Consider the following 546,048-nt stretch of genomic DNA (forward strand, 5'->3'; position numbering starts at 1 on the left):
CTTTAGAAATGAAAAGCAGCTAGGCACAGTGGCTCATGCCTATAACCCCAATACTGTGGGAGGCTGAGACGAGAGGATTGCTTGAGCCCAGCAGTTCGAGGCTGCAGTAAGCTATGATCGTACCACTGAATTCCAGTCTGGGGAACAGAGAGAAACCCTATTTCTAAAATAAAAAAAAAAAAGGCTCACTGATTTTTAAAGATCTCTGTGTATTGCATCCAAATGTTGCCTTTTTTTCCATGCCAGAGCTAAAATAGAAATAAGTCATGAGATAAAGTAAAAGAGAACATCTACTGATTTTCATGAACTCATACTTTTTATTCACTTAATCACCTCTCTATCCTTATGTTCATCCAGTCAGTCCACAAACATTTACTACAATTGTTGTACACTTTCCCAAGTAAAATAAGGTTCAATTTGAAATTTACTTTGCGCTTCTTTCATCCAAAATTATATATTAGCTTGAGCAAAGCAATCCACTGGATATATCTATGGCTTCGGCAACCACCCACTATGCGCTGGTGACATTCAAATTTCTACATGGAGCTCAGACATCACTCTTGAATTCCAGCTTTATCATCAACTTCCCACCAGACCCCCGTTCATCAGTATTTAAGTGTCCCACTAAACTTAATCGAAACACATCCACATTGAATTCATCCTCTTTCCCCCTCCTCTTATTCTCTATCTGAGCTGGATGTGTAGTGCGGCCTCTGCCAGAAGCCCAGCTATGGCCATAGATTGTTGCCTTTCCTCACCCTCAACACACAGTCAGTTTCCAAGTGCTATTAACTACTCCTTTGTGTACCTTCTTCCATCCCATTGCCTTGGTCTTGCTTCACTTTCTTCTCATCCTTCCTGCAAACTAGCATGATAGACCAGCCTTGTCTCAGCACAGGTCTCAGTTCCCTTCCAAACCACCCATGACATTAGTGTCAGCATAGTCTCTCAGAAGGTGCAAATCTGGTTATTCTTCTGTTTCAAACCTTCACTGGCTCACCCCAGCATTCAGGAAAATGCCCAAACAAGGCCCTTTTATGGTCCGGCCCCTGCCTATCTTTTCAGGCACCTCCCACAAGACTCAAGTGTAAAATCCTCCAAAATCCTCACGAGTTATCCCTTGCACCATGAGCCTTCTTACCTCTATATAGTGGCAATTTAACTCATGCAGCTACTACTACGCATTGATTAGAGACCATGAGGGACTTATATGAATTGAAAGATTCACTAATATTGATGTCACAGACCAATGTGTTTGTAAAATCAGCATAGCATCATTAGCACAAATGAAACTGGGCTTTAATGGAATTTATCTTTGGCTAGATTTTTTTTTAATCTGGCTGTGGCACCACCCCAGAAGAGTAAATGAAATTCCACATGTCAGCCAGGCATGGTGGCTCACTCCTGTAATCCCAGCACTTTGGGAGGCCGAGGCAGGTGGATCACGAGGTCAGGAGTTTAAGAGCAGCCTGGCTAACATGATGAAACCCCATCTCTACCAAAAATATAAAAAATTAGCCAGGTGTGGTGGCACGCACCTGTAATCCCAGCTACTCTGAGGCTGAGGCAGGTGAATTGCTTGAATTTGGTTTGTGGAGGTTGCAGTGAGCCACGCAGCTGCACTCCAGCCTGGGCAACAGAGACTCCATCTCAAAACAAAACAAACAAACAAATAAACAAAACAAAAACAAAAAAATTCCACATGTCCTCCTATGTCTCAGTATTCTTACTGTGGTGATTCAAGAACTGGTTTTTAGGGAAAACTGGAGAGAAAACACAAAGGATTTTTCTAGAAAATGTGTTTGCTCAGCCATTAATAAACTTGTTTTCCTTAACCATCAGGACTTTGTTATTATGCATTGGAACTCTCCAAGAGAGGGATTTAAGGAGCAGCTTTTCTTCAGGTTGAACAGGGAAGCCTGGTTTCAGAGCGCTGATTAACAGCTACCCATAGTGATTTTCTTTGAATGCAATCTGGCTTCCCTGTATTCCAATGTAATAAATCATTCTTTCGGCTGTGCAGTAGTATTTAAGGACTACCTGCTTAATCTTTAATTGGCTAAGTAGTTACAAGCTCAAATTACATAGTGTAAAAATATTGCAATAGATCACAGTGTTGTCAATTTTCTCCTACAGAATTCTGACATTCTCAAACATAACAAAGCTCACCTCTCTCACATTAATGACTGAAATGTCCTTGGAATAGAGAATGGCATAGTTATTATTTGCAAAAAAAGTATACTTCTGTCTCCTGAATGTCAGGAGCCCACATGTCATGTGCATGTGAGTGTGTGTGTGTGTGTGTGTGTGTGAGTGTTGGAGGACATGTAGACCTTGGATTAGGGCTTCATTTTCTGTACATCACTGATGAAGTAGCTTTATATGTGTTCCCTTCACCACAGCCAACTTATCTTTTAACTAATCCTACTGTAAGGATCATTTAACTTATCCCTATCAAATGTGTCTCCTCCTCCAGGAAGTCTTCCCTTACTTCCGTCTTCCACCTAGATTCAGGTGCCCCTTTTCTGGGCTGCCACAGTGCTCCATTCATTGAGTCAACACTTACTGGGTAATTTTTATGTCAGGTACATGGCTTGGTACTAGTAACTTAGAGATGGATAAAACTAGTCCCTCAAGGAGTTAAGACCCAGCCTACCCCTGTCCAAACTACATTGTAATTGTTTGGGTCACCTGTCTCTGGTATCAGACTGTGCCTGGTATATGCTAGGTGTCATATTAACAAATGGATGGATAAATAAAAGACCTTTGCTTCAGCAACATGTTAATATCAAAAGGGAGACCATCCCGGGCTTTAATATGTAATAAATTTCCATTAAATTTCACTGGAAAAACTGCTAATAAACGAGGTCTGGGCGCTAAGGTGATGGAGGAGTCTCCACGCTGCTCAACTATTGTGTTGGGGTTAAACAGGTAAAAAAACTAGCTTGTTTGGGGTACAGGTGGGCCAACCTGGGTCCCCAGGGAAGGGAGACCTACATATTCAGGGCTCATACAACTGGGCCCCAAGAGAAGTCACATAATCTACTGTTAATTATACTAGAGTCACCATTAAATCACATTCCTTTCCTTATTTAAGAAGAAAACTAGCTCTTTAGCTCACCGCAGACCACCCCTTCCCCCTTTCCCCTCTCTCCCTTACAAACCCACCTTATCTAAGAAAAAGTTCAAATGTTTAGCCAATCAAGTCTAGCTTAGATTGTGCAATCTGACCCCAGCCAATAAAAAAAGAGCACAAGGGCAAAATTTACATCAAGAATAAAAACTTTCATTCTCCTTTGTTCTGTGTGCTCTCATAGCGACTAGCCAAACAAGAAGCTCCCCTCTGCACAGAAGGAAATTTGCTTTGTTAAGAAATCCTTTTGTCTAAGTACTCATTTTCCTTACGACTCCGAGCTTTTTTTCAAATATCTAATCTTCTCTTCTTCTCTCACCTCCTGATATGGTTTGTACCCGTGTCCCTACCCAAATCTCATGTTGAATTGTAATCCCCAATGTTGGAGGTGAGGCCTGCTGGGAGGTGATTGGATCATGGGGCAGAGTTCTCATGAATGGTTTTGCATCATCCCCTTGGTGTTGTTCTCATGATAGCGAGTGAGTTCTCCTGAGATCTGGTTGTTTAACCGCCCCCCATCTCTTGCTCCTGCTTTTGCCGTGTAAGACACCCACTTCCCCTTCACCTTCTGTCGTGATTGTAAGTTTCCTGAGGCCTCCCCAGAAGCAGAAGCCACTGTACTTCCCATACAGACTGCAGAACCATGAGCTAATTAAACCTCTTTTCTTTATAAATTACCCAGTCTCAGATATATCTTTATAGTAATACGAGAATAGACTAACATACCTCCCTACTGCGCCTGCTTCCCCATCCATCCCATCCCAACCAGCAGAGTCTCTAGAAGACATCCTGTGTGATTTCTGTCTCTGATGAAATTGCCGGCACTAAAACATGTCATTGAAAGAGGTCTTTTTTGCTTACATTGATCTAATTCTCCTGTAAAGAAGCAACAATTACTAAATCTGGAGAACTTTTCTTCTAGTATGAGTCTAATTGTCAGAATAAAGTTAGTAGAAATAAAGTAGACAATTTTTGTTTTGTTTTGTTTTGTTTTGAGATGGAGTCTTGCTCTGTCACCCAGGCTGGAGTACAGTGGCACAATCTCGGCTCACTGCAACCTCCGCTTCCTGGGTTCAAATGATCCTCCTGCCTCAGATTCCTGAGTAGCTAGGATTACAGGTGCCTGCTACCACGCTTGGCTGATTTTTGTATTTTTAATAGAGATGGGGTTTCGCCATGTTGGCCAGGCTGGTCTCAAACTCCTGACCTCAGGTGATCACCCGCCTCAGCCTCTCAAAGTGCTGGGATTACAGGCATGAGCCACTGTGCCCGGCTGACAATTTTTTAAGTATCCTTTTTTTCCTACTGAATTGTCTACACTGAATAAAGACTAACACAAGAAAAATATCTCACTGTGATGTAATCGTTAAGCACTGTTGTTTTGTTTGACATACTGGAACTTTGTAATGCTAAATTGCTTAAAAAGAAGCCCTACGTTGTTTGCCAAAATAAAAATGGTACAGAGATGATTTCCTTTCTCTCTGTAGACAAGAAATTTCAAGTAGAAAAACGTGTTTTGAACCCAGCAAGGGGAAAGGGGACTTTCCAGAGACTCAGTCCATGACTTTTTCTTATCATTGCCTGGGTGTTTTTGTATTGTAACTAATTTTTTTTTTTTTAAACCACAGAGGATCTCGACATGGCTTAAAAGAATTTCTCTTAAAAAATCAATTAACACATTGCTTATTGATCCTATTTTATGAGCATCCAAAGCAAAAAGCTTAATTCTGTGCAATTCTTCTCACAACTACCAAATAATTGAGTTCTTTGAGGTACTTTGTTACATGGGTACAGATGAGAGAATGTTTGTTGTGTAGCAAACTTGTGGTAGAGTATGGTTTATAAGTAGACCTTCCAAGCATTGTTGAGATCAAGAGATTCGCAATACAGAACTCTCTACTAGAAGTGTTTATGAAAAGGTATTTGTCTGTATTGAACAATCTTTTTTTCCTAAGAAAAAGATCATAGCCAGGCAAGGTAGCTCACACTTATTATCTCAGCACTTTGGGAGGCTGAGGCAGGAGAATCACTTGAGGTTGGGAGTTCAACAGAAATGATTCACTTTTACCTCCATGATTCAGCGATTAAGATGCAACAGACCAGTGGGTTAAGAGCACAGACTTTAAAACTAGACTGCCTGGGTTGGAATTTCAATCCTGCCACTTAAAAGCTGTGTGACCTTGAACAAGTTTCTTAACCTCTCTTTGACTTAATTTCTTCACTTATAAAAAGGGGTAATAATAATGGTACTTACCTCCTAACCTTGTGAGGAGAATATTAATTCATTAATTAATACATGCTAGGTGCTTCATATGGTACCTGGCACATAGTCAATACTGTTCTAAATTCCCTTCCCAACTCCTATCCCAACCTTGGGCTATTTTTTACAGTGGTTGCATGAGCTATGGCTACCCTAAAGCAGCTGAAAATGTAGAGCAGCTATATATCCTTTAGTGTGAGTGAAGGGAGATCCTTTCCCAATATACACAGCTTACAAGGGGCAGACTTAGAAATGATAGATAATCACTTTCAGAACTCTAGCCCATATGTTTCCCTAGAGCAAACCACTTCCTTTCCAAACATGAATTTCATGTAAGAGAATAAACATTTACAGATAGCTGGAAAGAAGCAAGGCTCCATATAGGGACATAAACTAATGCCTGTCTTTGCCAGATACCAAGTCCCTGAGAGGTCTATCTCTGAAACAAGCCTTTAAACTATACAAAGCAAACTGTCAGTTTGGGGGGGAAATGAGGATTTTAAAGTCACTATCTCCTATTAAATATTGCAGATAAACACACACAGAGAGAAAAAGAAGAGAAGTTGTGCTTTACACTAAAAAGAGACTTAGGGAAAAAAAGCAGCCTGCACTACCCTAGGGAAAGGAGACCTTGTCTTCTTTCCAAGTTCCATCATTGACAACCTCTGTGATGTGATCTTGGGTGAAACCCTCAACCGCTGGGGGCATCAGCTTCCTTAGCTGTAAAATGAGGGAGATGAACTAGATCTATAAGATTTCTTACAGCTCTGACATCCTATGACTTTATAAAATAAAATAGATGTTAAATGTATCCAGCAGGCAACAGAAACTAACTCTGGAAACGTAAGCAGGAAAAGGATATTTTTGCAAGAATATCACTGGTAGCCCACAGAATCAAAGGGAAGCCTGGAGAACCAGGTTCAGAACTGATGTGGTTTGGCTGTGTACCCACTCAACTCTCATCTTGAATTGTAGCTCCCATAATTCCTACATGTCATGGGAGGGACCCAGTGGGAGACAACTGAATCATGGGAGCAGGTCGTTTCCATGCTGTTCTTGTGATAGTGAATAAGTCTCACCAATCTGATAGTTTTAGTAAGGGGATTTCCCCTGCACACACTTTCTTGCCTGCCGCCATGTAAGACGTGACTTTGCTCCTCCTTCACTTTCTGCCATTATTGTGAGGCCCCCCCAGCCACGGAAAACTGTGAGTCCATAAAACCTCCTTCCTTTATAAATTGCCCAGTCTCGGGTATGTCTTCATTAGCAGCATGAGAACAGACTAGTACTAGAACCAAGGCAGTTTGGTGAGGATAGGGGATGTGTTTGGGGTTTAGAGGCAGGAATAACTGAACTATGTTACTGTAGTGAATGAACTTCATTTTTTCCACCCTTACCTCACTGAATCCAAAACTCAAAGTCCTAAGATAGAGGGTCAAATTAGTCTAGCTCAAGTCACATGCCACTCATTGGCTGGTGGGCAAGAACCCTTGATTAATAGTCCCACCAAGACATTGTTCAACCTGTGAGAGGTGATTCCCTAAGAGGACATTGGGGTACGATTATGAGAAGTGCAACGACTACCGGGCAGCTCTTCACTACAAATGTTGTGTCTGTCTTTGTGATACCACACATTAATAGAACTTTTCTAAGCCAAATTTATGGACTATTTTCACAGCCCATCTGAAAACAGATGTAACTTTGGATAGAGATATTGGCCCCATGACAACACTGTATCCATACACAGATGTGACCACCCAGCACAAAATGTTAGACAATGACACATGCTTGCAGAACAGCCTTCGCATGCCTCAAGAGATTGTTCTGGGGGGAAAAAACACAAGTCTGTGTTTTGTTCTAAATGTTTCTCTCGGCTGGGCACAGTGGCTCACACTTGTAATCCCAGCACTTTGGGAGGCCAAGCCGGGTGGATCACAAGGGCAGGAGTTTGAGACCAGCCTGGCCAACATGGTGAAACCCCGTCTCTACTAAAAATACAAAAATTAGCTGGGCATGGTGGCACTCACCTGTAATCCCAGCTACTTGGGAGGCTGAGGCAGGAGAATCACTTGAACCCAGGATGGGGAGGTTGCAGTGAGCCAAGATCACGCCACTGCACTCCAGCTCTGGGCGACGGAGCATGACTCCATTTCAAAAAAAAAAAAAATTGTTTCTGTCTTTGCACTTCTCCTTGGATGTGAGAAGGAACATTCACAGAGGCACCCAAGAGTCATTTTCCTCTTCTTCCGTGTTTACAGAGCCCTGTTTTTATTCTGATGGTCAATTCTCCTCCCCAACTTGAGAATCAGGTTAATCCTGATTGGTTGTAATTAGTCATGATGGTCCCATACCCCCTGCCATTGGGTGGTTTAAGGGTAGCTCTGTGACCTTGCTCTAGATGCTCTGACATGAGAATAAATCTGCTGGGGATGGAGGAGACTCCTTGTAAAGGTTTCTTCACCTGTATAGAGGACATTGTGGCTATAGGTGTGGTGGTTCATGCCTGTAATCCAAGCTACTCAAGAGGCTGAGGCAGGAGTATAGTTTGAGCCCAGGAGTCCGAGACCAGCCTAGGTAACTAAAAAAGAAAAATCACGGTGTAAAGATATGATGATTGGGCTGGGTGCGGTGGCTCATGCCTATAATCCCAGCACTTTGGGAGGCCAAGGCGGGTGGATCACGAGGTCAGGAGTTCAAGACCAGCCTGGCCAACATGGCGAAACCCCGTCTCTACTAAAAATACAAAAATTAGCCAGAAGTGGTGGTGGGTGCCTGTAATCCCAACTACTTGAGAGGCTGAGGCAGGAGAATTGCTTGAACCCCAGAGGCGGAGGTGACAGTGAGCTGAGGTCACGCCACTGTACTCCAGCCTGGGTGACAGAGCAAGACTCCATCTCAAAAAAAAAAAAAAAAAAAAAGATGTGATGATTGTTGCTGCTATGGCCCCACCATTTAATATAATCTTTCCTTGAAACCATGAGAAGGGAAGCCTGAACACAAACACCAACAATCTGAAGATGGCAAAGAGGAAAGAGAAGAAAGAACTTGAGTGCTTGATGATATGAGTCTTGAATTAAGCAACTCTGGAAGCACCCTATTTAGAATTTCCCATTAGATAACATAATAAATCTCCTCATCATTTAAATCACTTTCACTTGGACCTTCTACTATTTGCAGAAGAATTATCTTTTTTTAGTTGACATGTAATAATTGCACATATTTGTGGGATATAGAGTAATATTTTGATACATGTGTAATGATTAAATCAGAGTAATTAGCATGTCCATCACCTCAAACATTTATCATTTATTTGTGTTGGGAACCCTCACAATCCTCTTTTCTACCTATTTTGAAATATGCAATACAGTTTTGTTAACTATAGCCACCCTGTAGTGACTATACAGTGACTTCCTATCTATAATTTTTTAACCATTAACCAATCTCTCCCTATCCTTCCCTCTCTCTACCCTTCCCAACCTCTAATAACTACAATTCTACTCTCTACTTCTATGAGCTCAAGTTTTTTTTTTTTGCTTTTGCATGAGTGAGAACATTTGGTATTTATCTTTCTACATCTGGCTTGTTTCCCTTAACACGATGTCCTCCAGGCTCATCCATGTTGCTGTGAATGACAGAATTTTATTTTTGTGTGTGTGTGGCTGAATGGTATTCCACTGTGTATATTGATATGGTTTGGCTGTGTCCCCACCCAAATCTCATCTTGAATTGTAGCTCCCATGGTGGGGAGGGACCCAGTGGAAGATAATTAAATCAGGAGGGCGATTTCCCCCAAACTATTGTCATGGTAGTAAGTCAGTCTCATGAGATCTGATGGTTTTATAAGGGGAAACCCATTTTGCTTGGCTCTTATTCTCTCTTGCCTGCCGCCATGTAAGACATGCCTTTCACCTTCTGCCGTGATTGTGAGGCCTCCCCAGCCATGTGGAACTACGAATCCATTAAACCTCTTTTTCTTTATAAACTACCCAGTCTTGGGTATGTCTTTATTAGCAGTGTGAAAACAGACTAATACATATATGTACCACATTCTCTTTATTCATTCATCCATTGATGGATCTGTAGGTTGGTTTCATATTTGGGCTACTTTGAATAGGGCTGTAATAAACATTGAGGTGCAGGTAGTTCTTTGATATATTGATTTCCTTTCCTTTGGATAAATACCCAGTACTAGCACTGCTGGATCATGTGGTAGTTCTATTTTTAGTTTTTAAAGAAACTTTCGTACTATTTTTCATAATGGCTGTACTAATTTACATTCTCACCGACAGTGCACAGGAGTTTCCTCTTCTCTGCATCCTCTCCAGCATTTATGTTATTTTTTATCTTTTTGAGGATGGCCATTTGACTTGGAGTGAGATGATACCCCAGCATGGTTTTGATTTATATTTCCCTGATGATTAGTGATGAACATTTTTTCATATACTTTTGTTTTTATGTCTTCTTTTGAAAAAAAAAAGTCTATTCAGAACCTTTACCAAAGTAAATAATTCCCAGTTCACAGAAGATTTTTTAAATGTATATTTTAGTTTTCATGGCTCTAGGTTAATCTGATAATACACCTTACTTAAATTTTCAAAACTTAAGAACTCCTTTCCACTCATTATCCTAAGATTGCCATCCATCAGAATAATACAAATAGTTGGAGATGGTGAAGAAACATGTAGACAGAAAAAGAAGTAAAATAGACAAGGAGACAGAGAAGGAAGTAAATGGAGTCAAATTATGAGAATAAACTGGGTCAGAAAATTGAGTCCAAGTCTTTATTCCACAATGTTTGACAGAAAGGGAAAGGAAGATAGTTCAGAGAGAGAGAAACAGACAGAAGTTATCTACTGACAGAAGGAGAAGGTAAGGATGGATGCAATTATTCAGTACAATATTTGTCTATTTTTGAATTTTATTTTACTAAATATTAAGTAGGTACTAAAGTTCATTTTACAATATATATAAGCTATATAGAATTGTGACCCAATGAACTCTCATACACCTGCCCCCAAGTTTATAAAAGAACATTATCCTTGGGCTAGAAGGCCCTGATGTGTGGGCCTACAATTCCATCCCCTTACAGATAACCTGAATCTATAGCCAACATCTGGCTAACTCCATTAACCCAGATGACTATTGCTTGGGAGAAGCAGGTTGGAGAGAAGTGAGTACCTATCATCAGAGACTCAGAAGCTGGAGATGATATGGTTCCCTCTCTCACTCACAGTCTGGTAGGGAAAGAGAAATGAATACAACTAGCTGTGGTAGAAGGCAAGATGTGAGAAGTACCATGATAAGAGGACTAAATCCTAGAAAAACACAGAAAAAACAGACATTGTTCCATCTGGGGTGAGCAGGGGAAACTTCATGAACAAGGTGGCCTATCTGCCTTTCGTGAAAAGGATTTATAAAGATGAAAGGAAAGGGCAAATGTAACAATCATTAAAAAGGCAGGGAAAAGAAGGTGGTCTGAATGACTATTTCATCCAGGGATGACTAAGTATGGGAGAGGGAAGAGTCCAACTTCAGGCTAGGATGAAAGTACAGAGTTTGGTAGAAATCCTCTGGAAAATAAAAATTCTTCTAGAAACTAAAAACTAGCTATAAGTTTGGGCAATATTTATTTTCTGCCCACGGGAGTCTGGAAGGTTGTCATGTGTGTCTCATCTCTCCTCCTTTCTCTGCCTACCCTGACTATCACCCCTGCATCAAATCACTTACCAAGCACCACCAATTCTCCATCCATATCCTCTCTTCTATCTCTTCTTTTTGTCACTCTAATTCCACTCTGTGCTTAATGACTGAAAGACTCCTGCGTGGTGCCATGTTTCCTCTCTCCCTCTTCAATCTACACCTGAATTCTTTGAATGGCAGGCTAGGGACCTGGCTGTTTAGCAGGACGCAGAGGTCAAGGAGGTGAGTGTGGCTTACAGCTGGGGAGGAAAGCCTGCAGTGAGAGCCACGAACACAGGACTAAGCCACAAGTCATAGGGAGGGGGTATGGGTGGGTCAAGGTCGAGTTTGGAACCAACTGGAAAGCAGGGTACACGAAAAGCTAGTGGTGTCAATGGGAAGCCTTCAATCATACCAGGCACCAAGGACCACTGGTTGGTTTTTACTGGGGCCAGTTGTATGGAGAGGGGGACAGAACTACCAGGCTAGGGGAGGCACACAGAACCAGTGACCACATAACAACTCCAGTGAGATGTCTTCTTCCGGGGCCCAGTTCACCCAGCCTCCTTGCGCTCCTTGAAGACATCTTTGACAGTGCTCTCAGCCGCAGCCACTTCTCTCAGGCATGCCCTCCATCCATTTTGCTCCCTTTGCCCTGTCTCTACCCCACAGGGCAGATTGTAGAAGCTGCACAGGCTTTGCAGCCTGACCAACCTAAGACTGAAGAATATCAATCAATAGGATTGGTGAGCTTCCCTTGGCCTCAGCTTCCTCAGAGAGAATGACACCTGTTTCAAGGCATCATTGTGAGGAATAAATGAGAGTACACGGGGCCCATGCCAGGTGTAGAGTGAAGGCTCGATAAATAGGTCTTCTTAATTTTTCAGAGACAGGGTCTCACTCTGTTGCCTAGGTTGGAGTGCAGTGGTACAACCATAGCTCACTGCAGCCTCACACTCCTGGCCTTAAGCAATCCTCCTGCCTTTGCCTCTCACAGTGCTGGGATTACAGGTGTGAGCCACTGCACCCGGCCTAGTGCTTTACCCAACAAATATTTACAAAGAACCTACTGTGAGCCAAACACCTTACCAGCTGCTGGGGATTTTATAGTGAGCAGAACCAGACATGTTCACTGTCCTCATGCAGCTTCCAGTCTAGAGAGGAAGACAGACGTTAATTCGTAACCACAAAAATAATGACAAAGTAATAGGTATGAAAAGGGCTATGGGGGCTGAGAACGTGTTTATTTGAGAGGTTTGGTGATTCTGAGAATCAGGAAAAGCCATCTTCAAAACCCTGCTCAAAAGCCTGCCCTAATTCCTCCCAACTGGAAGTGATCCTATTGGCTTGTAAATTCTCAGCAGGAAGCATGCATCCTGCAATTGACACTTAGCTTACCGTATTGTGTCCAGTATTTTCACCAGTGGTGTACACATCCTGTCTCCTCTGCCAGAGTGTAAATTCTCTGTAGGCAGAGTAGGCCATCTACATCTTTGCGTGCTTCCCAGTATCTGTTAAAAGTCTATTATTTTAATGAATCGGTGAAATTAGCTTCCTGAAAGCTGCCACAATTTAACTGGACTTGAAGCTTTATGTATGCTTTTTGCAAGCCAAGTTCTCATTGATTTCTAAGTCATTGGTCAGAACATAAGAGGTGGTGTGTAGGGAAACAATAATTTGGCTTCTGAGAAATTGCATAATATCCATACCTCACAGGGTGCAATGACCCTTCACTACTGCTGAAAAATCCCAGACCTGAGTTTGACTCACCTATTATTTAGGGATACACAGACCAGAAAAAGTGAGACTACTGTAATTCCGTTTGCAAAATCTTCAATCTCTAAATTTTACAATTAGAATCTCAATTTGTGATCTAGAGAAAAAAATAATCGAATACCAGAAAGAAAAACCTCTGTGTGCTGGAATATTCATGCCTGTTAGATTGCTTATGTAGGAAGGGAAAAATATCTTTTCCTTCTACCCTTTTAAATTCAGAGCTGAATCCTCTATAATAAAAGATTAACCAGAGAAAAACATAGTGGTTTATTTAAACAAGTTCTACGTAACACAAGGGCCATCCTCAGGAAGTGAAGATCAGAGGAAACAGTTACACTTGAGTGTTTTTAGTAGTAGGTTTGATGAAGAATGGAGAGACACTTGCAGAAATATGATCAGGCAAAAGGAGTACTAGATCTAATAGGAATAAATGGAGGGAAACTTAGCAGAGCCCGTTTGTTCAGATTCTCCTCTGGGTCCCTGTGTCTTGGGAGATAGGGAACTGCCTTTCCTCTGTGGATACAGGAAGAGCACCTCTCACATGAGGGTCCTATGATGTGTTTTAGAGGAAGGTCAGCAAAGGTTTTATTACCTGCTTCCAGGGAGAAAGGTGGCAAAGGAAGGTCAGAGTAATATTTCCACTTAAAATTTGCCATTTTCTCAAATTCTTCAGCTTAAAAAATTCAATTTGCCGAGGTGCCATATTTTTGGGCAGCATGTCCTCAACCCCATCACTGATTATTAAATCTGACCCTGCAGTTAACCCTGTAAATGAACTCAGATAAGCAACTGTAACCATATAATGATGGCCAGGAGATTAAGTTCCACCTTAACTCTGGAAAAGCATTTTTATATTTTAATGTCAAGAGCTGCCATCTTGTCTATATGTGCTTTTTTATTGTCATTAGTAACTATAATTATGCTTGACATTAACAATGGCTATAACACATATGAAAGCCAAAAGAATCAAAGGAAACGTTTTGCTATTAAAGTACTTAAGTATTTTATTTAAATTCGTTTTATTGGTATCTTTGATTTTTTTTTTTTTTTTTTTTTGAGACAGAGTCTTGCTCTGCACCAGGCTGTAATGCAGTGGTGTGATCTTGGTTCACTGCAAACTCTGCCTGCCAGGTTCAAGTGATTCTCCTGCCTCAGCCTCCTGAGGAGCTGGGACTACAGGCGCTCACCACCACACCCAGCTAATTTTTGTGTTTTTAGTAGAGACAGGGTTTCACCATGTTGGCCAGGATGGTCTCGATCTCTTGACCTCATGATCCTCCCACCTCAGAATCCCAAAGTGCTGGGATTACAGGCATGAGCCACTGCGCCTGGCCTCTTTGAATTTTTTTAAAAACATCCTGGTGCTAAAAGGCAGCAAGATTCATAAATGCAAACAAACGTATAAATAACCAGGCCCTCTTCCCTTTTAAATAATCTGTGAAATAAAAATAATCAATCTGCATAGGAAACAATTATCAAATCAGCATCTACAATGTGGCCCAATAAAAGAAAGGGTTTTCATATTTGATCCTGTTTTTGGTTCCTCAAAATTAAAAACTTGGCTCCATTCTGTGCTGTATAATGATAGATTTTTTTTTTTAAGAAGAGAGAGTGGGAATTCTCTTGCTGCTTCCATGGGTTTCATCATCTTTTTTTTCATGACTCATAATGGCTTCTTGCAAACACTCTTGTTCCCTTGATCTCATGGAGCGAGCTCTTCAGCTAGTTTTCATCAACCAGTCAGCATTCCTCCTGCTTTCCAACTGTGCATCCTCAGCTGGACACAAACATTTTCCAGTCTACTCATTCACAAAATAAACTTATGAGTATTCTTCAAAGGGCTCAGTCCAACTTGCCCGGGGATATTCTGAAGATTTAAATAAAAGCAAGAAAATATTATTCACACAAAAATTTTGTTAAGTGTTACTTGAATTAGAATGGGTAGAAAACAACTTTAAAACCGTTTGTTAAAACTATGCCTTATAAGACCACCAAAAAATGTTCTCAAGTCTCTGATTCAGGGCTCTTTCAGGGCAACCTGACCGCCTCAGCCTCCCAAAGTGCTGGGATTACAGGCGTGAGCCACCACACCCTTCCATGACTTCTTTTCCTTTGGGTAGATACCCAGTAGTGGGATTGCTAAATGGAAGAGTAGTTCTATTTTTAGTTTTTTGAGAAATCTTCATACTGTTTTCTGTAGTGGCTATACTAGTTTACATTCCTACCAGCAGTGTATAAGAGTTCCCAAAGTTGGGACAGTTATTCTCTCTTTTCAGGGTGACCCCAGGACTGATTCTGTGTTACGCCATGGCACCCCCCATTATATCCCTAAGAAGACATTGTGCTCAGTGATAACAAACTTCTCAGCCTAGGACCAGGGAAACCTAGAGTCTCCTCTAACCTCTGCTGCTACAGCATGTTTGGTTTATTTTCTATATCTATCAAATGAAAGTGTAAGTGTTCATGACAGTTTCTTTCAATTATAACATTCCATGATTCTAACACAGAGACATAGAAATTGGGATTTATTCATTTACTCAACAAATCCTTATTGAACATCTAAACGCTAGGCATCACGTCCTCTGAAGGAGGAGTCTCTCTATCGTGCTCCCCAAGTCCCTCTCTTCCCGTGTGAACACCTGTATCATGTTACTTGAGTCTTTATTGGAATTAGGGCTTCTCTAATCTGACTCCTCCATTGACTACATTGTTGTTTTTGCCAATGAGTAGGATTCTCAACATACAGTAGGTGGTCAAAAATCATTTGGTGAATGAACAAAGAAAGAGGAACTCTTCAGATGCAAAGATAAGCATCCCAGAATGAACAACCAGAATGAGAGGTCTCAAGCATAATAATATCCAGTAATATTTCATTGACACAATCATATGACTACACTATATGCTACTTAGGAATTTCTGAGCCAACAGCTGACCCTGGTTGCACTGAGACCCAAAGTACTAAGACCTGCCTCTCTTTAACCTTGAACACAGACAGATTCTTGGCACTGAGTTTCAGTTTGGCGTATTGAGCCATCTACGCTGGATCCCTTTGGCTGCCTCTCCCAATCTGCCTTCCACTCGTTTCCACCCTACTTGGTGCCCTGGGAGGCCAACTTACATAACTGCCTCCACTGGGCTCCAGCGCCCTCTGGCTCTGGCTGGGTTTGGTCAATGGGGGTGTACTAGCACATTAGAGGAAGAGAGGATGGCAAAGTTGGGGTTTGTTTGTACAAATTTATGGGGTACCTGTTAACTTCTGTTCTATGTATATAATGCATAGTGATTAGTGATCAAGTCAGAATACTTAGGATATCTGTCACCCAAGTACAATACATTTTTGTGTAATTATAGTCACGCTACTGTGCTTTCAGACATTCAATGTATTCCTTCTATCTGACTGTACATTTGTACCCTTTAACCCATTTCCCTTCACTTTAATCCATTTCCCTTCATCCTCTCCCCACAACTTACCTTTCCCAGTCTCTGTTCTCTATCTTTCCACTCTACCTCCATGTGATCAACTTTTTTAGCTCTCACCTACAAGTGGAGAACATGTGATATTTGCCTTTTTGTCCGTGGCTTACTTCACTTGAGATAATGACCTCCAGTCCCATCCAAGTTGCTGCATATGGCACGATTTCATTTTTTATGGCAAATATTTCGTTGTATATATGCACCACATTTGTTTATCCATTCACCTGTTGATGGGCACTTAGGTCCATTCCATATCTTTGCTATTGTGCATAGTGCTACAATAAACATGTGAGTATAGGTATCCCTTTGCTATAGTGATTTATTTTCTTTTTCCGTTTCTTTCTTTTTTTTTTTTTTTTTAAGACATGGTCTCATTTTGTCTCCCAAGCTAGAGCGCAGTGGCATGGCATGAACATAGCTCACTGCAGCCTCAACTTCCCAGGCTCAAGTGATCCTCCTGCCTCAGCCTCCCCAGTAGCTGGGATTTCAGACACGTGTCACCACGCCTGGCTAATTTTTGTATTTTTTGTAGAGACAGGGTTTCACCATGTTGCTCAGGCTGGTCTCGAACCCCTGAGCTCCAGCAACCTGCCCACCTCTGCCTCCCAAAGTGCTGGGATTACAGATGTGAGCCACCACACCCTGAGGTGATTTCTTTTCCTTTGGGTAGTTACCCAGTAGCGGGATTGCTGAATGGAAGAGTAGTTCTATTTTAAGTTTTTTGAGAAATATCCTACTGTTTTCTGTAGTGGCTATACTCTTCCTACCAACAGTGTAAAAGAGTTCCCAAAGTTAGGATAGTTATTCTCTCTTTTCAGGGTGACCCCAGGCTATAGTGTCCCTTGACCAAATGTCACAGCTCCTGTCGGACAGCCCTCCTCACACACTGTGTGTGTGTGTGTGTGTGTTTGTGTGTGTGTGTGTGTGTATACATGCATGCATGTCTGTCTCTGTCTCTCTGAGTTTCTTTCCCCTTTAGTCTTAAAGACAGTAGCAGGGCCCCACTATTCCTAGTCTCAGGGTGCTGCATTCTCCCTTTTCGTTTTTCCCACACCCTAGTTTAATATGCCCTCCATTAAACTAATCTCAAATTATTGAATTTGAGTGCAATATCAATTTCCTGATAGGACCTTGACTGAAAACCACCCACGTATTCTGAAGAGTAAATGATATAACCAATTACCACAAAGCACAATAAGGGGGATGCTTATAAATGCTAGTTTCCCTCCCCTTCCCTGTTATAATTTTTATACCCCCTACAATGGCTATTCCTAGTGCCTTTAACATAATTGCTACTTAAGAAAGATTTGATGAATGAATAAAAAAAAATTTCAACACTTTTGACCATACTTTTAGACTTAAATTCATGGAAATCAATATGCATTAATTTAGATTATCAGATGTTACATTTAGAGAAGTTTTTATTTCAATAATTGTGGAGAAGGCAGTTTGCTTTACACATCTCATTCTCTATTTTCTCATAGTCTAACTAAGTTATGGCTCAATTCCGGAAAAACAGGGCCAAGGGATAAGCTATCATCTCAGGAGCAGTTTAAAAGACTAACAGATTAGTTTAACAGACTAAGAGATCCATCTACTGATCCTTCCTAGATCTTAGAGAAAATAGTCATTTTATTTCATGTCATCTAATTCATATGAACTGACTTTGCAAATTCATCATTTTCTACCTCCTACCAGATAGAAATGGAGTTTGGGATCAACTGTGCATCCTTGAATCTCTCTGTGTTTATAATGAAGAAGTCGATAAAGCCGAATCATCACTCACCGTGTATATTGATCTCACTGATGCACTGTGGAAGTAACTTATAGTTCTGGTATTGGGGGAAGCACTTCCTGGACATGATCCAAAGGCAGCCTCTGCGTGGTCTCTGCTATTTAAGAAGGAGAACTGTTTTAGTCTATATGTAGTAAATAGCAAAAAGAGACATGCTTATTCTAATGTAGTAAGTGTAGCAAGAGAAGCATGCTCTACCTCTAGAAAGGATTTTGGGACTTTCTACCCTCACTAATTTTCCTGCCTACCTCTCTAACACCTTTCACCCATTTCTCTCAACTCCTCACCCCACGTCCTGGGCACAAATACCTGAAGCATACTTAAGGAAGACAGCGTAGAGAACAAATTTAAAGTCCAGTGTCAAGTAGCAAGCAAAGAATCTTAGTTTGGAAACTGACTGCAAACATTTTATTCTATCACGTTTTGTTGAAATATGTCCCTAAGGAGAATATTAATGATGTCTTTGATCTCAGGGACAATTTTACCAAGAAGCAAAGTCACAAATTAGATGAATTCTAATCTGTCTTCCTGCTCATGACTGTATGACTTTTAAAAATTCTTCTAATATTATCCTCAGCTGACTTCGAGGTGGAAGATGAAACTTTATTTCCTACATCATGGCATCTCGTTCATTCTCCTAAGATCCACGGTCTTGTTTTTCTAGCTTTTATATTGAGAATTGAGTTTTTGTTTCATAGACATCTCTACTTTTGATACAAAGCCCTGAACACAGGTGAAATTGAGGTGACCTATAATTTTTTTTTTAAGACAGAGTTTCGCTCTTGTTGCCCAGCCTAGAGTGCAATGGTGCCATCTTGGCTCACCACAACCTCTGCCTCCCGGGTTCAAGTGATTCTCCTGCCTCAGCCTCCCGAGTAGCTGGGATTACAGGCATGCACCACCATGCCCGGCTAATTTTGTATTTTTACTAGAGACGGGGTTTCTCCGTGTTGATCAGGCTGGTCTGGAACTCCCAACCTCAGGTGATCCACCCACCTCAGCCTCCCAAAGTGCTGGGATAACAGGTGTGAGCGACCGTGCCCAGCCGAGGTGACCTACAATTTAAAGAGAAGTTTGGGTGGTTGCTACTTAAGAAGAGAAATCAGAAAGGGAGATTTAGTGTATTCAAGAAAATGATGCTTCTTGTCCATGAAGATGATCAAACACTGGTACAGAAATACTATAGAACCTTCTCTGGGAATTTTTTTTTTTTTTTTTTTTTTTTTGAGACAGAGTCTCACTCTGTCGCCCAGGCTAGAGTGCAATGGTGCAATCTCAGCTCACTGCAACCTCCGCCTCCTGGGTTCAAGCAATTCTGTCTCAGCCTCCTGAGTAGCTGGGATCGCAGATGTGTGCCACCACACCTGGCTAAGTTCTGTATTTTTAGTAGAGATGGGGTTTCACTATGTTGGCCAGGCTGGTCTCAAACTCCTGACCTCAAGTGATCCACCTGCCTCGGCCTCCCAAAGTGCGGGGATTACAGGCATGAGCCACCATTCCCTGCCTCTTTCTTTCTTTCTTTTTCTGGGGAGTAGTGGGGAGGGATTCACTGCCTTCTATACCCAGAAGGCAGTTTTCCAAACTGTTTTTGGAAGAATTTCTTCTGAATGAGCCTGAGCAACCTTTCACGTGTGTAAGCACCAGCCGTTTGTATTTCCTTTTCTGTAGGCAGTCCAGTCTTATCCTTCACCATTTGCCTCCTGCATTGTGGTCTTTTCTTCAATTATTAGAAGCTCCTTATTTACTAGAGATTTAGTTGCTTACTCAATAAACTGCAAATAATTTTGCCCATTAGTTGTTGGTCTTTTATCTTAGCTTGTGATAGTTTTTTTGCTGTGTACATTTTTTTCCACATAGTCAATTTGATGAGTCTCTTCTCTGAGTTTTGTGTCATGATTAGAAAGACCAATGTTGCAGTTATAAATGAGTCGTAGCATTGATTCTTCTATTACTTTTATAGCTTAATGTTTAAATTAAAATCATTGATCCATTTAAAAGTCACCCTAATGTGAGTGTGAGATCTTGATTAAGTTAACTTGTTGTCCTAAACGATTATTCAGTCGTCCCAATACCAGTCAGTTTGTAATCCAGTACCTTGATGGAATGAATACCTCTCCTCTATTCTTCTATTTCAATTTTTTCCTGGCTATTACTCACAGTTTACTTTTCATAGGGATATTGAAATGAACTTGTTTATTTCAAAAGATATTATTTTTATTTATTTAGGAAGAATTAGCATCTTTATATATTTGTCTTCCTCTTCAAGAACATGATACACTTTTCCTTTATTCAAGTCATTTTTATGTCACTCAGCAGCATTTTACTGAAGTTTTCTTCAGAAAGATCTTGCAAATTTCTTACTAAGTTTATTCCTAGTTACTTTATTTATAATTGTTTTAAATGCAGTGTATCCTCTAACTGGTTATTGTTTAAATAGGTGGATCCCATTGATTTTTTAAATATTTTTGTACCCTGTCCCTTACTGAATTTTTCTTTTTTCATGATTTTTTTAAGGGAATTATCTTAGGTTTTCCAGGTACACAGTTGTATCATCTGCAAAATAAGTGATCATTTTACCTATTCTTTCCAATTTTGTATTTCTGATCGCTTAACTAACTGTGTTGACTAGTACTTCCAATACAATGGTAGATAAAATGGCAGTAGTGGACACCCTGGAAAATTTATGGCTCAGCAGGGCACGCTTTTAGTGTTTCCCTATTAAACATTTTTCTGGGGTTTTTTGTTTGTTTGAGAGAAATATATTTTATCATTTTATCACATTAAGGAAGTATGTATTTGTCTTATTTTTATTAGAAGTTTTAATGAAAAATGCATTGTATTTTGTCAAATGCATTTTTAGTATAACCAACCATTTATCTCTTTACATCTATAAATATGATGATGAGTAACAGGTTTTCTAATGCTAAACTGTCCTATAATTCCTGGAATAGGCCCCCTTGATCAGGCAGGAGTGCGTGTGTGTGTGTGTGTGTGTGTGTGTGTGTTATTTTTAAACTGTGCTACTGGATTGCTAATGTTTTATTTAGGATTTTTGCATGGATATACACAAGTAAGATTTCTCAATGATTTATTTATTTTTTCTTTCTTTCTCTCTCTTTTTTGTTTTTTTTTTGTTTTTTTTTTTTTTTTAGACAAGCTCTTGCACTGTCACCCAGGCTGGAGTATAGTGGTGCCATCATGGCTCACTGCAGCCTCAAACTCCTGGGCTCAAGCAGTCCTCCTGCCTCAGCCTTGCAAAGCCCTGAGATTACAGGCATGAGCCACTGCATACAGGCTGATTTCATTTTAGACTCAATCTTTCTTGGATTTGAATATTATTAATAATGTTTATTTCAAAAATAGAATTAGGAAATATCTTTGGTCTTGCAACAGTTTAAATACATTGGAAATACCTATGTCTTAGAGATTGGTAGCATTCTCCTGCGAACTGCTCTTCCTGTTACTTTTTGAAGGACAACTAACACATTTTCTATTTCTTCCATGACAATTTAGATTTTCTATTTCTTCTGGTGTTGGGTTTTATACATTTTTCCCAGAAAATTATATATTTTAACTGAAGATTTTTTTTTAATTAAAAGTAATTTTTTTTTTTTTTTTGAGATGGAGTTTCATTCTTGTCGCCCAGGCTAGAGTGCAATGACATGATCTTGGCTCACTGCAACCTCTGCCTCCCGGGTTCAAGAGACTTCCTGTCTCAGCCTCCCAAGTAGCTGGGATTACAGGCACACACCACCACACCCAGCAAATTTTTTTGTATTTTTAGTAAAGACAGGGTTTCACCATGTTGGCCAGGCTAGTCTCAAACTCCTGACCTCAGGTGATCCGCCCACCTCGGCCTCCCAAAGTCCTGGGATTGCAGGCATGAGCCACCGCGCCTGACCTGAAGATTTTTAAAATTAAGATAGTAACTACTCTTTAAGGGGCAGGAATAAATAGGCCATTTCCAGCAGATATTGAGGGCCCTTAGATGTCTATGGAAAAACTAAAATCACCACTAAAGTTAGAATTTCTTCTTACCCTTTAGACTTCTAAAGGGTAAATGACAAAACTTCCTTCGATTTATTAGGACAAAGAGGGGAAAATGATACCCGAGGCCATCTTTACCTGGCCCACAGCACTCATCTCCTGCTCTCCTCCACACACATCCATTGCATTTGAGCCCCTTGGCATCCTTAACTTTTATTTTATTGTCATTAAGTACCAACCACATCTATGGGGCTATGTCTGTCAGCCCAGTCTCACACTAGAAGTTCCTAGCAGTCTGTGATTTTTTTTCTTTTCTTTTTTCTTTTTTTTTGAGACAGAGTCTCGCTTTGTCATCCAAGCTGGAGTGCAGTGGTGCAATCTCGGCTCACCGCAACCTCCACCTCCCGAGTTCAAGCGATTCTCATACCTCAGATTCCCGAGTAGCTGGAATCACAGGCATGTGCCACCATGCCCAGCTAATTTTTGTATTTTTAGTAGAGATGGGGTTTCATCATGTTGGCCAGGCTGGTCTCGAACTTCTGATCTCGGGTGACCCGCCTACCTTGGCCTCCCAAAGTGCTGGGATTACAGGCATGAGCCACTGCGCCTGGCCTGTGATTTTTGTCTTTCTAAAAGAATGGCTGTGGATCATTCTAAGATGGTCCCCAGGAGTCCCACCCCCGTGACGTGCAATACTAATTACAATCTCCTCTCCTTGAGCGTGGGCAAGACCATGAACCAGATGGGATTTCACTCCTGTGATTAGGTCATATTATAAGGCATAGATGAAGGGATTTTACAGGTATGACTAATATCCCAAATCAGTAAAAGGGGAGGCCATCTTGGGTGGGCCTGACTTAAAGAGGTAAAATCCCTTAAAAGAGAAACGGCCCTTCCTGAGGTCAGAAAGACTCTCACTAGCCTTAAAGAAGCAAACTGAAGGCTGGGCGCAGTGGCTCATGCCTGTAATCCCAGCACTTTGGGAGGCCAAGGCAGGAGGATCACCCAAGGTCAGGAGATCGAGACCATCCTGGCCAACATGGTGAAACCCTGTCTCTACTAAAAACACAAAAATTAGCTGGGCATGGTGGTGCGTGCTTGTAATCTCAGTTACTTGGGAGGCTGAGGCAGGAGAATCCCTTCAACTCACTCAGGAGGCGGAAGTTGCAGTGAGCCAAGATCATGCCACTGTACTCCAGCCTGGTGACAGAGCTAGACTCCGTCTCAAAAAAAAAAAAAAGCAAACTGCCATGCTGTGAAATGCCTATGGAGAGGGACTCCTGGTGGTGACTGCCAAGTGGCCTCTTGGACCTGAGGACAGCCTCCAGTGGACAGCCGGGAAGACACCAAGGCCCTCAGTACACAGCCGTAAATGAATTCTTCCCATAACCTGAGTGAGCGTAGATGCATAGCATCCAGATGGGAATGCAGTCCAGCTGACATCTTCATTTCAGCCTGTGAGACCCTAAGCAGAAGATCCAGTTAAGCCACGCACAGATATCTGACCAACAGAAACCGTGAGATAATAAATGTGTGCTGTTTTAAGCCACTAAGTGTGTGGTAATTGGTTACACAACAACAGAAAGCTAATAAGTACAGTGACTGACAGACCCTTGGCCTGAAAATCAACAGAGGTAGTTATTTAAAATGCATGTTGCAGATCTATTGAATTAAGAATCTCTCTTCATAGAAGCCTAGGAGCCTGGATTTTTATAGACATCCAAGTTGATACTGACGCACATTAAAGCTTCAGAATGAATTTACCATGCAAATAACAAAGCATCTTATAACCCACAATTTAACATTTGACATTGTTCTTTTGTTGTTGTTGTTGTTGTTCTTGTTTGAGACAGAGTCTGGCTCTGTCGCCCAGGCTGGAGTGCAGTGGCACAATCTTGGCTCACTACAGCCTCCACCTCCCAAGTTCAAGCAATTCTCCTGCTTCAGCCTCCTGAGAAGCTGGGACTGCAAGCGTGCACCACCACACTGGCTAATTTTTGTATTTTTAGTAGAGATGGGGTTTCACCATGTTGGCCAGGCTGGTCTCAAACTCCTGGCCTCAAGTGATCCGCCCACCTCGGCCTTCCAAAATGCTAGGATTACAGGCTTGAGCCACTGGGCCCAGCTGAGATCATTCTTTATAAAGGTTAAGATATCAAAAGAGCCTATTCATGAAACTAAATAATTATCCAAGGAAGTTAACAGAGTTCTTTTGGTTGAAAAGCCAAACCGCTGGTTTGGCTGGTGTTTGCTGGTGTTTACAGCATAAAATATAACTGTAATTTAGAACAGAAAGCGATTGCCTGTCAAAATGATGGCTAGTCGAAAGTAATTCTCTAGTGGGGCATTATCTTCAGTTTCTTTCAGTATCCAAAGTCATGTAACTTATATGGTAATAGCAAATCTTCTAAAAATTGATTAAAAGGCAAAAAGGTAGGATATATGTCATTTTAATGCCTTCTTCAGAATAGCTAAAACAGGTGGAAATTTTTTCTAGTTCTACATAAGAAATACAATTTCTTTCAAATAATATTAATTCACCAACACTAGTTAAGGCAGTAGAAACAGTCAGAAATATTTTAAAGCTTCACAGCAGTCTTTTCATGAATTTATCAAATCTCTGAAACAAACATTTCTATGACTTCTTTTCAGAAACTTCAAAGAGCCTTAAAAATTTTTTTTAAATCCCAGTCTGAATTTTGACCTGGCTGAATCTAGTGAACAAAATGGATTTTTAGGAGTAGAAACTGATTAAAAATAAAACTCCATGCCTTATGCTCTCAAATAAAGCCCCTATCACACTATCCCTGACCATGCCCAGGCGGCCCTCGGATGCTTCTTCTTTTTCTTCTTTTAGAAAAAGATTTCTATCGCTTTTCAAAGGTGCTTTAAATCCATGACATCTGGTATCTAACCTCAACTCATCTTTCCCAAGTAACTTTTGATTCCCACTGAGTACTGGAAACTTGCAAGGTGTTTTCGTTACTTTGGTCCTGATGATTTTCATGTCAAAGACAAGGTCCATCTCCCACAATGAAAGCTCATCTAAAACTTCTTCATCCTAGCCAGCCTCTCTTGACTGCTAAGGGAATTTGCCCCAGCCATTTTTTTTTTATTCTCTTATCTCCAAAACTACTTGTTCAGCTACATTTTTTATGGTTATTAAATTGGAAAGCCAAAAGTAACTTTTAAAAAAATACCAAGAAGGAGTAAATAGGGTTAGGAGATCACACAGTATATGTCCCTCTGTGCCCTCCACTTCCCAAATACAGAACTTATCCAACTTTGTTGTAATTACTCATTTGTCTGCCTCCTTGAGCACAAAGCTGGTATTCTGGGCACTGTTTTATTCCCCAGAACCTACCTTAGACACATAATAGGTACTCAACAAATATGGGCTGAATGATCAAAAGAATATCATTTAACACCTCTGTGCCTCATTTTGCTCAGTAACAGGGTATGGGTTCAGGCAGTTCAAGGAGCAATTCTAGAGGGCCACCCATGATTTGGGGGTAACAAAAATAAAATGGTCCTCTGATTTTAATCTATAAAATCAGCACACGATCAGCACACAGACACACAAATTCATCTTCAAAAAATTATTCCCAATCCAAAGCTTGTTAAATGTTAAAACCTCTCTGTTAAATGAGCTTGTCAGGCTACCCCTAAAATGGGGAGAAAGTCTCAAGCTATCTGCCAAGGAATGCATTTTTTTTTTCTTTTGAGACAGGGTCTCGCTCTGTCACCTAGGCTGGAGTGCAGAGGCACAATCACATCTCATTGCAGCCTTCACCTCCCAGGCTCAAGGGATCCTCCCACCTCAGGCTCCCGAAATGTTGGATTACAGGTGTGAGCCACCACACCTGGACTGGCAAGGGAATGCATTTTAAGACCTAACCAACATCTCTTTCCTGTGATTTGACTTCCCACACGGATCTGTCTTGGGAGAGAAAATGCACATTTGCTGTCAGAAGTGTTTGATCTGTATTTCTCTAAATTATATCATTCTTTATGGATTAATGCACTGGCCTTGAGGTTTTATAAACCTGTTGGTGTGAACTGCATTATACAATGGATCCTTCTTGATGTGCTGCCATTGCAGGAGGCTAAATCCCCAGGCCTAAAGGGAAGCACTGGACCAGATAGATTCACCGACATGAGGCACCTGTGCAGCCTTGTGGGCAGCAGCAGCCAAGCAGCCAATCCTGGCAGGGTCCTGGCCTTGCCCCACACGTTCCATTCAAAGTTTTGGCAGTGGGGACTGACACCTGCACAACCAAGATCACTTCCCTGTGGCTTTCGCAAAGCTAGTGTGGCTGCCTTGAAGCTAAAAGGAGGAAAATAAAGGTAAGGATAAAATGAGATGAGAACTGTGAATTTTGATATATTATGCTTGGGAAAATAGAAAGCACTATGAAGCACAAAAAATATTTTCACCAGCATCTTTTTAAGCCCTCCCAGGGGGCATGCACAGAATTTAGTAGGAGCCATATATATTCAGCAGGGGAGGCCTATGGGTAGCTGACCTTGGAAATGATGTCCCTAGCTCCTTCTTTTCTCCATCACACTTTTGGAGATGCAGCCATCATGACTCTTCATGGAAACTATGGCAATAAATATCTAAACTGTTATCCATGAAGTATTTGGGTTTCCTCACAAGAGCTTCTCCAAAAATGAAGGAATTCAAGTTAGTCTTCATAGATTACTCAGGTCAAGACAGCTGTGAAAATTTTCTGATGGTTTAGTGATTCTTATTCAGTTCTGTGATCTGGCTTCAAAAAACCTTCCAGTCTTAATTATGTCTCCTTATTACCAGAGAAATGCAGAACTTCAATATTGCTATACATCATTCTGACCTTTTCATCACATAAAAACATCGGCAGTTTTCTGTAAGCGCAAGATAGCGAGTAGCCTTTTAGGGCTAACAGAACCAATTATGGACGCTTAAAATAGATTTCTGTTATTCAAGGTGCCAACTTCTTCCCATGTTCAAAGCTCCATCTGTTATTAACAATGATCCTAAAACTAGTCATCTGCTCCAAGTCTAGTCAATGTGAAAATAAAATGAGGATGGAAAATAAATGACTGCAAAATTTTCCAGATTAACTAAAAAAAAAAAATCTTGAACTGACAGCTGCCAAAATTCTGAGACACTGATTCAGTTTCTGGTTAATTCACACTGCAGATATCTTTAATACTCCAAAGGATAAAACTGATGAAGTGTTTAACCATTTTCTTTTTATTATTTTGGATAGGCATAATCAAAAGTTATAAGTTAGAGGTGAAGGTATTTGAAAGGCTTTTGTAAGACAGCAGCAGCCATTCTTTCAACACAGTCAATGTAGAGTTGTATTTATTTGGCAAATATTTATTGGGTGCCTACGACATGCCCATATATATGCATTATGCTATGAGCTGGGGATGCAGTGATGAGTATCATCAGATAGTGTCCTTGACCTCAAAGAGCCAGCTGGCTCATGGGAGAAACACTAATCAAATAATAACACAAAGCACAATAACACAAAAATGTAAAATAGCAACAGTGATTGTTGCTGCAAAGAAAGATGTACGGTGTTATGAGGGTGTGTAATAAGGAGAATCGACCTAGTCCAGGAGGTCTGAAACAACTTCGTTAGTTAAGCCAAGATCAGATGGGAAAGGAAAGATGGGAGCTAACGAGACAACATCAGGGTGGGAGGGGAGCAGGTTTGTAGAGGGTGGCAGGAGAGGCGGGATGGTTCAGGCAGGGACAATCTATATTAAGATGAAGGAGATGTTTATGTGCACATGTTTTACCATCAATTCTTCCAGACCTGACATATATGCCTGTCACGTAAAGGCATTCAATGAATGACTAGAATAAATCATCCTATTCCGCCTATAGATTCTTCACATTTGTGAATTTCTTCCTGCAAAAAGAATCATCCTCTTCACTTTGATCCATTCTGTAACCAAGCAGATGGCTGTAACCTTTCCTGTTTTATGAACCCAAATCTGTATTTTAAGAGTTATAAATAAGATAGTTAAGCAAGTAAAAATTAAATTTTCATGTTATCTTTCTTGGTTGCAGGACATCTGGCACCAGTAATTTATCTTCTCATCTGCAGGAAGTTGAAACCTGCTTAGTATTTATTATACCAGCCATAAACATGTTGCAAATTATAATTTTACATTGCCATTAGTTTTATTTTGGTGTAATATAAATTATTGGGTCATCCACTTCCTTTTGACATTTAGTAATTCTCTTTCACAATAAAACTCCGTTTTCTTTTGCTTCATGTTCCCTCAGAACCCACTCACATTAATTGCAAGAAAATTTCAGCCAGTGCCACAATGAGGATGACTCACATTGTTATACACAAGCTCTTAGGACCTTATATAGACAAAATGTTTTGTCTCAGTTTCCAGTGAGAAACTGAAAATGCAAAAGAGCAGGAAGGCTTTAGATCTGTGGCTTAAACCCCCAGTCCCCCAGTTCACTATTGACATTACATGGCGTGCTAGAAAGTGCATCAGTTGGACAGAACTGAGTTTGAACCCTGGCTCTGTTAGAAACCAGCTATGAACCAGTTACTTAAACTCCCTTATCTTCAGTTTTCTTATCAGGAAAAAAATGGAGTTTTGAAATCAAATGAAATGATGTGCATGAAAGTACAGAACATACGGAAGGTGCTAATGAGATATTAGTTTCCCTTCTCCTATGTCAACCACAGGTAGAATCTCCTTAACTATGTTGGAAGCTCTATAAAGGCAAGGACTGTGCCTATGGTATGTGCCCATTATATCACCAATGCTTAGTATAATGGCTGACCCATAGTCAGTATTCAGTAAATATTGGTTAAATACTTAATGGTCGTAATGGTTAATATTGAGTGTCAACTTGACTGCATTGAAGGATGCGAAGTATTGTTCCCGGATGTGTCTGTGAGGGTGTAGCCAAAGGAGATTAACATTTGAGTCAGTGAGTTGGGAAAGGCAGACCTGCCCTCAATCTGAGTGGGCACCATCTAATCAGCAGCCATGGAGGCCAGAATAAAAGCAGGCAGAAGAACGTGGAAAGATTAGACTGACTGAGTCTTCTGGACTCCATCTTTCTCCATGCTGGATGCTTCCTGCCTTGGAACATCGGATTCCAATGTTCTTCAGCTTTGGGACTCGGACTGGCTTCCTTACTCCTCAGCTTGCAGATGGCCTATTGTAGGACCCCACCTTGTGATCACGTGAGTCAATACTCCTTAATAAACTTCCCTTTATAAAGACTCGGCCTAGAGTTACTTTTGCATAGTTTTCAAAATCCCTTCTTCAAGACAGTCAATGTTTTTTATGATTCTTTGATATCCATAGCCCTTCTACAAAGCGTACTATGCCTTCTTTAATAAAGTGGAATTCTATGCCCTGTAATTACTCTGTCTCTTTATTTGTTGTCATATTTCCCAATCTCTCAGACTCATTTCTTGCTCATCCGCTCTTTTTACTCTATACTCATTTCCCTTGAGGGTTTGCGAGATTTAATAAGCTTTTATAGTGCCAGATATTATGCTAGCAACAACAATCCACAGATAAATAAGACAGAGATCACCTGTGTGTAGATGATAGTTAAATGAATAACTATCATTTAACTATCCTATTAGTTCTGTCCCTCTAGAGAACCCTGACTAATCCAATGGTGAAGAATTTCAAGTTTTAAGGATTTCACTCTTTTTGATGGACATATAGGGGAGATACGAAATGAACTTTTCACTGACCCACGCAGCAGGAGTGGATGGAAACTCTGATCCCGGAAACCTGATGTCGATATTTATTTGGCAGTCCAGCATGTGGACATGTCAGGGGTGATGACAAGTATGCAGAAAGCCAGAAGAGCAGATATTATCCCCTCTCCCTGCTTCCTGGCACCTGGAGTACCACTGTATGGCCTCCCCTCATACTCCTCCTTGGAGCTTGCAATCCTGAGGAGAGATGCAAAGCTGCAGGGTAGTCATAGGAGTGGCCCCAGCAGTTCAGAGGGGGGTGACACCAGTGGGAGCATTCTCACCAGACCATTCCTGACATGCAACTTGGACTGTATTTTTGGTTTCCTGCCCTCCCTCACCTTAATGCCTGTTTATTTTCCACGCTCAGTTTCCCTAGCCTCCTGTTGTTTCTATGGGCTACCTACTGGTTTTCCAACAAATGTCCTCTCTGCAGTCAGTCAAGTGGGCTTCTATCATTTGCATCCAACGATTCAGATTCTAATCCACTCCTCCTGCCCCTGGCTTTGGTTTCCCAGCATGGTCAACTCATTAAGCACTCACTGTTTCTAGGGGTACGTTTTAAAGTTACTTTTTTTTGAGACACAGTCTTGCTCTGTTATCCAGTCTAGAGTACAGTGGTGTGACCTCGGCTCACTGCAGCCTCGACTTTCCAGGCTTAAGCAATCCTCCCACCTCATCCTCCTGAGTAGCAGGGACTATAAGCATGTGCCACCACATCTGACTAATTTTGTTTATTTTTTATAGAGATGCGGTTTCACTATATTGCCCAGGCTGGTCTTGAACTCCTGGACTCAAGTGATCCTCCCACCTCGGCCTCCTAAAGTGCTGGGATTACAGGCGTGGGCCACCACACTCAGCCTAGAGTTACTTTTGCATGTTTTTCAAAATCCCTTCTTCAAGACAGTCAATGTTTTTTATGATTCTTTGATATCCATAGCCCTTCTACAAAGCGTGCTATGCCTTCTTTAATAAAGTGGAATTCTATGCCCTGTAATTACTCTGTCTCTTTATTTGTTGTCATATTTCCCAATCCCTCAGACTCATTTCTTGCTCATCCGCTCTTTTTACTCTATACTTATTTCCCTTTAGGGTTTGCGAGATTTAATAAGCTTTTATAGTGCCAGATATTATGCTAGCAACAACAGTCCACAGATAAATAAGACAGAGATCACCTGTGTGAAGACGATAGTTAAATGAATAAGATGGAAAGTAGATTAATGCCCAGCCAGGAAACATAAGCTCTCACACTTCTCAAAGCAAGGAGGAAAATATTAGAGACACATAAAAGATGGGGATTTGATTCAGTTTGACATCTCTTTCTACAGCAGCAAGATGCATTTATTCCATCAGTGTCCACCGTGCCCCTAGAATCTGCCAGGCACAATGTGGTGCCTGCATCCTGGTAATCTCTCCTTGTTTCTCTCTTGTAGGATGAATAAGCTTCTTTTGGAGGTACGAGCCCATTTATCTCTCTCTCTCTCTTTCTCTCTGTCTCTGTGTGTGTGTGTGTGTGTGTGTGTGTTGAACAATACTCACTTTTAAATGCATGAACAAATGGAGAGACATCCTGGAATGTGTGGCTAGTGTCGACAACAAGCTGCTTCTGCTGAATGTGACACACAGTCACCACTGCTTTGAACTACATTTTTTTTTCTACCCGTGTTACTGCATCTCCAGAGAACCATGCTGACACATTTTTCCCGTACATTCTCACTGCTGCCTATAATCCATCACTACAAAGAGAGGCCTTAAAAACGGCACTCAAGGGAGACATGATTTCCTTTCCATTTCTCTGTCAGAAAAGCAACTTATAATAGGGAAGGAAAAGATTGCATTTAGGTTAAAGGAATATAAATAAGAAAGAGTCTGCCTCTTTCTCTCTTTAAGACGCTAAGCCTCAAAAGGGTTCTTGGTTTTAAAAAGGCCATCACCCCTTGACCTACACTAAACATTAATATTATATACCTGGTAATAAAGCCAGAGGATTTTCAGTGAGAGCTATTAAAGGGAAAGGATGGCTAAGACAGGTTTCTTTGGTGGATGAAAGTCACAGGCTCATAAATACAACTTTGCGAGGTTAGTCTTGTGGTTAGCTAGTACTTAAAATTTGTGATTCCCTCGACTATATGGGTTGACAGGGGAACTATAGACTTTTTCTCAGACAAGACGGCAGTGCTCAAAATTATGACTTGAAAACAGAAACGACCAGAATTCCTAAGGTGACCAAAAAGCCCCACAGAACTGTGTTAAAACAGTCCTCATATTTGGACACATGTACTGAGTAAGAGGGGAGCCCAGGGAAAAGTGCCATTTTTGCCTTTTAAAAATTAATTTTGCCATTGAAAACAATGTTATAGCTTTTAATTTATTAATCAAATAAGATTTTCATTGACTGGACAAAATTTCCACCAACTTACCCCACATTTAACTGGTGTCAAATTATTATTTAGCTAATGCTTATTATCAGTCATAGCTTAATACTTTCACTGCTAATGCTGGGTAGAAAGCCTAAATTTTTAAAATATTTGAGCTCCTTAGGTGCACTCAAGCTAGGGTTCCGTGTATCTGCTAATTTAAATGGCTAACAAAAGCCCCCAGTGAACAAAGTCCCCAGTGAAATGCGGTGCAAATCTCTATGTCGCTACTGATGCAGCTGTAGGGTGGGGGACTGGAGGCTTGCTCGGCATCCTCCCATTTTTGAAAACTGTTTACATGCCAGACTTGAAGCTTCCTTTTTTATCTAACTTCTCGCAAAGTACGAAGGCACCTACTTGCTGGCTGTGTACAAGGAGCTTTGGTAACAGCACTCATAATTCTGTGGTTTTCACGGTCAAGGATATTATCTCTCTCTGCTAAAGAAGAGGGCTTTGTCCATGTCACATTCTCCCTCTTTCTCTTTTTAACGTGATTTGACAGCTTGAATCCAAAAGGAGGCTTCACAATTAGAAGAAAGGGATTGAACCACAACATCTGTGCTAACAGCCCCCATCATTGCTCTAATTAGAATTCCTTTATTCCATTTCTGTTTCTCAGGAGAGGACAGGGGGCTTTTTAATTGGGGCTATTAGAAGTTCTCTTTACACAATGACACCCTCTGCTGAGGGAAGGCTCCAGCGAAAGCCATGCCCACTCTACAATTACTTCTTGCAATTCTGGGGAATAATGGTATCTTGTCTCATTTAAAAATAAATCTAAGGCTTATCCCTATTGCTTTCTCTCCTCTGCCTACTCACATGAATTTCTTCTTGCCAATTAAGCAAACTTTCCATTATTTAAGGAGATAGTTTAGATTGCTACTGTCCCCTGATAATAAGACATATTAAACTGGATTTCATTTGCCCACAGCTCTGTTATTCCAGATACAAGGCTAATTTACATAAGCTCAGATCTCAGATCTTGAGTTTACTGTGTAGTGAAACCATGCAGCTTTGGAATTTCCTGAGTGCTGTTTTGTTTACATGCCACAGAACTTACCTGAAAGAACCTGCACATTCAATGCTCTCAGTTTCTCCGAATCACTTCCTCTTAAGAGAACAGATGTAGGTTTGTCTCTATGACCTATTCCCAGAAAAGAAATGAAGTATTTAGATGATAAACAAGCGCATTGTTAACATATATTCCCCATGTTGGTTCAAAGGATTACCAAAAAGAATGGAGCCATTCATGGCCAGGCACGGTGGTTCACGCCTGTAATCCCAGCACTTTGGGAGGCTGAGGCAGGGAGATCACGAAATCAGGAGTTCGAACCCAGCCTGGCCAATATGGTGAAACCCCATCTCTACTAAAAAATACAAAAATTAGCTGGGCGTGGTGGTGCATGCCTGTAGTCCCAGCTACTCAGGAGGCTGAGGCAAAAGAATCGCTTGAACCCAGGAGGTGGAGGTTGCAGTGAGCCGAGATCATGCCACTGCACTCCAGCCTGGACGAAAGAGTGAGACTCCATCTCAAAAAAAAAAAAAAAAAAAAAAAAAAAGGAAAGCGACAGCTCTTATACACAGAAAAGTATATTTTAATCTTATTATATACATAGATGTGAAGAATATTCAATGTATGTTTAATATTCAATAACATTTAATGTCCTAAGTAGTGTGACATTTTTTATTACTTTGTATGCTTGGATTTGCAAGCCTTTGAAAATCACTAAGTCTGTCATTTGGGCAGATATTTGTAAGAATTTAATTTGACTCCCCACTACTGGTCTCCTTCTAGACATTTTTTCTAGCTCACTTCTATCTCTCTTTGCTTATAGCTTTTCATATGGGAAAATGGGTCAAGAAACTCAGAACTATACACTATTTATAAATAACACACATTTACTTTAAATAATAGAATTTTCAAAACTAAATACCCTACATCTTAGTTCTGACATTTTACTAGCTGTGCAGCTTTGGATAAACACTTAACCTCTCTGAGTCTCAGGGGATTTTTATCTACAAAATAAAAATAGCATATATCCTGTTTACACAGTTTAAGAATCTAGTGAAAATGCTCTGAAAATGGTTATTCTACAAATAAACAGTATTGATTATGTTATTAACCACTGCACAAAGGGCTTTATTACTAAGGTATCAATGATAACACTTGATATGAAACTGCTCTCAAAAATATCTGCAACAAATAGTCAAAAGAATGAATTGCAACTTTACTGAAACCTAGAGGCAACCACTTGTTCTGCCTACTGAAATGGCTAACACAGCCTTGCCTGGTAAAGAAGGAAAGAGTCTTGGGAAATCATACAACCACCACAATACTACTGTCCTTTAATGAAAACTAATTATGCACTAGACACTGTGGTAAACTTTGTAAGTAATCTCTGTATTTCCTTACCTCAACCCTGTGTGGTAGTGGTGATTATGCTTGTTTTACAGAGGAGGTAAGGAATGCTCACATAATTTAAATAACTTGCTTAATATCACATAGCTAGTAAGTGGTAGTACTAGGACTCTAACATAAATCTATTTATTTTTAGTGCCTATTCTTATAGTAATACATCTTGCACTGTCTTTAAGAGACTAGCTACTCATATTATGAATTGTCCATTGGGCCTGATAGTCATCCATTTTATGCACTGGGGACATGCCAGTAGAGCCAGTATTTGCATGGGTACACACCAGTAGCATCATACCAGTAATTTACAATCAATGTCCATCCTGATAGGTGGGTGCCTAGGTCATACGAGTTATTAAATATTTTTAACGTTGCTCCTACTGTCCTGATTCCTAATTTCTAATTTCCTTTAGCTCAGCCCTGCCAAAAATCTGATACCCCCATGCTTATTAAAGATTGACTCTGCCTCACACCCGTCACCTACAGCCACTCTGCTCAAGATCTCCAACTCTGAAATTCTTGTTTTTGTAACTGAGTCTTGCTCCATTGCCGAGGCTGGAGTGCAGTGGCGCGATCTCAGCTCACTGCAACCTCCACATCCTGGGTTCAAGTGATTCTTGTGCCTCAGCCTCCCGAGTAGCTGAGATTATAGGCTTGCGCCACCATGCCTGGCTAATTTTGTATTTTTAGTAGAGACGGGGTTTCACCATGTTGGCCAGGCTGGTCTCAATCTCCTGACCTCAGGTGATCCGCCCGCCTCAGCCTCCCAAAGTGCTGGGATTACAGGCACGAGTCACCGCGCCCGGCCTGAAATTCTTTATCCCCACTTCCTGTTCTTCTCTCTCTCTCTGCCCTCACTTCCACTAAGCCCTGCTCAATGTCCAGCCCATCAGCTTCTTCCTATTCACCCAGTCTTTCTTCCTCTCTTACTCACTTGCCCGAGTAGAAGAAAGATGAATGAAGCTCCTTGCATGCTGGAACTGTGTTTTATCTATGTTTTTATTCTTTGGGTTACCAAGAATCACCACTTATTCACAGTAGGTGCACAAGAAATGCTAAATTGTACTAAAAAGGAAATGAAATCCATAGAAGAGATCAGGATTTCCTCGGCACTACAGGGATTATACTTACTCTGCCACTTCTGCACTCTTCTGTGGCCTTCAAGTATTTTGCGGATAGTGAGGATGATCAAAAATATAAAAACTAATAGAACTAAAATATACCAAGTGATCTTCATGGAACAAGTGATATCTGTAAAGAAAACAAATACTGTAAAAACCCAGTAAAATTATTCAACAGATAAAAGGCAATGTGGCAGCGTAGCTGAGTTCTACAACATATTCTGCCCTGAACTGAAAAGCTGAAATTATGACCATCACTGTCACAGGGTCACTAGCTCTCCTGAATTCTTTCTTGATATATGAAATGAAGGTATTATACGGGAAAACTTGAGTAGGTAGCTTCCAGCTATCCATGTAGTTCCAAAATTCTAGGATTCCTTTCACTTACAGGTTATGCTGATATTAGTTTCACTATCCTCGCTGTAACTAAGGTAAGACCACAACATAGCAATCCCAGAATCAGAACCACTTACAATTCATAATTTTGACCCTGGGCCAGGCAGCCCAAAAATATGTCCTCAAATCAGCAAAGATGCAGTGAGTACAAGGAAGATGGGGAAGAAAGAGAAAGGCAGGCAGTCAAAGGACTGGTCTGAGGCATATAAGTGGCCAAGACAATGAATAATCAGACCCTCTTTCCACAGGGTAATAGGCGGTAACCTGGGTGTCCCCTTTACAGGAACCCAGATGTACACTAAATAGGCATTAAGCATTCATTTAGAGAGGTGGCTAAGTAGAAAAAGGGCAGAGGTGGATTAGGATGGCAGCGCTCAGCCTCCCCAAGACTATTCCATGCTCTTCAGCTGCCAGGCTTGCATTCCTCACGCAGCAAAATAAAAGCATGAAGTTAAATAGCAGAGAACACTGGCAGTGCCAGCAACGATCAGGATGGGTCCAAAGACCAAGGTGTCATTGGGCACTGATAAAGCTATGGAAACAGAACCAACTTCATATTGCAATAGCACAAGACACATGATGGGGACCAGACCAGCCAGTGCAGCCACCAGCATGATCTCAGAAGAGTAGTATCTCCTAGGGTCCTGTGCTGCCCACCCATCCCTGCAGCCTTCTTAGAGAGGAGCAAGGGGAAACAGACAGAAATCTGGGGGGAACATCAAGGAACAGTTTAAATTATTATCTCAGAGTAAATTTGCCAGACTGGATCACATTTAGTTTCACCCCCTGATGGAGAAGGCTTTTACTCCCACCAAAGTACAAAGTTTGTTGTTGCTGTTGCTTTGTTTTTTTGGTTTGTTTTCTGGTTTTTTTTTTTTTTTTTTTTTTTGAGAGGGAGTCTCACTGTCACCCAGGCTGGAGTGCAGTGGTGCGATCTCGGCTCACTGCAACCTCCACCTCCCAGGTTCAAGCGATTCTCCTGCCTCAGCCTCCCAAGTAGCTGGGTTTACAGGCACATGACACCATGCCCGGCTAATTTTTTGTATTTTTAGTAGAGACAGGGTTTCACCATGTTAGTCAGGCTGGTCTCGAACTCTTGACCCCAAGTGATCCACCCACCTTGGCCTCCCAAAGTGCTAGGATTACAGGCATGACCCACCTCGCCCAGCTAAGAAGGCTTTTAAGCAAGATCAAATTAGTTTTTGCACAGCAGAGTAAACTATGAATAAAGTTTTAACTGTCTTTTTTTTTTTCTTTTCTTTTTTTTTTTTTTTTTGAGACAGTGTTTCACTCTGTTACCCAGGCTGGAGTGCAGTGGCCTAATCACAGCTCACTGCAGCCTTGTCTTCCCTATCTCAAGCAGTCCTCCTGCCTCAGTCTCTGAAGTAGCTGGGACTAAAGGTGTGCACCACACCCAGCTTATTTTCGTCCTTTTTGTAGAGTCAGGGTTTCACCATGTTGTCCAAGCTAGTCTCGAACTCCTGTGCTCAAGCAATACACCCACCTCAGCCTCCCAAAGTGCTAGGATTACAGGCATGAGCCTCCACCGTGCCCAGCCACCTTTAACTTTCTACCCATGGCAAAATGAATATACTTTTCGCAGAATACAAGAGTACATATTTGTGCACCACTGCTATCTTTCTTTGTGGACACCCAAAAGCTGTTAACTATTATTTCCCTTTGATTCTAGAATTTATGGATTTTTTTCCATGAACACACACACACAAATCTTAAAATTATTATTATGGAAGTGCTTATTTTTTCTTTATTTTAGAAAAAATATAAAATACAGTTAGATGGATATACAAATGTACATTGAAAAAAATATGTTTTTGATGTCTATAATCTAAACTTCTTTACCCTTCAGATTTCACTACAGTCATCTTCTCTAGGCAATCTTTCCAGAGTCCATCTTCCAATTCATTCACTCCTCAATCAGAGGGAACTGATCCTTCTGTTCAGATCTACTCAGATCCTCTTCCATAGCCCCCACTCATGCACACACCTTGAAATGACCCCTAATTGCAGAGGTTATAGGGCCATGGGAAAACTTAGTCACAGGAGAAATTTCTTTGAAGTCTCACATTTTATCTTAAAAATGCATGCACATTATATATTTCTGTTTGCTTTAAAGTGAATGTAATATTTTGAAAATCATTACCTTTACAATAATTAAAGCTTTAGGAAAGCAATCTGAAAGGCTTCCGTATGTCTGGAATATCAAAAAGGACAGCAAATTACTCTCCCATAGCACCTGTGGCACTGGAAGGCACTTGCTGGTGTAGGTGAGGGGTCGCCCTCTTTCAGATTGTTTCATATCATCTAACTTCATGACCCCAACACCTGACACACTGCCTAGCATACAGCAGGCACTCATTAAATGCATGTATCAAAAGATGCTCTCCAGGAATAGATTTTTTGGGTGAAGTAGGGCATACTGCTTAGTAGAAAGGAATAATTGTGGTATTTCAGAATAGGGTAACTAGGAAGTTAACCAACCTTAAACAGAATTAAGTTATGCAAGTATGTAAGATTTGTCTTTTAATCTCCCATTTTTTCCTCTAGGTGCCTAATCTGTACCTCACCCTATCTTCACAGCATTACATCAAACTCCCATTTCATCCAGGCCTGGTTCTCAGCTCCAAGAGAGAACATGTTAAATCAACTCAAAACAAAAATTTAATAGCATATCACAATGTGCTACATATATATAATATATATTATATATATATATATATATATATTTTTTTCTTTTCAAGACAGAGTCTCACTCTGTTGCCCAGGCTGGAGTGCAGCAGCGCGATCTCGGCTCACTGTAACCTCCGCCTCCTGGATTCAAGCGATTCTCCTGCCTCAGCCTCACAAGTAGCTAGGACTACAGGCAAATGCCACCACACCCAGCTAATTTTTTATATTTTTAGTAGAGACGGGGTTTCACTGTGTTAGCCAGGATGGTCTCGAACTCCTGACCTCATGATCCTCCCACCTCGGCCTCCCAAAGTGCTGGGATTACAGGTGTGAGCCACCGCACCCAGCCAATATTCATATTTTAAAAGAAATGCCTCCCTTTAGTACACAAATATGATGGTATTATTTCACTCACAGAAAATAGGCATGTTTCAAAGTTATTCTGTGGTGGCTCATACCTGTAATACCAGCACTTTGGGAGGCCAAGGCAGGTGGATTGCTTAAGCCTAGGAGTTCAAGACCAGCCTGGGCAACATGACAAGACCCCGTCTCTACTAAAAATACAAAAAATTAACCAGGTGTGGTGGTGCACACCTGTAGTCCCAGCTACTCAGGAGGCTGAGGTGGGAGGATCACCTGAGCCCAGGGAAGTCAAGGCTGCAGTGAGCAGTGATCGTGTCACTGCACTCCAGCCTGGGCAACAGAGTGAGACCCTGTCTCAAACAACCACCACCACCCCACTGCAACAATAAAAAAAAAATTATTCTGAGGCAGAAGGTCTTTCCAGTGCTCCTCAAATCGTGACCCATAAATGCCTCCTCTTTCTCAGGTTACAGGTAGGCCCCATAAAAAGCATATTTTGAAAGAAAAATAAACAGATAAATAGACTAACATTCTTTCAAGCTATATTATTTCATCAGTAAAATTCTTCAGCTATTTGGCTTTCAGTTAATGTGATAGCCCTTACTTAATTTTACATATCTATATCGGATAACTCCTTTTCCCTTTAGTTTCCTTAAAAACTTACTTTTTATATCCATCTCCAGGTGCAAAGAAATGTGTATACAATCATTCGGGTATTCCATGATTCTACAAGTGTAGTTTATCGATTTCTCCTTGCTTGGCTCATCCTCCATGGTTGTTGATCTTCCAGTGTGGTTTTTTAGATGACAGGTAGTGTTATATTCCTCCAAGTGGTCAACCAGAGGAGCTACAGTGAAGTTAAAGTGCTGACAAGGTGAATGAAAATCATTTGCTTTCACTTCCATTGAGCCTCTCCTGATAAGAACTAGAAAGTGATTAAGAAAATGTTATTTGCAAAATATTAATACATAGCAAGAGAACACATACAATTCAAAACTAAATCTCTTCCTTTCTATACAAGAAAGTAGAAACAAGACGTTACCTACACTAAAAATATATACATATTTTTGAGACAGGGTCTCACTCCGTCTCCCAGGCTGGAGTGCAGTGGCGTAATCATGGCTCACTGCAGCCTCACCCTCCCGGGCTCAAGCAATCCTCCCACCTTAGCCTCCTGAGTAGCTGGGACTACAGGTGTATGCCACTATGCTCAGGTAATTTTTTAAATTTTTTGTAGAGATTGGGTCTTGCTATGTTGTCCAGGCTGGTCTCCAACTTTTGGACTCAAGGGATCCTCCCTTCTCAGACTCCTGAATTGCTGGGATTACAGGTGTGAGCCACTGCAGCCCACCTAAAAATAATCAGTAAGGTGGTTATATTTTTTAAGATCATGAAAACCAGGTTGTGGTAGTGTTGGAATAGGATTGGAGCATCTCAAAGAAAATACACACATTTCCCCAGTGACTTGTGGGACAGACTGTATCGTGTGACCAATATGGTCACAATATTTCCCATTCCACACTGTACTAGTTTTTTAGGGCTGCTGTAACAAAGTATCATAAACTGGGGGGGTTAAAGAACAGAAGTTTGGGCCAGGCACGGTGATCATGCCTGTAATCCTAGCCCTTTAGGAGGCCGAGGCAGGCAGATCGCCTGAGGTCAGGAGTTCGAGACCAGCCTGGCCAACATGGCAAAATCCTATCTCTACTAAAAATACAAAAATTAGCCAAGCGTGGTGGTGTGTGCCTGCAGGTGTAGCTACTTGGCAGGAGAATCTTTTGAACCTGGGAGGCAGAGGTTGCAGTGAGTCAAGATTGCACCACTGCACTCCAGCCTGGGTAACAGAAGGAGACTCAGTCTCAAAAAAAAAAAAAAAAAGAACAGAAGTTTGTCTCACAGTTCTAAAGCTAGAAGTGTGAGATCAAGGTGTTGGCACGGTTGATTTGTTCTGAGGGCTGAGCCCCTCTCCTAGCTAATGGTGGTTTGCTGATAATCTTTGGCATTCATTGACTTGGAGATGCATCATCCTGCTCTCTGCCTTCATCTTCACATGTCAGTCTCCCTGTGTCCATGTCTCTGTGTCCAAACTTCTCCTTTTTTGTAAGAATATCAGTCATATTGGATTAGGGCCCATCCTAATGACCTCGTCTTAACTACATCTACAATGACCATATTTCCAAATAATGTCATATTCTGAGGTATCGAGGGTTAGGACTTCAACATGTGAATTTGAGAGGACCCAATTCAATCCATAACACACGTTACCCTAAAAACTTCACCATTTGCTCATTAAGGAATCTAATTCCTTTCCCCTTGAATCTGGTAGCATTCGTGATTTGCTTTTAATTCCTTTTCCTGGCTGGGCTCAGTGGCTCACGCCTGTAATCCCAGCACTTTGGGAGGCCAAGGCGGGTGGATCACGAGGTCAAGAGACTGAGATCATCCTGAGCAACATGGTGAAACCCCGTCTCTACTAAAATACAAAAAATTAACTGGGCGTGGTGGCGCACGCCTATAATCCCAGCTACTCCGGAGGCTGAAGCAGGAAAATCACTTGAATCTGGGAGGCAGAGGTTGTAGTGAGCCAAGATCACGCCACTGCACTCCAGCCTGGTGAGAGAGAAAGACTCCATCTGAAAAAAATAAATACATAAATAAATAATTTTTTTCCCTTGAATCTGGGAAGGTTCGTGATTTGCTTATAACCAATCAAATGCAGAGGAAGTGACACTGCATGACTAAGTCAGAAAAGGCAAATAAATTCCTGTCTTGCTTTTCAGAACACTCATACTGGAGCCTTGAACCACTACGTAAAAGTCCAAAACCTTAAGGCTACCATGATGTGAAGACACCCAGACTAGCCCAGGTAGAAAGACCACATAAAGGAAACAATCAGCAGAGTGAAAAGGCAACCTACAGAATGAGAGAAAATATTTTCAAACCGTTTATCTGATAAAAGGTTAATATCCAAAACACATCAGGAACTCCTATAACTCAATTGCAAAAAATATATATATCAAATATTTTTAAATGGGCAGAGGACTTTCATAGACATTTCTCCAACAAAGATATATGGCCTATTGATATATGTGAAAAGGTGCTCAATATTACTAATCATTAGGAAAATGAAAGTCAAAACTACAATCAGAAACACCTCGCACCTGTCAGGATGACCATTACTAAGAAAAAAAAAAAAAAAGAACAGGTGCAGTGGCTCACACCTGTAATCCCAATACTTCCGGAGGCCGAGGCGGGTGGATCACATGAGGTCAGGAGTTTGAGACCAGCCTGGCCAACACATGGTGAAACCCCGTCTCTACTAAAAATACAAAAAAAAAAAAATAATAATAATTAGCTGGGCATGGTAGCAGGCGTCTGTAATCCCAGCTACTCAGGAGGCTGAGGCAGGAGAATCGCTTGAAACTAGGAGGCAGAGGTTGCAGTGAGCTGAGATCGTGCCACTGCATTTCAGCTTTGACAGCAGAGTGAAACTCCATCTCAAAAAGAAAAGAAAAGAAAAAAAAACATAAGCGTTGGCAAAAATGTGAAGAAATTTAAGCTCTTGCACAGTGTTGGTGGGATTGTAAAATGGTCTGGCTACTATGGAAAACTGTCTGGCGGTTCCTCAAAAAATTAAAAACAGAATCACCATATGATCCAGCAATTCTACCTCTTGGTATGTAGCCAAAAGAACTGAAATCAGCATCCCGAAGACAATCTGCATTCTCATGTTCATTGCAACATCATTCACACAGCCAAGAATAGAAACAACGTCAATGTCCATTGATAGATGAGTAGATAAAGAAAAAGTAAACTAGATAGATAGGTATCTAGAGAGATGGATAGATAGATAGACAGATAGATCAATGTCCATTGATAGATGAGTGAATAAAGAAAATGTAATAGACATAGCTAGGACCCACACAAAAAAAGAAAATTTATTTAATAAAATTATTGCTGTTTAAAACCATTGAGTTTTGGGGGTACTTTATTACAGAGCCACAGCAACTGGGACAATGTGTCAATGTGCTGTTTTCACCTTTCAAGGAGGCAGAGAAGTAAGATCTGTGAGCTACCAACCCTTAAAACACTTCCTAGTTCTCTGTCATCATAGAGGCATTTTCACAATTTGCTTTCTGTTGGATTCAGCCCAGAACCTGGAGGAGTTACGGCACTACTTGAGTAAGAACTTCATCCAAAGTCAATGCCAAGGGGCAGAGGGGTGAGGGTTGAAACATTACCTATTGGGTACAATGTTCACTATTTGGGTGATGGGCGAACTAGAAGCCCAAGCCTCACAATTATACAAAATATATTCATGTAACAAACTTGCACATGTACCCCCTGAATCTATAATGATAAAATATTTTTTAAAAGAAGAGATACATAAATGCCCAATAACTACATGAAAACAACAGAAAAACAAGGTAAATGCCAAGAAATTATGTTCCCTTTCTCAAAGAATGCCAAAAAAATAAATTCCAGTATCTAGTGATAAGGAGGCAACCTCTCTCACTGAATAAATATAAGTAATAAATTTGATGTTTGGGCTTGAGGCCATCAGCATATTTTATGATTGTAAAGGAATTATTTAATTTCTCAATGATCCATTTTTATTTGATTTAATTAAATAATATAGATTGGTCTCAGGATAACTGCAAGGTTCAGTTAGGCACTGCAGATAATAAGCAGTTATTCTTTATTTATTCAGTTGTTCATTCCACAAAAATTTACTGAGTGTCCACTAGGTATTATGTCAGGCATTGTGCACAAAGCTTGAAATTTAGTAGTAAGCAAAGACAAAGGCCCTGCCCTCAAGAAGCTTACTGGAGAGTGAGAGAAGTAAAAAGACTTCACATACAATGACTAAATGTTAAGCAGGAGTAGGTATAAATGCAAGGGCTCAATGATTCCTTAGAGAATCAAAGTTTGATTTTACTATAAGAAACTACAGATTCACTTAAAATTGTTTTTTAAAGATTTACTACTTTAGAAGAGAGTATATGCCAAATAATCCTCTACCCATCATGTGTATGTGAACTACAGTGGCATTTTGATGTATTTTAAGAATTCTTTGTTTTCAATAAGTCAGAGTAAACCAAAACCAAGTAACATCCCAAAGCCCAGCAAGTCACTCATCAAGAGCCACATCATTGAATGTTCCAATGCCACTGGATCTAAAAATGGAATATATTGGCCGGGCGCTGTGGCTCACACCTGTAATCCCAGCACTTTGGGAGGCCGAGGTGAGTGGATCACAAGGTCAGGAGTTCGAGACCAGCCTGGCCAAGATGGTGAAACCCTGTCTCTACTAAAAACAAAAAATTAGCCGGGTGTGGTGGCAGGCGCCTGTGGTCCCAGCTACTCAGGAGGCTGAGGCAGGAGAATTCCTTGAACCTGGGAGGCGGAGGTTGCAGTGAGCTGAGATTGCACCACTGCACTCTAGCCTGGGCGACAGAGCGAGACTCCATCTCAAAAAAAAAAAAAGAATATATTATTGATACGTTTTTAACAGAATAAATTAATTTATACCTGATACCATTTTATTCTCACCTTCACTTTGTGTTTACCTTTTGATGTTTGTTCCTGAGAAATAAAATCCATGTTTCCTTTAGACTCACAAACCAAACACGAGGAGCACATTTTAAATTCACCTGTGATGTCTTGGCAAGTCCTGGTGAAGTTACGAAAATTGGAGGGATTTAGAAAGAGTCTCATGATAATCTGAGTTTCCCTTACTGGTTGCAGAAAAGTCACAAAAGAAAAATTTAAGGAGGAGAGTGAATAGGTAAAATTAGATTGCAAACACACTTCCAGACATGATAGCTCCAATGTTCTTTCTGTAAAGAAAAAAGAAAAACACTTTCTTTACTGTAAAGTTTTGAGTTTTTGGCATTCAAATAAATACACAGTATGCTCCCAATTTTTCTTAGGTGGATTCAGTACATTTCAGCTTATCAGAGACAAGACTGTTTTTTAAACTTGAATTAACAATAACTATTCCATTTAAATATTTCTATTTCATTATTTTTATTTATTTATTTACTTTTTTTGAGACTGGATCTTGCTCTGTCGCCCAGGCTAGAGTGCAGTGGTGTAATCATAGCTCACTGCAGCCTTGGCCTCCCAGGCTCAGGCAATTCTCCCAACTCAGCCTCCAGAGTAGCTGTGACTGCAGGGGCATGCCACCATGCCCAGCCAATTTTTAAAAAATTATTTGTAGAGACAGGGAGCCATGGTGCCCAGCAACATTTCTCTTTTAAACCTGTGAGCATTCCCTATTAACTTTCAGAGAACAGGTGTCTTTATAAAGAAGTGCTTGGAATCTCAGCATTTTAACCATTCTCTATTCTGGGGAATTTTTTATGGACAAACCTTAAATTCTTCTGAATCCATCTGTTCCAAAATAAAGACTCAAGTCAATTGCACGGAGTTGAACAGGGTATGAAAACTTTGAACAGTATCTCTGTATCAGTTTCCTAGGGCTGCTGTAACAAATTTCCACAACCTTGGTAATTTAAAACAAGAAAAATTCATTCTCTCACAGTTTTGGAGGCCAGAAGTCCAACATCGTTTCAGTAGTCAGAAGTTGAGAGGTCTACATGATTGTACCACCTCTGGAGGTTCTAGGGAAGAATCTGTTCCTTGGCCCCCTGGTGGCTGCTGGCATTCCTCGGCTTGTGGCCACATCACTCTAATCTCTGTCTCCATAGTCATATTGCTTTCTCCTCTGTGTCTCTGTTTCTACTCTTCTGTCGTGTGAAATCACCCTCTGCCTCTCTTGTATAAAGACATTTGTGTGGGATTTAGGGCCGAAAAGGCTAATCCAGAATAATCTTCACATCTCAAGACCTTCAACTTAGTCACATCTGTAAAGACCCTTTTTCCTTATAAGGTAACACTGACAGGTTTCCAGAATTAGCACCAGATATCTTTAGACAGCCATTATTCAGCCTACCACAACTTCTAAAGATGAAATTTAACAAGATGACAGCCTAATTTTTACTTTTGTCTGAAGACAAACATCAGATATGGAAATTATGGTATAATAGAAATAATACTGAGTTCAGAAACAAAAGACAAACACTCTAGGCTGGGTGTGGTGGCTCACACCTGTAATCCCAGTCCTTTTGGAGGCAGAGGTGGGCAGATTGCTTGAGCTCAGGAGTTTGAGATCAGCCTGGACAACATGGCCACCCCATCTCTACAAAAAGTACAAAAATTAGCCAGGCAGGGTGGTGCACTCCTGTAGTCCTTACTACTCAGGAGGCTGAGGTAGAAGGATCACTTAAGCCTGGGAGGTTGAAGCTGCAGTGAGCCATGATCACACCACTGCACTTCAGCTTGGGCAACAAAGGGAGACCATGTCTCAAAAGGAGAAAAAAATTCCAGTGCTATATCTGTCATTAGTCAAGATACTTAGACAATTTACTTAATCTCCACGAGTCTAATTTTCTTACTAGCAAAATAGAGATAAGCCTGCTAATCTCATGGGGTTATAGTAACATCAAATTGTATAGTACATATGAAAACACTTTTGAAATTTGTACAAATATATGTCATTTAAAATGCAAATCCAGGCCAGGCGCAGTGGCTCATGCCTGTAATCCCAGCACTTTGGGAGGCCGAAGCAGTTGGATCACTTGAGGTCAGGAGTTCGAGACAGCCTGGCCAACATAGTGAAACCTCATCTCTACTAAAAATACAAAACTTAGTCAGGCATGGTGGTGGGCACCCGTAGTCCCAGCTACTCAGGAGGCCGAGGCAGGAGAATTGCTTGAACCTGGGAGGTGGAGGTTGCAGTGAGCCAAGATCGCACCACTGCACTCCAGACTGGGCAACAGAGTGAGACTCCATCTCAAATAAATTAATTAATTTAATTTAATTAAATGCAAACCTATATTCCAAAGTAAAAATTTTAAATTCATCTTTCCTTTAGGACAGAATTATCTATGATTTAATTCATAAAAATAATCAAAGTTTACTGTGTAAAAATTGGGAATTCCTATTTAGCAGTAATGATCAACTAAGGAATAGGCAACCTATCTTTCAGAAATTCCCAGTCTGATAGTCTTTTGTTAGCATAAGAAAACAACTGACCACTTCGGGAGGCTGAGGTGGGCAGATCACGAGGTCAGGAGATGGAGACCATCCTGGCTAACACAGTGAAACTCCATCTCTACTAAAAATACAAAAAAAAAAAGAAAAAATTAGCTGGGCATGGTGGCGGGCACCTGTAGTCCCAGCTACTCAGGAGGCTGAGGCAGGAGAATGGCATGAACCCAGGAGGCAGATCTTGCACTGAACCAAGATCATGCCACTGCACTCCAGCCTGGGTGACAGAATGAGACTCCATCTAAAAAAAAAAAAGAAAAAGAAAAAAAAGAAAGAAAACAACTGACATGGTTAATTCCACCTTTATGTAGCATCTTCACCATTTCTCATATAATCATTTGGGGCAAAATATATTTTTAAGATTTCTAAATAATATGGAGCACAATGAAAGAATTACTTCTTTTTTTTTTTTTTGATAATTACCCCTACTCTCAAGTCAATCCTAAGCCAAAAGAACAAAGCTGGAGGCATCACACTACCTGACTTCAAACTATACTACGAGGCTACAGTAACCAAAATAGCATGGTACTGGTACCAAAACAGAGATATAGATCAATGGAACAGAACAGAGCCCTCAGAAATAATGCCGCATATCTACAACTATCTGATCTTTGACAAACCTGAGAAAAACAAGCAATGGGGAAAGGATTCCCTATTTAATAAATGGTGCTGGGAAAACTAGCTAGCATATGGAGAAAGCTGAAACTGGATCCCTTCCTTACACCTTATACAAAAAACAATTCAAGATGGATTAAAGACTTAAATGTTAGACCTAAAACCATAAAAACCCTAGAAGAAAATCTAGGCTTTACCATTCAGGAAATAGGCATGGGCAAGGACTTCATGTCTAAAACACCAAAAGCAATGGCAACAAAAGCCAAAATTGACAAATGGGATCTAATTTAACCAAAGAGCTTCTGCACAGCAAAAGAAACTACCATCAGAGTGAATAGGCAACCTACAAAATGGGAGAAAATTTTCGCAACCTAGTCATCTGACAAAGGGCTAATATCCAGAATCTACAATGAACTCAGACAAATTTACAAGAAAAAAACAAACAACCCCATCAAAAAGTGGGCGAAGGACATGAACAGACACTTCTCAAAAGAAGACATTTATGCAGCCAAAAAACACATGAAAAAATGCTCACCATCACTGGCCATCAGAGAAATGCAAATCAAAACCACAGTGAGATACCATCTCACACCAGTTAGAATGGCAATCATTAAAAAGTCAGGAAACAACAGGTGCTGGAGAGGATGTGGAGAAATAGGAACACTTTTACACTGTTGGTGGGACTGTAAACTAGTTCAACCATTGTGGAAGTCAGTGCAGCGATTCCTCAGGGATCTAGAACTAGAAATACCATTTGACCCAGCCATCCCATTACTGAGTATATACCCAAAGGACTATAAATCATGCTGCTATAAAGACACATGCACACGTATGTTTATTGCGGCATTATTCACAATAGCAAAGACTTGGAACCAACCCAAATGTCCAACAATGATAGACTGGATTAAGAAAATGTGGCACATATACGCCATGGAATACTATGCAGCCATAAAAAATGATGAGTTCATGTCCTTTGTAGGGACATGGATGAAATTGGAAATCATCATTCTCAGTAAACTATTGCAAGAACAAAAAACCAAACACCGCATATTCTCACTCATAGGTGGGAATTGAACAATGAGAACACATGGACACAGGAAGGGGAACATCACACTCTGGGGCCTGTTGTGGGGGGGTGGACGGGGGAGGGATAGCATTGGGACATATACCTAATGCTAGATGATGAGTTAGTGGGTGCAGTGCACCATCATGGCACATGTATACATATGTAACTAACCTGCACATTGTGCACATGTACCCTAAAACTTAAAGTATAATAATAAAAAAATTAAAAAAATAAAATAAAATAATTACCCCTACTCATATACCTTGCTTCAAACTTGAAAAAAATCAAGCTCATGATTGATATTAAAGCATTTTTAAAATGTGTATAATTTGTATTTTGATAGCAATTCCATAAGTGTTTAATTACTGGTGATTTTTGTTTTTATTTAATAAATTAAGAGCTCATTTACTAGCCTTCTATATTTGAAATTTCTTCTGTAATAATTCACATTTAATTTCCAGCCATACAAAATTTACTCAAATACACAATTTCATTATGTCTTAATATATTTATTTATTTTATTTTATTTTAAGATGGAGTTTTGCTCTTGTTGCCTAGGCTGGAGTGCAATGGCATGATCTCGGCTCACTGCAACCTCTTCCTCCTGGGTTCAAGTGATTTTCCTGCCTCACCCTCCTGAATAGCTAGGATTACAGGCATGCACCACCACGCCCGGCTGATTTTGTACTTTTAGTGGAGACGGGGTTTCTTCATGTTTGTCAGGCTGGTCTTGAACTCCCGACCTCAGGTGATCCGCCCACCTCGGCCTCCCAAAGTGCTGGGATCTTAATATATTTATAATCAAAGTTGTAATCAGATTGTAACTATAATAAAAAAAATTGCCTTCACTAATAATGCCCCAGGAAGGATATGGAGATGCACCATCTGATGGAACTCCATAATCTATATCTTTTTTAATATCACTAAAATACATGAAAAACTGATTTCTTGCCATCTTTCCATTTTCCTCACTGGCACTTTTCATTTTATGAAACTTTCAATTTCTTCAATTTATATTGCTACGATATGACCTAAAAGAGAGATAGAGAAATGTTTACTATCAATATTGTAGTCTTGTTATTCAATAAGTGACCAACTGAGCTTTCTAGAATTGATGACAGATCCTTTATATTCAGCTATGGGGTAATTTCATGATGATTTTTAAACCTCAGCTTTAAATAATTCAATTGGAAAAGAAATAAATAGAAGACACATCCTTCCCCAGTATAATTTTAAGAAATAAATAAATTCTACTCAATCATTTTTGCTATCAGGTGGACTATATTCTCATCTCCATAAGCAAGGATTTATGAATTTAACTGCTGCCATTAATACTGCTGAGAGTCAACATCTAAATGTTCACTCTCAGAGATGGAAATGCATTCCAGAATTACTCCAGTACTAAGACTGCAACCTCTCAGAGGAAGTACATAGAATACTAAGCAGAATTGGGAAAATACATGGCACTATAGGACAAATGCTCAAGTCAAATATTTTCTCTTTTTAAAGAAAAGCAACAGTAAGATTAAAGAAACATCAACTACCTTTCTTTTTAAACTTTTATTATAAAAATATATTATACACACATATATAAAATGTATTGTGCCAGTTAAATAATAATAACTAAGACCCATGTACCTATCACCCAGATTAAGAAACAGAATATTACCAATGCATTTGAAGCACCCCTATCTCTTCTCACCCCTACACTATAGCATAGTTTAGAAATATATACATATATATGGAATATACCGTATGTATTCTGTGATTTGCTTTTACTTTGCTTAACATGTTTTAGTCATGTTGATACATAGAGCTGTAGTTAATTATATATGGTATTTTTATGAATGAATATAGTATAATTTATTTATTCATTCTTCTGACAGTGAACATTTGTGTTGTTCCATTTTTTGCTGTTATGAATAATGTTGCTGTGAACTGAAACTCTCATACATTGCTGGTAGGAATGTAAAATAGTATAATCATTCTGGAAAACAGATTTTCTTATGAGTTAAACATATACTTACCATATGACCCAAAAATTCCACTCCTAGAAATTTACACAAGAGAAATAAAAACATATGTCCACACGAAGACCTGTACGTGAATTTTTATAGCAGCTTTCTTACTTATAATAGCCAAGAACTGGAAACAATTCAAATGTCTAAAAACTAGTGAATATATAAACAACTCTTGCTATATTCATGTGATGGGATACCACTCAGCCACAAAAAGGAACAAACTACAAGCAACAGCGTGGATGAATCTCAAAGGCATTATAAGGATGACAAAATCAAGTGACTATATATTGTATGATTCCACTTATATGACATTCAAGAAAATGGAAAACTGCATTGGCAGTAGGAGAAGGGCTCTTCTGTAATGGAGCTTTGTAATGTACGATTCGGCTTTGTGTCTTTACCTAAATCTCATCTTGAATTATAATCCCCAGATGTTGAGGGAGGGACCTGGTGGGAGATGACTGGATCATGGGGTAGTTTCCCCCAGGCTATTCTTGGGATAGTGAGTGAGTTCTCACAAGATCTGATGGTTTTATAAGAGCCTCTTCCCTCTTTGCTCTCCCTTCTGTCTCCTGCTGCCTTGTGAAGAGCTGCCTTCTTCCCCTTCACCTTCCACCATGACTGTAAGTTTCCTGAGGCCTCCCCAGCCATGCAGAACTGGGAGTCAATTAAACTTCTTTCCTTTATAAATTACCCAGTCTCGGATAGTATCTTTATAGCAGTGTGAAAACAGACTAATACAAGCAAGAAGAAACTTTTAGGAGTGATAGAAAGTGTTATATCCTAATTGTGGTGGTAGGTACACTGGTGTGTACATTTGTCAAAACTCATCAAACTATACACTTAAAATAGGAGCATTTTGCTGTACATAAATTATATGTCTGTGAAGTTGATGTTAAAATAATGCTACTCTGAAAATTGATGAACATGTCTTTAGTGTACACTAAGGGTTTAATTACTGGGTATTTAGTGTTTCTTCAGTTTTACTAGCAATGCCATATCATTATACAAAAATGGTTTGTATCAATTTATATTCCCACCCGCAGTGTATAAAAATTCTTTTTCTTTTTTGAGTCAGACTCTCACTCTGTTGCCAGGCTGGAGTGCAGTGGTACGATCTCGGCTCACTGCAACCTCCGCCTCCCGGGTTCAAGCGATTCTCCTGCCTCAGCCTCCTGAGTAGCTGGGATTACAGGCATCTGCCGCCATGCCTGGCTAATTTTTGTATTTTTAATAGAGATGAAGTTTCACAATATTGGCCAGGCTGGTCTCAAACTCCTGACCCCAAGTTATCTGCCCACCTTGACCTCCAAAAGTGCTGGGATTACAGGCATGAACCACTGCCTGGCAGTTCTTTCTTTTTGACACACATTCTGACCAGTGCTTTTCAGATTTTGCCAATTTGGTGAGTGTTAAATAGAATCTCATCATGGTTTTAATGTATATTTTCCTAATTTTCTCCATTTTTTCTAAGTTTTGATTTTTTGTTAGGTTGTCTTTTATTTAATTAATGTTTAGAAGTTATTTACGTTTTCTGCTTAAAATTTCAATGAATTCTCTACATTTTTTATCAGGATATCTTCTCACAGTACCTTATCTATTTATTTCTTTTGGTCTTTCAGTTAAAGGGAGCTCTTAATGTAGTGAATTTATCAACCACTTTCTTTCTAATTTGAGCTTTGTGTCTGAAGTCCTTCTTCCTTAAGGTTAAAAAGATCTTTACCTATATTTTCTTCTAAAAGTTGTTTTTAAAGTTTCGCCTTTCACATTTCATTTCTTAATATACGGAATGCCTGGGCACAGTGGCTCATGCCTGTAATCCCAGCCCTTTGGGAGGCCAAGGTGGGTGGGTCACTTGAGTCCAGGAGCTTGAAACCAGCCTGGCCAACATGGCAAAACCCCATCTCTACAAAAAATACAAAATAATAATAATAATAATAATTAGCCAGGCGTGGTAGTGCGTGTCTGTGGTCCCAGCTACTACAGAGGGTGAAGTAGGAGGGTTGCTTGAGCCCAGGAGGTTGAGGCTGTGGTGAGCCATGATCATACCACTGCAGTCTAGACTGGGTGACAGAGCAAGAACCTGTCTAAAACAAACAAACAAAAAAACATGGAATTGTATACAGTACGATGTGTGGAACTAAATTTGTTTTTTCTTTATGTATAACCAATTACACTAGCATTTATTGAGTAGTCTATCTTTTCTTATCTGTAATGACACCTCTGTCATATAAAGTTTCCAGGTACATATAAGCGTGTTTCTGGGTTCTCAATTTTGTTCCTTTAGTCCATTTTTCCATCTTTGCAAAGATATCATGCTGGCAAACTACTTTTTCTGTATACAAGCTCTTATATCTGAGAGGAAAAAGTCCCGTCGCCTTGTTATTTTTCTTCAGAAGTATCTTAGCGATCCTTCGCTCATTTCAATAAATTTTAAAATCAGCTTGTTAAGTGGTGAAGTACCCAGTGGTACTTTCGACTTGATTCTAGAAATCAGTTGGAGAAGAAAGATATGAAACTGAATCCCTCCTATCATTCATTTCTTCCTTTCTTTTTATTTATGTATTTATTTATTTATTTATCTATTTTTTATTTTTTTATTTTTATGTTTTGAAACAGAGTCTTGCTCTGTCACCAGGCTGGAGTGCAGTGATCTTGGCTAACTGCATAACTGCAACTTCTGCCTCCTGAGTTCAAACGATTCTCCTGCCTCCGCCTCCCAAGTAGCTGGGACTACAGGCGCGTGCCACCACACCCAGCTCATTTTTTTGGTATTTTTTAGTAGAGATGGGGTTTCACCATGTTGGCCAGGATGGTCTCAATCTCCTGACCTTGTGATCTGCCTGCCTCGGCCTCCCAAAGTGCTGAGATTACAGGCATGAGCCACTGCACCCAGCCCTTTCTGTCTATTTATGTAGAGTTCTTTGGTTTCTTTGATATCTTTCAATAAGTTTTCTAAATTTTCTCCATTATGATCTTATATATTATTAGATTAATAATTAGTTAGATTTCCTCCTAGGTGCCTTGCTTTTTGTTGCTATTGTCAATAGCATCTTTTAGGAAATATGTTTTCTGTCTGTTGGTAGTATATGGAAATACAATTGACCTTTAAATATCAATCTTATTTTTTGCCATTTTATTAAACTTTTTTATTAACTTTAATTTTTATAGCTTTTGGGCTTTCTATGCAAATATGCATATTGACTGCAAATAATTATAACTTTATTTCTTACTTTCCAATCTTCATACTTTTTATTTCTTATACTTGTCTTACTGCAATGTCAAGGATGTCCAGTACCATGTTGAATAGAAATTATGAGAGTGGGCATTCTTGCTTGCTCCTGATTTTAAGAACACTTACAATGTATCATCATTGATAATATTTCTTATAATTATTTTAGATGCCCTTTATCAATTTAAGCAAATTCTCTTTTAGTCCTAGTTTGCTGGGAATTTTTAATTATAAGGGCTATTGAATATAATTGAATGCTCTTTCAACAATTATTAAGATGATTATATAGTATTTCTTCTTTGATCTGTTAATGTAGTGAATTACATTATTAGATTTTTCTAATGCTTACTTAATCTTGCACTCCAGTAATAAATCTAATTTGATCATTCTTCTACATTGCTGCTTGTGTATTCTTAATGTTTTGTTTCAAAGTTCTATGTCTATATTTATAACTGAGATTGGCTTGTAAATTTTTCTTTTTGTCTCATTTTTGTTGAGTATGAGTAACGAGGTATACTAGCCTTAAAAAATAAGTTGAATACCAAGAGGCACTCTTAAAACCAGACAAATACATGGAAACTCAACAACTTACTCCTGAATGAAATCAAAAAATTCTTTGAAACAAATGAAAATAGAGAAACAATCTACTACAACATCTAGGTTACAACAAAAGCAGTGTTAAAAGAAAAGTTTATAGTGCCAATTCCTATATCAAGAAGATAAATCTTAAATTAACAACCTAAGCATACACCTAGAGGAACTAAAACATAAGAACAAATTAAACCCAAAGCTATCAGAAACAAAGAAATAACTAAAATCAGTGTAGATGAAATGAAATTGAGGCCCCAAAAAACCATACAGAGGTTCAATGAAACAAAAGTTGTTTTTTCAAAGGATAAACAAGATTAATAAACTGCTACCTAGATTAAAAAAGAAAAAGAGAAGAGCTAAATAACCATGATCAGAAATGACAAAGGTAACATTACAACTGATCACACAGAAATACAAAAGACCCTCAGAGACTACTATCTCTGCATACAAACCAGAAAATCTAGAGGAAAATGGATAAATTTCTGGAAACACACAACCTCCCAAGACTGAACCAGGAAGGAACAGAAATTTCAAACAGACCAATAATGAATAAGGAAATTGAATCAGTAATAAAAAACCTACCAGCCCAGAACAGCCCTGGACCAAATTAATTCACAGCCAATTTCTACCAGACATAAAAGAAAGAGCTGCTACCAATCCTACTGAAATTATTCCAAAAAATTGAGGAGAAAGGATTCTTCCCTAATTTATTCTATGAAACCAGTATCATCCTGACACCAAGATCTAGCAAAGACACAACAAAAAAAGAAAACTATAGGCTAATTTCCTTGATGAACATAGATGCAAAAATTCTCAGCAAAATATTAGCAAACCAAATCCAACAGCATATCAAACAATTAATTCACCACAATCAAGTGGGCTTTATTCCTGGGATGCAAGGATATTTCAACATATGCAACTCAATACATGTGATTCACCACATAAACAGAAATAAAAACAAAAACCGTATGATCATCTCAATAGACGCAGAAAAAGCATTCAATAAAATCCAACATTTTTTCATGATAAAAGCCCTCAACAAACTAGACATTGAAGGAACACACCTCAAAATAATAAGAGCCATCTATGGCAAGCTTACAGCCAATATTGTACCGACCAGGCAAAAGTTGGAAGTGCTCTTCCTAAGAATGAGAACAAGACAAAGATGTCAACTGTCACCATTCTTATTCAACAAAGTACTGGAAGTCCTAGCCAGGGCAATCAAGCAAGAGAGAAATAAAAGGAATCCAAATAGGAAAAGAGAAGTCAAGTTATCTCTCTTCATTGATGATATGATTATATACCTAGAAAACCCTAAAAATTCCGTGAAAAGACTCCTAGATCTAATGACTTGAGCAAAGTCTCAGGATACAAAATCAATGTACAAAAATCAGTAGCATTTCTATACACCAATAACATTCAAGCTGAGAATCAAATGAAGAATGCAATCCCATTTAAAATAACCACAAAAAAACATGAAATAAAACACCTAGGAATACATCTAACCAAGGAGATGAAAGATCTCTGCAAGGAGAACTACAAAACACTTCTGAAAGAAATCATAGATAACACAAACAAATAAAAAAAGCACTTCACGCTCATGGATCAGAATAATCAGTATCATTAAAGCATCCATACTGCCCAAAGCAATCTACAGATTCAACGCTATTCTTACCAAATTACCAATGTCACTTTTCAGAATTAGAGAAAACTATTCTAAAATTCATATGAACCACCCACCCACCACACACACAAAATAGCCCAAATAGCAAAAGCAATCCTAAGCAAAAAGAACAAAGCCAGAGGCATCACATCTTCCAACTTCAAACTATACTACAAGGCTAGAGTAATAAAAACAGCATGGTAATGGTACAAAAACATTAATAGACACATAGACTAATGCAACAGAATAGAGACCCCTGAAATAAAGCTGCACACCTACAACCAACTGATCTTTGATGAAGCTGACAAAAATAAACACTGGGGAAAGATACTCTATTCAATAAATGCTGCGGAGAAAACTGGCTAACCATAGGCAAAGAATGAAACTGCACCCCTTTCACTATATACAAAAATTAACTAAAGGTAGATTAAAGATCTAAATGTAAGACCTCAAACTATAAAAATCCTAAAGAAAACCTAGGAAATACTTTTCTAGACATGAACTTAGGCAAAGAAATTATGAATAAGTCCTCAAAAGCAAATGCAACACAAACAAAAATTGACAATTGGAACATTATTAAACTAAAGGGTTTCTTCACTGCAAAATAAACTATCAACAGAGTAAAGAAACAACCTACAAAATGGAAGAAAATATTTGTAAACTATGGATCTTACTAAGGGCTAATATACAAAATCTATAAGGAACTGAAACAAACCAACAAGAAAAAAACCAACCCCATTAAAAAGTGGGCAAAGTACATGAACAGACACTTCTCAAGACATCCAAGCAGCCAACAAATATATTAAAAAATGCTCAACATCACTAATTATTACAGAGATATAAATCAAAACCACAATGTGATACCATTTCACACTAGTCAGAATGACTATTATTTAAAAAATCACAGACATTCACAAGGTTGCAAAGAAAAGGAAGTTTATATGCTGTTAGTGGAAATACAAATTAGTTCAGGCCCTGTGGAAAGCAGTTTGGAGATTTCTGAAAGAACTGAAAATAGAATTATCATTTGACCGAGTAATCTTATTATTGGGAATATACCTAAAAGAAGATAAATCATTCTACCAAAAAGACACCTGCACTCATACGTTTATCACAGCACTATTCACAGTAGCAAAGACATGGAATCAATCCATCAGTGGTGGCTCATGCCTGTAATCCCAGCACTTTGGGAAGCCAAGGCAGGTGAATCACGAGGTCAGGAGTTCAAGACCAGTCTGGCCAAGATGGTGAAACCCCATCTCTACTAAAAATACAAAAATTAGCCAGGCATGGTGGCATGCACCTGTAATCCCAGCTACCCGGGAGGCTGAGGCAGAGAATTGCTTAAACCCGGGAGGCGGAGGTTGCAGTGAGCCGACATCACACAATTGCACTCCAGCCTGGACAACAGAGTGAGACTCCATCTCAAAAATAATAATAATAATAATAAAAGAAAATATGGTACGTATACACCATGGAATACTATTCAGCCATAAAAAAGATTGAAATCATGTCCTTTGCAGCAACATGGTTGCAGCTGAAGGCCATTATCCCAAGCAAATTAATGCAGAAACAGAAAAACAAATACCACATGTTCGCATTTATAAGTGGTAGCTAAACATTGGGTACACACAGTCACAAAGACGGGCTCAACAGACACTGGGTATTCCCAAAGTGGGAAGGGAGGGAAGGAAGCAAGGGCTTAAAAACTACCTATTGGGTAATATGTTCACCACTTGGGCAATGGGATCATTAGAAGCCCAAACCTCAGCATCACATAATATATCCATGTAACAAACCTGCACATGTACCCTCTGAATCTAAAATTTAAAAATGATATAGTACTTAAAAATATATTAATGAAATACATTACATCAGTGGGTCTAAAAGAATATGAACTACATCTAGATGCTTCAAAATCACGTAATAAATATCACATTTATTTGCAAATTACTATATTCTCTTTGTAAAAGAGAAATATTCTTACATTATAAAGTCTATCTGTCTCAGACCAAATTATCAATATATTATAGCACTAAGGATACTGATGTAAATATATTTTAGTGATAAACACTATAAATATTTATGTCAAAGTTATGAAAAAGCAAGAAATTTTCCCTATAAATATTTGCCAGGAAAATCTGCCAACGCAATTAGGAGAAAACATTGATTAGAAATAGGTGGAGAAGGCCGGGTGCGGCGGCTCACACCTGTAATCCCAGCACTTTGGGAGGTCAAGGCAGGTGGATCACCTGAGGTCAGGAGTTCGAGACCAGCCTGGCCAACATGGCAAAACCTGGTCTCTAGTAAAAATACAAAAATAGACCGGGCATGGTGGCTCACGCCTGCAATCCCAGCACTTGGGAGGCTGAGGCGGGCAGATCACTTGAGGTCAGGAGTTTGAGACCAGCCTGGCTGACATGGTGAAACTCCATCTCTGCTAAAAATACAAAAATTAGCCTGCCGTGGGGCAGGTGCCTGTAATCCCAGCTACTCGGGAGGCTGAGGCAGGAGAACGGCTTGAACCTGGGAGGTGGAGGTTGCAGTGAGCCAAGATTGCGCCACTGCACTCCAGCCTGGGTGACAGAGCAAGACTCTGTCTCAAAGAAAAACAAACAAACAAACAAACAAAACTAGCCAGGCATGGTGGTGGGTGCCTGTAATCTCAGCTACTTGGGAGGCTGAGTCAGGAAGAATTGCTTGAACCAGGGAGGCAGACGTTGCAGTGAGCTGAGATCACGCCACTGCACTCCAGCCTGGGCAACAGATTGAGACTGTGTCTCAGAAAAAAAAAAAGGAAAGAAAAAAAGAAAGAAGTGAAGGAAACAATGCTTGGAAGTGTTGGAAAAGAGTAGTACGAGGCTGGACATGGTGGCTTACGCCTGTAATCCTAGCACTCTGGGAGGCTACTGTGGGTGGGTCTCTTGAACTCAGGAGTTCGCGACCAGTCTGGGTAACAAAGTGAGACCTCGTCTCTACAAAAAAATATAAAAATCAGCCGGGCATGGTGGCACATGCCTGTAGTCCCAGCTACTCGGGAAACTGAGGTGGGAGGATGGTTTGAGCCTGCGAGGCAGAGGTTGCAGTGAGCAGAGATCTTACCACTGCACTCGGCACTCCAGCCTAGGCGACAGAGCCAGAACCTGTCTCAAAAAAAAAAAAAAAAAAGAAAGAAAGAAAGAAAGAAAAAGAAAACAAAGAAAAAAAAAGAGTAGTATGACATAATTGGTTTATTTATTTATTTATTTATTGAGACGGAGTCTTGCTCTGTCGCTAGGCTGGAGTGCAGTGGCACGATCTCGGCTCACTGCAACCTCTGCCTCCTGGATTCAAGCGATTTCCCCTGCCTCAGCCTCCCGAGTAGCTGGGACTACAGGCACCCCAGCTACTCGGGAGGGAGCTACAGGCACCCCAGCACCCCACCACGCCCAACTAATTTTTTGTATTTTAATAGAGACGGGGGTTTCACCATGTTGGCCAGGATGGTCTCAATCTCCTGACCTCATGATCCACCCGCCTCGGCCTCCCAAAGTGCCGGGATTACAGTCGTGAGCCATCGCGCCCGGCCAATTGTTATAATTATTTACAGACAGAAGTATGTATTTAAAAAAGCTAAAACAGTCAACTGAAATATTGTAAAAATTAAGAGGATGTATCTGTAATGTAGATATACCTATACATTTCACTATGTAAGATCATTCATCCAAAGGTTTAAATACTGTCAAATACCTGTATTTTATAATTGTAGTGTAATGTAAATATATAGGCCATGGTCTGCAACTTAGTTTCTATAAGAGGTCATTTAGTAAATGTTTTAGCCTTTGTGGGTCATATGGTTTCTGTTGCAACTACACAATTCTCACCTTATAGGATGAAAACAGCCACAGAAAATGCATATAAAAATGAGTATGGCTGCATTCCAATAAAACTTTATTTATGGATACTAAACTTCAAGTTTAATATAATTTTTATGTCATAAAATATTCTTTATTTCCCAACCATTTTAAACAAAAGAGGCTGTAAAAGACCATAGTTTACTGACCCCTGAATAAGCTATAAGTGATATTATCACAAGTCAATCTGCCATGTATTACAACATCAAAAACAGCACTGTCAAAGTCCATATCATGTCATGAAGAATTTCATAAACTTAATGGAAGAAAGATGATTGACTAACAGATATATAGGCAGGAAGATAATTTTGAATGTAAAGGTTAGGAAGGGCAGGTAGAAGACATTGAGGGGTTTAATGAACCAATGAAATCATCTTCTCCAGTTTCTGTAGATAGAATCACAATAAATTCTGATGTTGCTTTTGTCACACCCCTATGCAAAAATCAGCAAGAGCCAGGTGTGGTAGTTCACACCTGTAATCCCAGCGCTTTGGGAGGCGGAGGTGGGCAGATCACTTGAGGTCAGGAGTTTGAGGCCAGCCTGGCCAACATGGTGAAACCCTGTCTCTAATAAAAATACAAAAATTAGCTGGGCATGGTGGTGTGTACCTGTAATCCAGCTACTTGGGAGGCTGAGGCAGGAGAATCTCTTGAACCCAGGAGGCTGAGGTTGCAGTGAGCAGAGATTGTACCATTGCACTACAGCCTGGGCAGCAAAGTGAGACTCCATCTCAAAAAAAAAAAAAAAAAAAAAATCAGCAAGAATTTCCCAGTAAATAAAATTTTCATCTTTTTTTAAAAAAGAAATAAATAAATGTCTTCTCTTTTTTATGCTTTGAAAAAAATTACATAAAATTGCATTTATCTGTTTGGTCTGTTTCTTGAAAGTCTGGCAGGAATTGCCTGGAAAATCATCTGAAACTAGTGTGAAAATCATCTGAAACAGAGAAGATTAAAAACCATGGACTGAGTTTCTTTAATTGTTGTAAAACTCTTGGGCTTTCCATTGCTTCCTAAGTAAGTTTCCTAGATATGTGTCTTTGTGTTTCAAATTTATTGACATAAATTATTCACAATATCCTCTTATTACATCTTTAATTTTGCTATGTCTATAGTTATATCCCTTTTGAATTTCTAACATTAGTTATTGTACCTTCTCTCATTTTTTTATTATTCAGTTTTGGCAGGCTGAATAAATGTCCCTATCTTAGTTCCTGGAACCTGTAAATATATTACATAACATGGCAAAGTGGAATTAAGGCAGAAGATGGAATTCAGGTTGTTAATTAGCTGATCTTAAAATGAAGAAATTATCCTGGATTATCTGGGTGGATCCAGTGTAATCATGAATGTGGAATTGGGTAGCAGAAGAGTCAATGTCAGAGTGATACAATATGAGAAAGACTCAGCAGGCCATTGCTGGCTTTGAAGATGGAAGGAGGCCACAAGCCAAGCAATTCAGACAGCTTCCAGAAGCTGGAAACAGCCAGAAAATGGATTCTAGTTTAGAGCCTCCAAAAGGAACACAGTCTTACTGATACCTTGATTTTAGCCTGGGGATACCTCTGTTGAATGTCTAACCTACACTGTGAGACAATACATTTGTGTCATTTTAAGCCACTAAGTTTATGATCATTTGTTACAGCATCCCTAAGAAATTAACTGATATGGTTTGGCTGTGTCCCCACCCAAATCTCATCTTGAATTGTAGCTCTCATAACTCCCTCATGTTGTGGGAGGGACCCAGTGGGAGATAATTGAATCACGGGGGCTGTTTCTCCCATACTGTTGTCATGAACAGTCTGGTGAGATCTGATGGTTTTATAAGGGGAAACCCCCTTTTGCTTGGCACTCATTCCCTCTTTGCCTGCCACCAAGTACAAAGTCCTTCCACCTCCACCATGATTATGAGGCCTCCCCAGCCACGTGGAACTGTGAGTCCATTAAACCTCTTTTTTCTTTATAAATGATGTATGTCTTTGTCAGCAGCATGAAAATGGACTAGTACATTAACATATGAATCTTTCCAGTGGTTTATCCATACAAATAGTCCTTTAAAATAACCAGCTTGGCCGGGTGCGGTGGCTCACGCCTGTAATCCAGCACTTTGGGAGGCCAAGGCAGGCAGATCACGAGGTCAGGAGATCAAGATCAGCCTAGCCAACATGGTGAAACCCCGTCTCTACTAAAATACAAAAAATTAGCCAGGCATGTTGGTGTGAGCCTGTAGTCCCAGCTACTCAGGAAGATGAGGCAGGAGAATTGCTTGAACCTGGGAGGCAGAGGTTGCAGTGAGCTGAGATCACATCACTGTACTCCAGGCTGGGCAACACAGCAAGACTCTGCCAAAAAGAAAGAAAGAAAGAAAGAAAGAACCAACTTGTGATTTTATTGATCCTTTCTGTATCTATTCTTTTAAGTTCATTGACTTTTGCTCCTGTGTTTATTATTTCCTGCCTTTACTTTCTGGGTTTATCTTATTGTTCTTTTTCTGATGTTTTAGGTATAAGCATTTAAAGTTATATGTTTTGGTAATATTGCATAAGTTTAAACAGATAGTATTTTTTAATCATTCAGTTACTAGTATTTTCTATTCTCCATTGTAATTTCTTCTCAACTATAGGTTATTTAGAAGTGAATTTTTTAAATTTCCAAATATATTACCTATTTTAAGCTTTCTTTTTGTTACTAGAATCTAATTTAATTTCATTTAGTCAGAGAAGTATATTAAAGATTGTTTGAAATGTATTGAGGCTTGTTTTTATAGTCTGGTATTGTATTAGTCTATTCTCACACTGCTAATAAAGACATACCCAAGACTGGGTAAATTATAAAGGAAAAAGGTGTAATGGACTTAAGTTCCACATGGCTGGGGAGGCCTCACAATCATGGCAGAAGATGAAGGAAGAGCAAAGAGATGTCTTACATGGTGGCAGGCAAGCGAGCTTGTGCAGGGGAACTCCCATTTATAAAACCATCAGATCTCATGAGACTTATTCACTATCACAAGACACAGTATGGGGGAAACCCATACTGATTCAATTACCTCCACCTGGTCCCACCCTTGACAAGTGGGAATTATTACAATTGAAGGTGAGATTTGGGTGGGGACACTGCCAAACCATATCAAGTATGTATTTTTTTTTTTTTTTTGGAGACGGAGTCTCGCTCTGTCACCCAGGCTGGAGTGCAGTGGTGCCATCTCGGCTCACTTCAAGCTCTGCCTCCCAGGTTCACACCATTCTCCTGCCTCAGCCTCCCGAGTAGCTGGGACTACAGGCGTCCGCCACCACGCTTGGCTAATATTTTTTGTATTTTTTTTAGTACAGACGGGGTTTCATCGTGTTGGCCAGGATGGTCTTGATCTCCCGACCCTGTGATCCACCTGCCTCGGCCTCCTAAAGTGCTGGGATTACAGGTGTGAGCCACCGTGCCCAGCCCAAGTATGTATTTTTATTCCCTGAAAAGAATATGTGTTCCAGATGTTGAGTTCAATATTCTAAATACATCCATTAGGTAAAACTAGCTATTTGAATTGTTTGAATTGTCTATATTCCTATTCTTCACATGGTTGTATTTTATAACTGGGAAGTATGTTTAAAATCTCCCACTAAATAATGGATTTATAATTGTCTTTTTAGAGCTATCTTTGTTGAGGCATATAAATTTAGAACTGATGCATATTCTTGTGACTTGAACCTTCTATCCATATATCCTGACCTTCTTTATTGCTAGTAATGATGTTAATCTTAAAATCTTACATCAATACGATGGCATGTGCTTTCTTCAGTTACTGTTTGTTCCGTATATTTTTCTCATCTTTTCATTTTTATCTTAATGCTTTAGATAGGTCTGTTTTAAATGACATATTTCTGGAAATTGCTTTTTTAATCTAGTCTGATAATTTTTTCTTTTTACCTGGATAGATTTGCCCACTTACATTTACTGGGATCATTGGTATATTTAGATTTAATTATATCATATTATTAATGCTTCCTATTTGTACCATGCTTTCTATTGTTTCTTGCCTTTCTGGCTGTTAAATTGATTCAGTGATATTTTTTTTCTCATTCCATTATTTTTCCCTTTAGTTATGTGAGGTTAGATACTATATTTCTATTATTTTAGTAGTTACCTTAGTAATTTTTAACATGCATTCTTAAAGCCTAAAGTCAATCAACAGTTAACCTCTCTCAAACAATACAAGGGTCTTAGAATACTTTAACTCGGATCATCTCCTTCCTGACTTAAATGCTACTTTTATACAGCATTTTAGTTCTATCTTGTTTTTTCACTGACATACAAATTAGTTGAGTTTTTAAATTTTATGCAACTAATATTTTCAGGATTTACTCACATGTTTATAATTGTTGTTGAGGTTTTTTTCCCTGCCATTTCTTCTTGCATCTCTGCCCTTCCTTCTGGGATTACATTCCTTCTGCTAAAGCTAATTATTTAGAAGTTCTTTCACTGAGGGTCTGATGATTGTAAACTCTCTGTGTTGTTGACCTGAAAATATACATCTCACCAATTCTAGGTCAACAAAAATTTTGCCTCAGCACTTTGCAGGCATTTTTCACTGCCTTCTGATTTTCATTGTTGTTTTCAAGAGATGAGCTATCAGACTATTGTTCTTTTAAACTTTTTAAAGACAATCTGCATTTATCCCTGGTTATTTTAAGATCTCTTGGCCGGGCACGGTGGCTCACACCTGTAATCCCAGCACTTTGGGAGGCCAAGGTGGGCGGATCACCTGAGGTCAAGAGTTCGAGACCAGCCGGGCCAACATGGTGAAACCCCATCTCTACTAAAAATACAAAAATTAGCTGGGTGTGGTGGTGGGCACCTGTAATCCCAGCTACTCAGAAGGCTGAGGCAGGAGAATCACTTGAATTTGGGAGGCAAATGTTGCAGTGAGCCAAGATCACGCCACTGCACTCCAGCCTGGGTGACAGAGCGAGACTCCATCTTAAAAAAAAAAAAAAAACCTCTTCAGTTTTCATGCTCTGCAGAATTTCTCATCACTTATTTTGCTTAGGATTTGTTGGGTTTCCTGAATTTGAGGATTTATGTCTTTCAATGATTCTGTAAATTTCTTGGCCATTGTCTCTTCAAATATTGCCTTTACCCTATTCTATTTCTTCTATCCTTTGCAGCTTTGATTAGAAATAGCTCCCTTTGCTTTCCATGTCTCTTAACTTCTGTGCTGTGTTCTAGGTAATTTCTTCAGATCTCTATTCCAGTTCACTAATTCATTATTTAGTTGCATCTAATCTGTTCATTTCATTCCTTGCATTTCTAATTTATTATATTTTTCACAATTAGAACTTCCAGTTGGTTCTTTTTCAAATCTGCCTGGTAACTTTTAATAGTCTTTGTTCTTTGCTCATATTGTTTTTTAGGATCACAAAAAGTGGCAGAGTATTGGATCTCCCCACATATTTGTTTTATATTATTTTTAGGCTGGGGGAATAAACGACTCTGTTTGTCCTCCCTATTAACTTTGTGTGTATGAATTGTTGCTATTTTTGCTATTTTCCCAATCATAGCACCTTACATTTTGTTTTAAACTTCATACATTTTCAGGTGCCTTTCCCCAAGTTTTATTAAGGTATACTTAACTGACAAAAATTATATATATATTTATGGTATACAATGTGATGTTTTGAGATATATATATTGTTAGGTGATTAAATCAAAGCTAATAACATATCCATCACTCACATACCATTTTCGTTTGTGTGTGGTGAGAACATTTACTCTCTTAGCAATTTTCAAGTATATAATCCATTATTATTAGCTATAGTCAATATGCCATACAATAGATCTCCAGAACTTATTCATCTGTCTAAATGAAATTTTGTATCCTTTGACCAACAACTCTCCATTCCCCTCACCCCACCCTGTCGTCCATGGTAAACATCATTCTATTCTTTTCTCTGCCACTGTGAGTTCAACACTTTACGACTCCATATATAGTGAGATCATGTGGCATTTTTCTTTGCCTGGTTTATTTCACTTAGCATAGTATCCCCCAGATTCATTCATATTGTTGCAAATGACAGAATTTTCTTCTTTGTTAAGGTGGAATAGTATTATCTTGTGTATATGTACCATGTTTTCTTTACCCATTTATTCACTGATGGACACTTACATTGATTCCGTATCTGGACTATTGTGAGTAATGCTGCAGTGGATATGGGAGTTCAGAGTGATTCCACATCTGGACTCTTGTGAGTAATGCTGCAGTGGATATGGGAGTTCAGAGATCCTTTGACACACTGATTTCCTTTCCTTCAAATATAACCAGAAGTGGGATTGCTGGGCGATATGGTAGTTCTACTTTTTTTTTAAAGAGACAGGATCTTACTATGTTGCCCAGGCTGCTCTCAAACTCCTGGCTTCCAGCGATCCTCCCAACTCAGCCTCCCAAGTAACTGGGACTACAGGAGCATGTCATTGTGCCTTATTAGTAGTTCTTATTTTGAATTTTTTTTTTTTTTTGAGTTGGAGTCTCACTCTGTTGCCAGGCTGGAGTGAAGTGGCATGATCTCGGCTCACTGCAACCTCCACCTCCTGGGTTCGAGCGATTCTCCTGCTTCAGCCTCCCGAGTAGCTGGGACAACAGACACATGCCACCACGTCCAGCTAATTTTTGGATTTTTAGTAGAGATGGGGCTTCACCATGTTGGCCAGGATGGTCTCGATCTCTTGACCTCATGATATGCCCACCTCAGCCTCCCAAAGCGCTGGGATTTCAGGTGTGAGCCACCACACCCAGCCTAATTTTGAATTTTTTGAGAAGCCCTTATGCTGTCTGTCATAATGGCTGTACTAATTTACATTCCCACAACAGTATACAAGCGTTCCCTTTTCTCCACGTCTTCACCAGCACTTGTTATTTTTGTCTTTTTGATAATAGCCATCTTAGGTGTGAGATGATATTTCACTGTATTTTCACAAAATTTCAATTTGCATTTCCCTGATGATTAGTGATGTTGAGAACTTTTTCATATATGTATTGACCATTTGTACGTCTTCTTTCAAGAAATGTCAGCCTGATGCAGTGGTTGATGCCAATAATCCTAGCACTTTGGGAAGCCAAGATTGGAGGATTGCTTGAGCCCAGGAGTTTGGGACCAGCCTGGGCAACATAGTGAGACCCCATCTCTACAAAAAAAATTTAAAAATTAGCCAGTGTGGTGACCCACACTTGTAGTCTTAGCTACTTGGGGGGCTGAGGTGGGTGGATCGCTTGAGCCCTGGAGGTCAAGAATGCAGTGAGCCATACTACACTCCAGCCTGGGCAACATAGTGAGACCTTGTCTCAAAAAAAAAAAAATGAAAAGAAAAGAAAAGAAAAAAATGAAAAAAGAAAAAAGTAAAAAAGAAATATCTCTTCAGTGTCCTTTGCCCATTTTAAAATCAGGTTATTTTCTTGCTGTTGCATTGTCTGAATTCCTTATATATTTTGGATATTAAACACTTATATATATGGTTTGCAAATATTTTCTCTCATTCCGTAGGTTTCTTTTCACTCAGTTATTTCCTTTGCTATGCAGAAGATTTTTAGTTTGATACAATCTCATTTGTATATGTCTGCTTTTGTTGCCTGTTTTATGGGTCATAACCAAAAAAAAATTGCCCAGAACAACGTCATAGATATTTTTCCCTATGTTTCCTTCTAGTAGTTTTACAGTTTAGGTCTTCAAGTCTTTAATCCATTCTGAATTGGTTTTTGTACATGGTGTGAAATGAGTCTAATTACTTTCTTCTGTGCTTACTCATACTTTTTGATGTAATAGTTTATGTACTGAAACAAACTAAATATTTTCTATTTTATATCCCATGATTCCAATATCTGAATTCTTTGAAGATCCGATTCTGCTGTTTGTTGTTTCTGTTGATTCTTGTCCATTGAGTCTTCATGTGTTTTATGATTTTTGATAATAGCTATTGTTCCTTGGAATTTTACTTTGGGAAATTATTTGAGGAATGGTGTAAAGATGTTTTCCTCCAGAGAGGATTGGTGTTTTCCTCTGGTGAGTGTCTAATGGCACCATTAACCCAAAGTGACTTTAACAACATTCCTGGATTGGACTTTTCACATGTCACAGGTAATGATTCTCAACATCCAAGTTATGGCCAGCTGTGTTTACAAACTCTCAAAGGACTCTTCTGTCTTTCTCCACCCATAGCCAAAGTGAAGACAGACAAATTTCCTCAAAACCAGACATAATTTTTGCTAGATTACTGTTTTATGGAGCATATCACTTTTTAGTATCTCAGTCATATCTCAGTCTTATACTTTGCCTTCTGTCTCCTGACATATGACCCAGTAAAACTGAAATTCCAGGCCACCAGAGATTTGCAGATGCTCCTGAGGCACTAATTTGTTCACTCTTGCTTACCCATGTGTATTTATAATTCCTACTCATTTTCTGCCTCCAAGAAGTCTTATTGTCTTACCAGTTCAACTCTACATTTCTAAAGTTTTAAATACATTTTATTTCACATTTTTAGATATTTTGTGCCAGGAGTATTTTTCAGGGTATGACTGCAAGAAAAGAAATCTCAACTATCCGTTGACCTCTACAAATAAGTAAAAACTTACATTAAAATCTTCATTATTTGACAGATAGTAGGCACACCAGAGGCTACTCTAGGTCAACTCACATTTTCCCAAGACCTCATTAACTAGTTGTCAGGGAACTTTGGAAGAAATGTAGATTATTTCTTTGACTATACATGTTCTAAGTGTTATTGATTCAGTATATTAAATATAAACTAGAGAAAATGAGAATTTTTGCTACTAGAAATATTGCTAGTACAACCACTTTAGAGAAACATTTGGCAGCTTCTTGTAAAATTAAACATACCCAGTGAAATGGACTAACCGTTTGTGTACACCTAAAATTCCAATATGATGGTATTTGAAGGTGGGGTCTGTGGGAGGTAATTAGGTCATGAGAGTGGAGAGCTAATGGATGGGATAAGTGCCCTTGTAAGAAGAGACCAGAGAGGTAACTAGTTCTCTTTCCATCCTGTAAGAATACAAAGAAAAGTCAGCATTCTGCAACCCGGAAGAGGACCCCCATCAGAATCAACCATGCTGGCATACTGATCTTGGACTTCCAACCTCCAGAACTGTGAAGGCTGTTGTTTACAAGCTACTCCGTCTACAGCACTTTGTTACAGCAGCCCAAGCTGACTAAGACACCCAGGTATTCCACAACTAGAGCATTACTGAATAGAAATGAAAACATATACTGACACAAACATTTGTACAATAATATTCATAGCAGCATATTTATAATAGCCCAAACTTGAAATAACCCAGTAGATAAAGGGACAAATGTTGTGTATTTATATGATGGAGTACTTTGCAACAAAAAGATAGGAGCTACTGAATCACTCAGCATGGATGAATCTCAAAAACATGCTAAGTAAAGAACCCAGACCAGGCCAGGCACGGTGGTTCACGACTGTAATCCCAGCACAGTGGGAGGCCAAGGTGGGCGAATCACTTGAGGTCAGGAGTTCAAGACTAGCCTGGCCAACTTGGTGAAACCCATCTCTACTAAAAATACAAAAAATAAAAATAAAAAAATCCAGGCATGGTGTGGGCACCTGTAGTCCCAGCTACGCAGGAGGCTGAGGCAGGAGAATCACTTGAACCCAGGACGCAGAGGTTGCAGTGAGCCAAGATAGCACCACTGCACTCCAGCCTGGGTGACAGAGTGAGACTCCGTCTAAAAAATGAAAAATAAAAATAAAAAAAGAAGCCAGACCAAAAATATTTACTGTGTGATGAGTCCATTTACACAAAATAAAAGAAGAGACAAAACCAATTTATGGTGACACAGGTCAGATGTTGCCTTGGGGATGCTGGAGGAGATTTGAAAGGAAAGAGCCAGAGGAATCTTTTGTTTGTTTATTTATTTGTTTGTTTTTTGAGATAGAGTCTCGCTGTTCCGCCCAGGCTGCCATGAAGTGGCACCATCTTGGCTCACTGCAACCTCCGCCCCCTGGGTTCAAGTGATTTTCCTGCCTCAGCCTCCAGAGTAGCTGGGAATATAGACGCATGCCACCACACCCAGCTAATTTTTGTATTTTTAGTAGAGACGTGGTTTCACCATGTTGGCAGGCTGGTCTCTAATTCCTGACATCCTGTGATCTGCCTACCTTGGCCTCCCAAAGTGCTGGGATTACAGGCATGAGCCACCATGCCCAGCCGAGCCAGAGGAATCTTTACTGGGGAGATGTAAATCTGTATCTGGTATGTGATAGTAGTTACATAGGTGCACACAAATGTCAAAATTCATGAAACTGAACACTTAAGATCTTTCCATAAAGAAAATGTGGTATTATATACACCATGGAATACTATGCAGCCATGAAAAAGAAAGAGATCATGTCCTTTGCAGAAACATAGATGGAGCTGGAGGCCATTATCCTTAGCAAAATAACACAGGAACAGAAAACCAAGTATCACATGTTCTCAATTATAAGTGGGAGCTAAATGATGAGAACACATAGAGGGGAACAACAGACACTGGGGCCTACCAGAGGGTAGAGGGTGGAAGGAGAGAGAAGATCAGGAAAAATAACTAATGGGTACTAGGCTCAATACCTAGATGATGAAATCATCTGTACAACAAACCCCAGTGACATGCATTTACCTATATAACAAACCTGCACATGTAGGCCTGAGCTTAAAATAAAAGTTTTTTAAAAAACATCTTTCCATTTTATCGTATGTAAATTATGCCTGTTAAAAACATAGTCGATTATTTCTAAAAATCTTTCACATTATTAGTTATTCTATAGCATAATTCAGCAATTTAAAAATATTAGCTGTCAGGATAGGAGAAACCTTATGGTTTAGCTGCCTAATTTACAGAGACATTCATTAACATATGATGTTTTCCTTTGGTCACAGGTCTGCCTTCTTTAACAGTTGGAATAGGCCGGGTGCGGTGGCTCATGCCTGTAATCCCAGCACTTTGGGAGGCTGAGGTGGGCAGATTGCCTAAGCTCGGGAGTTTGAAACCAGCCTGGATAACATGGCAAAACCCTGTCTCTACTAAAAATACAAAAAATTAGCTGGGCGTGGTGGGGGCGCCTGTAATCCCAGCTACTTGGCAGGCTGAGGCAGAAGAATCGCTTGAACGTGGGAGGCGGAGGCTGCAGTGAGCTGAGATCGCACCACTGCACTCCAGCCTGGGTGACAGAGCAAGACTGTCTCAAAAAAAAAAAAAAAAAAAAAAGATTGGAATAAACTCAAAAAGATTATCCACTTCAATAGCAAAAACTAGATTATATTTCAATTTGGAGGCCAATCATTGAAGGCTCTCTGGTAATATTGAGCAGAAAAGAGGGAAAAACATATCATATTGTGTATGGGTGATATATCTGTAGTGTCAGCCAGATCAGGAGCAAGGGACTACGGATTTATTCATAGGATATTTGGGAAAGACCATTTGAAATGTTTGCTGGAGGCAGGGAGCAAAGTTTGGGATAACTTTCGACATACCATAGCAATATTTGAAAGGCAGGTTTGAGACATAGGAGACTGCTCATTTTACTTGTCAAAATAAGAGAAGCAAATGAATATTATGAAATTCCCTGTAGATAAAGAAAATGGCAGGAAAATGACTCAGGGTAAAAAGACACATACCTTTCAAGTAAAATATTCTGCAAAATAAATTTCACACGCTAGCACAACTTAAAATCTCTAGGTTTGTGATGAAATTTAATCTTTCAAAAATATGAGGATAACACTTGGCCTGCCTAAATCACAAGATGTTTGTGAATGTCAGATCAGAAATGCCTCCTTCAAGGTTTTCTTTTGATTTCCTTAACAGTATGATTCAGCAAGTTTGCTCCCTCAACAGATATTCATTGAGTGCCCTTAATATGACAGACACTCTCCTAATTGCTTGAAACACATCAGTGAACAAAGCAGACAAAACCTCGGTTTCATGGAGCTTACATTCTATTTGGAGAAATCAGATAATTTTAAAAAATGCATAATAAATAAATCATATAGGTGATAAAATATAAGTGATAGGAGAAAAGAAACAGAACAGTGTAAGGGGAAGATATATCACCATATGAATGTTTTAGAGAAAGTCTTTTTTTTCTATTAAAGCAAAAAAGATATGCTACTCAGGAGGCTGAGGTGGGAGGATCACTTGAACCCAGGAATTGGAGTCCAGCCTGGGCCATAAAGCAAGACCCTGTCTCTCTTAAAAAATTTTTTAAAAAAATTAAAAAGCAAAAGAGATATACTAAGGGAGCATTTATCCACCAAAACAATGAGACAAGCAGTTAGAAAGCACCCTAAGCAAGGATTGTTGGTAGGTATTGCAACCTAACAGATTAGAGAATAAAGCCAGTTCTGTCAAAGTGATGAAAAGCGTTATATTTAACACATTTTTTTGCCAACACCTAGTGCCTAAAATATATACATGAAAATATTGTGTCCATTAGTGGCCATTTTAAAATTGTAATGATTCAGAAAATTCAATAAGAAACAAAATCTGGCTGGGTGTGGTGGCTCACACCTGTAATCCCAACACTCTGGGAGGCTGAGGCGGGTGGATCACTTGAGATCAGGAGTTCAAGACCAGCCTGGCCAACATAGCAAAGCCCCATCCCTACTAAAAATACAAAAATTAGCTGGACATGGTGGTGCGTGCCTGTAGTCCCAGCTACTCGGGAGGCTGAGGCAGGAAAATGGCTTGAACCCTGGGGTTGGAGGTTGCAGTGAGCCGAGATCACGCCACTGCACTCCAGCCTGGGTGACAAAGTAAGCTGTTGTCTCAAAAATAAATAAATAAATAAAAATTTTTAAAAAGAAGCAAAATCTTACCACAAAGTACATTTATCCGTCTAGTTTTATTCCTTCTTTCTAAAGATTTTCAGAACATTCTCTCTTGAGAATGATGCTGCGCCATGAATGAATAGAAATATTTGATACATTACAGTGAATTATGATTTTGTAAAATATATGTCAAAGTACTTGGCATATTACTGGCACATGTAAATGTATTTGTTAAAATAAAAAAAATTGTTTAAATAGTCATAAGGCCTTATTGGGGATTACTGATTAAATATTTATGAATAAGAAAAAGAGCATTCATTTTTGAGAACTAGAATAACACTTTCAGGAAATTAATTGCAATTACCCTTGATGTGGTGGTCATTATAATATAGACTTAAACACTGTGAACATATGCTCATATTATGTCAGTGTATCCTATAGTTCCTTTATCCTTTGTTTTCTTCAATTTCACTGTTCATTATACCACCATTTCCATCACAAAGCGTGAAATAGAAGGGGAAATGAAAGCTGGTAAACAGAGTTTATGTCAGTTTGGCTCTTAAAAGAAAGTGAGGAAGTCAAAACAGTTAGATAAAATTAGGTCTGAGGTGTTTTCATTTATACTATTCCTATTTTTTTTTTTTTTTTTTTTTGAGACGGAGTCTTGCTCTTGCACTCAGTGCAATGGGGTGATCTCAGCTCACTGCAACCTCTGCCTCCCAAGCTCAAGCGATTCTCCTGCCTCAGCCTCCAGAGTAGCTGGGATTACAGGCACACACCACCACCATGCCCAGCTAATTTTCCTTTTTCTTTCTGTCTTTTTTTTTTTTTTTTTTTTTTTTGAGAAGAAGTCTCGCTTTGTCCACAAGGCTGGAGTGCAGTGGCGTAATCTCGGCTCACTGCAACCTCCACCTCCCGGATTCAAGTGATTCTCCTGTCTCAGCCTCCAGAGTAGCTGGGATGACAGGTGTGCACTGCCATGCCTGGCTAATTTTTAGTTTTTTAGTAGAGACAGGGTTTCACCATTTTGGCCAGGCCAGTCTTAAACTCCTGACCTCAAGTGATCCACCCAGCTTGGCCTCCCAAAGTACTGCAATTACACCGCGCCTGGCCCCAGCTAGTTTTTTGTATTTTTAATAGAGAGGGGGTTTCACCATGTTGGTCAGGCTGGTCTCGAACTCCTGACCTCAGGTGATCCACCCGCCTCGGCCTCCCAAAGTTCTGGGATTACAGGCGTGAGCCACCGCACCCAGCCTCATCTGTGCTATTCCTATCCTGTATTGCCACAGATCACTGGGAGTACACTTGTGTGACTCAGTGCAATTGCCACTTTCAGGAACTATTGATATACTGATATGAGAATATTTTATTTAATAATCGTCATCATTTCTTCTCTTGAAAAGTGCTTTTGCAAACAGGTAAGAAGGAAAACTAGGTGATCATTTGAACTCTGACAATTATTTATTTCTCTTTGCAAATGGAAATACAAGGAACGTCCTCCCAAAGACTGACGTGGAAGCAATATTTATGTTTCCATTGCATCTTGTTTACATCCCTGTTTTAGTTAATTCCTGTATTTTATTTAGTTGTTTGCCAGTCAGTTGTCCTCCCGACTAAAAACTCCTTGATGGAAGAGTTGCCTTTCCTTTTTGTAGCCCCAGGTTTCTAGCACAGGTGAAAGAATAAATAAATAAAAGATCACTGGGATTTACATGAGGGTTAACCAAGTTCTCTCTTAAACACTGTAAGTCCAACAAAAACAGGTTGGAAAGTTTCTTATTTGGGAGTAAGCTAGCTCCCTTAATTGCAAGAAGCTCTGAATCAAAATATATCCACCACTCCCTTTTGTATCTCCATTATCTACATGTAATATAAATGCATCAAACCATTATATTAACTACTATATCTTAGCTGCCTTTCAAATAAATGGAAAGGTTAAAAAACACTGCTGTAAAATAGGTTATCTTGCTAATAGTGCATACCCAATGCAAACCCATTAAAAGTCTCACACAGTGTTGAAGTAGCTCCCTTTTTTGGTAAAGTTAGACTAAATAGCTTATACTGTGTAACTGTGATAATGGAATATTCCTACTAATAATTACTCAGAGACTCAGATACATTCTTGATGAAAAATGATCAAACAAGTTGCTTTATTTTTAACTTAGGACTTCAGAGGGCTTATTATTTCGAAATCAAATCTATTAAACATCATGAGTATATTATTCCTCATTAAGATTCCTTTTGAATTCATTTCACATGTTAAAGACAGGGTATCAGTGAATAATTTATAAGTAAAAATTATTTTATAATATTTATCTTAGAAATTAAAGTGAATAGAACATGAGAAAAAATGAAAAAAAAGGACAAGAAACGAATGGAGTAAGACTAGGCAGGGGAATTTCACAAGGTTAATTGCAGCACTTCTAGAGCACTCTTAGCTTACTATCAAATAATTTTACTAGCTATTTTATTTAGCATTAGTTGTCAATTTAACTCATTTCATAGGTCAACTATTATTGTGATTAAGAACTAATTTTTAAAAACCAAGACAATTATGTCCAAGTTTTCTTCATTTAATCATTATGGGACTATATTAAATGAGGCTATAAAAAGATGTTACTGGTGATCCATAAACCATTAGAAACAAATAATGGTTTTTATTATTATTATTTTATTATTATTACACAATTGCATGTGTATAACATTTTGCCTAGTAATCAACTTTTTGTTTATGGCAGCTCTGTGCAAAATTCCTTCTACCACTAAATAATGTAAAAGAAGACAGTGGTTTTTGAACATTTTTGTTTGTTGGCCCCAAGTAGGGTTCCTTTGAAGCAAAATTCCCCAATAAATCCACCTGAGTGTGGTGGTATGTGCCTGTAGTCCCAGCTGCTTGGGGACTGAGGCAGGAGGATGGCTTGAGCCCAGGAGTCAGCCTAGGCAACACAGCAAGACCCTGTCTCTTAAAAAAAAAAAAATCCATCAACCCAGAAAGAGTTTGGAGTATTATCTATGCTGTTCTTGGACCAGGAGAAGAGAAACAGCCATTTTAAGTTTGGGAAGGCAGTAAAGGTAGTATTGGGAGCTGATATAACCAGTTTTGAAAGCAAGAGAACAAACATCATTATAAATGATGGTTGATTATTGACAAGATGAAGAAGAACTGACACATTACTATTAGGCCAAGGAAGTTTGGCTAAGATGGATTTTATGAGAGCTCTTTCTTCTACCTACCAATAGAAGGGGCTCCCATCTGTCCCCCACTAAGAATTTCTCTGTGCTTCATCTATCGTCTTTCTGCTCACCACTGCCCCAGAAGGCCATGCTTCTCACTTTGAGAAACAAAAACTAAAAGAACTACATGTCTGCCCCAAAATGAAAACCTTTAACATGCTCCTGTAGTCACCAGTTCTCATAAAATACTAACCAATAGTTAATTAAGTCATTTTTGGGATGATTACCTGGTTTTTATTAGATCCAACCTGATTTTTAAGAGGTGCTAGGTGTAGATCGATAGCTAGCTAGCTAGATAGATAGATAGATAGATAGAACCTACTCCGGATAACTATTAAATGAGCTTACTCTCAGCCCACAATATCTTAAAAATAGATTATCTTTATTCTAACTATTGTTTTATAACACATTTTCACCCAGTGGAATCAAGCACTGAAAATATGTGCTATGATTGCTTCATCTAAGTAACATAATGCCAGAAAACCAAATTGTAGTCATAGTGTTTATTTAGCAAAAATATTTTTAACTCGCTACTTAGCATCATGTAAATGCAACATCAAATAATCACTGAAATATGTCATCAAATATAATTAGCAAAAATATTTTTATCTGGCTATTTAGCATTACATATATGCAACAATAAATATTCATTGCAGCAAATAATCAAATATGAGTTTTTCTCTGATTTTAATCAAATTCATATAAAGACTATTTAATGATAGAATACAGCCTTTTCTTTTCACCTTTTCTTCTTATTAAATGCTAGGGAGCACAATTACCATCTGAACCTCACATTAATAAATTTTCAAGTCCTTTGCTAACATCAAAATAGTTTAAATTTATGCCTATTTATTTTCCTAATCTAGGTTTCAGCAATTATATCACAATTTTCTGAAACGTTCACAAAGTTAATTTTGTTCCATTTTTCTCCAGTTACAAATACATACACACACATCTGTTTAAATTTCCACTCACCTTATTTTGATTGTATTTTCAAAATATATAAACGCTTTTTCTTGTCAAAAGGTGACAGTAAGTTATCTGTGTGAAATAGTTGCAGTAAAGGGAATTCTAGCATTTTTAACACAATAAATATCACTTTCTTCATTAAAGAATTCCAAAATGTAAAAAGCATACTTAAAGCTGCTTTGGGCCAGGCACAGTGGCACAAGCCTGTAATCTCAGCATTTTGGGAGGCCGAGGTGGGTGGATCACAAGGTCAGGAGTTCAAGACCAGTTTGGCCAACATGGTGAAACCGTGTGTCTACTAAAAATACAAAAATTAGCCAGGCATGGTGGTGGGCACCTGTAATCCCAGCTACTCGGAAGGCTGAGGCAGGAGAATTGCTTGAATCCAGCAGGCAGAGGTTGCAGTGAGCCAAGATTAGGCCATTGCACTCTAGCCTGAGCGACAGAGACTCCATCTCAAAAAAAAAAAAAAAAAAACTAAAAAAAAACTGCTTTGAAGAAAGTGTTTCAAAGAGCAAAATCATGATGCAATTATTGTAATCTCAATGTCTGAAATCTAGACTACAGATTTTAAATATTTTCATTTTTAGGTATGCTATGATAATTAAGTACTATGAATTAGGTTACTGTACTATATAACAGTCAACTAAAATTGCAATCTTGTTTTATTTTATTAGTTTTTCAGATCTAGAACTTCAGCCTATGCAGCATGTGTCCAAAAAGAGGATCTTTTCTGTAACCACTAGCTGACACTAATTTTTTTAAATTAAGAAAGGAAAGCTAGATTACAATTATATACTCACCTTTCGGTGTCTTGAAATATTCCGGCAAAATTAAAATGAATGTGATCACTATTGCCACAAATAATTTAAGGAGGGCTGTTTTTGTCATGTCTCTTCACATGACACAAATGTGTTCCCTTGCAGTACATTCATGGTATGTTGCTTCCTGCTTTAAGTTTATCTCTGCAGCACTTTAGGTTAATGCAGTTCACCTCATACTCACTTCCTTTTGAGTAAGACTTAAAAAAAAAAAAAAGGTCTTGAACTGAGACTTCACTTTTGAGTCACTTTCCATTAAAAAAAAAAACTACCCCCCAAATAAGCACTTTCAGACCATTTATTTGTCTTTCTAAGCAAGAAAGGTAAATAAATGATCTCGAGAGCAAGGGGATCTTCTCCCCACCCAATTTATAAGTATAAACCCACAGTATACTCACAAAAATAAAACGGTGGGCTGGGCGAAGTGGCTCACATCTGTAATCCCAGCACTTTGGGAGGCCAAGGCAGAAGGATCACTTGAGTTCAGGAGTTTGAGTCCAGACTGGTCAATAGAGCAAGACTTCTTCTCTACAAAAATAATTTTAATATAGCTAGGTGTGGTGGTGCACTCCTGTAGTCCCAGCTACTCAGGAAGCTGAGGATCACTTGAACCCAGAAATTTGAGACTGCAGTGAGCCATGACAGGCCACTGCACTCCAGCCTGGGTGACAGAGTGAGATCCCTTCTCAAGAGAGAAAGAAATAAAAGGGTGAATGTCAGTCATGTCTAGGTTGCATGGACACGACTCATTCATTTACTTATTAAATGATTGTCGATCCTGTTTGGTGCCAGGTGCTGTGCTGAATTCTGGTGTTCAGAAAATAGTACATCTAGAAGATAGAAACATTTTAACCATTGCCAATTTAAAAGGAAAAAAAAGTATTGTTTAATTTGCATTTGTTTGGTTGATAGTAATTCTAAACATTTTTAATATTTGCTGGCAATTTGAATTTCTTTTGTTAATTGCATGTTCATGTCTTTTATTGCAGCATTTATATCCTTCCTGTTGATCTATAAGACTTTTTTCTCTACTGGGAATATGAAATCTTTGCATATGTTTTGCAAACATTTTTCCCAGGTTGTCATTTGCCTTTTCATTTTGTATATGGTGGGAGTTTTTCCACCCAACTATTTTGTAACAGATTATAAAACACGTACCTAAAAGTTTTATGCAGAGAAACACAGTTCTTCATTGTATTTCTAATATTACACGAAATAATGTATAGTTTATCAATTTAATCATTTATTCTTTTGTTTTTGTTTTTTGTTTTTTGAAACGGAGTCTCAATCTGTCTCCAGGCTGGAGTGCAGTGGTGCAATCTTGGCTCACTGCAACCTCTGCCTCCCAGATCCAAGTGATCCTCCTGCCTCAGCCTCCTGAGTAGCTGAGACTACAGGCATGCACCACCACGCCCAGCTAATGTTTTGTATTTTTAGTAGAGACAGGGTTTCACCATGTTAGCCAGGATGGGCTCGATCTATTGACCTCGTGATCTGCCCACCTCAGCCTCCCAAAGTGCTGCAGTTACAGGCGTGAGCCACCAAGCCCGGTCTCATTTATTCTTAAATACAAAGTTTACTTGCAGCCTGATTTTGGCTCCCTGAAATGCACCAAAACTCGGTCATCTCCCTTGAAGTGGCAACATCTGACTCTCTAACATCCTGTTAGGGTTGATGATAATACTAATGGCCCACATCTCCATAGTTTTGTTTTACAATTTCCAAAGCACTTTTACAAATATTAGATTATTTTTTAAAAACACAAATATTAGATTATAAAGGGGATTCTAGGAACTGCTAGAAATGGCTACAAATCTGCAATTACTTACCCACTGCAAGCTTCTCCTTCCTATTTCAGTGAAGGAATAAGAGATTAACAAATCTCAAACACAAGAGGTTGTTGCTACTACGCTAGTGTTTAACTTTCCTAAGTCTTATATTTCATATCTGAGATCCAGGTTCTCAAAAATACTTTAATGTGTTTATATTTCTAATCAAGACCAAACGTCTTAATTAAATAATTATGCATTCTGTGTTAGATAGAAATGTTTAAAATTGAGAGGATCTTTGATATCAAGGAGGTGCTCTACCCTAGGAAAGCAAAAGCAATATACTTTTTAGAAAATTATAAATAGCAGCCTTAAAAAGGATAGTTTAAATTTAACTTCTACATATTTATTAATATACAAAATATATGCTTTTATATACTTTATATGAATAATTTTTTTTCCTGGTTGAAACTGTCCTCTATCCCTTCACTATATTCTGTGGAAAGGTCTTTATTGGATCAACAGCAGCAGCAACAATCGATGGCATTTACTGAACATTTACTATGTGCTACTGCAGTGTTGAATGTTTTGTATGAATTATTTTATCCAATTCCCCAGCAACTCTCTCAGGGAGTTGCTGTTATTCCAATTGGATAGACAAAGAATATGGGGTATAGCAAAGTCAAGTAAGGGCTCAAAAGTCACATAGTTAATAAAGGGTGAAGCTAGGTGTCAAACCTAGCTCTCAACCCAACACTCCATTATACCTCCACTGTCAGACTGTGTGGGAACATTTGTCAAGAAGGGCCACTTATAAAATAATAATCATAGCAAACACCAATACAGTTTTTACTATGTGCCTGATGCTGCACTAACCCAGGGTTTCTCACTGGTGGCACTATTGATATTTTGGGACAGGTCATTCTGTGTTGTGCGGGATATCCTGTACATTGTAGGATGTTCAACAGCTGGTTCCAGTAGCAGCCCTCTCCACCCCAGTTTTTATTTTTTTAATTAAAAAAAACAAAATTAAGAGACAGGGTCTCTATCCCTTATGCTGGAGTGCACTGGCATGATCACGGCTCGCTGTAGCCTCGAACTCCCAGGCCCAAGCAATCCTCCCACCTCAGCCTCCTGAATAGTTGGGACGATAAGCATGTGCCACCGGGCTTGGCTAATTTTAAATTTTTGTAGAGATGGGGCCTCACTATATTACCCAGGCTGGTCTCAAAACCCTGGCCTCAAGCAATCATCCCACCTCAACCTCCCAAAGCGCTGAGATTATAGGCATGAACACCACACCTGGCCTCCCCACCCCAGTTTTGACAAACAAAAGAAAAAAAATGTTTCCAGATATTGTCAGATGTCCCTGGGGTGACAAAATAGCTCCCAGCTGAGAACCACTGCATGAAACGCTTCACTTATATTAGATCATTAAAAAAAATTTTTTTTATTTCCATAGATTTTTGGGGAACAGGTTATATGAGTAAGTTCTTTAGTGGTGATTTGTGAAATTTTGGTGCACCCATCATCTGAGCAGTAAACACTGAACCTAATTTGTAACATTTAATTGTTGTAACCACCTTATGAAATAGTTACTATCATTATTTCCATGTTAGTCACTTCAGGCCAGTTCTATTCTAGGTAACCTAATCAGCCAGAAAGTAAACTTAAAAGACAATCCATAACCTGGATCAGCCTAATTACTTATTTTTCTTTTCTTTTTTTTTATTTTTGAGACAGGGTCTCGCTCTTTTGCCCAGGCTGGAGTGCAGTGGCACAAGCAAGGCTCACTGCAGCCTCAACCTCCTGGGCTCAAGCAATCCTCCCAACTCGGCTTCCTGAGTAGCTGAGACTACAGGCACACATCACCAGGCCCAGCTAATTTTTGTATTTTTTATTTTGTATTTATTTAGTATTTGTATTTGTATTTTAGAGAAGGGGTTTCGCCATGTTGGCCAGGCTGGTCTCAAGCTCCTAGGCGCAAGTGATCCACTCAGCCTCCCAAAATGCTGGGATTACAGGCGTGAGCCACCGTGCTTGGCCCCTAATTACCCCTAATTGTGTTACTGGCAGATAATCATCTACTTTGGCAACACAGCAATTCTTAGATTAACACATTTTTGTGGGGAAAAATAATCTCTTTTTAACAAGGTCTACCTGAGTATGGAGAGGGTCCCCGGAAATTCCAGTATCCTCATTCATTTTGTGGTCCATTCAAAAAATATTTACCCAACACTAACAAGACACTAGGCAGCGTCCTGAACGCTGGAGATCTAGCAGCAAGCAGGCAAGGTTCTCGCGCTCACATTCTAGTGAGAGCATACATTCCAATGAGAGAGAGTAATTAAGTAAATAATAATTTATTTTCAGTTATTGTGGGTGTCCTGAAAAAAAAATCGGGCAAAGTATGAGGGTGAGATGTGCCAGCAGAAAGTTGGGCAGGGCACATGTTGGTTTAAATAAGGATGTTAATGAAGGCCTTGTCATTAATACAACACTTGGGAAAAGGCAAAACCACAGAGACAGAAAATAGATCAGTGGTTGCCAGAGGCTGGAGGCAGAGGGAGGGGTTAATGACAAAGGGACATAAGGGAATTTTTAGGGTGATGGAAATGTTCTATATCTTGATCATGGTGGTGATTATACAACTGTGTGTTAGTCAAAATTCTAGAACTGTACCCTAAAAAAGATGTACATCATTTACTGTATATAAATTATAATTTAATAAACATAATTCTGTCTCTCTCCACTCACACAGCCTGTTTGCTATTTTAGAAACAGATAATTAAGAAAGGGGCTGTGGTGTCTCTGAGGCTGGCAGCTCTCCCCTGGGCTGGAGCTTGAACTTAATAGAGCAGAAATCTAGACAGAACCTCTGAGCAGGCCAACAGGAGACAGCAGCGGTACCTTCAGTGGCTGTGGCAAGGTTGCTGCAAAGAACTCCATGACATGAGTGCACACAGGAGGTCACCCCTTCAACAGCCAGGTTGAGTCAGCCCCTCAGAGAACCGGAAAAGGTGCTCAGCACTGCTCAGACCCCAGGCTGTGGGTCACTGAGCTGCCTTATCTTTGTTCACTCAGTGCATTTCTTTTTTATCATTATTATTTTGTTTTTTTGAGATGGAGTTTCGCTCTTGTTGCAGTGAGCGTGATCTCAGCTCCCTGCAACCTCCGCCTTCCAGGTTCAGGTGATTCTCCTGCCTCAGCCTCCGGAGTAGCTGGGATTACAGGCGTGCGCCACCACGCCTGGCTAATTTTTGTATTTTTAGTAGAGACGGGGTTTCATCACGTGGGCCAGCCTGATCTTAAACTCCTGACCTCAGGTGATCCACCTGCCTCGGCCTCCCAAAGTGCTGGGATTACAGGCATGAGCCACTGCGCCTGGCCCACTCAGTGCATTTCTCCTCTAAGCGGGGAAAATGGTTTGACCTGCCACCACCGGGTTTAGAATCCTCAGTGGGCAGAGTTTGCCCCAGGCCCTCACACTCAGGCCTCCTGAGACGTGGCTGGTCTTCTCATGCACAGCCCACACAGGGCTGCTTGGCCCATTGTGTCCTGACCCCAATCACCTGTGGCTGGAAAGGCAGTTTGTTTTCACTAACAAAACCCCCTGCACTGAGATTGCAGCTTAGACAGGAAAGAACCTGTTGGAGCCTCTTTCCTCAAAAGCACTTTGAGTCAGGCTTGTCTGCCCAGCTGTATACTCACAGAGTTGGGGGGACAAGGAGGGAAAACCATCCTGGAATGGATTCTGGAACCACTGTGGTATATTTCAGCCTCTGGAAACAAAGTCTGGCAACCGAACCACAGAATTCATTATATTGTTAATTACATGCATAAACAGGCAGGAAAGCATAACCAAAACATTCTTCATGATGGTAAATATAACAACCATTGAATATGTACGAGATAAAGTAAAATAAATTGCTCAGAGTCTGAAAGTATCAGGCCTAATAGATCCAGTCTCAGATAAAAAGAACTGGCTGCAACAAGAGAGCCCATCCGACTCTAAGTAATACCATTTCTTGGTTTTCTTGGGGATAGAGCAGAGGAGAATGAAATGCTTGGTTTTGTTTTTTTTTGTTTGTTTGTTTTTTTCTTCCTTCTTTGTATTGCTTAGCCCGTTGACTCTGAATGTCTTCAAATGTGTACAGAGAGTGCCACCCTCTATTCACTCACTGTTTGTGTATTTCAGGTCAGCTGCTTGTTACTTAGCTAGAATCTTTCCCCAAGAATTCTGTGCTAAGTATAGTCACTGAATATAGAATGCAGGTGTGAATACAGGGATATGTGCTTTTACAAAGATGAACAAGATGGAGCTAGAAGAAGCTTAATAGTTGATAAGAACTTTGCAGTTTACATATCTGATTCATCTTTATTCATTCTCTCCCTCATAACAAGTAGCAGTGTTTTCTATGCTGTAGCCCTCTTTATAATATTTGGTAAATATTTTGTGATTTCTGTATACAAACTGTCAGCACAGTAACAAACCTAAATGCTTAAACTTGTATAGCGGTTATTAACTTATTCTCTCACAACATGAAAACAGAAGTCGGATTGAGTAGTTCCATTCTGTTAGTGAATCAGGAAGTAATATATCAAATACAAAGATTCATCCTGGAACTTTTTTTTTTTTTTTTTAGACGGAGTCTCCCTGTGTCGCCCAGGCTGGAGTGCAGTGGCACGATCTCGGCTCACTGCAAGCTCCTCCTCCTGGGTTCACACCATTCTCCTCCCTCCACACCATTCTCCTGCCTCAGCCTCCCGAGCAGCTGGGACTACAGGCGCCCGCCACCATGCCTGGCTAATTTTTTTTTTTTGTATTTTTAGTACAGAAGGGGTTTCACTGTGTTAGTCAGGATGGTCTCGATCTCCTGACCTCATGATCCACCCACCTTGGCCTCCCAAAGTGCTGGGATTACAGGCATGAGCCACCGCGCCCAGCCCATCCTGGAACATTTTTAACTCATGAGACATCAACATCAATTAGTAGTCTTGCAACTGTTATTTTCAAAATGTAAAATAATTATATAGAGATGCTGAAATAATTTTTTAATACATGAAAGTACGAAATAATTTTTTCAATGCATGGAAATAAATACAAGAACTTTGTGTTCATAACCTTGTCCTTGTAAGTTTCTGAAATCCTAAGTTAATGACCTTCTAAAGTTTAATGAAACTCGTAGTAAAACACTATAGAGGAAAGGTCCTGTCTGTATATGTTATAACACTCAGTGGAAAAATGGCCATACTCAAGTAAGTTTTTGTTTGTAAAGGCTTCATATGCAGGGGGAGGGTGGATTTCATTCATTCATTCATTCATTCACTCATTCATTCAGAAATATTTCTGAGTGCCTGCCATCAAAGACCTCTCAGCTAGTCAAGGAGATAAGACAACTAAGCCAATATTCACAGCCCATTGAGTAACTGCTACAATGAAAGGGGCATCCAGTGTACTTTGGGGGCACGAAGAAGGAACTCGTTCAGCTTGGAAAGTTCAGGATAAAGATCACCAGAGGAGGTGACCCTGGAGCTGAGTCTTGAGGGCTAGCAGATATTGGAAAGCAGGGTATTTCAGAAGGAGGAAACTTATTTAAAAGCACAGCTGTGGGATAAATGATATGTTCTCGATGCTGCAAATAGTTTAGAATGGACATAGGGCTAAATAGGTAGATAGGGGTTAGATTACAAAGGACCTTACAACAATGCTAAGGTGTTTGAACTTTACTTTTAAAGCAATAGTCACTAAAGCATGTTAAACACGGTCCTGAGGGATGAACAGAATTAAATTTGTATTTTAGAAAGGTTAAGGAGACTGACAGGAAGTACAGAAAGTCTTTTTGCAAAGACCTTTTTATTCAGTCAGTAACTATGGCCTGGTTACAGGAGACCTACTTATAAATGGGTGAATGGAAATACGTGCATGAGAGAATGCACATTCCTTCCCCATGTCCCCAACGCTGTGTTGGGCAGTTCTTTCGGGAATGCTCTGGGGACTGCAAGGAGTGGCCTGACAGTGGGCCGGTGATGACCTTCCCAACACGTGTAAAGAGTGAGTCTCACCTGAAGAAGCAGCTCATATATTAGGATAGTCACCATAGTCCCGCAGTTTGACCCGGACTATGCCATATCCCTCTAACCAGAAGAATGGGGACAGAGGACAAGTGGGGCTTTTAGTCTTGGCTGTGATTGGGACAGGCTTGTGGCGGCCATGTGAAAGACAGAAAAGTGGGCCAGGCATGATGGCCCATGCCTGTAATCTCAACACTTCGGGAGGCTGAGGAGGATCACTTGAGCCTGGGAGTTTGAGACCAGCCTAGGCAGCATAGTAAGACTCCATCTCTACAAAATAAATAAATAAAATTAGCCGGCATGGTGGCTTGTAGTCCCAGCTACTCGGGAGGCTGAGGTGGGAGGATCGTGCCACCGCACTCCAGCCTGGGTGACACAGCAGGACCCTGTCTAAAAAGAAAAAAAATAATAAGACAGAAAAATGACCTTACTGTGCAGAGAAAGAAAGAGAGCCTAGAGGGAAGGAAACTAGGCAGGTTGCCTGCAAATTTATATCTCCCCTTGGGGATGGAAGTTTGTTCCTGGAAGAATGTAAACGGAGAAGAGAAGCTGAGCAAATGAATAAAGTTATCGGTGTTGTTTATATTTTCCATAATATAGTAATAATTTCATTTTTATTCTCCTTTAGATTTTAGCAAACTTCACTTAGAAATTCTAGATTGGTTTAGCTGTGGTGAAGAGAGCTGAGGCTGGGCGTGGTGGCTCATGCCTGTAATCCCAGCACTTTGGGAGGCCGAGGCGGGCAGATCACGAGGTCAGAAGATAGAGACCATTCTGACCAACATGGTGAAAACCCATCTCTACTAAAATACAAAAAGTTAGCTGGACATGGTTGTGCAGGCCTGTAGTCCCAGCTACTCAGGAGGCTGAGGCAGGGGAATCACTTGATCCCGGGAGGTGGAGGTTGCAGTGAGCCGAGATTATGCCACTGCACTCCAGTCTAGCAACAGAGCAAGACTCCATCTCAAAAAAAAAAAAAAAGCTAAGGAAATTCTCTTTCTTGTCTTTTCTTTTTTTCTTTTTTTGTATTTGGGCCAAATTGACAGGTGAACCAAGAGAAACCAGAGTGAGAATATAAGGTAAACTTCAAGGGACACACTTTTAGTTGGATTTACTTGGCCACCTTTCTCTCCTGATTTGGAGATTTGCTTCCCAGGGGTATGATCTGGTCATATTTATATAGCTCTCTATTTTAATGAGACTGATTCCACAGGAGGCTGTTCATGTCAGAACTTGGAGAGCAGAAATACTACTAAAAGAACTCCTAAGTCCTCTAAAAAAGATCACATTCCTGGGATCCAGATTTTGAACATATATACTGTATATAATCATAATCTTTTAATCCTCCCCACCCACACACCCAGTAGGCAGAGTACAAAATGAAAAATCAAACCGTTTCTTTATTAAGCGCATTTACATACTAGGGTTAAGTTCTCTTTACTATCTATTGGTATTACACTTTAACCAGACTAAAACATTGTTAACCTCATCATCATAATTATCAATTAAAATTATTTAAGCATTCACAAAAGACATCCTACTGACATCATGTATCAAATTATTAGTAGAGTTGTCAAATTTTCTGATTATGGCTGTGTTTCCTCTCATGGAAAATTATTAAGACTTTCACAGCATGTATTGATCCATCATACCCTCTGATTCTATGGATCCATTTATGGGCAAAGTTATAAGATCTCAGCGTAAATTCTTAGCTGTGAATGCTTCTTCAAATCCTGTTCCTTAGTATTGCCAGAATGAGAGATAGAATGCCTTTTCAAATTCTACGTTTTTTTTCTTTTGAGATGGAATCTCTCTCTGTCTCCCAGGCTGGAGTGCAGTGGCTCAATCTCAGTTCACTGCAACCTCTCCCACCCAGGTTCAAGCAATCCTCCTGCCTCAGCCTCCCAAGTAGCTGAGATTACAGGCATCCATCACCACGCCCAGCTAATTTTTGTACTTTTGGTAGAGGTGGGGTTTCACCGTGTTGCCCAGGCTGATCTCAAGCTCCTGACCTCAAGTGATCCACCCACCCGGGCCTCCCAAAATGCTGGGATTACCCGCATGAGCCACCGCTTCCGGCCAATTTCTACTTTTAAATAAGGTAAATGTGGGCTGTGTTTTAGACCTTATTAATACATCTAAGTCACATGATTCAGTTATAAGATAAATTGCACGAAAGCTGTTTGGCCACTACAAAAGGAATACGAGCTATCTCTCCTATTTGGATTCATTAATTCATTCAAAAAATATTTGTTGATTATCTACTATATGACAGACGTGGTGAATAATAGGCACTGGAGATTTAAAAGTAACAAAACAAAGCTCTGCTCTCATGAAGTTTACATTCCAGTGGGAGCATAGAGATAAATAAACAGATGTATATGTCAGGTGGTGCTCAGTGCTGAGAAGTGAGGAGTTGGGGGGTGGGTTACAGGTTTACATGGATAGTCAGGAAAAGTGACATGATGGAGGCGGGAGTTAGCTGTGAGAACAGCTAAGAGCCTGCTAGACAGAGGAACATGTGAAGGCTGCATGGGCAAGCACTTGGCCTGTTGGCAGAAGAGGAAGGAATCCAGTGTCTGGGAGTAGCGTGAGAGCCCATGGAGGCAGCCAGATCACAGGGGATGTTTTATTTAATTGTTTTTACTGGGCTGATGGAGCAAATGAGCTGAAAATACAGATCAGTAAATAATAAGTTTCAGGATAGAACAAACAATATATTTCACCAGGAAAAATAAAAGATCATGTATGGGAATGCCTATTTCTTTCTTTCTTTATTATTATTATTATTTAGATGGAGTCTCACTCTGTCACCAGGCTGGAGTGCAATGGCACAATCTTGGCTCACCGCAGTCTCCACCTCCCTGGTTCAAGTGATTCCCCTGCCTCAGCCTCCCGAGTAGCTGGGATTACAGGCACGTGCCACCATAACCAGCTAATTTTTATATTTTTAGTAGAGACAGGGTTTCACCATGTTGGCCAGAATGGTCTCGGATCTCCTGACCTCGTGATCCACCTGCCTTGGCCTCCCAAAGTGCTGGGATTACAGGCATTAGTCACCACGCCTGGCCGGGAATGCCTGTTTCTTAAATCAGGAATTTTTACTGCAATTGTAATCTGATTAGATTGCAATGCTCTTCTAGTCTTTCTCATTACAAACCTGAAAGAAAAATGCTGAACTAAAAATCCAAAACTGAACAAGTAACTATGAGCAGGGAAGAAAAAAAAACAACTATGAGAAGAATGTCATTTGCGGTTAATGTACACAAAGGTAAACACTGAAAAATCCAATAAGGGCTGAAACGTAGTACCAAATTCCAAAAATTCAAGCAGTGGGTTTGTTTACACAATTGCCTTTTGTGTTTAAAAACAAAGTTACTGAGGTCATTTTTATCTATGGGCGTAGGTGTCATGGCACAGGAGGTGGAGGGTGTCTCTTCCACATAGCTCCGATAAAAAATGTATCCTGTACTTTGTGGTTGGAACCCTCCTTGGGAGAGTTTGTGATGTATCTTCTTCCTGACTGTAACAATCTTAAATTGTCCCATCCGCTTCCCTTTGAACTAGCTGTCCATGTGAGTACTTCATTCTTTTACATCATATTGTTTTTTCCTAACCACTTCCCCAAGTGGAAGTGCACAAAACATCCCTAAATAGATCTCCCAGCCACCCCAGGCTACCACAATTTGGTTATGTTATTTGATTATCAGTCTTCTGGACCACTTGCTTTGCTTGCATTGGGTTTTTATTATGGAGACAAACTGAAGAGCTCCTGAACAAATGTCATCTGGGGGGGAATGACCACATTCAACCATCACGGACGGAGAGCATACAGCTAACTCAGAGTAGCAAACACTAATCTACGAATAATGAACATAGGCATTATTTTAAGAACCAAAAGAAAGCACGTGGGCATTTGGTTTACACATCACTCAGAGACAAAGTAAGGAAATCCCTCCCTTCCTAATGCATCATGAGCTACTGGGGGCAGGGACCATAGCTGTTTTGCTCAAACCTGATGATGAATTAATATGTAAAGTACTTTAGTGTTTTCATAAGGCGCCAAATAAATTAGTTGTTATTCTCACAACCTAGCATATAGGAGTTCAATGTTGGGTAGAGGAATGAATAAAGAACCTACTTTTTCTGATTCTTATTATTCCACCACTGGAAAACAATGATTATGGTCACAGTGCTGAGGATCATAATTGCGATGCCACAAACCCACCACCTAGAGCACACTAATTATCAGATTATTGCAAGGGGAATGGTTACTGAGGCTGGAGAAGGGAGGCGAGTCTTAGTGAGTTCCCTTTAAGCTCTGAGACAACAGAGGCCGCCTCTCTCACGGCCTTCCAGCCCTGCAGAGGGACCTCTTCCTAACTTCCACCCCCAGGAATTCCCCTAACCCCAGTTTCAAGGGGCGGGGAACAACCAGAATCTTTGTCAGGTCCTCTACGCCACGCCCCCTCCTCGCCAGAGCCCCGCCCAGCCTGACGTCCCCTTCCCCCACTAGCTCCTCTTGCCACAGACGCTCCCCTTCCCCCACCCGCTTCCCCGGCTCGGGCCGTCCCCACGCCGCGCAGGAGAGCAAAGAAACCCCCGGCGGGGCAGTGGCGGCCGCGGCCTCTCCGGGCGCGCGACCCGGGGAGGGGGCGGGGCCTGGCGGGAGGGGGCGGGGCGGGCAGCCGATTGCGCCGCGCTGGGACTGACTGGCTAACCGGTCCCCTACCCCCACCTACTCGCCCGCCCCCTCCGGGGCCACCCGGGGACTCTGACCTCCCGGCCTGGCGCCGCCTGACGGAGCGGGAGTGGCTCGCTCCGGGCCGGCCGGCGCCGGGGATGAGGCTGCCCGGACGGGTCTAGGGGCGCGCGAGGGGCCGAGCATCCCACTCAGCTCGCCGGCCCCGGCCCCCGCCTCCCCCGCTCCTCCCGCCTGGCCGCCCCGGCCCGCCGTGACCCACGGCCGCCTCCGGAGCCCGACGCGGTAAGTGCGACTTCCTTCTCGGCATCGGGGAGGGGGCCGCCTCGGGCAGGGCCCGCTCCCCGCCCCCACGCGACTCTCACGCCCCGCTGCGGCCTCCCGGAGCGCGCGGGGCGCGAAGACGCTGCCCCTCCCGGAGGCGGCTGCGAGGCCCTCGGGTCCGGAGGGGCTGGGCCGGACGGGGGCCTCCGCACACCGCGCCCGGGGCTCGAACCCCGGCCCGGCCTCCCCGCTGCGCACCCCCGAGCGCGGGAGCCGGCGCCCGGGCCGCCCTGGAGTTGTAGAAAGTTGTGGACGCGGTGCTGGTGGCCGGCAGTGAGGAGCGGACTGCGGTGCACACGTTGCTGCTTTCCCGGACTGTCCCTGCCAATAAAACAAACTGGAAACCATTTCGGATTTTTTTTTTTCCTCTCCTTATTACTTGCAGGCAATTTTGACCTAAGTTTTTAAGCTTTTCTTTTAAATAATACCCTCGCCCCCGGAGTGTGGAGAATAAGACGGGGACTTCATTTTCCCGAGACCCGGCGTGCCTGGTGAAACTTTTGCATTTAGGCATTTATTTCAGTGCATGCTCTGGGATCAGAAGCTGGCGGAAAAAGTTTACTATGTCAGAGAGTAAAGCGTTACTGTCGTTTTTTATCGCTTCATTTCATTTTCAAAAATATTCTTCAGTAGTCGACAAGTTCACAGAATTCAAAAGGTACAAAAGGGGCAGACAGGCTCACCCCACCCACTCCTGCACCCTCCCAATATTCTGTTTCTGGTGTCTTCTTCCAGAGGTTAGATGTGCGGATGCCCCTCCTGCTTGCTTTGAAAAATGAGCTGCTGTTATGTGCCTGGCATCTGCTGGTGCTAAATAAATGTTGATTCTCCTTCCTGTTAGGAAACAGTTTAATAACTCTTTTTGGTTATTAGACCTCTGGCGGCAAAAAACCAATCATGACTTTTTTTTTTTTTTCTGGTTTTCAGCATTTACAGATTTGACAGCATTGTGAATGTGTATGTCCTATTGGCTTGTTATGACTTATGTGAATACTTTTACACAAAGATGAATACACTGACGTTGTTGGGTAATTGGGCAGGGAGGGCAGAATCAACATGAAATTGTAAGAAGATGCAATATGTACAATATATAGTTCCAGAAACTATAAATTTGAAGCAATCTAGCGACCATGTAGTACCATAGGATAAAACAAACTAAATGGGAAAATTGAGGTAGAGCAGGAAAAGAAGAACACAAAGTCAAGAAAAAAGATAATACCAAGTTCCTATTTAAAAGATCCTGTACTAGAGATGAGTCACAGTTTGGGCCTTGGGCTTCCTGGGAGCTAGGTAAAAAGAGAAAAAGGAACAACATAAGTTTCAGCCTGTTTTGTCTGGGCGCGGTGACTCACGCTTGTGATTCCAGCACTTTGGAAGGCCGTGGCGAGCGGATCGCTTGAGCTCAGGGGTTCAAGACCAGCCTGGGCAACATAGTGAGACCCCTGCTTGAAAAGATAAATAACAAAGTTTCATTTTGTTTCTAATTCCAAGATTAGAAACAAACCAGTTCTGCCCTAACCAAGGCGTTTTCCAGTAATGAGGCCTGAGAGGCGTATTTTCCTCCTGGGCCCTAATGAAAACAGGAGATATGGGATGCAGTTGACAATATCTTTAAAACGCCCCTAAGGAAAATAGTGAATTTTGCACGACAGTGTTTTTCAATACAGGAGAGTGATAAAACTGTTAATAAGTTTTCTGAGGGAGTGGAGTCACTTGATCCATTTATAACATTTAGAATGATCTAGAACAGTATTTCCCAAACTGTGTTCTAAGGAATGAGAAAATATTTCCTTTCTTGCAACAAGATTCTGAGCTCAAGTAAGTTTGAGATAACTAGATTAGAAAATTGGTTTTACTACAGAATTTCTTGGAGATTTACTATACTAATGTTCAAGTTGCTGTTTTAAAGCGGGATGTATTTTGTAATATTTTCCAAATCTATATGACTATGTAACACAAATTGAGGACCACTGAACCTAGAAAAATAGATGAATTAGCTGGGCACGGTGGCTCACGCCTGTAATCCCGGCACTTTGGGAGGCCAAGGTAGGTGGATCACTTGAGGTCAGGAGTTCAAGACCACCCTGGCCAACACGGTTAAACCCCGTCTCTACTAAAAATACAAAAATTAGCCGGGCGTGGTGGCACGTACCTGTAGTCCCAGCTACTAAGGAGGCTGAAGGAGGAGAATCGCTTGAACCTGAGAGGTGGAGGTTGCAGTGAGCTGAGATGGTGCCACTGCACTCCAGCCTGGGCAACAGAGTGAGACTCCATCTCTAAAAATAAAAAAAGATGAGTTATCTATTCTTCAGGCAGTTCTTCATTAGTATTTCTTACAACTGAGGTTTAATGAGAATTGGAAAGCAAAGAGTTGAAGTTAGCCAATTTGGTAAGGACCAAAGTGAAGATAATCTAAAAGTCGGGATTTTAACATACTGTATAGCAAAGGAGAACACTACTTTCCCCCGAATTCTTTCACATTTCTTCATTGTTCTGCAAGTTGCCTGTTGAAGGACCTCTAGGGCATCTTCTTCTGTGCTTCAGGGTACTTAGTGTCTATGAATTAGACTAGGCATAGGCAAGTTGAAGTCCTTGAGGAATGACTTTATTCTTGGATGTAAATATGGGATTGACATTTTTTATCACAAACACTATTTGTACTGTTAATTTACTATCAAATCATAAGCATTCCATAGCTATGAGAAACCTAAGAGAACACAGTACAGAGTGGAAAGAGCGAAGATTTGAAGCCAGAAAGTCTGGGATTGTGTCACTGCTGTATGTGCAGGGTTGTTTCCAGCAGGTTGATGAACCTCCCTGAATCTATTTCCTTATTTGTAAAATTAGAATGATGAGAGCACATAAATTCATTTATGGAATAAATGTTGAGAATCTACTGGGTACTGGGTAGTAGAAAAACAGCTTTAAGAGAACAAATGAAATAATGTATCAAGAATCCTTCACTGTCTAAATTTACTCCATTCCTGAGTGCAGGTGGCAAGAGTATGGAAGGCAAGGAATTGCACCTATCCAAATGTATTTGGTTCCAGAGTTCGAGATGGCAAGTACGGAGAGTTGAGAGAATGAGGTGTTGGTCCAAAAATTTATCAGAATCCATTCGGTTCTTGTGTTCGGATGATGAGTTTGGATAATGAGGGGCACTTCCATTCCAAAGTAATCTCTAAATGATAGTGCTATACAAAATGATACCATTCTGAAAATAGAGGGCCAGAGCTGTTCATTGCTTCACTCCATTTATGAGAAAGGGGTTTGCTGAGTATACCAGGCAGGATAGATTATGCTGTGGTAACAAAAGAACTCTCACATCCTATTGATTTTAAACAGCAAAGATTTTTTTCTGTTATACTACATGCTGAAGCAGGTCAGCAAGAGAACTCCATTACAAATGGTCAGTCTCAGGCTGTTGGAGGCTGTATCTCAACACATGCTTCCGCAGTTGTTAGGACAGGGAAAAGGATGTGGTGATTTTACATTGGCTTTTTTTTTTTTTTTTTTTGGAGATGAAGTTTCACTCTTGTTGCCCAGGCTGGAGTTCAATGGCATGATCTCAGCTCACTGCAACTTCTGCCTTCCAGTTTCAAGTGATTCTCCTGTCTCAGCCTCCCGAGTAGGTGGGATTACAGGCGCCCACCACCATGCCTGGCTAATTTTTGTATTTGTAGTAGAGACGGGGTTTCATCATATTGACCAGCCTGATCTCCAACTCCTGACCCCATGATCCACCTGCCTCAGCCTCCCAAAGTGCTGGGATTACAGGCGTGAACCACCGCGCCTGGTGTACATTGGCTCTTCAGGGCTTCTGTCTGGAAGTGACACTTAACTTCCACTGCTATTTCATTGGCCAAAAGTCACTTGACTACACCCAACTTCAAGGAGATGGGGAAATGCATTTCTACCATGTGCCCAGAAAGAGGAGAACTGGAATAGTCTGTGAACCGTCTTAATGACTACTAAAGAGGTTTCAGAGTCCCATGAGCTAACACAGAATCTAAATAAATCAAAAGCCAAATATGTCAGTACAGTATTCTATTTAGAAAATAGAAAGCATTTCTTTGTGTATGTGAGTGTGTTTAAACAGAATTATGCTAATGAGAATTATAAAGAACGTCTTTTATTAGTTTGAAATGAAATGCTTTTGAGAACTTCACAATTAAGTTTGTTATTTTGGCCAAATGAATTTCATTCTTTTTAAATTGTATGTCCATTCAATAAACATTTGTTGAATGTGTATAAGGGGCCAGGTGTAGTGGCTCAAGACTGTGCAATCCCAGCACTTTGGGAGGCCAAGGTGGGAGAATTCTTCAGTCCAGGAGTTTTGAGACCAATCTGGACAACATAGTGAGACCCTATGCCTACAAAAAATAAATAAAATTAGCTGGGTGTAGTGGCATGTGCCTCCAATCTGAGCTTCCTTGGGGGCGGGGGTAGGGAGGTGAGATGATTGATCATTTGTGCTTGGCAGGTCAAGGCTGCAGTGAGCCATGATCAGGCCACTGCACTCCAACCTACAGGACAGCAAGACTTGTCTCAAAAATAAATAAATAAATAAATAAATAAATAAATAAATAAATAAAAGTGTATAAGGCACTGTGTTAGGCCTGTGAGGATAAAAAGATAAATGAGGGTCGGGCATAGTGGCTTACGCTTTTAATCCCAGCACTTTGGTAGGCTCAGGTGGGCGGATCACCTGAGGTCAGGAGTTCGAGACCAGCCTGGCCAACATGGTGAAACCACATCTCTACTAAAATTCCAAAAAAAATTAGCTGGGCATCATGGTGCACGCCTGTAATCCCAGCTACTCCGGAGGCTGAGGCAGGAGAATCACTTGAACCCGGGAAGCAGAGGTTGCGGTAAGCTGACATCACGCCACTGCACTTCATCCTGGGTGACAGAGTGAGACTCCATCTCAAAAATAAATAAATAAATAAGTGGGGAGTTTACAATCACAATAGAAAATAGCTATACTTGAGTTTTCTCTCCCTTTCTCTTTAAGGCATCATTTACAGTATGTAAATGATGTGTATACACACATATATAAAATAGTGAAAAATACTAAATATATAAACTGTTACACTTTGTTCCTCTCTGCCTTTTTGGACTTAAGGAGTATTTCATGACAAATTAAACAATATTGCTTAAATTAGCATAAGCAAAAGGAATGTTACGTTAGAAAAGGAATATAGTTTGTATCAGAGTCCAAGGGCAAGAAGTACAGCTGGGCCTCAAAGCAACTGGCACCAATAACAGAAAGCTAGGAGCTAGGGCTACTTTCTCTCTCTCCAAGTCTATATGATTTCTTGCTAGTGTCTCTCTCTGCACATGTATTTCTTTCTTCTTTTTCTCTATTGATTAATTTTTCTCTATTTTGCTGTTACATGGATGTTTTAATCTAAGAGTTTATGAACTTGAAACTAGAGGCTTTAGCAATTTCAGACAATCTAAAAATTTTTAAGTGCGTTGTCTTTGTAAGCTCTTAACCACCACACTTAGGAAATAATGCAGTTGACTCTAAGGTATAACAAATTAGTGTAATTGACAACTTTGTAGTAGAGAAAGAGGCAGTTATAATAGCTTTCAATCAAAGAAACCGAGGTGCCATGGAAAGTTCTACACAATTAACATCAGCTTGCAAATTCTAGTGGGACAGGCTGATTATGATAATCAGGATAAGAAGGTATAACTGGATCTGACTTAAGTAACTACGATATTCCCTCCCTGAACACTGGCAAATGCCATCTCCATTGTAATCCTTTCATCCATCCCTTCTTCCTCTCCCAGGGTAAGGATTGACTGAATTGTCTAACTCTTATAAGTCATCTGCTTTGATCCTGATACAGAGCTTCCTGGCTTCTCCTCATGGGTAATAATGCAGGAAGAACGGCACATGTTAATATACTACCTAGCTCTGCTCTTTTCTTCCATCCAAACTGGTCTCCTAGACACTCTTTATCTGGACATTTTACATTTTAACATGCTATTATCATATCTCTTCACCAATTTAATCTAATTTTATTCTCAATAAATTTCTATCATTTTCTGTTAGACTCGTGTATGTAGCTTCGCTAGCAGAATTCCCTTGCATTTTCAAACTATGCGATAATCTCCTTTCTTCATGTTTGAAAAATATCCATAGCTTCACTTCATCAGTGGCTGAAGAGATTAACTATGGGGAGATGGTATATGTTACCTGAAGAGGATTTCCCAGAAAAAAAAAAAAAAAAAGAATATGAGTAAAAGCTGTGTATGAGATTAGATTCAGATTGTAGAATATCTGGAATGTCATATTCAGACTCTTAGACACTTGTTTCTGTGCAAATGAAGGGGTTTTCTTGGGTTTAACTAAACTTCAAATTCAGAAAGCTTGTTTACTCAGAAGGCTATCAGACAGGAATCATAGTTTGCCAGCAGGGCAGCATCAAATGTTCCTCCTCAGTGGGAGTGATTTTCACAGCAGTCCACGCAGGCAGCTCATAGCCATCTGGGCAGCACCTCAGAGGAAGCTCACACTAGGTGGTGCAGGAGCTGCCTTAGCTTAAAAAAAGAAAAAACAAACAAACAACCAGGTCCCACAGGAGCCAGTGTCTCTTACACAACTCCATAGACTGAGTTTCCAGGGTTCTGTAAAAGCTATGCTAATTAAAAGAGCCATCACAGGGAAGTCAAAGCTATAGCTTCCTTATGAGGTATTTATGGTTCATTTATAGTTCTTGAGTCTTGATGCAAATTTACTAATCACAGGGATCATTTTTACTACAAGTAGTGTTACCTAGTAACAGTTGAGGTACCTAGTTTTACAGATGGCCAGGGAACAGAGCCAAAAGAGTTAACTGAAGCTTAACTCTACTCATACTTGTATTATCTGCAGTGCCTTTCATTAAGAAGTATTCTATAATATTTCTTTTGCTTATTTTGATATAGTGTATTTTTACTCTTTTTAAATTTATTATTATTGTTATTATTATTTTTGAGACAGAGACTCGCTCTGTCACCTGGGCTGGAGTGTGGTGGTGTGATCTTGGCTCACTGCAACCTCTGCCTCTCAGGTTCAAGTGATACTCCTGCCTCAGCCTCCCGAGTAGTGGAGATTACAGGTGCCCGCTACCACGCCCAGCTAATTTTTTGTATTTTTACTAGAGATGGGGTTTCACTATTGGCCAGGCTGGTCTTGAACTCCTGACCTCATGATCTGCTCCCCTCAGCCTCCCCAGAGGGCTGCGGATCACAGGTATGAGCCACCACACCTGGCCCATTTACTCTTTTTTATAATGGAGAAAGTGAAATAAGTTGAGAGGAAGGTGAGCCTGGAAAGGCAGGCAAAGACTACTAGATCATTAAAAATCCTGAATTCCATGCTAAAGATCTTAGCTTTTATTTATCTTGTTGCTGATCAAAAACAAACAAAAGTAAATGTTTTAAGTAGAGTGATGTAGTCAAGAATTGCACTTTAGAAGGCTACTTTGGCGATAGCATGGAGAATAAGAGAGGATTTAGACTTGAAGTTGGTTGGTTCATTTCTGCTTAATATTTGCCTTTCTTTGGGGAGCTATTTCTCTGATAAGCAGAAAGAAGGAATACACAAGTCCATGCTCCGCAGGAGTTTAGAATTGCTGGCCTGGTTTCTGCATGGTTCTTTGGAGAGGCCTGAATCAGTTTGTCCTAAATTTATTTGTCATCTCTTTCCCCCCATTGGAGTTTGGGAGGACTACTCTGAAGTGCCTCCTAAGAACATTGGATTTAATCTAATGCATGATTAACACTAAGAAATTCTAGCCTCGACTGATCTCCACTAATCTCCATTTGACCACTAACATCCTCATTTTGCTTTTTGCTGTAGTTAAATTATTGAACAGGTTATTGGTGGCTTTTCTTTGGGTCTAGTTTTAGGGCAAGCTAGGCAGTTTCTTTAATGGTTAACTGGTTTAATTAACATTTGTAGTGATTAACCATTTCTAATTATGAGCAGTTGAGAAATAGTGCTTCACATTTTCTCCTCTTTATTGCTTTCACTGCCCATTACTACCCTTTCCCTACCTGACTTATGTTGTTCTAACAAAAATAGATAATTTACAAAATCTGGATTGGTCCTACAGCAGAATCAAGTTGATCTGTGATTGGCTCATTATGTGATCAGAGAGCCCAGGCAACTTTAATTGATTATACTTGTGTCTGGAGAGTACTGATTCATTATTTTTCAGAAAAAATTTTTTTTAATCTCCATCACCATAAAGCTACGTGAAAGACAGAAACACTTCTGGATTTGGTTGAAGTCAGTAAAAAACAAATTTGTGGTTATCCAGATTGTTACTTTTTATGGCACATAAGATAATTGGGTGTCTCAGCACATGCCAACTGTAATGGATCAGGCAAGAATTTAGCAGTGGTTTTCCATCATTTTTTTTAATGATATTACAGTTTTCTTCCTTGTGCACAGCAAATATGTACTTAACACTGACAAAAATCTAAGGGGTGGATAGCAAGGGAACCTTGTGTTTTACCAGTCATCAAGCTGAAGGAATGTTTTCAAAAGTAACAATTTTGTTATATCATAGTAGTATCAGCTGTAATAACTTTTACAGGTGAGCTTAAAATAAAGGCTATATAATATTAATTTAGTTGAGTTTTAAAATGTCCCTTGCTTTACTACCAGGTATCAGTACTGATAGGTAGTTGTGGAATAAAACGATTCTTTTGATGTTACTGTGGGCCAGTACTTTGTAAGAAACAGCAGCAGCAATTGGGAGGGAGCAAAGTAGGGAGAAATCTGTGAGGCACTTGTACTTGGTGAATAAATGTCATTTTGGCATTTAACTGCAGTTGCGATGAACTTAATTTAAGTTTCTTCTTATTTAAGAAATCATGTGTTCCTTAGGTATTCTGTTCCCCCTCCCCGCTGCCTTTTGTGCCTTACTTGCTTTTAGTTTGGTCAGATATTATCGGCAAAGAATTTGTCTGTTCTGCTACTCTCTACCAGACATCTAACCTTGTCCAAGTCAACTATACTCTCAATCTACTTCCTCATTTGCACAACTACTCTACCTGCCTCACAAGGTATTTTTGAGTAGCGAATGAGAATACTTCTTGCTTTGAAAGCAAGAAGCAGTATGGTGTATTCGAAAGTATATGGTTTTTAGGGTCCATCCTGGACCCTGCCACTCACCAGATATAGGTATTAAGTCAGGTTAATTAATCTCACTTCAGTATCTTCATCTATAAGGAGTGGTGGGCTGGGGGCAGGAATGACCCCTGTTGGACAGAGTTTTTCTGACAACAAAATGCCCCAGTCAGTGTAAAGTATTTTATATATTATTGTGCTCATTTGGGCACTTAAGAGATAGTAGCTGCTGCTATAAATCCTGACCGTTACTCAATACTTAGATGTGCCACTTACTTAATCCTATTACTGAAGAGAGAACTGAAGACAAAGGAGGTGAAGTGATTTGCCCAAATTATACAGCTAGCTGGTGAGTGGCTTAGCTATTGACTCAGGCTCTTTCTGCTGTGTCACTTAGGCTACCATTAATAAGTGATAATGTGGGAAAATAACAGCAGAAGCGCTCTCCACCAACTGCTTCTGAACTGACTTACAGCTCTAACCTGATGCACACTCTTCTGCTGTAAAATGTACTTACTGATACCATGGGCCAACCGAACACTCATGGGTAAGCAGGCAGCTCCATAGCTGACCTGTACATCTCTGCTTACTCGTTGAATTGAGTACTTACCAGAAGTTGGTTCTGTTTATTCACAAACCTGTTTTTAACAGTTATACTTGTTATAGTAATTATAAAACATTAGTAAACATGTAAATTGATGAAAGTGTAAAGAAAAGATAATTCTTCCTATGAAAATTAAGTTGAATGCTTTGGGATGCCTCTATATAAATGAGTTATTTTAAAAATTCTATCAAGTTGGATAAAGGCTGGATAATTGTAAGAGACTAGGGAAAAAGTCATCAAAGTCTAAAGCAGGGCCTGTCAAAGGCCATCAACCAGCTACCTGGTCTTCAGACTACTAGGGGTCCTCAAGGATATAAGGAGTGCACATTAGAATATTAATTAACTACATGAGGCAAACTAATGCACACTGGTTCAGCAAATGTTTTGTTTTCATGGTGAGACTTTCTCCTTGAAGAAAGCGATGCATTAATTTACAATCTGGCACAAGTTTTTCCTGTGGTGGACAGACCACTGGTCTAATGGATTCTGTATTCATATTATTTCAGAAGTGCTTTTAACTTCTGTTTCCATTTATAGAAACCATAAGTGGAAATCATAGATGATGGATCATTGTGGGTACAGCTTATGCAAGAAAAAGGACCCAAACTCAGTAGGAGACCCCTATCAAATATATGGCATTAACCCTATATGAAAAGATTTACAAATGAATGTGCATGTATATGTTCAAGTTAAAATAACATCTTTAAAGGAATGTATTTATTATTTTTATGATTATTGACTTTTTTCTTTAGTGGACCATCTATAGGTTTCATCTGAAAAGGGGGCTTTCACTGTACTCAGAGTTCCAGGTTGACTGGAAATAAATCTTTGACCTCTGCAGCTGTCTAAGCTTGCCTTGCTATATCTTAGCTTATCGTATGCATTCTGTGTGTATCTTCGTCATGCTGTATTATAATTTTTAAATTTAATGTCAGTTCCTGCATTGTACGTGATATGGTAAAGGGACATAGTTTAGTTTAAAGGTTAAAGTTTACTCCATTTACTTTTTTTGCCTTGATTTTTTTCTTCTTGATCTTCCCTCGTATGCTTATAGGTATATATTACAGTGATTTATTTAGGATACACAAAGAAATAAAATCCCTATATTACATGGCTTTTACCATGAAGTCATCTTCAGTTTTCAGCATATATCAAAGTTCTTGACTGCTTAGTTTTCAGTCTACCATGTGGTTTGTAGAGCCAGATCTCTTGGTATAATACAACTGAATTTAAATTGTGTGTGTGTGTGTGTATTGTGTCAATCTTGCCCTGTTGCCCGAGCAACCGTGCAATGGCACAGTCTTGGTTCACTGCAGCCTCCACTTCCCAGGTTCAAGTGATCCTCCTGCCTCAGCCTCCTGAATAGCTGGAACTACACTGCATCCGACTAATTTTTGTATTTTTGTAGAGATGGGGTTTCACCATGTTGGCCAGGCTGGTCTCGAATTCCTGACCTCAAGTGATCCACCCTCAGGGGTGCTGGGATTATAGGCATGAGCCACTGCACCCGGCCTGAATTTAAATTTGACATTTTAAAATTTTCATTTACCAATTAAATTAGAAGTATTTCCCAGTTGTTTTTAACAAAGTGAAAGATTTAACATGGTGCTAGAAATCTTAGTTTTGAATTTCAAACTATAAGTTTTTTTTATTACAGAAGAAATTTTGGTGCCATGTGTTTGTGGTATCGAGTGAATAGAATACAAACATAACCAAAGATAACCAGTGTTAACCCAGGGCTCACTTGTTCACACTTTAAATTTCCGGTTTCTTAAATAGATTAATTTTTGGCTCTAGAGTCCTATCCTAGCTGTTTGATTGCTTGATATATAATTAAAACCAAACATGTCTAAAGCCGCACTCAATCCTCCTGAAACAATATCCTTACCTCCTTACTTATGTTAATTTTAGTGTTCTTCTTCCAGTCACTCAAATTTGAAAATGCTGTCATCTTTGACTTTTTCCTCTCCATTTGCCACAGCCATCCTATAAGGTCTCTGTAAAATCTTCAACTTCTACCGCCCTTTCAGATCTTGTTGCTTCCAGTCAAGTTTGAGCTGTGCCTCTCACATGGTAGAGTTTTCTAATTTGTTTCCTTATGAGGTATCTTCCCTTGTAAATCCATTTTTCACCATTGCCAAATTAATCTTAAGATATTATCTGTAAATCCTCACCTCAAAAACCTCAACTTCAACCAAATAAAGGACATACTTACCTCTTCTTAATTCAGTAAGAGTTTCATTCAAGACCCTCTGTTGCTGGATTTTAAAATCTTTCAAGTCAAGAGCTGTGCCATTAATTTATTCATTTTTTAAAATTTAAAGTCAGAAATTATTTAAATACCATGCACTGTACAGTTTATTAAGGATATAGTGGTCCCTGTCCTGATTGATTTTTGTGGTCTGTTTCCTTATCTTTGCATTCTGTTCTGCTTACAGAACAAAAGATTTGTTGCATTTACAGAAATACAGGATATTTTTTACATTTTTAATGTTTGCTTTTTATGAGAATGGAGAAGCAGTACAGAATATCTGGTATATTTCTAGAATTAAAGTCAAGGTTAGTAAAAATAGATCTCAAATCTTTTAGGGTAAATAACTGAAATTTTCCACCATCATACATTTTTAAGTGTTAGGGAATTTACATGTTGGTAGAATTATACTAATATTCAAATATTTTAAATCAAATTCTGATAGACCTAATTTGACAAAGCTTAAAAAGTATCCCTGAATTATTAAACTTTGGAGGGTGCTTCAAAATCATGCAATGCAACTTACTCTTTTTATAACTGAGGAAAAACAGAGAGGTGAGAGCTGCTGGGTTAGTATGGTAAAATTCTTGATTTTTTTAATGCAGTGTATATCACACACTTAAAACTTTAGAAATAGATTTATTAAAATTGATGAGCCATAAATACTGTTATCTAAAAAACTCTATGTGAAGAGAGATTGATGTAATTATGATTACTAATATAAACTAGTTACCAAATAGCCATGATTTAAGTTGAGTGAAGACATAGCTTTAAAAGCCACACTGTTGAAGTGAGCTCACCTTCAGTCTATCTTAATGACATTTCAGTGTTTCTATTGTAATACTGAATAGTGTCATCTTTTAAATTCACCGACAAGATTTGAGCAGTTTTGAAACAGAAGTTGCACATGGGTCCTTTAATTACATTTTGAAAAATGTATTCATAATTGACACATATTATCTATTTTAAATAATACGTGAGCTTTTGTATCTCAAGTTTGACCTGAAATAAAGCAAGGTTATAAAATTAGAGGTATAGAATATAATTTTGTAATTAGTTTGAAGAAAGTGTGTCCATTTGAAAAGACATCTGTTTAGCCATTGGATTTCAAGTGATAGAATTTTATGCCTTAAGAATGAATAGAAAAAAGAAATTCTTAGAATAACATTGTGATTTTTCTCCTAAGTTGAAAAAATACCGTACGATTTTGTCAGCCAGGCACCGTGGCTGTAATCCTAGGACTTTAGGGGGCCATGGCGGGTGGATCACTTGAGCTCAGGAATTCGAGACCAGCCTGGGCAACATGGCAAAACCCTGGCTCTACAAAAATTAGCCAGATGTGATGGTGCGTGCCTGTAGTCCCAGTTACCTGGGAGGCTGAGATGGAAGGACCACCTGAGCTCGGGAGGTTGTGGATGCAGTGAGCTGAGATCGAGCTACTGCACTCTAGCCTGTGTGACAGAGTGATACCCTGTCTCAAAAAATATATATATATTTTGTCACCAAGGTAAATGTGTCTGTAATTTTAAAATTAGATTCTTTATTTTATAATTTAAAAAATAGTATAAGTATATACTTTTATTATTGCTCTTATAATTGTTGGATTTTATTATAGCTCTTATAATTGTTGAATAATTTATGTATTCATTAGAGAAATATTTATTGAGCACCTACTGTCTCCTAGGTACTATTCTAAGTGCTGGGATTACAGTGATAACCAAAACAAAGCCCCACTTAAGCTTACTTTGTAGTGAGGATAAAGACAATAAGCAAATAAACATCTAATATGCCAAGTGGTGGTAACTGCTATGAAAAAAATTAGGAGGGTCAGCGGGCTTGTGAATGATGAGTCTAATTTACAGAGAGTAGTCAGTGAAGACCATTTTGATAATTTAATAATGTAATGATTTTTAACACGTATTGATCGTTTATAAATAATTTTCCTGGGAAATACTTGGCATCAGAGCTGGATAAATTTTGGGGCAAAACAATTTTATATTGTTGGTGAAAGTTGTCGGAACAGAAAAAAAAGTGTTATTTAAGTAAATGCTGAATTTCATGCCATAAAGGCATTAATGTTTAAGCTTACTTCATATTTTTGTAAAGAAAATATCAGAAATATAAGAACTACAGATCAAGAAGATAAAGATTGATAACTTAATAGAAAAAAAAAAGGGGCCTAAATAGCCACTTCATGGAGGATATCCAAATAACCAATAAACATGAAGAGTTACTCAGCCACATTAATAATGAAGAAAATGTAAAGGAAAACCAAATGGGATACCATTACACACCTGTCAGAATGACCAAAATTAAAAAGATAATATGGCCAAGCACAGTGGCTCACGCCTGTAATCTCAGCATTTTGGGAGGCCGAGGTGGGCCGCTCACTTGAGATCAGGAGTTTGAGACTAGCCTGGCCAATATGGTGAAACCCCATCTCTACTAAAAAAAACAAAAATTAGCCAGGCTTGGTGGTGCACGCATGTAATCCCAGCTACTCAGGAGGCTCAGGCAGGAGAATTGCTTGAACCTGGGAGACGGAGGTTGCAGTGAGCCGGGATCACGCCACTGCACTCCAGAAACCCTGTCTCTAGTAAAAACATAAAAAATTAGCTGGACATGGTGGTGTGTGCCTGTAGTCCCAGCTACTCAGGAGGCTGAGGCATAAGAATTGCGTGAACCCAGGAGATGGAGCCTGTAGTGAGCCAAGATCACACCACTGTACTCTTGTCTGGGTGACAGAGTTAGATTCTGTCTTAAAATAAAACAAAATAAAATGCACATACCTTCAACCCAGCAAGTCCACTCCTGGCAATAAATTCTGTAGATATAAAAGCCTCACAAGGATGTTTCTTTCAACATTATTTTAATGGCAAAAACCCAAAAACCTGAAATCAACCTGAATGCCCATTAGCAGGGAGATAGTTTAATAAATTGGTTTTTTTACAGTAATGAAATATCATGTAACTCTTAAAAAGATTATTAATTTATATTTCCATGTATATATAAAATTAGGTGAGAAGAGCAAAATGCTAAAAGATGAATACAATATGATCTCTCGTATAACAATAGTAAATCTCTTATATATGTGTATATAAGTTTGTCCATGATTTATAAACATGGAGAGAGGTGTGGAAGGCTATATGTACCAAGCTTGGCGTCAGCAATGATTACCATGGGAATGAGTGGAGGAGGATTGGCAAAATAAAGGTATCATTTTTCATTGCCAGATGTTTGCTGTCTCTGGCCCCTGCACACTCAATGCCTATAGCACTCTGGTCATTCCAACAACTAAAAATCTACCACCACCACCACCACCACCTATTTTCCAGAAGCCTTTAGGAGCAGGCTGATGCTTCCCTTGTTGAGAACCAGCTACTTAGAGTAACTGAAGTGTTTACAAAGATGATAGTGCCTGAGCTAAACCTTGAAGGATGAAGTGTGTTTTTTAAACCAGAGTTTCTCTGGGAGGCAAACAGTGTTATAAAAGAGGGAACACCATAATGTAGACTGCCTTGACCAATGAAGTGGTGTGTCTATGTTGGAAAATGGTTAGAAATAAAGTTGGATAGCTAGAGTGAAGTTAGAAGGATGTTGATCAGAAGGAGTCTGACAAAGGTGAGAGGAGAGGGGAAAGTGTCATTTCACTCTCTAATGCGTCCTGCACAGTACCGCCAAGTTAATTTTCTAAAACATTGTCCTGTTCAACAGTCCATTCAATAATGTCTTTGCTGCTTGCTCAAGGCATTTTATCTCATCGTATTCATCTAACTTTATCTCTTACTACACCTTAAAATTAATTTGGTATGGCTGGCTGATCAAACTGATTATTTCCCACTTCTTCCTTGTAGATATGCCCACTTCATGCTTTTATTAGAATCTTTTTCTGTAGAAATCTATCATTCTACCTAAACAACGTTTTACTATTCTTAGCAGCCTTCTCCCTAATGAAACTGGCCCATACCACTCCATTGCCATCCTGATATCTCCTTTCTTTCTTACAGTTTGTATGGTTTTTCCCGTATTATTTAGCATGAAATCGTACTTGGCTTTTTATGCTTCTCATTCTTGTTTCTCTGAATAATTTGTATTCTCTTAAATAGTTGTGTGAGGTTAAGATAGACACCTCACAATATTTTTGTAAGCCTCCAAAGTAGTTTTTGTTTTTTGGTCAGCTTAGATAGGCATTGCCTTTTGTATGGAATTAGTTGATAAAGGAGTAAATACTGAGCACCCTGAAAACTCAAATTCTGCATTGATAGATCACACTTTAATATTGCAGCATTTTAATGTTTCTTATTTTACCTTATCAAATATTTTGTATTTGGTTCAATAGCTAGATTTAATTATTTTGGGGGTTAGGAACCAAGATATATATATCTCTGTGTCCCTGACAGTGCCTAGTAGATTGCATTGTTCACAATAACTACTCAGTATTTTTGAGTTTATTTGTATTTGCTTTATCAATTTGCCTTAACTGTAACCATGTTCAAACCATTGTTTGTTTTGCTAACAACAGAGGGCACCATTAGGGCACTTGTACACCCAATAGTCCTATCTCAGTCCCTGGTAGCTTTTTTGAGCCGCACTTTTCCTTTTCCTAAGTAATGTCATAGAAATTTGGATGTTATACTAACTGGCAGTGGCCCATTTCTACTTATAGAGAAATCCTGGCCTCAGTTTATTTGAAAAAGAGTATTTGTTACATTTTGATCCTTTGTAGTTTTCAAACTTTTTATTCTCCTCATTATTCTTTATCCGAGTGAAATCTTACCCAGGATCTTACTGTGTTAATTAGATCCATTTGTTTTCTGAAGGGAGAAGATAGAGGTGAAGGCAATAGTCTGGAGCCCCACCTTTGTACTCCGCTTTCCTCCTCATTCCCCATCCAAAGAGCACACCTGGAAAATCACCATAACTCATCTAATTTTACAAATGCTTTTTTAAAAACTTGTTTTGTGGTATTTCACTTAGGGACTTAGTTTAGAAATAGAAACATTTTAGTTTTAAAGTGATTATTTTTAAGTACAAAGGGAAATGCTATAGAATACATTTATTGTTTCAGCAATGAAAGAGTTAATATACTAAGCAGCAGAGACTGAGATACTGCAACGGGGATAGTGTTTTCTGTCTCTGTCATTTGTGGTTTAAGAAAAAGGGGGTGGTGTTCTGCATTTGAAAGGACTTTAATGAATGCTGTCAGTGTTTGTGAGACCTAATGGTCAGTATGGGAAAGGAGAGCCGGGAAAGTGGTCTAGCTGCTTCAGGATAGGTGGATGAGAGTTTGCTCTGATTGAACGGAATGTTCCACCGTGTTTCATCTTTATTCATTATCCTTTGTTCTTTAAAATCTGATATATTGGCATAAAAGTAATTGTAGATATATATATGAATGTGATTTATTTTCCTTTACATATTTTTGTTGTGTACAGCAGGGCATATACTTCTCTTGTCTTGGTTGGATGCACAAATCTGTGTGCAGTGCTTTTTGCCCGTTGCCTAGACGATCACTTGGTTTCTCTGAGGATGTCTGGTTCTCGTAAAGAGTTTGATGTGAAACAGATTTTGAAAATCAGATGGAGGTGGTTTGGTCATCAAGCATCATCTCCTAATTCTACAGTTGACAGCCAGCAGGGAGAATTTTGGAACCGAGGACAGACTGGAGCAAACGGTGGGAGAAAGTTTTTAGATCCATGTAGCCTACAATTGCCTTTGGCTTCAATTGGTTACCGAAGGTCCAGCCAACTGGATTTTCAGAATTCACCTTCTTGGCCAATGGCATCCACCTCTGAAGTCCCTGCATTTGAGTTTACAGCAGAAGATTGTGGCGGTGCACATTGGCTGGATAGACCAGAAGTGGATGATGGCACTAGTGAAGAAGAAAATGAATCTGATTCCAGTTCATGCAGGTTGATTATTTTCTTACTGTTAGAAAAGGGGTGTGGGGGTATGGCTCTATAATGTTTTAAAATAATTTAGTATTTATTATTTAAAATCTGATTACATATGTACATCTGCATACATATATATAATATCTTGGTATGAACATGTGATACTTCTGCTAGGGTTTTTTTAATGTTCTAATATTCTGTAAAATTACAAAGACAACAAATAGCATTCATTTTGAAATATCTTGTGTTCTATATATAGATCTGGCTCAGCTTTGAAAATAATATATAGTAGCAATTTCATGTGTCATTGCCTGTGGTTTGCTTCATTCATTAACCTTCTATATTCATATCAAAACTATAGAAGATATTTCTATAGTGTGAAATTTTATGTGACATTTTAGTTTATAACAGATGATAGAGTCATTTTTTAATTTAATGAAAAGGAAAGGTTTTACAAAGAGATGCACATTATAGTTACCAATTTTTTGACACAATTGTAGTTGTCAATAATATTTTTCTTATGGTTATTTCTCTTTGTCCTGTCTGTGTTACAGCTCTCCAGACTAATATAGAGCATACTAAGTAACATGTCTCTAAGATGACAGCTACTAATTCCTGTTACCTTCACTTTCACTGAAATGTGTGCTATTTAGGGAAATGAAGGACATTCCTTCAGGAGAGTTTAAGGGAATGTAGAGGGGCTAGATGTGATTATCTGGTGAAAAGGGGACAGGAAGAAGGGGAAATCAGAAGAAAGAAAATAAGGAAAAAAATTGGTAATTTCATAGTGACTTTATCTACCTTTATCTTGGAATCTGGCTTTATCTTTGAAATGGATTTTCTTATTCATCAGTTTAAACTACAATAAGATTATATAACAAGTTAGAGCATGAAAGTCATCTTTCTGATTAATCTTCATTCGAAAATATTTCTAAATATTTAAAGGCACAAATAGCTTATCATTTGTCTAATTTGATTATTATATTTTTCTCTTAAAATTTCTGTGCAGCTTTTGATAACACTTGTAATTTGTAAGTTGGTTATTAATGATGTAGGTGTCATATGGATTGAGACAAAATGAATTTATATATTTAAGTGTCTCTTACTTGAGGATATTTACCACCTTTTCCTCTTCTAACCTTAAGAATATGGAATTGGAAGGATAAAAAATGTTTACTCTAGTCATCTGTCATCATTTGTGTAATGGAGAGAGGGGAATATCTGTATGTAGGTAAATAGTGTATTTAATTTAAATTTTTTTAAATTAGTTCATGACTTGGCATTATCTTAAGGGAATAGAAGCCACTAATTTAATTTGGAGATCAATTGAGCTAATGTGGTTTCATTGTTTGTATTTTCTTTGGAGACTTGTTGCCATAAAGAGAACAATTTATATAGTAAAAGATTCATCATTTTTGTGGAGAACCAAAGAGTAAATGTTTCATTTGAAAATCAATATATCAAGAATATTTTAACAAAATTAGAAAAAATAAAACATTCATTTACCAACATAAGTAAATTCACATATAAAACTCTTAACATGTTATCTACTACTGGAGAAATTATAATGTGAATATAAAATTTTTATACATGTGTAATCTTGGAAAAATTATACACACATTGGTTGCTATAATTCCTTACAACAAAGGTAGTTTGCATGGCTAATGATTACTGAAATAAAATTAAGCTATTCTTTAGTATGCATAGAGAAATATCTTGGTGGGCTCTTCATTATGAAATAAAAAGATTATCCTTTTTTGACTGAGAGATTGCTATGTGCATTCTTCAAGAATTTTAAATTGACGTTTTTCATTTATAGGAGATATAAAAATAAAATGGCATTTTAAAAAATCTAAAATAAATGAAGTTGTTTAAAAAATGGTACTCAAGAAGACTCATCAAAGTAAGACGGGTGTGGACAGTTTACATCTTCAGTGACCAAACTATTCCAAAAATAAAATTTCAAAAATAAAATGTACTGTGAGAAAATGTTTTTGATTTTTAGATACGAGGGGAAATATATCAAAGGAATTTAATATTTTGGATGGTTTGAAATTTCAGTCTTCTTATTGCAAATAAGAAAAAAACATTCAAGATTTTAGAAAAGTCCTTTGTGTGTATATTCTTTTTCTCTATTTTTTTCTAGGTTAAATAGATCTAATTTTTACATCTTCCTTCAACGCCCTGGCTGAGTCTTTGACCTTTGTCATAAAGATACATTTATTTGCCCTCAGCTTTTTGATTAAGTGAGCAGTCAGACTTCTCTAAGTAGTTGTTCACCTACTGTAAACAAATCAAAGCCTGTCACTGTTAATGTGTGACATTTCATCAATTTTTTTTTTTTTTTTTTTTTGAGACAGAGTCTCGCTCTGTTACCCAGGCTGGAGTGCAGTGGCGTGATCTCGGCTTACTGCAACCTCTGCCTCCCGTTCAAGCCATTCTCCTGCCTCAGCCTCCCAAGTATCTGGGACTACAGACATGTGCCACCACGCCCAGCTAATTTTTGTATTTTTAGTAGAGGCACTGTTTCACCATGCTGGCCAGGCTGGTCTTGAACTCCTGACCTCAAGTGATCTGCCCACGTCCGCCTCCCAAAGTGCTGGGATTACAGGTGTGAGCCACCACACCTGGCCTCATCAATTTTTTAAATATAACTTTGGAACAATTCTTTTTCTTATATAATATTTTGCAAATAATATATAGTAAATATATAGTAAACATTCTGAGCATACTACAGATTGATATCTTAAAATGTTAAAGACATAATGAAGAAATGCATATGATATACTAATTACTTGTTTTAACCGTCATAATATTTACATGGATTTCAGAACTTAAACTGAAATTTTGAGTTATTAGAAAAAGGGGAAGACAGCTAAGTGGTCTTACATACTCAGAATCTCATTAGCCATGGTGGATCTGGACAGTTTAAAGCAGGAATTAAGGGACAGCGTATGTTGGTCATGTTTTATCCATTGTATTCTAACAAGGAAAAATGTCTGTCTGAGTCTTAGACTTCTGGTAATTTCTACTGCCATCCACCTAAGTGATTTAAAAGTTTCTTGTCTTTTAACTTTGACTTTGCCTCTGTAGCCTAGCTACCTTTTCTCCATGACAGTCATCTAAGTCATTACTTTGCTATTAAAATACAAACTTAGTCTTCTTATAACATGAGGAATTTTAGACCTTAAGTAACAGAGCTGTCACCTTTTATGTGAGCAATAGGATCCTAAGTCCTTAATTGAGGAGGAATTCATACCAGGGCTAGCAAAATCTATATGGCGGCCCACCATGTAACCATAGTATAAACATGATTTATACTTCCCTTGATTTACTGACCTTGAAATTATGTAATTTTTGACATATTTTCAATTGGAGGAATTTTATTTCAAATTTCATTTATAAAGTTAGAGTTTAATATCAGGCTGTTTTTTACTCCTTTTGCATACAATTTTACTGCACTTTACAAGTACAGACGCCCCCTGACATAAAATTTTTCAACTTTACGATGATGGAAAAGCAACATGCATTCAGTACATTCCTCAACTTACAATGGGGTATGTCCCAATAAACCCACAATATATTGAAAAAATATCCTAAGTTAAAAGCGCATTTTCTATTTTTGATGGGTTTATCCAGACACAACACCATCATAAGTTAAGGAGCATCTGTGTTAAAAAATAATCATTGCTGATACTAAGCAGTGCTTCCTAACTGTGAGGCACTGTTCTAAGCACTTTACTATATTAACTCATTTAGTCTTCACAACAAATTCTTGAGTTAGATTGCTGCTATTATCAACCTAATTCTAATTTTATAGATGAGTCAAGTGAGACACAGAAAAGCTAACTTGCTCAAGGTTAGTAAGTAAAATAGCTGCATTTTTTAAAAAGAAACTTAATTTTTTAGAACCATTTTACATTTACAGGAAAATTATAAAGATGATACACTAAGTTCCTATATACCCCATACCCAGGTTCCCCTGTTATTTATATCTCACATTAATATGGTGCAGGGGTTATAGTAATGAACCAGTGGTGATACATTATTGTTAACTAAAGTCCATACTTTATTCACATTTCTTTAGTTTCTTACCTAATGCCCTTTTTCTGTTCGAGGATCCTATCCAAGATATCGCATTACATTAAATCATTATGTCTCCTTAGCCTCCTCTTGGCTGTGACAGTTTCCTAGATTTTACTTGCTTTTGATGATCTTGGCAGTTTTGGGAGTACTAATCAGGTGTTTTGTAGAATGCCTTACTCAATTGAGATTTGTTTTCCCATAATTAGACTGAGGTTATGGGCTTTGGGGAGGAATATCACAGAGATAAAGTGCCATTTTTTTTTCACATCATATCAAAGATACACACCATTAATCTGTCTTACCACTGTTGTGACCTTGATCACTTGGAAATAGTTGCGTTTTTGAACTCAATTAAGTTGTAGATTTCATGCTCTTAACAAACACTGTACTATTAATATATTGCCTATATACTTGTGACTATTTATTTAATCACAGAGTTCAGCTATAGCATATAGCTAATTATTCATTCTAACTAGTTTCACCTTCTTTCTTCAGTTAATTCTCTTCTCTTAGTTCTTGAGAATGCCAAGCTTGGCACCCATAACTCTTTTTTTTTTTTTTAGTGAGACAAAGTCTCACTCTGTCACCCTGGCTAGACTGGAATGCAGTGGCGGGATCTTGGGTCACTGCAGTCTCTGCCTCCTGGGTTCAAGCGATTCTCCTGCCTCAGCCCCCAGAGTAGCTGGGATTACAAGCACGTACCACCATGCCTAGCTAATTTTTCTGTATTTTTAGTAGAGATGGGGTTTCACCGCGTTGGCCAGGCTGGTCTCAAACTCCTGAGCTCAAGTGATCTGTCCGCCTCGGCCTCCCAAAGTGCTAGGATTACAAGCATGAGCCACCACACCTGGCCCCATAACTCCTTATCCACAGTCTTCTACCCCATCTTACTGGTTGCTTGCCTCTGTGTCTTTCCACTGCAGATAGCCCAAACTCCTATTTTTTGGTCAGTTGATTTGCTACTCTTCAACTCATCCTGAAGGCATAGGTCCTCCTCCCCTCCCAACAAGAGGTTATCTGCATAATATCACCACTCCTCATGGGCATTCTCCTTTTTCTTGACCTTCTTTATGTTGTCTCTGCATCTTACTATTTGATCTAGTCTATTAATTCTGGTTCAGTTTTAAATTAAATTCCTCTAATGAAAAAAAAAATGTGTTTCCAGGGATAGCAGAAGAAGTTTATAATGAACTTGTATCTGGAAAGGATAATATTGCATTGTCTCCCCTCTCACATATATGCCCACATCTTATCATGGACTCCATTGAGAATGTGACATAAGCTATGTAACCTCTCCCCAGAAAACACTGTGTGTGTGTGTGTGTGTGTGTGTGTGTGAAATATTTCATATAGGGTTCAAGGAGTTCATGAACCCTCTGAAGGCTATCTGTATGCTGCATCCATCAAAGTTCTTAGTTTTAAGCAACTGAAGTTGACTGGATGATTTAAACAGAAATAGGAAGTTATTGAATCATAATAGTTCCCAGAACTGCTGGGAAGGCTGAAGAATTGGCATACGAAAAGGTTAGGTCCTACAGTTACACAGTTGACCTTTTAAACTCCAAATTGTTTAAGCAGAAAACCTGTCTTTATGCCATTTATTGCTCACATTTTATTTTACCTGTGTTTCACTTGGAACTAGAGAGTGAAGTTTTAAGTGTTTAGAATCAGATATATTAGGCATGAAAACAATGGTATGTACATACACACACCTCATAGTTAACTACGTAACTACATAACTTGCTCATTTAACTTTAGGAAGTATATTAGTAAGGCATAGGCTAAAATGATATAACAAAGAGATTCAGAAACACAGTGGCTTAAATTAGATGGAAGTTTGTTTTTCTATCACCTCACAGGTGGGCAAGTGGCCCAGGGAGGATAGGTAGCTCTGCTTCACAAGTTCATTCAGAGACCCAGGTTCCTGTTATATTGTTTCTCCTTCCTGTAGGATATTATCTTTTCTCCATGATTGAAGCTTACTCAGCTGTCCCTCAGCATGCCAACCTGTAGGAAGGACCGAAGAGAGGAAGGGAAAACATTAAGCAAGCGACACAAGTTGCACGTATCAGTTCTGCATATATTCATTGGTCACATGGCCACAACTGGTTACAAAGGAGGCTCAGAAATACAGTCTCACCCTAGGTAGCCATGTCTCCAGCTAAAAGTCATTTACTGTGGTAGATATAAAGAATGGATCTTGGGTTATAATCAACAGAGTGCAGGAAGTGAAGATGGCTGAATAGAACTCTTCAGAGTTCTTTGGATCTAATTTTTAAGTGAATTTTTCCCTATTAACATTATATATATATATACACACACACACACACATATACATATTTATACTATTTTAATACTTCTTTACCATATATATATATATAAAACCATAGAGCCATCAGAAAATAGAGATAAGTAAAAATGAAAAAAGTAAAAATCATCAACTACCCAGCCACCTCAAAATACCAACTGTTAATTTGGGGAAGTGTCCTTCTGGTATATTTTCTATACGTGTATAATGTGTTTTTAAAATAAAAATCTCAATCTTATTGTACATAATTGTTTTGTAGCCTGCTTTTTTTGCCCTAATGTAAGTTTTTAAATTAGGACTCGTGGTTGAAAATGACAGAAGCCCAAATCAAACTGACTTAAACAAAAACTAGAAATTTTCGGTTCACATAAATAAAAAGACCAAGGATAGAGTCTAGCTTTAGACATGGCTGGATCCAAATGATCAAATAACACCAATAATCTGTTTTTCTCCATTTCTAAATTCTGTTTTCCTTTGTGATGGCATTATCTCAGGTAGTCTCTCAGTGCAGTAGCGGAAAGGCCATTAACAGCTCCAAGTTTACTTTTTGTCAGCTTAGCAAGCTCAATGGAAAGAAAGTGACACTTTTCCAAGAGTGTGATCAAACATCATGAAATTGACTCTGATTGGTCTTGTTTGGGTCCTGTGCCCACGTGAACCAACTGTTATTGCCAGGAGCTACAATACTCTTATTGGCCGGGCCTCATTGGCTTCTACACCTCTGACCATTCCCTGTAGACTGAGGCAGGGAATGTGTGGTTTCCCAAAAAGTAGAGGTGGGTTTTATTACCGTAAGAAGGAATGCTGGATAGGAAAAAGCAATGTCCACTACACAGTTCTCCAGGCCATTAAATATTCTATATCTTTTCAAATGGCTCCATCATTCTTCCATGTATGGATTGTCCTTTTGTTTATTTAACCAGTATTCTATTTTTTTGAATGTAGATTGTTTCCGGTATTTCTCTATTAGAAACAACCTGTGATAAACCCTGTAGCTAGATCTCTGTACCTATTGATGATTCTTTCCTTTGGACAAAATCCCAAGGATGTTCACATTTGAGGGGTTTTGATTTGTATTTTCAAAGTCATTTCAGGAACATTTCTATTTTAATTCTCACCAGCATTGTATAAAAATGTCCATTTGCCCTTCCCCTTCATACTGGTTATTATTTAAGAAAATTGGATTCTTATAAACAGCATTTAATTCTCTTCACCACAGATATTCTGGCACTATCCCAGGGGAAAAACGCCCTATAAATTTCCAAATCAAAATATATTTCTCTTGAGGAGGGAAAGGGTGAAGACATCCATTTTCCTTAGCTCTTATTATTTCTCTTTACACAATTGCCTTGTCTCCTCTTCTTCCTCACCCATATAAATGTCAAGACATATTTCAATTCTCACCTACTACTTGTTGACTTTTTAAACACTAGCCCATACTGATCTTCCCCTTTTCTGTATTCCAATAGCAATTATACTCCAATTAAAGATGCACAAGGTGATCAATTGTAGTAATGGTTAAAAATATATATAAAAGCTTCTGTTTATATTTTATCTTTTAAATTTCTGTTTTTGTCTGTATATTATATAGAAATTGTACAATGGTGTCTATATCTTTTATAAATTAGTAAATTTGGGCACATGCTTAAAAGTATACTGAAAAGGGTATGTATCAAATTTAGAGACTGCTAGCCTATATCTAGCAACTTGTAGTTTTGAATATTTGTAGAAGATGACAAAAGATTCATAATATAGTAAGCACACTTCTGCAAAAACATGAATTCTGAATGCCACAAACTAGGAGTAAATCACTTACCTAGAGAGTGAGCCAAACAGACTATTTAGAGTTTCGGAAGAGCTTTTTTTCCTACTCATAGACAGTATAACTTTTATAAATTAATTTGTAAAACTTCTTTTGAAAAATTACTCCATTAAGAAATTCTAGTGTAAATTCTGGCGATAAAAGTAAAGGGATCTAAATAGTTTACAATAAAAAGGTGTATTGGCCATGGTGTGTATTGTGTGAGCACATGTACATGTAAGCACATTTAAAATCTGGGGAATTACAAGGGTTAGAGTTGCTATTTCACTTTTTCCAGATATGGAGCTTGACTCTTCAAATTCCAAATCCCTTCACTAGGGAATAATATATTTCTTAGCATTTCCCCAGTTTCTAACTAGTGCAGTGCTGCAACATTAATAGTTGCTCTGTGAATAGTTGGTGACTTGTCTCTATTTGATACTTGCCTCTTTTCTATGTTTAGGCATTTTTCTGACTTTAAAATTCATTGCCTACTGCAGAGAGAGACATAAGCTACAAATTAAATGTTTCCCTGTAGACTAGAAATATTCAGCAATGTATTCATTACAGTGAAAGTCTAATATAAAAGATTTGAATGATCTTATGTAATTTTCTGAAATATGATTTAGTGGTATCATATAAGCAAAACTAAGCAGAGATGTTAGATGTATTTCCTCTGTTGTTATGTAAAAGATCAAGTAGAAATCAGAGAGAAATATATTTTAAATGCTTCAGGAATGGCCTATTCCCAGATATTTGTGTTGTGGGTTAGGATGTCTACTGAGTTTACTAAAAGCCATTTTAAATAAGAAGTATGAAATTTAGTTATAAAAAATGATAATGCCAGGGATCATTTTTTAAAAAAGACAACCATCCAAACAACATTATATAAAGACAAAAGACTGTAATTACAGGCCTTCCCATTGGCCACTGAAAAGCAGGGTTCTACTAACAATAGCTTTCCTTGATTGTGTACTAATCTGCACTAGGGCTGTGCGTGCATTAGATCGTTTAATAATCTTCTCTTGAGGGATCCCCTAAAAGACAGCACTGTGTATTATTTCTGTTTTGCTGTTAAAGAAAGTAAGCCTTAGAGAAGTTAAATAACTTGTCCAGAATTATACTTAGTGAGTGACAGAGTGAGAGTTGAACCGAGGTCTATAGGACTCTAGACCAGCACTGCACAATGGAACTTTCAGCATTGATGGAAATGTTCCATATCTGTACTGTCCAATTTGGTAGCCACTAGCCCCAAGAGAATACTGAACACTTGAAATACGACTAGTGCAACTAAAGAACTGAATTTAAAATTTTTATTTAAATTAAAATAGCCTCATGGGGCTAGTGGCTACTGTATTGGACAGCACAGCTCTAGAAACTTCCTAAAATGTGCTTCATCACTCACCAATACCTCCTTAATCCTCTTTTCCTATTATATGCTAAACAAAAGATACAATAGGAACAAAAAGAGTAAGGAAGTCTTACCAGAGGTGCTTACCAGAGGCTGAGGATGGGGAGTGCCAAAGAGAGACTTGGGTCAGTGTGCACAAAGTTACAATTAGGAGGAACAAGTTCTCGTGTGCTATTGCACAGGAAGGTGACTATGGTTAATAGCTAAAAGAGAGGGCTTTAAATAGCTAAAAGAGAGGGCTCTAAATGTTTTTCACCACAAAGAATTGATAAATATTAGAGTTAATGAATTTGTTAATTAGCCTGATTTGAGCAGTTCACTACATATACGTGTATCAAAACATCACATTATACCCTATAAATATATATAATTGTTATTTGTCAATAATATTAAAAAAATTATTTTTAAAATATGGTGTTCAAATCTCGCCTCCGACCTATTGAATCAGTCTCAGGGTATGAGGCCTTGAACACTGCGACTGAAATGCTCCCTGGGTTGTCCTGACTTGTTTCAGCATCTGAACCAAAATACCCTGAAAGTTCTTGACAAGAAAATTATTAACTGGGCATATGCCAACATCAGAAGTAGCCTATAATAACAGTGATGATAGTATTACAAAGTTCTGTTGTTCTTTCAGAACTTAACATTGATTAACATCTGTGTTAGATGATGGCAGTTCATCACTCAAACATTCAACTAATTTATTTGTTTAATCATCACTTGTAGTTTGATATGAAGTACAAGAAATGTGATACAAAATATAGGAGTCTTAAGAAAGACGTACTTGATTTATTTACTTGTTCTTGAATTTATGGCTTATAAAAATTAGATATTATAATTTTTTCCCCTCCTTAGGTCACTAATGCTCTTATAATCATTTGTCAATATTTTAACAGTATAAAACTTTATCAAAAAATATTTTAAATCTTCAAGTTATTATTATTTTTATTTATTTATTTTTGAGATGGAGTCTCACTCTGTCGCCCAGGCTGGAGTACAGTGGTGTTATCTTGGCTCACCGTAACCTCCGCCTCCTTGGTTCAAACGATTCTCCTGCCTCAGCCTCCCAAGTAGCTGGGACTACAGGCGTGTGCCACCACGCCTGGCTAATTTTTTTTTTTTTTTTTGTATTTTTAGTAGAGACGGGGTTTCACCATATTAGCCAGGATGGACTCAATCTCCTGACCTCATGATCTACCCTCCTCGGCCTCCCGAAGTGCTGGGATTATAGTACCTGCGAAATCTTCAAATTATTATTCATCAAAACCACCATTATTTTTTTGCTTATGTTATCCTGTCTCCTAAATTTTAAAATAGTTTCTAATTCTCATTTATTTGTATAAACATATATAATTACATACTATTCAACCCATTTTTATAATAATGATCTTAAATGTGAAGTTGAGTATTACTTGACTTGGATTTTCCAAGTCATTACACCAGTAATATTCATAGTGTACAACACATCCTTTCTAGATAATATACATTTGACTTCTGTTGTCATTATTGACAATTACCCTCCAAGGGCATTTATCTGATGCCCATGTTTGTATGGTACTGAAAATACATTGGACTAGGAGGATTTAGGAAGGAATATTTATCAGTTAAGGCATTGTTAACTTCTAAAACAGATAAATCTTAGTTCAATGTGAGTGTTCTTGCTTGAGTGATCTTTTATGTATTTTACTTCTTCCTTTTTCTAAGTCTTCAATCCTCTCCCTTCAACCCGTGGATAGAGAAAGAAAATATGGAAAAGCCATACCTGTTCTTAGCCACTTTAAGGTGAACTGTGTGATGTAATAGTTCATTTCCATAAGAACACACCTATTTGCAAGAGAGGCTGGGAAATGTAGTCTAGCTATATTCTGAGGCGGAAAAAAGGATATTTTGGTGAACACATAGCAGTTTCTGTGATAGCCCTATCTCTGCCATGAATGAACTCTGACTCTTGGCAAGGCACTTAATCTCCTTAGCTTAAGTTCCCTTTACTTTAAAAGTAAGAAATATGGTGACTTTTTTCTTTTTTGATAAGGTTATTAGTTATATTAACAAGATTCTCTTAAGATATAGTGGGGCTTGATTCAACAAAGCATATGTCACAACCATCATATCCTTAAAAGAAGATCTGATGAGAAATGAGAACTAAGTTATGGCACAGTCACTGGTTTTATAGTTAATTGCATAACCAACCGACTTTGATTACTTGATTTAAGTGATCCTGGAGAGGAGAACTGGGTGTGAGGGTGAGGAGGAAAGAACTGGACTCAGGACTTCATTCTTAGTCCTAACCTTTTCACTTTTTCACAGTTTTTATCAGTAAATCATATGAAAACAGAACATACAGGTGGGTGCGGTGGCTCACACCTGTAACCCTAGCACTTTGGGAGGCTGAGGCGGGCAGATCTCCTGAGGTCAGGAGTTCGAGACCAGCCTGACCAACATAGAGAAACCCCATCTCTACTAAAAATACAAAAGTAGCTGGGCGTGGTGGTGCAAGCCTGTAATCTCAGCTACTTAGGAGGCTGAGGCAGGACAATTGTTTGAACTCAGTAGGCGGAGGTTGTGGTGAGACAAGATCGCGCCATTGCACTCCAGCCTGGGCAACAAGAGCGAAATTCCGTCTCAAACAAACAAAAAAAAAAGAAATCAGAACGCCTACTCTTCAAATTATAATTTAGAAATTTCAAATAATTTTTTAGACAGCTGTATTAGGCTATCAAATTCCTTTAACCTGTAATATAAGTTATAGATTACCTGGGCTTTTGAGGACTGGACAGAGAACCAAAATAATTATTTATAACACTATTTTTATGACAATATATTTTTTAATGAACTTGACTTGAATTTGTATTTCCAAAATAATTTAATTGCCTTTCTGCCTTCAAAGATGAATGATCTCTTATATCCTTAAATATAACGTTAGGAGATGTGGTTATCAATATGAATATAGCTTAGCTCTTTTTCAGCAGAGACATTGGCTTTAACAGAGAAAAGACCTCACAAAAAGATACTACAAAGAATATATGTAGCAATTAATTAACAGTTTATATTCACTTACAGTGTTTAAAAGAATCATATGACTTAAGGCATCATTGATTTTTAAGAGACTAAAATGATGAATGATTATGCATTAATATTGATAGGTAGCATTGATTTCTTCTATTACATTTGCAGTCTTTCAAAGGACTTAATAGGAAAGATCTTTTTAATGTGATAGTGATATTTCAAAATGTGTGTTTTTTTTTCTTTTCAGGACTTCCAATAGTAGTCAGACATTATCATCCTGTCATACTATGGAGCCATGTACATCAGATGAATTTTTCCAAGCCCTTAATCATGCTGAGCAAACATTTAAAAAAATGGAAAACTATTTGAGACATAAACAGTTGTGCGATGTAATTTTAGTCGCTGGTGACCGCAGAATTCCAGCTCACAGGTAGTTGTTTTCTATATTTCTGTATGTGTGAAATATTTCCTCGGTAATTTAGATATGTATATTGAGGTAACCTACTTCAGTTGACTATTATGTTTTTGGGAAGGGGTGTAGTTCATGGAATTTCCCTCAAGAAAACAGTGCATATGAAATTATTACACATTTGATGATCCTAAAAGGGTCATTTTCCTGCCGTAGAAGCACAATAACAAAACATACTAGCCTCATATAAGTTGGTATTGTTCGGTGTAGATTGCAGCTACTATAAGAAGCTTTTATGCCATATTCTACCTATTAAATACTTTAAGTAAACTCAGTGGCAATTAAAGTTTGTGGATATTTAGAAGAAGAAAAGCTGGTGAAGTGGAGTAGCAAAAACTCTTAAGAGTTTTTAAAATAGCCATATCTATCCCAACTTCTGTTTGCTGATTTCCAAGAAGTATGAAAAGCAGTGCTAGGGGAAAAAAGCCTTTCCTACAAATTACATATTATTTCTTGAAGTAAGAAAAGGAAAAGAGCCATTTAATAAAGAATAATTCTTTTTTTTATAATTCTGTATTCAGTTGTTCATTGTTAATCACCACTATGATTCTCAAAGGTTTTTTTTTTTTTTTTGGATGCCCATCAAAACTAATTGACACTATGTCCCAAAGGTTTTTTTTAAAAACCTTCCAAAGAGAGATAACATCAGAAAAAGCCTTCTAGACATTGGCTTAGGCAAAGACTTCATGACCAAGAACCCAAAAGCAAATGCAACAAAAACAAAGATAAATAGATGGGACTTAATTAAACTAAAAAGCTTCTGCACAGCAAAAGAAAGAATGTCTGTGAGTTAACAGACAACCCACAGAGAGGGAGAAAATCTTCACAATCTGTACATCCGACAAAGGACTAATATCCAGAATCTACCAAAAAACTCAAATAAATCAGAAAAAAAAAACAGTCCCATCAAAAAGTGGGCTAAGGACATGAATAGATAGTTCTCAAAAGAAGATCTACAAATGGCCAACAAGCATATGAAAACATATTTGGCCGGGCGCGGTGGCTCACGCCTGTAATCCCAGCACTTTAGGAGGCTGAGGCAGGCAGATCACGAGGTCAGGAGATCGAGACCATCCTGGCTAACACAGTGAAACCCCGTCTCTACTAAAAATAACAAAAAAAAATTAGACGGGCATGGTGGCAGGCACCTGTAGTCCCAGCTACTCGGGAGGCTGAGGCAGGAGAATGGTGTGAACCCAGGAGGCAGAGCTTGCAGTGAGTCAAGATCACGCCACTGCACTCCAGCCTGGGCGACAGAGCAAGACTCCACCTCAAAAAAAAAAGAAACCATGTTTAACATCACTAATGATCAGGGAGATGCAAGTCAGAACCACAAGGCAATACCACCTTACTCTTGCAAGAATGGCCACAATCATAAAATCAAAAAATAATCAATGTTGGCATAGATATTGGTGAAAAGGGGACACTTTTACACTGTTGGCAGGAATGCAAACTAGTGCAAACACTACAGAAAACAGTGTGGAGATTCCTTAAAGAACTAAAGGTAAAAAAAAAAAAAAAAAAAAAAAAAAACTAAAAGTAGATCTACCATTTGATCCAGCAATCCCACTACTAGCTATCAATTCAGAGGAAAAGAAGTCATTATATTAAAAAGATGTTTGCACACAAGTTTATAGCACCACAATTTTCAATTGCAAAATTATAGAACCAGCCCAAATGCCCATCACTCAACAGGTGGATAAAGAAAATGTGATGTATACATATATCGTGGAATACTACTCACCTATAAAAAGGAATGAAATAATGGGATTCTCAGCAACCTGGATGGGACTGGAGACTTATTCTAAGTGAAGTAACTCAAGAATGGAAAACCAAACATCATATGTTCTCTCTCATAAGTGGGAGCTAAGCTATGAGGAATCAAAGGCATAAGAATGATACAATGAGGCCGGGCGCGATGGCTCACACCTGTAATCCCAGCACGTTGGGAGGCTGAGGCAGGTGGATCACGAGGTCAGAAGTTCAAGACCAGCCTGACCAAGATGGTGAAACACCATCTTTACTAAAAATACAAAAATTAGCCCGGTGTGGTGGCAGGTACCTGTAATCCCAGCTCCTCGGGAGGCTGAAGCAGGAGAATTGCTTGAACCCAGGCGGCAGAGGTTGCAGTGAACCGAGATCACGTCACTGCACTCCAGCCTGGGTGACAGAGTAAGACCCTGTCTCAAAAAAAAAAAAAAGAATGATACAATAGGCTAGGCTTGGTAGGCTCAGGACCTGTAATCCTAGCGCTTTGGAAGGCCGAGGTGGGTGGATCGCTTGAGGCCAGGAGTTCCAGACCAGCCTGGCCAACATGGCAAAGCCCCATCTCTACTAAAAATACAAAAACTAGCCAGGCGTGGTGGCGTGAACCTGTAGTCCCAGCCACTTGGGAGGCTGAATCATGAGTATTGCTTGATCCTGGGAAGCAGAGGTTGCAATGAGCCAAGATCATGCCACTGCACTCCAGCCTGGGTGTGGAGACAGAGTGAGACTCTGTCTTCACCCCCAGCAAAAAAGAATGATACAATGGACTTTGGGGACTTGGGGGAAAGGGTGGGAAGGGAGTAAGGGATAAAAGACTACACATTGGGTACAGTGTACTCTGCTTGGAGGATGGGTGCACCAGAATCTCAGAAATTACCACTAAAGAACTTATTCATGTAACAAAACACCACCCATTGCCCCAAAACCTACTGAAATAAAAAATAAAAAATAAAAAACCTTCCAAAGTGGAAATAAAATCATTAGGAGGAATTGGCTTGGTATTAAAATTTTCAGTGACTCAATTAGCATACATTTATTGAGATACTACTATGTACTGTGACAGAAAGTCCAGGTTATGAACGTGGGTTTGTTAGAAAAGCTATTTCAACCCGAATTTCATAGAGGCACCTCAAATTCTGTATTTCCAAAACTGAACTCATTCATTACCTTACCTGCCATGCTTGTGTGAGCCATCAACATCTCACTTAGATGATTGATGCAAAAGCCTCCCAACTGGTCTCCCTGCCTCCACTCTTTACCCCTACATTCTGTTTTAACGTAGCTACCTGAGTGATCCTTTAAAGTGGAACTCAGATTCAGTCATTTCTTTGATCAAATCTTTCATTGACTCGTCATGTCACTGAGTGTGAAAGGGAAAGTACATGCAATGGCGTACACGATCCAGCCTGCCGTATCTCTCTAGTATTGTCCTATTGGTCTCTGTCTTGTTCAGTCAGCATCAGCCACTCAGAACCTCTTGTAGTTCCTTGCATGTGCCAGGCATGCTGCTCCTACCTTTGGAATTTTGCACTATTTCTTCTGCCTGAAGGCTACTTCCAGATACCTGCATGACCAAATCCTAAACCTCCTTCACATCTTTGCCCATGTCACTTTCCAGTGAGACCATCTATTTAAACTTACCACCCTTTCCCCATTTGCCTTTGCCCAACTTTTTTTCCCCTTAGCACTTATCACCTCTTAATGTACTACAGAATTTACTTCTACTGATTATTGTCTCCCTACCCTCTAAACGTAAGACTCCATAAGAGAAGGGATCTTTTGTCTTATTTTGTACCCAATGTATCTCAAGTATCTAGAACAGTACCCAGTATTTACTGGACACACATCAGTATTTGTTCATTAAATGAATGAATGAATGAATGAATGGGCAATTTTCTGAAGAAGCAACCAATGGCCAATAAACATTTGAAAAACCTCACTAGCAATCAGATAAATGAAAATTGAAACAACAATGAGATATCATTTAACACTTTATGGCCAAAAATTTTAACATCTGATAATATTATGGGGAAAATGTTAGTCTTATACAATGCTGGTGGGGTCTAAATTGGTACCTTACTTTGGCAAATCTAATGACTCAGCAGTGCCACTCCTGGGGAGGTAAGAAAATGGAATTAGGGAGCCAATGATTATCTGTATCATAATTTTTATTACTTTTAAAAATGAAAATGTTTATTTAAAATCTATTTAAGTGTGTTGACATGGAAATATCTTCAAGACATTATCCAGTGAAAAAATGCCTGTTTCAAAAATACGGCCAGGTGCTGTGACTCACTCCTGTAATCCTAGCTCTTTGGGAGGCTCAGGTGGGCTGATTACTTAAGGCCAGGAGTTCAAGACCAACCTGGCCATCATGGCGAAACTCCATCTCTACTAAAAATAAAAAAATTAGCTGGACATGGTAGTCACGTCTGTAATCCCAGCTACTCAGGAGGCTGAGGCAGGAGAATTGCTTGAACCTGGGAAGCAGAGGTTGCAGTGAGCCGAGATCATAGCATGGCACACCAGCCTAGGAGACAGAATGAGACTCTGTCTCAAAAAAAAAAAAAATTATAATTTAAATGTATTATATATGACCATTAAAAACTTAGAGACATAGCTAATATATTTTATAATTATAAAAAATATAGTTTTATAGTGTTATTACAACATAATTTTAAAACAAAATGCAGACTAAGATAATAATAGAATATTATAAAAGTTTAAAACTTGCTAGCAAAAACCATTTTCAAATGTCTCCCATATATTCACTACTTCTATAATTAAATTTTTTTTTAAATGGCTTAGTTTATTTTCAAAAATGATAAACAAACAATAACTTTTAAATTTTTTCCTTTATATAGTTGATTTGATGCTATGGGCTTATAGCTTGTTTTCTGGATGTCATATAGCATTATTTGAGTAGTGAAGTGGTAAAGCATTCACCTCAGCAGAAAATTTGGTAATGGTAATTTATTATTCAAAGGAAGGAACTAGAGCATAAAGCAATTTGTCAAGCTTAAAATGCATTTCCTAGTACCATGCACTGTGAGTAACAAATAAAAAAGAAGCAGCAGCATTTATTAATGAACATCAACTCAAATGTGGTCATTGATTTTTTTTTTTCCTAATGTGTTCACAGATTGGTGCTCTCCTCTGTCTCAGACTATTTTGCTGCCATGTTTACTAATGATGTCAGAGAGGCAAGACAAGAAGAAATAAAAATGGAAGGTGTAGAACCAAATTCATTGTGGTCCTTGATCCAGTATGCTTATACAGGTAACGAGTCTGAAAATGTAAATTAAAACCTCTTAGATTTATGTTGTATTATTAGATTTCAGATTTCTGTTTTTAGAAAGCATGCCATAGCTAACAGTTAGTTCTGCTATTGTCATTACTACCCTTTGTATTTAACCTGGTGATGAATTAAAATTTCCATACTAAAACCTTTAAAATGGTTATCATAATTAAGTTTTTGAATGGCCCTTTAAAATGTTAATATAAAAATTAAATGAATTATGTAGTGTCAAATTTTTGCATTTAAAATTTGAGAGTTGGCCAGGTGCAGTGGCTTATGCCTGTAAATCCCAGCACTTCGGGAAGCCAAGGCAGGACGGATGATCGCTTGAGCCCAGGAGTTCGATGCTGCAGTGAGCCATTGGTTACACCACTGCACTCCAGCCTGGGCAATAGAACAAGACCGTGTCTCAAAAAACAAAAAAAATTGAGAGTTATACAGGTATATAGTAGACATAAGTTACTAACGTATCATTTTAAAATTCTGAAAATAAGCCATTAGTTTTTATTTTAGTAGATGTCTCAAGGAGCTAATAATTTTTTCCCCATTTAGTCCTTTTTTTCTTTTTGGGATGTCTTAAACCATGTAGGTCTGTAATGCATGTAATGAGCTCTTATATGGAACCACTACTGTTAACATCAATTATTTTATAAAATAAGGTTAATGTAGTTCCATGGCTAATGGAATTTCTTTTTACCATTAAGGCCGCCTTGAATTAAAAGAAGATAATATTGAGTGCCTGTTATCTACAGCTTGCCTTCTTCAGCTTTCACAGGTTGTAGAAGCATGCTGTAAGTTTTTAATGAAACAGCTTCATCCATCCAACTGTCTTGGAATTCGTTCTTTTGCTGATGCCCAAGGTTGTACAGATTTGCATAAAGTGGCTCACAATTATACTATGGTATGTATTTTTTGAAAGTGAGAAAGTCGATCCTCCATATGCATATTTCTTATTGTTGCAGGCTTATCTACATGTTACTGTTTTCCCATGGCTCTGCCACGTGTCTTGCGATTGAGCTTCATTGCCTAGTGTGTCATATTTTCATTGAGTTATAATGGGAAAGCACCAAGTAATACTTCTCATGGGCATCTGAATCAAGCCCTAAGTTACTGCAGTCACTGGGAAGCAGAACAGTGGCCTAGGACTGTTCCATTAAGATTTTCAGATTTGCTGCTTTTTAAAATAGGACTCTCCCCAAACATTTTACTTTGCTGCACGTGGATGAATTTCAGGATTGTTCACATATTCACTGATAGAAATTGGTGACAGAGGTTGCAGCATATTGGTAGAGGACAAATGGGAGGCTTTTTGTTAAGGATAAATCTGACTATGTATAAACTATTTACAGCCATGTAGAATGATGTTTTTATTCATTATAGCAAATTATGTGCTCAATAAATCGTAGAAGAGGTTCTGATTCAGTAGCCTGAAGGATGATAAAATGAAATAATCTGTACAACAAACCCCCATGATACAAGTGTACCTGTATGACAAACCTTCACATGTACCCCTGAACTTAAAAGTTAAAAAATGGATTGACCTAGGATAGTAAGAAAATAAGGGCATGTTGAGAGCATAGTGTTAGGACCACCCTCTGTGGTCTTAACAGTAGAGGGGTGCAGGCAAGGGAGGGTGCATGGGTTTTTGAGGAATGTTCATGTTGCCACACTGTAGCAGTTAGTTCTTCACACCTGGGCAATGACTGAAGAGTGTTGCTTTAAATGCTTCAGTTTAGGGCAATACAGTTTCTAAGAGAAGAAAAAATGTGAATATTCACATACATGTGTACAGTTATGGATATTACCAATTTTATCAACATTTAGGAAATGTTATTTTGCCTATCCTCTCCTTCATCGTTCCACTGAGTTGGGATATGAAGAGATTGAGAGTGCTTTAGGAATCTTTCATTAGAGAAATAGAGATTTGGAAAAATTGTAAGAATAGGTATTTACAAACTATTGGCAAGATCAATTCTGTCTACTTCATGAGCTTGGTGTGAGGATTAGATGAGTTAATGGAATTTTAACACTCAGAACATTGATTGGCATGTCATATATCCAGTCAATGAGTCTCATTCCATTGTTGTCATCATCATTATATAGATTTCCTCTATCCAACACAATAGAAATTTATGGGAGGGAACAAAAGCACTCACAAAACCACAGCCTTTAATGATTGGTTTTCCTCCCTGTGGTGTAATCATTTCTCAGGAATTTTTTATGATAGTCACAGCGTCTCAACTGGAAAAATAAAGAGATTGTACAACAGGATGATAATATATAGCCCTAGCATGCTATTATGTTGACATTTTAAAAATTAAGTCCATTGAAATGTTTTTTTCCCTCGGTCTTTATCATTCTTTATAGATTCTCATTTTAACCATACACCTGCAGTTTCAACTACTTTTTTGAATGAGATGAATATAAATAAAGTTGGATTTTTTTCTTCAAAATCAGTTTAGAATTTGAATAATCATCTTTTTTCTAGGAAGGTGTTTTATTCAGGTGAAAACATTTGTATGCATTTAGGTCACTCCTGTTGTTTACAGTAGAGGCATGATTGCTGCTTTAAGGCTTACACAGAAATTAAATTTAAATTAGCTGGATGTTTTTAAAGCTATTTTCATAGCCAATTAGTTGTGGTAGATTTTCTCAAGGCCATTATTTAACATTATTCAGTTTTAACAGAGACATGAAATTGAATTCTAATAACAATAAGTAATTTAGAGGCAGCTTGTCTGATTTGAATTGTTGCTATGGGAACCAAATGAAAATGTATAGCAAAATTCAATCTTCAATTTAAATAAATCCCTCCATAATTTCAGTTGCCTAAAAACTATTCCAAAGGGGGAAAGGTCACAATGCTAGCAAGTGTTTGGTAACATGATAGTTGTGTATATTGTAATATGGATTTAAAATATAAAGCATAATGCCATGCCAGTGAGTTCAATCAGTGAATGGTGCATGGACTGGGGATGTTCACTGATCCTGCACGAATACAAGTGGTAAAAAATGAGGAGTCCTCCCCAGGATCCATGAATCTGGAAACCTGTTTTCTCATTCTGCCTGCCACTGAACATGACCTGGAGCAAGTCATGTAACCTCTAAAAAAGTCTTAAGACTGTTTGTATGATTATAACTATTTAATGTCATTTTGAATTTATGACACAAATAAAAACATTTAATTTTAAAACTTAAAATTGTCTTTCTCAATCTAGAAGACTTATAAAAAACATTGAGATCTGCTAAAGTAGCTGCTTCAAAACCAAATTAATACTTTTGAAAAATACTTTGTATTCAACCTTGAGTTCAGTAGTATTTCATAAGTTGTTGAAAAACTCAGTTTTCACTTAATGTAAATTATACTAGAATGGAATGGGCATTATTCTGAAATAGATATATCAACAAATAATTCGTCAAGTGCATATTTACGTGATAGTCCTTTTGTTACTGATGAAATCCAATTAATGCCATTTGAAAGTATGGCATAGTTATACCAGTGTATAAATCTGTCGATTATACTTTATATGTTTAAGGAATTGGAAATATATATTATTATTTCAGTTTCTTCACAATCTCACATAACATTTTATCATAAGTACCTTTCCATGTACCTACGTGATCTTTGTCTTTGAAATTTTTAATGCTTATTTAATATACAGCTCCCTATAACTGAACATATAGGCTATTTCCCATTTTTTACCATTGTAAACAATAATACAGAGAAGTATTGTTAGGTAGTCAGCTTTGCTTTTTGCTTACAAATTATTATTAAGGTTTAAATTACAAGTGGGATAACTGGGTTGAGAGTTTCAACATTTTTGTAGATCTTGCTATGTGTTACCGAAATAATGTCAGTATGCAATTCAATAGAACCTTTTGCTTGAAGCCATTCTAGCACTGAAGTTTTATTAAAATATGTTTCTGAAAATGATAATCCATCATTTAAAATAGACTCATTTAGACATCCTTGAACAAATCATGATAAATTGAAGCAATTGAAATTCATTAATTATTCATGAATGGTTTTCCCCTTTAGAACTTCTACTGATAGGAATGTCAAGCTAATATATATTTTAGATCAGTACCTCACTCAGGTTACCGCAGGCTATATGGAAAATATAATTCTCATTTTAATATAGAAGATAGTTATTGATAGTCCTTATCTCTAGCTCTAATTTAAACAGCTTTAGCTTCTTTAGTAAACCTCTGCATGCTGAGACAGCGATAATACATCAGGAAATATGAGAAAAACATTAAGGGACAATATGTGTCTAGTATTTGCATTTATAACTATGTCAACTATCCATTCATTAAGACTTAAAACCTTTCAAATCAGATGGTATGTTTTCCTTCTCTCCAGATTATTTAGCGTAATAACCTATCAAGGTCGTCTCACACCTAAGGGCATTTTTATTTCCCATTTCAAATTATAGAGGATTTGATTCTAACGTGAGGCCAGGACTGAGTCATCTTCAGTCTAATGTCCTGATCCCAGGGCATTATAGGTCACTACTTTTTTTTCCACCTTTGGTCCTTTTTCCTATGAGACCAAAATAGCTTTGTAAATAAATTATATTAGAAGAGATTAAAAATTTAAAAACAGACCCTTAGAAGAGATTAAAAATTTAAAAACAGACCCTTAAAAGAGATTAAAAATTTGAAAACAGACCCAAAATCCTAGATGGTCTTACAAATATCATTAAAACGATCTTGATAACTCTAAGAACAAATACTCATTCCAGGGAGGATCTGAGAAGACATCTGTGGTCTAGAATGATTCTGGGAAATGTAGCCACTCTGGAGGCCATTTCTTAGTAAGAGAAGTAACCAAGCTCTCTAGGTATTTGGCTCCACTGCTGGCCAAATTCTTCAGCACCCACAAATCCAAACCGCAAATCCACCCACTTCTGGTGTTAGAGTATCATACATCTCAGTGTCTAATTCATTATTTCTCTCTTCCTTCAAAAGAATTGCCAAAAGTATTTCCTAACTTGAGTGAAGTAACACTTAAATGTCCTAGGTCCATTTTTTAAATGTAATAAGTGATACAACACTTTAATTCTACTTGCATATGTTTAACAACATAATTGCAGTTTAATTTTTTTTTCTCTGCTGTGTTTCTTTCCTAACAAGTAAGTATTACATTTTAAGGTCTAAAATATAAATTGTGTGTTGGTAGCTAATATAAAAAGCTTTTACTTTCTTCTAAGTAAATTGTGATGGTCAGAAGGAACAATATTGTTTATCTGCTATTTCTTCCCTCTAGGAGCATTTCATGGAAGTAATCAGAAACCAGGAATTTGTATTATTACCAGCCAGTGAAATTGCAAAGCTCTTGGCTAGTGATGACATGAACATTCCTAATGAGGAGACAATATTGAATGCACTTCTTACTTGGGTCCGTCATGATTTGGAACAGAGACGGAAAGATCTAAGTAAACTTTTGGCTTATATTAGGCTACCTCTTCTTGCACCACAGGTAATTAATAGGCACTTGTTTATAGGAATTTTTCTTTGCCTATTCTATCAAAGAAAGTAATTGTACATGTATTCCTATGAAACGTGTAGGTGAAAAGATAGTGAGCTAACAAAATTCTGTTTATGCTTTCAGTCCAGAAGATCTGGCTACCTAAATTGCTTCAATTAAGTAACATTCTTTTTTTTTTTTTTTTTTTTTTGAGATGGAGTCTCACTTTGTTGCCCAGGCTGGAGTGCAGTGGCACGATCTCAGGTCACTGCAACCTCCGCCTCCCCAGTTCAAGTTATTCTCCTGCCTCAGCCTCTCAAGTAGCTGGGACTACAGGTGCGTGCCACCATGCCTGGCTAATTTTTGTATTTTTAGTAGCGATAGGGTTTCACCATATTGGCCAGGCTGGTCTCAAACTCCTGACTTCAGGTGATCTGCCTGCCTCGGTGTCCCAAAGTGCTGGGATTACAGGCATGAGCTGCTGTGCCCGGCCTCAATTAAGTAACATTCTTGATTTTGGATTAGTAACTTAATTGACTCAGCTACAAACCTATCCTACCAATTGGAGAATTACTAAAACTGCTAATAAAAGGAGCACTGGACTCTTGAAACCAGAAAATTTAGATTAATTTCTTTGCCACATGTTTATTAAGTATCCACTAAATATTGGATTCTGGTGATATATAGATTAACAAGGTATATTAATAGTCAGAGCTCTGACATTTTAAAACTCTGTGACTTGGCATATTCACACAGCTGAGTTTCTTCATCGGTCAAGTAGAGATAACATCTTCCCTGACTACCTCACAGGATTATTATAAGGATCAGAAACATGCTCTATGACATAAAATGTGCTATGAATAAAAATATTATTTCAGAATTAAGAGATATCTAGTTGGTGTGTTCAAGGCAATCAGTCATAACATTTACATGCATAGTTTTCCCCTTTTTATAATTTTCACTGGAATATATAAAAATTTTCCCTGCATAATTTGCTGCCTATCTCAAGGCCTTGAATGGTGACATTCTTTCTTGAAAGCAGAAAAAGAATGAGCTGTTACTGTTCAAGTTCAGACTTTCTTTTTCTTTTTTTAATTTAAAGTGTCACAAATGTTCTCTTATTTGCAGTTATCTTGAGCATAATGTATTATTTCCTGCTGTTGTGAGCAAAAGTTACTGTTTGTTTTTTACAGAGACAGTAATCAATGTGGATGCTTTCTAAGACCTTCCTCTTCAGAAATAGAATATTGTATGAATACATAGAACTGAAACTGCATGTGTTGATGATAATTCAGGAAAAGTAACATAATAAAATGTTTCTCTTGAAATCAGATTTTTAAAAGGGAGTTACATTTTTACTGCTACTTAGCAGATTTTTAAAAATTCTTTCTAGATGAAATCAAACCAAATTTGAAAAATCCGATCCGACTTTGAGAAGAATCTGTGTAATTAAGTAACCTGACAATTGACTTCACTTCTGTAGTTTCAGATATTTATGATACTATATTTGCATGAGTCTCATAGACCTTTAAAATATCCCTTATCCAGGATACTGCTGATAATCCTAGCCATAAGTTCTTAGGGTTGAAAGGCATTTTGGAGATCATTTGTTCCAACACCTGTTCTACAAATGAAGTGACAGACCAAAAAAGTAAATCCATATGTTCAAAATTACAATGTGATTGCATAAATTCCTCTCTTTCTGCATTGTAGTTTTATTTGGTTTTTGCTATTTGGCTAACATCATAGGGCTAATAAGAGGCAGAGGTGGGACTTGAACCCAAGTACAGTTCTGTGCCTTGTCCACTAAACCATTCTGCCTCTTGAGTGTACTGTGTGTAAAATTGCTGGGGGTGGCGGGGAGATGGTATCAGATGGTGGAAGAAATAGATTAAAAAATAAATCAGTGATTATAATGAGATGAAGACTGTGACAGATACATGAATGTGGCATTCTGAAAATAATAGAAGTAGCCCACCAAAAAGAGGGGGTTTTGACGAGAAGGCAGGGAGAATTTCTTACAGTGTTATTTGATCCACATTATGAATTAGCCACCCAAAAGAGGGGGCATGATAACCAGGAGAAATAGGAGCTTGTACTTCATCATGAAGTCATGAGCAAATATATTGTGTTTTGGAATTTGAAGGTAGTTTGCATGGCTGGAGTGCAGAAATAAAAGGTGATAAAGTAAAGAGATGAGGCTGAAGAGGGGAATGGACCAGAACATGGAGAACCTCTAGTTATGCCAAGGAGTTTGAATTTTATCCTGAAAGCAATGAGGAAGCACTAAAGGATTTTTTAATAGGAATTTTATTTCAGAAATTTTATTTTATTTCAGAAAGATTACTATAACTGCATTGTGGAGAATGGATCTGAGGGGTCAAAGCCAAAAACCAATTAGGAAGGCTTTTGGAATTCAGACAAGTGAATTAGGCACACTGTGGCAGTGGATATGGATAGAAATTACCAGGCTCAAGAGCTATTTATGAGGTCAAATTGACAAAACTTCATGACTGAATGGTGAAGGTATACAAAAAGAGGAATCGAGAATGACTCTGATTTGTGCAATTAGGTTAATTAAAAGGTGCCGGCAATTGAAACAAGGAATATAGAATGAAGAGCTAATTCAGGGGATGGGGAAGGAAGTTGAAGAATCATGTTCCCAAAGCTTCTTTGCACCTTTAATTCTTTTAGAGTCTAAGGACTCTGAAGTCCTTAGACTTTTTTGAAAACTACTTCCTTAGATTGTTGAATCCAAAGGCAAGAGAATGACACTGGCCAAGGAGTACACAAGAGTGCTTGGGATGGAACCCTAGGAAACACAGTATATAGTGGTTGTTCCCAAACCTGGCTAATTAACTGAGTGTTATTAAAAATTGATGTCACACTTGAAAAAGGACGAAGTTTTATCATCATCCTTTGCTACAGAGAAGACAAGGAAGAAAAATCCAGTGGATTAGCCCAGTGGTTCTTAAAGTGTGATCCCTAACAGGAAGATCAGCACTACTTGGGAACTTCTTGGAAATACAGATTAGGCCTCACCCCACACCTACTGAACATGAAACTGTGGGGCTGGGGCCTGGCAAATGGTGTTTTAGTAAGTCTTCCAGTGGCTTTGATGCATCCTCAAGTTTGAGAACCATTATCCACCACAAGCAGTGGTGATGGAAGCCACATTGCCTTGTATAATTTAAACAAGTTACTTTACCTCTCAGAACATTTTTCTTTCCTACAGTGATAATACTGTGCTGCAGTATTGTGACATTTAGAGATGTTGTCAGGGTTGATTTTTTTTCATTGCCAAAAGTGAATGGCAAGATTGCAGAATTAGAGTTATCAAGTAATAAAGTTTTGAAGTAGACACTAAAATAATGAAGAAAATGTTGGATTATATTCTGTATGTTTTATTTTAAAAGGTAGGAAAATATAACAATCATTAAATTGCCATATGCCAATCAAATAATAAATGACTAATATTTTAAAAATTGGGATTAGGTCTGTTTACCAAGAGAATTTATTTTTGTGAAATAGTTCCTTTTCCAATGATACCAACTAAATGAGATTTTATTCTACTCTGTTAATATGAAACATTCCACTTACCCTAGCTAGAAGGGATTCAACTTACATACAGTAATTTTATCATCGTGTCTCCAACAGTAGATTCTTAAAATAATATAGGAAATAATGCCTGTGATTGTAATCCTCTACCAAATGATCATTTTTGTATGGTTTTTTTTTTTTTTTAGACTGAGTTTTGCTCTTTTTGCCCAGGCTGGAGTGCGGTGGCACAATCTCATCTCACTGCAACCTCTGCCTCCTGGGTTCAAGAGATTCTCCTGCCTCAGCCTCCCGAGTAGCTGGGATTAACAGGCACATGCCACCACCCCCAACTAATTTTGTATTTTTAGTAGAGATGGGGTTTCACCATGTTGGCCAGGCTGGTCTTGAACTCCTGACCTCAGGTGATCCACCCACCTCGGCCTCCCAAAATGCTGGGATTACAAACTTGAGCCACCATGCCCAACCTTTGTATGGCTTTTTAAAAAACTCTGAATAATCCAGAAGAGAAGTATTTATGGTCATTTTATTTTATATTTTGAGGCAGGGTCTCACTCTATTGCCCAGGCTGGAGTGCTGTGGTATGATCATGGCTCACTGCAGCCTCAACCTCCTAGGCCCAAGAGATCCTCCCACCTCAGCCTCCTGAGTAGCTGGAACTACAGACACACACCACCAACACCACCATGCCCAGTCAGTTTTTAATTTTTTTTTTTTTTTTTTGAGACAGAGTCTCACTCTGTTGCACAGGCTGGAGTGCAGTGACACGATCTCTGCTCACTGCAACCTCCCATCTCCCGGGTTCAAGCGATTCTCGTACCTCAGCCTCCTCAGTAGCTGGGATTACAGGCGCATGCCACTATGCCTGGCTAATTTTTGTATTTTTAGTAGAGACAGGGTTTTACCATGTTGGCCAGGCTAGTCTTGAACTCCTGACCTCAAGAGATCCACCCACTTCGGTCTCCCAAAGTGCTGGAATTACAGGTGTGAGCCACCATGCCCAGCCGGTTTTTTAAATTTTTTTGTGGAGAAAGGGTCTCACCATGTTGCCCTGAGTGGTCATCAACTACTGGACTCAAGTGATCCTCCCACCTCGGCTTCTCAAAGTACTGTGATTGATTTTATTTTACTTTTGAAAGCATTCCAAACATTTCAATTTGATCAAATTTTAAACCATGTGAATAGAAATATAGGACATATGTACATTATTTAAAAGATTTTGACACCTAAATTATGAACGTTTTCAATGTTTAGCCTGAATTTATAAGTATCTGAGTCTCCACTATTCTGCTCTCAGTTTAGTATTGTTTTCTACAGAAAGTCAGAAATATAAAATGAGTCAGTATTTACCTTTAGCATTCTTTTAGTTTACAAGGTCTTGATACTAAAACAACTTTTTTTTTTTTTTTGGACAGGGTCTCACTCTGTCACCCAGGCTTGAGTGTAGTGGCACAATCATAGCTTACTGCAGCCTCAAACTCCTGGGCTCAAGTGATCCTCCCACCTCAGCCTCTCAAGTAGCTGAGACTACAGTCACTGTGCCCCATCACACATCTGACTAGTTTTTTGTTTGTTTGTTTGTTTGTTTTTTGTAGAGACAGGGTCTCACTTTGTTGCCCAGGCTCTCTCAAACTCCTGGCCTCAAGCAATCCTCCTGCCTAAGCCTCCCAATATGCTGGGATTATAGGCATGAGCCACCTCGCCCAGCCTCCAAAACATTTTTTTAACATCTATAGAGTTAATAAATTATTCACATTCTATTTGTGTTTGAGGGGACAGTTTTAGAGCAATAGTCATAAGGTGAACAAATACGAAAGTGAGGATAAAAATTTACAAAATGAAAATTTATTCCTGTATTATGAATGCTTTCAGTTTAATAATTTGCTCTTCTTTTGTAGCAGAGAAGGCATTTAGTATTCACCAAAAATGCAGAGTTCGTGAAAGTATATATTTTGTAGTTTTTCTCTCAGTGTCTTCTGAATAATTTTCTAAATGATATCTGGTTCCTCCCATTTGATTAATCTGATACTTAGATTAATGGCTTTTTTTACTCAAAATTAATCCTACTTATTCATAATTTATAGATACTATCTGTATATTAGGAAATATACTTTGCTTCAAATTGCAGTTACTATTAAGTCTCCCAAGAGTTTACTTTCTACATTTTTTCACATTTATTTTTATTTAGAAACGACTAAAGTAATTGTATATAATAGAATTAACATAAACATTAAAATTAACCTTAATGAGCCAACTTTATGCATATTCACTAATGGTTTCTGTGACAAGTATAACTAGGTTTTGTGTGCATAGAAAAAAATGTGAAGTAATTAATACCAAAATGTATATTCTGGTGTAGGTCAGGGGACTTAGGTCTTAATTTGGCTTTTTTGCCTTTGGTATGCAGTGCTAGTTTCCAAATACCACCAACTTTTTTGTAGTGACTCTTTTTAGAGACTGTTTCTCTCTTCGTCTATAAAAATATGAACATATCATCAACATCATTAGTCACTAGCAAAATGCAAAATAAAACCACATTTTCCACCTTCCCGAATGGCTAAAATAGAGACAAACTAACAATTGGCGAGGATGTGCAAAAACAGGAACCCTCGTACAGTGCTGGTGGGAATGTAAGACGGGGCTGCCACTTTAGAAAACAGTTTGGTTGTTTCTTAAAAAGTTAAACATAAATTTGCCATATGCCCCAGCAGTTCTACTCCTAGGTAATAATTACCCCAGAGAAATATATCCACACAAAGACTTGGACATGAACGTTCTTGGCAGCTTTATTCATAATAGCTTGAAACTGGAAGCAACCTAAGAAGCATCCATCAACTGATGAATGGATAGATAAAATGAGGAGTACCCCGATGGTGGAATATTACTCAACAGTAAAAAGAAATGAAGCACTGATATGAGGAGCTACAGCAGGGACAAGTCTCAAAAGTGTGCTAAGGGAAAGAAGCAAGACACCAGAGTCTCCATATTGTATGATTCTCTGTATATGAAATGTCCAGCAAAAGCAAATCTGTAGAGACAGATTAGTGCTTGGGACAGAAGATGGGAATGAGGATCAACAGTAAATGGGCATGTGGGATCTAATTGAGGTGATGAAAATGTTTCAAAACTGTTTTATGGTAATGGTTCCACAACTTGGTAATTTACTACAAATCATTGAATTGTGTACTTTGAATGGATAAATTAGGACACGTAAAATATGCCCCAATAAAATTGTAAAGAAATATATTGTCAAATACAACCCACAGTGTATCAAAAGGATACACTCTGACCAGAAAGGTCTTTTTCCAGGAATACTAAAATGATTATTAAGAAATCTATGAAGGGGCAAGGCATGGTGGCTCATGCCTGTGATCCCAGCACTGTGGGAGGCCAAGGTGGGAGGATCACTTGAGGTCAGGAGCTCAAGACCGGCCTAGCCAACATGGTGAAACCCTGTCTCTACTAAAAATACAAAAATTAGCTGGATGTGGTGGTGCATGCCTGTAATCCCAGCTACTCAGGAGGCTGAGGCAGGAGAATTGCCTGAACCTGGGAGGCAGAGGTTGCAGTGAGCTGAGATTGCACCATCACACTCCAGCCTGGGCGACACAGAGACTTCCCGTCTCAAAAAAAAAAAATCTATGGAAGTCTGTATTATCTTTATTGAATATAATAAAAATAGATGACTAAATGTTACAGCAACTATTATCCTAAATAATGAAACACTAAAACCATATCAATTCAAACCAGAAACAAGATACTCTGTATCAGCCTAATTATTTAACATTGTTTAGAAGGCTTTAGCAATTGCAATAATAAAATAATTGGCATACACACTAGAAAAAGATACTCAACTATCCCTATTTGGTGACAGTTACGATTATTTGCATAACACGTAGAGTTTAATAAGGGAATTTGGTAAAGTAATAGGTTAATACAAGTGTAATCAGTAGATTTTCTCTCCTGCAAAACATATATGAAATAAACTTTTAAAACCCATTCCCAATAGCAATGAAAATAATAAAATATATAGGAAATATATAATCAAGAAAGGTATAATATGTAGAAACCTATAGAATAAATGGAAAGGCTTCTTGAACAGAAAGACAATATAAAAATGTCAGTTCTCCAAAAATTAAGAAAATTAATAAATTTTATTAATAAATAAATTTAAGTTCTTATTAGAATTCCAAGAGAATCAGGATAAAAAGAACTGAATAAATTTGTCTTAAGTTTACATGAAAAATAAAGGCACAAAAATACCAAAGGAAGCTATGAAAGTTAACAGCGAGGGAAAACTTAAAAATATTGGGTATCAGAATATGCTATAAAGACACTGTAATATACTATTTAGAAATAGGAATAGACAAATAGATCGATAGAACAGAATAAAGAATAAAAAAAACAAATCTCATATACTTTGAGATCTATTTATGAGAATGTAGTATGGCCAAGATTCAATTCAGCTGGAAATGGAGGGGGTTATTTAATAAGTGGTACAGAACTGGCTATTGATCTTAAAGAAAATAAAAATGCTCCTCCACTCATACTCTATTTAAACATTAATTTCAAAAAAATGAATTTCACATGGATCAATGGCCTAAATGAAAGAAAGCAATAAAATCTTGCCAGATAATCCAGAAGACTACATCTACAAACTGAAGCAAAAAGACAAGACTTTGTAACCAGGACTATGAAAAGAAAGACACATATTTGATGACCTAAATATGAAAAATTATTTGAATGGCAAAAGTATTATGAAACAACCTTAATAGACAAATGATTAAAAATCTAGAAAAATACAATTGAAAAATAAAGGATTAGTGTGTGTATTACAAGGAACTCTTAAAATTTTTAATCAAAAGATAGTAGAAAAGAGGCAGATAAAGGAAGAAAAAAGTACAAATGGTCAAAATATTTTAAAATGCTTATATTCACTTATCAGGAAAATTCAAATTAAAGGGAAAATGTGATATCATTAACAAAAAGAGCTAAAACACTTATTCCTGGCAGGAATGTTGTGCTCTTGTGCTCTTATACATGGCTGTAATGGAATGTGAGCCACTTTGCTATACATGGCTATATATATGGCTATATATATATATGGCCCTCTATATATACATAGCACTATATATATATATTATATATACACATATTTTATATATATATTATATATATACACATATTTTATATATATATACATATTTTATATATACATATATATATAATGGAATGTGAGCCACTTTGCTATACATGGCTATAATGGAATGTGAGCCACTTTGGAAAATCTGACAACATTGATCATACACATAGACACACACAGATACACATATATGTGCACACACATGCATACATAACATACATACATATATACTTTGACCCACCTGGAGTCAATTCAATTCTTACAAATCTATCCTATAAAGGTAAAAATTAATACATAAGGACTTCTGTACTGGACTTGTTTTTAGTAGCAGAAAAAAGTATGTTTACATATACACGTATATATATACATATATATACATATGTATATATGTATGTACATACTGAAACAAAATTGATGTCTGTAATAAGGAAATGGCTAAAAAATTAGCATATCTATATACTACGGAGTATTATTCAGTTATTAAAAAGAATAAATCAGAACTATACCTTTTCAGAAGACCTGGAGGAATTTTCTTGAGATAATGTTGAGTAAAGATGGTAAGACGCAGCAAAGTATATAATAAAACAATTAGTAAAAGAAAAAACTGTAAAAATTATTACATATATTTATATATGTTATACATATAAATGTATGAGAATTATGTCAGCAGAGGTTTGCATAAATATGAAGAAAATATGAAAGGCTGCACACCAGGTTGTTTATAAGGCAGGGAAGAATTGCAGGATGGGGAGGGGCAATGGAGAACCAAGCACAAAAGGAAAAGATTTTTAATTTTTTTTGTTTTATTTAATTTCCAATGTGATCATATTTTCATTTTATTTTTTAAAAGACAAGGTGTAATCATATTTGTGCTAAACATATAAAAATTGTATTTGTGTTATATAAATATATAAAGCTGGATTCAGTGACACAAAAGGGATTAATGTTTTTAGACCAATCACTGTTTGGAGTTCTTTTCCCCTTGAGAAACTGGTAACTTTTGTTTTTGCAGTTGTGAGCTGAACATCGTTTAGCAAAGTTAAGTGAACGCAGCATAATTAGTCAACTCCTACTTATAATTATTCTTCCATTAGAATTATTTCTGATTTTAATAGTAAAATTATTTATTTTAGAAAATCTGGAAATTATAGAAAAGTAGAAAAAAAAACTTTATTTAAAAAGCACCAGTATTCCTACTACCCAGAGATAAGCACTACAGTATTAAGATTTTAGAGTATACCATTTATGCTACTCGTGTTTTGTTTTTCAATGAAATTTAAAATGTAAATCTTGTAAATGTTGCATATTTTAGTTAAAAATATGTGCCTATGCTTGAATTTTTTAAAAATATGTAAAATCCATTTGAGAACTATGTCATTTTTTTCTGTAAACCCTACCATTTTCTTAGTCATTCAGTATACATACCTACTATTCTTTTCTAGTTCCTGGCAGACATGGAAAATAATGCACTTTTTCGGGATGATATAGAATGTCAGAAACTCATTATGGAAGCAATGAAGTACCATTTATTACCAGAGAGACGACCCATGTTACAAAGTCCTCGGACAAAACCTAGGAAGTCAACTGTTGGTACATTATTTGCAGTTGGGGGAATGGATTCAACAAAAGGTATCAAATAATCTTTTATTTGGGGGAGGGAGGACCAGAGAAAAAGATATTTTAATAAGTGTATATATGGCCAAAGAACTCTTTGGAGAAATGGCTGGCTGCAGGACAGGGGCAGAAAAAGTACCAGATAATTGTGTAACATCCTCTAGGCCAGAAAATAAGGAAGTGCTCAAAGAATGATGGAGATAGGTCAAAAGACACAGGAAACAGCTTGCAGGGGCTACTACTGTACAAATCTGGGATAATTTGAGCATCAAAATAAATAATAGTAAAATATTATAACCTATGAAATCAGTAAGTTTCCATGGTTCCACACATCTACAAATAAACAAGGGAGAAAGGAAAGCTCTTCCTTACAGAAGAATGCCAACGAATGAATATAGAAGGAAAGATGAGATTACAAAAGTTACCATTTAGTAACCACCAATAACCAATTCAGTCAAGAATTATCAGCGGATGCTGAGACTAGTGGGAAAAGTTTGAGAACAAGATAGTCTAAAAGTGTCTCTCAGCCACATGTTTACTAGTTACAAAGAGTAAAATAGTGTATTTACAGTAGAAAAACCTGGCACACAGCACTTAAGCAAACGATCAAAGATAATGTTGACAGAAATCAGACTAAGCAACAGCATTGTGCAAGATAGGTTGCACGGAGAACTTAGCCGCCCATCTATGCCGTCCTTGCCAGGAGCATATAACCTGAATCTAATCATGAGGAGGAAACAAATCTAAGTTGAGAGACAGTCTACAAAATAATTTATCTGTCTATAGTATTCAAAAATGTCAGTGTCATGAAATATAAAAAAGATTCAGAAATTGTTCCAGATTATAGGAGACTAAAGAGACATGACAGCTATTATAATGCATCATCTTGGATTTTCTTTTGCTGTAAAGGACATAACTGAGACAAATGATAAAATCCAAACAAGGTCTGTAGATTAGATAATAACATTGTATAAATGTTAATTTCAGGCCAGCTACTGTGGCTCACGCCTGTAATCTTAGCACTTTGGGAGGCCGAGGTGGGTGGATTGCTTAAGGTCAGGAGTTTAAGACCAGCATGGGCAATATGGTGAAACCCCATCTCTACCAAAAATACAAAAAAATTAGCCCAACAATGGTGGTGCATGCCTGTAGTCCCAGCTACACGTGGGAGGCTGAGGCAGGAGGATCACCTGAGGCCAGGAAACAGAGGTTGCAGTGAGCCGAGATTGCACCACTGCACTCCAGCCTGGGTGACAGAGCAAGACTCCATCTCAAAAAAAAAAAAAAAAAAAAAGTTAATTTCCAGATTTTGATTATTGTATTTTGGTCTTATAATTTCTCATTTTGAGGAAGATACACTGAGTATTAGGGGTATAATGCCATCATTTCTGCAAGTTACTGTTTTTTTGGTTTTTTTGTTTTGAGATAGAGTCTTGTTCTGTCACCCAGGCTGAAGTGCAGTGATGCTATCTCAGCTCACTGCAACCTCTGCCTCCCAGGTTCAAACAATTCTCCTGCCTCAGCCTCCTGAGTAGCTGGGACTACAGGCACATGCCACCACACATGCCTGACTAATTTTTGTATTTTTAGTAGAGATGGGGTTTCACCATATTGGCCAGGCTGGTCTCAAACTCCTGACCTCAAGTGATCTGTCCGCCTCAACCTCCCAAAATGCTGGGATTACAGCTATGAACCAGCGCACCGGGCCACAACTTTTTTTTTTGAGATGGAGTCTCGCTCTATCACCCAGGCTGGAGTGCAGTGGCATGATCTCGGCTCACTGCAAGCTCCGCCTCCTGGGTTCACACCATTCTCCTGCCTCAGCCTCCCGAGTAGCTGGGACTACAGGCACCTGCCACCATGCCCCGCTAATTTTTTTGTACTTTTAGTAGAGACGGGGTTTCACCATGTCAGCCAGGATGGTCTTGATCTCCTGACCTCGTGATCTGCCCTCCTCGGCCTTCCAAAGTGCTGGGATTACAGGCATGAGCCACAGTGCCCGGCCACAACTTACTCTTAAAACAGTTCAGGAAAAAAAAAAATACCTACATAGCAAATACAGTAAAAAGTAAACATTTGGGAAAACTGGGTCAAAGGTATCTTAAGAATTCTTTGTACCACTCTCACAAGTTATTATTAATATTAAAAATAGGCCAGGATTATGCCTGTAATCCCTGCACTTTGGGAGGCCAAGGCGGGTGGATCACTTGAGGTCGGGAGGTTGAGACCAGCCTGGCCAACATGGCGAAACCCCATCTCTACTAAAAAATACCAAAAAAAAATTAGCCAGGCATGGTGGCAGGTGCCTGTAATCCCAGCTACTCAGGTGGCTGAGGCAGGAGAACCACTTGAACCCGGGAGGTGGAGGTTGCAGTGAGCTGAAATCATACCACTGTACCCCAGCCTGGGCAACAGAGCAAGAGTCTGTCTCAAAAAAATAATAATAGCTAAAAATAATAGCAATAAACACTATGCACAGTGCCTACAGGGTGTCAGTATTATGCTAGAAGCTTTCTGTGTGTTATCCCTCAATATGCATTGATCTCCCCTTTCTTTGAACTCCTAGTACTAGCAGGCTGCAATCTCCTGACAATCTCTCTGACTTCTGGCTACCTCTCTGATGTCAGCTCATTCTATTAATACTTCTTCCCTCACTGATGCTTTTATTTCAACCCCATTGGCCTTTTCATTCATCTAACAGGCCAAACATTTTATCCATATCCAGGATATTGCTTTAGCTGATGCTCTCACTGGCATGCTCTGCCCCCGGATGTTGAAGTGCCTAGCAGAAATAATTCACTCAAATCTCTCAAATGTCAGCTTACCAAGGAGGCCTTCCATGACCATTCAATAGCAACCCCCGACTACCACTTTCTAACCTGAATAACATATAACATAGTGCTATTTATTTGTAGATGCTTAAGTTTTAGATATAGGCCTGATGACTGCATGGTACAGAAATAAATAACTTAAGATAACTGATTAGGGTTACAGTATAAATATTTCAACATTGGAAAAGATTTTCCATTGTTCAGATAATCTGCAAATACTTATTAAGTATCATCTGTGTACCTGGAACTGGTGCTAGCTTTTGTAGTCATTACTAGCACTCTTCTTCTCCCTCTTTTTCTCTCCTTTTCAAGGCTTTAACTGTTATCTCTATATTTATGTATAATACCCTCACTTTGATTTTATTCTCATATTTCCAACTTGTATAAAATATCTATTTGATGCTCAGCTTTTAACTCAAACTTGGTACATGGAAAGGGAAGGAAACTTGCCTTGGTACATGGCAAGGAAAATGCATATCTGTCTTTTCAGCTTTCTGGGAGATGAGTTCCTGCTTCCCATCAAGGCTTATACATACAGTGGAAAACTCCCCAAGCTTGGGAAGGGGACTAGATACTAAGCACCCAAAGTAAACAATTCTCATTCTCTCTCTGTCTCTCTGGAACCTTAAATTCTGACAGTCATCAGGTCTTTTTTCAAATGGGCCTTATATCTAATTCTTCCAAATTTCTGCTGCCATCCTTCTAATTCCAGTTAGCCTTCTGTCAGCCTACATATTTTGTTCATGTTAATTTAGAGGGAATAGCATTCATTATGTTGTTAATATATGGAAGGCATTATGCTAAGCACTTAGCCTATATTATTTCATTTCCTCTTCTTAACAGTTCTCTTTTATAGATAGGGAAGCTAAGACTTGGAGAACTTAAGCAACTTTCCAAAGATTAGACAACTAATTAGTGATAAGATCAAGATTCAAACAGGCATTTTGGCTTTGGAGATGATACTCTACTCCATTAACTCTTCAGTGAACATGGCATTATTCTGCTCAAAAACTCCAGCAGTCTATTTCTTACCACATAAGATGCAAATGCCTCATTTAAGACTTTCTCTAATCTGGCCCTTCTGTTTGACCAACTTTATTTCTGAGTTTTTTTAGTGATTAAATACTCTGACCTATCCTGTTCAAGCTATCTGCCTGGCCCTAATTTATCTTATTTCCCATCTTTGTAATGAAGAGCAGTTTGCCTTAGTCGGTTGGTAGTCTGACCATTGGACTCTTGGTCCCTTCATGTATCTGTTTAGTATAGGGCCAAAGAAATCAGCTAATACGGGCTCCAAATAGCCACTGTGAAAATGTTAGAGTATATTTGTGCTTACTTTTATAAAAGGTTAATTATTTGGTATAAATTAGGGAAGTCCCAAGCGTTTACATAAAATTTTATACTTATTAGGATTTTGTTAATTTTGGATATTTGGATTATATATATATATATATATATATATATATATATATATATATATACCTGAGACTGTGTTTTAATATTTTTATGTTTGAAATTAGCAAAATAACTTTTAGTTACCAATTCATATGAATATGATACTGCTTAGTAAACTAGATCTAAAAGAAATAACTTAAAATTCAAAAGAAAAGTATTCCCTAAATGTATTCATGAAGAAAGATGATTAGCTTTTTATTTGTTGGAGGGAATTTTCTAATTTGATTTGATTTATTTGATGGAAGGGATAATATTTTAAGATCAAATTTAGAGTAATTAAATATACCATTACTATGTATGTTACTATTATAATGTAAGCATATGAGTAAAAAACCTCACTATAGCTAGAAACTATAAAGAAAAAGTATTCAAACATATTTTTCAACAGCTGTACTAAGTATAAGGGACTCTGTTTGGTGCTGTGAAAAATACAGAGGTAAAGGCCGGGCAAAATGGCTCATGCCTGTAATCCCAGCACTTTGGGAGGCCAAGGCGGGAGGATCACTTGAGGCCAGGAGTTCGAGACCAGCCTGGCCAATACAGCAAAACCCTGTTTCTACTAAAAATACAAAATATTAGTTGGGAGTGGTGGTACATACCTGTAATCCCAGTTTGGGAGGCTGAGGCACAAGAATTGCTTGAACTTGGGAGGTGGAGGTTGTGGTGAGCGGAGATCATACCACTGCACTCCAGCCTGGGTGATAAAGCAACAGTCTGTCTCAAAAAAAAAAAAAAAAAAAAAAATATATATATATATATATATATACACACACACACATATATATACACACACACACATATATACACATATATACACATATATACACACACACATATATATGTATACATATATATATATATGCATGCAGAGGTAGAAAAAGACTTGTCTATCCCAAATAATTTAGAATTCTGTAGGGTAAATAAAAAATAATAAAAACTATAACACGAGAAAATCTATATGTATAACACAACTATTTCTAAATTTTAGGAAGTTATCAATAATACTAGTGCTCTGATGACCAAATTATAACAAATACTTTAGAATAAGTGTTAGTCAAGATTATAATTCTATAAGGCTAGCACGGCTTACATGATGTATTAGAAGCTTAGAAGAGAGAAGTGGGTTCTAGTTGAACTCTTCACAATTGGGGGTTAGGTTTTTTTAGAGGGTTTTGTTTTTTTTGTTTTTTTAAACATCCGCTCATCTTAACTCATAAAGAGAACAAAGGAGTCCTGGAATCTTCCAATTCTTAAAAAAAAAAAAAAAAAAGAAAAGAAAAACATAGATGCCTTCAGGCAGCAACTTCCTGAACTCCCTACCATCATAGTTCCCAAAGTACCCGATCTGTACTTACCCCGTCCTTGCTTATTGCAATAGAATATGTTCCCCTCCTCCCGTGAAAGACAGCTCTTCTGCCTATGCCCTGGATACTGTGCTTTCCTGCCTCCCCACGAACCATAATGAACATGGTTCATTATGTTCGTTATGATCCCTTTCATCTCCTGTATTTTTAGCTGCTTTCCTCTCAACCAGATCCTTTTCATTCACATTTAAGCAAACTCTGAGTTTTCAAATTTTCAAAGCAAAACAAAACAAAACCTTCCTCAACTCTTCTAGTAATTTCTATCTCTCCTTACTTTGATAGCCAGACTTCTCAGAAGAATCTTCTATGCTCACTGTGTTTCTTCATCTCCCAGTCACGTCTCAACCACTCAATAAGGAACCTCCCCCTGAAGTCATCAATGACCTCTGTGTGGCTAAATCCAATAATACTTCTTAGTCTTCATCTTATTTGATCCTTTCAGTAGGATACTGTTAGCAGACCTACTGCTATAAACTTTCTTCCTTTGGCTTCCATGACACTTAACGCCTCTGCTTTTTTTCCCCCCACTTCTGGGTGTTGTTTCTCACCCTTCTTTGACAGTTAATCCTTGTCCATTTGACCTTTTCTTACTGGGGCCTGTGTATGCCCTGGAGAATAAAAGGAGATGAGGACACAGAGGTAGGCAGAGGCTAGATCATGCAGGACCTTCATGAAATATAATAAAATTATTATTCTCAATGCTAATAAGATTATATTTTTGTATCTGTAATTTCATAAAATTACCAATCATGGTATAATTTTTATTTACATAACTTATATATATTACTATGAAGGAGCAACAAGCATTGAAAAGTATGATCTCCGTACAAATATGTGGACTCCAGTAGCAAATATGAATGGGAGGAGGCTACAGTTCGGTGTTGCAGTGCTAGATGACAAACTGTATGTGGTTGGAGGAAGAGATGGACTGAAGACTTTGAATACTGTAGAGTGCTACAACCCCAAAACAAAAACTTGGAGTGTGATGCCACCTATGTCCACACATAGACATGGCCTTGGTAAGTACAACTATGCAGATTCACTCAAAATATCACATAGCTCCCACGGCACATTTACATTCTGAACCAGGCAGAGGACCCGTGTGGCAGCCACTGCGTCAGCAGCAGTCACCAAGCATTCCTCACATGCTGCAATAAAGAATTTGGTAGGTCATCATAAAAGATGAGGCCAGATGCAGTGGCTCATGCCTATAATCCCAGCAATTTGGGAGGCCAAAGCAGGAGGATTGCTTGAGCCTAGGAGTTCAAGACCATCCTGGGCAACATAGGAAAAAACAGTCTCTTTAAAAAATTTAAAAATTAGCTGGGAAATTTTTTTTTTAATTAAAAAATTTGGTGGCTTGTGCCTATAGTCCCAGCTACTCAGGAGGCTGAGGAGGGAGAATCATTTGAGCCTGGGAGGTCAAGGCTGCAGTGAGCTGTGATTGTGCCACTGTACTCCAGCCTAGCAAAACATCTATCTCAAAAAAAAAAAAAAAAAAGGATCAATACCAGTGAAGGTATGGTTGAGTTTAGATAGTATGGTTTATACAATACTCAATTTATTAATACCACCAGAGTAGAGGCTTCCCCCAAATAACAATTGACAGTAATGAAAACTCTCTAGGGATGAAGATTGAAATGGGTATGGTGGTGGGTACAGTAAAAGATCAAAGAGACATAGATTTCCACTAGTTGTAATTAGTTCTCAGTGAAAGATGATCTTAAGTTTGATAAGGAAATAAAACCAGAGGGTTAAGGCAAAGACACAGAGAAGGAGCTTAAAATTAACTATATGAAATTTAACACAGTAAACTTGTAAAACATTACTCCTGAGTCCGTAAAATCAACTATTATATAGGCACAGACTGGGAAAATGTGAGTTAAGCATGAATGAGACTTAGAAATTTGGGTTGACCATAAAATCCAGGGTAAATAGAGTGAGTCAACTGCGTGCTTCCCCTCCCCTACCATGGGGAAGAAAATATAATTCTAACACAGGCTAAATCCTTATGGATATAGTACATAGAATGTGATTGCTCATAGTCCAGCTGTTTTGTGCAAATGACATTGTGCATTGAATACTGTCATTAGTTCTAGGTGCCATACAAAAGACTTTATTGAACTGCAGCAAGTTGAAAGGAAAATGATCACATAGCTCAAAACTGTCTTCTTTAAGCCCTAATTTAAAATTTTTGTGTCATTCAAAGCAGCAATGTTCTTATTAAGTTACCTTATAATTAAATAACTGTTACAAATTTGAACTTAAGAAATAAACTTTTTTTTTTTTTTGAGACGGAGTCTCGTTCTGTTGACAGGCTGAAGTGCAGTGGCACAATCTCGGCTCACTGCAACTTCCGCCTCCCGGGTTCAAGTGATTCCCCTGCCTCAGCCTCCCTAGTAGCTGGGACTACAGGCACGTGCCACCACGCCCAGCTAATTTTTGTATTTCCAGTAGAGACATGTTTCACCATGTTGGCCAGGATGGTCTCGATCTCTTGACCTCGTAATCTACCCAACTCAGCCTCCCAAAGTGCTGGGATTACAGGCATGAGCCACCACGCCTGGCCTAAAATAAACTTTTAAGAAACATTCCTTTTATCTCTTCATATGTGGTAATTATATGAAAATTTCATTTAAAAAAGGAGTTCTGCTAAATTTTTTTTTTTTTTTTGAGACAGGTTCTTGCTCTGTCACCTAGGCTGGAATGCAGTGGTACGTTTTTGGCTCACTGCAACCTCCTCCTCCTGGGCTAAAGCAGTCCTCCCACCTCAGCCTCTCTAGTAGCTAGGACTATAGGCATGCACCATCACACCTGGCTAATTTTTTTATTTTTGGTGGAGACAGGGTTTCACTATGTTACCCAGGCTGATCTCAAACTCCAGGGCTCAAGCAATCTGCCTGCCTCAGCCTCTCAAAGTGCTAGGATTATACTTGTGAGCCACTGCACCAGGCTTAAAATTTATTTTCAAAGTCATTTTTTAACGGGTTGAATTAGGTGAACCCCTTAAGTTTTCTGCCCCCTTTGACATATTATGCATTACATATATATGTATATATGTAAAATTAGAGAGATATACATATATCATAAACATGTATATACAGTATGTGTATATATTATATATGTATATTTTAATGTGTATTTATATGTTTATATATACACATATAAAATGTGTATATGCACATATATACATATAAATAACATGCATGCATATTTATATATACATATATGTGTGTATATATGTATACACACACACACACACACACACACACATATAAAATCTCCAAAAGCTAGTACTGGTGGGGCACAATATATAACATATGAGTGGAACAATCTGTTGATTTGGATCATGCATGAATGATGAGTATTTTTCTTATCTGGCTGTGATTTCACAAATTAAAATATATCTGTAATACAGGGGTTCTTTTGGCCCCCAAGTGACATATTTTATCTCACCTGGCCATGATCATGTCGCACCTCTTCTCAAATCCCTCTACCTCAAAGCCATCTCAAAGCCATCATGGAGACCGTTCTCCATCTCATTCAGAATAAGATCCGAAGTCCTTACAAGAGATAAGATCAGAGTCCTTATCTGCAGTCTCTGACTGTCCTGCATGATCTGGCTCCACACTCTCCCCCATCTCTTACATATTCCCCTCACTCACCCTGCCTAGCCAGACTGGCCACCTTGTTGTCCCTTAGACACAGTGAGCATACCTCAGGACCTTTGCACGTGCCGTTTCCTCTGCCTCACCTTCTCTTTCCCCAGCTATCTCCAAATCTGGTTTCCCAACTTCATTCACATTCCTGCTTAAATGTTACCTTATCAGAAAGGTCTCCCCTGACCCTCTCTATCCTTTTACTCTGCACCACTTTTTAAATTAGCACTTGTTAATTTAAAATATATTTTATGTCTATTTCCTGACTATAAGATTTATGAGGGCACAGCCCTTACCCATTATATTCTATTGAGTGCCCGGTACTTAGTAGGTATGCAGTAGGTATTTGTTGAATAAATTAACAAATGAGTCTAGCTCAGCTCCCTGCTGATGAATCATACCAATAGATTATGGTATCAAATCTAACTATAGTAAAATCTCATGAATTTGAATTAATAGGGGGGAAGGTATAAAAATACTTTTCCAAATATATCTTAAATCCAAATTGTTGAAAAATGTTTTAAATAGTAGCAGTGTATGCATCTGGTGCAGTTTTAAAATAATTTTCCACTGTTGTACCTAAAAATATTGCCTCTAAAACTTTTAATTTTTTTTAGAGACAGCGTCTCACTCTGTCATCTGGGCTGGAGGTGTGATCATAGCTCAATGCAACCTGAAACTCCTGAGTTCAGGGGATCTTTCACCTTAGCTAGGACTATAGGTGATGCCACCACGCCTGGCTAATTTTAAAAAAAAAAATTTGTAGAGATGGCACTCTTGCTGTGTTGCCCAGGCTGACCTCAGAAGAGATACTTCCACCTTGGCCTCTCAGAGCTCTGGGATTACAGGCTTGAGCCACCGTTCCCAGCCTCTAGAACTTTTTTCTTTTTTTTCTTTTTTTTTTTTTCTTTTTTTTTTTTGAGACGGAGTCTCACTCTGTTGCCCAGGCTGAAGTGCAGCAGCATGATCTTGGCTCACTGCTACCTCTGACCCCAAGGCTCAAGCGATCCTCCTGCCTCAGCCTCCCAAGTAGCTGGGATTACAGGTGCCCGCCACCATGCCTGGCTAATTTTTGTATTTTTAGTAGAGAAGAGGTTTTGCCATATTGGCCAGGCTGGTCTCAAACTCCTGACCTCAAGTGATCCTCCCACCTGGGACTCCCAAACCGCTGAGATTACAGGCATAAGTCACCGTGCCTGGCCAGTCTCTAGAAATTTTAAAATCAGAACTACCGTGCTATTTCAACCCACCCACCCACCCACCGACCTACTAAGAATAGTGAGGAGGACACTTGTCTGCATCATAAATGTTTACTCAGTTCTATTTGTATGTTTAAGGCTTATTGTACTTATACTTCAATTAAAATGTGATTTTTAAGACAGCAGCCAATCTGAAGTCGTTAATTGTTTCCTGTCTCCTCATAGGTGTGGCTGTACTGGAAGGTCCCATGTATGCCGTAGGAGGACATGATGGCTGGAGCTATCTGAACACAGTGGAAAGATGGGACCCTCAGGCTCGCCAGTGGAATTTTGTTGCCACTATGTCTACCCCTAGGAGTACAGTAGGTGTGGCAGTACTAAGTGGAAAGTAAGGAAATATTTAAAGTTCCATTTAAAATGCAATACACCAAATTTATTAAGCTATATCATTTCTAATTTAAAGATATACATAAATACTTACAGTGATTTGAAGAAACTTTTAAAACAATGTCTCTTTCTATAATAGTTGTAAATATATTGTTTTAATAGTTGTTAAGCTAGGCTTTCATTTTAATGTGCAGATACTATACATTTCTAGTTATCATTTTGAGTGAAGACATTTTATATTAATGTTCAATATTAATAAGTTGTACTATAAAAATCTGGTATATCTATATTAAAATAATATACTTTAAAAGTATATTATCTATATTATGTTTAAAAGTATATATGGTCTTTTAAAAGTAGTGTAGTCTTTCTCAGTGTTTCTCTAAAAATTCCTTCCATCTTTTCTACTGATTTATCTTGACTTTTACCTCTTTTCTTTCTTATCTTGGAAAACTGGTGAAAACTAGAATGGATTTATAAAGAGGTACTCTCTTACCTCTTGTCTGCTCTGAATAAACAAATATAGGTAGAGCCATCACTAATAGCTCTCAGTTACTCAGAGAGTAAATATTTTTTCAGTCCTTTCTTCTTCCATAAAATGAAGCTGTCTGTGGTTGTTAAAGAAAGTTATTTGTGGGGTACCTTTTGCTCATTTAGAATGCTTTATCATTGTTTCCAGAAAAAGAAATGAATCAAGGTTAAAATAGAATTAAAATTATGTATAGAATTGTGTTATTGATTATTATAAGAAAAATGAAAAAAATAGTGAAATTTTTTATATTTTAGGACCTAAGATCTTGTTTCTTCAGGACCTGTCAGTTATGTTCTATTTTTTGATACTTTTTGTAAGCACTATTACATGTGATAAGATGGATAAATGGAAATCACTTTTTAGATGTTTTTTTATCTCCATGCCCCTCCCCTCATTTATTTTAGCTAAAGAAATCACTTCAAAGTTCATCACTAGGTATCTTTCTAAACTCTTTGGTAAGAGTCAGCCATTAAAGAATCTAGTAAATGAGAAAAAAAGAAAATGAAACAGTATCTTCTCGGTTTTGACCCTTTGGTTTAAACCTTTGGGATTGATTCATTGGATTAATTTTTGTTCAGCAGCATATTTCTTAGCCCTTATTTCTAATAGAGGACAAAAGAATAACTGCCTTCTCTAAAACCTGATTTCCGGACCTACCGTAGCTTAGATTTCTAGGCATAGAAACATCTTACTTACTTACCTTTTCTTGCCCTCTAATGAGAAATATTTCAATCCTTAACCCACCTAAAGTACAGTTAATTGAATATAATTCAGAGACAACCTAATTAATCATATCAGAAGCTAAGGATCTCTAATCTACTAACTATTAAGAAATTTGATTTTGAATGTATAGTATAACTAAAGAATCTGGAGTAAGTAGAAAGTATGTGGTTGGTTGAAAAAAACCAACGATGCATCTTTTCTTATCATTGCTTTGTGATTTAGAGCAAATCATTTCTCTGTGCCTCAATTTTTTTATTCTGTAAAATGAAGAGCTTTGATTTTTGTGGTTTTTGTTACTTTAACTTATTACTTATTTATTTCTTTATTTTGAGAGAGAGTCTCACTCTGTCGCCCAGGCTGGAGTGCAGTGGCATGATCTCGGCACACTGCAGCCTCCTCTGCCTCCCAGGTTCAAGCGGTTCTCCTGCTTCAGCCTCCCAAGTAGCTGGGACTACAGGTGTGCACTACCATGTCCAGCTAATTTTTGTATATTTTGTAGAGACGGGGTTTCACCATGTTGGCCAGGCTGGTCTCGAACTCCTGACCTCAGGTGATCCACCCACCTCGGCCTCCCTAAGTGCTGGGATTACAGGCATGAGCCACTGCGCCTGGCCTATTTTAACTTATTTATAATTTCTTTTTCTTTTTTTTTTCTTTTTTTTTTTTTTTGGAGGGGGTGGTGGGGAAGTGGACAGACTCTTGCTCTATCTCCCAGGCTAGAGGGCAGTGGGCAATCTCAGCTCACTGCACCCTCCACCTCCTGGGTTCAAGTGATTCTCCTGCCTCAGCCTCCTGAGTTCCAGTGATTCTCCTGCCTCAGCCTCCCAAGTATCTGGGATTATAGGCACCTGCCACCATGCCCAGATAATTTTTGTATTCTTAATAGAGACAGGGTTATTTACCATGTCGGCCAGGCTGGTCTCAAACTCCTGACCTCAAGTGATCAGCCCACCTTGGCCTCCCAAATCTTAAAATTTTTAAGGTGTTAAAATTTTTCTTCCTACCATGTTTGACAGAAAGAAACCTTATTTAGACTTCCAATTGCTCAGGCTACCTTTAAGCCACTGGCTGGCAAATATTTTTAGCAGTTGAATCTCTCTTTCAAATGAAATCTTAAAAATACCTCAACATTTAAAAGGCAAATGGAAGTTCAAGTTTATTTTAAACTTATTTAAAATGTATTACAAGTTCAAGCATATCATATTTACTTATTATAAAAATCTGTGAAGAAGAGTAAGTGCTGAAGAACAGAAGAATAAACTAAAGAACACAGCTTATTTCTGTGTTTTGTCTTGATTGTCTAATATGAGGAAAATCTTGATCCACAGATAAGAGGCTGAAATGGTAACAGTTATTTTAACTACTAGAGTAATTTAATTGGAATTTCAGGAAATTCTTCAGTTAAATTGCCCAGTTTGAAAGTAGTAATAATTTTTTTTCTAAGTTGAATCTCAAACAGTATCTGCCAATTACTTGCATTCCTTTTACTTTTGAGACAGGGTCTAGCTCTGTCGCCCAGGCTGGAGTGCAGTGACACGATTACAGCTCACTGCAGCCTCAACCTCCCTCCCAGGCTCAAGCTATCCTCACACCTCAGCCTCCTGAGTAGCTGGGACTACAGGCATACACCACCATGCCTGGCTAATTTAAAAAAAAATTTTTTTGTAGAGATGGGATCTCACTGTGCTGCCCAGGTTGGTCTCAAATACCTGGGCCCAAGTAATTCTCCCATCTTGGCCTCCCAATGTGCTGGGATTACAGGTGTGAGCCACCGTGCCCAGCCTACTTGCATTCTTGATCATAATTTTAAAAGTCAGGCAAGACCTAAATCTTATTATTAAGTATATATAGGTAGTACAATACTTTCACAACTTGACATAATATTTCTCTTTTTATTGTAATAGACACTATCGTGGTGAAGAGAGATGAGTTCTGAGTCTTACATGGCATTTAATTGAGCCAGGTGATATTTTTGAAAATTAAAAATAATTTTTAAAATTTGAAATTCAAATGAACCATTTTTTAGACTCCCTCAATTTCTTCATAGAATCCTATTCTTAGAACACAGCTTGAAAATCATTGCTTGAGATAATGATTATTTAGGAAGTGTTACCAATTGATTTTAACCCTTAATATTAGCTGAATATAAACATTGTACATTTAAGATCTCCTGTAAGTGCTATTTTCTACAAGAACACAGAGACGTAATTAATTTTTCTCTGTAAATGTCTATGCCATGATTATCATGTACTAGGCAGTCTTCAAAGTACTTTAAATTTAATTATTAAGAATCCTGTGAGGCAGGGTTTATAGATGATGAAATTCAGTTGGAGGTTAAATAACTTGTCCATAGTCACACTAGTAAGTGGTAGAACCAGAATGCAAACCCACAGAGTCTGGTTCCAGAGTTCATGCTCTTAATCATTGTACTATGCCATTCTTTACAATAAAGTCCCACGAGTCCACTGTTCAAGAGGGTAAGATGCTTTAAAGCCTATTGTGTGTGGGTATGTGTGGGTGTGCACACATGTGCACACACATATGCATGTGTGAATTATTTTAAATCATTGATATTCCTTAATTGTTAAAGGCTTCTCATGTTCTGTGATCCATACTTAGATAACTCTTCTACCAAGTATTAGTTGATGATAAGAATAATATTAAGAACTAGAACATAAACAAGTTACTAATAGATAAAAGTTTTTAACAGATAAAAAGTTTTATGATAAATTTTAATAGGTAAGTTTCAAATAAATTTCAATTTCCATACTATTAATATAGTTTAAGTTTAGAACAAGATATTGCTACAACCATATGTTGCTGTTTAAGATATGGTCATCTTATTATTTAAGAAACAGTTTCAGTGACATAGTGGCATACCTTAATTAGGAAATCTGTGGTTAAGTATGTAGATTTACCCAAATATAAATAACTAGAGTTTTAATTGGCAGAAATTTGGGATACTTAAAATATTATTTCTTGAGAAATGATAAAAACAGTTAAGTATTAACTAACATTTGTAAATTCAAAATGTATAATCTTTTCTATGAGCAACAACGTAAATTTACTCTTTTAAAAAACTAGTAGAAAAAATATTTATGGAGAGCTTCCCAAATGAATAGTAAGTACAAGAAGATTTTTGCTTAACAAGAAATATTGTGTTCAAATATTTAAAATATTTTACAAACTTTTAGGTTCAGAGTAAAAGACTTTCAAATTAGTGCAGTGTATTGATTGATAATGAATTTAAATTGATCTACTAGGTAACATTTAGGTCGCTCACATGATAACCTATATCCTTTTCTGCAGTAATTTAAATTAATGAAGGATCATTGTTCATACATAACAAATGTTACTTTTTATGCCATTGTTTCAAGCTATATTTGTATTCTCCTATTTCACTATTACAAGTACATTCTACATGACTGTGTTGACTGTCCAACTGTTCATTAATGAAACTATGTGTCCCAATTCTGCTGCTTACTGGGTGACCCTGTGCAAGTCTCTTACTCTCTGTGAACCCTTGTTTCTTTACACTGTGAAACAGGGATTCAAACAGTTTCTCATATCACTGTGATGATTAAATCGATACATGTGAAGTGCCTAACCTATGGTAGGTGCTCAGAGAAGGTTAGCTTCTTTCCTTGATAATAAAGTCTTAACTATTAAAAAAAAAGCCATGGTATATTTATACACCATATTTTGTCTATTCTAAGACATATTTTAACACCTGTGAATTTCCATGCATATTACAACCAATGGTGACTTGTCAAAGAGATGGCAGTGGTGAAACAGTTGTCATTGCCTTCATGTGCAGTTTGTTTTCCTTTTCATGTATATACAGAGTGATATATGATACTTACATGTGTCATTTCAAACATAGCATACTTTTTTAATGACACACACATTGACAGTGTGTTTTATAACTGATGGCACCTTAAATTCAATGAAATAACAACATAAGAAGAGCCTCTTTGTTCTAAGCATAATGGCACATGTCTTATTTATCATTTCATATATTCTTTTTGCAGACTTTATGCAGTTGGTGGTCGTGATGGAAGTTCTTGTCTCAAATCAGTAGAATGTTTTGATCCTCATACTAATAAGTGGACACTGTGTGCACAGATGTCAAAAAGGAGAGGTGGCGTAGGAGTGACGACCTGGAATGGACTGCTGTATGCTATAGGGGGGCACGATGCTCCCGCATCCAACTTGACTTCCAGACTCTCAGACTGTGTGGAAAGGTAATTTCCTGGGAAGAAAAACTAGGAACAAAAAAGATATATATAAGTCTCTGATACTTACATATATTTGGAGAACGTGTTGGAGAATTGGAAGGGAAAGTCGGCATTCAAAAATGCAAAGCAACTTCGCTTTATAACAGTCTGCTCTCACAGGAACTAATGCATTCACACAAGAACTAACCAAGGAGAAAAACACTAATCCATCTTATCAACCTGATCACCTCTTAAAGGCCCCACCTCCCAACACTATTACATTGGCAATTAAATTTCAACGTGAGTTTTGGTGGGGATGAAACACATCCAAACCATAACAAGTGCTTTCTGTATTGGTGTTGTTTGAGAAAGCAGGAAAGTTACAACTGCATTTCACTATATTGGGGGGAAAACAATTCAGACCTTTGCTCGTTGCATGTTGTAATCCAGGAAAGGAATGTGGAAGTGTTTATATACTTGGCCCCATGAATTATGGGCTTGCTGTTGTACTACACTCAGTGGAAAGCTGTTCATTGATACAACAGATTTTAGGAGCAGTATCAGTCATCTTAGCATGATGTATCTGCTCTTAGCTATACAACTTTGGGCAATTCTAGTTAAGACACCTCATGAAAGGAGCAAGACAGCCCAAAAATGGACAGCTACAATGATTGAGGGTGTAAGTCATCTTACACAGAGCTTAATGCATTGCTTTCCCCAAATTTTCGGTAGGTAATCTAAGGTCTGAAAGCAGTCTTCAGTATTGACATTAGCTCCTTTTAAGTGTTATACATCTGTTAAGTGGATCTGTTAATATAATACTGTAAGTTAAAGTTTTCAGAGAAATACTGATATTTTTCTTTAAAATATGTTCAAATGTATTTGATTACATAGTAGATAATGAGTCAGAAGATAGACTTGAAGAACAAAACTGTTTTTACATAAATATTCTAAGAATAATGTCAGCTCCGGTTCTAAAATTTTCTTTCAGATATGATCCCAAAACAGACATGTGGACTGCAGTAGCATCCATGAGCATCAGCAGAGATGCAGTCGGGGTCTGTTTACTTGGTGATAAGTTATATGCTGTTGGGGGGTATGATGGACAGGCATACCTTAATACCGTGGAGGCTTATGATCCCCAGACAAATGAGTGGACCCAGGTATGGCATTCATGTTTCATTATTACACTGACTCTCTTTTTATTAAAACAATTCTTATGGTAAAACAGATCCCCTCAATCTTGTCCAATACTGAAATATATGGCATAAATATGACAATCACGTTTTGATTAGCGATGAGAAAAAGAGGCAATGTTTAATTTTATAACATAATTAAAATCCAGAATTACCTTTGAGATGTAAGTTAATACTCAGAGAAATTATTAATTATCTGCTACCACTTGCATGATGAAGTGTTCTAGCCTGATTAAAGCTGATAGGACTACAGGAGGGCTGTAACAATGGGAGGGGAGACTGGAAAATAAAAACAAGGATAGTAGTCAGAAAACTTTGAACAACTTGCCCATGTATGAGCAGTCGGATTTTTAAATACTCAACCCATTGATATTTGGGAGCAGATTAAAGTCCTGATAACCTAATGAAGATGGCAACCCTAAATTACACTGAGTAAGAAACCTGATCTGGCAGTCTTACTAACAGAAAGAATTTCACCCTTGTGTATTTCTGGGAGGGTCTAGCACTTCTAAAAATGATCTTTTGAGATCTTTGCTTCCATCATCACCAAGAACAGAATCAGGAATTTGTGCTTGTGTCACCCAGTTCAGTACTTGGTACATAAAAGACAATAAATGTTTAACTGAGCCAAGATTTTCTTGTATACAAGGAGCCATGATAAGTATGGTCAAGAAAACAAAGCTTCTAGGCTGGGCACGGTGGCTCATGCCTATAATCCCAGCACTTTGGGAGGCTGAGGCGGGCAGATCACAAGGTCAGGAGTTCAAGACCAGCCTGACCAATATGGTGAGACCCCGTCTCTACTAAAAATACAAAAAAATTAGCCGGGCATGGTGGCACGTGCCTGTAATCCCAGCTACTCGGGGGGCTGAGGCAGGAGAATCGCTTGAACCCAGGAGGCAGAGGTTGCAGTGAGCAGAGATCGTGCCACTGCACTCCAGCCTGGGTGACAGAGTGAGACTCCATCTTAAAAAAAAGAAAAGAAAAGAAAGCTTCTGAGAAGACCCATGGTCATGTAACCTGAGGTCTTGGGTAGGTAAGATCTACATGTGCAAGAGGAGAATGCACCACACAAGGCAGTGGGTATTTAGTGTCCTGTGGTACAGGCGCCAAGTGATACGGGAGATAAGAGAGAAAAAAGAAAGTGGTTATGGGGAAAGCTTTAGTGAGAATGAAGTGGGATTTAAACCAAGCCTTAGTGAATTGATCCAATTCAAAAAGATTGGAAAGAAGAAATTGTGAGAAAATGTGAAAGAAATGTCACCAAAGCAGAATTGTGTAATACATATTGAAGTATGACTGGTTATAAGGATCTGTGCTTGAGAGGAGAAGGAGTGCTTACTGGAGAGGAAGATTGGGGTCAGAATGGAGATCTGTGAGACCAAAGTGGGAGGATCGCTTGAGGCCAGGAATTCCAGACCAGCATGGGTGACAAAGTGAGGCGCCATCTCTGCAAAAATTTGTGGGTTTTTTTGTTTTGGTTTTGTTTTTCAGACAGAGTCTTGCTCTCGTCACCTAGGCTGGAGTGCAATGGCACGATCTCAGCTGACTGCAACCTTCACCTCCCGCATTCAAGCGATTCCCCTGCCTCAGCCTCCCCAGTAGCTGGGATTACAGGTGCCCGCCACCACACCCAGCTAATTTTTCTATTTTTAGTAGAGACGGGGTTTCGTCATGTTGGCCAGGCTGGTCTCAAACTCCTGACCTCGTGATCCACCCACCTTGGCCTCTCAAAGTGCTGGGATTACAGGCATGAGCCACCATGCCCAGCCCCAAAAATTTTGAAAAATTAGCAAGGTGTGGTGGCACGCACCTGTAGTCCTATCTACTTGGGAGGCTGAGGCGGAAGATCGCTTGAGCCCAGGAGTTGAGGCTGAAGTGAACCATGATCATAACACTGCACTCCAGCCTGGACGACAGAGCAAGACTCTGTCTCTTAAAAATAATCATATAATAATGATTTTTTAAAAGAATGGGGATGTGTGAAGGCCAAGCTAAAGAGTTTGGTAACAAGAAGCCAGCAGAAACTTTCAACCAAGAGAATGATGCAGTTGGGGTCGCATAGGTTGGGTTAGGGGCAGGGGAAGTGAGGGCTGGATAAAAGGAAAAGTATTTAGAGGATTGCTTCAGTTGCAAGGCTTGAAGCATTCAATGTAGATGGATTCAAGAGATATTGCCAAGTCTTGTTGATCTTTCTTTATATACACACACTTACTGGGTTGAATTGGGAGGTGTGGTCTCTGAAGAAAACAGGAAAGGAATGATGAGAGAAGTTCTCAGAAGACAATGGAATAGAGCATCTAAAGGGAGGAGTAAGGAGTTTCAACAGTGTAAGAAAGAATGAAGATTTGTCATTTTTAAAGTTGTGGGACCCTCTGAAAATCTGATAGAAGCAGAAGCCAGCACACAGTTTCAAAAGTAAACAGAAGAGGCCAGGCATGGTGGCTCACACCTGTAATCCCAACACTTTGGGAGGCCAAGGTCGGCGGATCTTTTGGGGCCAGGAGTTCGAGACCAGCATGGCCGACATGGTGAAACCCTGTCTCTACTAAAAATACAAAAATTAATGCTCCTGTAGTCCCAGCTGAGGCACAAGGCTGAGGCAAAAGAATCGCTTGAACTCAGGAGGTGGAGATTGCAGTGAGCCAAGATCGTGCCACTGCACTCCAGCCTGGGTGACAGAGCGAGACTCCATCTAAAAAAAAAAAAAAAAAAAGTAAACAGAAGAATAGAGTGTAGGAGCTAGAGAGGCATGCAGTTTTTAAATGATGATGATAGAAAGTTAGTATTTATTGAGCATATCTTACAGGCCAGGCTCTGTTCTAGGCACTGTAAAGAATTTAATCTTCAACAACCCTATAAGGTTGAGTTCTGGTATTTTCACACTGTACAGGATGAGGAATCTGACACAGAAGTTAAACAGCTAACCCAAGGCCACATAGCAAATAATGGTGGAGTTAGAATTAGAGCCAAGGATTTTTTTTTTTGCTCCACAATAGAGATGACAAGAAGAGGGTAGAGAGAGATTCCAGATACTAGAAAGAAAAAGTGAAACTGAAGGGCACCTTTCTGAGAAAAGGGCAGGAAACAGAATTAAGAGCAAAGACTGGGGGCAGGGTGCAGTGGCTTATGCCTGTAATCCCAGGACTTTGGGAGGCCAAGGTGGGTGGGTCACCTGAGGTCAGGAGTTCATGGCCAGCTTGGCCAACATGGTGAAACCCCATCTCTACTAAAAATACAAAAGTTAGCTGGGCATGGTGGCGTGCACCTATAATCCCAGCTACTTGGGAGGCTGAGGCAGGAGAATCGCTTGAACCTGGGAGGCAGAGGTTGCAGTAAGCCAAGATCACGCCATTGCACTCCAACCTGGGTGACAAGAGCAAAACTCCCTCTCAAAAAAAAAAGCAGACTGGTCACCCTCAGACTAGAAGAAAGATCTTACCCTCCAAGGCTTGGGAAAAGATGAGAATTTGAGTGTAGAAAGGTACAGGGAGTTTTTAAGTGAAGAGAAAGAGAAGAAAAGGACTTAGATTGTGTGGGCTTTATCCTGTTTCTTAAGTGAGATCACTTGATGGAGGGAGGAAGGGATAAGATTGAGAGCTACAAGATTTCATTGGAAATTAGATGATTACCTAGTATCAGCTTCCCACTATGGCAAAAATAGTTGTGAATGACACCCAAGGAGCTCAGAAAGATAAGAATCTCTTTTTCTGACATGTATTTAAGCCCTAAGTCCAGTTATATATATGATTTAAGACCTATCAGCCAGTTATTTGAGACTTGTTATTATTTATAATTAATGCTTTATGCTAAATCACCCCATATCAAAATTGATCATCAGTGTCCACATAGCTATTTTGCTTGCAAGCCACCTCTCTATGTTAAAGCACCTAAAAATGCGAACTCGTTATCATAGTGTCTGAAAAATAAAAGTTTTCCTGGGCCAGGCATGGTGGCTCACCCCCGTAATCCCGGCACTTTGGGAGGCCGAAGCAGGTGGTTTGCCTGAGCTCAGGAGTTCGAGACAGCCTGGGCAACATGGTAAAACCCTGTCTCTACTAAAATACAAAAAATTAGCCAGGTATGGTGGTGTGTGCCAGTAGTCCCAGCTACTCAGGAGGCTGCGGCACGAGAATTGCTTGAACCCAGGAGGTGGAGGTTGCAGTGAGCCGAGATGTGCCATTGCACTCCAGCCTGGGTGACAGTGCAAGACTCCATCTCAAAAACAAGCCAAACAAACAAAAAAATTTTGAAGTTTTCCTTTCAGTGTTCTGACAGATGGACATTTGTATAGGCACTAAAATGAGATGACAAAGTCCTAAGCCACTACCCACCTCACTACCAGCCTTACCTCAAAGCAAGAGGTGATTGCATTGTATTTAACAAATTCTCTAAGCTACACTTTCTAGCTAGTTGTCATGACAGTGTCAACTATTCACAGTGTAGAGACTAAATGTCTTGGATGATTTGAGAAGAGCTACTAATTATAAACTGACATTTTGATATAAATGATTTTTGAGGTCAGTTCAATAATGCTATCAATAAGTATGGTTTTAAAATAGGTTATTTGATTGTTCCAAGAGACTTACAGTGATCAAAACAACTGATTCAGATGGAGAACTACTGAGAATTCTCTTATAACTGAAGTCTGACCTGTTCTTAAAATCTACTCATTGGTCTAGCGGGTCAAACTGATTAGGAAGTCATTTTGGCATTTGACAAAAATACTTTAGTACATACCCTAACATATACAAGTACAAAGCAAACTTTCTTAGTACTTTGCATTACTCACCCCCTCAATCCATGTTAACATTTTAACTCTCCTGGGTCAAATGCATAGATTCTTACTGTGTTCGGAGTAATTCTTCAGAACTATTTTTGTCCACACTTTTATTTCCACTATGAATTACCCAGTGTCTAGAGTTCCTATTGTTTAAAAAAGAGGTGAAAGATTTAAGAATTGTTCTTTATCCATAAATTTAGATTGCATTCCTTCCCCTAGCAACCCTCCCCTGACTTCTGTCTCACTGTAATAGAGCTCATTCACTGAGTTTGTTTCCACTCCCAGGGGAGTTGGATGGGTAGCATTTATTATTTATTTAGTCTGCTAAAAAGTAGTAGAATGGGTTTAGACTTTTCAGCCATGCACGTAGAAGGTAGTCAAAAAATGTGAGGTTATGAGTTCTTCTAGAATAAGCAGATCCCCAGGCATTCAGAGTATTTTGTGTGCTACCTCTGAGATAGCATGGCTGTTAGAGGACCTCTCTAGATAACACTTGATCTTTCCTCCATATTGGTCACAGAGTTACTGTAAGTGTTCAGCATTTCTTCATATCCATACTGTGTATCATTTTGGCTAAAATAGAGTGTTTCATGTAGATTAATTCTTGAGCTGTTTTAAAAATCACCTTTAAAGAAGAATGAATGCTACACAATCATGATGTACCCAAAACAACTTAGTCTATGAAACTTTGCCATGGAAGGTGGCTCTTGGGAAGGGGACCAGGCCAGAAACAGCGCTGATACAGCAGGGGCCAGGGCAACAACCCTTTGCCAACAAGTACAGGCTGTTTCAATATTTCACCAACTGGCATAGCAGTGTTGACATTTTAACCTACAGATCCAATACGTATCTCTTTTTCTTTTTTAGGTTGCTCCACTGTGCCTAGGAAGAGCTGGAACTTGTGTTGTGACTGTAAAATTATAATTTAATGCCCTGTTTTCTACATGAAGACACCGTCTTCCTTTATTAATTTAGTATAATTATTCTATCAATGGATACATTTTTAGTAAATGTGCATTGTCACAATCCTGGGCACAAAGTGCCTGATGTCAAAGTGAAGATAGTAAAACAAGGGAGGAAGCAGTGGATGGACCAGGATTAATTCCTTTCATTTCTTAGTAAATTAAAACCTGCAGCTGGTGGATTGTGGACACACATTCCCGATGTAATAAGTGAGGACGAATGCACTGCTCTGGAACATAACCCAGTGCTAACTGGGGGTTTCATTTATTCAGTCAAGCACATCTTACTCACATCCAGATTTATTTTCCTACAGTGCAAACACACCAGATGAAACTTTAAAATGTTACTTTTTGTAAGCTTATCATAAATGAGTTGCAGTAATTTGTTTGCTTGTTTGTTTAACCACAACCACTATTTTAATGATATACTAAAGATAACACTATTTAGTTTTTTCAGAAACATCTGCATTATATGTGTGTTGGTTGTGGATTTTGTTTCTAAAATTGGCTTAGTCCAATAAATAAAGAAAAGCATTAGGGACTTAAAGCAACAATAACCAAATAAAAACTTGATAGGATCTTTGAAGTCTATTTAAATATTCATTCCATTACATCTAGACTCACCAAGAACTACATGTTATGATGTTAAGTTGAAGTTGAAACATGATGTTTTGCATTAAATTTAAGATATGCAAATTTATGTAGAGAAAATAAATGTTATATACCCTATAATGTTCTTTCACCTAATTAGTATTTAATTATATGGATTTGTTTTATATTATAAAAGATGTTTTGATTTTGTCTTTTAATATTGACAAAATTGTTTGGATATCCTTATGTTCTCAAGTCTGTATCTGCCTCCCCTGCCTTATTTCTTATGTTTTGCCACAGTTAACCCATTGTGCTTCTTTGTAATCAAACAGTTTGTGGGAGAATGGGCTTATTGAATGTCTAAAAAATAAGTTTAAAGTGTTTGTTACCCTAAGTTTTTTACATTTTTAAACTCTAATTACATATGTGAATGTTATTACTCTCAGTGAATTGTTATTGTTTGCAAAAATGCACTGAGCAGTAACATTTTGTGATAAATCCTATAAGTCATTGAGATGTCTAAGATGCTTTTTATTTTAACCCCAGTTAATAACCACCTTATGGAAAATAATATTTGCTAATATTGTTTATTGTGAACTAGGAATCAAAGTTTTTGTATGCATCAATGCACTTAATCCTTATAACAACCTTATGAGGTAGTTCTATTCCCTTTTTATAGCTAAGGAAATTGGGGTACAGAGAAGTTAGCCCCAAGGTTATATATTGCAAGTAAGTGGCAGAGCAGGGATTCATACAAAGACCTTCTCACTCAGCAGTCTTCACTCTTACTATTCCTGCCACTAGGTAGAAAAAGAAAGATTTCGGCCGGGCACAGTGGCTCACGCCTATAATTCCCAGCACTTTGGGAGGCTGAGGTGGGCGGATCACGAGGTCAGGAGATGGAGACCATCCTGGCTAACACAGTGAAACCCCGTCTCTACTAAAAATAAAAAATAAAAAAAAATTAGCCAGGCGTGGTGCGGGTGCCTGTAGGCCCAGCTACTCGGGAGGCTGAGGTGGGAGAATGGCATGAACCCAGGAGGAGGAGCTTGCAGTGTGCTGAGATCGCACCACTGCACTCCAGCCTGGGTGACAGAGCGAGACTCCATCTAAAAAAAATAAATAAATAAAAAATAAAAGATTTCATTTTATGTGAGGAATTATTTTAATTAAAAAAGAGGGTTTATGCTCTATAGTAATAAAATTTACCAGTAACACCCAATCAGAAAATTTTGGTTCCTTAGTATTTAGGGAAGACTTTTGTTTAAATCTCTTATGGAATTTTACATGTTTTGATTTAGAAAAGTAGATGCAATATAATAGATTTCAAGTTTTATACATATTAGATTAATTGCATGGTATTTTAGGCAACTTAACTATAAACAAATTTATTCATAGAAGCATTGTTGCCAACAATTTAGATGACTTAGATGAAAAAACACACCAATTGACAAAACTGGCTCAAAAGGAAATAAAAAATCCAAACAGACCTGTAACAAGTAAAGAGATTGAACCAGTAATCAAAAATCTCCCAACAAAGAAAGTCCAGGACTAAATGAGTTTACTGGCAAACTATGCCAAACATATAAAGAAGAATTAACACTAATCCTTCTCGAACTCTCCCAAAAAATGGAAGAGAAAGGAGCACCCTGTGACATTCTATAAGGCGGACATTACCTTAACACCAAAGCCAGACAAAGACCTCACAGGGAAGCTACAGACCAATATCCCTTATGAATATAGATGCAAAAAAACTTCAAAATACTAGCAGGCCAAATCCAGCAGCTTATTAAAATGATCACACAGCATGACCAAGTGAGATTTATCAAAGAAATGCAGGGATGGTTCTACATACAAATGTCAATCGATGTAATAATATACCATATTAATAGAATGAAGGGGAAAAAACAGCATGATCACCTCAATTGATAAGAAAAAGCATTTGACAAAATCCAACACCCTTTCATGGTAAAAACACTCTGCAAACTAGGAAGAAAAGGGAACTTTCTTAACCTGATAAAGACATCCATAAAAACCCACAGCTAACAACATAATAGCAAAACATTGAAAATTTTTCCCCTAATATCATGAAAATTCCTGATTTCCCCACTGCTATTCAACATTATACTAGAAGGTCTAGCCAGAGCAATTAGGCAAGAAAAAGAAATAAAATGAATCCCAAATAGGAAGAAGTGAAACTACATTTGCAGAAAACTTGGTCCTGTATATTAAAAATCCTAAAGAATCCACAAAATGATTCCGGCTGATTTTAAAAATTCAGCAATGTTGCAGGTTGCAAGATCAACACACAAAAGTCTAAGAAAAACCTGAGGAGAAATTAAAACAATTTCATTTACAATAACATGAAAAAGAATAAAATACTTAGAAATAAATTTGACCAAGAAAGTGCAAGACTTGGACACTGAAAAGTACAAAACGTTGCTGAAAGAAATTAAAGAAGACCTAAATAAATGGAAGATATCCTGTGCTGGCAGGTTGGAAGACTTAACATTGTTAAGATGGCATTACTCCCAAAATTAGTCTATAGATTTAATACAATCCCCATTAAAATTCCAGTGACCCTTTTACAGAAACCGAAATGCTGACCCTAGAATTTATATGGGATTGCAAGTTACTGAAGGTACTCAAGTCTGTTCAAAACAATCTTGAACAAGAATAAAGTTGAAGGACTTGCATTTTCCAATTTCAAAATTTACTGCAAAGCTACTTCAATCAAAACAGTGTTGTGCTGGTATAAAAATATATAAAGCAATAGAGTAGAATGGAAAGTCCAGAAACAAATTACATCAATACACTATGGTCAATTGATTTTTGACAAGGGTTCCAGGACCACTCAATGAAGAAAGAACAGTGTCTTCAACTAATAGTGCTAAGACAAGTGAATATTCACATGCAAAAGAATGAATTTGTACCCGTACTTCATACCATATATAAAAATTAATTCAAAATAGATCAAAGACCTAAATGTAAGAGCTAAGACCATAAAACTTTGAGAAGAAAATATAGGAATAAATCTTCATGACCTTGGATTTGGCAATGGTTTCTTAGATATGGCACCAAAAGCACAAGCAACAACAGCAAAAAAAAAAAAAAAATGGACTTCATCAAAATTAAAAGCTTCTACATATCAAGGGACACTATGAAGAAAGTGAAAAGACAACCCACAGAATGGGAGAAAATATTTGTAAATCTTACATATCTGGTAAGGAACTAATACCTAGAATATATAAGGAACTCCGATGCTCGACCACAAAAAGACAAACCAATTTTAAAATGGGCAAAGGACTTAAATAGACATTTCTCTAATGAAGATATACAAATGGCCGACAAACACATGGAAAGCACTCAACCTCATCAGTCATTATGCAAATCAGCGCCACAAGAAGGTACCACTTCACACCTATTAGAATGACGAAACAGACCTAGGATCTAAACCTACAGGAAAAAAAATGAATAATAGAGAAAATAAATGTTAGAGAGGATGTGGAGAAATTGAAAACCTTCATTCATTGTTGGTGGGAATGTTAAATGGTGTAGCCACTGTGGAAAACAGTTTGGCAGTTCCTCAATAAGTTAAAAAAAAGAATTACCATATGACCCAGCAAGTCCACTCCTGGGCATATACTGAAAAGAACTGAAAACAGGTGTTCAAGCAAAAACTTTCACGCAAATATTCATCGCAGCACTAGTCACAGTAGCCAAAAAAGAGGAAACAACCCAAATGGCCATCAGCTGATGAATGAATAAACAAATTGTGGTATCTCCACACGGCACAATAGAATATTCAGCCATAAAGAGAAATGAGGGACTGATGCATGCTAAAACATGGATGAGCCTTGAGCGCAGTTTTGCCAAGTGAAAGAAGGCAGACACAAAAGGCAACGTATTGCGTGAGTGCATTTATATGGAATATCCAACATAGGCAAATCCATGGAGACAGAAAGCAGATAAATGGTTGTAAGAAGCTGAGAGAAAGGAGTGGGGAGAGATTGCTAAAAAGGAGTTTCTTTCTAGGGTGATGAAAATGTTCTGGAACTACTTATTGGGGATGATTGCACAACATGGTGAAGGTACTCAATGTCACTAACGGTAAATTTCACATACACTTTACCATAATTTTTAAAAAGCTTTATTAGCTACATTATGTTATGATACTTAAATGTCATAACAATAGCATTCTGTACGCTTCACTAGGATAAAAACTTTGGATTTATATGCATCTGGAAGAGAAATTTTTCACTGTAATTTGCAAATAAATGAATTTCTAAAAATCTAACAGAAAGGCTCTTAAATCTTAATTTCAACCTAAGAAGGGAGTGAGAAACAACGAGAACCATGAGGGGAGAGTTAACGGGGAACTTCCCTGCCGTCTGGTACATGGCAGGCATTCCACAAATGTTTTCTAAAAGTTGAAATAGACATCTTTTCATGAACTCTGTAATATTTGAAATTATTGATAACTCTTACACAAAAACAAATATTCAATAAAATGATATTTAATTTTACTGTGACTAGATAATACTCATGTAATATTTTTTATTTTTTAACTGGAGTAAAAAAAATCAAATGCCATGAAAAATTACAGGCTACTTATGGCATTTTCATCATTCTGAGTCTTAAAGAACTTATATGAACGCACCACCTCTTCCATCACAGCCTCTGTCCTCATTCCTAAGGTGTAGGAGAGTACCGTGTTTTTTTGTATCTTCTCTTGGGGCTGAACAACTTGCGAGCCTCTTGAAGAAATGCCGTATTGACTGATGTGGGTATTGGCATCATCGCTTGACTTCACTGCCACCCTCATTTCCCCCTAGTCCTGGGTAATTATTTGGGCTAACGAGGTATAATCTAGAAAGCAAATCCAGGGAAGCTCGGGAAGCAAATCTAGTGCCCTGGATCTTTGCCCAGGTTCAAGCTGGTTCCATTTGACCATATTTCTTTGTGGATAATAAACAATTATATTTAATTCAGGTATTTTCACATACTTTTGAGGACAGCAAAGATCACCTGGTGGCCATCAAGCAGACCATCTGGAGGCAAAACTCCTTATCTGAGGAATTCAGAAGTCATTAGACTGCCCTATTATCTAAAGCCGGCATCTTGTACTAGGCTTCTTTACCAAAAATGTATTTAATGTAAGTAACTAGAATTTTTATACATCTCCGGAATGAATGTGTGTCAGAAGTTACTGGGCAACCCTTGCTGACGTCAAGGCACCAAAATGTCTACAAATGTAATCATTTACCATGACCTGTGTAACGAATGTGGTCAAAATTACCCTTACGCTCCTGCTTTAAGGTCCATAAATACCTTGTTATTACTCCATTTTCACACTGCTATGAAGAACTCACACCTGCAATCCCAGCACTTTGGGAGGCTGAGGCTGGGGGATTGCTTGAGCTCAGGAGTTCGAGACCAGCCTGGGCAACATCTTGAGACCCCCTGTCTGTACTAAAAATACTAAAATTAGCCAGGAATAGTCCCAGCCACTTGGGAGGCTGAAGTGGGAGGATCACTTCAGCCCAGGAGACGGAGGTTGCAGTGAGCTGACATTGCACCACTGCACTCCAGCCTTGGTGACAGGTGACCTTGTGTCAAAAAAAAAAAAGTTACAAATAATACAACTTAAATGAGTACTGATTTTCAGGGAGGCGTTCACCTTCGGGGGAAGAAAAGGAAAAACAAAAAGTACGTAGAGTAAATTTGGGGGTTTTTTGTTTGTTTGATTGGTTGATTTTGTTTTGAGACAGGGTCTTGCTCTGTCGCCCGGGCTGGAGTGTAATGGCCTGATCATAGCTCACTACGTCCACAACTTCCTGGGCTTAAGCAGCCACCTCAGCCTCAGCCTCAGCCTCTCAGTAGCTGGGACTACAGGCATGCACCACCATGTTTGGCTAATTTTTTTTTTTTTTCTGTTTTTATTTTTTGTAGAGACAGGATCTCACGTTGTTGCCCAGGCTGGTTTCAGACTCCTGGACTCAAGCAATCTTCCAGCCTCCTCTTCCCAAAGTGCTGGGATTGTAGGCCTGGGTCACCACACCGACCTGGTGCAAATTTTGTGGAAGGAAAGAGGTCCCTGCTTAGTGGTAGCTGGAGTGATGAGGTTAGGGAGAAGCTGTCATTCAGAGCCATCTCTGCAGTGACAAGAATAGCTGTGCTGTGTGAGAACTTCAGAGAAGAAAAATGTTGGGTAATAAGTTTGGCAAAAGCTGACCTACCTATTGTCTGATTCTGTATCAGAAACTCAGTAGCAAAGCAGCAGAGACGGACTGGCAGAGTGAGTTAATCCAATAGAGAATTCCTTGACCTCAGAAACTTTCTGATCAATAAGGCATTGAGCAAAACAGTAGGGAGACTGAGATCCTATACAGTAATAGGTGATAAAATAAAGGAGGGGAGAGAATGGTAGTTCCTTAAGGCCACATATGGCAGTATATTTTTGTATTCCCTGCAGCACTTAGCATTTTATCTATTGTTATATCTTCACATAATTAGCTTCCACTAATTATTCATTGAATATAAATATGAAGTAGATTTGATCTTTTGAGGTAAACCATCTCCGAGGTATTGGAGTGTGAGTTTATATATCACAGATTCTGAAACACAGAACAGAAAAATCCTTGCAGCTTCCTTGTTCACATGTTGGTGGGGGTGGACTAGGAGAGGGGTGGAAAGCCTGGGCATGGAAGAGAGAAAGCCGGGATACCTTCAGAAAGTAGTGAGTGGCCCAGGCTGGCTGCGGTGTGGAACATGTGCAGAAGGATGGAGGGAACTATCTGCCAATTTATTGTTTTTAAAATTAATTCTATCGTTAAAGTTTGTAATTCATTGTTTCAAATTAAAAATGCCAGCCATTCAGTGCTGGGATAAAGACTGCCAGCAGAATAAATAAAATAATAACAAAACTAATTTTTAAAATGCCAATCATGCCTTCTGTCTATACATGACTAATATTATGGATGCTAGACGCAGTGGCTCACACCTGTAATCCCAGCACTTTGGGAGGCCAAGGCAGGAGGATCACTTGAGGCCAGGAGTTCGAGACCAGCCTGGGAACACAGGGAGACCTCGTCTCTACAAATATGTTTTTTAAAAATTAGCCAGGCGTGATGGTGTGCACCTCTGGTCCCAGCTACTCGGGAGGCAGAGACAGGAGGATTGCCTGAGCCTGGGAGGTCAAGGCTGCAGTGAGCTACGATCAGCCTGGGTGACAGAGTGAGACCTTGCCTCAAAAAATAAAAAATAAAATAAAATATATGGAGACACAGCAGCTGGTCATAAAATTGCCAAAGATGCAATCAGCAAGCGGGCCCCCATACACTCAGTCCACCTGCTCCTCCCTCCCAACCTTGTTTAAGTAGCCATACGGACTGCTTCCAGCTGAAATACATTAACTAAGCGGTCTATTTTCTCTTCTCCCGGCAATATTACAACATATTTTCTTAAAAAAAAAAACAAAAAACAATTACAACTTTTTTTTTTTTTTTGAGACGGAGTCTCGCTCTGTTGCCCAGGCTGGAGTGCAGTGGCACAATCTCGGCTCACTGCAACCTCCGCCTCCTGGGTTCAAGTGATTCTCCTGCCTCAGCCTCCTGAGTAGCTGGGATTACAGACATGTGCCACTACATCTGGCTGATTTTTTTGTATTTTCAGTAGAGACAGGGTTTCACCATGTTGGTCAGGCTGGTCTCAGACTCCTGACCTCGTGATCCGCCCACCTTGGCCTCCCAAAGTGCTGGGATTACAGGCATGAGTCACTGTGCCTGGCCTCAACTTTTATTTCAGAGTTAGGGGGATACAAGTGTAGGTTTGTTACATGGGTATATTGTGTGATGCTGAGGTTTGGGGTATGGATGATCCTGTCACTTAGGTGGTGAGCACAGCACCCAACAGATAGTTTTTCAGCCCACAGCCCCTACCTCCCTTCCCTCTCTAGGAGTCTCCAGTGTCTATTGTTCCATCTTTATGTCCTTTATAACAGATTTTCAAATGTTATTGTATTTTACTCAATATTTGGGTTGTGGAGAAATTTTATAATTTATTTGCATTACATAAATCCTTCACAATGAGAAACAGTCATTGCAAAGATTGTACCAGATGATTGGTCAGATCCCTTCCAGCTCCAGTATTCACTAAGGTAGATTGAATATCACATGACTGTCTCTTGGGAACCCACCCAGCAACTATAACATCTTTGAATATGAATCCCAGCCAGAACCTGGAATGCCACAGGAGTTGTTACCCCATTGCTTGAACTACAATCCAGTGATTCTCAACTACAGTGTCATGGTAGGATTACCTGTGCTGAGACTAGCTCGGTTGGGGAGACCCTAATCCAGCGGCGCTAGAGGAATTAAAGACATATACGCAGAAATATAGAGGTGTGAAGTGGGAAATCAGGGGTCTCACAGCTTTCAGAGCAGAGAGCCCCAAACAGAGATTTACCCGTGTATTTATTAACAGCAAGCCAGTCATTAGCACTGTTTCTGTAGGTATTAAATTAACAAAGTATCCCTTATGGGAAACGAAGGGATGGGCCGAATTAAAGGAATAGGTTGGGCTAGTTAACTGCAGCAGGAGCATGTTCTTAAGGCACAGATCACTCATGCTATTGTTTGTGGCTTAAGAATGCCTTTAAGCGGTTTTCTGCCCTAGGTGGGCCAGGTGTTCCTTACCCTCATTCCCGTAAACCCACAACCTTCCAGTGTGGGCGTTATGGCCATCATGAACATGTCACAGTGCTGCAGAGATTTTATTTATGGCCAGTTTTGGGGTCAGTTTATGGCCAGATTTTGGGGGGCTTGTTCCCAACAACTCGAAGAATTTTAAAATACATAGATGCCTGCACTTCACTCCAGGTGTGACATCTTGGGATGCCAATCCCAGCCCAGAATCCAGGTGATTCTAATGTGCAGCCACCTTTAGGAGGATGACCAGGCCCCATTCCACACAATGGTGCCGTAGGCTCCTCTCACACTGCGTCCCTGACTCACTAACTTCTTCAAATCCGGGCCCTTTGTGTTATTCCATGAGCAAACTTTTCAAGCACCTTCAAGCACGTTTACAAGAGCCAGTTATTTACATAATTATGAGATTACAAATAATTCTTTTTTTTTTCTTTTGAGACAAGGTCTCACTCTGTCTCCCAGGCTGCAGCTTAATGGCGTGATCTCGGCTCACGGCAACCTCCACATCATAGGCTCAAGCAATCCTCCTGCCTCAGCCTCCCAAGTACCTGGGACTACAGGCATGCACTACCATGCCTGGCAAATTTTTGTATTTTTTTTTTGTAGAGATGGGGTATCACCATGTTGGCCAGGCTGGTCAAGAACTCCTGGACTCAAGAGATCTGCCTGCCTCGGCCTCCCAAAGTGCTAGGATTACAGGTGTGAGCCACTGTGCCCAGCCTGACATTACAAATCCTTTTTATCTGCTAAAGTTCCCTGAAGACAACTACTAGGTACTTTACTAGTTGTATCAAGCCAGTGCAAGATATACAATTTAATTTATTTTAAAACATCATACCATGTGGAGGTTTCTACTAATTTAGTTGAGCTTTCCCAAATTATACCAAATCAGTGAGGCTGACAATCATATTTTTGTAAAAGAAATGGAATATTTTAATCAAAGTTACTTAAAGAGATATTTGTGAGAGTCTAAAATGGATCAGAGCTTTTAAAGCCATGAACAACTCAGCAGACATGGGTTTCTGGGTACCATGTTAGAGTAGATTATTCAGAAGAATCATCCTGCTTAAAACCACCACAAATTCAGAATGAAACATAAAATATGTTATCTTTAAAGCATTAAAGCACAGACAAAATTTTCAGGATTAAGAGGACAAAAATCTAAGTGAAAGCCAACCAGGTGCAGTGGTTCATGCCTGTAATCCTAGCACTTTGGGAGGCCCAGGCAGGATTGCTTGAGCCCAGGAGTTTGAGACCAGCCTGGGGCAACATAGTGAGATCTGTCTCTACAAAAAATACAAAAATTAGCCGGGTGTGGTGGTGCATGCTTGTAGTCCCAGCTACTTAGGAGGCTGAGGTGAGAAGATTGCTTGAGCCTGGGAAGTTGAGGCTCCAGTGAGCCAAGATCACACCACTGCAGTGCAGCCTGGGTGATAGAGTGAGACCTTGTCTCAAAAAAAAAAAAAAAGAAAAAAGAAATCCAAGTGAAAGGAGAGAAGACTTGGAAAAATAAGTAGTGAACTGAAGCTCTTTTGCCCCAAGGGCATTTGCCAAACTCTCAAAAATTCCCCTTCGGTTCTGTTGACATCCCAGGGGATGGGATAGAGAACTCAAAACCTAGGATCTGTCCAAGGTGGGAAGATCCTACTTCTACATAGCTGGGACCTCTAAGTACTACAGCTTCGAAGGTATGGACAAACCGGAAGAACACCTACCTCACTCCCCATTATCAGGAGACTACAAAAAAGGAAAGGAAATGCATTGGAATGTCCAGGAAGAGGTGACCACAAACCAGTCTCCCCGGAAAGCTGCAGCCCAGATTCACATTACTTGAAAAAGGAATCTGAATAATCCTATTTATTTAAAGAAAATCTTCCCACAAAGAAAACTCTAAACTGGGCATGTTGGCTCACTCTTGTAATCCCAGCACTTTAGAAAGCTGAGGCGGGTGAATCACTTGAGCTCACAAGTTCAAGACCAGTCTGGGCAAAATGGCAAAACCCTGTCTCCACTAAAAATAAAAAAAGTGGCCAGGTGCCATGGTGCGCACCTGTAGTCCCAGCTACTTAGGAGGCTGAGTTGGGAGGTTCGCTTGAGCCCAGGAGCAGAGGTTGCAGTAAGCCGAGATCACCCCACTGCACTCCAGCCTGGGCGACAGAGTGAGACCTCATCTCAAAAAAAAAAAAAAAAAAGAAAGGAAAAGAAAACTCTAGGCCTTGATATTTTCATTGTCATTGTCTACCAGTCAAGGAAGACTATCTTTCTGAAAGGTATTTAAGCAGAAAAATAAATGCCCACAGAAAATAGCACAAGGGAAACGCCCTAGCTACACAATTTTAGTACATTTCTCATTCATATTCCCTTCAACAATGCTAAAATGTGTTCATTTCATTACACTAAGCAATTCTATAATTACTCAAAATATGGTGAAAGACTTTCTTCTCTAATTCTATCTAGTCTTTCATATTGCTCACTAGATTGACTGCCATTACTATAATCTGTTAAATAATGAGCATTTCAGAAAGTATTGTAATACCTAAAAATGTTAAATGATAGTCTAGTCGCAGGAATCAAAACCACAGTACATCCACATCTGCACACTGGTGACAAGTCGTCTGACCATAATAAAATAATAACTTAATATTATATATTTTAATAGTCATAATTTTAAAATTATTCTCTCTTGTTAGTAATAAAAATTATTCAGGTCAATTTTTCTTTGGCTTATCCAGCAGATGTTTTAGATTATATCAAAGTGTTAAAAATTATGCTAATTTATGATTCTTGGTTGTTTGCTGATACTGCATAGTTAATGCTATTTAGCACATTGTCATTTTTTCAACTAATTACATTGTGCTTTAAGATTTGAGCTAAAGATTTTTTTGCACTGAATTATCTACATTCATATAATAACCTGTGAGTATAGACTCCCAGGGAGCCAGGTAGAACTATTCAATTAAAGTTCATGATAAAAATGTGACAAGTATTATTGGCATAAGGAATATACTTAAAATTAAGGGTTTCATCTGTATGACTCACACATGTAACCCAAGTGCTTTGGGAGGCTGAGGCAGGAGGATCGCTTGAGGCCAGGAGTTCAAAACTAGCCTGGACAACATAGCAAGACCCCATTTCCTAAAAAAAAAAAAGTTTTTAATTAAAAAAAAATTTTTTTATCTGTAGTAAGGCAAAGTTCCCAAACAAATATATATTTAAATGAGCACCTTTCTGAAGGACAAAGATAGAGAAAAATGCCCAATATAAGATTATACCTCAGCACTCTAGGTCAAAAGACCTAGAAACTATAGCTCTATAGTCAGCAAACTACAGCCCACAGGTCAACTCTGTCTATTTGTTTTTATAAATAAAGTTTTATTGGAACACAGACATGCTCATTTGTTGATGTCTGTAGCAGCTTTTGTGTTATGACAACAAAGTTGAATAGCTGTGACAGCGACTATATCTTTTTCTTGACATTTACAGAAAACATTTCCAACCTGTGCATGGGGGATCATTCTTCCATCACCTAGAATATGAGGCCTCCGAGAGGATGAGAATGAGGGAAAAAATTACAAAGAAAATGGTAGCAAATACTAGCAAAGAAAATGGCAAGCCAAGGTAAAGCTTCCAATGATAAGAAAGTAATTGAAAGAAGAGAGCATGGGGTGAAAGACTGAGGAATGAGGGCCTGAGCTCCACATGTCAGGGCTACCCTGAGAAAGTCTCTAAGAGCCTCTGAGAAAGTTTTCTCTGGGTCTGAAAACAATTAGGGACTATCTTAGCTGTGGAGGCACCTAAGTGAAATTGAGTTAAAAATTCATATTTTATTAAATTGCTTTAGACTTGTTCATTTGATTATTTTAACATAGGGAGGTTGAGTCAACTTGATTATGTGACAGACACTGTACTAAGTAAGCATTTCATATGTATGTTAACTCATTTAATTTTTACAACAGCTGTATGAAGTAGATATGACTATTCCCAGTTAATGATACGCAAACTAGCTAGTAAATGTCAGAGCCAAATTTCAAAACCAACCAGATCTATATGACCTTAGAGCCTTTTAAAAAATCTTTGCAAGATTGCTACATGGAGGTGAGTTTAAGCTGTCTACATTACACAGGATGATACATACTTGATGCCAAGATACATCCTCACCACATCTGTGCTACATTTTAAGTTTTTACTTTTAGTGAGTAGAAACAGGCTATATAATTCTGCCTATTGTGTGCCTGAATGGATACACACACAGAGAGGTTTCATAAGTGCCTTTCTATTTTCTTTTTAAATATGTTCTGTGAAAGGACAAAAGAAGGGCATTTTAGAAAGGATGGCATAATGACTTGGGTGCAGAGGGCTGTTGCTGTCAATAAAGCAGAGAGCAGGGATGCTGAGTGGAGCAGTCATAAATGGAAATGAGAGGATGAGCCATTAGCAGGAAGTCATAAACCCATTATTAGAAGTTTCATGTCATTGAAGGGAGCCAAATGCTTTACAATTCCAAGGACTATGAATAGCCACCTAAGGAGGATGCGTCTGCTGCTGTGATGTATCAGACAGAGTCCAATCGGGAGACAGAAATCACAGGGTAATCTGAACAGGGAAGATTTTAAATAAATAATCATGTCCCATAACAGAGGATTGGACTCAGAAAGGATTGGCTGGTTATCAGGATCTGAGATTTGCTTTTGCCCTACTGGAGCTAATAAGCTGACCTGTTATGGTTTCATGGATACTGGCAGAAGACATCCATGGGTTGAAGGAAAAGGATTTTATTACTGAAGGCACAGAAAGCAGTAGGAATATCGTGTTGGGGTCACTTCCCTGTGCCCTTCAATTCCCACAGGAACAAGACAGGATCCCAGGTGGAAATCCACGGAGCTTGGGAAATCCATGCTTTTATAGTAAGTGGTAGGCTATCCTGCTCTTTGTCCTGGAGATTTCTCGCTGCAAACACAACCCTGAGAAATGGCCCAGCTAATCAGTGGTGGGCGGGGACGCTCAGAACCCGCAGCAGATTGCCTCTCCCCTTCCTTCTGCAATGTCTCCAGCACCCTCTACCGACAAAATTAGCACTGTGCAGGCTGGCGAAGGAGAAAAGGGCTCATGTCCACGTTGACTGAGCAGGTAATGAAGACTGAATTTGTAGATGAGAAGCACTAATTAAAAACTGGTGTGGGCCGGGCGCGGTGGCTCATGCCTGTAATCCTAGCACTTTGGGAGGCCGCGGCGGGTGGATCACCTGAAGTCAGGAGTTTGAGACCAGCCTGGCCAAGGTGGTGAAACCCTGTCTCTACTAAAAATACAAAAATTAGCCGGACGTGTTGGTGCGCTCCTGTAATCCCAGCTACTTGGGAGGCTGAGGCAGGAGAATCGCTTGAACCTGGGGGGGCAGAGGTTGCAGTGAGCCGAGATCACACCATTGCACTCCCGCCTGGGCAACAAGAGCAAAACTCCATCTCAAAAAACAAACAAACTGGCGTATATGTTTATCAGCAGTACCAGACATGGCCGAATTATGATATGGTCCAAAAAGGGACAGTGATTCAATTCATTCTAACACGTGTGTGTGTGTGTGTGTGTGTGTGTGTGTGTGTGTGTGTGATCGCCACTATGTTCTCAGAGCTAAGGTAGCTCAAAGACATGAAAAAAAATCTACTCAAAACATAGATAGTACTTAAATAATTTAAAGTTTATTTTTAAAAATCATTTCCCTTCCTTAATAATAATTTTTTTTTTTTAACTGAGTCTTTCTCTGTCACCCAGGCTGGAGTCAGTGACATGATCTCTGCTCACTGCAACCTCCACCTGCCGGGTTCAAGAGATTCTCCTGTCTCAGCCTCCCGAGTAGCTGGGATTACAGGTGCCCACCACCAAGTCCGGCTAATTTTTGTATTTTTAGTAGAGATGCGGTTTCACCATGTTGGCCAGGCTGGTTTCCAACTCCTGACCTCAGGTGATCTGCCTGCCTCAGCCTCCCAAAGTGCTGCGATTATAGGCGTGAGCCACCATACCCAGCCCCTTCCTTAATAATTCAGGCCTAAAGCCATTAGGTAGTGTATAGGAAGGATGGCATCCACAGTGGTGTCGAGAGGACTCATGGTGACCCAATGTGGGGTATTGGAGTCCAAGCAGGGTGAAGAGGGTGGGCTACAGGGTGGGTGACCTGGCACAGGGTCTCAGACCCCCATCAGAGTAAGGACAGCGTCCACACAGCACGGCAGCCTGGCCCGGACTGTCAGAGCCTGAGTAGGATGAGGGAGATATCCACACCTGAGAACAGCCCAGCACCTGGGGGATTAGAGCCTGGGCACGATGGGGAAGGTGCCTGTCCAGGGGACAGCCTGCAGTGGCTAGTTAGCCAGGGCCCAGGGAGGGAGAGGACAGCACCCCTGTGCATGATGTGGGCTTTCAGAGCCCAAGCGTTGCAAGGAGGCCATCCACGATGGAGAACAGCCCGGAAAGGAGAGTGAGAGCCAAGCAGGAAAACATGGGCATCTGGGCCGGAGTGGGTATGGTAGCAGAAATTGGAGATTGTTTCCATAGAAGATTGATCAAACTAGTAATTATCTTAAGGAAAATGAAAGACAAGGTTTTCACTGTTGGAGAAGGAAGTTTCAAATACAGCAGAGGAAAAAACAAGGATGACCCCCGTGGTGTTGAATTGGAATTCGGCATATTGTTGTAAACTCATGGTTTTCAAGATAGAGATAATAGATTAATAAATACATATGCAAATATGTGCGTGTGTGTGTGTGTGTGTGTGTAGAAAGATAAGTAGACAGATATAGACCAACAGATATTCCTTAGGTAGACAGATATAGACCAACAGATATTCCTGAACTCTGAACTGAGCCAGCCTGAGAATAGCAATAAACACACCTCATGTCCAGGTCTTGGCTTCTAAATACCACTTTTTACAAAAAAAAAAAAAAAAAAAAAAAAGAATGATCTTCACTTTGGGAGGCCAAAGTGGGGAGGATCACTTGAGCCCAGGAGTTTGAGACCATCCTGGGCAATATAGTTAGTCCCTGTCTCTACAAAAAATAAATAAATAATTATCGGGGCTGGTGGTGCACACCTGTAGTCCCAGCTACTTGGGAGGCTGAGGTGGGAAGATTGAGCCCAGGAGGTCGAGGCTGCAGTGAGCCATGATCACGTTGCTGCACTCCAGCCTGGGTGATGGAATGAGACCCTGTCTCAAACAAAAACAAACAAACAAAGAATAAAATATCTTGGAGAAATGGCTGATTCCAGAGCTGGAGCATGGAAAATACAAGGTGAACCGGGAACATCTTACCATCTAACCAAAAAACGAGGTTGTGCTCAAAGACTGATGAAGACATTGTGGCCCAGTTGGATGGGCTTCCACTGGCCAAATAGGAGACAATTTAAGCATAAAAATAAATAAGATCTAATATCCAGCATCTATATGGAACTTAAACAAATTTATAAGAAAAAAAAACTCCATTAAAAAGTGGGCAAAGGACAAGAACAGACACTTTTCAAAAGAAGACATACATGCACCAAGAATCCATGAAAAAAAGCTCAGCATCACTGATCATTACAGAAAAGCAAATCAAAACCACAATGAGATACCATCTCACACCACACTATTATTACAAAGTCAAAGAATAACAGATGCTGGCAAGGAAAAAGGAGCACTTATACACTGAAGTGCTCCTTTTACACACAAGTGAAAAAGGAGCACTTATGCACTGTTGGTGGGAGTGTAAATTAGTTCAGCCATTGTGGAAGATGGTGTGGTGATTCCTCAAAGACCTAAAAACAGAAATACCATTTGACCCAGCAATACCATTACTGGGTATATACTCGAAGGAACAGAAATCATTCTATTATAAAGACATATGCACGTGTATGTTCATCGCAGCACTATTCACAATAGCAAAGACATGGAATCACCCTAAATGCCCATCAATGATAGACTGAATAAAGAAAATGTAATACATGCACACCATGGAATACTATACAGCCATAAAAAATAATGAGACCATGTCCTTTGCAGGGACATGGATGGAGCTGGAGGCCATTATCCTTAGCAAACTAACACAGGAACAGAAAACCAAATACTGGATGTTCTCACTTATAAGTAGGAGCTAAATGATGAGAACTCATGGACACATAGAGGGGAACAACATACACTGGGGCCTAATGGAGGGTGGAGGGTGGGAGGAGGGAGAGGATCAGGAAAAATAACTAATGGGTACTAGGCTTAATACCTGAGTGATTAATTAATCTGTACAAGAAACCTCCATGACACAAGTATACCTATGTCACAAACCTGCACATGTACCCCTGAACTTAAAATAAGTTAAAAAAATTAAATTAAAAAATGAGAACCATGAACTATAACCATTTGAATAAAATAGGAACACATATAAATATAAATAAAATAAATACATAAATTGAAAGTTTGATGAGGAACAAGATGTTTACATCGTTTTAAAGTAGCTCCCCCCAAATATTTACTTTTTTCAAAGGTCAGAGAGTAACTTTCAGTTGAGAAGCCTTGCAGACATCACCTTAATTAAGTCATCAAACTGCACACCATCAGCTGGGCGTGGTGGCTCACGCCTGTAATCCCAGCACTTTGGGAGGCCAAGGCAGGTGGATCACCTGAGGTCAGGAGTTGGAGACCGGCCTGGCCAACATGGTGAAACCCTGTCTCTACTAAAAATACAAAAATTAGCTGAGCATGTTGGCAGACGCCTGTAATCCCAGCTACTTGGGAGGCTGAGGCAGGAGAATTGCTTGAATCCAGGAGGCGGAGGTTGCAGTGAGCCGAGATCACGCCACTGCACTCCAGCCTGGGCATCAAGAATGAAACTCCATCTCAAAAAAAAAAAAAAAGAAAAGAAAAGCCCATCATCAATACTGGGACAAATGAAAATCTTGCCTAAACTATGGAGACAGTAAAAAGATCGGTGGGCACTAGGGGTTAGGGGAGAGGGAAGGATGAGCAGACAGAGCACAGGGTTTTTTCAGGGCAGTGAAACTATTCGGTATGACACTATAATTATGGGTGCATGTCATTATGCATTTGTCCAAACTCATAGAATGTACCACACCAAGACTGGACCCTAATATAAACTGTGGACTTTAGGTGATGATGCATCAATGTGGGCCTCAGTTGTAACAAATGTAGCACTCTGGTGGGGGATGTTGATAACGGGGGAAGGCTATGCATGTGTAAGGCAGGGGATATATGTGAACTCTGTACCTTCCGCTCAATTTTGCTGTGAACCTAAAAAACAAAATCTATTTCTTTAAAAAATCTTACTTCACATGATAGGATGCAATGAGAGGACGCAATAGTATCACTTCTGTGATGTTCCTGCCAAAGATGCATAATCTGGATCTAATCATGATAAAACACCAGACAAACTAAAATGGCAGGTCATCCTACAGAATAGCTAGCTTGGAACTTTCAAATGTGCTAAGGGATGAGATCTGAGGAAAGACTGAGTAACTGTACTAGATCGAAGACAAAAGAGACATGAGGCTGGGCGCGGTGGCTCACACCTGCAATCCCAGCACTTTGGGAGGCCGAAGCAGGCGGATCACTTAAGCTCAGGAGTTCGAGACCAGCCTGGGCAACATGGCAAAACCCCATCTCTAAAAAATAAACAAAAAGTAGCAGGGTGTGGTGGCGCATGCCTGTATTCCCAGCTACTTGGGGGGGGGCTGGGGCAGGAGGATTGCTTGAACCCAGGAGGTCGAGGCTGCCATGAGCCAAGATCACCCCACTGCACTCCAGCCTCAGTGACAAAGTGAGACCCTGTGTCAAACAAAACAAAAAAGAAACATGACAGCTAAAAGCAGTGCATAATCCTGGATTGAATCCTTTTGCTATAAAGGACATTATTGAAACAACTGTCAACTTGAATGGCTCTGTGAATTAGATGATAGTAATGTATCAGTGTTTACTGCCTAACTTTTATGATTGTATTATGGTTTTATAGATAAGTGTCTTTGTAGGAAATACAAACTATTTCAGGGTGATGGACCAGCATGCTGGCAACTTATTCTCAAACAGTTCAGGGGAAAAGGTTTATTTAAACTATACTTTCAATTTTTCTGTAATTTTCTGATTGGTTCAAATTTTGGTTAAATAGTAAAAAAACAAAAATAGGCCCATTTTCAGGCTTGATACATGTTCTCCACATCCTAGGCTTCCTCCTTCCAGCTTCCACACAGCAAATATTTTTGTCTTCCTCAGATGCATAAGAAACATTAGTAGAGTTGAAAATAATCTATAAATAATTGATTATTGAAAACACATCTGATCTCAGAATTGCCAATGAAGGTTCTCTGCACATTACCTCATCAACTCTTTCATCCCAGGGGTATGAGATGAATTTTATGAAAATGATCCATACTTGTGACATTGCAAATGAAGCAGAAAAAATTCTATTTTCCATTTGTTCCTTTTGGGGAATTCTTAGAAGTAAATTGATACCCTTCCCTGTGGAAGAGATAAGAGAAAGTGAATGAAGGTTTGAAAAGAAGCATGGAGACCTTCAAAATTATCAAATTTTTTAGTTTAAGGTGATATTTACATTAAAATAGCTTGCCAGTGATGAGCCAATGAAGGGAAAAGCTTACTTTTCAGTTAGTTATGATTTCCAGGGCAGAGGAAAAGTAACAAGGAGACAGGGTCAAAGGAAGTGAGAAGCTGAACAGAACTTAAAGTTTAAACTTAAAGAATAAAAACACAAGAGAACCAGAAACAGGTTCAATTATGCTGAATACTCTATTTCCCAAACCTATCTTCTACTTGTCTCATTAATGTCTATATTTCTGAGCTATATTAAACATTCCACTTCCTTCATTCCCGCCTTCATTATTTTTTAGTCTTTTTTTTTTTTTTTTTTTTTTTTTTTTTTGAGATGGAGTCTCGCTTTGTTGCCCAGGCTGGAGTGCAGTGGCGCAATCTCGGCTCACTGCAAGCTCCGCCTGCCGGGTTCACGCCATTCTCCTGCCTCAGCCTCTCGAGTAGCTGGGACTACAGGCGCCCGCCACTACGCCAGGCTAATAATTTTTTGTATTTTTAGTAGAGACGGAGTTTCACCGTGTTAGCCAGGATGGTCTCGATCTCCTGACCTCGTGATCCGCCCACCTCGGCCTCCCAAAGTGCTGGGATTACAGGCATGAGCCACCGAGCCCGGCCTATTTTTTAGTCTTGAGACAGGGTTGAAGGTGGGTGTGGTGGCTCACACTTATAATCCCAGCAATTTGAGAGGCTGAGGCAGGAGGAACACTTGAGCCCAGGAGTTCGAGACCAGCCTGGGCAACATAGCAAGACACTGTATCTATTTTAAAAAAGAAAAGAAAAAGAAAGAAAAAAGAAAAAGAGGGTGTTGAGGCTAGCAGCAGCCACAATTCGACTATATGAAGGTGTTGTGCTACTGAATCATGAGAGAACATGAGCAAATCATTTAGAATTCAGTGGGCAAAAAGAGACAATTATGTTGTCTTCTAAATCTTTGAAAATATTGTTTTCATGATTCTTTTAACCAAAGTACCCTATAAACAATTATTTTTATCTCTGAGCCATTATCACTCACAACCACCTCCACCATTCTGTTATGTTTAGCATGCCGTGAAATCACAAACTACACAGGATCAACTGCTTTTTGACAACATCTGAATCATGACAGAGAAATTAGAAAAATAAAATGTCTGAGTCCCAAATAAAATTTAAAATACAGTATATTCAAACTCAACATTTTAAGAAAATAATTGCATTTCCCTTTTCTTTTAAAAATTGATTTATTTATACAAAAATTAGCTGGGCATGGTGGCGGGCGCCTGTAATCCTAGCTACTCCGGAGGCTGAGGCAAGAGAATTGCTTGAACCCGGGAAGCGGAGGTTGCAGTGAGCTGAGATCGCGCCATTGCACTCCAGCTGAGCGACAAGAGCAAAACTCTGTCTCAAAAAAAAAAAAAAAAAAAAAAAAGATTTATTTAGAGAAATGTGGGAGACATCTTCGGTAAAGTCAGTACTTCTGAAAGAGTATTTTCTCTCTTAAAAGACTGCTTCCACTCTGGAGAAGCACCCAGCTGTTCCTTTTGAAACTAAGCATGGACTCATCCTATGATCCAGCAAGGGCACTCGTGGTGTCACTCATGGTGTACCAGAGAAAATGAAGACTGACTCCCAGCACCTTCATTCATAACAACCCAACACTAGGAACTACCCAAATGTCCTGTAATGGTGAATGTTAAAGAACCTATGGGACATCCATACCATGGAATACGATCCAGCCATAAAATGGAACAAACCTTTCACACAGGCAACAACTTGGAAGAACCTCAAGGAAATTATGCTGAGTGAAAAAAAAAAAAAAGCCAGTCCCAAAAGGGTACATACGACATAGTTCTATTTATGTAACATCCAAAAAAATAACATAATTACAGAGATGAAGAGCAGATTAGGGATTGTCAGAGGTTAGAGATATGGGGAGAGGATGAATGTGGCTGTAGAGGGATAGCTCTAGGGAGTCTTGTGGTGATGGTAGTATAGTCTCTTGATTGTGGTGGTGGTTATGCAAGGCTATGGATGTGGTAAAAGTGTATAAAGTTACACACACACACGCACACAAGTGCATATGTAACTGGTGAAATCTGATTAAACTGTATGGATTGGACCAGTGTCAATTTCTTGGTTTTGATATTATTTTACAGTTGTGTATGATGCTAATATTTAGGAGGCTGAGAAAAAGGTACATGAGAATTTCCTGGACATTTCTTTGCAACCTCCTATAAATCTATCATTATTTCATAAGAAAAGAAAAAAAGCCCACATACACACATTAAATCTTTATATTTAAGGTGACTTGTTTGAAGATACAAAGACGAGCAGGGGAGCAGGGGAGGGAATTGCTAGCTGTTTGGTACATATGGTGGCCACTCCCTATGTATTGCCATAGCAATATGGCAGCATTTCCTATGAACAGTGTATTTTTAATATATTAACCAGGAAGATAAAAATGTGTTCTGCATTCAGTGCTAGTCACAGAGTTTCAAAGACCTGATGGAACCAAAGTGTGTTAAGGCCTCAGCTCTGTGTTATACTTGCCAACCTTCTAAGGGTATGGGTATCACATAGAAGAAATCTAAGGACAGGTTTCAGGGCCCTTGATCATTCCTCAACCTGTCAGATCCTGAGTGTTTATCACAGAATGTTTCAGTAAATCAGTTATATTACTTGCCCACCATTTTCACTCCTCCAGAAGATTATTTCTCAAACAATAACAACTTTTTCTAGGTTCCAAATATTATATCCATTGTTTGGCCTTGGTTTGTGTGTGTGTGTGTGTGGTTTTTTTGTTTGTTTGTTTGTTTGTTTGGAGATGGAGTCTCGCTGTGTCGCCCATGCTGGAGTGCAGTGGTGCGATCTCAGCTCACTGCAAGCTCTGCCTCCCAGGTTCACGCCATTCTCCTGCCTCAGCCACCCGAGTAGCTGGGACTACAGGCACCCGCCACCACGCCCGGCTAATTTTTTGTATTTTTAGTAGAGACGGGGTTTCACCGTTTTAATCAGGATGGTCTCGATCTCCTGACCTTGCGATCTGCCCGCCTCGGCCTCCCAAAGTGCTGAGATTACAGGCGTGAGCCACCGCGCCCGGCCTTGTTTGGCATTTTTAAATACCACTAGAGTATCCTTATATCTTTTTATGAAGAAAAATCTAGATTTCTGGTATGTTTTCAAAACCTGAAGTCTCTAGCTACTTGTAACATTTTCACATCTCTTATGCTGATTTTTCCTATTCTCTTAATTTTTAAAAAACTTTTTTTATTTCATTAGCTTTAGGGGTAGGAATGGTTATGGGTTCCATGGATGAAGAGTGGTGAATTCTGGGCTTTTAGTGCACCAGTCGCCCCAATAGTGTACATTGTACCCAATAGGTAGTTTTTCACCCCTCATCCCCCTTCCACCCTCCTCCCCCTTTCTTATTTATTTATTTATTTATTTATTTTTGAGACAGAGTCTTGCTCTGTCATCCAGGATGGAGTGCTGTGGCATGATCCTGGCTCACTGCAACCTCCACCTCCCGGGTTCAAGCGATTCTCCTGCCTCAACCTCCCGAGTAGCCGAGATTACAGGCACGCGCCACCATGCCCAGCTAATTTTTTTTGTATTTTTAGTAGAGACGGGATTTCACCATGTTGGCCAGGCTGGTTTTGAACTCCTGATCTCAAGTGAACCACCTGCCTCAGCCTCCTGAAGTGTTAGGATTACAGGTGTGAGCCACCACGCCCGGCCCATCCTCCCCATTTCTGAGTCTCCAGTGTCCATTATAGCACTCTGTATACCTTTGCTTACCCATAGCTTAGTTCCCACTTGTGAAAACATGCGGTATTTGGTTTTTTGTCCCTGTGTTACTTCACTTAGGATAATGGCCTCCAGTTCCATCCAAATAGCTGAAAATACATTATTTGGTTCTTTTTATGGCTTAGTAGTATTCCATGGTATATATACACCACTTAAAAAAAATAGAGACAGGGTCTCACTTTGTTGTCCAGGCTGGTCTCAAACTCCTGGCTTCAAGGAATCCTTCTGCCTCAGCCTCCCAAAGTGCTGGATTACAGGCATGAGCCACTGTGCTTGGCCTGTATACATCACACTTTCCTTTATCCACAAGCTGATGGGCACCTTGGTTGACTTCATATCTGCAATTGTGAATTGTGCTGCGATACACATATGTGTGCAGGTATCTTTTTGATATGGTAACTTCCTTTCCTCCTTTTGGCATGCTTCTCCTCTGTCCTTTTGGGGAAGGCAGTATCTTCAATATTTTTAGCCTCAGAAGACATGGCCAGAAGTTTTGAAATCACCAGCATGAATTATTGAGACAAGGGATATCCCTTGGTCCCTGAGTGCTCCCCAGTGAAGACCTAAACACAGAGTTTAAAAAAAAATTAAAATTTCCAGATACAGTATCTTCTTAGATGTATTCAGAATGTGGGCAAGTCACAGCTTCTACCTAAGGCTGGTTATGAGACAGACAAAAAGCCTGGATCACAGAATTAAGTTAATTCAACAGGTGTTTTATGACAAGTTTTAATCTGATTTCCAGAAAAGCTAGTTTTTTGAGGTTTTTTGTTTGTTTTGCTTTGTTTTTTTTTTTTTTTTTTTTTTTGAGACGGAGTCTTACTCTGTCACCCAGGCTAGAGTACAATGGCGCAATCTTGGCTCACTGCAACCTCTGCCTCCCGGGTTCAAGCGATTCTCCGCCTCAGCCTCCTAAGTAGCTGGGATTACAGGCGCCTGCCACCACGCACCGCTAATTTTTTTGTATTTTTGGAAGAGACGGGGTTTCACCATCTTGGCCAGGCTGGTCTCGAACTCCTGACCTCGTGATCCACCTGCCTTGGCTTCCCAACGTTCTGGGATTACAGGTGTGAGCCACCGCGCCCAGCCGAAAAGCTAGTTTTCTTTAATCAAGAAAAATTAAAAGTAAAGATTTAATGTTTGTAGATAGGGTTTTTTTTAATTAAGGCAAAATTCACATCTCATAAAATTAACCATTTTAAAGTGAACAATTCAGTAGCATCCAGTACATTCATACTGTTGTGCAACCAATACATCTAGTTCCAAAAGGTTTTCATCATCCCAAAAGAAATACCCATACCCATTTAGCGCTTACTCCCCATTCTTCCTTCCTCTCAGCCCCAGCAACCACCAATATGGTTTCTATTTCTAGAAATCTACCTATTCTGAATATGTCATATAAATGGAATCATACAGTGTGACCCTTTGTGTCAGGCTTTTTTCATTTAGCATGTTTTCAAGATTCATCTATGATGTAGCATGAATCATTACTTCATTTCTTCTTGTGGCTGAATAATATTCCATCGTATATACCACAGAGCATTATTCAAGGACATTTGGATGATTTCCTCCTCTTAGCTATTGTGAATAGTGCTGCTATGAACACACATGTACAAGTATTTAAGTATCTGTTTTCAATTCTTTGAAGGTATATCACCTATGAATGGAATTGATGGGTTATATGGTAATTTTATGGTGTTTAATTTTTTTGAGAAACTGCCAAACCAGTTTCCACAGCAACAGAGCCATTTTACATTCCTGTGCATTGATTTTTAAAAACAGAAGCTATGAATCTTCAGAAATGAAGTAGGCTTTCCATCTGCTTCCTTGGATTTGGCATACTCTAGAATAAATCGGTGGTTCTCAGCTCTGGCTTGACAACATAGGGAGCTCAAAAAGAAGAAGGTAACAGCCTCCATCTCTAGAAATTCTGTTTATTTCTAATAAATCTGGGTTGAGCCCATGCCACTCCAAGTGACCCTCAAGTAACTCTAATGGCTGCCAGGATTGAGAACTACTACTCTACATGAACTCAGGGGAAGTAGTGCAAGAATTTTTTCCCTACAGAATAGGAATCATTAAATTGTCATGGAAACAGAACTCATTTCCATTTCTTAATTCCCTTGGCTGTTTGATTCACAGCCGTGTATCTGCACCTAGAATCATTCTTGGCACAGAATTGAACAAATATATTGGCTTAATGTTGAATATCCAGTTTTATTTTAAGCTTAAATGGATCATATAAAACAGCAATTAATAATTTTAAATGACATCAGTATTTTTAGCTACCAATAGTTAGAAAACAAGAAGGAAACCTGAAATTCTCTGGTTAGATATTATTTTTAAATACACTATCTTTCTCTAGTTATTAACTATGTTTTTTAGACTTTCTATGTAATATTGGTAGAAAATGATTTATTTCCTCAAATAACCTTTATTTTATTTTATTTTTTATTTTTTATATATTTTTTGAGATGGAGTCTCACTCTGTTGCCCAGGCTGGAGTGTAGTGGTGTGACCTCGGCTCACTGCAGCCTCCACCTCCCAGGTTCAAGCGATTCTCCTGCCTCAGCCTCCCAAGTAGCTGGGATTACAGGCATGCACCACCACACCCGGCCAATTTTGTATTTTTAGTAGACATGGGGTTTCACCATGTTGGCCAGGCTGGTCTCGAACTCCTGACCTCAAGTGATCTGCTCACCTTGGCCTCCCAAAGTGCGGGATTACAGGCATAAGCCACTGCGCCCAGCCTAAAATAGCCTTTATTTTAAAGTATGCAAGGCTAAATGATAAATTGGAAGCAAAAATATAAGATGATCAAACAATCCTGACATTTTCTAGAATTGTAGTATGCAATTAAAAATCCCTATATTTATATTTATTTATTTTTATAATGTGAATTCTATCTAAATGTCCCAGTTCTGTACTTAGTATTAAATGTGATTTTTCTCCATCCCCAATGTCACAGCTATCCCCCTTTCCCTTACCTTGGAAACTCTTCCTCCCCCACTCCAATCCCTGTGAATATATTTTTCTGATTTGCAGCAAACCATGCTATTAATTTTTCGAGTATCTTTCTGTTGAGCTTCACATAATCTTGACCAGTTTTTATAGCAGAGTCTGACAAATATTACTTTCTTATAATGCCATCCTTTCCCAAATAAATTAGAGGTTTCTGAAAATTACTATAACAGGTATTTATTTATACTTAAATAATCAATTTTAAATTGCATAGCTATTAAAAAGCTCTGTGCTCTTTAGAATCACCCTTCCCGCCCCCCCTCCACACACACACACACACACACACACACACACACACACACACACACACACACGTTGTATAATGGCTTCACTAACTCTTCAATGAATATCTCCGAAACAAGTGGATGCCAGATTCTTTCCCAGAGGCCAGGTTTCATCATGTTCCTGGTTCTTACATTTTAGAATAGGAAGCTGAATTTCCCTTTTTATCCAGAAATTATATTTACAAAAGATTATTCAGATAAGGATACGACTATTTGCAAAGGACACAAATATTTTCAAAAGAATAGCACAAATAAAAATATCTTTAAGTTTCAAATAAATTATATTTCAAATGACTTTAAAATAAGTGTTTTGTAAGTTGGCCAAATCTGAAGATATTTCTCCAATTAAAAAAGAAACTAGGCCTGGCACGGTGGCTCACACCTGTAATCCCAGCACTTTGGGAGGCCGAGGCGGGAGGATTACTTGAGCCCAGGAGCTCAAGACCAGCTTAGGCAACATGACAAAACCCTGTCTCTACAAAAGAAATACAAAAATTAGCCAGGCATGGTGGTGTGTGCCTGTGGTCTGAGCTACTTGGGAGGCTGAGGTGGGAGGATCACCTGAGCCTGGGACGCCAAGGCTGTATGAGCTGTGATCGCGCCACTACACTCCAGCCTATGTGATAGAGTGAGACCCTGTCAAAAAAAAAAATAAACAAAATTTAAAAATAAATAAAGAAAAACGAAAGCTCTATACTTATTTGTTGGAGAACCTAAAACACATACATCAACAAGGACATCTTCCTCCAGTGGATCATCATCATCTGGAAAATACTGACTTCGGATATCTTACTACAGGGAGAGTGTGAGAGAGAAATGCAAAGAGATAATGCTAGACCCAGATAAACACAATCTTTAGCAAATCTGGCCACAATTGCTGAAATAAGAATTCTGTCCGTTGAACTTCAGTGGCCTCCTGCCATTTTCTTCCTTCTGATAAAAGGTTAACATATCTAAAGCATTCTAGCAAATAGATCTTGATGACCTCATCAAGGGTAACTGTATCTTGATCCCTTGGCTATATTAAATAAGAGGTACTAACTGCACAAGGAATGAGAAAATGAATGAATGAACAAATGGACCCAATTGTTTCGTCCTAGGACTGCCCAGAGAAGGAGAAGCAAGTAGAGTCCGTGGTGACGTGTAAGCGTAAGTAGCAGATGCTAACCAGATGTCTCAAACTAAGCCTTGGTGATCAGATGGAAGACCCCAAGGGAGAGGAGTGACAATGACAGATACGGGGAATCCCCAGATCAGGGGTTGGGGTACAAGTGGGGGTTACAAGTGGGCTGACCTTGACAGTGTAGTCACAGGCTACTGATGCATCAGGTGTGGTGCGCTCAGGTACATAGATGAAGCTGGAAACCATCATTCTCAGCAAACTAACACAGGAACAGAAAACCAAACACTGCCTGTTCTCACTTATAAGTGGGAGCTGAACAATGGACACAGGGAGGGGAACATCACACACCGGGGCCTGTTAGGGGGTGGGGAGCAAGGGGAGGGAGGGAGAGCATTAGGACAAATACCTAATGCATGCAGGTCTTAAAACCTAGATGACGGGTTGATAGGTGCACCATGGCACATGTATACCTATGTAACAAACCTGCACGTTCTGCACATGTATCCCAGAACTGCAAGTAAAATTAAAAAAAAAAAGAAGTATAGACTCTCTGAGCATCAGTCTGGACTTCAAAACTAGGATACTGAGGTTATAAACTAAGTTATTTCATGCTCTTAGCAAAAATGGGCAGGACCAAGATACTGATCATCAGAGCCCACTGACTGTCAGAAGGTAGGGAGAAAATTCAGCCACTCAAGCTGCATCACCCAGTCTCTGAATGCTAACCAACTCAGGGCTTCAAGCATGTAGTTCAAAGAAGATCACTTTGAAGGATATGTGGACAGATAGGAAGGAAATGTGGACAGTTAGCATAGCACCAGGCATAGAACTGACCCTCAAAAAATATTTAAGCTCATATGTCAGAACTAGAAAGGAACCAAAAGTCATTTAATCCAATTCCATCAGTATCAGTTAGAATTCGTGTAGGCTGCTTGTAACTGAAAGTAACATGGCTTAAACAAGACAATGGTTAACTTTATCTGTGTAAAATAAGCCCATATAAGTGGCTTTTGAAAATTGTTATAACAACAATGAATGTATATAATTACAAAATATAGGTGCAGCACCAGACAGGGTCAAATTCTCAGCACTGAAACAACCAAGGGAAACTCTCTACCTAGTCAGTGACAAACCAGTTCAAACTTCTGAGATCTTAATTTTTTTTTATCCTAATCCTAAGGAGTCTTGCTCTGAAGATTAGGGTTCAGTCCAAGTGGGGGTGGGGGATGGAGAGGGAGGAAGGGAACAACAGCTCCTATCTCCAATCCCTCCTATTCAGTTATTATGTCAGATCTGCCCAGAGGAACTCTACTGTCAATCTTCAAGTACGGATACCTTGGACAGAAATCAACTTTCACAACTTCTCACTTTAGATACAAGAACTACAGGTAAAGGCCAGGCGTGGTGGCTCACGCCTGTAATCCCAGCCCTTTGGGAGGCCGAGGCGGGTGGATCACTTGAGGTCAGGAGTTTGAGACCAGCCTGGCCAACACAGTGAAACCTAGTCTCTACTAAAAATCCAAAATTAGCCGGGCGTGGTGGTGCTCGCCTATAATCCCAGCTACCCGGGAAGCTGAGGCAGAAGAATTGCTTGAACCCGGGAGGCAGAGGTTGCATTGAGCCAAGATCACGCCACTGCACTCCAGCCTGGGTGACAGAGCGAGACTCTGTCTCGTTTAAAAAAAAAAAAATCAAAAGGCTATTTCTAATAAGAGAGACAACTTTGGCCACTGGAGAACATAAAGGAGGGGGAAAACACCTCAGTTTACCAAACTATGCTTTAAAATTACAAATTAAACATCAAAGAAGTTTCCAATGATGGTTGTTCCTCTTCTCAAATGTGCTATTGGAATTGATTTTTTTTTTAATTAGCCTAGGGCAAAGAAGAGCTCTACTTAAATGAGCTAAGCACATACAAACATGCCAAATGGGCACTCTACCCCACCAAACTGTGAATTTAAAACAGCACTAGGTCCCAAGGACAGTAAATAAAATCATTAGTATATACACCTATTAACTTCTCCCTTTTCATACATTAGGTAGGCTGCTCAAAAAGACAGATGAATCCAGGAACATTAACTATAAATTACAGGAAATAAAATGGGGATCTGGCAACTATGGTTAGTGTTGCATCAGGCATAGTTTCTGTATTAGATCTTTGTAAAATGCTCCTTGAGTAGTATGCCATGATTGGTCTTACTTAGTAAGTTATTTACTAACTTTAATTTATTGGTATTAAAATACCAATAAATTTCAGCTTCAAACAATAGTCAGAATAGAGACTGCACTTTACTTTCATTGTCCTGCCATAAAGATATTTAAATTCTCTAATGTGTGTTATAATCTGATAAACAGTGCAGTTTCTCATTTTATTGATGACAGGCTCATTAAGGATGATTCAGAAACCATAATATTAGAAGTTCTGTCTTCCTTCATTGCTTTCATGACTGAAGGGAACAGGGCACTAAAGAGAAGTACAGAGAAGTAATTTGCCCATAGAGACACAGCTCAAATACAGATAATGTGGCTCTAGCACCCTGGCTCCTAACCACTCCTCTATGCAGCATTAGAAATAAGAATGTTGGCCGGGCACGGTGGCTCACGCCTGTAATCCCAGCACTTTGGGAAGCCGAGGCGGGCAGATCACAAGGTCAGGAGATCGAGACCATCCTGGCCAACACGGTGAAACCCTGTCTCCACTAAAAATACAAAAATTAGCCGGGCGTGGTGGCACGTGCCTGTAATCTCAGCTACTCGGGAGGCTGAGGCAGGAGAATCGCTTGAACCCAGGAGCTGGAAGTTGCAGTGAACCAAGATCGCCACTGCACTCCAGCCTGGCGACAGAACGAGACCCCATCTCAAAGAAAAAGAAAAAAGAAATAAAAGAAAGAATGTTTGGCTGAGAGCGGTGGCTCACGCCTGTAATCCTAGCACTTTGGGAGGCCAAGGCAGGTGGATTGCCGAGCTCAGGAATTCGAGACCAGCCCGGGCAACACGGTGAGACCCTGTCTCTACTAAAATACAAAATAATTAGCCAGGCATTGTGTTGTGCGCCTGTAATCCCAGCTACTTGGGAGGCTGAGGCAGGAGAATCACTTGAACCTGGGAGGCGGAGGTTGCAGTGAGCCGAGACAGCACCACTGCACTCCAGCCTGGATGACAGAGTGAGGATCCGTCTCAAAAAAAAATTAAAATATAAAAAAGAATGTTCATTGTTGCATTTTCTAATTTAAAAAACCTTGCTGGAAACTAAATGTCCATCAAAAAAAGAATGTATAAGTATATTGTGATGTAGCCATACAATGGAATACTGTTTAGCAGTTACAAAGGTATGCGTCAACATAATGAGTCCCAGAAACATAATGTTGCATTTTGTTTTAAAGGCATGTGGCTAGGCACAGTGTCTCATGCCTGTAATCCCAGCACTTTGGGAGGCTCAGGCAGGAAGATCACTTGAGCCTAGGAGTTCCAGGCTGCAGTGAGCTATGATCATGCCACTGCACTCCAGCATGGGCAACAGAGTGGGACTCTGTGTCTAAAAAATAAGTAAATAAATACATAATTTAAAAGCATGCAAAACATGATTCAGTATAAAACCATGTATATATAAAAATTTGTCAAAAAATTCTATACAGTCTATATATTCCTTCCATATATTCTATGTAGTGTTTCCAGATACATATATATATAGCAAAAGTATGAAAATATTCATAGCAATAATAAATACCAAATTTGGGATAGTGGCTGCCTTTGAGAAATAGAATCAGGAAAAATAGGCAAGCGGCCTTAAACTTATCTATAAGGTTTTGTTTTTAAAAATGTATTAGGCCGGGCGTGGTGGCTCACGCCTGTAATCCCAGCACTTTGGGAGGCTGAGGTGGGCGGATCACCTGAGGTCAGGAGTTCGAGACCAGCCTGGCCAAGATGGTGAAACCCCAACTCTACTAAAAAATATACAAAATTATCCAGGCATGGTGGCGCATAACTGTAATCCCAGCTACTCGGGAGGCTAAGGCAGGAGAATCGCTTGAACCTGGGAGGCGGAGGTTGCGATGAGCAGAGATTGCGCCACTGCACTCCAGCCTGGGCAACAAGAGCAAAACTCCATCTCCAAAAAAAAGTATTAAAGTCCTCATCAAATAAGGCACAATGCTAAGACTATTCCGAATCTGGGTGATGGGCATAAGAGCATTTATGATATTTATTTTCTTTATTGTTCTGTGTCCCTGAAATTTTACATGATAAAAGTCCAGCATTTGTTCACATTAAAATGGTTAATTTTATGTTATATGCATTTTACCTCAATAAATATTTTCTCTTTTTCTTTTTTTTTTTTTGAGACGGAGTCTTACTCTGTTGCCCAGGCTGGAGTGCAGTGGCATGACCTCAGTTCACTGTAGCCTCTGCCTCCCAGGTTCAGGCGATTCTCTGCCTCAGCCTCCTGAGTAGCTGGGATTACAGGCATCACCTGTACAGTGTACAGTGCCACCACACCAAGCTAATTTTTGTATTTTTATTAGAGATGAGGTTTCACCATGTTGACCAGGCTGGTCTCGAACTCCTGGCCTCAAGTGACCTGCCCACCTCAGTCTCCCAAAGTGTTGGGATTACAGGTGTGAGCCACTGTACATGGCCTCAATAAATATTTTCTTAATATTTAAAAAATGAGTTCAGGTGGAACTTAAAGCTCTCACAAACGTTAATGACATTTTCTTTGACCATATCTACATAATGCAAAAAAAAACACTTAATAAAAAGATGTAACTTTATTTTGTATTAATTATACCAGTGTGGGCCAGACAAGGTGGCTCACACCTGTTAATATAGTTTGGATTTGTGTTCCTACCCAAATCTCATGTGGAATTAGAGGAGGGACCTGAATGGAGGTGACTGGATCATGGGGTGGATTTCCCTCTTACTCTGCTCATGATAGTGAGTGAGTTCTCAAGAGATCTGATGGTTTAAAAGTGTGTGGCACTTCCCCCTTCACTCTCTCTCCCTCTTCTGCCACCATGTGAAGAAGGTGCTTGCTTCCCCTTTGCTTCCGCTATGGTTGTAAGTTTCATGAGGCCTCCCAGTCTTGCAGAACTGTGAGTCAATTAAATCTCTTCTTCATAAATTACCCAGTTTCAGGTAGTTCTTTATAGGAGTGTGAAACAGACTAATACACCTGTAATCCCAATACTTTCGGGCGCCAAGGCAGGAGGCTCTCTTGAGCTCAGGAGTTCAAGACTAGCCTGGGCCACATAGTGAGACCTCATCTCCACAAAAAAATTTAAAAATTAGTCAGGCATGGTGCTGCATGCCTGTAGTCCCAGCTACTTGGGGGCTGAGATGGGAGGATCACTTGAGCCCACCATTGCACCATCACACTCCAGCCTGGGCAACAGAGTAAGACCCTGTCTCAAAAACAAATAAAAAATTGTATCATTGTGGTCCTCATAAGTGTGATTTTTAATAGGTGTATGGTTCCACATTCAAATCATTCTGGAGAAAAAGAATAATTAGGACCCTTTAAATAAAATATTCTTCATTCAGTGTACTACAAATAATAACTTGTCATTATCTACCTTCCTTACTCACTGGGTGACTTCATGTCATCTGAACCCTGGCCGAGACAATTAACTAGATGTAAGGGATTAACACAAATTGTTCACAATTTTTCTAAGCAGTCAAATATCCTCCAACTGAAAAAAAATGTTCCTAATAAGAATGGTTTTTAATTTAGCTATTGACTAATTTCCCACCAATGTAGTATCACATTTATAATTTAGATTTTATTATTCTAAATGGCTATTTGAGGGCATATTAAGAAAGAAGCTACAATATAAAGAACAAGTATTAGAGTTAAAAAAAACTAATAATTACATAGCCTCTTTGAACCTTTAAGGCCCTTATTTACAAAATGTACAACAATGCTTAGAGAAAATGATAACTGAGATAATTATTCAAGAAGCATAAATAAAAGCTTTTTATAAATTCCAAATCACCCCACAGAAGTGGGTAATTTAAATTTAAAAACCAAACGATTGAATCAAAATATCAGTTGGCTTCTTTGCAGAAATCAACAAGCTGAATCCAAAAATTAGCATGAAAATGTAAGGGACCCAGAATAGCCAAAACAATGTTGAAGAAAAAGAAAAAAGTTGGAGGATTCACACTTTTTCATTTCAAAATTTATCACAAAGCTATAGATATTGAGACAGTGCTGTACTGTCATAAAGATAGACATGTTGATCAATGGAATGGAATTGAGAGTCCAGAAATAATCCTTAACATTTATGATCATTTTTGACAAGAGTGCTAAGATGATGGGGAAAGAATAGTCTTTGCAACAAGTGATGCCATACACATGCAAAAGAATGGACTTGGACCCTATTAAACACCATATACAAAAATTAACTCCAAATGGATCAAAGATCTAAATGTAAGAATGAAAACTATAAAACGCTCAGAAAAAAACAGAGGCATAATTCTGAATGAACTTGGATCAGGCAATCATTTCTTTTTTTTTTTTTTTTTGAAACGGAGTTTCACTCTTATTGCCCAGGCTGGAGTGCAATGGCGCGATCTCGGCTCACTGCAACCTCCACCTCCTGGGTTCAAGCAATTCTCCTGCCTCAGACTCCAGAGTAGCTGGGACTATAGGCACACACCACCATACTTGGCTAATTTTTTTAGTAGAGACGGGGTTTCACCACGTTAGCCTGGCTGGTATCGAACTCCTGACTTCAGGTGATCTGCCCACCTCAGCCTCCCAAAGTGCTGGCATTACAGACGTGAGCCACCTCACCCAGCCAAAAATTTTAAAACTTCTGTGCTGCAAAACACATCAAAAAGTTGAAAAGATAACTCACATAATGGGATAAAATATTTGCAAATCATCTATCTGATAAAGAAAGGATTTGTATCCAGAATATATAAAGAACATGTACAACTCAACAATAAAAACTTAATCCAATTTTGAAAATGGACAAAGAATCTGAAAAGTCAGTTCTCTGGAGAATATACACAAATGGTCAATAAGCACATGAAAAGATACTCGACATCATTAGTCATAAGAAAATGCAAGTCAAAACCACAATGAAAAATCACTTCACACTCACTAAGATGGCTATAATAAAAGGAACTGATAAGTGTTAGCAAAGATATGGAGAAGTGGACCCCTCATACCATGCTGATGTGATTGTACAATGGTGCAGCTGCTTTGGAAAACAGTATGGCAGTTCCTTAAAATATTAAACATAGAGTTAACACATGACCCAGCAATTTCACTCCTAGGTATCTGCCCAAGAGAAATAAAAACATATGTCCACAAAAAAAACGTGTACACCAATGTTAATTGCAGTAATATTCAAAATAGCCCCAAAATGGAAACAACCCAAATAGCCATCAACTGATAAATGGAAAAAGAAAATGTGGTGCATCAATTCAATGAGATATCATTTGGCAATTAAAAGGACTGCAGTACTGATACATGCTATGACATGGATGAGCCTAGAAGACATTACACTAAGGGAAAGGGGCCAGGTGTGGTGGTGCACACCTGTAGTCCCAGCTACTCGGGAGGCTAAGGTGAGAGCCTGGGAGCTAGAGGCTGCAATGAGCCGAGATCACGCCACCGCACTCCAGGCAGGGCAACAGAGAAAGACTGCCTCAAAAAGAAAAAAATATATATATATGCAATCTGAATATTAAATCACCTCCAAGAACCAAGTGTTTTTTCAGGAAAACATGGAGCATCTTTCTTTCATTCAGTTGCCAACAACTGTCCATCATTTACCATCCACACAGTAAAATATTAATGTTTACAAAAGAAAATACTTACTTTTATTGTACCATAGAACTTGATTTTTAAAATACAGGGCCATAAATTCCTTACCACAAAATGATCTTAGCCAGGTAGTTATAAACCTTCTAATTTTAAACCAAAAAAATCAAATAGCACTTACATATTGGTAGAAATATATGTCTGTGAGTGACCTATTACCTATTGATTTGTATTATACATCATATTAGACATTGCCAATGTCTTGTAGTCAGGAACAGACCTGTGATTGAACAAGTTGTGTTTATTATTCACACACACCATGAGGCTGTGATCCCAGCTATGTGGGAAGCTGAGGCACAAGAATCACTTGAACCTGAGAGGCATATCATGAGGCTTGGCGCACCTCTTTAAGAGGCTGTTAGAATATGTCATGTCTGGTTGTGATTTGAGGGAGAGTTCAAGGACGCAGGGGTTCACCGTATACTGAGTGTTGGCAGAATATGAGGACAATTCTGTGACTGGCTACCTCAATAAATCTTATCTATGGGGAGGGCACTAGAGCATAGCTCAAGCTATAATTGGTAGAGAAGCAACTGTCACTAATATTAGCCAGGAAGGGGGATGTTTGGTATTTTGGGGATGACACAGTAGCCTTATTTTTTTGCACATTTAGAAAAAAATGTGTGTTTATCTTGTATTGCATCACTTTAGCATGGTCTCAGATTGGCCTTGTCTAATGCTGATGTTTTGTGAAACTATGTCCAACAGGAGAGCGCCAAAGCCTACCAGTGAGTGCCAGGCTGGCCCCGCAGGTCAAGGGCTGCCCTTCTCTTTCTCAGCATCCCTAATATGGTACATATGATTTTAATTGCCAGCACTTATAATGAACTTGTGATAAAATAGCTGTTTGGAAGGTAATTGTGAATAACTGTCATCAGAAAATGTTTAATAATAAATAATATGTTTAATACACAAGTCTTACCAAAGTCGGGCAGAGACACAACCAAAAAAGAGAATTTTAGACCAATATCCTTGATGAACATTGATGCAAAAATCCTCAATAAAATACTGGCAAACCGAATCCAGCAGCACATCAAAAAGCTTATCCACCATGATCAAGTGGGCTTCATCCCTGGGATGCAAGGCTGGTTCAATATACGCAAATCAATAAATGTAATCCAGCATATAAACAGAACCAAAGACAAAAACCACATGATTATCTCAATAGATGCAGAAAAAGCCTTTGACAAAATTCAACAACCCTTCATGCTAAAAACTCTCAATAAATTAGGTATTGATGGGACGTATTTCGAAATAATAAGAGCTATCTATGACAAACCCACAGCCAATATCATACTGAATGGGCAAAAACTGGAAGCATTCCCTTTGAAAACTGGCACAAGACAGGGATGCCCTCTCTCACCGCTCCTATTCAACATAGTGTTGGAAGTTCTGGCCAGGGCAATCAGGCAGGAGAAGGAAATAAAGGGTATTCAATTAGGAAAAGAGGAAGTCAAATTGTCCCTGTTTGCAGACGACATGATTGTTTATCTAGAAAACCCCATCGTCTCAGCCCAAAATCTCCTTAAGCTGATAAGCAACTTCAGCAAAGTCTCAGGATACAAAATCAATGTACAAAAATCACAAGCATTCCTATACACCAACAACAGACAAACAGAGAGCCAAATCATGAGTGAACTCCCATTCACAATTGCTTCAAAGAGAATAAAATACCTAGGAATCCAACTTACAAGGGATGTGAAGGACCTCTTCAAGGAGAACTACAAACCACTGCTCAAGGAAATAAAAGAGGATACAAACAAATGGAAGAACATTCCATGCTCATGGGTAGGAAGAATCAATATCATGAAAATGGCCATACTGCCCAAGGTAATTTACAGATTCAATGCCATCCCCATAAAGCTACCAATGACTTTCTTCATAGAATTGGAAAAAACTACTTTAAAGTTCATATGGAACCAAAAAAGAGCCCGCATCGCCAAGTCAATCCTAAGCCAAAAGAACAAAGCTGGAGGCATCACACTACCTGACTTCAAACTATACTACAAGGCTACAGTAACCAAAACAGCATGGTACTGGTACCAAAACAGAGACATAGATCAATGGAACAGAACAGAGCCCTCAGAAATAACGCCACTTACCTACAACTATCTGATCTTTGACAAACCTGAGAAAAACAAGCAATGGGGAAAGGATTCCCTATTTAATAAATGGTGCTGGGAAAACTGGCTAGCCATATGTAGAAAGCTGAAACTGGATCCCTTCCTTACACCTTATACAAAAATCAATTCAAGATGGATTAAAGATTTAAACGTTAGACCTAAAACCATAAAAACCCTAGAAGAAAACCTAGGCATTACCATTCAGGACATAGGCGTGGGCAAGGACTTCATGTCCAAAACACCAAAAGCAATGGCAACAAAAGACAAAATTGACAAATGGGATCTAATTAAACTAAAGAGCTTCTGCACAGCAAAAGAAACTACCATCAGAGTGAACAGGCAACCTACAAAATGGGAGAAAATTTTTGCAACCTACTCATCTGACAAAGGGCTAATATCCAGAATCTACAATGAACTCAAACAAATTTACAAGAAAAAAACAAACAACCCCATCAAAAAGTGGGCGAGGGACATGAACAGACACTTCTCAAAAGAAGACATTTATGCAGCCAAAAAACACATGAAAAAATGCTCATCATCACTGGCCATCAGAGAAATGCAAATCAAAACCACTATGAGATATCATCTCACACCAGTTAGAATGGCAATCATTAAAAAGTCAGGAAACAACAGGTGCTGGAGAGGATGTGGAGAAATAGGAACACTTTTACACTGTTGGTGGGACTGTAAACTAGTTCAACCCTTGTGGAAGTCAGTGTGGCGATTCCTCAGGGATCTAGAACTAGAAATACCATTTGACCCAGCCATCCCATTACTGGGTATATACCCAAATGACTATAAATCATGCTGCTATAAAGACACATGCACATGTATGTTTATTGCGGCATTATTCACAATAGCAAAGACTTGGAACCAACCCAAATGTCCAACAATGATAGACTGGATTAAGAAAATGTGGCACATATACACCATGGAATACTATGCAGCCATAAAAAATGATGAGTTCATGTCCTTTGTAGGGACATGGATGAAACTGGAAACCATCATTCTCAGTAAACTATCGCAAGAACAAAAAACCAAACACCGCATATTCTCACTCATAGGTGGGAATTGAACAATGAGATCACATGGACACAGGAAGGGGAATATCACACTCTGGGGACTGTGGTGGGGAGGGGGGAGGGATAGCATTGGGAGATATACCTAATGCTAGATGATGAGTTAGTGGGTGCAGCGCACCAGCATGGCACATATATACATATGTAACTAACCTGCACAATGTGCACATGTACCCTAAAACTTAAATTATAATAAAAAAAAAGAAATTTATAAAAGTCAACACGCCAATTTGAAATAAAAACTTAGGACAATAATAAAATATTCTCAAAAATAATGATTTTTTTCTAAGATATTTTTGTAGAGGTTACTTTCCAACAAAATATCAAGAATAGCACAAAAAATTCACATCTACCTTTTACTTGGATTTACCAGCTGTTTACATAAAGTGTCGCTTTGGCCCTAAATACTTCAATATGCATTTTCCTAAGAACTAGGACATTTTATTATATAACCACAGCACAGTCACTGAAATAAAGAAATCTAATGCTGATACAAAACGATTTTCAGACTTGAGTCTCCCTCTGTTGATCAGACTGGAGTGCAATGGTGCCATCTCAGCTCACTGCAACCTCCGCCTCTCAGGTTCAAGTGATTCTTGTGCCTCAGCTTCCCACGCAGCTGGGATCACAGGCGTGTGTCACCATGCCCATCAAATGTTTGTATTTTTAGTAGAGATGGGATTTCGCCATGTTGACCAGGCTGGTTTCCAACTCCTGGCCTCAAGTGATCCACCCACCTTGGCCTCCCAAAGTGCTGGGATTACAGGTGTGAGCCACCGCACCAGGCCCTATTTTCTAATCTATGGTCCGTCCGTATCCAAATTTCATCACTTGTCCCAATAATGTTTTTTTTTTTTTTTTTTTGAGATGGAGCCTTGCTCTGTTGCCCAGGCTGGAGTGCAGTGGCACAATCTCGGCTCACTGCAACCTCTGCCTCCCAGGTTCAAGTGATTCTCCTGCCTCAGCCTCCCAAGTAGCTGGGATTACAGGCACCCACCACTACGCCTGGCTAATTTTTGTATTTTTAATAAAGACGGGGTTTCACCATGTTGGCCAGGCTGGTCTCGAACTCCTGACCTCGTGATCCACTCACCTCGGGCTCCCAAAGTGCTGGGATTACAGGCATGAGCCACCGCGCCTGGCCCCAATAATGTTCTTATAGACGTCATCTTCACCTGGAGCAGGATCCAATCCAGGTTTATGCACTACATTTAGTTATCACATCTCCTTTGTTTTTAAAAAAACTTGCAAGTCTCTCAGCCTTTGTGTTGCTTAGCCTTGACATGTTTTAGGAATCCAAGCCAGTTATTTTGTAGAATGTCCCTCACTTTGGGTCTGTCTTATGTTTCCTTATGATTAGATATAGGTTACACACTTTAGGCAGGAATGCATTTTTATGTTACATCTGATTCTTGCCAACAAAGACAACTCAAGTATAGTTGCATAAATATACAGAGAAAATACAGTCCCAAGAGTGATTCATTTATTTCTTTCAATTGCTAATTGTTTATAATTTAAAAGTCTAGATCTAGAATATGATGTGGTGTATGTCTGTGGTAGCAAGTAGAGTAAGAATCTTTCTTCATTACATGATTATTTCAATGCGGTATTTCCTTACAAAATAAACACTCTCATCAAGTTGATTTAGCAGTGCTGAGAGAGAGGAACTTTTACCAATTTCTAATGTAGGCCCATGGTTTACTTTATGGCAAAGCTGCACTCCAGGTAAACTCCAACTAGGAAGCCCAACAAAGGTACCTGATGTGAAGCAAGACTGGGTTTAAGGGATCTAAGCCAATTCAACATATTATTCATGATTTCTGCCATGTAGCAGCTTCTCTAACTTCTTTTGTTAATAGAGGCCTCCTGAAATCAATGTCTTGGTTATTGTGCTGGTATTTCTACCCATTTATTTTCTCCTTATAGACATATTCTAGTTGTAATGTACCAAAAAGATCTAGAAATTTGATATGTGCTTTTTTCTAAAACAAAGCATAACTTATGGTCTTCTAGTGTTGTGGGGGGTGGGAAGAGAGAAAAAAAACAGAGAAACTCCACCTATAAAAATACTACCTACACAGATTCTATGATTTAAAAAAAAACAAAACAGTTTCTGGGTACAGTGGCTCATGCCTGTAATCCCAGCACTTTGGGAGGCCGAGGCAGGCAGATCATCTGAGGTCAGGAGTTCAAGACCAGCATGGCCAACATGGTGAAACCCCATCTCTACTAAAAATACAAAAATTAGCTGGGTGTGATGGCACACACCTGTAATCCCAGCTACTTGGGAGGCTGAGGTGGGAGAATTGCTTGAATCCGGGAGACAGAGGCTGCAGTGAGCCAAGATCACGCCACTGCACTCCAGCCTGGGTGACAGAGCGAGACTCCGTCTCAAAAAAAAAAAAAAGTTTCTACATGTCAGCAATACGTACTACCCCCCAAAATCTCATAATGCAAAATATTTGGGGAAATAGGTTTTAAGCTTCACATGTATGAAATTGTCTTAAATGTTAAGCCCAAAAGATAATGATGATTTTATATCCACAAGTTAAGTCATAAGAAAGTAAATTATTTTTTGTTCAAAAGAAAGGAGTGTGTGTGGATGGACACACATACAAAAGGAAGAAAGGAGAAAGGTGAGGGGGAATGAATGGATCAATAAAACAAAACAGCCCCAGAAAGCACAATACTAGTCTTTATAAAGCTGAACCATGAACTTGAAGAAAAGATGCACAGGTGAGAAAAATCATTCTTTAAATGCTTTCAGTAGAAGCGGAAAAAAAAAATTCTAGTTATTGCTATTTTATATGACTCACAGCAACTTAGTTTACACTGTGGAGGACAGTATAGCTCCCCTACTTCAATCTTAGGTCAAATTTCTACCCAGAAAATGTCTTGAACTTGTCTTCACCCTTCCATTTCTACTGCCAATACTCATAAAGTCCTTAAATTAGTTCTTATTTCAATAGGTTCTAAGTATCGTAACTAGTCTGTCTCTAGCATCTTATCCTTCCGATCTTTTCTCAAACTCGTAATCAAAGTTATCTTTCTTATGTCTATTACCTTGATTGTGTTGATAGTTTTACAGGTATGTGCATATGTCCAAACTCAGCAATTGTATGTGTAGTTTATTATATATCAATTATACCTCAATAAAGTTGTTTTCTTAAAAAGCAAAGTTATCTTTCTACAACACATATCCAATCACATCCCTCTCCTCGAAAACCTTCAGTTGAAGACATGTAGTCCAGACTTCTCAGCATGACATACAAGGTCCTTCCAGCCTCAGCTCCCACAGGCCTGCATATTAGAAAAGGCATCAATCATGGAAAATGCCAGGACTTTCATATCGCCATGCCTTTGTTTAGATTGTTCTCTCTCTGGAATACCCATTCTAATCTCTTTTCCATCCAACCAAACCCTACTCGTTCTTCAAAGCCCATATCTTCAACATTATAAGCTTTTCCTGATTCTTTCCACATACCCTCAATCCACTGATATGAAACCCGTCCTCCTATGCTCCACACTTCCTTCACACCTCAGTAACAGCAATAGGATTGAAGTACGGTTCGATGTAGAGCAAGGCACTTGATAAATGCTCAAAAAATGTTTGTTAAATGAGAGCATTGATTTTAAAATAATTTTGTGGGGTTTTTTTGTTTTTATGAGACAAGGTCTCACTGCAGTCACCCAGGCTGGAGTGCAGTGGCATGATCTTGGCTCACTGCAACCTCCACCTCCTGGGTTCAAGCGATTCTCCCACCTCAGCCTCCCAAGTAGTTGGGACTACAGGCGTGACCCACCACATCCAGTTAATTTTTTCTTTTCCTTCCTTCCTTCCTTCTTTCTTTCTTCTTTCTTCTTTTTTTTTTTTTTTGGTATTTTTTGTAAAAATGGGGTTTCGTCATGTTGCCTAGGCTGGTCTCGAACTTGTGAGCTCAAGTGATCCACCAGCTTTGGTCTTCCAATGTGCTGGGACTACAGGCATGAGCCGCCACACCCAGCCCACCCAGCTAATTTTTAAATTTTTTTGTAGAGGCAGGGTCTCACTATGCTGCCCAGGCTGGTTTTAAATTCCTGGGCTCAAGCAATCCTCCTGCCTTGGACTCTCAAAGGGCTGGAATTACAGGTGTGAGCCACTGTGCCCAGCCTGAAACTTTTTATTATGAAAACGTTCAGGCATACATAAGAATAGACACAATAGTATAATAAATTCCCATGTGATTATCCCCCAGCTTTAACAATTATGAACATTTTACTCCGATCTTGTGTAATCTCTATTGCTTCCTGTCATCACTGTCTGGATATTCTCCTCCATACATTTTCTTTTTTGAACAAATTGCATCTGTCATTTTTCAACCTAGAAAATGTTTTTTATTAGTTTGATGGGTATTATACCTTTATTTTTATCAAGATTTATTGTGATATACATGAATTATAATGTTGAAATAAAAAACAATTTCAACCTTGAACTTCTCGTTGCTTAATAACAGTAACAACATTACCTCACCTATTACTTATTGAGTGCCTACTATAGACCACACATGGCTAGCAACCATCATATATGTTATCTCATCTTTTTAACAACCCTCTAAAGTGGATATTATTAGCTGTATTATAGACAAGAAAAGTGAAGCTGAGAAAGTTAAGTATATTTCCAAGTTATTAAAGGATTATTACTGAGTTCAAATCAGCTTGTCTGTGTTTTCCACTCTACCTCATTACCTCTAAATATCCCTTCCCTCATATCTACCTACTGAAATCTTCTTATCTATTCTGTCAGCCTAACGAGAAAAAACAGAATACATAATAAAAATCAGAAAATGAGGCATTAATCAGGGTTCCTAATTTTAAAATTATAAAATGATATAAGATAATAAAATTATATAAAATATCAAATGCATCTTGCAGCTTAAAAATAATAAGCTGAAAAGTGACTTTCAGAAGGCATATAATAGGAAAAGATTTGTTGCTTCATAAACAATCAATATTAAAAAATACATGCTGTTTTTCATATAACTCATATGACAAAAAGTGAATGGGATTTTGGAAACAATTATCTAGGGATCAGTGACCTCAAAGTGTGCTCCCTGGACCAGCAAAATCAGCATCAGCCAGGAACTGCAAGTTGAAATGCAAATAAGTTGACTTATTTGTTATGAGAAAACTAAAAATCTATTTAAGATTATATGCTTTTTTATTGCTCGATACTGAACAGCATAATAAATGTGTTAAATTTTTTATTTGACCTAAATAAATGTGTTAAATATACACATATACCATATTCATAAATACATAGTAAAATAGATATACATAGGGGCAAAAACCAGAAGGAAATATGCAAAAAAAGTAATCAATACATTGATAATTGGATTTTGTTTTCTTTTCTCTTTCTTTTTAACTAATTAAATTGTCTCTAAAACTAAATTCCATAAACATTTTTATTCCTATTTTATACATGGGAGCACAGGTTCAGAGGAGATAATTTTCCCAAGGTCAAAGAATCGGTAAGTTCCATGAACTGGGTTTAAAGTAGAGGTTCATGACCAAGTTCAATTTGCTATTACACCATGTGGTCCTTAAGCAAGTCTTATCATTTTACAATAGAAACACTTAAAATATAAATATGTATTGTAAGGCAATGCACAAAAATAAATTTTTTAAGAACCCAAATGTGATGTTTAATATCATGTTTAAAGATCAAATGCGCAATGGTCATTATCTACCAGCTTCGTTTAGTTACTAGGTTTTTGCAATGTTGAAAAAATTATGTTCACAAGCTTGAAAAATGTCTCAGCCAATTTCTTGAAAATATGTTAAATTGACCATATTATTATGGTCAATTTATTATTATGTAATTTTTATTTATTATGTAATTTTTATCAAACTTGAGGTAAAAGTGAATAGTAAAAATGAAAAACTAAGATAGTAGAATTTTATAATATAATAAAAAAGATAACAATGGGTATAGTACATCAGTAAGTTCTAGCATTCCTAAAAGACTTCCAAAAAAAGTCCTTTGGTAGGACTAAGGATTGTTGAGTGGGCAATATTAATCATAAGGAAAATGATTAAGAAGAGGGAGAAATGTAAGGTTAGTTAATAAAAATAGAATAAAGTCAGTGAAAGTAGGGGAATTATGTAAGTTACTAAGACCTTATAGAAAACAAAAAAACAAAATCTAACCAAAAAAAAAAAAAAAAGACAGAATAAAGAGGAGACTAATGTGGAATGTTTACATTCTTGCCTCTACCAGAATTCTAGGCCAAAAGTAGAGCATCAGTTTGACTTTCTGGAAAGATTTCTTCTGAGACTGAATTAATTGATATGGTTTGGCTGTGTCCTCACCCAAATCTCATCTTGAATTGTTACTCCCACAATTCCTACGTGTCGTGGGAGGGACCCAGTGGAAGGGAATTGAATCATGGGGGCGGGTCTTTCTCGTGCTGTTTTCGTGATAGTGAATAAGTCTCACGTGATCTGATGGTTTTATAAAGAGGGGTTCCCCTGCACAAGCTCTCTCTCTGCCTGCCGCCATCCACTGAAGATGCGACTTGCTCCTCCTTGCCTTCTGCCATGATTGTGGGGCCTCCCCAGCCCTGTGGGACTGTAAATCCATTAAACCTCTTCTTCTTCCCAGTCTCGGGTATGTCTAAATCAGCAGCATGAAAACGGATTGATACACTAAATAAATATAAGGTGTCCTGGCCATAGGATCCCCTCCTGAGTATAATAAAAATATATGTGGTATTTTAACACAATTAGGAGGTAGCAAGCTCTCTACCCCGGGTGAAGGTCTGGAGAGGAGTTTGGGCTGAGTTTAGTATAAAAGAAGATCTGCATCTTATACCATATGTAAAAACTAATTCTATATTAAAGACTTAAGTGTAAAAAAATTGAAATCATTCAATAAAGTCACCTATAAACAGATAAAAACTTCAAAGCCAAGACTAGAAACCAAGTAGCTATTTTTAAAATAGACATGTTTAACTACACGAGAATATGAAAAAGAGCTCTTACAAATTGACAATAAAAAAAGAAAAACAACTCCATAAAGTTAGATAGCAGAAGAACAAATTGAAATAGCCAACAAACATGAAAAGTGTTCAAATTCATTAGCTCTCAGGGAAATGCAAGTTAAAGTAAGAATGAAACTTTATTCCTATCAGACTAGCAAAAATTAGGAGAACCTATGAAAATTGTTGATCGTTTCTGGTGAGAAAGTGAAGGAAAAGTACTTTCATAAGTTGCTAGTGGGAGCATTAAGCATTATAATCTTTTTGAAAATCACTCTGATAAATCTATTAAAATTAAAAATACATATACTCCTCAGCCCAACAATTCTACTCATGGGAATTTATTCCAAAGAAATAAAAGTATGATTATGTTAAAAATATCTATAAGGACCTCAATGTTCTAGTAGCAAAACCCTGAGCATAAAGTGGATGCCACAGGGGAAAGATGAAATGGGATTTGGAGGAATATCCAGAAGATATTATTGAATGAGAAAGGTAAGATACAGAAAAAAAAATGTGTATACATTACCATTTGTTCAACAGTGCCACAAAAACACCATTACATATATGGATACACACACACAAACACATATACATGTGTGTGCCACATTTATGATTTATGACCATAGAGGAAAAGTATGGCAGAATTCATATTAAGTTGCTAACATGTATTGTCTTCTTGTGGGGAGGGGGAAAGGGTTTATGAGGAGGAAGAAGGGAAGGGAAGAAATGGTGGAAAAAAAGGAAGGAAAAAAGCTACACTAAAAATTATTACACTCTTTTTAGTAGATCTTACTGCTACCCCTATTTTCCCTTCTGCTGACCAAGGTGGTCCACCACATTCCTAAGAAACACGAAACACATTACACTAAAAATGAGTGCTGCAAAAGCACTAAGCAACTGGAAAAAATTATACAGGTTAAAGAATAGGTAATTCTTATATGAAAAGAGCAAAATTATATCCATTCTTTCATTTTTTAGCTAGCTAATACAAGGAGTTTCTTTTAACAATAAGTATCTTGATGGCCAATTCCTAGCTAATAAATGCCATCAATTCATATTAAAATATAAACTGAGTGTTTATTCTGTGCAAGGCACTACTCAAGGCACTGTAGAAAACACAAAACAATCAAGGTCCCCCACTTTCCTTTCTGTTTTAACATGTGGAAGACTGGAAGACTTCCATCCTCACATCTTCTAGTCTGCTCAAAGCACTGTAGAAAATCCTAAATGCAAAAAGTAGCATCCTCTTCTTCACAAGAATGGGAAATGTCATTCAGTGTAGAGCTCCCATTAGTTACGACTAGTTCTAAAAGTATTCAGCATTTTTCATATTGTAGCACTGCCTGTATTCTTCCAGTCAAGCTAAACTGTCCTCAGCTCCTTCGGTGTCTCTCCGTGAAAAGATTTTCCTGTGTGCTCCTTGAAGGAAGCTACCCCATGAAACTTAACCACCCAGCTTCCACTGGCTAAGGGTCTTTTCTCATTCAAAAATCTCCTATACTCTATCCGAGCTTCAGTGAATTCAGTCTCACTTCCTCATGCTATTCAGTTCTATTACAAGCCTTCCATCAAACATTTAAGAAGAGGAAAAAATAAAGACAAAAACCAACCCCCTAACCCCCAAATCAAACCAAGTGAAACACATTTTACTTCTTTTTATTTCCCTCTGGGGAAAAACATTATTCACCCTCGTGGCTTTAACTGCCAATGACTATATGCCAATGACAACATGTCTAGCTGTGACCCCTCGTAAGGCCCACTTCCAAGTTAGACATTAGACATCTCCAACTTGATATCCCATGAGTCCCTCATGATTTAATATACTCCAAACCAAACTGATACTCCCCAAATCTCATCTATCTGTATATCTTAGCTACTTATTCGGCTGCAGAAGCCAGAACCCTGAGTCCTGCTTGATTTATAATTTTGTTTTGTTTTATTGCTTATTATCTGTACAACTATGTAGCTTCTCGAAGACTGATTGAGTCTTTGATCTCTGTAACTGGCATGATGCAGTATCTGGCATATAAAAGTTGAACAGGTCAGGCATGGTGGCTCACACCTGCAATCTCAGCACAAGGGCAACAAAGCGAGAACTCCACTTCCATAAATAAATACATAAGTCAGCCAGATGCAGTGGCATGTGCCTGTATTCCTAGTTACTCAGGAGGCGAAGGCAGGAGGATTGCTTGAACCCAGGAGTTTGAGAGCAGCCTGGACAACATAGCGAGGCCTTGTCTCTGCTAAAAATCAAATAAATTAGCCGGGCATGGTGGTGCATACTTGTTGTCCCAGCTACTCAGGAGGCTGAAGCTGGAGGACTGTTCGAGCCCAGGAGATCAGGGCTGCAGGGAGCTATGATTGTACCAGTGCACGCCAGCCTGGGCAACAGAGCAGAGGCCCTGTCTCAAAAACAAAAAAAAGTGCACTATGAAAAATGTGTATATGGATTTTAAGATTATTTTGCACCAAAATAAACTTGTACCAGCTTGTTACAACATGTCTGAACAAGATCTAGTTTGAGGTAGTAAAAAGAATAAGACATCAGTTTTAAAAAGATCCCTATCAGAGCAACATGCTACTGAAATTGAAACGAAACAAACATCGACTTTATGGTGGGGCATGGGTGGGAGAATGGTGAAATCACTGATGCTTTACGGGAAGTTTATGGGGACAATGCCCCAAGGAAATCAGCAGTTTACAAATGGATCAGTCCTTTTAGGAAGGAACAAGACAAGCTGAAGATGAAACTCACGGCGGCAGACCACCCACATCAATTTTTTAGAAAAAAATGATAAAAATGTTTGCAGTGGTTCACACCTATAATCCCAGCATTTTGGGAGTCCAAAGCGGGTAGATCACAAGGTCAGGAGATCGAGATCAGCATGGACAACATGGTGAAACCCCCTCTCTACTAAAAATACAAAAATTAGCCAGGCATGGTGGCGTATGCTTATAGTTCCAGCTACTCAGGAGGCTGAGGCATGAGAATTGCCTGAACCCAGGAAGCAGAGCTTGCAGTGAGCCAAGATTGTGCTGCTGCTGCTGCACTTCAGTTTGGGCAACAGAGTGAGACTCTGTCTCAAAAAAAAAAAAAAAAAAAAAAAAAAAGGATGTGGCTCAAGATCCTGAAGTATTGCTTTGAAGAATTGTAATGGGAAATGAAATACAGCTTTACCAGTACAATCCAAAAGGCAAAGCACAATCAAAGCAATGGCTACTAAGAGATGGAAGTAGTCCAGTCAAAGCAAAAGCAGACCAGTCAAGCGCAAAGGTCATGGCAAAAATTTTCAGGGATGCGCAAGGCATTTTACTTGTTGACTGTCTGAAGGGCCAAAGAACAATTAGATCTGCTTATTATAAGTGTTTTAAGAAAGTTAGCCAAGGCTTTAGTTTAAAAAAAAAATGCCTGGAAAAGCTTCAGCAGAGTCCTCTACCATGACAATGTTCATGCTCATTCCTCTCATCAAACAGGGGCAATTTTGCAAAAGTTTCAATGGGAAATCACTAGGTTTTTGCCTTACAGTCCTGATTTTGCCCCTTCTGACTTCCTTTTGTTTTCAAATCCTAAAAAATCTTGAAAAGGCACCTATTTTTCTTCAGTTGATTATGTAAAAAAGACTGCATTGACTTGGTTAAATTTCCAGGATTCTCAGTTCTTTAGGGGTGGACTAAGTGGCTATCATTGCTTACAAAACTGTCTTGAGCATGATGGAGTTATTTTGAGAAATATGTTTACATTTTTAATTTTTATCTTTTAATTTCATCTTTCAAAAACTTTTTGAAGTCCTCTTGTATAGTACACTGGATTCTTGACATTAGTGACCTCAGAGACTTTTTTTTTTTTCTGAGACAGAGTCTTGCTCTGTCACCCAGGCTGGAGTGCAGTGGCGTGATCTCACCTCACTGCATCCTCCACCTCCCAGATTCAAGCGATTCTCCTGCCTCAGCCTCCCAAGTAGCTGGGATTACAGGTGCATGCCACCACGCCCAACTAATTTTTGTATTTTTAGTAGAGACAGGGTTTCACCATGTTGAACCAGTCATATTCATGAGTATGTCAACATTTGTACAGGCTTCTGGCTTTCTACTGTCAGTTTGGCTCTGTAACATATTTTTTTCCTCTTGAGAATTATTTACCACAAAGAAACAAATTTAATCACTTATTAATACAAATGATAACATGTAGAATAAAACAAATTCCAAAAAGTTGCAAATGCCAGATAGAAAACTAAGCTCACTCACAAGATAAGTGATCTGATGGCACTACACATCAGCCTCAAAGCTTGTAATTCAAATACTCCATGACTTTCAGAGCCATTTGCAAGCAGCTGAAACTGCAAATGCTAGATCTGTAATTGTCAGTGGAGTCTGTTTTTACATGTTAAAAGAAAACAAATGTACTATGCACAATAATGTCATTGATTTTTAAAAATTCTTTGTTGAAAGAAAACCAATATTTTATACTGTTTATGTTTAAATATAATACTTCTCAGGTCTTTCTACATAGTAATTTTATGATTTGTTTTTAATGAAGCTTTCAAAGAAAAACTTTGGTCTCAAACTTTAAAATGGGTGAATTGCATAGTTTTGAATCTTCGCAGCTTGAGAAAAATTACTGGTAATTATGTTTAAAATTAGAACTGGTTGCATTGTGCTTTGCTTCTGATTTCTGTTGGCACTTGTGATAGCTTTTAAATGACCATAAATTCTTTGTGATTATTTGCATTGAGCAGTGGAATATTTTTCCCCTCCTCTTATCTCTGGGTTGAATCTGTGAATCGGTTAACCAAAAGAATGTGGCAGAAGTGGGCATCATGACAGTTGACAGCTTCCAATTTTACCTCTTTGAGCTTACTCTTGGGATGCTCTCTCTCAGAATCCAGCTACCATGTTCTGAGAAGCCCAAGCCACGTGGAGAGGCCACATATTAAGTAGCCACATGTAAGTAAGCTTTGGCTAATAGCTCCAGGTGGGCTCCCAGCCAATAGCCAGCAGCCAGTAGCAAACATCAAATGTCAGCCATCTGAGTGAGCCATCTTGGACATTCCAAACTAATCAAGCCCACAAATGACAGGAGCCTATGCCAACATCACATAGAGGAGAAAAACCATTGTGGAGAGCCCAGTCAACCATAGAATTGTGAAATAATAAAGTGGTTATTACTTTAGACCATTACATTTTGCTGTTGTGCAACAACAGATTTATTTATTTATTTATTTATTTAGAGACAGAGACTCACACTGTCACCCGGGCTAGAGAGCAGTGCAATCTCAGCAGTGCAATGTGCAATCTCAGCTCACTGCAACCTCTGCCTCCCGGGTTCAAGTGATTCTCCTGCCTCAGCCTCCCAAGTAGCGAGGATTACAGGTGCCCACCACCATGCCCAGCTAATTTTTTGTATTTTTAGTAAAGACGGGGTTTCACTGCCTTGGCCAGGCTGGTCTCAAGCTCCTGACCTCGTGATCTGCCCACCTCAGCCTCCCAAGTGCTGGGATTACAGGTGTGAGCCACCACACCCGGTCAGATTTTTTTAAAATGCTATTGCATGCTTTCATATCAGTTGGCCCTATTGAACACTACCATTGGGGGATGAAAGTTTATTGTTCGTATGGTCCACAAATAAAGGCTTAAAACTTGCTTCTTAAATGTGCTATTTTAATTCTTCTGATAGTACACACACCATCTCAGACTGTACTGCTACCGAATTCTTTCATAATAACTGATGTGGATATGATATTTGCATGACCTTGTGAAATGAAACCACATTCTTTCATACTTAAAAAAACACTTTCTTGTTACGTAAGCACTCAGTTTCCCCACTCTAGAACCTCTCTGATTGTACGTACTTCTCATACCCTCTCTGATTGTACGTACTTCTCATACCCTCTCTGATCGTACCCGCTTCACACACCCTCTCTGATCGTATGCGCTTCTCACACCCTCTTTGATCGTACACGCTTCTCATACCCTCTCTGATCATAGGTGCTTCTCACACCCTCTCTGATCACAGGTGCTTCTCACACCCTCTCTGATCACAGGTGCTTCTCATACCCTCTCTGATCATATGCGTTTCTCATACCCTCTCTGATCATACACTTTTCATACCCTCTGATCACATGCACCTTTTCGTGCCACATTGCTGGCATACTTACTAGCAAATTAGTAACATTTGACACTTGGTAGGGATAAATTTGTCAAAAATATTTGACACTTGGTTTTTTTTTTTGTTTTTTTGTTTGTTTGTTTTTCTTTTTTTTTCGAGACGGAGTCTCACACTGTCGCCCAGACTGGAGTGCAGTGGCGCGATCTCAGCTCACTGCAACCTCCACCTCCCGGGTTCAAGCAATTCTCCTGCCTCAGCCTCCCGAGTAGCTGGGACTACAGGCACGCACCACCAGGGCCAACTAATTTTTGTATTTTTAGTAGAGACGGGGTTTCACAATGTTGGCCAGGATGGTCTCGATCTCCTGACCTCGTGATCCGCCGGCCTCGGCCTCCCAAAGTGCTGGGATTACAGGCATGAGCCACCGGCGCCCCGCCAAAATTTGACACTTTGAAACTGCTTGTCATGAATCTTTTTTAAATTCACATGAGTCAGGAACTGTATCTATCACAATATCGTATCTATAATAATGATGATCTTGCTACACAGAAGTGCTATAAAATTTAACCAGTTTATTTTTGCATATAAAAACCAAAGTTTGCTTCTCAGATTTTAGAAAATACTATTTCCCTTATTGATCATAACACCTATGTTTTATGAAGTGTATCTGCCAGTTTTTTACAGCTTGATATGTAATTTATAAGCCACAAAATCCACCATTTAAAAGTGTGCAATTCAATGGCTTCAATATATTCACAGAATTATACAATTATCACCACCATGTAATTTTAGAAAAATTTTCATCACTCCCCAGAATAAAAACATCCACACACCACTAAACTACTTTCTGTCTCTACAGATTTACATATTTGGGATATACAGTATAAATGGAATCATACAATATGTGGCCTCTTGTGACTGGCTTCTTTCACTTAGCATAATCCTTTCAAAGCTCATCTCATAGTACATGTTGTAGCATGTACTTAATTCCTTTTTATTGATTAATAATACTTTGTTATATGGATTTGCCACATTTTGTTTATCTATTCATCAGTTGATGCACATTTGTGTTGTTCTCACTTTGGGGCTATTATGAATAATGCTATTATGAATGCTGCCATATCCTTCATTTTTGGCCATATGCTTTCATTTCTGTTGGGTAGATACTTAGAAGTGAAACTGCTAAGTTAAATGTTCATTCTATGTTTAACATTTTAAGGAACTACCAGACCGTTTTCCAAAATGGTCACACCATTTCAAATTTCTGCCAGCAATGTATGAAGGTTTCAATAGCTCAACATACTCACCAACAATTGTTATTGTCTTTTTTATTTTAATCATCTTAGTGGGCATGAAGTGCATCTGTGGTTTTGATTTGCATTTCCCTAATGACTAATAATGTTGAATAACTTTGTATAAGCTTATCAGCCATTTATACCTTCCTTGGAGAAATGTCTATTCAAATCATTTTCCCATTTTCAATGGGTTATTTGTCTTGTTTTAGGGTTGTAAGATTTCTTTATCTATTTTGGATATAAATATTTTATCAGATATATGATTTGCAATTATTTTCTTTCAATCTATGGGTTATCTTTTTACTTTCATGATGTTTTTAGAAGCATAAAACTTTTTAATTTTGATGAAGTACAAGCTGTCTATTTTTTTCTTTTGTCACTTGCGATTTTGTTGTCAGGTCCAATAAATAATTGTCTAAACCAAGGTCAGGAATTCTTAGGCTTTTTCTAAAAATTTTATAGTTTAACTCACATTTAGGACTTTGATCCATTTGAGTTAATTTTTGTATATTCTGTGAGGTAGGGGTGCAATTTCATTTTTTGCATGTCCCAACACCAATTGTTGAAAAAATCTATTCTTTCACCCATTGAATTGTCTTGACAACCATTGAAAATCAGTTGGCCTCAGATGTATGGTTTTATTTCTGGACTCTCAGTTCTGTTCTGTTGATCTATATATAGTATCCTATGCCAATACCACACTATTTTAGTTGCTGCAGCTTTGTAGTAAGTTTTGAAAATGTGAGTTCTCCAACTTTATTCTTTTGTTTTGGGTATTCTGGTCCCTTAAAATTCCAGTTTAACCATAGTGGCACATTGGTTGAACTAAGTACAGTTGATGAACTAAGGCTGATATATTTTTGTCAACCAAAGTCCACAGTTTACATTGGGGTTCACTTTTGGTGTTGTGCAGTCTATGGGTTTTCACAAATGTATAATGATATGTATTCACCATAGTAATACAGTATTGTATAGAATAGTGACACTGCCCTAAAAATCCTCTGTGCTCTGCCTATTTCTCCTGCTATATCCATAGTTTTGTTATAGTTATATCCATAGTTTTCCCTTTTCCAAAATGTCATGTAGTTAGAATCATACAGTATGTGGCCTTTTCTGAATGGCTTCTTTCACTCAGCAATTTGCTGCTAAGGTTCCTACATATATTTTCATGGCTTGATAGTTCACTTCCTTTTAGTGCTGAGTAATATTCCATAGTCTGGATATACCATGGCTTATTTATCCATTCACTTACTAACAAACATCTTGATAATCTTGATTGCCTCTAAGTTTTAGCAATTATGAATAAAGCTGCTATAAACATCTTTGTACAGATTTTTGTGTGGACATAGTTTTCAATTCATTTAAATAAATACCAAGGAATATGACTGCTGGACTGTATGTTTGCAGTATGTTTAGTGTTGTAAGAAACTGCCAAACAATCTTCCAAAGAAGCCGTGCCATTTTGGATTCTCACCAGCAATGAATGAGAGTTCCTGTTGTGCCACATCCTCACTTGCATTTGGTGTTGTCAGTGTTCCGGATTTTGGTCATTCTAATGGGTGTGTAATAGTCGTTGTTTTAATTTACAATTCCCTAATGATATATGATTTTGAACATTTCTTTATCTTGCCATCTGTATACCTTCTTTGGTGAGGTGTCTGTTCGGGTCTTTTACACATTTTAAAATCAGGTTTTTTTGTTTTCTATTGCTGGGTTTTAAGAATTCTTTGTATATTTTGGGTAACAATCCTTTATCAAATGTGTTTTTTGCAAATATTTTCTCCCAGTTTGTGGCTTGTCTTATTCTCTTCACAGTTGTCTTTTGCAAGGCAGAAATTTTAAATTTTAATGAAGTCCAGCTTATCAATTATTTCTTTTTTAAAAAATTTTATTATTATTATTCTTTAAGTTTTAGGGTACATGTGCACAACATGCAGGTTTATCAATTATTTCTTTCAGGGACCATGCTCTTAGTGTGATATCTAAAAAGTCATCACCATACCCAAGTTCATCTTAGATTTTCTCCTATATTCTAGAAGCTTTATAGTTCCACATTTTACATTTAGGTTTATGATCCACTTTGAGTTAATTTTTGTAAAGGCTCTGTGTCTAGATTCATTTCTTGCATGTGGATGTCCAGTTGTTCCACCACAACTTGTTGAAAAGACTACTTTTGCTCCACTGTATTGCCTTTACTCATTTGTCAAAGATTAGGCAGGGCACCGTGGCTCACGCCTGTAATCCCAGCACTTTGGGAGGCTGAGATGGGTGGATCACCTGAGGTCAGGAGTTTGAGACCAGGCTGACCAACATTGTGAAACCCCATGTCTACTAAAAATACAAAAATTGGCTGGCCGTGGTGGTGTGCAACTGTAGTCCCAGCTACTCGGGAGACTGAGACAGGAGAATCACTTGAAGCCAGGAGGTGGAGGTTGCAGTGAGCCGAGATTGTGCCACTGTACTCCAGCCTGGGTGACAGAGTGAGACTCCATCTCAAAAAAAACAAAAAAAATCAGCTGACTAAATTTATGTGGGTCTTTTCTATGCTTTCTATTCTGTTTTATTGATCTATTCATCAATTCTTTCATCAGTATCATGTTCTCTGATTACTGTGGCATAAGTCTTAAAGTCAGGTAGTGTCAGTCTTCCAATTTTGTTCGTCTCCTTCAAAACTGAGTTGGGTCTTTTGCCTCTCCGCATAAACTTTAGAATCAGTTTGTCAATAGCCACAAAATAATTTGCTGGGATTTTGATTGCATTCAATCTGTAGATTAAGTTGGGAAAAACTGACATCTTAACGATTCTGAGTTTTCCCATCCATGAACCTGGACTATTTCTCCAACAAAGTTTTATAGTTTTCTTCATATAGATCTTGTACATATTTTGTTAGATTTATAGCTATGTATTTCATTTTGGTGATGCTGGTGTAAATGATATTGGTTTTTAAATTCAAGTTCTACTTGTTTGTTGCTGGTATAGGGGAAAGTGATTGACTTTTGTGCATTAACACTGTATCTTGCAAACTTACTATAATCACTTATTAGTTCCAGGAGGGCTTTTTTGTCCATTCCTTCAGATTTTCTACATAGACAATCACATCATGTGCAAACAAAGACAGTTTTTTCCCCCTCCCTTCCCAATTAGTATACCCTTCATTTTCTTTCTGGTCTAATTGCATTAGCTACAACTCTCAGTATGATGCTCAAAAGGAGTGGTAAGAAGGGGACATCCTTGCCTTGTTCTTGATCTTAGTGGGAAAATCCTCAAGTTTCTCACCAGCAAGTATGATGTTAGCTATAGGTTTTTTTGTAGTCAGTCTTTATCAAGTTGGGAAGTTTTCCTCTATTCCTAGTTTGTTGAGAGTTTTATCATGAATTAATGTTAGATTTTGTCAAATGCTTTTTTCTGCATCTATTGGTCTACAAACATAGCTTTTCTTCTTTAGCCTGTTGATGTGATGAATTATATTCATTGTTTTTCCAATGTGGAACCAGCCTTGTATGCCTAGAATAAATCCCACTTGGTTATGGTGTATAATTCTTTCTATATGTTGCTGGATTTGATTTGCTTACATTTTGTTGAGAATTTTTGCATCTATGGTCATGAGAGATATTGGTCTATAGTTTTCTTTTCTTGTAATGTCTTTGTCTTGGTTTGGCATTAGTGTAATGCTGGCCTTATAGAATGAGTGATGAAGTATTCACTCAGGTTCTATTTTCTGAAAGAGACTATAGAGAATTGGTATAATTTCTTCCTTAAATGTTTGGTAGAATTCACGAGTGAACCTGTCAGAATCTGGTGCTTTCTCTTTCAGAAAATTATTATTATTATTATTATTTATTTATTTATTTATTTTGAGACCAAATCTTGCTCTTGTCACCCAGGCTGGAGTGCAGTGGTGCAATCTTGGCTCACTGCAACCTCCACCTCCGAGGTTCAAGCGATTCTCCTGCCTCAGCCTCCCGAGTAGCTGCGATTACAGGCGCCTACCACCACGCACAGCTAATTTTTGTATTTTTAGTAGAGGTGGGGTTTCACCATGTTGGCCAGGCTGGTCTCTAACTCCTGACCTCAGGTGACCCGCCCGCCTCAGCCTCCCAAAGTCCTGGGATTACAAGCATGAGCTACTGCACCCAGCCTAGAAAATTATTAATTATTGATCTGATTTTTTAAATAGATACAGGCTATTCATTAGTAATTCATTAGTACAGCTGACATTAGTAATTTTTGAGCTTCTCTCTTTTCTTCTTAGCCTAGCTAGAGGCTAGTCAGTTTTGCTCTTTTCAAATAACCAACTTTTGGTCTCCTTTCTCTATTGATTTCCTATTTTCAATTTTATTGATTTCTGCTCTAATTCTTATTATATCTTTTATTTTTCTTACTTTAAATTTAAATTTTCTTTTTCTAGTTTCCTAAAGTGGAAACTTAGATTATTGATTTTTAGAGCTTTCTTCTTTTCTAAAATATGCATTTGATGCTATAAATTTCTATCTTCCCCAGGCATGGTAGCTTATGCCTGTAATCCCAGCATGTTGGGAGACCAAGGTGGTAGTATAGCATGAAGCCAGCAGTTTGAGGCTGCAGTGAGGTATAATTATGCTGCTGCATTCCCACTCCAGCCTGGGCTTCAGAGCAAGACCACAATGCAAAAAAACAAAACAAAACAAAACAAAACAAAAACAAACAAACAAAAAAATCCCCTCTAAGCACTGCTTTCACCACATCCCACAAATTTTAACAAGTGTATTTTCACTTTATTTAGTTCAAAATATTTTAAATTTCCCTTGAGATTTCTTCTTTGATCCATGTGTTATCTAGAAGTGTATTGTTTAATCTCCAAGTATTTGGGGATTTTCCAGCAACTTTTCTGTTATTGATTTCTAGTTTAAATACATAAGGATTGAGATCAGACATTGTATGGTTTCATTTCTATTTGCTCTTCGTTCTTATTTTTGTCTTCTACACTTTTTTAACCTGCCTTTTGTGGTTTTAACTGAGCATTTTATATTATTCCATTTTCTCTCCTTTCTTAGCATATCAATTATACTTTCCTAAAATCTTTTTTTAGTAGTTGCCCTATATTTAGCAATATACATTTACCAAGTCCACTGTCAAATAACACTTTACCACTTCACAGGTAATGTAAGTACCCTATATAATATAATAAAATATTTCTATTTCTTCCCTCCCATTCCTTAAATCATTGTTATCATTAATTTCCCTTACATATAAGCATATATTTATATATAAGCATGTCATTGAATATATTGCTATTCTTATTCAGAACTGTTACCTGTTAAATCAATTAAATATTAGAAAAAATAGTTAATTATACCTTCATTTATTCTTTTCCCAATGCTTTCTTTCTTTACGGATATCTGAGTTTCTGACATATATCATTTTCTTTCTCTCTAAAAAAAAAAAACTTCTTTTAATATTTCTTGTTCAAGGCAGGTCTACTGGCAACAAATTCCCTCAAATTTTTTTTTTTTTTTGTCTAAGAAAGTCTTTACTTCTTCACTTTTTAAAATCTTTGATTTTAATTTAAAAATTAGCTTAATGATAAGTATAATTTAATGTCTATATGTAATACCATGTGTACATCTACATGAACACTGTATGTTTTACCTTGGTTTTATATCAAAGTTTTTACTTAAATCTTTACCAAGAGAAGAATCACCATCTGTTAGTGACATATTGCAATTAAACTATGAAACGATTCTGAATTTTTTTTTCTATTTTGAAGATACTTTTATTTTTAAGGAGGAATTAGTTTCTCTTCAGATGTTCATTTTTGACTCTGAAAATTTTAATTTTTTTTGGTCTAGACTGGTTTGAAACAGTGACATTATTTTGTGTACTAGGATGTCCTCTTGTTTGGACAGATTTATATACTAATTAGAAAGCTGCTAACACCCTTATTTCAACTCATTGAGATAATTTAGATTCTTAAAACATAAGGAGAGATAACTTGTTGGAAACATTTTTATAACTTTAGTTAAAAACAGTATAAAAAACATAAAACACTTTTTTTTTTTTGAGACAGGGTTTCACTCTGTCACCCAGGCTGGAGCGCAGTGGCGTGATCATAACTCAATGCAGCCTTGAATGCCATGTGATACCCTCAAAGGATTCTCCTGGCTTAGCCTCCCAAGTAGCTGGCACTGTAGGCACATGCCACCATGCCTGGCTAATTTTTTTTTTTTTTTTTCTGTAGCAAAGGGGTCTTGCTTTGTTGCCCAGGCCATTCTCAAATTCCTGGGCCCAAGTGAACCTCCCACCTCTGGCCTCCCAAAGTGCTGGGATTACGGGCTTGAGCTGCTACTCCTGGCCATGAAACACATTAAAACATTTTTAAGTCTACATGAAACAACTGTACCTCCTTCATAGTACAGGATCAACTTCCTCATCCTTACACAAAAATATTTCTCAGTTCCATTTACTGATATTCAGGGATTTGAATCCTCATATAGTGTTCCTGTAAAAATGTGTGTGTGTGTTTTACATTAAATCATAATCAGTAGTATTGTTTAACCCCCAAATAATGTTTACATGAAATACTCTTTTTTTTCAAGTCTTGATCTGATTACTGACCACTACATCCTTGTAGTATCAAAACACTTAGAACTAAAGTAGCTTTACTGTTGAGTCAGGAGGAAAATGCATGGCAAGAAGCAGTTCCAGTTTGAAAAAAGACAGGTCAAGATCCTTTCACCAAAGTTAGCCATTTTGAGTTTGGCATCTAATCAATGAGGAGTGGACTCCTTCACTTGTGAAGGATAATTTTACAGGATACAGAATTCTAGATTTGTGGGTTTAAAAAAAATTCTCAATACTTTAAATATTTTATTCCGCTCTCTTCTTCCTTTCATGGTTTCTGAGAATTCAATGTAATTCTTATCTTAGCTCCTCTATACGTAATGCCCCCCTCCCCTCAGCTTCTTTCACGATTTTTGAAAAATATTTTATTTTTCAAAGTTTAAATATGATATGCCCAGGTGTGGTTTATTGAGCACTTATCCGTTTGGAGTTCTCTGAGCTTCCAGGATGTGTGATTTGTTGTCAGACATGAACTTGGGGGAAATTAATCATGAGCATTCTTCATTTCTGTTCGTGTTTTTGATCTCTAGCATTTCTTTTTGAGTCTTTATTAGAATTTCTATCTCTCTGCTTGTATTTTCCATCTGCTCTTGCATGTTGTCTACTTTTTCCATTACCTCCAGTAGCACATGCATCTTAGTTTTTTTTTTTTTAAAGTCCTGGTCTAATAATTTCAACACTCCTGCTAGATATGACTCTAGTTCTCCTGCTTGTTCAGTCTCTTCAAGCAGTGTTTTTTGCCTTTTAGTGTGCCTTGTAATTTTTTGTTGAAATCTGGATGCTATGGTTTGAATGTCCCCTCCAAAGCTCATGTTGAAACTTAATCACCAATGTGGCAATATTGAAAGGTGGGGCCTTTAAGAGGCAAGTGGTTCCTGTGTGCCCTGCTTTCATGAATGGATTAATTCATTCACAGATTCATGGATTAATGGGTTAATGAATTAGTGGGTTATCATGGGAGTGAAATTGGTGGCTTTATAAGGAGACCTTAGCTAGAACGTTAGCACACTCAGCCTCCTTGCCATGTGATATCCTGTGCTGCCTCAGGACTCTTCAGAGAGTCCGCACCAGCAAGAAGGATCTCACCAGATGCACTCCCTTGACCTTGGACTTCTCAGTCTCCGTAACTATAACAAATGAGTTCCTTTTCTTTATAAATTACCCGGTTTTATGTATTCTGTCATAAACAATAGAAAACAACTAAGACACCAAACAGGATATACTGGATAGAAGGAATACTTGTAAGTAGGCTTTTAGTGGTATGTGGTAAGGTACAGGATAGGGCAAGTGTTCTATAGTCCTGTGATTAGGCCTCAGCCTTTAGTGAGCCTGTGTGGATGGTAAAAGTCACCAGTACTTCCTTCTTTTTTGAGACGGAGTCTAGCTCCGTCACCAGGCTGGAGTGCAGTGGCACAATCTCAGCTCATTGCAACCTCTGCCTCCCAGGTTCAAGCGATTCTCATGCCTCGGCCTCCCGAGTAGCTGGGATTACAGGCATGTGCCGCCACGCCAGGCTAATTTTTTTTTTTTTTTTTTTTTTTTTGAGCGGAGTCTTGCCTTGCTCTGTCGCCAGGCTGGAGTGCAGTGGCGCGATCTAGGCTCACTGCAACCTCCCCCTCCCGGGTTCAAGCGATTCCCCTGCCTCAGCCTCCCGAGCAGCTGGGACTACAGGTGCGCACCACCATGCACAGCTAATTTTTTGTATTTTAGTAGAGACGGGGTTTCACCATGTTGGCCAGGCTGGTCCTGAACTCCTGACCTCAAGTGAGCCCCCCACCTCGAACTTCCCAAGTGCTGAGATTACAGGTGTGAGCCCCTGAGCCTGGCCACCAATACTTCTTTTTGTTGTTTTTTTGACGGAGTCTCGCTCTATCGCCCAGGATGGAGTGCAGTGGCGCCATCTCCGCTCACTGCAAGCTCCGCCTCCCGGATTCACGCCGTTCTCCTGCCTCAGCCTCCCGAGTAGCTGGGACTACAGGCGCCCGCCAATACTTCTTAATCTCCCACACTTAAGTGGAACAGGATGGTTTATGGAGGCTGAAGTTGAGTATTTCCCTTCTCCTAGGTAGTTTAGGGTCTGATAAAACCCCAGCAGACTAGGCTTTGGTAAAAATACTTTCTCCTGAGGGCAGGTCTTGTTAAGAACTGATTGCTCTGGCTATTTTTAAATGGTTACCCTTTCAGCAGAGGAATCTTTCAGTAAAAATTTAAGTAATTAACCTAACTGTCAGAGGCGTTTGAACCAGAGCGATTCCATTTTGAGTGAGGGCTAGGAAAATGAGGCTGAGACTTGCTGGGCTGAATTCTCAGAATTTAGGCATTCCTCGCCTCTAGATGTTTACGATTAAGGGAACAAATTAATAATGTTTACTAAAACAGACCCAGACTTCGGAGTGTCCAGATATCCCGATATCTGGAGAACAAAGGCATTCCTAATTTTGCTTTAAAGATAATAATATCAATTCTTGCAAAATAATTAAGAAAATTAATCTTTGATCACAAACCCTTGTAGCAGAGCACATCTCCCCATATATACAAGCATTGTACCTAGGGTGGATGCGTCCCTTCTCTTACTTTCAGGAATGTCCTACTCTGTCTATGGAGTAGCTGTCCTTTCACCACTTTACGTGTTTTCATAAACTTGCTTTTACTCAGCACTGAGAACTCGCCCTGAATTCTTTCTTGCGCGCGATCCAAGAACCCTCTCTTGGGGTCTGGATCCGGACCTCTGTCGCAACATAACTGAAAACCCCAGTGCAAAGGCATAGCACCCTACTTAAGAATTTGCAAACATCCATCATTAGTTATTTCAAATCATTGATTAACTTTCTCTAAGCCAATCAGATTCCTACCTGATGTCGAAAAGAAAAGCAAAAGGTAGACTGTTTCAACACTTTCAGACGCTTGGGTAAAAGATGCACTTTCATGCTATAAATAATGCAGCACAAACACTATACAACAGGGCTTTATACTTGGGGAAAAGCTGCCAGATCCAAACTCTAAAGGAAAACTATTAGAGCTCATTTTTCCTGCCCACGTTAGCTAGCACATTTTGGTGAAACTGAAATAAAAAAAAAGCACCAACAACCCTACCTTGAAATAAACTATTGTACCTCTTATGCCTCCTCCCTTCTACCCCAGAAACCTGGAAGAAAAAAAGGTATACCCGAGCTCGTCCAACCCCTCTTTGCGTGGACTGTATAGGAGTATTTGGCCCATCCTGCCTCCTTTAATCCAACATTCTGCGTCTTTTTTCCTTCAGCTTCTCGGCGCCCCCTTCGGCCAGCACTGACATCTTAGTCATCGCAGTCCAAAATTTACGCATGCGCCTTTGAGGGCTCACAGAGCCCGTCTCTCCCGGACGAATCTCAACCAATCAGAGCCAGCCAGGAAGCCAAGGCTCAGCAAGGCCTTGCACTCCCAACTTCCCAGGGAGAGCGTCTCTGATGTCATGTGATTCCACCCTCCGCCTCTCACCCACCCTTGCAGAGGGCGGTGCGCTTGGCCCGGCCCCGCGAGGCACCGCCTTTCAATTAGCACTCGCTGATTGGTCGCTGCTCGCGCGGTCTCCTGGGTGACGGGAACGCGGTAGCCTGCTTGGTGGAGACCGGGTGCGCCTGCGTACTTCGTAGTTCGCGTAGCGGCTCGAGCGTGGAGATGAAGGTAAATAACTTACAAATCCCCGGGGTGGGGCGGGAAAACGCGACTACTGGCCCTTGGTCGCTTTTAAAAGAGGATATCTGTCCCTCTCCCTTCTGAGTTCGTTGGAAATGAGGAAGAGAGAGAGGTGGCCAGAGAGAGCGGGGGCGAAGCTGAAGGGACGAGAGAAAGGAAAGAAAATAGGAGGAGAGGAGAGGGCGGAGAGAGAGGCCTCTCGTTTTGGGGACTGCAGACGCCGTAGAAGCGGTGCAGAAAGTGGGAACCCCTCCCTGGCCGAAATGAGCGGACTGGATCTAAAGATACCCCAGCTTCGCACGCGGAAAGAACTGGTCGAGTTAACGCGTTTGGAGGGTCGCTGTGAAGTTGACTGGGTCCGGTGTCACGAGCTACCTCATTTCTTGGGGCTAAGCCTCTGGCAAGCCGCGCAGCTGCCCAGCGCCTTAAAAAGAATGAAAAGCCTCCTAAAGAATAACCTCAAAATGTATTACCTGTGACCAGTCCAATCACCTGCTAGCGAGTGTACATTATTGACGGGAAATCTGCACCCGAACACTCAGGTCTCACGCTCATGTGCCTCATCCACTGCACGCACGGTTTCTAGGCTTGGGCTTCTTGTTCACCCCACTTTCTGATTTATCAGAGCAGTCCCCCCTTGCTCTGCTCTGGCAAAGAAATGGAAGGCTTTTTTTTTTTTTTTTTTTTTTTTTTACAGAGTCTCGCTCTGTTACCCAGGCTGGAGTGCAGTGGCGCAATCTCTGCTCCCTGCAACCTCCACCTCCTGGGTTCAAGCGATTCTCCTGCCTCAGCCCCCCGAGTAGCTGGGACTACAGGCACGTGCCACCACACCCAGCTAATTTTTTGTATTTTTAGTAGAGATGGGGTTTCACCGTGTTAGCCAGGATGCTGTCACTCTCCTGACCTCGTGATCCCCCGACCTCGGGCTCCCAAAGTGCTGCGATTACAGGCGTGAGCCACCGCGCCCGGCTGGAAGGCTCAATTTTAAAATTATTTTAGATGTCCTCATGCTTCTTCGTGGCTATTAGTGTGGAAATTGGAATTGACGGACCAGTAATCATAACTCCTATTTTTATTTCTAAAGCTCTTTACAATTTATGAAATATTAGAAGTGAAGAGTTATTATTCATGATTTACAGTTGAGAATTTTTTGCTGGAGGCAATTTAAACGACTTACTTAAAGCCCTACAGCTAATAAGCGACAAACAAAATTTAAGTCTTGGTTTTTTGGTTGTGAAGCTAGCAGTTTTTCCTCTGCACGGTATGTGGAGCATCTATAGAGCTCCACTGAAGAAAAATAATATGAGATGACAGCTAGAGGCAAGTCAGCCATTGAAGGTAATGAAATTCAAGTTTAAGGACTTCTCACTTGCATGAAGGAGTTCCAGGGTGAAATGGTCACAAAATTGCAAAAGTAAGATGCTTTTAAATATTCTTTCTTCATGAGTTTCTTTATGCTCTATAAAACTTTTATGTCCCATGATCATAGCCCACCTCTACTTTCAATAGAGGGGAATTTCTTCTTTAGCATGTAAAATGCTTATTGGGACAGGGTGCGGTGGCTCACGCCTGTAATCCCAGCACTTTGGGACGCCGAGGCAGGTGGATCACTTGAGGTCAGGAGTTCGACACCAGCCTGGCCAACATGGTGAAACCCTGTCTCTACCAAAAATATTTTTAAAATTAGCCGGGCGTGGTAGCGTGTGCCTGTAATCGCAGCTATTCCGGAGGCTGAGGCAGGAGAATCGCTTGAACCCAGGAGGCGGAGGTTGCAGTGAGCCAAGATCGCCCCACTGCACTCCAGAGCCTGGGCGACAGAGCAAGACGCTGTCTAAAAAAAAATAAAAATAAAAGTAAACAACCTCATTGCTTTGTGTTTGTTTGGTTGATTGGTAATTTATTTATTTTGAGACGAAGTCTTGCTCTGTCACCCAGGCTGGAGTGCAGTGGCACCATCTCGGCTCACTGCAACCTCCACCTCCCAGGTTCAAGGGATTCTCGTGTCTCAGCCTCCCAAGTAGATGGGATTACAGGCGCGCGCCACCATGCCCAGCTCATTTTTTGGTATTTTTAGTAGAGACGACGTTTCGCCATGTTGGCCAGGCGGTGTTTAATTTTGAGCATTGTAAGAGTTTTGTGTTGCCACACAGACTAAGTCCCGTGTAATAGTATCCAAATTTCATATGCCTAGAAACGGGCATCATTGTTTAATCTATAATTTAACCTAATATTGAAATCTAAATTTTTTCACCGAAACTCATATTCCTAAATGTTCTAGATCAACACTGTCTGATATAAATGTACTGTGAGCTAATGTAATTTCATATTTTTATTGACCATTAAAATTTTTTAAGAAAACAGGTAAAATTTATTTTAATAATATATTTTATCTTACCCAGTATATCAAAAATGTTATTTCAACATGTAATCAATATAAAAATTAACAATGAGATAGTTTACATTCTTTTTCCAGTTGTTGAAATCTGATATACATTTTATATTTACAGCACAGCTAGGTTGGGATTACTTATATTCCAAGTCCTCAATAGCTACATGTGGTTTGTAGCCTCCATATTGGACATCACGTTTCTTGATTGTTTCAAGGAAAAGAAAGAGTTTTCAGTTGATAACATTATTCACCCAGTAGCCAAGTTAAACACTTAATGATGATGTAAATATAACTATGGAACTAATAGAAGAAAATAATGTTGAAAGGAGTAAAGACATTTTGTGTTTTTATCATGTTTAAGATAGCAATTTTTGTTCAGTTTAATCACCAGGAATCCGTGCCACAGATAATTAACTGAATTCAGGCTTCAATTATTTTAGTCTTTAACATCTACAAAACACTAAAATTACATATTTTTGTAAAATTAACATTCAGAAACATTAAAAAGCCAAAAAAAATTTAAAATAAAAGCCCTCCTATATCTTGAGATCTGTAATTTACCAAGTAGTTGTGTATGTTTAGTTGGTTGGTTGATTTTGTTTTATTTCTTTTGTTGTTAACTTCTAGATAAGCTCTAACATAATCCTCACTATCCTGAATCCTATGAAAACATGGTTTTCATGACCATGTTTTGATACCTTTTCTGATCAACACTTGATTGTATGTTTTGAAAATATTAAAAATCGTGTTTATTTTTTAGCGTATTTTCTCACTGCTAGAAAAGACTTGGCTTGGCGCACCAATACAGTTTGCCTGGCAAAAAACATCAGGAAACTACCTTGCAGTAACAGGGTAAGAAACCAATGAATGTTTTAAGCAGTGGTTGTATGCCCATGTAATCACACCATCTACTCAGTAGAAGTTTTTTTTGTTGTTGTTGTTGTTTTTTTAAATGGAGTCTAGCTTTGTTGCCCAGGATGGAGTGCAGTGGCACGATCTCAGCTTGCTGCAACCTCCGCCTCCCAGGTTCAAGTGAACCTGGCCTCAGTAAAAGTTTTTGTCTAACAGTTATATGATAGGAAAAGGAATATATTCATCTCCATTAACATGAAAGTTCATAGAACCTTTTCCCTGGTAATAACTTTTAATGCAAATTATGAAACTATCAGGAGAAAACACTGAAATCATTTGGATGGCAGCTTTATATACATAGATAAATGAAAGAAACATTTAGGCCAGGTGCAGTGGCTCATGCCAATAATCCCAACACTTTGGGAGGCCAAGGCAGGCAGATCACTTGAGGCCAGGAGTTTGAGACCAGCCTGGCCAACATGGTGAAACGCCATCTCTACAAAAATACAAAAATTAGCCAGGTGTGGTGGCAGGCATCTGTAATCCCAGCTACTTAGGAGGCTGAGGCAGGGGAATCGCTTGAACCTGGGAGGTGGAAGTTGCAGTGAGCCAAGATCACACCACTGCACTCCAGCCTGGGCAACAGAGGGAGACTCTGTCTCAAAAAAAAAAAAAAAAGTAAATCATATCTTTATGTTCTGATTGCTTTCAGAGCTGATTATATTGTGAAAATCTTTGATCGCCATGGTCAAAAAAGAAGTGAAATTAACTTACCTGGGTAAGTACAGAAGTAGATTTAAAAAAACCTGTCAAGTTTTGTTGCCTAAAAGATTAAAAAAATACTGCCTTAAAATTATAATCAAATAGAATCTTTTGCTTCTTCCATTTGCAAAGGGATTTGTTTTTTTAGCCATAAGTAGTTATGAAATATGTAGAGATACAGCATGAATTAGAGTTTCTATCTATAAACACCCATATACTCACAGAGAAGCCTTACGGCAGGATTATAAATCAGACCGTGTGAAAGAATTAGAGTCCACACGAAACAATTCTTTTAAATTATAAACAAGTCTTAGTGTTTGTATAGGCAGATAAGATAAACCTGTATCTACTTTAGTTTTCCATCTCTAATAAATTGTTGGAAAATAGTGACTTTCCACATAACTTTGTAAAGGGTGAAGGCTTTAACCATTTTCAGGAAATCATTCTACATTATACTAAGCATAATTGAAGCATTTTTAATGATTCAGTGTAATCACTACCTATATTAGTTATTCTACTGATGGTCTCAGTGGTTATTAAGGTGTATAAAGGCTGTGTGTGGTGGCTCATGCCTGTAATCCCAGCACTTTGGGAGGCCGAGGCAGGTGGATCATGAGGTCAGGAGATGGAGACCATCCTGGCTAACACGGTCAAACCTTGTCTCTACTAAAAATACAAAAAAGTAGCTGGGCGTGGTGGCATGCGCCTGTAGTCCCAGCTACTTGGGAGGCTGAGGCAGGAGAATCACTTGAACCCGGAAGGTGGAGGTTGCAGTGAGCCGAGATTGCGCTACTGTACTCCAGCCTGGGTGACAGAACGAGACTCCGTCTCAAAAAAAAAAAAAAAAAAAAAAAAAGATGTATAGAGTCCCTCACCTAAACTGACTTATGCTGCTGTGCTTTTAAAATTCATGTTTCTTTCTGTAGTTTATTGACCATTTTTGAAAATTAGGTTTTACTTCTCTCGGTGTCTAACAGCCTTTCCTACTTCCTGCCCTGCCCCACCCACCTAATGCTATCATTTTGGCATTTTCCATTAACTCTCTTAATTGTGGCTTCTGGTTTCTATATTCCTGGAAACAGATCAAAGAAGCTATAATTATATGTGAAATGAAAGAAGGCACTCAGTAAAAATTGTCTTGGAGTAAATTGCGTGAGCTTTATTGTGTGATCTCTGTGACATCTGTTTCTGTTACATAATGGTCTCATTTCTTCTGGATTGTTTTGCTGTATTCATAATAGTGGAATTTGACTGACAGAGGATCTCCAGATAAGGAAAATGCTGTTAAATACACAATCTTTAATTAGCAGATGATTTTGTCAATAATTTGAAAGCTTCCCTCTTCCATACTCCCCAAATCTCTGAATATACTTTAGAAAATGAAGATCCTAAAACATATTTCAACATTTTGAGAAATAAAATAATTGAAGTAATTCCCAACTGTCTTAAATATAAATCAAAGTATGGGTTATTTAATACCCAAGAATGAAAAATAACATCAGAGAAGAAAAGGTAAATATTTTTATTAAGGGTTTAAGAAATTGTAAAGTTTTTTATAATACACATTTGGTTATTTAATACCAAGATGAAAAATATATGTAATACCAAGATGAAAAATATTTAATACCAAGATGAAAAATATATTTAATACCAAGATGAAAAATAACATCAGATAAGAAAAGGTAAATATTTTTATTAAGGATTTAAGAAATTGTAAAGTTTTTTATAATATACATTTTGGAATAATAGCAAGAATCATGTTAAATAGACCATTTCCTGTTTATAACTATGTTGTTACCTTAATCAAATTACTCTCGTTATTTTCCATCAAGATATAAAATGAAAATAATGACCAGGCACAGGGGCTCACACCTGTAATCCCAGTACTTTAGGAGACTGAGGCAGAGGATCGCTTAAGCCCTGGAATTCGAGGTTATAGTGAACTATAATCATTTGAGCCCAGGAGTGTGAGGTTATAGCCAAGTATAATCGCACCACTGCACTCCAGCCTGGGTGGCAGAGCCAGACCTTGTCTCAAAAAAAAAAAAAAAAAAAGAAAGAAAGAAAAGAAAATAACATTTCTTATTCACCACTTTAGAATTCTATCTTTCCCTTTTTTACAATCCTATATCTACCCAATCACTCAATTTATCTAGCTATAACTTTGCTGCTTTTCTTTTTTTGAAACAGGGTCTCTCTGTGTCTCCCAAGCTGGAGTACAGTGACACAAACATGGCTCACTGCAGCCTTTACCTCCCGGGCTCAAGTAATCTTCCCACTTCAGCCTCCTGAGTAGCTGAGTAGCATGTGCATGCCACCACGCCCAGCTCATTTTTTTTTCTTTTTTTTTTGGTAGAGATGGGACCTTGCCATGTTGCTCAGGCTGGAGTGCAGTGGCGCGATCTTGGCTTACTGCAACCTCTGCCTCCCAGGTTCAAGCGATTCTCCTGCCTCAGCCTCCCAAGTAGCTGGGATTACAGGCATGCACCACCATGCCCAGCTAATTTTTGTATTTTTTAGTAGAGACGGGGTTTCTCCATGTTGGTCAAGCTGGTCCCGAACTCCTGACCTCAGATGATCCGCTTGCCTCGGCCTCCCAAAGTGCTGGGATTACAGGTGTAAGCCACTGCGCCAGACACTTTGTTTCTTATCAATACCTTCTTGTCCTCTCTGTCAATCTAAAATAATCTTTCAAAAGTTGATCATACAAATTATGTCTCGATTCCAGATGTGATTCATTTGTAAAGGTGCATGGTGAGTTTGTTTTATCAAAAGGCAGGGTTCTTTATAGGATTGAAGAAAATCTGCTAACTTAAGTATGATTATATTTAATGTAGTATATGAAAATGGTATTAAAAGTAAAATTTTAAATTTTACCATCCCCTCAACCACAGCAAAAAATTGAAGTTAACATTACCCATGCAGTGAATAATGAGTTGTATTTCTCACTTTAGAGAGTTTATTATCTGTTCAAAATAGATTGAATAATCTTGTTATAGACAAAAATCACAAATAGTAATTTTACTTTAAAAAACTGTATAGTGATATTTTGCTCTCTTTTTTAAAAGTAACTGTGTTGCCATGGATTGGGATAAAGATGGAGATGTCCTAGCAGTGATTGCTGAGAAATCTAGCTGCATTTATCTTTGGGATGCCAACACAAATAAGACCAGCCAGTTAGACAATGGCATGAGGTAAGATAACTTTTTAATTTTTTAAAGCTTCACTTAGAAACATGAATATTTGTAGGTTTGGTGCTAACAATTCTTTACTACTTTCATTTTAAAGATTCCTCAATGAGTTATTTTCATAGAAAAGGATTATTTTTATTATTGTTACCCAATTAGAATGAAATTGTTATAACTGTGAAATATAAATAGCTTCTTAAAAAGTTGCTTTCAGTGGAACAGACTAAGAAGTGCAGAGATGAGACAAAATATATATGGGAAAATCCAGAGATGGGCTTGACCATAGGCATGGCTGGATCTAGGAGTTATAATGGTGCAATCAAGACTTTTTCTCCATCTCTCAGCTCCTCTTTTCTCTATATTGACTTTATTCTAAATCAGATTCTCACCCACGACTACTGGTAGCTATCAGTATGTATCATTCTTCACAGCAAGTCATGCCAGAGAAAAGAGCATGTGCCTTGACATCACCAGAGCCCATTCAGTTCCTCAGCAGGTCTCTGAGTGGAGTAGGCAGGGCCATGGATTGGTACTCCCACCAAGTGAAAGGAAGAGCAAAGGGCAGGGCAGTTCCCAAATGGAAAAAAATCTTGGGCAGACAGAATAAATGACAGATATCTGCTAAAAGAGAAACCAGTTTCCAATATGGAAAAGAAAAACTTGTCAGCATTTCCAACTAAAACTTTGCCATTTTGACCTTGGACAAATTGCTTAACCCCTCTCCAAGCCTCAATTTCTTCATCTGTATGACATGGGTATAACATGCTTCATGGCTTCATGTACCCCTCATGTGGGGAGGAAGAGATCATATACACGCTATGAGACCAGACTGTAAGTTTTCAAGTTATTTACTAAGGAATAACTGAACCCAGAGAAAGCAAGGCAGTCATGTAGCGCAGGATCAGATACAACCTAGTGAGTGCAGTGCCTTTGACCCTCCAAAGTGACTGTTGAGGCAAGTAGCTGCAGAAGATACTGTCTACCAATGTAAAGTCTTCCTGAGTCTAAGAACCTTCATTTCTTGCTCTGTCCTCTTACACTTTGGGTTTACATCACTTTTCAGAAAGATTTTATATACTCTCTGTGCTTCCATTCAAGGGAAAGTTTAATAAACTTCAAGTACTGGTTCTTGAGCCAAATTCAGCAACAGTAAGGCCATGTTCTCACTCAGAGCAAAGTGCATAATTAATCCCCTGGTGTTTCTAACTGGTCTATCTCTGCCTCCAGCTCTCTGTCTTCCCACAGTGTCTGTTTCTCCACATCATCTCAGGATTGTTGTGATGTTTAAATATATGTCATGGCCAGGCATAAAATTAAGACCCAAGTAAATGGTAGATGTTATCGTAATTGTCATTAAAATAAAATTAAGGTTGCTTTACTGTTGATGTTTATATTTAATGTCTAAAGGACTTTTGTATATACAAAAGCATACCCACTGTTTGTTCTTTATTCAAAGGTCAATCTGTTACACTAGCTAGTTATTAAACAAAACTTGGAATATCAATTTTTCTTAAGTATTTTTATTTAAGAAGGTCCTGTTGTACATGACCACCTTGCTTCCTCTGGGTTGTTATTCCTTAGTAAATAAATGCTTTTAAGCAATTTAGGTTTTATAAAATTTATCTGAAGTGAGTCTTTTGAGCACTTCAAACACCTGAAATAGTACCCAAAACCTATCCAAATGTAATTATCACAAAACTTACTGTGGTGCCACTTAACTAAAAATATATTAATTCAATGAGCTGAATTCATTTATTTTTGCTATGTATGCATTTATACTCTTTTAGAATTATAGCGGTATTTACTCTGCTCCTGCCTAGGCCTAACAGAAGTAGTCATTTAATTATGTAACTGGGATATAGCCATTTCTTTCCAGAGAAAACCCTATACGTAACATCTGCTTCATCAACCAGTTCATTCTTGGATGGATCACAGAACATGGTTGCTTCTCCCAAGGCAATTTGGACCTGAGTACTAGGTATCCTACTCAGTGTCTTTTTAAATTGACCTTGAGTTGTCGTATTAGTAAAATTCTTTTAAGCCCATGCCTTATACATAGGTTGCAATTTTTTGTAACCTGTACATTTCCTTAGCATGATATATTCTTTAAATTTTGCTTGGCCAGAGATACATGTAATTGTTATATGTTGTCCTGATCCAATGGCATTATTGGAAATTTACATATGCTTTAGTATCATATTGTAATTTGCAAGGGTTTCTACAGGCCTTATATCCTAAGAGAATAGGGATGGAGTCTGTTCAGTTAGCTCTTCTTTTGAGAACATTTGATTACTTGATCTTCTTAGAACACATTATTTAACACTTTCTTTCTAGTTGGTTGTTGAGTAACTGTCAGTGCTGATAAACTATTGAATGGACTAATGTTATATTTATCTTATTATATATGATCACTGTTGCTGATCAGATCTTGTTCTTGTTATACAGTTTTCTCTGATACTATTTTTAGCTCATGCAAAATTATTTTTATTCATATTTTCTTTGAAGGAGTCTCCAAGACAGGATTAACTGTGTAAGAGATTTCTTACAGGAAATGCCTATGAGGGAACATAGAGAGGTTAGAAGAGATTGGAAGAGCTGTTAGACCTCAGTGCATGTCTGACCCTTATAAATGAGAGAGGGAAAGAAGTAAGGTTGGGAAGAAGTGTCTTAAATTGTAGCACAGTTGTTTTTTGTTTGTTTGTTTGTTTGTTTGGAACGGAGTCTCCCTCTTTTGCCCAGGCTGGAGTGCAGTGGCATGATCTTGGCTCACTGCAACCTCCACCTCCCGGGTCAAAGCGATTCTCCTGCCTCAGCCTCCCAAGTAGCTCGGTGCCCACCACCACGCCCAGCTAAATTTTGTATTTTTAGTAGAGATGGGGTTCCACCATCTTGGCCAGGCTGGTGTCGAACTCCTGACCTCAGATGATCTGCCCACCTGAGCCTCCCAAAGTGCTGGGATTATAGGCGTGAGCCACCGTGCCCAGCCCATTAAATTGTAGCACAGTTCTAATTAAGAAAGTTCAGCTAGGTCTGTGGGGAGTCTTTGGGCAAAAGTTACCTGTCAAAGGAGTTTTGCCCAGGAATGGGCCCAGCAGTTATCCCTCCCTCACTCAGTCATTGTCTGGGAGCAGCCCATGAGAAAGCACAGCCCAGCTCATTGAGGTGATGGATTCCAAAGCCTAGCAGCTGGGGCTCATGGGCAGTTACACTTTCTGCAAACAGAGGGAAATCTGAGAGGCACATTATTGCGGCTACGGCATCTTTTTTTTTTTTTTTTTTAATTTTAATATCTTTTTTTTTATTTTTTTTATTTTATTTTATTTTTTTATTTTTTAATGATCATTCTTGGGTGTTTCTCGCAGAGGGGGATTTGTCAGGGTCACAGGACAATAGTGGAGGGAAGGTCAGCAGATAAACAAGTGAACAAAGTTCTCTGGTTTTCCTAGGCAGAGGACCCTGCGGCCTTCCGCAGTGTTTGTGTCCCTGGGTACTTGAGATTAGGGAGTGGTGATGACTCTTAACGAACATGCTGCCTTCAAGCATCTGTTTAACAAAGCACATCTTGCACCGCCCTTAATCCATTCAACCCTGAGTGGATACAGCACATGTTTCAGAGAGCACAGGGTTGGGGGTAAGGTCACAGATCAACAGGATCCCAAGGCAGAAGAATTTTTCTTAGTACAGAACAAAATGAAAAGTCTCCCATGTCTACCTCTTTCTACACAGACACGGCAACCATCCGATTTCTCAATCTTTTCCCCACCTTTCCCCCCCTTTCTATTCCACAAAACCGCCATTGTCTTCATGGCCCGTTCTCAATGAGCTGTTGAGTACACCTCCCAGATGGAGTGGTGGCCGGGCAGAGGAGCTCCTCACTTCCCAGTAGGGGCGGCCGGGCAGAAGCGCCCCTCACCTCCCGGACGGGGCGGCTGGCCGGGCGGGGGGCTGACCCCCCACCTCCCTCCCGGACAGGGCGGCTGGCCAGGCAGAGGGGCTCCTCACTTCCCAGTAGGGGCGGACGGGCAGAGGCGCCCCTCACCTCCCCGACGGGGCGGCTGGCCCGGCGGGGGGCTGACCCCCCCACCTCCCTCCCGGACGGGGCGGCTGGCCGGGCAGAGGGGCTCCTCACTTCCCGGTAGGGGCGGCCGGGCAGAGGCGCCCCCTCACCTCCCGGACAGGGCGGCTGGCCGGGCGGGGGGCTGATCCCCCTACCTCCCTCCCGGACGGGGCGGCTGGCCAGGCGGGGGACCGACCCCCCCACCTCCCTCCCGGACGGGGCGGCGGGCCGGGCAGGGGGCCGACCCCCCCACCTCCCTCCCGGACGGGGCGGCTGGCCGGGCGGGGGGCTGACCCCCCCACCTCCCTCCCGGACGGGGCGGCTGGCCGGGCGGGGGGCTGACCCCCCCACCTCCCTCCCAGACAGAGCGGCTGGCCGGGCAGAGGGGCTCCTCACTTCCCAGTAGGAGCGGCCGGGCAGAGGCACCCCCCACCTCCCGGACAGGGTGGCTGGCCGGGCGGGGGGCTGACCCCCCCACCTCCCTCCCGGACAGGGCGGCTGGCCAGGCGGGGGGCTGATCCCCCCACCTCCCTCCCGGACAGGGCGGCTGGCCAGGTGGGGGGCTGACCCCCCCACCTCCCTCCCAGATGGGGTGGCTGGCCGGGCGGGGGGCTGACCCCCCCACCTCCCTCCCAGACGGGGCGGCTGGCCGGGCCGAGGGGCTCCTCACTTCCCAGTAGGGGCGGCCAGGCAGAGGCACCCCTCACCTCCCGGACGGGGCGGCTGGCCAGGCGGGGGGCTGACCCCCCCACCTCCCTCCCGGACGGGGCGGCTGGCCGGGCAGAGGGGCTCCTCACTTCCCGGTAGGGGCGGCCGGGCAGAGGTGCCCCTCACCTCCCGGACGGGGCGGCTGGCCGGGAGGGGGCTGACCCCCCCACCTCCCTCCCGGACGAGGAGGGAGGACGCTCCTCACTTCTCAGACGGGGTGGCTGCCGGGCGGAGGGGCTCCTCACTTCTCAGACGGGGCGGTTGCCAGGCAGAGGGTCTCCTCACTTCTCAGACGGGGCGGCCGGGCAGAGACGCTCCTCACATCCCGGACGGGGCGGCAGGGCAGAGGTGCTCCCCACATCTCAGACGATGGGCGGCCGGGCAGTGATGCTCCTCACTTCCCAGATGTGATGGCAGCCGGGAAGAGGCGCTCCTCACTTCCTAGATGGGATGGCGGCCGGGCAGAGACGCTCCTCACTTTCCAGACTGGGCAGCCAGGCAGAGGGGCTCCTCACATCCCAGATGATGGGTGGTCAGGCGGAGACGCTCCTCACTTCCCAGACGGGGTGGCTGCCAGGCAGAGGCTGCAATCTCGGCACTTAGGGAGGCCAAGGCAGGCGGCTGGGAGGTGGTTGTAGCGAGCCGAGATCACGCCACTGCACTCCAGCCTGGGCACCATTGAGCACTGAGTTAACGAGACTCCGTCTGCAATCCCGGCACCTCGGGAGGCCGAGGCTGGCAGATCACTCGCGGTTAGGAGCTGGAGACCAGCCCGGCCGACACATCGAAACCCCGTCTCCACCAAAAAAATACGAAAACCAGTCAGGCGTGGCGGCGCGCGCCTGCAATCGCAGGCACTCGGCAGGCTGAGGCAGGAGAATCGGGCAGGGAGGTTGCAGTGAGCTGAGATGGCAGCAGTACCGTCCAGCTTCGGCTCAGCATCAGAGGGAGACCGTGGAAAGAGGGGAGAGGGAGAGGGAGAGGGAGAGGGAGAGCGGCATCTATTTTAAAAAAGGAAAAAAAGATTAAAATGCGTATTTATCTTTTGTAAAATAGATACTTAATAGAAGAACCTAGCAGCCTGGTATGTTACTACTCCCTTACTTGCTAAACTTAATTTTTTTCTTTTCTTTTTTTTTTTTTTTTCTTTTTTTTTGAGACAGAGTCTCACTGTGTCGCCCAGGTTGGAGTGCAGTGGCGCAATCTTGGCTCACTGCAACCTCCGCCTCCCGGGTTCAAGCGATTCTTCTGCCTAAGCCTCCTGAGTAGCTGGGACTACAGGTGCATGCCACCTCACCCAGCTAATTTTTGTATTTTTAGTAGAGACGGGTTCACCATAATGGCCAGGCTGGTCTCGAACTCCTGATCTTGTGATCTGTCCACCTCGGCCTCCCAAAGTGCTGGGGTTACAGGCGTGAGTCACCATGCCCAGCCTAAAATTAATTTTTTAACTAAGCATTTTATTATATGCTTCTATTATTACAACTAATTTTTCCACATATTTTAAATTATTTTTTCTCTTTCAAGTAACATCGTGATTTTACGACCTTTCACAAACTCAACTTGTATCAAATAAGTATGTAATTTTTAATCCTCAAATTCTCCTAATTTAGCCAGAGGAAACCTCTTTAAACTTACTCTTTTGTCCTTTTATCACTGCCCTCAACATTCTTGGAAGCAGTGCTGCTTTCTGAAAACCATACCATGGTCTGTCAGCGGTGCTCAAAGTTTAGCTGCATCAGAATCCCCTGGAGGGCTTATGAAAACACAGGTAGCTGGGTGCCACTTTCAGAGTTGCTCGGTCAGTATGTCTGGGCTGGGATCTGAGAACTGGCATTTCTCACAAGTTCCCAGATGATGCTGCTGGTTCTGATTTCAAATTTTGAGAACCACTGTTCTTGACTCATTGTGATTTCTTTTCTCAATATATGGAAAGAGGTACTCTCCAAGAAGTTCTGCTTCCCCTTAGTAGGGAATTGTATAACACTTCAACCTCATGAATCGTAGAATGCATGTCAGAACTGGTGGTGGGCAAAAGTGTTTTCTACCTGCTTTTGAGCTACTCTTAATAGTGATGGAGCTGGAAAAGATATATCATTTTTAAAGTCACGAATTCCCAAGATTTTTACCATTTAATATGTTATTGGGTGCCACTTTTTTAAAGTATGAGGTTTCATCATCCATTAATATTTTTGTAATCACATTTAGAGCTAAAACTATCATTAATAGACAAATTAATAAATATCATAGGTCATCTCATGAATTTTGAGGTTCCATTATAACTGAAGTCTACATTCATTATACTTTTGTATTTTGAGTCTAACTGACCCTAAGGTCATTCTGTAGCATCTCCAAAATATCTTTAGCATTTAGTCTTTGTCCTAAAGCATTAAGTTGTATTTTGTACTTTGGCTTCTAAGTAGATGTTAAAATTATCCAAGGAGTACTTTTTTAAAGGACTGTTTAGAGGTTATGATCGTGAATTGTTTAGTAATTTATATCTTAATGTTACAGGGATCAAATGTCTTTCCTTCTTTGGTCAAAAGTTGGAAGTTTCCTGGCTGTTGGAACTGTTAAAGGAAATTTGCTTATTTATAATCATCAGACATCTCGAAAGATTCCTGTCCTTGGTAGGTGATAGCTGGAAACACTGCTAAATATTTGAGATGCTCTACCTCAATGTAAATTCTGCCGCCTCAGGTTTCCCTGATCTTGCAATGGAAATTTTGCAGTACAAACCCCCTCCCCATGTCCCCCCGCAAGTCTTACGTTTAGCTAAACATGAAGATCCCTGTTCACTGCTTACTAAGAACTTGCCAGGGTACATAGAATAGATTGAGTTAAAGTCAGGCTGTGCCTTTCGCATCAGGACATTAACAGCATGGCTTCCATTTGTCCTTTCCCACCCAGACTGTACCTCTGGACGAGGAATAGCTCATACACATATGAACACATTTTGATAATATGTGCTATTTTTGTTATTAATTTTAGTTAATTTAGTTGCATTATAATATGTGGTAATTTTAGTCCACATAGTAGGTAGATTAAAACATTTACTGCTTGGGTCCGTGGTGGCTCACGCCTGTAATCCCAGCACTTTGGGAGGCCAAGGTGGGTGGATCACAAGGTCAGGAGTTCAAGACCAGCCTGGCCAAGATAGTGAAACCCCATCTCTACTAAAAATACAAAAAATTAGCCAGGCGCAGTGGCAGCCGCCTGTAATCCCAGCTACTCGGGAGGCTGAGGCAGGAGAATCACTTGAACTTGGAGGGTGGATGTTGCAGTAAGCAGAGATCGCGCCACTGCACTGCAGCCTGGGTGACAGAGTGAGACTTCATCTCAAAAAAAAAAAAAAAAAAAAAAAAACATTTACTGCTTGGATAGAAGCAAGATTTCTAATTCTGACCCCTCACCTTCTCCAAATCCTAGTTAAATCTAGATGTGGGCTATGAGTTCCATTTGCCTCAGGATATGCAGCCAGAGGGTGTTTTTATGTCCCTCCTTGTTTGACCTTCTTGTTTTGGCTCTTTGATTCCCCCAACCTGTGGTCACTTGGCATCTGCCCTCTGAATAGCCAAGAAGAAACATCTAGTCAATTATTGTAACATCATTGTGATGAATGGTAGAACCTAGTGGGCTTAATTGCATCCAGGTGGCCAGGAAAAGTATAACGTACTGCTAATAAAGGAATTACACTCTGGAGATCATGGCACCCACAGATACTTGAGAAAGTGCCCTTCCATTCAAGACGATCATTTCAAATTATTTTTACATATATGTATCTCTTTAATGTTAACATTAATTTTGGGTGCTATAGCTAAACATTAATGTCATTGAACTATTTGAAAAGTTAAACTAAATTTTTTTAAGTTACAAATATCAACTTTAAATTAGTTTGTCTATTAACTGTTATTATTGGTGTTAAGACTAACTTGATTTCTGAGCACTGGAAGCAAAAGGGCTTTGAGGTATATAAGGAGGAGGAGGAAGAAGAGATTTTCTTCTCCCTTTCTTGGGTATAGAAAGATGTCTTTGGCATCTTCCTACTTGTCATTGTATAGTCTTTTCCCCTTCCTAATGCCTATTTCTTTGGACACCCAGTTCCATTTAACACCCAAGTCCCTTAATCTATGATCAGCAAAATCTCTGTAGCCCCAGTCTCTTCTCTGAATATTTCCTTCACTTTTGTGTTCTGGTCTCCTGATATGAAATATTGTCTATATCCTGAAAACTCCCAAATTTATATATTTTCCACACTGTAGACTCATACCTCCAACGCTTACTCAACATCTTCAGTGAGGTGTCTAGTATACACTTCAAATTTAGTATCTCCAAAACCTTCTTGACTCACAGCTTTTCCTTCCACCATTGTTGACATTCCATTCTTCCAAATCATTAGGCCAATGTTTAGGGCCATCCTTGACTCTTTTCTTTCTCATACTCTCCATAACTAATTTGTCAGAAAATCTTACAGACTCAACCTCCAAATATCTCCAGAATCCAGCCGGTCTCACCATCTCTACTGCTGCCACCATGGTGTGGTCTCAGACATTTTCTACCTTAATTTCTGCAGTCTCCTCTTTACTGGCCTCTCCATTTCAACTGTTGCCCCACTCTAGAATCTTCTCAACCCAGAGGCCAGAATGAGCCCTCTGCTCAGAACTCTTCAATGGTTTCTGTCTCACCCAGGATAAAAGCAAAAGGCCTTAAAATGGCCAGAACAAATTTTCCATAATCTGGCCTTCGCAACCTCTCTGACCTCATCTCATGTTCTTCCCTCCTCATTTTTCTGCTCCAACCACATTGTCCTTGCTGAGCCTCTAACACACTAGGCAAACTCCTGCCTCGGGGTCTACTCACTTAAACCATTCATTTAATACCTGCTTTCTGCATAGGTACTGTATTAGATTCTATGAGGGTACGAAGAATAAAATGAATGTGGTCTCTGCTCTCAGTAACAGCTAAAATAGCTGACACTGTGATAGCATTTCATATGTACCTTGCACTTTGGTCAGTGCTTTAATTCAATTGATCCTCAACCCTATGAGAGGTCCTACTATTATTCCCAATTTATGGATGAAGTGAGTAAGGAATAGAAAGGTTGGCTGGGCATGGTGGCTCATCCCTGTAATTCCAGCATTTTGGAAGGCCGAGGCAGGCGGGTCACTTGAGGTCAGGAGTTCGAAACCAGCCTGGCCAACATGGTGAAACCCCGTCTCTACAAAAAATACAAAAAAATTAACCAGGTGTGGTAGTGGGCTCTTGTAATCCCAGCTACTTGGGAGGCTGAGGCAGGAGAATTGCTTGAACCGAGGAGGCAGAAGCTGCAGTGAGCTGAGAAGATTACACCACTGCACTCCAGCCTGGGAAACAGAGCAAGACTCTATCTCAAAAAAAAAAAAAAAAGAGAGAAAGAAAATGAAAAGAAAAGGTTAAGTAACTTACGCAAGGTTTTTTCAGTAAGTAGTGGAGCTAAGATTCAAAGCTAGGCAGTCTGGCTCCAGAATCTATACACTTAACTATTCTTCTCATTAGTAGAATTACCCTTGGGACTCTTGAGGATTTATCTATCCCAAGACCTTCAGAAATACCCATAGTGTCAAGCGTGTGATTTCCCTGAAAAAAAAAAAAATTTAGTTTTTGCACTGACTGGAAAGCTCAATGAAAAAGCTTCCCAATAGTTAGTGGCTATCTGATATTACTCATTAGCATAGTTACACAGTTCTTAACACACATCTTACTGAGGTGCATTCAAACAGGTACATCAGTATTATCATAAATTATTATATATCTTTTAGTTGTTACTGTTTTTGTTTTTCTGAGAGATAAGGTCTTGCTCTGTCACCCAGGCCAGAGTGCAGTGGTGAGATTACGGCGCACTGCAGCCTCAATCTCCCAGGCTCAAGGGATCCTCCCACCTCAGCTTCCCGAGTAGCTGGGACTACAGGTGTGTACACCAGACTTGGCTAATTTTTTTTCTTTAATTTTTGTAGAGATGAAGTCTCACTATGTTGCCTAGGCTGGTCTTGAACTCCTGGGCTCATGCAATCCTCCCACCTCAGCTTCCCAAAGTGCTGGGATTATAGGCATGAGCCACTGTGCCTGGCCTCTTTTAGTTATAGCTGAACAGTTAAACTGCAAATGTTAAATCTGCTTATGTCAAAGGTATACCACACCATGAAGCTGAATATAAGTAAAGTTAACTTCACTGCTCTGGAATTTACTTCTCTTAAGACATTAACGGCCGGGAGTGGTGGCTCACGCCTGTAATCCCAGCACTCTGGGAGGCCGAGGCAGGCGGATCACCAGGTCAGGAGATCGAGACTATCCTGGCTAACGTGGTGAAACCCCGTCTCTACTAAAAATACAAAAAAAAATTAGCCGGGCATGGTGGCGGATGCCTGTAGTCCCCGCTACTGGGGAGGCTGAGGCAGGAGAATGGCATGAACCCAGGAGGTGGAGCTTGCAGTGAGCCAAGATCGCGCCGCTGCACTCCAGCCTGGGCGACAGAGCGAGACTCCGTCTCAAAAAAAAAAAAAAAAAAAAGACATTAACTTTGGAGCCAGGCACGGTGACTCGCGCCTGTAATCCCAGGACTCTGGGAGGCCAAGACGGGTGCGTCGCTTGAGCTCAGGAGTTGGAGACCAACTTGAGCAACAAAGTGAAACCACATCTCTACAAAAAATACAAAAATGGCCAGGTGCGGTGGCTCACGCCTGTAATCCCACCACTTTGGGAGGCCAAGGCAGGTGGATCACCTGAGGTCAGGAGTTCAAGACTAGCCTGGCCAACATGGTGAAACCCTGTCTCTACTAAAAATATAAAAATTAGTTGGGTGTGGTGGCTCGCCTGTAGTCACAGCTACTTGGGAGGCTGAGGCGGAAGAATTGCTTGAACCTGGGAGGCAAAGGTTGCAATGAGCCAAGATCACGCCACTGTACTCCAGCCTGGGCAAGAGAGTGAGACTCTGTCTCAAAAAAAAAAAGAAAGAAAAAAAAAGAATTAGCTGTGTGTGGTGGCATGTGCCTATAGTCCCAGCTACTTAGGACCTGAGTTGGGAGGATGGCTTGAGCCTGGGAAGCAGAGGTTGCAGTGAGCTGAGATCACACCACTGCACTCTAGCCTGGATGACAGAGCCAGAATCTGTCTCAAAAAAGAAAAAAAGACATTATCTTTGCAGGTTTGGTTATATGATAAACGAAGAAATCTTGTCAAGGAGCAGAATATCTTTTTACATTAGGGCTTATATCCAGATAAAAATTTGGAAAACAGTAATGCCTTTATATGCCATTATTTTATACCTTGGTAATAAACTGTTTTAAATAAGGTTGCTTAGACATTAACTGCTTTGATAAAATTCTAAATTCTTGTCTGTTTAATTTCTTGGTATATTCAGATTGGCATCACAGATTTTTTTCTTTGAGAAATCCACATGTCTGTATAAAAATAATCTCTTTTTCAGGAAAACATACTAAGAGAATCACTTGTGGATGTTGGAATGCAGAAAATCTGCTTGCTTTAGGTGGTGAAGATAAAATGATTACAGTTAGTAATCAGGAAGGTGACACGATAAGACAGGTAATACAGTAACGTCTCTTTGGTCTGATATATTCAAGCTTTCCCCCCAAATAAATAGTTTGTCCATCAAACTAATCTATACAATTTTTAAAAATCTATATGTGAGGTATATATGTGTGTGTGTATACACAATAACTTCAAAAACCTTTCTATTTATGTGTCAGAACATTTTTCTTTGATATGAATATGTTATCCAAATATCCTCCTTTGTATATTTCCCTTTGGTATTAACATGGATTATCAGCTCTGTGGTTCTAGTCAGACAGTGTATTTGTGAAATAACTCTTATTTTATATATGTGTATTTATAATACAAATGTTAATAACTGGTAGATCTTGAACTCAGAGTCAAATCTGCCTAATTCTAAAGCCCATACCTTTAACTGATAAATTGCTTCTAAACTAATCCTAATGGAATTTAATTTTAAGATTAAATGTTTCTACTATTCACATTTCTCAAGATTGATTAGCTCTTTCAGAGGCTCCCTCCTTATGGGAATTTGTATCACCAGTAGCTACATAATGTGACCAATGGGAAAATTTCACTTTGGACTCCTGCTTATGATTTAGTATTGCTAGAGCAATATTGACTAACACATTCTTTGAATACCTGCTAGGCACATGGCACTGTGCTATATACTATAGAAAGAATATGAAATATGGCTCTGTATTAGCCAATCTATTGCTGCATAACAAATTAACCATTAATCAAAATGTAGAAGCTTAAAACAACACTTACTATTTCATGGTTTTGTGGATGAGGAATTTAGATGCAGCTTACCTGGGTGTCTCTGCCCTAAAGTCTCTACAAGCCTGCAATCGTGTTGTCAGACAGGGCTGCAGTTTCATGTGAAGGCTCAATAGGGAGAAAAATCTGCCTCCAAGCTCACTTACATGGGTGTTGACAGGGTTCAGTTCCTTACAGATTGTTAGATTCAGGGCTTCAGTTTCTCTCTAGCTATTCACTGGAAGCCTTCCTCACTTCCTTGCCACATGGATCTCTCCATAGAGTGCCTCACAACACAGCAGCTGGCGAGAGAGTGAGAGCAGCCATTCAAGACTGAAGCTGCATCTCTTTATAACCTAATCACAGAATCACTTTTGCCATATTTTGTTCTTTAGAAGTGAACTACAAGGCATAGCCCACAAAAAGTAGGGCAGGGATGGGGACCACACAGGCATAAAACCAGAAAGTGGGGATCATTGTGGGCCATCTTAGAGGCTGCTGATCATAGGGCCCCACTCTTAAGAAGACATTAGTAATATTATAAAACACACATGGCCTTATTGATTAATTGTCACATTTTGTGGTACAAATTACCTGTCCTACAACATTTGGGAGATAGAGGAGATCAATGAAAGTTTGATTGTGAGTCTCTCAAAGATAGAAGGCTATCTGAATCAGTCAGGGTATAGACTAAACTGTTGGGACAGAGAGTCCTAAAACTTTAGGGGCCGGAAGAATATGATAGTATGGGTTGGGGTCGGGGGTTTCCTCTCTCTTTTTCTCATGTAACAGAGAGACAAAGTCACCTACGTACCTCTGCTTCACTAAATTGTACCGAGTCTCAGGTTCCTTCCATCTTATTGCTCTGCCATTTTCTAGAGTATTGTACCCTCATCTGCATGATTGAAGCTAGTGTACCAGGATCACATCTGCATTTCAGCTACAGGGAAAGGACAAAGAGAAGAAATAGAGTGTAAGAAATTTATAAAGGACTTGATCTGCAAGATGCATTTATTATTTCCCTTCATATCATATGACTAGAACCTAGTCATGTGGCCAAATCTACCTGCTCCCAGGAAAGCTGCAATTTTAGTCCAGCTAGATGACTATGTACCTTGCTAAAACTTATTTTAGTAGATAGTGCAAAACATTTACTCATTCAGTACAAGCAGAACAGCAAGGAAAAACTACAGCTTGTTCCTGGGTTGTTCAAGCCTGGACTAACTGAAGATATAGGTTTTGATTGGGCATTTTTAGAAAATAGGGCTGAAGAAGAAAGTCGATTCCTGTATCTGTTTTAATCATTCTATTTTCAATGCCCTTTAGAAATAGAATGGTAGATATGGTATAAATGCTACAGCTCCCCTCTCTTGTGTCCATATCAGACATTACCAATAGATAGTGGATTTTTTTTCCTCCACTGAATCAAAATATGGCCTTAGAATATTTTTTCCATATAGCATTCCAGGAAGTCACTACAATTCAGCCATTATTTACATACAAGATAACTGTTTTTCATTTCTAATCCTTAAGAAGTCTGCTTCCAAAATTAGACATACTACTTAAGCTGTCATGTAGTAAGCAAAATATACATTATAAGTGTTGCTTTGTTTTGTGTTTTTTCTTAATTGTTTTAACTTTGGCATTCTGAAGATCACTATGGTGTTACTTGTATGGATTTATTTTTATTTATCCTGCTCAGGATTTGTCTTGCTTCCTGAATCTGAAGATTGTTATCCTTTGTCAACTCAGGAAAATTCATAGTCATTATCTCTTTGAATATTACTTCTTGCCCTTTCTATTCTGTTTTTCGGGAGCGTCTGTTAGATAGCTGTTGGACCTTCTTATGTCTCTTAATCTCTCCTCTTCATAGTTTTATCTTTTTATCACTCTGCAACCTTTTGGATGATTTCCTCATATTAGTTCACATATTCTTTCTTCAAATTTGTCTAATCATCTGTCTGTACATTGAGTTTTTTTATTTTAATGACTCCTCGTTTTTAGAAAGTACTTTGTAGTTCTTTTAAAAATCCACTTGAAATACATGAATAGACAGTTCACACAAAAATGTATAAAAAATGGCTCTCATATATATGAAAAAAATTTCAAAGTTACTCATAATTAAATAACTACAAATTAAAGCCACACTGAAATACCATTTTTCACCTATCAGGGTGGCAAAATTATATAAAATATGACAACATATTCTGTTGGTGAAACTGTAGATAAAATTAGTATGTCCCTTCTGGAGGAAAATTTGGAAATAGCTAACAAAACTACATCTGTATGTACTTTTTGACCTAACAATACCATTTCTAGGGTTCTACCCTTCAGATACACCTCCTATAATACAAAAGTACATATGCACTTAAAAACTGCCTGAACTTAAAAAATTCTTTTCTCATATTTATGAGTTCTTTTACAGCTTTAGTCATTTTTAAAATATTTATTTTATAATTTCTCTCTCTGATAATTCTATTATTTTTATATCTGCTAACTCCTTCTCTTGATGCATTGTTTCTTTATGAGTTTTGTAATTTTGAATTATGAGCTCATCTTTAGCAAAGTTTATGTGTGGAAATTTTTTAAAACCTTGGTAGAGGTTCTGGGTTAGTTTTTTCCAAAACTGCAGGGATAGTATGAGCCTGGATCCTTCCATATTTTATGTTAATTTCTCATCTTGGGAGCTACCAAACGACCTAACATACACATTTGAACCTCAGACTATAATGAGAATAGGAAGTGAGGTCTTTAATTAAATCCTTTTTCCTTTTTCTTTTTCTTTCTTTCTTTTTTTTTTTTTTTTTTTTTTTGAGACAGGGTCTTGCTCTGAATTGCAGTGGCATGATCATAGCTCACTGCAGCCTCAAGCTCCTGGGCTCAAGCGATCCTCCCACCTCAGCCTCCCAAAGCACTGAGATTACAGATATGAGCCACCGCACCCATCCTTTAATTAAATTATTGAAATGAACTTTGTTTTATCTGACTCAACACTCAGGCCAGAACAAATGGATTTCCTTATTGTCTCCCATAGCTAGCTGCTCTGGATAGCTGCAGCATCAGTTTCTGCACACACTCTGGTTTTAGTGTGATCTTTGCTGATGGTCCCTGTAAATTTCCCTTTTCTTCTTTCAAGCTTATTTATCTATTTAATAAGATATTTTCTGTTTCATCTAGAATTTCTAAATATTTGTGACAATAGGATTTTCAGGTTCTTAGTCCAACATTAGTCAGGAATGAAAACAAGTTATCCATTCTATTAATATTCAGAATGAATTTAAATATTAGGTTTGTTCATAGTGATGATGTTTTTACTCCTTTAGACACAAGTGAGATCAGAGCCTAGCAACATGCAGTTTTTCTTGATGAAGATGGATGACCGAACCTCTGCTGCTGAAAGCATGGTAAGAATTCTAATCAAATCCATGTGCAAATCATTTGGGTAATTTTGTGGAATGTATAATTTACTTTTCTTGGATGACTAAAATAGTGATAAATAAATTAGGTCCATTGACTGTATTTTAAGCCAAGGTAGAGCTAGGTCTTTTAGTCCCTAAAAGTTGTTATAATTGCTACTGACTACCTGGCATTACAGCAAATGAGGACAGCTTTCTGTTACAATTGGTATTGCTCTTTTCATTCTTGTGATAGCAAAAACATTAGGGGTACCTTGCAGAACAGAAGTATTAATTCATATATTATTTTTAAAATTTTTACTCTATGAGATGTGGTTAGCAGACCTCTTGAAGTTGTAGGCTTGTTTTTTTTGTTTGTTTTTTTTTTGAGACAGAGTTTTGCTCTTTTTATCCAGGCTGGAGTGCAGTGGTGCGATCTCAGCTCACCGCAACCTCCGCCTCCTAGGTTCAAGCAATTCTCCTGCCTCAGCCTCCCAAGTAGCTGTGATTACAGGCATGCGCCACGACACCCAGCTAATTTTGTATTTTTAGTAGAGATGGGGTTTCTCCATGTTGGTCAGGCTGGTCTCAAACTCCCGACCTCAGGTGATCCACCTCCCTCGGCCTCCCAAAGTGCTACGATTACAGGCGTGAGCCACCGCACCCGGCCAAAGTTGTAGCTTTTGGTTAATACTTAGATGCATCTTCCCTGCCACATCTTAACCTTCTGAAATCAGGATGATTTTCACAATCAATATGAATATATTTAATAAAGTAGTAGTTCTTTGTTTCCTAAAAACCTATTAAACTGATAGTGACTTACAATTGAGAGCATCTTATAATCAAGGAAATACATGATAATGAGCCCAAATAAGTAATGTACTTTTTTTCTCCCCAACATAATTACATCCTCCACTGGGAATTACACTGAAGAATTTACTTGCATGAGTAGCAAAGAGACACTAGTTTAGCCAACACTGACCTGCAGGTGATGGAACCAATGATGATATAAAAGCCAAGCTGGAGTATCCACAGGAGTGTGGACCTATAATCCCAAATGGCTCAAGAGCAGAACAGCCTCTTAGAGTGGAAGAGTCTTTATAATCTAAATATGAATTCATTTGCAGTGGAACTGTCAGACTTACAATCCTGTAGTGTGCAGTACTCTAATGAAAGGTATAGAAAATTTAAATGGACACTCCACAAAGGAATTATAGTATATTTCAAAGGGTATATTGAAGATGTGTAAAACCAAGGACACTTACCAGTTTATATATTAGTAAATACATTTTTAGTCATATTGTACTAGTTACAGCATTTAGCACATCTAAATTGGGCTTATTATTTTCACAAATTAGGTTCAGCTGTTGGATTTGCTTAATGGTCTTTTCATGAAGTACTAAGTATCTCATTTCACAATCTCCTAATCTTTTCTGGCAGATAAGTGTGGTGCTTGGCAAGAAAACTTTGTTTTTTTTAAATCTGAATGAACCAGATAACCCAGCTGATCTTGAATTTCAGCAGGACTTTGGCAACATTGTCTGCTATAATTGGTATGTCTGCTATAACTGGTATGTACAAAAAGCTCATTACAGAAGGACATCTGTAGGTTTTTCCTTACTAATTGTATTCAATTTTTGTTTGTAACATTCAATTCTATACGTAACATTTTCTGATTCATGGTCTGTGATTTAGTATGCAAAACTACTTAGTATATTATCTGACACAAAGTAGGCCCTTGATAAATTATATTCTATAATTCCTTAATTTTAAGGTACTTGCTAATTTACCATGTTGCCACTGATAGCTAATCTCCTTGTTTACCATATTGTTGCCTTCGTTGCTATAGGTATGGTGATGGCCGCATCATGATTGGTTTTTCATGTGGACATTTTGTGGTCATTTCTACTCATACTGGAGAGCTTGGTCAAGAGATATTTCAGGCTCGTAACCATAAAGATAATCTAACCAGCATTGCAGTATCACAGACTCTTAACAAAGTTGCTACATGTGGAGATAACTGGTAAGTTATTTTCACATATTTTTACGAAAGTTTATATAGTAAATACTTAAGTGAATCAGCCAAACTTTGTTAGCTAATATGAATCTGGCAATCATGTTTACAATTTAAAACGTCTAAGACTACTTTGCTCCTGATTTTAACATTCAGGGCAAAAATATAAAACAAAGTATAGTTGAAAATCAATCTTAAAAATAAAATAGGTAGTTCTGGGTAACATGGAGTAAGCACACTCCACCCCATGTCTCCCACTGAGTACAGCTATAAAACGTGAACAGAATGCATGGAGCAGATATTTAAGGACTCTGAAAAGTAAATAGTAGCAGGCAGATTGGAAAAGAAGACGGAATTTGAAGTGCCAACTAACCAGCGGGGAGTCTCCCACTTGTCCTCTGCTGTCTCACAGCCAGGACTCAAGGAAGTCTGAAACCTAGAAGTAGGCACCAAAGCACAGAGAGAGCTTTAAGGAAACTCTCTGGTTCTGGCTTAAGTTGCAGGAAAGAGAACTTATAATGCTCAAAGGCAATTGGGGAAATCCCCTGGTTTTCTTTTTCTTTTTTTGTTCTTTGTTCTCTAATGCTCCAGCCACCAAGCAGTCTCCCCGTGGCAGTGGCAGCAAGAACAGTGGCACCAAGGACCCACAGGCACCTAAAACTCTGATGGAGGATAATCTTCTCTCCAATTAGAGGCTGTGGCTTCAAGAAGATAGGGCAAACCACTATTGCCTATTTTTCTCTCTGTCCTCCCTTGGTCACAAGTGCTCATACAGTGTGGGAATTATGTGGTAGAACAGAGTAACTAGAGATCAAGCATTAATAGAGGACCAAAATTAGGAGCCCTAGGGACTGGAAAGTACTAGATTGATCAGAGGGAGGAAGGAACTCAGGAAAGCAACCCTGTAAAGATATTTATGAACTCCTGGGTTCATCCTTAAGTGCATATGTATAGACTTATCCTAAACATATACCAAAGACCCTGTGAACTGAACTGAGACATAGATCATAGCCAAGGTCTTATACTAGCCACTGAGTGGGCCATAGAGGGACATATCTGAATACCACTGCAGAGGCGTTGAAAATAGAACTGACATTGAAACCGTCAGCTACAGAAGGCTCCTTGAAACTTGTGGCCTGAACCCAGCCAGGTTGATGGCCTGCTGAAACAAAAATATTAACCTTCTCCATGGGATTTAGATTAGACACAATCTCATAATTTCACAATGTCCAGAATAGAACCCCAAATTACTTGACATATGAAGAATTAGGAGAATTTTAACTCGCTCAGGAAATAACAATAAAAAAACACCAATGCCAAGATTATGCAGATAGCAGATATAGAAATGCTCCAAGAGGTAAGGGCTAATGCTCTTGAAACAAATGGAAAGCTAGAAAGTCTCAGAAAAGAAATAGAACCAATAAAGAACAACCAAATGGAAATTTTAGAACTATAAAATGCAATAAATTTGATAGACTTAGTAGCAAATGGAGAAAATAAAGAGTCAGTGAACTTGAAGAGAGATCATTAGAAAATATCCAATCTGAACATGGAAGAAAAAAATGAAACAAAATTATTTGTCCCAGAGACCTATTAGACAGTAACAAAAGGTCTAGTATTTGTGTCTTCGGAATCCCAAAAATAATGGCTGGAAACTTTATGGCAAAAGACATAAACCTGCATATTGTAGAAGCTCAGCAAGTCCCCAAAAGGATAAACCAGAAGAAATCTAGGGCTATTCACATCATAATCAAACTGTTGAAAAATAAAGACAAAGAAAAAATCTTGAAAGCAGCCAGAGAGCAACATTTTGAATGACAGTGGATTTTCTCACTGTAAAGCATTGAGGCTAGAAGGAAATGCCACAATATTCTTAAAGTGCTAAAATAAAAGCATTGTCAGCTGAAATTCTTTATCCGGTGACAATGTATGTCAGTAAATGAAAGTGAAATAAAAGCATTTTTAGATGAAGGAAAATGAAGAGACTATCTTGCTCTCTAAAAGAACTGCTGAAGGAAGTTCTTCAGATAGAAGAGAACTGAGAACAGAAGGAAATTTGGGACATTAAGAATGAAGGAAGAGCAACAGAAATGGTAAATATCCGGGTAAATATAATAGACATTTTTCTTTTGAGATCTTTAACGTATATGTGATGGTTTAAAACAAAAATTATAATATTGCTCAGTAGGGTGTTTAATGCATGAAAATGCAATATGTAAGACAACTATACTATAAAGGGGAGAGAGGGTAAAAGCTTTTGTATGTGATAAGACTTCTACATTCCACTTGAAATGGCAAAATATTGATTCTAAGTAGACTATGAAAACTTAAATATGTATATTATAATCTAGAGCAACCTCTAAGAAAACTATTCAAAGAAATATACAAAAGCACAATAGATAAATTAAAATGGAATACTAAAAAATGTTCAAATCTAAACAAAGGAAAGAAACAGGAATAAAAACAAATAAAAGACAGAGGGAACAAATAGAAAGCAAATAATAAAGCAGTAGACTTCAATTCAAACATGTCAACCCATTAAATGTAAGTGAAAAACTTATTAGACATAGACTGAGTGGAATTTTTTTTTTTTTTTTTGAGACAGAGTCTCACTCTGTTGCCCAGGCTGGAGTGCAGTGGCATGATCTTGGCTCACTGCAACCTCCGCCTCCCAAGTTCAAGTGATTCTCCTACCTCAGCCTCCCAAGTAGCCGGGATTACAGGTGTGCACCACCATGCCTGGCTAATTTTTGTATTTTTAGTAGAGACGGGGTTGTACCATGTTAGCAGGCTGGTTTCGAACTGACCTCAAGTGATCCACCCGCCTTAGCCTCCCAAAATGGTGGGATTACAGGTGTGAGCCACCACGCCCGGCCTAGAATGTATTTTTAATGACCCTATTAAAAGGGTCATTGTAAGAAATTCACTTCAAATATAATGATATAACCATGTAAAAGGATAGAAAAAGACCATACAAATGCTAACCAGAAGATAGCTACTCTAGCCATCATTTACATTGATATGTTTGAACTTGGCACAGCATTTAACCTTGTATTAGGTATTATAAGTGACCTAAAGATGACTCAAAGTATATGGGAGGATGTGTATAGGTTATATGCAAATACAACATCATTTATATAATGGACTTGAGCATCTGTGGATTTTGGTATCCACAGAGGGATCCTGGAACCCAATCCTCTTGGGATACTGAGGGACAACTGTAATGTATAGAACCAACTAAGCAGAAGGTCAACAAGGATATAAAAGACTAGGTCGGCACTATAAACCAACTAAACCTAACAGAACACTGCACCCAGCAGCAACAAAATTCACATTTTTTTCAAGTGCCTGTGGAACATTCACCACAATAGACTACCCTGGCTCATGAAACAAACCTCAGCAAATTTAAATTGAATCATATAAAATATGTTCTCTGACCATAATGGAATCAAACTAGAAGTCAGTAACAGCAGGAAAACCTGCAAACACTTGGAAATTAAACAACATATTTCTAAATAATTTATGGGTCCTAGAGCCCCAAAGCAATTAAAAAATACATAGAACTGAATGAAAATGAAAATATATCAAAATACGTGGGAGGCAGCTAAAGCAGCATAGAAGAAAATTTATAGCACTAAATGTTTACATTAGGGGGGAAAAGGGCCTCAAATCAGTAATCTAAGTTTCTACCTCAAGACACTGAAAAAAGGAGCAAGATAAACATAAAGCAAAAGGAAGAATATAATAAAAAGAAAATTGTGAAATGGAAAATGAGAAAATTTTAAATATCAGCCTGACCAACATGGAGAAACCCTGTCTCTACTAAAAATACAAAACTAGCCGGGCATGGTGGTGCATGCCTATAATCCCAGCTACTCGGGAGGCTGAGGCAGGAGAATCGCTTGAACCCAGGAGGCAGAGGTTGCGGTGAGCCAAGTTCGCACCATTGCACTCCAGCCTCAGTGACAGAGCGAGACTCTGTCTCAAAAAAAAAAAAAAAAAAAAAAAATTAAACAAGAAGCTGGTTCTTTGAAGAAAATAAAATTGATACGCTTCTAACAAGCCTGACAAAAATAAGAGAATAGACACAACAAATCACCAATATCAAGAATGAAACAGGAGTATCCCTACAGATCTGAAAGCCATTATGAGAATAATAAAGGAATACTACAAACAATTTTACACTCAAAATTTGACAACCTAGAAGAAATGGGACAATTCTTTGAAAACTGCAAACTACCAAAACTCAACCCAAATGAAAACAGATCATCTGGATTAGCCCTATAACTACAATAAAATGGAATTAGTGATTTAAATGCTCCCAAAAAATAAATCTCAAGGCCTGTATGGTTTCATTGAAGAATTCTGCCAAACACTTGAGAAAGGATTAATACCAATTTTTTTTTAAATCTCTTCTAGAAAATAAAGAGTAGAGAACACTTCAACTTATTTTATAAGGCTAGTATTACCTTTATACCAAGACCAAACAAAGACAATGTATTAAAAAAGAAAAATACAGGTCAATATCTCTCATAAACTTGAGCATGAAAATTCTCAACAAAATTTAACAAACTGAATGTAGCAATGTATAAAAAGAATTATACTTCATGACCAAGTATGATTTATTTCAGATACTGAAAATATCAAATGGTTCAATATTTAAAAATCAGTGTAATCTATGTCAGATGCAGTGGCACATGGCTGCTGTAATCCCAGCGCTCTGGGAGGCTGAGCCAGGAGGATCACCTGAAGCTAGGAGTTCGAGACCAGCCTGGGCAATATAGCGAGACCCCATCTCTAAAACAAAATAGCCAGGCATGGCGGCATGTGCCTGTATTCCTAGCTACTCAGGAAGCTGAGGTGGGAGGATTGCTGAGCCAAGGAGTTTGAGGTTGCAGTGAGCTGCGTTGCATCACTGCACCCTAGCCTGAGCAACAGAGCAAGACCCTGTCTCAAAAAGAAAACAAACAAAAAAAAATGTAATCACTCTATCAGAAGCTAAAAAAGACAAACCGTATATATAATCACATCAATTGACACAGAAAAAGCATTGCACAAAGTCCAGCACACCTTCATGATAAAAACTCTCAGCAAGTTAGGAATAGCAGGTAATTACCTCAATTTGATAAAGAACAATATAGGCTGGGCACAGTGGCTCACACCTGTAATCCCAGCACCTTGGGAGGCCAAGGCGGGAGAATCACTTGAGCCCAAGAGTTCAAGACCAGCCTGGGCAATATGGCGAGACCCCATCTCTACAAGTTGCCTGTAGTCCCAGCAACTTGGGAGGCTGAGGTGGGAGAATCACTTGAGCCTGGGAGGTTGAGGCTGCAGTGAGCTGTGGTCATTTCCTGTAGTCCCAGCAACTTGGGAGGCTGAGGTGGGAGGATCACTTGAGCCTGGGAGGTTGAGGCTGCAGTGAGCTGTGATCGTGCCACTGCACTCCAGCCTGGGCAGAAGAGTGAAACCCTGTCTCAAAAAAAAAAGAACAGCTACAAAAAACCTACATCTAATATCATGCTTAATGGTGAAAGACGGAATGCTTGTCCCTTAAGATTAGGAACAAGACAAGAATATCAGCTCTCATTACTCTTACTCAACCTAGCATTAGAAGTTCCAGCCACTGCAATAGGCAAGAAAAAGAAATACACGGCACTCAGATTAGAAAGGAAGAAGGAAAACTATCTCTATTTGCAGATGTCATGATCATCTTGGGATTTTCTACATAAAAATCTTGGAATTTTCTACATAAAAGCAACTCCTGGAACTAAAACTAATAAATGAGTTTTAGTTTATTTTTCTGCAAAAAAGCAACTCCTAGAACTAAAACTAATAAATGAGTTGAGCAAGATTGTAGGATATAAGATCAACACACAAAAATTAATCACATTTCTATATACTAACAATGAACATTAACAATGAAAACAAAAATGAAAACCAATACCATTTTCAGTCACTCCAAAGAAACTGAACTGCTTAAGTATACCTCTAACAAAACCTGTACAGTGTCTTTGCTGAAAATTATAAAATGCTGATGAAAGAGATCAAATTAGACCCAAATAAATAGAGAGATATACTGTGTTCATAGATTGAAAAGCTCAACAAAGTGAAGATGTCAGTTCCCCCAGGTTGATCTATTGTTTAATGAAATTTATATCAAAATCCCAGCATGCTTCTTTGTAGGTATAGGCATGCTTGTTCTAATATAGACAGATAGAGAGAGAGAGAGAGAGAGAGAGATGTAGATAGGCACAGATCCTAAAATAGCCAACAGCAATCTTAAAAAAGAACAATAAAATGGGAGAAATCATTCTTCCCAATATAAAAACTTGTTTAGCTACAATCATCAAGACTATGTATCATTGGCAGAGGAAAAGACATATCAATCAATGGAACAGAATAGAGAAGACAGAAATAAACCCATACAAATATGCACAGTTAGTTTTTGACAAAGGTGAAAGATAATTCAATAAAAGCAAGATACCCTTTTCAACAAATGGTACTGGGGCAATTAGACATCCACAAATGAAAAAAAAATTTTCGACACAAACCTTACACCTTAATAAAAAATTCACTCATGGACTTAAATATAAAATGTAAAACATAGGAGGATATCTTTTGGATCTAGGGTTAGGCAAAGAATTCTTAGACTTGAAACCAAAAGTACGATCTATAAAAGGAAAAATTGATAAAGTAGATTTCATCAAAATTTAAAACTTTTGCTTTGTGAAATACTCTGTTAAAGATGAAAAGATGGCCGGTCGCGGTGCCTCACATCTGTAATTCCGGCACTTTGGGAGGCCAAGGCAGGCACATCACCTGAGGTCAGGAGTTTGAGACCAGCCTGGCCAATGTGGTGAAACCTTGACTCTGAAAATAAATAAATAAATAAGATGAAAAGATAAGCTGCAAAATGAGAAAATATTTGCAAACCACGTATCCAACAAAGGGCTAGTATCTAGAATATGTAAAGGACTCTCAAGACCCAACAGTATGTCATATGTTTAACATCTGTATATGTTATCAACCCAACACTATGTTGATACTTTTTTTGTTTAAATGTCAATTATCTATTTACATATCAATTTATACAACATGAAAATAATACATTTACTTATATAGTTACCATTAAACAAAAACCCAATGGTAAAAAAAGCAAACAACCCTATTAGAAAATAGGCAAAAGACATAGATTTCACCAAATAATAACAAATACATGAAAAGATACTCAACATGATTAGCCATTAGGGAAGTGCTAATTAAAACCACAATTAGCTATTACTACCCATCTATTAGAATGACTAAAATGAAAAATAGTGATAACACCAAATGTGGGTAAGGATGAGGAGAAACTGGATTACTCATACATTGCTGGTGGGAATGCATCATGGTACAGCTACTCTGGAAAACAGTTTGGCAGTTTCTTAAAAAACTAGACATGCAATTACCATATGATCCAGCAGTTACACAACTGGCCATTTATTCCAGAGAAATGAACACCTACATTCAGATAAAAACCTGTATATGAATGTTTATAGCAACTTCATTTGTAATAGCCAAATACTGGAAACAATCCAGATGTCCTTCAGTGGGTGAATGGTTCATCCATGCCATAGAACACTACTCAACAATAAAAAGGAACAACCTATTGATATACCCAACAACTTGAATGAATTTCCAAAGGATTTCACTGAATGGAAAAAAGCCAGTCTCAGCAGGTTGCATATTATATGATTTCATTTATATAATGTTCTTGAAGAGATAGAATTATAAAAACAAAGAAGAGATTAGTGATTCCCAGAGGTTAGAGATGGAGCTGGGGTCAGAAGGAAGAAGGTGAGTGTTTATAAAAAGGCAACATGAGAGATCCTTGTGGTCATGGAACTATCTATATCCTGACTATGGTTGTGAGTCTCATGAATCTCATGTGTGAGAAAGTTATTAAACACACACACTGAGTACAAGTAAACACACACACTAAGTACAAGTAAAACTAGGGACGTCGGAATAAGATTTGTGGTTTCTGTCAATGTCAGTATCCTGATTGTGGTATTATACTATAGTGTTTCAAGATGTTACTATTGGGAGAAAAGGGGACATGGAATCTCTTTATCTCTCTATATTGCCTCTTACAACTACCTGTGAATCTGAAATTATCTTAAAAGTTTAATTAAATGAAAATAATGAGGGAAAAAATGTAAGAGGAAAACACTGGAAGAGAAGAGAAAGAGAAAAGGAGATTAGGAGGAAAGAAATGTTACAACTATTAGTTCCCAACATTGTACTACACAACTTTCATTTACATCAACTTACTTATTCTTATTACAACCGTATGAAATAATGTTATGCCCGCATTTTTCAGAGCTTTCAACCTGATCCTTCTGATCCAAATTTAATTTTCTTTCTATACTATAATTCACTTCCTTTTGTATGAAAGAACTCTGGGCAGGGGAGAAAGGGAACACATTGTAAAGAGAAACCTGTATCATCTTAGAATAATTAATACTACTCAGGAGAATATTTTCATACCCAAATTTCTTCAGGACAATTTTAACCTCCTTATTCCTGAAGCTATAGATCAGAGATTAAGCCAGGCACAACCCTACCCACCCCCCATCTCTGCACACAGTAAGCAAACAAACAACAACAACAAACCCAAAAGTTTAAAGATAAAATATAATGAAGTACAGAAATTCTAATATTTTCTTAACCCAGTAGATCATTCTGTACATCACATTTTGGAGACCAGTAACCTATTCCATGGTTTGTAATTTTTTGTGAACTAAAACAGTTTTATATAAAGATCATATATATTTTTTAATAATACATTTTTGTTTTTCAGCATTAAAATCCAAGACTTGGTTGACTTAAAAGACATGTATGTTATACTCAACCTGGATGAGGAAAATAAAGGTATTGATTTTTCTGAAGCAGATTGACACTTTATCATTCCAGTTACAGAGAGTAAGGTTGTGTTTGTTATTGTGTGATTTGCATTCGTTGTAGGAGGAATAAATTTTTTTTTTTTTTGAGATGGATTCTTGTTTTGTAGCCCAGGATGGAATGCAATGGCATGATCTCTGCTCACTGCAACCTCCACCTCCCAGGCTCAAGCTATTCTCCTGCCTCAGCCTCCCAAGTAGCTGGGATTACAGGCACGTGCCACCATGCCCAGCTAATTTTTGTATTTTTAGTAGAGATGGGGTTTCACCATGTTGGCCAGGCTGGTCTCGAACTGCTGACCTCAGGTGATCCGCCTGCCTTGGCCTCCCAAAGTACTGGGATTACAGGCGTGAGCCACTGTGCCTGGCCAGAAATAAATTTTAATACTCTTCACTAGAGTTCCCTAAAATAGTCTCCTTATTTTAGTAATTATGTTCTCATACTGCTTGACTAGAAAGATATGTCTACTTTGATCCAGAGATTTATAGTGAATTTTATCCTAATTCTAATGTAAAGTATAAATTCTTATATACAGTCATGACCCACATAATGATGTTTCAGTCCACATACATGGTCCATATTTACTACCTTTTCTTTCTTTCTTTCTTTTTTTTTTTTTGAGACAGCGTCTTGTTTTGTTGCTCAGGCTTACTGTACATTTTCTATATTTAGATATGATTCAATGTGCAAGTACTTACTGCTGTGTTACATTTGCCTGCAGTGTTCAGTACAGTAACATGCCATACAGGCTTATAGCCTAGGAGCAATAGGCTATACCATATAGCCTAGGTACGTAGTAGGCTATTTGATCTAGGTTTGTGTAAGTACACTCTCTGATGTTCACACAACAACAAAGTCACCTAATGACAGATTTCTCAGAACATAGCCCTGTTGTTAAGTGACACATAACTGTACTTTCCCTTTGAGCCACAGGGAATGAGCCAGTGCTCATATTCTTACGCCAATCCATGGCAAATTTCCTAGTCTAAAAAAAAAACTACTTAAACTAGTAAGGAAAATATTTGAAAATTGTTATGTCTCTGGTAGCTTAAATGAAAATATTTGTTTGCTGCCTGCAACTATATATTGTTTTTGAATAATCATTTATTTTGTCGGTTATTTCAGGATTGGGTACCTTGTCCTGGACTGATGATGGCCAGTTGCTAGCACTCTCTACCCAAAGGGGCTCACTTCATGTTTTCCTGACCAAGCTTCCCATACTTGGGGATGCCTGCAGCACAAGGATTGCCTATCTCACCTCCCTCCTTGAAGTCACCGTAGCCAACCCTGTTGAAGGAGTATGAAAATGGTGTTATTTTTCTTTTATTTATTAATAAAATTAAAATAAGTTTAGCTGTTGATTTATTACTATTTTCTCTATTATAGGAGCTACCAATCACAGTTTCTGTTGATGTGGAACCCAACTTTGTGGCAGTAGGTCATTATCATCTGGCTGTAGGAATGAATAATCGAGCTTGGTTTTATGTCCTTGGAGAGAATGGCAAGTCTAAATCCAGTTGTTTATTCTTATCTAGCACATAATTTCTGTTATTTGGGAAGCACTGCAAGTTTCTTTTAGGACCAAGTCTTTCACTCTTTTTTATTCACATATCTCATTCTTAGCTTAAATGGTTTTGTAAGTCTTCTAAAAATTTGCATAATTTTTAGAAAGCTTTTATTCTTTACCTTTGTAGTGAAGGCAGCATAGCATAGTGGGTAGAGTGTGAGCTTCAGAATTAGAGAGGCCCTGGATTTAATTTCCCCTTCTGCCTCTGTTAGCTAAGTGACTATAGACAAATCACTTTACACTTGTGAGCCTTACTCATCTGGAAAATGAGGATACTTCTACTTTTAATGGATCATGAGGAAGATTAAATAAAATGCGTGGTCTCACTTGGCACAGTGACTTTTTTTAAGCACTCTTAAACCTAGTGGGTACTTAATAAATGTTCTGTCTCCCCTTTTATTCTTTGAATAATACCTATTAGCATGTGAGGAAAACCTTGTTTTGTTTTTTCTTCCCCTGCCTCCTCCCCATCACCTTTCCCCAATTCTAGGTCAGATAACCCTCAGGAATAGAACAAACCTGAAAATTAACCTGTTAAATAGGAAATACCTTTAAGTTTCTTGCAACTTAAGGTTTAATTCTTTAATTGTTTTGCATATAATTTTATTTTCTATTACTTTGTTTCAGGTAAACCATAATGGAATGCCTGAAGGCAAATTTATATGGCAACTAAGATTAAAATGAAATTTAATCTTTAAGATTCAATTTAATTATTTAATCATTTAAGATTAAAATGAAATTTTAAGTTCAGAATATTTTTGCAAAAGCACACCTTTTAAAATTATTTGCAAGTATGTATGAGATAGTTTTACCAATATTTTAATGTGTTGGTTTTTAAAAATTGCTACAGCTGTGAAAAAATTGAAAGATATGGAGTATCTGGGAACAGTAGCCAGTATTTGCCTTCATTCTGACTATGCTGCTGCACTTTTTGAAGGCAAAGTCCAGTTACATTTGGTAAGTATAATTTTGATGTCCTGGAGACGCACTAAGTTACAATGAACAGCCTAATGTCTGATTATCAAGAATATTGGTCAGGAAGCAAGGATGTACAGACTAACTGGAAAGCCAGGTGTGAGTAAAGGATTAACAAAACCCTTCCCCTTCTATATTAGAAGTTCTGTTGACTTTCTAACCCTGTTCCCCAAAAACCTGATAAATACCAACAGTGCTACTCACAACATAGCCTTTAGTAAAACAGTAATAATAATAATAATTACCCTGTTGGTAAATTGGAGCTAGAAGGAACTATACATGAACTATAAAAACCTGATGGGAATGCCATACCTTTGGGCTTCCTGGAAGGTGTTGACTCATATTCGGGCATTTTGTGTGTGGGGGTCTTTGAAACCATGCCTGCTGAGTTGTTCAAGAGATGTTGGCACCTGTGAAGAGGGGGCTTCTAAGTCAGGGCATCTCTCACATCTATTTCATGGCTCTTTACATCTAGGAAGACAAAGAGATTAACAATTAAATAGCTGCAGAGCCTGCAGTAAAGACTGTTCACACTAAGAGGGACATCTGTGCTACCTTGCTGGCAAGCCGTGGTTCCTGTGTGATAGCTTTCCAACTACACTGACCTCTGGTAGTCTTGGGAGCCTGAATGTTTAGTTGAACTTGAGAAAAAGACACCCCTAGATGTTGTGTGGATGGTTTACTCAAATAAATCTGTGAGCCATTATTATTCTTTACGTTTTAGATAGAAAGCGAAATCTTGGATGCTCAAGAAGAACGTGAGACTCGGCTTTTCCCAGCAGTGGATGATAAGTGCCGTATCTTATGCCACGCCTTAACTAGTGATTTCCTCATCTATGGTACAGATGTATGTATTGCCTTCTTTTTTAGAGAACACTGGGAATTTTTAATTTTTATTTTGTGATCTCAGTCATTCTCTTTTCCTACCAGTCTTTTTTCTATATTGAATCCAATACAATTAATGAAGTTATCTGTGATTAATTACATACATTCATGTGTCTCTTTGCAGTGGGGATACATTCTGAGAAACGTGTCATTGGGCAATTTCATCATTGTGTGGATGTCATAGAGTGTGCTTACAGGAACCTAGATGATACAGCCCACTGCACACCTAGCCTGTGTGGTAGAGCCTATTGCTCCTAGGCTACAAACCAGTACAGCATGTGACTGTACTGAATACTATAGGTAATTGTAACAATGCTATCTAGACATAGACAAGGTACAGTATATGTGTGATATAAAATATTTAAAATGGCATGCCTGTATAGGGCACTTACCATGACAGGAGCTTGCAGGACTGGAAATGGCTCTGGGTGAGTGAGTGAGTGAGTGGTGAGTGAACGTGAAGGCCTGCAGCATTACTGTACACTACCATAGATTTTTATCAACACTGTACACTTAGGGACACTAAATTTATTTAAACATTTTTTCTTCAAAAATACATTAACCTTAGCTCACTGTAACTTTATAAGCTTTTAAGTTTAAAAAAACTTTTTGACTCTTTTGTAGTAACACTTAGCTTAAAACACAAACACATTGTACAGTTACACAAAATATTTTCTTAAAAAATATTTTCTTATATCCTATTCTATAAGCTTTTCCTTGTTTTTCACTTTTTTTAACTTTTAAACTTTTTATAAAAACTAAGACACAAACACACACATTAGTGCAGGCCTGCATAGCATCAGGATCATCAGTATCACTGTCTCCCACCTCCGCATCTTGTCCCACTGAAAGATCTTCAGCGGGAATAATATGCATGGAGCTGTCATCTCCTGTGATAACAATGCCTTCTTCTGGATACTTCCTGAAGGACCTGGTTGAGCCTGTTTTACAGTTAACTTTTTTTTAATAAATAGAAGTGCACTCCAAAATAAAAATAAAAAGTATAGTATGATAAATACATAAACCAGTAACAGTCATTTATTATCATCATCAAGTATTATGTACTACACATAATTATATGTGCTATACTTTTATATAACTGGCAGCACACGAGGTTTGTTTACACCAGCATCAATACAAACTTCAGGGTAATGCCTTATGCTCTGACATTATGACATCCATGATGTCACTAGGCAATAGGAATTTTTCAGCTCCATCCTGATCTTATGGGACTACCATCATGTACATAGTCCATCGCCAACCGAAACATTATGTGGCGAATGACTGTACATATATAGAACACACAGGTGGCACGATTTGTTAATATCAGTGGTTTTGTGATTTTTAAGCAATTTTGATGGCCTAGTGAAAAGTTCAGACTTTGGAGCCTGGCAAATCTGGGTTCAAACACCAGTTCTATTACTTGCTAGCTGGTGCTTAACCCCTCCAAGCCTTGTTTTCCTTATCTGGGTGCTTTAAGGATTTAATTTGGTGATGAACATAGACAATTCAACTTCAGATCTCTAATGCCTGCATTTAGTAGGCATTCAGCAAATATTAAAATTAATTGAATATTGAGAATCTGACTTCAATTTCTTGGTCCTTTGAACCATGGGTACCCTAAATCTCCAAATATGACATTAGCCACATGCACATAAACTAGTTATAGCATCTTATATTTGTAAACAGTTTTCACAGATTTTTCAAAGCATATCATGCCTGTTACCTTGTTCAGTCTGTAAAAGAATTAAGTTGTTAGAAAATGCTTTGTTTTCCACTTTAGCAAAATAGTGGCCGGGTGCAGTAGCTCCCACCTAAAATCCCAGCATTTTGGGAGGCCGAGGCGGGTGGATTGCTTGAGCTTAGGAGTTCAAGACCATCTTGGGCAACATGGTGACACCCCCATCTCTAATAAAAATACAAAAAAATAGCCGGGCGTGGTCATGTGTGCCTGTGGTCCCAGCTACTCAGGAGGCTGAGGTGGGAAGATCACTTGAGCCCCAGGGGTGGGTTGCCAGTGAGCTGAGATCACGCCACTACACTCCAGCCTGGGTGACAGAGCAAGACCCCGTCTGAAAAACAAACAAACAAAAAAACAAAAAACAACAACAAAGAAAAAGTTATTTACTACTTTAAAAGTTTCCACTTTCTCACATGAAATTATCATCATCATTATTGATTTTTAGAGACAGGGTGTCACTCTGTCGCCCAGGCTGGAGTGCATTGGGACAATCATAGCTTACTACAATCACAACCTCCTGGGCTCAAGCAATCCTCCTGCCTCATCCTTCTGAGTAGCTAGGACAGGTGCATGCCACCATGTCGTGCTAATTTTTAGTTTTTTAAATTATTTTTCTTTTTTCTTTTCTCTTCTTCTTTTTTTTTTTTTTAGAAACAGACCTCCTGGATTTTTTTTTCTTTTTCTTTTTTTTTTTTTGAGACAGAGTCTCTCTCTGTCGCCCATGCAATTCTCTGCCTCAGCCTCCCTAGTAGCTGGGATTACAGGCACCCGCCACCACACTCAGCTAATTTTTGTATTTTTAGTAGAGACGGGGTTTCATCATCTTGGCCAGGCTGGTCTTGAACTCCTGACCTCGTGATCCACCTGCCTCAGCCTCCCAAAGTGCTGGGATTACAGGCGCAAGCCACCGTGCCCAGCTGAAACATTTTTTATATTTTCTTATTTATTTATTTATTTATTTATTTTAGAAACCTGCTAATTAATTAATTAATTTTTTTTTTTTTTTTTTTTTTTTTTTTTTTTTTTTGGTGGGGGTAGAAACTGGGTCTCCCTCTGTTGCTCGGGCTGGTCTTGAACTCCTAGTCTCAAGTGATCCTCCTACTTTGGCCTCCCAAAGTGCTGGAATTACAGGCATGGGACACAGGAGCCTGGCCTAAATTATTTTTTTTTAAAGAACATGTTTTAAAGCATGCTTTAAAGCATGCCATCTGAGAGACTTTTTAAAATTTATGTTTGACCTAAACTAGTAAGTCTTTGAGAATAATATACATCAGTAAGGTAGGTCTCATATATCAGGTAATTTGGTGATATGGAATAGGAAATTTGTATGACACTAATAGTTTATAGAGCCCTGATCTCACTTATTTTATCTCACTATCTATAAAATACACAGGGAAATTTTCAGGAGGAAGATACTGAAGATTGAGAGGCTAGCAAGTCTGTAGCAAAGTGGAACTTAAACTAAGATTTCCTGATGGAAAATCTACTCTTTCCACTATGCCACAGTGCTTTTGGAATAAGTGTAGTAGTCTGTTCATAAAGCAGCAACTATCCTGGTTTCATTCTTGAGTGATTCAGAAAATATCATGTTTTTTGGCAGCTTTATTGAAGTTTAATTGATATGCAAAAAAATGCACTATTAAAGTTATACAATTTGGACGGGCGTGGTGGCACATGCCTGTAATCCCAGCACTTTCGGAGGCCAAGGCAGGCTGATTGCCTGAGCTCAGGAGTTTGAGGCTCAGAAATAGTGAACTTACTCATCACCCGCAGAAGTTTTCTCCTGCTCCTTTATGATTCCTCCCTCTCATCTGTCCCCACCCCATGCTTTTTCTGTAACTGTAAATGTAATAAATGTTTGTATATTCTAGAGTTTTATATAAATGGAAACATAAAGTATGTACTACTTTTTGTTTGTCTTTTATTCAACATTAATTTTTTTGAGATACTTTATGCTGTTGTGTGTGTCAGTAATTCATTTCTTTTTATTGCTGAGTAGTAGTAGTCTATAGTATGTATATATCATAATTTGCTTATCCAAGAATTATAGGTGAACATTTGAGTTATTTCCAGTTTGGGGTATTTACAAATAAAGCCTCTATCAACATTCATGTTCAAGAAACTGGCAAATTGTTCTCTAAATCGGTTGTACCATTTTACATTCCCATCAACAGTGTGTGAGTGTTCCAGTTCCTCTCTGTCCTCACCAAGACGTGACATAATCAGTCTTTTTCATTTTAGCCACTCTAATAGATGTGTAGTGGTATCATTGTTATTTTAATTTGGATTCCTAATGAACTAATGATGTGGCACTTAGCATATGTTTATTTGCTTTCTGTATATCTTTGGTGAAGCGTCTGTTCAAATTTTTTGACCAATTTTTGATTGAGTTGTTTTCTTATTGATTTATGAGAGTTCTTTATATATATTTGGATTCAACTCCTTTATCAGATGTATGCTTTGCAAATATTTTCTTCCAGCGCACAGATTGTATTTTTATTCTCTTAATAGTGTCTTTCAAAGAGAAGATTTTTTTAAATGTTTACAAAGTCCAGTTTATCAATTTATTTTTTCATGGATCATGCTTTTGGTGTCATAGCTAAGAAATCTTTGCCTAACCCAGCGTCCCAAAATTTTTTCCTATGTTTTCTTCTAAAAATTTTATAGTTTTATGTTTTGCATTTAGGTCCATGATGCTTTGAGTTAAATTTTGTTTATGCCATGAGGTATAGATCACTTTTTGCAAATGATATCCAGTTGTTCCAGCACCATTTTTTGAAAAGATTATCCTTTTCTATCTTGCCCTGAATAGAAGTCCAAAATGTTATCTTTTTTTAAATTTTAATTAAACTTTCTGTTTTGAGATCCTTGTAAAATTCACATGCAGTTGTAAGAAACAATGCAGAGAGAAGTCCTAGGTACGCCTTTACCTAGTTTCCCGCAGTGGTAACATTATAGTAATCACAACCAGGATATTGACATTGGTACAGTCAACATACAGAACAATTCTGTTACCACAAGGATCCCTTGTGTTGCTGTTTTATAGCCACTTCCCTCTTGCTGCCACCCCATTCTTAACCCCTGGTAACAACTTGTTCTCCATTTCCATAATTTTGCCATTTCAATAATGTGTAAATGGAATCAAACAGTATGCAATATTTTGAGATTGGCTTTTTTTTCACTCAGCAGACTTCTCTGGAGATTCATCTAAGTTGTGTGTATCCATAGTTTGTTCCATTTTGTTATTGAGTCGTATTCCATGGTATGGATGTACTAGTTTGTTTAACATTTGCCCATTGAAGGGCATACGGACTGACAGCCAAGTGGAGTTTCTTTTTGAGGTTATGAAATGTTTTAATATTGATTGTGATGAAGTATTGCACAACTCTGTGAATGTACAAAAAACCATGGAGTTGTATCCTTTAAGAGGGTGAATTTTATAGTGTGTAAATTATATCAATAAAGCTATTAAAAATAAGAATAAAAGTACAGTCCTCTTTGTTTTTCGTTTTTTGTTTTTGTTTTTGTTTTGAGATGGAGTCTCGCTCTGTCGCCCAGGCTGGAGTGCAGTGGCGCAATCTCAGCACACTGCAACCTCTACCTCCTGGGTTCAAGAGGTTCTCCTGCCTCAGCCTCCTGAGTAGCTGGGACTACAGGCACACGCCACCACGCCCAGCAAATTTTTGTATTTTTAGTAGAGATGGGGTTTCACCATGTTTTAGTAGAGACGGGGTCAGGCTGGTCTGGAACTCCTGACCTCGTGATCCACCCACTTCGGCCTCCCAATGTGCTGGGATTCCAGGCATGAGCCACCACGCCTGGCCAAATACAGGCATCTTTAAAACAGGAAAAAGAATCAGTTGAACATATCTGTCTCTATTTCAGGCTTCCATTGATCTGTGTATCTGTTCTTCCACCAATACTACGCAGTCTTGATTACTATAGCTATAAAAAGAAAGCCTTAAAATTGGGTAGACTAATTTCCCACTTTATTTTCGAAATTGTTTTAGCTCTTCTAGTTTATCAGTCTGTATAAATTTTAGAATAATTGTGTGTCTATCTACAAAAAAATCTTGTTGAAATTTCTTTTATTAGAATGATATTAAACCTTTATATCAGATGGGAATAATTAACATGTTAATTTCCCATCCATGAACACAGTATACCTCTCCATTTAGTTAAATATTTTGTGTCTTTCATTAGTGTTTTGTAATTTTCAGCATACAAGTCCTGGGCATGTTATGTTTAAGTTTATACCCAAGTATCTCATTTTTTGAGTAATTGTAAATGGTATTGCATTTTTAATTTGGTATGTACATGTTCATTGCTAATATACATTCAGTTGATTCTATCAGGTGGATTTTTTTGTCTTAAAATTAATTTTCTAATTTATTAATAGCAAAAAATTGAAATAATGTATTTAAAAGTTACTCCTATATAATAGGGGTATTTCTAGCAAGTAGGAAATCTAAAAATCAATTATGCTTTAATATCACTAAGAATGTTAGAATTAATAGACTGTTTAATCACAGGTACAGTCCCATTTTATTTTTATTTTTATTTTTTATTTTTTATTTTTTTGAGTCAGAGTCTCGCTGTATTGCCCAGGCTAGAGTGCAATGGTGCGATCTCAGCTCACTGCAACCTCTGCCTCCTGGGTTCAAGCAATTCTCCTGCCTCAGCCTCCCAAGTAGCTGGGATTACAGGCGCCCGCCACCATGCCCAGCTAATTTTTGTATTTTTAGTAGAGATGGAGTTTCACCATATTGGTCAGGCTGGTCTCTTGGCCAGGCTGGTCTCGAATTCCTTACCTTGTGATCCGCCCGTCGTGGCCTCCCAAAGTGCTGGGATTACAGGCGAGAGCCACTGCGCCCAGCTTTTCCCATTTTATTTATTTTCTTGAGTCTGTACCTTTCACATATACTAAATATTATTCTTAGATACTTCATCAAAAACATGACATTTTTCTCTTAAAATTAGAACATATGTTTAATTTAAATGTTGAAAGTTAGGATTTCCTTGACTACCTTTTATATTTTCATGGCTGGATTTTTTTTTTTTTTTTTTAGACTGGTGTCGTTCAGTATTTCTACATTGAAGACTGGCAATTTGTTAATGATTATCGACATCCTGTCAGTGTGAAAAAGATTTTTCCCGACCCAAATGGGACCAGATTAGTTTTCATTGATGAAAAAAGTGATGGATTTGTTTACTGTCCAGTAAGTCTAGAACATTTTTAAATGTTTATTTTTTGAAATGCAATATAGGGGAAAAAAGTGTGTTTAAAGCCTATCTCATGTAAAATTTTCTATTAATTAGTGCCAAGGATTGTAGTTCTTTGCTGTCATCTTCATAATATCATGTTTATGATAGATTTCTCATATCAAGAAAACTTTTTCCATTATTCTGTAATTTTTCATAGTGGCCATCCCAGAAAGATTTTTAATGGGAAAAATAGTTATTATATCCTAAACCACTTTCAAACTTATCATATACTTACTGCACAATACAATAATTATAGTGTATCTGCCTGTACATGACTTTTCTCTCCCGATAGGCAGTGAGCTTATCTGTGCCTTCTGCCCACCTCAGTTGATTTTCCTCTTTCCTTGAAGATCCTGAGCACAAGGAACAGGTATTTCTGTATTAGATGAGTAAAAATGGATGAACCCATTTTAAAAATCAGTCACTCATATTTTTAAACATCCTTAACTTTTTTGAAAATAGATTTAGAAAAAGGGAGATGTGCCTTTACATTAGTTAACTATAATTGGATTTTTCATTTACTTTTTATATCCTGTTAATGGTTTACTGTGTTTTTGGTCAAATTCACATAAGCTACAGCTGCTTGTGGACCCATCCTTAATACTGTTTCCAGGTGCCTAGGTCTCACTGTGTTGTCTCCCCAATGTAAACAGCCTGCTCCTCACTGCTACACTTCGCTTGATACAAAGACTTACTTCCTCCCCATGCCCGCCCCTTCTTCCTTTCCTTTCCTTCCCTTTCCCTTCCCTTCCTTTCCTTCTCTTCTCTTTTTCTTTTCTTTCTTTATTTGACAAGTATAACAAATTTCCACAGATGTACCTGGATTATATATGCCAAATTCCTAATCTGCTAGTTCTTAGTCAATGCATTCCTCTCCCAATTGCAAAGCAAATGAGGAAGGATGACATAAATGAAGATAAACCTCGAGTTTCCTCTACTTAATACAGAAATTCCACCTTGTATAGGTTTCCTTTCTATAACAGGGAACTAATTAGAGCTGTCTTGAATTTCCCCTGTGTGCGTTCACCACAGTTAGAAACTGTGGCTTAGACAGAATATACAAGAGAGTAGGAGGGTAAATCAGGTATCTGTCAGGAGTTAAATTCAGAAATAGGGTGTAGCTGCTAGGAAAAGGGTAAGGAGTAAGATCAGCCTTAAACAAGGTGATTTCAATCATTTTTACTTTCTCCATTTACAGTTCTCTTTTTCTTGATAATTTCTGTTAAAGAGCTCTCACTTTGATTGGATTTCCAGTTTTTCTGTCTGTCTAAGATGGAGACAGTTCTAGTACCTACTTTGTAGGGTTGTTAAATGAAAAGTAAATAGGATGATGCATGTAAGCTTTTAGTATAGTGTTAGCCACATAATAAGCACTAAACCTTTTTTAAAAACAGTTCGGCCACTAGTCCAGTGGCACTGATGTGCTCATCTATACAAAGTGAGAATCAGTATAGCATAGTGGTTAGAAGCAGAGACTCAGGAGCCAGACTGCCTGGGTTCAAATACTGGCTCGTCAACCTACTAGCTGTGTGACTTTGGGCAGATTTCTCTGTACTTTAGTTTCTTCATCTGTAAAACGGGAATAATAATAGTATCTGTCTTCTAGAGTATAAATGAAGTAATTAGTACAATATCTTGTAAGTAGCACTGTCCAATGCAAATATAATGTGAACCAAATATGTAATTAAAAATTTTCTATTAGCTACATTTTTAAAAGATAAAAAACAAACAGATGAAATTAATTTTAATGTATTTAATTTAACCCTTGAGGAATCGCCACACTGTCTTCCACAATGGTCGAACGAATTTACATTCCCATTAACAGTGTAAAAGCGTTCCTCTTTCTCCTCAGCCTTGCCAGCATCTATTGTTTCTTGACTTAATAATTGCGATTCTGACTGGTGTGCAATGGTATCTCAATATTATCATTTCAATGTGTAATTGAATATAAAAAAAAGTAATGAGATATTTTACAATCTTTTTTTCATGCGAACTCTCTGAGTGTGTAGTTTACACTTAAACATATCTCAATTCGGACTTGGCACATTTCAGTGCTTAATAGGTACATCTGGCTACATGTAGATGTTATAATAGCAACTACTATGTTAAATAACACAGCTTTGTAGTATGAATTATTATTTGCAAGAATTTTATATTTCATCCTCATTTTGAGAGTAGGATGAGGCAGATATTTTTCAGTTCCCTATTCAGGATATATATAAGCCTACCTGCCTGAGTTCACAGGACTTACATGGACTGATTTTTGTAAATAGCTTATTTAGTATAATATTACAGTCAGCCCACCCTATCTGTGGGTTCCTCATCCACGGATTCAACCAACTGTAGATCAAAAATATTCAGGGGAAAAATGGATGGTTTTGTCTATGCTAAACCTGTGCAGAAAACTTTTGTTGTCTATATTCCCAATACAGTATGACAACTATTTACGTAGCATTTATACTGTATTCGGTATTATAAGTAATCTAGAGATGATTTAAAGTATAAGGGAGGGTGTACATAGTTTATACACATATTACACCATTTTATTCAGGGATTTGGCCATCTGTGGGTTTTGCTATCCGTGGGAGATCCTGGAACCAATCCCTCATGGATGTTGAGGGATGATTGTATATTTATATTTGTTGACATGCATTTTAGAGAAGCTTTTGAAATAAAGCATCCCTAGTGTAATTTACTTCAATCATGTGAATTAATTTGTTTCTTAATACCCAGTATTATCAAATACTCAGTATTATTGAAAAATTTCTAAACACAAGTACAAGTGTGTTCGTAGTTTAAATTTCTGTCATCCTGAGCAGCTTTAATTTTTTTTCCTTAACCTGAAGCTTTGTGTCTAGATTTGTGGGTTCTCCTACAAATTTGCCAGATTTTAGATCAAACCTTGGATTTTCCAAATAACTATAGTTTTTTCAAGCCAGACCTAGGATAGGAATGGAAAAAGAAACTTTCTTTCCTGTTGTTGTTGGAGTGATGTTAGGTTGAATATGACTCAGTAAGCTAAGCCAGCTAAGGCTGCAAACAGACTTCTACCACGGCAAATGATAATGATTCAAGTACAGACTTGGGGCAAATCTGTAAATTTTATTTTGTAGGTTAATGACGCTACCTATGAGATTCCAGATTTTTCACCAACCATTAAAGGTGTTCTTTGGGAAAACTGGCCAATGGATAAAGGTGTATTTATTGCTTATGATGATGATAAGGTGTATACTTACGTCTTTCACAAGGACACTATACAAGGTACTAAACCCCTTTTGTGTATATTCGCTGACAAATGAATTTCCCATTGCAGTAAAATTAAAACATTCTTTCTGATGTTTGTGCTGAGTATTAGCTTTCAGCATTGCGATGTCTGTTTTATAATGTAGGAGCCAAGGTTATTTTGGCTGGTAGCACCAAAGTTCCTTTTGCTCATAAACCTTTGCTGCTATATAATGGAGAGTTGACCTGCCAAACACAGAGTGGAAAAGTAAACAACATCTACCTTAGCACCCATGGCTTTCTCAGCAACTTAAAAGATACGGGGCCTGACGAACTGAGACCAATGCTGGCACAGAATTTAATGCTAAAGAGGTAGGCTTTCAAACACTTCTTTTGGAACTTCTTATTTGCTTTTGTGATTTTAAAGGTCAAATCCTATAATTATTTTATCTTATTTTATTGCTTTATTCTTTATCCTTGCAAGAATTTTTTTTTTTTTTTTTGTAAATGTAGAAGTACAAGTGCAGTTGTGCTACATGGATATAGTGCATATGGTGAAGTCTGGGCTTTTAACGTACCCATCACCAGAATAGTGAACACTGTACCCAGTGGGTAGTATTTTATCCCTCAACCCTGTCTCACCATCCCGCCTTTTGGAGTTGCCAGTATCTATTATTCCACCTGTATGTCCATGTGTACCCATTGTTTACCTCCCACTTCTAAGTGAGAACATGCAGTTTTTGACTTTGGGGCATTTCACTTAGGATAATGACCTCGAATTCCATCCATATTGCTGCAAAAGACATGATTTCATTTTTTTAATGGCTGAGTAGTATTCCATAGTGTGTATATCTATATATACACACCACTTTTTAAAATCCAGTCATCTGTTGATGGACACTTAAGTTGATTCCATGACTTTGCTATTGTGAATAGTGCTGCAGTAAACATATGAGTGCAGGTGTCTTTTTGATAAAATGTCAAATCCTATTCAATAGATGGAGATAACAGCACTTACCTTATTCATTTCGCAGGGATATTGTGAGGCTCAGATAAGATAGTCAGCTGTTTTTATTATGAGTACTTTATTACAAGAAAAGCCCTTAAGAACAAAACGGTTTCTAAGCTTCCAAAGAGCCCAGTTATTGGGAAATCCTAATAAAATAAACCTAATTATTTCAACAATATCTTGACTTCATCATAGCGAGGTTTGATTTTGCTTTGCTTATAATTTCCTTTTACTGTTTTTTTCTCTTATCTCCTAGAGCCACCGTGAATTCCTTTGACGTTCTAATTCTTCCGAGCCTCTCTTAAATGTTGCTGTTTATTGGGGTCTCATGAGTTGCCTTCTCTTCTTACTCTAATTATTCTTCCTGAGTGAATCTCCTCCGCTTAACATGGCTCAACATACCACCCATATGAAGCTGACTCTAAAATCTGTGTCTTTATCTTAAACCTGTACTTACAACTACCTTCCAGTCATGTGTCCTTGGAAGTCCATGAGCTCTTCAAACTTGCCCTTTCTAAAACTGAACTCATCAATTTCCACAGGCCCCTATTTTCCCTCACTGTAATCACACATGCACATGCCTTAACACACATATACACCAGCTCCTTTCCTCCTCCTGTGTTCCCTCGTCTTTACCCAGGCCCTCACCTGGAATAATGTGTAATGTAACTAACCACTTCCTAACTGCTCTGTCTGCCAATAGCCTTGTAACGATCTCATCTGTTCTCCACACACTTTTGAAGATGTGATTTGATCCTCTTATTTCCCTGCTCAAGATCCTTCAGTGACTTTCTATTGCCTTTACAAACAAATCCAAATTCCTGGGGGACCTCCATGACCTACTAGGCACTTCATGATTTAACACCAGCTCAACTGTCTCCACTCAAGTCCCTCTCTGTTCCACTGGCTGCTGAAATTGCATATATTTCATGATTCTTCCTGGAATGCCCTTTCCCTGTCTCTGAATGTAGTAACCCCTCTTTCTTTACCCATCGGCGATAAGTGGAGCCATCTCCTGCTCCAGGAAGCCTTCCCCGACTTCCCCACCACCACAGGCAGTCCTGCTTGGGGTCTTTCTGATGTGTTGCCTCAGAGCCAGGATGCAGTATACACAGTGGTGAAGAGCATGACACCACTTACCTCTGTGTGCCTTGGGCTAGTCTTTTGACGTCTCTAAGCCTCATTTTCCTAATCTATAAAGGAGACATAATAATAATACTTAGTGGGTAGGGTTATTAGGGTAAGAGAATTTATGCAAAAGACTTAGCACAAAGAGTTACCTATTGTAAGTACTCAGTTACCTCTGTCAAACTATGCTGTAGTCATTTGTTTCCTTATCTGTCTCTTCCACCTTCCCCAATTGTGACTGCCTTAAGGACAGCAACTGTGGTTGATTTTTGTATCATGTTTCCAAGCACGTAACAGGAGTTCAGTAAATGTGTGTTGGATGAAAAAATGGATAGGTGAATAGATAAATGGATGAATGAATAGATAGATGGATGTAATATATTCACTCATGTAGAGGTTCCACAAAAAGTTTAATTGGCATTTATGTTCATGTTTTAAACCAGAGGTCAGAAAACCTTTTGTGTTAAGGTCCCAATGGCAAATATTTCAAGCTTTACGGGCCATAGGGTCTCTATGGCAGCTACTCAGTCTGGCTGTTGTAGCAGGAAAGTGGCCACAGACAATCCATTAAAGAGTGGGCTGGGCCAGGGACGGTGGCTCACACCTGTAATCCCAGCACTCTGGGAGGCCGAGGCGGGCGGATCATGAGGTCAGCAGATCAAGACCATCCTGGCTAACACGGTGAAACCCTGTCTCTACTAAAAATACCAAAAATTAGCCTGGTGTCATGGCATGCGCCTGTAGTCCCAGCTATTCGGGAGGCTGAAGCAGGAGAATAACTTGAAACCAGGAGGCCGAGGTTGCAGTTAGGTGAGATCACGCCATTGCACTCCACCCACCCTGGGCGACAGAGTGAGACTCCGTCTTCAAAAAAAAAAAAAAAAAAAAGAGTGGGCTGATCAGTGACTTTGTTCCACTCAAGCTGTATTTTCAAAACAGCAGCTGACTAGATTTAGCCCATAAGCCATAGTTTGCTGACTCCTGTTTTAAACTTCTAAATTTATAGGAATAGAATACTAATTTTATTAGACTTATATGAGAACAAAAATAATATTCATCTAAGTGTGAAATAAAAAGAAATAAATGAATAGGATTAGCTTATAGTTAATTGAGTAGGCTGATTACAGAGTAGATTCAGATTAATAAAAGAAATTTAGGGAAAAACATTTATCTGTACAAAAAAGGAAGAAAGCTTAAGTGTTTTTTCATTACTTGTAAATGACAATTACAGGTTAAGAAATGTTTTAGACAGTTTATCTGGGGCACGCTATTAGATGACATGTAGTCTGAAAATTGCCTAACATGTGGCAAGTGGAGCATTCTGATTAAGCTTATGTTCTTACATCCCAGGTTTTCTGATGCTTGGGAAATGTGCAGGATTCTGAATGATGAGGCTGCCTGGAATGAGTTGGCCAGAGCTTGTCTACATCACATGGAAGTGGAGTTTGCAATCCGTGTTTATCGGAGAATTGGAAATGTTGGCATAGTGATGTCCTTGGAACAAATAAAGGTAAACAGCATGTTATAGAATTATCAAGTTAAAATTTAAATGCTATTTTAAGTTAAATGCAGTCTAAATTTTTTGCGTTTAATCTTACCTCTTAAACAAGTGAATCGATAGAATATTACCACTTCCTACTGATCAAAGTCCTTAAAAAAGAAAAAAAGTTAAACTCTTGCATTTTTTTTCTATTCAGAATTGCTTTTATTTGTAGGGAATAGAGGACTACAATCTTTTGGCAGGACACCTTGCCATGTTTACCAACGATTATAACCTGGCTCAGGACCTGTACCTTGCATCCAGCTGTCCTATTGCTGCCCTGGAGGTATGGCAGCAAGTAAGAATGGAAATTGTGTAAGAGGTATCCAGTGGGGAAATAGGGGGAAAAAAAATGGGGCCGGGTGCAGCAGCTCACGCCTCTAATTCCAGCACTTTGGGAGGCCAAGGTGGATGGATCGCCTGAGGTCAGAAGTCCTAGACCAGCCTGACCAATATGATGAAACCTCATCTCAGCTAAAAATACAAAAATTAGCCGGACGTGGTGGCATGTGCTTGTAATCCCAGCTACTCGGGAGGCTGAGACAGGAGAACTGCTTGAACCTGGGAGGTGGAGGTTGCAGTGAGCCTGTAATCCCAGCTACTGTAATCTCCTGCCCCAGCAGGAGAATTGCTTGAACCTAGGAGGCAGAGATTGCAGTGAGCCAAGATTGCACCACTGCACTCCAGCCTGGGTGACAGAGCAAGACTCCGTCTCAAAAAAAAAAAAAGGAAAGAACATAAGAACATCAAAGGAGGATCACCCCTTCTATATAATTAAAATTTCTCAGCACAGATGCTATATGCCTTCCCCCTCCTAAAATTCAAACATGTCAGTTTAAGAACCCCTGAGTACTCATTAATTATAATGTTAATCATTAAAATTATAATTCAAAAATGTTTATTCTGCATTTCGTGGAGGTATAAAATGCATGGTATTATAACATTACTAATTGAAATCTAAATGTGTCCAAAGAGAACAGATTGTGTAAATTACAAAAACATATACAAGGAAAAATATCACCATATATTGAGTGCTTACGTGGGCCAGGCACTTTTCTAAGCACTTGTCATGTATTAATTCATTTAACCCTCCCAACAATCCTATGAGATAGGATTGGTTTTTTTCTCTATTTTCCAGATGGGAAAACCGAGGCACATTTATCCTTATTGTGTGAAATTCTGTTGTGTATTAAAAGGTGAGCTAAGGACTAGTGTACCATCACTGGTTTCCCAGAGGTGAGCATTGCAGGAGAGGGCCTAGGGCAGGATGAAGGGCCTGGTTAGTTCAAGGGCAGGGAAGAAAGGAAACCTGGCAATATAGACTAGCAATGAGGAGCATAGACTTCACAGTCAGACATGTCTAGGTTCAAATTCCAGCTCTGTGTAAGCTTGGACATGTTATTTAACCTTTCTGAACCCTAGATCCTATTTCTTTAAAGTAGGAAGAATAATATCTAACCCACGGGATATTTGTAAAGATTTAAAAATGAGAATGAGGTCTTTTAGCACAGTGCCTGATCAATAGTAAAGACACATAATTAGCTATTGTAATCATTAATATTATTTCACCTAAAACTGGCATTTCTACAACTATGTGAAAGAGCTTGTTTTGGGAGCATTTGTTATTAATTTTACAACTTTCCTTTTACAAATCATTCTATAGCAAATTTTCATTTTTAAATTTTAAGTGAACTAAATTAACTTTGTTATAAGAAAAATTTAGGTAATTTTACAGTATTATTTAAGATAATTGGGACACCCTGAGAAGTTTTCAAAACTTGGATTAGTATTCACTGAAATAGGAATATGGCTGCGATGACTGAGGGGAAATATATCATCTCAACTCTTTTGCATTTAACTGTGGGCACTTGTCATGTGCTGCTAGACTTGGAAAGGATTTGAGGTAATGGATTGATAATGGAGAGGGGTGATTACTCTTTAACCTCACTTTGAAAGCTGATGAGTTAACCAGGTGAAGAGTTCAGAGGCAGAGCCCTACTGCCCAGCTCTGTCATGTACCAGCTGTGTAACCTTATATACAGAGGAGCCTCTCTTTGCCTCAGTTTCTGGATCTCTAAAATGGATCCAAGAAAGTATTAATACATTGCAAAAGGGTAGTTGTGAAAGATAAATAAGCTAATCCCCTAGAACAGTATCTGGCAGATAATAACACTTGAAAAATGTTAGCTATTATTGTTTAGGAAGTATGAATAAAGTGAGGAATGAACTTTAAAAGATTAATGATGAGTTTATATTTAGAATTATGTACCAGGCAGAGAAAAAAGACCACAGGAACTAGGAAGAAAGATATATTTACATTTTAGTTACATTTGCTATTACTCTTGTGATAGAGCTTCAGATTTTCTAAGAAAAACACACCAATTCCTATAGCAAAGTGTTCTCAACTTTTTAAAATCACTACCTTCTAAAAATAAAAATTAACTTTAATTTAATTGATTACATTAATTTAATTTGATTACTCCTTGCTAAGAAAAATTAAATACTAAGGACTAAGATTTTGTTAGATAAGACTGAGTTTTGGAGGGCCACAAACCATTATAATAGCTAAGATTTTTTTGCCCCTCCAAGAATCAATTTTTGCCTCCTTCAGGGCTCTATCAAGACCCTATTGAGAATGCATACTATAGTAATATATTATCATTGTAAAGATCAAGTTTCATTATTTAAACAAAAAGGTTTTGTAATTAGTTTTATTAAAACTAGCTCTTTGTGGTAACTTTGCAAAATAATTTTGCTCATTTGAAATTAAGGTCTTTCTCTTCTTAACAGATGAGAAGGGATTTACAGCATTGGGACAGTGCTCTACAACTGGCAAAGCATTTGGCCCCAGACCAGATACCTTTTATATCAAAAGAATATGCTATTCAGCTTGAATTCGCGTAAGTCTTTGTTTTTATACATTTCAGTCAGTAGCTAATGACTGCAAATATCTTCAGTTCGAAACTTCCATTAATGATAAGGCCCTCCATTGATTTAATAATTTTTTAAGAGAAAAAATACTGTATTAATTATATATCTGAAAAATGTTTTTTCTAACAATGTCTTATCCATGCATTATCCACTTTAAGTTTTCAGCATCAAAATCTAAGTCTGGATCTAAGCCGTTTCTGCATTTAGAATCTAAATGTTATTATTATTTTTTTTTAATAGAGACAGGATCTCTCTCTGTTACCCAGGCTGGAGTGCTGTGGTATGATCATAGCTCACTGTAGCCTTGAACTCCTGTGCTCACGTGATCCTCCCTTCTCAGCTTCCTGAGTAGCTGGGACTATAGGCATGCACCACAAGGCCTGGCTAATTTTTAAATTTTTTTTAATTTTTAGAGAGACAGGGTCTCACCATCTTGACCAGGCTGGTCTCCTGGGCTCAGGTGATCCTCCCAGCTCAGCCTCCCAAAGTGCTAGGATTATAAGCGTGAGCCACTACGCCCAGCCTAATTATTATTTTTAATCACATGTGGCCATCAACAACTATGCATAGCATCACACTGCTTTTCCTAACTTATGTTCATGGTTCTGACCTCCTTTAACACTTTGAGGATTTGCTCTGTAATTTCAAACCATAGTGAAAAACACCAAGGTTTCATCTACATTTTCTATTTGCTTAGAATTATAGTTTTTTCTAACAAAAGTAGACAAATGGGACTTAATTAAACTAAAAAGCTTCTGCACAGCAAAAGAAACAATCAACAGAGCAAACAGACAACCAACAGAATGGGAAAAAATATTTGCAAACTATGCATGCAGCAACAAACGAATATCCAGAATCTGCAAGGAACTCAAACAACTCAACAAGAAAAAAAAAATAACCTATTAAAAAGTGGGCAAAGGACATAAATAGACATTTTTCAAAAGAAGACATATAAGCAGCCAACAAAAATATGAAAAAATGCTCAATATCATTAATCATCAGAAAAATGCAAATTAAAACCACAATGAAATACCGTCTTATACCAGTCAGAATAGCTATTATTAAAAAGTCTAAAAATAATAGATGTTGGTAATGATGTAGAGAAAAGGGAATGCTTATATACTATTGATAGGAATGTAAATTAGTAGAACCTTTATGGAAAACAGTATGGAGATTTCTCAAAGAACTAAAACTAGAACTATCATTCGACCCAGTAATACCACTACTGAGTGTATACCCAAAGGGAAAGAAATCATTATATCAAAAAGATACCTGCACTCGTATGTTTATTGCAACACTATTCATAATAGCAAAGGTAAAGAATCAACCTAAGTGTCCCATCAGTGGAGCACTGGAGAAAGAAAATGTGGTATACACACACACACACACACACACACACACACACAGACACACACACCATAGAATACTACTCAGCCATAAAACAAGAATAAATTGTGTCTTTTGCAGCAACATGGATGGAACTGGAGGCCAAAAAGAAGTAACTCAGAAAGTCAAATACTGCATGTTCTCACTCATAAGTGGGAGCTCAGCCATGGGTATACAAGGACATACAGAGAGGAATAATAGACACTGGAGACTCCAAAAGGTGGAAGGGTGGATGAGGGTTGAAAAATTACCTGGGTACACTTAAAGTCCAGACTTCACCACTACCCAATATATGCATGCAAAGACCTGCACTTGTACCTCACAAATACATATATTTTTTTAACTAAATGATTTTTTTATTACAGTTTTTCTTTCTTGAGTTGCACATGTATGAAAATTAGACAATTGCTGTTGCAATTCAAGCCAAAAACTCTTCACAGGAGGATATTGAGTGCTTGAGTAATAGTCCTTTATGATGCATGAATAGGAGTCACAAATCTCTCTTGCCTTTGGAAATTCCATAATCTATTCTGAGAAATTTAGAATTTTCTAGTGATCTTAATTGCTAGACCCTCTTAATTGTCAATAGTCTTAATTGACAGACTATACATTTTTATTGCAGTGTTGCATCGAAGTGTAATTTTAGAGGCATTTAGGATCCAGTTTTAAGTTAACATTCAGCCATGGTTGGTGCTACCAATGCAAATATCTGCAGAGAAAATAAATGAATAATTTATTTGCAAATATAATTTTGTACATGTATGTGTAATGACAACCAATTTCTTTTGACGTTTATTATGATACATTCCAACATTCAAAAATATTAAAATATGGAAAAAGATTAGTCTTTAAACAAAGAAAGTATAGTTCTAACATTTGATTTTTTCTATAAAACATTTTTACATAATTCTACTTTACTGTCATAGAGACTTTGGATTCATTGAGAATACTGACACATAAATTCATGTTGTAGGAGTTATTCTGTCAAAAAGTACTCTTTGGACCAGGTACGGTGACTCATGCCTGTAATCTTAGCACTTTGAGAGGCCCAAGGGAGGAAGACTGCTTGAGCTCAGGAGTTTGAGACCAGCCTTGGCAACATAATGAGAACTTGTCTCTACAAAGAAAAAAAAAAGAAAAGCTAGCCAGGCCTGGGGTCACATGACTGTAGTCCCAGCTGCTAGAGAGGTTGAGGTGGGAGGATCACTTGAGCCCAGAAGGTTGAGGCTGCTGTGAGCTGTGATCACGCCACTACCCACCAGCCTAGGCAGTGGAGCAAGACCCTGTCTCAAAAAAAGAAGTACTCTTTCATTTCTAACCATGATATCTTATTTCAAATTTTCTATTCTACAGATTAAAAACATTATAGAGATTTTATTTCTTCTTAACCAATCTTGATTTCAGTTTGCCACATTTCTGTTCCTTATAAATGCCTATACCAAAAAGTGATGTTGGAATCTTAGTACATAACACAAGAGGCAGAGCCCCATTGCCCTGGCCCTCCACCTGCATCCTGAGGATGACTGAGTCTTAGAATATAAAACTTCTGTGCTAAGAAGGAAAGATGATCCACCAAGTCCTGTCAGAGTACAGACACCACAGTAAGCCCTCGGACCATCCAGAACTCTTCGATTTTCACTTCCTTCAGGAAAATTGAAGTTTTGTAACAAATTCTCAAACTTGTCTCATTATGGTCAGATGAATTGAGTTCAATTGAAAGCCTCTGTGTTGTTTCTAACCCTTTCTGCTCATCACTTGACCATGAAGCCACCGATTCTCAAAGCTTTCACTGATATTTGTATGCAGATCTTCGGACCCTAATGTACACACACCCTAGCCCCCAATAGTCTGAAGGAATTTCCTTGTGATAATAGGAACTAACCTAGGTATAGTTCATTGTCATCAAATACCTGAGTAGCCACCAGCTATGACTTTGACACCTAAGACCCTAGGCCTGTGTTCAATTTCAACAGTCTTGTTTCATTATGCATCCAAGACAAGTCAAAGCAGGGCCAGTCTATCAGGTCTGGGTGAGATTTAACTTACTAAAGTCTGGGATTAAACTAATGAGTTAGTTCCATATGAGAGCTTCAAAATAAAATAATAAATAATCCAGTGAGCTAAAAATAACATAAAAATAAGGTGAGAGTTCCAAAGTATTAATTTAGCTTGCCCAAGGAAAATCTCAGGCTCCTGTGGAAGGAACTGTCAACTCAATTGATTATATCAGCTGAGCTAGGGATATCTCCTGAGAATGTCTCCTCCCTATTCTCAGGAAAAATCCCTAGCTTGGTTGAAGTCATCAGGTCCATACTGGTAATTTCCACTTAGGAACATTGCTGACTATGGAGTCCTAGGCTGACCAAAAGAAATTTCTCAACTGCAGAACAGCTTCTTTTCCAAAAATGTCCTTGTACATTAATAGATGAGGAAAGTGAATGAGGCTTAGAGAGGTTTAGTAACTTGCCTAAGCTGATAAAGTAGTGATAAGGTAGATCTCAAATCATGCCATTTCAGAGCTGATTAATTTATCCTGGAGAAGATGGTTTCTTAGAGGAAGATAGATCCCAAAAAGTATCTCAGGCAAATCACTGATTCATTCTATCCCAAACAATGAAAATAAATTGAAATAATAAAAGTCTTCTGTACATGCAGATCCATGTTAGCATCAGTCATGGGAAGAGAATATTATTATTATTTTTTTTTTTTGAGATGGAGTCTCACTCTGTCACCCAGGCTGGAGTACAGTGGCGCAATTTCAGCTCACTGCAAACTCTGCCTCCCAGGTTCAAGCAATTCTCCTGACCTTAGCCTCCCGAGTAGCTGGGATTACAGGCGCATGCCACCACACCCGGCTAATTTTTGTATTTTTAGTAGAGAGAGGGTTTCACCATGTTGGTCAGGCTGGTCTTGAACTCCTGACCTTATGATCCGTGTGCCTCGGCCTCCCAAAGTGCTGGGATTACAGGTGTGAGCCACCGTGCCTGGCCCGGGAATATTATTTATATCATGTATATTAATACTTTTTCTCAGTGTAAGAACCAGAGCCCTCAGTACTGTAATCTCCAATGTATTCATCCACTTCTACCCTTTAATAAATTGACAGCCCTCCAGATTCCCTCAATATATATTCTTGTAAATATTGGGCCTTTGGTTTAAAAAAAAAAAATGTGTTTTATGGTCACATGATTGTCATTTAGTGCCCCAAAGGAAATAATTAACCAAAAGTAGCCAATAAAATTAATGTAGCTTCTTATCAGAAAAAATAGCTAATACATGCTAGGCTTAATACTTAGGTGATGGGTTGATAGGTACAGCAAACCACCATGGCACATGTTTACCTATGTAACAAAGCTGCACATCCTGCACGTGTACCCCCGAATTTAAAAAAAAATTAATGTAGCTCCTCAAAATGCCTAGCATACCACACAGTAAGTACCTTATAGTATAGCATAACCCGGCTTAATAATTACTTTTAAAATAGCAACATAATGACAGACTGCACTTTGAAAGAATGCATCTGTAGTGTTCCACATCTTTTGTGAGCTTAAGCAACTCAGTGACAAAGATTATCTTTTAAATCTTGTATTTGTAAATTGGTCTACTACTCCCCAGTGGTGGCTCATGCCTGTAATCCCAGCACTTTGGGAGGCCGAGGTGGTGGATCATTTGAGTCCAAGAGTTCAAGACCAGCCTTGGCAACATAGTGAGACCTTGTCTCTACAAAACATTCTTTTAAAAATTTGCAAGGCATGGTGGCGCATGCCTATAGTCTCAACTACTCAGGAGGCTGAGGCTGGAAGATCACTTGAGCCAGTGAGGTCGGGGCTACAGTGAGTTGTAATTGTGCCACTGCACTCCAGCCTGGGCAACAGAGTGAGACCCTGTCTCTAAAAAAAAAAAAAAAAAAAAAAAGGAAAAAGTATATGTAAATAAAATTCTAAAATATATATTAAAATTCACTCTTATTTTTTTTTCAGGGGTGATTATGTAAATGCTTTGGCTCATTATGAGAAAGGAATAACAGGTGATAATAAGGTAACCTTGGATAAAGATAAGATATGCCTAATAATGTCTGGGTTTGTTTTCAGTTTCATTTTTAAAAATCATGGTCTTATTTGTATTGTATTTAATATCTAGCAGGTGAGCGTTTTCTTTGGTTTACTAACAACCTTGCAAGGAAATAGTTAAATCATTTTAAAACACTTCAAGCTCTTAAAATCTGACGATGACAATATTTTTATCAGTCTGATAAGTTTTACATCCTTAATATAAGTCTAATTAAAGTTGGAAATAAGATTTTTATCCTTTCTTACTTATAGGCTATGATTTTCATAAGGTTTTTCCTTTTGCTCTTTTTAAAAGTTTCAGTAGGCTGGGCGTGGTGGCTCACACCTGTAATCCTAGCACTTTGGGAGGCCAAGGTGGGCAGATCACAAGGTCAGGAGTTCAAGACCAGCCTGGCCAATATGGTGAAACCCCATCTCTACTAAAAAAAAAAATACAAAAATTAGCCAGGCATGGTGGTGCACGCCTGTAGTCCCAGCTACTCAGGAGGCTGAGGCAGAAGAATCGCTTGAATCTGGAAGGAGGAGGTTGCAGTGAGCCAAGATCATGCCACTGCACTCCAGCCTGGGCGACAGAGCGAGACTCCATCTCAAAAAAAAAAAAAAAAAAAAGTTTCAGTAACCATTTTGAAAGTGAATTTCCAATCCGTAAAACTTCATTCTGCCGTTTCTTTCTCATACTGTATCTTTTAAGATGACCCTGGAGAGCATGACCCACTGTGCCACCTCTTTTTCCCATCCCAGAATTCTAGTTTAAAAAGCTAAGATTTATAATAATAATTGCTGTTTTTAAGTTAGGTAATGTCTTGTGAAGCTTGAAAATCTTTTGACTTTCTGTTTTATATATAGCATTTTTATTACAAAAGTAATGCAACCTCATGATAGCGAATTTGAAAAATCATCAAAATATGTTAACATGAAAAGTGAGTCCAGGCCAGCCTGGCCAATGTGGCAAAACCCCATCTCTACTAGAAATACAAAAATTAGCCAGCCGTGATGACGGGTGCCTATAATCCCAGCTACTTGGGAGGCTGAGGTGGGGAGAATCGCTTGAACCCAGAAGGCGGAGGTTGCAGTGAGCTGAGATTGCGCCATTGCACCCCAGCCTGGGCAACAGAGTGAGACTATATCTCAAAAAAAAAAAAAAAAAAAAGTGGGTCCGGGGCCGGGCACAGTGGCTCACGCTGGTAACCCCAGCACTTTGGGAGGCTGAGGCCGGTGGATCACTTTAGGTCAGGAGACCAGTCTGGCCAACATGGTTAAACCCTGTCTCTAATAAAAATACAAAATTAGCCAGGTGTGGTGGCACATGCCTGTAATCCCAGCTACTCGGGTAGCTGAGGCAGGAGAATCACTTGAATTGGGAAGCGGAGGTTGTAGTGAGCTGAGATCACACCGTTGCACTCCAGCCTGGGCGACAAGAGGGAAACTCTGTCTCAAAAAAAAAAAAAGAAAGAAAGAAAAGTGAGTCCAATATTCTCTCCTCCATCCACACCCCTTAATGGTAACTACTGTTAATGATTTTATATATTTTCTTCCAGAAGCTCTTCTAAGCATACTTGTAATATGGATTTTTTTTTTTTTTTACCAAAAATGAAATCATTCATTTCCATTCACTCAGCAAAGATCATTGAGTATTCACTCTGTGCAAAGCAGCATTTTGCTTTCTTCATGGCCTTTCCAAATCAATACATATGAATCTGTCTTAATCTTTTTATTTTTGAGACAGGGTCTCATTCTGTTGCCCACACTGGGGTGCAGTGGAAGAATCACAGCTCACTGCAGCCTCAAACTCCTGGGCTCAAGTGATCCTCCTGCTCCAGCCTCCCTATTAGCTGGGACTACTGGTACATGCTACCACACCCAGATAATTTTTTATTTTTATTTTTGTAATAAAATTAAAAATTTTTATTTTTATGTTTATTTTTGTCTCACTCTGTTTCCCAGGCTGGAATGTAGTGGCATAATCGTAGTTTACTGAAGCTTCAAACTCCTGACCTCAAGCCATCCTCCCGCCTTAGCCTCCCTAAGCACTGCGATTACAGGCATGAGCCACCATACCCAGCCAGTCTTAATCTTTTAAGAGCTTCTAATATTCCATTGTTTGGATGTACTATAATTTTTTGTATCCACTACCTTACTGAAGTATAGTTGTGGAGTTTTTTCTATCATCAAAAATACTGCAGGCTAGACACAATGGCTCATGCTAGTGATAACCAGCACTTTGGGAGGCCAAGGTGGGAGGAATGCTTGACACCAGGAGTTCAAGACCAGCTGGACAACAAAGCAAGACCCCCATCTCTACAAATTTATTTGTTTATTTTTCTTTTGGAGATAGTCTTTCACTGTGTCGCCCAGGCTGGAGTGCAGTGGTGTGATCCTGGCTCACTGCAACCTTTACCTCTTGGGTTCAAGTGATTCTCGTACCTCTCAGCCTCCTGAATAGCTGGGATTACAGGCATGGGCCACCACGATTGGCTAATTTTTGTATTTTTGGTAGAGACAGGGTTTTGCCATGTTAGCCAGGCTGGTCTTGAACTCCTGGCCTCAAGTGATCCGCCCACCTCAGCCTCCCAAAGTGCTGGGATAATAGGCTTGAGCCACCGCGCCCGGCCCATCTCTACAAATTTAAAAATAAAAAATTAGCTGGGTATGGTAGCATTGCATCACTGCACTCCAGCCTAGGCAATAGAATGAGACCCAGTCTCTTTAAAAAAACAACAACTTTTTAAAATTAAAAAGTAAAAATTAAAAAATTAAATTCATTTTTTAAAGTCACTGCAATGAATATTCTACCTAGTACATGTATCGTTAGCTACCTATGATAGTATTTCTGAAGAATATTTTCTTATAAGTCACAAAGTGTACTTTTCATTTTTGACATGGCTAAATTGCTGTTCAAAAGAAATTGTAGTAATTCACACACACTCCATGTATGATAGTGTCCCCTTCATTCTCAGCAAAACTGAATGTTATCAGTTGTTTTATCTCTACCAATTTTATAAGCAAAAAAATATATTTTATTTTATGTATATTTGATTATTGGTGAAGTTGAGCGTGTTTTTATTTATTTATTGGCCAATTGTATTTTGTTTCCACTTGTATTTTTTAATGAATTGTCTGTTCATGTCCTTTGCTCATTTATCTCTTAGGTTTTTGACATTTTCTTTGTCTGGCTACATCAATTTTAGTTCATTCTTTATCTACACCGTCAAATACAGTAACCACTAGCCACATGTGTCTACTTAAATTATTTAAAGTTAAATAAAATTTAAAATTCAGTTCCTCTGTTGCACCAGCCATATTTCAAATGCCCAGTAGCTACCATATCGGACAGGGCAGATACAGAGCATTTCTGTCATCACAGAAAGTTTTACTAGACATGCTGATTTAGATAAAATATAATCTGACATTACATCTTACTAGTAGAGATTAGTTATTTGATAAGTTTCTTTAGCTGTCTTTGGTACCTTTAATGAATTTAACAATTACTAACGAAATGAAGTTTTTATGTTTCATCATGCCTCATAGAGAAATCTTCAATTTGATAAATGGTTTTCTTCTTAATTTTATTCATAGCATTTATGCTATATAGCCAGTATATTACTTTTTATATTAAATTTTATACCAAAAAGACATATGAGGGATAGTAAAAATTTGGTCTTAAGCATAAAGTTGATCTAGGCTTTCGCAGAACAAAATATAATTTTGTAATAGCTGGGTTTTTAAAAAAAAAAAAAAAGTCTCAAGTGTTATTTTAAAATCATGAGGCTTCCCTGAAAAGATAAAAGTAAACCATAACCTTTGGACTCATTTTAGAGTTAAATTCATTGTTCTGTCTTAAACACATCGTGTTAAGCTAGAATCTGATTTGTTAGTGTTTGCCTTGTGATTGCAGGAACATGATGAAGCTTGTCTGGCTGGAGTGGCCCAGATGTCCATAAGAATGGGAGACATACGTCGAGGGGTTAACCAAGCCCTCAAGCATCCCAGCAGGGTCCTTAAAAGAGACTGTGGAGCCATATTGGAGAATATGAAGGTCCTCTTTTCTCTGCATCAATATACATGTGGTCTTTTATACATAATAACTTAGTATTTTAATAATCCTGTCTTATTTTAGCAATTTTCAGAAGCAGCCCAACTGTATGAAAAAGGTCTCTACTACGATAAAGCAGCATCTGTTTACATCCGCTCTAAGAATTGGTAAGAGCTGCCTGCGGTTTGTTTCTGAACAGGATTGGAAATGAATGTGCCTCTGGGGTCTCCCCACTTGCCTCCTTGCCATGCTTTCTCCCTGTCCATTCTGTTCCCCTATCTAGACCTACCCTTCATCTCTTTTGTTCTCCTTAGATAAGTTCATATTAATAGTTCTTTTTCCAAAGAATAGCACATTCTCCTGGTTTGGTGTGGAGAAATCCTTAATCAGATAAATTAGTAGGAAAAAACAAAAACCCCGTTGTCCTAAAAGAGTTAATGGACTAACCATTTTCCTACCTTTAGGGGTGGGAGTGGAGTGGGTGTTAGGAGTAAAAGCAATTAAATCAGCTTTTACCTATAGGAGCCAAGATTTTCTTTCTTTTTTTTTTTTTTTTTTTTTTTTGAGACAGAAGCTCTCTCTGTTGCTCAGGCTGAAGTGCAGCTGGCACGATCTCAGCTCACTGCAACCTCCACCTCCTGGGTTCTAGCAATTCTCCTGCCTCAGCCTCCTGAGTAGCTGGGATTACAGGCATGCTGCCACAATGCCTGGCTAATTTTTGTATTTTTTTTTTTTCTAGTAGAGGTGGGGTTTCACCATGTTGGCCAGGCTGGTCTTGAACTCCTGACCTCAGGTGATCTGCCCGCCTCAGCCTTCCAAAGTTCTGGGATTACAGGCCACTGCACCCCGCCAGGAGCCAAGATTTTTGAAAGATAGTAATAACTGGTTTTTGAATCCTAAAACCTAACATTTGGTTATAGCAGGCTACTTTTGGAGTGAACACAGTACTCATACTGTTCTCCTGGACCTACCTTTCCAGGGCAAAAGTTGGTGATCTTCTGCCCCACGTTTCTTCTCCTAAGATCCATTTGCAGTATGCCAAAGCCAAGGAAGCAGATGGAAGGTTTGTACACTTTCTCAAATTTATACCAATTTAAAGTAATGTAAGCTTTACAAATTAACCATTGATATTTGCAACCCTGTAAGAAAGGCAAACCAGAGAAAGACAGAAAACACCTTTAATTACCCCTTGTTGGCCTGAAGTGCCAGACTATTAAAATCCTCCTGTACCTCATATACTTCAAGTCCTTTACATACTCAAATATAGACTATTATCTCTTTTTATTTGAGGGTTTTATAATGGAAGTTGAAATTTTGATATGGCATGAAAATAAAGTGATTGTTATTTTATTAAGAAGGATTATTATTTTATAAATCACAGATGCAGGGGAAAAGAAAAGTGAAGAAACATGAATTCCACACATACAGCTGCTTGCTTAAGCCACATATGGCTGCTTGTTTAAGCTTGCTTAAGCTGCTTAACTATCCATTGCTATATTTTAACCATATTTAAAAATGTATAACTCTATTGTAATACAGTTAAAATATAGCAATGGATAGTTAATATCCTAAACATACAAAGATCTCCCACTACTTAATACAAGAAACTCAAAGACACTAATAGGAAAATGGGCTAAAGACAAGAACACAAGCGCCAGAGGAGGAAACACAATTATGAAATTGTATTTGATGTAAACATGAAAAGGTTCTACCTCACTAATAGTAATTAAATTAAGGCAACTTGTCATATTTGGAAATATTTATTTTAAACTAATAACCATGTTGTCAAAATGTGCTTATATTACACAACTGATAGAAATGTATCTTTTGGGCTGGGCGTGGTGGCTCACACCTGCAATCCCTGCACTTTGGGAGGCCAAGGCAAGAGGATCACTTGAGGCCAGGAGTTTGAGGATAGCCTGGGCAACATAGAGAGAGCCGGTCTCTATAACAAGTTTAAAAATAAAAAATTTGGGGGGTGGAGCTAAGATGGCCGAATAGGAACAGCTCCAGTCTACAGCTCCCAGCGTGAGCGACGCAGAAGACAGGTGATTTCTGCATTTCCAACTGAGGTACCGGGTTCATCTCACTGGGGAGTGCTGGACAGTGGGTGCAGGACAGTGGGTACAGCGCACCGTGCGTAAGCCGAAGCAGTGCAAGGCATCGCCTCACCCGGGAAGCACAAGGGGTCAGGGAATTCCCTTTCCTAGTCAAAGGGGTGACAGACGGCACCTGGAAAATCGGGTCACTCCCACCCTAATACTGTGCTTTTCCAATGGGCTTATCAAACGGCACACCAGGAGATTATATCCTGCACCTGACTCGGAGGGTCCTACACCCACAGAGCCTCACTCATTGCTAGCACAGCAGTCTGAGATCAAACTGCAAGGCAGCAGAAAGGCTGGTGGACGGGCACCCGCCATTGCTCAGGCTTGAGTAGGTAAACAAAGCGGCCGGGAAGCTCCAACTGGGTGGAGCCCACCACAGCTCAAGGAGGCCTGCCTGCCTCTGTAGGCGCCACCTCTGGGGGCAGGGCACAGACAAACAAAAGACAGCAATAACCTCTGCAGACTTAAATGTCCCTGTCTGACAGCTTTGAAGAGAGTAGTGGTTCTCCCAGCACGCAGCTTGAGATCTGAGAATGGGCAGACTGCCTCCTCAAGTGGGTCCCTGACCCCTGAGTAGCCTAACTGGGAGGCACCCCCCAGTAGGGGTGGACTGACACCTCACACGGGGCTGGGTACTCCTCTGAGACAAAACTTCCAGAGGAACGATCAGGCAGCAGCATTTGCGGTTCACCAATATCCACTGTTCTGCAGCCACCACTGCTGATACCCAGGCAAACAGGGTCTGGAGTGGACCTCCAGTAAACTCCAACAGACCTGCAGCTGAGGGTCCTGACTGTTAGAAGGAAAACTAACAAACAGAAAGGACATCCACACCAAAAACCCATCTGTAAGTCACCATCATCAAAGACCAAAGGTGGATAAAACCACAAAGATGGGGAAAAAACAGAGCAGAAAAACCGGAAACTCTAAAAATCAGAGTGCCTCTCCTCCTCCAAAGGAACGCAGCTCCTCACCAGCAACTGAACAAAGCTGGACAGAGAATGACTTTGACGAGTTGAGAGAGGAAGGCTTCAGAAGATCAAACTACTCTGAGCTAAAGAAGGAAGTTCGAACCAATGGCAAAGAAGTTAAAAACTTTGAAAAAAAATTAGATGAATGGATAACTAGAATAACCAATGCAGAGAAGTCCTTAAAGGACCTGATGGAGTGAAAACCATGGCACAAGAATTAGGCGACAAATCCACAAGCCTCAGTAACCGATGTGATCAACTGGAAGAAAGGGTATCAGCGATGGAAGACGAAATGAATGAAATGAAGCGTGAAGAGAAGTTTAGAGAAAAAAGAATAAAAAGAAACGAACAAAGCCTCCAAGAAATATGGGACTATGTGAAAAGACCAAATCTACGTCTAATTGGTATACCTGAAAGTGACGGGGAGAATGGAACCAAGTTGGAAAACACTCTGCAGGATATTATCCAGGAGAACTTCCCCAATCTAGCAAGGCAGGCCAACATTCAAATTCAGGAAATACAGAGAATGCCACAAAGATACTCCTCGAGAAGAGCAACTCCAAGACACATAATTATCAGATTCACCAGTTGAAATGAAGGAAAAAATGTTAAGGGCAGCCAGAGAGAAAGGTTGGGTTACCCACAAAGGGAAGCCCTTCAGACTAACAACTGATCTCTTGGCAGGAACTCTACAAGCCAGCAGAGAGTGGGGGCCAATATTCAACATTCTTAAAGAAAAGAATTTTCAACCCAGAATTTCATATCCAGCCAAACTAAGCTTCATAAGTGAAGGAGAAATAAAATACTTTACAGACAAGCAAATGCTGAGAGATTTTGTCACCACCAGGCCTGCCCTACAAGAGCTCCTGAAGGGAGCACTAAACATGGAAAGGAAGAACCGGTACCAGCCACTGCAAAAACATGCCAAATTGTAAAGACCATCAAGGCTAGGAAGAAACCGCATCAACTAATGAGCAAAATAACCAGCTAACATCATAATGACAGGATCAAATTCACACATAACAATACTAATCTTAAATATAAATGGGCTAAATGCTCCAAGTAAAAGGCACAGACTGGCAAATTGGATAAAGAGTCAAGACCCATCAGTGTGCTGTATTCAGGAAACCCATCTCACGTGCAGAGACACACATAGGCTCAAAATAAAGGGATGGAGGAAGATCTACCAAGAAAATGGAAAACAAAAAAAGGCAGGGGTTGCAATCCTAGTCTCGGATAAAACAGACTTCAAACCAACAAAGATCAAAAGAGACAAAGAAGGCCATTACATAATGGTAAAGGGATCAATTCAACAAGAAGAACTAACTATCCTAAATATATATGCAGCCAATACAGGAGCACCCAGATTCATAAAGCAAGTCCTTAGTGACCTACAAAGAGACTTCGACTCCCACACAATAATAATGGGAGACTTTAACACCCCACTGTCAACATTAGACAGATCAACGAGACAGAAAGTTAACAAGGATATCCAGGAATTGAACTCAGCTCTGCACCAAGCAGACCTAATAGACATCTACAGAACTCTCCACCCCAAATTAACAGAATATACGTTCTTTTCAGCACCTATTCCAAAATTGACCACATAGTTGGAAGTAAAGCACACCTCAGCAAATGTAAAAGAACAGAAATTATAACAAACTGTCTCTCAGACCACAGTGCAATCAAACTAGAACTCAGGATTAAGAAACTCACTCAAAACCACTCAACTACATGGAAACTGAACAACCTGCTCCTGAATGACTACTGGGTACATAACGAAATGAAGGCAGCAATAAAGATGTTCTTTGAAACCAACGAGAACAAAGACACAACATACCAGAATCTCTGGGACACATTCAAAGCAATGTGTAGAGGGAAATTTATAGCACTAAATGCCCACAAGAGAAAGCAGGAAAGATCTAAAATTGACACCCTAACATCACAATTAAAAGAACTAGAGAAGCAAGAGCAAACACATTCAAAAGCTAGCAGAAGGCAAGAAATAACTAAGATCAGAGCAGAACTGAAGGAGATAGAGACACAAAAAACCCTTCAAAAAATCAGTGAATCCAGGAGCTCGTTTTTTGAAAAGATCAACAAAATTGATAGACCGTTAGCAAGGCTAATAAAGAACAAAAGAGAGAAGAATCAAATAGACGCAATAAAAAATGACAAAGGGGATATCACCACCGATCCCACAGACATACAAACTACCATCAGAGAATACTATAAACACCTTTACACAAATAAACTAGAAAATCTAGAAGAAATGGATAAATTCCTCGACACATACACTCCCCCAAGACTAAATCAGGAAGAAGTTGAATCTCTGAATAGACCAATAACAGGCTCTGAAATTGTGGCAATAATTAATAGCTTACCAACCAAAAAAAGTCCAGGACCAGATGGATTCACAGCCGAATTCTACCAGAGGTACAAGGAGGAGCTGGTACCACTGCTTCTGAAACTATTCCAATCAATAGAAAAAGAGGGAATCCTCCCTAACTCATTTTATGAGGCCAGCATCATCCTGATACCAAAGCCTGGCAGAGACACAACGAAAAAAAAGAATTTTAGACCAATATCCTTGATGAACATTGATGCAAAAATCCTCAATAAAATACTGGCAAACCGAATCCAGCAACACATCAAAAAGCTTATCCACCATGATCAAGTGGGCTTCATTCCTGTGATGCAAGGCTGGTTCAACATACGAAAATCAATAAATGTAATCCAGCATATAAACAGAACCAAAGACAAAAACCACATGACTATCTCAACAGATGCAGAAAAGGCCTTTGACAAAATTCAACAACGCTTCATGCTAAAAGCTCTCAATAATTTAGGTATTGCTGAGACGTATCTCAAAATAATAAGAGCTATCTATGACAAACCCACAGCCAATATCATACTGAACGGACAAAAACTGGAAGCATTCCCTTTGAAAACTGGCAAAAGACAGTGATGCCCTCTCTCACCACTCCTATTCAACATAGTGTTGGAAGTTCTGGCCAGGGCAATTAGGCAGGAGAAGGAAATAAAGGGCATTCAGTTAGGAAAAGAGGAAGTCAAATTGTCCCTGTTTGTAGATCACATGATTGTATATCTAGAAAACCCCATCGTCTCAGCCCAAAATCTCCTTAAGCTGATAAGCAACTTCAGCAAAGTCTCAGGATACAAAATCAATGTACCAAAATCACAAGCATTCTTATACACCAATAACAGACAAACAGAAAGCCAAATCATGAGTGAACTCCCATTCACAATTGCTTCAAAGAGAATAAAATACCTAGGAATGCAACTTACAAGGGATGTGAAGGACCTCTTCAAGGAGAACTACAAACCACTGCTCAATGAAATAAAAGAGGATACAAAGAAATGAAAGAACATTCCATGCTCACGGGTAGGAAGAATCAATATCGTGAAAAATGGCCATACTGCCGAAGTTAATTTATAGATTCAATGCCATCCCCATCAAGCTACCAATGACTTTCTTCACAGACTTGGAAAAAACTACTTTAAAGTTCATATGGAACCAAAAAAGAGCCCACATCGCCAAGTCAATCCTAAGCCAAAAGAACAAAGCTGGAGGCATCACACTACCTGACTTCAAACTATACTACAAGGCTACAGTAACCAAAACAGCATGGTACTGGTACCAAAACAGAGATATAGATCAATGGAACAGAACAGAGCCCTCAGAAATAATGCTGCATATCTACAACTATCTGATCTTTGACAAACCTGACAAAAACAAGCAATGGGGAAAGGATTCCCTATTTAATAAATGGTGCTGGGAAAACTGGCTAGCCATATGGAGAAAGCTGAAACTGGATCCCTTCCTTACACCTTATACAAAAATTAATTCAAGATGAATTAAAGACTTACATATTAGACCTAAAACCATAAAAACCCTAGAAGAAAACCTAGGCAATACCATTCAGGACATAGGCATGGGCAAGGACTTCATGTCTAAAACACGAGAAGCAATGGCAACAAAAGCCAAAATTGACAAATGGGATCTAATTAAACTAAAGAGCTTCTGCACAGCAAAAGAAACCAACATCAGAGTGAACAGGCAACCTACAGAATGGGAGAAAATTTTTGCAACCTACTCATCTGACAAAGGGCTAATATCCAGAATCTACAATGAACTCAAACAAATTTACAAGAAAAAAACAACCCCATCAAAAAGTGGGTGAAGGATATAAACAGACACTTCTCAAAAGAAGACATTTATACAGCCAAAAAACACATGAAAAAATGCTCATCATCACTGGCCATCAGAGAAATGCAAATCAAAACCACAATGAGATACCATCTCACACCAGTTAGAATGGCGATCATTAAAAAGTCAGGAAACAACAGGTGCTGGAGAGGATGTGGAGAAATAGGAACACTTTTACACTGTTGGTGGGACTGTAAACTAGTTCAACCCTTGTGGAAGTCAGTGTGGTGATTCCTCAGGGATCTAGAACTAGAAATACCATTTGACCCAGCCATCCCATTACTGGGTATATATGCAAAGGATTATAAATCATGCTGCTATGAAGACACATGCACACGTATGTTTATTGTGGCACTATTCACAATAGCAAAGACTTAGAACCAACCCAAATGTCCAACAATGATAGACTGGATTAAGAAAATGTGGCACATATACACCGTGGAATACTATGCAGCCATAAAAAATGATGAGTTCATGTCCTTTGTAGGGACATGGATGAAGCTGGAAACCATCATTCTCAGCAAACTGTTGCAAGGACAAAAAAACCAAACACCTCATGTTCTCACTTATAGGTGGGAATTGAACAATGAGAACACATGGACACAGGAAGGGGAACATCACACACCGGGGCCTGTTGTGGGGTGGGGGGAGGGGGGAGGGATAGCATTAGGTGATATACCTAATGCTAAATGACGAGTTAATGGGTGCAGCACACCAACATGGCACATGTATACATAGGTAGCAAACCTGCACGTTGTGCACATGTACCCTAAAACTTAAAGTATAATAATAAAAAATAATAAAAAAAATAAAAAAATTAAAAAAATTTTTAAAGAAGTGTAACTTTCTATAGCCTCTGGAAATTAACTTAGAAATATCTATTAAGGAACTTTTAAAGGAGATTTAATACCCTTCACTTTTAGAAAAGTAACTTTAGGAAATAGAGATATACACTGAATGTCTTGTTGAAATGGAGCTGAGAGCTAGTCAGGAACTGAAGAGGGGTCCTGAGCTCTATCTAGAGGTCAACACTAAAGTTTGAGCTTTGTGACTGAGGATATATAAAGGTTTTATATATCAACATTAAGCTGTATCTATAATTGTGAAAAAAATCTACATTTTCTAAATTACTATTATAATCTTCCTACTTAAAAGGAAAAAAAACAGTAAAATGTTTAAAAATATATAGCTTTGATTCAGATGGGAAAATACAATTTAATATTGATATTTTACTGTTCATTTGTCAAATTCCTAAACAGAACATTTTAGTGGGATGGTTCCTGGTATTTTTCTGATAAACGAAAAAGAAGTTCAGGAAAAATAAGCAGTCACCATCAATAAAGTTTAAAAGTGTCCTAAACATTTATCAACATTTTCTCCCCAAATTGACAGTGTTAAAAAAAGTTTATCTGAGCTATTTTTTTACAGATACAAAGAAGCTGTTGTGGCTTACGAAAATGCAAAACAGTGGCAAAGTGTAATCCGCATCTATCTGGATCACCTCAATAATCCTGAAAAAGCTGTCAATATTGTTAGAGAGACCCAGTCTCTGGATGGAGCCAAAATGGTAGCCAGGTAACATAATACATTAATATTTTTGGACTTTCAAAAACTAACCATAAAAGTAAGCCTCTGCCTTCTATCATCAAATATATTAATTCAAAAGGAATATTTAGTCTTTATTTTTTTATCAGGTCTAAGCGTTTAAATTCAAAGGCTGTCGTGGTCAGCAGACGAGAGTATGTCTTTCAAGTGTAAGCATATAATATAGAACTGCATGCTGGGCGTGGTGGCTCACACCTGTAATCCCAGCACTTTGGGAGGCTGAGGCAGGTGGATCACCTGAGGTCAGGAGTTTGAGACCAGCCTGGCCAACATGGTGAAACCCCATCTCTACTGAAAATACAAAAGATTAGCTGGGTGTGGTGGTGCATGCCTGTAGTTCCAGCTACTTGGGAGGCTGAGGCAGGAAAGTCACTTGAACCCAGGAGGCGGAGGCTGCAGTGAGCCGAGATTGCACCACTGCACTCCAGCCTGGGTGACAGAGTGGGACTCCATCTCAAAAAAAAAAAAAGAAATGCAATTTATCTAAAAATTTTGATTTTTAAATGGTTTCTCCTGGTTGAAAAATTTTGTAAATCACAAATTTATATTAAGAGTCTAGCTAATTAAAGTACTTTGCTTTAGGTTTTTTCTACAGCTTGGTGACTATGGGTCTGCCATCCAGTTTCTTGTCATGTCCAAATGCAACAATGAAGCTTTCACACTGGCTCAGCAACACAACAAAATGGAAATCTATGCAGATATTATTGGTAAATATCATTTTTTCCCTGGTTCTCTTCAAGATGTTTATCATAAAAACACTTTGTCTCTTATGATCTAATTATCAGATTGGTATACATACAAGAATGCGCCTGGTGTAAATGTTTACCATTTATACATAGACACACATGTATCTATGTTATGTGTTGGATTTGAAGATCCCTGCTACTTCAAGGTGAGATGGTATTATTAAAAAGGACTATTTTCAAAAATTAAGGGTTTTTCTGTGTGAATTCCAAGAGAGGCTAGATTTCCCAAATCCTGCTATTTATCAGCCAGTAGTAAATCAAAGATTTCAAAATGAAGGTGATAGGAAATGCAAGATGATTTTTGAAAATGTAAATATTTTCATTAAAAAATTGAGTTACAAATTAAGAAAAATGCTTACTTTGATGAAGAGTGATATACACAAGATGTGTTTTTCAAGGATTTGGACAGTCCAAAGGATAATTTGATATTCTGAGAATGCCTGCTTAGAGGTTTTCTTCTCATGTTTGCAATTATTTTTAGAAACTACTGAAATAATTTTCAGATTTTCATTTCATGGACCATACATAATGTTATTTGTGTTTTGTTTTCTTATTGTGCTAAAATATATATAATATAAAATTTCCATTTAAAAGTGTACAATTTGGTACATTCATTCACGTTGTTATGCGGCCATCACCACTGTCCATCTCTGGAACTTTTTCATCATCCCAGACTGTCTCTGTACCCGTTAAATAATAATTCCCCATTGCCCTCTTTCCCCCAGACCCTGGTAACCATGATTTTACTTTCTGTATCTGTGAATTTGACTATTCATGGTACCTCGTATAAGTGGAATCATAAAATATTTGTTCTTTTTGTGTTATTCTGTTTTTTAAAATCCACGAAATGACCATAAGAATTGATGTTAGGATTCACAAGAAAATATTTATTTCAGTCTTCAAGGAAACAAATTAATTAGGTAAAAGCTTCTTGGGATGCTTTGGCTTCCCAAATGACTTCTTGCGAAGTCATTAAGATAATTAGAGAAAACAGAGTTAAAAAAAAAAGAAAAGGAGTACAGATAGGCAACTTTAGAATTGCCAGTGTTTAACTTGACAGATGACATTTCTGTCCTAACATTACTACCACCATTTCACTAAAGCAGTTTTTCTAAGTTCGTAAGAATATGGTTTGTCTTATATAAGATGTGTATATTGGCGGGGGTGTGTGGGCCTCCTCCCACCTTCAAAACACACACATACTTTTCCCCACTTTGCTTTATGCCTTTCTCTTATAAACTCCCTCTTCCTCCAGCTGGAGGCGCAGCATGGTTGTTATCCTTTAGTATTCTATTGGGCCCCAACTCCCACAGGTAAATGTAAACAATGAGTTGGAATTCCAGTAGCTTTTGGGGTCCTTCTTCCTCTATGCTTAATATATTTAAGCCCCAAGCCAAAGGAAAGACAGTCATATCTTTAACCAGCATCTACTGGCTACTTGAATGTCATCTTCCCTACTTGTCTGACAAATACACAGACTATTGTTTAAACCAGGCATTGCTGAGAGGGATGCATTCCATTTGTATTACTAACAAAAACCTTATAATTTCCTCTCCTGGTTCACATTTAGAGTTAAAAAAAAAAGATGGAACAGAGTTACTATTTGGAGTAATTGTGATAAGTATGTTTTGTGATGAAAACAGACATTAATAATTACATTGATGTTTGCTGTTAAGAGTTTTTAATCACCTATTTTTAGATTTTATTTTCAGGTTAGCAATAAAAGGTAAACAAATTTTGCTCAGATATTTTACTCAGTAAACTTCTGTTATAGGTTCTGAAGACACTACTAATGAAGACTATCAAAGCATTGCCTTATACTTTGAAGGAGAAAAGAGATATCTTCAGGCTGGAAAATTCTTCTTGCTGTGTGGCCAATATTCACGAGTTAGTATTTGCCAAGAAAATATACACTGACTCCGCAGGAATAATTGTAGGAAATATATGTAAATGCCAGGAATAATTGTAGGAAATATATGTAAATTCCCGTAACTCCCACTCAGATTTGAAATCTCAGAGCTAACTCTGAAATCTTCCTCTCCCTCCCACACCCAGTCACAACCTTCCTTCGTAATACCTCTCACATCTGTCACTTTCATTCTAACTACTGTCAGCTCAGTCCAGGCCCAGATGACCTTGCTTCTGATTATTGCAGTAGTTTCTTATTTTTCCTGTTTTTAGTTTGTCCGCCTTTAGAGTTTGTCATCCTTCACTTTGTTCCCCAAATAATAGTTGCTTTCACTGTTACAGAGCCCCCTGGCCTAAGGCAGGGGTTACAGTGTCCAAAGAAGGGACATCATAAGTGAAGCTATGGGGTAAAGCTGCGCTTTGTTCATGTGACAGGGTAGGGACTACTGAATGGCACATGTCTTAAGAAGCCAGCTGTTTCTCACCTCCATAAAGTTGTTGTCATTTAGGAATCCAGGCCCTGTAGTGCCAGATCATATGATTTTTTCAAGAGAAATGGAAGCTTGGGGCTGCCAGTTTTGAAATATGTGTGCCCCAGTATTTATAGAATACCTCACTGGCCAAAAAAAACATGTCTGTGTGTGAATTCAGCCTACAGGCCACCACCAACTTGTTGTTGCTGGCCTCTTAGATAAAGTCCAAACTCCTTAGCTGGCACTTAAGAGAAATTTCCATAGTTTGACCAACCAGCCAGAACTCCCTAATCTGGCACCCAGCCGTTTCCATGGAAGAGTCCCACACTCCTCTAACAGCCAGGCCTTCATCCATCCTGTTCTCCATCTGGGTTCCTCTCTGCTCTCTACACCACCTACCACAAACCTATTTGTCCTTCAAGTGACACCTTCAGGATCATCTCCATGCAAAACCATCTTTTCTTCCTCAGAGCACCTATTAAAAAAAAACACTAACAATCCAGTCCATTTGTCTTTTTATAGTTGTAAATTTCTTCCTAAGTGTGGTGTTACGGTGTTCAGGAATTAGACAATTATAACTTAAAATAATCGGTCTCATATTATCATCATATCACACAGATCTTAGCAAGATTGTACATAACACAGAAAATAGGGGCCGTGCCATACCATTCCTGGTATTCTCCACGGGATCTAGCGAAGTCCCACACACATAGTAGCAGGTTGTCAGTAACTATTTGTTGAAAGAATAAATGAATGAAAATAATTAAATCTTCCTACTGAAAAGGGCACATTTTGCCTTTTCATTTCATCAGGACTAGATTCTTCAGAGGGTTAACTGGGTCCTTCCATTTTTTAAACTATATCCAGCTTTTAAGGACATATTTAAGATCCAACACCATGCAAGCCCCTGGTTGAGATGAAGATACTTTCACAGACTGTAATTACTTTGTGTAAAAGCTGTGTGAAAGCTTTGTTTTCCCTAATGTGAAAACATTCTGAAAATTTTTAATTGCTGTAATTCTCTTTTCAGGCACTTAAACACTTCCTGAAATGCCCAAGCTCGGAAGATAATGTGGCAATAGAAATGGCAATTGAAACTGTAAGTACGCTTTCAATGAAACTTTCAAGAATGCCAATTTTTAAAAAAACTTCTTGAAAAAAATTTTTAAATATATGCAGAAGTAGACCAAACAGTATTACAAACCCCTACATACCTATCGTGTAACTTCAACAGCTGTCAATACATAGACAGCCTCATTTTTTTCATACCCTCACCCTCTTACCCCGGTTTTTTTTTTAAGTAAATCGCAGTCACCATATCATTTCACTTGTGGATACAATATCAGTGTCTAAAAGATAAGAACCTTTGGATTTTCTTTTAGGTGTAACTTGCATACAGTAAAGTTCACAAATCCTAAGTGTACAACTCGATTAGTTTTTTCCTCTATGCATACCTGTGTACCCCCCACCCAGATCAAGATATAGAACATTTCCAGCTCCCGAAAGTCTCCACATGTCACCCCCCAGTCAATATCCCCCACCAAAGGTAACCACAATTCTGACTTATATTCTTATAGATTCATTTTGCCTGTGTATAAACTTCATAGAAACAGAATCACACATGTGTCCTCTTATGTCCAGTTTCAGTCAGCATTATGTATGCAAATGTGTCCGTTTGTGTTATTTCACATAGCAGTAAGTCATTCTTTTTTTTTTGAGACAGAGTTTCGCTCTTTTGCCCAGGCTGGAGTGCAGTGGTGCAATCTCGGCTCACTGCAACCTCTGCCTTCCAGTTTCAAGCGATTCTTCTGTCTCAGCCTCCCAAGTAGCTGGGATTACCAGTGCCTGCCACCTTGCCCAGCTAATTTTTGTATTTTTAGTAGAGACAGGGTTTCACCATGTTGGCCAGGCTGGTCTCGAACTCCTGACCTCGTGATCTGCCCACATCAGCCTCCCAAAGTGCTGGGATTACAGGTGTGAGCCACTGCGCCCAGCCCAGCAATAGGTCATTCTTCTTCATTGCTGTGTAGTATTCCACTATATGACTGTACTACAATTTATTTACCCCTTACTCCGTTAATGGACTTTTGAGTTGTCTCCAGTTTGGGCATATTATGAATAAAGCTGCACTAAAGCTGTTCATGTCTTTTGGTGAACAAAAACCCTCAGTTTTATTGGGTATATATCCAGGAGTAGAATTATTAGGTCATAGTATTCTAAATACAGGTCTTTTTGTCAGATATATGTTGCAAAAATCTTCAAAGGCATGGCTTGCCTTTATATTCTCTTGACGAACATAAATTCTTAACTTTTAATAAAGTCCAACTCATGAATCTTTTATAGTTAGTGCTTTTTGGTCCAATTAAGAAATTTTAAGCTGGGTGCAGTGGATCACTTGAGGTCAGGACTTCAAGACCAGCCTCGCCAACATGGTGAAACCCCATCTCTACTAAAAATACAATAATTAGCTGGACATAGTGGCGGGCACCTGTAATCCCAGGTACTTCAGAGGCTGAGGCAGGAGAATCACTTGAACCCAGGTGGCAGAGGTTGTAGTGGGCCGAGACTGTGCCATTGCACTCCAGCCTGGGCAACAAGAATGAAACTCCATCTCAAAAAAAAAAAAAAACAGAAAAGAAATCTCTGCCTATCCCATGATCATGAAAATATTTCCCTTACGTTTTCTTCTAGTAGTTTGTTCTATCTGTCTCATTTAGGCTTATGCCCATCCTGAGTTAATTAGGTATATGGTGTAAGGTAGGGGTCAAGGATATTTCTTCTCAATGTGGATATCCTGTTGACCCAGCACCATTTATCAAAATACTATCCTTTCCACCACAGAATTGCCACAGAGCATTTGTCATAAATGAAATTACCATGTGGTATGAATCTGGTTTGGGATCCTGTAGTCTTTTCCATTGCTTTAGTCGTCTGTCCTTGTACCAATACTCCATTGTCTTGATTACTATATGTATTATATATTATAATCTTTCTGTTTCTGTGGATTTGCCTATCCTAGACATTTTATATAAATGGAACCATATAATATGTGGCCTTTTGTGCCTGCTTCTCTCATTTAGCGTCATGTTTTCAAGGCTCTTCCATGTTGTAGCATGTGTCAAGAATTCATGCCTTCTTATGGCTGAATAATATTCCGTCGTATGAATATACCACACATTGTTTATTCATCAGTTGGTGGGCATTTGTTGTTTCTTCTTTTTGGCTATTATGAGTAATACTGCTAGTAACATTTGTGTGCGAGTTTTCATTTCTCTTAAGTGTATTACTCAGGAGTGGAATTTCTAGGCCATATGTAAACTCTATGTTTAACATTTTGAGAAACTGTCCAACTGTTTCCTGAAGCAGCTGACCACTTACATTCCAACAGGCACTGTGTGAGGGTTCCAGTTTTTCTAACAACAATTCCTTGATATTGTCAGCTATCTAGTTAGGGTTTGAATTTCTTCAACTCTTGCATAAATGCTTTCATACAGTTTTTAGTTCACCTCAGTATCAAGACAAGGCTCATGTATTACATTTAGTTTATATGGGCCTTAAGTCTCTTTTCATCTCCCTTCCCCTCCCTTATTCTCTCCTTCTCTCTCTCTCTCTCTTCAACTCTATATCTCCTAAACACCGCCCCCACACGCATACTTGCTATTTATTTGTTAAGAAAATGGGTCATTTATCCTGAGGAATTTCTGACATTTTGATTTAGCTAATTACATCCTTGTGGTATAATTTCCCTGTATTTCCCACTAACTAGTAGTTAAATCTAGATACTTGATCAGATATGGATGGTATTTCTGTAAAAACAACTTCATAGATGGTACCGTGTACTTCCTATTCTCATCACAGCAGTAGGGCCACATCTTTTTTTTTTTTCTTTTTTTTTTTTTTTTTGAGACAGAGTCTCACTTTGTCACCCAGGCTGGAGTTCAGTGGTGCGATCTCAGCTCACTGCAACCTCTGCCTCCTGGGTTCAAGTGATTCTCCTGCCTCGGCCTCCAGCAGTAGCTGAGATTACAGGTGTGTGCTACCATACCCAGCTAATTTTTTTGTACTTTTAGTAGAGACAGGGTTTCACCATGTTGGTCAGGCTGGTCTCGAACTCCTTACCTCAAATGATCTGCCCGCCTTGGCCTCCCACAGTGCTGGGATTAAAGGCATGAGCCACCACACCCAGCCTAGTAGGGCCATATCTTAAATCAACTTGGGCTGCCATAACAAAATACCATAGTCTGGTTGACTTGTGGAGTTTGGGAAGTCCAAGATCAAGGTGCCAGTAATTTGGTTCCTGATGAGGGCTCTCTTCCTGACTTGCAGACAGCAGCCTTCTCACTGTGTCCGCACGTGGCCTTTCCTGTACATGTATGCAAGGAGAGAGATTTCTCTCCCTTCCTCTTAAGGCTACAATCTAACCCTAATTACCTCCCAGATGCTCCATTTCCAAGTATCATTACATGAAGATTGGGGCTTTAACAGATGAATTTGGGGGATGTAGGGAGACACAAACAGTTCATAATAGCCCATATTTTTTTGGTCTCTTTTTTGTTGTTTTGTTGTTGTTGTTTTTTGTCGCACAGGCTGGAGTGCAGTGGCGTGATCTTGGCTCACTGCAAACTCCACCTCCTGGGTTCAAGTGATTCTCCTGCCTCAGCCCCTTGAGTTGCCCACCACCACACCTGGCTATTTTTTTTTTTTTTTTTTTTGTCTATTTTTTAGTAGAGACGGATGTTTTAGCATGTTGGCCAGGCTGTTCTCAAACTCCTGACCTCCGGTGATCCACCCACCTTGGCCTCCCAAAGTGTTGGGATTACAGGCATGAGCCACCGCGCCCGGCCTGGTCTCTCTTTTTATGGTGTTAAGATTGATTATTGGGTGTAGGTATGGTCAGCCTGATCAATCTATGATAAGCTTTCCCATCAACTTTTCATCTAATGATCTCAGCAACCATTGATGATTATCACTTAGATTGGGGTGTCCAATCTTTTGACTTCCCTAGGCCACATTGGAAGAAGAAGACGACTTGCCTTTAATTAATAAGTCCAGAAGGGCTCTGATTTGGGTAGTTCAAGTGTCCATTGCAGGTTTAATCAACTGGTGGCCACAGGGATGGAATATCATGCCTGGGCAAACGGTCAAATTCCCACCACTAGACAAAGTTCAGTAGCCATGGAGATGGGGTCTGTTAAGACATGGAATTTCCACTAGAACTCCATGGTTGAAGTGAAGTAGAAGCATCTCTCAGAAGAGTTGAAGGAATGAATATTAGACAAAATTATGGATGTCCCTTGCAGCTGTCAAATTTCTCTCCTTTCATTAGTATTCTGTAATCCCACAGTACTTTCTCATTGTTGTGTTTCTAATGGATTTTGTTAAATTTTATTAAGGCCAAGGACATGTAGTCAGTGAAACCAACATATTTGTACTTATTGCTGGGATTACTTCATTCAGACAAGTCCATTCTGAATTTTACGACTGGATATTTTTTTCAAGTGCAGCGGCAAGTCATTTTATTCTCAAGCTGCAAAACCTGTAGTGGCTCCCCATTGCCTCCACAATTCATTCCCAAATTATCCTTCATGGATCATAAAATCTTAGAAATACCTGGAAGTGAACCAGTCTAACCTTCTTCACTTTACTGATGGGGAAACTGAGGTACCAGAAGATGATATGACTAACCTACAGACACCCACATAGAAAGTAATTGATCTGGGACTAAAACCAAAGCTTCCTTTCCTTCCCACTTACCTCTTACACTCCTCTAGGTCAGCAGCCTGTGCTACAACTAAATTGGCCACTTTTTTCCCCCTGTTTTGAGACAGGGTCTCTCTCTGTTGCCCAGGTGGCACAATCAGAGCTCACTGCAGCCTCGACCTCCTGGGTTCAAGCAATTCTCCCACCTTAGCCTCCCAAGTAGCTGGGACTACAGACATGCCACCGCACCTGGCCAATTTTTTATTTTTTGTAGAGATGGGTTTTTGCTATGTTGCCCTGGCTGGTCTTGAACTCCTAAGCTCAAGTGATCCTTCCACCTTAGCCTCCCAAAGTGCTGTGATTACATGTGTGAGCACAGTGCCCAGCCTTAAACTGCCCTCTTTTATTTGAATAGTTCAGGGCTCCGCTTCCTTCGTTCCTTCGCTCTTGCTCCTTACACCTAAAACACCCCTCCCCCTGCACCTCTGCATCTCATACCCCTACCCAGTAAGCCTTTCCTAAACTGTCCTCGGGATGAAATTTCACCCTCCCTAGAATGGTCTAAGCACTTTGAATGTCACTTATTGCTATAGTAAGTCCCTTCAGATTTACAAGTTCCTCAAGGTCCAGAACCCATCTCTTCAAGAAAGTGTTTAGCACATGGCAGTCACTCAGTATTTGTTGAATTGAGCACATGTTGGTCCCCAGCTCAGTGAAAACAGATGATACAAGTTTCCTTCCCAATCCTCCATTTCTTTCTTTCTTGGGGACCTTCCCCTGGGGAAAAAAAAAAATCACTTTTACTCGTGACTTGCATTTTCTCACAATCTGTGTGCTCTTTCACCTGCTGATTTGCAGCCAGAAGCCACACCCCTGAGTTACTGGGTACATCGTCAAAATGCTTGTGCTTCACCCACCCCCACCCACCCCCATCCTCAACACCTCAAGGCTCTGAAATGCCTCCTTGGTTTATGGAGGGGGAAGGGAAGTACGAGGCCCCTCACTGGGAGATGATGGGGAGGGTGGGGCTCACTGGTGTTCCTCAGGTGAGTTGGGAGAGTCCTCCTTACCTCCTTGCACTCAGCTTCTGCCTTCCCCACTCCATGAACTTGCTTGAAAAGGTCCCCACAGATCTCTCACTTGCTAAATATAGAAGTCTCGTCTCAGTCTTCACCCTACTCCATGTTACGGTCACATTTTACCCTATTATACTACGTCTTTCTGGACATTTTTCCCCTCAGAACACTGCATCTTCTGTTCTCCACTTCCTTCTCAGATGGTCCCTTCTCAGCCTCCTTCCCTGGCCCCTCTGCCCCTTCAATGCCAGCGCCCCTCAGCATTCCATCCGCACCCTGCCGTGAGTTGCCTTTGCCTGGCCACATCTATTCCCTGCTGGCTCTCCTGTCTGCCTGTCTGTCCTGACACTTCAAGTGTGCTCCGCTCTCCCTGGGGGCAGCTGCCATTATTGCTGGTGATAAAAACAATAGGGACAGCCGGGCATGGTGGCTCACACCTGTAATCCCAGCACTTTGGGAGGCTGAGGTGGGCGGATCACCTGAGGTCGGAAGTTCGAGACCAGCCTGACCAATATGGAGAAACCCCATCTCTACTAAAAATGTAAAATTAGCCGGGAGTGGTGGCATATGCCTGTAATCCCAGCTACTCGGGAGGCTGAGGCAGGAGAATCACTTGAACCCGGGAGGTGGAGGTTGCGGTGAGCCAAGATCATGCCATTGCACTCCAGCCTGGGCAACAAGAGCGAAACTCCATCTAAAAAAAAAAAAAATAGGGACACCTATCGAGTGCTGACCCTAGCAGTGGAGTAGCCACATTTTGCATATGTAATAGTGAAAATTACTTATTGCTTCTCTGAAATTTAAATTTAACTGGGAATCCTGTATTTTTATTGTGTGTATTTGACAGTCCTGTCTACTTGGCACCTGTCCAAGCCCTGTACATGTATTGACTTATTTAATCCTCACAACAGTTCTGTGAGTTAGGTGCTATTATTGCCCACATTGAGGCCCCAAGAGTAATCTGCCCACGATCACATGGGTCTCAAGGAGTGTCACTAAAGTGACCTCCAGCAGGCTGGCTCCAGAGCCTTTGCTTTAACCATTTCTCTGTCCTGGCTTATTCACCCAAAGCCATCCACAGAAGCCATCAAGAGAACAAGCTCTATCATTTATGTACCAACGTCCCTGCTTTACCGAAGTGGCAAGAGCAGAGGTGACACAGATTGGTGAAAGCCTAGCTTTTTCCCCTGACGATGACCACAGGCAGGGCAGTGTGCAGAAAACCTGCAGCCTGAGAGCCTCTGCACCTGCAGGTTCAGGGTCATCTCTTTATTACTCAAGTCTACTGATTGCATCCTTCCTCTGCCAGACAGATAACTTGCAGACTTGTCCTCATACCTCCCCTGAGGTGTAGCAAGCAAGGCCATGTGTGGCTGAGTCCCCAGTGATCATCTCCTCCATTTTCCAGTGGCTTTTCTCATTGTAATGTCATTACCATGACAAGACTGTTCAGTGTTCCTTCCCCTAAGCTGAGCTCCAGCTGTGTTTTTGGCTCACCCCTTTTTAATAGACACAGAATTCTGAAGCTTCCTAATTTTGTCAGTAATTCCCTAGTGCCTCCCCTAAATTCCTGACCTCACACATTCTGTTCCTATTAAACTCATACATGCCCATCCTGCAATGTGGTACATTATTTTTCCTGCTCAACACCACCCAATACTTCAGTGATTTAACTCACCTTTATGGAGATGACTTTTTTTTTTTTTTTTTTGAGACAAAGTCTCACGCTGTCGCCCAGGCTGGAGTGCAGGGATGGGATGTCGGCTCACTGCAACCTTTGCCTCCCAGGTTCAAGCCGATTCTCATGCCTCAGCCTCCCGAGTAGCTGAGATTACAGGCATGCACTACCACACCCAGCTAATTTTTGTATTTTTAGGAGAGACAGGATCTCGTCATGTTGGCCAGACTGGTCTTGAACTCCTGGCCTCAAGTGATCCACCCACCTCAGCCTCCCAAAGTGCTGGGATTACAGGCATGAGCCACCGTGCCTGGCCTGGAGATGACTTTTAAGTAAAGATTTCTAAGCCAGCCTTCTCTCCAGAACCCCACCCACGTTTCAGCTGCTTGCTCTTGTCCAGGCTCCCCTGACTGGGACCCTCACTTCTTTACACTTTCAATGACATGTAGTCATGCGCAAGTACATTTCCTCAGGGAGCCGCTGCAGAGGAGGGCACCTGGAATGATACCGTTGTGTCAGTGCTTGTGCTTAAGATGCTGTCCTCAAGGTGTCATAGTCATTTAAGAAAGTTTTTATTAAAACATCCAAGGGCCAGGCACGGTGGCTCATGCCTGTAATCTCAGCACTTTGGGAGGCTGAGGCGAGCAGATCACAAGGTCAGGAGATCAAGACCATCGTGGCCAACATGGTGAAACCCCGTCTCTACTAAAACTACAAAAATTAGCTGGTTGTGGTGGTGTGTGCCTATAGTCCCAGCTACTCGAGAGGCTGAGGCAGGAGAATCGCTTGAACCCGGGAGGCGGAGATTGCAGTGAGCCAAGATCATGCCACTGCACTCCAGCCTGGTGACAGAGCGAGACTCTGTCTCAAAAAAAAAATAAAATCCAAGAAGTACATTCTCTGTGCATGTGAAAGAAAATATGGTATTTTGATACAGCAGCTAAGAAAAAGCTTCTAAGGATGGATTTTTATTAATGGAGACTCTAGCAACAAATGAAGAAAGGCCCTGATCCTATGTCATATTTCAGACACTTTACTATAGATACTATTAATGTTTTTTATTCCATCTCCCTAAGCAGAAGATTGTCTTTTTCTCCACTCTCGCTCGGTTTAAGATGCTGAATTTGTTGGGTTTTTCTCTCTTATTAAACAGGTTGGTCAGGCCAAAGATGAACTGCTGACCAATCAGCTGATAGACCATCTCCTGGGGGAGAACGATGGCATGCCTAAGGTACTGAGCACGTGGGCTTCGTGTGCATCCTCAGGTCTCAGTTACAGTTTGATTCTGCCTGTTTTTACCCATCATGCTTTTACAACATAGACATGAAAAAGTTTCTCTCTGCCAGTAGCATAGATCATCTAGACCAGGAGCGTCCAATCTTTTTGCTTCCCTGGGTCACATTGGAAGAAGAAGAATTGTCTTGGGCCACACATAAAATACACTAACACTAACAATAGCTGATGAGTTTTAAAAAAAAAAATCGCAAAAAAACTCATAATGTTTTAAGAAAGTTTACAAATTTGTGTTGGACTGCATTCAAAGCTGTCCAGGGCCACATGTGGCCTGCAGGCTGTGGGTTGGACAAGCTTGATCTAGACAGACCCTGTGTTTTGGAGGATAACGTATATTCACTCTTTAAAATTGGCTTTGCCACCTATGAGATAGCCATGCCCCTCTAGATAACAATCCTCACCACATACAGTTTTTCTCAAATGTTATAATTTTGTTTATTCTAGGAACTATGAAAAAAGATCACTGACGTTGCAACTATGACCTAGGACTCATCACTAAAACTCAGAGGGTGCTTTGTTTACATTTCAAAAATTATGGAAGTTAACAAAAATCAGATTAAGCATAAAGGTAGTTCTCTGTAACATAAAATAGAAATAAATTGGCCAGGCGCGGTGGCTCATGCCTGTAATCCCAGCACTTTGGGAGGCCAAGGCGGGTGGATCACTTGAGGTCAGGAGTTGGAGACTAGCCTGGCCAACATGGCGAAACCCCGTCTCTACAAAAAATATAAAATTAGCCAGGCATGGTGGCATGCGCCTATAGTCCTAGCTACTCAGGAGGCTGAGGCAGGAGAATTGCTTGAAGCCAGGAGGCAGAGGTTGCAGTGAACCGAGATTGTGCCACTGCACTCCAGCCTGGGCGACAGAGTGAGACTCCATCTCAAAAAGAAAAAGTAAGAAAGAAATCATTACAAGCATATTTTCAAAATATGCGACTCACTGTGGCTTCCTACAGAACGTCCATCTTCTCCCAGTCCTGGTGAGGAGAGACCCACACACCTTTGAGAATGCCCCAGACCTCCTTCTTCCCCTTTGCTTTATGTTCAAGGAGATTTGCTGGTGAAGAACTCAAGTCACTGATTGGAAGCGAGGGCAATAGAATGTCACAGCTGGAGAGGACCGTAGTGGTCCCTGAGTCCATTTTCTGCATCTTACAGATAAAGCCACAGAGACCCAGAGCAGCTCAGTTAACTTGCCAAAGGATACAGGCCCTTCAACTGCTCCAGCCACCTCCCATGGTGTCCACTTATTCCAATAATCTGAAAACCAGCGTCAGATGCTCGCAGCTGTCTAGAGTTGGAATAGGAATGGAAAATGGCCAAAGGCCAAAGAAAATGTTATAGGTCAGAGAAAATTGATATGCATATAAAAATTATTGAAAGTTTGCAAAGTTCATATATCATGTAAGAATATATTTTGTTTCCAAGTGCATGAGAAATACTCTGTGGAGTAGGGTCAGGAATAGACTCAGATCCTGTGGTTCAAATCCTGACTGGCCCCCTCCTGTTGTTTCAGCTTCTTATCTGTGAAATCGGGATAACAATAGTGCCTTCTTCCTAGGGTAGTTATGAGGATTTAAATGCATTAGTACTTCTCAAGTACTTAGAATACCACCTGGCCATATTGAGCTCTGAATAAATGTTTAACAAATAAACTAATTCTTTATTCATTGAGTTTTTAAAGCAATATCAATTCTCAGTTACTGGCAGATGAATGTGATTCTAACTGAAATACAAAAATGTAATCTCCCCTTAGCTAATGAAGAAAGTAATGTTTCTATAATGGTTTATGTGTCAGGATGCCAAGTACCTGTTCCGCTTGTACATGGCTCTGAAGCAATACCGAGAAGCTGCCCAGACTGCCATCATCATTGCCAGAGAAGAGCAGTCTGCAGGTAGGTCCGTGATACGTATGTGTTACTTCCCAAGCAGGCAGCAGAATCAAGCCTCAGCCCCTTTTCTGTGTAGGAAAGAGTAGCCCCTACGTTTCTACCATAGGCTTGCTTTGAACCCAAAAGACTAAAGAGATGACCATTTCTAGGTTTCAGAGGGGTTAAACAATGTACTATCCCAGGAGACTGTATAAATGTAAGAGACTAAGACCATCTCTTGTCAAGTGCTATTTCCTCTCCTCCCCCACAACCTCAGAGGTTCTGTCTCATGAATGATGTCTCCTCTCACCCCTCCAGCCCACAACCCCCTTCCTACAGTCTCACAGCATTTTCTTTCCATTCCCTGTGTTTGGCCTTAACAATATGAGACATTAGGCGATGGAGGGTAATGATGTGGTGCTGTTACAGACCTAGTTCTTTATAATATGCAGAGGCTTGATAGACTCTTCAGGATGGTTCTGCTCACATGTGCTCTGTCAATACTTATTGAGTGAGTAAGAGGATTAGTCTGATATCTTCATTAATTTTTATGAGCTGATCTTCTTAAATCTTTATAAATGTGGACACAATTTTGGAAAATATGCAGTCAAATAAGTCATTACTTTATTCAGCTTACGTTGATCTAACAACACCTTCTTCCTGTCAGATGCGTGCTAGGAGCTCAGGATACAGAGAGAACTGAGCCACAGTTCAGCCCTCAAGGTCATGATTTGATGGGAGAGACAGAACGTAAATTCAGAGTTGGACAGGATGACAAGTGCCAGACTAGAAAGAGAAATAGGCTGAAAAGGCACAATTAAAATAAGAGCCACTGCTGGGTTACCCACAGCATCCTGAAGGTTGGGGTAGGGAGAGTTGGAGGATGGAGACGAGAGAAGGCAACGAAAGCTTTAGCTGAGTTTTGAAAGGATGGGGGAGCAGGTGACGAGGGGAGTGGAGGTTGCTGGGAGCCAGAGTGCTGGGATTTGGGGAAATGGGGAGGTGGGGAAGTGCTGGGATGAGGAAAAGTGCTGGCAAGGCTGCAGCATTTACACACCTGGAGAAGGAAGGGAGGGGAAATCAGGCCAGAAAGGAGCACAGAGGCCGATCCTGAAGGGCACAAGTCCTCTGCTCAGGAATTTGCACTTCCAGGTGTGAGTGGCGCCATTGGAGGGTTTTATGCAGGGGTGTGACCTTGAGGTGTTTGGGTGTGGATCAAGGCTTGAGGGTTTTGAAGGCATACTCTGACATCAGATGTGGGCCCAGAGCAATCCTGATGAGCACTACAGCAGAAGGAAATGATGAGAAGCATTCACAGTGGGCATGGGAAGGGAGGCTGGAATTGGGAGACTGAGAGTTATACTCAGAACTCCATGGCCTGGTGGACTTCAGGGCCAGGGGCGTGCCCTGAGGAAGAGTAAGACATCAAGGAGGACACCACCGCTTTTCACCAGAGCAACTGGCTAGATGTTCATAACATCAATTAAAATAGGAAATCTGGCCGGGCGCAATGGCTCATGCCTGTAATCCCAGCACTTTGGGAGGCCGAGGAGGGTGGATTTCTTGAGCCAAGGTGTTTGAGACCAGCCTGGGCAACATGGTGAAAACCTTGTCTCTACAAAAAACACAAAAATTACCCAGGCATGGGAGGATCACTTGAGCTTGAGAGGCAGAGGTTGCAGTGAACAGAGATTGTGCCCTTGCACTCCAGCCTTGGTGACAGAGCGAGACCCTGTCTCTGACAGACAGACAGACAGACAGATAAATAGGAAATCTGCTGAGTTGCTTTGAATAAGACTTATTAAGAGATTACTAATAACAAGATTAACAAAATCCACTAGTAAGATGGGGGTCCATAGAATGTCCTCAGATGTCACCCTTTGCAATAATGTCGTTTTACCACCTTTTTTCAAGGCAACTACCGGAATGCACACGATGTTCTCTTCAGTATGTATGCAGAATTGAAATCCCAGAAGATCAAAATTCCCTCCGAGATGGCCACCAACCTCATGATTCTGCACAGCTATATACTAGTAAAGGTGAGGCCCATGGAGTGACTTGGGACATAACCTGCCAGGTGTTTGTCCCCCATTGAGATTTTTTCCAGGCCCTTCTCCGTTGGATTCGAGTGATTGTCTAGATCTCTGTATTGTTAAGTAACAAAACAAGATACAGAACATATCTACAATACGCTGCTTTGTGTGGAATGAGGCACGGGGCAGGAGGCACAGCAGCAAACTCCAGTGTGGGGACAGGGAGACAGGGAGATGAGGGGGACCAGGCTTCATCATGTGCATCTTCTTATAGTGTGTGCGTTGTTTTGTTTTGCTTTTGAGACGACGTCTTGCTCTTTACCCAGGCTGGAGTGCAGTGGCACGACCTCAGCTCACTGCAACCTCTGCCTCCCAGGTTCAAGCAATTCTTCTGCCTCAGCCTTCCAAGTAGCTGGGATTACAGGCACACACCACCACACCCAGTTAATTTTTTTGTATTTTTAGTAGATACGGGGTTTCACCATGTTGGCCAGGCTGATTTCAAACTTCTGACCTCAAGTGATCCTCCTGCCTTGGCCTCCCAAAGTGCTGGGATTATAGGCATGAGCCACCACGCTCAGCTTTCTTATATTGTTTTGATTTTGAAACATGTAAATGTATTACCTGTGCCAGAAAAATAGATTTACTTAAAACATCTTTCTTTATGCAAAACTTGTTAGTTTATTTATTCTGTTAGTGGATTTCATAAAATTCCACTGTTTTGTAAATATTGTTTAGTTTTCATCCAAATATAAAAATAATACATATTCCCTAAGAAAGTTTAAAAATATAGAAAAGAATTTTTTTTTTTTTTTTTTTTGAGATGGAGTCTCGCTCTGTCACCCAGATTGGAGTGCAGTGGCCCGATCTTGGCTCACTGCAACCTCCACCTCCCTGCTTCAAGCAATTCCCCTGCCTCAGCCTCCTGAGTAGCTGGGATTACAGGCAAATGCCACCACACCTGGCTAATTTTTTTGTATTTTTAGTAGAGATGGGGTTTCACCATGTTGGCCAGGCTGGTCTCGAACTCCTGTCCTCAGGCAATCCACCTGCCTCGGCCTCCCAAAGTGCTGGGATTACAGGCGTGAGCCACTGCGCCCGGCCAGAAAAGAATTTTTTAAAAATTCGTCCTTTAAGTCCATCACCCAGATATAACAATTGTTAATAGTGTTGTATATATTCTTTGTACTTCTATAAATGCATGTTTTTTACCAAATTGGGATTATGTTTAGTTGTGTATATTCTGTTTTTTAAATCAGTAATTATCAATACAAACAAAAATAGATCCTGCAAACATCAAGTACTTGTATGTATAATTTACATAAATGAGGCTGGGCATGGTGGCTCACACGTGTAATCCCAGTACTTTGGGAGGACAAGGCAGGAGGATCACTTAAGCCCAGGAGTTTGAGGCTGCAGTGAGCTATAATCACACCATGGCACTCCAGCCCGGGCAACAGAGCGAGACCTCAACTCCAAAAAAAGACACAATACAACTTACATAAATGTCATGTATATTCATGTGTACATTTATATATATACATATCTCTGTAAAGATACAGGCAGACTCCCACTTACATATTTTTTCACATATTCATTTATGTCACAGTACATCTTTCCATATTAATGCTAAATTGGTTCTCTGACCTGTCCACAAGAGCAGTCATGTTATGAATGATTTACATCCTAATTATTGTCTATATCAGCACTGTCCAATAGAATGTTCTACAGTGATAGAACTATTCTATACTGTACTGCCCAATATGGTAGCCACTAACCTGGCTATGGAGCACTTGAAATGCAGCTAGTACAGCTGATAAACTACATTTTTAATTGTATATGATTTTAACTTTTAAATTTAAGTAGCCATACGTGGTTAATGCCTACCACAGGAGACTGCACAGGTATATAATGCTGATTCTAAGGGAAATGCATCTGGAGTTATAACTTGCAACCTCCAGGAGTACATTTCCCTTCAGAGAGGCAGGAGGATCCTTCTTCCATAAAGAAGGGGGGTTTGAAGGAGAGAAGTCTTTCTCAGCTGCAGACATGAGTGGTCATTCAATGTCCTGGAAGCACAGAATCTTAACAAAATGGAGTCTTTAGGAGTGCAGGGGGGACAGAAACACATTGGTGGAAGATGCGGGGCAAAAATAGGAATTCCTATAAGAGGCCCTCTTGCAACAGAGCTTTCTAGCACCATAAGCCACAGGGGTGCTTCTTGAGTCCTTTTCTTTTTCTCTGGCCCCAAGGGTTGGCATCATTCCACACTCACCCCGCACATTCTCACCAAGTATCCTCAGCCCTGACCCCACATCTGTCTGCTTCTCTCCATCCCCACTGCCCTACCTTTTTGGCCTCCTTGTCTCACCCCTGGATGACTGCAGTGGCTTCATGGCCTGGCCCCTGCTGACTCTGGAGGCTCACCCCATCCTAAACGCACCCCTCGATGTGTCACTGACCCTCCTGGCCCTTGCCCAGTCTCAGGCCTTCCGCCCGTCATTGCCCTCTTAGCACAGACACGGCGCCTTTCCTTTAGCAGATCGTTCTCTCTCTTTCTACCTGATTCCTGACTCACACAGCTTTTGGGTCTTACCAGAACTTGGTGAAGTTGGTCCCCCAAGAATGGCCAGTAAGAGATAGACCGGGGATTTGAACCCATACCAAGTGGTCTAGGGCAAAGTGAAAAGCAGAGCATAGAGTAGGTGAGGCCATGGGGCCAGGCAGCAGCTGTTGAAGAGAAAAAAGTGGAGGGATCTCTAGTGGCATCAGCCAGGAAAGTCTACAAGGATCCCACAGTGACCCTGGGCCATCATCAAGGAGTTGTTTATTTGGGGGAACAAAGCATGAATTGGGGCTAATCAACGACTATAAGAAGAGTAAAATATGTCATTTGTTTCAGATTCATGTTAAAAATGGAGATCACATGAAAGGGGCTCGCATGCTTATTCGGGTGGCCAACAACATCAGCAAATTTCCATCACGTAAGTACCACTGACCAGCGCTCTCACCCATGCCCCATGCCCCACGCCGCATGCTAGCACAGCGCACCTTTTGCAGGCTTCCCTCATACACTAACTCGTTTAATTCTCACAGCAGCTCCATGAAGTGGTATGTCAGGGCCCCAAGACCACTCCCAGGTTTGATGACTCTTCACTGGGAGGATTTACAAGAGTCAACACACAGTAGTACCAAAGCCGAGATTTGTCACAGCAAAAGGATCTGAGGCAAAATGAGCAGAAGGATTCACGCAAAGGCGAGCAGGTGCAGGCACGGACCTCCAAGAGTCCCTTCCCAGTGGAGCACACAGGACGCAAGTTCCGTAACTCCTCCACGACTGACTTGTACAACATGGTGAAACGTAGAGTGCCAAGAAGCTCATTAGAGACTCAGCAGCCAGGAGTTTTATTGGGGTGTGGTCACATAGGTGCCCCCTGCGTGGCATGTGCCCAGTTTTCCAGGCTCCCAGAGAGCAGGTGTTTGGCATAAACCACATTGTTTGTACAAAGATTTTAGGCACAGTGAGCCACTCATCAGTTCTGGAAACGGTGGGAACCGTCTCCAAATCTATGTTCCAGATGCGAGCCAAGGGTTAGCTGTTCAAGCCTTTCCAAGGATGACAGTCTCAGGCCTGCACACACAAGTACTTTTCTGAACAAACTGGGACAAAAGAAATAACATTTGCCCAAGATCACATTGTCAGCTAATAATAGCCTGACTCTGTGTTCGCAAGCACGGTAGGACATTGCTTCTGAAAAGGCCTCACTATTCCAAAAGACATGTCATGATAACATTCTTGAGTGATTAAATACTGTCACATTATATGACAGGGATCAGCAAACTTTTTCTGTAAAGGGCCAGATGTTAAATATTTTAGACTTCGTGAGACATATGGTCTCTGTCACAACTGCTCAACTCTGCCATCTTCTCATGAATAATACATAAACGAATGGGCATGACTGTGTTTCAATAGAGCTTTATGTTTGGACACAAATGTTAACCACATACACTTTTAACATGTCACAAAAATATTTTTCTTTTGATGTTTTTTCAACCATTTAAAAATGTAAAAATCATCCTTAGCTCATGGGCCATACAAAAAGTCAGAGGGCTAGATTTGGTCCATGGGTCATAATTGGCCAACCCACATTCTCTAAGTGTATTTTCGTTGTTACATCAAAGTCTACCATGCGGGCAAGGTATGGGATAGGACAGGCACTGTCACGACTGCTGGTGGGGATGGAAATTGGTATGGCCTTTGCAGAAAGCAGTTTGGCAATTTGTGTAAGAGTATTTTTTAAAAGGTCCTGTTTTTGAGCCAGTAATTCTGGGTGTCTGTCCTGAAGAAAGAATTTGATGCCTGCAGAGAGATTAGTGTATAAAGTCATTAATCCCCCTAATGCTTTTATCAGCAGTCCTGTCAGATGCGAAAAATATATCTAAGAGGCGTGAAAGGAAACTCACGGAAGTGTTGCCTCAAGGGGTGCAGGTCCTAGTGTTACAAGGCAGAACATGGTGTCATCAAAGGAAAAGCACTTGATGGGCAGTTAGCCTGACCCCACAGCTACGTACTTTCCTCATTAAACAGATCATATCTGGTTCTTTGCAGAAAAAGCAAAGTTCAGAGACCATGACCCTGTTTTCCTACAGAACCAGGGTGGAGTCCCACCTGTATCACTGAGGACAGGAGACACTGTGCTGTTGCTGCTCTCCCCTTTTCTCTTGCAGACATTGTACCCATCCTGACGTCAACTGTGATTGAGTGTCACAGGGCAGGCCTGAGGAACTCTGCTTTCAGCTTCGCAGCTATGTTGATGAGGCCTGAATACCGCAGCAAAATAGATGCCAAATACAAAAAGAAGATCGAGGGAATGGTCAGGTAGGCAGAGATGGCTATTTCTGCTATCTAATCATATTTCTCAAAGGTATTTCCAAAAATGTAGCTGCCAATGTGCAGGCTCAATAAGAAAACGGTGGGGGGCCAGGTGCAGTGGCTCACACCTATAATCCCAACACTTTGGAAGGCTGAGATGGACAAATCACTTGAGGTCAGTAGTTCAAGACCAGCCTGGCCAATATGACGAAACCCTATCTCTGCTAAAAATACAAAAATTGGCTGGGCGTGGTGGTGCACACCTGTAGTCCCAGCTACTCAGGAGGCTGGGGCAGGAGAATTGCTTGAACCTGGGAGGCAGAGGTTGCAGTGAGCCGAGATCGTGCCATTGCACTCCAGCCTGGGCAACAGAGCGAGACCCCATCTCAAAAAAAAAAAAAAAAGATGGGCATAGCAATTAGGATTGTATTCAGCTCTAAGCATCAGAAAACCTAACAGCAGCTTGATCAAGTCAGTATTTATTTGACTCATACACAAGGCATCACAGTCCAGGGCTGGTGTCACGGTGCCTTGATGCCACCAGACCAGATCCCCGTCTTCCAGCTTTGACATCCATAGCATAGAGGTTTCCTCCTCATGGTGGCAAGACATCTGCCACACCCCCAGACATCATGTCCTCGTTCCAGGCAGGAAGAAGTAGGGAAATGAGAAGTCAAAGGTATCTTCGCCTTTTTGTTCAGAAAGGTACTATCCTCAGGACCTTCAATTTTCACCTCCGTGGCCAGTACTCTGCCTCACAGGACTTAAGGCTGCTAAGTGGAAACAAAGTTCTGTTGGCCAGGAGATGGAGAGAAGCAGCGAACTATGTCTGCCAAAGAGGGATGAAGAAAATAGTGAACATTCAGTGGAAGTTCCTCTCAGTGTGAGGAACTTCACATTCACAGGGCCCACTGCCAGCAGAGAGCTCATTTCCAAATCCTGTGCAGCCCCAAAAGCCCTTAGGCACGTCCTTGCTTCAGAAAGCAGTCAGTAGCCTGGTTTTTCTAGGTTTTTCTAAAGAAAAACTAGGAAAAAGTAGCCCTTGCATTTGGAAAAGAAAAAAGTCGTTGCAGTCATGGAGTAATTCTAAACAACCACTTTTTCAGAAGTGATGACATTTGGGGTTCCTGTTCATTACATTATGACGAGACCCAGTTACCTGAGTCTTGCACCCAGACCTTAGCCCAGGGAGATGACTGGATTGGTAATGACAAATGGAAGCAAATGACACTTCACTGGTAGCTGGGCTTGGGAGCTACCCTCATGGCAGAGAGCTCTAAGCTGGATAGGAGTACATAGAATACTCCTTTTTTTTAAGTCTAAGTAGCTTCAGACCAAATCGGTCTGACCCAGAATACCTGCTAGTATGGAGAGTGGGATGGGGAGAAGGTAACTAGAAAATGCAAGATCATGTTTACCCCAACAGCATAGAACCACGCTAGCTGGGGCTCTGGCTGGGAGGAGATGCTAGTCATTCTCTCCCCATGCACAAATGGTTTATAGCTATGTGGTCCAATATGGTACCTGCTAGCCACATGTGGCTATTTAAATTTAGTTAAAATGGAATAAAAGTTAAACTTAGTTCTTCGCACTACCCGTATTTCAAGTGTTCAAATGTGGCTCATGGCTACCATATTGGATAGCACAGAATCCGAACATTTCCATTGTCACAGACAGTTCTATTGGATGGTGCTGGTATAACTTGTACCACTTCTGTTACACAAAAGGGAGAGACAGAGGGAAAATACCAAGCTCACCACTCCAGTAGCACAGGAAGAGAGAAGACCGCAAGACCTACCCATGCTTTCTGCCGCTGAATGTGCTATGAACTCCAGTTCCCAAAGGTGGCCCATGTAACACCCTAGAACCTAACCAATCCTAGGTACTCTTCCTCCTCCCTGGAGTGGATCAAGGGCTGGTGTGAGCTTGTAAGTATCTCTCTAAGCCCAGAGTCTGACTATGAAGTAGGTGTGTCATATGTCCCTGGTTTTCCAAATATGCTTTCTCTTTGCCATCCCCGGTACATGAATAAAACGGCATTTTTAAATGACATGATTCTTCCTCACAGGAGACCCGATATATCCGAGATAGAAGAGGCCACGACTCCATGTCCATTCTGCAAATTTCTTCTCCCAGAGTGTGAACTCCTCTGTCCTGGATGTAAAAACAGTATCCCATATTGCATTGCAACAGTGAGTTCCTTTATAGTAATTTCCCTTTCTTTGCATATATATTTGTAACCCATTTGAATACTTGATGTATGTCAATATTTTCTTCACTTTTAAAATAATCTTATCCCTCAAATTTCCTGCAACATCTAGCATTTTATTTCATAGTCAATACAGTTAAAGGTGATATTCAAAGCAAATAATAATAGTGGAGGCACTATCACTGCAGGACCAAATAGCACAGACTCGGGGATCAGACCGTCCCGGGCTCAGTCCTCTGTAGTAACACCTGCCTACTGAATCAACCACAGATTGACGAGCTACACAATTCCTTGGTGCCATCCTGGCAGGCTGCAGCACTTAATAAGCAGTAGTTTTTATTATAATATTGAGAGCTAGTATCAGAGAACTTTAACATATCAGGTTATTTATAATTCACTGGATTAATTTAAGCTTTATTTTAAAGAAAACTAAATTCAGGTAATATCACAAAACTGAATATTATTCCTTTAAACATGAATCTGATAAGTAAAACCTAGCTTTAATCCTTTTAATGCCGTCTCTCTGTTACCCACACATGTGAAATAGCAATGATTTTATAATTTAGAGGTCTGACTTATAACTGGAATTCAATTATTATAATTGAATAACTGGCAGGGTGCAGTGGCTCATGCCTGTAATCCTAGCACTTTGGGAGGCCGAGGCAGGCGGATCACTTGAGGTCAGGAGTTCAAGACCAGCCTGGCCAACATGGTGAAATGCTGTCTCTACTTAAAACACAAAAATTAGCCAAGCATGGTGGCGCACGCCTGTAGTCCCAGGTGCTCAGGAGTCTGAGGCAGAAGAATCGCTTGAACCCAGGAGGTGGAGGTTGCAGACAGCCAAGAATGTGCCACTGCACTCCAGCCTGGGTGACTGAGCAAGATTCCGTCAAAAAAAAAAATTGACTAACAGTGGGAGTTTTTAAAATAAAGATGAATTTAACTCTTAAACATCCTGTTTCCAGGGTCGACACATGTTGAAAGATGACTGGACGGTGTGTCCACATTGTGACTTCCCTGCTCTATACTCAGAATTGAAGATGTAAGTGTGCATCACGTCACTCAGTCTCACTGATTTCTCCCGACACAGGCCTTTTATTCTACCTCTTTTGTTCTGAAGCATTCTTCTATTTGTGTTCCTAAGGATCTCTAAAGACTCAAATTGTCTTCTGGGAAGAACCTCCTATGACCTTTGAGAATATTATCTTTAAAGAGGATCTTGCATGAGACTGAATAGTTCTGATTCTCAAATTGCATGGTGGACATGTGTTAAGAGGTGTAGACAGAAAGTAGTTGTCTTTCTCATTAGAGTAACCCAAGCTAAAGGAATGTTATATATTTAATTTACTCTGCCTTTCCCTCCCCTAAACAGCATGCTAAACACTGAAAGCACATGTCCTATGTGTTCAGAAAGATTAAACGCTGCTCAGCTGAAAAAGATTTCAGACTGTACCCAGTACCTGCGAACGGAGGAGGAACTGTGAGTGGCACGTGCAGGTGAGTGGCAGAGCGCCCACGCACCTTCTGGGCGCAAGGGTCCACAGCGTGCATGCAGCTTTTTACTGTGTATCAGTATCAACTCCTTTTAGTGCAACATGGAACTTGCCAGATTTGAACAACCTGACAACCACCTTTTGATGTATTTTTTTTAATGCTAAAATGCAGGTCTTATCATCTCCATAATGACAAAGGTTGTTTAGCCAAGCAGTATGATTCTGACTAGACCAGATTTTGTCAAATCTCACAGGGGTCTTTTTAATCACTCCATTAAAACTAGAGCCAGCTAATAAAAGTATTTTTTTAGGGTCTGTGATACAATTCAGGAGAATATATTGTAAAAATGTTGGCTTCCAGAGATTTGGAAATAATCTCCATTTCTTTTTCTTTCCAAGTCCCATTTTTGTCACGTGGAAGCTACACATATTCCTTCTACTTCATTCCATTGGAAGCACTTACTCGTGGCCACACATACTGCAGAGGAAGGCAGGGAAATGTAGTCTTTAATTGAGAAGCCAAAAGCCCTGCCAAAACTCAGGATATTCTTTTACCAAAGGGAAAAGTGAAAGTAATTCATCTCTGACACAGCACCTCACACTTAGCCTGGTTGGACAGGAGTCGAGATGTCCCCCCACAACCTCTCTCTGTTTTCCCTTCCTCCGGAAGCGGCAGCTCCAGCAAACCAGTTGGACAGGACAGAAACCTACATATTATCTAGATACCTCTCACCCTCAGCCCATGAGCAAGGGCTCTCAGGCTATCTCCAGTATATCTGGTTCGTGGTTCTCTTGGCTTTTTATTGCACCTGCAAAAACAAAGAGCCTCCAAGTCTGTCCATGAACAGGCCCAGCCTCCTCCTCCTGCCTCAGGTCTGATTACTCACCATGTTGCAGCCCCACTGGCCTTCTTGCCCTTCCCTGGCCACTCCAAAATGTTTTCCACAGAAGCTGCACCCTCTTACATTCCCACCATCAGCACACAAGCGTTCGTCTCTCCATTCCACATCCCTGCCAACAGCTGCTGTCTGCCTTACTTTTTTTTTTTTTTTTTTTTTTTTTGAGACAGTCTTGCTCTATTGCCCAGGCTAGAGTACAGTGGCATGATCTCGGCTCACTGCAACCTCTGCCTCCCAGATTCTAGTGATTCTCGTGCCTCAGGCTCCCTGAGTAGCTAGGACTACAGGCGTGTGCCACCACGCTTGGCTAACTTTTGTATTTTTAGTAGAGACGGGGTTTCACCATGTTGGCCAGGCTGGTTTCGAACTCCTGACTTCATGTGATTCGCCGGCCTCAGCCTCCCGAAGTGCTGGGATTACAGGCATGAGCCGCCACACCCAGCCGGGTGTTTGTCTTTTTATTGTTCAGTTCTAAGAGTTCTTTATATGTTCTAGATACAAGTTCTGTATCATGTATATGATTTGGAAGTATTTTTTTGTGGGGTTTTTTCCCTTTTCTTGTTTTTTTTGTTTTGTTTTATTTTTTTGTTTTTTTTGATAGAGGCAGGGTCTCGCCACATTGCGCAGATTGGTCTCGAACTCCTGGGCTCAAACAATCCTCCTACCTTGGCCTCCCAAAGTGCTGAGACTACAGGCATGAGCCACCATGCTCAGCCTTGATAGCATCTTTGATGCACAAGTATTTTATTTTGATGAAGTCCAATTTATCAGTTTGATTTTCACCCCCTTTGGTTGCTTATTCTTTTGATATTGTATCAAAAACCATTGCCAGGCTGGGCACAATGGCGCATGCTTATAATCCCAGTGCTTTGGGAGGCCAAAGTGGTAGGATCACTTGAGCTCAGAAGTTTGAGACCAGCCTGGGCAACATAGTAAGACCGTGTCCCTACAAAAAAATAATTAGCCAGGTATGGTGGCATACACCTGTAGTCCCCGCTGCTTGGGAGGCTGAGGCAGGAGGATCACTTGAGTCTGGGAGGCTGAGGCTGAAGTGAGCTGTGATCAAGCCACTGTACTCCAGCCTGGGCAACAGGCTCAAAAAACCAACCAACCAATCAACCATTGTGTAAAGTAGACACAGTGGCATGCAGCTGTTATCCCAGCTACTCAGGAGGCTGAGGCAGGATTGCTTGAGTCCAGGAGTTCAAGACCAGCCTGGGCAACATAGCAAGATCCCATCTCTAAATAAAAACAGTGCCTACTACAAGGTCATGAAGATTTACACCTGTTTCCTTCTAGGAGTTTTATAGTCATTACTCTTATATTTAGGTCTTTGATCCACTTAATTTTTGTGTCTGGTGTGAGATAGGGATGCAGCTTCCTTCTTTTGCGTGTAGATATCCAGCTGACCTGGCAGAATTTGCTGAAAAGACAAATTTTCCTCATTGACACTGGATTGTCTATTTGAGTTGTAAGTTTTTTATGTATGTATTCTAGATACAAGTTCTTTGTCAGATATATTTTGCAAATATCACACTCTGTGGCTTCCCATTTCTTTTTCTGAATGGTATCTTTTGATGAGGTTTTGATTTTGATGAATTATAATTTATTAAATTTTAAATTTTTTGGTTATTGCCTTGTCCTAAATAGATATGTGTGTGTGTGTGTATATATATATATATAGAGAGAGAGAGAGAGAGCCTACTAACAAGTCAGGAACATATTTTTCTGTTTTCTTCTAGAAGCTCTAGATCTGCAATTTATCTTGAAATAATTTTTGTTTCCAGTGTGAGGAAGGGTTGGGTTTTCTTCCCCTCAAATGGATATAAAATGTGGGCCTATTTCTGGACCCTCTCTTCTTTGCCGTTGACGTGTTTTTCCCTTATTTTAATACTACACTATCTTCATTACTGTGGCTTTATAGAATCTCTTAAAGTCAGGTATTGTGGATCCTCCAATTTGTTATTTTTTTTCCAAGATTGTTTTGGCTGTTATTCTTTTTATCTTTGTAGACAATTTTAGAATCAGTTTCTCAAATTCTGTTTTAGAAACCTGCTCAAATTATGATTGGGGCTTGTATTAATTTTGTTGCTGTATAACAAATTATCACACATTTAGCATCTTAAAACAACACACATTTATTATCTCACAATTTCTATGGTTATGGGTCAGGAGTCTAGGTATGGCTTAGCTGGGTCTTCTCAGGGTCTCTCAAGGCTATAATCATCGTGTTGACTGCAGCTGAAATCTTATCCGAAGTCTTTTTCTAGTCTATTTGTTAGGTTTTGTTTTCTTTGGCGGGGGGAGGATTCTGATCTTTATGGTCAGAGGACTGAAGCCCTTAGCTTCTACAGGCAGTTTCCTGACACGTGACCCTCCCCACAACACGAAACTGCTTCAAGTCCAGTGTAAGAGCATCTCTCATATTTACAATCTCTCCCTTCAGGTAAAGTCTGGACCCTATTATAAAGGGCTCACCTGATGAAGCCCACAACAAACTCTCTTTTGATTCAGAGTCCATTGATTGGGACCTTAACTACATCTGCAAAATTCCTTCATCTCTATCATATAATTAAATCTAATATGGTTATTATCACATCATATCACAAGCCCTGCCCACACTCAGGAGGAAGGTATTACACAGGATAAGTATCACTGGTGTGGGAAATTTAGGGACCATCCTAGAATTCTGACTATCACAACAGTTACATTGATTCTGTAGATCATTTTGAGAACTGACATCTTTAACAGCAGTCTGCCAATCTATGAATATGGTATATCTCTACATTTATTTAGATCTTTTTCAATTCCTCATCACTGTTTTGCAGGGTTTTTTGTTTTTGAGATGGAGTTTCACTCTTGTTGCCCAGGCCAGAGTGCAATGATGCAATCTCAGCTCGCTGCAACCTCTGCCTCCCGGGTTCAAGTGATTCTCCTGCCTCAGCCCCCCAAGAAGCTGAGATTACAGGCGCCCGCCACCACATCCAGCTAATTTTTGTATTTTTATTAGAGATGGGGTTTCACCATGTTGGCCAGGCTGGTCTTGAACTCCTGACCTCAGGTGATCCACCCGCCTCGGCCTCCCAAAGTGCTGGGATTACAGGTGTGAGCCACCGTGCCTGGCCTATTTTGCAGTTTTGAATAAAGAAGTCTTTCGTGTCTTTTGTTAAATTTATTTCTAAATAATTTGGGGAGATTTTAATACTCAATGAAATTTAGTTTTTCATTTTCTAATTGATTACATAGGAAAGTGCAATTTTTATATATTGACCTTGCATCCTATAACCTTTCTAAATTGACCTATGTCTAGTAGTTGTACTGTAGAATCCTTAAGATTTTCTGCGTAAACAGTCATCTACAAATAGACAAAAAATTTACTTATCTTTCCAATCTTTATAACTTTTATTTTTCTTCTCATACACACTGGCTAGGACCTCCTCTGCAATGTTGTATAATAGTAGAGTCAACATCCTTGTCTTGTTCTCAGTGTTGGAAGAAGGCATTTAGTATTTCACTATTGTGATGTAAGATTTTTCAGAGAGGTCTCCTAACAAATTGTGGAAGTTTCCTTCTAGTTTACTATGTGACAAATTTTGTCAAATGCTTTTTCTCTATCAATTGAGATGATATGGTTTTTTCTCTTTAATCCATTTATATGGTAAGGTATATTGATTTTCAATGTTAAAGCCAACTTTTACTCTGGAGATAAACTCACTTGATCATGATGTATTATCCTATTGCTGGATTATTTTGCTAATATTGAGAATATTGTGTCTGTGTTCATGGGGGATACTGGTCTACAATTTTCCTCTGTTGTGATTTTTTTTTCAAGTGTTATTATCAGGCTGAATTTAGGTCTACAATTTTGTTACTTGTTTTTTATTTGCCCTATCCACTTTTTGTTCAGTTCCTCTTGTCTTGCCTTCTATTTGACTAAATATTTTTTCGTATTTCATTTGATTCTTCTATTGACTTTTTACCTATGTTTTTACAAAATTTTGTACTTGATTAATATCCTATTATATATACACACACACACAAATATACATATGTACACATTATAAATCCTGTAATACAGTGATACAATTTTTCTTTAGTTGTGTCTTTTTAAAGGAAATTATAAAGAAAAAAATACAATGTAGCTTTACATTTACCCGCATTTATAATTTCCATGTTATTCTTGCCTGAATCCAAGTTTCCATATGGTATTATTTCCTTTCAGCCTGAAGTACTTCCTTTGACATTTCTTACATGTGCAGGTTTGCTGGTGACTTCTGTCTTTATTTTCCTTCATTTTTGAGGATATTTTCGCTTGATATGGAATTCTGAGGTTTTCTTAAAGCACTTTCACGATTGTCTCCAGTATCAAACTTCATTGTTCCTCTGTATTTACTGGTTTCTTTCTGGCTACATTCAAGGAATTCTCTATTTTTGGTTTCCAGAATTTTGACTATACTTGCCTGGGTGTGGTTTTTACATTTTTTTAACTTGGGATTTTCTAGAATTCTCGAATCTGTATGTTTATATTTTTCCCTCAATTGGGACATTTTGAGACATTATTTCTTCAATCACTTTTTCTATCCCTGTCTTCTCATTCTGGAACTCCAGTAATATCTGTGTTTGACTACTTGATGTCCAAAGGTCATTAAAGTTCTTTCCTCTGTCATCTTTTTTTTCTGTTCATACTGGATAATTAGTTTTGATCTATATTCTAGTTCACTGACCTTTCTTCTAAGTAAGTAAAAAAATTTTTTTTTTTTTTTTTTTTTTGAGACAGGATCTCACTCTGCTGCCTGGGCTGGGGTGCAGTGCCACAATCATCGTTCACTGCAGCCTCAAACTCCTGGGCTCAAATGATCTTCCTGCCTCAGCCTTGCAAGTAGCTACGACTACAGGCATGTGCCACCATACCCAGCTTTTTTTTTTCTTTTTTTTAGACATGGGGTCTCACTATGTTGCCCAGGCTGGTCTTGAACTCCTGGACTCAAGTGATCCTCCCACCTCAGCCTCCCAAAGTGTTGGGATTACAGCTGTGAGCCACCATTCCTGGCTTTCTAAAAAAAAAAAAAAAAAAAAAAAAAATTTCAGATTTTGTCCCAAGTTTATAACTGTTATCTATGGGTAAATTAAACTGCAAGTGGAACCTTGTATTTTTAAAAAACATCCACAGAATCTCTCCAAACACTATCAATCACGGCATTAGATTATGCTTTATAGAAAACTTCAAGTAACCAGACCATGGTACATCATAGCTCCTTGCAGATATGTCTTCATTGAGTTATGATTATGCACTATCCTTCAGAAACGTCACTATAGCCAGGCGCAGAACCTGTGGCCATAGTCGCAGCTACTCAGGAGGCTGAGGCGTGAGGATCACTTGAGCCCAGGAGCTCAGGGCTCTAGGAGACAATAATCATGCCTATGAACAGCCACTGTACTCCAGCCTGGGCAATGTAACAAGACCCCATCTCCTAGGAAAAAAAAAAGACACACACACACACACACACACAAAGTCACTGTAAGCATCCTTATACAGTGAATACTGGTTGAAGCTGTTGTTCACTGGCTTTTAGACAAATATAACTTTAATTTCAGGAAAATTTTTTCTCTACAAATTGCTGAGCACTTTGCATTTTTTCTTCCCAGTGAGATGGCTGTTATCAGCATCCTTACTTCATTACAAAGGCTCAAGAGCTTACCCACACAATTTTAGTCAGTTGGCAAGGCTAATACTGAAACTTGATGCGGATTACAGTCTGGAGATTTCTAACTTGAATGTTTCCTGTTCCACATTCTAGAAACAGGCAAAAAAAATTCTTTTTAGTATGTTTGGCTTTATTACTAAATGCCAGCCATTACTTGAAACCCTTCTAGAGGCATGTGTTCTGTTTGTCCTTTCTAGATACAATGCTCCTGAGAAGACAGCATTTTCCACAGAAGGCTGTTTCCTCCCCTGGTGGATTTAAGAGACGGTCCTTTCTGGATACAGAGAAATGAAACAACGGTGACCTCTCCAGGTCGGCACTTTCCGCTTCTGTACGGTGGCAAAACGATGACATGTAACCTTGCTGTTTATTGTACTTTGTATATTTCCTCTTCAAAGTCTTACACACTCTATCCTCTGCACTGTTTATAGTAACCTATGACATAATTGTAAATATTCAGCTTTTTGCTAACTTTTGTATTTTGAAAAACTTTAAAATAAAATTGTTGACTAGATATATCTGTGACGTTTTTCTGGATTTGGAGACAGAAAAAGAGATAAAGGTAGTTCTGAAGGACATTGTCAAGTTTGAACAACACAGATGTGAATGGTGTAAAAAGTTTGAAATGAAAAGTTGTTGTTTATACAAATCACAGCTATTAAGCAGAATCAGCCCAGAAGCAAAAAACATCAAAAATAATTAGGAAAACCAATCTCGTAAAGAATGAATGAAACTATCAGCTTATATCTGCTGAGTCATTCTACTGCATACTACAGAATTCCTGTCACAAAATTAAGTCATTTGACTTCCCCTGAAAACAAACATACATTGTTTGGAATCGTCTCTGAGGCTGTGTGAAGGTTCTTTCCCCGTATCACACATACAACACACACCATCCGTACACACACACACTCACTCTCTCTTGCTCCAAGGGAGTCCATACTTCTTTTCCCACATCAGTATATGCTTCCTTGCCATCCAAGGCCAGTCACCAAAGTCTGAGCAGCTGACAGAAATGAGTCAGGGAGTCAACTGTGAATGAATCCGATGATATTATTTTACAGTATGGCCCCAGCAACCTGAGCATTACAGTGGTACCCAGGGGCCTAAGCTAGGGCCCAAGGTGCCAGTAATGTTGTATAGCATCCAAGTATCCCAACTGCATGATGCCTCCAGCTTCAGGACCTGTCCTTCCCTCCCAGTGGCCGGCCAGAGAACAGGCCAGAGGCCTTGGCCTTACTAAGTGGTACAAAGTTATTATCATAAAACCTACCCACAGTCCCCTGCTTCCTCTAACATGCCTGGAGGTATACTGTAAGGCTGTAGGAATAAGAACCACAGGCATCTGGGACTGTGAGAGTGGGCAAATAATTCTATCTTAGGAGTTACAGGCCTTAGAGTTTCACCATGAGCATACTCATACTGGAGCTTGTTTAGGAAGCTACTCATCCTAGTACAAATAATCTACCCCATCAGTGACTTTAAGAGATCAAATCATGGTGGTGCTACAGAACTGCCAACATTTAACAAGATGAAAGCTAAAGCTGAATGGTGTGTAAGTAACAAAATGGCTGTGACTCAATGGATCTCGAAAAGAGCAAGTATACAGTTTTATGCTGCAAAGATGGCATGTGGCATCAAGTGGCTCCAAAAGGCCACATCATCAGTGGCTCCAATGAAGACTCAACCCCAGTACAGACCATTCAGATTCACATCCAAACTGCTGCAGAACCACCAACTGCCTCCTACCATGAATCTCATTCACCTCATGGTCACGAGGGCTTCAAAGAGGAATCAAATAGACCTATACCATCCTCATAAAGGGCATATTTACAATTTCTAATTCTAAAAGAAATGCTATTAATTAATTTTACACACATATTATCCCAATCTTGGGTTTAAAACATTTAAAATTACAAACAAAATCATAATGAACAAGTGAAGGACGCTATGCCGCATCCTGGCTGCATGGAGATTCAAGTCCCTCTCCTGGGGGCTGCAGAAGACCTAGGGAGACGTGACTTGCATATCCAAAAGGCATAGAAATGGAAGAACATGAATAGGAAAGCCAGCCTCACCCTACTGGTGAGAAAACCTTTCCTGAAGCATAAGAGTTTCAAGATGGACTTTAACAAAGACAGGGTCGTGACTCAGCAGGCAAGGGCTTAGGCAATGTTTTATTTCCATAATGAATTAATCTCCATAAAAGACATTTTTCACACTGGTAAATACAGTTTAAATGTCTCAAGAACTTTGTCTCATCACCCAAACAAGACTACCAGTTCCTTAAAGCAGGGAATACGATCCTTATTTTACATTCATTTTAGTATATACCTCACAGAGGTAGCACAGACCTCTGAGCATTTACCAACAAGATTAAAAAATAGCTAGACATCTAAATTCCAGGCTAGGTCCATAGCCTCACGGCCACTCAACACATACAGTTATAGGAATAACCCAAACTTCCAACAGGGTTTGTGGAAGCCATCACAGGACAGGACTAGATCTCTCAGGGGCAAAGTGAACAAAAGCCAGTGTTCATTTTGTCCCCCACCGTAGTGAACTTAAGAGCCTGACCCAGCCTGGTTCCTACTGGTTTGAACCTGATGGGTTGAGACTCCAGAAGGATAAGAATGTCTGAGAATCTTCTGCAGCCCCCCACGCTGCAAAGCCCCATAACAGACCACTGCAGGAAATCCTATTCACAGCAGAGACGTGGTCAACACACACAGAGGGAGTGAGGCTGGGAATCCGAGTTCTGACTCCTCGACTGCCAATGTTATGTTTCACACAACAGGTTAGTAAGGAATACAGTGAGCTTTTTTAATCCAATCATTTGCAAATTAATAAGGAAGTAATACACCAACATAATATTTTGCTGTACAAGATGACAATCTTAGAATTTGTACACATATCATGTGGAACATTTTTATTCCTAATTTATACTTTGAAAGATATCTGACAATGTACAAAGAATACCCAGTTCTAGGTGGTGACTGTTTTGTATAATCATTTATTTACAAAATTTCACCACATAATAGGAACTGCCTTTAAAAAAAATCAGCATTGGTCCTATAAAGGCCATTAGGATAAATTCTTAAGCCTACAAAAGACGCCTTAGTACTACTGCTCTCAGGCTCATTATTGTTAACTAAAATCTGACTCCAAAGCCCAGGTGTAGTTTCTAGTTCCAATTCTACAGTCATTCAGAAGCACGTCTAACTAGATTGACAGAGGACAGTGGAGGACCCAAGCAGTCCTATCAACCTCTATAAGAGGTGTACATAAGCCTACTGCTCATACCCTTCTAGCCATACCACCCTTTATTTATAATGGGACACCAGGTCATCCCATTATGCTAAAACATGGTTGCTCTGGGAAAAAACAAGGCTTTCTCTAGACCAGCTGGACTGGTCAGGAGGGAGAGTAAAAAGTGGCTGTCGCTAGTGAAAAATGGTTTCATTTCTTCGAACTTTTTCCTTTTCCTTTTCTGGGCTCCTTATCTTTTTCTGGTTTTGAAGGCTTTGAAGATTTTGTCTTTTTCTGTTAGGGGGAAGATAACAAAATAGTTAATAGCTGTGTTTATGAGTAAATGAAATAAGTTCATCTCTGTAACAAATCTAATCTTTACCTGCAACTTAATTAAAAAAGAAGAGAGGCTGCAAACATCGAGATCTTGAACTACTGCGACCCATGAAGCGCTTACAGCAACAACTGCGCCACTTACAGCCTTTAAAAGCTGGCAGTAAAAACTTTTAGTTTAGAATTTAGAACTAGGATCCGTTCCCCATGTAAGGCAGTTTCTTGGATTTAGAACAGAGGTATACTTAGGAAAGACAAAATAAGCAAGAGGTAATTGACAAATAGGGTAATGCTTAGATGAAGAATTTCCTCTTCTTTCAGTTTCAGATTAGAGGTGTAAACAGTCATTTTGTGAAAGCAGAAGAGAGGGAGAGAGGGAGACCACCTGTTAGGGTCGACATGAGAGCCACAGTGAAGAAGACCACTATTCCTACTCCTGCATACAGAAAACAGAAATGAAGGGCAAGAAGCACCCACACCCAGCGAAGGACAGAGGAGGATCGGATGAGGTTCCTTGGCTCAGCCAGCTGTACACAGCAGGCTGATACCACAATTGGTTTTCATCTTTCCCATCAAAAGGCAAGAATGTTTTGCTCTAAGAAACTTCCACAAAGCAGTTTAGTGGCTATAGCAAAACATAAGCAACAGAAGAAACTGTTCTGTTACAAACATTTTTCTTGAAAGCATACACCAATGGCTAGATAAATAAAAATGGTACTTTTTCTAACAGAACATATGGCCGTCAATATCATGGCCTGTTTTCTTGCTGTTTGGCTCTTCGACTACCATAAGAAACTTTATAAAAATGAAATCTCTACCTTCTCCACCCTCAACCATGATGAACAAAAAAACTTAAGAAGTATTTTCAAGTTATTCTGCTATGTGCTGAAAAGGCCCTATTATTCACCAGGCAAGGAAAGATCATCTATTTTGAGGTTCTCCTGTCTGTGGCTTAAAATACTACCTTGATCATGGCATCAGTTTCTATAGCATCTTGGTCTTTCTCATCAGATTGAGAGTCATCTTCATTTAATTCTTCATTGTATTCCGAATCCAGGGATGGGCTTGTGCTGTGTCTAGATGCCTTTATAGCTTGAAGTGAGTATGGAGTAAGGTGGGCTTCCTTATTGTAAGCTCTTGTGAAGGCTGCTTTCACCTATATGAAAGGAGTAGATGGAGTTTTTAAAAATCTAAGTCCCAAACAATTCTTTTAAACTCTGTAAGCCTAAAGAGACCCTGGGAGCCCCTTGCAACTGTTTGCAAAGTATTTATGTATAAACATGTAAATCTAAGTATGTGCATTTTTCTATGGATAAGTTCCATATTTTTCATAACATTCTTAATAGAGCCCATGACAAAAAAGATTGAAGGCGGGGCACAGTGGCTCATGCTTCTCCATGAGAATCCTGAACCCAGGAGGTGGAGGTTGCAGTGAGCTGAGATCGCGCCACTGCACTCCAGGCTGGGTAACAGAGTGAGATTCTGTCTAAAAAAAAAAAAATACATATATATATATATTTGGGAACTTTAGGCAAACAAACAAACAAAAAGTCACTTCAAGTCATCATGTTTACTTATTCAGCATTCTCCACATTTCTACAAAGTAGTAAGCAAAGTTAATCAGTGAATCAGTAAATCAAAAAGGGGCTCGGCTGGGTGTGGTGGCTCACGCCTGTAATCCCAGCACTTTGGGAGGCCAAAGCAGGCAGTTCACATGAGGCCAGGAGTTTGAGACCAGCCTGGCCAACATAGGGAAACCCCATCTCTACTAAAAATACAAAACTTAGCCAGGCGTGATGGAGTGCACCTGTAATCCCAGCTACTTGGGAGGCTGAGGCATGAGAATGGCTTGAACCCGGGAGGCAGAGGTTGCAGTGAGCCGAGATCGCACCACTGCCCTTCAGCCTGGGCAACAGAGCTAGACTGTCTCAAAAAAAAAAAAAAAAAAAAAAAAAAAAAAGGTGGGGGGAGCTCATCACAAGATATAAGTTGGCCTTTAATTTCCACAAAACACAAGATACCTTTTCCACAATAAGAGTAGTTACTTCAAAATACTAAGTAACTTGAAAGTCTTACCTTCAAGCTTCTAAACATAATTCCTGAATTAGTCCATGAATTCTAACAATGGATATCTGCTGTGAGAATTTACTGATAACCATAAAGTCGGGTCAAAATTCTGGGGAGGGCAAACTACAGAGAATATGTCTTCTAAAACGCATTCACTACATAGGTGCAAGAGTTGGGTACTGGATGTTACATATTCATGATGTATCACTTTAGTTTTTTTGGTCTCATTATAAGAAAAGTGGGGATACATTATTACAGAGAAGATTATCCAACTGGAATAAATACTGAATCCACAGATTAGGTAGACTAAGAAAAAGAAAATTTGTACAAATCCTCAGCCAATAAACACATTTTATTTTTACAACCCATTACCACCAGAGCTCACAGCTCAACTTTTAATTCCCTAGACTCATCCTCTCATCCTTTATAAAGAATATATTTATATTTGCTCCTCAAATTTCACTTCTTGCTATTCCACTGAGCAGAAAGCAAAGATAAAAATACAAATTGTAAAGTCAAGCCCAGAAGTCTACTCTTAATACTGCATTCAAATAGTATCTTTGGAAAATATAGGCCATAAGAAGCAACAAGCATTTGAGGGGAAAAAGAAGTAAATCTTACAGCATCTAAAACACCTCTGAAGTATTGTCAGTACAAACCTGGTATTAGAAAGTGATGGAGAACCAGTGAGTGACATGATTTACCTTGGGATCCAGCTTTGAAAAGGGACTAGGTTTGCCACCCCAGCTGCTGATTTCCATGATATTCTCAAAGTCTTCTTTCATCAAATAATATGTGTCCATAAGTGCAACAACATCCTGTACTCCGTCTACTCCTTGTGAGGTCAAGGGCTGTACAAGTGCATCCCTTAGAAGCGACAGATAATCCATGTTTACAGTCCTTTTGCTGGAGTAAGTTCTGAAACCACAACAAAAGAGACATAGTCAACAGCAAAGTATCAACTCAAGTCATACTGTGCATAACAGCACTGAGTTAATCAGGCAGAGTTCAGTCCGATTTCAATAATGCTGAATGGAATGCCTACTCTTTGACAGCCCGCTGGTGTAGTCTAGAAAGCCCAGCACCACAGCATGAGGGTAACGGGTACACATCAATGTGCCCAAAGGAAATTTTCTACTTACCTACATCAGTGACTGAAAAACATACGTGGATTCTACTTCCACCCTACTCTTAAGGCCCAGGCAACAGAATGTTTCTTTGTGTTCATAAATATGACTCGTTCCAAGTTCCAAAATATTAAAAGCATCAGTATAAGGCAATGAAATTCCCTATCTCAAGTGTGTGAATGTGTATAACACCTTTTGGTCCCTGATTATAACACACAAAATAATATATGAATGCTTCCCTCACATTTCCTAAATACTGTTACTCTGAAATCGTCAGTTCTAGAGCCGGCTTTTCCCCAAATCTAAGAAAATTACAGAGTGTTCCCACAAAATCAAAAAGTGATCCACAGTGGCCAGAGGAAGGTTTAGGGAAACAGTCTCTGGTCTGCTGAGAACTCGAATGTTATCATAAAATGACTCTTTCTTTCTCTCTTAAATGTTGTCACTTCTTAAAGACAGAAAGCAACTGAAGAAAACAATATTTCAAATGCCACCATCCTAAATCTTTCCAAGCCAGCTGCCTCTATCTTCAAACCAGGCATTTATATGTATACATTATTTAATTATTTAAAGACGAAGCCTCACTCTTGTTGCCCAGGCTGGTGTGCAGTGGCGCAATCTTGGCTCACTGCAACCTCCACCTCCCGGGTTCAGGAGGTTCTCCTGCCTTAGCCTCCTGAGTAGCTGGGATTACAGGCACCCGCCACCACACCCGGCTAATTTTTTTTTTTGTATTTTTAGTAGAGACAGGGTTTCACCATCTTGCCCAGGCTGGTCTCAAACTCCTAACAGGTGATCCACCCGCCTTGGCCTCCCAAAGTGCTGGGATTACAGACGTGAGCCACCGCACCCAGCCTGTATACGTAAAACTTCAAAAGTTGTTGTTATCAGAACCAGCATCAGAAGCAAAAAGAAATGATTCTTTACAAATTGTCTATGGGTCCTGGTCCTGCTCCTGCCTTCAAGGAATTGAATGTGTGAACCATAAGAAGCCACAGCTTTTCTCCTGATCAGAAATCTAGACTCACCCTCGCAACTATTACCTAGACAAAGAGTTTTTAAAACTCTCCTATTTTAATTTCATCCATTTCCTCTAGATTGTCTTCCATAATTAAGCACGCTAGTACTTAAAGGAAGTAGTGTGAGTCCCTAAGCCACAGTACCCCCAGAAATCATGAAACCATTTCCAAAACTGTTCTACAATGTTTTACAGTATCATCATCTTCTAATAGACTCATAGAAAAGTCAAAGATGCCATTTAGTGTACCTAAACCAAGGGTTCTTAACCTCAGGAATCTGTAATTCCCCTAAAAGTGTTTTCTTTGTGGATCTGTGCATTGTTAGGGGAATAAAAATCAAAGCATTCAGATTCTCAAAAGCATCTATGACTCCCAAAAAAGTTACAAACCAATAAGATCACTCTTCCATTTTTTAAAGAAGAGAAACGGACCTACAAAAAGTTCAGTGACTTGATCAGGGTTAAAAAGTAGGGAGGTCTTAATTTACTTTAAAAATTATGAATTCACTATAAATGTCTTTGCTGATAATAATGGCCTAAATATGACCCAACTACTAGATGAGGAAGCCTCAGTTCCCACCCCCAAAAATGTTTGGTCTAATGAGGGAAGAGGACAGTGAAGAATAGCCATAAAACAACCCGGAAGTCCAGGGCTCAAAATCTACATGGAGTCTAGCGGGAGCATCTGAGAGGGCTGCCCTAGGGCAGAGCGACCCATGACCTTTAAAAACGCCAGGTAAGGAGCAGGAAAACAGCAAGAGGCAGCCGCAGCCTGGCCAATGAGAAGAGCCATGGGGAAAGCAGACTTTCCAGCTTCTGGAGGCCACCTGCACGTCTTGGCTGATGGTCCCTGTCTCTCTTCTCGAGGCCTGGCGTAGCATCCTCAGACCTTCCTGACTCTGACACTACTGACTCCCTTCATGAAGACCCTTGTGATAACTGCACGGATAATCCAGGAAAATCTTCCCAGCTCAAGATCGGGACTGAGGGTTGATGCCTTCTAAGATCTTGATAAATCTGTGTTGTTTTAAGCCATTATGTGTGTTGTAATTTCTTACAACAGCAACAGAAAACTAATACATGGGTAGCACAAAAGACTCATGCCATAGGTTAGAAAGAGAACAAGATAATAAAGTAGAATTTTACAGGAACAGAAAAAAGGAACTAGCTCAGGTCAGCTCTAACCAAAACTTAAAAGTGGAATGGGGGATCAAATATTAATATTCCTTCCAGGGACCAGATGGCAAATTAAGATCACTCAAGTAGTTCATGGTTAAAAATGAATCCAGGGGCCGGGCGTGTGGCTCACGCCTGTAATCCCAGCACTTTCGGAGGCCAAGGAGGGTGGATCACCTGAGGTCAGGAGTTCGAGACCAGCCTGACCAATACGGTGAAACCCTGTCTCTACTAAAAAATACAAAAATTAGCCAGGTGTGGTGGCATGCACCTTAGTCCCAACTACTCAAGAGGCTGAGGCAGAAGAATTGCTTGAACCTCAGAGGTGGAGCTTGCAGTGAGCCAAGATCACACCACTGCACTCCAGCCTGGGCGACGCAGTGACACTCTGTCTCAATAATAATAAAAAAAAAAAGAAAAAAAAGAAAAATGAATCCATAGGCCAGGCATGGCGGCTCACGCCTGTAATCTCAACACTTTGGGAGGCCAAGGCAGGCAGATTACTTGAGGTCAGGAGTTCGAGACCAGCTTGGGCAACACGATGAAACCCCATATCTACCGAAAAATACAAAAATTAGCCGGACATGGTGGCGTGCGCCTATAATCCCAGCTACTCAGGAGGCTGAGGTGGGAGAATCACTTAAACCCGGAGGTGGAGGATGCAGTGAGCAGAGATCGCATCACTGCATTCCAGCCTGGGTGACAGAGTGTGACCTTGTCTTAAAAAAGAATAAAAAGAAGAATCCATAAAGTGTACTTAATATTTATGCACATTTTCCAAGTTGCTAAAGTTCAACAAAATTGTACCAAATGCAAGTATTTTTGAACTTCCTTAAACTTTTCCAAGCACATTCATTTTCAATGATCTGAGCAGCCTCCTCCTGTTACATGCTAAACTGTTATTTCCTATCCCAAATGACTAGGTCAGTTTACTACTAGAGTAAATTGGTAAAAAATAGTTCATTTCTTTAAACAGTTCAATTATTTTCCTATTAATTATTCTGAAGCTGCGAAGCTATTCCCACTAATAGGCATAATAACAATAACAGTAACAGTGCCACCTCAGACTCACGCAGTCTTTAAAATTTTAACTTATGACATCTACCATTTTATTGTCCAAAGTACCCTTTTAAGTGGCAAAACAAGTATTACACTGATTACAGATGATAAAACTCAGGCCCATAAAATATAAGGAACTTATCCAGGATCATTCATCTAGTTACCAATAAAATAAAAACTAAAACACAAATCTTTTGACTCACATGATCATTACTGGATAAAGGCCAAATACACCAAATCGATAAAATACCCGAAACAGAGTAATCCCACCTACCTGAGACTCATATGCAAGGCCAGGTCCTGAACAATACGATCATGTTTGCCTGTAGACGAGTGCTTCCCCAGCCAGCTTGGGAAGGTGGGAAACTGGGTCATGTACCCCCTCATCAACTCTCCAGGAAGAACACTGGCATAAATGGCCTGAAAAAAAATCAATTGCAGTCCAGAATTTATGTTCCGTACAAAGTTACTTCCTTAATAGTCATTGGCTTCCAAACAGTCTACGGAAGATAAAGCAACACTGTACCAAATACCTACCTACAGGGCAGTCACACCCTTTCTCTAACTCTGATCTGTTGGTATGGGAAACTTCTCCCAGAGAAAACAACAGATTGCGGTACACACCTTGATCCAACATGTTATGGCCCTCAGGGAGATCATGTCGCCAACTCAGCCTCCTCAAGCAACTAATCTCAACATACCGGTTACCTCACCGATGCCAACGTCACAGCAAATAATTACTTAAGAGGGATATGATGGTCTTTAACATAAATGACTGACAACATAGGTAGATTAAAGCATAGAAAGACTAATGATTACAGTCAATTAAACTGGCACTTGAGAAAAGTTTTTTAAAAATGTAACCTTAGATGTCTTCTATGTCCAGGGTTTTCACTTTCTTAAAGGCTGGAATTATAGTCTACATAAATTTTGTATACTGCTTTACTCTAGTAATTCCCTCACAAGCACTTTTTCATATTAGATAATCTTTGCAAATAGTTTTAAAGGCTATAAATACTTCTTCAAGAGGATTCATCATAATTATTCTCCTACTGCTAGACATGGAGATTTTCTCCAACTTTTTGTTATCAGAACACTTTAGGAAGTATTTTTGTACATTAAGCTTTTCCTGTGTTAAAACATTATGCCTTTAAGCTACAATTATTAAGTAAACAAAACAAAACACATAAAATGTAAAAGAAAAGATTCTGGGCCAGGTGCAGTGGCTCATGCCAGTAACCCCAGCACTTTGGGAGATGGGCAGACAGCCTGCACCCAGGAGTTCAAGACCAGCCTGGCCAACATGGCGAAACCCCGTCTCTACAAAGAATACAAAAATTAGCTGGCATGATGGCGCACACCTATGGTCCCAGCTACTTGCAGGGCTGAGGCTGGAGGATCACTTGAGCCCAGGAGGGCAAGGCTGCAGTGAGCCATGATCACACCATTGCATTCCAGCCTGCCTGACAGAGTGAGACCTTGTCTCAAAAAAAAAAAAAAAAAAAAAAAATTCTGTATCTCCAGAATGAAATTTTGTTTCTTGTTTTCAAGCAATGTGTGAGTAGAATCAAGAGAAGCATTAGGCCTTCTGGAAGCGTCTTACTTATTTTATTACTCAGGCCAATAATCCTGTATAACTATACAAAAGTCAAAAAGAACGAATAACTCTCTTAATTACAAATGTCTATCAAATTCTGTTTCGAGTTAAAGATCTCAACCTAAATACAGTACCCAATATAAAACTGCCTTTTTAGCAAGGAAGAAAATCTGAATGAATGCATCAGAGACATGGCTGCTGGCCTGCCCTAGCTGCACTGCTTCTAGAAGCCGCTACTCAGTGACAACCTGGGAGAGCCAAGAATGACCAAAAATAAAAAAACAAGGATTCTTAAGGTAAAACACAGCAAATGAAACTTTTGATTCACATCTTACAACCAAAATCTAACATTCCTATTTCTATGTGTCCATTTACATTAAAAAATTTTTGAAATATAGAAAAATAAGGCCAGATTGGGCCGGGCACAGTGGCTCATGCCTGTAATCCCAGCACTTTGGAAGGCCAAGGCGGGCGGATCACAAGGTCAGGAGATTGAGACCATCCTGGCCAACACTGTTGGGAACAGGCCCCCCAAAATCTGGCCATAAACTGGCCCCAAAACTGGCCATAAACAAAATATCTGCAGCACTGTGACATGTTCATGATGGCCATAACACCCACACTGGAAGGTTGTGGGTTTACAGGAATGAGGGCAAGGAACACCTGGCCCGCCCAGGGCAGAAAACCGCTTAAAGGCATTCTTAAACCACAAACAATAGCATGAGCGATCTGTGCCTTAAGAACGTGCTCCTGCTGCAGTTAACTAGCCCAACCTATTCCTTTAATTCGGCCCATCCCTTCATTTCGCATAAGGGATACTTTCAGTTAATTTAATATCTATAGAAACAATGCTAATGACGGGCTTGCTGTTAATAAATACACGGGTAAATCTCTGTTCGAGGCTCTCAGCTCTGAAGGCCGTGAGACCCCTGATTTCCCACTTCACACCTCTGTATTTCCGTGTGTGTGTCTTTAATTCCTCTAGTGCCGCTGGGTTAGGGTCTCCCCGACTGAGCTGGTCTCGGCAAACACAGTGAAACCCTGTCGCTACTAAAAATACAAAAAATTAGCTGGGCGTGGTGACGGGCGCCTGTAGTCCCAGCTACCCAGGAATCTGAGGCAGGAGAATGGCATGAACCCAGGAGGCGGAGCTTGCAGTGAGCCAAGATCACGCCATGGCACTCCAGCCTGGGCAACACAGCAACACTGTCTCAAAAAAAAAAAAAAAAAGAAAGAAAGAAAGAAAGAAAAAAGAAAAATAAGGCCAGATTAGGAAACAGACAATAGTTACCACAGAGTATTATAATCTGTAACAGACTATATTTTTGCCACAAGAGCCATAACATTTATCTGGTATTTAAAATAACTACAGGATTAGCTGGGTATGGTGGCGGGCACCTGTAGTCCCAGCTACTCAGGAGGCTGAGGCAGGAGAATCTCTTGAACCCGGGAGGCAGAGGCTCCAGTGAGCCGAGATCATACCACTGCACTCCAGCCCGGGCAACAGAGCAAGACTCGATCTCAAAAATAAAGTAAACAAAATAAAATAAAATAAGTACAGCAGCTAAAAGCTATTTAGTTCTCTTAGTAAAAGCAGAGCCTGCATGTTAGGGAGAGCCCTCTGCTCACCTGCGCAGGCAGAAGACTCCAGTTTTGCTTACTCCGGATCTGGCTGTCCACTAAGTCACCATCGCAGATGCTGTCTGCTGCTCTGCTTAAAAGCATCAGGTGCTTTTTCATGTCACCCCTGCAGGAAAGAACCAGTCTGGATTATCCCACTCTCCACACCCCAGGTCCCTTCTTCACGGGTATTTAGCCTTCGCAGTGCTGGATACTAAGCACACCTCTCACCAGCTCTGGACACTCACCCTGCTGCTACAGGCTTCACGTGTATGTAATTTTCCTGGACAAAGAGGGGTGCTATTGAATAATCATGAAAAAAGAGATCTGACTTGTCCACAAGTGACATGTGAGCAGTCTCCTCTCCAGCTGCAAACACTTTCCGGGCAACATCAAATGGGCCCTGAAAAAAGAGAGGGACACACCTATTAGAATGGCCAAAATTCAAAACAGTAACATCACCAAATGCTAACGAGGATATGGAACAAGAGGAATTCCATTCATTGCTGGTGGGAATGCAAAACTGTACCGTTTGGTAGTTTCTTACAAAATTAAACATACTCTTACCACACGATCCAGCAACCACGCTTCTTGGTATTCACCCAAATGAAACTATGTTCACACAAAAATCTGCACAGGATGTTTATAAGCAGTTTTATTTATAATTACCAAAAGTTGTAAGCAACCAAGATGTCCTTTTAGTAGGTAAATAAACAATTTAACTGTGGTACAGTCACACAATGTAATATTATTCAACAATAAAAAGAAGTGAGCTATCAAGCCATGAAAAGACATGGGGGGGCAGGGCATGGTGGCTCACCCCTGTAATCCGAGCACTTTGGGAGGCCGAGGTGGGCGGATCACTTGAGGTCCGGAGTTCGAGACCAGCCTGGCCAACATAGTAAAACCTTGTCTCTACTAAAAATAAAAAATTGGCCAGGTGTGGTGGCAGGTGCCTGTAACCCGAGCTACTCAGAAGCCTGAGGCAAGAGAATCACATGAACCTGGGAGGCAGAGGCTACAGTGAGCCAAGATCATGCCACTATACTCCAGCCTGGGTGACAAAACAAGACTCCAAAAAAAAAAAAACAAAAAAAACAAACAAAAAAAAAGTTATGGAAGAACCTTATATGCCATTACTACGTGAAAGAAGCCAATTGGAAAAGTCCACATACTACATGATTCCAACTATACCACATTCTGGAAAAGGCAAAACTATGGACACAGTAAAAGGATCAGTGGCTGCCAGGGGTTGTAGGGAGAAAAGAGGAAAGGAAGAATGAACAGGTAGAGCACAGAGGATTTTCAGGACAGTGAAACTATTCTGTATGATACTACAATGGTGAATACATGTCATTTGTCAAAACCATACAATGTACAACACCAAGAGGGAATGCTAATGTAAACTACGGACTCTGGGTGATAATGAGGTATCACTGTAGGTTCATCGATTGTAACAGATATACCACTGTGGTGGGGGATGTTGGCAGTGGGAGAGGCTGTGCGTGTGAGGGGGACATGAAGTATGTGAGAACTCTCTGTACCTTCCACTCAATTTTTAATCCATAGGCCAGGCATGGATCACCATGTTGGCCAGGCTGGTCTCAAACTCCTGAGCCTAAACTGCTCTAAAAAATAAAGCGTATAGGCCAGACGTGGTGGCTCACACCTGTAATCCCGGCACCTTGGGGGCCGCAGCAGGAGGATCACTTGAGGCCAGGAATTCAAGACCAGTCGGGGAAACATAGCGAGACCCTGTCTCTACCAAAAATTTTGAAAATTTAAATAAATAAGAAAGTGTATTAACTTTTTTAGAATCTGCTTAATCATTGCTCTAACTACAAATTCTGATTAGCAACTAGGTAAAATACAACACAGAGGAAACTGATACATACCTCTAGTTTCAGAGAGGTCATTAAACTAAACCATTTGACATGGATTATTCTGAACAGTGCAAAACCATTCCAAAGACGAAAGCCAAACATAAGGAACTCTGGAAAAGCCATTTTATAATTGTTGAAGCATAAGTATAATTTAAAATTTATCCCTTTCTCAAAATTTATAATTGACATTGACAATCTTTGAGAAAAAATTCATCTGAATTAGAAACACTTTCAGCAGCTGTCTATACTTCCTACTATATATCCCTGGATTCCACAGGCATACCAAGGAACTATAATAACTACTTCTATCAAGCTACCTACAGAACAAGAAGTGTTTTGGCTTAGGAAAGTAACTAAGACATGGACATTTATTTTACCATTTTGATATCCTTTTTGGCTCTGTGAGAATCAGCTTTGGCCTGGTCATAGGTTAATGCTTTACTTCGTGCACACCACATACTCAGATTATGTAAAACCTAAAAGAATCACAAATAAGACAACGTCAAGATAGGAAAATCCTGTTGCTCCCCATCCCTACAAGGTTGAAAGCATTAGTTAAAAATAATCAACAACTGTTACATGATATATATTTAATTTACCTGTCTGATATCTTGATTGGCACCCAAAATTATTTCATTCATAGCTGGAGGGGGAATCTTTAAACCTTCTTTAAATGCAATAGACATCATAGCACCCTGAAATTGACAAGGCAGGAGTCCTCAATGATTTTTAACTCATATAATCAGGTATTTTAAAAATATTTAACAGGTACTTTTAAAAATTGACCCTTAAATAAATAGGCTAGTGTGATGGAAAAAAAATTTCAATCATCATACCTTAATCTGTTCAACCCGAGGTCTTTGAAAACGAAGATCAAAACAGTAATGAACCAGAGAGCGAATCTTGGGATGATTTCTATCATTGCACATACAAATAATGGGAATTTTAGTATGTTTTATCAGGCCAATTAATTCCTGAAAGGCAAGTTTGCAACACAAAAATAATTATTTTAAAAATGACAAATACCACACAAGGTATTTTAGGTTCTAAAAATCTCCTCAGCAACATGCCTTAACTGCCCTAAGTATGAGAGAATGACAATGTTTTAACAATCTAAATTATCAACAGTGAAACTGCAAAAAATACAGCACTTGAATTACCTGAATTCCTCCCCTATCCTCATTGCCTGCCATGCCATCTACTTCATCCATGATGAGAGCATGTTTCGTGCTTACTGAAGAGGCTGCTCCATCTGACCCAGGTTGAGGAGCAATGGGATGAGACAAAAACAAAATAACAATTGCTCAAAAACTGCTGCTCTGTAGAAAATTATGTAACAGATATTAAACTTCAAAAGCTACAAGAATATGCAGCACTGGACTACAGAGTGTTGTTAAAGAAAAAAAAAAAAAGAATATGCAGAGAAGAGAAACTCTCCCTGCCACCCATCCCCCTGCAGACCCCAATTCCCTTCCCAGAGGCAAACAACAGTCTCTTATATGTCCTTTAAGAGATATTCTACACATATGTGCATAAAAATATACAACTGAGTTTTGATTTTTTTTTTTTTTTTGAGACAGAGTTTCACTCGTTGCCCAAGCTGTAGTGCAATGGCACGATATTGGCTCACTGCAACCTCCGCCTCCCGGGTTCAAGCGATTCTTTTGCCTCAGCCTCCCGAGTAGCTGAGATTACAGGCGCACGCCACCACACCCGGCTAATTTTTGTATTTTTAGTAGAGACGGTGTTTCGCCATGTTGACCAGGCTGGTCTCAAACTCCTGACCTCAGGTGATCTGTCCGCCTCGGCCTCCCAAAGTGCTGGGATTATAGGCGTGAGCCAACATGCCCAGCCAGTTTTGTCATTTTATGTATTTTGGTGATTCATTCTTTATCTTACAGATACAGAACACTTCATTTTTTAAGGCAATTTAATACTCCATTCTACACTTGTATCACACTTTACTTAATCACCATTAATGAACTATATAGGATGCTTCCAAGCTTTTTTCTATTATGTCATACTAAATGACTATCCTTATCTATATGGCATATATATGCCACTTTGCACATATAAAAGTAAAATAATAGCTAAATTCCAGCAATTGGAATTTCTGGGCTAGATGGTATGTGTAATTTGAGAAATATTGCTGGACTCTCTCCAGAGTTGTACCAATCTACCCTCCCACCAGCCATGTCTAAGAGTGACATTTCCTGAGCAAATTATTTTGAACAATGTGAAGGCACCAAGAATTCATTCAGGTGACAAAACAACACACCATAGACTCTAAATAGGCACTGTGTGGTCCTTAACTTGAGCATCTTATTTTCCACGAACTCTGGCCATAGAGGACCACTAGCCACAACCTGAAACACAGTGGGCATTTGCACACTGTCTTCTCTTTTACTACCTTTGCCTGCAATGACCTCTTCCACCTCCAAATGGTTTCTTTCTCATTCTTTGAGGTCTTTCAAAACAATTATCACCCCTTTAACTCAATGCCCCAAGCATAATTACTTCTTCATCTGCTGGCCTTATTACCTCACTCTGTATTACACACCTTATTACACACATGCAGAGTGAGGTTAATAAGGTAATGAGGTAATAAGTCACACTGCATTACACATGGTTTTTTATTTTCTTTCTCTCTTTAAAGGATTCACCTGTGAATCCTCTAAAATCATATGAAAAACGCATAAATATGTGCATGTACACATTTTTATCACATTCTTAGAAACCTCTAAGACCTATGAAAGGGTAAGTACTGCCCCATAAGAGTGATGTCAGATGGCTTTCTTATTCTCTTGTTAGCCCCAGAATTTAGTAGGGTGCTTGGCACACAACCTGTGTTCAATACTGGTTACTGAACATTGAAATGAACATATTTTTCTTATATAACAACAACAGGAGGTCAAAAAGCCACATACTTGAATAAAAGCCTTTGATGCTGGTATTGTTCAGTGACTCAGCAACAATCGCCTTCAAACTGCTCTTACTCCGGGTGTCACTTGCATTCAGTTCCACGTAGCTGTATCCCAACTCCTAATCAAAATATTGGAAACCACTGAAGGCACAATACAAATTAACTCCACCACCCCCGCCAAGAAAGGCCAGTTAAGAAAGAAAGAAGGTACAAAATTAATATAAAAACCCATAGGTAAAAGTATAAAGTACGATACTAACAGACAATGAGATTAACTATAGTATGCCTTACAATATTAGAAATTTTTAGAATATCATATACATACATATACACATATAAACACAAATAAGTTTGGTCTTAAAACTTCAGCTGACAAATCACTAATCTGGAAGAGTATATTCAAACAAGCAATTTTACTAAATTTACTTCTTAAAGTCCTAAAAAAAGGATTAAACATAATCATCCCAACAATTCACTATCAGACACAGAATTAATCTATTATAAGATACCAGCCAGGTGCGTTGACTCACACCTGTAATCCCAGCGCTTTTGGGAGGCCAAAGTGGATGGATTAATTGAGGTCAGGAGTTTGAAACCAGCCTGGCCAACATGGTGAAACCCCACCTCGACTAGAAATACAAAAAATTAGCTGGGCGTGGTGGCGTGTTCCTGTAGTCTCAGCTACTCTGGAGGGTGAGGCATGAGAATCACTTGAACCTGAGAGGCAGAAGTTGCAGTGAACCGAGATCGTGCCATTACACTCCAGCCTGGGCGGCAGAGTAAAACTGTGTCTCAAAACAAAAAAATAAAATAAGATATCAAAAAGTAATCCTCTCTAAGATAATTTATAAAGTTAAATCATTCTTTGTCACGACACTATCCCAATAAACAATTTTCCTCTGAAATCAGGAAAATTCAAATTATTCTGATTCATTTCCCAAAACTGATTACCTTATGCCTTAATTTGTAAAAAATATAATGATAATAATAAAGAGAGAAAAAGAGTTGTGTTCACAACTGTAGGGACTAGGAAAAAAATGTTGTTTTGCTTTTTCATTAATGTTTATAAACAGTGAAAACAGATAAAATTTTATTTAAATTTTATGCAGATGCATACAACAAAAAAACAAAAGAAACCACAAGCTTATGCAGCAGAGGACTGAGAAATCCAGCAATAAATTTCTAATCTCTTATTTCATCACTCTGATACTAACACGTGAACTCTGATCTGCTCTAGTGCCTAAGCAAGTCAAGTTCTCCCATTGTCTACAGGGATTCAGTAGCAATAGAGACAACAGGAACGAAGGCAGGATCACACAGTGCTGAAGAGCAGAACCCTGAGTCGAGCTACCGGGTGAAAACTGGGCCTCCACCCTCCTCCCTAAGCCTATTTCATTTGACACATGTGGATGATGACAGTACAGATAATTATTCAGTACACAGAATTATTCAAAGGCATTAAGATATTTGCATCTTTCAGAGTCTAGAATACATGTTTTTGTTATCTATAATACACCCACGTGCTTAGTACACTGCCTTGCTCGTTGGTAAGTATTGCTTATTACTTTAATTACCAAGGATTAAAATTACAAACATCGCCAGAACCAAAACAGGTTCTAAAGGTTTTATTTTAGAAAAATAAACACAGTTTATATATAGACACCACACACACATGCACACGCACAGATGTGGGTACACACTTTTATCTCCTAGCCATGACCACTCGAGGTTATCTGTCCAACCACACTGCGACAACGCACCCACCTGACACACCAGGGAAGCTGTGGTGGTTTTGCCAACACCAGGAGGGCCTGACAGCAACGCTGCTTTAAAACTAGAGCCATCATCTTTGCCGGAAAATTTACCAAACTTTGCTGCTAGGAAAAAAGAAGTTCCAGAGTGTTAACCTATATCACCTAACAGAAATTCAGGCACGGCAGAAATAGTTATGCCTAAACTTTGCATAGACAGCAGTCCTCCAGTTTAGTTCTAAATTTGCAGACTATTTTCTACAAAGCATAAACAAGTTTCCAGAGCATTCAGTGAAATTCTACTTCCTACCTCACCCCCACCCAAAATAAAAAACTAAAAACTAACTCACTTTAAAACTCTTGATTTGAAATAATAATTGTATGAGTTTCCTTTCCTGTGAACGCACAGGCCACGGAGCACGCTGCCGGGGCTCGATCCCAACTCCATCCATCCTCATGCCACCTCTCACCAGCCGTGGGTACTTTAGAAGTGACTTAGCCCCTCTGTGCCTGCCTCCTCCTTTGTTAGATGAGGAGAACAACAGTAAAGTTGCCGCTAAGGATGTTGTGAGGACGGAATGGCTGAGCACAGAGCCATGCAAGCTTCACTAAATGTTAACAAGCATAGTAGCTACATGGTCACAAGAAGAAAAAATGACTTGAAGATGCTGCGTCTGCAACTATCTTGTGCCCCTCAACACTACAGCACTCTTCCTCCCCTCACCACGTGAGCACCTGGCACATACATCATGCTCAACTCATACTCAATAACTGACAGAGACAATGGTTTTCAACCTACTACCAGCGGGCATGAAGACAGGGACTAGAGTTCACCCGAAGCTTTAAAACAGTCTTCTCGGCCGGGTGCGGTGGCTCACGCCTGTAATCTCAGCACCTGGGGAGGCCAAGGCGGGTGGAGCACAAGGTCAGGAGTTCAAGACCAGCCTGGCCAGCATGGTGAAACCCCATCTCTACTAAAAATACAAAAAATTAGCCAGGCATGGTGGTGTGCACCTGTAGTCTCAGCTGCTCAGGAGGCTGAGGCAGAAGAATCACCTGAACCCAGGAAGCAGAGGTTGCAGTGAGCCAAGATCGCACCACTGCACTCCAGCCTGGGCAACAGAGCGAGACTCTGTCTCAAAACAAAACAAAACAAAACAAAAAAAAGTCTTCTCCAGGCACATGAAATGCCTGTCTCCTCTTTTAAGGGAGATTTTATGAAGTTTCAGAATGAAAAAAGTGATTTAACTTAAATTTAGTCCTGTATCATTACAATATATTATTTTTATAAATAAACAGGCATCATTGGCAATGATGATTGGCAATCTAGTCATCACTGGTCTATGTTGAAAACACTACTAAAACATTTGTGATCTCAAAGCTCAGTTAAGAAAATACTTTGGACATTAAATACATATTGGAGCTTTTCACTCTCCACGACAAATAATACATCATAAACAAGGACAGAAACTACAGAAGCACAGGCCTGTCGGGCCTGCCACAGCAAATCGTGCTTGCTACTGGGAGTTTAGGCTGACTGCCCTGCACGCATGCCTCTGTTATTTATTCACAGCTTTCCTCCTAGTGCCCTTGCCACTCAGGGGTCTTGCTGTCACATGGCTTCAGACCTTGGGACACATACTCTTTCCTACCCAACACTCATCTCTCCCTCCCTTCGCCTAGCTAGCTCCTACTTTGTTTCCAAGTCTTAGCTTAGCCATCCCTTCCTCTGGGATGGGAGCACACACACCCTGGCCCTGACCACACATCTTCATCCTCACAGCACCCTGGACTTACCCCTCTAGCAGTACTTGGCAAATATATTTTAATGGCTGGTTCAGATATGCCTCCCCCACTGCCTGTGAGCTCCTGAGAGGGACTGTTTTGTTCACAACACCACCAGCAGGGTCTAGTACTGCACCTGGGTTCAGATCAAGCTCTTAATAAATGCTTGCTGACAGATGAATGAATCGTTAGATTTTCTCATATATGTGCCACTGAGCAATCACATGTTGATATACACACACACAAAAATGAGTGAGGCTGTAAAATCACCGTGTTTTTTATCTTCGGAAGAACTCTTTTGCCAGTTTCGGAGCCAGCGTAGGAGTTTGTTGGCACAGCTCTGGTCACCTTGCTGTCCAATTATGGTCTTGAGCGAGGTTGGCTTATATTTATCCACCCAGAGCAAATTTTCCACTTTGTTTTCACTGCTGTCATCAGCCAAATTCCTAGCCTTGTTGTCACCACTTGTCTCCTCGGCCACCTGCTCCTTGAAATCCAGGCTTTTCCAAAACACATCTGTTTCCTTTTTTATTGTCTTTGCCAAACTGTCCCTTTTGGAAGTCGGCCTGCTCTTTTTAGATTCTGATTCCTTTTTAGATGGACTAATTTTTCTTTTTCCTTGGACTTTTTTTTGGGGTGTTCTCTCCAGTTTGGACTCTTTCTTCATCTTAAGAAGTGGAAAAATGAGGAAAAAAGAAACCTGATGAAACATACAGAATTTCTATCCTGCTAAACGTACTACAGAGAGCAATCAGAGATATCCAAGTGGGCTACTCAACCTGGGCTGGTCTTTTCACAACAGACTTTCCTGTTTGTGGAAATCACCACCTTCTAAACTATAAAAATTAACAAACACACCAGAAACCACCAAATGCAATTTCTAAAAGTGAGAACATGTTGATTTTTAAAAGTAATAAGTACTCCAATTTTAGTTTGAAAAAAACAAAGTATAGTGTTGAGATTTTTGTTTCAAAGTTTCCTAATTAAAAGTTAACGCCTCGACAAAAACTTGTACACAAATGTTCATAACCACATTATAGCTAAAAGATGGAAACAATCCAAATGTCCATCAACTGAAAAAGAAACAAAATAGGATGTGTCCACACAATGAAATATTATTTACCCCTAACAAGGACTGAAGCACTGATACATGCTACAACCCAGGTCAACCTTGAAACCACTATGCTAAGTGAAAGAAGCCAGACACAAAAGGCCATATATTCTAATGTCTCCATACACACGTGAAACGTCCAGAATAGGAAAATCCATAGAGACAGAGCAGAGCAGTGAGTGCCACGGGGTGGATAGAATGAGTGGCTGCTGATAGGTACAGGGTTTCTTTTCAGGGTGATGAAAATGTTCTGGAATTACACAGTGCTAATGGTTGTATACTCTTGTTAATATACTAAAAACCACTGATTTGTATACTTTATAAGGGTGGATTTTATAGTATGTAATATCTCTGTTTTTAAAAAAATTAGTGCCTCTTTAGCAGTGGATGCTAAAATTAGTGGATGAATGTTTAAGGACAAACTCCTGGATATAAGCATAAGTACCTCCTTCTCCTGCCAAGACAGTTATCGATGACAAAGGAAAAAATAGTCACTTTACTAGTGAAGAAACCCAGCACTAGTTTCAGTGGGATGCTGAATCATCTTAACCAAATAATCAAGGTTATCCTCACTAATAATAAGACGTTATTGACATCCTGTATCTATGACAGGATGCACTGAGGACACAAGATGGCTTGTGTACACAACAAGTAACATCCATGGTGTTCTTAGAAAAAAGGCGTAACCTCAACCTAATCATGAGAAAACATCACAGATCCAAACTGAGAGACATTCCACAAAACTGACCAGTACTCATTAAAAGTGTCAAGGTTGTAAGAAGACGAGGAAAGACTGAAGAAATGTCATCGACGGGAGAAGACTAAGAAGACACAACTAAATGCAGTGTGGGACCCTGGAACAGAAGAACTACAGGGGAAAATGTAAGGTTCGAAAAATATGTACAGGTTAGTTAACAATACGGCATCAATGTTAATTTCCTGGTTTTTATAACTATGCTATGGTTATGTAATCGAAATCATTCCCTAGATTTCTCTAACCGGAATAACCTGGATGGACCATCTTGCCATTTGGGTGACAGAGCTGGGGACATTAAAATCTTGGAATGCTGGCAATCCTGTGTCCTGTGTGTAAAAAAAGATGGTCTACAGTGGGAATGAATGAGGCTAACTAGTAGAAACAGAGAGATAGAAACTGAAGGGGTCCTCACAGCTTTGTAGTCTGTGGATCCAGTAGTTCCTAGACCAGACCCTCCCTGCCCATAGTTTAGTTATGTGAGCCAACATTTTTCCTTTTGCAAAAGCTAATACAGGCTAGGTGTCTGCACAATTTAAAAAGTCCTAATACAGTTCTAATTGAAAACAAATTTATCATGCTAATACCTATTAAAATATCCTTTAAGGAACTCTTAAACAATAACCTTTGCATAAAGTCAACGTGAGAATATGGCCGGGAACAGTGGCTCACACCTATAATCCCAGCACTTTGGGACGCTGAAGTGGGTGAATCACTTGAGGTCAGGAGTTCAAGGCCAGCCTGGCCAACATGGTGAAACTCCGTCTCTATTAAAAATATAAAAATTAGCAGGCGTGGTGTCAGGTATCTGTAGTTCCAGCTACTCAGGAGGCTGAGGCAGGAGAATCGCTTGAACCCAGGAGGCAGAAGTTGCAGTGACCCGAGATCACACCACTGCACTCCGACCTGAGGGACAGAGCTAGACTCTGTCTCAAAAAATTAAAAAATAGTAATAATAATAGTAATATGGAAAATAAGGAAAGTTTGATAAGTAGATATGTTATATGCAATATACTGTTCTTTCTCTACTCATATTCCCTGACAAAGATAAGAAAAAACAACAAAGTAGACATCTTGAAGCAGAGTCTTCCAGCTCAAAAGGAACTAAGGTGGTTCATTTGTGGTAGACAGGGATGTTAATCTTTCAGCCAACAAGCCTGTATCCACCCAAGACATATGTCTATGAAATTAAAAAGTTAACATACACCAACTTAAATAAATCACATTCATTTTATACGAACCTCAGTTTCAACTGCTATTTCGTACTTGGATTTCTTGCCTGGCATAGTCCGAATCAGATTCAACAGGCCATCTTCATCAATAATTTTTGTCCCCAAGGCTGCGGCCTGTTGATTAAAAATGTAAACCATCAAAACTGCATCCTGCATCCTACCATTCCCTTCTCTTACAAAAAAAAAAAATTCTAGGGCCTATTAGTAGGTGAAAAACCACATTCGTAAATTAAGATAACACTGGAATTAAAAAAGAAAAACAAAAAATAGCACATTCATTGAAAAAGTAACATTGAAAAGAAAGAAAATAACAGATACATTCCCTAAGAGTAGCAGGTTGGCATGGGAAGTGGTCCATTTCTACTTTTGTGGACTGCTTTACCTTTCCTCCCCTAGAAAGGGGCAATGGCCAACTAGGGCCTAAGACCAGCTCTTCATACCTTCTCCCATATTTAATGCATATGGCAGACATTTCCCCCACCTTCTTCCCTGCTGATGGAACTCCAATGTGTCCTTCTTCAAGTGATGAATGATGACTGGTCCAAGGCAACCAGAAACGTCTTGGTTCTTCCCAACCTCCCATACAGCTCTGAGTGGCCAGGTGACAGCTCTGGCCAATGAGCCTTATGTGAAATTCTATAAGACATGTTTCTGGGAAAACTCTCGTCAGGCCAGTCACAGCTCTTATGACACACTTGCCACTGTTCCCTTTTCCTGCCTTGAATAAGAATTTAAATGCCTAGAGCTGCAGCTACCTTGCAACCACAAGGCAACATGCATGAGGACAAAAGTTAACACAATAAGGACAGATGGAGGAACCACATCGTTGAGATGCCGAACTATCCCAGCAATACCTCCAGAATTCTTGTGAGAAAAATTAGCAGCTGTTTAATCCACGGTTAATCAGATATTCTGCTGTTTGGAGTTAAACACAATCCTACCCAACAGGCCACTGATTCTTTTTCTAAAAACACCAATTTAAAAAAACCTAAGATGATGTATACAGTGGCATATATAGGAATACTTCGGACTGGAAGAAAAAGAAAACTGCATTTGTTTCTATCTTCAAAAATAAAAAAAGACTTAAACTTAAATACACTAAAAAAAAGTCAAGTAAACAGGAACTATGCCTTCCATTGGAAAACCAAAATCCTGGTGTCAGAGCCAATAACACTTCTGTGGAGAAGAAATAATGTAGGCAAGAAATTACTTTTCTATTTCTTTCCTTCATTTAACTCTGAGTAAAGGGCAAATCACATCAAGAGTGTGCCAAGGCAGGCAGGAGGTGTCATGGTGTTGAGAACAAAGAAGTACCCACCTTATCACTCTTGGACTGTCCACTATCACGACCCATGACAAGATAATTTGTTTTCTTGCTGACATTTCCTGTTACTTTTCCCCCATAACGTTCAATTAGAGACTTGGCCTCATCTCGTTCAATAGACTCCAGCACGCCTGTGATTACAAATATAAGGCCTTCCAAGCAATTTTCAGCTCCCTAAAAACCAAAATGTTCAAGCAGAGAGGAAATTACATGGTAGCTTTCCAAAGAAACATTTGGCATCAAAACTGCAGGAAGTTGATTTTTCTCATTTTACATCATAAATAACCTTGGCATGGAAAGTTTGCTGGAAATTTACAGCAAATAAGCACCACCTGAAATTAGATCCTAAGAAATTTTGATATGGCTAACATTTAATAAACTTACAAAACAAGCAGTGAAAAACATACATCCAACACTGTTAGCAAAGCTATTAAAATTACCCATTCATACTATTTTCCATTATGCCCTCTTCATATCTAAACTACTAGTTAACTTGCATAACTGTAAATAAACAACCAAATGCAATCCATCAGTAGAAACTCTTGCTATTCAGGAAACTGCTTGTTCTTAAGAACTTTCCCAACAAGAATTTAATAGAAGCAGGTATACTCCTATCATTTTGATGTTTCTGTTAATGTTTCGAAACAATGTACTTTAAAATCAGAATCACTTCTTATCATTTTCAAATACTTCTGATGCTTTTCATCACATTAGTGATCAGAAATGAGGTCTAATTCCCCAATCCCTGCCCGCAAGAGCTAAGTAGGATCTTAACTGTAAGTTGAAGGGAGTTTTGCCCGAACTCATGGATTGTACAAGAACAAACTGCTGCTGGGTTGGATGGTCTGCCAATGGATTGTGGTGTGGCATATCTGAAGGCTACTGAATGCAACTTACAATGCTTAATAAAAAATCTTTACTGTTTTATGGGGAAAAAGGGGAAAAAGGCAACTCTTGCTATTGTTAAAAAGGGAAAGTTTTGATTCTAAAAAGCTAAGCAAGTGTGAGCTCGTGCCTTCCTCTCTGCTCATTACTCTAGGATAGTAAATCTAGCAATCTTCTAGTAACTTAAAGGCAAGATCGTATTATCTCTGGATTGGAAAGATAACTCTCATAATGTATAATATAAGAGATACTTGCCAAAGAGAGCTGGATGGAAAAGACATTAAATCTTAATTGGAACTATGTTGAGTTATATATTTTTGCAATGGTTCAATAAAATTATACAACCAAACAAAATGAAAATTATACATGACATTCCAAGTGACTTATTACTCTTTTAATAGAGAATTGAGATTAACAAACTTAAAATGGGTTTGAAAAGCAGCAGCCAACCAAAATTCAAAGACTGCCTCCATGTAAGTTCAATCCTTCACCATTCAGATGAAGAATCTTTCTCGGAAGACAAAAAGAAACAGCTATGAAGGTGCTTGGAAAGAAAAGGTTTGACTAACAATATCTCAGGGTCCCTTGAAGCCTTTATGGGTTCTTGGATTGAAATGATCTACTGTAACACTACAGGAACTTAACTACTTCTGAACAAACTCAAAACAACCCTGGAAAAATTGCACATGCAAGCCCCTATATCCCATATCCCAAATATCTATTATCTCCCAAATTATCACCCACTATGGCTCTGATTATCTTTTTACTTATCCAATCTTAGCACTTCTAGCCTCCCTATCAAACTCTTCCATTCTAGAATTTGGCTAAGCTCTTACTCCAGGAGCAGCCAGCCACCCCTAGTATCCTCAACCTCTTCTCCAACATTCCCTCCATAGCCTTGCCTTCACTGAAACCTGTCTGTCCCCTCAGGGCACCACTTTGACTGAAGTCCTCTCAAGCAGAACTTGTTTGGTCTCTCATACCCATGTACAGGAGGCAAGACTGGCATCTTCCTGCAGGCTCCCATAAAACCCATAAGCCCCTTAAGGCCGACCTTCTCGCTCCCCACCCCGGTCCCAGCTACACCATCTCTCCCTCTCTTTATTAGGGGAGCTATTAATCTCTATATGTACTTATATATACCAAGCAAACTGAAAATTAAATTTATACATATATTGTATACTTATCCCCTCCCCTCCTGCCTTCTCAGAAATCTCATGCTACAACTGATTCTCCTTCTCCTGCTGGTATAACTTCCATCTCTCCCTTTCTGGTAGGATCTATCCCATTAGCAAAACGCATGCTTTAAATATCTCCTACCATAAAAATACTTAAATCTCCCCCTAAATTCCACTTTCCATTCTAGCTAGAAGTCACTTCCCCTTCTAGTCCTTCTAGCTAGAAGTCCTCCCACTTCTTTCTCCTTCACAGCCAAACTTATCAAAAATACCTACTTTTGCTGTCTCCATTTTGTCTCCTCACACTCACTCTTCCACCCACTTCCATCAGGCTCTGCCTCCACTGTCCTTAGCTCTTGCTAAGGCCACTAAGGATCATTAATTCATGTTACTAAATGGAACAATTTCCCGTCTTCCCTTACCTGGAATCTTAACAGCATGACAGACTTAACTACTCAATCATTTTTGAAATACTCTCTCTTCCCTTTGCTTCTGTGATCCCACGCTTATCAAACTTCTCTCCCATGTTTGTAGCTGCTACTTCTCAGTTTCCTTTTGGTTTCCACCCTCTTCTACTTCACAAAGAAGCAGGGGCCAAGGCCCTCTTCTCTTCTTGTTCTGTACTAGTTTACCAGATGCTATTAATCCCTTCATGCCAAGAATGCCCAAGTTTGTCCATCTAGTTCTGACTTCTGTTCTAAGCTCCAGTCCCACATATCTGCTTGTCTACTCAGCATCTCCATGTGGACATCTCATATAACCCTAAAGCACAGTGTGGCCAACAACGAACTCATTATCATCTCCCCAAACCAGCCCTGCCACCAATCGCATCATCCACCAAGCTGCTCATGCCAATAACAAGATCATCCCCAATACTCTTTCTTCTCACTTTCCACTTCAATTATCACCAAGTCCCATAGATTTTGCCTCTTCCAGTGAAACCTCTCCACTTTTCGACATTTTCACTGCTCCCCCAGACCAGTCCCTATCACTTCTCACCATCTCTCCTGATGATCTCTGTGTAGCTATTTCTGCCCCATCCACGGCACTTGGTACATCAGCAGCCAGAGCGATCTTTCAGAAATTCAAATCTGGTCATGTTATCCCTCCACTTTAAAATTCCTTCTCGGCCGGGCCCAGTGGCTCACGCCTGTAATCCCAGCACTTTGGAAGGCCAAGGCAGGCAGATCACCTGAGGTCGAGAGTTCGAGGCCAGCCTGACCAACATGGAGAAACCCCATCTCTACTAAAAATACAAAATTAGCCAGGCATGGTGGCGCACGCCTGTAATCCCAGCAACTCCAGAGGCTGAGGCAGGAGAATCGCTTGAACCCAAGAGGTGGAGGTTGCCGTGAGCTGAGATTGTGCCACTGCACTCCAGCCTGAGCAACAGGAGCGAAAACTCCGTTTCAAAAACACAAAATAAAAATTCCTTCTCTTAGACAAAAGTCTTAAACATTAGGCCCTGCAAGATGTGATCCTATTAACCTCTTTGGCCATTCTCATCCCTTGGTCACTATGCTCCAACCATAATTTTTCTTTCAGTTCCTCAAACATACCATGCAAGAACCTTCCCCCTGCAGGAACATCATACATTCTGGCCCCTCTGCCCAGACCACCATGCCATCACAACCCCTTCACACCTGTTGAATCCCTTTCATTCTTCAAGTCTCCATTTAAATGTCACATTCTACATGCTCCACCAAGGACCAGGTTCCTCTGTTACACTACCTAAGGGCATCTTAGATTTTTCCCTCATAGCACATATCCCAATTATAATTAAATTATTTATTTAATGCCTCTTTCTTTAGGCTATAAGTGCCATGCAAGCAAAAACATTAGTTTTGTCACTGGTATAGTCTCAAAGCTCAGCCTTTCTAGTGCTACTTGTTATTTAAAGGGAACTTTTTCTAAGTATCAAGCAGTGATTCATAACATGAATAAACATCCCTAATTCTTGAAGACAGTAACTGAAGCTTTTCTGTTGCTCATTTTTAATTATTAATCCTCTGCTGCTATAATCATAGTGAATACATACATGGACCCATACGGCAGAGGCCCTCACAGAATGGCACGCCCTCTCAGTACTCTTACCTTTGGTATTTCTTTGGAGCCCAGAGCCTTGGGACCTTCTCGATTTAAGTAGCTTCGATAAGCTTGATAATTAGTGCGTTTCTTTTCAGAATCTTCAGGACTTACAGACTTTGGGAACAGGGAAAGGAAAATGAACAAAGTCATACAAAATTCATGCAAAATTTAAAATACATATCTAGAAATAAACATTATTTTTATTGTGTCACTTCTGTGTCTGGCTGTGAAATTAACAGTTTTAGCTACACAAGTACTTCCTAACTTACAGACAACTGACTTACGAACATCCCTGCATCAGCGCTTCTCAAAACTTTCCACTCTCTAAAGCCACACACCTCAGGGCAGATTATGGGAATAAGCCAAGTTGCCAGCTCCAAGCAAAGAAATGCAAAAAGTGTTTTACTTTAGAAATTCACCTGAATTTTAAATTATATTTCATGATATATCCATATATCCATGTTTAACGGGAAAATACATTTTTCCCCAAGTAAACCTGATCGCCCGAGAAGATATTCTGTGTTAATCCTATGACCTTCCATGCCCCTAAAGCACCAGCCTGCATCCCTAAGGACATAAGCATTCCAGTAGGAGAATCTAAACAGTCAGCTCAAAGAAGGTACAAGCTTTACTCCAAAGAGAAGACACGTTCTCTATGCTATTTCATCTCCTCCCATTCTACTTCTCTTGGGGAATTTACCGTAGGTATATCTCAGAAAATCCTGGGGAAACTTTTCAAACTATGCATCCCTAGATCCACCTCCAAGTTTCTCTTTCGGAGATATGGGGTATGGCTAGAATGTGTTTATGTGGGGGAAAAATATCTTAGATAGTTCTCATTTAAGAACCACTATCAGGTGTTTGTTATTTTTCCACTTCCTATTTTACATTATTTTTAACTTGTAAGCAATCCCAAATCCTTTTGAGAGTAGACAAAATAGTAACTTCTATACAAAGAAATGGCGGCCGGCTGCAGTAGCTCACGCTTGTGGTCCCAGCACTTTGGGAGGCCGAGGTGGGTGGATCACGAGGTCAGGAGATCGAGACCATCCTGGCTAACACAGTGAAACGCCGTCTCTACTAAAAAAATACAAAAAACTAGCCGGGCTTGGTGGCGGGTGCCTGTAGTCCCAGCTGCTCGGGAGGCTGAGGCAGGAGAATGACGTGAACCTGGGAGGCGGAGCTTGCAGTGAGCTGAGATCGCGCCACTGCACTCCAGCCTGGGTGACAGAGCGAGACTCCGTCTCAAAAAAAAAAAAAAAAAAAAAAAAAAAAAAAGGAATGGCTTAACCAATAAAATAGTTCAGCTGGTTTGGCTAAGAGGTCGATAAGCCATTAACAGGCTGGTCCTAGAATCTAACCCTACCTTCTAACAATGGTTCTCAAATGTTGGTGTGTGTTCATATCATATGAGGAGCTTATTAAAATACAGCTGCCCACACCACATTCCCTGGGAAACTCCATATTTTTAACAAGTTTCACAAGAGGGTCCAGTGCATACCAACATGGAAAAACGATTAATTTACAACACTCATTCTATGAAAAGAATTCTGAATGGTAAACAGCGTATACAATAACTTTGAAGGACACCCACTTTATGAAGTCAGAATTATTTGACCAAGACCAACTAAATGTATTAAATAGACTTTATTTGACGTTTCCAACCAAAACTGCTTAAGTAAAAGTTTTGAGTTATTTCTATTCTAACTTTAAAAAGTACAGTGAAGAGTATCATTTAAAGATTTCCTCTTTCTTCATAAAAACAGACTGCCTCTGTAAATGGAACATGTTTTAGTGTGCCTGAAGAAAACCATTCATTTACCAGATAAGCATTTAGTGCAGAAAAAATCTGAGACCAAAAAGTTAATTGCTCCTTTAAGCGTATTTATAAGCATTGTCCACAAACAAAAGCATTCTGAAATCATCACCATTTCACTGTTCTGCACTAAAATATAATGGTGATGACCAGTTAAAATAGGTGATATTCTACTTTTAATCCTAAGTGCCTAAGAGGCATGAATGAATAGTGGTTTCTCATTATGAATCTAAAGTAGTTCCAAATTGGAGATTCAGAGACCGTTCGCTTCTCAAATATATTTCCTAGCAAAATTTTTCAAAGATATTCATTATCTCATCATTTTTTCCTTTAAAAATAATTTCAGTATCGCAACACTGTTGTACAAGAATAAAAAAGAGTAAATTTAGGACTAAGCCAAATAACAATCATTTTAATAATAATAGCTAAGATGGCACTTATTAGGTCCCAGGCACTGCTCTAAGTGCTTTTACATATGAAGTCATTAGGTACTATTATTATTATTCCTATTTTACAAACAGCACCAAAGCACAGACAGGGGAAGTGACCAAACCTGCTCAGAGGCCCAGAGCCTGAAACTGGCTCCAGAGCCTGTGTGTGGAGCCACTATGTTATACTGCTTCAGAGGACCTGAGTTCAAGGCTGGCCCTGCCACTTACCAGGTGGATGATCTTAGAATAGTTAAACTCTTTCAGCCTGTTTCCTCGTCTTTAAAAGTTGAATAATAAAAATAAATATCTCACAGGGTTGTTGTGAAAATTATATGAGCTACCACATGTAAAGTATTCGCACAGTATCTGACACACAATAACAATAAATATGGGCTTACTTAGCTATATTAATACTCCATATCCTACAACAGCTTCTAAATAAGATATCTTAAAAATATTATAATGACTTATGATCGTTAGAAATAAAACTTGAAAACAAACCCAGACTAACACATAGCACCAAAATATATACAGCAGTCCCCCTTTATCCAAGGAGGGTATGTTCCAAGACCACCCCAGTAGGTGCCTGAAACCACAGACAGTACCAAACTCTATATATACTTACATGTACTGTTTTTTCTATCTAATAACCAAGGCGGCTACCAAGTGACTAATGGGTGGGTAGTGTATCCAAGATGGATATGCTGGACAAAGAGATGATTCACATCCTGGGTGAGATAAAGCAGGCTGGCCAGAGAGATTTCATCACGTTACTCAGAAGAGTACCCAATTTAAACCTTATTAATTGTTCATTCCTGGAATTTTCCATTTAATACTTTCAGAACATGATTAACCACAAGTAACCGAAACTTCAGAAGGCAAAACCATGGATAAGGGGGAATACTGTACTCCCTAGAAAGTTCCTACCAAGGCCGGGCGCGGTGGCTCACGCCTGTAATCCCAGCACTTTGGGAGGCCAAGGTGGGCAGATCACCTGAGGTCGGGAGTTCAAGACCAGCCTGACCAACATGGAGAAACCCCGTCTCTACTAAAAATACACAATTAGCCGGGCATGGTGGCACATGCCTGTAATCCCAGCTACTTGGGAGGCTGAGGCAGGTGAGTTGCTTGAACCTGGGAGGCAGAGGTTGCAGTGAGCCGAGATTGTGCCACTGCACTCCAACCTCAGCAACAAGAGCAAAACTCCATCTCAAAAAAAAAAAAAAAACAAAGTTCTTACCTCTTTTTTAGCTGGAGAACTTTTGGTTTTCTTAGGAGTTTTTGTCTCTCCTTTCAATTTAATGGCATTTTCTTTTCTTTTTGAGGCCACAGGCTCTATTTCTTTATAAGAGCTCTCTTCTTTTCTTTTCATAATTGCCAGCTTAGAACTGGCCTTGGGAGAAGAGACTTCTCCTATTTTGTCAGCTGATGACTTGGAATGTTGCTGAGATTCTTTTGAACTTTCATATTTACTTTGCTTCCTAGGACTGTAGCTCTTTCTTTCATCTGAAACTTGTGCTGTTTTTACTAGGAAGAAAGAAAAGATTATGATTGTTGTTTTTGGAAAATGATAATCTATATCAACTTTTCTTTCATTTTTCAACTGAGTAATCTTAGCACAGAATATACCCTGAAGGCCCAAAGTCCTAAAGTGTCAAGACCATCTGTTTATAGTAAATCTATAAATACATTTACTTATAGGACTAAGATCATCTAGACTAGCAGATGATTTGCTATCAGAACCACTGAAGAATAAAACCTACAGGCAATAAGCAAGAGAGTGAAGATGACCTGGCCAACTATGAGTCAACTCTGAGACTACCTCTGACATGAAAAGCTCAAAACATCTAGGTTCTTCATCTTTATATACTGAAATCCACATATTGCACTATACTTGGAAATTAACAGGAAGCCAGGAGTTTTAACACAATTCTCACAGTAATCATAGAGCAGATGGGCATTCTGTACCAGCTAGCATCCAAAGAGCTTTCAAAGTTTCTAAGTTCAATATGCTCTAATAGTCCTATGAAATAATGTCTACCTAACAATACATAATTACTGAATAGGATACTTAAACAAGATTATCATGAATTTACTTCCATGAAGACAAGTGTTCCATCTTACTTTTTTCTGCTAGTATTACCTTTATGAAGATATTTATGTTTTTCTGCTTTACTTAAATTGGCTTGGACAGATGAAAATGTTTCTCCCGCTTCTGTGTCCTTTCGAGCCTAAACAAATTTTAAAAGTGTCAAATGTGACAAATAATAGAAAAACTATTACCATAAAATCTGTTGTTAAAATCCATTAAAATTTTAAGAGTCACCTTTCAACTAGCAGGACACTACAATAAACTGTCATTCATTTATCCACAAAATTTCCAAGGCAAATGAGGCATATTTTATTACTTCATGTTACAAATGAGGAAACAGATGAAAGGGTATAAAAATACATCTATAAAAATTATCCCTCTTCATCCCAACCTGTAAATCTGGAAGTAGAAGCCTTATTTCTCCTTCATCTCAACTCTCAAATTGTTAGTATTAAGCAGTTAAAAACTAAAATCTAAATTTGAAAGAATAAAATAAAAATAAACAAAAGCTCGAAAGAAAATGAGAGCACTTTCTCAAAGGGGAAAAAAATATATCCATTCTTTCCACTGCTCCTTCAAAACTCCATTTTATAAAAAGTTCACAAATTGAGGTGTGTGATACAGTCTTTTAAAGTAATTATAATTTGAGTGTCTTTAGATGAAATAAGACTTTTCAAATGACAAAGTCTCTACCACTCCCTACTGTCTTAACACCTGCCTGTTTAGTCTTAGCTCCTGATGTATCTAGGTTTACAACTCTCTGCTTTAAAGAAGTAAAATCTTTTGAAGTAATCACATATTGACATTGACAATTATATTAACAGAATGTGATTCATCAGAAATAAAGCTAATCTCCTGGAGATAAATAAAAAATAAAAATTTAAAAATTTAAAAAATTAAAGTCTTGATGTTTTAAAGATTCCCCAAAATAAGACTGAGGCAGGCAGATCACTTGAGCTCAGGAGTTCGAAACCAGCTTGGGCAACATGGCAAAACCCCATCTCTACAAAAAACACAAAATTATTAGCTGGGTGTGGTAACACATGCCTGTAGTCCCAGCTACTTGGGGGGCTGCCGTGAGGGGATCAATCAAGCCCAAGAAGTCAAGGTTGCAGTGAGCTGAGATAGCACCACTGCACTCCAGCGTGGGTGACAAAGTGAGACCTCGCAAAAAAAAAAGAAAGAAAAAGATTCCTCAAAATATACTCATTATTATATGAGACTGTCATAATATAGATCTTAGAGTTAACTAATTAGAACTGACAAAACTGTGCTTCCTGAAAAGACAGTGATTAATATTGAAGTTATTAAGCTTGTGTTCCAAAAGAATTTTTATGAGCATTATTTTCTGAACAAGTACATAAGAACTCCTATGATAAAGGAGTAAGGAAAAGGTAAACTGGGCACAGAAGCTCATGCTTCTAATCCCAACACTTTGGGAGGCTGAGGTGGGAGGATAGCTTGAGCCCATGAGTTCGAGGCTTCAGTGTGCTATGAACGTGCCAGTGTAATCCAGCCTGGGCAAGAGTGAGACCTTGTCTCAAAAAAAAAAAAAGAACTAAAAGGCCAGGCATGGTAGCTCACATCTATAATCCTAGCACTTTGAGAGGCTGAGGCAGGAGAATCGCTTGAACTCCGGAGTTCAAGACCAGCCTGGCCAACATAACAAAACCCCCTCTCTACAAAAATATACAAAAATTAGATGGGTGTGGTGGCACACACCTGTAGTCTCAGCTACTCAGGAGGCTGAGGCAGGAGGATCACTTGAGCTCAGGAGGCAAAGGCTGCACTGAGCCCAGATCATGCCACTGCACTTCAGCAGAGACCCTGTCTCTAAAATAAATAAAATAAAATAAAATATAAAAAGAATAAGGAAAAGATATAATTCTTTGTTTTGTGATAAAAGGTTCTGGTTTGTTTTGATGCCGTCACCCTTCTTTCAAGAAGAATAAGTTTCTCAATGAGCTTCCCCAAAAACATTTTTATAAAATAATTTAACTTCTTTCTGGAAAAGTTATTCATGTTTTGGCTAGAGCCTAGAACACGCAAGTATGAACACTGATCTGTACTGTATATTCAGAACGCAAATAGCCCAACATTATGCCACCTTTTTGGTCTTGGGTTCTTCATCCAACATGGCTAATGTTCTGGCAAACTCTTCATCTTCATGCAACTGCCTCTCCAGCTGTAAAATGTGTCAGCAAAGTGAGTTGAGTTGCTCTTTTTCTTTTCGTAAATAGAAGTTTTAAATGTCTGATTCATATATTTAGAAGAAACTAGAAAAACATTTTCCAGAAAATAATTATGACATTTTCCCACTCAACATTAATAGTGAAGTATCACAGGTTTGTTTCACTAAGCTGAATCAGATTTTGGAACATACAGTTCTGGTTTTGCAGGGATGACAGATAAAGTGAGCATATTTTTAAAGTCATATTTCTTACTTATAAAACATGAGGTCTGTACTTTTCTCTTAATGGTTCTTATGCAACACAGCTTTCTTATTTCTATTTATTGTCTAAAAAGACCTCTGAAAGGAATCTCAACCTAATAGGAAAACACAATCATCTGGGGAGCACAAAAATAGTGAATCTAAGAATTTAAAAAAATTATACAGTATTTTTTTGGCACATATAATAAGCTATATACAAATGTAAAATCACTTTTACTATCAAACTCCTATTTTCAATTACTAATTCAAATGCATCTGTTCTCACTTTTGAAAATTTAAGTCATCATGTCAGGAGTTCTACTAACATGCTAATGTAACACAGAGACATTCTAGTTATCTCAGTTATTTCAAAATACTTTCACATTCAGCAAAATGGAGCTCTTCCAAAAGAGAATATATAGCAGTGGAGTATCTTTCTCATTATAAACCAAATGGCTGTATGCTCCCTGGTAAAATGGCCTTACGTGATATTCAATAAAAAACACCCTACATTATTCAAACAAAGAAAAGGACTTCAAAATCCACTCAATCTTTTAAAAGTGAAGTGAAAAAAAAAAGGGAGGAAAAACTCTTACAGGGATAATTAGTAAAGACATCTTCAGTTACTGACACCTAAAAGTCCTTAATCAGATTAATAAATTACCCAAACAAGATTCTGAAAGAATGTGACAAAAATGGAAAAATAGGGGATTGTGATACAAAGTACCACACCTGGTTTGGAAAGGATTAGGTAACCCTCTAGTATTTGGATCAGGAGAAGTCAGGTTCCTAAAAATTACTTCCTAGTTCGACCCAGGCTACTTGTGCTACCTTGAGTCATGTGGATACTCGCTTGTAGTTTATGTAATTCAGTGTGATCAAGTAAGATAGAAAAACATTTTGAAAACACAAACTAAACTGCCAAAGTAATAAAATGTGAACAATCACAATATTGTTCTCTCACAATAATACTTATCAAGAGCCCATTGTATGCCAGACACTAAGATAAGCACTGATGTAACAATGGTTGAGTGAGACATAAATGGTTGAGACAAATGGTTGAGTGAGAGTCCTGGTGAAGGGACCTTAGAGCCTATACTTGTCATTCTAATTAAATAGCAAGTATAATAAATGATAATAGTAGCTATGACAGAGTGTGACAGAGTATATCGGAGGAGTTTCTAATATAGTTGAGGTAGTCTGGGAAAGTGACACTTAAGCTAAGCAAGAGGAAGGGAGTTCAAACAGCCGGCAGCTAAGTCTGGAACCTCTGACAGAAATGAGCGCTCCTCCCTGAAATACTTTCTTTGGCTTCTGTAAGATATCAACCTCTCCTGATGTTCCTACTTCACTAGCCACTCTCTCCTCTCCTTTGCTGGATCATCCTCCTTTTCCTGACCTCTAACAGTGGCCCAGGGCTCAATCCTGAGACCTTTTTTTCTTTTCTATTTGCATTATCTCCCCATGATCTCATCCAGTTACACAGGTTTAAATATTACTCAACTGGTAATGATTTCCAAATGTCCATCTTCAGTTTAGACTTCTCCCCTGAGTTCCTGACTCTTCTACCCAACCACCTACTCTGCCTTTCCATTTGGAAGTCTATTAGACATCTCAAACTTAACTTGTCCAAAAGATCTCTCTGTACCAAACCTGTTCTGCTTCCTGTGTTCCAGCCTTAGTAAATCGTATCACCATTCACCCAGTTGTTAAGGCCATAACTGAATATTATTTTCCGAGAGACAAGGTATTGCTCTGTCACCCAGACTGGAGTGCAGTGGCTCAATCACAGCTCATTGCAGCCTGAACCTCCCAGGCTCAAGCAATCCTCCCACCTCTGCCTCCCAAGTATCTGGGACCACAGGTGTGCACCACCATGCCCAGTTGATTTTTGTATTTTTGGTTGAGATGGGATTTCCCTATGTTACCCAGTCTGGTCTCAAACTCCCAGGCACAAGTGATCCTCCCACCTCGGCCTCCCAAAGTGCTGGAATTACAGGCATGAGCCACCACACCCAGCCTCATCTGTGAATCTTCTTCCCTCACACCTTACATCCAATCTGTCAAAAACAACTTGTACCTTTCAAGGCACATTCAGATTATGCCCACTTCTCACTGCCTTTTCCTATTACAAGCTGACATCTCTCACCTACCATTCAGTCTGCAAACTGATCTGCTTTTGATCTTGCCCCCACCATGAACTATTAACATCATCGAAGCCAAAGTAATTTTCTTTTAAGATCCATCAAGTCATGTCACTTTTCTATTCAAAACTCCAATGGGGCTGGGTGTGGTGGCTCACACCTGTAATCCCAACAATTTGGGAGGCCAAGGTCAAGACCAGCCTGGCCAACATGGTGAAACTCCGTCTCTACTAAAAATACATAAATTAGCCGGGCGTAGTGGTGGGCGCCTGTAGTCTCAGTTACTGGGGCAGGTGAGGCAGGAGAATCACTTGATTCCCAGGAGGTGAAGGTTGCAATTAGCCAGATTACGCCACTGCACTCCAGCCTGGGCAACAAAGCGAGACTCTGTCTCAAAAAATAAAAAATAAAAACTCCAACGGTTTCCCATTTGGAAGACACTAAATTCCAAAGTCCTTATCATTAACATCCTTTTTGTGGGTATCAAAGACCTATCATGACCTACAGGATTTGCTGCTAGCCATTTCTTCAAAATCATCTCACAGCACTTGATCAATCTTCTCTAAAAATAAATCTTTCAGTAAATAATTCTCCCCTGGTCTCATCATTTATCTTGTACAGAAATTTAGATTTTCATTTATTAGATTTTAACTTATTTTACATGTAACTTCCAATGAGGTTCAATTCAAAACCTGGCTGGACTAAATAGCTAGTCACAATATCAAGTTACTAATGATTCTAAGCAAAATGCCAATACCTCCGCATCTTCATCAAGCTGTAATTGCTTGGTGATGGCTTCATCTTGTAATCCAGACTCATCTGTATTTTGTGAAAGCTATATTTCAAAGAAAATCAAGCAAAATCAGCATAAACCTTAAGTTAAAAATAAGGCACTTTTTCTTGACTGTTGCTGATTAAATACACCAATGAGAGATAAGTGTATCAGTAACAGCTGCAATGTACACCAGCCGGAAAGTCAAATTTATGGCTACTCCCTGACCATATCCAATCCCTAATAAATATCCTATAGACAGACCTGTCTCACTTAGTTCTATTGATATGTTCAAGAGAAGTACCAAAAATAAAAATAAAAAAACCCAATCCTGTAGATTAATGTCTTGGCTTGACAAGTAGTCCAGAACATTGGCAAACCAATATGTGAGAATGATTACATTGTTCTATGGAGGAAGTGATAGAATCAACAAGCATACATTATGGGGCAGGCTTTCTTTAACTCAGGGGACTACTTTCACCATAATTTATCTGGTATGTCTGTTTCCTAAATGGCCAGAAACAGATGAATCCAATATCTGCCAAAGTAGAGAAGGTCAGAAGTGTAGCATAGGTATGCTCTATTTATAAGGAATCTATTTATTATCTCATTTGGAAACAAATTTATCGCTAATATTGACTGGTTGATGTCAATAGTAAAATGAGTTTGCATTCTGAGAACTCAATTTAAATTTGAATAATTATCATTTTTTCTTATGGCTTAAATGATCTTTTCCCGCTTTCAAGAATTAAAAAATTAAATATGTAACATTCCAACTTCCTCATCCTTTAAAATGAGGGCAATACATTTTATCCATAATCATAGGAAAATTATTTTAATTATTAAAACATGTTGCCTATTTACTACATCCTAGTTTCTCCTGTTAATATTAGTGAATGGGTATAAATCCTGAGCATACTTGCTTATACGTAGAACACTTACCTCTTTTCTTTTGCTTGCCACCATCTTCTTATTAGATCTTTGGACACTTCCAGTTCCAAAATAATCAAGTACTGATGTGGGTGTAAGTTTTATTGGTGATAAAGGCTTATTCTTGGTCTTAGTGTTTTCTTCATTCTTTTTCATGTTTGATGTTCCAAGATGACTATTTGTAGATCTTCCATTCTCTTTTGATTTAGAGGCCGCCTTCTTACACATAAAGTCATCTTCTTCATCTTAAATGAAATGTAACCGAATATTTTTTATAAAACATCAATTCGGTTATACAAAGAAAACACTTCTACCAACTTTATAAAAAGTATACAAGAGGCTAGACATGGTGGCTCATGCTTGTAATCCCAGCACTTTGGGAGACCAAGATAGGAGAATCATTTGCGCTCAGGAGTTCGAGACCAGCCTGGGCAACATCATGAAACTCCTTCTCTACAAAAAAATTAACAAAAAATTAGCCAGGCATGGTGGTACACACCTGTAGTCCCAGCTACTAGGGAGGCTGAGGCAAGAGGATATAAACCCAGGAGGTTGAGGCTACAGTTAGCTGTGATTGCACCACTGCACTCCAGTCTGAACAACAAAGACCCTGTCTCAAAAACAAAATAAACATCCAAGAACTTAGAGATGCTAATAACTTTTTTTCCCCCATCTCCTAAATTCAACCATCATCCCCACATTTACCAGTGCCAGGCCTGTAATACGCTATATCCCCCAGTTACTACCAAGAGTACACAAATATTTACTGAGCACTCATTATGTACCAGGAACTTAAGATACAGCAGTGAATAAAAAAGACAAAATCCCTGCCCTCATGGAACTTAAAGTCTAGAAGAGGAAACAGATATACAAATAAACAAATATACACTGTCAAGTTAAATGTTCTATGAATAAAAAGTAAAACAGGGTGAAAGAATTAAAGAGTGATGAAGGGTACTCTTTGAGATAAGGTACTGAGGGAATGCCTCTTTGATAAACAACATTTTAACAGAGGCCTGAAATGAAGATACCTCAGGCAAGAATATTTGGGCAATTAAAACTACAAATGGAAAAGCCAAGACGGAAGTGTGCCTGGAGTTCAATGTGGCTGCAGCACAATGCGGAGGCGTGCCAGAGAGTTCAGGTGAAAGAGGTAGGGGCCAAATCCTGGAGGACTTTCTAGGCAATAGGAATAATTTTAGTCTTTATTATAGAATGGGAATCCACTGGAGAATTCTGAGAATAGTTTGTGACCCAACTTAAGGCCTGTCATTTGGAAAACACACTGCAGAGCGGGGGAAAGTGAATGCAGGGAGACCACTCAGAAAGCTACTGCAGTTCCAGATGAGATACGGAAGGCTTGGACTGTGGTGGTATTCGCAGAGGTAGTAAGTTGTCAGGTTCTAGCTATATATTGCAGGTGAACTATCTACTGATATCTAACCATTCATTTAAGACCATAAATTATTTGTTACATTTTATTTTTCTAAAAAGTTTCCACAAAACATCTGGCTTTAAATGTCTTTTTAAGCATTCATGACAATGTTTAGATAATTAGGAGCTCCAAAAATGTACCTTAAAAGGGCCTCAATAAATTTGTTTGCTTCAGTGACTCACAAAAAAAAAAAAAAAAAAAAAAAAAAAAAAAAAAAAAAAAAAGCTTTTCGATTTGGCCTATAAACAAAAGAAATCCAATAAAAATGAAAATCTAAGAGACAAACATGAGGCCGGGCACGGTAGCACACACCTGTCATCCCAGTACTTTGGGAGGCTGAGGCGGAGGATTGCTTGAGCCCAGGAATTCAAGATCAGCCTGGGCAATATAATGAGACTCCATCTCTACCAAAAAAAATTAGCTGGGGAGGCAGGCGGATCACTTCAGGTCAGGAGTTCGAGACCAGCCTGGTGAACATGGTGAAACCCCATCTCTACTAAAATTACAAAACTTAGCTGGGCGTAGCAGTGCGCGCCTGTAGTCCCAGCTACTCCAGAGGCAGAGGCAGAGGGTGCAGTGAGCTGAAATTGTGCCTCTGTACTCCAGCCTGGGAGACAGAGCAAGACTCTGTCTCAAAAAAAAAAAAAAGAAAAAGAAAAATTAAGCTGGGCATGGTGGTGCAGGCCTGTAGCCCCAGCTACTCAGGAGGCTAAGGCAGTAGGAGGATCGCTTGAGCCCAAGAAATGGAGGCTGCAGTAAGCCTCGATTGTACCACTGCACTCCAACCTGTCTCTAAAAAAACCTTTTTTAATACAATTGAAAATAGGCCAGGTGCAGTGGCTCACACCTGTAATCCCAGCACTCTGGGAGGCCAAGATGGGTGGATCATTTGAGGTCAGGAGTTCATGACCAGCTTGGCCAACATGGTGAGAGCCCGTCTCTACTAAAAACACAAAAATTAGCTGGGCGTGGTGGAGTATGCCTGTAATCCCAGCTACTTGGGCAGTTGAGGCAGGAGAATCACTTGAACTGGGAGGCGGAGGTTACAGTGAGCTGAGATTGCACCACTGCACTCCAGCCTGGGCGACAGAGTGAGACTCCCTCTCAAAAAAAAAAAATTTTTTTTTAAATAAAAGACAACCATGAAGACTAGGTCATGGTGGGGATGGGGGACGGTTCACTGTATCAATCTGGTATGCAAAGCCACATATGAGTGGCTCCTATGTCCTCTCAACTGCTCCCTCATTCAACTACGAACATTTGCTAAAGGCCTTACGTCCCAGGCACTGTGTTATCCTTATGTGGCTGCCATTTCAAACATGAAAGTATCTAATGATATGTAAAAATCAAAAGGATTTAGCCTTACCTTCTAATTATTATATTTATATTAAAATGAAACTATAAATTTTGCAACACATCACTCTTACAGGTTTCTGATTACTAAATGTAAAAAGTAACCCGCTATTTAAAGCAAGCATGCAGTAGAAATCTCTGAGGATGCCAGTGCCCTTCACTACAAGCACATTTTCTCTAATAATTTACAGCTCACCCCTCCCTCCAAGGGCCTCCAAAAACCACAGATATATCCATTAGATGGCTCCACACTCTTGACCACAATCAGCTAGACCAGGAGTGAGCACTTCAGCAAGGTGGGGCCAACTTTATCCTTGATTTGCTCAACCAGTGTGTACAAACCAAGGTGCAAAAGGTTTATTTCTACATTCCATGAGATAAGTTAGCAGGCTCCTAATAAATTTCCCCATTTTGCTTACACTAAAGTGTTTCCAACTGAAAGAGTTAAATTAAAACATACTTGTTTCACTTCTCTTCAACTATAGTCAATCTACCGTCAAGCTTTAATTAAAAATTTATCCATAACTCTTTCTAAAGCACATCCAAGGCCTGATACAATTAACAGATTTCAGTTCAACCACGTTACAAAGAGTCAACAGACTAGGTTCAGTCATTCATATATGTGTGTGTGTGTGTGTGTGTGTGTGTGTGTGTGTGTGTGTGTGTGTGTTCTCCCTACCTAACTACTGGTTCTTCTCTGCCTCTTTGCCAGACAGGAAAAAGGCTTTGCAAAAGGCTAGGTAACATCACCATTCCATTTATAACAGCCACGTGGATCACCCATAATAGTCCTAGTAACTAACCATTGAGAATATAATCTCAAAGTCCTTTCCTTTTCTCTAAAATAATAACACAATGATCATGGTATTATAGAAACTCAAATTTTTTAATACTTGACAGCTGACCAGCTATACCCAGTATATGTTAAATTTCTTATCTTATTAAATTTTATAATGTTTATTTGCTTTAAGTTCAACAACAACAATTGTACTTCTGGGCAAGAGGGAGTCCCTTAATGGAGAAAGAACAAACTTAAATTGTCTCTGAAATGATGGTGCTCTACCAATTTCCCACCACCTTAAAAATGCCTAAAATACTAACATTCCATTTCCACTACACCTAGCCGTGCTTATAAGCAGTATGACAGAAAACCCCATAGCTGAGTGGGTGAGATCAACTACTATGGAGAGCAGATTGTAACAGGGCAAGAAAACGGGAAGACAAAAAGTAAATGACCACGTAGGCAAAGATGGCCTCAACAACCATAACAATGGCAGTACAAAGAGAGAGATGTGAGTATTGTGTATAATATGGGAAAACAAATAACCTAAATATCTATTAATATGTATACTCAACCATGTAACAAAATCTCTACAGCAATAAAAATTATAACAAATATCTATATTTGCTCATAGAAATATATTCATATGTTTACTAGGTGGCAAAAGCAGATGACATAACAGCATGTTTAATGACACTGTTTATCTATAGATATATACATAACTTTTAAATTCACATTCTAAAATCTGAAAAGAATCAATAAAACATTAACAATTTTTATCTCTGATTAGGGAAATATGGGTAATTTTTATGTTTTTTTCACACCTTTTGATATGGCTTGGCTGTGCCCTTAACCCAAATCTCATCCTGAATTCCCACGTTATGGGAGGGATCCAGAGAAAGGTGAATGAATCATGGGGATGGGTCTTTCCTGCGCTGTTCTCGTGATAGTGAATAACTCTCATGAGATCTGATGGTTCTATAAAGGGGAGTTTCCCTGCACAAGCTCTCTTCTCTTGTCTGCCGACACTTGAGACGTGCCTTTCACCTTCCACCATGATTGTGAGGTCCCCAGCCATGTGGAACTGTAAGTCCAATAAACCTCTTTCTTTTATAAATTGCCCAGTTTTGGGTATGTCTTTATTAGCAGCATGAAATCGGACTAATACACCCTTTTCTCCGTCTAATGTTTTACAACAAATTGACTACATCCTAGAACTCTCTGACCCCTTAGCTTTCAGAGTCAGTGCTTTAGTTTCTACCTCCTCTCCACTCTTCTTTGCTTACTTCTGTTCATTATTTATCAGCATCTCTGCTATTCTGTTGCTGGCTTCACAGACTTCATGGTATCTTTTTATTTACTATTAATAAGTTTTTATTGAGCATTAAACTACATGCCAAGAACTTCATAATAAATTATCTTTAGTCAACTAGTCCTACCTCCTTATTCAATACATAGACCCCATTTTCCACATTTCTAACAAAAAAATAGACTAGACTTAAATACTTTCAAAATCGAGCAATGTTAATTCACCTTCTTTCTTTAGCGAATAGCAAAATACTATACTCCTTAGGAAAGTTTTTCCTTATATTAAGTCAAAATACTTCCCTGTGAATTCCACCTACTTTCCTTAATCTATCCGCTGAACAGGGAGAAAAAGTTTATCTACTTTTTCCACATTCAGCCTCTGAAGACTGCCCTTATTTCTTCCTTACGTCCCCTTCTCTATAAATAGTAAAACAGTTTCAAGCCAATCAACATTTAGGTTACTGGGAAGATTAAATTTTTCTTGAAGGGCCGGACATGGTGGCCCACGCCTATAATCCCAGCACTTTGGGAGGCCAAGACGGAAGGATCACTTGAGCCCAGGAGTTCAAGACCAGCCTGGGCAAAAGAGCAAGACCCCATCTCTACAAATACAATAACACAAAATTTTAGAGGCTAAGTGCCCAGTGTAGCACCTAGCCATGTTACAGCCATTCAATAAATAAAAGTAGTATTCTCTGGGAAAAACAGTGCTGAACCAGAAGTCTAGAAAACTAAAATTCTAACCTAAGTTTGACTTACTATTTTTAATTAATCATCTGGGTTTCACTGTGATCTTCTGTAAAATGTTGGACCAAACAAACTCTTAAGATTTTCCCCTTTACAATTTTATGACCCTATGGGTAGCCATATAGATTTTTTTAATATTATACACAATATTGGTAAAAATGTGATGAGTTTGTACTAATAAAAACACTAATTATAAAAGTGTAAATTAGTGTGACTTTTCTAGAAAGTAATTTGGTAGAACACACCAGAACCTTAAAGAAGTTCATATCCTTTAGCATAGTAACTCTTGGAGATAATCAGAGGTGATGACAAATATTTACATATAAATTTAGTCTAGTCATCACACTATTAGGAACATGAAAAGTATAAGCAACTGAAATGCTTGAAATCGGGAAAATATTTATATAAATTATGGTCTAACTATACAATGGACTCATGAAGCCATGAAAGATTAAGCCCAAATTTCGAGGCTGAAAAAAAAAAAAAAAAACCTCATGAAAATAGCAAAACGGCTGTCAAAAAAACAAAATACATCACTCTGTTATGTGCACCCTAATGTTATAGGTATAAACATCACCCCTAACAGGGGAGGTTCTTGTTATGAGCCTCCTCTACCAGAGATCTCTTTACAATAGTGGAGGGTAACAGAGCCCTTCTCTGAATACATGAATTTAAATTGAACAATGTCTTCAAGCTATAGATTAAAAAAATGTACTATAGCTAAACACAGGCATAATTTTATAAACATTTTTATAATTTCTGAGAAAAATTTAATTACACATGGCTCTCCAAAGAAAAAATATGGGAGTGTTCTACAAGATACTTCAAGTATGTTTTCATTGTGTTAAACAAAAATTGCAAATAAGGCTCCTTTTCTCTGTTAACTACAAAATAAACAGCTCTCTAGGCCCCTAGGAAGGTACCAGTAACTCTAGTAAAACACAGTTATGAAAAGAAAAAGGGAGGGTAATTCTCAAGGACTGGCTCTCTTGCTTTAATATCTATTTAGTGCCCCCTGATTTGCCAATTTCCCCATACTCCTTACAGTTATGAGAATAACATTAAAAAAAGCAAATTCATGATCCTAAGCATTGAGATATTTCTCACAAATATAAGGGATTTCATATTTATTTTATAAATAAATATGGTACCCTATAAGCCACAGGCATATCTGAAAACACTGTCATCTTGCCTTGATGAAACCAGAAAACTTGAAGAACGAGCAGTCCTACTGTTTCTCTACTATGACTTCTGAACTAGTTGTCTTAAAGTTCCTTTGCCCTTAACATTTTAAAGGCTATACCAATATATTATGGAAAGAAGACAAAACAGGCCAAGAAGACAACTAGCTGCTTCCAACAGACAGTGACTTAACAGGTGTTGCTGTGAGGATCCTCATGTAAAATAAATATTTTACAATCCTACACAGTGTGTAGAGATGAAACATTCCAAATAAAGTTGTAGTTGTTCTTTTTTAACATTTGTTCTTGTTTTCTAATAAGCTTAAATTGGATTCCGCCTCATAGGAAGCCAAAGGCAAACTATGTTCTCTTCTCCCCAGAAACTTACAATAAAATAATGATAAACAGATCTAAGTCAAATTGAGGAGAACTGGTTGAAAATCATGAACAATTGAACACTTAGATTTTCCCTCTAGGATATCTGTCTTCTTGTAAAAACACCATTTATTTTTATTTATAGGCAACATAACCTCAAATGTGGTACCAACAACCAAGCAAACTAGCATTATCACATTATCCTACACACAGCAGAGGAATTGCCTGGGAGAGAAGATTGCTTTAACACTCTGTGTTAGATACATTCATTTATTTAGAAGAATAACAAAAGAGAAATAAAAAATGTGGGGGTCCATATAAAAATCTATTTAAAAGGCAAGAAGGAAAAAAGTCTAATTCTGGAATTCATACTGCTGAGAATCTGGCCTTTCCAAACAGATCTCTGAATTCTAATTCTGTGATTTTCTTTTCTTTGGTCTAGAATACACAAAAAGCAAATTAATGAAGAGATCCAGTTACGGGGATTAAAATAATTTATTTAGCAACAAAAACTAAAAAAGGAATCAAGGTGTTTAAAGCCTTTTTCTATAAAGTTTCTTTTCAATATTTCCTTGAGTCAAAAATCTAAACCATCATTTTGGTTTCAGAGACAGAAAAAGGTTCATGTATGTGCCAAGCCTTCAATAAATACTGGTTAAATTAAGTGGATGGAAGAGAAACTAAACATAGCACTTTTGCCCATTTATGTGGTAAATCAGACATTCTATACATATCAGCATAAAATAAAACCCCTAAGACTGCTCATCTTCAATCAAGAAACCAAAGATCTCATGATTCACTGCAAATGAATCCTCTTAGAATCAAATAGAGTCAGTTATATTTTTAAAATAAACCATATTTTATAATTCGTGGGGTCTAGTGAGGTAGCTGAGTAATGATAAATAAGAGAAAAAAGTACTGGCTTGAAATGTGATGTTATCCACCACACAGGTACCGAGTCCACTGGAATGCCTGAATAAGAAAAAGTGGGGGAAAGGCCTGGGCAGTTGGCCACAGGTACATTACCCAAAGCTTCTTACAATTCTAAGGCATAAAACGGGCAATATAAGGAAATCTGCCTGACCACAGAGTTAAGGGAGTGATTCTGCAATCAATGCAATTTCCCCACTGCCATTCACATACATCTTCCCCATACAAGAGGAGAGAACAGTGCTGGTCTCAGTACGAAAGCCAAGTATAAGTCATTTTGTATATTATTTTATTATTATATATTGTATTGTATTAGTACTTAATGATATTTTCATCACATAATCCTACTTCCTTGGCATTCAGGAATACAGTCCTATGTCTCTCATAGTTTCACAAGTGCCTGACAGTAAAGTACATGTCACCAGAACAGTCTGTTCATTTTCAAAGATGCTTCGGAACCTCAGTATCTTAGTGTCTCATTATTTACTGTGCCCTTTTCAAATCTCCTTCCTCTCCATATGCCACTTAATTTTTTTCAGGTCCCATAATACACACTAATAAAAGAGAATTGAAGAACAAATTACCAAAAAAAGATTATAAGAAAGCATCTAGCTCTCATAAATATGTGCATTTGCAGATAAAATTGCTAAAGCACTATCAGTGACCTTTGAATCATCATATAAAATAGAAGCCCCTGAAGATTAAAGAAATGAAGTCCTAATTGTCAAAAAAGAGAAAGGCAGATCCACAACCACAGAACTACAGAAGACAGGTTTAGTGACAATGCTATACAGTAACATCATGAACTGGTCAGGAGCAGCATATGGCGCTCGACTGAAGTAGACAAGGGCTCACTAAGCATAAACCAAGGCCTAAGCCTTCATTTATTCTGTGAGTTATCAGACTAGTAGGTGAAATGAATACTAAAAATGATATCTGGACTTAAAGTATCCACCAAATTCTCTTCTGATAAGAGGCAGGGTTTCTAACCTCCACGTTACTGACATTTGAAGCCGAGTAACTCTCTGTCCTGTGCATTGCGGGATGCTTAGTGGCATGCCTGGCCTCTGCCACTTACATGCCGTAACATCCCCTAGTTGTGACAACCAAAAATGTCTCCAGATATTGCCAAAGCCCCCTCAGAAGGCAATATCACCCTTGGTTGAGAAACACTGATTTATGGCAAGATAGAGAAATACAAAACAATAGTCATTACTAAGATTCATAAGTAATTAGACAGTTATTCATAAGAAACTAAACAGCTATATCCAGGGTGCTGATGATGATTCAAAGCAAATTTTGAAAAAAACTTTATTTGTCCCTTAATGCTAAACAATTTTAATAATGATTCAGGAAGGAACACAAAGATAAATCTATCAAATTTATAGAAGATATAAAACTAGATGACATGAAAAAATAAGTGTATGAGAGACATCCAAAGATCTAGATTCTTCTACTGGGCAGGAAGGAAGAAGGGAGGGTTAAGCCATTAAGTTATGAAAAAGCAAGCTGTAGGCCAGGTGCAGTGGCTCACGCCTATAATCCCAGCACTTTGGGAGGCCGAGGCAGGCGGATCACCTGAGGTCGGGAGTTCGAGACCAGCCTGACCAAGATGGAGAAAGCCTGTCTCTACTAAAAATACAAAATTAGCCAGGCATGGCGGTGCACGCCTGTAATCTCAGCTACTCAGAAGGCCGAGGCAGGAGACTCGCTTGAACCTGGGAGGCGGAGGTTGCGGTGACCCAAGATCGCACCACTGCACTCCAGCCTAGGCAACAAGAGCGAAACTCCATCTCAAAAAAAAAAAAGAAAAAGAAAGCTGTAGAAATTTTACAATAAGATGCTACTCAAATAAGTGTGTGTGTGTGTGTGTGTGTGTGTGAGAAACATTTACTTAGGTAATTTAAAATTATTAATTTAAATCTCTCATCTTCAAAAATTCTAAATTTAGTTTCTTTTATACAGAATTTTAGTGTACAAATTATTAATTTTTTAACAAGTATAATCAAAAAAATACAATACTCACTTGAAGGAAATTTTCTACCTTTATCACTCTAGGTTTCCCTGCAAACATCTAAGAGAAGCTCTCTATTATATACAGAATATATACCTATTTGTCTGATACACAAGACTATATGTCTCTAAAAGTTAGCAAAGAGAATGTTACACACATCCCCAAGAATATTTTCTGCTACTATTTTCCAAAGTCACAAGTCACTGTTATTACATGGTAACCTGTCACCTAGAGAACACAACATCGCCAATTTTTTTCCCATTTAAACACTCCTCAAATAATTTTAACTTCAGGAGTACTAACTGCCTCCAGAATTATATGCACAATTAAAATTACCAGTCAAACAATTCAAGACAGGAAAAACCCCCACCATTTTCGATCAAACAGCAGGCCCTGATGAAACCGTAATAAAAGGTCAATCTTCGCCAAACAAGACTCAAGGTCTCTCACTTCATTAAACAGCTAAAAGTAAATATATTTACCCAGTACAACAAGTATTTGGGTTTTTACCAACCTTGAAGAACATTTTACTAGAGTCAATAGTTGGCTATAAAGATATTTATAAGCAGTTCTTTCCTTTTCCTGTAACTTGGGAAATTAATGTGGTTAAATTAGTTTTTAAAAATCAATAAATCCTAGTAGAAGACAGATCTAATCAAAGTGATGATGAAAAATATTTCTCATGGAGTGAAATGGAAAGCCTAAAAATCTGTATAACAATAATCTAAAAAGCTAGCTGTATAATAATATAAGCAAAAATACTTGAAACCTACATTTTTCCTAAATCTGTTTTTCATTGTTTATAAAGCACTATGCAATAGAAGTAAAATGCAAGCCACATATAAAATTTCAAATTTTCTCATAGCCACATTTTTAAAAGTAGAAAGAAACAAGTGAAATTAATTTTAACTGTATATTTTATCTAACCCAATAGATCCAAATTATTAGCATTTCAAAATGGGATCAATAACAAAAAAATTAACAAGGTAGTTTACCTTTTTTGTGTAGGAAGTCTTTGAAATCAGTGTTGTTTAAATAAATTTTATTGTATATATCTAAAGTATACAACATGATGTCAGGGGATACACAGATAGCAAAACAATTACTATAGTGAAGCAAATTAACATATTCATCATCTCACATAGTTACTCATTTTATTTTTGTGGCAAGAGCAACTAAAATGTACTAATTTAGCAGGAATCCCAAATACAGTACAACTTTATTAACTATAGTCCTCATGTTATACATTAGATCTCTGGACTTGTTCATCCCATGTATCTGCTACTTTGTAACCTCTAATCAATATCTCCCCATGTCCTCCCCAATGCCCCTGCAACCACTGTTGCATTCTCTATTGACTTCTTTTTTAAGAGTCCGCATTATAAGTGAGATCATGCAATATTCTTTCTGTGCCTGATATTTCACTTAACATAATGTCCACCGGGTTCACACATGCTGTGGCAAATGACAGAATCTCCTTTTTTTTTAAAGCCAAATAATATTCCATTATTATATATACCGCAATTCCTTCATCCATCCACCATGTGACACTGAGGTTGTTTCCATATCTTGGCTATTGTGCAAAATGCTGCAATGAATATGGGATTGCACATAACTTTCTGAGGTGGTGATTTCATTTCCTTTAGGTATATGCCCAGAAGAGAGATTGCTGGGTCATATGGTGGTTTTATTTTTAATTTCATTGGGCTCCTCCATGCTGTTTTCCAAAATGGCTGCACCAATCTACATTCCCACCAATGGTGTATAGGTTCCCTTTTCTGCACACCCTGAATAACGTTTGTTATCCCTTTACTCTTTGATAATAGCCATCCTAACGAGTAAGGTGTTAAGGCACACTGGTTTTGGTTTGCATTTCCCTAAGGATTAATGATATTAAGCACTTTTTCATATACCTGTTGGCCACTTTTATGCATTCTCTGGAGAAATGTCTATTCAGGTCCTTCACTCATTTTTAAATTTGTTTGTTTTTCTATTGAATTGTCTGAATTATTCATACATTGTAGATATCAACCCCTTATCAGATATATGATTTGCAAATTTTTTCCCAATCTGTAGGTTGTCATTTCATTTTGTTGATTGTTTCCTTTGCTGTGTCAAATCTGTGTGTATTTCACATTTACAGCATTCTCAATTCAGGCTAAAAGCACATTTCAAGCGCTCCATAGCCACAAATAACTAGTAGTTCCCATACGAGACCACACAAATCCATAACATAAGTGGGCCAAATATCATTTCCAAATTTCTAAAGCTCAATTACAAAATCAACAGAAAGCCCTAAGTAACTAAACAAATACAAAATGTCTTTAAAGGCAGATGTAGGCTTATAAGAAAGTCAAAATATAAGAATAACAGTTAATACTTATTGAGCATTTACTATTTTAGACCCTAAGTCAGACTCTATTTTAAATGCTTTTCAAGCATTATCTCATTTGATTATCACAAAGGCTGCTGATGCAGGTACTAGCGATGTCTCCATTTTACATATAAGTAAACTAAAACACAAGGAAAGTTAAGTAAACAAGGCCATGCTTTTAAACAGTATACATGCTATGCCGCAAGAAAAATGCCAATAGAACCAAAGGTTGTTTTTAAAATCAGAATACAGAAGATAAGAAAAGATAAAGTATGCAATAATGAAGAAAAAATTCTATCTTTTGGAATTAACAGGTTCTTTAAAACTGAATCATGTCATATGACACTTTTTCACAAGAAGCTCCAATCTCCAGACAAACAATACAGTTTTAGATTAGAATTTTTAAACTATTACACAAATATTGGGAACACTTATTCTATTTTATGGAATGAGGTATTGCCCAATTCTATTATACACACACACACATTTTATTTAACCTTATACTGGTAATATAAAACAAAAATATTTATGACCCAATATTGAAAAGTATGGTTTTAGCCTAACGTAAAGAGTAATGAAAGCATTACTTTAATGTCAAGGATTTTCCAGTACTATATTAATTTGAAAAAGCTGCACTTTTCTTTTTTGAAACTCTTATATTTGTGATTTTATTATGCCAATCTTATTGTGGGCTTTTTTTAATAGTCTCATTCTCTTGTATGAAGGAAAGGGCTTATCTTCCTCCCATTCACCTATTATTTCAAACAATAAAGTATGAAAAGATAAAACAGGCAATAATAAAGCAAGCTTCTTCCCTACATCTCAATTCTAAGAAAAAAATAGAATAATGCATAATACTGAACACCATCTGAGACAGGTACATCATACCCCAAGATTTTTAGCTAAAACATGAGGACAATGTTTACTTTCACATGTATATGCTACCAGCAAATGACACAAATACTACCTAACGTTCATAAAAAGTCCAGATAAAAAGCTGGACATCTCTTCACAAAACAACATTCAAAAATTGCTCATCTTAATGGATGACTGGATACAGAAAGAAAAAAAATTGCTTGTCTGAAATAACCAGTCCCATGTGAAAGAAAATCTGTGATCGGAGCTTAAATTGTCTGACCTTTTTGTTTACTTAAAATCACAAGATAACAACAGCCCTGATCCACAGTTGAAGGCCATGGCTGGCTGCACACTAACTTTGACATTTTTCAGGGTGTCACTGGAAAGCCCTATCACACCACCTTCAGTTACATAATAAACCTATCACTATACTGTTCTTACTCTCCCCTCCCACGTATTCAAAACTTCACAAAGGTAGCCAGAGCTAAGAGGAGAGCCTCTTAATTTAAGAGTTCGTTTACACAATGTGCCTGGGCAGATATTTAGCAATAGCACAAAAAGGTTAAGAGTCAATCAGCCACCTGCCCATAACAAAGAAACGTCTGTTTGGTAAAAATTTTCCAAAAAATATGTTCACATCACTTACTTTTTGTCTTTGATATTTTGAACAATTTCATCAACAAATGTTTCATGTAACCTACAAAGTTCACCTATGGACTTTGTTTTTCTTTTTATTTTTTCCTTTGGACTGCCTACTCAATGTGTCAGGCACTGGGTCTGGCCCTTTCACGTACATCATCCCATATTATTCCGGTTATTGTCTCCTCTAAGGGTTAACAACATTACAATCAAAATGACTTCACCACTAACTTATCTGAGTTTTTCTCCTAGGATGACAATATAACTCTGGGATCCTTACATAAAAGAACAATATCCATGAAACAATTACTTACACAACAAAATATTTAAGATTAGCACATAATTATTTATAAATGTCCTTTGCACTTTCATTACTCTTAAAACAGACGTAACAGAACTAAATTTAAGTACAAAACAATCTTCTTTAAAAAACCCAATACTTAAATTTGTAGTGTCACCAGAGAATACAAGGAATTCAACATCCGTGCTAAATTATAAATCACAAATGTGAGTAATCACTCTACACTTAGATTATTGACTTTGGTCTGCCAGATAAAAAGCTTGCATTAAAAAAGTAGTTCTAAAACAACCCAATACTATTTTAATATGTGATTCAAGATTAAGCTTCAACTTATATGATTCAATACAAGCACTTAAAAAAAATTCCAAGAGCAATTTCCCTGTAATTGGTCCTTAATCTACTGGAAATGCAAAAGATGATCCCAGCCTTCCCTGACAAATATAACTCAACAAAGCAAAAAGGCAGTAGAAATTCCATTCAAAGTGAAGGAGGTACATTTAGACACCAACAAAAAACTCAAGAACATAACACACACGGCATCTCATATACCACAATGCAACCTCACCTGTTTCTGAAATGTATGTAACAGGATCCTGCCGTGAAATTTTACCAGGTTTAGAAGATACTGGCAGTTTTTCTGGTGGCTTTTTGGCATTTTTTACCTGCAACGTCTCCTCTGACTCTGAATCTGTATGTGAGAGAAAAATAAAACAAAACTTTGAAAAGAACTATTATAATATAGTGCATGTTTAAAGTAGTCACGGTGAACCAATTCCTCAAGGTCTTTTTCAAGGCACATGTCTTCTGTGAATTCTCACAGGTTACTTTTACTCAGTGTTAAGCCTATGTATTAGTTTCCTATTCCAGCTATAATAAATGACCACAAACTTAGTGGCTTAAAACAACTAAGCCACTAAATTTATTATCTTCCAGTTCTGGAGGTTAGATAGATGGCAAATATGGGTCTCACTGGGCCAGTCAAGGTACCAGCAGGGCTATGTTCCTTTCTGAATACTCTAAGAAAGAATTTTATTTGCCTTTTCCAGTCTCTAGTGGATGCCAGCATTCTTGGCTCAAAGACCCTTCCTCCATCTTCAAAGCCAGCAACATCAAGCGAAAGCCCTCACGTTGCCATCTCCCGGATCCTCTAATCTTCCTCCACAGTTAATCTCACTCTCTAAACCCTTTTTCTACCTCCCTATTCCTTGTGACTACACTGAGCCCATCCAAATAACCCAGGATAATCTCCCCATTTTTTTTTCTTTTTTGAGACGGAGTCTCGCTCTGTTGTGGAGTGCAGTGGCGTGATCTCAGCTCACTGCAACCTCTGCCTTCCAGGTTCAAGCGATTCTCCTGCCTCAGACTCCTGAGTAGCTGGGACTACAGGCGCGTGCCACCACGCCCAGATAATTTTTGTATTTTTAGTAGAGACAGGGTTTTACTATGTTGGCCAGGCTGGTCTGGAAATCCTGACCTCAAGTGATCCGCCCACCTCAGCCTCCAAAAGTGCTGGGATTACAGGCAAGAGCCACCACGCCTGGCCTAATCTCCCTATTTTTAAGGTCATCTGATTAGCCATCTTAACACCATCTGTAACTTTTACTTCCCTTTGCCATATAACCTAATATAGTCACAGGTTCTAGGAATTAGGCTGTGGATATCTTTTGGGGCCATTATTCTGTCTACCACAGCCTAATCTCCCAGGGCACTTAAATATAAATCAGAACAAAGTGTGAGTACCTGGCACAGTGCCTGGTACAAAATAGATGTTTCATAAACTTTAGTGTCCTTCCTCTTCCCCTGCACCATGCATTTATAAATCCTGTAACACTGTAGTAAACTGTATCAAACAAATGTCCAGTTTCCCAACAAACAAAACTCCTGAGGAAGAGGAACGCGTACTTCTTTCAAATTCTTTACAATATAGAGCAATAAAAGGCACAGAGTAAACACTTAAGTACTTTCAGAATTCAGAACCTTTGATAGTACTGTGAAAATTTTGACAATCCTTCTTTAGGCACATTTTTTATTTTAAGAATTCACACCAGAAGGCCGGGTGTGGTGGCTCATGCCTGTAATCCCAACACTTTGGGAGGCCGAGGCAGGCAAAATCACCTGAGGTCAGGAGTTCGAGACCAGCCTGGCCAACATGGTGAAACCCCTTTTCTACTAAAAGCTACAAAAATTAGCTGGGCATGGTGGTGGGCACCTGTAATCCCAGCTACTTGGGAGGCTGAGGCAGGAGAATCGCTTGAACCCAGGAGACAGAGGTTACACTGACCCAAGATCATGCCATTGCACTCCAGCCTGGGTGACAGAGCAAAATTCTGTCTCAAAAAAAAAAAAAAAAAATTCACACCAGATAAAAATAAAACAGAAAGAGAGAATTAATACAGCAGATCTTATCCACAAAAGCAAAAACTGAAACTTTCTGAATTCTACCATTTTACCATCATTCTGTGCATCATAAAAGGCATGCAAAAAAATTCATGTTCCCTATTTTAAAATTACGTTCAAAGAAAAGCCTTTAAATTGTGTTTATTCCTTTTTAAATGCAACCCAAAAAAGCCAGATCTTTCAATAAAGCACAAAAATTAAATTTTAGATCTTTGCTTTAAAAACAGTATTCTAAGGCACTATTTTTCAAATTTAACTTCCAACAACCTCAACTGGAAAAGAAATTAATACAAGTATTTTAAAAAATAATAGGGCCAGAGGCTCATGCCTGTAATCCCAAGACTTTGAGAGGCCGAGGAAGGCGAATTGTTTGAGGCCAGGAGTTTGAGACCAGCCTTGTCTACGTGGTGAAACCCCATCTCTACTAAAATTATAAAATTTCATCTCTACTAAAATTATAAAAATTAGCTAGATGTGGTGCTGCACGCCTGTGGTTCCAGCTACAGGTGGCCAAAGCGCAAGAATCGCTTGAACCTGGGAGGTAGAGGTTGCAGTGAGCCAAGATCGCACCACTGCACTCCAACCTGGGCAACAGGGCAAGACTGTCTCTAAATAAATTAATTAAATTAAATAAAAACACATATATCACATTCAAAATAAGTTTGACAAATGCTGCATACTATATCACTTTCTGAAGGAATCTTTAATACAAACATATTTTGGTTCTGATAAGTTCTATAATAAAATTGTTTGAAATTTTACTTGAGCATACAGTCCTCTTCTCACAGGACTTATTAACATCTCAGAGAGCTATGTATCTCAGAACATAGTTTATTTATTTATTTATAATTTTTTTGTTTTTTCTTGAGACAAAGTCTCACTACCCAGATTGGAGTGCAGTGGTGATCTTGGCTCACTGCAACCTCTGCCTCTGGGGTTCAAGCAATTCTCATATCTCAGCCTCCTGAGTAGCTGGGATTGCAGGCGCGTGCCACCACGCCCAGCTAATTTTTGTATTTTTAACAGAGAAGGGGTTTCACCATGTTGGCCAGGCTGGTCTCGAACTCCTGACCTCAAGTCATCTGCCTGCCTTTGCCTCCCAAAGTGCTGCGATTGCGATTACAGGCATGAGCCACCACACCCATCCTTAGAACATAGTTTAAAGCACTGTTCTAAGGGATATACAATAACTTTAAAACTTTAAAGCTCCTCAGAAGAAATATTACCTGAATCATAGATGATCCTCTTTTTCTTGCTTGGTTGCTTTTGTTTGAAGTCATCCTCTTTACGGGAGCTATTTACCTATAAACATCACAATATAATTAGAACATAAAGAAGCCTATATAACTATTTTTTTTTTTTGAGACGGGGTCTCACTCTGTCATCCAGGCTGGAGCGCAGTGGCGCGATCTCGGCTCACTGCAAGCTCCGCCTCCCAGGTTCACGCCATTCTCCTGCCTCAGCCTTCTGAGTAGCTGGGACTACAGAAACCTGCCACAATGCCCGGCTAATTTTTTGTATTTTTAGTAGAGACGGGGCTATCCTTTTTTCTCGTTAGATTTCGGCTCAGTCGTTTTAACCAGGGGGAATTTTGCATCCCCGCCCCCCAGAAGGCATTTGTCAATGTCTAGAAACATTTTTACTTGTCACAAATGGGGGTAGGGAGGTTTACTGTCATGTAACAGGTAGATCAGGGATGCTACTAAACATCCTACAATGCACAGGACAGTCCTCCACAACAAAGAATTCTCCAGCCTAAACTGTCAGTAATATACCCTTATTGGCTAAAAATAGGCCAGACAGTAACTGTACCACAATGGGAAAAAAATAATTACAGAAAACACTATATTATTATTCAGCTCCACTTTCAACACTAATCTATGTATACAACAAAGAATAAAAGGATATCAGATAACAAGGCAAGTGCTTCCTGAAAATGAAACGACAGAAACAGGAATAAATGCTAAGCTAGTGGCCTACCACTAGCCAATGCCTGTTAGGAAACTAAATAGAACCAGCCAGGCTCAGTGGCTCACGCCTGTCATCCCAACACTTTGGGAGGCCGAGGCGGGCAGATCACCTGAAGTCAGGAGTTCAAGACCAGCCTGACCAACATGGAGAAACTCCATCTCTACTAAAAATACAAAATTAGCCAGGCATGGTGGTGCATGCCTGTAATCCCAGCTACTCGGAAGGCTGAGGCAGGAGAATCGCTTGAACCTGGGGGGCAGAGGTTGCAGTAAGCCAAGATCACGCCATTGCATGCCAGCCTGGGCAACAAGAACAAAATTCCGTCTCAAAAAAAAAAAAAAAGTACTAAATAAAACCAATGCAAAAGGTATTATTATAAATTTTGTAGTTAAACATCACATTTCTAACATATTCAAATTTTCTCAGAAAACATCAAGAAGGCAGACAGTGAAAAAACTGATTGTAATCAATTATAAGGTAGAAACAGAAACTATTTCTATCCATTATAATAAAACTTCAAAAACATAAGAACAATCAACTAGCTTGCAAGAAAATGGAACAAATGAGCAATTATAATTTATATATACCACTGGATCAAGGACAGAGTCAGAATCAACTACACCTCAAAAGTAAGAGAAGAAGGTATCAAGTAAAGGAGAAAGCCACAGAAAGAAATCCCAAATTCTGCCTGTAAACTTTACCCAAATCTCTGGCTATCTCCTGAATTATACATATGTGGAACAACTCCTACAGCTTAGCTAAGGTTAAAAGAATTGAATAAAGATTTCAGCTGCTGCCCGTTACAGGGGAGGCAAGAGTTTGGAGCTTGAGTACAGCCAAGATCAATGCCTGATAAACCAAAAGAATCAACACTCTTTGAAGGAATATAACAGGATCCAAAGTTCCTACACTGTTATCATTCACAATGTCCAAGATAAATCCAAAATAACTAGAACATGCAAAGAGGAAATGTGACCTGTGGAGGCTAATTTCATATGTGAACCTGACTGAATGACAAGATGTCCAGATATTTGGTCAAACATCATATTAGGTGTTTCTACAAGGGTGTTTTTGAATGAGCTTAATATTTAAATCAATTGACTAAGTAAAGCAGACTGCCCTCCCTAATGGCATTAAGCCTCATCTAATCAGCTGAAAGCCTGAAAAGAACAAAGGCCAACCCTCTGCTGAATGAGAGGGAATTCCTCCTGCCCGACTGCCTTAGAGCTGGGACATCTCTGGGACACTTTCTTCCTGCCGTTGGACTCCAACTAAAACATCAGCTCTACCAATTCTTGGTAATAAATCTCTCTATGTATACACACATACATCCTATTGGTTCTGTTTCTCTACAGAACTCTGACTGTATAATACAGATTTTGGTACCAAGAAATGGGGTACTACTATAAAACAAACAAACAAAAACAAAACAAAACCTAAAATACAGAAGTGACTTTGGAATTGGGGAGAGGCTAGACGTTTTCTAGCATGTAGAAAAAGCCTAGACTGCCATGAAGGAACTGCTGGTAGAAATATGAACGTTAAATGTAATAACAATGAGAGCTGACGAAGAGAAGAGAAGAGCTAGAGAAGAAGCCTCTTTCATCTCAGAGAATACATACATCATCATGAACAGAATGTTGGTATAAATATGAATGTTAAAGGCCAACCTGGTAAGGTTTTACATGGAAATGAGAAAGAGATTATTGGAAATTGGAAGAAAGACAATTCTTATTATAAAGTGGCACAGAACTTGGCCAAGTTGTGTCCTAGTGCTTTGTGAAAGATGGAACCTGTGAATGATGAAATCAGATATTTAGCTGAGGAGATTTCAAAGCAAAATCTTGAAGATGCGGCCTGAGTCCTCCTGACTGCTTGTAGTCAAATGCAAAACGGAAGAGATGAACTAAAGAAGAAACCGGTCAGCCAAAAGGGACCAGAACTTGAAGATTTGTAAAATTCTCAGCCTGTTCATATTTCAAAAAATGAAAAAGCAAGTTCTAGGCCAGGTGTGGTGGCTCACGCCTGTAATCCCAGCACTTTGGGAGACAGGCCAATCACTTCAGGTCAGGAGTTTGAGACCAGCCTGGCCAATATGGTAAAACCCCATCTCTAGGAAAAATACAAAAAATTAGCTGGACATGGTGGCACGCGACTATAGTCCCAGCTACTCAGGAGGCTGAGGCAGGAGATTCACTTGAACCTGGGAGGCAGAGGTTGCAGTGAGCCGAGATTGCGCCACTGCACTCCAGTCTGGGCAACAGAGCAAGACTCTGTTTCAAAAAAGAAAAGAAAAGAAAAGAAAAAGTATGTTCTAAAGAGAATAGCAAGGGTGTAGCTGGAGTATCACTTGATAAAGAGATTATGGGATTATACAGGCAAAAACACTGTCCGTTTGAATTGAAGAGGATGGAGAAAGGACAAAATGAAAGAAGGCTGTCAGACTTCTGAGATTCCAGTGACAGGACAACACAGCTATTCTTCAAGAAAAGGGAAGAATGGCCCCAAAAGCAATTCAGAGATCAACCATCAGAACTGCCTCTTCAAAAGATGGAGCTTGGTTTCAACAGATGAGACAGCCACCACCCAAAGCCTTGTGGGCAGGATGGCCCAGCAGAGCTGCAGAAGCAGGACAGCTGCCTGTGGCTGTGGGGGTAGGGCCACTAACCCAGTGGGACTAGAGGGCAGGGCATCAAGCCAAAGAGTATTATTTTCAAGGCTTATGTTCTGATTGAATTTGCCTTGCTAGGTTTTGGACTTGTTTGGGATCCATCACCCCTCCCTCCCTTCTGATTTCTCCTCTTTGGAATGGTAATGTCTATCCTATATGTCTGTTCTACTATCATATTTTAGAAGCACATTCCTTTTCTGGTTTCACAGGTTCACAGCAAAAGAGAAATTTTCCCTCACGATGATTCATACCTCAATATCACCCATATCTGATTTGGATGATATTGACATGAGACTGTGGACTTCAGACTTGATGCTGAAATGAGTTAAGACTTTGGGGGCTGTTATGATGGAATGAATGTATTTTGCATGCAAGAAGGACATAAATTCTAGGTGGCCATGGATGGAATGTTATATCCTGAATGTCTGTGTCCCCAAAATTCACATGTTGAAGCCCTAACCCTCAGGGTGGCTATATTTGGAGTTGGAACCTCTAAACAAGTAATTAACGATAAATAAGGTTGTAAGGGTGGGGCTCTGATCTGACAGGATTCACATTCTAGAAGAACAGACACCAGAGTGCTCATCCAATCTCTATCTCTCTTTCTCCACCAGTGCTTAATCTCTCTCTCCACCCATATGCACTAAGAAGAGGCTATGTGAGGACAACACGAGGAGGCGGCCATGTACAAAGCAGGAAAAAGGCCCTCACCAGACACCTAATCAGCCATTACCATCTATTTTGTAGTATTTTGTCATGGTGGCCTGAACTAACACATGACCCAAAGAATCAGGACAAAAGGCACTTAATGAAGACCAATCTTGATACAACACAGATGTCAGAATTAGCAGATAAGAATTTTAAAGCAGCTACTAGGCCAGGCACAGTGGCTCACACCTGTAATCCCAGCACTTCAGGAGGCCGAGGCAGGTAGATCACCTGAGATCGGGAGTTTGAGACCAGCCTGGCCAATATGGAGAAACCCCAACTCTACTAAAAATACAAAATCAGCCGGGCATGGGGGCTCATGCCTAAAATCTCAGCTACTTGGGAGGCTGAGGCAGGAGAATCGCTTGAACCCAGGAGGCAGAGGTTGCGGTGAGCCGAGATCGTGCCATTGCACTCCAACCTGGAAAATGAGAGCAAAACTCCATCTCGAAATAAAAACTAAAGCAGCTACTATAATTACACTCAAGGACATAAAAGAGAGAAATTAAAGCTACAAAAAAGAAACAAATGAAAATTCTAGAATTAAAAAATACAATATGTAAAATAAAAATTCACTAGATAGCCTTAACAGTAAATTGGTGATAAAAGAAGAATCAATGAACTTAAAGACAGAAAAAGAGAAAGTACTCAATCTGAAAAAAAGACTGATAAAAATGAACAAGGCTCAATGATCCGTGAGACAATATCAAAACTCTAACGTTTATGTAATTGTAATTCAAGAAGAGAGAGAATGAGGCAGAAAAAATATTTGAAGAAATTATAGTAAAATGTTCCCAATTTTGATAAAAGATATAAATTTACAGATTAAAGAAGCTCAGAAACCAAAAATGGGATAAACAAAAGAAAACCACACTCAGGTAAGCCATAGTCAAACTGCTGAATACCAAAAATTAAAAAATTCTTTAATGAACCATGAGAAAAACAACACACATGAGAAAACAATATCAATGACTGGAGGCATCTCATCAGATAAACTAGAAGCCAAAAAACAGTGGAACATCTTTAAAAGGCTTAAGTTTTTTAAAAAACAGTCAACCCAAAATTCCATATCCAGCAAAAATAACCTTCAAGAATGAAGGCAAAATAAAGACATTTTCAGATTAACAAAAACTTATAGAGGTTTATCACCAACAGACCTACACTACAAAAAATGCTAAACAAAATTCTTCAAGTTGAAAGAAAATGATATTAGACGAAAACTCAGATCTTCAGTGAGAAATGAAAAGCATCAGAAATAGCAAATACGTGCATAAAATAAAAACAGCAATTTTTGCCTTAATTTTTAAAAAAAATACACAACTATTTAAAGCAAAATTACATTGAATTGTGCAGTATTAACATATGTAGGTGTAATATATATGACAACTAGGGCATAAAGAATGGAGTGAATGGCTGGCACGGTGGCTCACGCCTGTAATCTCAGCACTTTGGGAGGCCAAGGCGGGCAGATCACGAGGTCAGGAGATCAAGACCATCCTGGCTAACACGGTGAAACCCCGTCTCTACTAAAAAATAGAAAAAATTAGCTGGGTGTGGTGGCAGGTGCCTGTAGTCCCAGCTACTCGGGAGACTGAGGCAGGAGAATGGCATGAACCCAGGAGGCGGAGCTTGCAGTCTGCCGAGATTGCACCACTGCACTCCAGCCTGGGCGACAGAGCAAGACTCTGTCTCAGAAAAAAAAAAAAAAAAACTTATAAGAACTGAGTTTATTTTACATTTCATTCAATGCAAAATTCTATCCAGAAAACTAACCTTGATTTCCTTTATTCCTTTCTTTGCTTTTAAAGTTTCTTCATCAGACTTTGTTTTCTCATTCTTCTTTACTGTTTCACTTGCAAGTTTCTTTCCACCTGGTATTACTCCAAAGAATTTCCGAATATCCTAAAAGCAAAAAACAGGAGATTCATGAATAAACATTAACTGCATAAAATTATAATTTCAATTGTAAGATGGGACAGCTTTATATACACACTGGGTTACCCTGAGTAATTTTTCCATACCAAGATAGTTCCACGAATATAGTAGCTTTCTTTTCATGTGCAAAAGTTAACTGATAACTTTACCTGAGTTAAGAATAATTTGTCGGCCAGGCGCGGTGGCTCACGCCTGTAATCCCTCCACTTTGGGAGGCCGAGATGGGTGGATCACTTGAGGTCAGGAGTTCGAGACCAGCCTGGCCAACATGGTGAAACCCCGTTTCTACTAAAAATACAAAAAATTAGCTGGGCATGGTGGCAGGTGCCTGTAATTCCAGCTACTTGGGAGTCTGAGGCAGGAGAATTGCTTGAACCCAGGAGGCAGAGGTTGCAGTAAGCCCAGGTCACACCACTGCACTCCAGCCTGCCTGGACGACAAAGCAAGACTCCGTCTCTAAAAAAAAAAAAAAAGAATAATTTGTCTAATAAAAAGTAATATAAATTCTCAGAATCAGGCCAAAAACAGGCCAAAATAAGCAAGTGATATTTTTGCTAATGACATCAGAGTTATTAAAGAGGCAAGTGGCAGTTACTTATTATTGATCATACATGCACATACACATCCACATCCCATCATCCCAGGCATAGCTGGGGAGAAGACAAAGTTGGAGAATATGATCCTTGTCTGTGGAACATATACTCCAGTATGAAAGAAGAATAACTCTCACAACCCTAATCATTCCTGGCAACTAAAAAGCTTCAAATTGTTTTCCTTTATATGATTTTTCAACATCCTGAAGAAAAAAAACCTTTGATGCTTATTACAATATGCTCTTTAATTACCCGTGTTAAACAACAGAATTCAAATTAATCACACTGAAACATTTACAATGTAATTTACAATTAAAATCACTCACTTTTCCTAACCTTTGGATAGTCTTCCCCACCTCTCTAAAATTTAGTTTAAGAAACTGTGGTATAGAGGAAAGGGAACAGACCTTAGAATCAGAAGCCTTAATTCAAATCTGTGCTCTAGTGCTTTTTACCTGTGTGATCTTGGGCAAGCTACTTTATCTGTTTTCTCCTCAGTAAAGTGGGACTAATACTGACCCTTTATGTGGATTAATTATGCATCTACCACAATTCTGGCCCAGTAAAAATCTTACCCTCACCTCATTTCTGAACTATCATCCCTTCATATTACTGAAACACTCTGTTTATCATTATATCTGCTTATAGAGAAGGGTATAAGAAGAAAAAATAATGAGAATGTAGGATCTGAATTCCAAAGAACTGGATTTAAGAACCACCTGTATCATTTTCCCTCTTCCTATCCTTGATGGTTGTAATCACCAGTTTTTATCACTTTTTATCCCTACAACCTACCTCTCTTTATTGCATAAGAGAAATGCCTATAAAAGTACTTTGTAAAGTGTTAAGAAAAGTTAGCAATTATTTCCTAGATCCTGACAATAATTGTCATACTCTTACAATGTCAAAAATCCCAAATAAGTGTGACACACACACACACACACACACACACACACAAATAACTTTGTGGCTAAGCCAATAAACAAAGCAGATAATTGAAGTACATAGCATGTTAAATAATTTTTTTAAGGCCAGGTAAGGTAGCTCATGCCTATAATCCCAGTACTTTAGGAGGCCAATGCGAAAGGATCACTTGAGGCCAGGAGTTCAAGACCAGCCTGGTCAACATGGTGAAATCCCATTTCTACTAAAAATATGAAAATTAGCCAGGCACGGTGGCGCATGCCTATAATCCACCTGCTCTGAAGACTGGAGCACGAGAATCGCTTGAACCTGGGAGGCAGAAGTTGCAGTGTGGCGAGATTGCACCACTGCACTCCAGCCTGGGCGACAGAACAAGACTGTCTCAAAAAAATAAATAAATAAAAATAAAAAAAAAGATTAAAGACTTCTCTGGCTTTATATCCTCTTTTGTAAAATCTCCTAGTTACAAATCCATCCTAATTAAGTCTAAGTTTAAAAGATACTGCTTACAGAATGGGTGTCTCAGCTATGAAACTGAAGACATCTGTATCAGATGCTAAAGAGGAGAAGAACAATAAAGAAAACCACAGTCTTCCCTGTAATTACAGAGAATCAAGTCTGAGGCTGACAACTACTTTATTGCTTCTGGAGCAAATGAGTTTCGTATCAGTTTCACTTTTGAAATTACACAGTGATTCTTCACTCAAACAATCATGACTGTTCTAAGTGAGCTCATAGATGGAAACATTTTAAAAATAAAAAGTAGTGATTGTTTAAACACATACACACAAAGACAGAGTGATAGCGCATGTGTGCCATGGAAATAACCAAACTGTAAATTAATAATCTGGTTAAAGCAAGTGGTGGTTTTCAACCCATTTTCGGACCAAAAATGCTTAAAACTGAGAAGAGAAAGAAAACAAAATGTAATTCAGGAAACAGAGCCACTGTTAACATTGATCTGTCTGGTTTTTGTACAAAAATCTGCACTGCCACTCCTTAGCACTGTTACACCATTTCCTCCCTACGTAATTATTTCCACTCACATCCTCCTTTCTTTCCCTTTGCATTACTTTACCCTACTCCCCTAAACTCCCCCATACTCTGATGGCAACGTAAGAGTTAAAGAAACTGCAGCATCGTAACCTAACTCAGTATACACTAAAAATCAAAGCTTTTAGAAAATAATTTTCATCAGAATGGAAGCCATTCTACTCATACTTTTTTAGCACTATCTCCAGTGTGAGCAGCCATCTGGGGTATAAACATCTAAGAGGCAAAGGTCAGCAATTTGTCCTTAATTTATAGCACGTGACTTCACCTGACTCTTCCAATTAACATTTGCTGTCCAGTGTTCTAGACCTTCAAAGACTTCATGAAATGCAGAAAAACAAGTCTAACTCCCAAATAATGAATCTAAACACTTCTCTTGCCTGCACAGAATAATTCTTGTTGAGCATATGAGTGGAGAAAGGAACAAATATTTAAATTTATTTTTCAATCTTGGCAAGTGGAAGACCCTCAAAGCAGAACATCAAGGCCAGAAACCATCCCTAAAGAAAGGCAGATTTTACTACACAAAAAGTGCCATAAACAAAATTAAAATGCAAGCAACAGAGCTGGGCACTGTGGTGCACACCTACAGTCCCAGGTACCAGACAGGCTGAGACAAGTGGATTGCTTGAACCCAGGAGTTCAAGTTCAACCTGGACAACATAGTGAAACTATCTCAAAAAAAAAACAAAAAAAAGCAACTAACTTAAAAATATCTACAACAGGCTGGACGCAGTGGCTCACGCCTGTAATCCCGGCACTTTGGAGGCCGAGGCAGTTGGACTGCTTGAGACCAGCAGTTTGAGACCAGCCTGGCCAATACAGCAAAACCCCATCTCCACTAAAAATACAAAAATTGGCCATGTGTGGTGGCACACGCCTGTAATCCTAGCTACTCAGGGGGCTGAGGCACAAGAATCGCTTGAACCTGGGAGGCAGATGTTGCAGTGAGCCAAGAATGCCCCTTTGCACTCCAATCTGGGCGACAGAGCGACACTCATCTCAAAAAAAAAAAAATATATATATATATATATATACACACACACACACACACACACACACACACAACAGGCCAGGTGTGGTGGCTCACACCTGTAATCCCAACACTTTGAGAAGCCAAGGCGGGAGGATCATTTGAGCCCAAGAGTTTAATACCAGCCAGGGCAACACAGGGAGACCCCCATCGCTACAAATAAAAAAAAAAAAATTCAGCCTAGTGTAGTGACACATGCCTGCATGCCTGTAGTCCCAGCTACTCAGGAGGCTGGGGTGGCACTTGTGCGCCAAGAGTTTGAGGCTGCAGTGAGCCATGACCATCACACCACTGTACTCCAGCCTGGGCAACAGAGCAATAACCTATCTTAAAACACACACACACACACACACACACACAAAACATGTAAAAGGGTTCCTACAAATCAATAAAAGATAACCTAACCAATAGAAAAAATAAATAAAAGCTCCTAATAGGCAAAGTATAAAAGAAATGCAAATAGCCAACACACATAAAAAATGCTAGATGTCACAAATAAGCAGATAAGTTAAAACTTGATCATTTTCCCCTAAGTTTTAGAAGACTGATAATGCCCATATCTGTCAAGGATGTGAGGAAACAGATGCTCACGCACTATACTGCTGATAAAAGTGAAAACTGGTATAATCTTGGCCGGGCGCAATGGCTAACCCCTGTAATCCCAGCACTTTGGGAGGCCGAGGTGAGTGGATCACGAGGTCAAGAGATCGAGACCATCCTGGCCGACATGGTGAAACCCCATCTCTACTAAAAATACAAAAATTAGCTGGGCATGGTGGCACACACCTGTAGTCCCAGCTACTTGGGAAGCTGAGGCAGGAAAACCGCTTGAACCCGGGAGGTGGAGGCTGCAGTGAGCCAAGATCATGCCACTGCACTCCAGCCTGGTGACAGAGCGAGACTTCACCTCAAAAAACAAAAAAAAAACAAAAAAACTGGTATAACCTTTATGGAAGGCAATCTAGCCACACTTACCAAAATTTTAAAGGTACATACCCTTTGCCCAGTAATTTCATTTCTAAAAGAAATGGTAGGCAGGGCGTGATGGCTTACGCCTGTAATCCCAGCACTTTGGGAGGCCAAGGCGGGTGGATTACGAGGTCAGGAGTTCCAGACTGGCCTGACCAACATGGCAAAACCCCATCTCTACTAAAAATACAAAAATTAGCCGAGCTTGGTGGTACGTGCCTGTAATCCCAGCTACTCAGGAGGCTGAGGCAGGAGAACGGCTTGAGCCCAGGAAGTGGAGGGTGCAGTGGGCCAAGATCACGCCACTGCACTCCAGCCTGGGGAAAAAGTGCAAAACTCCGTCTTAAAAACAAAAAAATTCATTGAACACATGAACGGTTATTTCTCAGGCCACTGACTTCACAACTGCACTCAGAAAGAGAGGTTCTTGATTATGTAAACCAAAATTAATGGTAGATTTGTTTTTAAAGATTATGTATTAAAAGAATCTTTAATTGGAATTAACTTTGTGCTATGACTTTACCTAAGAAATTTTAAGAAGGTATTAAATTAATGCTGATTATATATTATTTCTGAGCTAAGTTAATAAAACTGAGTTTCTATAGTTGATTTTCTGTTACTCTTATATTAAAACATTGTGGCTACAAAAAACAAAAATATACTTTCACTTTTAGTAGGACATTTCCTCTTCTTTAAAATTTATTTTAAGTCAAACAAATAACTTTTTTAAAGAAATCAGAAATATCTCTAGATTTATAATTGATGTTACTAATTTAACAGTCTAGCATGGGTCGCAAAAACTTCTCTGAGGAAAACACTGGTAAGTGAAATATAAGTGTGGTCTGAAAAACCTTTGAACAGTAACAAGTTCTAGCTAGGAAGAATTTTAAGAGCCCGCATCAACTTTTTTCATTCAATCATTCATTTATCCATTCAAGAAATATTTACTCAGAGCCTTTTATGGACCAAGAACTATTTTTGATGCTTGGGATAAACAAAACAGGCTAGGTCTCTGTTCTTGTGAAGCTTTCATTCTACTTTCTGTTCCTAATCTTTCTTTAATCCATCTTTAGAAAACAAAGCAGAGCATAGAAAAGAAAGAACAGATGAAATAGAGCACACTGAGAATAGAAACTACTTCCCCTACTCACCCCAGAACCTGTTAAGTCTACCTGAGAGGCCACTCCCATGACAGCAAAAAGACCCATTTCTACTGCTGTTGTGGCAAGAGGGAAGTATAAGATTCTGAAGTCATAATATTTACTATCATTGAGCTTTAGACTATGCATTCAATGAAATACTCTATCACAGAAGTTTCCAGGTACCTGATCCAAAAATACAAATCAACACAGGCATATTAAAATAGCAAATGGAAATAATTATCTAATTTAAGTTTAAAAAGCATCTTTTCATACCTGCATAACTGGGATAACTAAAGCATTTGAGACTGTTTATGCCTGATCTAATGGTTTATTTCAGAATTTTGACATTTTCACCAGGGCTAATGTACTCCGATTATGGTTTTTATTCATCCAGGAGCTAACTTTTTTTTTTTTTTCCTTGAGACAGAGTCTTGCACTGTCGCCCAGGCTGGAGTGCAGTGGGGCGATTTCAGCTCACTGCAACCTCCAACTCCCAGGTTCATGCAGTTGTCCTGCCTCAGCCTCCCAAGTAGCTGGGATTACAGGTGCCCATCACCATACCCAGCTAATTTTTCTGTATTTTTAGTAGGGACAGGGTTTCACTATGTTGGCCAGGCTGGTCTCAAACTCCTGACCTCATGATCCACCTCCCAAAGTGCCAGGATTACAGGCGTGAGCCACAGCGCCCGGCCCAGAAGCTAGCTTTTTACAACTGACTTCTGAGCCAAAAAAATCAAATTTAAACTACTTAAATGAACACAGAAATAAAGTCCAACTGGGCCAAGCGCAGTGGCTCACACCTGTAATCCCAGCATTTTGGGAGGCCAAGGTGGGTGGATCACCTGAGGTTGGGAGTTCGAGACCAGCCTGACCAACATGGAGAAACCCTGTCTCTACTTAAAAATACAAAAATAGCCACGCATGGTGGTGCACACCTGTAATCCCAGCTACTCAGGAGGCTGAGACAGGAGAATCACTTGAACCTGGGAGGCGGAGGTTGCAGTGAGCTGAGATCGCACCATTGCACTCCAGCCTGGCCAAGAGCAAAATTCCGTTTCAAAAAAAAAGAAATTAAGTCCAAACTGAAAATAGACCTACAACATAATAAAATAACTGTATTTCTCTAGGCAATATTATTTGTCGCTAAGTGTTTTAATAGCTTAGATATAAAGTCATGCAACAGTGCGAGAGATGTTTTTATACCAGGAAGTTTTACCTTCTAGTTTATTTGTATTTTTAGTGGAAATATAAAGTTCACTTGTAATTATTCATTCCTCTAATATTTGTGGAAAACGCACCGTGAGCCACGCGCTATATGGCAGTTCCCTCTCCTTGTGACCCCTGCCCTTACAGAGCTTATATGCTAGTGAAGGAAGTTGTCAACACCTCCAACAAGTTGCTCATTTATTAAAATAAGCCAAAATGTGTGCCAAGGAAACAAAGCAGGTGCTCTCCCACTAATCATGCCAATTGTTTTTATGCTTTTGTGGATGAAAGCTACACATATTTTCCACGGAAATATGAAAAAACAAACATATGCACAAAACTTTGTATCCAATGTTAGGGGTTTTCCCCTAAAGCCTATTGGGAACCCCAAGTCAAAACTCCAGAACCACACACTCACACTGTGCGAACTAACTCACACCTACTTAACCCCAGTACCACTTATGTACATACCAATACTTCCTAAATCTTGTGTCTGTTTCTCCAGACCAGCTCTGAATTCCATATTTACGCAGCCAACATGCAGCCAAATCCATCTCTGTGCAAATCTCCCAAAGGTGCCTCCAACTAATAATGTTCTGAACTAAATTTATCTTCAGCTGGGACCTGCTTCTCTCCCTTTATTCCCCATCTCCATGCATAGCACCACCATTCACCCAAAACAGAAACATGGCCACTGCTTTTCCTCCTCCCTCTAGCCCTCCACCTAATCATCCAACCTAAACCATCTCCCAAATACTGCTGTCTTCTCCCCTCTATTCCCACTGCCACTGCCTCGATTCAGGACTTCATTTGTTTACTTAACACAACTTTCTAGAGGCCTCACTCTGTGCCATGCAATGATTTGAGCACTTTTAAAATATAAAGTCATTCAGCCCATCAATCAACAAGTAGATAAAGAAACTGTGGGAGATATATATATACAATGGAATACTACTCAGTCATAAAAAGGAATGAATTAATGGCATTCGCAGTAACCCAGATGGGACTGGAAACTATTATTCTAAGTGAAGTAACTCAGGAATGGAAAACCAAACATTGTATATTCTCACTCACCCATAAGTGGGAGCTAAGCTATGAGGATGCAAAGGCATAAGAATAATACAATACGTGGTGGCTCACGCCTGTAATCCCAGCACTTTAGGAGGCCGAGGCGGGTGGATCATGAGGTCAGGAGATCGAGACCATCATGGCTAACACGGTGAAACCCCATCTCTACTAAAAATACAAAAAATTAGCCAGGCATGGTGGCGGGCGCCTGTAGTCCCAGCTACTCAGGAGGCTGAGGCAGGAGAATGGCATGAACCCCGGAGGCGGACCTTGCAGTGAGCCAAGATTGTGCCACTGCACTCCAGCCTGGGTGATAGAGCAAGACTCTGTCTCAAAAAAAAAAAAGAATAATACAATGGACTCTGGGGAGTCAGGGAAACGGTGGGAAGGAAGTGAGGGATAAAAGACTACAAACTGGATTCATACCTACTACTTGGGTGATGGGTGCACCAAAATCTCACAAATTGCCACTAAAGAACTTACTCATGTAACCAAATACCACCTGTTCCCCAAAAACCCATGGAAATAAAAAATTTAAAAATAATAATAAATAAATAAATAAAAATGAAGGCAACACAAAAATGTTTTCTTTTTTTGGCCGGGTGCAGTGGCTGACACCTTAATTGCAGCACTTTGGGAGGCCAAGGCGAGTGGATCGCTTGAGGTCAGGAGTTTGAGACCAGCCTGGCCAACGTGGTGAAACCCCATCACTACTAAAAATACAAAAATTGGCCAGGTGCGGTGGCTCACCCCTGTAATCCCAGCACTTTGGGAGGCCAAGGCGGGCAGATTACTAGAGGTCAGGAGTTTGAGAACAGCCTGGCCAATATGGGGAAACCCCGTCTCTACTAAAAATACAAAAAAATTAGCCAGACGTAGTCCCAGCTATTTGGGAGGCTGAGGCAAGCAAATCGCTTGAACCCGGGCGGCAGTGGTTGGCGGTGAGCCAAGGTCACGCCACTGCACTCCAGCCTGGGTGACAGGGCGAGACTCCATCTTTATACAAAATAAAATAAAATACAAAAATCAGCCTGGCATGGTGGCGAGCACCTGCAGTCCCAGCTACTTGGGAGGCTGAGGCAGGAGAATTGCTTGAACCTGGGAAGCAGAGGTTGCAGTGAGCTGAGACTGTACCACTGCACTCCAGCCTGGGCAACAGAGCGAGACTCTGTCTCAAAAAAAAAAAAGGAGAGAAAGCAAATTATGTCACTGTGTTCATTTTATCTTTGAAGAGTACACAGTTTTATGCAAAATAAGTACCGCAGTATGCTGCAGAGCGGTTGACAAAATATTGTATTTTGGTTTTACTTCTCTATTTTGAAAGTAATAAAGAAATATAAGTATTTCTGGTTAATATTTTAAAACAGCCCACCAAATCCATGAGCAGAAATGGATTATCATCAACATACTTCACAAAAGTCTATCCAAGTACAAAAATCTTTTATCCTGAAAACCAATAAAATGCAAAATCATATATCTGAATAAAATATATAATGATTTAACTGGTGGGAACACAGAAAAAAAATCATGAAATAATTGTAAAGTATTTAAGCCAGGCGCGATGGCTCACGCCTGTAATCCCAGCACTTTGGGAGGCTGAGACGGGCAGATTACCTGAGGCCAGGAGCTCGAGACCAGCCTGGCCAACAGGACAAAACCCCGTCTCTGCTAAAAACAGAAAAATTAGTCAGGTGTGGTGGCACATGCCTATAATCCCAGCTACTTGGGAGGCTGAGGCAGGAGTATCACTTGAACTTGGGAGGTGGAGGTTGCAGTGAGCTGAGATCACGCCACCACACTCCAGCCTGGGTAACAGCGAGACTCCGTTTCAATCAATCAATCAATCAATCAATCAATAAAATATTTAAAATTATACTAAGGCCTTATACCTTGGAAGCAAAAAGTAAGTGGTTGGAGGGCTTTCCCCCTAAAATCAGGAAAAAGTATGTCTGCTCTTGCCACTTGTACTCAATGTTGTCGAGTTTCTAGCAAAAGAATTAGGCAATAAAATGAAATAAAAGACATCTACATTGAACAAGAAGTAAACCCATGTGTTTACAGATGAAACAATCTTACAGAAAAACATAAGAAATCCACTAAAAAATTTAGAATAATGAGTTCAGCAAGGATACAAGATCAATATACAAAAATCAATTGTATTTCTGTATACTTTTGCAATAAACAATCCAAAAATAAAATTAGGAAAGCAGTTCCAGCTGGGCGTGGTGGCTCACGCCTATAATCCCAGCACTTTGGGAGGCCGAGGCGGGCTGATTACAAGGTCAGGAGATTGAGACCATGGTAAAACCCCGTCTCTACTAAAAATACAAAAAAAAATTAGCCGGGTGCAGTGGCGGGCGCCTGTAGTCCCAGCTACTCGGGAGGCTGAGGCCGGAGAACGGGGTGAACCCGGGAGGCGGAGCTTGCAGTGAGCTGAGATGGTGCCACTGCAGCCCAGCATGGGCAACAGAGCGAGACTGTCTCAAAAAAAAAAAAAGAAAGAAACCAGCTCCATTTAAAAAATCACCAAAAAGAATAAAATACTTATGAATATATTTAACAAATGAAGTGTAAAACTCATACTGTGAAAAACTACAAAATACTATTTAAACAAACTGAAGACCTAAACAAATGAAGGCATCCCACATTCATGGATCGGAAGATGTAATATTGTTAAGATGGCAATATTCCCTAAATTGACCTACAGATTCAATAAATTCCCTATCAAAATTCCATGTGGCATCTTTGCTGATTCTAAAATTCATATAGAAATTCAAGGAAATGGAATAGCCAAGACAATCCTGAAAAAGAACAAAGGTGGAGGACATACTTCCTGACTTCAAAAATTATGACAAAGCCACAGTAACACAGTGTGTTGCTGGCATTTAGATAGACATATAGATCAATGGAACAGAACTGGGATTTTAGAAATCAACTCTCGCATTTACAGTCAACTGATTTTTGACAAGGGTGCCAAGATAATTCAATGGAGAAAGAATAGTCTTTTCAAAAAATGGTTCTGGGACAACTAATGTCCACATACAAAAGAATAAAATTGGACCTCTATACTTCACACCCTATATAAAAATTAACTCAAAAATGGATAAAAGTCCTAAATGTAAGAGCTAAAACTACAAAGCTCTTAAGCATAAATCTTCATGACCTTGGATTAGGCAAGAGAAACTTAAATGATGAAAAAAAGACAGACATGCAAGGATGTGGAGGAAGAGTATTTCAAAGAAAGAAAATAGCAACAAAAGCCCGGAGAGAAACAGAACCAACCTAACACACTCAAAAGACAGAGAGAGAAAATCAGAGAGGTAGGTAGGGGCCTTAGAGGCCAAGTTCAGGTACATATGCATGGCAAAAGCATATTATTTGGCAAAAGCTATATTATAATAAAGTCGAGCACTTCTCCAGGGAGAGCATTCCACATAGTAAACCATGATGTGAAAGTTGCCTGCCTCTCGGAGTGGAGCAATGAAACAGTTCAGACCACAATTTATTTAAACTGACCTCACGGCTCTTCAAACAGCTGTTCCTTAAGTCTCATGTGTGTTTAATTCAATCTTATGCATATTTTCCATAATTATACCAACCAATTAATTATATATGCTGACTTCTTAAAAATGGCATCTCTCAGGTTTTATTCACATTTTGTGCAAACAATTAAATCTCAGTGAAATTCAAATTGTCTACATGGCTTCTTTATTTCTTTTATTTTTAATTTTCTTTCTATTCCTTTAGTAGATAATATATTTACATGGTTCAAATTTCAAGAGGGTAAAAAGTCCCCCTCTTATCCTGCCTCTCAGACACATATTTCCCATCTCTGGAGGCAACAAATGTTATCAGTTGGTTCCTTCCGTATCTTTCCAGAGAGATTTTATATTTTGGCAATTGTTTCATATCACAGTATAAAGTTTTCTCATTTTTATAAAGGTTGCACAGTATTCCATTGTGTGAATACACATACTTTATTTCTTTATTGATAACTTTTAATTGGAATTTTTGCTTTCAATGCAGCTCCCAGGGCAAGAGCTGTCTATGGATGGGCTTCAGAAGATAAGTGAATAGGCCAGGCACAGTGGTTCATGCCGGTAACCCCGGCACTTTAAGAGGCTGAGGCAGGTGGATCAACTTGAGGCCAGGAGTTCAAGACCAGCCTGGCCAACATGGTGAAACTTCATCTCTACTAAAAATAAACAAATAAAATAGCTGGACATGGTGGCACACACCTGTAATCCCAGCTACCAGGGAGGCTGAGGCACAAGAATCGCTTAAACCTGGTAGGCAGAGGTTGCAGTGAGCCAAGACTGCATACTGCACTCCAGCCTGGGCAACACAGCAAGACTCTCAAAAAAAAAAAAAAAAAAAAGAAGAAGAAGATGATAAGTGAACAGGCCAGGCACAGTGGCTCACGCCTGTAATCTCAATGCTTTGGGAGGCCAGGGTGGAAGGATCGCTTGTATCCCGGAATTAGAGACGGCAGTGAGCTATCATCACACCACTGCACTCCAGCCTAGGCAACAGAGCAAGACCTTGCCTTTAAAAAAAAAAAAAGAAGAAGAAGATAGGTCAATCCCTTAAAATGGTGTGTATATGACCATATGCATTTCTCCGGGCAGAAAATTTGCATATCATTCACTGTATTTATCAAAGGAAACTATAACTGAAACAAAGATTGAGAACTACTGTCCTTCATACCCAATGACACAGTCTGAGGGAAAGAAAAAAAAAAGAACTACTGTCTTATAACTTTGCACAGGTGTTCAATAAACATTTGTTGAATCAATTTTAGTCTAGGGTTTTGCTAATTGTTGCACTAGAGACTGGAGGGCTAAATTAAATATCAGTATAATACAAAATTCTTATCCACCTCATAGAATGTTTACCCATTAACAACAAAACTGACCAATTTGACCTATTTCTTTTCTGAGAAGAGGTCTATTTTTTATCTGCACCATGAACAGGAGTACTAAAGAAAGAAAAGAACCAAAAGTAAAAGCACCTGAATGATCAAAAGTTGACCACACAAGCACCATAAATGACAGAGGAATCTACCATGCCTCTTAATATCTATGTAACTCTCCATAGAGTCCTTTCTGAGAAAATAGATCATTGGTAGCTGTGTAGTTGCCTAACATGCCAGGCACCAGAACCAGAACGGAAGCTTTACCTATACATCTTGCTTAATCCCCAAAACAATCACTATGGCAGCTATTATTTTCCCCTCTTTTACAGATAAGGAAACAGAGGCTTAAAGAGATTAAACTTAAGCTATTTACTTGCCCAAGACCATATAACTATTAAACTAGACTATACTAACATAGTAATATAACTATAAATTAATATATAAACCATTAAACTAAAATATTACCACGTTCTTCATCTTCAAGACTCCAAATCTCAAGCTTCCAAAATACCACAGTGCTTTGGCCTCCAAAACGTAATGATGATCATTATAGGGAAGTAGTATAACGTGGTGGTCAGAAACACCAAGATTCTAATTCTAGTTCAACCACCTACTAGTTATATGATACACTGTTTAAATTCCAAAAAGGTGCTTGCACCATCTGTAAAACTGCATCGATGTGGGTTGAAATGAAAAAAAAAAAAAAAAAAAAAACCATGGAAAACCAACAGTTCACATATTGACCTAAAGAAGATGCTTGGTACAAGGTAGCTACTATCATTACTGTTGCCCTTTTTTGAGAAGAAACACAAAGGCCTGCAACGTTTCCCAGTGTGGCATAAAATTTTCACCCCCCCCTAGAATGTTGTCACTGTGACACGTTGACCAATGATTGAAAAATATTATATCGGATTGTTAAGTATCTTCTAGCTTAATGAACATTTTAAATGGTCCTTTGAAAATATTTCAAACACAGAGCCATATCCATTGCCATACCATCAGGAATGTCTGCTTTGCTGGCTGCATAATCATTTCACTTTCAATTTGTTTGAACATTTTATCCAGAATTATGCAGTGAGGCTTGGGTTTTTTTCAGATTTTAAACATCAGGTGGTAAGAGGATGACAGCTGTCAAATGTCTTGCATCTGTTTCTATTCGCTGTACTTCTTTTTCCTAGTAAGCCAAGTTATCCTTTTGACTCCTATGAACTCATCTAAACAAAATAAAATATCCTCTCCATGCCCTCGGTCTCAACACCGCTCAGGTGATCGTTAATGACGAGCGGAGATGAGACGAGCTGAGCTGTTAATGATAAAAGTTTAAGGCCCTACACAACATATTCCCTAAGAAAGAAAAGTTTGTTACATTCTTCTCCCTCGTGACCCAAAGCTTGAAATCCACGCTTTAGGCAGTACTCAAACTGAGGTTCGGGCAACGCCGAACAAGAAAATAACTTTACCAATGCGTCCCAAAACCACCATCCCTCCTCTCTTCCTTTCTCCCTTCCCCCAAGAGTGGGGGGCGGGGGGGGAGTGCAAGTACACGTAGCAACAAAATCCCTGCGCGCTGGCTGCCGCCCAGAGCCGGAGCCCGCGATGCAATGAAAGTTTTGCGTCCAGTGCCCGGTGTGCGGCCCCTTTTCTGCCTTTGCTAGCCTCCGGAACCACCCACCGCCATCCTCCCCCACCCTGCATACCAGGAGTGCCCGGTCCACACCAGGCCTGCAAAGCCCCCCCAGACCCCAAGCCGCACGGCCTCCCCCAGCGGCTCACCATCGCAGCCCCAGGATGAAGGCGCTGGCTGGCTGGCGGGTGGGCCGGTTGAGGAATCCGTTATCGGAGCTCAGGATCCATTCGCGCCAACAACTTCTCCCGCGAAGTGCAAGAAGGCGAAGACAGTGGCGCGCGGTGATGACGTCAGGAGGCCCGAGCTTTGCTTCCGTCCCGCCCAGAGGCGGGAGGTGCGACGCCTGCCCAGGTGCTGCCCCGAGGGCAGGCGGGCCGCTGACATCGAGAGGAACCACGGTGCTTTGGTGTGAGCTCGGTTTTTGGCGGGGGCGCTAAAGTAGGGGGATCCGATATTGGTTTCCTTGGCAGGCGGGGTACCCAAGTACCTCCCGGTTACACGTCTGGACAATGCACTTCCCCACAGTAACTTTGAAAAGTTTTTACTACCAACTTTAGTAAGATAAATGTTTTAGCTGTGGGTTTTACATATTATGTATAAATATCTATTCTGTAATAAGGTTTCATCAAGAGGCCGGACGCGGTGGCTCACCCCTGTAATCCCAGCACTTTGGGAGGCCGAGGCGGGTGGGTCACCTGAGGTCAGGAGTTCGAGACCACCTGACCAATGTGATGAAACCCCGTCTCTACTAAAAATACAAAATTAGCCAGGGGGTGGTGACGTGTGCCTGTAGTCCCAGCTACTCGGGAGACTGAGACAGGAGAATTGCTTGAACCCAGGAGGCAGAGGTGCAGTGAGCCGAGATGGAGCTACTGCCCTTTAGCCTGGGCGACAGAGCGAAACTCCGCCTCAAAAAAAAGAAAAGATACCGAAAGCTTTGGAGTAAACCAGTTTTATATGAATAGATTAGCAATTGAATCGTGGAATACAATGAAACATTTGCGTACGATTTCAAGAGAAAAATTAGACCATAAAGAGTTCAATGGAGAAAGCAGTATCTCCAGCTTTGGCTCTAGCTACACTTTTGAAATTCTCACCCATCCACCCCCTGTTGGGTCTTGCGCTTTATGACACCCACATTTCTAGGGCGAAACATAGAACAGCCTGGAATACAACAGAGGCTGAGCATTGACAGCTTGTATTTATTAAACGCCTATTGTTGTACGTGCAGCTCTGGACTAGCCTAGCTCATTTTATCCCCATGATGACACTGACTACTCTTATCCCGAATTTACAGACAGACTGTTACTTATTAACAGGGCCTCACTGCACTGGTCCCTCTGAGGCCAGGATGCTAGGTCTCCAGCCCCGCCACGTGCTATTTATGTGACCAAGGGCAAGTTACTGTGCCTCGGTTTTGTCTTAGCAGACATATCACACAAATTTTTGCCCATAATTTTAGAGGACTTACACCAATTTATAATGTTCATTGTGTTATAAATCAATAAATGAGTAAATAAGACACATAAAAAGTTATACGTGTCTTTTATATTACATTCCTCTTAACTTTTGCTTTTTTTTTTTTTTTTTTTTTGGCATTTGAAGCCTTCCTTGAGTTTAAATGAGACTTAAGTCAGGAGAGTGTAACTTCTTTGTGAGATTGTTTTCTTTAGGAATATTTATTTACATGAAAATACTCTATCTCAGAAATATACCAGATCTAAAATGACTGCATATGCTTTGAAACTCCTCCCTTGAACCTGGACTGGCCTATGACTGATTTGATCAAAGAATACAATGGAAGTGATACTATGCCAACTCCAGACCTAAGCTTTAAGAAGACTGGCAGCTCCTGTCTTGCTCTCTTGGAGCACCATGTAAAGCCAGGGAGGTGGTCATCTGAGACCAGCCTTATAGCCATCTCCACCAGGCACCGTGCATGTAAATGAAGCCATCTCAGATCTCATCCAGCAACTGATGGAATCTCACTAGCTTTGTTGACCCCATTCAACACCTGGGAGAGCAGAAAAATCACCCAGTCAAGACCTGTCCAAATTTCCTGACCCACAGTAGCGTGAACATAATTAAATGATTGCTCTGTTAAGGTAATAAGTATTGGAGTGGTTTCTTGTAAAGGAATAGATATCCAGAATGGAAATATTTTTGAAGACCCAAAATAGGACTGAGCATGGTGGCACATGCCTATAATCCCAGCACTTTGAGAGGCCTTGTCTCAGAAAAAACAAAAACAAAAAGTGAAACCAATCAGAAAAGATTTCCCTGCTGATCCATGCCTTTTTGTTAGCAGAATAATGGCATGGAAAGAAATTCACTCCTTGAAAACAGTACGGATATAAGCTTTTGCCTATCACAGCAAGTTTACATTTATGGATGCCTGCTGCATTAGCACATGTCGGCACTGTTATTCCATCCTTCCCATCCTTAATTCCTTTATGGGCTAGCTCATCAGCCATAGTTAGTATCTATCTGGGGCAAATAACACCAAAACTGATGTTTCAGCAATCTTGTAGACTTGGTCTGGTGTCAGATTTTCATGAGTGAAAATATTGGCAAATTCATCAACACCTTTCTCCACTGCTTTGTGATCAGCAGATGCTTTATTGCCACAGATTTTTTAAAAATGTAACACCCTGCCTTTTCTTAAATTTATGCAACCAGCCAGTTGAATATGCACAATTCCCTTCAATTTTTAGTTCATTGCAATAGATCTTTGTTTCATGATCAGCATACCATCACGTAGCATGTGTTCACTATGATGCTTATGAATTTATGCTTTCCATACATGATTGAGATTTTCTTTTTTAGCTTTACGTAGTTTTGGGGGGGGTTGTTTTGTTTTTTGTTTTTGAGACGGAGTCTTGCTCTGTCGCCCAGGCTGGGGTGCAGTAGCACCATCTCGGCTCACTGCAACCTCCGCCTCCCAGGTTCAAGCGATTCTTCTGCCTCAGCCTCCTGAGTAGCTGAGTTTACAGGCACGCACCACCACACTTGGCTATTTTTTGTATTCTTAGTAGAGACGGGGTTTCACCATCTTGGTGAGGCTGGTCTTGAACTCCTGACCTCGTGATCTACCCATCTCGGCCTCCCAAAGTGCTGGGAGGGTTTTTTTGGTTTTGTTTTTTTACTTTTCATTAACTTCTGTTCATCACTTTCAGCATAAACCTTCAACAGTTTTTCCTTCTGTTTCTTCAAATCATATATGGTGGTCATTCCAATCCCATACTCTTTTGTAAGATTTTCACACTTATACTGCTGTCCAGCTTCTCTAAGGTTGACTTTCTGTGCCACAGATAAACATAAATGCTTCCTCTTTTTCTTATCACTGTTACCCAAAGGGGTATCTGCAGGCCTTTTCGACATTTTCAGCAATATCTTTATACCACAAAGCAGAGAATAATCAAAAAACCGCAGAAGGCCAGGCACAGTGGCGCATGCCTGTAATCCCAACACTTTGGGAGGACAAGGAAGGAGTATTGCTTGAGACCAGGAGTTCGAGGCCAGGAGTTCAAGACCAGCCTGGGCGACAGAGCAAGACGCTGTCCCAAAAACAAAACAAAACAAAAACCATTGTAAACAATCTGAATGTTAACTATAAAGAAAATTGATAAATTGAAATATATTCATATAACAATAAAAATCAATGAAATACAGATCATACATCATACAACACTACAGATCAGTCTTATATACTTTTTTTTTTTTTTTTTTTTTTGAGATGGAGGCTTGCTCTGTCACCCAGGCTGGGATGCATTGGCGCAATCTCAGCTCACTGCAACCTCTGCCTGCCAGGTTCAAGCAATTCTCCTGCTTCAGCCTTCCAAGTAGCTGGGATTACAGGCATCCACCACCACGCCTGGCTAATTTTTGTATTTTTAGTAAAGACAGGGTTTCATCATGTTGGTCAAGCTGGTCTCTAACTCCTGACCTCAAATGATCCACCCACCTCGGCCTCCCAAAGTGGTGGGATTACAGGTGTGAGCCACTGCACCTGGCCCAGTCTTATATACTGATATGGTTTGGCTCTGTGTCCCCACCCAAAACTTATCTTCTAGCTCCCATAATTCCCATTGTTGTGGGAGGGACCCAGTGGGATAGGAGATAATTGAATCATGATGGCACGTCTTTCCTATGCTGTTCTCATGATAGTGAATGGGTCTCATGAGATCTGATGGTTTTAAAAACGGGAGTTTCTCTGCACAAGCTCTCTCTTTGCCTGCTGCCATCCACGTAAGATGTGACTTGCTCCTCCTTGCCTTACACTATGATTATGAGGCCTCCCCAGCCATGTGGAACTGTAAGTCCAATAAATGTCTTTATTTTGTAAATTCCCCAGTCTTGGGTATGTCTTTATCAGCAGCATGAAAATGGACTAATACAGTAAATTAATACCAGCAGAGTGGGGCGTTGCTAAAAAGATACTCGAAATGTGGAAGCAACTTGGGAACTGGGTAACAGGCAGAGGTTGGAACAGTTTGGAGGGCTCAGAAGAAGATAGGAAAATGTAGGAAAATTTGGAACTTCCTAGAGACTTTTTGAATGGCTTTGACAAAAATGCTGATAGTGATATGAACAATAAGGTCCAGGCTGAGGTGGTCTCAGATGGAGATGAGGAACTTCTTGGGAACTGGAGCAAAGATGACTCTTGTTATGTTTTAGCAAAGAGACCTGCAGCACTTTGCCCCTGCCCTAGAGATCTGTGGAACTTGAGAGAGATGATTTAGGGTATATGGTGGAAGAAATTTCTAAGGAGCAAAGCATTCAAGAGTTGACTTCGCTGCTGTTAAAGGCATTCAGTTTCAAATGGGAAGCAGAGCATAAAAGTTTGGAAAATTTGCAGCCTGAAAATGCAGTAGAAAACAAAATCCCATTTTTGAGGAGAAATTCAAGCCGGCTGCAGGAATGTGCATAAGCAACCAGCAGTCGAATGTTAATCACTAAGACAATGGACAAAATGTCTCCAGGGAATGTCAGAGACCTTTGCAGCAGCCCTTCCCATCACAGGCCCAGGGAGGAAAAAGTGGTTTCATGAGCCAGGCCCAGGGTCCCCGTGCTGTGTGCAGCCTAGGGACTTGGTGCCCTGTGTCCCAGCCACTCCAGCCATGGCTGAAAGGGGCCAATGTAGAGCTTGGGCTGTGGCTTCAGAGGGTGCAAGCCTCAAGTCTTGGCAGCTTCCACGTAGCGTTGAGCCTGCAAGTGCACAGAAGTCAAGAATCGAGGTTTGGGAACCTCTGCCTAGATTTCTGAAGATGTATGGAAATGCCTGGATGCCCAGGCAGAAGTTTGCTGTAGGGGCAGAGCCCTCATGGAGAACCTCTGCTAGGGTAGTGCTGAAGGGAAATGTGGGATCAGAGCCCCCATACAGAGTCCCCACTGGGGCACTGCCTAGTGGAGCTGTGAGAAGAGGGCCACCGTCCTCCAGACCCCAGAATGGTAGATCCACTGACAGCTTGCACCATGCACCTGGAAAAGCAGCAGACACTCAACGTCAGCCCATGAAAGCAACTGGGAGGGAAGCTGTACCCTGCAAAGCCACAGGAGTGGAGCTGCCCAAGACCATGGGAACCCACCTCTTGAATCAGCATACCTGGATGTGAGACATGGAGTCAAAGGAGATCATTTTGGAGCTTTAAGATTTGACTGCCCTGCTGGATTTCAGACTTGAATGTGGCCCCTTTGTTTTGGCCAATTTCTTCAATTTGGAATGGCTGTATTTACCCAATGCCTGTACCCCCATTGTATCTAGGAAGTCACCAACTTGCTCTTGATTTTACAGGCTCATAGGCAGAAGGGACTTGCCTTGTCTTGGATGAGACTTTAGACTGTGGACTTTTGAGTTAATGCTGAAATGAGTTAAGACTTTGGGGGACTGCTGGAAAGGCATGATTGGTTTTGAAATGTGAAGATATGAGATTTGGGAGGGACCAGGGATGGAATGATATGGTTTGGCTCTGTGTTCCCACCCAAATCTCATCTTGTAGCTCTCATAATTCTCACATGTTGTGGGAGGGACCCAGTGCGAGATGATTGAATCATGGGGCAGGTCTTTCCCATGCTGTTCTCGTAATAGTGAATGGGTCTCACAACATCTGATGGTTTTTAAAATGTGAGTTTCTCTGCACATACTCTCTCTCTTTGCCTGCTGCCATCCATGTAAGTTGTGACTTACTCCTCCTTACCTTCCACCATGATTGTGAGGCCTCCCCAGCCATGTGGAACTGTAAGTCCAATAAATTTCTTTCTTTTGTAAATTGCCCAGTCTTGGGTATGTCTTTATGAGCAGTGTGAAAATGGGCTAATACATATACCATTGAGCAAAAGAAGCATCTATTCCACATGCAATATATTTTGCTGGCTGTTCAGGCTGAATGGGAAGATCAGTAAAAGCTTTCCCTACCTCAGTGAATTTTATGAATGAAATGAGGATAAAATATTTACACTGCACACACACAAAAAATAACATCTGTATCTCTATGAAGTAGGTAACAATGGCATAGGTTGCATTTAGCTGATAGAGAAATAATTTTAGTATGTCATAAAGTTATCAGTAGTTGCCAATAATACAAAATTTCTTTTAGTTTAAGTCAATTACTTGTTCAATTATTTCTATTTATAATTACCTATTCACCTATAATTTTCAGAACTTTTGACTCCAGTGGAACTTTATTTTATTTTTTACTTTATTTTATTTTATTTTTGTAGAGACGGGATCTTGCTTTGTTGCCCAGGCTGGGCTCAAACTCCTGGCCTCAAGCAGTCCTCCCACCTTGGCCTCCCAAAGTGCGGGGATTACAGGCAGGAGCCACTGTGCCCGGCCTCCCATGGAAATACTAATAGCAGTATTTAAATTCTACACAATCTATAATGCAGGGTGTGTGAATGAGGAAACTATGATGACTTCTAAATAGGAGATATCCTATTATACATATATATTTTATGTATATATATTTCTTAGAGCAATCGCTAAGAAAAATATTTCTTTAATGTGTAGAGATTTGCTGACAACTGAACTACTCTTTGTCTTCATTTTATGCAATTTTAATAATCATTCTTGGCACTTAAAGTCAATCAGTGAGAGAAGGGAAAAGAGGTGAAATTCAACTATAGTAGTGAGTTTCAATTTATAGTTTTGCTAATCACACTTTGTTTTTGTTTTTGTTTTTTTTTTGAGATGGAGTCTCGCTCTGTTGCCCTGTCTCTGTAGTAGAGCCAGGGTTTCACCATGTTGGCCAGGCTGGTCTCAAACTCCTGATCTCAACTGATCCACCCGCCTCGGCCTCCCAAACTGTTGGGATTACAGGCGTGAGCCACCACGCCTGGCACACACTCTTAAACTAAAACATTTTCTTACAAATGTCTAGAGAATCGGCTGGGTGTGGTGGCTCACACCTGTAATCCCAGCACTTTGGGAGGCCAAGGCAGGCGGATCACCTGAGGTCGGGAGTTCAAGACCGGCCTGACCAACATGGAGAAACCCCATCTCTACTAAAAATACAAAATTAGCTGGGCGTGGTGGCGCATGCCTGTAATCCCAGCTACTCAGGAGGCTGAGGCAGGAGAATTGCTTGAACCCAGGAGGCGGAGGTTGCAGTGAGCCAAGATTGCTCCACTGCACTCCAACCTGGACAACAAGAGCGAAACTCTGTCTCAAAAAAAAATGTCTAGAGAATCTCAGGTATTAGTGATAAACTGTATTTACTTTATCAAGTGCTTACCACCATCCAGAGCTAATGATAATATTTATATGAAGCCATAAAGCAGGTGTAATATTTTAAAATGTAGAGTCCAAAGCACTTACCTTATTTGTACTAAAACAAAGTTAGCTCTCTTCATAGCAACTAACAATTTAAATGGATATGTTAAAAGTATTGTTTATATCCTCTTGTGGTCATGAACCAGATTTTATCTGAGTAAGATTTTTTGCCGTATATTTTATAGAAGATGTGAATGTATTGGGATTCCTTTTTTATGCCTTTCCTACTTTAATCTGTGTTTATTTGTAAAATTTTATTAATGTATTTATTTATTTGAGACAGTCTCTCTCTGTCGCCGAGGCTGGAGTGCAATAGTGCGGTCTGGGCTCACTGCAACCTCCACCTCCCAGGTGCAAGCCATTCAAGTGATTCTTGTGCCTCAGCCTCCCAAATAGCTGGGACTACAGATGCACGCCACCACTCCCAGTTAACTTTTGTATGGTTTGAAGAGATGGGGTTTCACCATGTTGGCCAGGTTAGTCTGGAACTCCTGATCTCAAACAACCCGCCCAACTCTGCCCTCCAGAGTTCTGGGATTACAGGCGTGAGCCACCACACCGGATGTATTTGTAAAATTTTAAAACGTCTAATATACACTACTCCGTATAAACTGATGATCATTTAATTCTATTTAAACTTCATGTCAAGAAAGACAACATGTGAGATTTCCATGAAAGTTCAAAATGTTTGTTTGTTTTTTTTTTTGAGACGGAGTCTCGCTCTGTCGCCCAGGCTGGAGCGCAGTGGCGCTGTCTCGGCTCACTGCAAGCTCCGCCTCCCAGGTTCACACCATTCTCCTGCCCCAGCCTCTCAAGTAGCTGGAACTACAGGCACCCGCCACCATGCCCGGCTAATTTTTTGTATAGAGACGGGGCAAAATGTATTTTTATCACAAACATTGCTGAAATATGAATGAGAATTCCGGGCATACCTTCTCATAGCATTTCAGGTTTTCAGAGGTCGTAAGGGTCTGGAACATCCACGTATGTGATCATCCCTAATATAGCAGCAGTCCTCAAGTAACTGAGGGTAGCTTTTTATTTGCTATGCCTCACATTATTTCTGCAAAACAACAACAAAAACAACAACACAAATCCTGGAATTCCTTTGGCTTGTAGGACTAAAAAAAGATTAATCATAAAATCTACTATCACTACAAAGTGCTGATGGAATTCCTGTCACTCTGTTCATACACACCCATAAAATTGCCAATGAATATTTTAGGAATTAATCCATGACTTGAGACACATTATATATGTAATCAAAGGAGTATGTCAACAGTAAAGTTATATGGTTTTTTTGCTATTTTAGATGTAAATGCTTCTTCTCACCTAAGTGAAGATACTGATTTACTTAGCAAAAACTTTGTTATTTCAGGCTATAAAAATTATTAGGCAAGTTTACATAAACTTAGCTTAGTCAAGCATAGTCATATTGAGAAGGTTAAATGGATATCACTCAAGAATTAAGATAAATGACATAGTTAGTGCCCAATTTCCTAAATTAGAATATGTGCACTTTAATAGTGACAAATTATGATTTAATGATTATGTTCATAAATGGATTATAAGGTCAACATCACCGGTCGAGACCTGCAGTCATCACGAACACAGAAAAGAGTAAGCTGCCTAACGGACTGTTGTCTGTAAGGAAAATGTTCCAATAAACTCTGACAAAGCAGGACATGCTAATATTTATCCAGAGGGCAGAAAGTCACATTTGTTGTTGCACAGTGAAAATTCTATTGATTTCTGTTGACTTTCAAAAGTCTAGTGAAAGACAATGTGATTATTGTGCTTCTGAAAAAGATTTCAAAAGTGACTTTAAGAGTTATGTCTGTCATATGGATAAGTTAACTAAGCCAGATATATTAACACTGAGCATTTACTTTGACCATTTCAGTTGTTTTTCACTTACACACGGTAGGAGTTAGACTGTAAGGAAGGACCAAAATTCAGATCATGCACTTTCTGACCAATAAGCAACTTTTAATCATTTCAGGAGGGCTATGATTTATCTCTCTCTATATGCTATGGAAAGAGCCAATTACTATAAGCATAATTCAATTATTCTCATGTTTAGAAACATACTAATAAAGATGTGAATGTAAATACTCTAAATTTGGGGGTAGAGTTTTTCATGGAATGTAAATTATTCTTCCACCAGTGGTATATTTTTAAGGGTGGAGGGGCATGAGATAGATCCTACTTTCACAAAATTGGCTTTGTTGATAAAGTTTTCTCTGACAAACTCTCTCTTATTTTGCCCATTTTTTTGCATCTCCTCAAGCATTTGTCCTTTGTATTACAAACAATCTAATTACACTATTTTAGTGTGTGTTGTTTTTTTTTTGAGATGGTGTTTCGCTCTTGTTGCCCAGGATGGAGTGCGATGGCGTGATCTCAGCTCACCACAACCTCTGCCTCCCAGGTTCAAGCAATTCTCCTGCCTCAGCCTCCCTAGTAGCTGGGATTACAGGCATGTGCCACCATGCCTGGCTAATTTTGTATTTTTAGTAGAGATGGGGTTTCTCCATGTTGGTCAGGCTGGTCTCGAACTCCCGACCTCCCAAAGTGCTGGGATTACAGGCATAAGCCACCGCGCCTGGCCTTATTTTAGTTATTTTTAAATGTACAATTAAGTTATTATTGACTATAGTCACCCTGTTGTCCTATCAAGTACTAGGTCTTATTCATTCTATTTTTTTGTATCAATTAACCAACCTCACCTCTCCACCACCCACTACCCTTCCCAGCCTCCGCTAACCAGTTTTCTACTCTCTATGTTCATGAGTTCAGTTGTTTTGATTTTTAGATCCCACAAATAAGTGAGAACATGTGATGTTTGTATTTCTTTTTTTTTTTTTTTTTTTTTTTTGAGACAGAGTCTCGCACTATTGCCTGGGCTGGCATGCAATGGCGTGATCTCGGCTCACTGCAACCTCTACCTCCTGGGTTCAAGCAATTCTCCTGCCTCAGCCTCCCGAGTAGCTGAAATTACAGATGCCTGCCACCACGCCCGGCTGATTTTTGTATTTTTAGTAGAGACGGAGTTTCACCATGTTGCTCAGGCTGGTCTCGAATTCCTGACCTCATGATCTGCCTGCCTCAGCCTCCCAAAGTGCTGGGATTATAGGCGTGAGCCACCGCACTGGACCATGATGTTTGTATTTCTGTGCCTGTCTTATTTCACTTAACATAATGACTTCCAGTTCCAACCATGTTGTTGCAAATGACAGAATCTCATTCTTTATCATGGCTAAATAGTACTCCATTGTGTATAAGTACCACATTTTTTTAATCCATTCATCTGTTGATGGATACTTAGGTTGTTTCCAAATCTTAGCTATTGTAAACAGTGCTACAACAAACTTGGGAGTGTGGATATCTCTTCGATATACTGATTTCCTTTCTTTTGGGTATACACTCAGCAGTGGAATTGCTGGATCATATAGTAGTTCCATTTTTACTTTTTTGAGGAGCCTACAAACGGTTCTCTATGGTGGCTGTATTAATTTACATTCCCACCAACAGTGTTTGAGAGTTCCCTTTTCTCCACATCCTCACCAGCAATGGTTATTGCCTGTCTTTTGGATATAAGCCATTTTAACTGGGGTGAGATAATATCTCATTGTAGTTTTGATTTGCATTTCTCTGATGATCAGTGATGTTGAGCACCTTTTCATATGCCTGTTTGCCATTTGTATGTCTTCTTTTGAGAAATGTCTATTCAAATATTTGGCCCATTTTTTAATCCGATTATTAGATTATTTTCCTATAGAGTTATTTAAGCTCCTCATATATTATGGTTATTAATCCCTTGTCAGATGGATGGTTTGTAAATATTTTCTCCCATTCTGTGGGTTTTCTCTTCACTTTGTTGTTTCCCTTGTTGTGCAGAAGCTTTTAACTTGATGTGATCCCATTTGTCTGTTTTGACTTTGGTTGCCTGTGCTAGTGGGGTATTACTCAAGAAATGTTGGCCAGTGTCTTGGAAAGTATCCCCAATGTTTTCTTGTAGTAGTTCCATATTATGAAGTCTTAGATTTAAGTCTTTAATCCATTTTGATTTGATTTTTGTGTATGGCGAGGGATAGGAGTCTAGTTTCATTCTTCTGCATATGGATATCTAGTTTTCCCAGCACCATTAATTGAAGAGACTGCCTTTTCCCCAGTGTATGTTCTTGGGACCTTTGTCAAAAATGAGTTCATTATAGGTGTGTAGGTTTGTTTCTGGCTCTCTATTCTGTTCCATTGGTCTATGTGTTGGTTTTTATGCCAGTACCATGGTGTTTTGGTTACTATAGCTCTGTAGTATAATTTGAAGTCAGGTAATGTGATTACTCCAGGTTTTATCTTTTTTGCTTAGGATAGCTTTGGCTATTCTGGGTCTTTGCGGCTCCATATAAATTTTAGGATTGTGTTTATTTCTGTTAAGAATGTCATTGGTATTTTGATAGGGATTGCATTGCATCTGTAGATTGCTTTGGGTAGCATGGACACTTTAACAATATTAATTATTCCAATCCATGAACCTGGAATATCTTTCCATTTTTTTGGTGTCCTCTTCAATTTTTTTCATCAGTGTTTTATATTTTTCATTGTAGATGTCTCTTACTTCTTTGGTTAAGTTAATTCCTAGGTACTTAATTTTTTGGTGGCTATTGTAAATAGGATTTTTTTGTTTGTTTTTTGTTTGTTTGTTTGTTTTTGAGACAGAGTCTCGCTCTGTTGCCCAGGCTGGAGTGCAGTGGTGCAATCTCGGCTCACTGCAACCTCCACCTCCTGGGTTCAAGCGATTCTCCTGCCCCAGAGTAGCTGGGATTACAGGCTCCTGCCACCATGCCCAGCTAATTTTTTGTAATTTTAGTAGAGACAGGGTTTCACCATGTTGGCCAGGCTGGTCTCAGACACCTGACCTCAGGTGATCCGCCTACCAGCCTTCCAAGGTGCCCAGTGACCCACCATGCCTGGCCTCTAAATAGGGTTACTTTTTTATTTTTCAGATTGTTCACTGTGGCATATAGAAATGCTACTGATTTTTGTATGTTGATCTTGTATTCTGCAACTTTACTGAATTTGTTTTATCAGTTCTAAGTTTTTTGGTAGAGTCTTTAGGTTATTCTGAATATAAGATTACATTGTCTGCAAATAAGGATAATTTGACTTCTTCCTTTCCAAATTATATGCCCTTTATTTGTTTCTCTTATCTGATTTCTCTAGCTAGGACTTCCAGTATTATGTTGAATAACAGTGGTGAAAGTGGGTATCCTTGTTGTGTTCCAGAACTTAGAGGAAAGGCTTTCAGCTTTTCCCTATTCAATATGATATTAGTTGTGGGTCTGTCATATACAGCTTTTATTATGTTGAAGTATATTCCTTATATAATGAGTTTCTTTAGGGTTTTTAACATGAAGGGATGTTGAATTTTATCAAATGCTTTTTCAGAATTAATTGAGATGATCAAATGGTTTTATCCTACATTCTGTTAATATGATGTATCACATTGATTGATTTGCATATGTTGAACCATCCTTGCCTCCCAGTGATAAATCCAACTTGGTCATGAGGATCTTTTTAATGTATTGTTAAATTTCATTTGCTGGTATTTTGTTAAGGATTTTTGGATCAATATTCATCAGAGATATTGGCCTGTTGTCTTCTTTTTTTTTTTTTTTAATGTGTCTTTGTCTGGCTTTGGTATCAGGGTAATACTAGCCTTGTAGAATGAGTTTGGAAGTATTCCCTCCTCCACTATTTTTTGGAATACTTTGAGTAGGATTAGTAATAGTTCTTCTTTAAATTTTTGGTAGAATTCAGCAGTGAAGCCATTAAGTCTCAGGTTTTTCTTTACTGAGAGACTTTTTATTATGGCTTCAATCTTGTTGCTTGTTATTGGTCTGTTTGGGATTTGGATTTCTTCCTGGTTCAATCTTGGTGGGTTGTATGTGTCTACGCATTTGTCCATTTCTTCTAGAGGTCCAATTTATGGGCATATAGTTCCTCATAATAGCCACTAATCCTTTGCATTTCCATGGTATCAGTTATAATGTCTTCCTTTTCATCTCTGATTTTATTTACTTGAGTCTTCTCTTTCTTTTTTCTTCACTAGTCTGGTTAATTTGTCAATTTTGTTTAACTAAAAAAAACCCATTTTTATTTCATTGATCTTTTGTATTGTTTTCTTCATTTCAATTTCATTTATTTCTGCTCTAATCTTTATTATTTCTTTTCTTCTATTGGTGGGTTTGGTTTGCTCTTGTTCTTCTAGGTCTTTAAGATGCATCATTAGCTTGTTTATTTGAAATTTTTCTTCTTTTTTGATGTAGGCACTTATAGCTATAATCCTTCCTGATAGTACTGCTTTTTCTGTATCCCATATATTTTGGTATGTTGTGTTTCCATTATCATTTGTTCCAAGAATTTTTTTTCAGTTTTCTTTTTAATTTCTTCATTTACCCATTCAGGAACATATTGTTTAATTTCCATGTATTTGTATAGTTTCCAAAATTCCTCTTGCTATTGTTTTCTATTTTTATTTCATTGGAGTCAGAGAAGATACTTGGTGTTATTTCCATTTTTGAATGTTTAAGACTTGTTTTGCGACCTAATCTATGGTCTGTCCTTGAGAATGATCCATGTGCTGAGGAAAAGAATATGTATTCTGTAGCCATTAGATGAAATGTTCTGTAAATATCTATTAGGTCCATTTGGTCTATAGTGCAGATAAGTGTGATTTTTTTGGTATTGATTTTCTGTCTGGAAGATCTGTCCACTGCTGAAAGTGGGGTGTTGAAGTCTCCAGCTATTATTGAATTGGGGCCTGTCTTTCTCTTTAGCTCTCATAATATTGGTTTTGTGCATCTGGGTGCTCCAGTGGTGGGTGCATATATATTTTAAATTGTTATATCCTTTTGCTGAATTGACCCTTTATCGTTATATGATGACCTTCTCTGTCTCTTCTTATAGTTTTTGTCTTGAAATCTATTTTATCTGATGTAAGTATAGCTACTCCTGCTATATTCCTGTCATCTAGGTTTTAAGCCCTGCATGCATTAGATATTTGTCGTAATGCTGTCCCTCCCCTTACCCCCCAACCCCTGACAAGCCCCGGTGTGTGATGTTTCCCTCCCTGTGTCCATGTGTTCTCATTGTTCAACTCCCACTTATGTGTTTCTCTTTAATCTTATGCATTGTCTATGTCTTGAAAAGTTGTTGTAGTTATTTTTAATTGGTTCATAATTTAGTATTTCTACTTAAGAGTAGTTTACACACCACAGTTACAGTGTTATAGTATTCTGTTTTTCTGTGTACTTCCTATTACTAGTGAGTTTTGAACCTTTAGATGATTTCTTATTGCTCATTAACATCTTTGTCTTTCTAAATGGAGTATTCCCTTCAGCATTTTTTTTTTTCAGATGGTGTCTCACTCTGTCACCTAGGCTGGAGTGCAATGGCATGATCTCGGCTCACTGCAACTTCCAGCTCCTGGGTTCAAGCAATTCTCCTGACTCAGCCCCCTAAGTAGCTGGGATAACAGGCATTCACTACCATGCATGCCCAGCTAATTTTTTGTATTTTTAGTAGAGACAGGGTTTCACCATGTTGGCCAGGCTAGTCTCAAACTCCTGACCTCAGGTGATCCACCTGCCTTAGCCTCCCAAAGTGCTGGGATTACAGGCGTGAGCCACCACGCCCAGCCTCCCTTTAGCATTTCTTACAGAACAGGTCTGATGAAAGCTGAGGGTGAAATCCTTCAGTTTTTGTTGTCTGGGAAAGCCTTTATTTCTCCTTCATGTTTGAAGAATATTTTCATTGTACATACTATTTTAGGGTAAAAGTTTTTTCCTTTAGCACTTAAAATATGTCATGAAACTGTCTCCTGGCCTGTAAGGTTTCCACTGCAAAGTCTGCTGCCAGACATACTGGAGCTCCATTGTGTGTTATTTGTTTCTTTTCCCTTGCTGCTTTTAGGATCCCTTCTTTATCCTTGACCTTTGGGAGTTTGAGTATTAATTGCCTTGAGGTAATCTTCTTTGAGTTAAATCTGCTTGGTGTTCTAGAACCTTCTTGAACTTGGATATTGATATCTTTCTCTAGGTTTGGGAAGTTCTCTGTTATTGTCCCTTTGAATAAACTTTCTACCCCTATCTCTTTCTCTACCTCCTCTTTAAGGCCAATAACTCTTAGATTTGCCATCTTGAGGCTATTTCTAGATCCTGTAGGCATGCCTCATTGTTTTATATTCTTTTTTTCTTTTGTCTCCTCTAATTGTGTATTTTCAAATAGCCTGTCATCAAGCTCACTAATTCCCTCTTCTGCTTGATCAGTTCTGCTATTAAAAGACTGATGCAGCCAGACACAGTGGCTCACCCCTGTAATCCCAGCACTTTGGGAGGCCGAGGCGGGCAGATCACCTGAGGTCAGGAATTGGAGACCAGCCTAACCAACATGGAGAAACCCGGTCTCTACTAAAAAAATACAAAATTGGCCGGGTGTGGTGGCACATGCCTGTAATCCCAGCTACTCAGAAGGCTGAGGCAGGAGAATTGCTTGAACCCGGCAGGCGAGGTTGCAGTGAGCTGAGATCATGCCATTGCACTACAGCCTGGGCAACAAGAGTGAAACTCCATCTCGAAAAAAAAAAGAAAAGAAAGACTGATCCATTCTTCAGCTTACCAATTGCATTTTTCAACTCCAGAAACTACAGAATTTCTGCTTGATTCTTTTTTCTTTTTTCTTTTTTGGAATGCAGTGGCGCGATCTTGGCTCACTGCAACCTCAGCCTCCCGGGTTCAAGCGATTCTTCTGCCTCAGCCTTCCTGAATAGCTGGGATTACAGGCATCTGCCACCGCGCCCAGCTAATTTTGTGTTTTTAGTAGAGATGGGGTTTCTCCATGTTGGTCAGGCTGGTCTCGAACTCCCGACTTCAGATGATCCACCCACCTCGGCCTCCCAAAGTGCTGGGATTACAGGCATGAGGCACCACGCCTCACCCCTATTCTTTTTAATTATTTCAATCTTTTTGTTAAATTTATCCAATAGAATTCTGAATTCCTTCTGTGTTATATTGAATTTTGTTGAGTTTCCTCAAAACAGCTATTTTGAATTCTCTGAAAAGTCACATATCTCTATTTCTCCAGGATTGGTGCCTTATTTAGTTTCTTTAGTGAGGTCATGTTTTCCTGGATAGTGTTGATGCTTGTAGATATTCATCTGTGTTTGGGCATTGAAAAGTTAGGTATTTATTGTAGTTTTCTCAGTCTGGGCTTGTTTGTATGCATCTTCTTGGGAAGGCTTCCCAGACATTCAAAAAGACTTCAGTGTTGTGATCTAAACTGTATCTGCTTTAGGGGACACCTCAAGCTCAGTAATGCTGTTATTTTTGCAGACTCACACAGGTACCGCCTTGATGGTCTTAGACAAGATCCAGAAGCATTCTCTGAATCGCCACACAGAAACTGTTGTTCTCTTCCCTTACTTTATTCCAAACAAATGGAGTCTCTCTCTCTCTTTCTCTCTCTCTCTCTCTTCTCTCTCTGTTCTGAGACACGTGGAGCTGGGGGTGGAGTGACACAAGCATCCCTGTGGCCACCATCACTAAGACTGTGCTGGGTCAGATCTGAAGCCAGCACAGCACTGGGTCTCACTCAAGGCTCCCTGTAGTCACCCCTTGGTTACAGCCTATGTTCACCCAAGGCCCTGTGGCTCTACAATCAGCAGGTTGCAAAGTCAGTTGGGCCCGTGTCCTTCTTTCAGGGTGGTGAGTTCCCCCAGGCAGGTCCAGAGGTGCCATCCAGAGCCAGGGACTAGACCTAAAAACCTTAGAAGTCTACCTGGTGTTCTATTATACTGAGGCTGAACTGACACTCAAGCCACAAGACACAGTCCTTCCCACTCTTCTCTCCCTTCTTCAAAGGCAGAGGAGCCTCATCCCATGGCCACCACCACCACAGGCCCACAGGGGGTGCTGCCAGACTACCACCCTTGAGGCCCAAGGGTTCTTCAATCAGCTGTGGTGAATGTTGCGTGGACTGGGACTCACCCTTCAGGATAGTGAACTCCCCTCTTGCCCAGAGCAGGTCCAGAAATGCTATCCAAGAGCTAAGTCCTAGAATTAGGGACCCCAAGAGTCTGGTTGGTGTTCCCCACTGTGGCTGAGCTGGTACCTAAGGTGCAAGACAAAGTCCCCTTTACTTTTCCCTCTGCTTTTCCCAAGTGGAAGAAGTCTCACCCAGTAGCCACCACAGCTTGGAATGTGCTAGGTCTCACCTAAAGCCAGCATGTCTGAGTCTCACCTGTGGCCCTTGACGTAGTACCTGGGTATCACCGCTGGTTTTTCAGGGCCCAAGGGCTCTTCAGTTAGCAGATAATGAATACTGCCAGAACTGGGTCCTTCCCCTCAAGGCAGTGGGTTCTCTTCTGGCACAGTGTGTCAAGAAATGTTGTCCAGAAGCTAGGGCCTAGAAAGGGGACCCCATGACTCTGACCAGTGCCCTATCCTGCTGTGGCTGAGCTGGTATCTAAGATGCAAGACAAAGTCCTCCCCACTCTTCCTCTCCTCTCCTCAAGTAGAGAGAGAGGGTCTATTTTGGAGCCATGAGCTGTGCAGCCCGGGGCTAGGGGAGGGGCAATGTCAACACTTTCTTAGCCACCCTGCCTGGTATCTCAGTAGGTTGCATGCCCCCCAGTCCACTGCCTCTGGGCCCAGTTCAGCACTAGGACTTACCCAGCAGCTGCAGTTCTTGTGGCCTAGACGCTCTTTCAAGTTTATTCAAGACCACAGGGTACTTTAGCTCGAGATGGCGAGAGATGGCGGGGCTTGCGGGAACTCACATTCAGACAGTTGAGATCCGCGATTCCCCTCTGGCTAGGGCTGGTTTAAATGCTCCCTCAGTGGTCGGGCATCAGCTGAGTTTGGTCTGGCTTTGTCTCTGTTATAATAGGACAGTACTGAGTTCAATGCCTCACAATTGCTGAACTCTCACTCTCCACACACCGAAATGCTCTCTGCACCACATTACCGCTGCTGGGGGGTGGGGGAGGGGTGATGTTGGTAATTCAAGACTCTCTTTCCTACCTTTAACCTGTTTAGTGCCTCTTTCGCGATATGAAGTTAAAACCTGGTACTGTGAATGCTCATGTGATTTTTCATTCTTTAAAAGGTGCTTTTTGGTGTGTAGATAGTTGTTAAATTGGTGTCCCTGCTGGGAAAATGATTGGTAGAGCATTCTATTCTGCCATCTTGCTTTGTCCCTTTTTTTTTTTTTTCCCCTGTAAGAGACTGGGTCTTGCTCAGCTCTGTCACCCAGGCTGAAGTGCAGTGGCATGATTATAGCTCACTGTGACATCAAGCACCTAGGCTCAAGTGATCCTCCCACCTCAGCCCAAGTAGCTGGGACTGCAGGCATGTGCCACAATGCTAGCCAATTTTTTTTTTTTTTTTTTTTTTTTTTTTTTTTTTTTTTTGAGACAGAGTCTCGCTCTGTCGCCCAGGCTGGAGTGCAGGGGAGCGATCTTGGCTCACTGCAACCTCCACATCCTGAGTTCAAGCGATTCTTGTGCCTCAGCCTCCCGAGTAGCTGGGATTACAGGTGCGTGCCACCACACCCAGCTAATTGTTTGTATTTTTAGTAAAGACAGGGTTTCACCATGTTTGCCAGGATGGTTTCGATCTCCCAACCTCGTGATCCACCCACCTCGGCCTCCCAAAGCGCTGGGATTACAGGCGTGAGCCACTGTACCCAGCCCAGCCAATTTATTAATTGTATTTTTGTAGAGATGAGGTCTCGCTGTGTTACCCAGGCTGGTCTTCAACTCCTGGGCTCAAGCAGTTCTCCTTCCTGGGCCTTCCCAAAGTGCAGCATTACAGGTGTGAGCCACCGTGCCCAGCCCTGTTTTTTAACTTTTTGTTTGATTGTTTGTTTGTTTTTAGAGACAGGGCCTCACTCCATCACCCAGGCTGGAGAGCAGTGGCACTATCATAGTCACTGTAGCCTCAAACTTTTGGGCTCAAGCGATCCTCCTGCCTCAGCCTCTCTGGTAGCTAGGAATACTGCATATGCCACCATGCCAGGCTTATTTATTTATTTATGTACAGACAGGGTCTTGCCCAGGCTGGTTTTAAACTCCTGGCTTCAAGAGATCCTCCTGCCTCAGCCTTCCAAAGTACTGGGGTTACAGGCATGAGCCACCATGTAGGACCTGTTGTGTTTTGTTTTATTTTAACTTTTATTGAAGTGTAATACACATGCAGAATAATAGTTAAGTCTTAAGTGATTTCCATTCTTATTTACCTCTCAGTTTTCATATTCACTTCAGTTTTGGACTTATAATTCCCTTCTGTGTCATATCTTTATTACTGTAAATAAAATTTTAAAATAGTTTATGAAAGATTAACTCCAGTGTTGAATTGCAATTGGAGGATATTATTATTATTATTTTTTGAGACGGAATTTCACTCTTGTTGCCCAGGCTGGAGTACAGTGTCACCATCTCAGCTCACTGCATTCTCTGCCTTCCAGGTTCAAGTGAGTCTCCTGCCTTAGCCTCCCAAGTAGCTGGGATTACAGGTGCCTGCCACCACGCCCGAATAATTTTTGTATTTTTAGTAGAGACGGTGCTTCACCATGTTGCTCAGGCTGGTCTCGAATTCCTGACCTCAGGTGATCTGCCCACCTCGGCCTCCCAAAGTGCTGGGATCACAGGCGTGAGCCACCGCACCCAGCCGAGGACATGATTTTTAATAGATATACAGATCAATTGATTGATAGACATAGAAATAAATATGAATGTGTGTGTATGCATGGGTTAATATACATACTTACATTCCTTAGCTCTTAGCTCTGTCCACTACAAGGTCCTAGGAGCAATGACATCCCAGTAGCAACAATGAGCATACCTAAAACCCAGATATTTTTTTCTAAGTACTATTCTCCAATTAAAGGAACTTGGAAAAGCAGTTGATTTTATAGCTGGGAAGGAAAAAATACAGGAGAGGCTGAAACACCTTATGGTGCCAAAAAATAAGAAAGTGATCAAGGATGAGGATATGTGAAAAAGCCATAGTATCCAAACTAAAGGAGCTCCTGATGACCAAAATTAGAACAATTTGAACCACAAAATAGCTAATAATACTTATTATATGAACATGTGTGTATATATATAAAGATAATACATATATTTGTGCTAAACCCATATAATAAAATATCTATAAATTCATAGTGAAATAAGTAATTGAATAAACAAAAGACAGCTCTTTCTTACAGAAACATTTTAACTAATATATATATATATATATATATATATATATAGAAAGAATAAGAGAAATACTAAATCACCATTAGGAAAACACCACAATAATAATTATTGCAGGCAAGATCTACCAATTGATGTTAAAATCAATGGATGAAAGTTTGAGGAGAGGCAGGACACGGTGGCTCATACCTGTAATCCCAGCACTTTGGGAGGCCGAGGTGGGCAGATCACAAGGTCAAGAGATTGAGACCATCCTGGCCAACATGGTGAAATCCCACCTCTACTAAAAATACAAAAATTAGCTGGGCATAGTGGCGCGCGCCTGTAGTCCTAGCTACTCGGGAGGCTGAGGCAGGAGAATCACTTGAACTCAGGAGGCAGAGGTTGCAGTGAGCCGAGATCGCACCACTACAATCCAGCAGCCTGGCGACAGAGCGAGACTCCGTCTCAAAATAAATAAATAAATAAATAAATAAATAAAATAAAGACAGTTTGAGGAGAGAGAGGATTATTAGCATTGTCTAAAAGTATTGCCTCCAAGGGCCGGGCGACATGGCTCACGCCTGTAATCCCAGCACTTTGGGAGACTGAGGGGGGCAGATCATGAGGTCAGGAGTTTGAGAGCAGCCTGGCCAACATAGTGAAACCCCGTCTCTACTAAAAATACAAAAAATTTGCTGGGCGTGGTGGTGGGCACCTGTAATCCCCTCTACTTGGGAGGCTGAGGCAGGAGAATCTCTTGAACCCGGGAGGTGGAGGTTGCAGTGAGCGGAGATTGTGCCACTGCACTCCAGCCTGGGTGACACTGTGAGACTTTGTCTCAAAAAAAAAAAAAAGTATTGCCTCCAAGATATTTATCAATTACAAAGGGGAAAAACAGTCATTTTCTTTCACTTTAACAGTGGCTATTATGAAGAAAGCAGGCAGATATCATCAAGGTTGACATCACCAGTAGTTACACATGTTAATATCATGTATCCCCTGGTATAATGTATAAAGAGGTACACAACATCACTTCTATGGTATTCTTGCCAAAAAATGCATGATCTAAATCTAATCATGAGAAAACAACAGATAAACCAAAACTGAAAGGCATTCTACTAAATAACTGACCAGGATTCATCAACATCAAGATTATGAAAGACAAGGAAAGATTGTCTTTCCCTGACTTTCATTGTCTTTGCTTGTCCAATCTGTCACAGATTCAAGGCATGACAATTAAATGCAATGTGTGATCCCAGAACAGAAAAAAGACACAGGTGGGAAAAGGGTAAAATTTGAATAAGGTCCGTACTCTAGTAAATAGTATCATATTGATGTTTATTTTCTGTCTTTCATAATTGTATATGATTATGGAAATTGTTAACATGAAGCAAAACTGAGTAAAAGATATAATATTAACTCTCTGCACTATTTTTGCAACTTTTCTATAACTTTTTTTAAATAAAAACAATAGATAATCCAAAGATGGATGATGTACTTTTGACCAAACAGGATTAGGATTGGAGGTAAGAGATAAGAGTTTGTTTTTTGGAGCCAGATGTGGTGGCTCAGCCTGTGATCCCAGAACTCTGGGAGGCCAAAGCGGGAGGATCACTTGAGGCTAGGAGTTCGAGACCAACCTGGGCAACATAACGAGACTCCATCTCTATTTATACATATATAAAGAAAAAAGAGGCCGGGTGTAGTGGCTTAAGCCTGTAATCCCAGCACTTTGGGAGACCAAGGCAGGTGGACCATGAAGTCAGGAGTTCAAGACCAGCCTGGCCAATATGGTGAAAGCCTGTCTCTACTAAAAATACAAAAATTAGCTGTGTGTGGTGGCGTGTGCCTGCAGTCCCAGCTACTTGGGAGGCTGAGGCAGAAGAATCACTTGAACCCGGGAGGCAGAGGTTGCAGTGAGCCGAGATCGCACCTCTGCACTCCACCCTGGGCAACAGAGTGAGACTCCATCTCAAAAAAAAAAAAAAAGAAATAAGATCAGAAAATTTGCGTTATTTTCTGTCTAATGTATAATATGCTTGTGAAGTTTCATTAAATATTTAAGAAGGATCCTTTGCAAAAAAAAAGTATAATTAACAAATTGTTAGGCCAGGTGCCATGACTCACACCTGTAATCCCAGCACTTTGGGAGGCCAAGATGAGAGGATCGCTTAAGTCCAGGAGTTTGAGACCAGCCTGGCCAACAGGGTGAAACCCCATCTCTACCAAAAATACAAAAAATTAGGTGGGCGTTGTGGTGCATGCATGTAGTCCCAGGTACTAGGGAGGCTGAGGCAGGAGGATCACTACAGCCTGAGAGGTGGAGGCTGCAATGAGCCATGATCATCCTGACACTGCATTCCAGCCTGGGAAAGAGAGTGAGACCCTCTCTCAAAAAAAGAGAAAATTGTTAATAATCTGGAATTTAAGTCTCTATGATTTCAACAAAACACTTCTCCATGTGAAGTGAAGATTTTCTTTTCTTTCCTTTTTTTAGACACAGGGTCTTGCTCTCCAACCCAGGCTGGAGTGGCGCGGTGGCATGATCGTAGCTCAATGCAGCCTCAAACTCCTGGCCTCAAGCGATCCTTCCATCTCCACCTCCTAAAGTGCTAGGATTATAATCATGGGCCACCACACCCGGCCTGAGAAAAATCTCCTGATGAAATACTTTTTCACTAAGTTTCAAGGACGTCAGTGGGTTGGTTTTCTTCTTTGATAACCACTCCTTCTCAGATGGTCATGTTCATTGTTCCTGGTTTTCCTGTCTTCTTAATACTTAATTGCCCTAGAACTTGTTTCTATACTCACTACTTAGTGATCTCATCCAATCTCATAGCATTATATACCATCTGAATACTGACATTTCCAAATTCCTATCAACTGCTAATTTTTCCCATGAACTTCAGACTTACATATCCGTTTTCCAACTTCACATTTCCATTTGGCCGCATAATAAATATATCAAAGTTATATCCCCAAAACTAAACTCCTGATCTTCCTTCACAAGCCTGCATCTCAACTCAACTGATAATACCTCCATCCTTCCATTCGCTCAGGCTGAAAACTTTGAAGTAATCCTCTCCTCCTCTCCTCTCCTCTCTCTCTCACACACACACAAACATATGCACACATTCATATTTAAACCATCAGCAAATTCTATTGGCTCAATCTCCAAGACACAGCCAAAATCCAACAATGTTCACTGCCTCCAATACTACCTACAGGTCCAAGCTACCATCGTCTGCATCTCGTTATTATCTCTTTACTGATATCCCTGATTCTGCTTTTGTTCCCCTTACAGTACACTCTGAACATGGCATCCAGAGTGATTCTTATAAAATGTAAGTTAGATCATATCACTCTTTCGGCTGAAAACTCTCCAGTGCTCTTCTTTTCACTAAGAGTCTAAGACAAATTCCTTCCCATATCCCTGTACCATCCGGCCCGTTACCTCTCTGTACTTACTGTCTGCCATTCTCTCATTCCACCGCAGCCACACTGACCTCTTACTTCCTGAAGGTGCCGGACGTGCTTCTACTTCGAGGGTTTTTCACTCACTTCTCATTATTTCTCTACTGTGATCTGTACATACCATCACCACCCCGACCACAGTAAAATCTACTCACAATAAATATGACCAAGCACCAGCACCATGAGACTCAGCAGAAACAAACAGACAAAACAGATTTAGAGTCCAAATGATTTACAATTCAGAATATGGAATAGCCACATGTGACATACTTATGGACGTAATCACAAAGAGAACATTATCTGTTGGCCTTCAGCACAGGAAACAGAAATCACTCCAAGTATTTCATTCAAAAAAGTGTTTTGTTTTTGTTTTGTTTTGTTTTGTTTTGTTTTGTTTTGTTTTCAGGAAATTTGGTACTTAATATGGTTGGGGGGGGGCAGGGCGCAGGAACAGAAGGAACAATGCCAGACACCATCACTAGACTTTTGGCTTTAAGGTCACACTTAGAAGGTACAACTGCTGTTGCTACTGTCACTGCCACTGCCACAACCTCTGCACGCTCATGAATCTGGAGACATTCCATGGGATGTGGAACTGGCTCCTGAAAACTCTCAGGCATACCAGAGAGGATCCTTCAGCCTCCACCACCACAGGAAGCATCACCTCTGTTTCCCTCAAAAGTTTATATGAAAATGATCCACAATCTAGAACCCTGAACCCAGCCAAACACACACATGTGTGGGAAGAAAAATACATTATTATTATTATTATTATTATTATTATTATTATTATTTTGAGACAGTCTGACTCTGTTGCCCAGGCTGGAGTGCAGTGGCACGATCTCGGCTCACTGCAACCTCCACCTCCCGGGTTCAAAAGATTCTCCTGCCTTGGCCTCCTGAATAGCTGAGATTACAGCACGCACCACCACACCCAGCTAATTTTTGTATTTTTAGTAGAGACGGGGTTTCATCATATTGGTCAGGCTAGTCTTGAACTCCTGACCTCGTGATTTGCCCGCCTTGGCCTCCCAAAGTGCTGGGATTACAGGCATGAGCCACTGCGCCCAGTCAAAAGATACATTTTTTTAAAAATGTGTTTCCTCTGTAATTTTTCTCAGGAAGCTATTGGAAAATATGCTTTATCAAAATGTGGGGTAAACGAAGAAGAGGCAGATATGGAAAACAGAAAACAGGCGACCCAGCACAGGAGAAAAAGGAAGGGAATCCCCAAATCACAGCCGTGCATAAGCGGGAGAGGGCAAACTGTCTGGACTACAGCAGTGTCACTCAAGGGACAGGCACAGTAATACTTGTCGCCACTATACCCTCTGGCCAAAGCTACTGGGACATACGCTCCATGAAAATGACACAGTAAACCAAGAAAAATGAAATCATTCAAAGAACAGAATTCAGATTAGGAGGAATTCCTAAGATACCAGCAAAGGGAAGTCTCAAGAGGACGAATAGGCAACTGAGAACAGGCATAGGACATTACCAGATAGAGGGAAACAAAGATCTCCAGGAGAGAACTAAAACGAATATATGTATAGAGGACATGGACCTTGTGAGAAATTGTACCAAAAGCTATTGGCAGGTATGAGAAGATTTAGTAACAGATGCGAATATGACTAAGCAAATCAAAAAACAAGGCAATTGGCTGGGTGCAGTGGCTCACACCTATAATCCCAGCACTTTGGGAGGCTGAGGCAAGTGGATCACTTGAGGTCAGGAGTTCGAGACCAGCCTGGCCAACATGGTGAAACCCCGTCTCTACTAAAAATACAAAAATTAGCCAGGCATGGTGGTGCACACCTGTAATCCTAGCTACTCAGGAAGCTGAGGCAGGAGAATCACTTGAACCTGGGAGATGAAGGTTACAGTGAGCCAAGATCACACCACTGCACTCCAGCCTGGGAGACAGAGTGAGACTCTGTCTCAATTAAAAAACAAAAACAAAAACAAAAACACAGCAATTATTAAACTATAGGAAAAACAAAAAAGTAAAAAATAAGACATAAAGTACATTATAATACTAAGCATTGAATAATGTTTATATAAACATAATTTAGAGTCTAAATATTTATTTAACTACAAAGGTAGACATTTTTTTTTTAACCAATACGAAATGATTGTATAAGAAAGCCAAATCTTTATCTACAGTAATAGGAAATCAATTGACAAAATCTAAAATTGATGAGTTAAGGCCGAACGTGGTGGGTCACACCTACAATCCCAGCACTCTGGGAGGCCGAGGCAGGTGGATCACCTGAGGTCAAGAGTTCAAGACCAGCCTGGCCAACATGGTGAAACCCTGTCTCTACTAAAAATACAAAACTAGCCTGGCATGGTAGCACATGCCAGTAATCCCAGCTACTCAGGAGGCTGAGGCACAAGAATCGCTTGAACCCAGGAGGCAGAGTTTGCAGTGAGCTGAGATGGTGCCACTGCACTCCGGCCTGGGTGACAGATTGAGACTTCATCTCAAAAAAAATTAAAAAATAAAAATAAAATTAATGAGATGAAAGATGGTATCTGCGTATTACAGAAAGTATAAATATGGAGATATTTGACTGCACAAAACTGAAAAAAACTTTTGCACATGTAAAATATTAAAAGTTAAATAATGTTCTAAAATTGATTGGTGATGGTAGTGCAACTCTGTGAATATACTAAAAAACATTGAATTTAACACTGTCAGTGGACGAATTGTTTGGTTTGGGGATTATAGCTCAATTAAGCTGTTAAAAAACAAATTATTGGGAGAAAATATATGCATGTATATCAAACAAGAGATTTAATCATCTATATATATATATGTGTATATATATAAAGAACTCCTTCCAAGATACAGAATCAACCTAGGTGTCCATCAGAAGATGAGTAGATGAAGAAAATGTGGTATATGTAACAAATGGAATACTATTCAGCCATTAAAAGAACTAAATCCTGCCATTCTCAGCAACATGGATGAGTCTGGAGGTCATTATGTTAAGTGAAATAAGTCAGGCACCAAAAGACAAATACCACATGTTCTCACTCATATGTGGGAGCTAAAAAAATTGTTTTGATCTCACAGTAGTAGAAAGTAGAATAGTGGTTACCAGAGACTGGGAAGGGTAGTGGGCAGAGGAGATAGGGAGAGATTGGTTAAAGTATACAGAATTACAGCTAGGTAGGAGGAATAAGTTCTAGTGTTCTATAGAAATGGAGGGTGACTATAGCTAAAATAATTTATTGTATATTTTCAAATAGCTAGAATGGAGGATTTTGGAGGTTCCCAGCATAAAGAAATGATAAATGTTTGAGGTGATGGATATGCTAATTACCCTGATTTGATTATAACACATTATATACATATATTGAACTATTATTTTGTACCCCATAAGTGTGTACAACTATTGTGCGTCAATTGAAATTCTTTAAAAAGAAAATCAAGCCAGCACAGTGGCATGCGCCTGTAGTCCAAGCTATTCGGGAGGCTGAAGCAGGAGGATCAGTTGAGCTCAGGAGTTCAAGTCCAGCACAGGCGACATAGCAAGACCTAATTTCTGAAGATAAAAATAGTTTTTTAATAAAAAAAGTTAAGAAAAATGAAAAAAAAAAAAGAACTAGATGATCCCCAAGATCCCTTCCACCTGCAAAATTCTGTCATTGTACAAAGCACTATGAAGTAGTGCTTTCAATATAGAATTCCTGGAGTATATATGTCTGCCCCACTCATTTAATACTTGGCAGATACTATATTTTGTATTCTTAAACTTTTATAATTTTTATTATGTTTTCTTCTTAAAATGTAAATTCCATCTGGGTGCAGTGGCTCACGCGTGTAATCCCAGCACTTCGGGAGGACAAGGCGGGTGGATTGCTTGACATTAGGAGTTCGAGGCCAGCCTGGCCAACATGGTGAAACCCCATCTCTACTAAAAATATAAAAATTAGCTGGGCGTGGTGGTGCACGCCTGTAGTCTCAGCTGCTCAGGAGGCTGAGGCAGGAGAATTGCTTGAACCCAGGAAGTAGAGGTTGGAGTGAGCCAAGATCATGCCACTGCACTCCAACCTGGGCAACAGAGTGAGACTATGCCTCAAAAAGAGAGAGAAAATAATAGTAATAATCATAAAATGTAAATTCCTTAAATTTACATTGCTTAACATGGCCTCTTGTCTTAGTTGGGCTGCTGTAACAAAATGCCATAGACCAGGTGGCTTCTAAACAACAGAAATGTATTTTTCAGTTCTGGGGCCTGGAAGTCCTAGATCAGAGTACCAATGAAGTGGGGTGCTGCTGAGAGCCCTCTTCTGGTTGGCACCCTGCCATCTTTTCATTGTATCCTCACATGGCAGAAAGAGAGTGAGAGGACTGGGTGCAGTGGCTCACATCTGTAATGTCAGCACTTTGGCAGGACAAGGCGGGCAGATCACTTGAGGTCAGGAGTTTGAGACCAGCCTGGCCAACAAAAATTAGCCCAGCGTGGTGGCTAGCATGTATAATCCCAGCTACTGGGGAGGCTGAGGCAGGAGAATCACTTGAACCGAGGAGGTGGAGTTTGCACTGAGCCGAGATCATGCCATTGCACTCCAGCCTGGATGGCAGAGTGAGACCCTGTCTCAAAAAAAAAAAAAAAAAATAGCAAAGAAAAAGAAGTGAGTGAGAGAGCTCTCTCTGGGGTCCTTTCTTTTTTTTTTTTGAGACGGAATCTTGCTCTGTACCTCAGGCTGGAGTATAGTGGTGTGATCTCAGCTCACTGCAACCTCTGCCTCCTGGATTCAAGCAATTCTCCTGCCTCAGCCTCCCCAGTAGCTGGGATTATAGGCACACGCCACTACACCTGGCTAATTTTTGTAGAGACAGGGGTTCACCATGTTGGCCAGGCTGGTCTCGAACTCCTGACCTTGTGATCCGCCTGCCGCGGCCTCCCAAAGTGCTCCCTCGCCCCACCTGGGGTCCTTTTTATAAGGGCACTAATCTATTCATGAAGGCTCCATCCTGATGACCTAATTACCCGCCCAAAGACCCTATCTCCTAATACCATTACATTGGGGGTTAGGATTTCAGTATATGAGTTTGCCGGGAACACAAGCACTCAGTCCATTGTAGCCCTCAATATAGTAAAATATTCAATAAATACTTAATAATCGTTTAGAAAAGATGAAGTCCCTATCCTGATTCACTAAGTTGTAATAAATATTTCATAAATTCATCATCTGTTTTCATAAATATTTGAGAATTCTGTAAGAGTATTTTTTTCTTTTTCCTTCTTCCTTTTGAGACATGGTCTCAGAAACAGTCACTTTGTCACCCAGGCTGGAGTTCAATGGTGTGATCATGGCTCATTGCAGCCTTGACCTCTGGGGCTCCAGCCATCCTCCCACCTCAGCCTCTCAAGTAGCTGGGATTACAGGTATGTGCCACCACACCCAATAATTTTTGTATTTTCAGTAGAGACAGGGTTTAACCATGTTGGCCAGGCTGGTCTCGAGCTCCTGGCCTCAAGTGATCCACCCGCCTTGGCCTCCCAATATGCTGCGATTACAGGCGTGAGCCAACATACCCAGCCTCCAGGTAATTTTTGTATTTTTTGTAGATGGGATTTCACCATGTTGCCCAGGCTGGTCTTGAACTCCTGAGCTCAAGTGATCCACCCACATGGCCTCCCAAAGTGCTGGGATTACAGGTGGGAGCCACCACGCCCAGACTAAGCTACAGTATTAAGTCATCACTATCATAAAGATTTCTTCATATGCAGGTTTTGCTTATTGATTGATTGATTGAGACAGGGTCTCACTCTGTCGCCCAGGCTGGAGTGCAATGGTGCAATCTCGGCTCACTACAACCTCCACCTCCTGGGTTCAAGCAATTCTCCTGCCTCAGCCTCCTGAGTAGTTGGGATTACAGGCATGAGCCACCGTACCCGGCCTCATTTATCTTTAAAAAAACAAATTTTTTATTATGGTAAAATATTCATAACACAGGCTGGGCGCGGTGGCTCACGCCTGTAATCCTAGCACTTTGGGAGGCCAAGGCAGGCAGATAACGAGGTCAGGAGATCGAGACCATCCTGGCTAACACGGTGAAACCCCGTCTCTACTAAAAAGCCAAAAAATTAGCCGGGCGTCGTGGCGGGCGCCTGTAGTCCCAGCTACTCAGGGGGCTGAGGCAGGAGAATGGCGTGAACCCGGGAGGCGGAGCTTGCAGTGAGCCGAGATCGCGCCACTGCACTCCAGTCTGGGCAACAGAGCGAGACTCCATCTCAAAAAAAAATACAAAAAAAATACAAAAAATTAACTGGACATGGTGGCACACGCCTGTAATCCCAGCTACTCGGGAGGCTGAGGCAGGAGAATCGCATGAACCTGGGAGGCAGAGGTTGCAGTGAGCCGAGATCGCGCCATTGCACTCCAGCCTGGGTGACAGAGCGAGACTCCATCTCAAAAAAAAAAAAAATCATAACACAAAAGTTATTATTTAGCTATTTTTAGGTATACAGGTCAGTGGCATTAAGTACATTCATACTGTTGTGCAACCATCACTGCTATTTATCACTAAAACTTTTTCATTCTTTCAAACTGAAACTCTACCCATTCAACACTAACTCTACTGCCCATTCCCTCCCTCCAGCCCCTGGCAACAAGCATCCTAGTTTCTGTCTTTATGAATTGAATTTGACCTCTCTAGGTACGTCACATAAGCAGAATCATACAGTTTGTCCTTTTGTGTCTGGTTTATTTCACTTAGCATAATGTCTTCAAGGTTAATCCATGTTGTAGAATGTGTCAGAATTTCATTCCTTTTTAAAGCTAAAAAATATTTGTGTGTATACCACATTTTGTTTATCTAATCGTCAGTCATTGGACATTTTGGGTTGTTTCCACCTTTTGGCTATCGTGAATACTACTACTATGAACATTAGTGCAAAAAATTCTGTTTGAATCCCTTTCTTTTTATTTTATTTTATTTATTTATTTATTCATTTATTTATTTTTGAGACAGAGTCTTGTTCTGTCACTCAGGCTGGAGTGCAGTGGAACGATCTCAGCTCACTGCAACCTCCACCTCCTGGGTTCAAGCAATTCTTGTGCCTCAGCCTCCGGAATAGGGATTACAGGCGTGCACCACCATGCCCAGCTAATTTTTGTATTTTTGGTAGAGATGGGGTTTTGTCATGTTGCCCAGGCTGGTCTCAAGTGATCTGCCCGCCTCAGCCTCCCAAAGTGTTGGGATTACAGGTGTGAGACACCACACCCGGACATTTTTTAAATTTGTGATAAAGACAGGGTCTTGCTATACTGAGCAAGCTGGTCTCCAATTCCTGGGCTAAAGTGATCCTCCCACCTCGGCCTCTCAAAGTGCTGAGACATGCTCCTGACGAAGTCCCTGCTTTCCATTCTTTGGGGTACCTAACCAGAAGGAGAACTGCTGGATCATATGGTAATTCTGTTTAATTTTTTGAGGAACTACCATACCCTCTTCCACAATGGCTGCACCATTTTATATTCCCACCAGCATGGCACAAACATTGTAGTTTCTCCTTATCTTTTCCAAAACTTATTATTTTCTGGGTTTTAAAAAATAATAATAGTCATCATAATGGATGTGAAATTATGTTATTGTTATCTACATGTGTTCTCATTTAATCAGCTTAATGAACTTGCTCTGAACATTTTCATTTCTTGCATTTTCTCATGTGAAATCTGAAATCATTTAGTGATAAATTATTGCTCACTAGCAAATAAATATTCAGTACACTTTTACTTTATTTTTATTCCTTTTCTTTTTTAAGGAAAAGGTACTTCAGTCCTAGAGTATACTTTTTTTTTTTTTTTTTTTTTTTTTTGGAGACAGAGTCTTGCTCTGTCACCCAGGCTGGAGTGCAATGGTACGATCTCTGCTTACTGCAACCTCCGCCTCCAGGTTCAAGCAATTCTTCTGCCTCAGCCTCCCAAGTAGCTAGGACTACAGGTGCACGCCACCACGCCCAGCTAATTTTTATATTTTTAGTAGAGATGGGGTTTCACCATATTGGCCAGGCTAGTCTCGAACTCCTGATCTCATGATCCACTCCCCTCGGCCTCCCAAAGTGCTGGGATTACAGGCATGAGCCACCTCCCCCAGCTAGAGTACATATTTTAAAACTTAGCCTTTGTTGAGAAGCTTCTTTTTTTCCTTTTTTGAGAAAATCTCACTCTGTCACCCAGGCTGGAGTTTGGTGGCACAGTCATGGCTCACTGCAGCCTCAACTTCCCAGGCTCAAGTGATCCTCCCACTTTAGCCTCCCTAGTAGATAGGACCACAAGTGTGCACCACCATGTCCAGCTAATTTTTTATTTTTATTTTTTGTAGAGGTGGGGTCTCACCATGTTATCCAGGCTGGATTTTGTCTTTTTAATTTCAAATTTCAATCATTCATTGCTGGCATATAAGAAAACAATTGACTCTTGTGTATTAATCCTGCATCTTGTGCTCACTTTGGAAACACATTTACTAAAATTGGAATGATACAGAGAAGATTAGCATAGCCTCTGTGCAAGGATAGATTTGTGAAGCATTCTTTATTTGTCTTCAGCTTGGGCAAGAGTGACACCCTATCTCTGAAAAAAAAAAAAAAAGATTTGTGAAGCATTCTTTATTTGTCTTCAGCTTGGGCAAGAGTGACACCCTTTCTCTGAAAAAAAAAAGAAAGAAAAAAGAAAAACAAGAAGAGGAAAAGACACAAAGAAGGCCATGTGAGGCCAGCCACGGTGACTCACGCCTATAATCCTGGCACTTTGGAAGGCCAAGGCAGGTGGATCACCTGAAGTCAGGAGTTGGAGACCAGCCTGGCCAACATGGTGAAGCCCCATCTCTACTAAAAACAAAAATTAGCTAGGCATGGTGGCTCATGCCTGAGTCCCAACTACTCGGGAGGCTGCAGCAGGAGAATCGCTTGAACCTGGGATATGGTGGTTGCAGTGAACTGAGATTGTGCCACTGCACTCCAGACTCCAGCCTGGGCAACAGAGCAAGACTTCATCTCAAAAAAATAAAAAAAAAAAGGCCAGGCGTGGTGGCTCACACCTGTAATCCCAGCACTTTGGGAGGCCAAGGCAAGCAGATCAGGAGGTCAGGAGTTCGAGACCATCGTGGCTAACATGGTGAAACCCTGTCTTTACTAAAAACACAAAAAATTAGCCAGGTGTGGTAGCATGCACCTGTAGTCCCAGCTACTCGGGAGGCTGAGGCAGGAGAATGGCATGAACCTGGGAGGTGGAGATTGCAGTGAGCTGAGATCATGCCACTGCACTCCAGCCTGGGCAACAGAGCAAGACTCTGTCTAAAAAAACGCCATGTGAAACAAGCAGAAATTAAAATCGTGTTGCCACAAGCCAAAGAATGTCAAGAGCCACCAGAAGACTCAAGGAAGGGTTCTCCCTCAGAGCCTTCAGAGGGAGCATAGCTCAGCTGACGCTGATTTTGGATAACTGTAGAAGCTGAAATCCAAGAGAACTTGCCGCCCGCCCATTTGGAAACCACCACAAAGTAATCAACTGCAACACATTCTTTGACATAAGAAGGGGATTAGAAAAAAGGGTTGCTTCAAGAGTTTAGCGGCGGACTTCATACTTTTTAATTTAAAAAAACACATTTTGTTTTTACCAAAAAAAAAAAAATCTTGTATCTTGCATCCTTGCTGTAATCACTTATTAAGTGCCAGGATTCTTTAGTTGGTTCTTTAGAAGTTTTTACATAGACAATCATTATCATCTGTGAACAAACACAGTTTTGTTCGTTGCTTCCCTTTCTGTATGTTTTATTTCTTTTGTTGCTGTTGTTTTACTGCATTAGCTACAACTTCCAGCGTAATGTTGAATAGAGGTGATGAGAACAGACATCTTTGTCTTATTCCTAATCTTAGTAGGAAAGTATCTAGTTTCTCCAATAGACTTTATTTTTAAGAGGCAAGGTCTTACTATGTTGTCCAGGCTGGAGTGCCGTGGCGAGTCACAGGTGCAATTATACTGCACTAAAGCCTCGAACTCCTTGCTCATACAATCCTCTTGCCTAAGCCTCCCAAGTAGCTAGGACTATAAGTGTACACCGCCACGCCTGGGTTTCAATAAACTTTTACATCTAATATCAACTATTTGTATTCTTTTAGTGTTCATTTTTGGGTTTTGTTGTTGTTGTTGTTTTGAGACAGAGTCTCACTCTGTCGTCCAGGCTGGAATGCAGTGGCACGATCTCAGCTCACTGCAACCTCTGCCTCCAAGGTTCAAACGATTCTTCTGCCTCAGCCTCCTAAGTAGCTGGGACTACAGGTGCACACCACCATGCCTGGCTAATTTTTGTATTTTTAGTAGAGATGGGGGTCTCACCATGTTGGCCAGGCTGGTCTCGAACTCCCAACCTCAGGTGATCCACCTGCCTCAGCTTCCCAAAGTGCTGGGATTACAGGCATGAGCCACTGCACTGGCCCATTTTTGTTATTAAAAGTTAAAAAATCAGATTAAATATACAAAAGAAGAAAAATAACTATAACCCTTAGCTCACCGTCCAAACACAATATGGCAAAATGTGGGCATTTTCTTATAATTTCTATATGTGGTTATTGTCCTAATGGTTTTTTATTTTAAGTATTTTAATGCTACTATATATTCTCTGAAAATGTTACTGACTCTACAACATTTCATGAATATTCCAATGAATATTCCATGCCTTAGATAAGTATTCCCCTATAGATGGATCTTTAAATTATTTATAATTTTCCTCTGTTATAAATAATATTGCTATAAAAATATTTTTGCATGGAGGACTTTAATATATTTAGAAACAATTCATTACAATGTATTTCAGAAATTCTTGAATCAAAAAATTTTAGGTTCATGGTATATTGGAAAATTACTTTCCATGTGGTCGGACACAGTGGCTCAGGCTTGTAATCCCAGTACTTTGGGGGGCTGAAGCAGGTGGATCACTTGAGGTCAGGTGTTCAAAACCAGCCTGGCCAACACGGTGAAATCTCATCTCTACTAAAAATATAACAATTAGCACCTGAGGCAGGAGAATCGCTTCAACCTGGGAGGTGGAGGTTGCAGTGAGCCGAGATCACGTCACTGCATTCCAGCCTGGGTGACAGAGCGAGACTCTGTCTCAAAAACAAACAAACAAAAATAGCCAGCTGTGATGGTATGCGTTTAAATAATCCCAGCTACTTGAGAGGCTGAGGCAGGAGAATTGGTTGAACCCAGGAGCCAGAGGTTGAAGTGAGCTGAGATCACGTCACTGCATTCCAGCCTGGGCGACAGAGCAACACTCTATCTTTAAAAAAAAAAAAAATATATATATATATATATATACACACATACATATATACTTTTCATGAGTATTGTGCAAACTTACATTGCAATCAACAATCTAATCAACATTGGTTTTCATCACTTATCATTTTTATTTTTGCTAATTTTATAAGATAAAATATTGACCAGGCACGGTGGCTCATGCCTGTAATCCCAGCAGTTTGGAAGGCCAAGGCAGGCAGATCACCTGAGGTCAGGAGTTCGAGACCAGCCTGGCCAACATGGTGAAACCCCGTCTCCACTAAAAATACAAAACTTAGCCGGGAGTGGTGGCAGACACCTGTAATCCCAGCTACTCGGGAGGCTGAGGCAGGAGAATCACTTGAACCTGGGAGGTAGAGGTTGCAGTGAGCCTAGATCGCGCCACTGCACTCCAGCCTGGGTGACAGATCAAGACTCCGTCTCAAAAAAAAAAAAAAAAAAAAAAAAGATTAAATATTATATACCTCTTTTTATGTATGTTTCTAATTACTCATGGTTTAATTTTTTATTAGCCACATTTTTCACTAGTTGCATTTCCTCTTTTGTGTATTTTTTAATTCATGTTGTTTGGCCATTTATCTGTTAGAGATTTAGTGGCTTTCTTGTTGATTTGCATGAATTACTTATGGCCATTTGCCTTACTTTGGCCATTTGCCTTCTAGATTTGCTTTGACATTTTCCAAGTTTGTTATTTGCCTTTAAATTTTATTTTTTATATTTTAATTATAAATTATTTATATATCAGCATATGTAAATAGAATAATATATATAATCTACACATTTACATAATTTAATATTTACTTCTGTTTTCTTTTAGTTTTCTGTGGCTATATTTTTTAAATTGTGGTAAAATCAAGTAATATGAAATGTACCATCTTAACCATTTCTGTGGTTATACATTTTTGAATTAAATATATTTGTGAGGATCTAAGATATTACATTTAAAATTTTATTTTCATAAATAGTAAAGTAATGTACCAACTCCATTCATTCAATAGATAATTATTAATCATTTACTCTGATAAGCAATTATAAACATTTAGATAGGAGATATTCTTACAGTGTGGTGGAGGAGACAAACAACTCCAGGATTATGTGATAAATGCAGTGATAGAGGTATACATAGTCTACTATAGCTACTTTTTTTTTCTTAGTAGAGATGAATTCTCACTATGTTGCCCAGGCTAGTCTTGAACACCTGAACTCAAGCGATCCTCCTGCCTCAGCCTCCCAAAGTGCGGGGATTACAGGTGTGGGCCCTCATGCCCAGCCTACTATAGATACTCTCATTGATTCAATAAATACTTTAGTGACTGCTATATGTCAAGTACCATGCTGGGCCACAGACAATCAACAGGGAACCAATCATGGTCCCGGTTTTGGTTTTTAAAAAAGAGAGAGAGAGAGAGAGAGAAACAGAGAGAGAGAGAGAAAACTTACACTCAAACAGAGGATACAGATACATTTATTGTGTGGTTAGCTGATTTATTGTGTGTCATAATAGAGAAAACATGGGCTGCCATGGGAAAACAGAAGATCCATCTAAATCCAATCAGGCTAGGGAGTCATAGGGAGTCAGAAAGGCCTTACTAATGCAGGAACAGAAGACCAAATACCGCAGGTTCTCACTTATAAGTGGGAGCTAAATGATGAGAACACCTGGACACATAGAGGGAAATAACACACTGGGGCCTATCAGAGGGTGGAGGGTCGGAAGAAGGAGAGGATCAGGAAAAAAAAACTAATGAGTACCAGGCTTAATACCTGCCTGCTGAAATAATCCATACAGCAAACACCCATAACACAAGTTTACGTATGTAACAAACTTGCACGTGTCCCTGAACTTAAAAGTTAAAAAAAAAAAAAAAAAAAAAAAGACGGCCGGGCGTGGTGGCTCACGCCTGTAATCCCAGCACTTTGGGAGGCCGAGACGGTCGGATCACGAGGTTAGGAGATCGAGACCATCCTGGCTAACACGGTGAAACCCCGTCTCTACTAAAAATACAAAAAATTAGCCAGGCGTGGTGGCGGGCGCCGGTAGTCCCAGCTACTCAGGAGGCTGAGGCAGGAGAATGGCGTGAACCCGGGAGGCGGAGCTTGCAGTGAGCCGAGATCCCGCCACTGCACTCCAGCCTGGGCGACAGAGTGAGACTCCGTCCCAAAAAAAAAAAAAAAAAAAAAAGATAGACATGAGCTAGATGAAGGGAGAAACATACTCTGTGCAGAGAGCACACATACCAAGGTACAGGGGTACAAGTCAGCAGGCTGTGTACCCCTTAGTCAACTGAGAGAAGTGAAGCTAAAAATGTGGGCAGGAGCCAGAACAAATTGTCTTTTATGCTAAATCCTGGCATCATGTCCTGAATAATCTTTCCCTTTCACACAAAAATAATATTAGCACATAACTTACTATGTGTCAGTCTCTGTTCCAAGTGCCTTACATGTACTGGCTCATTCGTTTCTATATTCCAGAGAAAACCATTTGGTTCAGTGTATTAACTCGTTTAATTCTTACAATAATCCATGAAGTGCATATTATTATTATGCCTTTTCTTAGTTAAGAGGAAACTGAGGGCAAGTTACACAGCTATATTTAAACTCAGGCAGTCTGCCTCTAGAGGCTCAATCTCTTTTTTTTTTTTTTTTTTTTTTTTTAGACAGAGTTTTGCTCTTGTTGCCTAGGCTGGAGTGCAATGGCGCGATCTTGGCTCACTGCAACCTCCACCTCCCGGGATCAGGCAATTCTTCTGCCTCAGCCTCCCGAGTAACTGGGATTACAGGCATGTGCCACCATGCCTAGCTAATTTTGTATTTTTAGTAGAGATGGGGTTTCACCATGTTGGTCAGGCTGGTCTCGAACTCCTGACCTCAGGTGATCCACCCGCCTCGGACTACCAAAGTGCTGGGATTGCAGGTGCGAACCACTGTGCCCGGCCTCAATCATCTTTTTTTAGAGGTGAGGATAGTCTCACTATATTGCCCAGGCTGGTCTCAAAACTCCTGGCCTCAAGCAGTCCTCCCCACTTAGCCTCCTAAGTAGCTGGGATTATAGGTGTGAGCCACCTCATCTGGCACAGAGACCAAACTATTAACCACTCTGCCTCTCATTCATATGTGATACTTCAAATATTTAAAACATTTATTTATTTATTTATTTATTTATTATTTTTTGAGACAGAGTCTCATTCTGTCACCCAGGCTGGAGTGCAGTGGTGCAATCATGGCTCACTACAGTCTTGACCTCCTGGGCTCAAAGCAATCCTCCCACCTTGGCCTTCTAAAGTGCTGGGACTACAGGCATGCACGACCACACCCGGTTAGTTTTTAATTTTTTTTTGTAGAGATGGGGCCTCATTATGTTCCCCAGGCTGTAAAACATTAAATTTTTTACAGGTTATTTGGAGGCTATCGATTCGGTACAATATTTCTTTCTGTATGTGCATGTATTTCTTTCTGTATGTTTATCTTTATTCCAGAATCATGCTGAAGGTAGTCTATGCCTTTGCTATTTTCTTTTTCAGGTTTTTCTTTCCTTTTTAAAAATAAATATTGCCTATTCTTCAAGGGAACTTTCATAATAATTTTCTTTCTTTTTTTTTTTTTTTTTTTATTTTGAGACCGAGTCTTGCTCTGTTGCCCAGGCTGGAGTGCGGTGGTGCGATCTCAGCTCACTACAACCTCCACGTCCCAGGTTCAAGAGATTCTCCTGCCTCAGCCTCCCAGGTAGCTGGGATTACAGGTGCCCACCACCGTGCCCAGCTAATTGTATTTTTAATAGAGACGGGGTTTCAACATGTTGGCTAGGCTGGTCTCAAACTCCTGACCCCAAGTGATCTGCCTGCCTTGGCCTCCCAAAGTGGTGGGATTATAGCCATGAATCACTGTGCCTGGCCTTTCATAATAATTTTCTTGAACTAAAATTTGGGATTAGGCCAGGCATGGTGGCTCACACCTATAATCCCAAGCACTTTAGGAGGCCGAGGCAGAAGGGCTGTTTGAGCCCAGGAGTTCAGGACCAGCCTGGGGGACATAGCTAGACCCCACCTCTACCAAAAAATCAAAAATCAGCTGGGCATGGTGGCATGTGCCTGTTGTGCCAGCTACTTGGAGGCTGAGGAGGGAGGATTGCTTAAGCCCGGGAAGTTGAGGCTGCGGTGAGCTGTGATGACACCACTGCACTCCAGCCTAGGCTACAAAGCAAGACTCTTATTAAAAATTAATTAATTAATTAAAAAATTAGAGATTAGAGAATTTTAGTTAAGTTAAATAAATAAAATAAAAAATAAAATTAGAGATTAGAGGATTTTAGTTAAGTTAAATGTATTAAATTGAAAAGTATTTCATTTTTCCATCCACAAAGTGCTATATTTTCTCATTCAAGTCTTCTCTCAAATCTACCAATACATTTTTACAATTTTCCTAAAATAGGTAACATTTATTAAGATTGTTCTTAGATGTGTTATAATTTTGTGGAGAAGTGTAATTTCTTATTGTGTTTTCTAATTCTTTACTATTGGTATGTAGGAATGCTATATACTTGTATATGTTATTTTTCTTGATATATGAGATTATAAAATTACCACACAAAAACTCTAAAAATAGAAAAGCTATATACCTTATTCAATAATGTTCAAAACATTCAGAAAAGATTTGGGTCAATATGAAAGGCTACACGGAAAATAATGTGATTTTACTCCAGTGTTTACATATGTGTTAGTTACACATTCAAACTCTTGTCACCGATACATTTTCATCTAATTTTTTCCATAATGAGAGAGAAGGAGACGCGTTGGTGACTGCAATAGGGCCACCTCCCTCAAATTACGTTGCTCTCTATGACCCATCCTCAGTCTCCCAGTTCAAGCTAATCATTGACAGAGCTTTACAATCACAAGCTTTTACTGAAGCTTTGATAAGACAGTCCAGCAGTTGGTGGCAAATGAAGCCAGGCTGTGCGGCAGGATCTCCAGGGAATGAATGGATTTTCTTCAGCACTGATGAAATAACCATACGCTATAGGAATACAATGTCCAACGGGGGATTGCAAAGATCTGTCATCCTGTCAGCACTTATTCTGCTACGAGCTGTTACTGGATTCTCTGGAGATGGAAGAGCTATATGGTCTAAAAATCCTAATTTTACTCCGGTAAATGAAAGTCAGCTGTTTCTCTATGACACTTTCCCTAAAAACTTTTTCTGGGGTATTGGGACTGGAGCATTGCAAGTGGAAGGGAGTTGGAAGAAGGATGGAAAAGGACCTTCTATATGGGATCATTTCATCCACACACACCTTAAAAATGTCAGCAGCATGAATGGTTCCAGTGACAGTTATATTTTTCTGGAAAAAGACTTATCAGCCCTGGATTTTATAGGAGTTTCTTTTTATCAATTTTCAATTTCCTGGCCAAGGCTTTTCCCTGATGGAATAGTAAAAGTTGCCAACGCAAAAGGTCTGCAGTACTACAATACTCTTCTGGACGCTCTAGTGCTTAGAAACATTGAACCTATAGTTACTTTATACCACTGGGATTTGCCTTTGGCACTGCAAGAAAAATATGGGGGGTGGAAAAATGATACCATAATAGATATCTTCAATGACTATGCCACATACTGTTTCCAGATGTTTGGGGACCGTGTCAAATATTGGATTACAATTCACAACCCATATCTAGTGGCTTGGCATGGGTATGGGACAGGTATGCATGCCCCTGGAGAGAAGGGAAATTTAGCAGCTGTCTACACTGTGGGACACAACTTGATCAAGGTACTGTACAGCTAGCTTCTTATTATAGCTTCAGAAAACACTAAGAATTTAAGAATTTACCTTCTGCCTCAGTAATTCTCTTCACTGAAATCAAGGCAACTGATTTTAAGCTAATTCACAAGATCTATCCTCAAATTTTGCATTTAAGTTAGTGTATGTTTTATTTATCTAAGGTATTTTTAATGTATTAATCCAATTAGTTTTTTCAAAAGTTGCACTTTGAGGCTATTTTTAAATCTACCATTATACACTACAGTGTGAATATATGAGCTTACTTTCATTCTGTGGGAAAACAGTGCTTCATAAATTTAATTGTTGGAACCCTTTTCTGACAACATGCAATCATTTCAGAATTATCTTAAGGCACAACCATTTCAAATATGTATTTGTTGTTAAGTATAGCTAACTTAGCTAATAAGTAAATAAAGTAAGTAAATAAGTAAGCTAAATAAATGTTAGCTAACTCATGCATATTAAATACAGAAATTTAAATATACTTCACTTTTGATTTTATTTGTGTTACATAGCAAAAAAGAGAAGATTAATTGTTATGGGAGCTAAACACATTTCTTCCCATAAGAACTGGGAAGAATGTGCTCTACTAAAGCAATTTTCAAGCAATATATTTCAAAAGCTAGAGATAATGTTGAGAAATGTTAAAATTAGTAAAACAATAGTGAAAATACAAGCAAAATAGTAGGTAATATTTACTGAGTACTTATTATGTACCACAGACTACATTATTTTACATGCATCGACACAGTTGATCCTCTTAACAGCCTTATGAACTAGTCTTATTATTCTTCCCATTTAAAAGATGAGGAAACTGCAGCTTAATGAGATTAAATAATTTTCCCAAGGTTAAGGAGTAAAATACAGCTGTTGTGGACATGGATTTTTTAAATGACAACATAATTAACACTAACTGTCTTCATTAAGAATGCTTTGAAAAGAAGACTCAGGAATTTGCAAGAGATTTAGCCTCACACTGAGGCTAATATCTAGAATCGAATTTAACTTTTTGAGTCAAATAGTTTACTTAGGAAAAATAAATTACTCTGCACACCTGTTACATTTTAAAAATGAAAAAACTTTATCAATATAATTTTATAATGTGCTACAAAGAGTAATTTAATTATTAATATTCAAAAGCTAAATATACAGAAGTAGAAAAAAACATACAGCAACATAAAATAATTCCATGTCTAAATTTGTACATACAAAAATATCTGCTATCACTTCTTTTCTTTTTGAACTTTTCTGGATTATTACACATGTGCATTGTACTATGGTTTCAGATACATCTGCCCTTGAGGTAAACAGATTGCATTATGATTTCAAGGTCATTTGCATATCTTTGACTAGAGTTGTGTATAGAACACATTAATGTGTGGGTATACTGTGATTTGACAAAATAAGACCTTAAAGGGTAGAAATTGTATAGGTATTTAATAGTTATCAAGATTATGCATACAAAAGTTAGAAAAATATTCCTCTCATTTAGTCCTTTTAATTTTTTTTTTTTTTTTTTGAGACAAAGTCTCACTCTGTCACCCAGGCTGGAGTGCAATGGCGCAGTCTTGGCTCACTGCAATCTCCACCTCCCAGGTTCAAGCAATTCTCCTGCCTCAGCCTCTCGAGTAACTGGTACTACAGGCACATGCCACCAGCCCAGTTAATTTTTGTGTTTTTAGTAGAGAGGGGTTTCACTATGTTGGCCAGGCTGGTCTCGAACTCCTGACCTCATGATCCACCTGCCTCAGCCTCCCAAAGTGCTGGGATTACAGGTGTGAGCCACTGCGCTCAGCCAGTCCTTTTAATTATTAAAACAATTCATGCTCATGTACATTTAAAAATATCAGATTGGGCCGGGCACAGTGCCTCATGCCTGTAATCCCAGCACTTTGGGAGGCCGAGGCAGGTGGATCACAAGATCAGGAGTTCGAGACCAGCCTGGCCAACATAGTGAAACCCTCTCTACTGAAAACACAAAAATTAACTGGGCGTCGTGGCACGTGCCTATAGTCCCAGTTACTCGGGAGGCTGAGGCAGGAGAATCCCTTGAACCCGGGAGGCAGAGGTTACAGTGAGCCGAGATCACGCCACTGCACTCCAGCCTGGGCGAGACTGAAACTCTGTCTCAAAAAAATAATAAATAAAAAATAAAAATATCACATTGTACCAAAGGATCTAAAGTGAAAAAGTTAAATCCCTCTCCCTCTCTTCACCTGACAATCCCAGGCCAAGGACACTACTGTTAATAGTTTCTTATACATTCTTTTTAAAGTTTTCTATGCAAATACATGCATGAATATGTTTATTTAACCTTTGTATAAAGAAAAATATTCTAAATTGTTGAAAAGTCATTACCTGGAAAAATGTCAACAATTAGAGTTTTCATGAAAATGTATTTTAAGGATTAAAGCCTTAAAATTGGCTGATAAGAATAAACAGGCAAAAAGCTTTAACAGATATTGCTTCCAAACATAGTTGATAAAATGACATATTTTCAGATGTTTTCATTTTCCTCTAATTTGAGATATTCTCTGCCTTTAACACAAAATTAGCACTTTATGATCGTGAGATAAATTTTATTATTTTAAATGGAGGGATATGTTTTTCAACTATTGTGTTTTCCAAATAATGTTTGTATTGCCTTAAAAGTTCTAAATCACTAGACTAAATAAATGGTGTGAGGGGTCCTTGAAATCAGTCAGAAAGTGAAATACACTGCATGACCCAGTGACTTATAGCACTAAAGAAATCTTGCAATGATTTGGTAGCCTGAGGTGAACTTGTTTTTCCCACTTGTCCCCTCGCTGTCTTGACTTTCACGTAGAAAACATTAATTTGATATTTTATGTTGCAATGAAGTATTTCTTCCTTCTCCTGCCCCCTTGTGACCCAGAAGAAGCATTCTTTAGGAATAGTTTTTAGACCGAAAACATTTATTGAGCTACACAAGCCTAATATAAAACTGAATTCTGGGGGGGGGGTATGGACCCCTTCATTCCCCACTTCTCAGATACAGAAAAGGTTTCATAGTGGCTATTGGGGTCCTTTTCGTTCCAGAATGATCTGGAAAACTCCATCTCGGTTTGAAATGTTCCCATTTGCAGGAAACCTGAATGGTCCAGAGGGTCCCAAGGCTGACTTGCAATTTAGATTCCACTTTATTGCAGATGTAGGGAGTATCTTAATGCGGGTCTAAGACTCAGGTAAAAATTTTCCATAATCACACCTACTAATGGATGAACCAACTCTAAGTTTTTGTTTTTGTTTTGTTTTGTTTTGAGACGGAGTTTTCGTTCTTGTTGCCCAGCCTGGAGTGCAGTGGCACAATCTTGGCTCACTGCAACCTCCGCCTCCCGGGTTCAAGCGGGAGCCTCAGCCTCCCGAGTCGCTGGGATTACAGGCAAGTGCCACCACGCCTGGGTAATTTTTTGTACTTTTAGTAGAGACGGGGTTTCTCCATGTTGATCAGGCTGGTCTGGAACTCCCGACCCACAGCGCCCGGCCTCAACGCTAAGCTTTTTATGGTTTTGTTTTGTTTTGTTTTGATTTTTTTTTTTTTTTTTTTGAGACGGAGTCTTGCTCTGTCGCCCAGGCTGGAGTGCAGTGGCGCTATCTCGGCTCACTGCAAGCTCTGCCTCCCAGGTTCACGCCATTCTCTTGCCTCAGCCTCCCATCAAAGCTGTTTTTAACAGCATTTGAAATAGAATGAGGATGTATTTTTTGGCTTGGCCATTTTTTTTTTTTAAGACAGAGTCTCACTCTGTCACCCAGGCTGGCGTGCAGTGGCTCGATCTCAGCTTACTGCAACCTCCGCCTCCCGGATTCAAGCGATTCTCCCGCCTCAGCCTCCTGAGTAGCTGGGATTACAGGGGTGAGCCACTGCGCCTGGCCCTGGCTTGGCCATTTTTAAGCACGGTAATCATCACTTTAAATATCATCTCTAGGCCTGGCATGGTGGCTCATACCTGTAATCCCAGAGCCTAAGAGTTTGAGACCAACCTGGGCAACATAGCAAGACCCCCTTCTCTATTTAAAGAAAAAAGAAATAATATCTATGTATTCTAAGTGAAGTAACTCAGGAATGGAAAACCAAATGCCATATGTTCCCTCATATAGTGGGAGCTAAGCTATGGGTATACTGAGCTTATGTATGTATCTGCATACCCATAGCTTAGCTCCCACTATATAAGAATGATACAATGGACTATATATACAGAATGATATATACCTACATACAGAAGGATATAATCAACTTTGGAGACTCAGAACAGGGAAGCTGGGAGAGGAGTAAGGGATAAAAAAACTGCATATTGGATACAATGTATACTCCTCTGGTGATGAGTACACTAAAATCTCAGACTTCACCATTATACAATTCATCCGCGTAACCAAAAACCACTTGTACCCCAAAACTATTGAAATTTTAAAAATATTTTTAAAAAGAGAAATATTACGAACATTTACATTCCAAAAGGACACAAATAAATAAATATTATCTATACTCTTTACAACAGTCTTGCCAGGTAACTATTATCCTCATCTTACAGTGTGATATTTTGAATATGCGTGATATTGCTCACCTATGTAAAATCCATTAGTGGTCCCCCCAAGCTTTGGGGATAAAGTCTCAATTTTTCACCAAGACCTTTGAGATACAGTTCCCAGCCTCCTTCCTGGCCACTCTCCCATCCTCTTGCACTTCATATTCGATCATAACACACTACTGCCAGTGTCTCAGTCTCTCCTTACTATTTCTCTCCACCCAGCCTCAACTATCCCACTCTGTCTAGCTCAAATGCCCTCTTTACTTCGTGATGGTCACCGCCTCCAAGTCATTCTTGCCCCTTTAGGATTTAAGTGCCCCTTCTGCTGGCTCCCATAAGATGGGCTTGTTTCTAGCATAGCACTCATACGACATGATACTTTTCCATCTCTTCAGCTAGACTGAGAGGTCTTTCAAAGGAGAGACAATTTTTAAATTTGCCTTTATGTTCTCAGCACCTAGCACAGAATATTTGTACATATTAGGTGTAAATGTTGGTTAAATGAATGGTTTAGGATTTCTGTCTTAAATACTGTAATCAAAAACTAATCTCAAGTTCAATCTTCATATCTCATTGCATTATTGCAAACTGTCGAAATATTACTGATATTAATCGGGTGGTATATTAGTCAGGACTTTTTTGGTGGCAAGTTACAGAAATCTAATTCAAATTGGCTAAAGCAAAAAGGGGCAATTTCCTGGCTCAGTAACCAGACCACAGGGATGAATGGGCTCAGTGACCAGGAAGGCCCTTTATTTCAGCCTCTCACGTCCATTTCTTCCTCGGGTTGTGTCATTTTCTCCTTTGTAGAGGAAAGATTTCTCTCTCCCAAGTTTAGTTTTTTCAATCCCAGAAATGTATTTGGCCTATGCAGCAAAGCCCCAAGGGTTCACATTAGTAAAGGCAGTAATGTCTGTTTTCATTCTATTTTTAAATCAATAAATACATATAATAATTTAAATTTGTACATTTCCCTTTTAGAATGGAACATTTGAGAGTCTCTGAGTAAACATGCACAGAGGTTTGGGAAGGTGAGTTTGCTCATGAGACAATAACTCATTCTGTTTATTACTCCACTAAATATTGCCAAAGCGGGGCAGAGTTGCTCCTGCCTGTAATCCCAGCACTTTGGGAAACCGACGGAAGAAGATCCCTTGAGCCCAGGAGTTCAAGACCAACCTGGGCAACATAGTTTTGTAGAGACAAGACAAACCTTGTCTCTACAAAAAATAAAAAATCAGCTGAGAGTGGTGGCACATACCTGTAGTCCCAGCTACTTGGGAGGATGAGGTGGGAAGATCACTTAAGCCCGGGAGGTCAAGGCTGCAAGGAGCTATGATTGTGCCACTGCACTCCAGCCTGGGTGACACAGCAAAAACCTGTCTCAGGAAAATAAATAAATAAATAAAATAAAATAAAATAAAACAAAAAATACTGCCAGCTTTCATGACAGTTTTGACCATTTCATGACTTTAAAAATCTTTGTCTTTTACTAGTCACATTGGGTTGGGGGGAAAATGTTATCTTTCATAGATAAATACTGTTTACATAGTACGAAGATTTCTCAAACCTGGTCACTATTGACATTTGGGGTCAGATAATTCTTTGCTGTGGTGGGCTGTCCTGTGCAATGGAGGAGTTCAGCAGCATCTAAACTCTACTCACTAGATGACAGTAGCTCCCCCATTTTCAGTGTTGTGACAATCAAAAATGTCTCCAGACCTTGCCAAATGTCCCCAGGAAGTCAGAATTCCTCCCCCTCACTCCACCCTTGAAAACCACTGACTTATTCTATAGTAGACAACTGGTTAAAGACATGAAGCACAAAGAACAAGGACATTGACATGTAACCAGTATGAGGGGCATAAAAATGATTATTTTACACAATTGCCTCAAGGAGATCTTCACCAGATCTGTAAGTTGCATACAGAAACTCAAAATTAATGTACAGCCTATACTGTTTTTAGAAAAAAAAAAGTGCTTTTAAAATGTTAAAAGAGGAAATAATATTTAATCATCAACATGATTACATCTAGTCTGGCTTTTCACATATCGAGAATAAAGACTGTCCCTCCTGGCTTTGCCTTATTTGTGAAATATTTGAAAGAGCTGCCCCAAACCATTTTTCTTATATTAAGCATTAGTTATTTCTTAACCATTAATATTTTCTTATATTAACCATTCATGAACAAAACACTAATCTTACTTTTTTAAAAAGCTTTTCCTTTTTTAAAAAGCAAAATTCGGCGGGGTGAGGTGGCTCACACCTGTAATCCCAACACTTTGAGAGGCCAAGGTGGGCACATCACAAGGTCAGGAGTTCGAGACCAGCCTGGCCAACATGGTGAAACCCCATCTCTACTAAAAATACAAAAATTAGCCAGGCATGATGGTGGGTGCTTGTAATCCCAGCTACTCGGGAGGCTGAGGCAGGAGAATTGCTTGAACCCGGGAGGCAGAGGTTGCAGTGAGCCGAGATCGTGCCACCGCACTCTAGCCTGGGTAACAGAGCAAGACTCTGTCTCAGAAAAAAAAAAAGCAAAATTCAACTCTTCAAATAAAATATTACATAAGCAATGTTTATCCATTTTTAATGCTATAACATTGTGTTTCACAAAGTTTGGTGGGGGGTGGGTTTTTTGGTTTGTTTTTTGAGAAGGAGTGATTCTCCTGCCTCAGCCTCCCAAGTAGCTGGGATTACAGGAATGTGCCACCACTCACGGCTAATTTTTGTATTTTTAGTAGAGACGGGGTTTCACCATGTTGGCCAGGCTGGTCTCGAATTCTGGGCCTCGGGTGATAAACCCGCCTCGGCCTCTCAAAGTGTTGGGATTATAGGCGTGAGCCACTGCACCTGTCCAAAGTTTGGTTTTTTATGTGTCACTTTATGTTCTATTTTTCTGGTTTTTTGTTTGTATACATATCTAAGTATCATTATGTACTATTGTTTACTAAAATATTTTTCTGTTAGAAATATATTTTGAGGCCAGGTGCAGTGGCTCATGCCTGTATTCTCAACACTTTGGGAGGTCGACACAGGAGGGTTGCTTGAGCTCAGGAGTTCGAGGCTGCAGTGAGCTGTGATCATGCCTCTGCACTCCAGCTTGGGTGATAGAGGGAGACTGCGTCTCTAAAAAAATAAAAAATAAATAAAATTTCAAAAATATTTAAGTCATAAAATGCTTGTCCTTATTACATAATGAAAATAATTTAAATAATGTGCATTATTTATTAGATGGTAAAATGCCCAAATTTATGTGCATGTATTATTAGCATTTAAAATGTTTATTCTATTAATGTTTTAAATTTAAATAGGTCTTAAAATACAATAGTCAATAAAGTATATTTATATAAAATAAAGCATATGTCAACGCTTTTTATATTTTTTTATTACCACACACACAAATGATGAAATAATTTTTTAAATTCCTCATGGGTTCAAGAGATTGCTCAACACTGTGAAAGTGGCTTTCAGGATAAGATATGTTGGGAAACCCTACTCTAGGTCAAGGCCTCACCAACTTTTTCCTGAGCCTAGGATAAAACTGGATTTCTTTCCTATTTTTCCACTTCTTTGACTAAATTTGTTTTAACATTTCCTGGCATAATTCCTTCACAGAAGCTCACACATGCTGGACACGTGTTAGGCATTCAATGAGTAATTGATTATTTTCAATTTAAGGAAGATCTACCTTGTTCCAGAAAGGATTTAAACCTGCAACAACAACAAAAAAAAAGTAGATTGCAGACACACACACACACACACACACACACACACACAGGCTAAACATTAGTCTTTCCAGAACACTCAAATCAATTAGATATGTCTCTTTAAAATATTGTACATTAAAAACCCATCTTGAAACAAGCTGCAGAATTTTGATGGCTGTTAAAACTCAGTGATGTGTTTATGAGGGTTTATTATTGTTTCTATTTTTGTGTATTATGACAATTTCCATAATTAAAAGTAAAAAAATAAGTAGCATAAGAAGGTAAAGAGAATATTTTACATTTAAAAATAAAAGACTTTTTCCAACAAGAAACTAAAAAAAACTTTTTTAAAATCTTCATATAGTTCTCTTCTTAAAGGCTCTGTTAAAATTATTAAACAAAATTTAGTATTTAAACTGCAAAAACAAGGGTCAAGTGCAGTGACTCATGCCAGTAATCCCAACACTTTGGGAGGCTGAGGCAGGAGGATTGCTTGACTCCAGGAGTTCAAGATCAGCCTAAGCAACATAGTGAGACTTCGGTCTCTACAAAAAATGAAAATAAAAATGAGCTAGGCATGGTGGCATGAGCCTGTAGTTACCGCTACTGGGGAGGCTGAGGTGAGAGAATTGCTTGAGCTCAAGAATTCAAGTTTAAAGCTATGATGGCACCACTGGACTCCAGCCTCGGTGACTGGGTGAGACCCTGTCTCAAAAAGTAAATAATAAAACTGCAAAAACAGCTGTGAAAATGCCACCATTCCCATGATTAATAGCTAAGCCTTCTTTGCCAACGGACTGCTGCAACTGCTTTCTTGAACATGAAGAAGGCTGCAGTGTTTCTTAGGCACATTTAAGTAAACAAAATGTCATTTTAAAGACTCTTTTGCCCAAATCCCCCACCAATGTCTTGAAGATTAAGTGTAATATTTTGAAATGGAAATACTAGATGGAGCCTTTTTAGTTTGTCTTGGTTATACAGAAGCAAAATCTCCAAGGATTATCTGAAATTATTTTCTTTAATTGAAAAAAAGGATTTTTTAAAACTCCTTTGGTAAAGTCAGGTTTCAGGAGAATAACGTATCATAATTAATTTGTGCTAAGTCTTATAGCTAAAAAATTAGCCAAGCTTTTTTTTTTGACAAAGGACGAAAGAAAGAGGGTTAAAACAAACAACAAAACCTATTACTTTCTTCCTTCCACCACTTTCCCCTCCCACATCAAAAAAGTGGTTTTTTGTTTGTTTGTTTGTTTGTTTGAGACGGAGTTTCGCTCTTGTTGCTCAGGCTGGAGTGTAATGGCGTGATCTCAGCTCACCGTAAACTCAGCCTTCCAGGTTCAAGCAATTCTCCTGTCTCAGCCTCTGAGTAGCTGGGATTACAGGCATACACCGCCACGCCTGGCTAATTTTGTATTTTTGGCAGAGACAGGGTTACTCCATGTTGGTCAGACTGGTCTTGAACTCCTAACCTCGGCCTCCCAAAATGCTGGGATTACAGGCATGAGCCATTGCACCCAGCCAAAAATGCTTTTTTTAAAAAAAGAAGAAAGAATAAAGAACAGTCTTAATTCTTAAAGTGAAGGACTGAGACAATTATTACAGATAACTTTTTGACATTCTATCATATTCTTTTAAATTACTATTGTAAGAACTTTTATTGCATACATACTGTAATATCAGAAACATACTAGGTACCTGTAATATATTATCTCATTTAATTCACTCATCAGCTTTGCCAGGTAGGTGTTCTGAAACTCAACTTACAATTGATGAAACTGAGGCCCAGAGAAATTTGCCCAAGATTACACAGAGGATAAGTATCAAAGCCAAAATTAAAGTCTGATCTGTGTCAATTCAAGCTAGCAAGTTCTGATGACATAAATCAGCTGCCCCGCTTCAATGAAAAAAAATTTACAGCTTCAAAACCCATGTCCGTCACTTGTTTTGATACTGTCTCAGCAGATATTTTACTTTGCTTTGCTTATTAAAAGGCCAAAACAATCTCTCTACATGTTTAATTTGTCCATGAGATCTATGAACCATTTATCCCCTGACTCATATATTAAAAGTTGGGTTTTTCATTTGTCCTCATGATTTTAATTATTTGCTCAAAATTTAGCATCCCATTAAAGTGATGTTAAATCACTGAAGTGTGCCCTTGACAATATCTTTTTTATTTTTTTTGAAGAGTCTCGCTCTGTCACCTGAGCTGGAGTAGTGCAGTGGTGCAATCTCGGCTCACTGCAACCTCCACCTCCTGGTTCAAGCGATTCTCCTGCCTCAGCCTCCCAAGTAGCTAAGACTACAGGCGTGAGCCACCACGCCAGCTGATTTTTGTACTTTTAGTAGAGATGGGGTTTCGCCATGTTGGCCAGGCTGGTCTTGAACTCCTGACCTCAAATGATCCATCCACCTCAGCCTCCCAAAGTGCTGGGATTACAGATGTGAGCACTGTGCCCCGCCATATCATCTAGTGTTAGCACAGTTCTTCATTTGATTAGCTAAGGCATGGTACCTGCATATAATGCCAACCCATCTCCATCATGATCTAAGACACCTCTAACAAAATACAGTATAAGAAATACTGATCAGGCCGGGCACAGTGACTCACCTCTGTAATCCCAGCACTTTGGGAGACTGAGGCAGGTGGATCACTTGAGGTCAGGAGTTCAAGATTAGACTGGCCTACATGGTGAAATCCCGTCTCTACTAAAAATACAAAACTTAGCTGGGTGTGGTGGTGCAAGCCTGAAATTCCAGCTACTTGGGAGGCTGAGGCGGGAGAATCGCTTGAACCCAGGAGGCAGAGGTTGCAGTCAACTGAGATCGCACCACTGCACTCCAGCCTGGGTGTCAAAGATGCCATCTCTAAAAAAAAAAAAAGAAAAGAAAAAAGAAATACTGACCAAATACATTAAAACTATTATTATTATAGATGTTTTAAACTAAGTTTGAATAAATTATGAAAACTGCTTGTGGAGAATTGCCAAAGAGAATTTCTATAACCAGAATACCATTGTTAGTTATAAGAATCGTGTAAAAAAAAAACTTTTTCAACTACGACTGGTATTCTAAAACCTTCAAGAGAGCAATATTTACTTTTTCTAACCATTAAGTAGAAAAAGTTATACTTCAGTAAATGATTAACAAGAGTTTAAATAAATGTAATTATAAATGCTCAGAGAATAATATTGCGATCCTATTTAAACAGCTTGATTTGATATGAGCACTCTCATACATGGAAAATCAGACCCAAATGGAGATCAGAAAATATTTTAAGTAATGGAAACAGTGCTGGACATGATGAAACTATGAACTGAGGGAAACTTTACATGACTTTATAATATAAAATAAGTCATGTAATAACATATAGAAAGTTTTACTGAGCAAACTCAACATTCGAAAACAGTCTATTTTTGGCCAAGCATGGTGGCTCACGCCTGTAATCCCAGCACTTTGGGAGGCTGAGGTGGGTGGATCATCTGAGGTCAGGAATTCAACACCAGCCTGGCCAACATAGTGAAACCCGTCTCTACTGAAAATACAAGAAAAATAAGCTGGGTATGGTGGCATGTGCCTGTAATCCCAGCTACTCGGGAGGCTGAGGCAGGAGAATTGTCTGAGCCCAGAAGGCGGAGGTTGCAGTGAGCCAAGATCGCACCACTGCACTCCAGTCTGGACGACAGAGCAACTCCATCTCAAAAAAAAAAAAAAAAAAATTAGCTGGGCGTAGTGGTGGGTGCCTATAGTCCCAGCTGCTTAGGGGGCTAAAGCAGGAGAATCGCTTGAACCTGGGAGGCGGAGGTTGCAGTGAGCCAAGATCGTGCCACTGCACTCCAGTCTGGGCAACAAGAACAAAACTTCGTCTCAAAAAAAAAAAAAAAAAAAAAAAAAGGCTATTTTAAAAAGAAAAAGATATGATTAAAACTACTGAACATTAACAACAATTCTGTTGCTGAAAAGTAGTAGGGAAGCTGAGAATAGACCAGAACCTTCTAATTTACTGGCCAGTGAAGAGTGAATCACAGAAGTAATTAAAGTAATCCTTGGGTGATCTAGTAGTGTTACTTGAAAATGTTTCTGGGTAACCCTGAGGTTGGTGAAAGCCAGGATCTTTTAGTATTTGGGGGAGTTCATTGCTTGGTTCTGCTTAGTGTCATATCTTGACCAGAGATTACATGACCAAAGTCTTGAGTAAAGGGCCAGGGTCTACTGTTATGAGTTTTTCTTTCATGTTAATCATGTATAATACATGACTCCTCCTTACATTGTTTTGAACATCAACGTATTATTATAGAGGACAAAATATTCCTTAATATAGAATGAAATTCAGAGTAGCTGAACTTTACATTTAAGTCTGCTTTTTCCTTTGAGATTTTTGGAAGTGGGGGGAAGCTGAAGAGTGATAGCATAGAACAATTAAAGTCACCAACAGGAACAGTTTCAACCAATACCCTTGACTTCTTTTTTTTGAGATAGGGTCTTACTCTGTTGTCCAGGTTGGAGTGTAGTGGCATGATCATGGCTCACTCCAGCCTCAACTTCCTGGGCTCAAGTGATCCTCCTGCCTCAGCCTCCCGAGTAGCTGGGACTACAGGTGCACCTGGCTAACATTTTTAGTTTTTGTAGAAACAAGGTCTGACTCTTGTTGCCCAGGCTGGTCTTGAACTCCTGGGTTCAAATGATCCTCCCACTTCAGCCTTCTAAAGTGCCAGGATTACAGGCATGAACCACCATGCCCAACCCAACTTTTTTAAACTACAAAAATAATGCATTTGTATTGCAAAACATTCAAACAACACAGAAACACATTGTTAAAAATAAAGGTTCTCTTCTTTCCTTACTCCCTAACCACACACCACGGGAAGTAACCACTGCCAGCAATTTGTTCAATGTCCAAATTTTTTTCTATGTATATATGTACACATAACATATACATACATATAGTGATTTTTGAATCGTATTATTACATTTAGTTTCAGTTATTATTTCTCAATAATCAAAATGTAAAAGCATACTGTTTTTATTTCACTCATTTCCATATTTTTTTCTCCTGTTAGACACCATAGATCATCTAAAGGCAGGGGCTACCTTGTTTTTCTAAATGTCTATTACAGTGCCTTGTATTTGTTAAATAAATGTTTGTAGACTTGAATTTAAATAAATAAAGTAAATGGATGAAGAGTGACAAAAGGGATAAAATAATAGCTGGAGGCTGAAGGAAACTCAGACAAATAAAAATGACTTATCTAAACATGTTTTTGTTGATGTATATAACTTTGTGTAATGAACAGGATGAAACGTAAGGTAATGCTGATGAATTCTCCATTTGATTGGGTTTTGAGGGGCACCCCAGGTGGTGAAGCGGGATGCAGGCATAATCAAAACTATGACTCCGACCAGGCACAGTGGCTCATGTCTGTAATCCCATAGGAGGCCAAGGTGGGTGGATCACTTGAGGTCAGGAGTTCAAGACCAGCCTGGCCAACATGGCAAGACCTCGTCTCTACTAAAAATACAAAAAATAATTTAGCTGGGCATAGTAGCCCGTGCTTATAACTCCAGCTACTCAAGAGACTGACGCAGGAGAATTGCTTGAATCTGGGAGGTAGAGGTTGCTGTGAGCAGAGATCCTGCCATTGCACTCCAGCCTGGGCAACAGAGCAACACTCTGTCAAAAAAAAAAAAAAAGACAAGGTCTCACTCTGTCACCCAGACTGGAGCTCAGTGGTGCGATCAGCTCACCCTAACCTCCGCCTCCCAGGCTCAAGCAATTCTCCTGCCTCAGCCTCCCAAGTAGCTGGGATAACAGGCATGTGCCACTACTGCCCTGCTAATTTTTGTATTTTTAGTAGAGGCAGGGTTTCACCATGTTGGCCAGGCTGATCTCGAACTCCTGACCTCAAATGATCCACCCCCTTCGGCCTCCCAAAGTGTTGGAATTACAGGCATGAGCCACCACGCCCGGCCGCCTCTGAGTGTTTCTTAGAGGCTTTCTCAGTCTACTGTCCCTTGGTTTTGTGTCATGTCTGTTGCATACCCCTTGCATTTTCACAGCCTGTTCAATCACCTTCGGGTCTACGGTGTAAAAGTGTATTTCAAAGGCACATAATTTAATTTGCATGATATCCTGGAATGACAGTGAACTAGGAAGGTGAAGGACTTAGTTCTATTTCTAGCTTTACCACTAACTGATATCTTGGGCAGGTCATTTATGTGGGGAGAGGGAGGTTCAGCTTCTTCATCTATAATAGAAACTTTTAAAAATTGAACAAAATGACCTCTGAGGTCCACACTCTACCTCTAACTGGCAGGCAAGAGCACATAGGGCGATATAGCCTGGGCCTGATTCACCTTGTGCAAGTTACCTAACCTCTCCACCCCCTGGTTTCCTCTCCTCTAAGTGGGAATGATCACAGTACCTACCTCGCAGAATTTCAGTGAGGATTAGGTGAGAGAGTATACACACAACACCTGGAACAGTGTCCGGCACATTTGGTACTAGATATGTGTTAGCTCTTATTAATATTTATATTATTCAATTTCTATGGCTCTTATTTCCATCACTGTTCTGTTACATTCAGTTATGAAAATCACTCATCTCTAAGACCCTTTTAATTATTACTTGATTGAATGCCATGCTGTTCTAAATGCTATGCAGACAAGGATCTCTGTCCTTTCAGTCTAACTTTTTTTTTTTTTGAGACAGAGTCTTGCTCTGTCACCCACCCTGGAGTGCAGTGGTGTTATCTTGGTTCACTGCAGCCTCCACCTCCTGGGTTCAAGTGATTCTCCTGCCTCAGCCTCCAGAGTAGAGTAGCTGGGACTACAGGCGCATGCCACAATGCCTGGCTAATTTTTGTATTCTTAGTAGAGACAGGGTTTCACCATGTTGGCCAGGCTGGTCTCAAACTCCTGACCTCAAGTGATCCACCCATCTCAGCCTTCCAAAGTGCTGGGATTACAGGTGTGAGCCACCGCGCCCGGCCTCAGTCTAACATTGACAATGGTGTAAAGATCACCATTCACAGGGGAAGACAATCCAGCACAGGGGTGGTCCCTGAGGGATTCACTTAGCTTTTGACATCAGTGAGGAAAATAATCCAACGCTAACGTTACTGGTTTTAGGAGAGAGGTGAATCGAGAATTACATATAAATGTTACACATAGAAGCGCTGTGCTAGGCACTTGGACAACTAATGGTTTTCTGAACACCCCAAATTTGCTGACAGGTCCTCCATGACCTCTCTAGATGATACTGAATTCCAAAGGTATATAGATATTTTTCTCTCAACATGCAATTGTGGAAAGTAGTACCCTCATTCGAGGACTATTTAGCTCTTTTAATAACCAAGTATAGCAGAGAGAAAATGTAATTTTAAAACAATATGTCAAATGGTCTTTCCCGAATAGCTTCAAAATTTAGAACTGGCAGGACATACAGAAAGCAGGATGGTGTAATAAAGTGGGTTCAAATCCCAGCTCTGCAACTGTAAACTTCAATTTCTTTTCTAAAATGGGAAAAATAAGACTTGTCTTGCAGAAGCTGTATTATCAATAAGGTACGTCAAGTAACCAACAAACTAGCTGATCCATAATAGGCATTCATTCAACGAATATTCTAGGCCAGGCCCTCCCCTGGGCATCTGTGTGGACAACTGTGAACACAATAAATATAGTCAGTCTCTGCCCTCAAGAAGCTAATAGACCTGGTGTGGAGCCACACTGCACGAGCCTGAGATTTTTACAATAGTGGGGAAGGATCTTTTTTTTAAAATAAAAAAAATTTTAAAGGGAGACAAAAATCAGTACAAAAGTAAATATCTGGCCAGGTACAGTAGCTCAGGCACTTTGGGAGGCCAAGGCAGGAGGATTGCTTGAGTTTGAGACCAGCCTGGGCAACATAGTGAGACCCTGTCTCTGCAAAAATAAATAAATGAGCATTTATTTAGAATGAGAAAAACATCACAATAAATTATGATAGTTATTTTTTGTTTTTGTTTTTGTTTTTGAGACAGGTCTCATTCTGTCACCCAAGCTGGAGTGCAGTGGCACAATCACGGCTCATTGCAGCCTCAACCTCCGTGGGCTCAGGTGATCCTCCCACCTCAGCCTCCTGAGTAGCTGGGATTACAGGTGCACACCACCATGCCCAGCTAATTTTTGTATTTTTTGTAGAGACGAGGTTTTGCCATGTTGGCCAGGCCGGTCTCGAACTCCTGGGCTCAAGTGATCCACCAGCCTTGGCTTCCCAAAGTGCTGGGATTACAGACATGAGCTACCACGCCTAGCACAATAAATTACTATAGTCTTAGAGTCCTTTTTTTCTAAAGTCTCTTTAGGGAATTTGCAAGAACTGCTCACCTAGAAATGCTTCCAATTGCAACTAGGCTCCCTGACCCACCCAGGGCATTTCTAGGGACCTAGGTAAGCAAGGCGTCCTGAAGCTAAAGCTTCATTAGGCTCACAGTAAATCTGGCTTTGCTGCAGGCTCTACACATGATGGCCCTTGTTTTTATTATTATAATAATTTGTAATCTCCATGGTGGTTTCTTTTTCTTTTTTTGAGATGGAGTTTCGCACTGTTGCCCAGGCTGGAGTGCAGTGGCGCTATCTCGGCTCACTGCAACCTTTGCCTCCCGGGTTCAAGCGATTCTCCTGTTTCAGCCTCCCTGGTAGCTGGGACTACAGGCATGTGCCACCACGCCTGGCTAATTTTTGTATTTTTAATAGAGATGGGGTTTCACCATGTTGGCCAGGCTGTTCTCGAATTCCTGACCTCAAGTGATCCACCCACCTCGGCCTCCCAAAGTGCTGGGATTACAGGTGAGAGCTACTGTGCCAGGCCTCCATGGTGGTTTATATGTTGACTATCTGTATTCCCAAATCCTGAGGAAAGGCTTCAAGTCACCAACCCAGACCATTTTAGCTTCAGTTATACCATGAGATATAGTCCTTTTGCATGAAAAAATTACTATCAGGATCACTAACAAAAAGCCTTAAATATCATTACACCCTCTACAAAGATGGCATGCAAATGCTCTCCTCCGGCAAAGAGAACTTCACTAAAGCACTAATTTACTAATGCTGATTTCTTCCAATTGCTAATAGAGGGAAACTAGATGCTTCATTTAATCAAATTATGAACTTTATTCTAGACTTTTTTCCTTTTGTGTTGCCAGGTATAGATTCTGGCTCAGCCACTAGTCTAATTTAGTAATATTATCATTGAAATCAGAATTCTTTAACAGGACATTTGTTTTAAAGGAACAAATATGCTAGAGTTTAGTTTTTACATTCCTTCAGGAAAATTCTGAGACAATACAAACTGAGAATAATCAATAATTTGTTAGAATAATTTTTTTTTAAGACAAGGCCTTGCTCTGTCACCCGGGCTGGAGTGCAGTGGTGTGAACACAGCTCAAACACAGCTCACTACAGCCTTGACCTGCTGGACTCAAGTGATCCTCCCACCTCAGCCTCTTGAGTAGCTGGGACTACAGGCACATGCCACCATGCCCAGCTAATTTTTGTATTTTTTGTAGAGATAGAGTTTTGCCATGTTGCCCAGGCTGGTCTTAAACTCCTGGGCTCAAGCAATCCATCCTCCTTGGCCTCCCAAAGTGCCAGGATTATAGCCATGAGCCACCACATCTGGCCAGAAAATTTGAAAATATAATGATTGAAAAAAAATAGGGAGAAATTCATTAAAATGTAATACTGAGTTATTTCAACTATAGAAAACATGAATTTTGGCCAGGCATAGTGGCCCATGCCTGTAATGTCAGCACTTTGGGAGGCTGAGGCGGGCGGATTACTTGAGGTCAGGAGCTTGAGACCAGCCTGGCCAACATGGTGAAACCCCGTCTCTACTAAAAACACAAAAACTAGGCCGGGTGCTTGGCTCACACCTGTAATCCCAGCACTTTGGGAGGCCGAGGCGGGCGGATCACTATGTCAGGAGATTGAGACCATCCTGGCTAACATGGTGAAACACCATCTCTAATAAAAATACAGAAAATCAGCTGGGCGTGGTGTCGGGCACCTGTAGTCCCAGCTACTCAGGAGGCTGAGGCAGGAGAATGGCGTGAACCTGGGAGGTGGATGTTGCAGTGAGCCGAGATTGTGACACTGGTCTCCAGCCTAGGCGACAGAGCGAGACTCCATCTCAAAAAAAAAAAAAAAAAAATTAGCCAGGTGTGGTGGTGCATGCTTATAGTCCCAGCTACTCAGGAGGCTGAGGCAGAAGAATGGCTTGAACCAGGGAGAAGAAGGTTGCAATGAACTGAGATCGCGCCACTACACTCCAGCTGGGTGACAGAGCAAGACTCCTATCTAAAAAAAAAAAAAAAAAAAAAAGGCCATGAAATTTGGACCATTAAAAATAGGATGGTGAATATTTTCTTTATGAAAGGCTGTAACTTTTGTTAATATTTAAATTCTTTCCTAAGAAAAGCAAAGGTAAAATAATGATTCCAAAAGAGTTTCAAGATTGCCAAAAACTTTTTTAAAAATAGTCACATAATATAATTAAATAAATAATTGTCACATAATTTTATAATTTTTTAGCAATGAACAGTAAAGGTCACATACCTTAAGCATCCAATAATTTTTTTTTTTTTTAAGAGACAGGGTCTTGCTCTGTTGCCTGGGCTGGAGTGCAGTGGCATGATCATAGCTCATTGCAGCCTTGACCTCCTGTGCTCAAGCAATCCTTCCATCTAATCCTCCTGAGTAGCTGGGACTACAGGCATGCCACCATGCCTGGCTCATTTTCTTAATTTTTAGTAGAGAAAGAGAGTCTCACTATATTGCCCAATCTGGTCTTGAACTCCTGGCCTGAAGTGATCCTCCCACCTCAGCCTCCCAAAGTGCTGAGAGTACAGATGTGAGCCACAGCATCCAATAAATATTTGTAGACTGCAGCATGGATGAATGAATGAATGTTAAACAATCTGGAAGAGCAGCATTTGGTAATTAACATAAAAGTTGATAGTAGGCTGGCACAGAGACAGAGACTTAGGCTGGCGGATTGCTTGAGGCCAGGAGTTCGATACCAGCCTGAGCAACATAGTGAGAGGTTGTCTTTACAAAACAAACAAATTAAAAAATCAACTTGAGGCCGGACGCGGTGGTTCATGCCTGTAATCCCAGCACTTTGGGAGGCCAAGGCAGGCAGATTGCTTGAGGTCAGGAGTTCAAGACCAGCCTGGCCAACAGGGTGAAACCCTGTCTCTACTAAAAATACAAAAATTAGCTGGGCGTGGTGGCAGGTACCTGTAGTCCCAGCTACTCAGGAGGCTGAGGCAGAAGAATCACTTTAACCCAGGAGGCAGAGGCTGCAGTGAGCCAAGACCGAGCCACTGCACTCCAGCCTGGGTGACAGAGGAAGACTCTGTCTCAAAAAAAAAAAAAAAAAAAAAAAAATCAACTTGATACCAAAATAGAGAAGGGCTAAGCAGATGAAAAGATGAATCAAATTGAAATTAATCCCAAAAGGACAACAAGTAAAACTCAGTAAGCTGCAAACAATAAATGAGGGCAAACATGTTCAGCCACGAGCCTTGGCAAGTAAAGGCTTGGGAGCTATTTGCAGAACACTCTTCACGTCCACACAGTCTCCATTACGATTTTCTAGACCAAGTTAAATTATTTTCAGCTTGCTCTTTCAAAGTACTTCAAATTTACGTTTGTGTCATTTTCACAGGGTCTTCACAGATATTATTACCTCATTTGACCTTCATGAAAATTCTCTAGGGTGTTTATTTTTAGCTCAGTAGAATGAAGGGAAAAACAGGTCTTTGACAGTGAAACGATCTGTCCAAGATCGTAAAGCTGATGAGTCAGCAGAGCTAATAAAAGAGCCCAGGTCTCCTGCTTTCAAGACCAATGTTATTTCCCGTATAGTACCAGGTAGATGAGTAGCACCTTTATATCATTCTCAAATGCCATTTATCCCCTAATAGAGCTGTCAATGTTTTATATCACATGGTCACAGAACACTCATACCAATGGACAAAATGTATGGAAAGCGATTTGGGAATATTTAAAACAATTTTAGAAATAGGTAGTCCAGGCCGGGTGGCTCACGCCTGTAACCCCAGCATTTTGAGAGGCCAAGGCAGGCGGATCACCTGAGGTCAGGAGTTCAAGACCAGCTTGGCCAACATGGTGAAACCCCGTCTCTACTAAAAATACAAAAAATTAGCTGGGTGTGGTGATGGGTGCCTGTAATCCCAGTTACTCAGGAGGCTGAGGCAGAAGAATCGCTTCAACCCAGGAGGTGGAGGTTGCAGTGAGCTGAGATCACACCATGGCACTCCAGCCTAGGCAACAAGAGTGAAACTACGTCTCAAAAAAAAAGAAAGAAAGAAAAGAAATAGGTAGTCCATTCCTGGCATTAATGAAAGGCAATGATTCAAATAAATTAAAGGTTATATATATGCCCAAAGTTAGCTATTGAAACATTTATGACAGGAAAAGAGAAAGAACAAAAGAACGAAGAAAAATAAATTTTTATCAAAAGACAGAGATAGCTAAGTAAATCATTATTATACTAAGATATTCTGAAAACCAAAAACAACATGGAAAATGTTTAAAGTGATTTTATTTCTTAAATTTTTATTTATTTATTAGTTTAATTATTTCGAGATGGAGTTTTGCTCTTGTTGCCCAGGCTGAAGCACAGTGGCACGATCTCAGCTCACTGCAACCTCTGCCTCCCAGGGTTCAAGCCATTCTCCTGCCTCAGCCTCCCGAGTAGCTGGGACTACAGGTGCCCGCCACCATGCCCGGCTAATTTTTGTATTTTTAGTAGAGACAGGGTCCCACCATGTTGGCCAGGCTGGTCTCAAACTCCTGATCTCAGGTGATCCCACCCACCTCCACCTCCCAAGTGCTGGGATTACAGGCATGAGCCACGGCACCCGGCCTTAAAGTGATTTTAGCTGGGAAATATATTTGGAAAGCCTGGGTGGGAACACAGAAATATAAACCTATTTTGTTATGCTTGTGGAGTTTTTAAATAAACTTTCTTTAACCATTGTTATTTAATAGTCTATTAAATAGCTTAAACAACAGACACTTTTATAGTACACATGAACATATTTCAGCCAAAATGTGACCAAATTCATGCACAGATTTGGAAATGGAACTTTTGACAAATGACTGAGGGTTCCTTGAATACACTGGTGTGATGTGTTTGGCTTGCTCATCTGTCTTCAACCCATCTTTCCAACAGTGTCCTGTTATGTCTTCCTCTGGCTCCTAATCCCTTCTTCATCTATTTCTAAAGTTGTGCCTACTATCTTATTTGTTTCCTATCATCCACAGAATTTATCTGAGTCTGGACTTCCAGGGGCATCAAAAAACGCTGCCACATTAAACTGGAGGAGAGAACAGAATGAGATATTAGGTCCTGGTTGTCTCTCAATGACATTAGGGCCTGATAGCTGGCTCCAAAAGAAAAAGAAGCTGACTTTCCCTTTAAGCTACTGAATCTAAAGAACAAAGGTTGAAGCTCCCTTAAATCAATCATTACAGAGGTAGATGGCTTTGTACAAATTAGAGGGTGACCTTGGAAAAGTGTAGAATGGCTGTTGTGCAAGGTTGCAGGGCCCAGGTTGCACTCCCCTACTAACCTCATTTTAATTTTCCCAACAGATCTCCTTTATGAGTGCCCAACCGAAGAACACACATAGATGGATATGGCAAACTCACGATCTGGGAGCAAAACTTTTTACCTTGTTACTTGGCAAATAGGATCAAGTTATAACCAAAAGTACTGCACAGACGACCTCCCCCACATTCTCTACATGAGAATGAAGAGGCTGTCTTCAGCCCAGAGCAAAGATAACCCTAGATACCTTGATAGCCTAGGTAAATAGCAGCAAAGGTGAAAGAGACACTGTGGAACATGAAGGTCACCTTGACAACACATCCATATGTATATCCAGAAAACCTGCATGGAAAGCTACTGCAAAGATATGTCTTCTGAGCTCTACTGTTTCTCATTCAAAGGCTGATGTAACCAAGATTTTTATCACGACTTAGGTCATCTTTCATATAATCACTGAAATTTAGTGTCTGCAAAGGCAAGACATTAAATTTGCAAAGCAACAAGTTTAAGGCTCACAATCCAGGCTACACGGGCTCAGTGCTTTCCAGTTTGCATAGAGAGGTGCACAATAGGCCTGAAGGGAGGTGCTGATCACTGGGTCTTCCATGAATGATAGCTCTAAGGCTACCAAGGGATTAAGTGACTGGTTAGAAAAAAACAAAGAATTCCCTCCTTTGAATCCTAGTAATTTATGAATGCTTTTGTTTCTAATCAGAAAAAAAAAAAAAAAAAAAAAAAAGCGGTTCTCAAGAATTTCTGTCGTGATTCTAGCCCCAGAAAAACCCGGAAAGAATAGCTGAAACCATTTAAGGTAGTGTCTGTCCCAGGCTCCTCTGATTCTTCCAGAAGTTGCAATCTCAGGTTGGAGACAAGGAAAGAGGCTACATTCTGAATACTTCTCTGAGAGGAAATTTTTTTTTTTTTTTTTGAGACAGAGTCTTGCTCTGTCACCCAGGCTGGAGTACAGCGACTCAATCTAGGCTCGCTGCAACCTCTGCCTCCAGGGTTCAAGTGATTCTCCTGGCTCAGCCTCCTGAGTAGCTGGGACTACAGGCGCATGCCACCAAGTCCAGCTAATTTTTTTTTTTTTTTTAGTAGAGAAGAGGTTTCACCATGTTGGCCAAGCTGGTCTCAAATCAAACTCCTGACCTCAAGTGATCTGCCCACCTCAGCCTCCCAAAGAGCTGAGATTACAGGCATGAGCCACTGCTCCCGGTTGGAAAGTTTTGTTTTTTTTTTTCCCTGAGTCAGGGTGTCACTCTGTCCCCCAGGCTGGAGTGCAGAGGTGCCATCTCAGCTCACTGCAACCTCCGCTTCCCTGGCTCAAATGATCTTCCAGCCTCAGCTTCCTGAGTAGCTGGGACTACAGGCACGTATCACCATGCCTGGCTAATTTTTTTTTTTTTTTTTTTTTTTGTAGATATGGGGTTTCGTCATGTTGACCAGGCTGATCTCGAATTCCTGAGCTCAAGCAATCTTCCCACCTTGGCCTCCCAAAGTGTTGGGATTACAGATGTAATCCCACCCAACCACCAACCAAGAGGAAAGCATTCCTTTTTTTTTGAAACAGAGTTTCACTCTTGTTGCCTAGGCTGGAGTGCAATGTCACGATCTCAGCTCACTGCATCACTGCAACCTCTGCCTCCTGGGTTCAAGCGATTCTCCTGCCTCGGCCTTCCGAGTAGCTGGGATTATAGGCATGCGCCACCACGACCGGCTAATTTTGTATTTTTAGTAGAGATGGGGTTTCTCCATGTTGATCAGGCTGGTCTGGAACTCCCGACCTCAGGTGATCCGCCTGCCTCGGCCTCCCAAAGTGCTGGGATTACAGGCATGAGCCACCATGCCCGGCCCGAGGAAAGCATTCTTAAGGATCCTTGGGAATACCTGGGTGCTAAATGGTACCAGAATCTTCCGATGAAAATTGAGTAAGGACAAGTGGACAGAGGTATACCTCAAGGAATTTATTTCTCCAGAAAATCTTCCAGGAATTTATTTAAATTGTTTTTTCTTGCATAAAGCAGGATGGCACGTTTCAGAATCCTCACCCCTTACCTCAATGCCTACTTTCCCCATCTAACAGGGTTTATGGAATATTTTCAGGGTCCACAGGATCAATCTGGTTTGAATCCATTGTTCATATCTGGTTGTCTTTGACCTACGTAAAAGGCAGTTTCAGACAGTTTATTCTGATATAAAATATCTCCAGTGAGCAAAAGAAAAGCTAAGGAACAAAACTGAAAGCAGGCTCTGTGTGCTAAAGATAATGAGTCTGTGCATTTGTTTTAGAAACACACAAATAGTGGGGGCCGGGTGTGGTGGCTCACGCCTGTAATCCCAGCACTTTGGGAGGCCGAGGTGTGTGGATCACCTGAGGTCAGGAGTTCGAGACCAGCCTGGCCAACATGGTGGAGCCCCATCTCTACTAAAAATACAAAAATCAACTGGGCGTGGTGGCGCTCACCTGTAGTCTCAACTACTAGGGAGGCTGAGGTGGGAGGATCACTTGAACCTGAGAGGTGGAGGTTGAGTGAGCTGAGATGGCGCCACGGCATTCCAGCCTGGGTGACAGAGCAAGACTCTGTCTCAAAGAAAAAAAACAACTCAAATAATGGAGAAAATGAGAGACCAGGGAAGAGATGTCAAGAAACAAGCGAGTCAAATGCTGAGGGGAAGAGAGTGGTTCTGACACAGATGAAGGACAATTCCACGGCTAACTGGGACACAGAAGTGGCCTTGGCATTTAAGTGGCATGGAGTCCTTAATGTTTGCTCCTTCAGCTGTGGCTGTGACTGTTAACTCAGCCATGGCTTCTGGCTTTTAATTTTTTTTTAATTTAATGCCATATTTTATGCCATTTTATGTTTCTCTTTCACATGCTGCATCCTTATTTTCCTGATAAGAAACTTTCTGAGGGTAAGTTCCTGTGCCATCTATCTCAGTCTCTCAGCCCAGGGCAAGCCAGGCATGGAAGTAAGTGCTCAGGAAGTATCTATCATATTAAATGGACCAGAAACCCATCACGAGGCTGTGTTGTAAGAGAGCTCAACTGGAAATGCAAACTCCAGGAGGACCAATAATAATAACATCCACCTGGCCGGGCGCGGTGGCTCACGCCTGTAATCCCAGCACTTTGGGAGGCCGAGGCGGGCGGATCACGAGGTCAGGAGATCGAGACCATCCTGGCTAACATGGTGAAACCCCGTCTCTACTAAAAATACAAAAAATTAGCCGGGCGTGGTAGCGGGCGCCTGTAGTCCCAGCTACTCGGGAGGCTGAGGCAGGAGAATGGCGTGAACCCGGGAGGCGGAGCTTGCAGTGAGCCGAGATCGCGCCACTGCACTCCAGCCTGGGCGACAGAGCGAGACTCCGTCTCAAAAAAAAAAAAAAAAAAAAAAAAAAAAAAAACATCCACCTTTTGGCAGTACCTCCTACGTGCTCTATTCTATGCTACATAGTTCATGCATATATTAGCTCTAAATCTGACAACAACGTTATAGGGGATTTTTTTTTTTTTTGAGACAGAGTTTTGTTCTTGTCACCCAGGCTGGAGTGCGGTGGCACGATCTCTGCTCACTGCAACCTCTGCCTCCCGGGTTCAAGCGATTATCCTGCCTCAGCCTCCCAAGTAGCTGGGATTACAGGTGCCTGCCACCATGCCCAACTAAGTTTTGTATTTTTAGTAGAGACGGTGTTTCACCACGTTGACCAGGCCGGTCTCGAACCCCTGACCTCAGGTGATCCGCCTACCTCGGCCTTTCAAAATGCTGGGATTATAGGCATGTGCCACCGCGCCTGGTGGATATTGTTGTTATTAACCTCATTCTACAACTGAGGATACTAAGAGATTTCAGAAAGGTTAAGTGACTTGACTAAGGTTACACAATGAGTACGTGAACTTCAAGCTTAGGTGTGCTGACCCCAAAGCTTACACTCTTTCCATTGGTCTTCTGCTGTGGGCAGTGCCGACCACCCTTTAATAATCATAGCAATAATAGCTAAGGCTTATATAGAGCTTACTCTGTGCTAGGCATGATTCTAAAGCAATTTACGCAGATTAACTCACTCAATTCTCACAACATCCCTAGGAGGTGGGCTCTATTATTACTCATTTATAGGATTCAGGGCCTGTGTTGTCCTGGACTTCTAAATTAGGACCAAAGGGAGATTCTGTAGAATGGTGAAAGATCACTGCTCTGGGCCAGGCGCGATGGCTCATGCCTGTAATCCCAACACTTTGGGAGGCCGAGGAGGGTGGATTACCTGAGGTCAGGAGTTCCAGACCAGCCTGACCAATATGGTGAAACCCTGTCTCTACTGAAAATACAAAAATTAGTCGAGCGTCGTGGTGTTCACCTGTAATCCCAGCTACTCGGGAAGCTGAGACAGGAGAATTGCTTGAACCTGGGAGGCGGAGGTTGCAGTGAGCTGAGATCGCACCACTACACTCCAGCCTAGGCGACAGAGCAAGACTCTGTCTCAAACAAAAATAAAAATAAAAAAATAAAAAATCACTGCTCTGTATCTTCTTATGTAGAGGAGGAAACCCTACACACTACCCCAAGAGGGCCCAGGAAGGGAGCCAGGCAGAGGGGAAATAAGAGCCTAGACTAGGCTTTCTGCCAGCCTCCAGCTCTCCTTTAGCAGAAGTTTTAGGTTGGAAGCACTACGGGCATAGAGAACAGACTTTGAGGTCATCAGGGCTCCCTGGCAGCTTTCCCCTGAATCACTGTACGCTGCATTAATTTTATCCATGAAAAGGCCATTTACCAGCCATGTTACAGCCCTTGTAAGTGAGGACAACAAAGATCAATAATATTTTCTTCTTTTAGGCTCACTCGAAAGTTTGGCATAACTACAACACACATTTCCGCCCACATCAGAAGGGTTGGTTATCGATCACATTGGGATCTCATTGGATCGAGCCAAACCGGTCGGAAAACACGATGGATATATTCAAATGTCAACAATCCATGGTTTCTGTGCTTGGATGGTTTGCCAGCCCTATCCATGGGGATGGCGACTATCCAGAGGGGATGAGAAAGAAGTTGCTCTCCGTTCTACCCATTTTCTCTGAAGCAGAGAAGAATGAGATGAGAGGCACAGCTGATTTCTTTGCCTTTTCTTTTGGACCCAACAACTTCAAGCCCCTAAACACCATGGCTAAAATGGGACAAAATGTTTCGCTCAATTTAAGAGAAGCACTGAACTGGATTAAACTGGAATACAACAACCCTCGAATCTTGATTGCTGAGAATGGCTGGTTCACAGACAGTCGTGTGAAAACAGAAGACACCACGGCCATCTACATGATGAAGAATTTCCTCAGCCAGGTGCTTCAAGGTTGGTTGTACACTTGCTTAATTTTTTAAAAATTCTAAAAACTTACAGGATATTTAAAGTCACCTTTGAATATGTAACTATTATTGTTGGGCTTTTTTTTTTTTTTTTTGAAACGGAGTTTCTCTCTGTCTCCCAGGCTGAAGTGCAGTGGCACCATCTTGGCTCACTGCAACCTCCGCCTCCCGGGTTCAAGTGATTCTCCTGCCTCAGCCTCCCAAGTAGCTGGGATTACAGGTGTCCACCACCACGCCCAGCTAATTTTTGTATTTTTAGTAGAGACAGGGTCTCACCATGTTGGCCAGGCTGATCTCAAACTCCTGACCTTAAGTGATCCGCCCGCCTCAGCCTCCCAAAGTGCTGGGATTACAAGCATGAGCCACCATGCCCGGCCTGGCCTTTTGTATTGTCCAATTTTTTTTTTTTTTAAATGGAGCCACTCTGTGGCCCAGGCTGGAGTGCGACAGTGCAATCTTGGCTCACTGCAACCTCTGCCTCCTGGGTTCAAGCAATTCTCCTGCTTCAGCCTCCTGAGTAGCTGGGATTACAGGTGCATGCCACCACACCCAGCTAATTTTTTATATTTTGGTAGAGATGGAGTTTCATCATGTTGGCCAGGCTGGTCTCGAGCTCCTGACCTCAAGTGATCCACCCGCCTCGGCCTCCCAAAGCGCTGGGATTACAGGCATGAGCCACCGCACCTAGCCTGAAATTTTTTTTTTCTTTACTTTTTGAAACGGAGTTTCACTCTTGTTTCCCAGGCTGGAATGCAGTGGCGCAATCTCAGCTCACTGCAACCTCCACCTCCCAGGTTCAAGCAATTCTTCTGCTTCAGCCTCCCGAGTAGCTGGGATTACAGGTGTCTGCCACCACTCCCGGCTAAGTTTTGTATTTTTAGTAGAGACGGGGGTTCAACATGTTGACCAGGCTGGTCTCGAACTCCTGACCTCAGGTGATCCACCTGCCTCAGCCTCCCAAAGTGCCAGGATTACAGGCATGAGCCACCACATCCAGCCATTGTATTGTCCAATGTTGACAGCACTTTTTTATGTTATTCCCATGTCCTTTTTAAAATAAAAGTTTGAGAACAGAATCCTTTCAGACTAGGGCTACACCCTTAATTGGCAAGAAGATGCTGTTTCATTCCTTATAAAGGACACAGTGCTAAAAGAGGTATGCTTAAAGTTTCCTAACAGCAGTACTTTATTCCAAGATGTTGAAAGTTTTTCTGGAAATTGTGATCTTTATACTCTATTACATGACGGTATGATGAAAAGGTCTGAAGACAAAATGAGTTGTTTCTATTGCTCCCAGAGACTTTTGGCCCCCACTTAGCCCCTCACTCCTTCTCTATTACTCAAGTAGTGACATCTACAGGTGGCTGATAGAAACAACGGAGCAGAAGACAAGCTGAGGTTACGATGGTTCTGTTCCCTGGAGTTGGGCTCTATTTCACTCTCATATTAAGGAATTCTCTGTGGATCTTTCTAAAATTCTGTTGCTCTCTTTAGAAGTCACAAGCCAGGAAGAAAATCCCAGGTGCTGCTGGAGAGAGCCTTCAGGGAGGGTCCTGAGGGAGAGCAAGACCCTGCCGCCCCAAGTTGCAGGAAGGAACAGCATGGAACCGAGCCACACCCAGCTACGGGCCATGCACATGGGGGCCAAGGCTGAGGGCTCTGCCTACAGGGTCTGGGTCAAATGCCATGCTCTTGGGCAGAAAGGGTGTCCATTCCCCAGGTGTTACCATTCCACCTCTCCTTAGGACCCTACAACAGCTATAGACTAGAACCAGGGCCTGTTAAACATATTTATCTTCTTGGAAACTCTTGGCTTGGACTTTCCTCATTTTAGGAAAATAATGTCAGTGACAAAAATCCCCAAAATGCAGAGATGAGGAGGCATTTCTATGAGAGAAGTGAAATCTTTTAAGAAAGAAAAAAGGATTCAGGGCTAATTTGGGTATTTGTTGTTTGGACTGCTGTTGATTTTCTTTTCTCTTTTTTTTCCCTGAGATGGAGTTTTGCTCTTGTTACCCAGGCTGGAGTGCAATGGTACAATCTTGGCTCACTGCAATCTCCACCTCCTGTATTCAAGCGATTCTCCTGCCTCAGCCTCCCGAGTAGCTGGGATTACAGATGCCCGCCACCATCCCCAGCTAATTTTTGTATTTTTAGTAGAGACAAGGCTTCACTATGTTGCCCAGGCTGGTCTTGAACTCCTGACCTCAGGTGATCCACCCACCTCAACCTCCCAAAGTGCTGGGATTACAGGCATGAGCCACTGAGCCCTGCCTGTTGATTTTCATATTTCATTTTTACACAATTCCTACAAGTTACTGAATCAGAGTTTTAAAGCTAGAAAGGTCCTTAGAGATCCTATTTTCCAATCTTTTTTGTTTAAAAATGAGGAAACTGAGGCCAAGAAATTTGCCCAATAGCATGCTCCCTGGAGCATAGCAGGGTAAGCTCCTCAGCCCCCTGCTCTTTAGCCCAGCCAGTTCCCATTCTCTTACATCACTTTTCTTCTTTTACCTCCTTATGTGTACATTCATTTATGTTAATTCTAAAAGCAGCTTTTTTTTAACTCCTTGAAGGATAGTTTCCTAGAATTAACAGCTTATCCACAAATAAGAACCAACTCAAACTTGAAATAAGAAACTCTTGATCATAAGCACACATACGCATTTGTCCCAAAGAGTTCTGGAAATTACCATGCCCTCTGACACAGATTTGCACACCAAGTCTCAGGAGTATTTAAGGTGTGATCCTTTAACTGTGACATACACTTGTTCCAAGTGGGAGTGGGGGGATCAGAAGATACCAATCTGGATGATAGTAATTGCCACTTTTGAAGTATAAACATGAATTTTCTATTTGATACAGCAGACCTGAAAATTAGGGGAAAGGTTCGTTTTACAATATGCTGTCCTCTGGCATGTTAGTGAAATTGTAAACGTGAACTAGAATGTTTAGGCCTCTGAACATCTCTGCTTTCTTTTCTCTGTGCAGCAATAAGGTTAGATGAAATACGAGTGTTTGGTTATACTGCCTGGTCTCTCCTGGATGGCTTTGAATGGCAGGATGCTTACACCATCCGCCGAGGATTATTTTATGTGGATTTTAACAGTAAACAGAAAGAGCGGAAACCTAAGTCTTCGGCACACTACTACAAACAGATCATACGAGAAAATGGTTTTTCTTTAAAAGAGTCCACGCCAGATGTGCAGGGCCAGTTTCCCTGTGACTTCTCCTGGGGTGTCACTGAATCTGTTCTTAAGGTAAGTGGTTACTTCCAAATTAACCATAAACTGGGAAAAACAGCACACACTATTTCATTTACTCAATGACAGCTAAGAGGTAGCTGTCAGACAATATCAAATACCACAATTGTATGGAGGTTATGAAGGAGAGCTAGGGAAAGAGAAGGGAGAAAAAGAAGGAAATAAATGCTGAGAGCCTTTCATGGGCTAGAACTCATAATTGGTGATGGAGATGGAGAGGTGAAGAGGCTGCCCTCAAGGAGCATACAGTCTAGAGGGAACTTACTGTCATTTCTGTGTCAGGTTTTTGTTATAATAGTAATGTCAAAATGATAGGAAATTTGTCTTCAGATTTTTGTTTTGCCAAAAGCAAATTATTAGCAGCACCTTGTTTAACTGATTCTTGCTGTTTCACAGAGTTGGGTAATTTGCCTTCTGAGGTCTCTATATCCCAGTGGAGCCTCCTCACACATCTCATTCCTCACCCCCTTAAGCTGTCCTCAAAAGTCACCTTCTCCATAAGGCTTCCCTCCACTCCAAAAACCATCCTCCTATCACTTCTCTTCCTCTTTTCCTGCTTTTCTATGGTGTACTTGCCACCACCTGACATACTATGTGCTTTCCACATTTTCCATACTTATCACCTGTCTTCCCCTACTAGAATGCAAGCTGCATAAGAGCAAAAATGTCTGAGGCTTTGATGCCTGCTATATGCCTCACTAGGGCAGTGCTGGGCACATGGCAGGTGCTTATCTTTTAGAACCAGGTGAATGAATGAGCTCACCTTTTAGTTGTTATTATTATTGTTATTTTAACTATGCTACCTGGAAATCAAGAAATCACCTTTTAGAGCCAGGTGAGACCTTGCCCAGGCTGGAGTGCAGCGGTGCGATTTTGGCTCACTGTAACCTCTGCCTCCCCAGTTCAAACGATTCTCCTGCCTCAGCCTCCCAAGTAGCTGGGATTACAGGCACCTGCCACCATGCCTGGCAAATTTTTCTTTTTTTTTTTTTGGAGACTGAGTTTCATTCTTGTTGCTCGTCACCCAGGCTGGAGTGCAATGGTGCGATCTTGGCTCACTGCAACCTTCACCTCCTGGGTTCAAGCAATTGTCCTGTCTCAGCCTCTCAAGTAGCTGGGACTACAGGCATGTGCCACCACTCCCGGCTAATTTTTGTATCATTAGTAGAGACGGGGTTTCACCATGTTGGCCAAACTGGCTTCGAAATCCTGACCTCAGGTTATCCACCCACCCCGGCCTCCCAAAGTGCTGGGATTATAGGCATGAGCCACCACGCCCAGCCAAATTTTTGTATTTTTAGTAGAAACAGGGTTTCACCAAGTTGGCCAGGCTGGTCTTGAGCTCCTGACCTCAGGTGATCGACCCGCCTCGGCCTCCCAAAGTGCTGGGATTACAGGTGTGAGCCACCGTGCCCAGCTTTTTGTTTTGTTTTCTTTTCTTCTTTTCTTTTTTCTCTTCTCTTCTTTTCTTTTCTTTTTTGAGACAGAGTCTTACTGTGTTGCCCAGGCTGGTGTGCAGTGAGTGATCTCAGCTCACTGCAACCTCTGCCTCCTGGATTCAAGCAATTCTCCTGCCTCAGCCTCCCAAGTAGCTGGGATTACAGGTGCCCGCCACCACGCCCAGCTAATTTTTGTATTTTTAGTAGAGATGGGGTTTCACTATGTTGACCAGGCTGGTCTTGAACATCTTGACCTCAAGTGATCTGCCTGCCTCAGTCTCCCAAAGTGCTGGGATTACAGGTGTGAGCCACCATGCCCAGACATGCCTGTATTCTATTAATAGAAGCATATGGAAAGACAAGATGTACAAGGATTGAGACCAGACAAAAGGGTTCAAACCATGAATTAGCAAAGTTCTCAGGTTATGAATCTCAACCCCTGTGGATATTTACTTATATTTATATAGTTATTTATTTTTGAGACAGAGTTTTGCTTTGTTGCCTGGCTTACTGCAACCTCCGCCTCCCGCGTTCATGCAATTCTCCTGTCTCAGCCTCCTGAGTAGCTGGGATTACAGGCGCCTGCCACCCTGCCCAGCTGATTTTTTGTATTTTAGTAGGGACAGGGCTTCACCATGTTGCCCAGGCTGGTCTCAAACTCCTGAGCTTAGGCAATCTGCCTGTCTCGGCCTCCCAAAGTGCTAGGATTACAGGTGTTAGCCATCGTGCCCAGCTGTGAATATTTATTTAAAATAGAGTCTCACTCTGTCTTCCAGGCTGGAGTGCAGTGTCGTGATCTCAGCTCACTGCAGTCTGCCTCCTGAATTCAAGCGATTCTCCTGCCTCTGCCTCCAAAGTAGCTGGGATTACAGGTGCCTGTCACCATGCCCAGCTAATTTTTGTATTTTTAGTAGAGATGGGGTTTCACTATGTTGGCCAGACTGGTCTCGAACTCTTGGCCTCAAGCAATCTGTCTGCCTTAGACTCCCAAAGTGCTGGGATTACAGTCGTGAGGCACTGCACCCAGCTCCCTGTGGATATTTAAACAAGACTTTAGCAAGAGCTCAGGGTGATTAAAGGGGGAAAGGTATAGAGAGCAGAATAAACAGTGTCTCATCTTCAGCTTGTGTCCCCTCCAGAGCCAGTTCCTACCTCTTCCTTCACATGGCAGAGGCAGGAGAGTTCAATACTATTCATATTCAAATTTTGCTAAGTGCTCCAAAAATGTCTTTTTCCCTATCACTTTAATTGGGTTTATATATTTCAAAATTCCAGACCTAGCAAAGACCCCAGGAGATATAAGAGTTTCTTTGCCTGCCTGTATGGGAGACCCAACCTACAAGATCCTGCTTCAGCTAAAACCCACCTGTTCCTCAGACACTGTGAATGTCTGCCCCTTCTACATTTCAGAGCAAGAATTGATCATGAGGTCAGGAAAAGCAGTTCTGTGATCTGTCAGGTCTGGGTTTCATACTCATCTCTGGAGCCCAGCAAAGAGCCAGATTCACTTGAACCACTTGGATTAAGAATGAGGATAAGGCTGATCTGAGTGCGGTGGTGTTTACAACTTATTGGTTACAACCAGTTACAGATTTCTGTTCCTTCTCTACTCCTACTGCTTCATTTGGCTAGCCCAAACATAAATAAATAAATAAATAAATAAATAAATAAATAAATAAAGATGAATGGTTTGCCAAGAAAAATTACGGTGCTTTTTGAAAAATCAGCCAATAAATATATGGATAGACACTGTGTACACAGAAAACTAGATGTCCTCTATAGGGAGACTGATAAAATTAAAGTAATACTTGAAAAATATTACTAAGCCAGACCGGGCATGGTGACTAACTCCTGTAATCCCAGCACTTTGGGAGGCCAAGGTGGGAGGATCACTTGAGCTCAGGAGTTTGAGACCAGCCTGGCCATTATGGCAAAACCTTGTCTCTACAAAAAAAACTGGGTGTGGTGACGTGGGCCTGTAATTCCATCTATAATTCCATCTACTCAGGAGGCTGAGGCAGGAGAATCGCTTGAGCCCGGGAGGAAGGTTGCAGTGAGCTGTGATCGTGCCACAGCACTCCAGCCTGGGCAACAGAGCAAGACCCTGTCTCAAAAAAAAAAAAAAATTACTAAGCCTAACTTTGCACATTTCTATCTTATTTTCCCTAGCCTCTTAGCATTCTTTTCTCCTCTAACATTTTATTTTCAAAAATTTCAAACATACAATAGAAATGCATATTCCCTTCATCAAGACTGACTGACTGTTAACATGCTGCCATATTTGTTTCAACTCTGCCTCTCTCCCCCTTTTTTTTTTTTTTTTGAGACAGAGCCTTGCTCTATCACCCAAACTGGAGTGCAATGGCGCGATCCCAGCTTACTGCAACCTCTGCCTCCCGGGTTCAAGAGATTCCCCTGCCTCAGCCTTCCAAGTAGCTGGGATTACAGGTGCCCCCCACCATGCCCAGCTAATTTTTTGTATTTTTAGTAGAGACGGGTTTCACTATTTTGGCCAGGCTGCTCTTGAACTCCTGACCTCGTGATCCACCCACCTCGGCCTCCCAAAGTGCTGGGATTACAGGCGTGAGCCACTGCACCCGGCCCCTGCCTCTCTGTTTTATAAACTTTTGATAAATTGCGGACATCATTACACTCCACCCCAAAATATCTCAGCATATATCTCCTAAGAACAGGACATTCTTATTATGATTCCCAGGAAATTTAACACTGATTCAACGCTATCTAAAATACAATCCATATTCAATTTTTTTAATGTTCCAAAAATGTCCTTTATAGATTAAAAAAATCTTTGATTAAGAATGCAAGCAAAGATCAAATGTTGGTTGTCATGTATTGTTAGCTTCCTTTAATTCAGGACAATCACCTCATGGCATTGACGTGTTTGAAGAGTCCAGGCCAACTGCTTGTAGATTTCTCTGGTTGTTCTTCTGAGTCTAATGACTCAGTTAACCATTTCTGGAAATAATACTACATAGATGATGTGCCTTTGTATCATATCAGGAGGTAAATGATGTCAATTTGTTTCATTACTGAAGATATTACTGTGGTTGAAGTAGTATTACCAGATTTCTTGGTTAAGGTGGCATTTGTGGCTAGGCACACTTGTTCACTCCTGTAATCCCAGCACTTTGAGAGGCCGATGTGGGTAGATCACTTGAGCCCAGGTGGTCGAGGATGCAGTCTAGTGTGGGCGACAGAGCAAGACCCTGTCCCTCCTCCCTACTCCCCCCAAAAAAAAGAAAAAAGAAAAAAAAGGTGATATGTGCCATATGGTAACTTTTCCATTTTTAATTAAGAAGTAATCTGATGCTGGCCAGGCTCGATGGCTCACACCTGTAATCCTAGCACTTTGGGAGGCCGAGGCGGGCGTATCACTTGAGGTCAGGACCTGTCTGGCCTGTCAGGACCAGCCTGGCCAACGTGGCAAAATCCTGTCTCTACAAAAAAAAAAAAAAAAAAAAAATTAGCCAGGCAGGGTGGCATGGGCTTGTAATCCCAGCTACTTGGGAGGCGGAGGCAGAAGAATCACTTGAACCTCAGAGACGGAGGCTGCAGTGAGCCAAGATCGCACCATTGCACTCCAGCCTGGGCAACAGAGTGAGACTTTGTCTAAAAAAAGAAAAAAGAAGAAATCTGATGTTGATACTTGGGACTCTATGAATATCCTATTCCTCAACAACATTTCACTCCATGGTTTTAACATTCTTTCATGAACCGGGCCGGGCACAGTGGCTCACCTGTAATCCCAGCACTTTGGGAGGCCGAGGTGGGTGGATCACTTGAGGTCAGGAGTTCAAGACCAGCCTGGCCGACATGGTGAAGCCCCGTCTCTAATAAAAATACAAAAACTAGCCAGGCATGGTGGCTGGCATCTGTAATCCCAGCTACTCAGGAGGCTGAGGCAGGAGAATCGCTTGAACCCGGGGGGCGGAGGTTTCAGTGAGCCAAGATCGCGCCATTGCACTCCAGCCTGGGCGACAAGAACAAAACTCCGTCTCAAATAAACAAACAAACAAACAAACAAAACATTATTTCATGAACCTTGCCTTAATCATTACTTTGTAGATTGCAAAATGGTAAATTTCTAATCGGATTATTCCCTCTACATTTATTAGCTGGATTCTCTTAAAATTGATGTTTTATAATTCATTATTGTCACTATGATATTGTTCCTTTTGATGCTCAAGTTGTTTCAAATTTAGTCAATGGGACCCCCTCAAGCTGTTTCTGTCTTTTCCACATTTCCCTTTCAGTTTTTAAGCACTTCCTTATTTTCTGGCACAAGATGCCCACCTTCATCTCATTCTTCTCCTGGAAAAAACCATTTCTCCAAGGAGTACAAGGTCCTTTTGGTGGGGAATAGGATTTTAGAAACAAGCTCTGGGAGCTGGGGTTGGGATTGGGATGCATCATCTTTAACTAGAAAATTAACCTCTTAGCAGACTAATCATACGCACTTGCTGAGATTAATGCTTTCTGAAGGTTTTTAACGTAAGACATTTTTATTTGATCTTGCCTTGCCCCATAGCAAGACTGCCTTTTATAAACATCCTTTCAATACCATGATGTTCTGAGTCTTCAAAACACTAAAACTGGCCATCTAGGCTAGGAGGATTTTACTCAAATAATGAATTATATACAGATTTAACTTCATGCTCACATGATCAATGTTCTCTTAGTTTAATGTTCTAGATAACTGGTTGGCAGATGGCAAATGGGCAGTGATATGGTTTTGTAATTAAACTATGAAAGATGACACACGAAAAAACAATTAGAGGGAAAATATTTACCAAAGGTTAATTATAGTTTTTTCCTGGTGTATTTAAATTCTGTCATGAGGGGAAAAAGAAGTACTTTAAAACAAGTACTTAACTTTTACTTTCCCTTATTAATCTTGAATTTGGGAATGTTTTTCTTAAGGGCTTTGTTTTAGTTTGGACTCAAGGGCCTAACAGGCAATTATTGCCACTAGGGAAAATGAAACCCAAGTCATGACTACATTGTGTTTGTATAGCGCTTTAGAGTTCCCAGAGCACCTTCCCAGAGTCACTGAGTCCTCACAGCACACCTGTGAGGTGGGTGCGATTACTCCGTCACTATATAGTTGCCAAGCCTGAGTTTCAAAGGGGCAGAACTAGAACAGGAGTCCAGGGCTCTCTCCTTCGTGGAGAGACACAGAATGAGACTCTGTCAGATCCAAGTGTCAACCTTGGGAGTTTCTAGGGATAGTCTACTGTCCTTTCCACCCATAACCCAAGTGCCTTGCATAGAAAATGTGTCAGCATTCTGTTGGATGAATAAATGCTATGTTCTCACAGGCACATGGGTCGGGGAGACATGATGGATGCAAATGTGTTATCACTTGGACTTTTCTTTTCTTTTCTTTTCTTTTTTTTTTTGAGTTGGAGTTTTTGCTCTTGTTGCCGAGGCTGGAGTGCAATGGCATGATCTCGGCTCACTGCAACCTTCGCCTCCTGCGTTCAAGCGATTCTCCTGCCTCAGCCTCCAGAGTAGCTGGGATTACAAGCATGCGCCTCCACGCCTGGCTAATCTTGTATTTTTTTTTTTTTTTTTTTTTTTTAGTAGAGACGGTGTTTCTCCATGTTGGTCAGGCTGGTCTCAAACTCCCAACTTCAGGTGATCTGCCCGCCTCAGCCTCCCAAAGTGCTAGGATTACAGGCACGAGCCACCGCGCCCGGCCTGGATTTTTTAAATACAAGTTAGAAATTTGCATTCAGCAAAAGCAAGGGGTCATTGCTTACCCCACCGCACCAGCCTTTTTAAGGAATTGTGCCTGGGGTCAACCTCCTCTTCTCAGTGAAATCTCTACAACAGGAATTTCAACTTTGTCTTCAATTTATGGCAGGGTTTAGAATCTCTTTTGTAATTGCTTTTAACTGAGTGTACCAAGCCAATTTCCTGATGCATTTGAACAGAATCACTTCAAACCCCACCATATATAACCTAGGGTTTAAAGTTAAATGAACTGGAAAATGGCTTCCCAATGTTTTCTCAAACAACTTGTTTTCCAAGCCAGGGCCTGGGTGTGGCTCCTTCTCTGCTTTCTGGTCTCCTTGGGAGATTTCAAGGGCTGGAAAAGGCCTGGAGTGGTGGCCTGTAATCCCAGCACTTTGGGAGGCAGAGGTAGGCAGATCACTTGAGCCTCCGTCTGCCAGAGCATGCTTGACCTGAATGAGCTTGTTTTTCACAGCCCGAGTCTGTGGCTTCGTCCCCACAGTTCAGCGATCCTCATCTGTACGTGTGGAACGCCACTGGCAACAGACTGTTGCACCGAGTGGAAGGGGTGAGGCTGAAAACACGACCCGCTCAATGCACAGATTTTGTAAACATCAAAAAACAACTTGAGATGTTGGCAAGAATGAAAGTCACCCACTACCGGTTTGCTCTGGATTGGGCCTCGGTCCTTCCCACTGGCAACCTGTCCGCGGTGAACCGACAGGCCCTGAGGTACTACAGGTGCGTGGTCAGTGAGGGGCTGAAGCTTGGCATCTCCGCGATGGTCACCCTGTATTATCCGACCCACGCCCACCTAGGCCTCCCCGAGCCTCTGTTGCATGCCGACGGGTGGCTGAACCCATCGACGGCCGAGGCCTTCCAGGCCTACGCTGGGCTGTGCTTCCAGGAGCTGGGGGACCTGGTGAAGCTCTGGATCACCATCAACGAGCCTAACCGGCTAAGTGACATCTACAACCGCTCTGGCAACGACACCTACGGGGCGGCGCACAACCTGCTGGTGGCCCACGCCCTGGCCTGGCGCCTCTACGACCGGCAGTTCAGGCCGTCACAGCGCGGGGCCGTGTCGCTGTCGCTGCACGCGGACTGGGCAGAACCCGCCAACCCCTATGCTGACTCGCACTGGAGGGCGGCCGAGCGCTTCCTGCAGTTCGAGATCGCCTGGTTCGCCGAGCCTCTCTTCAAGACCGGGGACTACCCCGCGGCCATGAGGGAATACATCGCCTCCAAGCACCGACGAGGGCTTTCCAGCTCGGCGCTGCCGCGCCTCACCGAGGCCGAGAGGAGGCTGCTCAAGGGCACGGTCGACTTCTGCGCGCTCAACCACTTCACCACTAGGTTCGTGATGCACGAGCAGCTGGCCGGCAGCCGCTACGACTCGGACAGGGACATCCAGTTTCTGCAGGACATCACCCGTCTGAGCTCCCCCACGCGCCTGGCTGTGATTCCCTGGGGGGTGCGCAAGCTGCTGCGGTGGGTCCGGAGGAACTACGGCGACATGGACATTTACATCACCGCCAGTGGCATCGACGACCAGGCTCTGGAGGATGACCGGCTCCGGAAGTACTACCTAGGGAAGTACCTTCAGGAGGTGCTGAAAGGTAAGGGCGGGGCCCCTTCAGACACAGGGCAGAGCGAGATTCCTGTTACCTGACAAGAACAAAGAATGGGAGCAGCAGGCTGGTGCCTGACAGCATCCAATTTGTGGCACCCAAGTCCTGTCAATTGAATTTTGTCCTGAAAACTGGCCTATGGGATTTTTGAAAAAATTTTAAAATCATAAAAGTAACACACACCAATTATAGAAAACTGGGCACGTGGAGAAGTTTTTAAAAAATCACCTGAAATCTCACTCCCCAGGATAAACAGTCACTATTTTGGGTTACTTATTTTCAGCATGCTTGCTAGGCTTTAAAAAAATGGTTGTGGGTAAACAGGTGTATAAATTTATGGGATGCATGAAATGTTTCGATACAAGCGTGCAATGTGAAATAACCACATCATGGTAGCCTAAGCGAGCGAGAGTGAGTGAGTTGGTAAAACCAACTGTGATTCCTGGGCTGCACCAAGAGCACATCTGAGGTTCACAATCTGGCCAAATAGGCAATGTTTTTCTGCTTGTGACCCTTTAAACAAAAGTGACAACCTTCATTGCTCTGCTCCTTAAATTTGCTTTTTCCTCCAAGAGTTTTTGGATTATTTATGGATCAAGTTTCACTACAAATTTTTCAGACTTAAATTATACATATTTTCACCTTCTCCTTTACATAGATCATAAAAGAATAAATGTCAAAAAAAACCCTCTAATAAAAATCACTACCTTTATTATGGGCATAATTTTAGCTTGTTTCAATGAAAACTAAATTCTTCCTCAAAGATACTTCATAGTCCATTTGTGATTAATGTTAATTTCTTATCTTTTTCAGCATACCTGATTGATAAAGTCAGAATCAAAGGCTATTATGCATTCAAACTGGCTGAAGAGAAATCTAAACCCAGATTTGGATTCTTCACATCTGATTTTAAAGCTAAATCCTCAATACAATTTTACAACAAAGTGATCAGCAGCAGGGGCTTCCCTTTTGAGAACAGTAGTTCTAGATGCAGTCAGACCCAAGAAAATACAGAGTGCACTGTCTGCTTATTCCTTGTGCAGAAGAAACCACTGATATTCCTGGGTTGTTGCTTCTTCTCCACTCTGGTTCTACTCTTATCAATTGCCATTTTTCAAAGGCAGAAGAGAAGAAAGTTTTGGAAAGCAAAAAACTTACAACACATACCATTAAAGAAAGGCAAGAGAGTTCTTAGCTAAACTGATCTGTCTGCATGATAGACAGTTTAAAAATTCATCCCAGTTCCATATGCTGGTAACTTACAGGAGATATACCTGTATTATAGAAAGACAATCTGAGATACAGCTGTAACCAAGGTGATGACAATTGTCTCTGCTGTGTGGTTCAAAGAACATTCCCTTAGGTGTTGACATCAGTGAACTCAGTTCTTGGATGTAAACATAAAGGCTTCATCCTGACAGTAAGCTATGAGGATTACATGCTACATTGCTTCTTAAAGTTTGATCAACTGTATTCCATCATTCTGCTTTAGCTTTCATCTCTACCAATAGCTACTTGTGGTACAATAAATTATTTTTAAAAAGTAAAACTCTGGGGCTGGACGCTGTGGCTCACACCTGTAATCTCAGCACTTTGGGAGGCCGAGGCGGGGAGATCACCTGAGGTGAGGAGTTCGAGACCAGCCTGGCCAACATGGTGAAACCATGTCTCTACTAAAAATACAAAAAATTAGCCAGGCGTGGTGACAGTGGCACCTGTAATCCCAGCTACTTGGGAGGCTGAGGCAGAAGTTTGAACCCAGGAAACAGGTTACAGTAGGCCAAAATTGCGCCACTGCACTCCAGCCTAGGCGACAACAGCAAGACTCTGTGTCCAAAAAAAAAAAAAAAAAAAGCAAAAGCAAAACTTTGTTTTGTTAGACTCTACAGCAGAGATTTAACACTCTTCTTTAAACTGGGTAGTCAGTGATAGATAATATATATTCTGTCACTTCTAATAAGGTGCTTTCTCCTTTAGGTCAGGGTGGTTCTAAAATGGAAAGAAAACACAATAGGGTAAGTAGTGCTTGTCTAAGCCAGTTACAACACAGACTCTTAAAGAGGATCAAGCCCTTCATTTTTCTAACAACAAAAAATCACCTATAGAATATCTAATTTGTGATCTTTTACTAGATCTGATTTTTTAAAATAATGTAATTTCCGGCCAGGCACGGTGGCACCGCCTGTAATCCCAGCACTTTGGGAGGCCAAGGCAGGTGGATCACCTGAGGTTAGGAGTTCGAGACTAGCCTGGCCAACATGGCAAAACCCCATCTCTACTAAAAATACAAAAGTTAGCCGGGCATGGTGGTGGGCACCTGTAATCCCAGCTACTCAGGAGGCCGAGGCAGGAGAATTGCTTGAACCCGAGAGGCAGAGGTTGCAATGAGCCAAGATCGTGCCATTGCACTCCAGCCTGGGGGACAGAGCAAGACTGTCTCTCAAAATAAAAAATAATAATAAAAATAAAAGTAATTTCCAAAACCTCATCTCATGGAAAGATCACAGGATGAAGGAAAGCTAGACTCAACTCTGTGAATAGAAGTTGCTATACTGTAAGTAAAGCAACAATTCAGAATACTGAATGAGTTTAAATTGTTTTATATAGCACCCTTTTGGGCTAGGGTTAATTACTAGATCTGACTTGGATAATTTGACATTTTGGGAAATGAACTCTGTTCTTGAGACTTGTTCAGTGTATTTTAAACATCTGAGGAAGAAAACTTAAATATGCACCTATTTATACCTATTCTTTCTTTAGGTCAACATTTAACACCCACTGCACACATTAATTTGTCCTTGTCTGCTCACTCCAGCAATTTAGACCTTAACAGTCACAAGAGACGTTCTTCTGTTACAAAGCCTTAGTAAATTAAGGCAGTTTTGATTATATTCTAGGTCCACCTATGTCTGAAGCTAAATTCAGTATCTAACTGCTAATGAACAAGTTTCCAAAATACTGTAAAAATACAATTAGTCAATTTGAGTAAATGCAAACATGATGAGAAATCAATTTGCTATTTGGCCTGGCAAATGGGAACAGTAAAATTCTGCTTTACTCTTCTCTAGTCTCCTTGCCCCAGCTGCACCCACTACCCCAAAGTTGGCAGTTTTGAGGTATGATTTTCAAGGAATTTTTTTAGTATTAATATCTCCCTCTGAGAACTATGTACCTAAGGTTACGCATACAACTAGTCAATTCTGTTTTTATTACTCTAACTATGTAGAAACAGTCACTTAAAACAATCACTTGGCTGGGTTTTTTCCCCTTTGTGCCACATTGATTCACCCTGACCCAAGAACTCCAGGGAAAATTCTTTAATGTCAACTGGGCAACTCATTAACCTCTCTTTAACATCAAGGGCTTGGGGAAAAAAAAAAAAAAGGTCAGCCACAGGAATAACAAAAACCTGGAATTTATCTTTCAGGTTTTGCTTTCTCTTTCTCACTTTGTTTAAAGTATCTCGTACTCACAGTTCACAAATTAACCTTCACTGTCTCTTTCACATTAAGAGCTTATGCTTAAAGCATGCCCCCCTTTTCTAACTTGCTGGTTTACCATAAACTCCCCTAAGTAATAAAATTCCTAACCCAGTACTGAGAGTCCTCCTTCTCTGCCACTTGGGCATTATTTTACTAGTTTTTAAGCCATCATCGCACAAGAATCCAAAAACCCTTAAATTTTTTAACCACTGGCAAATATGTACAGCAAATTAGGTTAAGCATTTAATCTGGCTCATGCTCTATCATACTAAATATTCAGGTTTATCATAGACTCCTTAAAAACCATCAAAGGTCAACCAGAAACTGATAACTCTTGAAAGGAGCAAACAGGTAAGATCTTTGGAGTTTAAGCTTTTCTGAGATGTGTTGTGAAAAATCTAACGTGTTTATTGTATATTCAATGTAACAACCTGGAGAATCATAACTATATTTAAAGAGCCTCTGGAAAATGAGGCCAGTACAGTGTGACTACATGTTTAATTTTCAATGTAATTTATTCCAAATAAACTGGTTCATGCTGACCACTTGTATTCAACTAACAACCTGGTCAATTTTAAGAACTGTTGAATGTGAATGGGTTTGGCATTGTAAATGGGCTCTGCTCCAAGACTGCCTCCCCTGAATCCCTTTCTGCCTAGTTATGCACCAACTTGGTATGTTACTTCTGGGTATATTTTCTCAAAAAATGTGGCTCAGGTGTGGTGGCTCACACCTGTAACCCCAGCACTTCGGGAGGCCAAGGTGGGCGGATTGCTTGATTCCAGGAGTTTGAGACCAGCTTGGGCAACGTGGCAAAACCCTCTCTACAAAAAATTAGCCAGGCATGGTGGCACGTATTTGTGGTCCCAGCTACACAGAAGGCTGAGGTGGGAGGACTGCTTGAGCCTGGGAGACAGAGGTTGCAGTGAACCAAGATCACGCCACTGCACTCCAACCTGGGTGACAGAGACCCTGTCTCAAAAATATGTGGAGACCTACATCTAAAAATTGCAAAAATAGTGCACAAGTGCTTATCCATTGTAGACACAGAAGACAAGAATTAAGTTTTCCCTGGAGAACTAGGCTCATTTGTTATACCCAAGTTATTAAAAAAAAAAAAAAAATCACTGTTTAGCTAGTCTCTTAAGTTACCTTATGAAGGTCAGACCCAGCATGCCAGTCCATTTCATGCTCAAAGAAATCTCATTTACTCCCACAGCAGCTACTCCCCATAAGCTGATCCTCTCATGAGCATCTCCACCCCACTAGAATATTGCCACTTGGAAATTTCTCCCACAAGCCTCATACTGTTTTGAAATCCTGTCAATACCTTCCCAAAATCTCTCTCTTCCAGTCCCACTGCTATTACTGAGTTCCCTGGCAATGCAGGAAACAGCTACATGCCATTGTTCTGGTAGCTGGAATACACCAGAGTACAAAATTACCTCCTTGTGAAGGTTGCATCCTAGCAGAAAAAAACACATCATCAATACACAACCAATTGTAAATATTAAAATTACAAATGCTATTGACAAAAACAAGTGGAGAAGGGTAACGAGACAGTAGGACAAACTTAAGGAGCGGGTCTACTATTTTTAATAGGGTGGTCAAGGCAGGATTCACTGAATAGACCTGAAGGTAAGTGAAATTAGCCACACAGCTCAGCTGAGAGCATTCCAAAGGGAAAAAGACAACTTAAATGCTTAATGACAGAGTGCTTGGTATAGAGGATTAGCCAGGTCAATTCAGCTATAGTGCAGAAGTCAGAAAAATTGAGTTAAAAACGGCTGCAGGTACAATGGGGAAGCTATTTTAAAAAGAAAAAAGGGGAAAAAAAACCTGTTGCAGGATTTGAAACAGTGCTATAATCCATTTCAAAATCAGTACCCTGGCTGATGCTGAAAATAGACAGGAGAGGAAGATGACCAGTTGACTGTCACAGTAATCCAGGTGAAATTCGCAGGTCTTTGTTTCATTGTCTACATTGTAAAAAATTTCTATCTAATGGACCCATATTTCCCAACCTTTCGAGGATGTGATCTTACTTCACGTTGATCCCATTCATCGCCTACAACCCCATCCGTTATTTCTGAGCAAATCCTAGATTTATTATTTCCTCCAAATTTCTTAAAAACCTAACCAAATAGTCATCAAACAACAAGACTCCTTAATGTATGTTCAATTAGTGTACTTGAATCCAGATCTAAGACGTATAGGGCATGGTGACCCACGCCTGTAGTTCCAGCCCTCTGGGAGGCCAAAGAGGAACACTTTAAGTCCAGGAGTTCAAGACCAGCCTGGGAAACATGAGACCCCATCCATACTTTAAAAAAAAAAAAAAGATGTGACGGTGCCTGCCTGTAGTCCTCGCTACTAAGGAGGCTGAAGCAGGTAGGAGTATTGCTTGAGTCCAGTAGGTTGAAGTTACAGAGCTTTGACTATGGCACTGTATTCCAGCCTGGGCAACTGAGTAAGACACTGTAAGATCCAAGATAACATATATGCCAACTGATCGCGACCTCTGTCCTTATATTTAATTTTTCTGATAAAGTACCTGACCATACCTTACAATGAAGGTACTTAGTACGTTTTCCTGACGCATTTGATCAAGGATGAATGTTAAATTTTGCCTTAGAAATTGCAGTTTCCATCAAATGAGATGTAGAATTCACAAAGGTTTGGGGGTCACCATGTTGACCTAAGTCTAGTTATGGTGGCCTTGTACCATATTTAAAGTATAACACATGGAATTAAGAGATTATGGAAGGGTTATCAATTTTTAAAAACAAGTTCTAGGGTATGGAAGTAAATGGCTGAGGTAAAGGACAAGATTATTGAGACCATGAACCAAACCAACTACACCTTCTAATTCTAACTGATGCTGTATCACTCGTTCTACTCCTCAGCTGTTTCTCCACCAGTGACTAAGACAACATTTGCCTTACCAAATATTCAAATTCATGCCTCAGCAAATTTAGACACTTTCAGGGTATTCCTAAAGTTCTATATGCAATGATGAATGGCCTCATGTTTGCCTGTCACTGGTACAATATTCCTCTTGCCTAAAATATATCCTTGCTATTCCTTCAAGAACCAGATTAAAGCTCCTTGTTCCACGAGGGAAAAAAACTAGCTAAAAAGGATAACCGGTTTAAGAAGAAGGTCCAAATCAATAGGTCTTTTATTGCATCATTTAAATATCACAAGTAGGTCTTAAGTGTCATCTGGCATCTTCTTTCTGTAGCCAGGTAACTGTAAAAAAAGAAAAAAAATGTGTAAATCCCCATCAATACACTTGCCCAGGAAAGTACTAATCTTTTTTTTGTACTATTCTAAATAATCTAAAACATACCTCAAGACTATGACTTACTGATTCATAGTAAACTATACGTAGTAAAATGCATGCCAATTCCATCTTTTATTCTGTCAAATTTACTGTGTTCCAGAATGCTTAACTCTCCATTTTCTATTACTACAAATTCAGTTTAAGTCTTTTAGTAAATTAAGAGCTTCATTCAACTAAAGCAGTAATAAAACTTAAGACACTGTAAGAACTTACCTCTCAGATCTTATTCATCAGCCTGCTGAACAGTTCCTTTTTCAGAGACATAGATACCATCCAAAAATTTCCTGATATCCTTGTTTTTAACTGTTGTGGCTTGCTGAATCAAAGCCGCTATAGGAGTGAAGATAAAGCAATTAATACATCAGCCTAACCCATCTTAAAAAGAAAGTATTTCATTATGTGCTGTACTTAAAATTTCAGAATGTGACCTTTTTATTTTCACAATTTAAAAAGCTAATCAAATAAAAATTAGCAAAATACTGTATTTTAAACAACAAGATTTAGACAAAATCTTGTAGGCATAGTTAAGACATAGTAAACATACAAACCTGAATTTGAAACAAGCTCAATGTCATTTCCTTCAAGGATTAATTCATCTTTCTGGGCTTGAGATACTGAACAAGCAACACCTAAAAGGGGAGAGGGCATTTGCACAGCATCAACACAAAACCAGATCTGTGTAAAAAATAAATTGCAGAGGCACTAATTTATTCCATGTAAAACTCCATGCACCAAAAGAACCTTTTCTTAAGATTTTGAGGCCGGGCACAGTGGCTCACGCCTGTAATCTCAGCACTTTGGGAGGCCGAGGCGGGCGGATCATGAGGTCAGGAGATCGAAACCATCCTGGCTAACACTGTGAAACCCATCTCTAGTATAAATACAAAAAATTAGCTGGGTGTGGTGGTACATGCCTATACTCCCAGCTACTCAGGAGGCTGAGGCAGGAGAATCGCTTGAAGCCAGGAGGCAGGGGTTTATTTTTAACATATGGGTTTTCATTAAATGTTGCTGACCATAGCTAGTATCAGAGTATTTTTGGACAGCCATTATTTTGATACTAAGAATCTCCCTTCTTCCCACCCCTCCCCACCCCAATGGAATCAAAATGCATCAAGAGGCCGAGCCAGGTATGTTTTAAGAGGCCAAGGGGGAAGAACTGCTTGAGCCTGCAAGTTCAAGACCAGCCTGGACAACATAGCAAGACCCTGCCTCTACAAAAAATTTAAAAATTAGCTGGGGCCAGGCACCATAGCATTCCTTGAAATCAGCCTGGGCAACGTGGCGAAACAGTCTCTACAAAAAATCAAAAATCAGCTGGATGTGGTGGCAGGCACCTGTAGTGCCAGCTAGTGGGGAGGCTGAGGTGGGAGAAACACCTGAGCACGAAGGTGGAGGATGCAATGAGCTGAGATCACGCCACTGTACTCCAGCCTGGGCAACAGAGCAAGACCCTGCCTCAAATAAAAAGCACTAAGCTTTAAATTTTTTTAAAGCTACCGTGTTTACTATGTATTACGCATGCACTGTTGTTTTTCAACTTTAACTCATTTAATCAAAGATGTTTGCAATTTTAAGCTGCAGAGATGACATGCCCAAGGTGGACAGTGAGAACTGAAATTTAAGCTAGGCTATTAACCACTACTCATGTAGTTTTCTCTTTAGATTTTAAAGGTTCTTACCACGAAGAAATAAATGGAGTGATGGATGTGTTAATTAGCCTGATTTAGTCATTCCACAGAATATGCATGTGTTGAAACATCACATTGTGCTCCATAAATACACACCATTATATACACCTTTTGTAAATTTAAAGTCTTTTTAAAAGATTTCATTTGCCAAGTTAAATACAACCACCACTGCAAGCTACTCCAATGTATCAACTTTCTGAAATTGTAATCAATATAATGATATAAACCCTTAAGTAGCACCAACAGTTGTAAGTGTAATCAAGAGATAATTCTAAAACAAATCTGGTTTTACTCAGCACAAACACAAAACAACAGCCAACTAAAGTATGGAAGTTGGGAGTGGAAAAGGAGGAAAAAAAATATGAAGGAAAAATTTCTTAATTCTGTCTGAGGGCATGCACATACCTGGTCTCATCCGAACCCTGCGGATGTATTTTTCACCCAAGAAATTTCGGATTTCAACAAGAGACCCATTCTCCTGGATAACAACGTTGATGGGGAAGTGAGCATACACAGACCTCATCTTGTAACGGAAGCCCTATGTTAAATAAATAAGCAAGCTATTAGCAATGCTGAGGAATATTTTTAATAGTTTTAAAATTTTCTAAGATGCTTATACTTATTTTAAAACGTAACACTCACTGCCAAGATTTTCTAATAACTGTCACCTGAACCAAGCCTTATAAACATTGTTCTGTCTATTCAGTGGACTGTAAAGCTCCTTGCGGAGGCTTTATTTCACTAGCTCTTATGCCCTCAATGAACAATGCTGCCTTCTTTTAATGAGAACCCCAAAGCCCTGATCTTAGACATTAGACTAACATTTACTGAGTTACTAAGGTACAGCACATGGCAGGAATTGAGACCACCAAGCCAAAGGCAGGCCCCCTGCCTTCAAGGAACTTAAGGCTAAGAGCAAGGGTAGATGGGGGAATCTTAACAGATTTATAATAGATGTACAGGGTGCCATTATCAGGTGCATTCTAGAAGGTATAATGCAAAGAAAACCATTTCAGCATGAACTTTTTATCTTGAGGGGAGAGACGGTGGGTTGGAAAGAATAATGACATACATTACGGCAGCAGACAGAAAACTCAGAAACTACATCTTTTTCTATCCCAACAAGGGGTCCTGATGGTGAGATTTGACTACCAACTAGTACTGCAACTGTAGATTTCCTATCTTAAAAAAAGAAAATTCGGAAGGTATGAAAATTCATCATTAGCCTACTTTTTAAAAGTTGTACCCATCTAGCCATGCATGGTGGCTCATGCCTGCAATCCCAGTACTATGGGAGGCCAAGGTGGGAGGATCACTTGAGCTCAGCCTGGACAAAATAGCGAGACCCGTCTTGATTAAACAAAAAAAAAACCCAACAACAGAAAAAAACAAACATGTTGTACCCATCTGGTCTTTGCTCTCAGCTCTATCGCTTAAAGACCCACAGATGCCTATTTTTGCCAAGTTCTTGCGTATTACACCAAATAAAATACATAACCCATTCTCTGAAAGAGACACTTATGTTGTATAAAGCACAGGTTTGAGAAACCTCCCTTTCCAAAACAAGGAAGTCTGATACATCTGCTTACCAGTGTAACACCCTTGATCATGTTCTGTACGTGACTACAAATAGTCCGAACGGTAGCCAGTTCCTTTCTGTTACCCCACCATTTGTCAACCCGGAGCTGTAACAGAACAAAAAATGTATTCTTTCCAGAAATATGCAGGCTTAAAAGACAACAGACCACTTACCGAATTACTTTAAGATTCTAGAATTAACCCTAATCAAAGCACATGGTTTTCAACTGGAAAAATCCAACCACCTATAAAACCTCCCAACAGTTAAGCTTTGTAGAGGCTGCAACAAACTTCCCTTCTGGAAAATTAAATCATCAGGTTTAAATGACCTACTGCCGGTTTCTGTGATTTTTACAAAGCAATCACTAGGAAAATAAACCAAACTTCTAACACCATTAAGACGTGTCACTGATGACCACTATTACATTTGAGCTTTATATAACTGGCTGTGTTCACAATCTGGTTTTTCAATTTCACTAAACAGGCTGGTATTCTGGACGGCAACATTTAAAGCTGAAGCACTGAACCTCAATTCGAAAATTGTTAAAGCAACCAAATGTGATGCTGTTATAAACCACCTTCCAACGAGCAACTGAATTATCAGAAGAAAAACGCTCACCCTCTTTTTTTTCTTTCCAAGAAGGCTGAGTTCTACATTGATGTGATTGAAGTCCCTCCGCAGGGTTCCTCTGGGGCCCTTCACGATAACTGTGCGTCCCTTCAGAGTAATGTCGACTAGGAGAGAGAACACACTCGTCAGGCCACACAACGCTTGGAACATGCAGTAAAGATGTAAGTAAAGACATCAAGTCTCATACCATTTTCTGGAATGTCGACAGTCTGATTGCTGAGAATAGTCTTCATTCTGAAACACAAACACTGGGGGTGAGGCCGACGCAAGTCCCGTTTTTCCACCAAACTACGCCGCACAGAGCTCCACTCCTACCGGAGACTGCCAGGCGGAAGTTCCAGACAGGATGTCGGAGGACGAGAGACCGACAGCGGGCCCCAGTGTGTCCCAGCCTGGAAGGAGCAGCCCCAAAGCGAGAATTACGAGGCCCAGCAGTCGAACTCCCGCTCAGCCCAACCCTGGAAGTCCTATGCGGGCGGTGCCATCCCGGCAAGACTGAGGGGCGGGAATAGGCCAAAAAGCCCAGAACAGGATTCTCATCTGGCGCCGCCAGGCTCATATGGCGCTTGCCGAGCTGGGGGACAAACAGGACAAGGTTCCGAGAGTGGGAGCCGCGCCGCAGCCTTTCCCAGAGCAGATGGCTTGAGATTCCCAGTACCCCCACGAGCACAGAAACATCCTTACCTCGCAGTAGACGCAGCAAAGAAAGAACGTCTGTCGTCATTACGTACTTGTATCTCGTCAGGGGCCTGCGTATTGCGTCATCAGTGCGCGACGCACGTAAGGCTAAAGCACCCAATCGTGGAGCAGCTTGGCTGCTTGTCATAAATGGAGCGACGTAATTTCGACCTGTCCTTTCCCGGGAGTTAGCGATCCCTCAACCCCTGCACTGCGCTAGTCCTAAAGAGGAAATGTCTCTACGCTGCGGGGATGCAGCCCGCAACCTGGGGCCCCGGGTGAGCGGCAGGGCGAACGGGTTTGGGCGTGGGGTGGGGGGATCCTATCCTTTCAGAGCGCCCATGCCCAATAATAAAGGCCAGTGCATTTACTGAACATTTACTACTAGCCAACGGCAGTTTTAAACGTTTTTCGTGTAATCTCATGTAATTATCCCGCCAGCCCCATGATATAGAGTCTCTGGCATCAGTTTGTTTGCAAGTCTCTCTGGGCCAGTACCGAGGACTTATTTTCTGCTTAGAGTGGTTTGTACCCTATATTTATGGAGCATTGCGGTGAGCACCCCACATAGCTATTCTGTCTTGGACTCTTACTGTGTGTGAGACACCACTCTAGCCGCAGAGAACACAAACCTGTCCGCTAGGCTTCAGCTGCAGACATTGAGAAGTGCAGTAGCAATCGTGCAACACCCTAACAGGCACTCTTTGAGTTGTCGAAGGTTCTTTTGAGATACATGTGCAGACTCGTGGATTCTGTAGTGTTTTGGCTATCTCATACGTTTGTGTTCAGATGTAAAAGCCGAATACCATGATTTCTTATGTTCTTGACTGCCACGTTCAAACACAGAAACAATGTAACCTAGAAAGTAAAAACGTTCATCTTGGCCAACATGGTGAAACCCCGCCTCTATTAAAAATACAAAAATTAGCTGAGCGTGGTGGCGCGCGCCTGTAGTCCCAGCTACTCGCCAGGCTGAGGCAGGAGAATCGCTTGAACCCGCGAGGCGGAGGTTGCAGTGAGCCGAGATCGCGCAACTGCACTCCAACCTGGGCGACAGAGCGAGACTCCACTCAAAAAAAAAAAAGAAAAAAAAAAGAAAGTAAAAACGTTAGGCTTGGTTTTCCCCCTTCCAGTTGTCTGAAACCAACTGGGCATTATTAACCTACGTTTCAACAATTATGCTTATTCAAAGCTCGAGAGATTTATTGCACACTTCACTTTAAACGCCCCTGATTCAAGTCAGGACCAGAACGGTTTTAAACTGTGGCACCTTCTTCAGTTATTGCAGTTCAATCTTGTTGAAAGACAAACATCTAGTTCCTGGTAGGTGGAGTACATGAAAGTCTGATATATGTTAGTTCCAGAGATTTTCGGGCCGGGTGCGGTAGCTTACGCCTGTAATCCCAGCACTTTGGGAGGCCGAGGCAGGTGGATCACCTGAGGTCAGGAGATCGAGACCATCCTGGCTAACATGGTGAAACCCTGTCTCTACTAAAAATACAAAAAAATTAGCCGGGCGTGGTGGCGGGCACCTGTAGTCCCAGCTACTCAGGAGGCTGAGGCAGGAGAATGGCGTGAACCCGGGAGGCGGAGCTTGTGGTGAGCCAAGATTGCGCCACTGCACTCCAGCCTGGGCAACAGAGCAAGACTCCGTCTCAAAAAAAAAAAAACAGATTTCCAAATCTATTCTAAACTCAGTAGTAAACAGTCAACTCTTACTCTCTTTTAGGTTTGGTTCCTTCAGTCATCTTTTATATTATATTCTAATGCCCTAGAATACTAGAGCTCCTAGTTTGACATAATTTCTGAATCACTTTTTTGGCTTTACCCTTCCGTTTAGGTGTTATGATGGGTTAAAACTAAATTATTACGGACTCCACTAAATAAACGTCATAATTAACTCTTTCTTTAGGTATTTGGGAGATATTTTTGCAGCCCAGTCAGACCATTAAGCTCCTTGCCAGATAAAAAAAAGGAACTCCTACAGAATGGACCAGACCTTCAAGATTTTGTATCTGGTGATCTTGCAGACAGGAGCACCTGGGATGAATATAAAGGAAACCTAAAACGCCAGAAAGGAGAAAGGTAATTGAAAATTTGAGATAATTTTAACGTCCCGTTCCTTTATTGTGCATTATTTTCAGATATAACCAAGCCCTAGAATCTGTTTTTAATATCAGACTTGTTAAATTTAGCTAAAAATCATTAGAAAGATGTGATAACAGAACTAGATAGAACAAGTAAGCAGATGAAATTTTTGGAATCTTTCTCTTTTCTCTTGCCCTTACTATGTTACACTGCCATCTCCCCATTTTCTACCCAGCATCCAACTTCTTCAGAGTAAAGATTACTGCTTTGCTACTAGTCTGTTAGATCTGGGTTAGTAGGTGTTGATGATCTAACTTGTGCTTCTCCTAGTCAATTTACATGTGACCTATGGATACCTTGCCTTAATTTAAAAGAATGATGGAATTTTATGTAGAAGGTAGATTGAGTTGAAAGATAACTTAATCCTGCTCCTTCTATATCACAAGTGGATGGAAGTCATGGAGAACCAAGGATACACAGTCTCCACTCCAAATTTTAGATCTTTTTTCCATTGAGTAACCACTATAAAATCTAGAATGTAGAGCAGACAGTGCACAGTTGTGATCTTTCCTCAGTCTAAACAAGTAGAGTACTTTTTGGCAGTATCATTCATGAGGGATGAGATATTCGAAAACTTGCTCATTCTCTTATTAGAATAGTGTAACTCTGCCTTTGCAAAAAAGGTAGACGTGAGCATAGCGCCCTGTTACACTCCATTATTGGTGTTTTCTTTTTTGTTGTTTGTTCTTGAGACAGTCTTGCTCTGTCACCCAGGTTGGAGTGCAGTGGCACAATCTTGGCTCACTGCAAGCTCCGCCTCCTGGGTTCAAGGGATTCTTCTGCCTCAGCCTCCCAAGTAGCTGGGACTACAGGCGCCTGCCACCACGCCCAGCTAATTTTTGTATTTTTAGTAGAGACAGGGCTTCACCATATTGGCCAAGCTAGTCTCGAACTCCTGACCTTGTGATCCGCCCACCTCGGCCTCCCAAAGTGCTGGGATTACAGGCATGAGCCACCACACCTGGCCATTATTGGTGTTTTCTAAAGTGGTTTGAGCAAGGCTAAATTTGATTCTGTGTTCTTACTCCTATGACAGAAATTATAAGAGTTATTCTAAGGTTATAGAAAAAATTATTAACTAGGAATTGTAATAGAAGAAATTAACTTCAAAGCTGTGTAATTATTTGGCAGCATATTTGTTAATAGATAGTTATGTTTGGCTTTCCTTAGGTTAAGACTACCTCCATGGCTAAAGACAGAGATTCCCATGGGGAAAAATTACAATAAACTGAAAAATACTTTGCGGAATTTAAATCTCCATACAGTAAGTTGTCAAAGTGTAAACTATCCCTCTTCACCAAAAGCCATGTTTCTACGTTTATATAACTTAAAAATTATTAATAAATATATAAATAATAGCAAAGAGAGTAAATATGTTAAGTGATACATTACTACCAGGAATGGAAATATATTTAGAATCATTTTTCCGGCAAACAGAGATTTTTTGCCCTACGAGTTTGGAAACAAGGCTTTGTTTGTTTTATATTGCAAATTAGATACATGATTTGTTGGAAAGAATATAAAATTAAATATGAAGGTATGTCACATACGCAATGCCATATATAAACCATACTCCTTTACCTTTAACTCTTCAGTATATAATCTTTCAGACTTTTTTATTTGCACATATGAAGTATATACATTCGTAAAGTTTTTAATTTAAAAATTGGATTTTGGCCGGGTGCGGTGGCTCACACCTATAATTCCAGTACTTCGGAAGGCCGAGGTGGGAGGATCACCTGAGGTCAGGAGTTCAAGACCAGCCTGGCCAACATGGTGAAACCCCGTCTCTAATAAAATACAAAAAAATTAGCTGGGCGTGGTGGCGTGAGCCTGTAGTCCCAGCTACTTGGAAGTCTGAGGCTGGAGAATCACTTGAGCTTGGGAGGTGAAGATTGCAGTGAGCTGAGATGGCACCACTGCACTCCAGCCTGGACGACAGTGAGACTCCATCTTAAAAAAAAAATAAAAATTCAAGTCTGTCCATTCTTACATAATTATGTAAGGGAGTACACCTCTATAGGACATGCTCACTACACTCTAATCTTAATATAGAGTTTGGCAGTTTAACAGCCTTTTTTTTTTTTTTGAAGACAGGGCATTGCTCTGTTGTCTATGCTGGAGTGCTGTGGCACAATTGCCTTGACCTCCCAGGCTCAAGTGATCCTCCCTCCTCAGCCTTCTGAGTAGCTGGGAGTATAGGTGCACATTACCATGCCTGACTAACTTTGATTTTTTGTAGAGGCAGGATTTCACTATGTTGCCCAGACTGGTTCCAGACTCCTGGGCTCAAGCAATCCTCCTGCCTCAGCTTCCCAAAGTGCTGGAATTACAGGCATGAGCCAGCGCACTTGGTCTTAACAGCATTTTTGAATAGTGAATGTCTTCAAAAATATGTTGTAAACAATGAGAAGTTTAAAATGTCTAATCACAGTCACCAACTGTTTAGTTGGTGGATATTGTCAACCTAATGGTGTTCCATTTCCTTTTGCATACAGGTATGTGAGGAAGCTCGATGTCCCAATATTGGAGAGTGTTGGGGAGGTGGAGAATATGCCACCGCCACAGCCACGATCATGGTAGGGCCAGCCTCAACCTCTATGGCTTTAGTCTAGAAACTGAAAGGGACTATTTTGTGTCTTCCTCCTAAAAATGTGCATTATGAATCTCTGGTCAGATTTTTCATTACATTTGCATTTATGAAAAATATTAAGAAAAAACCTGATGGAATAATCCAACCTGTTGTGATCTCACCCTTCTCTGAATAAATCTATTATTGGTTCTTTCATTTATGTGATAGTTAATCACGTGCTGCCTTGAGATACCTCTCCTATCAATGTTTGGAAACATTATTCATGATTGCTTAGCTTTTTATGTGTTTTCTGTTTAATATATTCAACAAGAAGGAGCTGTGCTTTCTGTTTTTACATCCATAGAGACCTGTACATTGATCTGTCATATATTTTATGTCTTTTAAAATCATCTTTTTTTATTATTGAATAGATATAAAAGTATCTTCATAGGCCGGGTGCAGTGGCTCATGCCTGTAATCTCAGCATTTTGGGAGGCCAAGGCAGGCAGATCATTTGAACCCGGGAGTTCGAGACCAGCTGGGCAACATGGTAAAACCTTGTCCATACAAAAAAAAAGTTTTTAAAAATTAGCTGGGCATGGTGGCACTTGCCTGTATACCCAACTTCTGAGGAGGCTGAGGTGGGAGGATCACTTGAGCCCAACAGGTTGAGGCTGCAGTAAGACATGATCATGCCACTGCATCCCAGCCTAGACTACAGAGCAAGACCCTGTTTCAAAAAAAAAAAAAAAAAAAAAAAGGATCTTATAAACTGTGTAAGTTATAAAGAATAACACAACAGACACCCTCATACCTCCAGTTTGAGATTAAAACATTAGCATTATCTTTGAATACCCCTCTGTACCCCCTAAACTGTATATTAGAATCCCATTTTTCAGTTGTGTTTCTATTTTGTTTTAAGAAATGGGGGTCTCACTCTGTCACCCAGGCTGGAGTGCAGTGGCACAGTCATAGCTCACTGCAGCCTCGAACTCCTAGGCTCAAGTAATCCTCCTATCTCAGCCTCCCTAAATACCTGAGGCTACAGGTACATGCCACTACACCAGCTAATTTTTAGAGACAGGGTCTCACCGTGTTGCCCATGCTGGTCTCAAACTCTTAACAATCCTCTCACCTCAGCTTCCAGAGTAGCTGGGATTATAGGAGCAAGCCACTGCACCCTGCTTTGTTTTTAAATTTAAATTTTGTGTCCTTTCCTGATCCCATCCCCTTTCCCCTGAACACTATTCTTATTGCTGAGTTTATTATTTCCCTTTTTAGTTTTATCACATATATTTGTGTTCCTTGACTATCATTTAGTTTTGAATGTTTCAAATTTCTTAGAACCAAACTGTATGCATTCTTTGCAACTTGCTTTATTCTCTCAACATTATGTCCTTAAGGGTCATCTGTCTATTTCATTTAAATTGTAACATTTCTATTCTAGTTGATGGGTGACACATGTACAAGAGGTTGCAGATTTTGTTCTGTTAAGACTGCAAGAAATCCTCCTCCACTGGATGCCAGTGAGCCCTACAATACTGCAAAGGCAATTGCAGAATGGGGTCTGGATTATGTTGTCCTGACATCTGTGGATCGAGATGGTTAGTGTGTCATCATGGCCTCTACCAGAAACTGGCTCTAAATGATGACATCATCCTGAGCAGTGGATTCTTTTGTTTCTAGATATGCCTGATGGGGGAGCTGAACACATTGCAAAGACCGTATCATATTTAAAGGAAAGGTACTTATTTTTGCATTTGTGTAATTTAAGGACCTTTTTGGACCCATATGAGTTAAGTTTAAGTTCATTACCTTGAAGCAGGGATTATTCACTTTTTGAGGAGTTTCATAGTTTTCTGATAATTCACTGGAAATTATGTACACATTTCTTTGAAAAAAGCATATTTGTATGTACAGATACATATTTGCAGAGAATTTTAGGGGCTCAGTGACATGAACTTACCCATAGACCTTTAGCCCATAGAATCCCTCCCTCATATTAGAGCATTAGTCTAAACTTTGAATAATTTTCTTTAAAAAGTATAAACCTGGTCTTCTTAGTAATGATTTTTTTTTTTTTTTTTGAGATGGAGTCTCGCTCTTTTGCCCAGGCTAGAGTGCATGGCACCATCTCACTGCAACCTCTGCCTCCCAGTTCAAGCATTTATCCTGCCTCAGCCTCCCGAGTAGCTGGGATTAGAGGCCCACGCCACCACGCTCAGCTAATTTTTGTACTTTTAGTAGAGATAGGGTTTGACCATGTTGGCCAGGATGGTCTCAAACTCCTGACCTCAATTGATCCACCCACCTGAGCCTACCAAAGTGCGGGACTACAGGCCTGAGCCATCGCGCCCGGCCTGTTTTTTTGGGTTTGTTTTGTTTTTTCTTTTAAGAGACAGTCTTGCTTTGTCATCTAGGCTGGAGTGCAGCGGCCTGATGATCATAGCTCACTGCAGCCTCAAACTTCTGGGCTCAAGCAATCCTTCTGCCTCAGCCTCCCAAGTAGCTGGGACTACAGGTACACTACCATGCTTGGCTAATGTTTTTACATTTTTTTTTAGAGACGGAATCTTGCTATGTTCCCCAGGCTGGTCTCAAACTCCTGACCTCAACCAATACTCCTGCCTCGCCCTCCCAAAGTGCTGAGATTATTCTAATTTTCTACAGCTCAGTACTAGTTTGGCACCTAAGCGCACTTAGTAAATTTTTTAAATGATTCCCTAGTATTTTCTATTTTCTATTTACTATAGTTCATTTTTGAAAAATCTGTTTGCAATCCACTAGGTTTATTTTACAAGCTTCAGTGGGTCTCAGCTTTCAGTTTAAAAAAGCAATAGAACCAAGCACAGTGGTTCACGCCTGTAGTTCTAGCACTTTGGGAGGCCAAAGCAGGAAGATTGCTTGAGGACAGGCATTCAAGACCAGCCTGGGCAACATAGGGAGATGCTGTCTCTACAAAAAATAAAAAAATAAAAAAAAAAATAGCTGGATGTGGTAGCATGTGCCCATAGTCCTACCTGCTTGGGAGGCTGAGGCAGAAGGATTGCGTGAGCCCAGGAGTTCAAAGTTACAGTGAGCTATGATGCACTGGGCAACAGAGCAAGACCCTGTTTTTATTAAAAAAAAATATATATATAGGATATGTTCTTTGAACATCTCTTATATTCATGATAAGGGTGTACATGTGGTCTTTTCTACATCTGTTCTTTCAGGGAACAACTCCAGACACTTTGCCAGTGGGTTTGTGAAAAAATGTGTCAGCTGTTTCAGTCGTTTTTGCTGGTGTCAAAGGGAACAGCTCTGTGACCCAGTTCACATTATAATACTTGGATGAATAGATATAGCCACAATATAAATAGGAAGATTAATGTTTAGCTCGTACTTCGTTTAACAAAGCTCATGACTCAGCAACCCAGAAAATAGTTTTTAAAACCCGTAGCACTTGTGAAATATTTGCCTAGAGGAAGGGAGGAGAGCATGATTTGATGACTTTTTAAAGAAATCAAAATTAAAGCAATCAAATAATACTCACATTTATATAAGAAATACTTCAATTTACTTTCCAATGAGTAAAATTTTATATTTAATGTTTTAATATTTCATATTTTAGTTTCTTAAAATTATTTACTTTTTCTAAAACCTACTCAAATTAGGTTTAAAAGTCTACTATATATAATTTGAAATTCTATTCAGTTTGCCTACAGGTGTGTTTTAACCACTGTGTACATAGTATTTAATGGTCTGCTTTTTTTTTTTAATAATGGTTCATGTATGAACATCTGTATGTTCATACTTTTCTTGACAAAGTTCTAAAGGTTACTGTGTTGAAGCATACTGAACGATTACTGATAATTTCTATTTTGAGGAACAGGTATGTCAGTTCTTTCTCTCTGTTTGATTATTCTCTCTTTTCCCCTTAGGAATCCAAAAATCCTTGTGGAATGTCTTACTCCTGATTTTCGAGGTGATCTCAAAGCAATAGAAAAAGTTGCTCTGTCAGGATTAGATGTGTATGCACATAATGTAGAAACAGTCCCGGAATTACAGAGGTGAATACGTGTACAAAGTAATGTTGGGAAGTTAGGTGGGTCAAAATATGCCATATATTCTTACCTTTTCCAGGGCTGAACTTTGCCATTGACTTTTACAAAGTAAACTCTATTCTTTTTTGTTTTTTAGGCAAACTCAATCTATGTCTGTTACATAAAAATCAGAAAATATCACCAACAAAAACAGCATAAATATCACCCATAATAGTATTTCCACCCAGCAATATCAGTTACTAACACCTTAGTGTTTATATTATAAACACTATATTTATACTACATATTTGTATTTTTATATTTATAATATACTTAATTTTTATATTACAAACATTAAGATGTTAGTAACTCATATTACTAAGTTACTGTGTGTGTTTTAATACCCACAAATAATGAACATCTTTTTTTCTTTTGTTTTAAAATAATATCATACTGCAAATTTCAATAAGTTGTTTGTTTCCCCCTCCCCACAAATAAAGTTTTCAAAGGAGGGAAAAAATTACACTAGAGCAATTGCTTTGGTTGTAATTCTAAAGAAAAGACTTCAAAAATATATTTGGCTGGATGCTGTGGCTCACGCCTGTAATCTCAGCACTTTGGGAGGCAGAGGCAGGCAGATTACCTGAGGTTGGGAGTTCGAGACCAGCCTGACCAACATGGAGAAACCCTGTCTCTACTAAAAATACAAGATAGCAAGGCGTGGTGGCACATGCCTGTAATCCCAGCTACTCGGTAGGCTGAAGCAGGAGAAGAATCACTTGAACTCGGGAGGCGGAGGTTGCAGTGAGGTGAGATTGCACCATTGCACTCCAGCTTGGGCAAGAAGAGCGAAACTCCATCTAGAAAGAAAGAGAAAGGAAAAAAATATATATATATTTTTTTTTTATATTATATATATTCATATATTTTTTTATATATATATATTCAGCACTAATATGTGTAATAAATGATACAGAAGAAAAACTTGTGGCTCACGCCTATAATCCTAGCACTTTGGGAGGCTGAGGCAGGCGGATTACCTGAGGTTGGGAGTTCAAGACCAGTCTGGCCAACATGATGAAACCCCATCTCTACTAAATATACAAAAAATTAGCTAGGTGCAGACCTGTAATTCCAGCTACTCTGGAGGCTGAGGCAGGAGAATTGCTTGAACCCGGGAGGCGAAGGTTGCGGTGAGCCGAGATAGTGCCACTGTACTCCATCCTGGGCGACAGCAAAACTTTGTCTCAAAAAAAAAAAAAAAGAAAAAAACTCATATCATTCAGATGTACTTTTTTAAAAAAGTAGACACTATGCTTTCTTATTCCTAATAATTTCAGTAATTAAGACTAATCATTGGCAAGTAACACTCATGTAAGAAAAAAAGTAAGGATTGTTATCCACATCCATTCAAATTTTAGAAAATTTTAAGCTTCGGGCAAGAGTAATATCATTTTTTTCTTTAATTTTAGCACTTAGCAGTGATTTTATTAGCTTCTACATATGATCTGTGTCATAGAGCCTGAAAGAAGTTACAGTAAACAATAACCACCATTTTCACTAAATCATAAACAGTAGAGACCATAACTTAATTTCAGTGGAGAAATTCTGTTAAAAAGTGATTTCTATAATGTCAGTTTCAGTTATTTTTAAATTCATAAATTTGTTTCTTCTCTTTCCTGTTAACTAGTCTCTAATGAAAAACAATTACAGAAAATAAAGCTGCATTAGAATTGAAATGAAATCCAGTTTAACATCAGAAGCTTTCTGGCCTTTTGGCTTAAAGGATAAGTCATTTAAGCCATGGTGGTTTGGCCATTGTTGAAGTCTAGGACACAGCCTGTTCCAACCTCATCATGATACCACCACCAGTGGGTGCCAGTTTCCCTGGTTTCACTTAAAAACATGATCCTTTCCAGTGAAAATTCCAGAATCATGCATTTCTTTACCTAATATGTGGTAGTGTTGTATACTTACCAGCAGAGGGCAGCTTAGTCTTCAGAAAAGAAATGAACTTGAAAGTTTCAACCCTCTGACATGTGGGTTCAGCTTATTTTTTTCTTTGTTCAGTATGGAGACTCTCTTACTTCTGCTTTTTTTCTTTTCTCTTCTAATTTTTCGCTTCAGAATTCTGGTTTCTCAATGCATAAACTGAAGTAATTTCTTCCATTCTACTTTTCTCTGCCCCAGGCTTGAGATAGAACTAGGGAGCCCAGTGAGGCCTTTTCTTTCCTAAATTAACAGTTAGGCATCTGTGCATAAATGCTACCTTTGAACTATGTGATTTAAGATAATGTGCAGAATGTACTTCTCTGGTCTTTCAGGTTGCTTGCATAACTATGTACTTGGTTGAACTTGTAATTCTTGCTGACAACAGTCCTGCTGTTTTCCAGTAAGGTTCGTGATCCTCGGGCCAATTTTGATCAGTCCCTACGTGTACTGAAACATGCCAAGAAGGTTCAGCCTGATGTTATTTCTAAAACATCTATAATGTTGGGTTTAGGCGAGAATGATGAGCAAGTATATGCAACAATGAAAGGTAAAGAAATTGAAAAATGAAAAATCTTTCCCATGTAATTTGAGTAATAGCAGGAACCCACTCACTTTGAAGGCCCTTCTAAAAACAAAGAAAAGTATATGGTTATAGATGGCAGCATGAAAAGGAAACCAACTTGCACATGCACCCTCAAATCTAAAATACAAGTTAAAAAAAAAAAGAAGCAAAGGAAATAAATTTTCTTGGAATTTCATGGAGTGATATGCATGACGCTCAGGATACAACATTTATATCCCATTTTATTCCCCATCCTTGCATCCACTGAAAGCATGATTTCATCCACTTTTCTCATTCTATCATTGGACACTTTTGGAGAGCCAGCCTGGTACCAGGCACTGACAGTTCATAGATCAATGAGACTAATCCAGGCCTCTGAGAAAGAGCTTACTTGTAGCATTGTCACATAACATGGTGTGCTTTGGACTTTGCTGAACTGTAGTCCCGTAAGTCCATTTGCTTTGTGATTCTTGGACTTTTTAAACTTTGGAATTTCAAAGTTTTAATTTTAGCTGAGGACCCTTGGACTACTTGTAGTTATTTAGTGGTTCAAAGAGTAATAAGTTCATATAGTAATCAAGACCTGCTGTTTACCACATTGCACACAGTTTATTAGAAAGATTCTGATATGTCATAGTTTAAATCACAGCCCCCATAGCATATCTTGTGCATTGAGTAAAAGCCTAATGCAACATATTTGCTCTATAATATAGATGCATTGAGGTTTTTGCATATACCATTTCCCATACCTTTTCTACCAAACAGACTCCTACTCTAAAATACCCTCCACTACTATTTTAGCATTGATTCCATAGTATTAGAAGTATTTATCCTTGTATGTATCAGCCCTACATGACTGTCTTAATTATTATTGTTTTCAGTCCTTACCACAGTCCCTGGCACATAATACTTTTGAATGAATAGATGTTGTCTTATTCCCCAACATGAAGATTATGGACTGTCATAAAGTTCACACCGTTTTAAAATATTCCTTAGGAAAATTATGCTTAGATCTACAATTAAAGTATTTGCTAATGTAATTTGTGCTTTTCTTCCTACAGCACTTCGTGAGGCAGATGTAGACTGCTTGACTTTAGGACAATATATGCAGCCAACAAGGCGTCACCTTAAGGTACACGTATCTTGATTTGCTTTTTTTTTTTTTTTTTTTAAAGATAGAGTTTTGCTCTTGTCGCCCGAGCTGGAGTGTAGTGGCACGATCTCGGCTCACTGTAATCTCTGCTTCCTGGGTTCAGGTGATTCTCCTGCCTCACCCTCCTGAGCAGCTGGGACTACAGGCGGGTGCCACTACATCCGGCTAAAATATACATATATATAATTTTTTTTTTTTTCTTGACACAGAGTCTCGCTCTGTCACCCAGGCTAGAGTGCAGTGGGGCAATCTCGGCTCACTGCAACCTCCACCTCCCAGGTTCAAACGATTTTCATGCTTCAGCCTCCTGAGTAGCTGGGATTACAGGCACACACTACCACACCCAACTAATTTTTTTGTAGTTTTAGAGACAAGATTTTGCCATGTTGCCCAGGCTGGTCTCGAACTCCTGAGCTCAGGCAATCCACCCGCTTCGGCCTCCCAAAGCGCTAGGATTACAGGCGTGAGCCACCGCACCCAGCCCATGTATAGCTTTTGACTCCCAAAAAAACATAACTACTAATAGCCTTCTGTTGACCGGAAGCCATACCAATAACAGTCAATTAACACACATTTTGTATGTTACATGTACTTATATATATATGTATGTGTGTGTGTATATCTGTATATACACACACACATACACACACACACACACATATATATACACATCTTATTCTTATGATAAAGTCAGCTAGAGAAAAAATTTTTTTAAGAAAATCGTAAGGAAAAGAAAATATATTTACTAGTCATTAAGTGGAAGTGGACCATCATAAAGGTCTTCATCCTCATCATCTTCATGTAGATGAGGACGAGGGAGAAGAGGAGGAGTTAGTCATGCTGTCTCAGGGGTGGCAGAAATGGAAGAAAATCCTTGTATAAGTGGGCCTGTGCAGTTACCATGTTGTTGGAGGCTCAGCTGTATTCTTATAAGTCCCAGTTTTCATTTTATTATCTACATAAATCAGCTACGTTTGCACATATTTGCTGCCTCCCCCATTCTCTTCACAAATTTCACAACTCAAGTGAACCTAGAGAAAAAGAATTTAAAAGTTGGGAAATGGCACTCATTTACACTTGGTTATTGTGTAACTTGTTTTTGTTATGTTAGAGCCAGAGGCGAAGAAAGAATGGGAAACCATTCTTTCTATTTCTATCATGGACATTTATCCATTCATTCAAGAAGCTTGTGTTGAGCAGTGACCATGTGCCAGTCACAGTGCTAAGCAGAAGATACAAGTTGAGTAAGACAGTCTTGTCCTCAAGAATCGGATAAGCATGAGTAATTCTTGAATTTAGCTGTTAACGAAGGAAAAATATAGATAAATAATATCTGTAGATAATCTCTTCTTTCTCTGTCCTTTGGAATACCCAGTGTAGCACAAAATTGATATGCTTCCCTGTCTCTGTAATTCCCTGTATTTACATCCCAATAGAGTGGCCAAAAAGTAACCAGTAAACACGTAGTCAGGGAGGAGGGAGAGGACAAAAGCCTGGGGGTGGGGGCAAGATAAATTATGCAGTGAAGAGCATTCTGCATACATAGGTATAGACTTTCTGCAGAATCAAAGTGGAATTCTAAAATCTGATCAGAAGTAATTATTTAAATCTAGGTTGAAGAATATATTACTCCTGAAAAATTCAAATACTGGGAAAAAGTAGGAAATGAACTTGGATTTCATTATACTGCAAGTGGCCCTTTGGTGCGTTCTTCATATAAAGCAGGTAAGTTAGATTGTGGGGCATGGTTTCATTTAGGCCATTAACTTTCCACATTAAGTTCTACCACCAGTCACTAAAACTCTTGACAAATTCTAATACCTTTGGTGGTCTTGGTAGAGGGCGTAGTTTTTTTTCTGGAACATCCTTAGGAGCTTTGCTCCATGGGGATCATATTAAGAAAAGTTTCTCTTAATCTTTTGTTTCTTAAACAAATTCAGCCCCCTGCTTTGTAACTCAGCTACTATAGTAAAAGCAGAAACAATTAGTTTATTAATTTTTTCTATGTGTAGATTTCAGTAGTAGGTTATTCAGAAATGACAGAGCATGTCAAGCATCTAATAGGGTTTTCTGAGAAATACATATTTATTTGGAAATGATGCCAGCTGCATCTCCAGACTCAGTTTCAATCAGTTTAAGCACTGAAAAGTATCTATTTGATAGCATTGCTTGCATCATTAAATTTCTTTGTATTTTTCCCCCAGAGGCAACAGAAAAATATCCATAAGATTATTTTTCTCCGTAGGAACGTTTAGTTGTTTTACTAGCTACAATGCAAATTTTTTTTACCTTTGGAATTTCAGCTCTTATTTTAATCAATAGCTTGAATTGATTTATAAAAAGAAAATCATTTTCCAAGGGATAAAAAGTCATGTGATAATGATTGTCGGAGGATCCAAAAGAACATATCTGAAGACCGAATGTAATCTAGAAAGTGTTTATGATGTCCCTGTCAGTTGGACTTAACAATTATAATGATTAAGAATAAATTGGCTGGCCAGGTGGGGTGGCTCACACCTGTAATCCCAGCACTTTGGGAGGCTGAGGCGGGCAAATCACGAGGTCAGGAGATCGAGACCATCCTGGCTAACACGGTGAAACCCTCTCCACTAAAAATACAAAAAAATTAGCCGGGCATGGTGGCGGGCACCTGCAGTCCCAGCTACTCGGGAGGCTGAGGCAGCAGAATGGCATGAACCCAGGAGGCTGAGCTTGCAGTGAGCCGAGATTGTGCCACTGCACTCCAGCCTGGGCAACAGAGCAAGACTCTGTCTCAAAAAAAAAAAAAAAAAGAATAAATAGGCCAGGCAAGGTGGCTCATGCCTGTAATCCCAGCACTTTGGAAGGCAGTTGGATTACTTGAGCCTAGGAGTTCAAGGATGCAGTGAGCTATGATCGTGTCACTACAACTCCAGCCTGGGTGACAGAGCAAGACACTGTGTCTCAAAAATAAAATAAAAAAAAGAAACAGCTAGGCCAGGTGTGGTGGTGTGTGCCTATAGTCCCAACTTCTTGGGAGACCGAGGCAGGAGGATCGCATGGGCCCAGGAGTTCAAATACAGCCTGAGCAACATTGTGAGATCTCATCTCTTTATTTTTTATTTTATTATTATTTTTTTTTTTTAGATGCAGTCTCTCTCCATCGCCCAGGCTGGAGTGCAGTGGCGCAATCTTGACTCACTGCAACCTCTGCCTCTCAGGTTCACGGCATTCTCCTGCCTCAGCCTCCTGAGTAGCTGGGACTACAGGTGCCCGCCACCACGCCTGGCTGATTTTTTGTATTTTTAGTAGAGACGGCGTTTCACCGTGTTAGCCAGGATGACCTCGATCTCCTGACCTTGTGATCCGCCCACCTGGGCCTCCCAAAGTGCTGGGATTACAGGTGTGAGCCACCGCACCCGGCTGACCTTGTCTCTTTAAAAATAAACTAGGTATTGGCCAGGCGTGGTGGCTAATGCCTGAAATCCCAACACTTTGGGAGGCCGAGGTGGGCAGATCACAAGGTCAAGAGATTGAGATCATCCTGGCCAACATGGTGAAACCCCATCTCTACTAAAAATACAAAAATTAGCTGGGCATGGTGCTGCGCACCTGTAGTCCCAGCTACTCGGGAGGCTGAGGCAAGAGAATAGCTTGAACCTGGGAGGCAGAGGTTGCGGTGAGCCAAGATCCTGCCACTCCACTCCAGCCTGGCGAAAGAGCGACACTCCGTCTCCAAAAGAAAAAATATATATACAAAAATTAGCCGGGCATGGTGGTGTGTGCCTGTAGTCCCAGCTACTTGGGAGGCTGAGGCAGGAGAATTGCTTGAACCCGAGAGACAGAGGTTGTGGTGAGCCAAGATCATGCCACTGCACTCCAGCCTGGGCAACAGAGCAAGACTCTGTCTCAAAAATAAATAAATATATATATAAATAAATAAACTAGGTATTTTTTTTTTTATCTAAAGTGATGATGTTTTAAATGATTGCTTTATATATTGGGGTCTAAATCTTAAATATGTTTAAATTAGACAAATTCTATTTGAAAAAATTAATGCTCCAGTATTAGTAATATTCTGTATGTTCCTAGTTCCTATAAAGACATTTAAGGCCGGGTGCAGTGGCTCACGCCTGTACTCCTAGCACTTTGGGAGGCCGAGGCGGGTGGATCACTTGAGCCCAGGAGTTCAAGACCAGCCTGGGCAACATGGCAAAACCCCATCTCTACAAAAATACAAAAATTAGCTGGGTGGCTGAGTTGCTGGGTGGTGGTGGGCACCTCTAGTTCTAGCTACCCAGGAGGTTGAGGTGGGAGGATCACCTGAGCCCAGGAGGTTGAGGCTGCAGTGAGCTGTGATCGTGCCACTGCACTCCAGCCTGGGTGACAGAATGAGACCCCGTCTCAAAAATAAATAAATAAAAATAGTAATTTAAAACATTTTAATGAACTAGTAGCTCATCATAGTTTGAAAACCCAAGAATTTGATTCAGCACTGACTGACAGAATGTGGGGACTTTGAAAACCAGTAATTGTAAGTGATTTAGTCTTCAAGCAGCACTGCTGGCAAGCTAAAAATACATGTGAAGGATAGAACCACTATCAGCTTCTAGAATGGTTAGAGTAATGTCCTTTGAAAGGAGTTTTTCTTTTGCTAAAGAAAAATTTCTAACATAAAAGGAAGTAAATTATGAACTTTCTGATGCTTTCTAAATTACCAGGAAAAGATCAGATTCTGGTATATGATGAGCATTAGACTAAAATGATGGATTAGGGTCTGATAAAGTTGGTGCTACTCCCACGACATTTGGAGGAGGTATGGAGCAGCATGGATTACTTGGCTGGGTTATGAGCCTTGGGATTTGCAGAGATTATATGTAGATAGACTCATCACAGTTCTACTCATATGTAAGATGACAAAGAGAAGTTAATCAGACTCCTCGTAAAATCAGGCCTCTAGTGCTGCACTCTACCAATAAGCATTGAGTCATGCTGTAAGAGCAATAGACTAAATGGAACACTAATGGCCTAAAAAGAGAATGTGCCCTCTAAGCTGCTAACTTATTGCGTAGGCACAACTCAGGCAGTGGGGAGAAAGCCCATTACAAATGAAGAGCTCTTGCTTCCCTAGAGGGGAATAAGCTAAAGAGATTCCATCAGATGCGTCTGCTCAACTGCAACGAGGTCTGTTTTATAAACATCAGATCCAGCCTAATAATGTAGCAAAATTGCTCTTGGAAATGAATTTTGCCAAGAGCAATACTTTGACAGTGATGAGGGATAGATAGTGCACATAAAGTAGAATTAATGTGCAGACCCATATATACAGTAGGGTCACCCTTTGTAATATTGGCTTACTAGAAAGAATAATAGTAGGAGACTCTAGTCATTATTGCTGGGGAGAAAGGCCAAAGATAATAGGGGATATTTAGGTTAGAAAAATATTGCCATTGAGGTTTGAGAAGAGAGAAGTGCCAATAAATACAAAAGTCTTCTTTAAAGGGGAAACACCAAAAATATAATTCTGAAATAGTTGTCTCACTGTTATTTACTTTAAATTGATATTAATGTGTTTTCCTTTTTCCTAAATAGGTGAATTTTTCCTGAAAAATCTAGTGGCTAAAAGAAAAACAAAAGACCTCTAAAACTTCAACAAGACCTTCAAGATCACAGAAATTTTTAAAATTTGATTCCAGTTAATAACAGAGGTGGTGCCAGAATGCCTGGACTGCAGTGGATGTACCCCACCTCTTTGCTTAAAAAAAAAAAAGTCAATAGCCAGGCATAGTGGCTCACGCCTGTAATCCCAGCACTTTAGGAGGCCAAGGCGGGTGGATCACCTGAGGTCAGGAGTTCGAGACCAGCCTGGCCAACATGGTGAAATCCTGTCTCCACTAAAAACACAAAAATTAGTCAGGCGTGGTAGTGGGCGCCTGTAATCCCAGCTACTCGGGAGGCTAAGGCAGGAGAATCACTTGAACCTGGGAGGGGGAGGTTGCAGTGAGCCAAGATCGCTCCATTGCCCTCCAGCCTGGGTGACAAGAGCAAAACTCCATCTCAAATAAATAAAAAGGAAAAAAAGTCAATAAACTGTACAAATTTAATTACAGTAATTCATTTGGCTTTTAGTGTATCTTGTTTGTCCCAATTAAACAATTGCTTGCTGTGATGTAATCTTAAAATATCTTTGTAAGAATTTTCTTTTAACATAATTTTAAAATGCATTAAAAACATGGCATGGTGGCTCACACCTATAATCCCAACATTTTGGGAGGCCAGGGCGGGTGGATCACTTGAACCCAGGAGTTCGAGACCAGCCTGGGCAACATGATGAGACCTTATCTCTACAAAAAATTAGCCAGACGTGGTGGCACGCACCCGTAGTCCCAGCTACTCAGGCTGAGGTGAGAGGATCACTTGAACCTGGAAAGCAGAGGTTGCAATGAGCTGAGGTGGTGCCACTGCTCTCCAGCCTGGGCGCTACAACTGCTCTCCAGACTCTGTCTCAAAAAAAAAAACCCAAAAACTTCCAGAAGATTTTCCAATCCACTGTTAACATCATTACATTTCATTTATGAAAAATAAAAACTTCATTTATGTTACTGTGATGAAACAGTCAACATAGATTGAAACTCATCAGTTTAGCATTTCATTCAACTTTAGCATTCATTCAACGTAGATTGAAACTCATCAGATTAGCATTTGTCCTTGTAATATTGGAATAATTTAGAAAGGCTTAAGAGTGAATGTTGGCCAGATGTGGTGGCTCATACCTGTAATTCCAGCACTCTGAGAGGCCGAGGTGGGCAGATCACCTGAGGTCGGGAGTTTGAGACCAGCCTGGCCAACCTGGTGAAACTCCATTGCTACTAAAAATAAAAAAATTAGCTAGGTGTGTTGGCAGGTGCCTGTAATCCCAGCTACTCGGGAGGCTGAGGCACGAGAATTACTTGAGCCTGTGAAGCGGAGATTGCAGTGAGGCGATATCGTGCCACTGCACTCCAGCCCAGGCAACAGAGTGAGACTGTCTCAAAAAAAAAGTAAATGTTGATTTTTTACATTGGTGTGACTACTTCAGAACCTGCAAAATAGTTTTATGCTGATTACATTTAGTCCCTCTGAAAACACCAAGGCCATAATGCTGCCTAAGACATGGAAATAGAACCTAGAAATATTAACCCTTATTTGTATAGTAGCTTGCTAAATCCACATGCCCTATTCCTTTCATTTCTCACATTGGTTGTATTATATGATGGTAAAGGCCTGAGAAAGGAATTTCCTTCCAAAATACTAATAACTCAGATTCATCTTTTGACTGAATCCTGCCTTTCTACTTTTTCTGCATATCTAAAAGGACACTTTTAGGTGGCCATGTTGTAAAATATGTAAAGTGGATAGCCAATTCTGTTTTGAATTCTTATAACGAGCCAGTATTATAAAAGTAATGCACATCCTTGCCAGGTGTGGTGGCTCACGCCTGTAATCCCACCACCTTGGGAGGCTGAGGCGGGTGAATCAGTTGAGCTCAGGAGTTTGAGACTAGCCTGGGCAACACAGTCAGACCCCCATCTCTACCAAAAATACAAAAAATTAGCTGGGTGTGGTGGCACATGCTTGTAATCTCAGCTATTTGGGAGGCTGAGGCAGGAGAATCACTTGAACCTGACAGGCAGAGGTTGCAGTGAGCTGAGATCACATCACTGTACTCCAGCCTGGGTGACGGAGGCCGTGTCTCAAAAAAAAATTTTTTAAGTAATGCATGGGCCGGGCATGGTGGCTTAATGCCTGTAATTCCAACGTTTTGGGAGGCCGAGGCAGGTGGATCACCTGAGGTCAGGAGTTCGAGACCAGCCTGAACAACATGGTGAAACACTGTCTCTACTAAAAATAAAAAAATTAGCCAAGTGTGGTGGCGCATGTCTGTAATCCCAGCTACTCAGGAGGCTGAGACAGGAGAATCCTTGAACCTGGGAGGCAGAGGTTGCAGTGAGCTGAGATCACACCATTGCACTCCAGCCTGGACAACAAGTGAAACTCCTCCTCAAAAAAAAAAAAAAAAAAAAAAGTAATGTATGTCTTTATAGATCCTAGTAAATTTTGGGATGCAAATTTAACCCTACCAACTTTCTTTTGTTTTGAGACAGTCTCACTTTGTCAGGCTAGAGTGCAGTGGCGCGATCTCAGCTCACTGCAACCTCTGCCTCCTGGGTTCAAGTGATCCTCCTGTGTCAGCCTCCCAAGTAGCTGGGATTACAGGCGCACACCATCACGCCCAACTAATTTTTGTATTTTTAGTAGAGATGGGGTTTTGCCGTGTTGGCCAGGCTGGTCTCAAACTCTAGGCCTCAAACGATCTGCCCGCCTTGGCCTCCCAAAATGTTGGGATTTGTGAGCCACCACCGGGCCTAACCCTACCAACTTAAAATAGAAACATCTCAAGCTACCTTAACTTATTTTACAGGAAAAAAATGGATTACTTTTCAGGCTAATTTTGTGACATTTCTAGATATTATCTAATAGTTAGGCCCTTTGCACAGTGTAGGCCAATGGCAGGTAAACATTTGTTAGCAGGAGACTCATTTGGTGAAATAAAATTCTGAGCCGGCGCGGTGGCTCACGCCTATAATCTCAACACTTTGGGGGGCCGTTGCGGGCGGATCACCTGATATCAGGAATTGACACCAGCCTGGCCAACATGGCAAAACCCCGTCTCTACTAAAAATATAAAAAATCAGCTGGGTGTGGTGGCACGTGCCTGTAGTCCCAGCTACTGAGGAGGCTGAGGCACAAGAATCGCTTGAATCCAGGAAGCAGAGGTTGCGGTGAGCCGAAAATGCACCACTGCACTCCAGCATGGGCAACACAGTGAGACTCTTGTCTCAAAAAAAATAAATGAATAGGCCGCGCTCCCGCCCAGGGAGGATGCGCCGACGCCCCGAGCGCCCGGCCCTCCGCAGCAGCCCGGCAGACTGCCTCTGTCACCAGGACCCTCCGTCCACGTCCCCTGTGCGGCCAGCGTCAGAGCCATGGCGATGGAGGAGAGGAAGCCCGAGACAGAGGCAAGGAGAGCACAGCCGACCCCTTCGTCATCCACCACTCAGAGCAAGCCTACGCCCGTGAAGCCAAACTATGCTCTCTAAAGTTCACCCTTGCTGGCCACACCAAAGCAGTGTCCTCCGTGAAATTCAGCCCGAATGGAGAGTGGCTGGCAAGTTCATCTGCTGATAAACTCATTAAAATTTGGGGGACTCATATGATGGGAAATTTGAGAAAACCGTCTGGTCACAAGCTGGGAATATCCGATGCAGCCTGGTCGTCAGATTCTAACCTTTTTGTTTCCGCCTCAGATGACAAAACCTTGAAGATACAGGACGTGAGCTCGGGAAAGTGTCTGAAAACCCTGAAGGGACACAGTAATTATGTCTTTTGCTGTAACTTCAATCCCCAGTCCAGCCTTACTGTCTCAGGATCCTTTGATGAAAGTGTGAGGATATGGGTTGTGAAAACAGGGAAGTGCCACAAGACTGCTAGCTCACTCCGATCCAGTCTCGGCCATTCATTTTAATCGTGATGGATTCTTGATAGTTTCAAGTAGCTATGATGGTCTCTGTCACATCTGGGACACCGCCTCAGGCCAGTGCCTGAAAACGCTCACTGATGATGACAACCCCTGGTGTCTTTCGTGAAGCTCTCCCCGAAGGGCGGATACATCCTGGCTGCCACGCTGGGCAACACTCAAGCTCTGGGACTACAGCAAGGGGAAGTGCCTGAAGACATACACTGGCCACAAGAACGAGAAATACTGCATATTTGCCAATTTCTCTGTTACTGGCGGGAAGTGGATTGTGTCTGCCTCGGAGGATAACCTTCTTTACATCTGGAACCTTCAGACAAAAGAGATTGTACAGAAATTACAAGGCCACACAGATGTTGTGACCTCAACAGCTTGTCACCCAACAGAAAACATCATCACTTCTGCCGCGCTAGAAAATGACAAAACAATTAAACTGTGGAAGAGTGACTGTTAAGTCCCTTTGCTCCCACATGCGATAGACTGTCAGGAAGTTGACCCGGATTGGCAAGAAACATGATGTCTCGGAGGTAGTCCCCTGGGTCTGTGCCTGGGGGTCAGGACCGGGCCTGATTTGAGCCTCCTTTTTGAAGATGATTTGGCCGAGTGTGGACCACCGGAAAGTTCTAAAAGTTGCTGGTGACATTTCTTGCCAATTCTCTAAGACTGTCTAGGGAAGAGTTCCTAGTCTGTTGTGTTCAAACAGAGTCAACAAAAATTTTTAATTTTTTGTTACAAAAGGGTGAAGTTCAATTTTAAAAATAAATAATAAATATAATAAAAATCTCATGGAACTTCAATGTAAAATAATTAAAATGGCATTTTATTAGCAGTGTATGTTAAAGTTTCAGATTTGTAACATTTACTCTGTAAATAAAAATAGTGAATAAGTAAAATGAAGCAATTTTGATACATATGCAAAATTGGGATTTATGGATAACAGTTGCTGTCTTCAGCCTCAAGAGTCTACTTATTTGTTTTGGTTGCACAGTATTGAGAACAATTCTAATATAGCTAAATAATAGTAAATTTCAGTTAATAGCATAGCTTAAAAAGAAAAAATAGTAAATAATTTTTAAAAATGGTAAAACACCTCATCTTGGAATGTCTGGATACTTTCCAGTTAAATTTAATACAGAAACTTGAAAGAGGAATAGCAGGAGATGTTTTTGTTTTGTTTTGTTTTGTTTTGTTTTGTTTTTGAGACAGAGTCTCGCTCTGTCGCCCAGGCTGGAGTGCAGTCATGCGATGTGGGCTCACTGCAACCTCCACCTCAAGTGATTCTCATGCCTCTGCCTCCTGAATAGCTGGGATTACAGGCACGCACCACCATGCCCAGCTAATTTTTGTGTTTTTAGTAGAGACAGAGTTTCACCATGTTGCCCAGGCTGGTCTGGAACTCCAGGACTCAAGTGATTCACTCATCTCGGCAACTCAAAGTGCTGGTATTACAGGCACGCGTCAATACTCCCAGCTAATTTTTTATATTTTTAGTAGAGATGGGGTTTCACCATGTAGGCCAGGCTGGTCTCAAACTCCTGACCTGAAGTGATCTGCCAGCTTTGGCCTCCCAAAGTGCTGAGATTACAGGCGCGAGCCACTGCGCCCAGCTGGGGCTGCTATTTTTGAATCTGCTTTTAAAGAGCAGGTGGTACCTTTCCCTTCCTCTTTTCCTTTTTCCTTGCTGGCTAGAATGAAAACATGATGCTTAGAGTGGGAGCAGCCATCCTGGACATGAGATGGGAGACTTGTGTCAAGGACAGCAGAGCAACCAGATGAGTAAGGCTTGGGCCTTTTCCAGCCCTCGACCACCTACCTGGACTTTTGTGTGAGAGAGAAATACATTACTATTCTGCTTAACACACTATAATATTGGGTCCCTCCTGGAGCATCCAAGTTTATATTCTAATGCAATTTATAAATTATGTTTATTCTAATGCCCGTAAAATAAATGCCTATTAAAATTAAGAAAGATATATATGCACCTAAAATAATCTCCCATGTTACTAGCATTATCTAGTGAGTAGTCTCTTACATGTCTGTATTCAAGAAAAAGGAAGGGAAGAAGGGAGCAAGCGGTCACTGTATCCAACTTATCCTCTGCTTATACATATTATTTTGCAAGGCAAACACTAATGATATATTTCTTCCTGAGTTTTTGGTCTAAAACTTGAACACACTCCCAGTATGTGGTGATGATAACAGCTAGTTGGGGACCACGTGCTCTGGAAAGCTAGGATAAGTCTCTAAAGAGTGACTAACAAAGTTCATGCCTTTTTTTTTTTTTTGAGATGGAATCTCGCTCTGTCACCCAGGCTAGAGGGCAGTGGTGCGATCTCAGCTCACTGCAAGCTCCGCCTCCTGGGTTCACGCCATTCTCCTGCCTCAGCCTCCCAAGTAGCTGGGACTACAGGTGCCCGCCACCATTCCTGGCTCATTTTTTTGTGTTTTTAGTAGAGACGGGGTTTCACTGTGTTAGCCAGGATGGTCTCGATCTCCTGACCTCATGATCTGCCTGTGGTGGCCTCCCAACATTCTGGGATTACAGGCATGAGCCACAGCACCTGGCCTTTTTTTTTTTTTTTTTTTTGAGATGGGATCTCACTCTGTTGCCCAGGCTGGAGTGCAGTGGCACAATCTTGGCTCACTGCAGCCTCAACCTCCCTGGCTCAAGTGATCCTCCCACCGCAGCCCCCCAAATAGCTGGGACTACAGGTCCCCACCACCACACCTGCCTATTTTTTTTTTTTTTTGTCATTTTGGCAGAGATGGGGTCTTGCCATGTTGCCCAGGTGGGTCTCAAACTCCTGAGCTCAAGCAATTCACCCACTGTGGCCTCCCAAACTGCTCAGATTATAGGCATGAGCTACTGCACCTGGCCTTTTTTTGTTGTTTTTTTTTTAATAATGTGATAGCTGCAATTGTGCCACTGCACTCCAGCCTGGGCAAGTGAGACTCTATCTCGAAAAAGCACAAAAAATTGGCTGAGTGTGGCAGCTCATGCCTGTACTCCCAGCACTTTGGGAGGCTGAGGCGGGTGTATCACCTGAGGTTAGGACTTTGAGACCAGCCTGGCCAACATGGTGAAATCCCATCTCTACTAAAAATACAAAAATTAGCCAAACATGGTGGCGGGCACCTGTAATCACAGTTACTTGGGAAGCTGAGGCAGGAGAATTGCTGGAACCAGGAGGCAGGGGTTGTAGTGAGCCGAGATTACACCATTGCACTCCAGCCTGGGCAACAAGAGTGTGAAGCTCTGTCAAAAACACACACACGCACACACACACACACACAATAAATAAATAAAATTTTTAAGTTAAAAAAAAGAAAGTGACTACAAAAATAAAAAAACACCTCAATGTTTCCTTTTACCATTTTAACCTTATTTTTGAGACAGGATCTTGCTGCATCACCCAGGCTGGAGTGCAGTGGCACAAATCGGCTCATTGCAACCTTGACCTCCCAAGCTCAAGTGATCCTCCCACCTCAGCCTCCTGAGTAGCTGGGACTACAGACACATGCCACCACTCCTCACTAATTTTTTTTCTATTATTTGTAGAGATCTCACTATGTTGCCCAGACTGGTCTTGAACTCCTGGGCTCAAGTGATCCTCCCTTCTCGACCTCCCATAGTGAGGCAGAAATTAGAGAAAGAAGAAATAAAAACTAAAAGAGAAAGACACGTTTTCCTGTATTAGGTTGTCTCATCCCAAAAAGCAGTAACAGACAGAGCCCAGGTGCAGGCAAGGTCCTGATAACACTATCTAAGAAGTCAGAACCCAAAAGGAATGTGCTCTGGAGGCTCTCCCAGCACTCCCCAACATAAGGATAAGAAAAACAAAATTCCTCTTTTAGCCCTTTACCACCTCCCCATAAATATTTTGCAAGTTTTAGAAGTTCCTGTTTCTCCTTCAATGCAACTGCAAGGTCACAAGCTATGCTAGAGATTACGAGACCTGTCACTGTTTGATTAACTGTCTTTATTCTGCTTCTGCAAGCTTTCTTATAAAAATTGAGCCCTGTCTTTGTTCTGGCCTCAATTTTTTGGATGTGAATCCACTGAGCCAGCATACACCTTAATAAAAATCCTCCTGTAACACCCATTTGGTCTCTTTGGTCCTCTGATTTCTACAACATTTTGGTGAGCCAGCCGGGAGAGGAGATGACAGGTTTGCTGTCTCCTTTGCCTGTGGGGCTGGAGCCCCAGACTGGCGGGATACCTGTGACCCCAGGTGTGCCATCAGGAGAACTTCAACCCGGAGGGGAGATCAGCTCTCCTGCGACCCAGTGTCCCTTCCCTGACAGTGCAACGGAACCTAAGGGGTACAGGACGATTCCAGGGACAGTGCACTTCAGGACCACGGTAAGGTATTGGGGCCCAAGGCAGGACCTGTCCCATAAGGAGGGAAGGGGAGCCTGATCACCTTCCAGGGTGCAACTAGTAGTCCGACACAGGATGAGAGAATGGCTCGTAAATGTTGGGGAAACTTACACCCTAACCAACCCAGGACGCAAGAGTGGCAGGGAAGCAATTGGTCGTGTATTTAGGGTAGTAACTGGGGTCGGAGGACAGCCAGGACACCTGGACCAATTCCCCTATATCTACTCATGGCCGCACTCAGGTTATGCAAATGCCTCTCAGGGAAAAAAGAGGACCCCCCTCTATTATAATGAACAAGGTCAAATCTAGGGAAGGGAATGAACCTTCATTTACCAGCCTTTTTCAACCACTGATCTCCTAAACTGGAAGCACCATACCCCTTCCTGCACAGAGAAACCTCAGGCCTTTATAGATCTGGTGCAGTCCATCTTCCTAACACACAATCCAACTTGGCCAGATGTCAAACAGCTCCTCCTGATGCTGTTTAATACTGAGGAGCACCGGAGGATAACTCAGGCAGCCCTCCACTGGCTTGAAGCAAATGTACCAGCAGGCACAATGAATGCTCAGGCATATGCTCAAGGCCACCTCCCAGAAGCAGACCCACACGAGGACCCAAATGATGTAACCCAGTTTCAGCACCTGCAGAGGTACCAAGAGGCAATCCTGCAAAGGCTGAGAAATGGTGGGAAAAAGACAATCAACATACGGAAAATCTCAGAGATGCTCCAGGGAGCAGATGAAAGCCCTAGCCAGTTTTATGAAAGACTGTATGAGGCATTCCGGCTTTATACTCCGTTTGACCCTGAAGCAGCTGAAAATCAGCACACGGTGAACACGGCATTTGTAGGACAAGCCCAGGGTGACATCAAACAGAAGCTGCAGAAATTAGAAGGGTTTACAGGCGCGAATGCCACCCAGCTTATAGAGGTGGCCACTGAGGTGTATGTTAACCGTGACCAAGAGGCAAAGAAGGAAGCAGAACAGAGGCTTGAGAAAAAGGCCGATCTGTTAGCGGCAGCCCTCGTAGAAAGGGAAACTAGTATTGTAAGAGGATGTGGACGTGGACATGGATGTGGAAGAGGTCAAGTTAGGCAGAGATCTGAGAGCCGGCCGAGGCTAGAGAGAGATCAATGTACATGATGCAAAAAGAAGGGACACTGGAAGAATGAATGTCCAGAAGGTAATGAGGAGAGTAGTCAGGGCCATGGTATGAAGAGACCATCTGCCAAGGGCTGCCGCACCCTGGGGGAACTAGATACTGATCTAATCAGGCTGGCAGGGGCTGAAGGATATGAAGACTGGGACAGACTGGGCTCCTTCTCTTTAGGCCCCCAGGAACCAATAGTCACATTAGAAGTTGCGGGCCAGCTAATGGACTTTATGGTAGACACCGGGGCTGAACACTCAGTAGTGACCTGACCTATAGGGCCACTAATCACGAACTATACAACTATTGTAGGAGCCACTAGAGTCTCAGAGAAAAGGCCTGTCAGTCAAGGAGGTGTGTTATAGGAGGACGAGAGGTCCAACATGAATTCCTATACCTCCCAAATTGTCCAGTTCCTTTGCTGGGAAGAGACCTACTCCAAAAACTCCAAGTACAGATTGCTTTTGGGCCACAAGGAAATATGACTTTGAGCCTAACTGAGCTGAAGGCCATGATGTTAACCCTTACTGTCCCACAGACTGAGGACTGGAGACTATATGCAAAAAAGACTCCAGAACCGGGAGTAAATGAAATGTATCGGTTACTTACTAAAATTCCTGGAGTATAGGCTGAAGATAACTCACCAGGGCTGGCTGTAAATCAGGCACTGGTAGTAGTAGGGTCAGAACCAGGAGGCCCCCTTCATTGCTGTGGAGATATAGTAGATAAGGTGTTCTCAAGCCAGAGAGATTTTACAGACCAACCCCTCAGGGCCCCAGATGTTGAATACTTTACAGATAGAAGCAGTTTTGTACTGGAAGGGATCCGACAAGCCGGGTATGCAGTAGTAACATTAAACTCAGCAGCAGAGGTACAGTCTCTGCCCACCGGAACATCAGCCCAAAAGGCAGAACTAATAGCCCTGACAAGAGCCCTTTTGCTAGCAAAAGACGAAAAAAGTCAATGTCTGGCCAGTCGCGGTGGCTCACGCCTGTAATCCCAGCACTTTGGGAGGCTGAGGCGGGCGGATCACGAGGTCAGGAGATCAAGACCATCCTGGCTAACACAGTGAAACCCCGTCTCTACTAAAAATACAAAAACTTAGCTGGGTGTTGTGGCGGGCGCCTGTAGTCCCAGCTACTCAGGAGGCTGAGGCAGGAGAATGGTGTGAACCTGGGAGGCGGAGGTTGCAGTGAGCCGAGATGGCGTCACTGCACTCCAGCCTGGGTGACACAGCGAGCTCCGTCTAAAAAAAAAAAAATAGTCAATGTCTACATGGATTATAAGTATGCCTTTGCTACATTACATGTTCATGGAGCTATATATAAAGAAAGAAGACTTTTAACTGCAGGGGGCAAAGAAAGTACAAAGAAGAAATTCTACAGCTCTTAAATGCTATATGGGCTGCTCCAAAGAAAGTAGCCGTTATGCATTGCAAAGGGCACCAAAAGGCAGGAACACTAGAGGCCAAAGGAAACAGAAAAGCAAACAAGGAGGCAAAACGGGCAGCAATGACTACCCTGCACTGTAAAGAGGAGATCCTAGCTTTGCCTCTCCTCCCAGAGCCTCCCCTGCCAGAGGTCCCAAATTATTCTCCAAATGAAACGGGCCTAATTTGCCCAAGAAGCCAGAAATTACATTGAAGGAGGATGGTGGAAATTCTCAGATGGGAGGCTAGCCATTCCTGAAATGGTAGCCCCTAAGTTTGTAAAAACAATTCCATCAAATAACTCATATTTTTTAAAAATGGCATTAGAGACACTACTTAGACGACATTTCTGTGTGCCACGACTCACTGCCATTGCCCGAGCCGTTTGTGAACAATGTCTAACTTGTGTTCAGAACAACCCTCTGCAGGGGCCTACCCGGCCCCCAGGAATTCAAGAAATAGAGGCCACACCTTGTGAAAACTTGCTTCTGGACTTTACCGAGCTGCCCCAAGCAGGAGGCTATCAGTACATGTTGGTGTTCATCTGCACCTTCTCAGGGTAGGTTGAGGCTTTCCCCACCTGGACAGAAAAGGCGCAGGAAGTAACTAAAGTACCGATAAGAGACATTATTCCCAGATTTAGACTGCTTCTAACTCTAGGGTCAGACAATGGACTGGCATTTGTAGCTGAAATAGTTCAAGATCTTAACACGGCTGTTAAAAATAAAATGGAAATTACACACGGCCTACCAGTCACAAAGCTCAGGAAAAGTGGAGTGCATGAACTGGATGGACACTCAAGCAGCTACTGAAGAAATATTGCCAGGAGACTTATCTGAGATTAGATCAAGTCTTGTCCATGGTCTTCCTCTGAGTCAGGCGCACCCCCACTAAACAAACTGCGTATTCGCCCTGTGAGATTTTGTTTAGCCGGCCACCCCTAATCATAGGTCAAGTTAGAGGTGATCTCCGTGAGCTAGGAAAACTAACTTTGAGAAAGCAAATGCAGGCTTAGGGATAGCCATGTAAACAGTTCATAGCTGGGTACATGAAAGATTACCTGTTAAGTCTAACAGACCCAGCACACCCATTTAAACCTGGGGACTTTGTTTAGGTTAAAAAATTGGAATCCAACCACTTTGGGACCCATAAGAGATAGGCCCCATACTGTAATCTTGTCCACTCCCACTGCTGTTAAAGTTGCAAGAATCGTGCCTAAGATCCACCACAGTCTGCTGAAACTGGTGGCCCAAGACCAGTAGATCAGCCACCAGGACCCAGACCACCCGACCCGACTCATCCTGCGACAAAACTAAGCTGCCAGTAGAGACAGCAGCCCTGCTCTGGTCACTCCAGAAGCTGACCAGTCTACACATGGTGGAAGCTTGTAGAAACAATAGCCCTGCTCTAGTCACCCCAAAAGCTGACTAGTCTATGCACGGCTGAAGCTTGAAGAATCATCATCAGGGAAGTAAATGTAGCCAGAGATCTTAAGCCCAATAACTTTCCGTATAATATTAATTGTTTTGCTGGCCAGGCATGGTGGCTCACGCCTGTAATCCCAGCACTTTGGGAGGCTGAGGCGGGCGGATCAAGACGTCAGGAGATCGAGACCATCCTAGCTAACATGGTGAAACCCCATCTCTACTAAAAATACAAAAAATTAGCCGGGTGTGGTGGCAGGCGCCTGTAATCCCAGCTACTCCGGAGGCTGAGGCAGGAGAATGGCGTGAACCTGGGAGGCGGAGCTTGCAGTGAGCCGAGATCGCACCACTGCACTCCAGCCTGGGCGAGAGAGTGAGACTCCGTCTCAGAAAAAAGAGAAAGACCAATAGAGGAATCCCTCACTGCATGCATACCACATGGTTAAGAAACACAATAGGTAAGACTTTATTGTACTATACATATTATGAGTGAATAGGAAGCCATCTGGGGACTTGCATGCATAACCAGACAACCTATTCAGTCTGTGACCCAAGAGATGGCCGGCCTTCTATATGCTATAATCCCAAGCTCATACCTGAAACCCAAACCTGAAAACCAAAAGAGTCCCCAGACTCCCTCTTCAGAGGTTGGTTTTCGTCTTTTGGTGGATTTAAAACATGAATAGAAGTGGTGCTGGCTACGTTAAGTGGTTGCTTAATACTCCCTTGCCTCTTACACCTCCTTGTCAGAAGCATTCAATCGACTTAGTAGACAAAACAACCACCACTCGACTAATGGCTCTAACTAAGTACCAGCCATTGCCAACTGAAGAAAATTATGCTGCCATGAAGAATTAAATAATAGTGATGCTTTCTATTAAACTTCATTTATAAAAAGCATCAAAGGGGGGAATGAGGCAGAAATTAGAGAAAGAAGAAATAAAAACTAAAAGAGAAAAACAAGTTTTCCTGTATTAGGCTGTCTCATCCCAAAAAGCAGTAACAGACACAGCCCAGGCCAAGACAAGGTCCCGATAACACTATGTAAGAAGTCAGGACCTAGTAGTGCTAGAATTATAGTCATGAACCACCATGCCCAGCCCACTTTAACCATGTTGAAGTGTACAATTCAGTGGCATTAAGTACATTCCCAATGTTATGTAACCATCAGTGTCTCTATTTTGACAAGTGAGTGAAGCCCAAGCTCAGTGTAGAGTTCAAGGCCTTCCACAATTTGTCCTTGGTCTAACCTTCCAGTCTTCTCCAGCTATTCCTCCTCCTACTCCCTTCAACTCCAGAAAAAAAGACAACTTGCTTTCTCTAAGAGCAGCCTGAATCTTCCTGCTTCCATCTTTTTCTTCCCATTGCTTCTGCCATGGACCTGCCAATTCAAACCCACCCTTCCCCTACTAAGATCATGTCTCTTTATTAAGATCCACCTCAAATGCCACCCTCCTTCTGGGAAGCCTTCCTGTTTTCCTCAGCTGGAGTAATCTTTACCTCTGTGTCCACACAGCATTTTTTAAAATCACTTATGGCTATTTTCTTGGTTGGGCCAGTTATTTGTGTACCTTCCTCTCTTAAGATCTCTCTCATTCATCTGTGCCCTCTGTTAGCATCTCCCAGTATCTGCATTATAGTAGGTGCACAGACACCTAATTTGAAATATTATTCTTTTTTGAGATGGAGTTTTGCTCTTGCCCAGGCTGGAATGCAGTGGCACGATCTTGGCTCACTGCAACCTCCACCTCCCAGGTTCAAGCGATTCTCTTGCCTCAGCCTCCCAAGAAGCTGGGATTACAGGCACATGCCACCACGCCTGGCTAATTTTTGTATTTTTAATAGAGACATGGTTTCACCATGTAGGCCAGGATGGTCTCGAACTCCTGACCTCAGGTCATCCACCCGTCTCAGCCTCCCAAAGTGCTGGGATTACAGGCATGAGCCACTGCGCCCGGCCCTAATTTGATATATTCTAAGTAGAGTTACTTAAAGGTGAGTACAAATGGGCTTACTTTACACATTACAATTAGACCTTACCTTCACCAGCTGAGTTGTCTTACTGAACCCTCCTCCATGTCCCCTATCCCATACCTCCTGTAGAACCTCAGACCCTTTCTGGGTGTCCCCAGGAGGTTGGAGGCCGTGTGTTCACTTCTATTTCAGCTGCTGTTCAAGCAATTTTGCTTTAGCAACTTTCTGATTACTTACTTATTTATTTATTTTTTGAGATAGAGTCTTGCTCTGTTGCCCAGGCTGGAGTGCAGTGGCGTGATCTCAGCTCACTGCAACCTCTGCCTCCCAGTTCAAACGATTCTCCTGCCTCAGCCTCCCTGAGTAACTGGGATTGCAAGTGCCTGCCACCACCCCCAGCTAATTTTTTTTTTTTTTTTGAAACAGAGTCTCGCTTTGTTGCCCAGGCTGGAGTGCAATGGCGCAATCTCACTTCAACCTCCGCCTCCCTGGTTCAAGCCATTCTCCTGCCTCAGCCTCCTGAGTATCTGGGATTACAGGCACCTGCCACCATGCCCAGCTAATTTTTGTATATTTAGTAGAAACAGGGTTTTACCCTGTTGGCCAGGCTGGTCTCAAACTCCTGACCTCAGGTGATCCTCCCATCTTGGCCTCCCAAAGTGCTGGGATTACAGGCGTGAGCTACCGCACCTGGCCAATTTTTGTATTTTTTTAATAGAGACAGGGTTTCACCATGTTGGCCAGGCTGGTCTCGAACTCCTGACATATAGTGATCCTCCAGCCTCAGACTTCCATACTGCTGAGATTACAGGTGTGACCACCACACCCAGTGCAACCTTCTGATTCTTTCCTTGAGATGCTATTTCATTATTCTGTCTAAAGCCATTGGTGCTTGTTCTTCTCTTCTTCTTCTTTTTTTTTTTTTTTCTGAGACAGTTTCACTCTGTTGCCCAGGCTGGAGTGCAAGGGTGCGATCTTGGCTCACTGCAGCCTCTGCCTCCTGGGTTCAAGTGATTCTCCCTCCTCAGCCTCCCGAGTAGCTGGGATTACAGGCGCCTGCCACCATGCCCAGCTAATTTTTGTTTTTGTTTTGTTTCAAGATTGAGTTTCGCACTTGCTGCCCAGGCTGGAGTGCAATGGCGCAATATTGGCTCACTGCAACCTCCGCCTCCCGAGTTCAAGTGATTTTCCTGCCTCTGCCTCCCAAGTAGCTGGGATTACAGGTGCCCACTACTATGCCCAGATAATTTTTGTATTTTTAGTAGAGATGGGATTTCACCATGTAGGCCAGGCTGGTCTCGAACTCCCGACCTCAGGTGATCCCCCTGCCTCGGCCTCCCAAAGTGCTGGGATTACAGGCGTGAGCCACTGTGACTGGCCGTCCTTCTTAATAATGATGATAATACAATACCTCTAAAAGTAGGGTATTTTCAGCTTCAAATAAGAAATGTCCTATTTAATCGTGTCATTAAGAAGGACATTTATATCACCAAACAGGAAGTGGGCTTCAAGGTTCATTGATTCAGGGACTCAACAAAGTAATCGAGGATCTAGCTTTTTCCTTCTATTATCTCTGCCATCTTTGGTGTTGGCTTCACCCCAGTCTGGTAGGATGGTGGCTGTGGCTGTCACAACCAAATACCTGTTATCCAGGGATCATATCCAGCCACAACATCCAGAAGGAGAAGAGAGGGCAACTTTCCTTGTAGCTGTTTCAGGAATGTGTCCCAGGAGCCTTACTAACAAACTACCCCTCAATTCTCAATCGCCAGCATTGGTCACAAGGTTGTTTCTGAAGCAATCATTGGCAAGAAAAATCATTGGCAAGGGAAATTTGTTAAACAAAAGTAAGACGGACCATCCTTGGATCTGAAGGTGAGGTAAGCAGGTGGGGATGAACATCTGAACACTGGGGCTCTGTTAGGAAGGAAGAAGGGGGAATGGATCCTCTGGATGGGCAACCAACAAAGTCCCCCTAACATTTCTGGAGTGTTTCCTGTGTACCACGCCCTGTGCCAAGTGTTTTACACTCTTATCTAATGTAATCCTCACAAACAGCCTTCTGAAGTGTACTGTATTATCCTTGCTTTATATATGAAGAAATTGACTTAAGAAAGTTGACTATCTGGGCCAAGGTCCCATTTCTACTAAGTGGTAAAAGCAAGATTCAAACTTGATCAAAAACTGGAAGCTACCATTGTTATAATAATTGATTCAGACAGGAATCATTAGTAGATGCTAAAACTAGTGGATGAAAGTTTAAAGGAGTAACAATCTTTTTGTTTGTTTGTTTTGTTTTGTTTTGTTTTGTTTGAGATAGAGTCTCGCTCTGTCGCCCAGGCTGGAGTGCAGTGGCACAATCTCTGCTCACTGCAGCCTCAGCCCCCAGGTTCAAGCAATTCTCTTGCCTCAGCCTCCTGAGTAGCTGTGATTACAGGCGCCAGCCACCACGCCCAGCTAATTTTTGTATTGGTAGTAGAGATGGGGTTTCACCATGTTGGCCAGGCTGATCTCGACCTCTCCTGACCTCAGGTGATCCACCCACCTCGGCCTCCCAAAGTGCTGGGATTACAGGCATGAGCCACGGCTCCTGGCCTGTTTTGTTTTTTAGACACAGTTTCACTCTGTCGCCCAGGCTGGAGTACAGTGGTGAGATCTCGGCTCACTGCAACCTCCACCTCAAACAATCCTCCCATCTCAGCCTCCGAAATAGTTGGGACCACAGGCATGCACCACCACACCTAGCTAATTTTTGTATTTTTGGTAGAGATGGGGTTTTGCCAGATTGCTTAAGCAATCTTCCTGCCTTGACTTCCCAAAGTGCTGGGATTACAGGTGTTAGCCACTGCACCTGCCCTATTTCCTTATTTTTTAGGAAATAAAACTCCAATAGCCAACCTTCAAGATGGCTCCCAGTGATTATCACCTCCTGATATCCATGTCTCTTCAGACAGTGAATTGAGCTATCTGGTTAAACAATAGGATATTGTAGAAATGATGGGGTATGATTTCTGAGGCTAGATAATAAAAGACATTGGAGGTTCTGTCTTGTCCTCTATTGGTTTTTTCACTCTTGAAGATGCCAACTTGCTGTGCTGTGTCATGAGGATATTCAAGCAGAGCTATAAGGAGATCCAGTTGGCAAAGAACTGAGGCCTCCTGTCAACAGCCAGCACTAACTTGGTAGTCATATGAGCAAGCCATCTTGGAAGACAATCTTCCAGCCCCAGTCAAGCCTTTCGATGACCAAAGCCCTGGTTGACATTTTGATTACAACCAGACTTTGACCCAGAACCATTTGGCTAAACTGTTCCTGAATTCCTGACCCACAGAAACTGAGATAACCCTGAAGTATTTAGGGGAAAAGGGCATCATGTCTCCAACTTACTCTCTTTTTTTTTTTTTTTTTTTTTGAGACAGAGTCTTGCTCTGTCACCCAGGCTAGAACGCAGTGGCACAATCTCAGCTCACTGCAACCTCTGCCTCCCAGGTTTGAACGATTCTCCTGCTTCAGTTTCCCAAGTAGCTGGGACTACAGGTGCGCACCACCATGCCCGGCTAATTTTTTGTATTTTTAGTAAAGATGAGGTTTCACCATGTTGTCCAGGTTGGTCTCAAACTCCTGACCTTAGCCTCCCAAAGTGCTGGGATTACAGGGATAAGCCACCGCACCTGGCCTTGCAACTTAATCTCAAATCATTCAGGAAAAAAATTTATATAAATATAAATTTTATGTGTGATGTATACAGGAAGGATAAAACAAAGCAAATATAATATTAATATTTACTGAATAAGAAGGGTATACAGCATTTTTGTACCATTCTTTCAACTTTTCTGTAAATCTAAAACTATGTCAGAATTTAGGGTTTTCTTTCTTTAAAAACTAGCAACCTTTGATCTAGATCTACCCTTCACAGATATTTTGGTGTGTGTAGTGTAAAAATTTGTTTTTAAACATCGTGGCAACACTTATAAATTGAGAGATTTTATACAAAAATCCAGATTTTTACAAAAATTAGTCGGGCATGGTGGTGGGTGCCTGTAATCTCAGCTACTCAGGAGGATGAAGCAGGAGAATAGCTTGAACCTGCGAGGTGAAGGTTGCAGTGAGCCAAGATTGCACCACTGCACTCCAGCCTGGGCGACAGAGATTCCGTCTCAAAAAACAAAAAACAACACCACACCACCAAATCCAGATTTTTAGCTTTTTCTTGAGAAATAGGAAGATAAGGCACCAGTGACAAGTACTGCATAACAAAGTATTGGCTTAAGTCTGCATGACAAGTATTGGCCTGATGCCTGGTTAATTCTTTGCATTTGAGAAGAATGACTTTTACCTAGGCACCTTTATGTATCCAGAGAAGCAGAATGACTAATATTAAAAGCTGGAGAGAAAAGTCACATAGTCTGTCCTGAATTCTGGTTCTGCCACTTATTAAGGTGTGACCCTGAGCAAGCTGCTAAATCTTTTGAGCCTTCTGCCTGTAGTCTGAATCACAGGATCAGAACTTACCTCAAAAGACTTAAATGAGTCCTAGAATAACATGGGGAAGTAAAAAATGAAATGAAATAAAGACTTATGTGAGGAACAGATGAGAAAATGCACCTAAAGGACTTTGCATAGTGCCTGTCCAAAATGTTCAGTGTTAATTACTGTCCTTCTAGTGATTCCAGAGCCTACACGTGGTTCTGGTGCAGTGGGACCAGCTTGTTATGGTGCTAACAGGAGTGCTCATTGCCTGCCAGTCACTGTGCCAAGAAGATCTTTGTGTAAACATTCATCTCATGTAATCTTTGTAACAATTCTTCGAGTTAGAGATGGATTATCTGTTTTACAGATGGGAAAAATAAGGCTTTCAGGTAGCTTAGCCAAGAAGTCTTAAGTGGAATTGTAGGAGAGAAAATTGTAGGAGAGAGATTTTGTTTATCCTTTTGTATCTATGTGAATGTCTTTTTACCATGTCCATATATTATTTTCAATTTTTTTTTTTTTTTTTTTTGAGAAGGAGTTTCACTCTTGTTGCCCAGGTCAGAGTGCAATGGCATGATCTCGGCTCACCGTAATCTCCACCTCCCAGGTTCAAGCGATTCTCCTGTCTCAGCCCCCTGAGTAGCTGGGATTACAGGCATGCACCACTACACCCGGCTAATTTTGTATTTATAGTAGAGACGAGGTTTCTCCATGTTGGTCAGGCTGGTCTCCAACTCCCGACCTCAGGTGATCTGCCCACCTCGGCCTCCCAAAGTGCTGGGATTACAGGCGTGAGCCACAGCGCCCGGCCTATTATTTTCAATTTTAAGTACAGTTAGTAATCTTACCAATATTCCTCTGCCCTACCAAAAATATATTAGCTAATAAAAAATTGAAACTTTTCCTGGTGGTAGGGATCAGGTATAAAAATTTAAACATATATATTTTTAAAAACTGAAAGTTTGTATGATTAAAAAAAAAAAACAACAATTGTCTTTAACTGGTTGAGGAGAGAAAAAAAGACTAACCACCTTCTTTCAACTTTTCACATGAAAGTCTCAAATTGCTGTTAAGTTACATGCCTAATTACTGAGTTTTTCCTCCCATTTCAAACAGCAAGTTTATCTGGCTCTATGAGCCCTCTTTTGCCCATTTTCCTCCATTTACCAGTAACTTTTTTCTTTTTTTTTGAGACAGGGTCTCACTCTGTCATCCAGACTAGAGTGCAGTGGTACAATCTCGGCTCACTGCAGCCTTGACATCCTGGGCTCAAGTGATCCTCCCACCTCAGCCTCCCAGTTAGCTTGGACTACTGGCATGCACCACCACTCATGGCTAATTTTTTGTATTTTTTTAGAGACGAGGTTTTGCCATGTTGCCCAGGCTGGTCTTGAACTCCTGAGCTCAAGTGATCCACCCACCTTGACCTCTCAAAGTGCCGGGATTACAGGCATGAGCCACCACACCCGGCCAGTAATTATATCTTACAATAATTGTTTACTTATCAGTTCCAGGCATTGAAACATCTTGCAATTTAAAACAAGTACCTATTTCTTTCTTTTCTTTTTCTTTTCTTTTCTTTTCTTTTTTTTTTTTCTGAGACAGTTTCGCTCTTGTTGCCCAGGCTGGAGTGCAATGGCGCCATCTTGGCTCACTGCAACCTCCGCTCCCAGGTTCAAGTGGTTCTCCTGCCTCAGCCTCCTGAGTAGCTGGGATTACAGGCGCGTGCCACTACGCCTGGCTAGTTTTTTTGTATTTTTAGTAGAGACGGGGTTTCACCATGTTGGCCAGGCTGGTCTCGAACTCCTAACCTCAGGTGATCCCCCACCTCAGCCTCCCAAAGTGTTGGGACTACAAGCATGAGCCACTGCACCCGGCACAAGTACCTATTTCTTTTTTTCTTCTTTTTGGAGCTCTTTCAAAGGATTTATTTGCTACAGAATTGCTTCAGTCCACCAATGAGATGAACTCAGGACTTCTTTGTTCAAAAGGATTTTGCTTATTGCTGTGTTTTTACAAATTCGGCAACATCCAAATAGCAATTCTTAGGCTGGGCACGGTGGCTTGAACCCCAGGAGGCAGAGGTTGCAGTGAGCCGAGATCGTGCCACTGCACTCCAGCCTGGCCAATAAAACAAGACTCTGTCTCAAAAAAAAAAAGAACAACAACAAAAAAAAAGAGCAATTTTTTGCCAGCATTTGGCATATCTAGACAAGAGTAGAAAAAGTTTGAATCTATAGCATTAGATGTCTAAAAACAGAAAAAAAAACATTTAAAAATTT

General features: G+C 39.9%; 7 protein-coding genes, 2 long non-coding RNA genes and 2 pseudogenes across 40 annotated transcripts; 6 read left to right on the forward strand and 5 right to left on the reverse strand.

Annotated features, from left to right (window-relative positions):
- Positions 1-13,097: 13,097 nt before the first annotated feature.
- On the reverse strand, positions 13,098-85,218 carry TMEM156 (transmembrane protein 156). The gene is made up of 8 exons (XM_003832177.5): positions 83,783-85,218; positions 78,285-78,830; positions 44,824-45,093; positions 39,918-40,178; positions 35,817-35,936; positions 33,333-33,416; positions 18,109-18,214; positions 13,098-14,715 (listed from the first exon to the last, which is right to left on the reverse strand). The coding sequence occupies exons 2-7, from the start codon at positions 78,370-78,372 to the stop codon at positions 18,147-18,149; spliced, it is 891 nt and encodes a 296-aa protein (XP_003832225.3). The 5' UTR covers positions 78,373-78,830; positions 83,783-85,218; the 3' UTR covers positions 13,098-14,715; positions 18,109-18,146.
- Positions 85,219-90,687: 5,469 nt separating this feature from the next.
- On the forward strand, positions 90,688-171,181 carry KLHL5 (kelch like family member 5). 10 transcript variants are annotated; one of them, XM_063603520.1, is made up of 12 exons: positions 90,690-91,133; positions 108,599-109,072; positions 121,914-122,096; positions 127,045-127,181; positions 127,905-128,101; positions 132,470-132,682; positions 142,814-143,000; positions 149,430-149,654; positions 153,719-153,881; positions 159,167-159,379; positions 160,344-160,515; positions 166,199-171,181. In XM_063603520.1, exons 2-12 carry the CDS (start codon positions 108,690-108,692, stop codon positions 166,253-166,255), a joined length of 2,130 nt encoding a protein of 709 aa, XP_063459590.1. In that variant the 5' UTR covers positions 90,690-91,133; positions 108,599-108,689; the 3' UTR covers positions 166,256-171,181. The 10 variants fall into 10 exon arrangements, with proteins under 10 accessions (XP_063459588.1, XP_063459589.1, XP_063459590.1 ...); XM_034958455.4 differs by having other exon boundaries at positions 90,929-91,133; positions 108,596-109,072; XM_063603518.1 differs by lacking the exon at positions 166,199-171,181 and having other exon boundaries at positions 90,688-91,133; positions 108,596-109,072; positions 160,344-160,593.
- On the reverse strand, positions 109,834-229,736 carry LOC129397581 (uncharacterized). Of its 6 annotated transcripts, none has more exons than XR_008625126.2 (6): positions 229,599-229,736; positions 208,561-208,712; positions 185,936-186,078; positions 147,871-147,985; positions 141,878-141,903; positions 109,834-115,147 (listed from the first exon to the last, which is right to left on the reverse strand). It is a non-coding gene; the product is annotated as an uncharacterized LOC129397581 (long non-coding RNA). The 6 variants fall into 6 exon arrangements; XR_008625122.2 differs by lacking the exon at positions 141,878-141,903 and adding an exon at positions 190,131-190,514; XR_008625121.2 differs by lacking the exons at positions 141,878-141,903; positions 185,936-186,078 and adding an exon at positions 152,092-152,198.
- Positions 229,737-229,810: 74 nt separating this feature from the next.
- On the forward strand, positions 229,811-335,856 carry WDR19 (WD repeat domain 19). 6 transcript variants are annotated; one of them, XM_003832181.6, is made up of 37 exons: positions 229,811-230,095; positions 233,257-233,348; positions 234,061-234,126; positions 237,179-237,304; positions 244,578-244,693; positions 249,526-249,641; positions 253,691-253,771; positions 255,203-255,315; positions 255,612-255,785; positions 264,619-264,689; positions 265,845-266,017; positions 266,106-266,220; positions 267,137-267,243; positions 267,986-268,108; positions 274,957-275,106; positions 278,266-278,413; positions 278,542-278,746; positions 281,862-282,021; positions 282,227-282,337; positions 284,842-284,951; positions 290,349-290,406; positions 294,334-294,474; positions 294,556-294,638; positions 295,451-295,534; positions 303,210-303,356; positions 303,969-304,093; positions 305,907-306,019; positions 307,544-307,612; positions 316,121-316,198; positions 318,058-318,154; positions 320,045-320,169; positions 323,066-323,147; positions 324,892-325,042; positions 327,105-327,228; positions 328,211-328,287; positions 328,618-328,742; positions 335,540-335,856. In XM_003832181.6, the coding sequence occupies exons 1-36, from the start codon at positions 230,090-230,092 to the stop codon at positions 328,727-328,729; spliced, it is 4,029 nt and encodes a 1,342-aa protein (XP_003832229.5). In that variant the 5' UTR covers positions 229,811-230,089; the 3' UTR covers positions 328,730-328,742; positions 335,540-335,856. The 6 variants fall into 6 exon arrangements, 5 of the variants coding, with proteins under 5 accessions (XP_003832229.5, XP_034814334.3, XP_063459583.1 ...); XM_034958443.3 differs by having other exon boundaries at positions 229,943-230,095; positions 282,227-282,349; XR_004671025.3 differs by lacking the exons at positions 328,618-328,742; positions 335,540-335,856 and having other exon boundaries at positions 229,943-230,095; positions 282,227-282,349; positions 326,764-327,228; positions 328,211-328,235.
- A 1,644-nt stretch (positions 335,857-337,500) lies between these two features.
- On the reverse strand, positions 337,501-414,929 carry RFC1 (replication factor C subunit 1). Of its 11 annotated transcripts, none has more exons than XM_063603516.1 (26): positions 414,773-414,929; positions 399,935-400,063; positions 394,038-394,113; positions 390,980-391,102; positions 376,131-376,363; positions 375,174-375,251; positions 371,949-372,026; positions 369,893-369,980; positions 368,990-369,276; positions 365,509-365,616; positions 361,346-361,525; positions 360,037-360,141; positions 357,201-357,597; positions 355,159-355,268; positions 353,399-353,513; positions 351,632-351,723; positions 351,308-351,445; positions 351,071-351,166; positions 350,849-350,947; positions 348,837-348,991; positions 348,598-348,715; positions 345,646-345,791; positions 341,696-341,909; positions 339,889-340,080; positions 338,974-339,081; positions 337,501-338,885 (listed from the first exon to the last, which is right to left on the reverse strand). In XM_063603516.1, exons 1-26 carry the CDS (start codon positions 414,773-414,775, stop codon positions 338,802-338,804), a joined length of 3,552 nt encoding a protein of 1,183 aa, XP_063459586.1. In that variant the 5' UTR covers positions 414,776-414,929; the 3' UTR covers positions 337,501-338,801. The 11 variants fall into 11 exon arrangements, with proteins under 11 accessions (XP_063459586.1, XP_063459585.1, XP_063459587.1 ...); XM_063603515.1 differs by having other exon boundaries at positions 355,159-355,271; XM_063603517.1 differs by lacking the exon at positions 371,949-372,026.
- Positions 414,930-447,569: 32,640 nt separating this feature from the next.
- Positions 447,570-447,669, forward strand: LOC112439658 (U6 spliceosomal RNA; annotated as a pseudogene).
- A 7,697-nt stretch (positions 447,670-455,366) lies between these two features.
- On the forward strand, positions 455,367-499,548 carry KLB (klotho beta). The gene is made up of 5 exons (XM_003832182.5): positions 455,367-456,191; positions 482,912-483,422; positions 486,428-486,696; positions 494,371-495,514; positions 496,340-499,548. The coding sequence occupies exons 1-5, from the start codon at positions 455,367-455,369 to the stop codon at positions 496,723-496,725; spliced, it is 3,135 nt and encodes a 1,044-aa protein (XP_003832230.3). The 3' UTR covers positions 496,726-499,548.
- A 2,623-nt stretch (positions 499,549-502,171) lies between these two features.
- On the reverse strand, positions 502,172-507,007 carry RPL9 (ribosomal protein L9). Of its 2 annotated transcripts, XM_063603523.1 has the most exons (9): positions 506,939-506,992; positions 506,570-506,646; positions 506,442-506,488; positions 506,243-506,358; positions 505,635-505,730; positions 504,451-504,583; positions 502,903-502,983; positions 502,568-502,684; positions 502,172-502,260 (listed from the first exon to the last, which is right to left on the reverse strand). In XM_063603523.1, exons 3-8 carry the CDS (start codon positions 506,485-506,487, stop codon positions 502,578-502,580), a joined length of 579 nt encoding a protein of 192 aa, XP_063459593.1. In that variant the 5' UTR covers position 506,488; positions 506,570-506,646; positions 506,939-506,992; the 3' UTR covers positions 502,172-502,260; positions 502,568-502,577. The 2 variants fall into 2 exon arrangements, with proteins under 2 accessions (XP_063459593.1, XP_003832232.3); XM_003832184.5 differs by lacking the exon at positions 506,570-506,646 and having other exon boundaries at positions 506,939-507,007.
- A 5-nt stretch (positions 507,008-507,012) lies between these two features.
- On the forward strand, positions 507,013-525,545 carry LIAS (lipoic acid synthetase). Of its 2 annotated transcripts, XM_003832187.4 has the most exons (11): positions 507,013-507,210; positions 508,845-509,017; positions 510,251-510,344; positions 511,579-511,659; positions 513,100-513,256; positions 513,339-513,396; positions 515,576-515,704; positions 518,071-518,216; positions 519,293-519,363; positions 520,998-521,109; positions 524,956-525,545. In XM_003832187.4, exons 1-11 carry the CDS (start codon positions 507,166-507,168, stop codon positions 525,006-525,008), a joined length of 1,119 nt encoding a protein of 372 aa, XP_003832235.1. In that variant the 5' UTR covers positions 507,013-507,165; the 3' UTR covers positions 525,009-525,545. The 2 variants fall into 2 exon arrangements, with proteins under 2 accessions (XP_003832235.1, XP_034814351.1); XM_034958460.2 differs by lacking the exons at positions 510,251-510,344; positions 513,100-513,256; positions 513,339-513,396 and having other exon boundaries at positions 507,078-507,210.
- On the reverse strand, positions 515,718-520,486 carry LOC134730186 (uncharacterized). Its single transcript, XR_010111851.1, has 3 exons — positions 520,131-520,486; positions 516,804-518,294; positions 515,718-516,537 (listed from the first exon to the last, which is right to left on the reverse strand). It is a non-coding gene; the product is annotated as an uncharacterized LOC134730186 (long non-coding RNA).
- A 131-nt stretch (positions 525,546-525,676) lies between the features above and the next one.
- LOC129397582 (WD repeat-containing protein 5-like) lies at positions 525,677-533,731 on the forward strand (annotated as a pseudogene).
- The last annotated feature ends 12,317 nt before the right edge of the window (positions 533,732-546,048 follow it).

Source organism: Pan paniscus, chromosome 3, assembly GCF_029289425.2.
Source record: "Pan paniscus chromosome 3, NHGRI_mPanPan1-v2.0_pri, whole genome shotgun sequence".
NCBI lineage: Eukaryota > Metazoa > Chordata > Mammalia > Primates > Hominidae > Pan > Pan paniscus.

Coding starts and splice junctions, on each gene's coding strand:
- KLHL5 (XM_008957569.5), top strand. CDS start 108,552: ATGAATGTGATTTATTTTCCTTTACATATTTTTGTTGTGTACAGCAGG. Junction 132,683..142,813: donor TACCTCTTCTTGCACCACAG/GTAATTAATAGG, acceptor ATTCTTTTCTAG/TTCCTGGCAGACATGGAAAA. Junction 143,001..149,429: donor GGGAATGGATTCAACAAAAG/GTATCAAATAAT, acceptor ATTACTATGAAG/GAGCAACAAGCATTGAAAAG.
- RFC1 (XM_034958448.3), bottom strand. Junction 394,114..399,934: donor AAGGAATAAAGGAAATCAAG/GTTAGTTTTCTG, acceptor TGATGTTTATAG/GTAAATAGCTCCCGTAAAGA. Junction 348,716..348,836: donor GTGAAGCCTGTAGCAGCAGG/GTGAGTGTCCAG, acceptor TCTTTCCTGCAG/GGGTGACATGAAAAAGCACC.
- WDR19 (XM_034958443.3), top strand. Junction 237,305..244,577: donor CAGTTAGACAATGGCATGAG/GTAAGATAACTT, acceptor TTAATGTTACAG/GGATCAAATGTCTTTCCTTC. Junction 253,772..255,202: donor CCTCTGCTGCTGAAAGCATG/GTAAGAATTCTA, acceptor CTTTTCTGGCAG/ATAAGTGTGGTGCTTGGCAA.
- RPL9 (XM_003832184.5), bottom strand. CDS start 506,487: ATGAAGACTATTCTCAGCAATCAGACTGTCGACATTCCAGAAAATG. Junction 506,359..506,441: donor TGTCGACATTCCAGAAAATG/GTATGAGACTTG, acceptor TCTCTCTCCTAG/TCGACATTACTCTGAAGGGA. Junction 505,731..506,242: donor TTGGAAAGAAAAAAAAGAGG/GTGAGCGTTTTT, acceptor GTTCTGTTACAG/CTCCGGGTTGACAAATGGTG.
- TMEM156 (XM_003832177.5), bottom strand. CDS start 78,372: ATGACAAAAACAGCCCTCCTTAAATTATTTGTGGCAATAGTGATCACA. Junction 45,094..78,284: donor ATATTTCAAGACACCGAAAG/GTGAGTATATAA, acceptor TTTTCTTTACAG/AAAGAACATTGGAGCTATCA. Junction 33,417..35,816: donor AAGAGTGCAGAAGTGGCAGA/GTAAGTATAATC, acceptor TTCTGGGAATAG/GTCATAGAGACAAACCTACA.
- KLB (XM_003832182.5), top strand. CDS start 455,367: ATGAAGCCAGGCTGTGCGGCAGGATCTCCAGGGAATGAATGGATTTTC. Junction 456,192..482,911: donor TGGGACACAACTTGATCAAG/GTACTGTACAGC, acceptor TTCTTCTTTTAG/GCTCACTCGAAAGTTTGGCA. Junction 495,515..496,339: donor CCTTCAGGAGGTGCTGAAAG/GTAAGGGCGGGG, acceptor TATCTTTTTCAG/CATACCTGATTGATAAAGTC.
- LIAS (XM_003832187.4), top strand. CDS start 507,166: ATGTCTCTACGCTGCGGGGATGCAGCCCGCAACCTGGGGCCCCGG. Junction 510,345..511,578: donor GGAATTTAAATCTCCATACA/GTAAGTTGTCAA, acceptor TTTTGCATACAG/GTATGTGAGGAAGCTCGATG. Junction 521,110..524,955: donor GCGTTCTTCATATAAAGCAG/GTAAGTTAGATT, acceptor TTTCCTAAATAG/GTGAATTTTTCCTGAAAAAT.